This window comes from Chroicocephalus ridibundus, chromosome 2, assembly GCF_963924245.1.
Source record: "Chroicocephalus ridibundus chromosome 2, bChrRid1.1, whole genome shotgun sequence".
NCBI lineage: Eukaryota > Metazoa > Chordata > Aves > Charadriiformes > Laridae > Chroicocephalus > Chroicocephalus ridibundus.
The window spans coordinates 108,118,161-108,625,655 of NC_086285.1; the positions used below are offsets into that span (position 1 = coordinate 108,118,161).

Below are 507,495 nucleotides of genomic sequence, written 5' to 3' on the forward strand. Positions count from 1 at the left end.
GTAATTCTGTGGCTTCCAAATCAGGACTATGTGGGTACCAAAGGATGAAGAAACACACCCTTTCCTTTTTAATATCATGTCCGGACTCAGACAATGAGAAAATTATGATCTTTGCAGAACCTGATGTTGCAAATACGCATTGAAGAAAGATGGCAGAATTTGAAGAGATGAAAAGCCATCGTCCTACAGGTACGCGCAGAGCTGCAAGGAGAACACCGAGGTGACGGCTCCTGTCTGGGCAGAGAGCAGCAGTTGCTATTGAAATGCTTACTATTCCGGATGCTGCTAGACGGGCAACCCCTTTGGTTTCAGTAGACTAGCCCTCAGGGCCACCGCTGCATTACCAGGGACGGCATCCTGAGCCATAAGGCTGGTAATACACAGGTTTTTATATTGCACGGTTGGGTTTCTGCATCGCACGGAATACCAATGGAGACGGCTTGCGCTTCTAGGGCATGGGTAATTCACATCAAGCTGTTAGAAGCACGCCAGTAATTGCATGTATCCACCTGAAACTTCTCGGATTATTTTGAAGGATGAAACCACGTGTCTGTTTCCACTGATTTTTTTTTTTTTTTTAATTCTCTTAGGTGCGGTTATTGAAATACAAACCCATGCATAACTGCTCCTTTTCTACCTCAAAAACTCAAATGTTTTTGAAATTTTACAACAACTTCTCAGTTACTTATTCGGTTCACTGAGCACACACACCCCACACTCCCCTGCCGTGGAATCGTTCGGAGTAGCCTGAGGAAAAAAAACCCTACCGCGGGTATCTATTTCTGCCAGCAAAACCCGACTAAAGCCGACCGCGCTCCTTCACATCAGGATCCCACAGGATCCTTCCCGGCGGCACCCCTTTCCCAGCCGCTGCGCTCTCCCTCCGTCCCTCGCACCGCTGAGAGGACGCCCCGCGCCGGCGCCAGGCCTTGGGCCTGCCCCGCTGCCCGCGGTGGGGGACACCGCTTCGGGCCACAACTCCCCGGGAACAGGAAGGCAACAGCCCAAAACGCGACCACCGGCTGCCTTATCGCGGTCACCCTCCCGCCGGGGGTCGCACCCAGGCGGGGTCGGACCCTCCGCACGCGTCCAGCCCCGCGCAACCGCGAAGCCGCCCCGCCGGCTGCCGTAGCGGGGCTCGGCGCGCGGCTGCACGGGAGTTGTAGTTGCTTCTGCTCCCGCCGGCGATCGGCGGGGCGCGCGGCGGCTCCCAGCCTGCCCCGCGCGGCGGAGGGGAGCGGCGGCCCGACGGAGGAAGCGGCGGCGGACTACGTTTCCCGAGGTGCACCGCGCCTGCCGTTGGCCAGGCGGGGCGGGCTGGCGGCGGAACCGGCGGGGCGGTTGAATGCCGGCGGGGCGAGGGGCGCGATGGAGTTGTCATCCCTCGTCAGGAAGCTGGGTAACGGCTGCCTCCTCCCTCCCCGCGGTACCGGGCGCGGCTGCACAGGGGTGCCGCGGCTGTTCCGACCCCTCGGCGGGGGTGCGGCGAGGGGCCTGCGCCCCCCCCCCCCCCCCCCCCGGCCGGCACAGCGCTGTGGGGGGGTTCGGCCCGTCGGTTGCGTGTGGGGGCCCAGCTGCTGTCCGGGGGAGAGGGGGGCGGAGCGGGGCTGCCCCTGCCCGGCCTCCGCTTGCACACTCACCCCCCGCGCCCCTAGCCCGCACCCCCCGGCAGGTTTCTGCCTTCTGCTTTTCGACCCTTCTGCCCCCACCGCTGCAAGCGTGAAGGGGACGGTGGCACACGGAGATGCTTCGCGAATACCGGAGGCTTTCCCCTTCAGGAGCGGTGCCTTTCGAGTCAGTGGGCTCAAGTAGTGTTTTTTGGCCAGTTCGTGAGTCCGAGGCAGCTTTCGGAATCCGCAGTGTTTTCTGAGTTTGGTTGTATGCTTCAAAAAAAAGGCCATGTTCTTGTTTTACACTTGGCGGCAGATTATATCAGTGTATTTTTTAATATTTCACACTTTTACACCATGCATGCATACTTGATTAGCTTGCTGCTGGTCAGTGCAGTCCAATTTGTCATATTGGTAAGCATAATACTGACAGCATAAAAGCTAGCTTTTTTCACAGGTCTTTGGCAGCATTCAGGTTGTCCAAATAAGAATTTTGATGTCAGATGACTTTATGGGTCTTTTAATTCCTTTTTTTTTTTTTTTTTTTTTTTTGGGGCAGGTCATGAACTGACAGAGATAAGAGAAAGATCTCTGAAGAGTATTCTGTTTAAATTAGATCATAACTTGATTTCGTATGCTGATCTGGTCCATGAAAAAGCGCTTTTCCGTAATCTTTTGGAGTGGTTCAATTTTCCAGTTGTACCAATGAAAGAGGAAGTACTAAATTTTGTGAACAATTTGATAAAGGTATGACATACTAACATTTATTTACATATAAACTATGTGTCTTTAGAATGCTAAAGCTAAATAAAATTGGATATTATTTGGTTTTGTAGCTCCATGTAATGAGATTTTAGAGTGTTTTACAAAGATGTGAATAATAAAACCACTGTGTGCAGACAGAAATGAAAAAATTTGAGTGGCTTGCAATTGGTCATAGGGATAGCAGAAAAAAAAAATTGTTTTCTGGGTGTCTACTTTAGTTTCACTGCTTTTTCAGTTTATCAATTAGTGTTTAATTTCTTCTTTGGGACATGATTTGCAGCTAAGCGCTTGCACTGTTCCTGAAAAGTGAAGATTTGAACATTGGTGGAACTTATTTTAAAAAAGTTGAGAAAACATTGCAGAAATTTCAGAGATCTTGTAATACATTCTTATGTTTTAACAATTAAACAGCAGGTATGCAAAGGAAAAAAAAAATCCCATCCTTGAAACTGACGGATAGTCTATAAAAAGGTGAAATCTAACTAAAATTCTGATTATGTTTCTTTCCTTTCCTGCCCATCCTTCAAGGTCAAGAGACCTGGAGACTCCTCAGACTAACTTTGTCAGTTATTTGTCTTAATGTAGCATCCACCTGCTGCCCAGAAGCTGATTGGAATTGGCGCAGTGGAATTCTTCTCTCAGCTTCGTCCCAATGTGAATCCAAACTTGCAGGCTATAATTGATGGGATTGTGGATGGGCTGTTCTTCCTTCCTTCTGGACTTCCTTCTAGTTCTTTACCAGTACATTATCAGACTCAGTCTCAGCCTTCAGTAGATCAGACAGGTAAAGTACAACATATTTTGAAGTGTGATTTATTTAAAATGAAAATAAAGTAAATGAAAAACTTCTAGACTATAAACGTTGAGGTTTTTAGGCACAGTAGGCGAATTATTCCTGAGAGATCAGTGAAGTGTATGCTAAGCAGATTTTGCCAGAGAAAGTATGATTTTAGCTGAATCAGATAGTGCCGTCCCTGTAATGTAATTCTCTGCACAAGAACAGTCCTGTTGTTTGTAATCAGACCTTCTCTGTCCATTTCTTCAGTATGTAACACCTGTTTGCTATAATGTAAAAAGGGCATGAGGGCATAACATAGAACGTGAATTTCCAAAGTCTGCCTGCCTTAATGGCAGCAAGTGTAGCAACTTTGAGCAAATCTGTAGTTAAGCCAGGATGCTTTGCTGCTATTCTTTGCATAGTAGACTTTAACTTTGAGACCTATTAAAATCTTAAAAAAAAAAAAAGGGCAGTAAGTAAATCTAGTGGAATGATTTTTAAAACTACATTAGTGTTCTATGCACTGTCTGCTTACTTTTGGATAAGTATTTGTCATAGAAAAATATGTAAACTTTGTTTGAAATGTCATATTATTCATGAAGTGTTTCACACGTGAAGTGCTGTTACTTGGTTCTGTTATCCACCTTATTATCTATCTGTTACGCTGATTTACAGTGCAGTGACTCTTAGATGTAGTCAAAAAGTAAACCCATGTGGTTCTTGTACTGTGCCTTAAAAATTTTAGTACAAAGTATAGAGGAGAAAATTACATACCATGGAGGTCCTTACTTCATCCTCCTGGTTCTTGTGAGAAAGACACTGCTGGTGTAGTAACGGTCACACCACTGTCACTCATACCGTGCAATCTCAGAGATAAAAGTAATTTTCCTGTGGTTTCTGCACCCTGTCTAATGCTTGGAGTTTTAGTTTGCTAGAATTATGTGGTGGCTGTTGATTTATTTTTATTTTTTATTTTTTTTTTCCTCCCTGTGCCCACATAAGGGGTTAGCTAGATTTTTACCTAAGATTGCCACTGTATGGGGAATAATACAATATTTTACATCTTTTTGAAAGTACCCAATTGAAGTGTTGTATGTAATTTCTATTTATCCTGCAAATTGTATACACATGTGGATTAAATAATGCGTAGTAACAGGATTGTTGTATTTTTATTTCTATTTCAACATCAGTTACTGGGAAAAAATGTAAACTAATAATCTGGGCATTATCTAATCGATCCTTTGAACCAATTATTATGTTCTGGAGAGATTGCTTTTAATATTACATACCTTGTGTATATTTTGTTATACAGTTTGTGTATTAATTACATGTATTTAATAATATACATATTATATATGGGGGGGACAACTTTTCAGTTGACCTGCTGACCTGGAAAGACAGCAGTTTTGGTAGAAAAAGGTTTTAAATAGTTAATTTAAAAAGTTAATTTTATTACTGCATAGGTAGATTAGAGGAAAACATTTTTTTGGCTGCCAGTTCTCCATCAGGCAATACATTTTGTGTAATTGTTTTTGCTGTTGCTTGTATGGTATATAGGGTAATATAAGAAAACTGAAAAAAAAACTTTACCATTGCAGAATATGATTGTGAAAATAAACATTGACACTCCTTTTACTCCACTTTCTTGATTCCTTAATAGGTTAAAACTCAAGGGCAAAAGGGAAGCAGTTCAGGAAAAGCATGAAGATAAATGGAATATAGTTTTGTTTGGTTTTGGTTTTGTTTTTTTTTTTAGTGTACATTTTTTTAACTTACGTTTATTTGTTTTAGTTCCACCTCAAGAGGAAATATTCACTGGATATTTTTGTCAAGGTAGAAGTGATCTTCCACAGTTAGAAATGCCTCCCAAAAGAACAGTTGGTATGTGTAGTTATAAAATAAGAATATGTTAAGTACAGAAAATGCTTAGAGTTGTAGTTTAGATTGAATTCCATTAAAAATTTTTTTATTGGCTACTTTTTTTCCTGTTGTTATTCTGTGAAATCTAGTATCATATCACAGAAACTACAATTATAATGTTTATAAAAATGACATTTGTCTTAATAGATCTTTCCCTTTTCTAGTAAATAAGTAGTGTGACTCATTTGAATATGTAAAGTATGTTAAAATATGCTGTGATTGTAAAAAATATTTAAATTTCTAATACTTTGCAGAAGAACTGTGTTCTGTAGTCGTAAGTGGCTGTTTAAGTACCTTTTTATGTCAACAAAAAAAAGTCTTAAGTACCTTTCTGCTTTTCAGAAAACTAGATTAAGTGCTTTAGAAATCTTTATCTTGTATCTAAATGAAAACCAGTGTTAAGCTTTTTTTTTTTTGTCAGTAAGATAATATGAAATATTTAACTGACAAATACAGACCAATGTTATTTTGGCAAGTTTTTGCCTGTACCTATGTCGTAGTAACAGTTCACAGGAGGGTGTCATATTTAACATACACTACAGTGCTGAGAACTAGATTTTAAAATATGACTTTGGGGTTACTGTATGTAAATTACCTGATTACTTTTTTTAGCAGTGTATCATCTATCTTTAGAATTGCACAATAATTATTACAAACTTTAACTTAAAAATAGCTTTAAAGTTATGTTAGTTAAAAAGCTATTGTGTGTCATAATCTCTTAACAACTATAATTTCTACTGCTCTAAGAGTAAAAGCATGAGGTCAATTTTCCATTTTTAGAGATTGTGCAAATAAATATTCTTTAGTAGCAAAACAAAATTCGAATTTGATATAAAGCATGATGTGAGGGATTGAGTACTCATCCACTAATGCTGTGTTTTCTATTTGTTAACACTTCCTTTATTAAATGTGTTTCATTCTGATTTGAGGTGGCCTTTTTTTTTTTTTTGTATTGCTGAAAACTCTCATTAGAAGCACTTGAGTTTGTGCGAGTTTGTACAATACCTTTTTTAAAAGGTATTTCTATTTCAGATAGTATGTAGTTCATAAGTTTTTGACTTTTGCCTTGGAAATGTACAGTGAAATACTTCTATAAAATATCTTCTCTCTTTTTTGCAGTGAAGTGTTTGAAATTTTCCACGTTTCCTTGGCTAACTCTGACTTCAACAGATAGACATGTTCTTTCATCAAATGAAAGGTATAGTAATAGAAACCGTTTGCTTGTAGTTTTTATTTTTCTTGGGTAAGAGTGGTTCTGAGTTTCTGTCCCCCTGCATCATTAGACTGTTTCTGTAAATAACGTAATGAGTTAACTTTTGATAAATGATCGTAAAAGCTGCACTGAAGTTGGGCAAAGCAGATAAATCATGAGTTGTAATGTAACAGGTTTTCTGTTAATATTGCTCTCCATTCTTTAATTCAGAGAACATATTTTTCTTTGTTTTGTTCATGACACTTCAGTTTTCTAAATTTCTCAAGTGGATCAAAGATTCTATTCAGTTAATTTTAGAACAAGCTGAAATAAAATCATTATTTATTTTACCTTCACAGCCACTTGGCAGAGAAATCCATACTTTCAGTAGTACCTTAACTAGCTTTAAGCTAATAAGTTTAGGTACAATGCCTTATCCAGGCATTGAGTCATTCAGATCATCTTTCTGCAGTGATTTGTTTTTCTAAATGAGAGTTAAAAACAAAACAGTGTTTGAAGTGGCCCAAGGAGAAGTTCTGTAGTTGGTATTCCTTATGAGTTGACACAGAGCTGTGATAGATTTCTAGCACAGCCAGCAGTGCAGTTATCGTGGACTGGACTATTTAACAATTCTACTCTAACTGTAAGCTTTTTTGTAATTTTTTTTTTCCCCTTTTGAAAGGTGTCTGCAGCTGGAAAACATATTTAATATTTAATTTCCTTTATGCCTGAGTCTAGAAAAAGAACACAGATCCTTAAAACTGGACAAGTTTGATTTTTTTACGGTGGTTTCTGAAACAAATAAAAATAGAAAAAAATTAAGTAAAATACCCAAAAGGTTCTTATTATTTACTAATATACATGTTAGAGGATAGCTAATGAATTTCTTCCTTTATGTAACTCCCCACATATGTAATTCAAGTGCTTTTAAGTTATACATGAGCCTTGGTAATGAAAAAAACTTTCTTGCTGATAAGAGTTAGATTACTTGCTGTATACCACTGAGATAATCACTAGCTTCACAGGGAATTTCCAGTCTTTCTTATGTTAATTTCAAATTCAGAATCAATAAAGTTATTTCTCTTCCGGGAACTTAATTTTACATGGGGTTTGATAACAGCTGGAATCGAGTTTGTGCTTTATTGTGTACAGAATTAGCATAGCTAAAGAATAATTCGAACTTTAAAACGGTACGGCAATAGAATTGCAGCATTTCTTTTCTTTAGATTCTTCAGTGTTGTGATTATAACTTTCTTATAAAGACTTGTTAAAGCTAATGATTACTAGTTGGGTTGTTTTGGTTTTTTTGTTGTTGTAATACATATTTAAATATGAACTGCGTTTTTAGCTCTTTGAGAAGTAACAACCAAAGTTTAATTTGGAGTACGTGTGAGCTTCTACAGGATGTGATTATGCAAGATTTTCCTGCTGAGATCTTCCTTCAAAGGCCAAAGATTGTACAGGCAAGAATTCACATAAAGTTTAAGGGTTTTATTGTGTTATAGTATAAGTTGTGCCAAGTAAGAACTGATGTAAATGAAACAATTTGTTTCTAAATGAAATAGCTAAACGGAAGTTCCTCTATGTAAACTCTAGGTGCATAGAGAAGGGGACGTTAGCTATATATTGTATTTAGAAAGTTATTTAGTTGTAATAAGGTACATTGCTGATCAGTAATGAAGTGTGTATGAAGTAATACTTTGTTTCTTCTGGATAAGATAAAATTGTGTCACACCTTCTGATGGGCTCCAGTAATGAAAGTAGTGACTTTAGTGGAAATATAATGTGGAACTCAGCTTTTTCTTTAGGACTGATAATCTTGCATTCAGTAAGAAAACAGTAGCTAAGCCTATTTATTCTTTCCTGTGATTTCCAAACACTTAGAAACATTTCTGAACTATACTTAGTGAAAGACTCTTGCAGGCATCGTTGTTCATGAAGGTGCATTAATGTTCAGCTACCAGTGTTGATGGTTTTATATTTGCAGAGCCTTTTGTCTATGCTAAACCTGGCTTTTGGAGGAGATGGAAGACATCGGTTGGCATTGCAGGCTGTGTCGTGCCTGCAACAGTTGTGCATCTCCTTGAGAATCAGACTTAACTTTCACAGAGATCCAAGTTTTTCTTCCACAGAGCAAGGTAGGTATTTTTAAATATTTGAAATGCTCTTGTGTTTGCTTTATAGCAAATGTAACCTTCTGAAACTGTTTTGCTAAATTGTGGTGTTCAGTACTATTCATGTTAGTAAATATTTTTTGAGTATTTGCATTATTTTAAAATATTTATTAATTTTTACAGTTTCCTGTGGCTCTCCATTCATCAACTTTTCCTAGTATCCAACCGTTTGTATGTCAGCAGAAGAGGGATTTTTAACTAAAATTAAATGAAAACTGTAAAATAAAAGTGGGCAAAGTTTCAGAAAAGTTTTCAAGCTATTAGTGCCTAACAACTTAGTTATTAATTTCATGAGCTATGTTAATTTTCTTTTTTTTATTCTGCTATCTGAAAATAGTTTAATCATTTTTTTGGATTTTACAGTCACTAGGGCTATTTCACAACGTTTACATTTTGTAGATTAGTTATAATGATCTTCCTGTTTCCATTTTGTCGGCTGAATTTAATCAATTTTGTTTCTGTAAATTGGTAGTCTGGTTCTCTTCATAAGATGGCCACTGTATTTGGTGTCTTAATAAAGTCTATTGTCTGCTTCTTTCCTAATTCAGTTATAACATCAACAAATCCAATAGCCTTAGTCAAACACAATGTTTGAATTTTAAAACTTAATATTTATGATTCAACTGTAATTTTCAGTGGTTTTGGCTTGGAATTGAGTTTCCAAACTCTGCCACTTGCCAGTGATAGGTTGTCCTAGTTGTCCAATATTTACTTGGTGTTTTCCATATCCTACCTCAGTTACTTTTACTTCACTATGTAGTATATTTCAGAATAATTGATTTCACTAGTGGGAAATATATGGTTTGTGTTCCATAAAGGCACAGCTTCCCAGAATTCATCTATGTCTTACTGTCAAGAAGCAAGAGGTCCTCCTCGTTCTCAAAATGCATCACCTGGAAGTAGTAGCCCTCGTCCATCTGTGATTGGACGGACAGTTCAGCGTCCCAGAGGAGATGGTCAAGATTGGGATGCAGCATCTTCCAGGTGAACAAGTTATTAAGAAATAACTTACCCTTCAATTAAAAATTAATTTTTAAAATTAAATAATTAAATCAACTAATAAAATTAAAAATAATAATAAAAAAATATCATCAGCTCCCTGTCAGTGTGTAGGATGATGCGAGAGTTTTGTTAACCTGTGAAAATTCACAAAGATGTTGAAGAATTGAAGTTTTAAGTCTTTAAATGGTGTTCAGAATACATAAGATCAGTTTTACCTGCCACATTTTGTACCCAAACAATATTTTTAATGAAATCTCTTAGTACCAATTGTTATTGCTTGTGTATATATTTGTAAGATGCAGAAAAGCATTTATTTAGACTGTTGCTGTAAAATGAGAGATTTTTCTTTTTCTTCAGCAGATGACCGTATGTTCTTATAAGTTCAACGGTTACCCCATAGGTAACAGTATACGGTATTGTCAAAAATGCAATGCTGTATGAAGATTTCTTTTAAAGTCTTTAAACTTTGTTCTTAAATCTGACAACAAATTTCAGTTGTATATCACCCAAAAATTGAACTCCAATATGAAATTATTAATTGTCTGTATACCCTCAAAATTTTGAGTTTGTGTGTGTTTTTGTTACTCATCTTGACAGACCAGACTTAAAGCTATTGTTCAAGAACCACGTAGCATGTAGCAATTTAAGAGTTCTTGTGAATCCTTACTGTGTCCTTGTTGGTAGTTCTTCTGCACCTGTATGGTATATTGGCTTAGTGATTGACTAACTCCTAGGTATTCAAATAGACTGTGATATTACAGGTGAGAATAGCTCATGTAGTAAATTGTAAATGCATCTTGAGAGTCATTACATTAAGAGGTTCTTTTTATTCATCTTAAGTCTAATATATTCATTTTTTTATTTTGCAACTAATTGGCAATGTAAATGAACTCAAAGCTTTATGTGTTCTGGGACCTGACCATTTTCCCCACCTGAACAGTTAACAGTTTAATAGTAGCTGGTGTATACTGTGTAAGAGATAGGAATGACCCAGCTATCTGTGTAGTAAGAAAATCTGCATAAGAATAAGCACCAATTAAGGCCATGATGAGACATCTACAAACCAGGGAGTGGTGACTTTTATCTTCTTGCATCCTGTGTGCTGCTGTAGAGCGGCTCACTGCCTGTGAATCCCATTTCTTACAAAGATATAATTTAGCCCAGAGACAGCATAAAGAAAAACATGATGTTGAATAGGAAATATGATAGAGGGAAATGACTATAGCCTTGCTCTAACATTTCTGGTTTGATATGGAAGAGCTCCTTTTAGTGAATCTTGTAATTTTCAACATAATTGTAATATAAATTATTTGTTTATTGCCATTTTATATGTAACTCTTCTTTTTCCTTGTTCTTAAATCTTGAGACTCTTCAATCTGTCTGTTTGTCTGTTTCAAATTCTGCCTGGAAACTTAACTTTTCCTCCTCTGAATTGTTTTTATGATTGATACTTCTCCTTCCTTACGCTCCGGTAAGTGCAGTCAACCACTACATAGTGGTGGACTGTTCTATTTTGCTTATAGTCTTCTGTTGACCTCTCAAAGTCAGTTTGCTTTTAAATTCTTAATTGCTGTTCTTTAGACATCTTTTACATTTAGTTAAACAATATAATGTAGCACAGTCATGCCATGATTTAGTTTCTTCAGCTTGTTTAGTAATGAAAAAAAGCAACCAAACAAAAAAAAAACAACTATAAAAGTCATACAGGTTTTTAAAGCAATTCAAGATTACTAAATGTTACTTAGGGTAAGAGAAAATGTTAAAAAAACATTCATTCTGAGTTGTATTAATTATAATGCTGCCAATAGAATTAGTCTCTTTAAAAGCAGTTGGAAAATAATAAAATTATGAACTATATCTAGAGCTTATAATTTTAAAACATAAATATAATAACTATATGTATATTTTGTAATATATATTTGGCTGCACTTAAGGCTTTCTTGGGCAGGTGATATTTTCCATTTTACGGTGGACAAAGAAGTCTTACAGGCTTAAACGTAGGGCACACTTATTTAGTTTTCCTTCTAAGTATTCTTGTGGCTAGACACATAGAATGGTTTTAATGTAGTAGGTATAGGTCAGGCTGAAATTTGATTTATTAAGTGGCCTTGCTTCAAGCAACTGATAGACTTTGTTCATCAAAAATAACATTTCAAATCGACTGATTTTTCTCTTGTAATATCGTATTCATTGCATGTGTATTTCTTGCAGTGCACATTTCTAAGTGCATTTGAAGATGACTGCCAAAACAGTAGGCATTCACTCGTGATGCTATCGGCTCTGACATTTAAAAAAATGACCAAACAAAATCCCCCTCTTCCTGCAACACTGGTGGATAGCAGAGAAAGACTGGGATAGAAGGAAGGATACGCATCAAGGAAGGAGGACGTCAAAATACTTGATGCTATTTTTAACGTCCATACATATATGGGTTTTCTCTTTGCAAGAGTTAAGTATGTCCCCGTTTTTATTTATTTTGTTTTGTTTGTTTGTTGTTTTAAGTGGAAACAGTACTCAGGCAAATATAAGCTCCAGAATCCCTCTGCATTCCCCACTTGAGGTAGGACATATTGACCTACCAGATGTTGAAAATGAGGACACTTTGGAATTACAGATGAAGCAGCTTAGCCTTCCTCAGTTTTGTGTTTCCATCTTGGAAAATGCAGTGCCTCTTCTAAGAACAGGTGAGACAGTTTTGAATTAAGTACTTAATTTATGTATCCTTCCCATCTTTAGTACAAACTTTTTAAAAAGTTGGTGTTATGAGGTGAGTACCTCCAATAAATAAGGTATAGGTGATAACTGATATACTGTAACTAGTTATAACAGTTCTTTTCTAGGGACTTTTTTCAGGTCATGAAGTTCAAATCTCCTGATTGACTTCTGGAATTGCTGCAGAGGTTTCAAGTGCTTTTTACTGATGGTGGGAAGTAGTGGTAGGAAGAAGTGGGTGTGTGGTGGAAAAATGGTGTAGCCGAATAAAATGTTATTCAAGAAGATGAAAAAATAACCACACTTAAAACGTGTTCTGATCTTTTTGAGCATAGGGTTTTCCTACTGTTCAAGAAATAATAAAGAAAAACTCTGGGAAGAGGTTTGGTTTTATTCTTATGCATCCAGTAACAAATTATAATTATGTTTTAAGAAATATAAGTAATCATATTCTCATTGCAACTAATAATTTTTATTTTAACTTGCAAAAGTTCTAAATTGCAAAGCCTTTTTGAAGGACAGTCTCTTTGCTTGTAGGTTGTCTAAAATAGCTTTTAGTTGTAAAACAATGTCATTCAAAACAGGTATTGGTAAACGTGGTAAGGTTTTCAAATATAGGAGCTGGAAATGTGTACTTTCTATACTAGAATACTAAAAGTTGTTTTTTTAATAAACCTATCAACATTTCCTGAGCTGGGTAGAGGCTTTAGCTTATAAAAATTGTATGAAATATGTATGAAACTTCCACTTACTATTGTTTTCGTGGTTGTTTATAACTTTTTATGACTTTCTGTTCTGTCACAAATTACTAATTTAGTTGTGTATTTCATAGTAACATCAGCATTAATCTGTGTCCACAAGAAAAGTATTCAATCCTCATTTATTGGTAATAAACCAAACTAAAATGAATAAAAGTTTTGTTTTCACCTTTCAGAATAGTGATATTTAAATATTAATTCTTCACAAGCACATTCTGACATCTTCTCTTTCATTTATAAAGTAAAACTGCAGAAAATGTATTTTCTATCTTTTCCATTTCTGGCACATGTCACTTCAAATCTGCAGAATTAAAATATAGTGAATTTTTCCATCTTTCATGATTCTTTTTTTGCATCTTATCGTAGAATTAAAACAGTTTCATTTTCAGTTGAAGTTGATCTGTGTTTGTTTCTCTTGCCCTCAGTATTTTTACACTTTTTATACTGTACTAGATAATATTTCTTCTTTCTTCCACTCTGCTGTAATGAGACATAGATTGTAAACAAACAAATATTTTTATCCTGTTCCCGTTGATCTGAAATCGTGCCATCTGAAGGCACATTGTGATGGTGTGAGACAGTGACACACAGTAACACAATGTGTCTTGTGTGGTTATGTTTTCTGAAATACTGCTTCAGTAAAATCAACAGGCGTTTTTACTGACATTATTATCACCTTACAGGGTATAGTGTAGATTTTCTGCTTACTGTTTAAATTACTGCGTAAAGAAAAAAAAACCACACCAACAAAACAGCTTACTGTATAATTTGCTTACTTGTATTTTACAATGTAACATATATTTCAGTTAAGCTTAAATTCTGTTCTTTGTGGAGATGTTAATTGGAATTTTTCTTCCTTTGTGCTGGCCTGTCTTGTGAGTGAAGTCATTTCAGAAATCAATAATGGTGTGGGTTGCAGGTTCTTTGACTTTGGTTTTTTTTTGGTTTCTTCTTTTTTTTTTTTTTTTGTGATCAGTTTTAAGCTACCATAATAGTCTGAAGTTCAGTGTTAATACTGCACGTCTTAAAGACAATTATTTAAATCCAAACAGCAAAAGATTCGGTTTACAGTCATTGATTATGTCTGTCTTACTGTGCATTTAGTAATAATGAACTCTTAGCAAATACTAATTGCCACAGGTGTTGGGAAATGAGTATTTTCCTGATGCATTCCTGTAAGAATATGGTGGAATGAACTTGCATGTCTGTAGATCATGACAGCTACATCAAAGCATTGTTGTAGGTGTTGTGCTTAGTTATTAACTTAAAAATGTTTCTGAAACTATAATTCAAATTAAAACCACCATTTTTTGATACTTGCATTATTATGGAGAAATTTGTTAAGTCACCTTTCAAATGTTTTGAACACAGAAATATGATTAAGAATTTGCAAAATAATTGTGAAGAAAAAGTGCTTTTTGGAGTTTCAGGCACGTACTCTTCAAATGGGCAACATTTTGCCTAACATAAATGGAAAACAGCACCTCTGTGAGACAGGAAAAAGCAAAGATTTCACAAGGCCCTGTACCATTCTCTGCCATATGCTCACTCAGAGCAGATCGCTTGGTCTGCAAATTGCATGAGCTGTGGTCATTGTCACTACATATATAGTCACACACACACTCATATATATATATTTTTTTTTTCCTCAAGTATATCAACAGGGCTTCTACAGTGTATAGCAATGTACTGCTTACTGCAGGGGGGTTGGACTACGTGACCTTTAAAGGTCCCTTCCAACCCAACACATTCTATGATTCTATGAAAATCTACAAAAGTGACAAAAATAGAAAAAGTGACAAAGAAAATAATGTTCAATCATAACAAGCGGTAGAGCTTGCTTTTTTGCTTTTAAAAAACTGAACAGATTTTGAAGGATGAAAAAGGGACTTAAAAAATAAATTCAGAATTCGGTGGTGTTGTGTGAAATGTGTACATGGGGCAGCATTAGTTTAGTAGAAGTGCACAGGCAAATAAAAATACCACAATTTCAGATTTGGAATAATGCCTTGTTCAAAATAATGTTTTCTAAATATCATAATATAATATTTTTGTCTGTACTTAATTTATCCTCTCATTTGTATTCCTAGGAAGTAGGAGAGTGACGATGGAAGTTCTTGAATTGCTTGTGGAAGACATGTTCCTTATTGGTGATGCTATTTCTGAAAATGTTTGGGAAGATGATAGTCTTTTTGCATTGGAATTGGTAAGACTCTTTAGGCTTTGATCAGCCATATTTAAGAGTCTGCTTTTATAATCACTTTCTGCAGTGATTCATATACATATCTAATCTTCTGCTGAGCTACCCTTTTGAAAATGTAAAATAGTTTATTACTAGTTCTATCACTGGCACATTCTTTTTATTTTAAATGTAAGTTCTTTTACTAGCTGATACTTGAAGTTTCACCTCAAGAAAATAAGTCATGAATTTTGTCTTGTAGTGAAAGGCCATTAAGCAGCCGTTCAGAGAAATGTGTGTAGGGAAGGGGATCTGAGGGAAAAATACTGACTACAAATGTTGGAAGCCAATTTGATGTAAATGACAACTTTCACTTTCTTTACTCCTTATAAACTGTTTAAATTTAGGGAGATAATTGTTTAGATACAAGACTAGAATTGTAAGACACGTGGTATCCTTTCCCTATACAGAACCTATTGATCCCTGCACAGATTTCAGCTCTCCTTAACTCTGCTGCTTGGCTGGGAAAGAAAGGAAAAGGCTTTTGGGCCCAGGAGGGATTCAAAGCAGTAGGGTGCCATTGACCAAACAACTTAAATTGCTGAAATATGTAACTGAGCATGGTTGAGAGTTGTTATATACATGAAACTTCAAATTAGTGAATTACAAATGAAATAACGGTAGATGACTTGCTTTTTTGAAGACAAGTGAAAGCTGAAACATAAGCCAGCATGGCTTATGCAGGTAACAAATATACCAAAGTTGCAGACTGAAACTTGTCTAAAAACTTGAGTTAAATGTAGTCTTAAATGCACATTAACTCTTAGGCTAGAATTCTTGAAAATACTGAATATGAAACAATGGTATTGCAATAATTATTAATTAAAATATTACTGTAGGCTTCCCTATTCTCTATGTTACAAATGATAATATTTAGATTATTTATAGGCCCTAGCAGTGAATGAGAACTTTTTTATTTGAATTTACTGTACCGATCTGTCAAAATCATATTGATATTAATTATCAAAATAATTAATCAACATCAAGTCAGTACTGAAGATTCTTTGCAGAACATTTAATCTAAGAAGAGTGATATAATCTTTTGTCCAGTTATTGTATGACCTGAATCAGTATATTCCATTGCATATAAATCTGTCAAATTACAGTAGAAGCTTAGCATCATCACACATACATCATACTGATTGTTTTTAGTAGGATAGTGTTTGCTTCTAGGCTACTAACAAGGAAAACTGCAAATAAGCTGGGTAATTGTATGCAATTATATTGATTTTTTTTTTAAAAAGGGAAAAAAAGCTTTGTTGATATAATTTCATTCCATTGTTAGAACTTTGAGATTTATTAGTAAAATATTTTTCAGATATAAAATTCATCTCCCTTTGAAAGTTATCAGTCTGCATCAATTTGTGATGCAGAGCTGGACTGTGCAGTGCAATTCACTAAAGCAATTTTGATAAAGCAGTTGCAAGGCAGGAGATAAAAAATAACTTTTCATCTTTCTTAGTGTTTGAGTAAATAAAAGTAACTGAATGGACAATTTTAGGAAATAATCATTAAACTTACCTTTACATTATTTAGCATTGCATCAAATAAAATTTTCTTTTATAGAAAGTAGACTGTTTTTAGAGTTGTTAGGCTTCAGTGCTTAGAAAACATGCCTCCTCTTTGTGTTTTGTATTAGCTCGAAGGGAAGGAGGTCATGTGTCTCCTTTTTAGGAAACTTGAAAGCATTTCTTGCATAACTTTATAGCTTTACATTTCTTTGTTTATCCAATTTTAAAACTCTCCGCTGGAATATCTTTGTGAAAATATTTTGGAAATCCCGTTCAAAAATACTTAAGTTTGTAACTGTTAGGTATTTTGCTGGTGTGTTTATGCTCCCTTCCTCCCAAGTAAAGTTTTTACTGTTTTCCAGTTTTGTCATGTGTACTTCAACGCAGTTTGATTCTGCCATGCCAAAAAATTAGATACTGCAGATTGATGTAACACCTCAGCTTTTTTTGCATCAGATGACTTTGAGACAGTCATCCCTGTCTGAGGGAGGAATGAACTTTTTGAATCTACTTTTGATTTGAGACTCCATGGTCTTGAAGCAGAGGCTCTTTCTGCCTCCGCAAACTGCAGTAGGGCAGAGAGAAACTTACTGTTTTGAACTCCTGAAGAGAAAAATGAATCCTTTTCATCTCACTGTGTAATAATACACATGTGTGCTGATCCCTGCCCATGGCAGAGGGGTTGGAACAAGCTGATCTTTAAGGTCCTTTCCAACCCAAACCATTCTATGATTCTGTTCTATGAGTCTATAATTTAAGACTGATTTGATTTAGTCAATTGCTTCTTGTAGTTTTCTTCAACTCTATTGAGTCAGATAAAGAGTGCTTAATTGCTTAACAGTCATTATCAATTTCTGGAATTAATAAGCTAAATCTCACATGTACTATTGCTGCCTTAATCATTATTTGGCATTACAAAACTGACAACTGAAATTAATTCTACCGTTGTTCTAATGTCATTAAGTACAAACCTGGCTCTTTCAGGTGACCAAAATTCTAGAAACTAATTTTGTTTTCTCCAGTGCCAGTGAGCTGGCTTTATCCAAACAAAGTGATTCTTAAGCAGGATTTTACGTAATCTGAGAAATGTGCTGCTGTTTCCTTTGAGAATGAATAGGCATAAAAAACATTTGATGTTCTCAAAGTTTGGATTGTGGGTTTTTTTGTTTGTTTAGGGTTTTTTTTTTTTTGTGTTTAGTTTTAAGGTAAAGCTTTATTAGCAGGTTCAAACCAGCTCTTAATATTTCCATATTAAAAGTGAACTTCAAAATAGTTAAAATTCCAAAAGTTCAAAAGGAATTAAGGGGGGGGAACAAAAGGGGGGAGGGAGGAGAGTAACCAGTAATGGGTAATTACTGACTAAAGTATTCAGAACTGCAAATGAAAGTAGCGTGAGATCTAGAACTAATGCACATTTCTTTTCAGATGGCAAACAAAATGCTGTGTATTTTGTACCATTTCTGCATTTTAAAATGATTTTGTATAATTGGCATAATTAATGATGCTATGGGTGCTGTATAAACACTGTAAAGACACAGTAATGTTTCAATTATTTCTAATGCTTGTGTTTCTGATTTTGTTTTCAGAAAGACAAATTGCTTCTGGTCTTGGGTTTGCTTGGAGAAACTATTTTATATCACCAAACCAATACAAGTACAGAGCAGCCTGAGATCATGTTGGTGCATCACAGAATGGCATTTATTAGCGTTTCACTCTTCACTGTTAGATTGCTACAAATACTTCTCCCTGTAGAAAAGGTATGCCATCACTAATTTAAAGTGATTGTCTTTTGATTTTGCATTTTAAGAGGGCAAAAAGTGGTATTTCCTCAGTGATTTAATACTGGGAGAATAGCCACTGGACAGAGAAATTAATCTGATTTACATTGGCTGATATATGATCACAGAAGGCAACTTGGTCCGTTTTTTGGTTATTGGTGAATTCTGCAGAATCTTCTGCAGATTTCAAGTCTTCAAAAAACATTTTTAATACATTTTTAAATATTTTTTTGAAATTCAGTGTTCTTTTTCCTCCTATAGTGTTTTTTCTGGTATGATGCATGGTTTGCAAAGCTATGCTGCCCCCTGCTCGTTTATAGTATGCGTGCAAGTAAGACTAGAACTACATAGTGTTTAAATTGTAACTCTTAATCTGATGGAATATAGTAAGCAATTATGCTTCATACGTCGTAGTGATTTTAATTATTCTTTGCTTCCAATGCTCTTTAAAAGTTCTGTTGTAGCTCTTCAGCTTTTTGGTGTTTGGTTGTTTTTTTTCTTTTCCCCCACAGTTTATTTCAGATGGGCAGATCTGATGTTTGCAAATTTTTGTGGGATGGAAAGTGTTAGATGATGTTTCAACTTGTATCGGTTTACATTTTTTTAGGATTAGTTCTTATTACAGTGTAGCTTTTTTTAGACATTCTTCAATCTGATTAGCAGGTTGATTTTATGTTACAGGCTTTTTGTCACAAATATTAACTCCTTTAGTATTAATATAAGTAGTGTCTTGTACCTGCAAATAAGTGCAGACATACTAATCTAATAACTTTTTATAATTTTTGTCTTTATGATCTTATGTACATAATACAAAATTTGAATTCTGTGTATGACAGGAGTTGGAAAAAAGTTAATTTGAAGTCAAAATTTTAATTGAAGGAATACTGAACACTTGCAATAAAAAAAAAAAAAAAAAAAAAACCACACACAAAAAAAAACCAAACAAAAAAACCCCAAACCAACAACAACAGAAATCCCAGTTCTTAGTATGTGATATTACTATGTGGAATTGTAGACAGCTATTTAGTAAATACAGAAATAATCGTGGTCTATGTATTCTCTGCCATCTAGTGGTTAGACAGCCAATTGACCCTGACCAGTGGTGTGTGTGGTTAGTGCTGTGGCTGGATCATACACAGCTTTTGTGACTGGTGGCAGGTCTGATATCTAATGACCTCTCACTTTTTAATTAAAAAAAATTTTTTTCATACAGATCTCGCTTGATATGTATTTCTTTCTCTAACTTTTAATTAGCAGCAATAGTGATTGTACTTGTTGAATGACTACAAGTGCTGTTGTTGGTTTTACGGTATTTCCAGGCTGTTATTCTGACAATTGTTTTCTTTTTCAAAGGCGAGTAAAGTTGTACAAAAGAGTTTGCTGAGCGCTTTGTTTCTTCTCTCTCTGGACTTGTCCTTTTCCTTGGAACACCCAAGCATTCATGAATCCATTGCAGCTTATCTGGAGCAGATGAGTACTGAGAACTACAGTATTTATAAACAAGCTTCAGAAGCTGCATATTCAATCGAATGCACTTGTAGCTTTATGATTGAAGTTCATAAGAAGGTGTGGAATTTTATTATATAGAATACTCCCTGCATGCAAATTTCTTTCTTCCACTTCCCTTTCTCTGTGGTAAAAACTATAGTCTAGCATAGCCAAAGAAAATCCTTAGGTATGAGTATTCTGTACCATTCAAGGTTTAATTAATTTATATTTGTTTTCACTAATACTGCTCATAATATTTGTAAAAATATTATCCTAAGTAAAAACAAAGAAATAAACATGTGGAAATTGGAAGTGGTCACAAGACCTTTTATGGGCAAAGCAGTAAGAAAGAAGTGTATATGTCTGTGTGTATGTTGCCTAGTATTCAAATAGTTCAGAAAATTTTAATTCCCAACTACTTTTCAATTGTAGCTCTGATAAACAACTACTTCTAGACTGTGTGAGATTTGTCTATTTCACTTTGTTATGATGACGACTGATATCTTTGCCTTTTTAGAGATTCCAGCACAGTACAGAAATATTTTTCTCCATTATCCAAATGGACAAGTAATTGTGCAAAATACTGATTCCATCGATACTTAAAGAAATGAATAAAATATAGCAATATAAATGTAGTGCTATCTTAAATCTGAGTTAACCTATCTTTTATATAGGCAGGTTCTGAACTTGATAGGAACAATACTTTGCTCATAAAATACTGTTTACAATGAAGTTAACTGCATCAAATTTAAACGGCTCCTGTTTAATGTATTTGGAAACCAAAAATATGAAGACACATGTCCTTAAATTAAATAAAACCAAACGCACACAAACCTGGTCTTTAATATTAATAATGAATTGTTAAAAGTTTAATAGTTAAATATTTTGTTATGGTCTTCTCACATAAAATGCATATTGAGTTAAAAAATAATAATTTGATTAAAAGCATAAAGTATTTAAGGATGAGTCTATTCTTGGGCCTTTTAGAAAGTGTTTTGAATAGAGTTATAGTATTGTTGCTGTAAAATGTTACACATACATTATTCCCATTGAGTTTAATAGAAGTTTTTCTGGATTCAGCAGCTGAAGGGTTTTTCAGCTCCTAGGAGTAGGTTATAAAATTTATTTGTTGGCAGTCTATTGAATTTGTTGATCAGGTTAATTATAAACTCTGTGAAAGGCTGAACCAAACCCTAGTTAACAGATGTATTAAATGATGATAAATTCTGAAAGATTATGCAATAACATTGTATACTTTTAGTATACATTCTCGTTCTCTTCATTTTACTTCGCAGGGGGACAGGAACCTTTCTGAATTAGTAGAATTGGCAGATCAGGCCTTAAGTAGTCTACCCTACCATCAACACTTTCCCTTTCTTCAGGAATGCGTTCGCATATGCTCAAATATGTAAGTACATTACTATTTAAAACTTTTACTTGAGACAATACAATCCTTTTTCTGGATAACCTTTCTTAAGTAGAAGCTCAACTTGTTTGTTTCCTTTATTTGAATAATGGTTTTCATTTAGCCATTGAAAGGTCTCTTCTAAATAATTTGTGTCATTCTGTAGTAGATTTATTGAAAATTGAATTTCAGGTGCTAAAAAAACCTAATGTTTTATTCTTTTCCATGTATAAGTTTTTATGATTTTGTATATAAAGTTGTGACTTACAAAGAAGCAGTCTTAAAACACCTTAACCTGTCTTTTAAACTTTTTAAAATTCCTTTGTTCCAAGTGTATTTGTATAACTTACTTTTATTTTACTTTCAGAAATCCTAAAGGGCTTATTTTATTTTAGACGCTGTGTAACAGAATATGGCATCTCTTTTATTAAACAGCATGTTGTTATTGCTTTTTAGATTTTTCCATGTCTTTAATTAGAGAATTTAAGTTACCCTGTGGTGCCTGGAAAAGTTCTATATTGAACACTTAATTAGAAATACAAAATCTTAATTTTATACTGTTTCAGAATTTGACTTTAGGGATTTTTTTCAAAGGAAACTACATTTAAGAGCTCTCTAATATTGTTTTTAAATTATGAAATGTCAAAACACTTCAGTGTTCTAATGCTTTTAAAATTAATTATTGTTTGATTACTGTTCCAGGCAACAGGAAATTCACTTCAATTTTTTAAGTAACATAAATTTACTTAGTGATAGCAAGGTGGACTTTTACCTCTAGAAGGAAAATATTCTGAAAGCATAGAAATTTTTTTATAATCATACACCATGATCTGAAGAGCCTATTGAAGCTCAATAGAATTTTGTGTTTTCAGATGAACATAAATGTTTGTCAGGTTCCTAATTTTGTTGAGAGAATTTCAAAAAACTATGGTCTTTGATTACCTCCATGTATAAAAAAAAAAAAAAATAGATATACAAATATGAAGATTGATACTTTGGTTTTGGCAAATATATTGTGATCTCTGAACTTCTGTCTGTAAAGTCGTTTTTCAGGATGTATACCTTTTCAGGAAGTATTTTTCAGAGATTTACCTGAAATTTAACAGGAAAATATTTGCAGACATCTTTGGGTACTGTAAAATAAATAAGTTAAATGAATTATTTTTCAGTTTTAGTTGGAAGTCTGCCGATGCTGACTCATTGCTCCAGGCTGAGGGTCAGAAGGTGCTTCTCCGTCTATTGTCTCATCCTTTGCTGAATATAAAAACTGAAGCCTATCGCTGCTGTTTGGAAGTGGTTAAGGTTAGAATTAATGCTTAATGCTCTTGGTGATGTGCTAAGTAATGTGGATTATATGATTTCCTCATTAAAAGCAGTTTTTAATGCAAATACTGTTTACCGTGTTATATGCTGTGAAATCTGTAAGTCCTTTTGTGTACTTATTATTTTAAAACCTTAATTTGTTTTTGTTGTTGTTTTGGGGGGGTTGTTTTGGTTTTGATTTAGTTTTATATGGATATTTTGTCACTGCCTTATTTTTTTTATAAAGATAGTCCAAGGGATAAAGAGCATGAACTTCCTAAAAGTATGACTGTACTCTATATTAAGAATGGCAACGTCATATTCATCAGATCATTTTAGGTATTCAGTAATATTGGCTCACAAATAATGGGCATCAGCTAAACTTATTGTACTTACAGTACAATTTGGTAACGTACAAAGATTCCGGAGCTAGTCTTTCACAAAAAAAAGAACCAAACAACTACTGAATGACGCTTGTATCTTTTTGTGAGATTTTTACTTACCTGTTTTAGGTTTGCTTATTTTAATGTAATGCCAAACAACATATAAAGTTTGTCAAATTTATTTCACTATTATTTAAAATAAAACCAAAATTATTTTGTATTTCTTAGTGCTGTGTAGCAACAGAAATTTGCAATTAGTGATCTATGAAGTTCTTCGAGGGCTGTATTGTTTAGCTTGCAAAACTGTAGTTTTCCAAACTGCATGGAGAAAACCTTTCACTGGATGACAACTTCAGACTGTCTATAAAACAAGATGTAGTAGTGGAGGCTATGTTAAATTTTAAAACTAACCAACTTCATTTCTACTGAAGGACTGTTTAGGTATTCATAATATTGCAAAGCCTGTGTCTTCAATCTGCCACGGAGTACATTTTCTTCTTCATCCAAAAGTTTTATATGAAATCTGTGCATTTGGCCTTCAGGAAGATAAGAATGAGGTACTGTGTTTAGTAGCTATATTTGTAAGTTGATGTGCATGCAAAGTAGGTGTTGATATTCTCCATGGTGCTCTGAGGTTTACTTGAAGTTTTGACTAAATACAGTTTCTTCTATATAGAAAAGCTATGCAAACAGTGGAGTTTGTAGTAAATGGTAAGATTTTTTTTTTTTAATGATGAATTCCGAGACAAAATAATGTTCTATGCGTAGGATGCTATTAATTGTAACAAAGACCAATGAAAAATAAAATAAGCTATGTTTTCTAATCTTTTCCTGAAATACATTTACCCTTAGTAAAATGTGCATATGATGAAATAGCGTGTATGATGGAAAACATGAAGTGTCAAGCCTTTGTAAAGGTGGGATGACTTCTGAAATGTGTTCATTGGTTGAGGAGCAAAAAGACATTTTAAATCTGCAGTGTATTTGCTCTAAAAACATATTTTGTTACTACAAACACATCTTTGTTTAAATTTAATTACTTAACTATTATAAGTGTTTTGTAGTATTATAGAATAGGACCAAATTTCCATTGGGTTAATTTATATACATGAATGCTTAACATATATCTGCTATTTCCTAGCTTACGTATAAAGCTAAGTAGTGAGTTCTGAGAGGGGGAAAAAATTACTTGGTCAATTTGTAACTACTTTATAGCTGATCAGAGAGGAAAGAACATTGACTAAAAAATTTATTTTTTTTTTAGCTTGTCTCCTAAAAAGAGATTTCTTTTTTTTTTTTTTTTACATAGTACTGTGCACAATTTCATTTAGAAGTGCTTTTTTTAGATGTTAGCATTTTAAAAGGAGAAGTAAAATATCTTTGATAATGTGTTATGTATTTGTATTTCATATGTAATTTATGTTTTCCAAGGAAAGCATTTGTTTTGCTTGACTACTCTCTTGTATCTCTTATTAAAAAGACTGCTAGTTACTCTCATAGTGATTGGTCAAGCATAACAAATAGACTTCAATTGATATTGAATTTCAAAAGATCATTGAGACAGAGAATGCACATTTACAAAATTATCTCATTTTGTTGTCTTTACCTTATAATGCATTCTTATTATTCTTCTAACAAAGTATGTAATCACGATCATATCCAAGCATATTTTTTTATTTATTGGATGTATATCTGCTACTTCAGTTTTCATAAAGCATCAGTTTAATCTTTCAGGCGTGTGACAATTCCAAGGTTGGGCTTAAGATTTGCTGTGTGATTTTACAAATACAGTCCCTTAAAGATAGGCTACAGTGATATTATTAAAGGCTTTTATTGTTGCCTGGGGGGAGAGGATCTGGCATAAAATGTAGGGGTTTAGCTGCTAAAGGTAACACCATGTAAGGCAGAGTGAATTCTGAGAAACTGTTTGTTTTTTTTTCCCTGTTCCCACTGTAGTAATAAATTAGCAAGTAAATATAGTATACATTATATACGGTATACAGGATACATTAATATAGTGTAAGTGCTGTATCATATGCCTTTTTTCCTTTTTGATAAAGAGGTTCAGATGAATTCATGCACAATTTGAAATATTTGGTAACCTTCTTAGTTTGACTGTTTGCCTCATGAAAGTGAAATGGCTGTGGAACAGGCTTTAAGTCTCTTTTCTTCCTGTATCTTCAGAAGCATATCATAAAGACTGAGAATGAAGCACTCCAGAAATGGAGGGTCAGGAAAGAAAAGAAACAGCATTTGTTTTACCTGCAGGATAGAAGGACCAATAAGTTTAAGTTGAAGTAATGATTTATTTTTATTTCAGAACAGACAAGCTAGAGTTCTAAGGGAAAAATGATTGGGTGCTATTTAGGCAGAACTATTTTTGTTTTTTCTCTGAGAGGCTTTTCTAACAACCTAATGTTTAGTGTGACTGACAATTTAAAAGTAGCATTCAGCAGTGACAATATTTTGTCTGTAGATTCTTTCTCTCTGAGATGTTTTTGTATAACATTTCCAATTACAGCATTGACAAACTGACCTAGACACATCTGCGGTTGCATTAGTTTCTTTTTTGTTATTGAGCAGGTGAACTCCACAGCCAAGGCCATTCTGATGCATCTATTGCAAGGACGATTAGTGATGGCAGTATTGACTTGGAACAAGTTTATTGAGGCCCTCTATCCCGTCATTCCTGTTTTACAGGTACTTCTAAGTGCTTTAATCTGAATTTGATGTATGAAATCATGTAAACAGCAACACTATCATGTTAAACAACAAACAAAATATTCACCTAAGTAGCAGGTAATTAGCAGATTAACAGTAATAACACATTGATATTATTACTCTCTGGTATAGTTGATTGTATCACATAATGACTGTCGTTTTAGTCAGTCAAACTGAAACTTTCTCGTCTGGAGTACTGTGTCTAGTTCTGGGCTCCCTGGTTCAAGAAGGACAGGGAACTGCGGGAGAGGGTTCAGCAAAGGGCTACAAAGATGATTAGGGGACTGGAACACCTCTCTTATGAAGAAAGGCTGAGGGACTTGGGTTAATTAACAGATTAACAGTAATATACCCACAGACTTGTTTTGTCACCTGTCAAATGGAGAAATTTTTTATAGGGGTCTTAATACTAGTCAAAGTTACTACTTTGATTTTGTAGACAAATTTTAGCCTGGTATTACTACAATGTGAGACTTTGAAATGTTGTAGTGAAATCAGCAAGTATTGACTGGGACTTAAATGGTTTGAAGATATGAGTGGATAATCCAAGTATAGATTAAAACATTGCATGCTCTGTAAAATTAGTTAATAATTATTAGAATGTCCCTCATATCTTAAACTTGAAAATTGTAACTCCTCTGTGATGGTTTTATAGTTTCCTGATCAAGTGTGTAGTCAATAAATAGCAATAGGTATAAGCTGTATTTTCTGTATATTTTGACGGGTTTTTTTTGGTTGGTTTGTTTCCAATATTATAGAAGTATCAACAGTCAGTATTATCCTTAGACCTTAGTCCTCATATCTGTGGTAATGTGCAAATTTGCTTTTCATTGTCTTTACTCTTGGCTTGATCGAATGGGAACTTTTCCCTTTACGATTTTCAGCCTAATTGCTCCATCCAAATTCTTTATTGTTTTTTCTTTAGTGCTAGAAATTTCCCTTCTATGATCTACCTATAGTCTTCCAGATTAGACGTTTTACTGCACCTATCTGATGTCTGTTTTTCCTGATGTCTGTTTTTTTTCCTTGATTTCTGTCTTTTATTTAACTAGGCTAATACATCCAAGTATACTTTTTGTCTTTTTTTTTTTGCCTCCAAAAATATGACTCTTGATAATTATACCTGCTTATTTGCATCACTGCTGTATATTCATTCACTGCCTGCACCTCAGTATTACCATAAGTTGGAAAAAACACTGATGTAACTTAAACCCTTACATAAACTGCACAAAAAATAGGGCAAAAATGGGGAGAAACTGCAAATACAATGGGCCATGAAATAGAAGGTGCAGACAGAAAAATATGGAGAGGAAATACACTGAGAACTTGAAAGTGGAGGGAGAAAGGTTACTTCAGAGCTTTGTCAGCATTTCTGTGTTACTCACATATCTTCCATTGATATTCAAGATTAAATAGGTAGGGGTTTAATATAAGCAGTAGGCTAAACACGTGAGAAAGAACTTAACCTGCTCTCATTTTTGTGAGTACAATTTTCCTCTATTCTATAGCTTGTAGTGGCTACGCACAATAGATACGTGAGCAGAGCATACCGGGGGCCTATATTTACCTGATGCATATAAATTGGCTTGTGTTTTACTCTACTGTTTAAATATTTGCAGTATCGTTACTTGCTGTAACTGATTCTGCTTTGTCTTGGTTATGTGTGAAAATGTTTTGACTAAATATCTGAAAATAGATAGCATTTAATGTTTTGAAGTCATTTTTTTGTAGGGACTGAATTTTATTGATTGAAATGGAAGAATTGTTTTAACAGATCGAAGGGTAAAGCTTCAGGTCAAAGTACCTCTGGGCCATGTAAAAATATTTATTTTGATTTTTATACAGGAACATTTATTAATTTATAAAATTGTTTTTACTGAGGAATATTAATCTGCAGAAATTGAATGTTTTCTTTTTTTTTTTCCTTTGTTTTAGGGTTATGCTGACACAAAGGATGCGCTAGGTAACTGTATCCTCAATTTGAGTGAAACAACCTCTGACACAGGAGAGGGTATTCTCCCTAGAACTGCTAGAGTACGGGCTGCTCTACGTCTTCTCTTCTCAAAAAAGCAGTTGTAAGTAACATCCTGTAGGTTTTCAGCATGTTTTCTGATGTTGGTGACAAAAATGTCTACTCTCAAAAAATCCCAATTGTTATGCAATGAGTTAATTTGAAAGGTAGATTAAGCAATATTGAGTTGAATAAGTACTTCTCCCCCCCCATATTAATTTTATAAACGAATTAATTTTGAACTATGCAGCTAAAATATTCTACTATGAGAACTTTATATATTTATTTTAATTGTTTGCTCCTTTAGGGTTCGTTCTATAGCACTTAAACATTTAACATTCCACCTTTTGAATGAAGAAGGGGCAAACCTGAAACGTCCACATCTGCATGGTAGTGTGCTTTCCAGCATTTCAAACTTATTTATTCTAGAAAGAGCTATTGAGCTAAAATTGGATGATAAAAAGGAGTCGATATTTAAGGTGAGTAAGCCGTCTAAATGTTGTGTCACTGATCAGCTCTTCTACCTGCCCAGTCACTGAAATTATCCGTTTTTGAAGGTTACAATATTTCATACAAATTGGTTTGCTTCATAAAAAGCAGTCTGTTGATATATCCTTTCTATGTGAATTTAAAGAGTAGTTTTTATGCTGCCATATGCAACAATAAGAAAAGAATTGAGAATTTTTTTCTTTTTTTTTTTCCGCTCTCTGCAGGTAAGTTAACAGCAAGACTTAACTTGAGTACAAAGAGCAAAGGCCCACTCTGTTTACAACAGTTTCATTGTGCATGGGTATTTCATTCTGCATTTTTCTCATAGAGCTTTTTTTTCCCCTACAAAATCAATTTTTATTGAAATAGGCACAATTAATTTTTAGTATGAAATATTCTAAAACAGATTATAAATTTATGTCTGTGTTTTCTTAAAATTGCTGCTTTTGCAAAGTGAAAAACAAATCACAAGGATTTGACCTACGGGAAAACTTGTATCTCTTATTTTTCTTTTTTTACCATCTCTCCTCCATTCTCCTTCCTTCTTTACCTTCAATGCTTTCAGATTAACAACAGTATATCAAAAAATGCTGAGATGCTTGCCCTCTGAAAAAATTATTCTGACCATTTGTTGTACTCTTGGTTTATCCTCTTCCCCTACATACTTCAAAAAGTTAGGACCTGAAATTTGTGTGGATATGTAGGATTAATTAAATTTCTCTAACCCTATGGCCATTAAAAAGTCAGTCACCTTCTCAGACTTAGAAGCATATTGTAACATTTCTGTGTAGTGTTGAGCTTTCTATAGTCCTGCATAAATTAAGCATTATTTGTTAGAAATCCGTTTCTGTTGCGCACTAGAAAATATTGTCTTGTTATATTCTACTTTCTGTTAGGAAATTTGTCTGGTTACCTTGTTTCATAATAGAGTACTGAATGTAAGTCTAATATTGTTTTACTTTTAGGCAGAAACTGTTGAAAAGCTGTATGACATCTTGACTTCTGATGCTGTTGACCTAGTTTTACGAAAGTCTGCAGCTGAGCAGCTAGCTATCATTTTAGAAGGTAAAATTCTTCAGAAAATTTGTGTTCATGTGCTGCCAATTGCTTGAGCTTGCAGTTTTGCTAGGTTTTGTGTATGTTTCTACTAAGGGGTAATCTTTGTAATTTTTATCTATGTTGTTGGACCAGAATTTTAACACTATTGTGGATAATCAATAACCAATTTATTAAAAAAAAAAGTTATTTGTTGTTGCCCTCAAGAATAAGAAATAATGGTCTTGCTATTTAAAAAAAACAGCTCCCTTGGGTAATAGAGGAGTAAGCTGAAGTCTGTAATCTCTGTGAGAGCTTTTTTTTTTTTTCTGCCTTTCCTTTTGAGTATTTGTTAATTTGTTGATCTGTCTCAGAACTAATGGTGCTTCAAATTTTTTGCTATTGTTAACTCAGATATTCAGTGTTGAGTGAGGGAGGCAATGGTGAATATCAAATATATATATATATTTGGTGGTGTTGTATTTTAATTAGGAAAATTAATTCTTAGATTACTCAGGCTAGCTAAAGGGATTTTATACTTAGTGAAGTATTTCTTCTATCATTCTGAATTTCTTCCTCCATTTTGAGTTAGTCTAAGTAGTAACTGCAGTTAAAATGGTTTGAAATGTCATTTGTGTGAATGAAGGGTCGGTAAACTCAAGATGAGCTCCCATGATTATACCCTCTCTCAATATCAAGAGGCAAACTCCCTGTGGCACTTCATCTGATATGTTTGCAGGGAAAATGTTCCTCCTTTTACTCTTTATGATCAGTCACTTACATCACAACTTTGCATCACAGGTGCAATCAATCCTTGTTTGGCTGAAATTGAGTTGCCCTGGGGATCACTGTAATTGTGGAACATAAAGTTCTTGTGGGAAGATATTTAAGATATTTAAGAGTCTGCTGTTCAAGAGGCCAGTATAGTCAGATAACAAGACTTGTGGAGGCTTGCCTTGGTCGAGCTAGAGCTGTACTTGTTCTGTTGATTGGCAATTCTGGAAATTTTTTCTTAACAGCAAGAGTTTGTGATCTTGCAGAAAGAAGGTTCATATTAAATTGGTGCAGAACCAGTAATTCTTACTATCTTTTGGTTTTCCTACAGATATCAAAATGCATGGCACTGTGAAAAAGTTGGGTGTAATAGAAAAGATTTTGACTTACCTTAATGAATGTATACATGTGGATGGCAAGGTAAAACTATTGTTACAAGTTGTATTCGTTCATAGTGTAATAGTTTGTATTAAACATCTCATAATAGATTATTCTAATTGTTATCTGTATTTTATTTTTTTTCTCTCTTCCTGTAGCTTATGGAATCCATAGTGTTACCATGTCTAACACTGTTACGCAAACTTGTATATGCTGATCCAGTTGTTCGTCTGTCCCTAGCGCAGCAATCGTCTTCACTGCTTTTGCTATTTAGAGGTAAAGATTCTACTTTTATTTTAACACATGTCTGGAAAGAAAATGTGTGAAACATGGTTAGATGTTTCACACCAACAGCCTTCTTCAGAACCTTGGATTGCTTCAGAGTCTCTAATAATTAAAAGATATAGCATCGTGTGCTAGTGTTACCTGTGTTGGTATCTGTTGAAGATGTTGGCAAAATGACTGTGGAAATCAGTTGTTTTTAACCAGTGTCTTTCTATGTATTATTAAATGCCAGTGTGTTCCTAACACATTTTTAAATATCTTTATTTTATTTAGTTTCCCTCGTATTCCAAAATGATCGTGCTGTTGTAACTGAAACTACAGTATTGCTTTGTCTTCTGTTGTTTGATGAAGTAGCAAGAACAGAAATGTGGTATGGAAAAACAGTTATTTAATTCTCTAGTCGAAATGTTAAGGTTTTAATGAAAATAAGTTTTTATAAATACTCAAAGAAATTATCCTCCAAACTTTTATATATCCAAAATTGCATATTTGTAGGCCAAACAAATTATTTCAATATTTGGGTTGCATGCTGTATGGGTCTACATGGCATAATTTTGCAGTATAAATACTTTGTACATGAGTGTTAATTTTAAGTTTATTTTAATTTTCGAAAAACCCTGATTGGTCTGTAATCCATCTTTTCTATAAATGGAAACTGAACAAATAAAATACGTACCTGTAGGCATGGTTTTTTAAACTTAATTAGAATTTTCTTATTTACATTGGCTTTTTACCAGTTGTCCTTAGAACAACAGACCTCAGCTTATGAAATTTTACTATTTGAAATTTGCATATGCTTCAGAAAAAATATGTTTTTAGAATTCACACACATGAAATATAATGAAAAGAATTATAATGCATATTTTTTCTTTAATAGAAAAAAGGAAACAAGTATGTGCTTTGGTATGTTAATTTTTATTTTTACGTGCAGTACATCTGCAACAAGTATACTTTATGCTTGGGGTCTAAGAACTGTTAATATTGCATAATCATGAAGAATCGTTGCAGAATCATGTTTATTAATACAAATTATTCATCAATGGCTTACTAGAGAGCTAGCTGGAGGAGAAAATACAGCTAAACTGAATAATAAAGAAATAGTAAGTATAACATTAGTAGAAAATGGAAGCGTAAAATAGGGAATAACAACTATAACTTAATCTTTTGCAGGGCTGATGGCATAACTATTAATGATACTGGCCTACCTGCATTCAGTTTACCTGTTGCTGTTGTTAGAAGGTATGTGTGGGTGGTTTATTTTTGGTAGGTGTGGGAGGTGGATTTTGGGGGTTGCGATGGTGGATGTTTTGGTTTGGTGTGGGTTTTTTTTTTGGTTTATGGGTTTGTTTGTGTTCTTTTGTTTGTTTGTTTTTTTTAGAGTTAACTTTGTTTCTTTCCGTTTGCTGTCCTTCCTGAAGTATGAGGTAGGAGAAATAAAGGAAACATCTGGTGTTAAATCCAAAGTTGTCCTCATTTTTAAACATGATTTTTTTCTCCAAGTCTTTGTTCTCTGAAGAGGAGTTTCAAAAACTTTATTTGCAAATTTAAAAGCTTGGTCTGATAGAGCATTAATTTAAAAAAAAAAAAAAATTTTTTTCTTTTTTTAGGTATCATCTCCCAGTCAAGATCACGGCTCATCATGTAGTTAGCCCAAATACTGTTGTGGTGCCATTGTCTTCTGAGTACTTGACTATGAAACCTGTGTCAGATATGCTTAAGATGGCTTGGAATCTGTCGTGGTATCATGGGATTGAAAACCTATTGCAGCTGATAAATTATGAGAAGGAAGCAGAAACGTGAGCCATTTTATCTTGATTTTAAATCCCAATGTATTTCAAATAAATTAACATTCCATCAAGTTTAAATAGGTTTTCAACTTCAAACAGCAGTTCAAGTTTTTACTGATTTGAGAGTGCTGTCTTTTTAAATGTAAGGGATCACATCCCAAGAGGCTGTAGATACGTTGTCACAGCTAATGTTTTACCTAAATTGCATTTATAAATGAAGTCTAGAGCTTGATCCAACTTCTTTGACGGTCAGACTCATTTCAAACAACTTTAAATGTGCTCTGTGGCTGTTTTTCTTGTAGTCATTGTGGCTTTTTTTTAGGGGGCTGTCTTTTTCCCCCTTTATGGTTACATGACTTTTTCTCTTCTCTTTCTTTCCTTGGGGCTTTAAATTTCAAATAATCATTCTTTTTAATGGCAATACTAAGCATTATAGTAGATAATGAAGAAAATGCCCTTAACATCCTTTGGTTAGCTCTTTATTAAGCATCATTTCTCTCTTTGAGACTATTCTGTATACAGAACTCAATGTCTTAGAAGATTCTTGTTTTAATAGGACTGAAATGCTTCTATCTATATCTCCGTCCATCTTGACAATCTTTCAGTTTTTGCTTGTGTCCTTTAAGGGGTCATACAAGTTTTATTAGTAAACAGTGTGGTTCTAAGCCATTGCCTCATGCAAAACTAAAGCAATCCCTTAAAAAGAAAACAGGAAAATATTATAGTCCAAGTGGCCAACATTTAGAATAGGGTGGAGGAAAAGTTTATTACAAGCAATAGGACCTTTCAAATGACTTTTTGAGAGGTGCCATTTTTCCAAAGAACCCAAGCAGCTCAGGATTTAAATGGGGTGGGGTTGTTTGTTTTTGTTGTTGGGTTTTGGTTTTTTGGAGGAGGGGCGGGAGGGGGGAAGGAGTAGAAAAGGACTGGTTAACAAAAGTAAATTTTTAAGGCAATTTATGTTTTGTTGTCTTATTTGAACTGGGAAGCAAAGGAGTCAACACTCTGAAATAGTTTGTAAAGATACTGGCTATTAATCACTTTTCTCTTATACCTTTTCAGATTTTTAGACTCACTAAAACTATCCTCAGAAGACATCCTTATACTCAAAATAACTCACACAAACTATGGACTGCAGGATTGTCTTAATTCAATCATTCAGGCAGTATCTCACAGGGATGTTAGGGCTGCTCTCACTAGGCTTAGTTTTTATGTTCTGAATGACAGACTTGCATTAAAATGCAGCTCTGGGTCCTGTGGAACCACTTTGAAGCGCTTTGTTTGGCAAAAAGCAATAAACAGGTAAGCATACTGACTACAGAAATCCATTAAAGATTATGATGCTAAAATTGTAAATTTCCTAGTTTTCATATTTTCAAATTTATGGAATTGATTGTACATGCACCTTTGATTCTGATATATACAAGTTGCTCCCTCTGCTGGAGGGACAACACAGCAGGGCATAAGCAATCCAGGAAGTTCCTGGAGAGCCTCAGTGACAACATGACATAACAATTTTATATTGTAATAATACACAATAAAGGTATAATAGTATATAAGTGTAATAATTTAATATAGTCAATATTTTATGTAAAAGCATTTAAATATATATTATAGATCATATATTTAAATTACATAATTAATATAATTCCATATTTGCTATATGTAAATATATGTAATATACGTATTTACTCTATAATTCCACATTTGCAGATGACTGCAGTCCTATTAGGCCGAGACCTTAAACTGTCTTTTAATATGCTACAAGTATGAAAATAAATATTTTTGTTTGCATTGCAGGTTTCTGCAAGTGCTTCCAGCTTCTGTGGAGGATGAGAAGCTTTTAGTAGATGTTTTAAGATTTTTAAACAAATTGCTTAGAGAGCAGAGATCAAGTTTGGAGTCAGACCATCTAAAGTGGATCCTGAAATCGTTGCTTAAAAATGTAAGAATATACCTAAGAAGTTAGCTGTAGACTGTAAGAAATGATATAACTCTGAACTGGTTGACTGGTTTGTTTCCGAGTTCCTCAAGGAAAATGACTTCTCTAAACAAAAGCAAGAAATAGCAGATCTTGTGGTATTAATGTCTGCCACTTTGGGGTCAGTGCTATGGATTTAGTGTTTGGGGAAGGTAACTTTGAACAAGAGTAAACTTCCTTCTCTCCTTTACTTGTTATACAAATTGTTTCTCTAAACTCAAATACTATATTTGCCAAAAGCAAACCTCTGTCTGTGTGTGCCTTGCTCTGGTGTAGTTAACTATGGTAATATGGTTGTATAGAGCCGTATAACTATAGTTAGCTATGCATTGCTCTATGCAGAGCTCTATATCTACATATAACTATAAATACTTTAATGATATAGTTAACTACGTAACTATACATACATATGTGTGTGCATACGTATATGGCTGTATATATATGCTTAGATACGTAACTACATATGTATGGTCTATATAACTTAAAGGATGAGGTTCCATACAGGTGCGTTGGAACCTTCTATTTGGCAAAGAGATACAAATGAACATCATCTGTCTTGCATTAAGAAAAAGAATTAAAAGTTAGGACAGAAATTTTTGCTTTCCGTGTGTCTGTCACTTCAGTTTTGATTTTAAATGGTTATGAAATGTCCAGATAAAATATTTTTATAAGTATGAAGAAGGTATTATATGAGCATACAGTTCAGTTGCTGTAGTTAAAATGCATGTACAATATTGGAAGAATGTTATTTTTTTCTTTTCAGTTTTTCTAGACTCTTGTGCTTTCTATTTGAGAGATTTGTTCTATACAGTAAGATGTGTAAAATTGGAAAGTATAAAAACAAATAGGAAATTAACATCATAAAGCAGTAGAAAACAACTTTCATTTGTCAAAATATAATAATCCGATCTTGCTGTATAAAAACAATCAATGACAAAGAAAAAAGTGATGGCTGCAGTTTTAGAAGTTTGGGAAGTACTGTTCTTCACAAAGCGAGGACATACTGCCCGCATGCAAGATCATTTATGTTCTTACAAGGGATATCATATGTTAAGTTCATATGTAAAGTCTGCATTCACTTGTGTTTTTCCCATTTTAAAATATAAGTTAAACGTTTATGGAAAAAAAAAATGCTAGTAGATTTCATTTCAATTACTTATAGAATTCAGGTACTTTAATTTATATGGCTAACTGGGAATCCCATGAAATTATGTAAGTATGGCCCATTCATTATATTAATATAAAGTCTTTTTATCAAATGATTTTGAGTCTTTCAAGGAACTGAGACATACTAATATTTCTACTATGTGTTTTCTGGTTTTGTGATCTATTTTTTTTTATTGCAAATTATTGCTGTATATAACTTTGACTTTTCTTTCATGTTTCAATATACAATGTATTATGACTTAATGCCGGAGATTTTAAAAGCCTTAGCAGTAGATTTTTTTTTATGATGTTTAGTAGATTCAAGTAACTGGTAATTATAGGAATTTTTTGCTGGGCTTTTTACAGAAATACTTCTTAATAAAGTGATCATGGAATTTGTGATTTATAATGTATGTGATTTGCAAGCTCTCAACAGAAAAATGGCTTTAGTGTGAGAATTAAAATAGGATTTAAACAATGCATTATGTGAATGTATTTTTATTCTTTTCTTTCAGAAGCCAAAATCTCTTTTGGACCTCTTGGTGCGATCAGAATCCCAAATGCGGGACGAAATAGATGAAATACAGACTGCTGTCAGGCAGCGGCTGGATAAAGAACTCATTCGTCTTTTTAACACGTTGTTGTTTTGTTCTGTGTCGGTGGCTGACAGGTACAGTGTAAATGGACCTGCCTGCATAATTCTGACGGGGATCATAATACCTACTGCTGCTGTATCTCAGTCAGAATTTGAATAGAATTACATCATGACTCAATCGTTTTAAACTGTAAAAATGGAATATAGTCCTCTTGAAGTGAAGATCAACATTAGATACACCTATTCACAGTAAAATTAGGAAATTAACCGGGAAACTTGGAAGAGTATGTACTAGCGGTCACTTTTTCAGCAAATGGTAATTAAACTGATTGCAAGGAGAAGCTGGGCTATTTCTTTTTCACTGCTGGAAATTTGCACAAACAAATGATAACTTGGTTGATTTTGTGCCATTTCTTTATAGCAAAGTAAAACATTGAAATATTTGAAATATCAACAAATGTTTATTTTCATTGAACTCCTTTTTGGCCTAATACAATATATCGGTCCACATTAGTGATTATTTATGACAGCTACTTCGAGGATGAAGTCCCAACCTTTTTCTGATAATCAGGCAAACACAGAAATTAATTCCTATTAGTTTTTTTTCCTTTGAGTTTCTAATATAACATCTTCCTACACTAAATCTCTCCTTCCAAGTGTATTCTAAGAGATACTAAAATTGCAGCTTAAGATAACATTTGTTTATTTAAGTGCCACAACATAACTATTTGTAAAGATACTTTCAAAATATTAGCTTTTTCATTCTTCCCACACAGTTATTAGTTTTCTAAAAATTTTGACAGCTGGAAAGGGGAGGATTATAGAAATCCCTGCTAGTTATATCTCACACTCCTGTATTTTCTGTCTACCTTAATTCTGGGTTGATGATATTTTGCAGGAAATATTTTTAAACTTGTCTCTTGAACCAGACAAAGCATAATTGTAGCTACTAGCTTTTGCAAATCTTCTTATGTTATCCATCGTCTTCAATCTCTCTTTATTCAACATGCTTCTTAATAATTAGAGTTATCTTTAATTTGTCCTATTTTGGTTAAGCAGCCCTGTTATAATCAGATGCAATATTATGCTTTCAGAACCTGGGTGAGGCTAGAAATGACAAATTCTATATTATTCTGTGTAAGGCAACAGTAACTAACTGAGATGCTGAGACTCATAGACTGACAGTAAGAAAAATGAGGCACTGGCCTCTTGTAAAATGATTCATTGTAATAGCTTCATGTTGGCAGTTGACTTTTCTTTTTTATTTTTTTGTCGACTAAACCAGAGAGGGCTTGGAACTTGCTGGCACTTTCAGAACCGAGCTGGCTCTGAAGCTGCTGCAATGCTTAAGGCTAACAGATGCACCGCATTTTTATGGACTTCCTTCACTGGAGAGAACATTACGAGGAATGGTTCATGTTACTGCCCTTCCAGACTGGAGTACCTACTCCGCTGCAGTTGAACCCGTCACAATTTGTAAGAAATATTTAACAGGTCTTCTTGAGGCAAGTTGCTTATGTTATAACTTAGCTTTTGGTTTGAATGCTGTATAACTAATGACACTATAATTTTTAGGATGTACTTTTAGTGAATGTCATCACTAGGAATAGGTGTGGGAAAGATGCTTTTTTTCTGCTAAGTAAATAGCAAAAATATGGAGACTAGATTGAGCAATGTGTATCTGCACTTACAATGATAGGTCGTATTGCGTGTGCTTTCATCCCCTGTTTAAGAGGCAATATAAAGTGGCTGTAGTTTAAGCAAGATGAAAAATAGCTGTGTGGGGGTTTGGTGTGCTTTATTTTTCTTTTTTTTTTAAAAAAAAAAAATTATAAGGAAAAATCCAAGATCTTCTCCCACAGGCAAAATCCATTTGTGAAAGGGGGTCTGGGGGAACAGGAACTTATTAGACATGTTACTAATACCGAGAAAGCAGGAAAGATGTAATCCAAGATGCTGCAGTTGTTGGGAAGCCAAAATTTCATTCTTGTTTTGAGTGTTCTTATTTGTTTGCTAAGTCCATGGGTGTGATAGGCAATTAGTTTTTGCACCTAAAATTACATCTTTTGAAAATTCCGGTCATCTTAAAATTTGTTTCACAAGTATTCAGTAAGGTAGGTACCTTTAGAAATTTTCTTTCTAATTTAAAATACTAAAATCTATTTGTTACATTGGAAGAGGCTTGAAAAAGTCTTAAAGTAGTTTTAATTAATTTGTGATTCTTAATGATATGAATAGCAACCAGATAAGTGTTAGGAAAGTTTGTATGTAGATGATAACCATATCTGTGATGGAAAAAAAGATACAGTCTTTTAGGGGGAAGTCTTAACTTTACAAGATTTCTTAAGTAGAAATAAATATTTTAGAGCGATTTTATTAGATTCTGCAGTTTGAAATCTAGACTGAAACTAGATTTCTAGACTTGCTTCTAGAAATCTAGAAATGGCACCAATATTATAAATGTTGTCATGTGAAAGAAAAATTATTACTGGACATAAGCATAATAAATGTTACGGAATGAAATCAACTGGTGATACATAAGCTCTATGTGCAGAAGAATTATGCAGTTTTACTCGGCCTAAATATGAAAGTAAATGTAGGGGGCTTTTGGGGGGGAGGGGAAAAAGGAGGTTTGAAAGGAATTCCTGTAGAGTGGGACACTGCAAGAAGGAACTGCAGCAAAAATCACAAGGTTTAAATCACCATGCTTTGGGGAGAAAAATATGTCTAGAAGTGTAAGTTTAAGATTATAATTTAAAAAAAAATATTTTTGGTCGTGTTCTGTTGAAAGCAGCATGCTTTTTATTTTAACATGTATCAGTAGATATTTGATCAGAGAGTTTATTTTACTTTATGATCCAGTGACCTTTATTTCTGTTCATTAGAATTTGATATGGAAGGCTGATATAGTTATTCCAATTCAAATCACAATAAAAGATATAAATGACACTTTTTCTTGAACACAGAATTCTGGAAAGAAATTATATTTTTAATTCCAAACATAGCATAAAAAAATTGGTACAGCAAATGGACTGTTTCCATCAAAAAAAACAACTTTTAGTTTTCTATTCAATATTGTGCTTATTGTTAAGCTCCACTGCATTCTTCATTTGAAGTGAATAAAAAATGTTGAACTTCAGAGGTTTAGCCATACAGGAAACTATCACATGACTGAATGACTCATAAATAAATAAATTCTTAAAATTCAGCTAAAAATCTGCCATCTTTTCATGAATTTAAATTATGATTTAGTAGCATGTAGGACAGCTTGTACTCTATCTCTATACTGCTTACCATGAAGCTACCATGAACTTCTATCCCCATCCCTAGGTCATCTCATCATTTTATGTTGAATGGGGAGGAAACGCTATGTCCTTCATGGGAAAAGGTGTTACGAAAAGCACAGTTCTCTGCTTGCTTCACTTATCTCATGAAATGATGGCCCAAGCCAAGGATACAGTGAGTGCATTACAGTTGTCCTTATCTTGTAATTTTTGAGGGGTATGCACGGATATATTTTAACTGCTAAAGTTTTAATGATGGATTTTCACATGTGGTAGAGGAAGATGTCGTCTTACATTTGCAGCACATAGTAAAAATAAAAAAAAAATAATCAGGTAATCCCTTGTGGTATATAATGTCAGATAAATGAATAGGATCGAGTATAGTATACAAGAAAGCTGAAGATTCAGTTCTAACCTTACTGAAATCATTCTGCACCTAATTCTGTGGATTTAGAAAGACCTTTGATCAGAATAAGGTATAATTTTCTTTTATAAAATATGCAAAATCAGGATTTTATGTAGGATGAATAAATTTAAGGATCTATAACAGCGTTATTTCTTATTATTGTATAGATAACAGGCTTTTTAACATATATGCGTGTATATATGTGTATGTAACATATATGTGTGTATTCTTTCGTATGTGTGAGTATATATGTATACATGAAAAAATTGTCTTGCTTATAAAAGGAGATATCATTGCTTATTAGCAAAATTTACATCTGTGCTTTGTTCCCATGTGTGTGTTTTGAGAGCTAAATTTTTGAGAGTTTAAAAAAAATGGCCTTCATCCGGAAGCAGTTAAAGCAAGTTCAACAATTTAGTGTAATCATTTCGGGGAAAAAATATCCACTCTTGTTAATATCTGCAATAGCCACAAGTGAATACCTTTCAATATGATCAAGTACATATGTAACTAGAAATAGCAGTATACCTGCTTCTCCAAATTCTAGATGTCTGTTTCTTCAGTTCTGTACTCCTGCTTCAAGATAAAGTTTATTAAAATTGCAGGGGAACTGCAGCCTCCAAAGAATTAGATCATAAATGCATGGATGAAGGAGTGGACTTTTTTTTTTTTGTATCAGTCTCATAGAATAATATGTAGAGTAGCATAATGATCAGTGGCATTTTTTTTTGTGGCTATAAATCATAATCTGTGTGTGCAACAGTGTTACTGTCTAAAATGTACTAACAAATTATAATTTCAAAGAAATTTTAAATCTTGGCCATTGTTTGCTATCGTGTGATTTAGTGTTAAATCTTACAGAAAGAGAAATGCAAAATTAGTCTTCTCTGTGCAAGTAGTGTTATACAAGAGTTACACTGGATAACTATGATTTTTAAATTAATTAATGCTAACTTAAAGTGCACGGTCTAATGACTTGAAATTAAAACTAGTTAAAGCAAGTTATTTTCGCTCATTAGCAGTACTATGAACCAGTGTGGTTCTACATTATGAGAAGCAGCACCTTGTTAAGTCATACATAAGATCCTTTGGCTCAGGATCCTGATGGACAGAAGGTACTTACAGATGTTTGTAGGAGTACGTGAGAAATAGAGCATATACTTAGGGTGGACTAGAATTGCTGCAACGTTTTGTTTGTTTGCTATGGTATCATTTCATCGGTCTTGCTTTGCTGACCTATGTTTTGTATTTCATTTTGTACGTTAATGCCCTCCCTCCCCAAATTCAAAGATTGTAAAAATAATGTGCTTTTCATAATTAATATTGTGCATATTGAGAAGATCCATGGAAAATACACTGATCCAAATGAAACAACAGTTATCTATTGTGTGAAAATATACAGGACTGAGATGGTCACAAGACACATACTAAAATTTTAGGTATCATGATTCATTATGAACTTAATGCATTGTTCTTGCAGTGCCATGGTTAAACAGAGCACTTTGCAGGTATGTTTTGGGGGTTTTGGGGGTTTTTTTGTTTTTTTTTTTTTTTTGTTTTGTTTTATTTTTTTTTTAAACCTGAACTAAAGAAATTAATTTCCCAAGTCAAGTATGATTTCATGGAATTTGGTAGTCTGTGGTAGTCTCTGTGACTTTATTTAATGGCAGGTGCATGAAGAAAAAGAATGAATTATGATCAAAGAAATAATTGCATGTTCTTATTTGATAGTTTTCTGCACATTTATAATATAAGAGAGAAAGACAGATAATGTTAATAATAAGCAAAATTAAAAAATGCAAGGAGTAAATTTTGAATTAAACTAATTTTCCCAGTATTTCAAGTAAAATATTTAATTTCTCTTTAGCACTGCTGTCCTAATTCTATGAAGAAGATGAGACAAATCTACTTTTGTTCAGTAGGTGAAGTCAGCAGCTTAAATATGTGTTTACAGAGACAGAATCAAAATCTTTTTCTTGGAATATATCAGTATTGTGTGCATTTAAAGTGCTGTAGTATGTAATCGGTAGCTCAGACTGCTAGTGGAATGGCATGACATTGAAGGAGTTGTAAAATAATTTATTAATTTATTTTCTGTTTTCTAATCAGGACTGGATAACTCTTTGGTCTTTGCCTTATGATAACAGTGAAGAACAAGTTGCTTCTCAGCTAGGTCTGGCATGGCTGGTTCCTTTATGGGTAGATAGAGACCCTGAGGTTAGTTAATGCAACATTCAGTTGGTATCTTATTTTGACCCTGAGGTATTTGCAAAATTTTTGTTTCATTATTTTATTTGATATGAAACTATTGTTTTGCACTATTTAAAACGTTACTGATTATATCCTAAATAACAGTGAAGTTAGGGAGAATGTTCCCATATAAACATTTTCTGAGAAATCCTTACCTACATCTTCTGTCTTATGTACTTTCATTAGTCACTCATGATCGTGATCCATAGTCAGTTTTCATTGATGTTTCTGTTACTCAGCTGCAAAGCAGAAACATTTACATGAATTTAGAGCATATGTATTTGATGCCAATCTGTTAAATTATATGAGTTTGCAAAATGGAACTACTTTTAAATGGCAAAATGTGTAGAATATTGAAAGTTATCTTAGTATTTTTAAGTATTAAAAAAATATATTCTATTAATTCTGTCACTTTTATGTACAAATAGTTGTGAATATGAGTATGGGGCCAGAGAAATATAAGAAAAAAGGTTGTTACTTCTTAAATTAATTCCCTTAAGCTCCAGATTCAGTTGATAGAACTTAATAACTTAAAATATGTGTTGCTAATTGCTGTACCAATAATGCTTTGTGTTGTGCTTGTATGTGCTAGGTCAGATTTACAGCACTTGGAATAGGATCAGCCCTTACATCTCTTGAAATAGGATGTATTGCTTTAGCAGAAAGTTGCCAGAACATTTCAGGAGGGCTGTGGGGAACAGTGATAAACATCCTTCTGGACCAATCTGAATGTAGCATGGTACGCAGGGAGGTATGTTTCTTGTGTCCTTCTGCTCTTTTATATTGTCAATTTGAAGGAACAAATACAGATGACCAGTGTAAAAGCAGAAATCATCTAAGCAATACAAGTGAACTAATAAAAACTCCTAAGGCTTACTCAGGCAGACAAATACGTTGCTAATGAGTAACAACTTAGCCCAGACTTTAGTGGCTGTTTTGTTCACTTTGTGAACACTTTGGTGTTCATAAACCCATCACCTGATCTGTAGTAAATATCTCTTCATTGCAGACATGAAGTAATCTAATTTGCCTAGGCACTAAACTGAAAGTTTGTACTCTGGTAGAACAGCACATAGAACTATATAATACTGTATTTAAACTGTGTACATGTTTTTTGCACCTTTTGTAAGGTTTTCTTCTTTTCCAATGATAACAAGAACAACAGTGACAAATAGTGGGTTAGTTTTTTCTCAGCTCCGTTGCTCAACTAATTACATATTCCAATGTAATATTTTGCATTTATTTGTGCAAAATGCTTTTGAGAATGCGTGCTTCATAGTTTTATTTAACTTCCAAATAATTTTAGTAGTCTCCTAAGAGTCAAATTATTAACAAAAGATTGACAAAATATTAAAAAAGCAGTTTCAAGCCATACACATATACATGTGAAAAGTGTGTAATATAAATTAGAAAAACACATATGCCATGTATTTAGAAAGGAAAATATTTGGAACGCATGTCTCTGTGTGTCCCAATGTGTCCCCCACATTGCCCCAGTTATTTTGTAGTAAGTAAAAAAAGAAATAATGAGGACAATAGAGTGAAAGGTCATAAGCAGTTCCTATGTTTTCCTGCTCAGGGATTTTTTTCAAATACTTCTTGTTATGTAATGCTTATATTCAACAGGATTGACTGTACTGGAACAGTGATGAAAGTATTTTATATTAAAAATACTTGTTTCCTAGTGATTTCTATTCCATCTCTTCCTTGTCTTTTTTTTCTTACCAGCCTTCTCTTGTGCCGTGCCCTAATGACATCTGTCATAAGTGAAGTTTGAGGGAGTTTTAGGTTATGTCCTTCTAATTATTTTTTTTTTCAACATATATCTGAAGCAACGGAATAATATGTAGATTGTGCTGTTCAATCTGATGTGGTTTTTTTGAACTGTGATGGCTAGATGGCAATATTGATGCTTCCATTTCTTTCAGGCTGCTTTTATTCTACAAAATCTCCTTGTGATTCCAATTCCTTCAGAAGACGTGAAAGATTGTATTTGGCAAGTGAGTGACTATTACACTTCATGAGAAAGGTCATCACGTCTTAGAGAGACGTTATTTGATATAAAACATTATGTTAGTATACCTATAAAATATAAACTTAAAAAATTATCCGTCTAAAGTGACATTTTGGAAAGAGAAATATACGAATAGACAAACTTCTTTCAAAATTCCAGCAAGCTGAAGAAAATAACTAATGTTAATTTCTATATATGTGTTGCATTTCATGAATGTAATATCTTTAGGCTCCTAGGAAACTTGCTTACTTACATAGTATCATTAACGTTTTAAGATAGAAATTGGTCATTTATTTTACCTACACTTGGAATGTAACGTGATTTGAGGGGTATGAGGGAGAAGGAATTCTGAGAATGTTATGTTTATAAAAAGTTTTGAAAGAAATAATGTAAGTGATGAGACACAATCCTTTCCAAAGAAAGATGAAGTAGCTTGTTGTTTCAATCAATTTAAATGAGTCTCAAAAACATAACCCTCCTGGAGTTCCAACTACGCAACCTCTCTGGGCAACTTGTTCTAATGTTTGACTGCCCTCACAGGGAAAAAGTTGTTCGTTTTTTTTTCTTAAGTTTAAATAGAATTTCCTGTATTTCACATTTTTGCTCACCGCCTTTTGTCCTGTCACTGGATAGCAGTGCAAAGAGTCTCTCTCCCTTTGCTTTCTCTCATCAGGTATTTATGCAAACTGATAAGATCCCCTGGAGATTTTCCAGTTCCAAGTCATCATCAGTCATCTCATGTTACTTTCAGCAAGTCTGGTTCATTGAACATAAAGATCTTTGCATCTTAGTTCCCCATTTTTCAAATTTTTGTGGCCTTGATACCTCTTCTTTCTGTCTATCGTGCTCCTTCAACTATGTGAGATCGTACCTATATGAAAACAGTGTATGTTCTTTTTTGAAGAAAAGTGCAGTTGCAACCACATCCTGTTTTATCTATTCCTTTCTGCAAAAGATCAAGTTAGTGTTGAAAGATATTCCTCCTATTTTACTAGGATAAGTTATCTATGATTCAGCTGTACCCAAAATCAATTATGCTATTTCTTGTAGAGCTGTATTTTACAGTATGTCTTATCTTTCCTTTACATCTAATCATAAAGGAAGATGTTCAAGTAATCTTAACAATCTGGCCCTTGTTTCACTCTTATTGCTTATTTCTTATATTTCATCAGTCTGAATTTAAAGAATTACTATTTATAACAGCAGGGGATTTACAAGGGACAGCCATTGCAAGTTGTCAATACAGACTCTATTTAAAGTTGCTTTTTAGTCTTTTTCTAAACATTTCAACAACTATGGTGAGGTGACAAAAAATTGAATCCAGTTGCAGAATTCTGGATGAATTCCAGTGCAATTAATAGAAGCTTTGAGTCAATGTGATTCTTATTAAGAAGTGCAATTTAATGGAAATTGCTCATCACTTAATAAGTGTTCATGCTGAAAGATATTATCAAACAACAGCTTATAGTAACTGGTAAATTGAAACTGTGGAAAATACAAACAACAATTAAAACTGTAAGATACCACCAAGATCAAATTCTGTATTTCAGAGTTACTTTTTTTCCCTTGTCCTGAATAAGAAGTTTGTATGTTGACCTTAATGCAAGGAAGTTCAAAGGAGAGCTATTAAGTGGGTCTGGGTGAATAGTAGGAATAGTGTACTGTAGCCAAAGTAGCACATTATTGTTTTATCCCTTAGGCAAATAGGACTGGAAAAGGAAAGGCTGCTTAGAGTTCGTAGGCCAGTATTTTCATGAGAATGGCTGTAGTGTTGGTGTTATCTAGTTGATCTGTGTAAAGACTGCAACATACTGTGTTGTATGAAGATTGCTGAAGTCAGAACACTTCCTGAATGTAATTGATGAGTAACTCTTTCAGGGCCCCTCTTGTACAATAAAGTATCTGGCATAACTTTTTTAACTGGCCAAGACCGTTCTGAATAGTAAAATTTTGACTAAATTTAACAAAATTTTTGAAGTATGTATTTGTCGTAGTTGATACAGTCTATATTGCTGACAATGTATGAGTACAGTTTTATAATTCATCATAAACAGTTTACACTGTAATGCTACATTCTTCTTCAAACTGTTTGCCATATCTGATTCTCCATTAATTGGCTTAAAAGGCAAATAGTGAAAATAGTCTGTTTATATATTACAGAGACCAAAGAGAATGAGCAGTAGCCACCCAAAACTCTGGTTATAACTTACCCTGTAACACAGAATAGTTTTACTGCTTCTAATTGATCTGTTTTTTGTTTTGTTTTGTTTTCTTGGAACATAAGTTTGTATTCAGTATAAATGGAGGGGTTGGATGAGATCTAGAGCCTCTTGGGGACAAATAGTGTTTTTGAAATTACTTGCAATTGATCTACTGCTGCCTCTTTCCTGACTGCCAAAGAAAGTTTCCAATTAGCACTGGCAAATTTTCTTTCCGTAATTTTAACTAGTTTCTTTTTGAAGTACTGCAAGATGCCTGCTAAAACTGCCTTGCTGAATGTTAATTGATTTGAATTTTTCTCGGTCTGGGTTCTTTTGTCAATTAACACTTCTAATTTTTATGGTCACTCTAAATCAGGTTATGTTGTAGCTTAATAAAACTTCTTGTTTTCTCCTGTTACCATAGAAAACACTGGAGAAATACTGTAACAAAGGCATTCAAATCAAACTGTTTATTTGAAAAAAGACTATGAAGTCTTTCTTTTCAGGTGTAAATCCACTTCTTCAGAAAGTTTTCCCTGAAGTCACTATTTAAAAAGAAATGACTGAAAACCATTCTTCAAAGAGAATTTCTTTCTTTTTATGTCTTGTTTTCTAAATAAATCTTTTATCATAGTAGATTGACTTGGATAGATGTAGTATAATGGCAGTATACTTTAGAACAGGATGACCTTTTCAGGATATTTGCTCTTATCTTAGTATAAGTGTGCTCTTTTTCTAAAGAAAACTTTTGCATTAGTTGATATCTGTAAGTAGAATTAAATGAGAAATGAAAATTGTAAAGTTTTCTGATGCATACGCTGGATTAAAACCATCCAGTTACAGCTTTCTGTGACTTTCTACTTAGCTGTTAACAGATTTCTTAGGAGCTAAACAGCTACTACTGTTTGCTAAATCAGTGCTCTTTTTGTACAATATTATGATTTAGCTCAGCCTCAATAAAATCTACATTTGATTTTTAGAATCTGTTTGTTACAGTCTGTAAACCAGCTATGTGTATACACACATACACAGTATTAGGCTTCATTTGGGGGGTTTTGACAGTTTATTTTATGTAAAAGATTCCTTTAAAGAAGTAATCTTTATTAATTTCATGTCTTCAGGGTCCCTGTGTACATGATGAAGAATCTGGCCTCTCTCAGACAGGAAAACCTGCACTTAAGGCCCTTTTGTATCACTGCCAATTCTATGAACATGTGAATCAGATGGTAAAACACTGTTACCTAGGATGTTATATGTTTGATTTGAATTCTTCCAAGGAAGACAACCTCATAATAGAAAAAGGTGGTATAACTGGTAGGTGATGTTAATGTAATCTTGCAGTATTTTAAACCTGCTTTAATAACTTCTAGTTTTGAGTAACTTATATCAAGTAATTCTTTCTAAAAATGGAACGGAACTTGAACATATAAACCATGAACTTAAATATGCTTTTAAGTCAAAATATTGCTCTAAGGATCTAAGAACAGATAAGTCACTGGTTTAACATATCTCAGAAAAAGTTCTGAGCTGTTATTTACATCTTCGAAAAGTTACAAATGGAAAAGATGTAATTGGTTCTGAGATACATTGTCTTGCAAAATATTGGGGGTGAAATACTTTTTACAGTTAGAATCGTAGAATCATAGAATGGTTAGAGTTGTAAGGGACCTTAAAGATCATCTAGTTCCAACACTCCTCCCCTAGGCAGGGACACCTTCCACTAGACCAGGCTGCTCAAAGCCCCATCCAGCCTGGCCTTGAACACTTCCAGGGATGGGGCATCCACAACTTCTCTGGACAGCCCATTCCAGTGTCTCACCACCCTCAGAGTTGTGACTTTATGACAGACCAGTACAATGACAGTTTAGGAAAAAGAAATGTGTGGACTGTTTCTGGGACTCCTATTTCTTGATGTGTTCACCTACAAAGATGCATGAGTGGGAGTGGACTGTATAATATGCTGAAGTTAGCTGCATTCTAAGACGGATACAGTTTAATTCACGGATTTATCAAATTTAATACTCAGATTGGATTGATTTATTTTTTTTAACCTCTGTATATATACCCTTGGAGTATCTCAGATCTAACTCTTATGTTGACTAATTGTTTTTCGAACAGTATTTCTAAGTCTTAGTATGATGCATTGTGGGAACCCCTATTCTTGTTCAAATATGTAGTATGAACTTAAGTTTGGAAAGGTAGGAAGTTCTTCAGAGAGCTCAATTAATAAAAAATGCTCAAGGGAGGGAAAACTAATAAGTTAATACTTCTTGGTTTCTTTCTTTTTTTTTTTTTTGTACCTACATTTCTGTATTTCCATCTTGTAAAGCTACAGATTTAAACAGTTCTCATAGGTCTGCTTCTGTTAAACTTATGTTGAAGAATGCTGTTTCCCCTACTAAGTTATGACTTTGACAGAACCAAGGAGAAGAAATATTCTTGGTTAACTCACTGAATTATCAGATAAATACGTCAGCAGTATACAAAATTCCAGCCATAAAAATCCTCAGTTTCTTCTGTGGCTCCTTTATTTATCTAGAAGTTTATTTTTTTCAGTCCAACACATTTCGTTCCTCTCATGGTCCTCTTTTTTGTGCCTTTTGGTAGTTCTGTTAGCTGATGCAATATCATATCTAAGAGTAGCTCAAACTCCAGGACTGTAGAACTTTTTTCAGTGAACAGCTTATATATGTTTTATCAGTTTATTGAAAAATAAATAAAAAAAAAGGTGTTTTTCCAGCATTTTTGAAATATGGGGAAGAATCATTTTACAATACTTCAGGAACAAGAAACTAAATTTTTGTTTATTTAAAAATGGAGGACAGGACAATGTTTGCTCCATCTCTAAAACTATATTGCTTGAAAGGCTTGTATGTCCTTCATTCATAGGTTCAGAATTGTGTTGTTTATCTCTAATGACCTGTTTCTGCTTTTTGATAAGTCCTTTGTCATCTCTTAATAGAATATCTCGCTTGGGTTTATCTTCCCGAAAATATTTTTGTCACTTTTTTCCTCACATTTTTCAGGAATATAAAAAGAACTCATCTGCAAAGTTATGTTAAAAATAAAATTAGTTATCTCAGTTTAGTAATTAGCCAAGATATGTATAGGACTTCTACTTTTGTGGGTTTTGCACTCAGAATCTGTATAATCTTTGTTGTTTTCTTTTCCATATATATGAAATCCTCAAAACCAGGACTTGCACTATAAAACTTTTGGCACTTTTTACTGTGAAACAGATTTACAAAGTAATTCTGTCTTCATTATATTTATGAATATGGGTTCTCTTGAAACTACTCCTCTTAAGATGTGAACTTGAAGTTTTTTGAAGAGCACATCTGTTCATTATGTTTGTGCTGTGAGACCCCAGTATCTTCAATACTTTTGTCCTATTACATTTTAAATAAAAATAAATCTGAACTATTTCAAACGACTAAAAGCTATGCTACTGCAGTTTGAGCAAAATGTAGCTTTTTCCAGACTATTTTATGTTGCAGCTGAAAATTGTATTTTATTTATTTTCTGTTTATTCAAGGGATTTGCTGGATAAGACTAATAGGTACAATGTGTGAAAACTTGTATTCTGAGCTTTTCGGAAGGATAACTGTGGCTGGCTACTTTTCTGTTTCACTGAAACAATACTTTGAAAAACATGTTATGCTCTCTGCTGGTCTTCTGGTAATGAAAAAGAAAACTTTTTTTTGTTCAATTTTGATTTTTATTCTTTTTTTTTATACTTTTCCTACAGATTTTGATGATTCTCTTAATCTTTGGAAGGCTCCATCCAGTCAAAGCCGATCTTCACATTCTCAGTCAACATCTGAAACTATGGTAACTTGCAGAGTAACCTATTTATTTTAAATATGAAGTTGTTCATTAAATGCTTTGAAGAAAATTACCACTCTTACAAAGGTATAAAAAAAAAACAACAAACAAACAACAAGCCAAAACTGAAATTAAACTGAAAATTAAAAAGCTGAAACTAAATTGAAACTTAGTCTTAAGTAGCTTTAATATGCTAAATAAATCTTTTATGGCTATTTACCTAAGCAAAAATAAATAAGGTAGCTTATCTTGACTAGTTAAATGCATAAGGCAGTACTGAATTCTGTAGCTTCTCACAGAAAGGCATATTCCCTAAAGATTACTTTGTAATTGGCTTTATTGACAAAATGCAGTCATCTCCATCTCTAGTTGTCGCTTCTGCTGTTTTTATCCAAACTGTCCTTTCAGAGTGAACCTATATTTACACTACACAGCTACAGAACTGGATCAATCAAAACCACAGAAGTACATTAGGTTAAAATTAAATTCTGTGTCATAATAAACTCTGGATTCTGAAAATGCTTTTATAAAATATGAAAGGGGCACAAGAGTTTGCAAGACCCAAAATAGACACGAAAAATATGAGAAAGCAGGTGGCTGCTTGAAAAATTTGTTTCTGGCTAGAATGATTACTGCAATGAAAGGCTGTAAACATATGCTGTCTTTCAAGATGGCAAATGCAAAGGAAGAGAAATTGAAATACATTCTTCCAGTTCCAGAGCAGATTTGCAACATCACTTCAAGCTGTGGAGGAAGCTTTTATAACATTCATTAGTTACCTGATAAAAATCATATATTTTCAAAGACTGCAGCATAACTCCAAGAAAACTCTTGACGTGTTCCACTGAAATCCATTTTTATAATTTTATATTTTCTTCAAAAATTTTTGATTAATGAATAATTATCTAATGTAATATGAAAGCCATAGTACCATAGCTCAGAAGTTCCTTTTCTGTTAGACAGGTGTGCTGATATGACAAAGCCTGATAAAGCACAACTCTTTACAGTATCTTTACTGTCTTATTTTATTGACTAAAATTGTTACGCCCAGTTTTGATGTGGATCATGATAAAAATAAAAACGTAGAAAAGCCAGTACTGAAATCTCGTCTCAAAATAATTCGCAATTATAATTTTTCCTTACTGTTTTTACTCTCTGTTGTAAATGTATTGCTGTCTAGTACTGTTACTGTTATCTGGCATGTTTTTAATAATTGAGGAAAAAGTATACTCCAGTTTTAAGCTAAAATTTATCTTTTCAGAAATTTTATTAAAGAGTTTGATTTTCATTTATCTAAAATAAACCCCCCCAAGAACCCTTAGGGTTATTTTAAACACAAATATGCAAATTTGAATATTTGAAACTAAAATAATTTAAAGTGCATGTACCTCAGGAAATAAAGCTAACATGAATATTGCTTAATAAACCACGTACATAATAATCTCACATTAATGAAAAGCAGTTGTTTCCAAATAGCTTTTTACTGAATAAATTGAGTACCAATTTCTTATAGGAATAAAAGTTGAGCAAATTTCATCTCTTTTTGTTCATGTTACTTGAGGGAAACGTTAAATTTCAGCAATTTGTATCAGGGTTCAGTGTCTAATCTACTTAAAGCTGTGCTTGAGCTCTCATGAAGAGTTGAAGAGTTCATTACATGAAATGTCTTCAGCTTCAGTAGCTTGAAAATAATTTGTAAACTACTAGATCAAATTAATGTATTTTTATTTATACGTGTGAAGTAGCATCATAGTTTAACATAAAGGAATAGCTTTACAATTCTATTTAACAAATGGACAACTAATTATTTAAAGTGGAAAGCAGAGTCTAATACTAAGAAACACTCATTTATATCAGTCTTTCAGATGTTGTAGACTTCATATTTGCTAAGATATATTCTTTTACAGCAAATGCAAGACAGTTTTATTCAAGTGTGGTTATTGTTTATTTTTTTTTCCTTCTTCCCCTGATACATATGAAGATTTCACACAAAAAATTTGATTGTCATTTATAGAAGTTAATTTAATTTCCATTTGTCCTTCATGGATATTTTTAGCAGCTGTAAACTCTTGTTTTTATTAACGAAGTTTCTTATCTTTAAAAAAATACCAGTGATGATGTTACAGATGATCGGTTTCCAAGCTGGAAGGAAAGATACAAAGGTCTGATTTTCCAATGCCAGTATTAATTAGGAGAAGAAAGACAGAGGAGGGGAACTGAGGCTAAATACAAACTGTATTTCAGAAAGCAATTAGTGACTATTAAGTGCCTATCTAGTAAAGTTTGGAAATACTTTTTGAAACTCAAACTTGTTCTGAAATCAGGCATTTGCAACTTATTCCTATATAACTTCACATTTTATGTTCCTACAGTTTATCCCGAAGCTTTCCATTTTGGTGTGTGAGAAAAAGAAATACATTTATGAAGTCATTACCAAAAGTTTGTCTCTAGTCTGTGTTGATGGTACCAGGAAGATGTAGTTACTCCAAGCCCACTAGATGGCATGCTTGCCCCGTCACAGATGAAAGGGAGTCTGCAGGTCTTAGTGAATGGAAAAATTTTTTGTGTGTGTATGGTGCAGATTTGATGACAAAAGCCACAAAGAATTGTGAGTTACCAGCTATCAGACCAAGTAGAATTGTTTCTATGGGAAGCTCTTCTCTAATATTTTAATAATGCTGGAAAAAAACAAAAACGTTCTTCTGACTATGTCCGTATACATTCATTTCATGAATGTCAGTCTAGGAAGCTGAAACTGCTTTTTGCTTCAGTAAACCACATCTTGAAGATCTTTGCAGAAGCAAAAGCGATATATTTTTACTGGATTATGTGAATTTCTTTTCTGTGAAGAGAAACGGTCTGCTGGCTTTTTTTTTTTTTTTTGATACTTGAAAATAGTTTTGACAATAAGAAAAAGATATTATTAGTTTTCTCTGTTTTTAGACTTAATGTAATCAATACTTTAATTGAGCTATCTTCTATCAAAGGCTGGTTTCACACAGGGTTCATGTAACCTTAAGTGAAAATAGTATCTAAATTACCTTTTGGCTTCATCTTTTTTTCTGTATCCACATTTTTTCTCCTAATTTGCAGAAAGTAAAACTGCGAAAATTAAAAAGCAAGTACATTAATAACAGCAGTTATTCTTTTTTTACTTCAGGATGTAAAACAGTCTCTCAGAGGTCTTGCAGAGGCCACAAGTACAATTTTGCCCATTTTATAGAGTAAAGAATGGCGATGTGGGAATGAAATCAATGATTCAAGGTCATGTAAAAGACAGCAGCAGGGCTGGATTGTCTGTGCTCTGTTAACTCATATGTACTACTCGTATGTAGTTAGTGTCTTTAAGATCTCAGTGATTACAGATTTTTGTCAAGTTTATTTTCCTGTAAACTGGAATGTGGCTACTGCAAAAAGTCTGGTTCTGAGAAGATTAAAAATCTGTGTCTTGTATAGAATTCATAGTTTAAACATTAACTCAGGTTATCATTACAGAGAACAAATTCTTATTTTAACCAACATGTTTGTTTTGTGTTTAGTACGTATGATTGAGAACACCAATCAGTATGGAAATACCAACTTGTTTCACAGTGCATAAATACACTAGGGCTGTACTGTGCCCAGGACAGCTTAGCAAAATGAGCAGTTGTTTAAAAACTTGAGCTAAAAATGGTGCAGGCTAAAGATCTACAGACATTTCACAGATAGCTTTAAGTCATGGCCATTCTTTTCCATGAAATCTTCTTGCTATTTTATAAAAATCTGTGCTTTATTTTCTGGAGCCATGGTTACCAGAGTGCTATACAGTTAAGTGATTTAAACCTTTGAAAAGAGAACTGAATAGAATTAATCACTGCAAGCCTATTAAAGCAATGCCAGAGGGATTTTTATACTAGAGGTTAAGAAAAGACCTTTTATTCATATCTAGTAGATAAATAGCAAAACCCTCACATTTCTCCTGTACCTTCCACTCGGACAAATTTTGTATTCTTTTGTATTAGTTCGAATCTGCAGTCATCATCTCCCCACACACACAACCCTTTCTTTTCCTCAGTTAACCCCCCTTCCAAAGTCCATTGTTTCAGTGTTAAGCAGCAGAACGCTTAATTGCTCCCCGAAAGAATACGGTGGCAGAAGTAAATATCCTTTACTAGATGCTATGTCTCAGGCACCCAGTTCATCCTTATCAAAGGTGATTTATGAAAGCAGTAATACCTTTTCTTTCCTGGAAGGCAGAGCATTGTGGAAACAACTCCATTGCGTTACTGTATGTTTTCAGTTAAGATAGCAGAAAATTTCTGGTTTTAACCCATGTCACACTGTGAAGCAATTACCAATAAATGTTCCGTTAGTGCAGGAAGCTGATATTTTTCTAGCCAGATAAAGCTTTTATTGATTTTTTTTTTTTTAACATATCTAAGACCTTATTTTTATTTCTTTGCCCAAAGTGTTTAGACAGTTTTAGAAGATGGAGAAAGAATTGTTGTGCAATGTAGAAGATATTATTTACTAATATGCGAAAGCTTGTGTAAAATCATAATATCTTCAAGATGATTCTATGACTCTCAAGCATAGTAAGAATTACTTTTAGGGCTTTTCTTACTGCAGAAGAGCCATATGGACTGTTAGGAGTTAAATTTGGGGTTTGTACTTTTTAAGAAAGTAAGTGATTTTCTTTTTTTGGCATTTATTAGAATGCTTGGAATTGAAGTATAGTGCAAAATAAATGCAGAATTTACCATGTGTCGAGATAGATTGATTTCCTCTAATATAAATAATGGATCTTAATAATTATTTAAATCAGCAAGCATGAAACTTTAAATAATTTATTTCAGTTGGCAAATGTGGGTTTTATTTGTATAATCTAAACAGAATTTGAATTTCAGTTGGTCGGTACAATTTGGTACTGCATTTTGCTAACAAGAAAATTATTTAGCCAAGCATGTCTTAGTGCTTGTGACTCAAGCTATACGTGAATCCTGAGTTTCAGACATGCATCCCAAATCTTGTCTTCTGTGTTGCAGTAACTCTCTGCCTTGAGGAGAAAGATTCAAGACTGTAGGATGAACAGTAGTGGGAGACCAGATGAAAACAGGGGAGAGAGGGGAGTTAGAACATTGAGATGGCAACCTTTTGCTCATGCAGGGGCTCTGGTCTCAAATGAAGATGTACTGATAGAAACCTAAGTGATGAGCGATGAGATGTGGGGCTAAACCTTCTAGGGGATGAGAAAAGACAAATTAGAGAGTTTCTGTAGCTCAAGATGCTGCTGTGTAAATCAAAGCCAAACCTGGAAAGCAGTGACCTAACTACAAGAATAAAATAGCTAGGAACGGAGTAATCCGTGATTTCCTCCCTCCACCCTTTTTGATTTTCCCTTAGTCAATATTCCAGCTGATATTCTAATAAAACTTTAAAAAGCAAAGCTTCGAAATATTTCAGTCTTCCTTAGAAAGCTCACTGTGAGGAAAAGTCTGAAAACATCCTCCTTCAAGTTGTGACTGTTTCAGGATTTCATTGGGTTCCCTAACGTTCTGTATTTTTTACACTGCATTGTGACTCTCTCGAAGAAAATGTATCTGATGTGAACTTTCCAGATAGAAAACAAAAAACAGAAGTGGAAAAGTGACCTGACATCGCAGATGCTTATTCCATACTCTGAAACAGGTTCCAGGTCTTGTCGCATCACAAAAGCATGTTATGAAGATGGACACTCTGGGTCTTCTGATCTCAAGCTTGTGGTTTTAAACACAGTAGCAAGAGCATTAAGAACTTTTGAAAGCATGCAAAATTAATAATATGATACATAATGTAGAATTGGTAGAAGGAGCATGGTAGTATGACAGCAAAATTATCTACTGTCATGTCAATATCTCATATCTTCACCATGAAATGAATACACGTAAGGATCACAGGACTAAGATAAGTACACGGAGTTGGAAAGACTTTGGAACTTCAACTTTGGCTGATGACTAATATGCTTGTGATATTTTTATCTGAGCATGTCCTGGTACAAATGGACAAGTGCTGATGTTCTCAGTAGAGCAAATAGTCCATGAAAAATTTGAGTTTAAATGCTTCAGTAATGCCTTTCTATCTTAGTCCAAATGTAGATTGAGTCAATTATATGGATGAAAAAGAAGGATGAAGAGGAGGAATTTCTAGTAAGATGGGCATTGATCAGTTTTTAACTGAAATGTTTCAGACTGTTCATATTGCACGTCTTTCAATAGTTTCAATTATTGGATATTTATAATTTTTATATGTACATATAGTGAGCAAAATCTAATTAAATGTGTTTTGAACAGTAATTTTTACATTGTTTTTGGTCTTGTGGGTTTGTTGGTTTTGGTGAGTTGGTGTTTTTTTTTCCCTCTTCCCCACCCCATTCTTCAAGCAAAATATAAGTAGAAGCCTGCGCTATAAAAGCTGTAATCAACTAGATCCCTTTATGTGTTTCTAGATTCGGTCTGTATCACCATCACTGGGGAGTGCTACTGAACTTCAGGCAATAGTCCCAACAAATTCAACCAGTTTTATTCCTGAAACTGTAGTTGATCGGCTTATCGCACAAGGTAAGTCAGACTTTGAGCTTGTATGCATAATGACGAACACAATGTGTTAGCCTGCCCATATTCCAGTATTTATAAATGCATATGAAGCTTGTGTATTGCTGGAACAATCACCATTGAGGCTTCTAGTGGTTGTTTTGGAAGACAAACATGAAACACTTCCTTCAAAATTAAATAGGGTGAAATACGTTTGACAGAAGTAATTGAAAATAGTTGCTATGACTTGAAATGTAACTCAAGACCAAGGTTCTATTCCTGTCATCTAGTCACCCTTTCAAAACATTCAATTTTGGTAAAGCTGTCATACATGTACATGCACGTGCTCGCACACACAGAGATGTGTATATACTTCTCTTTATATGTAGAAAGATTAAAATATATATAATGTAAAAAAAATAATAAAATGATGTATGTAGAGAGAGATATCTACAAATATAAAATATTTTTCTGCTAAGGAGAGAAGTGAAGATTTATATCTTCCCAAATTTACCGTTTATCTTTAATGATTATTAGTGCCTTGTAGAAAGAACAATTTATTTCAGAACTATTTTAAATAACACTTTTCCTGTAACTGATTCCTTGGTTGTTTTTTCTTGTTCCAGAATATACTGTTTTAAATGTGGAGGCAACTTGGATATTTTATGAAAAAGGAAAACCAATTTGTGTTATGCAACTGCTCCAATTAATCTTTTGTGGCTTTTTTCTTTTCTTTTTTTTATTAAACACATTCTAGGTCAAAGTGATACAACCACAACAGAATCTCCAAGTCAACACGATTCTCCCGTGTCTGCTACTCTGTCTAAACAGCGTGCTGTAGTCACACCTGCCCTTTTGTCAGCTGTTTGCAGCCTTCTGCACAATCTGCTGGTTGTCACACCAAAAGATACTGGAATTGCTCTTCAACAAGCACATTTGCTAACAGCTCTCAGCAGGTATGAGATCAATAACTGCTGAACTACAAACAAGGTGTAGCAATAGAGGTGAAAAGTTTGAAATGAGATCTACCAGTGTTTCTTATCAAAACTGTTAAATATATTGATCACTTCTTGCTTCTGAAGTGTTCAAAAATGGCTTTTTTTTTTTTTTTTTAATAATACAACCAACAAAAAGAAAAGAATTTGGACACCCCCCCCCAAACGGTAGTCATATTGGTGATGCCATTTGTGGTGTCTGTCTTCTACAGGACCACTGTGCTCCTCTGGTAATGTTTTAGGGTTTTGTCTAGATGGCCATTTAGTCATCTTTTTTGGAGGGGTAATTTTTTTAATATTTTTTTTTCTTTAGTAGAAGAGTACATTATATAGTCAGGTATTCAGAGTTGCAGATCATTTCAGTTCATTTTATCATTTTTTTCTCTTATTTGAATGGTATGCAATATTTTGAGGATGAGCCAAGGGCTGTCACACGAAAAGAGAGTAAAAAATGCTTGTGAGATTTGGGAAAGTATTGCATGATAGACCCTAGTGTTTTGTTTCTTTTTTAAAGAAGGAGCCTCTTCAAAATAGTCTTCAGATTGTATTTCATGTTTCCACTTGCATCGTAACAAATTCTTTCATCTGTAGAAAGTGTTTGGAAGTCCTGAAGTGAAGCATGAAAATTAGTTCAGTTCTTTTTAAGGTTTTCAAGAGCTTCTGTAGTTGCTATTCATGCTGCAATTAATGAAAAAAAAAAAAAAAAAAAACAAAAAAAAACCCAAAAAAAACACCACCTTGTTTGAATACAGTTTATGCTATTACAGAGCTGTTTATTCTTCTACAGCAAAGAAAATAAGCAATCAAATCAAACAATTTTTACTAGTGCAGTAACAGCCATTGGAATTTATGTTAGTCTATTTTGAAACAACTTACTGCTACTATAGTTGCTATTGCACTAGACTTACTGCTAAACCCCACTATTTTAAGAAAGTGCTTCATAATTTATTTTTACTCTATTTAAAATGTTCTCTTCTATTGAATGTTAAGTTAGTAGAATGTTTAATTGTTCAAGCATATTTCTAACCAACTTACTTTATTTTATTTTAGTCTTGTAAGTGCTAATCTGGTTGAGAGATGTATCTTGGAACTGAAAGCTCCATTGGGTCATCCATGTCATATAGAACATGTAAAAGTTCAGGTTAGAGAAGCATTTGTTACTTTATAATTTTTTTAAATTATTAAATTAATTATGTTTGCATAATCTAGATCCATTAACATAGTCCAGACATACTGCTATACAGTACTTTCATGTGAATCTCTGTGCTTTTGACAAGGTTTAAGAGAAACTAAAATGTCTTATATCCAACACAGAACAATTAATTTCCATATTAGACCTATACCTAGAACCATCAACCTGAAAATGAGAACAGTTGTGGGTTAAAAACACAAATTGAGTTTAGCAGTTACAGAAATAATGTCATAGAATTTCTTTGTATTGTATTGAAGTACAAGCCAGATACAGTTACTGACACATTTCATATTTATTTTCCACAACAAACCTGGCTGCTTTGCTTTATCTCTAATCCTGCAGACATTTACATAGTTCTCAACCAATTTTGATTTATACAAAGCTTATAGGGTTACTGCCAATGGAAATACTTTTGTATCAAATTTAACTCTATAAATATAACATATAGACCATACTATAGTCATGGCACAGCACCATTTTAAAGCTTCTGCTGCTCTGCGTTCAGATTTACTTTGAAGAAAGATACCCAGGTTATTAAGAAAATGTTTCTGCAGAAACCTTGTAAGAATAAATGAATAAATAAGTCAGGAAGAATTTTTTTTCCTAAAGCTTCAAATTGAGCTTATGTTTTCAGGAAATACAGATATTCGTCAATATTAATGATCATTTTTATATTTTTCTTTGTGAGCTTACAGAGAATACGATGCTGTACATATAATGAGAGTCATGACTTTCTCACAGTGAACTTTATTCTTTGCGACTAGAAAATTGATTTCATACATGTGTTTCCAGACTAGGAATTCTGTTTCATCTTCTACAGTAAAAATTAGGAGAACAATTTTTAATTTATATCCTATTATTTCTTTTAAGTGGTGTATATTAATTAAAAATGTTATGAATCAGTTGAGGTAATGCGAGTATTTAAATTTTAAAAAATAAATGTGGAAGGTGCAAATATGTGGATTTATTTAATATCTTTTTAAAAATATTTAACAGGTGTTATTACTACTTCAATACTTGTCATCTGTGTCCAGGCTTCTGAAATCATGTTTGTTGGTGGACTCTCAGCTTGTAATCCAGGATGAACTGTTGAAATCTCTTTTGGGAAATACCTTCTCGATTCTTGCCATTCGCTCCAAAGATGGGTTAGGTAATGAAGTACTTTGTTTCTAGTATAGCCAGGCAGAGGCAGGTCTTCATTTACATAGCACCTTCATTTAAACTGACAGTTATTGTCAGGCTTAGCTATCCAGGTTTGTGCACATGTGTAAATGGTTTGAATGTTTTTCTGTATTATCTTTGCAGATACCGAGTTAACATCTGTACTTCATGAAACATGGGTAGACTTTTTCAACCTTCTAGCTACATTATTGTGGAAGAGTGGCCAAATATCTTTTCCAGCTGTGACAGCAGCCCTTGCAAATCATTGTACAGCAATCATTGGTAATAACTATTCCCGGATGGGTTTTAACCTAGCAACTAGTGAAATAAATAAATAAATAGAAAAGAGGAGCATTCCAGTATAGATGCTATTAAGTAATTGCCAATGGCATATCCAGAATGAAAATCAAATGTATCCAAAGCTTGACTGACTTTTTCCCTTAATTGGATTTTTACAACTCTTTCTTATATCATCAGACTAAGTTTTGAAGTGCCAGACAATTTTAGTTTTGTTTGCATATATGCGTTACTGATTCCAGTTGTAAACCTTAACCAATTATGGCACCTGCGAGTAGAGCCTGAAATGATCCATCAGCACTGCATTTTTTTCCTTATATGTGTGTTTCGGTTTTTTTTTTTTTTAAATGTCTTACATAAAAGGAAAGCAAAGTTTTGAGGGGAGATAAGAGCTATAGGAATTCAAGATTATTATACAGGGTTTTGTTTGTTTTTTGATTATTCCTTCCTTAGTTACTTGCCTAGTCAGGTCACCAAGATTCTCTGACAGGTTTCAATACTGAAGTATGAGCATAGTCCATTCAAGCTTGTGATTTCAGCCAGGTGCGTGTTAAGTGACCCGGTGAATCCGAATCCGATGGCACGTAAAGCAGCTGATGGGTACTGTTGGTATTATAATGTAAGGTGCTGAATCAAGGGAGGAGAGTTCAGAAAATTGTTGAACATATGAGTGATTTAGTAAATGGAAATTGCGGTTTTTGGTTTATAGTCAAATTAATGCAGAGCAATTAATTCATTCAAACCTGTAAAACTCAAATTTTTCTTTCTTAGATTTTTAAAGACTTATCAAATGCAAAGAATTTGTAGAATTCCTTGAGCAGTGCACACATATAACTGCTTCTTGGCTCACACTTGCTTTGATAGGTCTTTCTGAGTTCCAAAGCACTTAAACTTTATTCAGAATGAAATATAAATTTTTTTTTTTCTGTTTAACCTTTCAGATACCATTTGTGATTGTATTCATCTGTCAGACACATATCCTGCTTTATACATGGCTAGTTTGCAGTTCCTCTCTGTCCTTTTGAATGAGGAAGGAAGAAGACAGCTCCAAGATAAACAGAGTATATGTGAGAATCCACCTGTTAGCTTTCTTGTGGATTGTATTGAAGGATGTCAAGTGTCAGTAACTCAACTTACTGCATTAATTATTCAGGTATTTAAAATTTGACGATGTGATTAGAGGACATATTTTTGCATTTTTGTCTTTTGTTAAAAAGGAATGTAGTTACCTAATGAAAAATCAGTTGTTTCCAATTATGAACCAAGACATCTTTAATTTGAGACATCTGTTACACTAATTTTTGAAATTCATGTAATAAGCTGGAACAATTGCAAAGAAGCAACTTCTAAGAAGGCAACTATGGTGAAAGAGCATGGTATGAAATCTTATGTAGAGAAGATGATACATAGAATATGTTTGGCCAAATAGTGATACGCTTTTTTTACTTTCTCCTTTTCCAAACATGTAGTGAGGTTTTTAAGTTATCCCCGTTGTAAATGACAGCATTGTTGTTCTTAACAGCTGCCTTTGTAAAAAGTGTTAACCAAAATGAATTGTTAAGCCTTCTAGTTCATTCCCTGATAGTTTAAGATCAGTGTAGCTGCACTTAAGGAGCATACATTAATGTATTTTCCAAACTAGTTTTAAATTGGCCAGTTAGTGTATTTTCACTAATTCTTTTAGGAACTTGTTGCCCAACATAAAATATATTGGTGGCAAGATGTTTTCTTCTAAATACATATTCTGAATGTTCTGTCTGTCTTAATGTAATCTCACTATTCTTATTTATACTTTTATATACTGTCCTGAATGATTCTTTTACCTCCTTTATATTTACATCCTTCACTTATTTACAAACTGTTAAAATATCTTCCATCACTTAGTAATAAGAAAATTTCTATGTGAAACTTGTGTCTAATTTATTTTCCCTCCCAAATTGGTTCTTTTATCTATATGTTCATTGTCCTTCTTTAAATTATGTGTAGTTTGTCACTGTAACAATAATAGTGATCCATGATTGGAAGTGTAGTCTTTGTCTGAAAGATGTGCATTTCATTTGCATTCAGTGTAGTTTATGATTTCTGATGCTCTGTAGTCGGTGTCTTGCAATTATTTTTTTATAAGAATCATATTTAGTACTAGTTTGCTATTTATTTATTTAATAAATATTATTTATTTAAGTATGTATTTATTTATTTATTTATTATAGCAGCCTTCCAGTACCTAAAGGGGGCCTACAGGAAAGACGGGGAGGGACTCTTTATCAGGGAGTGTAGTGACAGGATGAGGGATAATGGTTTTAAACTGAAAGAGGGGAGATTTAGATTAGATATTACAAAGACATTCTTTACTCTAAGGGTGGTGAGACACCGGAACAGGTTGCCCAGAGAAGTTGTGGATGCCCCATCCGGGAGATGTTCAAGGCCAGGTTGGATAGGCCTTTGAGGAACCTGGTCTAGTGGGAGGTGTCCCTGCCCACGGCAGGGGGGTTGGAACTTGATGGTCTTCATGGTCCCTTCCAACTCTAACCATTCTATGATTTTTTTCAACATATATTAGCGCATATTGGATGGTATGACCAAAATAATGCTGTCTTAGTATCACTTCATCTCCTATCTTCCTGTGGTTGCTAAATTCTTGTAGAATAACTTCACTCCTACCAAGACTTGTCCTGATCTAGCTAACATCTGTCTGTTAGCTAACATGACCTGCGTTCCTTTCCTGCTGTGTTATATCAATGTGTCTCTTATAGCGTTGGGGCATAGTAGTCTGTTCACTGAGAATCTGGCGTCTTTTAGGGAAGAGAAACTTCCTAAGAGGATCTTTCTTGGCGACACTGTCTAGACCACTAAAAAAAAAATAGAATTCCTTCACTCTTTGGCAACTGATTTCACATAATTTCAGTTCATAGAGATTTCCTGTGAGGACATGATTTTCAGAGTCTGACAGCAAAAAGAGGGCACTTTATTGAAATCCCATAATTTGCTCCATATCCTCTTAGGTTTTTGTATTTAACGCTTGTGTATGTGGCTAAAACTCAACTCCTTGGCTCTGGCACAAAAAATGCAATTGCATGAAAGTGTGTCAGACAAAGACACGTTGTGTTGTAAGTCACAGTCCTCTATTTTCATACGAATATACATAGCTGATTACCAGTCTTTGCCAGCAAAAAGTGATGATTCTTACAGTGATAGCAGAAGAAGTCTATACAATGAAGAATTAACTGTAGCCAGGTCAGTGAAAGTACATCAGACACTATGATGTTGTTTGAGTATTGTAAGAGATACCAGCTTTCAAGTTGCTTTTTAACTGTTCAGAGCTGTAGATGGACATTACTCCATGGATGGAGCTCGAAAGATAACCTAAGCTGTCTGGGGCGTTCTAATACATGAAAGGGATATAGCTGCTATGATCCCAAAAAAGGATAACAGAACTAGGAAAGAAACAGCTTCAGTTTTTTAAAGTAAATTACACGTATTTATTTACACCGCCTACCCCCTCCCCCCCCCCCCCCCCCCCCAAAAAAAAAAAAATTAAATATGATCTTTCTTTAAGAGAAGCACTCAAGCAAATAATTGACTAACATAGAAAAGGCTGTAAGAGAGAATTTTCAGACAATCCGTCATCTCCATTAATCATCCTATTTACATAAAATCTACAGAATAAGTGATATGCAATGGCAAAAGCTAACTTGGGACCCGGTCTGCAGGTGTGAATATTGGCAGACCAGGTCCTAAATTAGTATGCATTATTGCATCCAACCGATCTGGTAAACATACAAGGTGATTTTGAAATGTTTTGGTGCTTTTTTGTATATAAACTTTAACCCTTGTAGATATGTTTTCAAGATCACAAGTAAAAGTAATAAGGAAACCATAATCCATACATAAAGTCTCAAATTTATGCCCTACCTTTTTTTTTTCTAGATATAAAATTAAAATTTACAATGTTTTAGAAAAGCTGTGATCTTGCCTTCAACTAACTTACAGGAGGTCCAGGCTAACATAGCTAGATCTGTTGTAGATTTATGGGACATCTTAAATTTATTATACATCATAATTTCAAAAAGAATTAAAAGTGCCCATTCTCATTTTAATACTTTAATACTAGTAGTTTAAAGCTATAGAATCTGCTGGCAGAAGGCATTATAAATTTACAGTATTTTTTTCCATTCAACTAGTAGTTAATTATCAATTAATTATTAATTATTTAAATGTTCCCTGTGATTGACATAAATTTCTTTTTTATTATAAACTTCAATTCTTATTGCAGAGTAAGGGGAATGTATAAAGGGCCATGCTTCAAGAAAGAATGGAATTTTGCTAGTTTTTAAGATAAAATTTAGAAAACATGAAACTAAAACTTTTTCAAAAGATACAAATATAGGACAACTCACCTTAATTATTTAATTAGCCCTAATCAGTCACATAATACTTAATTAAAGGAAAATACCCAAGACATTGTCAGGGAAATATGTTTTTTCACTACTAAAATATTCCGAAGTACGAAGAAAAAATAAAAATAGCTAGGAGCTTCAAACGGGGCAAAAGCCTTTGAGTGGATAAATGACAAAATCTGCGTTTTAGGTTATGCAGGATCGAAGGAACTCAACATTTTGGTTTTTTCCTGGCTTGTTTAAATTACCGTCAAGTTTAAACTTTAAGCTTTTTATATTTTTAACTACTCAAACATCTAGATTATTTAATTTGAAAAGAAATCGCCACCTATATCAGTACAGAAAAATAGTTAATTTATTTAGAACGTTCTTGTGTTGCTGATAGCTTTGAGATTTCACTTGGGATCTAATAAAACCAGTTATAGTCTAATATTTTTTTTGTTAGCCATAAATGCAGAACCCAGTCCATGCTTTAGTGCTTTAACTTGGTGTTGATTGTCCCTATCAATGAGGTTTGGATTTTGTTTTGTGTCTTTTTTTCAAGTTGTTAACTTATTAGTCTTCATCCCTTGACCTTTTCAGTCCTGGTTACACCAAACACTTCAATAAATGATAACCCTAGAGCATACATTGATATTTTATTGCATATTAAAATTTGAAAAATTTGTTAGGCAATTACTAGCTGGAGGACTAAAGCCAATGAAAGGTGATATATATGATGTACGTAGAGGTCCTATGGCTAGATACACGTTAGATTTCTGTCTGAAGTATTCATTTTTTCTTAAAATGCTGTATTCTTGGCTAACCTTAAAGTATGTTTGTCTTTCTACTATGATCCAGCAACAGTTCTCATTTTACTATATTCTTCTGGTTACAGTGCATACCACTTTGTGTTTTATTGGATGTCAGTATTGGAATGATATTTTAGGGAAAATTGCTAGATGGACAAAATTCTCTAGTGGATAATATATAAAGCACAGACAGTTCCTCGTCTTTCAACTATCTTGTTATATGACTTCAAATAAATATTCTTTTGAAAGCACAGAGATTATGTTATTAGAAATACGGTGATGCTCACAAAGGCCTCACAAAAATAAGACAAACTACCGTTTTTCTCTAGTTGGAAGAATATAAAAAAACCCAAACACAATCTCTGTGTCAATTATATTTTTATTCTAAAGAATTTCACTGATACCTCTTCTTCATCATTGTGTTGAAGGAAAGTGAGATTGTGCTAAAGTCATGTCAGTGAATAGTCTGCAATAGCAAGCCTGAATATTAGGAAAGGTCTGGAATGCCAGGGCTGGGAATATAGGTTTTAGGGAGGTAGAATGTTAAGAAAAGAGTAAGAAGAGTGGGCTTAGGAACTTTTTAAATTTTAATTAGAAAAAAATAATGAAACACATCAATGCAGACAGACTACGAACAGGAATACAGAGAGGGAGAATTCTGGATAGGAATACAGTGAAGACTCATCCAAATGAAAATATAGACTATGACAACATATTTATAGATATTAATACTATTTTTAATATAGTCACTCTTTTGTTTTGGTAATGAAATTGCATTATTTGTAGGTCTGTGAAAGAAAATCTTCAAAGGATGTCCTGAAAGAAGTTGCTACAAATGCATTGCTATCGCTGTTAGCTGTCAGTAAAAATGCCCAGAAATGTGCTTTGGAAGGTGAGCATTTCAAAATGTACGTTAAATGATTTATGAATCAAATTCTTGCAGATGTTTTATGTATTTTTTAAATCATAAAGTTTTTTTGTCAAAACAGAAGACCTAGTTTTCAGTGGCATTTTTTTACAGATTTTTACAGAGAAAGCTTATTAATAATTAAAGGTTTTATCCACAGATAAAATATAATGTTGTAGCCAGTCTAAAAATTCATGGTTAAATCACAGGTCTGTGTTAGAGTGAGAAGAGACCTGTGAGCATTTACTGCTACTGGCATATTCATCCATTCAAAACTGGAGATTTTGCACTGGCAGTATCTTCCAATTCATGTTTCACACTTTCAGGTCTATAGGTGAACATATGCCCTGTGTTCTCAGTTCTGGCTCTACCTGGACAAGAAGAGACTTTTTTCTCAGCTTTGGTCTTCCCTGCCTTTTTGTTTCTTTCTTCCCATTTTGCAGTTTAAGTAAGACCTTCTCCCCTTGCAATGCAACATCTTTCATGCCTAAGGTTTTTACTTTACAGTAGTAAAACAAAAGTAGAAGTGGGCTTTTTGTGCCTACTAGAACACAGGGAAGACTGGTTAATTTGCATTTCTTAGGTATCATGCGTTTAATACCTGCTGATCTGCCCAAGTGCACTTTCTCTTGGGTGCTTTCTTGTAACTTGCATCTCTCTGTTGGTTTGTTCGGTCCTTTAAACCTACACTGCACTAAAACAGATAGCCTAGACATATCTGCTCTGTGTCTGATCCCAACAATGGCAGAAAACTCTGAACTTCAAATCCTGTGCTATGTAATTACTTTCTGCTCTTTCCCAGTGTATTGGTGGTCTACTCAGCCCTTGCTTCAATCAGGGTTCTTCTGTTGATTACCCACTAGGTAATCTAAGACCTGACTTCCTGTGAAGGCACTACCAGTGCATGAAGTGCATAGCATTCTGTGCTGGAGTAGCCTTCAAGTCATCCCTGCTGTGATGCAACACAGATCTTGGAGAAGAGGAAGAGGAGTTCTGGGGTTCAAATCAATGTCCTGAAGATATCTGTAGCTCTAACATCACCGGTTCAGCTCCTAAGGACTACTTTTTATGATATAAATGCAAAGTCCTGCACCTGGAAAGGAAGAACCCCTTATAGCAGTACAGGCTGACTGGGGACATGAAAAGGACCTTGAGGTCTTGGCAGGCAGCAAGCTGAATGTGAGAAGACTAACAGCACCCTGTATTAAAAGGAACACAGCCAGAAGATCGAGGGGAAAGGATTATCTTTCCTCTACTTAGCACTTGTTAGAGCAAATCTGGAATAATACACTCAGTTTTGGCCCAGTAAGAAAGACATCAACAAACTGGAGCAAGTTCAGCAGAGGGCCATCAAGGTGGTTGTGTCCACCTGTCCTTAGAGGAGAGGCTGAGGGAACTGCCTGTGTTCAACCTGGTGAAAAGAAGGTTTCAGAAGGACCTAATAGCGGCCTTCTACCTATGAGATTTTGGAGAAGACAGAGCCAGACTTTTTACAGCAGTACATGGAGTAGGAAGACGAGAGAGAACGGGCATAAATTGAGAGTCAGACTAGCCGTAAAGAAACATTTCCCCCTTAAAGGCAGTCAAGCAGCAGCTAGACATACTGATACTGTGCAGTCTCTGTCTTTGGACATTTTCAAGACCCAACTGGATAAGGTTTCAGGTAAACCTTGCCTGATCTTATAGCTGATTCTGGTTTGAGCAGGAGGTTGGGCTATATGACCTCTGTAGGCCATCTCTTCCAACTTGAATTATTCTATGGGAGTTATGAGTTGCTGTCCTCTTCTTCCCAAATAATCTTCCCCTCTTCATCTTATCAGTCCTTCCTTTGGGCATTCCACTCACTGGACTCTATTGCAAGAGGACTGAAATGTATTCTTGCTTCTCAAGATCATTCAACTAGACACACTCCATCTTGGAAACTGTTAATTACTTCCCGATACCAAGAAGATGACAATATATTACGAACTCGCAGAAATTGGACAACTGAATCCTTAAATCTTAGCTTGGGAGGGTAACAGTAATCAAGGTCATTGCAAGAAAGATATTGTTTCATAAAATATTTTTGATTGTGAATGAACTTCTAAATGTTAATATTTTTTGTCTTCCAGTTGATCTGATAGACAACTGTGTAGAAAACATGAAACATACTCATGCACAGCTGAATTTGGATGCCCTGAAGCCTGTGAAAGCACAGAAAAAGAAGGTAACTATAGAAACAAAAGACTGATACGATAAGTCACTTCCCAGCTCTTTTTTGTTTATTTTGTCTTTTTTTCTGGAGACTGATACTGTTGGTATCTGTCACGGGTGAGACAGGGTAAATGACAACCTGTGGTAGATCTGGATACTGGGGCTTCTTTATGATTTATTGATTTTAGAGCTTTTGCCAACTTGATTATCTTGCACTCACTCACCCACTCAGAGTTATGTTTACTAGGTCTCAACTTCCTTTTCCAGGATGGAAATGGTGGCTAGTTCAGGAAAGTCAGGCAGAAAATCCCATGAGTTTCATGCTTTGCAGCTGCTCAATTACCAGTCTTGGGTGTTACTGTCCAAAGCCCTTGGGTGTGTGCTGGTATTTGTCTCCATGAATCTCTCTGGTCTCGAGGTTGCTCTCCCACTTGCAGGATGGTTCGTTCAGCCAGGATCCTCACATTCTTCTTTTTAGGCCCGTTTCTTTCTTTCAGAGACCTTTTTTTTTTTTTTTTTTTTTTTTCATGAATCCTTTTCACCACCAGCTTTTCTTTCCAGAGTTCTATGCTCCTGTGTATCTAGTCTAAATAATCTATGTGCAAAGTACAACACATGATCACCCTCTGAGTTAGTGGTTCTGTCTCATGTCTTTTCATTAATTGGAGGATTCAGGACTTCCCACTATTAGTCCAGGTTATCAGAATTAGAAACTAACCTGTTCAGGATGAAGCCAGCAACTAGCAGGCTTCTGATTGAGAGTTCAAAAGTTCAGTTTCAGGCATTCACACACATACATGTTCATGCATTTATCACCTGTCAGTTCTCACAATTTATGCTATTTATTTAGCCTACAACAATATCTAAGAGTTTCATAGTTTGACTTTCAGCCTTGACTTTGTGGTCCTATCCAATCCAGCTAACTTTTCTCGTCTTGTTTCCACAATAATAATTTTTCTGTTTCTCAAGTTTTCTTTCTTTCCGTGCTAGCTGTTTGGGTTTTTTCTGTTCTCATACCAGTCGATCTCCCTCCTACCCCAAAACTAGTTCCAGTCTGCTTGCGCATGTAAGCCATAGGTTTTTTTTATTCTCTACCTTTTCATATTACCTGGCTTTCGATTCTGATTCTTTTTCTATCCTGCATACTTGGTCTGGACATCTCAGTCTCTTGTCATCAGACGCAATTGTCCCTGGCTTTAACTTCTTGTCAGAGTTTTGTGTTTGTGTATTTTGTTGGGTTTTTTTACCTCATACTTGTGCTTCTTCCACCACCTGTAATCTCAGTTTCTTCTCTTCATTCACAATTTTTTTGTTTAGCCTTTTTCTTTTTAACCTCCCTTCTGCTTGTTCCAGACTCTCACATCACCCAGCTCTTCCTTACCACATCTAGACATAGATTATTTCTTACCATCATACAACAGTTTCATAAGGTTTTTGTTGCAATCTGCTTGTTTTCTATCACTTTCATCTAAGAGAATTATTAAAATACAGACAGTAACCTCTGCTGTCAAGTTTGATATCTTGTCCACTCCCACATAAAGCAGAAATTGAAGAAAACGTCTTCCAGCAGGATATTTCTGCATTGTTTGGGCTCAATAGTACTTTTCTCTGAGGAATTAACACAAATAGACATTAACCTTGACTTGTGGAGAGTGCGGAACCGTGTTTTATAACAGTGAGCTCTTAAAAGAATTTGAGTTTGACCCTGATATTTGAAGGCTACAATTTTTTTTTTTCTTGAAATCCCCTAAACACATTTAGTATCCATTCTTCAAGGGGTGGAGGCTGAAAGGTGTCCTGCCGTGGATATGTCCGATAAGGTTGAAGCCAGCTGGTTCTTTATATTTCTTGGGTCGAGACATTTGCTGGGGACATTTGCTCCTCTGCTAAATGTAGAAGGAATTTAAAACTTGGAAGAAATTGAAGGAAAGGAGCCTCTGAGATAGGTCAGAAAGACTGTTCATTTTTGATTAAGAATTCTTTGAAAGAGATTTGCAGAAGACTTTGTGGCAGATTTCACTGCTGAGCTGGGACTGTAGGTTGCTACATCATAGGTAAGCGTGCTGTTCATCGTATGTGGTGTATAACGACAAGCAATCTAGTTTCACGTGAGGGAAGCTGAGACATTGCTTTCATAATCAGATTTAGCGGATCATTCACAAAACTGCCTCTCAGCCCACTTTGAGTCACAGCTGTCAAAGTGAAGTTATCAATCGGAGCTATTTTCTTTTTCTCTTTCTTTTAACTGTTGTGAAAAAAGTCTTTGATCTAGCTTCATTCTCAGGACAACTGAAGTATCTTACCTGATATTCCTTTTCTTTCACAATAATTACTGTGATGCTAACCAAGGGCATGAAAAATATTTACAAATAGCCAAGCTTTCAAAAAAACCCTCAAAATAAGATCTTAGTAAAAATGAGATATCCTAAAATAAATAAATAAAACCAGTGCCATTAACACAATCTATAACTTTTTCAACCTCCTAGAAGTTTACACATTAAGTGTAACTTGTAGCTTGTGGCATTTTATAGAATTATATAGATAGATAGATATATAGTGCTATTTATATTTATTAAATAAATTAATACATACTTAAGGTCTTGAAGGAACATCTTACAGTTAGCATTTTATTTAACTAAAAATGAGATAAACTGGTCATAAAATGCATTTGTAATGATGACTTTTTCATCTACTGCACCTGACTTTCATTAACTTTGTTAAGACAGACTTCTACTTCATCTCCAAATATCGTCAACTGTACGTGATATGATTTATAAGGAAGCATTGTTGCTTCGCCTTGTCTGAGATTAAGCATGAATCCTATTTTACAGTTTTGTTCCTTTATGCTCGACAAAACAGAAATAGTCTCCTGTGGTGAACAAGCTTATTGGAATTTGATCATCTTTCAGAAGTGGTTTAGCATGTCAACCTTATAGAAGCTAGGTCAGCTGCCATTGGCCTTTTAGTGTCACAGCACTATCATGAAGATAGATTTGTTTGTTTGTTTACTTGTATACGTGAATCTCAGTATAGTACCTCACTGTCCAAAGGTCTGTATTTATCTTTGTAATATTCTTATCAGGTTGGAAACTATTTCTGTTATTAAGGATAGGGAACTAAGACACGGGGAATATAAGGATCGATTGGTCTGACCAAATATAGACATCTGTAAGACAGAGCTACTTTATCCTTGTTTTTATCCAAGGAAGAAAAATAGGTACTTCTAGGGAGTGATTCATTTGACTTGTTTTAGATGTCTGCTTTAGGATGGAACAAATACCCAGAAAACGTTCCCACCCGTTCTTCATTAGTTGTAAGAGAAATGGAGCTTTATGTTACAAGTCTCTGCATTTGGCCAGATCAGTGCCCCTGGAAATAGTATCTGTGCGTTATAAAGAGAGATGAGGATGACTCCAAGTAACTTGTTATAAATGTCTTTAGTATACGTGTTTAAAGCTAGCTGAGATGAATCCTACCTGAGATCAGAAAGAAACTCTGCTGAAGAGATGTAACCCAAATGTTGATGCCTTAGATTTGCACCTCTCCTTTGAAATCTCTTGCCTCTTTGTATAAAATTCATTCTGGTCTTATGTTGATGGTCTTCCAATATTTTTCTCTGGATAGGAGGATAACCTTATCAAGCAGTTAAAGTGTTCTATGCAGCTCCTCAGAAACTGCCTCTTTCAAAATGAAGAATGCAAAGTAAGTATTCTTATACTGGAATAATGTGAGCACATTCAGTTAGTGAATGAAGAGGTATATTTTTTTTTCTACTTTGAAAGTATTTTCAAGCTGGCTAAATTTAAGCTTGATATTAATGGCAAGAAATACTTCAAATTTCATTATTATTCCCACCTCCTAAGAATATTTAATACATGCATTAGGAACTCAATGTTCATATTGAAACATCATCTCCCAAAGGTTTTAGATGGCTATCATCCTTTATACCCACTTCTGCTGTGCTTAAATCAGTAATTCCAATTTTCAAAGCGTATAATGTAAAAAATGGATGTGGAGAAAAGTGTAAGGCAGCAAGAAAAGCGCATAAGAGATAGACTTTGCATCTTGGAAAATAGTTTCCTCTCCTTATTCCTGTCTCCTTTTTTCCTTTCCCCTTCTGAAAGACAAAAAAAAACCCCAACCAACAAAAAAAACCCAAACAAAATAAATCTTAAATAATAATTTGCCATTTATGTTTCGTTGTCTGAGTCAAATTACACTAATCCTGCAAGGCACAATTTTATTTTCACCTTGATTTTTTTTTCTCATCATTTTCTTGCTCAGAATCTTGTTTTGAATTTCTTCTTTTCACATTCTTTGTTTTTTCCTCTGTACTTTTTAATTTCTTTTCTCCTTCAGTCCTTTTTCCATGAAAAATAATACATTACTTTTCTTTTTTTCCGCTCACTGGTCTTCCTCTTTCTTATTGCTGATACCTTTCACACATTTATTTCCATTTTCTCTGTCACAGTTTAATTTGACTTGGCATTGTGATACAACTTATGCTACTTCTAGTAGATGCATTGGTGGAACCACAAGATTTCCAGACCTTCCTATTTGAGGGCATATGTTAGTATCCTTTTTGTATACAGAACACCATGTAAAATATGGGCCTGAATAAGCCATCTGGTTATCCCTAAGGTCCCCATAACTTGGTTGTGCCATAATCTCAGATAAGACTTTTGTGAAATATTTTTCTTGTTTTGATCGGGGGTCTGCAGAGACAATTGCTTGGAGGAGAGAAGGAGGTTGCTGTTGATACCTGAAGTTTCCCGTCATTTGCTCTGTGGAACTGCACTCTTCTATTTCCATGCTTTTTGAATTCCAAGAACTAGTTTAGTTGGAGTAGTATAAAACTTTAGAATAGGGAGTTCTCTGAACAATCACAGTTGGAATGAATATATCTTTATTTTTGTTTCCATGTGTCTCAGTAATTAAAACATGAGCTGGATTTGACTGGGCTAAGAGTTAAATTCTTTAGTGTTGAAATGAGGGTGTCAGTTTTTTCTCTACAATCTTTTAAAACAAACTAATGGGACACAATATGATAAAAATATGCTTTTCTCTATTTATACTCCATTTTCAAAGTATTTAGTAATATAGTAGTTTAAATTCTTCCCCTTGTTCCTGTAGATGGCAGCACTCCAGGCTCATCTTGTTCCTGTTCTGCATTCACTATGGCCATGGTTTTTAACAGACGACTCCTCAATGCAAATAGCTCTACATTTGCTTTGTGTCTACACTGCAGACTATCCTGCAGGTATGAGAATCACTCTATGATGTAATTCATCAAAATATTTAAACAGAATAATTAAGGCAGAAAAGTATAATAAAGGGAAAAGAGTGCTTATTACTGCCGTAAGAGGAAAGTATAAAAGCACTGGTCCATCAAAGTCTATCAAGAGTTTTGATTTTAATACATTCAGGACTTTTTTGTTCAGATCCTGTTTCAGTCTGTTGGATTTAGCAAGAGTACAATTGTATTAAAGGATTAAATAGCATTTAATTCAAACCATTCTGTTTGAAGGTTACACCGAAAGTCCTGCCGACACTGCATAGCATACTGTAGAAACACCACTCTAGGAATTCTCTCATAGAGAACAGTATATCAGGACATTATACAGTTTGTGTTTTAGCTCTTATTGGGAACATTCTGGTTTCGAAATATTCAATAATTAATTTAATTCTGTATTAAATTTCTTCCGTTTATTTCTGCATTGGGCTCAGTAGGTTGTATTTGACTAAAGTGTATTTTTTATAAGGATTCTCTTCTTCGTTTGAGGAAACACTTTATTTCCATTGATGAGTAATTATGCCCGGTACTAGAAGCCTGTTCCTTTTTCTAGTATGAATTTGTCTCATTCCACATCTTGGTCATTGACTCAGATAATGATTTGCTAGTGGCTTGAAGAGACAGATAATTATCTGTTGATTGCTTCCTGTCAAGATACCATAAAAAAGTTATCATTGTTAAAATATATTAACTAAACAGTCTCTGAGCTTCTGAGGTTTTTTTACCCTCTTTTTAAGTTAATGTCTCCAGACTTTAAATGAGCTTGCAATGCTTTTTTTCATAAAGACATTTTTTTTCATCTGGACTAATGAAAGGTCAAATATGTATTAGTCAGCCACAGGACATAAAATTAAAATGTCCTCTGCTGTACTGGAAGTCAAGATGAAGTTCTGATGGTCTTCCTTGTTTTTTAACTCTGAGTGACTCTAGGCTGCATTTTTATTTTCTTTGCTAATCAGGGTTTTAGATGAACAGTGTTTTTTCTTTCTGTCCAGAATGGTTGGCTTATGAGGTGACCCAAACTTATCTACTCTGAATCGGTTAACCACTTCCCCTTAGCATAGCGAGACAAAGAAATGCATGTAGATGTTTTTAACTGTTAAAAACTATCTCATTTGCATTTACTTTTGCCATGTAAGAACCATTGTTGCAGATGGCCAATGCCACTAAATAAGAAGGTATATGTAAGGTATATGTACGTATTTGTGCACAAACATCATGTTGGTAACTTAGTTGTTCCCTGCTACTGTATTAATTTGAGCTTTTAGTTCTGTAGCATAGGATTTTGCATGCTACTGTGATACAAGATAATGACAGATACAGACAGCGCTTTTATTTCTCAGAAAAATATTTTAAGAAACATATTAAACCTTTTAGATGTAGAGAGACGTCTTTTCCTGAAGCAGTTTCAGAGCGTCGCTTCAGATTCTGATGCCAAATAATTGTATAATGCCTTAGATACAACGTTCTGGTTTTTAAGGAGACTTTCTGAGACAGAGCAATGACTTTTCTTAACAGCAGAATTGCCTCTTAGATTCTAGAACAACGGAACAGTAGATGCCTATTCCAGTAAACTGCCACATTCAGCACGTTTCTATTCAAAGCATGTCCCGTTGACTTCACTGATGTTCAAAGAAGAAAAACCCAATCCTTTCAAAAGTCCCATCTCAGTCTTTTAGCTGTTAGACTGCTCTTTCTATAGATTTTTTTTTTTAATGTACATGTGCATTTCTCATGTAGTAAACATTTCATTTCTTTAAGGTTGTGCTTCGCTTTGTTGGGCCACTGGTGGACAATCCTCACTTCCATCTGCACGAAGTGCAGCTGGCAATTCATTAATGCATAACATCTTGAAATTGGCTTCCCAAGTGTCAAATGATAACAGCCCAATTCAGCAGGTGGTCTTTTGTCTTCTTTCTAACCTTGCTCTGTCTCATGACTGTAAAGGCGTTATTCAGAAGGTAAGTAAATAATATCTTTGATTCTAGCAAAGTGATGGATGTATTTTTCCTTTTTAATAAACCCTCATATTTCAATATGGAGTACCCTGTGGTCGTATAGAGATGCTTCTGCAGGGATCAAAACCATTGTGTCTAAGTTAGTTGTGTTACTGTTCCCTAAGTGCAGCGTGTAATTTGGTCATATTCATAGTCTGGACAGAAACAGCATACAGAACTACACAGTTTTTGCTAGAGCTTTTTATAACCTCTCAGTTTCAGTGGGGTGTAATTTTTTTTAATACCCATATATATTGATAGAAATCACTAGTGAAAGTGAGCATATAATAGAAAAAAACTGCAAGTGAATAAACAAATTTAACATTGTATAAATCATTAGGTATACTGTGTGAAACATAGTCTTCATAAAAATTACAGTTTTAGAGAAGTCCCACATGTCAGTAGTTGGCTGTTAGGTGGAAACCTATTCTTACTATATTAATGTAAGTACTGTCCTTTCCTTTTTAAATTGTATATTGAATGATCCTTACTCTATTTTATCAAACGTTCTTTGAAAAAATCTGTGTCTTTCAAATTTAACTTCGATCATTTAAATAAATTCACAACCTCAAGACAAGTCAAACCACATAGAACATCAACTAACACAAAAGAAATTATAAAAAGTGTGTTTGTTTTTGGCATCTTTTATAGTAGTTTAATAATTACAACAATTTCTTTCAATTTACACTAACAATGTTCTGTGTTTGGACCTAATTACCTGTTAGAAAAGGCAGGGGGAAATATGATCTTTTTGTGTTGCTAATTATGTAAAATGTGGTCGTACAGTTACAAAATTGCTGATACTCGAATTTTTTGATAGAAAGGAAGAGTTTGAGATCTATTCTATGGTAGCTGTTCCGTTCTGTGAATTGCTTTGGCTTTTGCTGTCTTCAGAGTTCCACTCTAGTGTTTTAGTCTTTATTCTCTCCTGAGCTCTGCTTTCATAAGTGTAAGCAGTGCTGAATTACTGACTCCATGTGTTAGAATTAAATTACCAATATTATAGTCACGTGAAGAAAACCACAATGAATTTTTATCCTGGATTATTTGGTTTTGACCAGATGCCTGTATGTTTCGTCAAGGGTCAGTAAGGTTGGGAGTATTTAGTCAAAGACTTTTTTCATTATAGGAATCTTATGTTAGAACGTCTCCCTCTTGCCACAGGGGAATAGATTTTTTTACCTGCTCAGAGTCTCCTTAAAACGGAGGCAAACCCTGAGGTTGGGAAGCGGTAGCGTATGCCATGTCAACACACAGATCTTTTTCTTCAAAGCTTACAAAAACGGGGAACGTTACTATGGCTGTCAGTGAAGGAGGGGGGTACTATAGATCCTTATGGGTCCCTTCCAGCTGGTGATATTCTATGATTCCTTTAACATTTGCTAATAACGCAAGCAATAATAAATAGGGAATCAAGAATCCATTACCTTAAGTAGTCCATTGATTCGGTTAAATTGCTTCTAGCTTATTTTTGGGCAGAAATGCTAAGTGCAAAGCAAAAAGCATATGTAGCGGTGGGAAGTAGCCTTTAAAGAAACTTATTATGTTGGGTCAATTTTTTAACCAAGATGTGGATCCTTTTTCATATGTAATTCTTTCAAAAAATCCTAGTTTTTTGGTCAAGTATGCAGATTGGAAGGTCAAACAGCAGTGAACAAACCATGGAATACTATACATTCTAACATCCTTTTTCTTCCTTCTGACAGAGTAACTTCCTGCAGAACTTTTTGTCTCTTTCATTACCAAAAGGAAGTAATAAAAATCCTAGTAATGTGTCTGCTCCTTGGCTAAAGCTGCTACTGAACATATCTTTTGGAGAAGATGGACAGCAGATGATCATGAAGATAAATGGGTTTTTAGACCAGATTGTGGAAATGTGTAACTACAAACACAAAAGCAGCCAATATCTAGCACTTCTCATTCTACATAACATATGTTTTAGTACAACCAATAAACCAAAGATACTAGCTAATGGTAAGTATCTAAAGGGTATACAAGCTATTGTACCCTGAGAATACTGTGTGTTCCAGAATACCATATTTTCATTGCAATGTGGGTTACTGACCAAGAACTCAATATTGTTATTTAGAAAAGCATTTGCATAAAAATTATTTTCATAGAAATAATTATAGAACATATATTTTGGCAGAAAAGCAATTAAAATAAAAATATATAGCAAAAGGAAAAGTAAACAAACAGTTTAAAAAAAAATAAATCAAGATTTATCATGAGACTGATAATTTGAATGTAGTGACACATGAATGAAAGGATTTTTGCAGTTTTCTTAAACAGCTAGTTTTTCGGGGAGAGGAGGTGGGAGGATTCCTTGTGTCAGTCAGTTTGAAATAACTTACTTTAGAATTTCTACCACTGAAGTTCCTAGCTTTCAGTTGGAGAAAACCTTATTAGCTCCTGCAAGTCATGGATGTTGAGACAAAGTATTTTGTGTTCTGTTATGTGCAGAAAACATTTATAATAATGATAAAGTTTGATCATGGCATGTATATGAACTATTTTCTTGCTTGTTTGTAAAAGGCATGTTTCTCTCCACCATTTAGTTGCACAGAGAATGTTCCTGTCTTTGTTATAAGTTCTCAGCAGGTTTTCTGTAGTGTCCATGATTTTCTTTCCCCCCCCACCCCAAGGTGCTGATTTGCTGCCTTAATTAAGCATACATTATTCAGTTACATAACCTGTGAATTTTTATTATGAAGTGAACAAGCAAACTTTGAAGAGTCTCATTTCAGAGCAAGGCTAGGAAATTAAGGCACCTACAGCGGGGTGTCAAATATTTCTCATTGGTTACAAATCATCTACATAATAAGTACTAAGGAAAACAGAAGCTTCTTAATTTCTGTCCTGATGTGTCTCTAATTGTGGCTACTGGGAGTTATCAAACAGTTTCATGGTTTACTCAGTCCCATGCTTTATACTGATGGCTTAATTTTTTAGCATTGCTTGGTTTTGTTTTGCTATATTCTTTTTAAGACTTCTTTCAATGTAGTGTGACAATTTCATGATCATATTTAAATGTAATTAATCTGATAATAAAGTTTCTGTAATTCCTCTGCCATGCCGATAATTTTCATAGAAATAAGTGTACTGCAAGGATCAAAATACTGAGACTTGTTGTATGCTTTTGATGATATTTTCTAGATGAGGTTTTTTCATTTTTCTCGTTAGATAAAGCGATTGCAGTACTGTCTGGCTGTTTGGAAAGTGATAGTTGTGCTGTTCAGAGAATAGGAGCAGCTGCGCTTTGGGCTTTGCTTCACAACTATCAGAAGGTTAGTATTTGAGAAGTACTTGAACAAATTGTAATGTTAATTTTATTATGCTGTAAACAATGCAGTAACCTTCAAATAAATAAAAATAAAGTTTACAGCAGTAGTTCCATTTTATTATTTTAATCACATAGCTGCTCGGGCTAGGAGTTTAAACAACATGGTAAGGAAGCACCTTGCCCTCTGTGATTTGTGACTGCTTATATAAATGCAATCTGTATGATGATACAGTCATATGCTAACTCTAAAATTCCTGCATCTCCTGTTCTGCTGAATTATTGTCATTATCTAAACTTTGCTGTTAAACACGCAGGGAAGAAAGTCAAGTCATTGTACTTTGTGTGTTTGTGCGTGCTACAGGCAAAAGTGACTTTGAAGAATCCATCAATAAGGAGAAGAATAGATGAGGCTTATTCTTTGGTGAAGAAAAGTAAGTCTTAGCTCCAACTAATGCCAAGTCTGTATTTTTCCATCAGTTAAATCATTAATACATTTAAATTTATATCATCACAGTAAGTTTTCGTTGTGCTATAAGTTTTTGAAAGGATACTTTTGTCTCTAAAATCATGACAGGTAACATGTTTTCTGGTTAGGAATCTTATAAATACAGAAAAATGCCTCTTGGTTAACAATTTATAAATAAGACCTCAGGTAACTGCTAAGGTTAGTTTGTAAGAATAGGTCTGATGGTGCTTGCAGCAAAAGGCTTTCTTTCACAGTACACTTCTGTCTTAATCCTTAAATTTACTGATAAGAAAAACTGTTCATTTAGCATTGACTTTGCTTAACAGCGCTCAACCTCACTGCGTTAAGCCACACAGAGAAGGGATCAGAACAGATCATGCTGTACCATGAGTTAGCTGGCTTTCTAAAAGCTTGGGTTTTTTGCTCAAGTAACTGAACATAACTAGTGTTGAGTAGCTTTTATACAATAGGTTGCTATCTTCAGCTCAAGAACGTTAGTTTTGAAAGATGTTCAAACACTGGTCTGTATAGCTGGAGTTTCAGTAGCTAATAATGGGTTTATTGGTTGTTGGTCATATCTAGACTCCCGTCTTGCAAAAACGTACCAATGTTTCATTTTAAGCCAGTGAGTTTTCCTACTGATTTTGATTGCTAAAATAGATGTACTCAAATAGGTTTATCAATTGGGGGGCTTATAATACCGAGTTCCAATAGTATTTTGCCCAACAGAATTGCCACAAAAGTTCTGCCTGCATTGAACATTGTTTGTCAGTATCCTAATAAGGAGAGATATTTTTGCTAGAACATCTCATGATAATTCTTCCTCTACTGTCACCCAAATCCATTGATTTTATCAACATACCGTTACTATTCCTTACTAAGTCAACCATTAAAAATAACATAATGCAACATTTCGTATTCTGATAGTGTGTTAATAAATAGTTTGTATTGTTCTTTATAGCATAGCGGCTGCTTTTAAGAGACTTTTCCAAATATTATGTTGAATCAACAAGGTAGAAATACGCATCTTTTACAGACTAGCATGTTGTAGCTTTGATCCCTATTTATTTATGTACTACTTTAGAACATAAAGTCCTGGACTGGAAGATTGCTTTTTAATTCAATAAACATTTAAATATCCAAATATTGAGTATGAAAGATTTTATGCAACTGTAATTGTTACAATTCACAATCATGTGAAGTTGTCATCTATATTTTCCTGCAGTAAGGCTCTCAAGTAGCCTACCCTATTAAAGCTTTTATCACTTTACCATTTTAGCCCAATTATCACTGTAGATTGTTCTTCTGAGTTCAAGTAGGGGAATTTTTCAACACGTATATTGTTACTTTTCATTTCCACTTTCTCCTACCCAAGGAGAAGTTTTGGCAGAAGCAAGGCATGACCTCATTTGTAACATAGCATAATCAAAAGGCACTTTACACTTTATTTGTTACAACTAAGTGGGGGCTTGCAAAGCTGTTAAAAAACCTAGCCTTTAAAAAAAAACAAAACACAACCAAAACCAAAAGAACCCGACTTTGAAACATAAAGTATTATTACTTGATTTGCTACCTGTAACGTAGAGGTTAAGATCATGAAAGAGCATGAATTCTAGTAAGGCATTTGATGTGATCTTTGAAAAAATCATTTGGTGTTCATAACCACCGGAAGTTCAAATCTTGTTTTTTCTTCTTTTAGGTATTCCAAAGCCAGAAGAAAACGAGCTACATGCCTACTATTTAAAATGCTTAGAGAATATAGTGCAGCTTCTTGATTCTTAATGATCATCAGGTGACTTCTCATGTTGAAATTGGACAGCCTAATCAATGGAAGCCTGAAATTTAAAGAAAACATTTCTTATGTTGTGGCAGCAGCATACGTACTATGGAAGAAATTTATGAAGCCTTTGAGGAAGGAGTTCATTGCTTTGAACCAAATAAATTGCACTAAATGTGGTTCAAATTATTTGAACTATAATCCCAATGGGAAATTATAATGGTGCTACTATGTAAAGTATGTACACAGAAGAAGGGATGTACAGAGGAAAAGGATATGAAAAATCAGTAATTTTCTTAAATTATGCATTGAAATTGTTACTGTAAAGTATTAGAATTGCTCTTTTGGATTGCTCTTAATAAAGGTTTTTTAAATTGAGATCACTATTTGTTGTCGGTGAATTATAATTTTACTGTTGCGGGTGTGCACAGTGCGTGCTTAGGTTCAAGAACTCAAAATGCTGGCAGTCATGGTGTGTTTATACCTATTAGGTATAGAACAGCAAACTGTTTTATTTTCGAAGAGGTTTGCAGTTCAAACTGCTGCTGGTTTTTTTTTTTTTTAAGATGCTAACAATTGAAAAGGAGTTCTCAATTACTGATATTACAGTTCACAGTTATGTTAACGTTGCAGTTTATGCAGGTTGTGAGGTATGTGCATCAGTTTTAGTTACAGCATGTAGAAAATATATGGGCCAGAATCTGTTGGTTTCCAATTTATAAACATGTCAAATTTTTTGCTCGAAGTGAAAGCTAGTCTGTTATCCAGGCCTGTGTTTTCTTTGAACTGCTCCCATGTAACTGTTGTCTTAAGTTTTTCATTATTCTGTGCTAAATGAGTTTGAGAGAACAATATTTGAGCATTGATGACTAAACACATGACAGTCTTATTGAAGGTGCTTCTGACATATCCGGCAGGGTGTTTAAATTTCCCTCAACACATACAGTTTTGTGTTATGGCAGGGACAGATAAGTAAGCAAATAGACTCGTTATGGTTGGAAGAGACCTTTAAGATCATCAAGTCCAATTGTTAACCTAGCACTGTATGTTACTTCTAAACCATGTCCCTGAGCAGCACATCTACATGTCTTTTAAATACCTCCAGGGATGGTGACTCAACCACTTCCCTGGGCAGCCTCTTCCAATGCTTGACAACCCTTTCAGTGAAGAAGTTTTTCCTAACATCCAATCAAAGAAAGCAAAACTTGGCTAACAGCTCTAAAAGAGTTGTATCAAGGCCATATTTACCTGTAATTAGCCTTTTCTTCCTAACCAGGTGATGAAAGCATTTTCCAATGACAGAGGGGATTTGTTTGTTTGTTTGTTTGTTTAGTGATGCTTATAAATAATGTGTGACTTGATATTACTCAGCTGACATAAGTGTGATGATGAATTAAATCATTACTAACACTGTAATTATCAGCTAACCTCCATCAAACAAAAAGCAAGGATGGACCACCGGAGCCTGATTCTTTTCCACTTGATAATGTTGCATAATTATTGTAACTTGCTAAATTGTTGGTAAATGCTCTCATGCTTGTCCCATAGTGTTGCTGAAGAGCAAGCTGCGGGGCAGGAGAACACTCGACAGTGGGCAGCTCTGCAGGTCAGTGACTGCTGCCGGGGCTTGGGTGGGGGGGTCTCTTCCCCTCAGACTAGCAAGTGCCGATTCCCTTCAGACACTTATCTTTCAACATACCCAGCCCCAATGATTTCTGTCGTAAATCGGGTTGTAAGTCAAAATGCAGGTGGTTTGCCAGTTTGCTTTCTTTTTCAGAGACACAAAAAATGAGAGCGCTCAATGCCAACTGAATTCCGATGGAAGTAACACTCCGCAGGGATGGCGAGAGCTCTTTCAAGATGTAGAAATACACATGGGTCTAGTGAGGCAAAATAAGGCTGCATAGTTGAATGACTTCATTAAATGCAAGTACGATATAATAAGAACATAGAACTGGATGCTTATTTTCCATTAAACATTTTACTGAGCTGTACAAATTCTTGAAGAAATTATTCATATTAAAAAATCCAGGTAAATTGCTAATACATTTGTTGTTACAGTAAGCCTTAATGCAAGTGCTGTGTTTATCCCAAAATGAGCATAGATCTAACCTTTATTTTCTCACTGTTTTGCAACATTTTACAATTATGGAAAGCAACTGTAGCGATGGCATGAGTAATTACTTCTGTTTGGTGTTGCTCCTCAGGAAAATCAAAACAAGCTTTAGCCTCTAAGGGCACGTACGTCAAATCTATATTTTGACTTTGCGTACAAAATCTTCAGAGAACAGATAAAACTTTTCTCCTCCAAGGTTAATGAAAGAGGAAAACATTTATTTAATTATTTATTTGTTTAAAGGACAGCAATCTCTTCATCACCTTTTCCCTCAAAAATCAGGGGCATACAGTGGCTGCATCCTGTCTCCCTGCATGTTAATAACGAGGTGGGTTATAAAACGTAAATGACCCTATAATTTCTGTTTGCTGGCACTTAGACTAGCACAATTAGTCTCACAATAACCTTTAGTTTTAATAGCTTTCATGATGTAAAATTAAAATATTGAGACCTCATTCACAGTTAAACTTAATGTCAGAATTTTGGTGATACATCTGTTTTCAAGGATGTGGTATTTATCATGTTCGGGTTTTCAAAGAAAATCAAATCCAAAAATACCTTCAAATTTTAAGAGCTGTAAAATCATTTCTTATCCTACAGAGGAAAGTTCAATTAAAGTGGAGATGGATTACCTGAATAGAGTACCGAATTTAAAAGGTGGTATCCAGCATGTATCTAGTTTCTCTAATGAAAAGCACGGCCATGCAAGCTAGGATGCTCTTGAAACACAATTACCATTTGCACTACCTGCAGATATATTATGCTCTTACTTGGTTGCTTTATCTTTTATGATAAGTTTGTAATCAAGAAAAGTTACTTTAAATTCAAAAGAGGTATGTACATAAAATCCAGTACAAATGAGGCTTTCAGATTTTTCAAGACTGATGTGTCATCTATTGCATGTTCAAAACTTACAAAGAAATAATTTCTGCTTGAGTGGTAAAAAATTGTAGATTAAACTTAAACCATTTAGTTTTGATTGTGTGTGTGTGTGTGTTCATGCAAATAGAGACGTGAAGTCATGACTTGCTGATGAATTTTTCAAACCTTTGAGTAATAGATTTTCAAGCCTACTTGAACATTCTCAGGAAAAGATTTAATTTATGAGAAAGGAGCTTTTTTTTTTTTTTTTTGCATTTCCAGCAATTTAGAACTATGGATCCTCCTCACTCAGTCATAGCAACTACACAGCCCTTGGTAGAATTTTTCATTGGTTTCTCTCCATATCAACCTTGCAAATTCCAGGCTTCTGGCTTCAGTGGAATGATGGAGCAAGACTGGCCAGACTGGGGAGGGGAAATTTCCATAATGAGACTTTGGCACAGCTTTATATAAGGATTTCCCTTCATAGTAACGTAAAAACTACTGTGACAGCTTCCTAAATCTGATTGTCCTTCACAGAAGTGTTTTACTGTCTTCTAGTGGAAAAAAAATTGGTTAGTGGACACCTGAAGATTGCTGTCCTCTGGGGAGTTTAGGGGCACTCTACAGTTCAATTGAGGTTTCCTCTGGTTGTAAAAAAAAAAATGTGATCCCTTAAAACGTTTCCCCCAGATGGCCTCCTAGAGTCATCATTTACAGCGACACCGCTGTGAGAGCAGCCATACTACCGTTACTTCAGAAGAAATAGAGTTGCAGTAAGTATAATTTCACAGCACCTCAATCCCTTTTAGCTCATCTTGTGGCTCCTGGGCCATGCTGTAGAAGATGCGTGTTCTTCGCTTATTGCCTCCTCATTTTTCAGTCATTACCTGACCTCATTCAGCCATTCTGTGTGGCCCCTGGGCATTCCCGAGGGCTGGCTAGTCGCCCTGTTGAGTAACTCAGAAGGGTTTGGCCCCATGGATGAGGGTCGGTCTGTGCCCTCTGGCCTCGGTGCCAGCTACGCTGGGGCACGTCTGATTTTTATAACTGGTGTTTTAGGTGTTGAAGATTAACAGCAGGGGTTTTACAAGTCAGTTTAGCATTCAGCTGCATGTTTCTGCCACCGGCACTGTCTCAGCCACCACAAAGTTTTCAAGAAAAAAAAAAAAAAAAAGTAGTACGGTGTGAAAGCTGGTCCCATTTTCATGGGAAGAGGAGATTCTCGCAGCATGTGCTTTCCCGCATCCAAAATGGGAGTGTCAGTCTGTGCTGGATTTACAGCAAACAAGCGTGCTCGGGCTCACAAACACACTCATTCTTCACGAACACGCGGACCAATTCTGAATGATCAATCTGGGCGTTATGTCGTCATTCCAGCTTCTTGATCGCCTGCCAGCAGGACTATGAAGTTTTGCATATTTAGCTCTTGGTCTTTAGCATTTAGTATATGTGTGCAGGTCTTTGCTGAGAAGAAATGTAATTCTAATAGAAATCAATACTGCATATGATTATATAACTTCATTCAAAATTGAAATGTTGAGAGTTAGAAGGAGTTAGAAGTGTTTTTGATAAATACATGATGAAGCTGTTTGGAAACAAGCTCATTTTCTGTTCCAGAAGATTATTACATTTCCTTTCCACTTCAGCTGAAAAGAATCTACTTTGTAAAGAAATCTCAGGAGACTCATACATAGTTTTTTGATTAATATTAATTATTAATATTTTTATGACATTTATTTTTAGATATTTTTAACATGTTTATACGTTTTCAGAGAATTCTAATATATTTTGAGTAACTTCAGTGCTAGGGTTTTCTGCTTCTGTTATGCCTCTTTTCCTTTGGTTTGGATTACTGACACACCATTATCTACATTTTAGATCCAACAACGCATTATTTTGGACATAAAAATGTAAATTCTTCTCAAAAGCAATTTTATCAAATACATGAATCTTGAATTTGATTTGGCATTTCTCATTCTTCTCAATATGAACAATTATGCCATTATTATCAAACTAGTTTGAAACATAATGTTGATTTTTAAAATTAAAACATAGAACTAAGCGCATTTCAATATTTCTTGTTGTTTTATTGAAAAGTACAGGCATTATTACGACTTTCTATTGCTCTTTATTATTTCTAAGCAGCATCCTTTGTGTCTTTACTTTCCTCAACTTAAGACCAACATTCATGTGATTTTCTTGAAATCTCTGAGGTTTACAGTAATTCCTGCTGTCAAATGCAACTGGCGATTTTCAAGAAGCTCGCGGGTATCTGCTGGTTTGTGGTTTTACAAAGGACGGGTGATGCACACAAACCCCTTTTGGTATTTTCAAACTGTCAGAGATATGCCTCTGCAAAAAAACTGAAAACTTTCCTAATCTTCTTCCCATCCTTCTCAAACCCACTGCAAGAAAGTATTAAATAGTTCTGACAAATACTTGCCACAAATGAAGATGTCTTATTAATGTTAAATTATGCATATTAACAATGGTGCAATGTTCGAAGTACTTTACCCAAATGTATCACTGCATACAGTGCTTTAGCCTGTAAGCAACATTTCTTTGTTTATGGCGGAATACTTGTTTAATAAGCATTTTGTAATGGACAAAACATTTCCAAATATAGAATCTGATGTAGCTGATTAGACAGAGTCTTTTATCATCTCATGTGTGGTATTTTATTTACTTGGAAATTGTGAGACTCTAAGGTGTATGGTGAGAAAAAAAAAACAACCCCAAACTAAAAACCCACGACCGTTTCAGAATGGAAATAAGTAATATCCTCAAAACTCAACAGGTATTTCATAGTCAAGTTACACTTGGAGAGAACCAGACCAAAGCCTGCCCAGCTGAGAGCCGTGTTCACAAGCCACGAGAACATAGAGTTGAGCCTGACTTTGAAATGACAGGAGAGACTGCCTTCACCCGCATCTCTCAAAAGGACACACTGGCCCAAGTCTACCCACTTTATTTAGAGCAGGGAAGTTCTGTTTGAATGCAGTTTCTGACTTTATTGTTAAGAAGGAAAAACTTCCAATTTGTTAGTTGCTTCTCTTTGAAAATGAGGGAAAAGCTGGTTTAGACGTGCCTTAAATGTTCTTGGCCCACTGCTGACAAGGATAGGTAGAAGCTGATTGTTTTTCCTTTTGATTTGTGAGCGATATTAGCGCAACAGAGGCTCAGCTGGACAGAATTTTTGGAAAAGAAGAAAGAGGGTCAAGAAAATCTGCTGTACTTCGTTTCACAGTTAAAGCTGGCCAAGTCATCTTGTTTGTTTGTAAAAGAATCACTTTATAAGGGGATTTCTGACTGTTAGTATCAAAGCTGATACTCTGTCTTGGGAAGCCTTGAGGTTAGCAACCCCAAATCGTACATGTGCTGCTTTCTGTAAGATAATTTTTAGCTAGCTTACTGTTTAAAAATAAAATTGTAGCATTTTCTTTGACCTAACACTTGCCAAGAACAGCACAAAAAAAAAAGGACATTCTAAATAATTCTAAAATTGAAAAGACTCATAGAAAACTTCAGGGGAAAAAAAGCCTTGTCCATGAGAAACAAATTTCTTAATCAGCCAGGCAGGACTGATTAAGTTGGGGCAGGTTCTTACGGCCAATAACGGGTAGATCTGAACGAGCGATATTTCTCCATAGGTACTTTCTGTAAGAGCTTTTGCTTCTTGCTGGTAGGTAAAATTTATGTTTTGTTTTCTTTCCTTTTCCATAGGAAAAGCGCTTCTAAAACCAACATGAAGCGTCAGGTAGCATGACACAAGAAACACCGCTATTGAGTCGAAGGTTTGAAGAATTTGAAGTACGGGCTGGCAATTCCCAGTGCTCCATGTAGCTAATACAAGATTTTGTTCACTAGAATAAGTAATATACACAACTTGTAATTTTTCACTGGTCTTGCCTGTCTTTCTTTAAAAAGGAAGTATTAGAAATGCTTCATAATTGAGAATATTTCCAGAAAACTGATCTGGAGTTGAAATACATATGAGATCAGCAGCAGCAAGGAATGCCTTTTAAAACTAAATATTTTTCCATCCTCACTCCTTCAGTAACCCTACGTAGCAGTGCGGAGCTTCACGGAGACAGAGCGTAACGGGAGAGAGAGGGGCTGTCCACACTGCCTGGGGCCCAGTACCTTACACATACTGGGAGTTAAAAGATCACTTGTGTCCTTGTTTTAGATCCAGGAGTAATAAATGCGTGTTATTAAAAAATGGCTAGGCAATTTAGATGAGGTCTGCTAACTGAGTTTAACAAGAAGATAATGTCTTCTCAGTGTAATTTCCCGTGTTGGATCTGCATCGCAGGCTGCTACTGACTTCAGAGACCAGTTAGTATGGCTTAGTGCCAAGCATTAAACCAAATGATAAACCAAGACGTGAAAAATATTGAGGGAAAAAAACCCAAAACCCCAAAACAAAAAACTCTTCTAAAGCTCTTTTGAGAGAATACAGTTGTCAACGTCTAGGTGAGCTGAGAAAGATGCACTCTCAACTGAGGTGGCAGCAACCAACGTGCTAGCATCAGAATAGCAGTCCTCATCACAGGAATCCAAATTTAGGGTGTTGTAGAAAAGCTCAAACCGCTTCCACTTCAAAAGTGGATTTCACCAAATCAGAAAATGGGAAAATTGTCTTTCCTCTTGGTTGCCATTCCAGGACTCTCTGTAATTGAGGGTTTGCAGAGGGTTCTTTTCCCATCGCTGTAGCAGCTGGAATGTGACTCAGCCCTCCTCCTCAGCTGGAGATTTTCTTGCCCATCAGGAGATTTTTCCAGAAAGGTGTCTTCCAGGGCTGAATAACAGCACCTGAATAAAAACTTTGAGTTGCTTCCAATTAAAGCTACTTCATCTGAATTTCAGAGCCTTACTGAATGTGGAATTTGGTGAATCTTGAGGCTACGCACATGCTTTGGTGCCTTTGTGATTAGATTCTCTGCAGTTTGAAAGTTGTTCATAAATGGCAAATGACTCTGAAGTTTCAAGGTTAACCCCAGCTTCTCCTGCAGGTAGAAGCAGTGCCACTGGGATTCACAATTTTTCTGAAACTTTTAGTGTGATTTTTACTCTGTTTGTGTAAATTAAGACATCAGCTGCTCATTAATCCACAGCGCAGGAAACTGTTCCTGAGACCCTTTGGTGTGCTTGCTTCGTGCCTGCAAGGTGTATGGTTTCCAGCATTAAGAATAAGCCTAAAAAAGGAATATTAAATTCACCTGCATGCTGGTTTCTGACCTAATAAAAATGCTACACCTGAGTGAAAAATACTGCGTTGTCTGAAATTACTGTGCAATAACTAAAGGTTTGCAAAGCATCTCTACAAAAACCGTGTATTGATACATGAGAAGGAGTGGAGCCATTCAGCAGGAGGTCGCCAGAAGCTGGAGCAGCCAGCGGGGAGGGCTCCGAGGTTTCGGGGTGTTATGAAGCCTGCGGCTGCCTCTGCGTCTCGGGGCTCTCCCTCCCGCCCCGTCTGCACCCTGTGCTGGGTCTGGGCAAAATCAGCAGCCAAACAGCAGCCAAAATAACAGGAATTACTTGAAAGTAAGCAGTGATTTTCAGTGTAAAACTAATGATAGATTCTGAAAAACTTTCCTTTCTTTTCTTTTCCTTTTTTTTTTAATTTAACATTTATAGGAGAAAAACTATTTCTGCTCACTTCGTTTTTTTGTTTATTGTCAGTAATTTGCCGTTGCATTGCTTCCATTTATTGCATTTATCACACATCAACAGGGCAAAAAAAATCCCCGATTTGAATAAAGCAACTATTTTTGTGCCATTTTAAATGGCAAAATGACTAAGGCCAGAGTCACAAAAATGCCTTTGAATATTATTTTTGAAGCTGACTTTCTTAGTGACAGGAAGCTTGTATCTTGTAAGAATAAAAATGAGAGCAAATTGTAAGTGTTTGTATTCTTCCGTTGGTACTATTCAGAGTCTGTATGTGGTTAAACATGCAGTTGAACATTGTGGGGTGTATCCAGTATGCTTTTAAAAGCATTTAATGACCGAACAAGGACCATGGAAAAAAAAAATTGTTATGAATGTAACTACAACTGATTTTAAGAAGCCAAGGACCATAAAAATCAGTAGAAAAATCCAACTAGGTGATGTTGGACTAGGTTGCAGCAGGCACAATGTTATTGTATGGGCAAATTCACTAGGGAATATAGCAGGAATTGAGGTCAAAATGTAATCACCCAGAATGTAGCTCTTCAGGGTGGATTATTTTATTCTGCCTCTGAACTGAAACATCTCTTAATGGTAATAAATCTCCTTATTGTGTGCTGGGAGTGTATTTGCAATAAGGTACCAGAATAAAGATCCTTAACAGCCTACACACTTTTTCATATGACTGTTTAAAATATTCTGTGTTTTCTCCCCACCATACTGGCATAATTTTATTTTCAGTTAGAGGTAAAACGGCCAACTGGAAACAGTGGTAGGTGACAAGTACTAAACCAAGGGTTTGAAGTCTAATTGAAACTGTACATTTAAAAAAAAGAAAAAAAAAAAGAGAGAGAGAAAGAAATAGCATAACAGGTAAGATAGCCTGATAGTAAATAAGTTCAAAAAACCACAGCTATAAACACTTGTGAAAACAGCAGCTATCTGTGCCATCACAGTTTGTTTGAATTTCATTTCTTTGATCTTTATTTTCTCTTTTTTTGTTTTCCTTTGTGCTTAGCAATGACCTATTTAAGATGTTTTCCATTGCTGCAGTTCTGGAAACCTTTGTTGAACCCTACGTATGAATTGCAATCGAAGCACTTAACAATCCGTCAACAGATTTTGTGCCAACAACTTTAATGTTGGTTCTTTTTATAATAACATTGTTATAGTACTATAAGGTTGACTTTTTTTTTTATGCCAGTGTAACCATATTACTAGCGACTCTCTTACAAACATATTACATAAATTTGACTTCCACATGTATATTCACCTTCTTGTATTTGAATGAAACCATAAGTAATAAATAAACAAGATTTTTGAGCTGGTACAAATGCACCTGCCCAAGGGTGGTGGCGTTATTCTAACCATGGCAGTGTAAAGGTACAAGTTTTATGCACAGCAAGGCCCTTGATATTTTCCATGGAAATTAAAGTGAATATACGATGATCTACTTTGGCAGTTCTATATTTCTTCTCCTTAAAATGTCCCCATTCTGCCAGTCTCCTACACTCTGATAGTAGTTCTTTTGGGGGTTAGTTAGTTTTTTTTCTGTCATTTCTTTTGATTTCGCAGGGACTAGTACAGTCTATTTTAGAATTACAGATAACCAGATGCTGACCAGCAGAGAACGAAATGGTGCACAAGCCCATCCCCAGCTTCTGTCTCAGGCAAACCGCGACCAGCTCACCCATCTATGAAGCCAGGCTGGCTGCCTCACAGGGCAATGAGTAGGGTTTTGTGCTTCTGTCCTCTCTTTCAATCAGTGCGTGTCACTGCTACGTTCAAAAGCAGTTAATTTCTTTGTACAGAAAGTCCCACTACAGAAGAAGTAAAATCTGTGTTTTGGTGGAGTCACTGGAAATGGCTTAATTGGTGGCTAACAATGCTAATGATAAGGTTTGGTTTGTTTCCCTTCATTTCATTTCCCGGGGTTTTCCTTGGATACGTTAGTACACCAAACATGACAGCCTTTTTCAAGTGCAGCAGAAGGTCATATAAGTGCCAGAAATTTCTGTTAACAGAAGTAATTAACACTGTCAAAATCTTTTCAGAAAAGCAGACTGAGAACTGCTTAAAATGCTTTTGATGCTACCCGTCCTATACAAAGAATGGCTAATATCAGAATGGCAGGAAATCTGTATCTTTGTTCTCAGAAGAATTTATTCACCATTTGATGAATTAAGTCAGCTGGCAAATTCTGTATATTGTTATATATATATGGTTTTTGAAGCAATAGAATTTCTACTTAAATGAAAGGAGGGTACATATGTATTCATCTCAGGCTTAGTAGAAAATACAGTTGATTCAGTTGTGAAAAAAAAAAAGCCCATTGAGACCGAAACATAATATCCAGGAAATATCATTTGCCATCATCCACAACAGAAACAACAAAAAACAGCCACAAAGCTCTCAATCCCAGGAATCCAGGGACAAAACACAGCTTTCATTTTATGCTTCGAAAAATAATCAAACAAAAAATACTAATGCTGTATATCCAGGTTTCCCATCGCAAAATAAATGTAGTTTGTAATGGATGCAAACGCTACTGCAAGGAAGGAGATAAATACAGTTTTGACCTTGGAGATCTTGATCCGGGCTATTAGCTCGAATAACTTGAAACCTGAAGTTGTATGTGTGACAGTCCGGTGTGTGCGTGAGGGGCCCTCTCCTTTCCCTCTTTAAGAATGAACTGCCTGCAAAACCAAGGTCCCTGGTTCTTTCCGATCAACCTAGATTCAGTCAACCAGCTGTTTAAAATTACCCTAGCAAGGTTTGCCTCGGATTATCTGTTTAAATTCCTGCCCCTCTAGTGCATCAGATTATTCTGGTAAGCCTTTGAGCACTCACATATCATATGCTCAGATCACTTTCATATTAACAAAAGAGAAATAAAAATTCAATTAAAAATAGCAAGGCTTAACTGTAAGAAAAAAAATATCTGCAAATTTTAACTTTGAATTGTTGAAAATAGGTTATAATTCAAACTGGCAGGGGCTTCACACATGATTTCAACTAAGGGGAATTGAACCCAACTGTAAAAATAAAAGCATAGTGTTTTGATAGCAGAATCAATATGTTAGGATAGTTGTGTTAGGATAGCTGATAAGCCTTTTTTGAGCAGGTATGCTACTTTATAGGCATTTTATGATTCCTGTAGATCACACACATAAATAAAAAAAAAAAATCTGTCAGAGACCATGTTTCTTGTTAAGTGCACATTAGTGAAACAAAAGACCTATGCAGTCACAGTAACTAAATTAAAAAAATAAATCCTCATAAAATAACTTGTGATGATACTGTAATGGGTGCTCTGAAGCTCTATAGATGTAATTAAACTTTCAGGTTCTTAGAAATCCATGAACATGGCTGCAGGCTAAATTTTGGAAAATAAAGAAAAATCTCTGATATTCCTTCTCAAACTGAAGAAACTGACTGAGAATATGACTCACCGCTGCTTTATGTCAGTATAAATATCTTTGATTTTCTTGGAACTACATTAGCATAAAACAGATGTAATATGTTGTAGTGAATCAGGCAGGAGTTTATGGTACGATTATGCTATTTCTACTAAAACAAATGATTGCAGCAGATATTCCTTGGTTCCATTAATTTACAGTTGGCTGTGATACCTTTCTTGAAAAAGCTCTACTGCTTTGTTGGACTTTGCCTTAGCAAATGAACTTCTGTAAATCAATGTTGTGCTCAAGAAACATAATTTCTTGATTTTGGTAGGAAAGGAATTTTTACCTGAGAAATTGCTATTTATCAGTATATGGGTGTGTAGAGTTAAAAAAAACCCAACAAAAACAAACCCAAAAAACCAAAACTCCCAAACCAACAGATTACCTTAACTCATTACAATAGAAGATAATTTTAAATTTTGCTTAGGTTTTGTTGATTCGTCCATTTCATTACATATGTAAAGGTTTGGTAGCAGGTAGTTGTTTTTACATAATTTCTTTGTCCTTCTTAATCCCCCTCTCCAAGGGAATTTTTCCCTCTAGAGTGGGGAGAGCTTAATCCATTATTTGTTCAAAAGTTTACTAGCAAACATTTTTTTTGTTTTCTATTTCGAAAATCTTTAAGCAGTACTTGTAAGTGAAGAGGTTGCTTGTTTATTCTGGAATATTCTCCTTTTGAGGGGCAGTTTGAATGGTTGGGTTGGTATCGCTTAGAACATTTAAAACAAGTCAAAGATCAAAAAGAGGAAAAGAAAAGAAGTGACCATGTTTTTGTCCCAAGGTAGTTATTCGGAAATCTGAATACAACCCTTTCTGTGTAAAGGACCACTAAGCCAGCAGGACCTTTGAGTAGGAACTATCACTGCTTTCCATCACGCCACCATGCCAAGGTATGACCTGGGTGTCGTTGGCTGCATTTCTTCAGAACACAAGTAATGAAACGGATCAAAGTAACTCTTTAAAAAGACAGATCTCAAATATGATAGGTGTGACAGACTAAATAAGAGAGTTTGAAAATAAGTTTTCCCCTGAATCCTACATCCTCATGCGAGCAGGTCTCTCCCCGAGTTCTGCTGCGAAGCCTCTCCGCTCTGTCTGGGTGAGCAGCCCCCTGCAGCCCCTGCCGTGCCTGTAAAGGCAACCTGACGCTGAGCTTGGGGGTCTTGCCTGCTTTGGGATCCCATCTCATCTGCTCCAAACTACTCCAGCCAGCGCCTGCGTGGTGAGCACACGGCTTCCTGCCCCATCTCCATCTCAGCATCTGACTGTGCCCAGCTCGTCTCAGCAGTGGGGCAGGGGAGAGGCTGGTCTCTGCTTGGGCAACCAGCCCAACACCACCAGCAGCTTCCATCTCTGTTGCCCAATAGCACCTCCCCTTCCCTTTTTTTTAAAAAACAAAACAAAACAGAAAAAGCACTATGCAGAGCTCATCAAACCAGAAATAACCAGCAAAGCAGTTCTCTGATTTTCTGCTTTTGTATATCATCACTACTACCTCAAGAATATTTGGGTTTGGCATGTTTGGGGTGGTTTCCTTTGGTTTTTGGTTTTCTCTGGGTTTTTTTTGTGTGTGTAGGATCGAGATTTTAGATAGCGTTGGCTGCTTGAATGGATCTTGTAGGAAAGAGATGCGCATTATCAGAAAATGATTAACTGTCACTTTGCTGTTTACCAAGCTTTTTCCCAATAAATGGGCACAAAAAGAGCTAAAGGAAAAGAAGATGCATGAGATAACTTTCTTCGCTAGAAAGGTAGGCTGTGTCAGGTCCTGGATGCATCAACAAAAAAGTTAAAGAAGCCATACACAAAAGATGCATTGTTTGCTCTCTTTAGCTTTCTCCCTGTATTTTGAAGGCCATTTTAGAAGTCGTGAGCTTCTTTGCCATATAAAAGTTACAGATCTTTCTTGGAGACAAGTCTGAGCTGACAACATCTTATAATTAGGGATAACCTCAACCTTAAGTGAACCGTCTCTGCAGGAAGTTTTCACATCCATGCTGTATTTGAGGGTATTGTTTAGGAAACAGCTCTGTAAGTCTCTGACAGCAAAAGAAAAAGTCCAGCAACATTCGTTTCCTTAAACTGACTTTTAACAGTTTTTTTAGCAACATGATGGACATAAAAAGTTGAGTTGAACCAGGAAAAGGATAATTCAGGAAAAATGATAGGTGTATGAGAATGGCTGTGCTCTGAAACGGAAAGGTCCATTTCCCGTCTCAATAATGGATTTGTGTGAGAACCTTGAAACCTTTCTCCTTTCATTTTTCTTTCATTAAAATGAAACTTTCAGGTTTCTGCAAATAATATCACCTTTTGGAAGCTAATAAAATCAGAGACTTCAACAGGGAGACAAGAACTAAACTGAAAGAAATAGGCATAGTCAACTGCAGAGTATTAGTACATTAAATTCTTTGAGATTCAAATGTAATTTGCTACTTTCCTTTGTGAATTAGTTTCTTTCATGTCTTTCAAATGCCGTCTTCCATGTTATTACTGGATGAAAGTGCATAGTGTAATTATCAACAAAATGTGAACAGAAATCCAGTACTGTCTTCTTATCATAAAAGTAGAAGAATTTGTAACATATTTTTAAGGACACTTTTGGTACCTTATTGACCTAATCAGTGTCAGACTTTTGCAGTCAAGATCACAGAACAGAAAAGGTTTAGATGAGAGAAAAAGGCAAGGCAATAGCTTTTATCATTAAGCAATCATGTAAATAAAAACATTATCAGAATAATGTAACTGAATATTTTCTTTGGATTATTTTTTGCAGTTTTATCTCTCTTTTTTAAGTAGATCGACTTGTTTGGTTTTTTTTTTTTATTTTCTTCATAGTTATCTCTAGTGCACATTTTTCTCATATTTTCCACTTTTGGTTTATTCAAATGGACAGAGGAGTACTTTGAATGGCTGCTTTAAGGATTTCGCCCTCACACGCAGACACGCAGACTTCACGAATGTTCAACAAGTCATCGCAGGCGGACTCTCCCGCTATGAACATGTCAAAGGAATGTTACTTTTCCAGTGAACTTAAAAAATGCCACAAACCTTATCTCCTACCAACACACCTTTTGCTTGAGAGATGGCAGCAGTAGCGCTTTCTGGTGCTCAAAGTTTGTTCAGCAGTGGTGCTCCTTCCACTTCCTTAATCAGATCTTTATACCATTAGCACTTCTCACCATTAGCACACTCTGTCACTAAACATAGCTTTTCTATATTCGGATCGTATCCATTACTCATGAATAATCTCCCTGAGAAAAAGCTGTGAAAATACCCTTCCTGCATCTCAACGCTTAGTGCTATCTAGCCTTCGTATTACAGCTGTGGTTTTTATCACCAACAGTCTTTAGCTTCATGACCCATTTAGGTGTCCAGTGTTATGTAGGATGAATATCCAGTTAGTGGTCCCTTTCCAAAAATGTGAATAATTTTACAGTTCCAGAAATGTAGAAACAGAATCCTTTATCTCGAGATTCCTGAATACATATCCTCTTGAAAAGACTGGGGGGTTTTTGGGTCGAAGCACTGTGATGTATACAATGTAGCCCCTTAGAGGCCAATATGTTTATCAATTAAAAATTATCAAGAACTTGAGTATGTAGATCATATTTTCTTTACTTTTCAACATTTGGGAAAGCCTTTTACATTAACTTTTTTCCCCTCTCTGAATCATCTTTACCAATATACCCCCAAAATGTGATTGTATTTAATTCACAACTTTTTTCTTTGAAGGAATATCGAGCTTTAACTTAACTTCTTCTCTGAGGTTAATGAATACATACTGAAGAATCCTACCCATTACGTTACTAAATCAGGCATGCCTATAGATTAATCCAATTTGGAGTGCTTTATTAGTTCAATTAGATTAGATGCAGAATAGGAAAAAGCAAACTGAATTATTGTGCCTTTATCCATCTGTATCACTCAGCCATCCTGCTTAAAGAAACACAGAAAGGTGAATGGAAAAAAAGGTATTTTCCTTGATGGCGGTGCATTGGCAATGGGGAGACCCTCATCCATAGAGAAACAGGGAGTTACATCACATGTTACTGAACTGTTCTGGGTTGGTTAACCTGTCTTCTACAGGGTTAGAGCTAATCTTCAGGGAAGCTCACACCAAATGCAAAACAGTGAAAACCTCCCTCCTTCCAGCCCAGTTGCTTCATTATCTTCACTGAAGATTCAATGCAACTGAAGAACCTTTTTGCCCTGATCATTTTCCAGTTGATCATGTTTGTAGGTAAAGAAGTGGTACCCGGAGTGGTCTCCTTTTTAGCTATCTCCTGCTTCGCTGCACTGCCACAGTCAAGGCCGCTTTTTTTCTGGTAGTAGCAGCAGCATGCACATACATTTGCCTCTCTTTTTCCACTATTGCTACAGGCCTATCTGTTAAATCTTAAATACTAATGAATCATTAAAAAGGGTATTAACATACTGTGCTGGCCTTATATGTATGTCTTATTCTTCACAGTTTTGTAGCAATTTCCATTAAAAAACCTCATTACAGAGATTATTGTGACATTCTTTGAAACAGCAGCATTCATTACATGTTATCTGTATACTGAAGTTTGGGAAATTAATGCACCAGGAAATGAAATGACTCACCCAGGGTCGCTGAAGATGTATGTTCAAATCATGATTAAATCCAAGCTGTAGATCTCCATTGTGTTTACTGCACAATCTTTTTTGCTCTCTCTCTTCCTTTCTAGTTTTTTTTCTTTTAAACCTCGTCCTACAGTTGTATGTTCAGCTGGAAAATTCCACCGTGCTGCTCTTCTTGCCAAACTGTAATTGGCATTTAGCCAACAATTAGTTCAATACAGCTTGTTTGTCTTTGTGAGCCGTCCGTTCCTTTGCTTTGGGGTTCAGAGGATGTAGAGAAAGTGCAATTACTGGCAAAAAAGAGCCAGGCTGTGGGGAACGGTGGGCAGGGAACCAGAGAGGCAGAGCCCAAGGAACTGCTTAAGTGGTGGAGTGACCATGAGATGTGCTGTGAGTCTCTTATACACAGATGACCAGAGCTATGTGGATTTTACAGTCTTTCAGTGCTGGGGAGGTAAGGAGAAACAGAGGTTAGAGGTCAGGGAGGTGCGAGGAGAGGCTGGAAGGGAGGTGGCTGCACGATGGACGTTCTCTTATATTACCTGCTCTGATATGTCCACTGCCCAGGAGGGCAGGGAGGAGATGGTATTTCTCTTTTTGTAGGTTAAATTTTCTGTAAAAATATGATATTTTAAGTGTGTGCCTGCTCCCAAATTATACCAGTAGAGTCTACTTTCACAGTGCCTACTGCTTTCTGATTTGTGACCTGCAGGTATGTTGGCCAGGTGTCTAGGGGACACTTGTACTGCTGTCTGGAGGGGACTTGTATTGCAGCCTTTAGAGGGACATCCAGTAATGCTCTGGTTACAGGTTCCTTTTTCAGCAGGTGTGACAAGGGAGCTTGTTCTTGGGACTAGCTGACCAAGAATCCCTGACATTTGTATTAAATGTGTCTGTTGTACAGCAAATAAATGTATTTAGATGACGTATTATATCATCCATACTTCGTCGTTATGTGGGGTTGGACATTAATCTCTTGACTTCTGTTTTTCTTTCAGTGCCAGATGGAGAGAAACAAGCATGAAATTCAGTGCAATAAAACTGTAATTTATACTTATAAACAGATGAGTAAAGAATAATTTTCATTTAAGGGAATTTGTCTTCATTTTGGAGATTTCCTGAGTACTTTATCTTAGCTTTAATTAAAGAAAACAGATGTGCAAAAAAATTCATTTGTAATAATAATAGTAAAAAAATTAACATATGTTTGTTTCTTTCATTCCACTTTAGATTTTGCGGAACACCACTCATCTGTAAACTACTATATACATATGTAGTAAGACATAAAAAATAGTATATCAGGCTAGAGAGATACTTCATCTTTTTGCCTTATTTGCAACTGCAATGTGAGAACAGCTAGCCACTGAGGTTCAAGATTTAAATGTGGGAACGATATAGACCCTGTGTAGCTGGTTTAAAGGCATGCAGCACAGCATGCGGGAACGGGACCTTTTCAACTCGCAAGATCCTTTTTTTTTTTCAATACAAAATTTGCCATTCAGTTTCTGAAGCTTCCCATTTCCTGCTTTTCTTATCAGCCATACTTCTGTTTCCTGAGACAAGCTTAATGCAAGTTAATCTTTTGATCTGTTCAAAGAGATAACTTTGTAATGCAAATAAACCAAGACCCAATCTTCAACTCAATTCTCTTCCATTTAGATTTTTACACTTGGCATCAGATGGACTACTGACTGTCTAGGCGTACTTTGCGAATCCAGACAAAGCAGAGAAGAAATAAGTCCAACTGCAACAATGGAGAATGACAGATCTAACTAGTAAGTGGCAAAACGGAGTCACTGAAACATTAAAAATGCTGTATTATCCTAAAACATGCCTAGTTTAATACAGATAAATACATACAGATTTCGGTTTAGGCACAAGCTGTTGCACTGTGGGAGGAGTCTTAAACAGATCTAATGCTAAATTCTGCTCAAGCTTGTGCAGGCTATTACTCGCCTCAAATATTAATCTCTGTTGTCAGCTGTAGTTCAAATTACATTTGTTTACTCATTTGAGAATTTTCGCCAGTCGATTCAAGCTTAGTTTTAACTTCAAGTCAATCATGTTGTTCCAATTTTAAGCAGCTCCATAAAACTATGGCTTGCTGAGGTGCGAAAATGCTTGCAGTTGTCCTGGGAAAAATCTATAAAAAATGTAAGAGGATGGCTTGTTTTGACAAATTTCAACATGAGTCACGAATATTCAGGATTCTTACACCTTTGAACAAGAATTTTCGAGCTGCATAGTTTTGATCCCAAAATACTAGCTCATGACATGTTATCACAAATAAATTCTTAAACCTTAAGAGATTGCTTTCTACAACGCGTCACAGAATTATGACCTCTAATATATAGGAACTATTTTCTCTTCTCTTTACATTTTTCACTCCCTGAATAACAGGTAAATGTTGAACTGTAGTGTCAGAAAAATGGAAAAATTCTGTTGATTTTGGATACATGGCATGGAAGAATTCTGTTTGCTTCTGCTGCTGAAACCTAAAGATCCCCGCTTCATCACTTACCCTAGCATTTGTGCATATGGCTAGAGATTCCTTAGCAATGCAAACTACTCCGAGGTGGATTTTGATAGGAATTTAGTCTCTCTCTCATGCATCTGCACTGAGACCTTAAACTTGGTGTTTCTTAGAATGTGAAAGTAAAAAGTGCATGATGTTTTTCGTCTTTCAAAAGTAAAAACATCCTGTGAGAAGGGCACATGATGCGCAGGGACTGGATAAAACCCTGTCACGCTGTGGCCACTGATTCCAGTGTTCTTTGAGATGGACCACGCAGCTCTCTTTATTGCAGTTCTCCAGCTTTGTAGAAGTAAGGTTGCTTTCTTATTCCTCGCTAACATCTTTCCTTTTTTTATTGCATCATGACTGGTACAATCAATTCACAAGTGTGTTACTCTGTGTTTCAGACAAATTTTAACTGTTCAATGATACCCCCAAGTTAGGAGTAATAATAATGTCTAAGGTTTGGTTGTTTTGGGGTTTTTTTTAGTGTTTTTTCTTCAGTGTTTTGCTTGTAGTGCTGCCAGAGTTGCTTCTGAGTTTTTCTAGAACTTCAATTTTCAACTATGTCAATTCTGAAACTGAACTTCTGTGTGTGTTTTAGCCAACGTGGAAGGAAAGTTTGTGGATTCAACTGTAAAACTTACTGAGAAGGTGAAACTGGAATGCATATATCCAAAAGATGCTGTCATAATCCAGACATCCTGGATGAAATTTAATGTAACTCATAAAGAAAATATAGCTGTCTTGCATCCAATCTATGGTGTACACATTGAAGACAAATACAATGGAAGAATTTATTTTGAAAATGCTTCCAGGGAAGACAAGTCCTTATCATTCATCAAGAGCACTTTGGAGGATATTGGTCTTTACTTTTGCTCCATTGTAACTTACCCAGATGGAATTTGGGAAAAAGTAATAGAAATTATTCAGCCAGGTAAGTAAATCTCTTATTGTTTGGGTTTTTTTTTTAATTTCTGATATGTGCAAAACAGAAATCCATGTCAATTGAGGGAGTATCTGGCATTGTAATTTTTCTTTTCAATTATATAGCATGAAGAAATGGAGTAATATGGGGAAAAGAAATAGCACAGCAGAAAAAAGTTATTTTAAAAGAAGTGGGAAGTAAGGAGGGGAACTGGAGGAGATGGACAGATGTCACAGCAGCAAAGTATTACATGGCAGACTTCAGGTACTAATGGTCATTGCAATAGCGATATTTCCATTGGGACAAGGTTCTCATAGCATTTCAACAAGCTGTAGGATATCTTCAGGGGATGAAACTGCAGCTACCCATGAAATTACATGGATGAACCTTGTGACTGCCTATGGAGGATACTATATTTTTATCGTTATGTTCAATGGTGAAAGTATTCCTGGTCTGAAACTAGGATTGATTGTTAGGGTTTTTTGATTTATTTTTTTTTTTCCAGAGAAGATCTTATGTGCTTGCTTTTTCAGTAACACAATAATCATTTAGGAATGGTGTGGCAACAAACAGGAGGGAAGTAGGGAAGTTAAAATGAAGAAAATAGACCTTTTCTTTAAAAGGAGACTTTTTTTAAAGATGGAAAAGGGAAGAAGGAAAGAAAAAGATCCGGTTATGCCCAAGTATGTTCTGTGTAGCTGCCCATCTGCTTTCCAAAGGCTCTGTAATTACCTGACGACTCATTCAATTTACTTTCTTTTCCAGCTGTACAAGAGGAGAAAAACCTTTTCTAGTATTTTTCCATGCATGGTCAACTGACAACTCTGGTGCAAATTACCAAGCTTCTAGGGTAGAATTCCTTAGAAGATCACTATGTACTTATGATAGAATAGCCCTCAAAAGATAACTAGTTTTGGTTATTGGTTTGTTGATTTGATACTGTGCATGCAAAACCAATCTGTTCCTCTTTCCCATCCTCCAGAGTGAAAATAGACTTCATTCAATATTTTATTGCATTTCACAGATAGGAAAGAATGGGTTAAAAGGAAAATTTAGTTCCTAGCATTTGAAAGACCTGAAGATAAAAATAACTGTTCTTTTCCTAGACTGATCCTTCAGAGTCTTAATTTCAAGCTTATTTTATCCACACTTCTGTAATTTCAGTGTTACAAGGAAACAGTGGACCTGACTCTTGTAGGAGATACCTAAACTACACAAATCCAAGGTGCATTGTTCCTGCCTTCACCACTGAAAGTTTTTGAAACTTGATTTTAGCCAGCATCTTTGTTGATGGCATTGATGAAATAGAAATCCCAATTTGTCTTCCTATCTCTGCTAGCTTTTTATTAGCAAACATTGCTGCTCATCAATGCAGAATTTAAGGCTCGTATAAGTTATTGCCCTGACTTTGAAAAAAGTTATTCTGTCTCCCTCAGATTGTTTGGTTAGATAAGATAGTTTGGATCTGAAATTGTTCTTCCCATTGTGGCACATTGGCATAGATGTACATTTCACAGTCATTCACATGTAGAAGGAATGTCCTATTAGTGAAAGAGTTGAGTGGGGTCCCTCAGGGCAGGCTTGCAGTCCAGGTCAGAGTTCCTCAACTGTGATACTTTTAGTGGCATCTCTGAATGCTTGCTTCACTCCAGTGTCTTTTTTATTATGTAAAGAATAACATTACTGAAGTAGTAACTCTCTAGTTTCTTTTTCTCTGGTAGTCCTTTTAGTGAACAATATTAATGCAGCTGTAGGCATTAGAAACATACTTTTTAGTTGCATTCAAATAAGCTGAGACCTCGAAATCCAGGTTGCTGTTTACAAAAAGGAACAGGCAAAGTAGAACTCCTATGCAGGTTGGTCCTACCTGAGTTCTGGCAGTGCTGAGCCAGTGGGTTCATTTTCTGTAAAATCCTAAAAGTTAGATGCAGTAGAGACCTGCAAGCTCATTTAGTCCTTTTCCTGGCCAAGGCAGTACTGATCTCAGCTAGTTGCTCCTGAACATACTGGCTAGGGTTAATCATAGAATCATATAATCACAGAATCATTTAGGTTGGAAAAGACCCTTGGGATCATCGAGTCCAACCATCAACTCCACTCTACAAAGTTCTTCCTTACACCAAATCCCTTAACACCACATCTAAATGAGTCTTAAACACATTCAGGGATGGTGACTCCACCACCTCCCTGGGCAGCCTTTTCCAGTGTCTCTGAAATGATGCAAGAAACAAGGCAGTCACTTTCCTGTGGGACGTTACCCTTCAGTCCAATACCTTTATTAGGTGATCCACTTACAGATTTCAGCACACTGTAAACCACATAAAAAGTTGATCAGTTACCAGAGGCATGTTGTTTTAAATGTTACTGTGGGATTCAGTATGCTCAGTATGGAAGGTTTTTCTCTTGGTTTGAACATGTTAAAACACAAACTTAACACACAAGCCACCCCCCACCCCCCCATTTTTCAAGTATATCAATTTAATCCTACTTCAGAGGCAGATAACAACATTTAATAGAAATTAATCCTTTTCCATTTAAAGAATCAAGGTTTCTGACAACAGGAACAATCAATCTTGTTCAGCTCCTGGTAGATGTGTATAAACAAGATCTTTATATACACTGATCTAAAAAGAATGTAGTGTATCACTAGTGAAGATAAAATATTACTACTTCAATCTGCACTGAAAATTAAAAGCTATTAAACCCTGAGTTTTAATTTCTTTTTTTAATGAGAAGGTATTTATTTATGTAGTATTTATAGTAGAGCTGTTATCAGTCAGGCTTTATCTTACTTTACTAGCAGCTTCATCAGTACTAAATATTTTAAAGTCCCTGGATGACATCATACTTTGATTAAACCAACAGTAAACTTAAAATTCCCTGCCATGCAGCCAGTATTTTAGCTTGCTGCTGACACTAGGTACGTAATTTTTCTTCTTTGTCATCCATCCTGTAAAATTAGGACGCTGATGTTCATCTTTAAAGTGTTTTTATTCTGCACCAGGGAAAAAGCTTTGAGAAAGCTGAGTATTAGTCTCATAATTTCACTGGAAATGGGTCTTGTTCTATAGGATTAATACACACAAATAGTTGAGGTCCTGGAAAATGAAGTGGTTTTTAAGGAATCCAATATTCTCTGCTATAAAGAAACCTGGCACACCTACTAGAAAGATCATTTTATAGGTAATTAAAACTTTTTTCAATTACATTGTTTTCTTTGGTTAGGATTTAAGAATTATTAATTCCCAATAGACTTCATTCCCAATAACTAGCTTTCAGAATTTCCATTGAATGGAAATAGCATAAATAAATGGAAATAATGCCATATGGCGTTATACTCATGATGGAGATTCTTAACCAGATTAAAGTATAAGGTAAAATGTTCTTCACATGGCAATCATATCTGCTGGCAGTTACATACATTTGGATAAAGTATCTTGGATTAACTTTTGCTGGCTTGCAAAACAATGTGTGTTTCTGCACTTAAAACTGTTCAAAGTTGCCCTAGTGCTTCATCCCTGGTAATCAACAGAGGTCATGAGTCTGATTCTGCTTTCCCATGTGCTTTGTATAATTTTTTAAAACTACAAATACAAAATGAGCAAAATTGGTATGATTCTGATTTGACAACATTTTTCATTTCCATAGTTTGAAGTCTCAAGTGCTGATGCTTAATGAGTAAACACTTCAAGTAATGTCTAACGCTTACAGTAGTGTCACTAGATGCAGCAACTTAAGTGTTAACAAGACCCCTGACACTCCAAGATCAAGCAGTTTAAAAAGTTTGGGGATCACAACTTGCTTTTTTAAACAAAAACACAGAAAGAGAAGAAAGACCTCAGGTATTTGAAAGACATTAGGCATGTTTCTTTTTATTAGTATTTTGACAACATCCCTATTTATTTCCCTTTAGAGTAAAGACATCTTTATAAATAATAAGTCCACTGTGGTTACCCTCTTTCATAAGTGATTAAAGGTACTATTGAGTGAATAAAAGATTTGCAGTGTAGGAGGTAGCAAAATAATATTGCAGAAACTCTATTTAGGACTCTGCTCCTGCTTTAGTCTCTGGTCACTGAAGAGTAGTTTACCCCACCATGGTCTGGGTTGAGTGAATGTGATTCTTTTTCAATCAGGGACAAAAGTTTAAAAACCAAACCAAAACAAAAAAAAACCCAAAAGATTCATCTTGGGTAAGCAATGACTGAGCTGTCATAAGGATCTGAGATTCCAGGAGACAGAGGAGGTTATAGCTCTCATTACAAAGGTCTTTTCTTGGTCCACTGTCCTCATTGCATCACTGGTAGACGGAAGACCCTAGAAGTGGTGGTAATTCAACACTCATATCAAATTTTTGATGCAATTGTTGTAGTAAATGATTTTTTTCTTTTACTAGATGTGGTCTAGTGTGTTATCCTGTCATGCATATCTGCCTTTAAGTTGTTAGTTTTGTCTGTTCTTTTTGAACCATTCTTGACTCCATGGAGCATTACAAAGTGGATATATCAACAGAAAAGGTTAAGACGAGATCAACTGACTTTTTTTTGGTTCAAAATATGATTTCCATTAATACCTGTACATCAAGATCTTAAGACTTCTACAAATTTGAAGTGTATTTCTCTCTTGTTCCCAACCTAGCAAAATAAATTATTGGTAATTTACATTTAAAACGTCTTCCAGGTCAAATACTTTGGTGAACTTAATGGGTTTAGTTTAGACTTCCTATGTAGACACTCTATAAAACTTTTTTCCTGTTGCATTCTCATACCTGTTGTATTCATACATGTATTCATACTTGACATACTATTACCATTTGGTTATAGCTTTGAGTTGTCATTGCACATAACGATAATCTTGACCTTTTCTCTCTTGCCCTTATGAAAGTATGAGGCATTTCTCTGTCAGCTGCAGTTCAGTGCAATACTTTTCACATTACCAGGCCACTGTATTGATGCTTCCTATGCAACTACAAACTATCCTGTGATTCATTCTGCCTTGAGAAGTACTGATAAGTAGATCTGGCTTCATGTGTTTCACACATCCTCCCAAACCACTTGTCCTTCTTAATAGTTCTCTAGGTTGCATTGCATCAAAATGCAGCAATCCCTGAATTAAGGGTTTTTAAGTTTCCATTGAAGTGTATGATCAGAATATTGACTATTTTAAAATGAACAGAATCAGAGATGATTGAGTGTAGACATAAACTGTCTCAGAGGCAAAGTAAATCAACTTGTGAAGAGCTTTGTGATGCAGAACTCAATCAGTTAAAGTTGGATCAGCAATCTTAAAATACATGATTAAATTTACAATGCAAATTTAACTTAAAATATAGAATACAATAAATATCATTAGAGAGATCACAAACTGATATTTTTCTACTCCTATACACTACGACGTTGTTATGCATCTAGATAGAAAGTCAAAAGTCTTCAGCAGTGAAGAACTGTGTGATATATAAGCTGTTTAAATGAAACTGGCTTTCATGGCAGAGCAGTGTTGTATGTTTATTTACATAAAGAGTGAATGTAGTTAAAATTACCTGGAATGTTTTTGTTCTGTGTTTATTTATTTGCATTTCAAGACTTGAATTCTGACATGAATTGCTGCATATTATGAAACTTATGTTTATATTCTCAGGAATTTATTTCTGTTAGGTGTTAAAATAGCACTAGTTTGACTTAAAAATTCCCATGCAATGCTCTGAATAGAATGGGAAAAAATCTTTTTGATGTTCGTAGTGACTTTTGCATCCATAATGTGAATTACAAAGAGTTGCATAATCGGTTGGTTTGGTGGGGGTTTTTTGTGTGTTTGTTTTTGGGTTTTTTTTTAGCTGTTGTATGATTGGAAATTGTTATTTTTTAATTGTTTTTTTTTTTTAATTCATGGGTAAGTGTGTGTTTCTGTCAATCAGTGACAATGGACCATTTGCTCAGGGAGTATGTTTTGCTAGCAACTCTGAATAAGAATGGAAGTTCATTAATAGAGTGTTTAAATGCCAGATGTACCATGAAGTACTCCCATATTTTAAATAGAGTGATCAACCTCTTCTGTGATAGCAGAGACAGAGCTTTTCTATTCTTAGCTAGTGTGATGATATCCATGCCACTCAGCACTTACTTCTATATTAATGTTCTTCTGCCTGCCAAAAGCAGCACGTTGCGTAGATTTTTTTCAAGTCCCTCTCCACCTGAAATAGCTTGCTTTCTATTTATCTCTGTCTCAATTTAGAATATGATTCATAGGTCTACAGTGAAAAACTATCAGCCCTTTAAAGCACATGGAAGCAAGAACTAATCCTGAAGGATCTTCATTCTTCGGCTCTCAGACTCTGAGCTCCCCAGAGCAAGAACTATCCCTGTATCTTACACAGTGTCAACCACACTGTCAGCACCTAATTAGAAAGCAAGAGGATGGAGGAAAGTGAAGCTGCTTTTTTCACACCTCTGCTGTGGTTATTGACCCATTAAATGCTGCTTTTCTTACTTTTTACCTTCTGTAATGAACTAAGGATTGGATGCCCCTTCAGTAGCAAAGGTCAGAGGAAAAAGCCCAAAGCAGGTCTGTTGGGAGCAGAGAAGATATCTCCTCTTCCTTTCTGAAGGAAAAACTTAGATCAAAAGGAATTACAGAATTGTGGAAAACTCAGGCTGGAAGAAACATTCCAAATTCACCTCATCCATCTCTCTGTTCTGAGGCAGGATAAGCATATCTGTATCATCTCTGACCAATTCCCATGTTGGAATTGCACACATAATATTCTGGTGTAGTCATTCTAGTGCTTAACCAGCCTTACAAGGAGATATTTTTTCCATTATAGCTAACTCAAATATCTCTTGTTTAATACTGTGTTTATTCACTGTAGTCCTTCCTTTGAAAAAAGAAGGCTCTCACGTTGCCAGCCTTCAGTCCTCCCTCTGTACTAAAGAAACACCATTCGTTTAACTTTTCTTCTTAGTTCATGATTCTAAATTTCATCATTCTTGTTCTCATCAGAATTTTCTCCAGTTTGCCTATAACCTTATTAAAATAAGATACATAGCATGAAACACCATGTTCCATCTAAGGTCTTACTATTGCTAAATGAAGCAGAATAATGCGTCCTTTGTCTTGTATATGACTCTCTGTTGACATACCTGAGAAAATTTGTCTTTTGGAAACAGACAAGGCAGTAACATTTTTGATTCTATTTGGCTAGCAATCACAACATCCAGATCCTTCTATTCAGCACTGGGGATTTTTTTTGACTCCCCCCTGCCCCTTTTTGTCTTTTTACTCCTTACCATTTTGAATGTTCAATTAGTTACTAAGAATAATGTTGCTGTTATATACTCTTGGTTACTTTGTTTGCATCAGAATATGCTATGTTAAGGAAAATATTTTAACATTCAGTACCCATGAGGACTGCTGTGTTTTTACCAGAGTAAGATAAAATTAGAAGGGTTGTTTTATATGTTCCCTACGAGCATTGTTTCGATGAACATGCATTGCATATCATCTGGATACTATAGTTATTAACTGACTTGCTGGTGTGTGATAATTTGAGGATGACTCTCACTTCTCATGTGTTCATCTGCTGACCCAACTTGCTGCCTGAGGAGGTTTGCTGCTTGCTAGGGTAGACTCCAGGATGCTGCAGAGAGCTGCCAAAGCTTGCCCACTCCTCAAACTTCTGACCCCTGCTGCTTTTCCACACATAAACCAAAGATCAGTCTAGGAGAGACCTTGAGCACATCAGGCATGACTACATGGTGCTGGAGGTGGTGGTTAAGGATATGGGCAGCTTACGTGGTGGTGTTGTAGTAAAATTGATATTAACTAGAGGAATGAAATGTAACATGTAAACAACGCAACCAAGGGAACCTGCCGCTGCTGGCAAAAGTCGTCTATACAGCCTCAAACCTATTTGATCATTTGTAGAGAAATAGTAACTAGACATGGTTTATCTAAGATTAAATTAAGGAACTAACTCCTAGACAATGTAGGTTTGTTAATAAGCAGGATACTCCTGTCAAGAGACCGATGAACTCTAGGCCCAGTCAGCAAACCAAGAAAAACACCTGTAACTGCCAAGATTAGAGGAGAAGTAGGTAAAAGGTTATTTCGGCAGGGGGAGATTACAAACACCGATTCATTGACTGCCTACCCAAATGATACCACCTACACAAAAGAGAACAATGGAAGAAGAAAACAGAGACTGTGCACTGATTTACATAGGAAGCAAAGATATCTCTACCAATCATTAAAGAGAATAACAATGAATATGTATTAAATGTTAGAATATTTAATAATCAATGTATCAAAAAGGACATTTTTGAAACAAAGATGTGCTCCTATTTTGGGATGAGCACCCCTTTCTGCACATTAATGAAATAAACTTGGAAATACCTCTGCTCCATGTCTTATTGGCTTGCACGCTGGGTAAAGAACCCAGATTTAGGATGACAGTGTCTCCTTGATCCTGCTGAAGAAGTGAAAAGCCCTGGGAAGACAAGGCAGATTCTGTGGGAAAAGACCACTTGTACAGCTGGTGTCAACAACAAGGTGTTACCTTTTGTCACCATGAACCCTTCTTGATGATCAAGGACTGCTAGGAAGAGACAGGATCCACCTGAACATGTGGGGAAAGAGCATCCTTACCAACAGGCCGATGAGGGGAGCTTTAACAGGAAAGTGGGATGACAACATGTGAACAAGTAAGTGGACTGGGTTGATGTGCAAATGGTGTGGGATTATATGGACAGGAAACACCTTGAGAGTAACAAATCAGGGCACAAGGGTGGCCTTCCCAAGTGTGTCCACACAAATAAGGAAATGCTGAGGGGACATACTGTGGGGAAGCTCTCATACTTTTTCTGGGTAATCAGCACAACTGGATGACCATATGTACACCAGCAAACACAGCATGGGCAAAACCCAAGGAATCAGGGCTACAATCACATTGGGATCACATAGACATGGTGGAATGGTTCACATGACCGGAGTGTTGCAATGGCCCTATACAGGCTCTTTAGGAAGAACAGGTGGGGATGGCAGGGAAGGAAAGTTGCCCTTTATGTGAAAAAGCAGTGAAAACATGGGAAGTTCTTCCTAGGGATGTATGATGAGCCAGCTGAAAGCTCAAGGGTCAGGATTAGAAGGCAGACCAACATAGGTGGTGATGCAATGAGTGTCTGCTACTGACTGCTTGATCAAGGTAATCAGACCTGATGTAGATGAAACCTCCATCAGACAACTGGAAGAAGCTTCACATTCTGTGATCCTCTTGGGAGAGTTCAACCACCTGGTATTTGTGGAGGAGCAACACAGCAGGGCATAATCAGTCCATGAGGTTCCTGAACTGCATTGATAAAAACTTCCTTACTCAGGTGACTAAGTAGCTGAAGAGAGGAGACACTCTGCTCCACCTCAGGCTCACAGAGAAGGAAGAACTTGTTGGGGCTGCGAAGATCAGAGCAACCTTGGCTGCATAGTGGAGTTAATGATCCCAAGAGAAGGGGATAAAAGCAAAAAAGCAGGATCACAACCCTGGGCTTCAGAAGAGCAGAACGTGGTTTGTTCAGAGATCTGCTTGGAAGAATCTCAAGGGTGATGTCAGAAAGATTTTCAAGGAAAACCTTCTCCAATGGTCCATTGAAACAAGCAGGAAATCGAGTAAAAATGCCAGAAGGCCTACGTGGATGAACAAGAAGCTTCTGACTGAACTCAGAAAGAAAGCATAGACGAGATGGAAGCAGGGGCAGCTGACCTGGAAGGAACCTTGAAACACTGTCCAAGCATGAATGGGCTAAGAAAGCCAAAACTGACTTGGAATTGAATCTAGCGTGTTAAAAGAATTTTTTTTTTTTTTTTTGCAAGCATTTCCCTACATCTATAAGCCAAAATTACTTGATCTTCTCAGCTACTTTTCCCTAATTCTATGCCACTGCAGCAACCACTGTGAAATTCAACTTACCTAAAATATGGAATTACCTCTAGTATCAACCATAACTGTTGTGGCACCCAGTAGATAAATCCAGACCGAAGATTTTTACGACTTTGTTTTTTTGTTTCTCAAAGTGTAAATGTGATGGATGAAATCTTGATTTAATGGAATTTGGAAATCATTACAGGATTCAATTGCAGGGGAAAACAGGAAGTGCACAGTGACAGTTTTAAAATATTCAAAATTAAGGAGATAGTACAGACTAGCACAGATTGCATAATATTTTATTTGGGGAAATACATGTTAGGTTATGGAATGAACAGAGATAGGTGAAAAGCAGAGGGTAAAAGGAATTACAGATTCAGATAGTTCAACTCTAAAGGAAATCACTAAGAAGTGATTAATATTTTAAGTTCTGAAATTTTTCTGTCTGCAGAACCTCCTTCTGCTGCTTATATTTCTAATGATGAACCTTTCTTTCAACTGGCCTGTCAGACAGGAATGTAATTTATACCTTAATAAGGACAAAAAGAAATGGAAAGGAAACATTCGGTAAAAAATACTGATGTTATATGGATTCATTTTATTTTCTTACTTGGTATAAAGCTGCATGACAAACTTAGTATGAAATAAACTGTTTATTTCCTTCTTCTTCAATATATTTTCAGTTGATAAAACAATCCATTAAAAGTAATAACTAGGATCTGAGATGCAGGGTATCAATACCTCATAGTGTGTCCTTATGGTGCACTCCTGGGTGCTATAATGCTTCTGGGGCTGGGCAGCACGGGTGTGTACCTTGTCCATTCCCTTGCCACCCTTGGTTTTTCCTCCTGAGAAACCTTGGTTGAAATAGTCGTCCTTAGGAGCCAGTTTCATTTTTCACACCCTTTCCCTTCCCTCTCCCCTGCCTTCTCTTCTCTGTGGCTTAAAACATTATATCCTCTGCTCTGCCTGATGTCTGACCCTCAGGAGCCTCATGGAAGATACGAGCAGGTAGGCACAAATGCACCCCATGCACGCGTGCCGTGACATGCGGTTTCTCAGCACAGCAGCTCTCTTCGTCCACTGTCAGATCATTAACAGTAAGTGAAGGCTGAGCACGGTGTCCTGTGTCACTCCACCTCTCTGCTCATTGAACTCCTATTGCTGGTAAAGTCCCTTCATCCCGAAGTAATGATATTCCTAGAGAGGATGAAAATTTGAAATTTTGAACTCTTATATCGTCCAGACTCTTCTGCAGATGAATCCTGGCATAGTGTTTTTATGCTTTCATCCGATGACTTCTTCCCCAACAACCAAATTCTCCTTGCTGGAAGCTTATGAACGTTTATACCTGAAGAGAGCATGATTTGCTTACTCTTACTAACACTGTACTCTTCCTCTCTCCCTCTCTTTGGATTCTCCTTTTCTTTGCTCTCTAGATAATTAAAGTTCAGTTTGAAAGAGTGAAATAACAGCAAAGAGGAGTAGAATATGGGTAAATAAATAGAAGGTGGCAAGTGAATTAAAATTGCATGCAGTGTTTATACCTTTGCAGAATTAATAATTGGTACAGAAAGATTCACTGGCTTGTCACAATATAGCTTAATATATATTACAGGGATGTTTTAAAGGTAAAGGAGTATAAATATGTTCATTTTAACTTTTACAATCCGAATAGTTGCAATTAGAAAAATACACCTTTTTCAAACAGCATTCTACCTTTGGTTTCTGAGTTCTGAGTAGGACAGTTGTCAGTAGCTCATTAGAAATTAAGAACTTTATTGTTACAACTTTTTTAATAGCTACACATCCACATTTTCCTGTCTCATCCAAAAAAGGGCAAAACCACTTTTTTAGAAACTTAACAAAATTGCATGGTATGTGTAAATACAGTTGAAAGACATTAGTTTGGGAGCTAAATATAATTCCATATTTAGCCTATCCAGGGAGGGCGAAGGGGTCAGTCTTGAAGTATTTCGTCATCTGAAAGTTGGTTTTCTTGTTGAAAAGAAAAGCCCTGGAGAAAGCTCATCTTCGTAAAAATTTAAGCCGCCTTTTCATCTTCAATTTGTTTTCCCACTTCTTATTACAAGCAGAAGAAGAAGATGGTGTTTTTATGAGGAGCTTTAGCAAACGAAGTGGGACGTGTGAACTTGTCTCTACTGTAGAGCTAAGTTAGCTTTGCAGTTTTGAAAGATATGCTAAGGTCATTAGTTATTTCTGATGGAGAGCATTACTTCCTAAGGGTAGCTACTTTAAAGGTAACTCTGTTACCATCAGTCTGAGCAGTACCAGCTTGTTCTGACCTGGTGGTACCTGGGAGCACATGGAAAATGTCTGTGTGTTGGGCTGGCTAAGTAATTAAAATATCACAAATACTGACTTGAAAAAATAATAAACCATCTGAAAACAAGTCCAGCTATATAAGTAACTTTCCTTTGAAGAAACAAAACCAGCTAATCCTATCAAGACTGAAAGAATGACAGGAGCTAAAAAGTATAAAAGCTCTACCCAAAAGAATGGGGATGAAACTTTTACATGACACTGATTTTGACTTTTACTTGCTTGTAGCAAAGGGTCTGAGATAGAGGGGGGAAGATTACACCATTATTTTATTTTCCTTCCAAAAGGAATTTCTTAATTTGAGAATTTCATTTTAGTTGTTTGATCCTTTAAATCCTGGGAAGTTGGTTTACACTCTTTTATACTTCTCTATTTCTGAGATTTGCTTTCCAAGAAAAATATTGAAAGATTATGTTTTTAAAAATAGGAAAGCTTACATTTTTTTTCCCTTTATATGTCTTATGGCCCTAAAGCCGATAGAAAAAAGTGTAATTGCAAAATATGATGAGGTGACGTTATGCCAAAAGAGATGAACACTCTTCAGTGCTTCAGAGCACCTCTTTACTAAGCAGAGGCAAGTGCACCTACCTACCATTGAGTGCTGTCACCTCCTCCTACTTTCTGTCCAGGAGGCAAGATGACGTGGCCAGAGGGGCAGAGCAGGCAGTAGTGGCAGTGGCCAGAATGAGCAGAGGCAGGGGAAGTCTATTTTTATCAGATGCAATGGTACATTTTTTTTTTTTAACATTTCTGAAATGTTCACACATGGTGTGTCACCTTGGGATGTGCGTGTGTGTGGGTGAATGTATGTGGGTGTGCCGTGTGCCTTTTTCCCGTAGAAGTATTTCTCAAAGCGGGAGGTTCTCGTCCCACGCGTACCAGGCTGAAAGCAAAGAAATTGTGTTCAGAAAGGTGCTAAATAAAGAAAGTGGTTGAACAGGGGAGAGGGAGGATGAAAGAACTATGCTGATGCTGGTGTCAAAATAAAATGGGACAATTGCTTGAAACAAAAGCCTGGAACACTTTAGTGTACTTGGAAGATTTAATTAGAACTACGTAGGCCTGATTCTCCACTGTATGTGCCTTACATAATCACTTAAGTTTTGCAAGGTATCATACTGTAAGAAGGGGAGTGATTTACATCTTTCATCAAGAGTGAAAATACCTGGATGTTGCTGCATGCTGTCAAGTAAAATATACATGCAATGCAAAAGAATAAAATGTGTCATGATGTCTGTGTTTGAAAATGGTTATGATAAAATATGCAGCAGCTGAGAATCTCAAACTCTTTTAATTTCTCTGTTTATATGTAGTTCTCACTATAGACATATTGGTTTTATACCAGAAAATTATACAAATATATCGAGATTTGTACCTAGAAATTCTTCACTGAAGTTGCAAGGCAACTTTAGCTTTCTAACATATCTGTTACAGTATACTATAGCATGTTATAGTATTATATATTATTGGAATTGTGATATATTATCAAACACAACATACAAAGTTAACTAATAAGTTTTAAGACAGGGGGGGTTTTCATTATTTTGATGGAAAATATTTTATCTTCTTTTCCCCAGTTTACCATGTGTATAACATATATTTTTCTAGCAAATGTGTAGCAGGACAGCACGGAAGAAAGCAGTTTTTTATACAGTCCTGGTTTCAGCCCTTTGGGTCAGGTTGGAATCCTCTGGAAGGTAGGAAGTATCATCGTCATACACATAATTTCCCTAATAAGCATGTTTAGATGGGAGAAAGACCTGGAGTTCAGGGTAACATTGGCATAAAATGAATAGGGCAGAAGGATGGACCCAGGACCAGATGGGGAGACTTCAATGCTCCTGAGAAGACAGCTTGCTCATAGCTGAGGAAAACAGCAAAGACTGCACGGTGAAGAAGACAAGATTTCTCAGGGAAGGATATATGATTTATTGTAAAGCAGGCAGTTGCTGGAAGTTAGTGGTCTGGGAAGTGGGGCAGGAGGTAAAGATCTGACCTGTAAGAATGTGGTGGGCAAGAGAGAGAATTGGTTTCAGTTACCTTTTCATTTGCCCCTCTTACCTAGCAGATCTGAATCTGAGTCTGCAGATCTGAATCTTAGTCTGCAGATCTGAATCTGCTAGACAAAAAAATAATTACCTTTTGTAGTGCAGTGACTTTTGAGCGACTGTACTTCAAGGGACATACTTTGCAAGTGTAGAGTCCCATCATAGTAGTCTGATTTGAATAATATTTAGACTTCCATGAGTAAATTCTTGCTGGAACTAGCATGATATCTTAAATGATTATCCAGCCTTGGCAGACGTCTTCAGTAATAGAAATTCAGCTGTCTTTGGCAAGCTGTCCAAGGACTTAATTAGCTTCACTGTGTTGTACCTTCTGTTTGGGTTAGTGAATTTCTCTCTCTTCTGCCCTTGTCTGTCATTAACTTTCTGTCTTCTTGATTGCAGTCTACATGGATCTTCAAGTTCTTCATTAATTTTTTTAGGTAAACTCATTAGACACAGTTCCTTTTGTCTTTCAGCATTTCAATGTTTTAATTATACTTCTGGTCTCCAAAGGCAGCGAGAATGTAATTTTTCTGTGCTGTGTTCCATTGATAAAAAATTGCAGGCTAGACTTTTTCATTCACTGTTTCATAGAAAAACTGTGCAAGTCTCAGAAGTCACAGACTTCCACAATGGTTTCCATCCTGTCAACACAAATGGAATCACTTATTCCTAGATTTAGGGTAGTATGCTTACCCACTTGAAATCCTACTATTTGCACCTAGCTTAGGAGGTGAGCTAGGCCAATTTGTATTGATTTCTCCAGTACCTATGACTTTGACAACACTGGCACTACCAGCATCCAAAGCATTACAGTTTACCAGCAATTTTTGTCATAGATTTTTGATAAAAATTTTATATTAAGGAGGATCTAAATCCAGCTTTTTCCTACAGTGTATTCAGTTCTACCCAGAGCACTACTGTAACCATCTCATCTCATGAATCAGGCTACGACTTAATTTTAAAACTTTTCTTTTATAAACAGGTTTTGTTGCATTTAATGACTGTCATTTTTACAACACAATTTGTCTCTGTTTCCTGTTGTGGCCATAGATAGCAGCAAACACATAAAAAATATATAGTAGTGAAATTTTTTGACTTAAAGACATCTAATAAAAAAGAAACTCATTGAAGAGCTTGAAAGATGAGTCCTTTTACAGTACAGGAAAATCAGTCTGATCATTAATCTTTTTCAACATTAAAGTCTTCTAAAAGGTGACAGTGTTAACCCTAACTTATGAGATATAGGCATTATAAAGCTGACTTTAGAAACCAAGTGGTTATTGAATGCTCTGAATATCAGGAACATTGACAGTCTTTCTACTGAAGATTTTTTTTTTTTTTTGTAATTTGTAAACAGGGAATTCTATTACTAAAAACAATAATTCAGAGCACAGGGATTTCAGTCAAAAATATTTAAGATGTATTATATCTATGGTTTATATGTGGTGAAAGTCTTGAATTTGTCTGAAATTCTGCTTTGATACCACAGCCTGACTATCACACAGGTTTTTCCCAAGTAAAGTGTATGAAGGGCTAAGAATTTTTTTATTTAAGTGGTGAAGCTTGTGAGTGGGAGAACTGTAGTTCATAGGCTAGAATGTCTTCTAACATAATGCACTAATGCGTGTCCTGATGGTCACATCAAACCATTTTCTTATTATAATTAGTGTGAAAGCAGAACAAGACTATCACGAATTTAATTAGACTGGCCTTGTAATTTATGCTGTTGAATATTTGCTGAAACTGTTAATAAAACATTCATGTACTCAAAATGTATAGAAATAGCCTTCTTGCAATGTCTTCACAGCCTCACAGTTCCATAAAGACTGTTTTGTCTAAATGTGCACAAAAATGTAGTCATAGATAGATATAAATTATATCTTTCAGTAGTTCAAATGATTTGAGTAGCTTTCCACTGTAAGTGTATTTCATTAATGTTTGCCATACAGGAATTGTTGATACTGAAGTTCCCTTGAATTAATTCTAAGCAATTTTTGTTGTTTCTTGTGTTTTTCCACAGATGCTTTTGAAATATCTGAGAAACAAAATACTCACGTGTTTACCAAGCCAGGAGGAGATGTTGCTCTTACCTGTCCTTATAAAATTGGAGATTCAGTGCAGCAAGTGTTGTGGGAAAGGATTAAAGCAGATCAGGTAGACACCATGGTTCTGTGCCACTCATCAGGAAAGCAAAGTTTTGGTTCAGATTTCAAAGAGCGTACACAGGTGGATTGCTCTGATCAGGCAAACTCCATGATCGTCATTCAAAACATTACCAACTCTGACTTTGTGACGTACCGCTGCATAGCTACTGGAAGAAACAAAACCTATGTGATGAGTTTTACTGTGTCTGGTAAGTAAAGGAGGAAGTGGTAAATGTCTTTACAATAGGACCATCAGAGGTATTAACACTTTTACCCATGTAAAATAACACTTCAATAACAAGTGAGGATTTATTTAAATACTACATTTCAATTAGCAGCACGTAAAAGGTAGCAAATTTAACAATTAATCTTGTTTCCACAGAAAGAAGCTGGTTTTAAGGTTGTCTGATCTCATCATAGGACTGTAGACCTGTTTGTGAGAAACTGGTTTGATGTTAGGAAGAAGCTTTTGAAGCGCAGAGACTACCTGAGTTTGCAGGGAGAGCTGGGCTTAAACCCAAAGAAGCCACAAGGAGATTTCTCCATTAGCAGAGTGCACCACAGGGTGCCAGGGGAGAGACCTATCCTCCAAGAAAGGCAAAGAGCACACTCTCATTTGAAAATGTAAAAATTAGTAAAACGGCCTCTATCTTATTCTTGTAAGGAGTTTCTTTAGGGGGAGCTGAGAAGCTCTCTAGGTTTTGCTGTGACTGTTGTCACAGTTTGATTATAATAGGAACCTAGGTCTCCATGTGTAGACACTTAAAACGAGATTTCTCTAACTGTGAGCTGAATCCAACCTTTACTTCTATTTTATGTTATGACTGAAAAAAACCCTCAGTTTTGGTTCTTCTCTATAGCATGCATTGTGAAGATATGGTTCTTGTACCACCCCAGTCCTTCTCCTGTTGCACCATTCATTTGGTCCAGCGCTCTGGTATCTTTTGAGGGTCCTGCTTTTGTTCCTGGTAACAAAGATGTGTTAGTAGGCCTCTCTTTGGCAGTACTAAGGGCTGTGCCATGGGGTATGAAGCTTCAGAATATGCGCGATCTGTGATATTGTTATTGAGAAGTAGAGAATGTGCTCGGGAAAAAAATGCTGACCTGCTTTACTCTTAATACTTGATCATAAAAGTCCATGAAATTGAGCAGAATGAGATGAAAAGAAAAGGGGTATCAGGAGAAAAATTCCTCTCACCTCTGATAATTTCAAGCATTCACATTTCAAAATGTTGACTATATTCATATAATCAAACATATCCAAATTGCAGAGCAATAGAACTATTTTTTTTATTTACTCCAAGTGCAGTGCTTTTCATATCAAAATGAAAGCACATAATGAGGTGCAAAAAAAAATACAATGGCTTTAAGAATTGTCAGTTCTACCTACATGAACTATTTCTTCTCCAGAAAAAATTTAGTTTCCACGCTTCTTTTGCTCTTGAAACAAATCCTATTTATCATTTTTAGTGCTAACTATGCCAGCATAGTTATGCCTGTTTATTGGCAAAAAAAAAAAAGGTCTGAAACCGTTGAAGAAGCTGAAGTACAATATGATTCAGAACACACCCCATTTTCACGCTTTTAAGCCCTCACTTGCAAAGCGCATTTTGTTGAATTTTCATTAATTCCAAAGGAAGTGAAATGTGAAGGATTTCCAATTATTTCTCTTTAATGTTTGGAACCATTTCATAACACACAATTAATATTTCCAGTGAGATTTGGAGAAACACTAAGGGGAAAGGAGTGACAGGCTGGGCGTCAACTCCCACCGCTCCCTGTGGAGTAGCCAATGAAGTCTCTCACCAACTCACGAGTGACTTACTCTGCCTGATGCAACAGCTGTGGCTTGAATAAACCAAGCGGTGACAGAAACTTGCTACGCTATTTTTTGTGTGTGTTCTATCAGTTCAGACATATCATTTTCTTTGGCTCAGCACTACAGCTAAGCCACACTCTAGCTTGGATCTTCTACCAAACTCTTCCAATGTTGTTAGTCTGCTGGTGTGATTCTGCATGGGTACTGCAAATCTTCTCACCTTGCCCAGTTCCAGAGATGTTTTGAAATACTGAGTCTAGGAGCTGGGAGAATAGCTGCATTCTAAACAGTAGTAGGGAAAACTCTGTTTATGTTAAAAGAGAGTAAGAGGAACGATAAGAAAATGTTTTTTTTTCTTTAATTTTTTGTTTTGAGAAGCTGTCATTGAGAAGAGGCCAAGAAGTTTTAAAGAGGAGGTATCCTAGGTGAAAGGAGGTGTAAATAAGAACACAGGATTATTTGCAGCACTGATAATAGTTCCAAATCTGCTGATTCAAAGAGGTGCTACTGTAGAAAGAAACAACTTGCTTCTTGTCTAAAGGTGAATGTATGTTTGCGAAGAGAAACAGCATAGAATTCCTACGAAGAAAAAGGAAGAGAGAGGGAAACAGGTATTCGAGTGTGATATTCTTGCATTTGCATCAGTAGAAGTTGGTATGCTGCATTTAATGCTTGTGAACATCAGTGCAAATAAAACCATGAGATCCATTCCATATCATAAAGTTTGTCTATTCTGTCCCACTATATATTGTGATTATTGTTTTTCAGTAAGCTGAAATGGGTCTTCTGCAAATCTTTTTTGACCTCAAAACCCATAACACATAAAGCAATGTGTGTTTGTAAAGTAGCGTAGCTTTTGTTGGACAACACTTACAGAAACAGAAGGCTGACTATTACATAATTATATAATGTGTTCAAAACACTTTGGATGAATTTCTGATGTGTTCTCCACTATATTTCTCCTTCTAAAAATTCTATTAATATGGAGTTTGGTCGTGGCACCAGATTCCACATCTGAGCCCATTACTGACTTTTACTTACCATGCATTTTCCTTTGATCATATTTCATTTTTTAGCTTGTTTTTCAAGGAAGGAAGCAGACTTGATATTCATGCATTATTTTGGTAGATGATTCTGAAAGAAGGGGAAATGTCATGAAAGAACTGAAAAATTAGAAGAGTTGAAAAACAAAAGCTTATTCGAACTTTAAGGCCTAGCCATTTTTAGAGAGATTTACTAAGTTTTTTTCTTGCTTTAGCAGAAAGTGGGATAGCAAGCTCTCTTAGACAAAGGCAAATAGAAACATTTTGTGTTGATGTGTGTTCCCACTATATCTGAAAAACTGGTTGGTGATTGCAATTTGATGTACGTTTGGGAGATCAGAATTACATTATGGTTTGTACAAGCCCTTTCACCAGCCTTGTTGCCCTCCTCTGGATGCACTAAAACACCTTCATATCAGTCTTAAATTGTGGGGCCCAGAGCTGCACACAGGACTCATTGTGAGGCTGCACCAACACGGCTTTTGACCAGCTGGTTATGTTGTATTTAATGCACCCCAGGATGCGGTTTGCCCTCCTGGCTGCCAGGGCACACTGCAGACTCGTGTTGAGCCTGCTGCCAGCCAGCACCCCCAGATCCCTTTCTGCAGGGCTGCGCTCTCCAGCCATTCCTCCCCCAACTTGTATTTGTGCCCAGCATTACTCCATACCAGTTGCATAATCCATCATTCGTTCCCTTCATCCACTAGGCACGTGACCTTATCATAAAAGGATATCAAATTAGTTGGTCAGGGCTTTCCCTTTATGAATCCATGCTGACTGTGCCTTTAAATCGCCCTTTAAATGTCTTTCAATAGCACTCAGTATGATCTTCACAGCACCCAGAGGATACGCAAGGGACTACTTCTCTGGTCATTGAGGGTTATCATAAAGTCCTTCTGAGCTGGAAGGAGACAGCAGTACTTCTGTGCCATAGAAAACAGACAGAAGATAAGGCTGCGGTCAGGGGTGAGGAGAGTCAGGGTAGGAGTGAAATTAGCTTCCCTTCTTCCTTCAGGAATTCATCCAGTATGAACACAAGATATCAGTCCATCCATGTCTGTGGGTTGCTACTCGACAACTCGCCTTTCTCTGAGCATGAATGCATTCATGCTGAATTTGTGCCTTTCTGTTTTGGGCAAAAATATTTCAGTCATGACTAGTTAGCATACCATACGTGCCAGTCCAGCAAGGCATGTGACAAGTTACATGAAGATCTTTACAGTGCAGTTCAAATCTCTTGTTAAAAGAAATAACTGCCTGGCGCATCAGTGCTTCCTCCTCAAAACCAAAGTCAGAGCACCGAAGGTTGAAAACCTTCCCACAAAAAAAAATTTCACAATCTTGCAGAGAAAATGCCAAGGCTACGAAGAGGGGGTAGAGAGGGACACGTTGTTTAATACTTAACAGAAATTGTACTGATGCTGAAAATACACTTAATGGCCTCCCGTCAGCATATCACCTTTGATGAGAACACAAGAACTAAAGAGACACATGACAAGCCTCTGACATGTTTCTGCAAAATCTTGAATGTTATGTTGAAGTCAGTAATTACAAAAGGTTTTATACAGTTAAAGAAAACAAATACCTCAGGAAGGCTTTGCTCACTTCAAATGAGCAAAGGCAAAAAGGGCTTTGAGTTGTTGTCGGTTCTAAAAAAAAAATCTAGTGATTTTTCTCATGCAAATTTAACTGACAGCTGATAATCTCAGCTCTCAAACTCATTAACTCAGAGATTATTATCTTGACCTGATAAAATTGAAGGTGAAACTTCAGGAAAAGAAAAATGAAGTCTGGAGTGCTTAGACTGAAGGGTGGGGATGCTGCTGAAGTCTCAAACTCTCTCCAGATTCAGATATCCTTAATGATAATTAAATACAAGATTCCAAAAATTTTTCTTTGTTGCTTACGGCTTCTCTTTATTTCTGTAGTTGCTCAGTGGCACAGATAATGATTTTCTGTGATGGGTAGCTAAACACTTGAAAAAAAAGACATTATAATTTCTCCTGGGTTTGGACATAGCTATATGCACCATCCTGTCATTTTAGCTACACAGCAGTTGAAGACATGCTAGAAGTAGAGTGATTTCATATGTGGTTATTATACAAAAGACATAATTTTTTGTCATCAGGCAGCCCTCTCTATTGTGTCACATACCTTCAGCAGAACAGACTTCTGAGAGAATTTTCTTTATTTTTCCTTTCCAGTAAAATAACATTGTAATTCAAGGATAAGACTTTTCTGTAATCAGTATTTTTTGTTATCCTTTCCAATGAGCACATTAATACTAAAGAGATGTACCTAAGCAAGTCTCCACTGGTATTCAGGGTAGCCAGATAAGAAGCTGTGAACATTTTTGATCCAGGAGAGAGAAGCCACCTGGTGATGGCTCGGCAGCTGGTTCGCTGGTATTGCTGTCGTTAGTGATTGTTTTCCTTTGTCTATGAACTGAGCATGTGACTTTCTTGTCTATCCAGAATGAAAGCTCTTTGGGGCAGCAGTGGTTTCTTCGGATGCTGTCTTCCTCTGTACAGTGAGCAGAGCATTAAAGAGGGACTCACTTAAAAACAGTTTTTTAGTCCCTGTTCACAAATAAATTTCTAGTGTTTATCTGAAACACAAGAAACAAGCTTGTCGCCATAAGATATGACCACAATCCCTAGTAGTAAGTAATACAAGAGGCATTACTCCTTTTCCATCCCAGGGCACCCTCGCTTTTTTGGAGTTCTTGTTTTACTCCTACATGTTGAGAAACTGAAGAACATGCAGGAAATATTTCTTCTTTGGTAGGTAATTGGGCAGAGTCACACCTAGTGCTTGCCTCCTCAAGACGTCGATGACACATAGGGTCATTTGAGACTGATAGAAGTTAGTAGATCATCTGACTAAGATGTTTCCTGTAGTAGCTGATACTGCTAGCCACAAAGGTACTATGTACAGAAATGTTCATTGCATACTATTTCTCTTTGCTTGCTTTTTGCGCTATTAGTCTCAAGTCTGCAGAGCACTCGTGCAGAGATGCAATAGAGAAACAGGAAGCAGGGCGCCGTGGTGGGCTGCAAAAAGCTGCCTTGAAGTTCTGTGGTGTAACGCACTTTTTTTTTTTTTTTTTTAGTGCTACCACTAACCAATTTTGGAATTGTGACAAGAGAAAAATTTATAAATGTTTAAATGCATGATAACTGCACTGAGGACTTATATTGTGGGCTTCCTACATGATTTTATTACCTGTGTTCTTTCATCCAGCTTTTTTCACCTCAAAAATGAGAATAATATCACATTACATCTCTGTAAACTTGAGCACCATAAGAATATAGTGACTTACACCTTGGAGCCATTGTCTTGCCTGTCTCTACCCTTTCATTATTATGTATTGCTCCTTAGCTTCATTTGAAGATGTGACTCCATACTGAAGAAGTCAATGCAGTTTTAGCAAAGTTACTATAAATGTAACTTTTCCTGCCTTGGCTGTAAATCTCAAAGAAAGCATTTTTGCTTAGGCTAGAACAAATAGGGTGGGTTTCCTGACATCCACCATCAAAGCATGTACAGTACTAGGGTATTAAAAAAATAGTGATCACAATGGAAGAAATTGTTGTGGAAAAATTTTTGTTAAAATGTGAACAGATTTCTTTTTTAATTAGAGCAGAAAATAACTGATACAATTGTGTGCAGTACTGAATAGAAAACCTCTTGGGGACTGACTTGATCTTCCTGGTGCTCTGAAAAATATCTTGTTGCCCATGGAAATATTGACTGATCTTTAGGTATCTCTTATTGGACAACCTTTAGAATCCCAAGAACATTCACTTAATTATTCTGAGTACCTTTATTATCCATATTTCGAGTCACTTATGTATGGACTGCTTTCTCACTAGGGGAGGGAAGGAGATAGGAAAGGATTATACGAGGCATCACCATTTTTTTCATACCACTGTGGTGTGTTCACTCACCTTTGGTCATCCCAGTCACAACTTTCATAAGAGCTAGTTCAACATAACAAAGGCATTTTAGAAATGCGAAAATAGTCGTGAGGTCTGAATATTGAGCATGAGCTGTCATGGAGTAACGACTCTACATAATCATTGATTTTCAACTTAATTTGTCATAAAAAGTTCATGCCAGTTTATACAAAATACTAATCATATTTATTACAATTGTATTTTAGCAACCTGGGATCATAAATTGTTTATTATCTACATAGCCGGAGGAATTTCTGCTGCTGTCTTACTGTTAGTTTTCCTATTGATCTTCTACATCACCACTGCTTATTGCAAAAAGTGAGTAACAAACCAGTTTGCTTAATATACTGAAGCAGGTAAGTATGAAGGTGTTAACAGCTCATCCTATCATCCTCTTCAGAGACAATTAAAAAAAAGGTAGATGTGAAAATTGAAGTTTCTTGCCAAAATTTTAAAATTGAAAGAGCTAATCAGTTCTACAGCCTATGAAAAAAGTAACTTTTTTTTTCTTTCCTTTTTTCACATTAGAAAAACAAATGGCTTACTCAAGTTCCTTAGTCAGCTAAATGTTTACAGTGGTATTAGCTGAAACTTCATGCCAAAGGTGATTTGTCAGGAATAACATAAACCTAGGCATAGGCTGTTTTGTGCATGGACAAGGACAGGTGACAACTTGAGGCATTCCACATCTTCTAGCATTGTTTGTCTTCTGATTTCCTGTTCCAAATTTGCTCACAGCTGCATCCAAACTAATAATTTAAACCATTATCTAAGTTTGCTGCATTCCTTGCCAAATATATGGTAGAGGTCTGATCCAGAATCTCTGCTTCCAATGAAAAGAAATAGTGAGCAGAAAAAAATATTTCTTCCCCTACCACAAAATATAAGGCTGCTGGAACTTGTTGGCACTATATTATTGTATTTACCCCTGAATCAAGGGGCCTTTTCATCAGTGTCAAGGCTTTTATATCTCATGCATGTTACAGTTTGCAAGTCAGAGGAAAGACTACTCGGATTTTATTGTATTTATTGGTTTCAGTGGGAAAGCAAGCAATACCAGCATATCTTTTGTATGCTGGAATTAGATATTTTGGACTATACTATCATGTATGATGCAGTTCCCTGCACTGTGTTTCTGACTGAGCGACTGTGTTTCTGACTGAACATGTGTCAGCAGAAAGAAGAGGAAAAGGACCACAGAGGCCTTATCAAAAGCTTTATACTCTACTCAGATCCAGGTAAGATCAGCTGGAGAGCTGGAGTTTACTCGTATTTTGTATTGTACATTTCTTAACATCTTTCTCTTCTGCTTCTGCTCTTTATATCCCTTGAATCTTGTAGTCTAATCTTAAACTACACAGAAAGGAAAAATTAAATGTTTTAAAGTACAATTGTTGCTATTCACTATTTTTTTGATGAATATTCTTTCATGTCTTAGAGCTACATGTAGAAACCCAACTGTGTTCCACATTATTAACAAATAAGCTCTTCCGGTTTGCTAACTTTCATATTATTTGTGTATTGTTAATACCTTTTCTCTTCAAGTCACTACTTGCAAAACTGAGGCAAAAAATTGTATCCTGTGATACACTTTATCTATTTCTTCTAGTTCAGCTTCATTATAATTCACTAGGACAGCTGTTTCAGTGCTTCTCCTTCCTTTTTGTATTGTAACAATCAACATCTTGGAGCTCAGAGCCCTTTTTTCACCCCTTAATCCTCCTGTTCAAGGACTGAAGTTTAGAAATGGAAAGATAGGAGCCAACTTCACCGCTTCTGCCTTGTCTCTTCATACCTTGAGAGAGGGTATGAAATTATGTTGTGCTTAGGGAAATGACCTCATTCTCACAGTGGATGTGGGACTCCAGCTTTCCACCTATCTCCTCTCAGATGGCACTTGTGTATGATCCAATGGTGAGCTCCACTGTAGATATGTCCTTATAAAGTCTTTTGACCTTCTGCTATTTCCATCTCTCTCATTCTGATTCTTGAGTCACTCTTTGTACCAGAACGAAGCTCTTCCTAGGGAGACCACATGCTAGGGACTAGCCATTTGCTTGAGAAACTGTCTTTCCTCCCATGCCTGTTAACTAAGACACATTGCATTAAGTTGTCTTAAAAACATGGATAATTCTTAGCATGGCCAATACCTTTAGAGTAATTCATGTTTCCAGATTCACATAGGAGACTATTTTGGCATCTGAAGTGTGTACATGAGGGGAAATGAGCACTCCAGTAGTGCTTTACTAGGCATCTGATGTGGGACAGCTGTGAAACATATTCAAAGTGCAACTTCTTTTTTCATATGACATGAACCTGAAATGTATTCACAGAAAACAAGAATACAAAAAGTATTTTGATTCATGGTTGAATATTTCCCAATACTTAAACAGCATATGAGGAAAATTTGCCATTTTTATCATTTTTATCCTTTCTCAAAGCTGCGGCTGTTTTCAGAAAGTCCTTTAATTTTTTCATTTCTTTTTTTTTTTTTTACTGTTCTAGTCTGCTAACAGTTATGGAATATCCAATTTTCATGGCACACGGCACACAGGAAGAAGAGGAGAAGAATCATCACTCAGGCAGACAGAGGAGATTTACGTCAACTGCAAAAATGTGTCACACAAATCTAAGACAAGACCATTAGATTCCTTCTTAAGAATGAAGTAACCAAAGCACAGGACTTATATTTGCAGCTTTGACGTTATTTTCTTTGTGCTGGCGAAACGCGGAAGGTCAAATTGGCTGTGCCGAGCACTGCCTGGGCTGCTTGGGCTGGACAGCCAGCCTGGGCCACCTTACAGCAGGTGTGTCTGTGTTGTATTGCAGCCGGCAGCATTAACGTATCCTTTGATTAATATATAGAATTAAGGATTATTTGTAATACTTCAATTAAAACATTTTTACCCAGTAGGTGTGCTCTCAAGTGAGAATTTTAGAACAGCCCTGGTATGCAGAATGGAGATGCATATGTGTACATAAAGTTAATTTGGTCCGAGAAATCTATGTGTCTGAGAAGCCTATGTGACGGGGTGAGAAAGAAAATGTGCTTGATGTTATCTATGTCCATGATTTTCGCATCTCAAATTGAGAGCTCTATAGAATAACAAACATCCATGATTTTCCACACAGGAGGTGTTATTTTGCTGCTGGGCAAACAGTACTACTCAGCTGACAAAAGCAAATATATCAGGGATCCTTGAACCTAGATTTACAAGTATGAACAGAAGCTTGCTATCTGACAGCTGTGTGTTTTACACTTACCGCAGTTATTTCAGCGCTTTCTACTTGGGAACAGAATAGAGGTGTAGCCCCCTGCTCTCCTTCCTCCCTCCTTCCTTCCCCCCCAACCCCTCCCTCATGCCCAGGAGAAAACAAAACATGGAGACTCTGTCACCGTCAGGTTATATTTAATAATAATTTATTATAAGGTTTAGTTGCACAAAAAATAAATGAGAACATGGAAGATACGTGAATAAATGATGCAAAGCAGAAAAAAGCGTGATTGAGAACACTTACAAAACAATACACATACATATGTAGTTGTATGTGTGCATATGTATATATTCTGCTGAAACCTACAGAAGAAACCACACAGAAATTGAACAAACAGACAAAAAAAAATCCTTAAACAAACAGAACTAGAAGGCAGACCTGAGAATTAGGATCTACGCATCTTTTGGCCTTTTACAAATCTGCCACATTACTGAGGACGAAATCCCAGTAGATGAAGGTGTTACCATGACAGCTGATAATCATATATATGTCCGCATACTACAAACTGTGTGCCTGGCCCACCTGTGCTTGATTCCCCTTTTCTCTTGAAGCATTAGTAAAAGTGTTGCTGAATATGTTTTGGGTTTTTTTTTTTGAAAGGGGTTGGTGGGGAGGCATCATGAGTCTGCCTACAGATCAGTTACTGGTTCCTCTTGCCTGGCTAGGAGGGAGCATCAACAGCCTGACAGTGAAAAGCACATTTTGCGTAGCCTTCTCCAATAGAAAGCTTTCTTCACGTGCACAGAAAAACAGGAGTCTGGGTTCTTCTGAGGATAATGTGGACACAAGGCTTCTCTGAGCTATTTGAGCAATAATAGCATCGTGTGGCTACCCTACTCTTCAGCTAAAAATCTAAAATCCTAAACCAAAGCGTCCTTCAACTCAGCACTGAAGTCTCAAATAGTTTACAATGTCATATACCATCAGAAAACATCTCATTTTAGTTTTGTGTACTCCTGAACAAGGACACATATACATTGCAAGGGATTTTTTTTTCCTGCCACTAACTGAATGTTTCCAGATATATAAATGCTTGCATGTGAAGTTGATGAGGATACACAAAACTGTACTATTAATAAATTGGTTTATTTCCTGAGTTATCAAATGTTATAGCAGATAATTCTAAGTTGTGCACAGCATTACAAATAAAACCCTGTAGCATCGGGTTGTTTCTTTGATGATCACATTTATATTAAAATGCCAAAATGATAACATAATGAATTTGATTACACTGAATTTCTCAGTTGGAATCCTGGTACAGAAATATCCATAAGCCAAGAAGTTGGTATTGTTTCACTGGTTGTAGAGACAGTCAAAATACATCCCTACTTTACTGAGGGTAAAAATGGGGAGAGGTTAAGTACCTGGAATACCAGATTGCTCCGATTATTTCTGGTAATGCCCTTATTTCTTGCCTCCCTTGGTACTTTTAGCTTGTCTTTTCAAAATAACTGCTTATTTCTGAGATTTGAGGAAGAAAAAAAAAATCTGTAGTGCACATCTTTGCAGGTATTTAATCGGTTTTAATTTAAATTCCAGACATATTAATTCTACCAGCATAGTCCACAGGGAAAATCACATCACACATAGCATAATAAGAACAATATATTATTTTTTTTCTAAAAAGCAAACCCAAAACAACAGCTTCATTTTTGTACCATGGTAATATCAGTGAACAGCAGCTGAACATGAGACTGATACAAATGAAAACCAAAAGAAAACAACCCACTTATCAATATTCTCATTGGCTTAAAAACTACTAAGCTACACACAAGAGAAACTTCCAAAAGCGTTATTTGAAATCTAATGTTAAAACTCTTTAAATATTTTATGAATCTGGCAAGATGAAACCCAGAAAGAGACTGTTTACTGTGAAAGAGTTTGGATTACGTAAATAGACTTTCTTGTGTAAGTAGTACAAACTATTGTTTATTGCTGTTTATTTTCAATATTTTCCATAGATTTGACATTTTCTCCCGGAAACTTTTAGTTTCTTATGAGTAAACTTCATGAACTGTAATTTGGAAATTTTACGTTGAACAATTGCTGTGCTATTTCATGCTGTATGGCTTGCCCGAATAGTTAAGAGGGAGAAAAGAATAAATCAAGGAAGTAAGATGACACAGCGACAGACAGCAACCGGCTCAGCACACTACCTAAACTGTAAGAGAACTCTGTCTTATTTTGTTGTTTCAGGGCCTTAGAAACTTTGCTGAAAGGAAATAAACATAACAAACCATGCTATCATTAAAAAACTGAGTCTTGAATCACTGAGTAACTACCTTCTGTGCAACTGGAAAATTAATCTATGAGATTTTAAGAAAAGTAAAACCAGATTTCTTTTCCATAATAATAAAATTAATCTTTTGTGCTGGGTGAAAAAGGTAGATGTTTAAGTCCCATGTTCAAAGGAAAATTCCATGAGTAATAGTACTACTAAGTCTTTACAGAGTGTAAACTCACATGTCTTAAAAAAGAAATCAGAGAAAAAAATGTTTTGTAGTCAGTTTTTTCTGGGAGTTCTGAATGTAGGAGAGGCAGTTGCTAGCGTTCGGATCAACAGGGCGAATACGAAACTCACGGTTTATGAAAGAAGGTGAACGTTAGAACGATAACCTACATTACCTCCTGTTATTTTCTTATTCATCTCAAATGTGTTCCTTTACCTGAAAGAGCTTCTCTGATGCTATAGTAAGTTTGTGATACTGCTCATTCTGCTTGTCTTCTGCTCTCCCTTGGCTGTGCATCTTGGGTTAAAACAGTGCTTTTGTGAAGAAACAGCCTTCTTTAAGGGCTGGACCCACCAAGGAACACAAGAAGCTGGACTCCTCCAAACCTTCATGTTAGGCAGGGTAGTCCAGCACTTAACCTTCTTTCTGACCTCCGCCTGCCCTAAATTCCCAGGTACCTTTTCTGTTAGGCACCTAAATCTTTTCAAGGACACTCAGAATTAGCTTGTTCTAATTAGCTTGTGCTGTGCAACTTAACCACCTACTTGCCATCCAGGTCTTATCCCACGACTACAGGACTAGGAGAGGAATAAGGCAACAGAGCAGGCAGAACAGCTAAAGTATAGGTACTACCAGCATTTCTTATTTTGATGACAAGTGGATGCTACCTTACTCCTGAGAGATCCAAATAAGAAACCTTTCCTCAGAAAAAGGAAAGATTTCAGAGGACTGATCTCACTATCAGATTAATTTCTAGTGTGGGGTTTTTTGGTTTTGTTTTTTTTTTTTTTGAGGGGTGGTGGTGATTTATTTGTAATCATGAAGACATCTGGGAAGCAGGGCTCTGATTTTTTAAAATTTATTTTTAAATCTTATCTGCATCATGCTCCTCTAAACCTTCCCTCATTGAGCTATGTGAAAGTTCAACTCAATGGTATTTATTTACAGTAGCTGAAACGCTGCCTCAGTGAGTATTCCCCAGCGCAAGTGAAAAACTTATTTCCTTTAAAGCCTAAATGCTCAATAGGAGTTAATCCCTTAAATGGCTTTGTAAGTCTGACACTAAGGGCTAGTTCCAAAACCAGCCCTGTCTGTCTACAAGGTAAGTGCGAAAATGCTCTTGTAGGCTGTGGACCCCAGGAGTAGAAAATATATGCCAAGTTCTCAGACCGTATTATTTAAGGTGCAAGTAAGACAATTCAAAAGATGCTTGCAACACTCACACGTTCCCGGGGAACTGTTTTGGGCTAGAGCACAAGATGTGCCTCCATGGCCATGCCTCGCTGGGATGTGGTGTCAGGGTATGTGTGGGCTCAAGGGTGGCCATGGTCCCTTTGACATCCAGTGCAAGGGATCTCACCCTGGGGCTGAAGACACACAGTGGTCTTCAAAACACTAAGCTGGACTAGACCTTTCACTGTTACATGAAATGCTGGCTATTTCTGCTACCAGAGTCAGTTCATCCAGCATCCCACCTGCCAAATCAGCCAGGAAATGGAAGATCCCTGGCCCACTTCGCCCCCTTTTTGCATCAGACACGCACCCGCTCTCCCCTGCCCTTTCCAGCCTTCCCCATGAAGCTGGGCTCCTGTACAGAAACAACTCATGTTTAAAGGAACCAAGAAGGGCCCACAGGCACTCCTCCAGCAAGAGCGTCCTTGTTTCTGCTTTTGCCCATAACTTTTTTTCAGTTAATTTCTAAGAGTAAAATGCATTAAGAGTGATGAGAAGAGGACAAGCATCTGGATAACTGTGGGACAAACATGTGATGAGTTTGCCAACACTTCCTTTAAAATAAGAGAGCCTCAGGATCATGGAGATAGCCTCACCAGTGGGAGCTCAGAGACTTACTGGAGCAGGCTGCCACCATGCCACAGGACTGCACCACTGATCTGACTCGTTTGTTGACCCGAATTAGGCTTGAGTTATAAAGCTGTAGATCTACCTTATTATCTGTGTTAAAGTCTTGCAGTTATATATCCCTACGTATAACTTAGGACATAATGTTCAAGTTAGAAAAGGAAATGCAAGGCCAGTTTCAAAAGGATAATATCTTTATTAATTCCACACTATCCACATTGTTAGCTGGTATAATTAGGTAAAATAACTAATATGAATCACTAGCAGTGGCTGATGTATTTCTTCTAACCTCATGCTTACTTAGAAAGAGAATTTTTTAGTTATAGAAAAAGTGTCTCAGTGATTCTAAAGGATATTTAACACCTTTCTTAGAAGCTTATTTAATTATTGTTACACTAAATAATTCATTTGTAGTATTAACCAGTAAGTCTTATAACATGATTTAAGTGATCAATAGCTTATCATACTAAGATATAGTCAAACAAATACACAGCATCTTTCCTTTTTTTTTTCCCCAATACCATTCTCCATTTGTGCTGATGTCTATATGTATATTTGAAGAGAAAAATGTATGTTAGGAATATTTATATGTATTAAAACTACTCTCTGTTAATACCTTTTTTTTTTCCCTGCAATAAAACTATCTGAAGCAGACATTTATTATTTTCTTTTAAATTTCCATAATTTACCCAACAATGGTAGGATGGGAGGAACTTTCCCATAGAATTCTGTCAGATCATTTTGTAATTAGAAGCATAAAGGCTGAGCACCTACGGATGTATTTTTATGCTTCATAAATGCAGATTTTGTTTTCATTACCCCAAATTTGATCACCTCTGAAATAGTCTAAATCATATTTTTAGCAATATCTGGCTGCAGTGAGTTCCACAAAGTTGTGTGATAACAATTGTGATGCGTTGTCCAAAATACTATTTTTTAAGCATCTATATTGCAAAATGTATGTTAGCTGGGCTGGTACTTGGTTCTCCCAGCCACTCCTGAGTCCATTGTTAGACAGCAACTTAGAGCAACTTGTTCCGAGCTCCTGACAAAGTCAGAAGAAGTTGAATGCTCCAGGAAGCTTTTGCACTCGGCATGACCCATTGCTATGTGCTTAAATGTCTGCTAAATTCTCCTAACCTTTTTAAAGACTACAGAATCTATTTTTTTATTTTTGTTGGTTTCTCTACCCTATTTTTCATTTCCTGTTTATTAGGTTTCCAAAACTTCTCTCTCTTTCTATAATGATGTTTTTCAAGGAAGGAAAAAAGAAATAAAAGATGAGCATGTGTCATACTTTGGTAAGAAGTCATAATACTTTTTTTCTGCATTGTCTATTTTTCCTTGCAACCATCTTGAATCAGTACAACTTACAAAAACCAGACCTGGAAAATAAATATCTCCTGTCACAGCCTGTCATCTATGGAAACTCAGGAAATGCAATAATGAACATTGATAAGGATAGCTTTATTTTACATCATTTATTCTGTTTTAGCTATAGGAGCAGTGATGAGAGTAAGTGTTTAACTGCAACCTATTTTTTTTTGTGACGGGTATGGAATTGCCAAGACAGCTGATTAATTTTGTGCTATTTTCTATGCCCACTGCAGTCTTGCTATCATACAATTTAAAAAAAGATTGAAAACAATGTGTAGCCTATATTAAAAATGAGAGTTAACTTAATTCATGTCAAATATTGTTACAGGAAAAAGTCTACTGTAGAATTGGCTTGAAAATCCCAGGACTGTAAGGGAACATGGTAAATCTATTCAACCACATGAGGATTTCTGTACTGAAGGAAAAAAAAAAATGAAATCTGTTCTTGGGACTTTCAGTGTGAGATTTAAAAAGATTAACTCCTTCAACTTGGAGAGCGTATTAGGTTCTAAGCTCGCATTTAGTTAAAGAGGAAATCTTTTCTCCATTACAACTTGAAATACTCATAACAATATCGATATTTTAAAATGCCTTAATTATAATCAATCATACTTAATCCTCAGCTACTTTCATATCTGTTTTAACCATATCCATAAAAATGTATCACGCTGCATAAGCGTGCAAAGATGAGAAAAGCATCTTTGCAAACTGAAACTTCATCTTCTTCACTAGAACCAGTTCACCTATGGATTCTAATATTTAGGTTTCTAAGCATAATGCCATTTAAATAATGGCTGAACACACAGCACCTTCACCTGTCACCTTTTCCTGTCTTGTAAGGGCACAGAGAGAACAAACTTCTTGTTACAACAGGTCAGTCAATATTCTTTGACATTTCTTTCATTCCACTGTATGCCTAGACTTGTTTCCAATATAGCACACCTTTTTATCTAAAATAAAAAATTAAGAGCATTTATTTATAACATCAAGAACAAACACAGCACCCTTTACAGAGTACAAGATTTTATATCTACAGATTTAATATATCCAACCTTATACCCTTTGATTTTCAAGTTCTGCCACTACAATGATGTTTCACAGTCATTATCTTCTACTTACAAAACATAGGCAGGCACCCCAACCATTTGTCTGTGATGGAAAATGTAAGATTCTAATATGTAGAGGATGCATAACAAGTTGGTTTGGAAAGAGTCACAAGTATTTGGATAATGTACATAAAACCAAACCTTTTCAGTGCTGTTGGATCTGTTCTTGTAATCAAACAGCAGCTTTTCACACTTTCTCCACGGTCCACTCTATTCTGTATGTGGATAAAAGCCACATTTTTTCCTTTGCAGCAGGTATAAAAAGGAGATAAGATACACATATTAAACACTGAAAAAGAGATTAATTGGAACACCTTCCTCCTTCCTTTTTTTGGGAAGAAACTGTTGTAAATAATGCTGTATTTCATGCTAAAAAGCACAGCCATTCAAGAGGTTTATATTTTCTCACGGAATACCACCCTGCAGTTTCTAGGTCACCAGAAGAAAACTAGTAAATGTGGTTGGTGAGCTAAGTCTAAGCAGAGGTTTATATGCTACAGGCTGGTGGTCTTTGTTCAGTTCCTAGAGATCAAGTATCTCAAAAATCACTGGTCCTTATAGTATTGCCTATTAGACTGGAGAGCTGAACAAGCATGAAGTTCATTCCTTTTCTGGTAAGTGCAATACAGAGATCTGATAATTGCTCTTTTTTCCTCTTTCCCATAAGCAGGTAAGGCTCTTCACAGATGGCCTGCACTTAGCAGCTCTGAAATAAATGGGTGCCTGAAGGTTGTATGTTGTACTTCAATTACTGCTATAGAGAGCACTTTAAAAGACTTTTGACCTCAGATATTCAATTTCAACCCCTCCTCCAGCGAAGTCTTATTGGCTTAGAACAAGGCTTAATTAGAAATGTGTTTGCTGCTTCCCAACAGGATTTCTATTCACATGTTGCGAAATGAAGTATTTTCCCAAAATGTCATGATAGATTTTTGTCAAAACATTGTTGCTGTCTATCAAACTTCTTTGGTTTGTCAATACATTTCCAAGCTTTACTTTCTATCTTTTGGGAAAAACAAAACAAAACAAAACAAAACAAAAACATGACAAAAAAACCCCAAGAATGGAATTTTGCATGGACTTGATATCTGTGAGGAACTGGAATTAGAGCCTACCATGGAAAGTTAAGCCTAAAAATTTACTCAGTAAGACAGCAAACTCCATGTTACAAGGTATTCTTCTTCCTTTTTACTTTACATAGGGAGGCAAAATTGGTTCAAAGAAGAATACTCACAGTTGATTTAAACTATCAATAACAAAATGTAGCTGTTTAAAAAATGGGGCCACTCAAGTACCTTACCACCATTTGGTGATTTACTCTTTTTCTGCACCAAGTAATTTCAAAATCAAAAGTACCAGCATGCAATCAATCTGTAATATTCACAGTTAAGATATATTAGTAACTATATTTAGTAGTGCTGTATGTTATTTGTTCATAGGGGTGAATATATTGTTATCAAGGGTAATTTAAAAAAAAAATTAAATCATGGTTACAGTTATATATTCATAACACAGCCTCAGAACCAAAATGAAAGCGATAGCCTTATATTATTTTTTATATTATTTTCATGTACTAATGCTAAATTCCATTTGTACCAGTAGCATCTGGTTACCACTGAAGACATTTTGTTGCCCTCCATTTCTTCACAGCTCATTAGCTGAAAACAGAGAGCTCCTCTTGGGTCAGGAGTAGACGTATTATCTGTGTGCCTTGCACATGAAGAAAGCCGAGACTTGAACAGGGACCCATGGGGTCCCTGGGCCTATTCAAAGGCCCTTGTAGTCTCTAGGCAGGCAGCTCTACCACGTGTGCCAGAAGAGACTTTATCTTCTGGTGGAAGCACTAGGAGCTGTACAAAGTAGTCTCAGTGGGGAATCACTTAGATTATCAGCAGGCATACGCCAGGAATTAAAGCAATTCCATGAAAACGTAATTTTCTGGCAAACTCTTGGCGCAGTGCCTGCCTGGTTCTCACAGAGCTTTTCTGAGGAACATTTCTGGAAGCTATGCGGATAGACAAATGTTACAGTGATATCTGCTGGTTTGGAGTGGCACCAATGGCAGCATCCACTGGCTGCTGAATACCTTTGTGCTTCAGGTGGCAGTTTTCTTAGACTGTGTTACAGTATGCTGTGAAGTTGCATCCTTATTTTCAACTTCCAGTGTGGTTGTGGTTATTCTCTCCAAGAAATAGGTTCCCAGTAGGTCAGGTTTGGTTTTTGCTGGTTGCATTCTCCAGTTTTGTCCTGGAGTTCAGTTTTCTGCCTATTGCTACAAGATGGGACTTCACAGATGTTTATAAATGTATGAGTTGAGAGTTGCATTATGTAACAAAAGCAAAATATTTAGTAAAACTCCTATACACGGCCATTCCTCTCCTCTTGACTTTTTTTTTGGTGTTTTGTTTGGAAATAGCATCTACATTTTCATTAACTAGACAATATTCATGCATTGCATAGGAAGACAAAACCACCTGTGACACACAGCAATCATTCCCCAGGAAATGGAAAGAGCACACTATATAGATCTTATGCTTTTCATCTAAGCACTAGCTTTAGGATTTAAATAGGTTCTTAAAGTATATGGGCACTGGAACTACAAAGCAGTTCTGCTACTCTCCTGTTTTGCCTTTTCCCCACTGCTGGACTATGTAGAATATATAAGTATTAAATGAGTAGTATTTAAGTCACAGAGGAAAACAGTTACATGGATGCAGCATAGAAATCTGCAGAACAAATTGGAAACATAATCTAAGGAATTTTAAAGAAAATATATAATTTTAGGGCAAGTGAAAGAATCATAGCTGCATAGGAATAAAAATAAGTGGCCAGTTCCTCAAAAAGCATGTATTTGGCAAAGCTGCATTGAATAGCGGAATTACACCAGCAGAGTATCTATCCTTTTGTATCACATTTTTCGTGTAACATTCGCAAGCTGGAAATTTCCCCAAAGCAAAATGTCAACCAAACTTTTTCTTAAATGAAAGGGTGAATGAAGCTTCCTTGATGGGTACAGCTCAGAGAGCACCATAGGTACAGCTCCCTGACAGTGTGGGAGAGCAGTTTTTCATTTTAGCTCATCAAAATACTCTCTGTAGGGAGCCGTTCTATTCCTGAGTATGGCAGCACTGTGAGAAGGAAAAGAGGTAGTGAATGAGACAGGGGAAAAGAGGAAAAATAAATAAAGTTGATTGTGGTGGGGTAGACGTGTTTCATTCAAGTGGATCACAAAGCTTTTTTATTCAGCAGCTGTTCACTGAGGTGTAGAAAGCTGTAAGTCTGCAAGGTCTCTTAGCCTGGAAAATGGTTGGAGAAAAGCGGGACATACTGTATCAGTGAATGTTTAATCAAAAGCAGAAGTTTCTTCCATACCTTTTAATACATATATATATATATGTGCATATATAAAACAACCCAACAGCACTTTTTCAGTTAAATTATGGTACATAAAACTGATTGTTTCACTGGAAAAGAGTCATTGTGTCTCCTCCTTGGTACGCTTCCTCAACCTGTCCTGAGAAACAACTAATGAGACGAATCCCTCTGGTAATCATGGCAATTGTTTCACACTGGGAACAGAACACAAGGCTGCTCAGATCATAACAAGAGGGCAGATTTTTCTCCCTACAACTTCAAACATTTCAGGGCATTGGGAGGAGTACATAAATATTTGATACCACTTACAAAAATCTAAATGTTCAGGATAGATAAAACTTGTTCCCCACCTCCAGGTATGCCTTCCAGCTTATTCCCTTGTTACAGATTACAAACACACCTACTACAGTTCATTTTTTAAAGATGTCTTCCAAAGACAGAAAATTTCCATTGAGAGGTACTCATCCTCCATTTCAAAGTAAACTGATGCTTGACACATGATCATACAAGATACAATGTGCATCTAAAACAGAAATCTGAGAAGGAAAGAGAGAAAATCAAAGTAACGCTGACCAGAAAGACAAGACCAGAGCTCAGCTCTACCGTCTCTGGCCGTGGCACAGGCGGTTGCCAGCTGGGGATGCGGCCCATTTTTATTTGTCTGAGGAGCATTTTTCCCGCTTTTTAAAGTTAGGTTTGCAGGCATTGTTACCTAAGTAATTTGCAAATAAGAAGACTTCACAGCAGTTCTGAGGACGAGACTGTGCTGCTGATATGGGTGTTCACAGCTCTCACGGGCATCATGAGAATTACGCATGTATTAGTAAGGGATGAATTTGTGCCCCAGGAATTAAAGATTAGAGCCGTACCAGGCAATAACCTTACCTTAACGCATCAGACTCTATTCCCCAAAAAACGTATTAGCCTGCTACTCCAGTATCTGTTGGCATCTGGTTCAAAAAACACCCGACCACCCTCCAGGGTAATGAGCGAACTCGCTTGGATCTGAAGGTGACCCCCGCCAGTGCTGTCGCTCTGTCTCGAGTCGGCGGCATTTCAGCGACGCCAGCGGGAATCAGCGGGCTGTGGCAAGGACCTAACAACGTCACGGGTGAAGACGGGCCGGGCCTGCTGGTGGAGGCGGGCAGAAAGGCCCCGATGTCAAATGCGCCATTGCGATGGAGCCCCAGAACGGGCCTTCTCCGGTCATGAAGAAACCTTCACACCAACACAGTTTCGTTTGTTTCCACCACTTCCTCACAACACGAACGCGTCCCCCTCCCCTCCCTCCCGCCCCCCACAAGCCCCCTCCTTTCTGAACGTATCGACAAAAGGAACGGCAAAATAAATAAATAAAGACTTAGCCTCTGCTTCGGGGAAGCCGCCTCTCCAGGTTGCCGCCTCGGCGGTCACCCGGCTGGAGCTGGTAGGTATCAGTTTTCACGGCAAATGGTGGGTGCGGAGGGGGCCGGTTGCCTCCCCGGCCCTGGCAGCAGGCTCCAGGCTCGACTGTCTCTCTTCTTTCGGCCGGCCGCCCCCGGCTGTCATTGCACCAGGCCCGAGCCGTAGCTGAAGGCGTAGCTGCTGGCCAGCGAGAGGGACTGCTGGTGCTCCTCGCCCTGCTCCGAGGGGTAGCTGGGAAACGTCTGCGCCCGGGACACCTTCGCCGAGCCGAGGCTGTGACCTACGGAGACGGGGACACGGGCACAAAAGATGTAACTGGGCTTTCGTTTAATTTTAAAACACTTGAGGCCTTTCGCCATGGATGTAGACTCCGATGGGCTGACTTTGTACTGCCCTGCGGTGGCAGGGTGCCCGCAGAGATGTGCCACATCAGGACTTGCTGGAGCTGCAGAAGAGGGTTTTGCCCATGCGCAAGGCAGGAGCGAGTGACGGATGCCCATCAGAGGTAGAAGATCCCAGACCCAACTCAGGCATTATTTAGGGTCAGAATTTTCTTTTTTTTTAATTTTATTTTTCATTGCAATATATCATATACATAGATTTCCTAACCTATAAATCTCAGTTATATTCGTTGGAGCTGATGAAGAGTTAATGCACTTTTATTTATCTGAAGCACTGCTTAAGTGGCTTCAAAGGGGTATGTCACACAAACGCCGCCTCGTGTACTTACTGTTTTCCAAACAGGATGCTAGTTTGTCAGGTAAACAAAGCATCATTGTCATTTCAAAATGAACTTTAGGTGGGATATGGCCACATGGCAGAACACTGATTGGGAAGAGGATGCGTGAGATCTTTCCTTAGAAGGGCTTGTGAATCTCATATAACCATGGCCTGTTCACTCACAGGCAGCGAGATGGTAAACCACGTGTGAAAAGCCATTGAAAAGCCAGTAAAAATCCAATGACTAACTTAGAAGATGACTCCTATGGCCTGATTCTGTATCCTGATCATTTGCCTATCTCAAAATTACCCCTTCAAATCGATATTTAATTACTAACAAAAAACGAAGTTATAAAGTGTATATCTTCATGCAATGTGTATTCTCCATTTTTTGGAAATGTATATTGAAGCTTGGATTTAAAATGGTTTTGGATAATGCTTTTAAAAATGTCTTTAATACATCTATTATATGTAGAAATGCAAAATCTTATTTTTCCTACAACCACAAGAGCTATTAAAGAACAGTCATAACAGAGTATAGACTCAAGTGCTGAAGAACTCAGCTGACATTGAAACATTTCAAAACAGCTAGCAGCTTCCAAGAGCACCCCAGTAGTGCTGGATCCAAGAATGATGTTGACCAGATTTGGCAAAACTTTGTCCTAACTAGTATTTGGAAAAGTTTGGCTATAAAATGTTACTGACTGCTTAATGAAAAAAATAGTGATCCCCCTGAAGATGAGTCCCAGAGCAATACTGGGACCAAGAGAGAAAAAAAATCCAACTAAATGAAAAATAGAATAAAAGGTACATCTCAGTGACACTGGAGACAATAAAACCAGAGACTGAATTCCCAGTGGCATGTTAATGGTCATAAAAATCCCTTTCATAGCACGACCAAGCAGGATGAATTTTGTTTGTGTATTTTTACTATTAATTCACTGGTTTAAATTGACATTGGCTATAAAAATCTGACTGAGATGCCAGGTTTAGATATTTTCTGCTTCAAGACACTTTTGCATCAACTGAATTAAAATGAATGGTGGCCGTAACATCTGAGATGCAAAGCAAAACCACATTGTTTGAAAATAGTCCTAAATGTTTTGTTGCTTTGACCAACTCTTAACCATGATATTAAGTGAAGTCTTCATACATTTTTATTTTTATTTGGGTTGGGATTTGCATTACAATTATTGTTAGTTGTTTTTTGTTTTTTTTTGTTTTAAATTTAATGCAAACCTAAACATAGAAAATTGCATGACTGGAGGTTTTAATTTTGTGTTCTGAATCTGGCATTTTTCCTTCTAAGGATGTAAGGTCTTGTTTTCTTTTTACCCAGAAGCTGGAATCATATATATTTCAAGGGCCATAGGGAACTGCTAATCCAGCCATGTGACTGGCTATGTAAATTTTTTCTTTTTTGTACCAATAAAGATAAACAAAATATGTCAAGGCACCATTTTCCTCCATTCTCTTTATGTATTTTATCCAAAAAATGTAAACAACACAAAAAGCCCTGTGACAGTGAGCAGGAGTAAAGACACTTGACCATCAAGGGAGTACCCTAAACTCAGGCCTATATATATCATGTGCTGTAACTCATATAATTCATTATGAATTCACTTCTGTAGAATACTGCAGCTTTAATACAGTGATGAAGAGTGCTCTTACTAATTCGTAGCCAAGGTATCAAGGCAGTCTCTTAGGATATAGAAGACAAATTTGAACCTATTAACATTAAAAAGGAAATTAAATTCAGGTCTTCCATTTCCCGGATGTGTGCCTCAGCTGCGAGCACATATCTTACTGTTCTTTAAAAGAAAATTTGTAACTGCTAAATCTCATAATAAAGCTGATTTTAGCCATTCTGTAACGAAGGGGGTTAATGAGGATGAATGACTTTTTCCCTGACTGCTAGGATATGTAGTCAGAGAGTGAGAGAGCGACAGAGAGGGAGAGAGAGAGAGTCTCAGATCCAAAAGATTAGAAGACACACTCAACAGAACCAAAAGCTCTAAACTCTAAGCCTAGTTGAGGCTCAAGCTGAACAGAATGACAACAATCTAGGGAAATAATAACAAAAAGAATAGAGTTCAAATGAAATGAGAAAGCTATGGGCAATAGAGAATTTGTGAGTTTAGGAAAGAATGGCTCTATGCAATATATTTACTTTCAACTTATTTTTAAAAAAACAATAAACTATATTAACATATTTAAATAAAATGAATCAAAAAGTAATTGTGGCAAAATAATGAAATAGTCCAGTGGTTCCAAGTTGGCCTGACTTCTAAGTAGTAAATTTCCAAAATTTATGTTTCTGTTCTTTTTTTTTTTTTTTAATTTAGTCTATCTCATACTGGAAATTCTAAATGATAATTGATTCTCTCATTTGTTTTCCTATTAAATATTATTTTAATACTCATAGAGCTGATCAGCCTTACGGAGTCTTAAGTACTGCAGCGTCTCCACAGTTACACTTTATGTCAATAGTAAGGATTCTGAAACTAAAGATACAGGAAAAGTTTTTGCAGTAAAGAATTTAAGTTCCACAGCTTTCTAAGCTTCATGCTTCAATAGTATTTTCTGTGCCATATTTGAGGTTTAAAAGTTTAAGAGGGAAGAATAATGCTGTTTGTGGATTTTGCAGCTCTCTGGTACCACAGCTGTTTTCAAGAATACAAAACTCTCTCTACATTTCTTCTGAAGTCAGCATAAAAGGAATTTGATTAACACATACTTCGTGACCTTTTTTCCTGTGGCTTACATATGAAATGTTTTGGTTTTTTTTCTGTTCTAGGACAGGACCTTGGAAAGGTATTATTCAGCCTACTTCATCCTTTATTTAAATTTACTCTCAGGATCATAGAATGCAATGAAGCTGTAGTCCAAAACAATTAGGTATGAATGATTCATCAAGATAATTTAATGTAACCTGGCAAATTACACCAAAATTAGATTTTTCCTCATCTTAATTATGTTGGAAGCAGAGGCAGTATACACAAAGATCTTATTTCATGACATGGTGCTTATTTATAACAAATCTTTAGAGGAAAAAACCAATGGTATCCTAGTAACAGCAGTGACTGATGTACATATAAGTAGATCGATCACAACTTCTAAGAGAAAACTTGCAGTACTCAGCTAAATGAAAAGAAAAAAAAGAAGAAAACAAAAAGAAGAAAAAAAAAGAAAAAGAGAACCAGGGATAAGCTTTGAAAGCTCCCTTACTGCTGCTTCTTGGGAGATGTCTCTCTGTGTTGGATTCAGAATTCAAATTCTTAACCAGAAGGCAGGCGCGAACCCTTTTTCTATTCTAAATGAAAAGAAAAGAAGGTCATGCTTTTCTTTTCCAACACCAGAATTCAAGGGACTCTCTCATCGGATATTCTTGGGTTAGAGTGCTCATCTGTGATGTACAAGTCCTGTGTTAAAATTCCCCTCTGCCCATGGGTAAGGTTCAACATTACACTTTCTGTAATGGAAAAATCAGCTGAAAATGTTCCCTTTCTCCCCTCTGCCCATACTGCTGTTCACCGTCCCTCAGTTGTGCCATTGCGACAGAAAGGCTGCTTTGTAGACTGAAGCACTTTGGTCATCTGGTTTGCAAGAGCCCTACAAATCGTTGTACTGGCACAGTGGAGGAGGAGGAACACGCAGCCAAGGGTAAGAGATGGCAGGAGTTTTCTCAGACTGGAGTTGGTGCCAGATAGTTTGTTTGGGGGATGATGACCTGTGAGCAACATGCAACCAAATGCAGGTGAATGCGGTTGCTACCACACTACTCACTTCTCTGATGCAGCGCCACTTTTGAAACCCTGTGACTAAGCTTTTCAAATACAAGATCTAATATAAGTGTACATTTTTGCAGTACAATGATTAAAAATTAATAGAACCAGAATATTTCAGCTTCTGTTACAGGCTTTTAAAGTACCTCATATTAGATAGTCATTAGGTAAAATAAAGAAGCAGACTTTTGCAGCTGCAGAGGAAGCTTTCATCTGGGATTTCTTAACCTCTGAACAGATGACTTTACAAACAAAATGATGTTCTTCTAATGCAGTTTTACTTTTCTAGGTAATAAACTTTATTTTTGAAAATAAAATTTGGCATTTCCATTTGCAAGATTATGAGCACAAAATTGAAATCATTAAATTAAAGCCAATTGGATATCTTTATTAGTATTACATTTTGTAAATTTTTACTTGCGAGTCCTCTCAGACTTCATGAGGACAAGAGCTCTGTGACTGCTATAGATGTTTCTATAAATGTTATAGAAAACCATGGCTGTTCAAAAGAAACGTCTATGAGTCAATCAGTGCAAGCTAAGACCAAATAAATGGACACACTTGTTGCATTGCAAAGCAATCATTTCTTTTTAGAAATATTCGTAGGGAAATTCTGTTGTTCACAATAAACAGAACAGTGTGGAAACCAGTGAAACAGAGATGATGAGGTTTTATCCACAAAGGATGGTGCAAGGAGGTGGAAAAAAACCCAATTAGCTAACAGATGTTTCAGGAATGATATGTTAGTAAGGAGTTAGTTGTATGTTGTTTCCTGACACAATTCTCACCAGACAATAAATGCAGCCCTTCATCCAGAAAAGTTCACAAAACTAATACCAGCCTTTAATCTAGATTTATGTCCTCTAAGGACTTTACCAACAGCAGTGAAAGCTCCTATTTGTACCAGAGGAAGCCTGCAGATTGTACTGAAGATATAGTTTTGGTGGTGAAGCCTGTCCTGAGATGCTTCAACCTCGAATGTTCTTTGCAACTTTTTTGTTAAGACACAGGACAAAATGGGAAAGGCACTGTAGCCATGCACTGAAAGCCCACTAGGGAAAATGAAATGCTTACTGCAAGAAACTAAATTATTATGACTGCTTGTTTCAGATGGAAGCTTTTATCCTCTAAGAGCTTTTGTTGCAAAGAAAGAGACTCCACATTTTATTCTGGATAAAGAAAATGTTCCTCAAAAAAACCCTACTACAATTTCAAATCAGTTAAGTGGCTATTATTGCATCAAAAAGGATACTTTCATTTAAGGCAGAAAATAAATGATTGCTGTTATCCTATTTATAAATTGATACTGGTTAAAATTCTGCCAACTCTCTGTATTGAATATACAGTGTCTTCTATTGAGCTGTTGATGACAAAGCAGCTTTTCCTTTTCTGCTGTTAGATGATTGGAATAACTAAAGCAAAGTTTCATAGCAGGACAAACTGCTACAAAGCAAAACATTTATTTTGCAGTAGCGACGCAGTTGGATTGGAAGGGCATTAATTGGTACAGCAATTATTATGCTGTCACTCACAAAAAGATGCAATGGAAGGGAAGCAGATGGAAATGGAAAAATAGCATAAACTACTTTACAGCATATTGATTTCCACATACTTATTGAAAGTGAAACCGTGGGTCTGTTTCAATTCCATATAAAGAAATACAAATTTTCCCTTGAATTTAACTACAGTTGGAATTAAAACTCCAGGGAGCACAGCTGGGCTCCAACTTATATATTTTCTAAAACAATTATGGATTTTATTTCATCAAATATTTATTGTTCTGAAGGGAAAATGAATATCAGGAAACAAATTTACATTATTTTTGAGACAGATTTTTAAGAAAATGATTTAGTTTATCTATTAGAAATATTTTTGAACAAAAATAATTTAATTTGATCATAAAATACACAGGAACTAGATTAAGAGAGTGAATGTTATCCCCCCAACATATTAAAATATTTTCTTTTTATTCATAATCAAATAGCATTTTAATTTTCTTTAGAATTTGAAATTAAATTAATACTATTTTTTTCCCAGCATCAAGATTAGTCAGTATCTGAGTAGAATATACTTTTTATAGTACCCTATCACTTTCCAGAGTTGTAAGACTATTATTTAACTTAAAAGTTTTTGGCATTGTCATCAAGTCCTCCTCTAGAAAAAAAAGAAATTTTACATGTGCACGCAGAGACGTTTGCAGGACTGGCAGTTTAAAATCAGCAAATTTACAATACGTCAAATTTTTGAATGTTAAGGAAAAAGTTTTCAACATTCCAATTTTGGCACAAGAATGCTGGGGTTTTATGAAGAGTACATTTACATGTCAATATTTTGAAATAAAGAAAATAACATGTCCTTAGGGCTTTGCAACAGCAATAATTGTTACCTAAAATAGCAAGTATTTAAAAGCAGTATCTTGAATCACATAACTAAAACTAATGTATTGACTAAAGGTCAGGCTGATTTAATTGCAGTCGTGTGTTTCCACATAGTGTTTTTAAATTCTTGCTCTCCTATTTCATTTAAACTGTATGTTACCTACTTAAGCTATCACAAGCTGATGCAGCTCCTGTGGTAGAAATATCAGAACATCAACCCCATCTTTCTCAAAGATGAATAGGTTTTACCTTGTCCCATACTTTTAATTCATTATGCTTTGTCCATTGGGGATTTGTTCTAGTTCTTTTTATTCTTAGGACCCGCTTTCTATGCTGCTGTGTGTTTGTTTATAAAGGGAGGAGACATAAATAAACACCTGCTACCTAGCATCTCCACCTAGGAGATGGAAAAGAAAGTTACTTCTACACATCTCACATTACCCAATAATCTTTCCCCTTTCTGCTCCCATTCCTGCAGACAAAATATGACACATATTTGGGAAAGTAATCTATTTTACATATTACATCTCTTCAACTTGTGCTTTTTTAGTTGTAATAAGTAATTGTATGCCTGCGTGCCTGAACTGCAGGGAGATTAACTAAAAGAAAGCATCTGACCTGAGTGGCATTTTTCTCAGTCCTGCACTCTGCGCCAACACGCAGATAAAGACCGTAAGCTTGTACTTAGATTTCTTAGGTTGTCTTCCATACGCAGACTCCAGTGGTCCTTACAGAGATTAATTGATTTCATCTTTACAGCTTTTTACGCTTGTGCTAATGTCGCAATGTGAAACCACGTGCGACTTCTCTCTCCCTCTGTTCTCAGTCCAGCTCCTTAACTATGCCAACACAGTCGAAGGAGGCATAATCATCTTCTCACTTAACACAAAATTAGGCTAAGGTCCAACTTTTCTTCAAAACAAACATAATTTTCCAGATGAAAACTCTCAGAAAGAAGGGTTTCCGAGCTTGGTTCCACAGATTCTGCAGAAGTGAAATTTTCTGCAGTGATACTTTAAGTTTATTGATTTTAAAGTATTTATCAGGGAACCCTGATCTACACTAACTCTGCATTGAGCAAGTAGTTGGAATGAAACAATTCCAGAGCCATTTTCCAACCCAAACTCTGCTGTGATATGATGCAATACTTTACCTTCAGCTGTTTTCCTTTGTAAGAGAAAACAAGCTACCTTGTTTAAATCAGTTAAAGAAAACATTCAGCTGTTCTTTCTGACTGGCACGCTCTATTAGGAGAGTTGTAGTTTTCTCTGAATCATTAAACAGGTGATACAATTTGTGTGTGTTAGAGAAGTGACTATGGTCAAGGACTTTGTTTTATAATGAAATATACAGGCGTCACAACCTTGAAGAAAAGCCTTCGAGAGAAAATATGTGCAGTTTAATACTGAAATGTGTCGAAATGATCAACAAGTTACTTAAGACTCTAGATACAAAGCTACCTGAAAAGGCTGAGTACTTTAAACAGGGTGGGGAGCATCCCCAGCCTAATTTACCCTTTCAACTACAAACTCAGTCAACCAGAAACTAACATAAAACATTTCCACAGAAGTTGTGTAGGTGAGGTTTATTCTGAGAATAACAACTCTGTTTCTGAACTTTATGCCTGTCCAAAATAAAGTTAAATTACTTCATTGAGCCCAGAAGTAAACAGAGACTAAGCATTTTCATACTAAATGCAGGTAGTTTCCTTTTCCTATTCAAGCTCTAAACTTAATGGCCTTTCTAAAAAGAAACTTCACGAACCTGAGACATTCCATGTTAGTAATACCAAGGAAAGAAAAAGAAAATGGTAGAGGGGAAATTCCTGCAAGTGACAATTTCTTTCACTTCAAGGAACATTTGAATTGGATGAGAATGCTGACAAATGATACAATGATGGCAAAATGCAAGAAATAAGAAAACAATGCTCTACTCCTAATTGCATAGGGAACAGCTAATGTGGGGGGAAGATAAAACAGCTAAGGAAAGCTCCAGCAAGAATATTATTTATTATTTGACAGTACTTTGCCTTACGGTGACATAACAAACCAACAAAAGGACACACAAAAGGAATAACTAAAAATTGGGAAGAATATAAAGGCAGTCAAAAAAAGAAACAACTGTGAAAGATAGATAAAATTGCGTGGCATCAGTTACGTTGTCTGAAGTAATGATTTTCTGCTGTATTTAAGCAGGTAAAGCTACCCACTTTGCTGTCATCTTTTGCTTTTGATTCCTATGTAGAGCAGCAAGTCATTTTGAGAGTCAACTGATTGTTGATGCCTGTGCATAAAAAGATTTCTAGTATAATTTTATTCTACATCCTTGAAAATCACATCTACCAGAGTAATTTAAAATAGGTGGCTATGTACGTAGTGTTATAATCTTGGTTTACTGATTTGTTAGCTCACTGTTCACTTTTCCCTTCCTCATAATGTTTTTGTTGCATTTTTATCACAGCCAAACTAAATGCCCAGTCAAGACATGAATCTTATCAGATAGCTTGTTAAAAAAAATCAACCCCGAAACGTGTTACTGATTTAGCACGAACCGTCTTACTAAAAAATGCAATGCAAAAATGCAAATTTATACATTGCATAACACTTTGATGATAAGGAATATCTCACTGTTAAATATTTATTGCACTTCAAATCATGTTGACGTTTCCCCTTGGATACACTATTCCACAAAACACTATACAGGCCTAACGGAATTCTACTGATACTACAGAGGTGAAGTGAAAGAGTGAATTTCTAATTTCATAGTAGAGTATCTAAAGCCCAATGAAGGAAAAAATTACTTACATTGACAAAAAGTGTATAAAGTGGAGATAGTATACTGACTTTGAAAATGAGGTGCTACTGTAGGCTGATTGATCAGTGCTGTTCAGTCTTGTTGCTATTATAATTCTGCTGATGTTTAGTGTAGTCAGTATTTCCTGGCCTGGTAGTATTTTCATTATAAACACTCCATTCAAAAAGATTTATAACTAGCCTATAAAAAAATTGCCGTAAAATGAAACTCAGCACATGAGGTCTGACGCCAGACAGCAAATTTGGTCTGACAGGATTGAGGGAATATGTTTTTCACCACGCTTTTATGTGCATAAAATACAGCTTTGATTGGAAAAAATATAAAAAGAAAAAAATGTTCAGGTGGTATAGTTTACAATGCTTGACATAGGAAAAGATGGGGATAAAGGATTTACACTGCCCCAAATGGATACCTAATCTACAAATATTCATTTTAAAAGACAATTTTATCATGTGAGTATAATATGATAACTAAACACATGTAAAATATGAAGTCTAGGACATTCAGGGTGAATGTGATGATCCAGCTGAGTCTTTCCTTTGGCACTTTTTTGCACACCTCAAGAGCCAGGGAAATAAAGAGATAAAGGGTAACAAAGCTAACCCTTACCAAAACCAACCAACCAAAAAAGCAAACTCAAATCCAAAACGTTTTATGCCAGATTGGCTTTCACTGTGGAGTCAGACGAGCCCCACTTCTGGGCTGTTCAAAGTAAAGGTAGGAAAGTTGAAAATGGTTATGAGCTGTAATTGGACCACTCATTTTAGCATCAGCTGTGTCTTAGATTACCTCAGCAAACTGTTGCACTGCAGACTCAGTCCCATTTGAGCTCTGCTACTGCTCCTCACTGTACAAAACCAGCAAAAGTCATCATCTGTTTTGATCATACACTTCTACCTCTCTTACAGAACTCAGGGTCATCCCATTGCTGCACTTCCCAATAGGTATTAAAGGACAAAATATTGTTCAAATTGTAGGCAATGTGCTCCAAAGACAGAAAAAATTCTTGGACTCTGGTAAAACATCTTTCATTCATGGAACATAGTATTTATGATGCAAAATGGGGAATTAGTCTTGCTTATGTGTATTTTTCTGGGACAAGGAGGAGGAGGGTGGTTTGTGGGAGGTAAAAACGTACTCCCCAGTTTAATAAAATGAGTTACTTCAATCGACTAAAGATTTTCTGTGATTTTTTTTTCCTGTCACCAATGAACAAACTTCAGAAAAGATAATAGGTCTCACGTTAATATACGCAGGGACGAAACACAGTTTTTAGAACCTTTAAAAATCTGTTCTATTTTTTACCCATGCATTGAAAGCATTTATTAAACCATTTGTTATTCAGATTTAAGCTTTCTATGAAATAGCTTTCTATGAAATAGTCCTTGGAAATATTCTTTAGAGGGCCCTAATGTTATTTCAAGCTGCAACGAGATAGTAATAGTAGATGCCATATAAAAGTGAAAATATTGCATTAGCTGATAATTAGCTCTCTGGCAATGATTAAGAGGCTTCCTCAAACACTTGAAGACAGGAAGACACACCCCTCCAGCAGTTCTAAAGAAGAAAGGACAATGTTTCTTTTTTAAAAAAAACAACTTGAAATTATAGGCTTCTCTTAAACTTAATAAGACTTGAGACTTCAGGCATTTTATCTAAAATGCAAGGCTGCTTGATTTTCTTTAAAACAGACTGCACCTTTTATTATGCCTGCTTATAACAGCTTAAAAGGATTATCTGAAATTATTGAAAAACTGTAACTACAAACTTAGGAATGCTTTGACACACTAAAATAACAAAGACAATCTCCTGAATGACATGCAGTCATTAAACGTGTTTGTAAATTGAAGATGTTTCTTAGACTAAATGCATCACTGGTGCTAACCCAGTGAAAGCATGTTGATAGCTAACTGTAAAGTCAGAAAAATACCACTGATGGTGGAATTATAGAAAAAAAGTGTGTTAAAAAACCCTCCCTCTTCCTGCTATCTTCTTTGCAGCAAAAACCCCTCTTATGCACTCCCGGAAGAAGAAAACCAGCAGAGTGTTTTGAAAAGGCGCAGTAAGCCAAATAAGGTTGTACAAACAAGAGAGAATCTTTCGGTTTAAATGATACTATCATTACATGTTTAACGTCTGTTTGCAAGATGAAGTTGAAAAACTCTACCAGAAAAAGTAATTAATGTTTTTCTAGTGAGGAATTTTGCAGGCTACGAATATGCTATTGTAATTTAGGATTCTGAGTTTATTTTATATTTTAGAGAGGAAACTTGAGCTAAGATTGAAAAAAATGACTAGAGGAAACTAGTGCTTTTTATATTTCTAAATTTTTTATTTAAGTTTTGGATGTTTCTCAATCATTATTCCATCTGCCTCAAGCAGACTTCTCGAAGAGTTTCTAATGAATAACAACTTAATGCTTCCTTTCTTTTTACATGATTTAGTTCAGATTTCTTACATTTAGCAGTTTATTCAGGATAACCCAGGCATGATTCACCAAAACAGAAATAAAAACCCATGCCTATTTAAAATAACTCAGGGCTCAAACACAAAAACAATTTGCATAGTATAAAAATTCATCGTTAATAGGAGAACTTGAGATCCATGTGGTAAAACCAATGTAACTTGAGCAAGGTTGGAATAAGTATCTTAGTGGATCCCATCCTGAGCTAGCTCAAGGGTCTAATTGCTAATTGCAGACATGGTAACAGGGACCATTTCCAGTCAGTGGTATTTAACTGAAGATCTTCCCATCCCCGTGCTCTATTCAGTGTCCAGACTGAGAACTGATTTTTTCCGTTACTAAAGACTGTATTGTATTTTTTAAAGTTAGTTTAGTTATGATCATTAAACACTCCACTTGCCTTGAGCTAGCCAAGTATTCTCTTGAGATAAATCGACATCTATTGATATGTATTGGAAATAAAATTCCACAATTTTCATATGGGAAACATAAACACTGTACACAAAAAATACAGAAATGAATTTTATGATAGATAATTAAGGTGTATTTTGAATTTTAGAAATTCTCTAACTACTAGGAAACTGTATAATCCTAATTTTGGGGACAGATACATAAGATCTCCTGCACATTTCCATGCCTTCTTCTGAGGCATTTGGTAGAAGCCATTGCAAGTGGCAGAACGGCTGATTGCATGGATGCAGGTCTAACCCAGCAGGAAAGTTCCTAGGTTGCTTCCCAAATCTTGGCTTCTGTGCAGCCACTGAAGGTGCTGGGAACAAAGGAGAGGTTTCTGTCTGTATTGAGCTTAATAATACTTTGAATTCTTTTGTTCCTTGCAGAGTTTACATATATAAAATATGTGGAAATACGGCAGTTCACAGAGGCTAAACAAATTATTTTCCTCTATAATTTATTCTCGAAAATAAAGAAGTACATTGATTTTAGATTATATAAGTTTAATTGGAATAAAGTAGATGCCTAAAACATCAATGAAGCACTCAGGAAAGTTAATCCATTTTTCATGACTCTATAAATAATTTCTTCTAGCTGTAAAAGCCTTCAATTACCCACTAGGAAATAAAAAACAATGGCTGTAATTCACTGAGGGATGCAAGTGATGTTCTTTTGCTTTTTTTGCCTGAAAGGGAATTCACTGTGATTCAGTGGGAACAAGCTGTGTCATTTGCATCAGACTTGTGTAAAGCTAGAGGAAATGAGCAGAGGTAAATCTTGAAAAGGTGTGTCGAAATGCTTGATCCGCTTGTGCCTGCAGATGGGAGGAGTTCCTTTTTCTTTACTCTCTTGCATGACAGAAGAAAGAGATTAAGCCAAAGCACTTATTTCCTTCCCCCATCCATATAAGCAAATAAATAAATAAATAGAATATCAAAACCAACGATAATAATAAGACACACTGAAATTGCCACCCACATATCTTCTGTCTGGAAATTTGTTATTAAACCTGTAAATATCCTGTCTTGTGTTTTTCCTTTTCTGTTCCTCAGCTCACTGAGGCGGGTTTTTTTTGTTTTTTTTTTTTTGCTGGTTTTCTTTTTGTGGCCACTCAAATCACAGAAGCTGTAAGAGCAGCGCAGCAGCAGTCCCTTCAACAGCTTTCCTTAATCCCAGCTGCTGGGAAGAGAGTCCTGACAAACCCCAGTGCATTCCGGCAAATCAACTGACCAATCTGCTGAAAGCAGGAAGGGGTAGAGAAATATCATCTCTTAAGGCACATTCATTCCATCCTCTCTCACTGCTTATTAGTTAAGTGTTGCTAAAGCAAGCTAGGAAATGAAAAAAGAGTGCCCATAGCACAAGGCAATAACCAGCAATGATATTCAGAACATGACATGTACAAAGTAATTATACTTCATACAGACGTTTGGAGAAAAGAGTGTCTTTAAATTAAAGCAAGGCATTTTCCTGATGGCGATTTTGCTATTGGCTTTGACTGGAAAGAGCTGTAATGCAGAAGTTAAATTCATTATGAGTGTCCGCAGTCGTAGTATACAGCTAACAGATGATGAGGTGAACAAAGATGAAGATCACAGGATGCCTGAATGTTCAAGATATCGGTGTTGGGTAGCAGTTTAGCTAAGAGCAAGACGGATGGCATGGAGCCATCAGCAGCAGAAGGGAAAGAAAAGTAACATAAAGGACCCACTTCATATTTTCTGAATGAGATCTGGGGAATTTCTTACGTATGGTTGGACCACCCAGTGCTCCAGTCATTTTCAGCTATTGGCAGCCACGCAGAGGCAGGTGAAATTCAGAGCAGCCTTTTGTGTATTGCTGCTCAGAATATACTAGGACACAAAAGAGACTAAAATCAGTTTTGCCTTCCGCCACCATGGCTTGCTGCTTTTTGTGCTACTTCTACTTTCAGTGCCTATTATACCAGAGCAGCGTATAATGTAGAAGCATACAATATGAGGCGGTATTCTTGAGTTATGGTACTACTTCTTCATGAACACTGAAAAAATTACTAACTCGCACGTAAATTTTTGGTTTATTAGTACAGCTCTAAAAGGAGGGAAATAAATAACAGAATACAAGTAGCTTTCCAGCAGGAAAAAAGTGGGAATTTAGAAAGCTGGAAATCAGCCGAGATTTAAAAGGAAGTTAAAGTATAACTTTAGTAGAAATTACTCTGAAGGTACCATATCTGATGAAACATGATGACATACTTTTATGTTAAGGCAAAATGGCAGCTTGCAAAACTGTGCCGTATAAGGTACTGGCTCCAGGTTGCAAAAGTAAAGCCAAACTGAAATTAAACATATATATCCTCTACTTTAAGGGCATACTGAGGACAATTTTAAGTCAAAAAAATAACCAAAAATACCTAACAAAGCAATTTCATAAAATAAAGAAGAAAGCAAATGGCTTTTGCCAGTTATTTTCAATTTATCTCTTTATAGCCTCCTCCTCCCTGGAGAAATAATAATTAAAAAACAGTAATTGTGAGGACTTTAACTTATTGCTTGTTAAACACAATAAAGCAGTACTGAGGAGTTCTTAGCCAAGTCCTCAATCTGAGGTGTAAGATAGCTCTCACGGAACAGGTATGCTATTAACAACAAAATATAAATAATTTATATCAAAAGAAGAACAAGAACTAAAATCTTTTATGTTATAGCTCACACCAGTGATAACTGCACCACCCTGATTACTCAGGACATTGATTCTGCATCACAAAATCACCATATTTACATCCCATAGCTAGAACTTGTAGTTAAAATAATTTTCTTTATATAGTCTTGCAGCTGCAGCCATGAGCATTACTAAGGCACAGAGGAAGGAGTATTATATCTTTCTTGGAGACCTTTGTCTCTCACTAGATGAGATCTGAGCGTTCTTTTAAGATTTTATATTTTTCTTCATAAGTGTGAGAATGGGATCCAGGTAACAGCTAGTTGCTTCCACTTTTTTTTCTTTATGATGGATATTTAACGAAATACAGGACTGGGTATAGAAGCCTCTAAAATAGCTCAGAAACTGATGCACTAGCTCAAAATGTCAGCCAGTGAATACTCAGCTTAACAATCCCTGGCTTCATAAATCTGCTTTGAAAGTCAAAACAAAACCAAGCAAACATTTCAGCCTTTTTAAAGGGCTTCATGAGAACAATCACATGCTAAAAAGGAACTTTTCTGGGATGCAGAATCTGTCTGTCCACTTGCATTAGAGGATAATCAGGAACTGAATTCAAGACAACTGGGGAGCTATCTGAATTTTAGAAGACATTCATACCTGCTGCTGAAGGCTTTGAGACCATATGCTTTGCTCTTATAAATGTGTTTTTTAGAAGATACCCAGGGATTCCAGTAGAGGCAATGAGCAAGGGGAGATCCAATCTTTAAGTGTTTGGTAGAATGGCTAAGTAGCAACAATTCAGGCAACTGGACTGCCATGATGCATTACAAAACCACCCTATTACTACCAAACTGTTACTTTAAGAGCAAAAATAAGGAAGCAGTAGCAGCAAGGAGAGCACTGAAAAATGTAGTGTTACTGTTTCTACCAGCTAGCTATTATTCTTCATTTTAAAAATTAATTGCCTTGAAAAAGCAGCAGAGATGTGTCACAATATCTTGAATTTCCTTTCCCCCCAAAGCAAAGGAATCTAATTTGAAAAGAAAAGAATAAAATAAAAGAAAGAGCTGTACAGCACATGCTTTTTTCTTTTTGTGTACGAGTCATGCAAAAGAAAAAGATGTGATGTAGGTGCTTGGACGACAGTACCTTTGCAAGAACTGGGGTGGAGGAAAAGGAAATATTACCTTAGTATTTTAACTTTGAATTAAAAAAAGGAGGCAAATAAACTTCACTAAGTTTAAGAACAGAGGTACTACCTGACAGAAAGCATTTTCTCCCTCAAAATAGGATGTGATTTTTGGTTCATTGAGTATGACCCTTTGATCGGAGCCTTTACATCTGCTGTAGCCACTTGTGTGATTTTGCAAAAACTCCATCCTTTTAATTTCTTTTAATGCCCTATTTTTTCCTAACAAAATATAGATATATATTTAATTTACCAAATAGAAGTTATGAAACCAGTGAAAATAATTTCAAATTATGAGCAATACCAAACCAATACGAAGATCTGTTCCTTGCTCAAACCACCCATGATGTAGTAGGAATAGGGCTGGGAGGTTTCCAGGTTTCTAATCTTTCCGCCTAGAACATCTTACAGAGGATAAAACGCTCCTTTTGCTATGCTGTAGTAACAGTGATCACTCTGCTACCTGCTTTACTCCTTGACGCCCAAAGGTAAGGCACAGGGATGGAGCAGACTCCTTTTTAGTGAGATGGAGGACGGCTCTTCAAACAGAGGCTTTTCTTATTTTCCTCCCGTTCGCATCATCTGCTGCAGCTAGCTCCTGCCTCACCACAAACGACTAGAAAGCAGAGCTATTGCAGTAGGACTTGTCTCTAAATTAAATGATAGTAAATGTGCATATGCAAAAGATAGGGGGACTTGGTGATGATTTTTTCAAATATTGCTGGCTGAGGTAAAGTACCTATTTCCAGTTTGTTTCCTGTGGCTGTCTCAAGTCTACTTTTTAACTTATTCCTCTCACATTATACAACATGTAATATTACATATTGTTAGGAGGTTGTTTTTATTAAAAAAAAAAACAACAAACAAACACAAAAAACACCCAAAAAAACACTCCCACAAATGATTTCTAGATACTACCCTTTTTTACAAATAGTTTAAATTTGCATTACTTTCATTTTAGATGACAAAATATTTATTTATTCAGCAGTTTCATGAAATGGAATAACTGTACCTCTTTTGACAAGTATACATATTTCTTTGCTTGTCTTTGAGAAATCTTTTAAATTCTTAGTCTTTATCAGAATTCAAACATACACTTTTGCTCTGATAAATGAGAGTTAACTGGCATTATGCCACTTGTCTTTTGTTCAACTTGATTGAATAAGAATTGATAAACTGATCAATGATAAATGACAGAGAGACATACTCAACTTTTTTAAATGGAGAAATAATAATTTTGATATTAAAATTTTATCAATTTATATTAAAGAAAATATTATTTTAATTTTCCCCCCAAAATACTCCCAAATCATTCAAATATTGTTGAGCAACAGATGATGGAAAACTACTTCTGATGAGATTCAGACATTCCCTATTTCCATATTTCCATAAATTGTTTTTTAGCTTAATCGCAATACCATGCACAAAATTTTCCCATTAAGCATGGAAAGGTGGGGACAGACTCTTTATCACGCAGTATAGTGACAGGACAAGGGGCAATGGTTTTAAATGGAAAGATGGTAGATTTAGATGAGATACTAGGAAGAAATTCTTTCCTGTGAGGGTGGTGAGACAATGGAACATGTTCCCCAGAGAAATTGTGGATGCCCCAACCCTGGGAGTCTTAAAGGCCGGGTTGGATGGGGCTTTGAGCAGCCTGGTCTAGTGGGAGGTCCTTGCCTCTGGCAGGATGGTTGGACCTAGATGATCTTTAAGGTCCCTTCCAACTCTAATCATTTTTTGATTTTATGATTACTGAGTGCACAGTTCAATATCAAGAAGCTTAAAAATATTTTAACAGATTATTAATATTTTTAATTTTTATTCTTTCACTGTTTTTTTTTTTAATAAGATTTATTTCTAAGTTGGCTTTATTTCATATATGCAGACCATGTCTCAGGTAAAAAAACTCTTTCACTATTATGCGTTCCTCAAAGGCTCATACATTTAAGGGGGACTTGATAAAAAAGGATGCTTTATAGAGCATATACTAAATATTATTGAGGGAAATGAAGAGAAATATATGGAACTATAGTAAGCTGTGACACACCGTTAACCATTTTATCACCTGTAATGTGTGTTGCTGGACTCCTTTGGCTGTTTATCTGTCTTAGAACCTCTAAATAAATCCATTTTTTAAATTGGTGTTTTATCATCTGGAATACCATTGCTGCTTAAAAGATTTTAATATCTTAGCTCCATTCATCACAGTTGCTGTCGTGTCACAGCACTTAGCAGAACGTCCCACTGTCACATAAGAAGTTAGCACACCTGCTGAAAACTGTGAATATTAATTAACTGTATTACAATGCAAATTTTCTTCATGCACCAGAAAAGCGTATCATTTGGATATGAAGCATCTGGATGAGAACGACCTGCTCCCACCTGAAAAGTGGAAACTTATTTTCCCCAAAATATTTAATTTCCTGATAAAACAATAGCATATTGTATTTCACGTTCTGTTGTACTTTTTGGCTGACTGAGTTTTGCTGAGAAATAACTAGCCAAAATCCCTGTTCTGGTTGAAATGTTCCCGATGAGCAGGATTATTTTTCTTCTACCAGCAACACACCACTGAAGCGGAGCACAGCTTTTTGCGCGCCCAGGTGTCACTCCCATCTCCATCGCTGCTCCAGACACCAGCTGCAGTCCTGCAATTCCACCTCCTTCAGGAGGATTGCTCCCCAAATCCATAGAAGTGACTCCTTGGTTTTGAAAGCAAAGGTTGATTTAGTTCCTACCCAGCTCCGTCACACCCCTCAAAGGCTGACAACCTCATTTTGCAGCTCATCTTGCTGTGGTCACACCTGATTCCCCCATGCGTGCTGGGGCATCGCGTGTAGCGTGACAGCCAAGTGCAGGACCAAGAGTATAAAAAACCCCTTCAGCCTAATTCAGTAACTGGGGTTCTGGCTGCAGCTTCACAAGGCAGCCAGTTTTCCTTACACTGTCCACTGCTTGGATAATTGGTGTGACATTTCATGTCTCCCTTTCCTGGGAGAAGACACTCGGGCAGAAAGATCTTTCTTCCAGCATGTGCCTCCGGCCTTGAGTTAAAGGGCAATTATACTTCGCGGTTCGGGGGCTGGCACCTTTCCCAGGGTGGCCAAGAGCGACCTTTCCCTGCTCTATCACTCTGCTGAAAATGAGGCATGACGGAAAAAGACAGTGAATGAGCTTCCTACAGATTTATGCTGCCAGGTAGTTATATGCCAATAAAACACGCCATGTAATTAGGTATGATGCCTGTGCCATTCCTCCTGCCCCACAAATTCTGATGCCTAAGCAGAATTGCTTGCCAAGTACGCGGCACATACAGGTTTACCTATTTAAGATAAACCAGAGGCGTCCATGTATTAACATTGACCTTCTAGGTTGGAAATTGTTCTATTTGCCTTTTCTACCCATGTCACTTTTGCTCTTTGTTACTCTTTCAGGAATGGGACAGCTTATGCCACTGTGGTTCAGTTCCATATATTGGTTTTTATGTTAAATTTCTGAGAGTTGTAATCTGCATTTCACTTTAGAATAAATCTCTGTCTTCAAACATTACTGCAAGGGACTACAGTTAAAATATTGACCACAGCGTTAGCAAAGACATTGTAATCTTATAGCTTTCAGTCACGAGAAGATTTGTTGGATATGAAACTGTAATAATACTCTTTTTGCAGCACTCACTGTCTACAACAGGCAAAAGACTACAACTCTGACAGAACAACAGATTCAACCCTGGTAAGAAACTTTTCTTTTTTAATCAGTGTTAACATTATATAGACTGCATCAATTAAGGAGTACAATCTAAATACACAAGTTTAGGAACATTGTTCCAACTGAGCGTTTTTATGGTCAAGATATCATAAGAGCAACGTGTTGCAGTTAAATAAATAAGCAACATTAAAGATTATCAGCTTTGTGGCTGAGCCGCTGCAGTATTGTCTTTGAACAAATCACACACAACTTCCCGCAAATAAACAAACAAGCCGCTAAAGGAATGGTTTTGCCCTGTATGCTGTTACAAAATGTACAATCTAAGACAAGTTACATTCACCAGAGGGCAACCCAGCACTTTCCAGCATGAAAAAGGTTCTGTTCTATAAATATTCATATATAGGTAAGCCATTTACACTCAGATTCTCCAAAGCTCATAAACAGAAGAGCAACAAACATGGCAGCTAAGTTATTTCCAAGTGAAACAAATTGAGCTTCTCAGAAGAAAAGGAGAGACCAATAGGAAATGTCTTTAAGGTTTAAAACATCACGGCAGCATTTAAAGCCTTTATTTCCTTTATTGTTGCAGATATCTGTTAGAACAGATGGTTTCAAAAAGATGTGTTTCCATTTAGGCTTCCGCTGTACTGTATTTATGAGAGTGTATAGTCACAAGACATATGCCACCTGGCTTTGAGCTGTGATTCATTCAGCTGCAGAACTGTATTAGGTGAAAATCTTTTGCAACACTGAAGAAGTTCCTGGAATTTTGTAGGAATAAAACTCCTGCAGTTTGAAGCACTCTGCCCTGTTTCAGTAAGAATAACTATAGCTGATATTCTGTCCAGAAGAAAGAGTAAGGAAGAAGAAGGAGTAAATGGTTCTTGCCGATCCAGGAGGTAGCCTGTTATTCGATTGTCATTGACAAAGATCAAGGAACAAATCTCACAGTCCATACGAGTATTGAGAAGAAATGAGTTCATGAAATCTAGTTCTGAAGTCTCATTTCAAACCGCAGATCTAATGTATGATCCATAAAAGTTACTTATTCCTTTCTGCAAGAATGTATGTGGCTGGGTACATGCACAGTCATTTATGTATACAGAAGAGCCATAAATGCATTTTAAAGACATGCTGCGCTTTTTCTTTTCAGCCATAGTTTTTGAACGATGCTTTGTGGAACCTATTAGGTCTGTTAGAGTCCTTCTGGAAAAGAGTGGAAGGTGACAGAGAATTAATCAAAGACTTCTCCTGACATTAATCTTCTCAGGGGCTGAACACACATTTTTTAAGGGATGAAGCACAGGCAAAATTTGTTCTGGATGGATATAACCATACCGCTAACAGAAAGAAGCAAGGAGAGAAGAAAGTGACCTGTCATTTGAGTGTCAACACAAGCTGCCAACGAGGCTCTTCTCTCTCCTGCTCAATGGTCCTCGCTGTGAATCCTGTGATCGCAGCCAAACTATGGTTTTGGAACTATGTAATGTAGGAAAGAAAAAATTTAAAATTTCCACACACGGATGAACCCACTTGAGAACAATCTAAATTTGATGACACATTTAGGCTAACACTGGAGTTCACCTCTGTCTATCGCATCTATCTACTGATGTGGGCTCCAGAGTCAAAGCAAGCAAACTATTAGGGAAAACAAAGCAAGCTGGAAAGCTTAAATGCAATAAAAAAATATCCTTTACTTATCAAAGAATGCAGAGACATTGCAATCTTTCCATGTGAAAGAGCTAGAAATTTAAAGAGCTTTTTCTTTTATCCCTGGTTGATTTATTCTGATTTCCTCAGTCTTACAAAAGATTTCTGCCTAATATGACTCTGAAGCTCAATGAATCACAGCTAGAAAAGAGGAAGATGTACATGTGTTTCTGATCATTCTTAAATGTACTTGACCAAATTCTGAAATGAAGAATGTTTTCACTTTGGTAATACTTGAAAATGTACTTCTTTAAAAGCTTAGTTTGCAAGAAAAGTGTCAACACTATTTTGAGACTCAGCAAAGACTTTTATAGGCACTCTAAAGAAAAAAAAAAAAAGGAAAAAAAAAAAGCAGCTTGTTTCTCTTTTGGTACCAGATAAGCAAACAGACAACCCACATGATGGAGTTTCATAGATAAGGTACTGACAAGGTGATTTGCTTTGACTGATCAGCCATATAGGCAGGTCTTGGCTGCCTTGTCACAGTTATTCAATACAGGGGGTGCAGGCCAGACTCTGAACTTATCTCACATGCAGTAAACAGAACAATAATTGCAATTATATTACATATACATCTGTAGACGTATAAGTATTCTAGTGTAACATGCTACTTATATTGTAATCAGAGCATAAGATAAGATTTAGGGTCAGAACTTTGCATTTCTTTCCAGATATACCATACAAGTCGTATGTATGCAAGGAATTAAATAATACGCACAGATAGTATCAAACAGCTGTGTGCTCATATAAGAATTCTTTAATTTTACCCAGTTTTCTCCCTATAAGCTGAGAAAAGCTCTAAGAAATGTTAATAAAGAATACAGAATAAATCTGCTATTAAAGGGCATCTCTCTTTAAATGCAGGAAGACTTTTGAAAATAATCTTTTAGTCCCTGAACTGAAATTTCAAACTATTTTCAAACTTTTCATTTATTTGCTCAGACTTCCAGCACATACAACAACTATTGCAGATACATATCAGACTAATGACTTTTGTGGGATTCTTCACTTTAAAAATTGAGGAGAAAAACTACTGATATTTCATGGAACCCACTGAATGGAAGGGAGCGCCTTTTATTCACTCAGATACCACATGCTCAGATTACTGATGTAGGTGCAGAAGCTTCCTTTTATAACAGCAGCGTCATCTGGAATCAACACAACCCTCCCATGAGGAACGGGCTAGGGAGAATGGCACATCTGGGATAATTCTGGGAATTTGGTGGGGGAAAAAAAGTTATACATGTTTGTGCTAAATCTACGCTGCTGCTGTACATTGCCACACCTGGTGGCTGCCCAGGGATCCAATTTAAGGGAGATTCCCTCAATACAGAAATATAACAAAACAGGGAATCTCTTAGCCTTTCCCTGTGATCTCTGCTAGTTCAGGGAAAAGACAGCATACTGTTTTCAGTGTGCTACAATCCAAGCTGCCATTTTCCTAACAAGGTAAAGAGTGAAGACACTCAAAGACTTGTGACCATGCAAGAAGAATGTTTGCCATTACTCATTTAGGAATTTCCAAGGTGCTGGTTGCTGCCTCGACATAGCATGGCACTACAAAATACAAAGATCTTGGGCGCCGTTGCCTTCTGTGTTCCCCACATCCCAAATCACCACATTTGGTGGCGTTAAATTTACCAAACCTAACTCACACAAACAGAAATTGCAATGGAGTTTGCTTTCTTGTTGTAGGACTATTTTTAAAAACAGCAGATTCTGTGCCCCAACTCCTGCTTATGTCAAGGGCACTTTCAGCTCCTCCAGTTGTGTATTGTACTGAACATCGGATCTTAATTCCCTGGCTCTGAAGCCACACCATATTTAGTCAGGCTCATTAAAAAATAAATGGCCCTAGAAAATGTTCTTTTTGGTCACATGGCATAGTACTCTAATTTGAAATGCGTTCATGTTTCTAGGTTACATTCTCTTAGCCAGACATACGCAGATTCATCCATCATTTATACTTCTAGAAAGAAGTTAAAAGTCTGCAAATGTATTTAATAAGGAGGACACCTAAAGCCCCCATTTTCTAGTACTAATAATGGGTGATAATTTGGTCATATGATATCATATATTGCATAAAAGTACAGACTGAAAGCATCATAATATCCATGTTTTACTCTATCATTAAAAACGCAAGAAGAACAACGAGAATGAGTTGTGTAACAGAAAGTAACGAATGGCAGAATAGATGTTTTCCCCCCTACATACTTTTCCTGAGAATAACACTGAACCAGGAGCACTGTATGGCCACACATACAAACAAAATGGTAAAACTTAGCAGTGCCGGAATGAAACAAAACACCTGTTTAACAACTCATGCGACAACCTCACAGAAATTAAAAGAAGGAATATCATACTAAGAAATTAAAATTATCATTCTTATCCACTGTTTTTCTTAATTTAAATCAAAACATGCACTGGCATTTGGATTTAGATTCACAACCTGTAGAAGAAGGAATATTTTAAACTTCTAAAAGTTTCACCAGAAAATTAATGTCTCCATCTTGCTGTTATGCTAAAATTATGGAAAAGGAACCCAGCACTGTAGGTTTAATATTGCTAAGGAAATAGTTCTCCCACTTTCAGGACTACATGCAGAACTATGATAAGCCTGCTTTAAGAAATGCCTACTTTCATGTAAAATTGCATAGTAAATCATTTCTCAAAGAAAAAGGAATTTGTGCTGCACTTGAGATCATCATAGTGTCTAAGAGAAGAAGAAAAGTGTAAAGATACACATTGGAAAGTTCTTCCAAATAGTAAAAATACATACAGACATGAAATACAGCCCATCTCAATTGATACTCTTGTTTTAATTAGCTGAACACTCTGAATGGTATTTTGTTAGCACAGTAAAGCTCACAACTCTGCTCCTCTGTCACAACGTTTTAGTGAGTACAACTCAACTTCTCAACTTCTCTTATCAAATACATTACCCTTGTGCTAAAGCATTCCTTTGAAGTTGTCACTTTTGATTGGGAAGGGGTTCGGCACTTGGGCAGACAGGAAAATCATTTGTATGCAGTCATCAGCACACATTTTTTTTGAGCATCACAGAAAGACCAATCCAATCAAGTTTATGAATGAGTCTGATTAATAACGATTAATACTGAATCAAAGTAGAAGTTGCAGAACTTGCTGCACTACAGTATTTCTACTGCTCTGTAATAGATTTAATTTGTGGTTTGTAAATAGATGTTTGTGTACAGTTACACACAAAAAAAAATCTGAAAAAACCCCTAGTTTAGTCTATATCATTTTCCTTTTAAAGACCTAACACGTAGAGGTATGAAGATCTGTCTGGAGGAGTGTTTATGTCACTTACCCTTTTCTTTAACTGTGATATGTATGCACTTAAGCAATCTTGTAACTGCTGTCCCCTCTGATCACAAAAAGGCATTTGGTCTATGAGCTAATTAGTTTTGCCAAGTTTGCAAATTACCAGAGGGATCACATTTGTAGTCTTTACAAACTGACTGTTTCATACATTGTTTTGATGGCTTAGATGTTAGACATTATTTAGACATTAGAACCCTCCCTTACTCATTAGCAGTTAATGGACTGGGAGCAAAGGAAACAGCAAACATTTATTTCATAAAGTCATCTTTAATGAGAAGCTCTAGTAGTGGACTGAGATCAGCTAAGTTAAGTGAGAAGGAAAATAAACTGAGAAAAATGTAAGTCTTAAATTTGAGAATAATCTACCCCATAGCTAGCAAAAGTAATATGATAAATTACAGATTAAGAAGTTATACTGATCCTGCATTTCCAAATGCTCCTCTCATTTAATTTCTGTCCTCCACTGGAGTCCACTCGTATACAACAACTTCTAGTAGAGGTCACTCCCTTATTCCCACCAAAAAATACGGAATTTCCACTCAAAGTAAAGTAAGCGTGTCTCAGTTCTGACCTAATACTGGCCTTTTTCCATTTACAGAAATACTGAAGTCTCCTTAGGATGAGAAACACATTTTCTAGTACACATGTACTTTTTTGGCATTCAGTGGCAATAATGACAATAAATATAGCTCCTAGAGCCCCCTAATTGTAGTCCATAGCTACATGCTGTGCATGCAACAGTGAAACCTAGCTTATCTCTTGACCTATGTGAAGATGTTCAGCTAATTTGCTCCTTTTTATAGAAATAACTCATGTCTCTTGGTCTCATGGTGAGTGCAGGATGTGCCTGTCCTTTGGGTAAAATCTAGGTGCCTCTGTTCCAAGCAGTTGTTTCAGCCATTTCAGCAATATAAGACTGTGTCATAAACCCCACTGTTCTTATCATATCTACTCTATAGTTTTGTCTGGAACCACATAGATGTTGATGATAAGTTATGATTTTATGACATTTATGGGTATATTATATCACCTCACTGTAAGATTATTATATTTAGAATGACAGAAAAGCAAATAAAGTAAAATAACCGCTTCTTGTATGGATATTCAATATGCACAACAAAAAAGTATACTAATATAAAGAAGAGCTAAAATTTGCACACAAATGAGTATCACTATTCCCACATTCATTCACCTTTTCACCTGAGTCTTTAATCACAGTATTTTCTATTTCTCTTATAAAGAGCTGAATGTGCTGTGACAGGTGGTTTTTTTTTTTTTTTGGCTATTGTCTTTGCACACAGTGATGGCCTTTGCTAACACAGTGCACAGGATTAGAATTCAATCATCTATTATATTTATACTACCAGGAAATTACAGAATAGATCAGTGGATAACATGTCTCAAATCAGTGAGGACACATGTCGCAAGTCAGTATGATTTTTTCTCCTTTTTGCTAGTAAATTTCAATTGGAAATTAAAATAATTAAAATATTTATGACAAAGCTGATTAATGATCCAGATGTTCACTGCAACCTATGTGTGTGAGCTAATCCTTTAAGAATGATTACTGATAAGGTAATTTGTTCACAGACACAGTTAGTTCCTCTTTTATGACAATAGTGCTTAATCTCCTTGGCGTGTTAAATGCAATCCTGAAAATAACAAAGCGGTTATCACCAGAAAATATACTAACAAAAGATTAAATATATCCATCTGTACAGAGGTTCAAAATTGGTTTTGATTGCTGTTGCTAGAAGAAATGCAAGACAAAGAATGTGAATGTAGTCAAAGTGTGAAAATACCAAGTAAAAGCCCACTGCTAAGCGATCTGTCATTTCAACAAGTAAGAAAATTAAGTGATATGAACATAAGTTTGTATTAAGTAGCCAAATACAGAGGCAGAGCTAAGTTAGTTTCTGCATGCACTGTGATAAAATGAAATTATGAGCAGATCTATATTACACAAAAGACAAGCAGTTTTCAAAGTTAAAAGGCAGCCTTGAGAAAACTTTCTTATTATTTATTATTTTTTTTGGTAAAAGAAATAAATGTAAATTTTAGTCAACCACTTGAATGCTACTAATAGAATACACTATTTGCCTAGTTTTTTCTCTAAAATAAAATATTTTAGAAATTATTTTTAATTTCTAGCTGTTGATAGTGTGCTAAATTATTGAATTATACTTATTGTGCTTCTCAAAATATTTGAAAATGTTATATTAGTTGTGGCCACTCTCTCATAACATAAAAGTCAAAAAAGTAAGGTCTCCCAAACAATTTGGAAAATTTGTGTTTAAGCTTTTAATTTACTGGAAGAAATCCAGTAATTGTTTTTAATATGAAAAATCTTTTGTCAAAATTGAGATATTTAATAGTGTCTTAAAAAAAGATAATTCTTCTTTAGGCACCATCTGTATTATATACACACATAAAAACCTACTTAATATTTATATAATGGATATAAAATGAACATCTCTGATGTTCTTACTTTTCCTAGAAACTACACATATAATTCAGAACATGCTTTTTATTTTCATCATGACTTTGGTTTGTGGAATTGTTAATTTAAGTTTCACATATTTCAGTACACAGATACTATGTTTTTGGAAGCATTACATACACAGATAAATTTGACAGATAAAATGCCTAACCATTGTTCTCGCCAGAAGGCAGAACATACGTTTCTGTTCCTTCCGTCCTGGAAAAGGCTATATATTATTGTCACTACAGTGCTTTTATTAACATTCCAGGGCAGAGAACAAAATGTTTCATATTTTTCAGTCACTATAAAATATAACCTCACCGTCTTTGTCTGTGATATTAAACACACTCCTTCCTCTAGTGTAGAAATGTTAGACTATATAGCCCTAGTACAGTTTGATTAAAACACAAAGGTACTCATCGTTAGCAGCTATAAGATAAGCTGTAGATACAGTGTACCATTTTACCGTTTCTAAGCGATTAGTAATCAAAAGGTAAAAGAGTTTAATGCATTTCCTCTTTCTCCTAAAATGCTCAAGCTCAAATCCAAACTGAAACTCTCCAGCCATGAAAATACAGCAATTATTAAAGATAAGCTTAAACTTGGCACACAGCTTCTTTGGTGGGAGGGACCCAATATAATATTGGCTATTCACTTTTTGAAAAGTTCTCTTTCCAAGAAAAAATTCTCAGAAAACACCCTCCCACTCCCACCTCTCCTTCCTTCCCATCCTGAGTTATCTATCTTACTTATTTTCTGTCTACTTTTGGCTTCTTTAAGTGACTCAGATTTTCAAGTAAAATCTGAAACTGAAATTTCACATTAGCGAAACAAGTGTTAGTGGTAAAAACGTAACAGTAAACCAATTAAAACTAAACATTTCAATTAAAACTAAACATTTATTGAGGAATCAAGACAAGAAGTCAAAGCACAATTATTTGTTTCATTTCAGAATCAGACAATAGTAATGTTTAATGACTAACATCCTTTATCCCAATCAAGTACATAAAACTACAATGGTGGTTATGTATAATATTTCTCCAAATCACCCTGTTTCTCAGTGGGAAAAAAACCTAATTTCAGAGATAAGCAAGCTATTCCCAATAATTTCCACATGATGTATCTACCACTCTCTTCCAGAAGGAAGAAACTGTTGTATTATCTGTGTCAGTTCAATGATCCCACTTCACAGCATAAGCTATGAGAACCGGCAAAAGGATTAAGGAAAGAAAAAGGTTATAATTTTAAAATGTTCGGTTTTTCATGGACATGGTCTATATAAAAAAACATAGACATTGGTATCTGGAACTACTCACATTGTCTTATGAAGCCTTCACCTTGACACAAGGTCTTGAGAAGGACTGAGAGATTTTTTGCAATATTTAAAGTACTTCCCGTACCAACACTAGCTGGTGAGAATTCAAGGCACTTATCTGCTTTCCCAGGAGTCACACCATCAGCTTGCATGAACAGTTATAGTCATATCAATATCAGTGCAAAATTCTGTTTAGGGACTTAAACCTACCAGAGGCCTGAGGTAACATATACCCCCTACAAGATTGTGGAAGTAGTAACCTACATCTGAAAGGCAGACTGACTGATTTAGAGCAATCAAAATGCTAGACTGGTTCAGAGCCAGGACCCAATTACATTTTGTCCAAAATGTGCGTGTCATCTCTTGCATCCCTGCTGGACATCTAGTCTTTGAACACTGACCTGAGTCGTGCAACTGCGGCAGTGAGGAGAAAAATTCAAAGTGGAGATCGGGGTCACGGTTCCTAATACCCAATGAGGCACAGACACATCATTCGATGGCACAGACTGAATCTAGATCAGGCCTCAGAACACGAGCTTGTTTATGCTGAGCAGGTGAGTACAGCAGACTGTTTATGCTAGCCATATGCCTTTAAATTGGCATTATGCCAGAAACGGAAGAACAGACAATACCTGATCCGATATCAAGTTCAAGTGATGTCTAATTTGGCACAAAGTTTGCCTTCACAAAGCTACCTATCAAAACATTTTGAACAAATTTGAACTGTTTGAAAGAGTTTGTGTCAGTTCAGCATTCTGAATCACATCCTTATTTTCTTATCAAGCAGTAGGCACTTTCAAACTAGATTTATTGCCGTGTTGAATCACAGTCCTATTCCATGCATTAAGAGGATCATAAGCAAACAAGGCAATATTTTAATCAAGACATTGCTACTGCTTATAATAATTTATATGTCTAAGTTGCACTCAAAATCCATGCAGGATTCTTCTCCTATTAAAAATGAGCAAGCAAATAAACCAACCACAAACATCTTTCATTAAATTATCACTTGAAGATATGAAGTCTTTCAATTTAAGAATGCTCATTAATATTATTGAGCGTGGACTGGTAGGTAAGCTTTCTTCTTGCTCCTTCACTTTATTCTTTAGTGAATATTCTTCAGTGGTCGTAGTGAATATGAAAGACCTGAATTGCTTATCACCTTATAGAAAACTCTTGTCAAAGGCATCTCCATTTCGGTCTAATGGTGCTATACTGCTATAACAATAATTCTTTCATTGTGACCTATCAGATCAGAAAATGTCTCTTTTTCTCTTCGTGCCTGAAGAGCCAGTCCTTAGGAAAGAGGCTTCCAGCTATCATGTTGCAATAAATGTGTCTATTACACTTTCCACAGACACTAGATTTAGTGCACAGCAAATACTTAGCAGTGATACCATTTTGCACGTAGCCATAATGACAAGATAAAAAATGTAAGTCATAGTTTGGCATACAAAACAAAACATAAATTCATCTGCTAAGCAAAGGAAACTTATTTTTAGCACATTAAAATGGTAACTATTAACCATTGGATTTACAATAGCAGATAGCACAAGTGCAGAACACTAACATATAAAGAACACTGTGGTGAGAGAAACATTTATGATATATTATGTATATAATATGTTGGAACAGGTCCAGAGGAGGACCATGAAGATGGCCAGAGGGCTGGAGCAACTCTCCTATGAAGACAGGCTGAGAGAGTTGGGCTTGTTCATTCTGGAGAAGAGAAGGCTCCAGGGAGACCTTTTAGCAGCCTTCCAGTATCTGAAGGGGGCCTACAGGAAAGACGAGGAGGGACTCTTTATCAGGGAGTGTAGCAATAGGATGAGGGGTAATGGTTTTAAATTGAAAGAGGGTAGATTTAGATTAAATTCTTTCCTGTGAGGGTGGTGAGGCACTGGAACAAGTTGCCCAGAGAAGCTGTGGATGCCCCATCCCTGGAAGTGTTCAAGGCCAGGCTGGATGGGGCTTGGAGCATCCAGGCTGGATGGAGCTTTGAGACCCAAGACTAGCTTGGGTCTAGTGGGAGGTGTCCCTGTCCATGGCAGGGGGGATGGAACCAGACGATCTTTAAGGCCCCTTCCAACCCAAACCATTCCATGATTCTATGGTTCTATGAGTCTCTGATTCTATGTAGGGTAAGAATAGAAATATGAATCTCTTTAAAAACACACTCTGAGGTCTCTTCAGCAGAGCTATGCTAATCTATAACAGATTGGGATCTGGCACTCATTTTGTTCTGTCACATAATCAGGAATACTGGACGTAATTGTCACCAACTATTTGCATATCATAGACATTTGAAATAGGGAATAAATCCACTTATGATCTATGAGAAATGAAAAATGTTACACAGAAAAGAATTGAGAAAAGATTTTAACAGGAACATAATGTACATTGGCAGCTCATAAAAGACACAGTCTGACACAGAAGGTTTAAGGACATTAACAACATGCTGTACCTGGCCGTATATTTTATGTCTGCGAAGTCTGATAAACGTGTAAAAATATGATGGATAACATGGCTTTCTGTTTAACTCCAATTTTCACGAAATGATATTTTTGATCTAACACACACTTCTGTGAGAAAAAAGCACCTGGATGTGAGTTGGATTCAATTTTGCAGCTATTTAGAAATTAATATATAATTTACAAGATATATAATGTACACATTCAGGATCTGGCACATCTTGATATATTTTAGCTATACAGTTTAGAAGAGATTTCACATAGAAATAACATCTGTATTACAACAATGCATCCAAAAGTAATCTATAATATGAAACTCTTCATGCTGAAAGAATCATGTTATAACTTGGTTTGCTATAACATGTAATAACATTAACATCTTATCTATAATAATATATTTCATTTTGATCTCCATAATACTTTTTTGTTTGCTTATTCACTGTGTAGGTTTAAAAATTCTGTTAACATATTTGTGAATGAGATTGATATACTCATATACATGAGTTTTGTATTCAGTTTCTGTTAGTAAAACTCCAGGCAAAAAACCCCCACCTGTAATTATCTGGAAAAGCGTCATTCTGATAAGTACATTTTATGTAAACAAAATACATATAAATGTTTCCATTTCAAATAAAATGCTATGAACTAATCCTTAATAATTTTCTCCTAGGAAAAACTCTCTTGACGGATTAATGGCTTCAGCAGCCACTTCAGGAAACAACAAATTTCAAACAGTATATACATGGACGAAAAATAACGCTTGGCTGTTAGATGAGAGATGCCACAATAATTGTAAGATTTCAAGGATTCTTCCCCAGACAGGTGAAACCTGCACATGCTGTGCAAACGTTCAGACAGTGAGTCATACTTCCTCTAAGAGTAAGATAATTTACTCCTCTGAGGTCAGCAAAAGCTGGGTTCAAACCTAATTCTGTCTATCACTTCTGGATAAAAAAAACTTCCAAGCAGTCACTCACAGAGTTTGGCTTTAGAACTCCTACTGAGCCATTTTCAGGGAGATAAGGGCATCATAACTCCCCTACTGTTGAGGCTGAATATTGCTTTACTTACAGTGAAATGGTATGGACCCATTCTCTAGGTATTAACCTACACTGCAACAGTATATGCTTTGGGACAATTTCACGCTATGTGACGGTACTTAGAAGGCTTTATTAAACCATTTCCAGAGTTGCAATGATATTGCAGTTTGTTTTTTTTTTGTCGACTAATCACATCAATGTAAAAAAAAAATAAGAAAAAGAAATCTCTTTCATATAGATGACTTTTAAGTCCAAAGCAAATGCGCAGATATTTTATCATATAAAATACATCTACATTACCATGTAAAAATCTGACAGAGATCCAATGACCATCAGAATGAAGATTAACTTCAGTCAAAAAGGCTCTACATAATTACATGGGCCACTGAAGAAATTCTCAAAAGTTGGGGTCCTGTTTATGCTACAGTGCTCCGTGGACATGAGTTACAGGGAAAAGTTTTCATCTTGTCTAGGTCAACAGAATTCGTTTTTTTTTTCATGAGCAAGGATGACTTGCAACCGCTGAGGACTAATGCCTTAATAACAAATTAACTTTTCTTTCTTGTCTAGTTATGAAGGTTTTCTTTTACATCTTGCATAGTTTTGAACATTTAAATAAGCAAAACGAGTAAGTATCTTATATTCATAGCAATGGTACTGTTCAAATTTTCTGTACATTTTCCCTTTTTATAGTAGTTATGCACTAGCATAATGTCATTCATGTCCCTGGCAACATTCCTGATTTACTGCAGCATAAGCAAAAAAACCAGTCACACCTTGAACATAACAGCTTAAATTGCCCCCCTCTTCAGTAATTTATTACACAATAAACACCATTACAAAATTTATGGCTCGTTCCTCCAGTTTGATACAAGGTTTGAAGGTAATAAGAGTACATGAAGAGGCATCTCGAGCGCTTTATATTTTTTCAGTCCTAAGACACCTTGGTGCTGGTCCAATCCATGAGCACAAGATGGAGTAGTTCTTTGCTTTGAAACGCTGGACAGCAAATCAGGAATTAGTACAAAATGAAGACATTCAAGACAAATCCCTTTTCCACATTCTTATACTAGATGAACAGAAGATCTTTGGTCTAGAAGAAACAAGAATTTTGCAGCCACAAGCACTGAGAACAGACCTTCTCATAGGTATCCCAGAGTGTCAAAAGGCATTACCAGTGCATACAACCCAGTATATATTAGGACCAAAAAATCACACACTGGTACAGATAATGTTCAGTATTTGCTGCCCCTGGCCCTGTTCCACCCCCCTGCCTTCGCCCCCCATTTATTTGTTAAAAATGCTTTGTCTTAGTTAATATGTGGTGACAGTCAGGAGGAAAACAAAATCTTCACAAACAGACTGACACTTAAACCAAAATGCACATACTTGATCAGAGGAAAGTGTTTCAATAAGAGGCATGAAAGGGATGAAAAACTGCTGATCTATTTCTCAGAATTAAATACCTGCTCTGATGAATGGGGAATAATGAGACAGTTGACAAGACTGAATTAAATACATTTCCATTTCCTAACCCAGAACAGGTTATCTTTTCCATCATCAGATGCTTGTGACATCAAATGTTTGGTGATGATAGAACTGTCATCTCACAAACAGAAGCCCTGCAAACCTGCTGAGACATCCTGGAACAGTATAACAGCAATAATGGATAAAAACAAGTGGCCAAAGCCTGGTAACAATCAATCATTTAAACTGATGCTGCACTTATAACAATTACAACGAGAATAGGCTTTTTCAAATTAAAATTTGAGCTTCAACACAGGCTCTGAACTGTACTTTCAGCAACAACATTGCTTGTGCTTATTCCCAAAACCTGGGATGTCCACACATGGAGAGAGGAGATAGAAAGTACATTTGGGTACCTGTGTTCCTGGTTTGGTGCCATCAGTCCATGACCACGAAACTAGGAAATCTGACAACTTCCCGTTAGACACCCTAACACAGCATGCAGAAACCTTATTAAAAAGCAAGACTCGTTCCTATTTTAGCAAAAAAGTAGGCAAGTGTAGGCACACAGAAGTGCTACTCTGGCATGTGTGTAATAGGTATTAAGGAAGAAAACATTCTGTCATTGTTATCTATTTATACAGATGTATGGAAAAGTAGCAAAATGAGGTATAAATGAAAACGTGCTTCATGCAATTTTCATTAACTTCCATGAAAAAGCACCATACTTCATTATGACAATTTTACAGAAGTACAATATAGAAAAGAATAAAACTGAAGTATTTAAATTCTTAATTAGTGAAAAGCAAGAACGATAAGCAATGCTGTACGCCAGCAGATGAGTATTTTTCCTGGAAGCTGAAACCAAACAACTAATCAAAATCCTCTTTTAATTATATTTCAGAAAGATAAAAACAGTGGTATAGATATAACTAACTACCTATGTGTTTTCTGTAGGTTGAAAACACACCTGTGCATAATTAGCTAATTCTCAGCTAAGTATTCAATTAATTAAGTAGATGCTTTGAGTGCATGATAATAGTGACTATAAGTAAGTTGCACCTAGTTCAGTGCATACCAAGCAGCTTTGGGAACAGTCTGCGGTGGCTATATAGGGCTCAACAGAGTTTGGAGAGAAAAAAAAGGGGGCTCATTCCCAACATTGGAACAGGCTGCTCAGTGAAGTGGTGGAATCGTCATCCCTGGAGGTATTTAAAAAACAGGCAGATATAGCACTCAGCAACATGGTTTAGTGGTGGTTTTTCTCAGTGTTAGGTTGATGGTTGGACTAGATGATCTGAAAGGTCCCTTCCAACTTAGGCAATTCTATGATTAAACTAGAGCAGGGTAGGTTTAGATTAGACATTAGGAAGAAGTTCTTTACAATGCGGGTGGTGAGACACTGGCACAGGTTGCCCAGAGAGGTGGTGGAGGCCCCGTCCCTGGAGACATTCAAGGCCAGGCTTGATGAGGCTCTGAGCAACCTGATCTAGTTGAAGATGTCCCTGCTTACTGCAGGAGTGTTGGACTAGATGGCCTTTAAAGGTCCCTTCCAACCCAACAAATTCTATGATTCTGTGCTTCTGTGATTCTATGACTACCAGCAGCGGCAGCCCCCACCAAGGATTATTCCCAGGGACAGAGGAGGGTTGCACAGGACCCTGCTTTCTACCCTGAGTGAGAATGAAAGCCCAAGGTGGACAAGAGGCAGAGAGAAGATGCATCCTTAGTTCCTCAGTCCACAGACTCGGGGCAGAACAGCCCTGCCTGCACAGGGGGACAAGCTGTGCCTTCCTCGGCAGGCTGCTGGATTTTCTCCACTACCTTGGGCTGGGCCTGAGGGGTGGCATTACTGCACAAAGGGGAAGACAGGACACTGCTGAGAACACAACCACCCATGCCACTTTGTGTCACACGCAGTACCAGGTCAGAGAAAATAACTACTTCACAGTCCCAGTGCATGTAAACTTGGCCTAACAGCAATAACATAAATATCTGAGTCATTAAAAAGAATAGTAAGGATCTTTTCATTTCAGCCTCACTCTCCAGTTAAGGTGTTTGCTGCTGAACAGTGAAAAGCCTCCTTTCACTTAAGCCCTCACATCTACTGCCTGTAGTCAAGATAGGTATAGCTTTATGGTACACTGCTCTGCTACTCTGCACTGAATCCTCGTGTGGACGTTTTTTGTCAGAGGTAGGGAAGGGCAGAGCCTTTGATTTTTATAATGTAAATTCCAGAGCCTGAAGTTATACACTACTGTGCCGCTAACCCCACCCTTCCTCCCATTTCTACCAAGTCCTTTCTCTCTTATCTCTTTCCCAGTCTGGTATTGCATTTTCCTTTCTTCCATATAGATTTATAACAAAATATCTCATTTTTTCTTAAACCCAGGGTAATGAGCCTTTGATTAAAATCCTTTCCCAAAAAGCAACTTCAAAGAATTTTGAAGGATAAATAAATATCCAGCAGCTAAACAGCAAACTTTTAGTATTCAAAGGAGGAGCTGGCAGACTTCAGTTTTGGAAAAGAGGAAAAAATTTCACTTTGGTAAAATCTTGCGAACTCTGCACTGGGAGGAAATTCCCATTGTTATTCACAGTTCTTACTTCTGTGAAATTTATCTTAGTTTCTTACAGTGTATCATTTTGATCAAATAAAAAGTTGGCAGGATATAAGAATTCACCAAGATGAAAAGGCTTTTTTGAACAAATAGAGAATGAAAGATGTTCTAAGATTTTTTGAACATTTTTTTTCTCTCTACTGAATAATACTATGATTTTTTAATCAGTTCTGCACAGCTGAAATTCACTATGGAGTTAAAAAGAATATATTCTTATTGCTCAATTAAGTTGAACATACTGAGTAGGGTGTCCATTGTGATTAACTTGGCCTTACCATGAAAATAAATAGGTCTCTACTAAGATCCCATTTTATATCACAAACATTAGAATGTGAAGGGGGGGTTGGATCTTTTTTCCACTGAAGTAGAATACAATCAATTGCACTTGGAATCCTTGGGCTTGGCTACTTTCCTCATTACTTCTGGCAAAGGTGGTATTGGTAACATCCCCCCCACTCTTCCCATTACACAGCCTATTTTCAAAACCTATATTGTTTCTAGATTATAAAAAAAAAAACAACTGTGAACATGTTCTACAGAAGTGTCAATTTCAATAATTTTTATTTTATTTAAAAATAACTATTGAAAGAAAAAGAAGTATAAACAATTCTTGCAAATAGATACTAAAGAAAGTGCATGTTTTGGCAGGTACTTGTTTCACAAATGTGCAGGCTTCCCCATGCCCTAAATTGTTTTAAAGGGGATTTAATGCATCCATGATTTTGAGTAATAATTTGACTAGGAAATCTGGTTTATCAGCACAGAAATATTTCAATTTGTTTGAAATTACAAAAACGAACCGACAATCTTCTTGATTCTAACCGTGATAACATACTTACCACGAAACAAGATAGCCATAGCTACAGCAGTCCAGATGTATTGGTGAAACGATTCAACAGAAAAAAGCAGTTTTCAGAAAATTGACCCTTGACAAGTATTTCAATTTTCTCTTTGATACAACATAGCAAACCTTTCTTGTTCAGACAATCCAATACTGGATGACAGTTAGCATCCATGGAGCTACACTCCCACTACACATATTCTTTCACTGAAGCTGTCATGATACAATGCAGGTCCTTGAATTTTACGGGACAGCAGAGAGATCAAATGACTGTGGCATACTTGTAGTTAGTCTCAAGCTAACTCAGAGCAAAGATTCCTGGTTTCAGGTAAACTAAGCTAGGGGCAAAGCTGGATTTGCTTCTCAAACTAACAGTGAGGAAGAAGCTAGTGTCATCACATATTCATGAAGTCATTAAGCTAAGACATGAAAAGAGATTTATAACTAAGAATTTGTGTAGTTTGCACTGAAGAACTTACATTTGTTGTTTTTTGGAGGGGAGAGAAGGCAATCAGCCAATATTTAACCACTCTTCTTACACCAGGCTTTCAGTTGTAACTTGAGACTACAGTGGGTCTATGCTTTCTGGTCTAGCACAGAATAAGCTCATTGACAAGTGATCTCACTGGAGGACCATCTTCCGAGAGAAAGGGCATCACAATATAGGGCTTAAATGAAATCAGAACCTCTGAATTTGACAACAGAATATGCTTTATTAATCTTTTTTGGCTTTTCCCCCCTATTTTTCATGGCTCATAACTGTAAAAACCTCTTACCTCAGCAACCATTTATCAGAATGAAAGGGAATATGTCAAGATACTCTTTAGGGCTTGTCAGTAATGCTCTCAATTAGCTATAACGATCACTGTTGAACAAAATGACGTTCTTTACTAGTTTCTAAGACACTTCCCATGTCCAATATGCCATTTTAAAATCAGTCTAGTTATGCACTATTTTGTACAGAATTTCAAAGCTCAAAAGAAAAGGATCAAATCTACTGCACAAGACTTGAGAAACCACATAATGCAGTCATTTTAAAAAATGTAGCTCTTTACGTAGTTTCTACTCAGTAAGTATCTTGTTTCAGGTGTCCTTTATTCATACTTCAAATTTTATAGGCTTCATTTACTAATGTGAAAATCCTGATGAGATTCAGCAAAGGAAATGGGAAGGTGGCAGGCTATAAAGCATTTCAGCTTTAGCTGCTGGTAGACACTTAGTGAAACATTACTGAGTGATCAGCTTTATATAACAGATATATTCTAACATTTCATGTCATTCACATTATTCTGGCATCAAGATTAGATGAGGAAATGGATTCTGTACTCTATGGCTGGGCATATGAACAAACAATGGAAATGCCAAAATGACGAACGTCCTCCAATTCATTTTAGATACTTTAATTTGCACAAAACTGCAGAAGCCCACATAGGAAATTCCTGCAGGATTAGCCTAAGGAGGGTTGAAAAGGATGATTCAAACCCTTCTAAATATTTAGCAACTCGAATATTCTGTGATTAATTTTAATGACATATCAGAGCATTCACTTTGAAAAGGCTGGAAACTTATATAGCTGGGAAAAATCATTTGTGTATGACTTTGTCTCCCTTTTACATACAAAACCTTTTAGCTGAATGGGTTAACACTACATGTTATTCTACTTAAAATATATTTAAATACAAGAGAAGGGTGAGCTCTCACTTAACAAGGCCAAAAGACGAGGGGCAAGGCCAAAAAGGTGCCAGAGTTTCCCTCTGTTTTGATTTGCAAAAGCAGATTTATTTTTCTTGCATCTTTAGTGTGAAATACAAAAGGTAATTGTATCAATGGCAAAATTCCTACAGACTTCATCAAAGCCAGTTTTTCCTTTTGTGTGTTTTTGATTTTGATGTGTACTAACAAGCTTAACTGATGCTTCCAGTTAGTCTCTTCTCATTTAAGACAATAGTTTTATTTCTTGAAGTTCCTCACTAAATTTAAAAATGTGAGACTCTAGCTCTTTGCAGGCATCTTTTGGTGTAATTTAATTACTTTGCTATTGGTTTACAACGAACTGTGGCAAGCATTTGTGAAAGACCAAATAAGCATTCGTGACAAGCAAATTGTGATTAGCAACTTACTGTGGAAAAAACATTACCGTTCTCTTTAAGAGGAAACCATGTAAGATGTTACTGGTGTCATTCTTATACAAATATACATTCCTTCACATGAGTGCTCTCATAGAAATGAACAGGATTGCTTAGGTGCATAGGTGTTCATCACTTTGAGTATGAATGGCAAAACCAAAGTGCAAGTAAGGAATACAAGCCAGACTCAAATGCAACAGGGGTGATTGAAAGTGATTCTTAATTTTGAATTTCTTGGAGAAAGGCCAGGCTGTAATTAGATTTTCTGAACATAATTTCCTCAGGGATTTCAATAACTGCAATACCAAAAGCTAATGCAGGTTTCCATACCAAAATTTTGCTTGGCCTTATTTGTTCAATAATACCCAAACTGACTGTGTTTAAAATTTGTACTATCAAAATTCTCTACAACAAGAGCTACAACACTAAGTTTCCGCTAGCTGAAAATTCAATCTGCAATCCTTTTTTCATCCTAAACAAATTTAAACCCTGAAATGCAAAATTTAAAAATATATCATGCATTAACAGTATCTATTATCTTTTGATGCATAAAAAAATATGTGCTTTGTTTCTCAATTTTTAATATCTTGTAAAACCGTGCTAAAGCATATGCCAGGTAATAACAATAAACAATGAGTTAGGAGGATACATCCAGGGATTTTTCTTCATGCTTACACGGCTTTTGTACTTGTTTTGTTCTCCTTAACTATAACTTCAGTTCACAAGGTTGCTCTTGACTTGTAATTTTTGTATTTTTGTAAATCCTTATATATAGGACAGCATAACATACCAATGAAAGTTAATCTTCTGTCGGGCTCTAATTCTTCATAAAGTTGTCTATTATTCATGAAAATGTACAATTAATTTAAGTCTCATGTATGCACAAAAAATCACGTGTAAGTAATATTTTTTTCTTTTTTCTCCATTACTTAAACTATTTTATGATAAAAATCTGTAAGGACACTATTTCACTTCTGAATTGCAATTAAAGGCAAGACCTGGATTCTTAATATGCACACTTTAGAAAGAGGCATTGTGATTTGTGAAGCCGTGGGCATTAATTGGGATTTTAAGTGAAATCATTCCAACACAGAAGATTAGACCGGAATTTAACCTGATGGCTGTAAAAAGTTTGTGCTGTTTTCTGGTGTGGCAGCAATTCCCCTTTTCTTTTTATTGTGCACGTGATGGGGCTTGCCACACGCCAAATGTCACATCGGATGGAGAGGAGAGGCAACATACAGCGCTGAAAGGGCACCCCTGTGTCAGCTAATGAGGCTCCGTGCCGCAACCTCTACAGCGGATGCAGGTCATGGATGGAAACTCTGTCAGACCTGCAGCATTAGACTGTAAAATCTGAAGTGAACACTGGTAGTGATGTGCTGCCACTACCAGTTGATGACCCGAACACCAAGTTGTTCCTATTGACAGGATTAATTAGACAACTAAATTACTACTTTTATCTTAGCAGTGCAATCAAGAACTGAAAAAGTGCAGGGAAGACACAAATGGAAGTAAGGCGTATAAAGAGAGAAAACAGCGACCTCATTTTAGGATATTTTGTGCAACCTGTGTTCCTTTAGCAGTATTATTCTGTGTTTCAATCTTTTCAGGTCTTTACATGTAAGTGTTTTCATGGGCAGATGGAGGATGATAAACCCAGTGCCATTTATTGAATTGTCTTTTCTCACCTGAAATGTAGTCTGTTTTTTTTTAAAAAAAAAAGAACCACAAAACCCCCCACCTTCTTACTCTATAGCATATTCATTATCAGATCAACTCACACTACTAATTAAGTTAAATTCGACTGCTAAATAACTCCCAAAGAGCCAATTTATCTAAGGTAGTATGAGCACATATTCATTTCTCCTTATACATCACCAGCTGTTATTAATTAAATTCTAGTCACTTCAGACTGCAAGTTTGAAATAATTGCCACTATGAAAACACTTTTACACTGTACTTAACCTTGAGTTCTGCTGTTACTTTTCTGATTTTGATAGTAATCTGAATACAGGCAGACACCACTCTAGTTATTTCATTTTAGAGTTTGTTATATTTTCGTTAGAGTTTGTCATACATATTTTTTTTTATTCAGAGGAATGTGTGGAATTTTCAGATTCATTTCTTGAATGTAAAAAGCTTTGCCATAAATACACATGAAGTGTAGAACTGAGTTTGATGGATTATTCTCTAAAGAAAACGACTCCTCTCTGAGGGTGTAATAGGCCTTTTCAAGTTCGGAGGAGATCACAGCGGCAGCAAGTGATTTTTCCCTCTGCAACAGCTCCTCTCAGCTGGCTGCTGTACTAAGGTGAGGGTTGAAGTGGTGCTCGCAATCTGCTTCCTCGCTACCCACCTTCCACCCTCATCTATGAAGCATCTGTGGGCTGATGCTTTGACAACTGGTAGGTCTCTGCTGTGCAAAGACTATCAGTATGAACAGGTATTAGGAGGAAAAGGTGTATTTTGGGCTCTCTTCAGCTTCTGTGCAAGTACATTGCATTTAATTAGTCATTGCAGCAGCAGGTTCAAAGAGATCTTCATTACAGATAATGAATAATACTCTTGCATGTAATGGTTTTGCAACCAGAGGGAGACAAAATTGTCCTCTGGATGCGTTTCTTACCCCACCCTTAAAACTGAACTAGTCTCTCCTGGAATCAGCTACACTTTCTCAAGTTTCAGTCATCATAGTACATGTAAGAGAAATTACGAACTTATGGTCTGAAATATTTATTAGCCCCATGTTTCAGTGGAAGTGTGGATAAAATCTGCATACTTCCAAACAGTAAAATTCTTGTATTTTTAATAATGCACTTCCAATATATTTCCCCCTGCAAAATCAATTAGTATAGATATTAAACTTTTAATTGATATATCAAGTTTTGCTTTCCTTTAGTGCAAAGGCCATCTGTAAAAAACAAAAGATTGCAGGGAAAGAATAATGTTCTATACATTTATCTCACTTCATGTATACCATAATACATTTACTATCTTTTTGCCAAAGGAAAGACCCATCAAGGAACATAAGAAAAGGTACTCTAACATCTCTACAAATAAACATTTTTTTGCATACTTATTGTGTTTATGAAAAAACATCAGTGATATGATGAATATTTTTAAGGTGATCTACATGCACAACTTTTTTAACAAACAACTTCTGTAAGGTTATTTTCTTTTTTCCCATTACTGTTATTTAAGACTATAACCATGATTAGAAATTCACCTTTTCTTTGTTGGATGGGGGATGATGGGAAACAAATGCTGTACCCTTTAATGAGTCACCCAGTAAATTCACAGCTCAGCTTCTGATTTTAATTTATGTGATAATTTACAGATTAAAACACTTCATGTCTTTCATCTATATACTGCGTTTCCCTTATTTTCATGAAAACACGTAATATATTTTCTTGCATTGAGTACTCTTGTTTGTGATCAGTTTCTAACCTCCTATCTAAATGTAAATTGCTTACGCAAACAGATTATTAAGAGACAAGTGAAACGAAATCCTTAATCCCTTTCCAAGTAATACAATGGAATACATTTATGATATGTTGTTATTTTTTAAAAGTGAAAACAATACTATTAACTAAGGTCTAAATTTTAAGTGTAACAATAATTTCAGTTTCCTAAAAGATACAAATCAATTTCAGCTTAAGAGCAGTGCATCATCATCATCATCAAGTTATGTTAATTACAGTGTTTAAAGTCATAAGCAAATAGCTTAGAATCTAAACATATGAAAGAGAACTGGAGACAAAACATAACGATATGTATATACAGAAGGACTGTATAAAGGTCCAATCAACCGTTTATCTGTATGATTCGCCAAGCAAATTCACCAAGGATAGTTCTTATTTCTAGAATTATTTTGTTTTAATCTTGCAACTCATACAGCCACTTTATGTAGATTTAATTGGGCACCCTGAGGTTGCCCAAATACGTACACAGTCTTATTGGAAGAAAATACTAAAACAACCTCACATCCATTAGCTACTGAGAAGCTATGTTGAGCCAAATTGTCTATCCAGCTTTATGTGGTGATTTTGGGAATAATTTTCACCATTAGTTTACAAAATGACTGAAAGAAACCTGTTTTATGTAAATTTGGGAATCCTGCTGAGGTTCCTGACAATTGATAGAATGAAATGGAGAGAAAACAACCAGTGCAAATAAAAAGCAATTTGCATGAATTCTGGTCAAATGGAAAGAAGCTAATGGACATGGCATTTACTTATACGGAACTTGCCTTGTAAACTGTAGATTTCTCCAACGCTGTTCTGCCGGGTGATATGATGCCAATATGCACTACGAGGAAGTGAGATCGACTTGGATAATGTCATTGGTTCAGACAGACTGGTCTGGAGCTAAAAAACAAAGCAAACATAAATGGAAGATCACACATAACCATACGTGATAGGTAATCTGAAAACTGTAAATTGAACCAATGTTGTTATGAAGGTAGTGTTTTCTGAATTACCACAGGTTTTATACCGTCATTGAAATTGTGTTATAAGCATCAGCACTGTGAATACTCTGTAAAAATCTGCAAAAGTATATTTGGGTATAAAGGTTCATTAGCACAAGTTAATATTAGGACATAAGAATATGTCCCTATTTATCTACAGCTATTTTTATTGCTGCCAGGATTTTGTTATTTTTCTATTTTAACTTTAAGCTAATGAACAATTAACGTATGCCTGAAATCTTAAGACCCTCTACAATCACAGTTCTTTTTGGTCATTTAACCTGCATATTGGATTGAATATTCGGAAAGATGCTAAGAGAGAATCTGAGACAATCAGTAGAGAATTAGCAATGAAGAGTCATTAATCCCCTAATCTTCCATTCAAGTGGAAGCATCTCATCACCAGTAGCAGGTTACAGCCTCAAGAGAAAATTTTCCAAGTCCGGTGGACTTCATGTAACCGAAACTGTCAATTATATGACAAGTGTTCATATGTACAAAAGCTATGGCACAGAAACCTGACAGGAGGAATGTAAACTTTATTAAAGAGAGCTCTGTCTCCAATGCATGATGTGAATGAAAGACAAGACTAGGCTACAGAAAAAAAAGAATGATGGAGGACTGTACATCCTGACAGTCTCTCTGGATATAGCTGTATAACCTGTGCTTTGTCTGTCTAGAAGAAAAGAGAACGTATCTGCAAAATTTTTGTACTTCTGGCTTTACAGAATATAAAATGTGATGAATAATTTGTGGGATCTAACAAATCACAGTGATGCTGTGGGGCATGTCATTTCTTCAGGGGACTTCTGGAAGGATTAACACTAAGGGATCAACTATGTCTGCAGATTTAGAGTAGAAAAGCCCTTAATTTCAGGAGCAGCACCAGGGTGATATTCTGAAAGGGTGTGCCTAGAAACCCACATTTTCAGAGAGTCCAGCTACAGAGCAGAAGACATTCAAGGTTTGGATAATTTACCGCAGGCTAATGATTAACTCCTAGGCATTCCTCATTCAGAATCTTAATGCCAAATGGAAAAAAAAAACATTTTTATCTATAGAAACTTATCTTATTCTATAATAAAAAATCCCTCTTTTAGAGGGATTTAGCATCCACCCAGAGATCCACAATTATTTCATTTTTGAGTATTAACACACACTGATGTATGGCAGATATTTTGCTTCAGATCAAGCTATTGTAATTACTTCTGTTGTTGTTTTCTTGAGAATTGTCATCAAAATTACTCCCTGTCTACAGCTAATGTCTTTTCTGCTCATTTATAGCCAAATAGTACATTTCATTTGTCAGTGGTGCAGATCATCACTGGAAGCTATTCGATACAAAGTAGAGAGCTTGCAGAAACATTTCCTCCATTAAAAAAAGTTCAAAAGCCTTATCACAAGAATTTTATTTTTAGGAAGACTGGAGAATTTAAAGTTTATTGATACAGAGAATTGCCTTAATTGTGGAGATCAGGGTAATACCAAACCTTCCAAGTTATTTTACCATGTTAGTATAGCAAGGGTAACAATGGTAAACTTCTTGAGTAAGAAAAATAAAGAAAATAATGTAAATTCAATACACAGATGAATTCTTCATAATTTATTCACCCAAAAAGTAAATTCTAGTCTTGAGGTAACAGGCAATACTTTTTGCTAGCGTGTATTCTTCAGAATAATAATTCCAGTAAAGAGAATAAATCAAAAAGAATTCTAGTAAAGAGAACAACTTTGACTATGGTTCATTATCTCAAAGCTAAATCCACAGTTGAAGTTATATCATTATTCCTGATCTGAGATGAGTAGTTCCTGCCTGATCTGACCAACATGGATGCATAAGAACTTTATATGCACACATTAAAGCTTTAAAAGAATCAAAAAAATCCGTTCTCATTATAAATTAAGGTAAGAACTGCTCTAGTGCAGAAGATCACATTGTGAGCATTCACAGTACTTTGTTTCCTCAGATTCTCTAATTAAAGAACAACTTCTGATATCACCTTTTGGGCAAGAAGTAGCCATATACTAACTACAATAGGACCAGATGAACTACATTTCTTTGGGGACTCCATAGAGAGAAAATGCAATTTTGATTTTATTAAAAGATCATCCTTGGAAAAAAAAATAACCTAAGAATACATTGTCAATTTTGTTTTTAATTTGAGAATTTAAAATATAAACATAAACATACGTATTTAAAAACCTGATGATCTTGTGTATCATATAAAGGATGATAATTTAATAGCACATTAATTTGTCCAAGAAGTTATTATTACTAACTGTTAGATCACTAGTAGCTACAATTTTGCTTTTAATCTTTTTTACCAATATAAAAACCACATTATTGGTCAAATATAATTGACAATGATAGAAGTACACTCCTACATACTGCTGTTTGTAAAAATATTTCCATGTTCGAAGAAAAATTGGATAATCTACTGACAGAAACCTACTTTCTCTAGAGACCATCTTATCTGCTAGACTGTGGGTGTTTCGGGTAAAAAACTTGAAACCAAGGTGAAGAAAGCAGGCATATAAACATCCATATAATCAATTATTCATATACTATTAAATAGCTTTTTGATATATAAATTATTACTGGTTAAACTAGAATTCAACATAGAGATAATACTGTTTCATAATCCCTTTTCCTCAACTATAAATGAACTTCTGGTAATCAACGATGTTAAAAAAGAAAAACAAAACAAACAAAGAATTTGTAAACCAGGGAAGATGAACCAGAACTGTTTACCTGTTAAATAATTAGTCACACAGGTTTGAGACTTCTTCTTTTCCATACCAGTGGAAGACATCACTCAGGGTAAGTTCAGAGACTTTATTCTAGATACTCTTATTTTGCCTTCTTACTACGCCTCAGAAGAAAAACCTGACTTGTCCTCTACCCTTTTCTGAATCAGCTAATTCAAACAGAGAACATTTTGGTACGGAAAATCAAGTAAATAACCTTTTAATTTTCTTATTTTCTTGAAACATGTAGACCATCAGTTTCCTGCACAGATTTATTTCTATCCTTAATTTAACATAATTAAAAAATATCTTTAAAAATTATTTCACCTTGCTCCTTATTTACCACTTGCAAAATTAAATCAACACCTTTGAGTATGGATCCCTTCTTATATAAGAGGCGAATGTTCAGCTGTTGCTTCCAACACTGGTACATTTTCCTCAGGAGCTGTCAAAACAGGCTTAGATGCGTTAGCATCAACCGTAGAGAAAGGGCCCATAATGGCAGAGGTAACACAGATACATAGAAGAAATAAACACTTTGATCTGGGAATGAATTTGAGGTAATTCTGCCCCTCTACTCTGCTCTAGTGAGACCCCATCCGGAGTACTGCATCCAGGTCTGGAGCCCTCAGCACAGGAAGGACATGGACCTGTTGGAGCGAGTCCAGAGGAGGGCCACAAAAATGATCAGAGGGTTGGAGCACCTCTCCTCTGAGGACAGGCTGAGAGTTGGGGTTGTTCAGCCTGGAGAGGAGAAGACTCCAGGGAGACCTTATTGTGGCTTTTCAAAACTTAAAGGGGGCTTATAAAAAAGATGGGGACAGACTTTTTAGTAGGGCCTGTTGCTATAGGACAAGGCATAATGGTTTTAAACTAAAAGAGGGTACATTCAGACTACATATAAGGAAGAAATTTTTTTATGATGACAGTGGTGAAATACTGGAACAAGTTGTGCAGAGAGGTGACAGATGCCCCATCCCTAGAAACATTTAAGGTCAGGTTGGACAGGGCTCTGAGCAACCTGATCTAGTTGAACAACTCCCTGCCCATGGCAGGGCGTTAGACTAGATGACCCCCTTCCAAGGGGAACTAAAGGTCCCTTCCAACTCAAACCATTCTATGACTTCACTGAAGGTTTTGTGCAATCTTGCATCTATGAACTGACCTTAATCTTTGGTATCTAGGTATAGAAATACAGAGGAAAGTAAAAACACTATATCAAATTAAACACATACAATATATTAAAGTAGTATGAAATAAAATATCCATTTAGAATAACTTTGCTACAAATATTTCTCAAATCTGATGAGACTTCAGGAAATGAAAAACAGAATCTAGTCTTTTCTGCCCAATTTTAGAGGGAGAAAATGATGATGTAATTAGAACTTGTGTGAAAAAAAACCCCTATAAATGCATGAATCAAAAGATCAACTCAGGGATTTTTTTTGCGGGAATACAGACAAAATCCATCACTGAAGGGTTTTTGTTATCTGACATGAAATACCTAGTAGTTAGGGTTCCTCCAGAATCTTTCTTTAATAAGATAACTTTCACATGGTGAACATTACATTTCTTCCCTGTATCCAAATTCAATGTCCAAATACAAAATATCCAAAATATTAAGTCATATGAAGCCTTTGCATTGCCAGCAACAACTTTGTAATTCTTAAAGGACTATCTGATTAAAATAGAAATAAAAAAAAATAATGTGTCACTGTAAAAAGTTCCCCTTATTTTTCATTATTGTTCTTTCGTGAGACAAGGCTTAAGGGCTAAATTTTCTTTTAATTCCCATAGGCTATCTCCATTGACTTAAATAGATTTGTTACTCTGATATCAATAATGAATACAATTCCAAGACTGGAGCCTGTTAAATGTATTAGGGTTCTGAGCTTTGACCTGTTTAGCATATTATTCTCTCATTTTCTTTTTGCATTAAAAAAGTCAAAACACTGAAGGTGACAGAAAATACATTTGGTTTGGGGAGAAGAACTGAACAATGTACAGTTCATTCCATTTTTAGCATGCAATAAAGACAGTTTGTTTTTTACAGATATGCTCCGGAAATAGGTTAGTTTATTACAGATAAAAAACCCCGGCTCATTTCACATTCTCATTAGAGTCTTTAAACAAACAGCAAGAGAACTGGGTCACAGAAGACTAAAGAGAATTGTAGTCTAAAGAAGGTTGCTTTGTATGTTACGCCTTAAAGAGGAAGAGGGGTCAAGAAATATATTTCACTTATCTGACAGTGGAATAGCACAGACTCATTTCACTGGTATCCACAGGGAACTAGAGTTTAAGAGTCGCATAATCTAGAAGGTAGCATCAGCTGGGGTACCAGCTCAGTTATCAGGTGAGTTAGAGAACAAGCAGGAGGGAAGAAGTATTTTTTCCTATTTAAATGAGTTTTCACTAACACCCAAGGAAAAGGTGTCATGTTTACCTTTTTTGTAAAAGCAGATACTGTTGTCACATGTTCAACTTGTGTACTATGGCACATAGACCTGTTCTATAAAAACTGTTCCCACCCAGTAGTGGGAAGCGTATTATTTCTTCTTAAGCACCATATTTTGCCCATGTTACTGTTGAATTTTATTTTGCTGTTCCAAACCCAGCATTTTTTCTAACCTGTCATTTTGAATTCTGTCTCTTCATTGACCCACTTCCATATTGTCTTATACTTGTAAGACCCAGCTCGGTGGAAAAAGACCTGGGAGTCCTGGTGGACAACAGGATGACCACAAGACAGCAAGGTGCCCTGGGCTGCAACAAGAAGAGTGTGGCCAGCAGGTCGAGGGAGGTCATCCTCCCCCTCTACTCTACCCTGGTGAGGCCGCACCTGGAGTACCGTGTCCAGTTCTGGGCTCCCCGGTTCAAGAAGGACAGAGAACTGATGGAGAGGGTGCAGCAAAGGGCTATGAAGATGATTAGGGGATTGGAACACCTCTCTTATGAAGAAAGGCTGAGGGATTTGGGTCTCTTCAGTCTGGAAAAAAGACAGCTGAGGGGGGATCTTATCAACACTTATAAATGCTTAAAGGGTGGGTGTCAGGAGGATGGGGCCAGGCTCTTTTCAGTGGTGCCCGGGGACAGGACAAGAGGTAATGGGCACAGACCTGAGCATAGGAAGTTCCACCTAAACATGAGGAGGAACTTCTTTCCTTTGAGGGTGGCAGAGCACTGGAACAGGCTGCCCAGAGAGGTGGTGGAGTCTCCAACTCTGGAGACATTCAAAACCCGCCTGGACGCGTTCCTGTGCAACCTGTTCTAGGTGACCCTGCTCTGGCAGGGGGGTTGGACTAGATGATCTCCAGAGGTCCCTTCCAACCCCTACCATTCTGTGATTCTGTGATCCAGAAGTATAATAATTAGATTGTGCCTTAATCCAGAACTTCTATGAACGTAATAAAACTGGATGCAGGATATATTCCTATGGAAGTCCAATGAGAGTGTTCTTCCCTTTGGTGATGTGTTACTAATAATTACTCTCTTAGCTTGCTTATAAATTGTTATGTGTTATTTGGACTCTGTTCATTACTTGAAGGTGCCTACTATTAATATAAACACTTACAGGTATCAGCATACTACTTTGCTATGCAGTCCTTTCTGTTTATTTTTATATTTTTATCCAGCTTGCTATTCCTGGCAGAATACACAATACTGGCAAACCCCCCACCAATATATGACCTCATAAGTCTTCTAAAAAGACTTATAGAAAAGCTAGCTGTGAAAGTCATATCAGTGATTTCAGCCTTTATAATATATTTCTAGCATTTAGTATTTCAGTAGCTATTCTAACCTTCTTATGACCTTTTAGAGAGTTTCTTAATCAATTATGGAGGAAAAAAAATCTCAAAATAATAACACCGCTTTGCAGTGCCAAGGTGGATGATGATTTGTCTTTGGCAGTGGATTAACATTATGTATGAATAATAAAGCAATGGTCAAAGAAAAGCATTCTGAAGGGAGATTCAATGGAACTGATATTTTTTTTCTAATCTCCTCGGCCACATTATAAAGAGAGAATTGGGACATTTTGCAACTTTTCTGGCAGAAGTGTGTTGGCTTTTTCTTTTTTTTTTTTCTTTCCTCTAAAAGAAGCTCATAATAGATCACTGTTGTCTGACAGAATGTATTAATATTGGAGAAAAGTAGATGGATTTTACAGTGCATTGGGATTATTTTTGTTGAATTTCAGTAAGGCGTGCGTCTTCACCCATATTCTGTCAAAAAGTTGTGGTTTTGTTTCATTCATGAAAGAAGTTTCCTTTCTATGGAAAGTACACTAATTACCGTGAGGGGAGAATGTCAGGTTCTTATATCTTTACAAGGTTTGAGCCATTGTATTATACATAGGCGATATACGAAGTACTTTATCAATTTTTCATTGCATAAAATCATTGACTAGTAACATGGGAGATGATGCTGACGTGAACAGAGCTGAGACTATTTCAAGTCTGACTATACAGTAGGTCTTAGTGGAAGCAAACACAACTAAATGGTAGGAGTCTTTAACATATAGGACAGATCGCTAGCAGGGTGAGCTAATTTCTTCAATAAATACATATATATATATATATGTATATATGATAGAAATCCAGTACTGCAGACATTATTTGCAGAGACTGATTGTCCTTTCTGTTACTGTGGAATGGGAGCTTTAATTAAACAGAGGTACTGAACGACACGAAGGAAAAGATTTTGCAGATAGACATTTGCTGACCTGAAAATATACAGAATTTGAGGATAAGACTGTGTGGAACTATAAAATAATTTCTCTAAACAGCATCAGCCAGGGCAAAGTCTTCAGATTTTAAAAGCAAAAATCTCTGATTTTTGAAGGTGCTCAATATCCTGATACATTTGTTTAAAGACATGGCTATTTGCGGATGGGTAATGGGGAGGAACAGAGCAAAAAAGCCACCTAAAAACAAAAAGTGAAATCCAAAATAACACCACATCCCTACACATTTTATTCAAGAAAAAATGGAAATGAATCACAGTCCTAGAACAGTTCATCATGTTGACTCATGAATGCTTAAAGTGAAGGCGGGCGGCATAGAACGCACTGATATAGATCAGCTTAACTCCAGGGTATTAGCTTAACCTTCAAAGTTATGTTCTAGGGGTCATTCATCTCAAGCAGTTCATTACTGAAATATTCATTTACAGCTTTGTCTCATTTCAAAAACAAGCAGTGAATTATGTGCATCATTATGAGTGTTTGTTAGGAGGTGATTTAAAATACAAGTCAATGATGGGAGGGCTAGGAGGAGATTTGGTCTTCACTGAATTAAGGAGTAAATAGTAGCCAGTAGAGCACAGGAGATGTTATTTAGTTTGCCAAAAAAGCATTGTGACAGCGAGAGGTGCCTGAGGACAGGAGGAAAGCCAACAACACTGCCATCTTCAAGAAGGGCAACAAGGAGGACCCAGAGAACTACAGGTTGGTCAGCCTCACCTTGGTCCCTGGGAAGATGATGGAACAGCTAATCCTGGAAATCATTTCCAGGCACATGAATGATAGGAAGTTCATCAGGATTAGTCATCATGGATTCACAAAAAGGAATACATGCTTGATCAATCTGATACTCTTCTATGACAAAATGACTGACTTGGCAGATGAGGGGAAAGCAGTGGATATTGTCTGCTTTGACTTCAGGAAGGCTTTTGACACTGTTTCCCATAAGATCCTCATGGAGAAGCTGATGAAGTACAGGCTGGATGAGCAGCCTATTTCAATGAGGTGGAATGAAAACTGGCTGAATGGATGGGCTGAGAGGGTCAGTACTGGGTCAAGTCCTGTTCAACATCTTCATTAATGCTTAGAATGATGGAGCAGAGCGCACCCTCAACAGATATGTTACAAAACTGGGAGGAGTGTCTGATATACCAGAGGGTTGTGCTGCCAACCACAGAGACCTCAACAGGCTGGAGAAATGGGCTGACAAGAACTTCATGCAGTTCAACAAGAGGAAGTACAAAGCCATGCACCTGGGGAGGAGCAACCCCAGGCACCAGTACATGCTGGTGGCCACCAAGCTGGAAAGCAGCTTTTCAGAAAAGGACCTGGGGATCCTGATGAACACCAAGTTGAATATGAGCCAGCCAGATGCCCTTGTGGCAAAGAAGGCCACCAGTATCCTGGGCTGCATTAGAAGGACTGTTGCCAGCAGGTCAAGAGAGGTGATCCTTCCCCTCTACTCAGCACTGGTGAGGCCACACCTGGAGTGCTGGTTACAGTTCTGGGCTCTCCAGTGCAAGACAGACAGGGACATGCTGGAAAGAGTCCAGCAAAGCCCCACTAAGATGACAAAGGGACTGTAGCATCTTTCCTATGAGGAAAGGCTGAAAGAGCTGGGACTGTTTAGGAAGAGGAATCTCCAGGAGGATCCTATGAATGTTTGTAAATACCTGAAGGGAGGGTGCCAAGAAGACAGAGCCAGGCTCTTTCCAGTGGTGCCCAGGGACAGGACCAGAGGCAATGGGCATAAACACAGGAGGTTCCCTCGGAACATGAGGAAACATGTTTTCACTGTGAGGGTGACTGAGCACTGGCACAGGCTGCCCACGGAGGTTGCAAAGTCTCCCGCCTTGGAGATATTTAAAAGCCATCTGGACGTGGTCCTGGACAACCATCTCTGGGTGGCTCTGCTTGAGCCAGGGGGGTTGGACAAGATGACTTACAGAGGTTCCTTCCATCCTTAACCAGTCGGTGATTCTGTGATTAGCATCTCCAAAATTACAAAGAAGGTTTTAATGGAAAGGGAGAATGTCAGATCTAACTTCTGAACAATGTAGGGATAAGTAAGTTGGGGTGGGAAAGAACGAACTGAAATGCATCAGTTGGACAGGTCAAAGAAAAAGACTGTCCACAAAGGCTGGTATGCTTCACCAGGAGTGTTTTCTGGGGAATTCAACCTGCAATTTATGGTATTCCAGAAGGTTCTCTTTCATGAGGTCAGTCAAGCCAAAGTTAAAAATAGTGAGGTTTGCCATCAGTGCTGACTTAAAAAGTCTGGTCCTCCTTCCTTTGTTTGCTTTTTACTCTCCTTGCTTTCTGTGTGTATCCCTCTCTCTGACATGCCTGACCTCAACCTGATATGCTTTGGAGAAGATTGCGACGTATGCGAGTTTTTTCATGGTATTTCTTACTGAAAGATATGACATATCTTAAAGAGGTATTTGGGACACTTGAAGTCCTCAGCATTTTACTTGAGACTACTGGAAGGACAGCCTCTCTGAACTCATAGAAGTTGCTTTGGCCAGTTGTAGAGCTGGTAAGGTGAAAGTTATGGCATGAAAAAATGTCCCTTAGCGGAGAACACGCTTTAAAAACTCTCTCTAGCATGTGGCAAGAAATATGAAATAAGGATGAACTCAGAGTGTCCCCAGTTGGGAAAACCTCACTTGAGGAAGTTTGGGGCTGAAAAATTGGAATTCTAAGGCTTACTTATGTATTTTGGCAAAAAAATGCTAGAATCTGTATTAAGATTGTCCATCGCTGCACATTCTTTCATTCTTTCTAATAAAGCAAATGCCTTGGACCTCACAAGCTTTCTTATGAATTTTTCCTTCTGTGGTCTAAAACAAATCAGTAGTTTCCAATTACACATATTTGTGGAAATCACATTTTTAGCTACTTCTTTACAGTATATAGAAATTGCTGGTACCAATGAACTTTAATAAAATGACAGGGACACAATTTTCTGAATACTTGCTGAAACAATAATCATCAATAACCTTTCATGAATATTCCTTATTAAGCTTATCAGTGCGTGACTCTAGTATTCAGTAACACACATAGTCTTGCTGACCTCTGCTTTCTGACATTTTCAGAAGTTAGTTTTATATGTCATACAAAGACAGTTCAGTTAAAAAGAAAAAAATAGAAAACCCAGAATACATAAAAATTGCTATCATGTAGTAAAGCCCTCTTGGATGACTCTTCAATGCCTTCCAAAAGAACACATTTCCTTCCTTTCAATTAGTTACTTTTAAACATGACAAATGCATCTTGAATCATACATACTGGGGCTAGTTAAACATGTGCAATGCACGTGAAGGCTCATGAATGTAAATTATTAAGTTTTGGCTTTAAAATATACTATATTTTAAAGGAGGGGCTAAAAAATATCCCTGTGCATATATACAAATAAATATATTAATTTAATTGAAATTAATTTATTCATATTTCAGTTAATATTTACTTTAGTAGCTCCACTGCCTTTAGTGGGCTTTTACAGACTTAAAAACAACTAAGAAGCTGGTATATAAAAATAAAGGATTATTCTCTTCCACTGCGTGTGCCCATACACATGAGGATCACAACATGAACATGTACCTAGACAGATATACAGAGAATTCTTGACATTGCTCAGTTTAAAAAGTGCCATAAGCAATCATTCAAAAGCAATGCACACATTTCTAAATAAATATACATAATGTATCTTTGCAAATATTTTTTTGGATCCAGAAACAACTTAAAATGAGAGACGAGACTCTCCAAATAACAGTCCAAATTTCTGCTTATAAAATAAGCTAGTGGAATTTTTGCTCCCTTACTGATGTTACTTCACTAATGTAGCAAAAATAGCTGCAAATCAGGAACTCAATTTGGAAAGCGGGAAACAGAGAAGTGTTTGCAAATTGCTGTATCTTTCAACATACTTGCATCAGCCTAATAAATCCTACAACTGGCAATTTTTCTCCATTTAATTTCATTTTCAGACAATAGCTCGGGTGTTTTTTTTCCCCTGGCAAAAATTCCTTGCTGTAGTAGAGCTTGTAGTTGCCTGACCACGTGCCCTATAAGCCTTTTGAGATCCATGGTTGCCGTTTAACAGAACAATCCTTTGCCTCAGTGCTGGTAAGTTCCAGCTTCGTGAAACAAAGGAAATAGAATTATACCTGTTGCCATGGAAATCTGCAACTCCATCACTTTTTTTCTTCATGTAATACAAAATATATATAAATGTGATCACTGAACAGTATGTGGGAAACATTACAGAAATGCCATCATTTTACAAATGATTTCACAAAATCTCTCAGCCAGTAGTAGTTGCAACTTTTACCACTGTGTCCTACAAGAAAACAATTAAGAATAATGAAGAGACCACAAGTTGTTTCATTTTTTAAACAAGAACCTATGCTGATTTGTCAATGGCTGTTGAATCACAGGCACCGTAGAGATATGCATTCAACACCCAGCCATATGAATCCATATGAAACTTGCCTGGCAGCTACTTTTATGGAAATGGATTATGACAGACTGAATATGTGATGAGACTAGCAGCTTTTACCCTGAGACAGTCGTAAGTAACAGAGCGATGTATGCTTCCACCATACCATGGAAAATCTTCATTAAGCCCTTGCTGCTGAAACTGAAACATTTTTGTAAAACCTGTTCCTGCTGTTTAGATGGGTCAATGCTCCAAGTTTTTAACATCTTCATCATCAACATGGGCTTGGTACAGAACACACCCTTAGCAAATCTTGGGGTGACTTCAAACGGGGGGTGAGCTGCCAAACACCCAGATGGGAGGGCTTCCACTCATAGAGACCTCAGCAAAGGAGAGGAAAGGGCTGACAGGAATCTCATGAAGATCAGCAATGACAGATGTTAATGCTGCAAGTGGGTCAGGGCAACTCAGTGCACGAGTACAGCCTGGGGACTGACCTGCTAGGTAAAAGCTCTGCCAAAAGGACATAGCGGTCCTGGTGATAACATGAATGATCAGCGTACATGTGCAGTGATGGAGGTTAACCACGTACCGGACCACATTAGCAAAAGCATGGCCAGCAGTTTGGGGGAAATCGCATTTCCCCACTATTTGGCATTTGTGAAACCACATCTGGAAGTTCAGTTGTATTTGCAGAGTCTTCAGGTTTGGACCCTGCCACAAAAGAAATGTCAAACTGGAGAGAGCCTAGCAGTGAACCTCTAAGGAGCAGAATATGATCAGTGACGCTGGATCATCAGTCTACTGTTTATTCAGCATGACAAAAAGAAGGCTAAGAGAAATCTAACTCCAGACTCTCTCTCTCTTCTTAAAAGTATGTTGTAAAGAAGACTCTTACCAGAGATGCACAGTGAAATGAAAAGAGGCAACAGTCACAGGCTGTGGCAAAGGAAATTTGAGACAGACTTAAGAAAAATTCTTCACAATGAGAGCAGCCAAGTGCTGGAATGGGAACCCATAATCTACGTCCTTGGGGGTATTCAAAACTTAACTGGATAAGACCCTGGGTAACTTAATCTAGTTCTGATGCTGCTAGTTTTCTAGTTTTCCTGGCTTTGAACAGAAGATTAGGTGAGCTGACCACCAGCAATCCCTTCCAATAGCAATTTTTCTGATCCTATAGTCAACGGGTTTGAAAAGCTGAGAGCTAATGAGATGTGCAGTACCAGTGCGTTAAAGTGACATTATTTTGCTTACTGTAGTAGCTGCTTATCTTTATATAATAAAGCTACTGTAGTACATGAAATAATGTCAAATCAACAGTACAGGGTTGTACTGTCTGTACTACTGTCTTACATTTTCCTGAACCAGATTCCTGCACAACTGATAAATAAAAACTGTTAGCATGGCTGGCATCATATGGGATATCAGTAATGTAAGAACAATGACCCAAGGCTGAGGGAAAAAGGAACATAAACAACCCCTTCTGGACAGGCTTTGATTAATACTTTTCAAAAGACAGCTTGTACTAGGAAAAGTGCCTATATTTGAGATATGGCTTTTTTAGATACTAAGTATCTGTTGTCTTCAGTCTAAACATAATAAGAGAGATTATTAGAAATAATTTTCATGTTAAAAAATCTGTCCTCTTTAAGAAAAAGAACTGAAGCAGAGCAAAAAAGCAAAATGAAGACAAAGGGTGAACTTCACCTAATTTTTGTCCTACCAACAGGTACCTGATGAGCCAAAGCACAAAAAGCACAGAAGGGATTTACAGAGTAACTTTAGGACTATTATGGGAATTTTTGATCTCCTCTCAGATTATTACTTTTTATAATTCTCCTATTCTCTGAAAAGCACTGTGCCCCTCTGTAAATCATTGATAAATAAGTTTCTTATTAATCAGAGACAAAGCTTAACTATTCCCTCGGGTGATATAAAGAACTCCTGTTGCTGAAACAGAGGAAGGTCTTGCTTGACAGGGGACACAGAATGATACTATAGTTCAAAAGACTGATGAAAACCATGTGAAAAATAACTTCTTCGGAAGTTAATTCTTCTGTGAATAAGTAATTGAGTATGATTCAGGGTTTGTTTTCTTGTTTTGTTGCTGTGCTATTCCCATCTTACAGCTGATTACTCTATGACCTTGGGCAATTCACACGCAGCTGAATTTGGCCTTAATCTTTCTGTGCCTCATTTTGCTTGTTAGTATAATTATTATAATAATACCTGTCCCCTGAGAGCATCAGGTGGCTTCATCAGCTATTATATTTGCTAATAATAATAGGAGCTCTATAGGCTACTTTAGTTTACAATAAACAGTTTTCTCAAAATAGCAGATATGAGATTAATAATAACTTAAGCCCGCTGGGGAACTAGTTTGAGAATTATTTTTCTAGTAATACTTAAGTCAACATAACCTGCTCCTCTGTTAAGACAGTTTGATGACATAAACCTACCAGTACAGTTATACAAGCTAGTTGTTTTAAATATACACAATGACAAAGAAAACTTGCCTTCCATACTAAAATGCTTCTCAGAGTTTAGTTAAGGGGAGGGCTAGGAATAGCCAAATAGGGTTCAGCTAGGCATGCAACAACTATCGTATAATTACAGCAACGATTCCTAATTTATCACTCGCACCACCCACGGCTTTTAGCAAATAAGACTGCTAATCAAATCATCAATTTTGTTCGGGGAAAGTTCTTTGGCTTTTCACTTTCTGCATTTTCCGGAAGCAAATATGATTTTCAACTTGACATTGCCTCTTCAACTACTTTAATAGCTTTGTAAACATGTAGTATTTTGCAAAATATAAGAAAAAAATTACAAATGCGCTTATGTCACCAACCTTCAAATCCACTGATATCCAAATGCAACATCGTGAAGTTGAAATAAATGATACCTGACTTCTAAGAAATACCTACCTAGCTCTTTAAAAAGCTCCTAGAAATGTCAATAGGTGGCTACATGGATTTCTAAAGTGCCTACGTGCTAAATTCTCAGGAGGGTTTACATCTTCAGATACCTGACTATGCAAACATCTTTGCCCTGTTGCATTTAAACAAACTAACCAGACCCCAGCTGCTATAATCGAAGTGTTCACAATACAGCATACTTTCATGCAAACGTATAAATGAGGAGAAGAGAACAGGGAAAACAATCCTCATAGCATTTATGTATGCAGCTTCAGGATGGATTCATAGGATGGAGCAGGCTCCTGGCAGACAAGAAATTGTATTATCTCAGTTTTGAGATACCTCTGTGAAGCTTTTATTGCAAGTTTTGGTTCAGCTCCTACTTTATATTAGAAGGAAAGTAGATTTCAATCTGAGTCTTAGGTAGCACGATAGATAGAAAGCTAGAAGGATACTGTAACATTATACAAAATATTCCAGAAATTTTTAAGAAGGAAAGAATGAGAGTAATTTCTAGGTTAGGATGTGCATCCATGTGGTGAGGTACTTGGGTTTTAGTCTCTAGGAGAGATTTAGAGCATCTTTTTGCATTTAAGATAATTCAGCCCAATGGCTAAGGGTAAGAGAGATTTCAAAACTGTGTCAGGCAAGGGAAGAACTGAATTTTTCAAACCATGCTCTGAATGAGAACCCTCATGATTACTACTGCTTCAAAAACATTCAAAACTCCAGTGCAAGCTTCAGTTTTCAAATGGCAGACCGGCATTTAAATTACATCAACAATCACCAAAATAGCTGATACACTCTTATGGAAGGACTTGCCAGCTCTGCTCTCGCACCTACCCACGCCGCTTACCTACACACTCCACAAACCTTTCTAATGTCTGCAGTATTTCTGACATGACGAATAGCTCTGTTCCATTCCCCCCCACCTGCCTGTCACTGGCTCTGTCACTGCATACGAGCAGTTGCACTAACCCTTCCTTACCATAAGGCAAAGACGTTCCCTGCACTGCAGTTTCATTCAAACACGCAGCAAACATCCAGTAACATCAACCACCTGCAGCGTCCCCTGGAGAATGGGGGCTTTACACCTCATCCTCTCACTGCCCGCAGGGTGCCGTAGAGGAGACAGCAGACTCCTGCGGCTGACAAGAGGAGTAGGGGGGAAAAAAAGGTGTTGACTTGGTAAGAAAGGAACAGACAGGGGTCTCTAGCGGCTGTGGAAGTCCAGATTTCATGGTGGGATGAAGTATTTTCTTTTAGGAAGTGAATGGCACCTGCTGCATAGTTTTTGAATGCTGCTGCAGTATTTGAATGTCTATTATTGGATATGAGTAATAGTCCCTGAAAAAATGCCAATGAAATAAGTCTACATTCAAGAAAAAATGAGATTAAGAAACAAAACAGCTCCAGTTTAAGGAATCATTAACTGCTGCTGAAACCCAGTCTGAATTTTCACTTTCTTCTGAAGTGGTGAGTGTCAGGAATAGACTTGTGACACAACTCCAGGATTTAATTCATCCAAGTATATATTGTTTTCTGAGCCCAAGGACTAACAGAAAGCCTGGCAAAATTCTTAAAAAAAAAAAAATCAGAGTCAGGAAAAATGTCATTATGTGCTTAATGAACCAAGAACCCTGTGGGAAATTACTAATACTTATGGCAAATGGGTTTACAAACCTCAAATCTAAAAGTACACACATTCTGACTTGGGGGCAGAGGGGAACAAGTCAGCATTTTTGGTTTTGTTGTTAACCTTGGAAATATTTACAGCTGCTCATGGCTTGCCAGTGGATAGACAGATCCTGCAGGGGAACACTCCCAATTTTCTATTGCAGTTTCCACTGAAAAGAAGGGTGAGCTTTACTTCACTAGAAGTCCTTTACTTCACTAGAAGTCCTCTCCTGTCAGCAGCATTGCACGGCTATTTCCGCTTTAACCTGTAACTTTCAAAGACCCTAGAACCAGTAATCGAAATTAGTTTCGCAACCCTTGTGCAAACCAAGTAAACAATTCACCAGCTACGTATTGCAATAAAGCAGCCAGCTTTTTACAGGGTTATAAAGTTTCTAAACAAACATTATACAGCAACAGCATACAGTAGATGAGATATGCAGAACAATATTGAGCTAAGTATTTGCATGACTAACTGACCTGAGGCTATACTTTAGCTTACATAAAGCGTGTAAGTTCATGAATAATCATATGTATTCAGAACCTCAGTACTTGAGCTTATACATAATTTGGAAACAGAAGAAAACATACATAGAGACCGATGTGTCACGACATGGGATCATCTATGGATGAACTCTGGAATTTTCTTCTCCATTTTCTCCTCCAGGTATTGACTTGACACAAATGCACTTAGGCAGAATTAAAACATAAAAAAGCTTTTTCATATTAAGTAAATTGGAGTGCTGAAATGGAGCCCAAAAGGCATATATTTTAACTAAATATTTCATATAATTATTGAGTCGGCAGCAGCCACTAGTGTGTCTCTGCATTTCCCATATTTCACAATGTGAAAATAATAGGTGATAGGTAAAGCATTTCACAAAGACATAAATAACAACCATAAACCAGACAAAACCCTGAAGATGCATTGGCAAAGGTAGGATACTTCAAATTGAAACCATAGTTTTAAAATGAAAATTTAGAATGTTTGATGTGTTTGTTGATGATGTTCGATCCTGTATTGTTGCGATGAGTATGTGTTCAGGTTGTGATCCAGTTAAAAACACATGAAGAAATAGACAGTACAGACTTGTTTACAAAGCAAAGCTAAATTACAAGTTCACTATGAAGCTAATGCTGTTATTTTCGCTAGCCTCCGAGTTTGGTTTTTTTTTTTTTCTTTTCTGATTCTGAGACAATGTACATTGATATTCTTCATTCTCCTTACATTCTTATTAATACCATGCCTGACAATCCTCTAATTTATATTTATCCTCAGACCAGTTCTGTGAAATACTGTTACTCTCCTCATTCCGTTCTAGATAAGAAAGAGAAAGATTAAATGACTTGCAGGCTTATTTCTTAGCCACTTTCCTCTCCAAGCTCTCCTTAAACCCAGTTCCATTGCCTGATATTTGTCTTCTTTGGCACACTCATTATTTCCCTCCTAATAAGATTTTTTTTAAAAAAATACATAAACTCATTGATATTATCTTTTTTAAATGACAGAAATCTATCATGATGACTCATTCACTTATATTAAGCTGAATATTAGAGACAAGACTTGTAAATAATGAGAATGGAAGAGAAATATACAGATGCAGTTTTTCATAAAGGCGTTTATCTTCTGGTAAATGTTACAAGAATCACAATCTAAAGTGACATTATTTTTACAGCTCTGCTGTCTAAAGAAAAACAAGTGTCATAGAAAATTTCCTATCATAATAAGTTATGAAACTTGAGCCATTATCATTTCTTCATGCATTTACACTTCAGTCTTACTGATGCTTGATTAACTTCAGCTGGTTAACACCAACTTTAGTGCTGTCTTATTTAGAATTATTGTTTTACACATTGTAAATTTTTATTCTTTTGTGATTGCATAATAGGTTTTTACTGGTAGCTCTTGAAAGAAGTAATTTATAAGGTTAAAAAGGTATGACTTTTTCCTTATTGTGCCTCCCTCATATGTGTAACTGTAACATGAGAAATCTACAGCTCTTAACCCCCATTTTATACATTCGAAGAACAGTGGGTGTAGAGGTTACATCAGGAGTGTTTTTAGTGGAGGACGAGTGGCAGAAGATCAAAGCTGGCATTAGGGATGAAAATCAGGTCTTCAATTCCAATGCCATGTGCCGGTAAGCACGTTGTCATCGGGTCTCTCCTCAGGACGGCTGAGAAGATCTGATGGCTTACTGCTGCCTCTGTAAACTAATTCAGCTCAGTAACCCTGCAGAATCCTACTCCTTTTAGATAGACTTTTTCTGTTTTTTCCCAAATTAGCAAACTGAATTGACTCCCCGAGTCAGATAAGCGCCTGAGCTAACAGAAGGGAAGTGGAAGGAGCTTGCAGCCTGGCCTGGGGACCGGGGAGGGATGGAAGAGCTGGCTGTGAGACACTCAGACATGCAACTTCCACGCTCAACATCAGATTACGGTTAGTGGGGATACATGCTATTCCTGAGGTTAACACATTGTTTTTTTTTTTCTCTGTGTGTGTAATTCCAGGACTGCCAATCCAAACAGATTTCTATATGTTACACTTGAAAAAAAAAAAGGGAGAGGAGAGGGAAGGGGCATGAGAAGAGCTATGTGTAAGAATGCAGATTATTCAGATGATAAAACAAGAGTTGCTGGCACTCTCATATAGATAAAGCAACAGCACAAAATAAAATCTTGTAAACAGAAAGCCAGTCATTGTTCTGTTTAATTGATTTGTTATGTTGAAATTGTAAAACCACTGAAAAAACACTCAAATATTGCCCCCTCCCCCCAAAACACCTGCAAAACAAAATTATCATCTGTGTTACACTGATCCAATTAAAAAGACTGAAAAAAGTGAACATACAGATAACAATTTCACTGAAAATAATTTCAATTTAAATACTAGCATTGGCCTAAATTTGCTATTGTCCCAAACAAAGTGAGCATAAAACACTATCACTCTGTCAATTTAATGTTTCAAACTCAATCAAGAAGACCACCTGAGCTATGTTAGATCGTTGTCCACTTTGTTATAGTATTTGAATAAAATCCAGTCTGCTTTGATCCCAGTAAAACCGATACCCAACTTGAAACCACACCTGTGCCAGTGACTATTGACCCCATATTTTAGGTCCTTCTTCTGGTGTTATAATTTGAGAGGGAGATGGGTAGAAGACGAAAGCGTGCACAAGACTGGACTGCCCGCTTAAATGGACGGGGCTTGTCCTGCTTGTGGTGGCAATGAGGCAGGCTTGGTACTGTACCAGCTTCCACAGAACGATTTTGCTTCCAGTCCATGCCCTTTTGAAGCTAATGGGAAGAATTAGTTTCCTTCTCATGCCTCTCTCCGTTTAACATAGTTATGCAGCAGGTTACTTGGCTCGAGCAATGGATTTCTTAGCATAAAAATGAATTTATTGCTTAGTATTCTGAAGCAGCATTTTTGTGTGCAGAGACCTCCATAAACGGAGTAAATGTGGCCTGCGGCTGCCTGCAATACCTTTATCTGACAAGCCTCTGGCAGCAGTAACTAATTTTACCTTTTTCCTTCTGCCAGAATTTGTTTCTGGTTTTTTGTGTGTTTTGTGTCCTTTTGCTTTTTTTATTAGTAAGGCAACAAACTTTGTATATTCATTATGAGTACTAACTGTAACATATATACATATTTCATCAAGGTTACTTTGGATAAAAATGCACTTTGATTTCTTATATAAACTGTATTTACTTTTTATAATATTGGATTACAATCTATTATAATCTGGAAAAATTTAAGTGAAACTTCAGTGTGTTAATTACTTAAAATATGTTAAAATTTAGGACAGAACACACAAATATTAAAGAGTCCTTTCTAATATATAACTTCTAATTATTGGAAGGAAGATTTTTATAAGAATGGATTATCATTAAGCTTCATTTACTTTTAAAAATTTCTTTCATTTTCACCTTTATCAAGAACAAGATTTAATTCTATAATATTAAACATCAGCTGTTCATTGCAGAAAGGGTCAGAAAAGAGCAAAAACCCTCAAGTATAGAGCTATAGATACAAAGGATCAAAGGTCAAGCTTTGGGAAGACCTAAAAAACATTTATGGCCTCTAGATCCCTGGTTCAAAAATATATTCCTGCTTGTATTTCAATTTCAGATCTTAAGGAAAAAATATACATAGGCATTCAGCGAAACTGCTGGATTTAGATATTAGAGAAGCAATTATACTTGATAAAAGGAAAACAACACACACTTAGTCTATTTAATGTCTTCAGATTTTGTTTCTGTTACGAATACAACTCAAATGCTGCAGATGACGCAGATGACCTCTTAACAGTTCAGCGCCTCATCAGTCAGGAGCAGCTGAGCTTCCAAAACTAAAACTACATTGGTTTACTAGTTGAAGTATAAAATCAACAGATTTTTCAGCCTCTTTTATGCAGCCCACAGCTTCTACTGGCCTCTACCAATCTCCCTCTGCTCATCACAGCGCAGCCTCATCCAGGAGCCAAGTATATTACACACTGCGTAGCTGATGAGTCATTTCTATTTTGATATTATGTTTGATATTAGATTTGATATTACATACCATCTGGCCACAGCATACAAAAATGAGGTTTCAAGGAAGTCATCTGATGGCAGCACAGAAACAGCCTTGCTAAGCAGCAAAGCTGCTAAAAGATAGGTGGAGGACTTGAAAGTAGTGGTTTAACGAAAGGAAAATCCTGTATGATCCTGGTCTAAGCACTTTTTACAGCAGTATGAAAATGCTCTCATTTCTCTTACTGGTGTAGACACTTTAAGAGCAAACATATTTATAATGATGCTTTTTCCTGGTTTTGGACTATTATTAAATGACTTTCTGCCGAGGAGAATGCAGTTGTTTTTTGCCAGCACTTCTACCACTTCAGATGTTTTTCCATTTACTCTGTCATCTGTCTTGTCTTGGACTTCCCAGCAATTGCTCCTGTGTCTCTAACTCTATTTTAATCTCGACTGTGAACTCTCTTCTTCTTGTTTTTTTCTGACCAAAGTTCATGCAACTCAACTATTGTGGAAATGCTGCTATTTTGTCTAGTTTTGTTGAAAAACTTATCTATCTTTCTTCATAAACCACCAAAAAGAAAAATTTTTATGGCTTCCCATCTCTCTGTTCTTACTTACTTAATTACATGCAGAGTCTGAGGGGAGCATTCAACATAACAGAGTTTTGACATGGAAATCTAAGTCTTTTTCAAGTTTCTTTTTCAATAAACAGAGGAAGATAGACTTATCGGGGGACTAATTAAGAGAAGGAGTTGAACACTGGGGTCTTGAGTTGCCCTTTGCAAGAGCCTTTCTCTCAGGAGTGTGAGCAAGATATTTTGACAGTGATGGATTGCTGGGGGAGAGGATCACAGACGTGTCCACAGTCATGTTTGCACGACTGTGGGCATGTAGATGGTGGGTGAGGGAAGGAAGGGAGAGTCACTGGAAATGGTGCAATTACCCTGAAATCTCTTTCTAGGGACAAAGATATGTGGAGAACTGTGGTCATCTGAGAGGAAAAGTGTGCAAAACAGGTTCTCTGTCCTCCCCATATCTTTCCTCTCGTCAATCTAAAAGTAGCTTCAAAGCACAGTTGAAAGTTAGCTTTCCAGAATGATCATTTAATGCCATCTCTACTTCTAAACATACAGGGAACACTTTTTTTTCCGTTTTCTCTTAAAAAGCTCCAAACTTTTCGGTAATTCTTAAAGATAACTTGTGCAAACTGGAAATTCTGAACCTAAAGTTAAAAAATAGCTCATTTTGAACCAACATTGCATTGCTACTTATTACAGTGTAGGGAAAGTAATTTCTTTCTGGAATTAAGAAAAACGGAACACACTGCTGTCACCTAGGAGTGTTTATACTGGACTTTTTTTCACCTGTGAGGCCATGAGGAGCGATTAATACTTAGTTATCAATAGTCAATTCACAGCTGGCTTTGGCTAACGGACTAATCTTTAAGTAGCAGAGCCACAATTTTCAAGAAGGTAACCATGGATCCAGCATTTAACGGTACCAACCATTCCAAAAGGACACCAACAATAGAGTATTGTACAGCACATGCTGAAAATCCCTGACCATGAAAATATATAAATCCAAAAGTCTGTTTTGTCTTAGCCACAGAACTAATACCATCATTACGGTTGAATCCATGGGCTGTTATTACTCCTTACTTCCTTTGTTCATTACTAATTTTTATAAATGTAAAGATTTTTGTGAAAGGAACTTACCCGTGCCTTCTGCTCCATCTCCATCATTAATCTTTCATGTTGCTCTGCTATCGCCAGTGTTGCAGAATGGACTTTCTGATATATCATTTCTCCTTCTCGTGTCTGAAAGGTGAACAGCCCTTCTCCTGTGTCACACATCCTGCAGTGAGATTTAAACAGAACGGAAGGAAAAAAAATGAGTACTGTGTAATTTGTATCTTACTGTTATAAAAAGTGCACACCTTGCAGAAAATGCCAACTTTTGTAGTTAAACTCTGGAATTCCGAACATTGGCAGTTATTTTTACCATTGGAGAGAGACATATTCAAAGATATGTGCAGAACTTCGTGAACATAACCTTTAAATTAAGTTTTAATCATCATCTGGATAGTGAAAAAGAAGTTTTATCATAGAATAAAAACTTGAGGTAATACAGTCAGCTATTTTCGGCATTGTTTCAAATGTCTGCACTGGTAAGTGGGAGATTAATTTAATTCTCTCAACCAAATGATGCCAGAAGTACATAGCACATCATGACTTTGAAAAGTTGACATTTTAAGAGAACATTGACCAATTAAAAAGGATACTATTGTTAATCACTACAAAGAAGCTCTATTGAAAGACAGCATTAAGAGGGTTAATTTATAACTGTCCCTGTTAGTACATTCATGTGAGGCAGTGTCTAAAGCTATCTTGATAATTATAAAAGCCATTCACTCTATTTGACAATAGGAACACTATTTCTATAGTATAAGAAGATTAAATTGTGAAAAAAACCACCAGAAATAAAATTAACTTTCTTCTTTTGAGAGAGCAACTGCTCTTATCCTTATCTGTAATATCGCTGTAGCATTATTCTGAGGAAGAAGAGTGGTCCACGGTAAATGCAACAACAAAGAGGGCAGGGAAATGTAGAAAATGGGAGTAGACAACAACGTTAGATCATTGAGTGACCATTACTTTAAGTATATATATTGTGTTAAACAGTGGTGCATTTCGACATATTTATATTAGTAGTTCCATTATGTTATCAGTGTCTGATTTCTGTGTTTTTATAGACTTCTTGCAATTTTAGAAATGGAATTAAAAAATCATTTTTATTTGGTCTGATACTTCCTGTAAAGATTTTTAGTTATCTATGATAGAATATTGTTGACTTGAGTCACTGATGCATAACAGCCTTCAACAACAGAAAGATTTCGATTTGCCTTAAAATACCAGAATCCTTTAATGTTTTGGTTGTTTATATTATAATTATGACATCTATTTTTTTTAATATCCCAGCACCTTCAGCATGGCCCCCGAAAGCCTGAGGCATAAAGAATTGCAAAGCGTTTTAGAAAAAGGTGTCCTGAATAGTCTAACATTCTAACAGGTTTTTAAATATCAGTATCTTTAGATTTTGCATCCCAGATTCTGTAAGATTATTCATATATCAAATTTTATAAACTGTTTTCCCATCAAATGAACTTATAGATCTATATTGTTTGAATAATATAATCATTTAAATATGTCTCCTTCTGTGTTACATGCATGCACACACACACTATTATATTACAGCTTTTTGAAAATGGAATAATTTTTTTCATGAGACATCTTTTTGTCAAATTAGAAGAGAGCTTCCTACACAGTTTTATTTCAAAACTCATCTGAACAGGACTATTGTGCCATACAAGAGACTGCTGAGAATTCAGCAGTTGCTTTTGATTTCAAGGCTGACCAGTGAAAATAAAACCTTAACACTTAAAAAAGCTTTGCCTATTCACTGGAGGACACGTGCTTTCATAAGCGTTAACTTCTGCATGGCTGTGTTTGGGAAGAACTGAAAGGAGGCAGAAACAGATAAAACAGGGGTGCTTTCTGGAAAACACGTGGTGAATATACTTAGTTATGATCAACTGAGGTGTTGAAAAGAAAGTCACAGTCTTAAGAATAGATGATTCACGGTATTGTCTGCATGGATATTACCCATAATTCTGGAATAAAAATGTCTTCCCCATCTCAAGATGTAAAGAATATACAATCCACTTTGTAGACAGGTATTATTTGGTCAGTATTAATGTGGTGTGCCAATTAATAGATTAAAAAGCCTTTGAATTAAATTCCAACAGAGATCAAGATCCCTGCTGTAAACATTTAAGATATTTTATATCCTTTGCCATAGTTCTCCAAAGAGCTTCTGGTAGAAATAAAACATCCCCAGAGTTTTGCAACATTATGGCAACAGCCTTTCAGATCCCTCAGGGCATCATATAGCTGGTACTCTGCTTTTGTGTAAAGAGATCTTAATAAAATTCAAACACCGTGAAATGGAAAGTCTGGAAAAAATGACGAGGTTTCAGAAACTGAAGCAAAATATGATCTTTTTGTTAGTTTCAGAGGATGAAAAATCCTCCAGGGATAAAAACAAGGAAGCAGGCAACGGGGCGTGATTAAGGTTCAGGAGTTAAGCTGCTTGTTTTGACCAAGCAAAACCTAGGCACCATTGCTGCTGATCAGGTCAGGGTCTGTACTGCCCCTGAGAGCCCTGGGTGGAGGCAATCGTGCGGGATGTGGCACCCCTGCGGCACCTCAACCATTGCACAGGACGGCACCGTGGGGCCCTGCTTCCCAACTGCAATGGGTGACTGTGGCAGACATGTTATGCCGACACTGGAGAGTCATTGATGGCAGCCTCCCAGCATCCGGATTGTGGGCTTCCCTGCCTAATGATGGATCATATGTGGACAGCCGCTCAAAACTGTAGGTGGAGGAGAATTACGGGCATCATTTTTAAAAGTGCTGAATACCCCTAACTGGCTTTGAAGTTTAACAGGATTTGAAGGCCACAAGAATAAAGCAATCAGTACCTGGCACATCTGAGTTCTGTAAAAGCATAAATTGTTACAATAAAACTTTCTTTCTTCCATCTAAACTTATTAGTTCATCTGGAGATGAACCCCTTTGCCATAGTGAAGTTTTCCTGTTCAGATCCTCAAGATGTTATTGCTTTACTCAGGTGAAAATCTTGAGTTTAGACCTTTTCCCTTGCCTTGCCTTGCCTTCCCCTTCCCCTTCCCCTTCCCCTTCCCCTTCTCCGGTTTCAATTCTATTCTAGTTATGCCACCAAGAGCAGTAGCATGTTTTAGGGCTAGTTAGAAGCACTCCTAGGTACGATGAACATGGGGACAGGGAAAGGGGTACATGTGCTCTCCTAAGCTTAAGAGTTTTGCCGAACAAACAGAGGATCTTTACTTATCTGGCCAACAGGAATGGACAAGCCCATGAGCTGAAACACACTTCTCATTCTATTTACAGTCCAAACACAGTCAGCAGAAAAAATAAACCGTTTTCTTTACAACCTCTACTAGATGCCAGATAACTATTCATTTAAAGCTACTGTCTCAGGTTTAGCATTGTTAATGTGTTGCTTTATTACAACTGAAAGTGAAATAACTGTGGGTAAATTCAAAGTTCTCTGTGTTCAAAGCACACATGGTTGTTGCATTCTTTTTTGGTTACTATGAATTATATTTTAAAATCAATCAAATAATTGCTGGTTGAAACTTTTCCCAAAACCTTTAAAAAAATCTATGTTTTTCCCAACCTTTTAAAATGAAAATGACCTTTTCCAAAATTTAGATCAAAACTTGTCATAACTATGACTTTTTCATTTTCTGCAAAATGTTTTTCTGCATTTTTGATACTTAATAAAGAAAAATGTGACAATAATTTTACGTCAACTTAGTAAAAACTCCATAACTTTTACATTTCCTAGAATCCTAGAAAAGGCAGAACAAAGGTGTGGGCTGCTTCTTTTCCCAATACTGCCACAGTCATGCACTGCAGCCCAACCAACTCAGTATGACCTTCACTGTAAAAAAAAATTTCACTGATTTTGTATATTTCAATTTTTTGACGAGAGGCTTAACAGTCTGTGGATGCTTGAAAAATGCTGACGTTAGCTTCTCTATTTCTGTGTTTTCCAACTTTAAAACAGGGATGTCATTAACCTGTGCTTTAGGATATTTAAGGATTCAATGCATTAAAATGTATGAAGTGCTTTAACTGAAATAGGAAAGTGCATTTTTTCTGTATTATTATAGAATGATATAACTGTGCAGATAATGAAACCAGTAGATAAGGAATGTTGCAAATAATTTTTTTTTTTTTTTTTTTTTTACTTCTTAAAATACTGCCAGAGCTTTTCACAACCATCATTGTTACAAGAGCCGGGGGAAAGAATAAGGAGAAGGTGAGAGCTAAGCTTGTGGCCTGGGACAAACTGGGTTCAGAGACCAACAGTGAAAGTTCTTGCTTTTACTCAAAGGCTTCTGTTCAAGTCAAAGAGATTATCCCACCAGTATTGCCAGGTTTTTGTGCAACATTTCCCAAATTCACACAATGGTTTCCCACTGCCTCTGCTCACTACAGTAACTTCAGTCTTTTTAGAGCAGAATCAACACTATATATTAACCTTGCAGAATTCCCTTCAAAAAGGAAACTTTATTGACTTGACTTGACCACCATTTACAAATGGTACTTTTTCACAAATAGAGGTTCATGGTCTCATGTCATGTTTGAAATTCTAAACTGTTTAATAAACTGTGCAATATTCAGCAACTGCATGAGAGGACAAGAATTTGACATCTCAGCTTCACTTCACTCCTTCAGTTAAGGGTAAAATACATTTGCACAAAAATGAAGGTTATCTGAAAACTCAGAAGCTTAGAAACATTATTTGCTATTAAGTCCTTGTTTTAAAATAAAGCATAAATTATAACTGTAACAAAAATTTTTAGTTCTTCATATAGTTAAACCTATTTTTCAGAGGATTTGAATGATTTCTTTTTACCCACAAATAACTTGGCATTAAAGAAATAATGGCTGATTTGTAAATTAATTACTCAAAAGTATATAAAACTACATACAAATAACTAAAAAAGGTAAACTTCCTCAAATAGGCAGTGAAAAATATCATAAACCCCTTTTGCTATTAATAACTAATTATTATGAATAACTATAGCTATTAATAACTAATATATAAGAAATAACTACTACCCCATGTTGGCATTTATTGTTCTTAAAAAAGAAGGACTTTAAATTTTTAAATAAGAACAGATCATTAATAGATATTGTCCAGTAGCAGAGTCCTAAAAGTTACCAGTACCAAACTGGTAACTATGCTGTTGCATAGTCCACACCTGATGTGTGAAAAATGATTTCCTTTAAACAGTGAAGCTCTTTACTCAGGCACTTCAAGGCCCAGAAATAAAGTTATCTAGTGCTTATTTCCTGTATGCTAAAGAAGGTAGTCAGATGCCACATATGGGACCAGACCTGTTACTGTCACAAGATGAGCAGTAAATAAAAGATGCCCTTTCTTTAAAGCCTTGAAGCTGTGGCTGTCAGTCAGGAAACAGCTAGTTGGTATGCAATATTTAACTCTGAACTGAGACACTTATTTCTTGTGTTGCTACAGCTTTGATTTTCTCAAAAGTGGTGGAAACTAGCAATTTTGTCTCCAGTTTAATTAGATTATCAGTGGAGACACGCAAACGCTATCTCTCTTGTGGATATCTAACTTTTGTTCTTTCCTTGTTTGTTGTTATCTCAACTTGAGCTAAGCCATTTTGACAGAAATCCTGTTTGTTCTTTGTGTGCAAGGACGTTACACACAGCATACACTAAAGACAGGCTAGCTAACCAGTAGACCTCACTATAAAATGAATGCAAAGCTCCCCTGAGGGTCCAAATTCTTCGCTCATTCCAGCCTTCAACACAGGCTGGCTTGCTTCCTCCCAAAGTTGTTCTTTTCTGAGAAAATTAAAAAAAAGCAAGGAAGGCAAATAAGCTCTTTGTGGTTGGGGCATATTTAGATAAAAAACAACATTTATACCCAGGAATACTTATCAAAACAACTGTAAAATAAACTATGTACATTTTTATAAAATTGTAAGTCAACTTCTATGTTGAAAGGGTAGAAAAACAGAGGAGGAAGTAAGAAAATGTTGGTAAGAATCCTAACTTACAATAAAGCAGGGAAAAAAGGGATACATTTGGTGAGGGACTCAATAAGAAGAAAGGCAACTACATAGATAGGATATGTATGGGATCTAGAAAACATCTACGGGTGAAACAGAGATAAGACAATTAATGATAAATGTGCACAAAGTCTAATTAATTCAGGTATAGAGGTACGACAGCAGATGTGGTTAGAAATACCTAAAGTTGGGACAAGGTCGGTAAAAGCAGGGGAAATGTCCTATGAAAAATCTGTGAAAGGGACATGAAGATTGCTAGCATGAAGCACAGCAACAATATAAAGGGCAACATCCAGAACAACAAGACATAGACTCTCTAAATCTTCTGCGTGTTGCCTTTTACTCATACCCTATGTGATCAACGAGTTAAGATTGCCATGCTTTGCCGTCAGCATTTCAGAGTTTTATCCAAAGTGTCAAATGGGTATCCTGGCAATTTTATGATCTGAGAAGCAAATAATTAAAATAATCTGATATATGAGGCACCCGCTTGCCCCCCTTAATGATGGTTATTTACTGGCAAGAATATACAACACGAAAAAGTAAAAGTAATTATGCATGATATCTACTAATTGCTGGCTATAGACATTCCTCCGTCATATTTATTGTCATATTGTTGCTCATCAGCTGAGGTGGGTAACTTTCCACCATTCTTTCACGTGCTCATGAGATACAGATAGCAGTGTTTAATCTTAAATTAGCTTGCTCTCATGTGGAATCTCCTTGAATTTGGCCTGAGTTAATACAGGGAACATGGAATATTACCACACGTCTGATATGGCTCAGTAACTTGATCATGGGGCTTAGCCCTGAAGATTTGTTCAAGGTCAGATCTTGTATTTCTTGAGTCACCCTCAGCATTTTCAACTAAAAGAACTAAAGAATCCCTCATGCCATCAAAGCAGCTTTCCTAATAAGATCATTTACGGCAACATTTCGCAATTCTGAGAAGTAAAATGCTCGGAGATGGAGTGGAAATGAGTGATGATTTGCTCCCAGGTAAGTGGGATTTCATCAGAGGAATTCAGCAGACCTGCTCCAATATTTCCTAGAGGACCTTAATACTATCCAAGTGATAGTTGTACATCTTTTTAAGATATTATACGCAAATGTGGTAACAAAACTCTTATGTGCTAGTCAGATGAATGCTAGTCTTTCTGAACAGAGATGCATTACTCTACAAATTTTCCCTTTAAAAGGGAGATTTTTTGTGAGAATAGTATTTTTTTCATGATAAGATTATTTCTTTTTCTGCCTAAACCAAACAACCACTTAAGTGGTATAATATAATATAAACAAAAATTTTCTCATGAAAACATGTTTTTTATTTGTTTTGTCAGATGGGAGAGATCTCTGTGCAGTACTAGTGGTAATTATGCCTCTTGGGATATTTTTTCTTCTCATTGCCTGTGTTGCCTACACACAAGGCTGTCTCTGCGCTGCCCTGTGTGATAGCACATTTAGACTAGTGGGACATATAGCACACTACTAAAACTTCAGGTACACTAACCCATTCCTGCATGTCAGATGCTTTCCACTTTGTGCTTAAGGAAGTGCAGAAAGCAGGCTGTGTCTTCCTCTGGACTTTATCAATGATTGTCCACTAGCACTGTAATTCATTTCCCCTGGGTTTATCCCTGTCCATCACAAGACACAGTGGAAAAAATTGTATTTTAGTTTTTTTCCCGAGGTTCAGTTTTGATAAGAAGGAGGATTCTGTCTGGGACTTGCTTCAGACCACTTCTATTTGGCAGCTACCAAGCTTTCCCATCTATTCTCATTAAAAAGTTCTTATTTATATTAATTACTTTGATATATTCGAATAAATGTAACTAGCACCGAAGAGTTAAAGATAGTACCCCATTCTAAATGCTAGTTACAGTATAAAAAGCAGAAAATCTGGCTTTATTGAAGTAATGCATAAAAGGTAGAACATGACGATTGACTTGTAATTATGAAATACACATAACAGCAAATATGCTGTGCATAGGCTCTGTTTTCTATTTCCTAGACCCTAGAAACAAAACTATAGTCAATAAGAGAAGCGATATTCTGGAGTCTAAGAAGCTGAATCCCAAATACCTTACTATGACTGTAACTGCATTTTTTGTCTCTTCTTGCTTATAAACTAGTTTCATAAAACATGACCTAGACATTTTGATGGGGAAGACTGAATTGTGCTGATTGTGCTTTATCACCTCTAAGTAAGAAAGATTCTAGGTTGCACATGAAAATTACCCTCTTGTGTCAGTATTTAGTTCATATTATTTAAGAAATCAGTCTAGGTAATTAATGCATATGTATATGCAAAACAACCCACTTTATGGAGACTTTTGACCGCTTAACATTTTCTCTAAAAAAGAAATAAATCACTTATATTACACAAAAAAGGAATTTATCACAAACAAAGAGAAGATAATAAAACCAATTGTTGACATTTTCTTAAATACACAAGACGTTTGCATTTTTGACAGTTTAAGTAATAGAGCAAACATGAAAATGTTGTTAGATAATTACTTCTGTTAGTTTTTAAAGCTCAGGTCTTGTTGATAATGGGGAGGCACTATTTTACAGTCTTGGACAAGTATCTATTCTTACCAGTTCCATGAAAGATAAACCAAGAACTCATGTATTACTACTATCATTTTAGCACAGAAGCAGCAGTTACGGTTGGCTGTACAACGAACAGACCAATGGAAAACATTGGCCTGAGAAAAAACAAAGAGACGGCAAAGACTACAAACAGCTAAATTTTTTTGATTAAACCTTTTCACTCATCATGGTTTGGCTATTATTTTTCATCTCATTTTTGAATGAGAGGGATATAAGTTCCAAGTCCTGGAAGCTGGGATCATATTCAAATACAGATATTTGCTACAGGAATTCTGCCACCCTGTTAAGAGCTATTATTCCCCAATGAAGACAAACACATCCCATAACAATATTATGCAGTTCTTCTCACTGTCTTTAGCAGCAGAACACAGGTGAAGCAAAATTAATCTACATGAATACCGTTGACTTTGACAAATACAAAAGTCTTAGACATAAAACCCAAATAAGGCCATTACTGGTTAAAATCAATGACAGTGCAATAATACAGGAGACCTGTGGCAGTGCATCACTACTTCCTGCAACAGAAGCAATAAAACCTAGTGTCCCAGTATATTTATTTTCTTCTTTTTTTTAACTTTTGGAGCCCTAAAGTCACTGTTATGTTTGGGACTACTCCTTGCCCAGGGTGTTGCAGATGGAAATCCTCTTAGATGATACTCACTAGAGTCTGAATTCATTCTGAACACAATGTGACACAATTCTGAACCTACCCATGTTCTCTCAGGAAGTAACGAGTTTTGTAAGAAGAAGGCATCTGCCAGTTAACAGATGTTAGCACAGTAACAGCCAAGGAACTCATATGCATAGGTATAATTGTTGATTTTACTTCATCTTTGAGGAACTTGGGGTGCTCAAAAGCTATGACACGGGACACTATTGTAGAGGTGCCAACAATATTTGGAGTAATTGATCATACTTAATCTAAAAGTTAAGCTAAAAAGAATTAATAAAAATGAGTTTTGCATCTGCACATGCCAACAAATACGATAATAAGAATTTAACATAGGACCACATTTGAAAAGATCTGCAAGAGGATTTGTCCTATAATGCCTCAATAACCTCTCATCCATGTATTGAATGCTGTTGGAAACGCGCTGCCCCTACCAGCACTCAGACAGATACTGTGTTTGTGCCGTTGATCTCCTGCCTAGGAAACAGATATTTCCCGCATTTTGATCAAAGTATAAGAACATAGCCACCTAAGGAGAGGAGGTAAAATTTCTGGAGGGCTGAACAGGAGTGAATTAACACAATTAACATTTTTTGATGGACAAATAATATCAAGACAATAGAGGTAAAAATTATTAAGGAACTAACAGAGAGCCAGGTTTAGAACCATAGAACCAAGAAAAAAAAGCTAATTAGTCACACTTAATTATAATGTGTATTTAAAACATCTGTTTTACCAGTTTATGGAAAATTAATGCTGCGTTCTCTCTTTTTAAAAGCAGGACACACAAAGTGCAAAGAAATGATGAAGAGAACCCACTGCGCACTCTATGTTGAGGAGTTTGAATTTTTGACTACTTCAAAATGGAGCATTTCAAGTGTTCCCCACCTCCCCTCCCCTTTTAAATGCACCATCAATAATACTTTTGGCCACTTAAAGCATTTGCCGCTCTCTGAAACTTTCAGTACGCTATGACTTTATCGTGATGGGCATTTAAGCACTGCTGTCTTCTTTCAATGTCACTCTCCATCTTCAAGGTATGAGAGCTACTGCTTTGACCACTGTGGCCACACAGGAATTTTCAGAAAGTCATATGCAAATATTATGGGCACGTAGGGTTAGTTCAGAGACACTCACCATGCTATGTACATACACTAATGAGTAATTAACATATGCTAATGATATCCAAGGACTCATCAACACTAATCTCAAAACTGGCAGATTGTCAACTCCAGTTTGGGAGCAGCCTGCCACAGCAGCAACCCCTGGGACAGAGAAAAGCACCAGAGATGAGACAAGGCAGGGAACTGTTTAAAAGAAAACCTGTATTTCTCAGGTGCTGACAGTAACAACAGTAGAACTCAGCTGAAGGCCACGTTTCTGCTCTGAACTTTAACTAGAGATGCATACAGACACAAGCGGTCAAATAATGCCTTCGGTGGTAAACTGGATGGGCAATAATAACATCAAAAAATAATTACAGAAAACGTACAGCCTCCACCACAAGTATAAAACGTTCATTGAACTTCCACCAATTTTCTACACCTGGTATTTACTTTAGAGAGGAAACATGCCTTCCCTCCCACTTGCTTCAACTTTTCCTCTTTGATATAAGCCAGACAGAAGTGAAGTAGACAGATTTTCCCTGTTCTCTCAATAGCGAACAGCAGCAATTCTCTTATGGATCAAACAGCTCTCACTGCATTCACCTGGCATCTCTGACTCCAACTCTGTGTGTTAGTGCTTCCAGCAGTGGGAAAACTCTCTATAAGGACTTCTCATTAGCCTGATAGCTCAAATCAATTGTAGTCTGTGTGCAGCTATGTAGCAACTTGATAAGGGCCTGAGAACACGCAAAATACTTTTTTGTAAAATTCTACTACATAAAAGACAACACTCCTTTCAATTACACAAGGAAATAGGCAGAAAAAGGTACAAGTGGATAAAAGAAGTGTAAATCCGAAGAAACAAACAGAGAGTCCTGCAAAAGAAAATCATCTCAAAGATTCAAATATATCAAATCATGCAGAAAAAGGACAGAAAAAGCATACAAAAGTATGAAAATTAAGCAGAAAGCAGTATTTATTTTATAGTTACATACTTGGGCTCCCTGCATATTTTCTTAGAATATCTCATACCTCATATAATCTTCTTTCTAAAACTTCAAGGGATGCAACAGCTAACCATTTTCTGATGTTCTGATAAATGTGTATTTCCACCTCTGATTAACAGCAATCAGTTATGCTGATTAGGTTCTCTTAGTTGAATATCTGCTATGACTGCTGTGTGAAACTACTGATGCCGTACTGGATAAAGACATGTTTCATCCTATCTTTAGTGAGGATATTGCTTAAAACAAAAAGGTTTAAGTAAGAATGTCAAGAACTGTCACCATTGTAGGTATGTGTCACCATCTATTCTGGGCAAATATTCCCTCAGACCAGTTTTCTGCATAGCACAAGATGCTACTAATTGGCAAGAAACACACCTTGGCAAGTCCACCAGAAAAGTGGAAAAACAAAGACTGCAAAACAAATTTGGGATAGTAAAATCTAAAAGTATGATATGCATCTTCTTTAATGCATAAAATTTTTAAGCACAGCGTGCCAGCTCTCTTCCCAGGGAACTCGAGCCATTGTTAGAAAGCAAAATGAAAAAAGCCATCGTCCTTTGCTGTGAAAAAACACCGACAAGCTACATTTACACTGGAGCTTACTCCTCTAGTCCAATATTTCAGAGTTAAGGCTTCTACACTGCCTTAGTAATATTTTTATAAGAAATTTATAACAGCCATGGAACTGCTCTGAACACTGGTATGTGTCAGTCCCTTCTCTCCATGATTTTGTATGCCAGGTTTAAAAAAATCCATGAACTATAGATGCAATACCTCCTGGCTTCATCAAACATTTATATGTACCTATCCAAAAGGGAAGCACTATAGGTGTCAGAAGAGAAGGGGTGAAAATGCCTTATGTGCAGAATGATATATAATGGATATTCATGGTTCTCGTGCAGCAAAAGGTGACCACGCCTTCCCCGGACATTTACACATAATAGCTTGGGCATGTCTGTGGCCATTTCATGTATGACATTAAAATCATTTTGAGTATGCTAGGCAACATTTAAAAAAGTTTTTTTTTAATTATTTCCCCATTTTTTCACTCTGGAATACTCATGCTGTAGGTATCCTTCATAACATAGACAGAATATTAGTCTCAAGATAAATGCTAATATACATTTCTATTTCTGTGTATTACTATTTCTGCTCTAATTTCTCTGATGGTCCTTTTTACCAGCTATTTGACACTACTTCCACATGCACTGAACACTTTTTTCTTGGCTGCTCTCCATTTCATCTGCGCTTCTAAGGCCGAGAGCTAATTATACTCATCTTTCTTTTTTTTTTTTCTCTCTGAGAAATTGGTCCAATGGAGCTTAAAGAAGCCTTCCATAAAAAGGCAAAGTACCTGGGAAATAAAATATTTGAGATAGTGTTGTTAACATCTGTTAATGACAGGCACTTATCCTGGCCAGCCTCTTCTTGCTACTTTTTGCTGGGATCTTCCACACTTTCTGATTAGATGTTGCTCCTAAAATGCTACACGTACTCCAAAAGCTGCTACAGTGTTCCACCAGAAAACCACCTACCTTTCGCTTTTACTCAGAAGCCCCCCCTATCTATTTTTGTCATATCAGCCTATGTATTTCATCACCACATTCCTATCTCCTCCTATTCCATGTGCTTAGCCCATTCTGTCCCCCCCCCCAATAAACCTTCCCTCCAATTTTCACCAATCCTTTCAGTTTGAGTTTCACCACTCCCTTGAGTGTACCCGGCTGGTCCACTTGCCGTCCGATGTGTGTGCAAAACAGCTTCAGCACACTCACACCCTGGTCCTGCCCAGACCAGTGTTGATTTGCATCGCTGCTGTCACTCTTTATTCTCTGGTGGCAGTGACAGTACTCTTATCTAAGTAAGTCACCAGAAAGATAGATGAACCAACCCGTTCTTTCATTAAATAAAGGTTTGGCACCCTCAGTCATCATCTGAAAGAACTTCAGGGTTTTCCACTGAATCATCACCTAGACTATAAAGTTTTCTGCCCTTCAATCCCATTCCTGACAGTAAATGATACTTATGGTCAGACAGTTTCAATTTTTATGAGTTTTTAAATACTGCATACTAATAAAAGCAGTTTTGCAATAAGTGATAATTTTTATTTACTTTTGTAGTCAGCTTCATGAAATTTCAGCCGTAATAGCACACTTTTGAGGAAAATAAAATCTCTCCTGCCATTTAGCACAAAATGTTGTTTTCAAAAAGTGTATCAGGGATCATTTAAAGTAACATTTTAAAGGAGAGATATTTTCCAAGTTGGATAGAGAATTAAAAAAAATAATAATTAAAATGTGAAAATCTGTTCTGTTGCACTGGTTCAAGAAAGCCATGTGAGTGCGATGTTATATTTGACTTTTTGGCCACTGACAGGATAATCAAGTAGATGAAACATCTCGGTGAATTATAGCACTGTACTGAGTTTTATTCCATAAAGTCAGAAAGATCAAACGATGTTTGGAGCTGCTGAGACTGAGGGATTCCATTAGATGCTGCCTCTCCCTCCTCTCTTTCTAATAAGATGGAAGCTTTTTAGAAAATATGTGACAAATGACTACTCACAGCAGAAATAAATCACACACCACAGAGTACAGCATTATTAATAGTCCAATAATAGTAATAACTTACCGTGATAGCAAAGAAGTACTATTAGGAGGGACACAGTAGCTAATAGCATTTCCTCTAACAGGGGCTAAGGGACAAACCTTCCTTCAGTACCTTATAAATAAGCGGAAGATTAAAGAAGCCTGCTGGACCAGTCAAGAATGCCTCAAAAATAGCCCGACTTTTCCAGAATGCTACTGAGCAAGCACCTTCTGTAAAGTGCTCTCCATCTCCCTTATGTGACAATATTTTGATAGTTTTTAGTTAATTTAAATTAGAGTGAGAGGACATTTAGTTGCAATAAAAGACTTGAGGGGGGCATAATATATGATAACGCTAAGAGGGCTGTGACATGGTTTTCAATTATCAGACTTGTTTTCCCCTTAGCAAAATGCTTTGTGAAAACAAAACCTGAAATTTATCACGTGGATTTGTATTCAGTCAGCATATCCCATCACTATATAAAAAATTAAAGCAATTACTCATGAATGGTCAATTTGATAGTTCTTTCAGGTCTTCCTATTTAGTTACATACCCATTTTGGGAAGAACACATTTTGTATTATTTTATATGTGTCTTTAAACATATTTGTGTGTGTGTATATCTGCCTTAGTAGCAAATATTCTCAAAAAGTAACTTGGATTTCATTAAGGGTGGAGCTGTTGAGAAGTGGTGAAGAATCCGTATAAGAGTTTTTTAGCATGTTTTAAAGGTTTGAACCAAAATATCCTAGGTATTCTCTGGTTTTTATGGCCATAAGATTAAAAAAAAAAAGAAAAAAGATCATTTTCACACAAAAAGCAAATAAAGGCAAACTACTCACTAATTTACTTTCAAAATGATTTTCTTGTGTTTGTTTACCTATAGCTTTTTACTGAAGATTTTTTTCTAATTAATAACATAATTAATGAAATCAATAATTAATTAAAGTCAATGGATGAAAATATTCTTTACCCTTATGATTATTTGTTGAGTTTTGCATCCAAGATTTGTAAAAAACTACAGCAATATGAAAAATAATTATTAAAACATTAGTAACCTCCACAGTTACTCAGATATTCCAACACAGTCCTGGGTGCACTGAAATCACATACGTAAGTATGTTTGGAAACATGTATATATAATATACAGATATATATAAAGCCCTGTTGGTAATGGCATTCAACTTACTAATGAAAAGCCAGAATACAGCTACTGAAAAAAAACAACCACCATGGAAATTTCCACACTAGAGTTTCTGCTCTCACACTATGACTATATCCAGAATACAGAATTACTTCTGGAACTGCTATACATCTCTGACTGACAGTAAAGGCCAAAACGACTCTATTGACCTCTTTTGGAAGCAAAGAAGTTACTGGGTACTCTCATCCTCCAGAAAAGCTACGTTTTAGTACAGTTAAACAAAAAGATGACAATAAATATTTTAGAAATGAGTTTGTGCCTTTGTGAGAGCAATGAATTAACACTATCTGAAAGAACAGGGGGAATTAGGCAGATATGAGGCAAACCTTCCAAGACCAGCCTGCTAAAGCAGCTTTCTAAGCTCACGAGTAGCAACTGGCAGTCATGCTATACTCAACTTGATTCCACTATAATCAAGTCCCAAGACAGAGAAAAATAAAACTTCCATTGCAGTTTTTCACATGTGACGTACAAGAGACAACTGTTCAGACACTAAAATGACCTTTAGAATAAACACGTGTGCCAACTGAAGCGGAGGAATCACAGTTCCTGACAACAACTGAAGCCCACAAATATTTAAAACCGTGCTTCTGCAACGCTCCGTGTGTGTATGTGCAAACCAGGTTTGCACAGGTTCCTACATATTCATGAACAAGGCTCTTTTGTTGTGCAAATTCCAGCCTTTGCATTTTGATTACTTCCTTCTACGTTTGTACAGTACACAGCCGCAGCATAGAGGATACTTCAAACCTCCTCCTCAATCGATGAAACTACATTCATACGCTTTGGAGAAAAGGAGGATTTATTTGTGCTTAGGATTCTTCCTGGTTCTCTGTGCAAAACGTGGCCTTCTGTATTGCCGTTTGTGAAGTGTTTAACACTCTCATACTGTCTGTATAGACAATTAGGTGCCCAGTTTCAGCATTTTTAATTAGCTTATGCAAATAGGCTTGCTGAGGGAGAGATGCAACAGTATTTAAGTGCTAAAATAGACACTCTGGCTCTTATGGTAAAATGTATCCATATCAAAAATGAAGGGCATTACAAAATTTATTAGCATTTTGTACATATGAGTTTCTGAGTTTTGCCGTTGATTTTTATTTTAAACGGGGCTTTTTTATTGTTTTACTTTCCAAATCTGAGATATTCCAGTCCTCCTGTATTTTGAGGTAGAAGGTTAAATGTTATTATGACTCTTGGGGAGAGAAGGACCTGGTGCTGGGGCATCCCAAGACATTCACAAGTGCCATATAAGATTAATTTTTGCTATTGCCCACTGTGGAATTCAAAAGTTAAAACGTAGAGTTGAAACAATAAGTGCGTCCTAATGGGATTAAGAATGTATGAGTTATTTTGTCTGCTTCTTCTCCACTCATAGATTACACAGCAATAACCTCATTAGTCATATTCAGCATCAGGAATATCAATCTAACAATGCACGCTTACAGCTTACAGCAGAGAAATGTATGACAAAGGGACAATTAGAATATGGTAAGTAAACATAAAATCTTCTGGGCTCAAGCACGGATGTAAAGCCATCTGAAAGCAAAGTGGCAGCTGGTCTCAAAATATTTTAAAACAAGCACTATTTTGATTATGACATACAACCGAGTTACGAAGGGAGAAGGCAAACTGTGCACTTCAACCGAAGGGCACAGTTCATGTTGTCTCAGGATCATCAGAAGGGACATAATATACTGTCTGCTAATACATTAGGCAAACACAATACCGTTCCTAGCGATTTCATTAAAAAGCGTTGTAACATTTGCATTATACCAATGATATTGGATATCTAGTGATCACCTGAAAACTCGCGCTGCACGCTCTGGGTTGTAAAATATGCAAATACAAGCCGCTTCTACAAATACCACAGAGATTATGGCTTTCCTTCTGAGCTGTACGTTTTTTTGTGTTAACTGGACAAGCTTTAGGTAACTATTTTCCTAATTGCATACGTTTCATTTAGTGCAAATTCATAAGGAAATTTATTTTTTAGACAATGGTGAATTAATGAATTAGTGATATGCTCATTCCTATCAATTTAGTATTTATATATTTGTTCATTACTATTCTACACAACTTCATCTGCAGAGCTTGCTTCTCTGTCCTAGCAGTCACTGGCTTCCCAATCCATTTGTGAAAAAATTACAGCTTAATAAAGGCGACTTTATTCTGCCGACTGTCTTTTTTGAGAAGTCATTGTTTTTCTCATCAAAATTAGGGTTTTTGCAGCAAAGTGGAATGGCTCAGGCATTCTTTGTCAGTTGGGGAAAGTGTTTTGTAGGTGTGTATATGATGGCTGAATTGTCAAAACAGAGACTAAAAAAAGCAGCAGATTTTAGAAAATGGAGTAGAAATTTAGGATAAAGAAGCTTGTATGTAATCCCTTTTCTCTGTTTGCCATATTAGGTTATACTGTGGAGAATTTCATTGTATGTGAGTTTTGGTGGAATACGTTCTGGCTTACCAACACTGGAGCAGTCTGAGAGGAGCCTTGGCAGAGAGAAAATGCAATGAGCACTTTATAAATCACTTACAATGAGCTATATTAGTTTCCGCTAGTAAAAGAGTTCTTAGATTAGGTACCATGATCTAAACCAGAGTAAGAGTCCTGTAGATGAGTTAAACACACAGCTCCTTTTTAACTAGGGTTTAAGCGAATCCGATGACTAACACAGAACTTATTCCAGGTCAAGAATTTGGCAGGAGGCAAATTCAGAGTTGGAATAAAGTTGGAACGGAAAAAAACTAGGAATGGAACTACAATTACAACACAGTATAACCTTGGCATTGCTAAATACCAGGAACTAATTAAACCTTTTCAGTGGTAAAAATGTCACTTCTCCTAAAATTAGAAAGAAATCATTACTTCAAAGTCATTATGAAGAAACAAGGAGCTGGATATATGCAAGTGATTCCTGTTTCTTTTTTTAGAGTTATTTTCGGATTTTAGCAATAGATACTGCTTGGGAAAAGAATACAAGAAAGAAAAGAAGAGGCAGTGAGAAAACAGATAAAACAAAACCACAGAAAATTCATGTCCGGTAATTAGACTTTTTGAAAATATTAGGAAGGTGTAAAAGAAGAAAAAGATCCTAACAAACTTAACTATTAAGTGTTGTATAGCTCTGAGGTAATCTTTATGTGGAATGATGAATCTATTTACTGCAGCTGCACATGAGTGCATTGTGCTGCTCAACCCAAAATGACTTACAAATTCTGTGACAGGCTTATGATTTATAACATGGCTTCACTAAGGGAAAATTGTGCCTGACAAATATGGTGGCCTTCTATGATGGGCTTATAGTGTTGGTGGAAAAAGGAAAAGGAACTGATGTCATCTACCTTGACTTGTGTAAAGCATTTGACACAATGCTTTTTGGGGGCGTTAGAACTAGATGATCTTTAAGGTCCCTTCTAACCTGAACCATTCTATGATTCTGTGATTCGTGACACTGTCCCACACAACATCCTTAACTCTAAATTGGTGAAATATGGATTTGACAGAGGGACCACTCGGTAGATAAGGAATTGGCTGGATAGTAGCACACAGAGCTCTGGTCAGCATCAAATGGTGAGTAGTGATGAGTGGCCTCCAACATAAGAAGGACATGGACCTGCTGGAGTGAGTCCAGAGAAGAGCCATGAAGATGATCAGAGGGCTGGAGCACCTCTCCTATGACGACAGACCGACAGAGTTGGGTTTGTTCAGCCTGGAGAAAAGAAGGCTCTGGGGAGACCTCATAGCGGCCTTCCAGTACTTAAAGGGGGCCTACGGGAAAGCTGGAGAGGGACTTTTACAAGGACATGCCGTGATAGGACAAGATGTAATGGCTTTAAACTGAAAGAGGGTAGATTTAGATTAGATATTGGGAAGAAATTCTCAATAGAGAATTTCTCTATTGAGAACAAAGAAAGATCAGAGAACAAAAATCTCTGAGGATGATGAGACCGTGGTACAGGTTGCTCAGAGAAGTTGTGTATGCCCCATCCTTGGAAGTGTTCAAGGCCAGGCTGGATGAGGCTTGGAGCAACCTGGTCTAGTGGAAGGTGTCCCTGCCCATGGTAGGGGGGTTGGACCTAGATGATCTTTAAGGTCCCTTCCACACCAAACCATTCTATGATTCTGTGAAACTTTATCTGCAATTTAGATAATCCACCAGAGATCAGGAACTGAATGCTTCTCTTCAGGGAGGTATAGAACGGAGTTGATATGTACATCGGTGTATGAAGTCCCAGAACAACTGTCTCATGAGGCACATACATAGGGGGCCTCTCCCCACATAATGGAAAAAGAGGATATTTCCTCTAACTTAATGGTTAATTGACTAATACATTTCACATTAAACACCAAAAATTGCCACAGAGGACTGACAGAAAAATGAAAGATTTCAGTCAGTTGTAGTGCCTGAAGCAAACACTGAACTTTCTGCTTCAGATAACCCTAGCATCTGTGTATCTACCACTGAGAAAATTAGTATCTCAGTCTTGGGTTGCATAAAGGGAAGAAAAAAATCCAAGAAATTCTCATGTCACCACTGTGCAATGCCTGAGCTTAATATTTTCTCAACCAAAGAAACAGATTCCAGATCTTAGAAGTGACAGAAAATACCACATTTCATTAGATTTTCTCTGATGAAGAAGAAAACAAAATCAAAGGCAAATAAAGAAGGAATAGTTTAGTGTGGTTCAAAGGGTCTTTCTGAATGCACAGCACAAATAAATTTGGAAATACTTTAAATTTCAATGTCTTGTCTACAAAATAGTAGAAAATATATTTCAGAAAAAGGAGTGTGTCATGGATTTGTGGCTCCTTCTGTTCTCAAAACTCCAATAACATACCTACCGTCTCCACCTCTCTACTCAGCTGGAAACTTAACAGTATTTGACAAAGTGTGGCTGGGGCTTCCACAGCCCCCTTATTGTATTTTCTCACCTTGCTTAACTTGACTTTAGCCTGACTTTGGCTTTTTTTTTTGGATACTTCTGGCCAGCACTTAATTGATGTGACCAGACAGCTTCCATACATAGAAAATATTGTTTAATGTAAATGGCAGAATTGCAGAAAAAAAAAAAGAAAGAAAATTTCAAAAGGAACAGAGTCATATGTGTTTACTCTTCTCAGTGCTTCCCCCCAAGAGATGACAAACAATTCCAAATTCTTAGGAGTCTCCTCATGCTCCTAAAAAGGTGCCTTAGCCAGCTTCTTTTGCTAAAAGGAAAGCTTGGACAACTGCCTTTTGCAGTTTCCAGAGAGTGAAGTTAAAACATTGTTTATGGCCTTTGTTATGGATTGTTTGGTTTATAACATCAGCAAGATGAATCCTGTAACTTTGGCAGGAGTCTGAAAACAGTGTCTTCACACCTGATCTGGGCCATGAGATATTTCATCTGTACCTGTTTTATTACTTTTCTGGCATGTTTATTAGATTGCATGCAGTTGTGTAAAATGGACTTCTGCAAGGCATTTGACACTGTCCCACACAGCATCCTTGTCTCTAAATTGTAGAAATATGGATTTGACAGAGGGACCACTCGGTAGATAAGGAATTAGCTGCGTAGTCACACTCAGAGAGTTGTGGTCAACGTCTTGTTGTCCAAATGGCGAGCAGTGATGAGTGGCATTTCTCAGGGGTCGGTACTGGAACTACTGTTGTTCAACATCTTTGTCGGCCACACGGACAGTGGGATTGAGTGCATCCTCAGCAGGTTTGCCGATGACACCAAGCTGTGTGGTGAGGTCAACATGCTGGAGGGAAGGGATGCCATCCAGAGGGACCTGGACAGGCTTCAGAGGTGGGCCCATACCAACCTCATGAAGTTCAACCAGGCCAAGTGCAAGATCCTGCACATGGGTCAGGGCAATCCCAAGCACAAAGTCAGGCTGGGCAGAGAATGGCTTGAGAGCAGCCTTGAGGAGAAGGACTTGGGGGTGATGGTGAATGAGAAGCTCAACATGAGCCAGCAATGTGTGCTTGCAGCCCAGAAAACCAACTGTATCGTGGTCTGCATCAAAAGAAGCACAGCCAGCAGGTCAAGGGAGGTGATTCAGCCCCTCTGCTCCTCTGTCGTGAGACCCCACCTGGAGGAATGCATCCAGCTCTGTGACCTCCAACATAAGAAGGACACGGGCCTGTTGGAGCGAGTCTAGAGGAGCGCCATGAAGATGATCAGAGGGCTGGAGCACCTCTCCTGTGAAGACAGGCTGACAGAGTTGGGTTTGTTCAGCCTGGAGAAAAGAATGCTCTGGGGAGACCTCATAGCAGCCTTCCAGTACTTAAAGGGGGCCTACAGGAAAGACGAGGAGGGACTTTTTATGAGGGAGTGTAGTGATAGGACAAGGGGCAATGGTTTTAAACTGAAAGAGGTTAGATTTAATTAGATATTGGGAAGAAATTCTTTACTCTGAGGATGATGAGACAGTGGTACAGGTTTGCTCAGAGAAGTTGTGGAAGCCTCATCCCTGGAAGTGTTCAAGGCCAGGCTGGATGGGGCTTGGAGCAATCTGGTCTAGTGGAAGGTGTCCCTGCCCACAGCACGGGGGTTGGACCTAGATGATCTTTAAGGTCCCTTCCAACTCAAACCATTCTATGATTCTATGTTCTACCTTTATCTGGACAGTTACGTGGGCAGTTCTACAAGGAGCACGCTTCCCATTTCAGGGACTTAAATCAGAGACAGTCAAGGACTAATGTTCACATTAGTAGAGAGATTAGTCGAGAGATGGGGGCTGACCTCTTCTCCCTGGTGACAAGTGATAGGATGAGAGGGAACGGGTTCAAGTTACGTCAGGGGAGGTTTAGATTGGATATTAGGAAACATTTTTTCACTGAAAGGGTTATTAAACATTGGAATAGGCTGCCCAGGGAGGTGGTGGATTCACCATCCCTGGAGGTGTTTAAAAAAAGGGTAGATGGGGCACTTAGGGACATGGTTTAGAAGTGGCTTTTGTCAGGGTAGGTTAATGGTTGGACTCGATGATCTTAAAGGTCCCTTCCAACCTCAGCAATTGTATGATTCTATGATTCATGGAGCAGCAGTTCCAAAAGTTTGAAGAGAAATAAATGCATTCATGCAGACCAACTGCATTCTTAGGCATAGTGTCTCCAACATATTCAATACTCAATGCAAATGGCGTGTTGGAACACATTACGCAGGTCGATAAATTAAGGAAATCCTGTTGACTCATTGATGATTCAACATTAAAACTCCCCAAGCCAATCTGAAGTTGATCGGGTGGAACGCCTGGCTCCTGGAAAAGTAAATGCTAGGCTCCTACTTTCGGTGCTCTGAATTACTGTGGGATCCTTTTACTGCGTTAGATGCACAGTATTAATCAGTACAAAGCTATTGTACTGACTAATGGAATTGTGAATTATTGTTTTCTGATCGGTGCATAGATTGCATGGGATTAGCCCTAATCAGGTGCTTTAACTAATGAGAATCCCTCCATCCAGCATCAAATCAAACCACACAAAACCATGCTTCTGCTGAAATCTCAGCAGAGTTTCGATAGGGAAGAACAGAGATTAAGTAAATCACTGTGCAAGAAATATTTATTTTCATTGGTTCACTAAATATTATAAAATAAGGACAGGTCTAACTTCATAGGTAGTGCAAAGACACATATTTACGAATTACAATTCAGTGCAAAACTAAACAGAATAAACTGGCAGTTTAAAAGAATCTGTGTTTGTTCCTCCCATATTTTAGACATCCTCCCAATCGTGCAGTTATTACATTTCATTAGATAAGTGAACAGTAGTTTTGTACATCTGAGTCCATATTACATTTAAATGCAAAGCAATATATTTATTAAAAGATAAATTTAGCTGTCTGAAAGCTTAATTTTATCCATTTATTTTATCATAGTATCTCTGTGAATATGTCCATTTATTTTAATGGGAGGGATTTATTTTCTGGACCATAGAAATACCGAAACTAAGCATGGCTAATAGAAAAAACTGAGCTTTTAATGTTCATGCAAACCACATACACATATAATTGCATAGCTGCTAAAACTCAGTAAAAAATAAGAACCTATTTAAAAATATTTCCTTTAAAGCAATTGTCTACGTTTAATATTTAGGCCTTAGGGAAAAATTAAAGCAACAACACTTTTACTGTGTAACATTCTCATAAAACATGGATGAGCGCTTCAGTTCTGATAATACAGCTTGCATCAGGAATTTACTGTATTAAGGTACTAGCAAATCAAGTGACAACGAAAATCTTGTTCAGAAAGATGAGAAAGATGCTGATTAAAAAATAAAAATAAAAACCCAAACAAATCAGCAACAGATTTGAAAATGAGCATTAGTGTTGCCCTATACAGTCTTCAGATGTTATTGAAGATACTGACTTTTCCCTAGTCCTACTTTTTACCTCTACATTTTTCTGCCAGTCTAAATCTAGTCTTTACGCATTTCCAAATCAGACGGATAAAGCACTCCCAAGTGAGCAAAAGGGAGGAATCAGATCAAAGACAATAAAGCATGACAAATAAAGGCAGAGCTAGCTCATAATAATAAAATACAGGAAAACAATCCATTTTTTATCAGGTTGAATGGTCCATGGATTGTAGGGGAAGATGATATTCAGATACTAGTATGGAATTAAAATACGGTAGGAGGCCTGAAAAAGCAGAGAGATAAACCTCACATTTTACTTGAATATACACAATCACTATACATAGTTTGTTAGTATTGATGTGCCGTAGATAAAAATAGAGTACAGAAAGTAAGTATCTTGTAAAAAAAAGAAAAGAATTTCACTATGATATAGAATGACTTTTTTCATAACTAAAACGCTGTAGTGAATTACATACTTACACTTTGAGACATGTATAAGAAATCAACTTCAAGTGATTAATCCAAATTAGTTTCAGCGGCTTAATTTTAGCTAACAACGATTCCCATTTCCAAAGATAGTTTCCTTCAGAATCAATTAAAAGAAGCGTGCCCACTCACAGACAGATACACTACCCTGAATAAGCAACCTTTAGTAAGTCTTCAATTGTTGCCTTTTTATGCAAAAATTACTGCTTCCACTTTAATAAAATGCATAGTTGCAAATACAAATTTAGCCAAAGAGTCAGATGACTGGCTATTCACAAAGAATGGGATAAAGCTAAATCCTAGAGGTTTTGTTTCTTTGTTTATTTGCTTACTTGTTTGTTTTTTCCCAGAATAATATGGTGTGTTTCAGGCACTGTTTTTGGCATTTACTTGCTTTCTGGTGTTGCGTAGGTATGCTGCTTGAACTAGTTTTACACGAGGCAGTTTGATGCTTAGGGGAAGGAATGATTTAGGAAATCATTCTTGCTAACATTGTGTATTTGAATGAGCCCCACATCTTAATCTTTGAAAATAAATTGAAACATGGATCAGCCATTGCTAATTTTTAGTTAAACAATATTAAAAAAAAAAAAGTAACGATGTCTTCATGATTTTGAATAGTCAAGTCATCACAGAAAAGTAGCAAAGCACTAAAATGCTCTGCTGACATCAGTCTGAATATACAAAGTTACGAGTTCAGTGGTAACTCCCATCTACAAGAAATTGCAAAGGAGTTTGGTCATTACCTCCTTAGGCTGCAGGGTTCATTTGATCCATGTTTTTGTTTGTGATCACCAACTGTACTTTTGTGAGTATTTGTTAATAATATTGATTAAGTAAATACATATCAAAATGCATATAAAGATTTTTAACAAGGCAGTGTGGCTAACCCAAGAGAGTAGGAACACCTGTAATTTCACAGATCGCTTCGGAAAATTCAGGCTCAGTGTAAGGCAGAATAACAAACTCAGAAAAGTCTAGAACCATTAAATACAAGATGAAACATCACCAAATACAGAGATAAACACAGAATTATTTCTGCGCAGAAACGCAGAAAAGGCAGTGGACCTAACAGCAAGATAGGAAATGCATTAAAAAGATATGAAAGGGAGGCAAAACAGAGCTCCACGGACATTTAAAACTGATCTGAGGATGGAAATTGCAATGAGGATTAAAACGGCAGGCAGAAAAAAGAACTAGCCTTTTATAGGTTCACAATATTCTCTGTACTCCTGCTTGTAATTATACTGTAGGGTGCCAATCAGTCATCAAGAACATCCGAAAAGAGTAATATCTACCGTAACGGAAGTTATTCCATTGATATTGTGTGATGAGCCTTTTCCATGATCCAGAATTAATTTCTTCTACATCAAAAGTACTCAAATTATACCATACTAGTGTTTAAGGACAGTGAGATTCATAAACCTTAAGAACAGCAATTCAACCACAGTTAAACAAAAGTCAGAGAAATCTTAAGCTCATTTTAAATATAAAATATATTAATGTTTATTTCAAACACTGGGTTGAATATATTGAAAAGTAATATTCAACAAATGGAAGTCTATGGAGAGGCCATGTATTCTGCCTTTTGTTATAGTAAGAGGCTAATCTAACTTATTAGACTACTCAAAAATCATTTCTTATTTCTTCTTCTTGCTGTTTCTCCTTAGCTCTTACCTTCCAGACTCAAATGTGAACCATGTTGAATCACGTCCGTATCTCCTCAAAGAGCTCAGAGGCCACATGACCAGCTTGACCTTGGCATTGTGGATGTCCCAGAGATAGATGTTTTCATGTGTGATCTGCATTGTACATTCCCCATAGATATCTAAATTTGGTGTAGGCATAAGATATACATTGAATCGTTCTGGAAAAAAACACACAAACCACAGAATAAGGCATCACCAGTTAAAGCAAGAGTTTCTACTGGAAAGAAAAAAACAACAAGTATTTATTTACTGATGGTTTGGAAATCCAGGCCAAATTTCTTAGCCTTGAACAGAGGTGAGGATCCACTGATGTCAAAGAAGCCTTGCTAGTGTACAGGAGAGGAGTAAGAGGAGAATCTTCATTTCATTTTCATTATAAATAATGCAGCAGACTGAAACATCTTTCACAGATGGTCTGCATAGTCCTCTGACACATCCCCACCACCTTAAATGAAGCCCTTTATCCTCACATTAAGGTCCATGACTCTTTGCAAATCAAAATTTACAAATATTTGAACTCAGATAGAGGCTCCTCTCTCAAAGAATAGAACTATTGATATCTTGGCAAAACACGTATTTGCAACCACTGCCCCTTAGAAAAACTGTCCTTGAAATTGCAAACCCAGGTTTACTTATTGAAGCTTGTTAACAGTGACATTCTTTGCGTTCACTTTCTATTTATTTGCCAAACTCCTTATCATTTATTATATTATTAAATTTATATTATATTATTTATATTATATTATTTATATTTAAATATTTATATTATATTATTAAATGATATTATTAAAAAATAAAATTTTTAATCATCTGTTGCTTTCTTGAAAAATCTGATTTAACACAATATATTATTATGGTCATGACATCAGTTGCTATCAGCTGCACTTCCACTGCAGATTGCACTCATGGAGTAACAGGTCAAGGGCATTAACAGTTCTCTGAAGTGCCTGAATTGCATGTGATTTAATAAGCAATGAAAAACTATCTTAAAAAAAAAAAAAAAAGGAAAAAAGGACAACCCAAGATGATATAATACACCATTAACTCATATGGAAGGAAGAAAATCACAGCAATAGCAAGAGAATTTTAAATAAAAATGCAATTTTCTTTGAAGAATAACTCATGTTTCTATGAGTTACTTCTACAAAGAATGAAAAACTCGGTTAAATTTCAGGTTGTACAGTTGGAAGTGCTAGCCTATATTTTAATTGTAAAGGCACTGAAATCTTGGGGCTTAATAGCATAATATAGAAGAGTGCAGCTGATTCACAACTTCCTCTCATATTTTCCTTACATTTTTGAAATAGGATAGAAATGCAAAATGTCAATGCTACTGCACTGAAGGGTGTTGATAAAAAAGATAAGAACAGTTTAAAGTATAAGCATGAGCAATGCTCATTCAATAAACAGTACTGGGAAAATGTATTTTAAGGGACGTCTGATAAGAAAATTGTCTACAATTACTTAATAAATAAATGACACTTTGGTGTGGAACATGTTTAATCCACCATTTGCACTGAATTTTCTCATGATATCCTCATAAAAAATAGGAAGGAATTTAAAATAATCAGAAGAGGAATAAAGTGAGAGAAATTTATCATAAAAGTTGAAATTAGATGCAGCTTCCCATTGCGTTTGACATTGCAATTAAGTGAGTTAATATAAAATATGTTAGAAATGTATGTGTGTGTGAATAAAGTAGCAAAAGTTTGGCTGAGGAATTAATGGAAGCATGGAACTGCTGGGTGAGCAGTAGGGATTTTTGTTCTGCATAGCTATAAGTAAACTTGTCATCCCCAGTGTTATTCTGTTTCAGTCAATTTCATTTTGTCCTATTAATGGCTCCCCAATTGATTCATTCAGTCTCATAGCAATCCAACCTCTTCTCCCAGGCTCTAGTTCTCATTAATCACACTAATGGGTGTTAGCCCTAAAAGTTTCATTTTATGACTAAGGTCCCAAGTGTGAAACTCCCAATGTTTTATAAAAGCCTTCTGACACACAGCGCAAATAGATTAGCAGGTGCTGCTGAGATCACTGCGAAGAATTTCCCCTAACCCTCAGAGGAATGCAGTGGGCACAGATCTAACCTAACCCCTACGGAAGTAAATGGGAAGAGTTACATGGGAGTATGGGCCAATGACTGCATTGGGAAGGGAATGGCGGAGAACAAGGTAATTTATAATTTGCAATGGAATTGTATATTTTTTTATATATATATGTATATATGCCCTTTTTCAGTATTCATATGTCTTTGTGATGGTCATGCAAAAATGCCTAGGAGCTTCGCAGGTGTGCTTTTATCATATATTAGACTCCAGTTTCACATTGCCATACTGTTACTTCCCTCCTCTATTTGAAAGAAAGATAAAGATGACTGACCAGCCGGTTCTCTCCACCTCCCCTTTACATTACATGGAACCACACAATGTGTTTATGGCGGAATGGGGCTACTATATGAGAATGGAAATCTTTCCTTTTCCCTGTCTTCACTGACATCGCCTCCGACAGCAGAGAAAATTGAAAGATGCAATTATTTTCTGAAGTAAACATTAAACTGTTGTGTTGAAGGCACAGAATATTTCAAATTGTTCTAGAAGTTACCAGGATACTCATGAAATGCTCAACTTCTCTGAAGTGTTTGAGGATCTTATTGCATGAAGGGTATTCAGGACACATGGTATCCTCAAACTGTCAAGAGACATTTGCTGACTTTGCCTGGGAGGTCAGCATCTAAGGTGAGGTGTCATGGATTAAAGAAAGTATGTCTGATTAAACTGAACATCCTCTGCAGGGCAAAATGTTGAACCCTTGGAACTTACTCAAACTGGCAAGAGAAACATATGTGTGCAAACATATGTGCTGGAGAAGATTGAGGATGCACAGATTTGCATTTGAAACAAAAACTAATACTTCTGAGTAGTGGAAGACTGAGGATATTGAAAGGTGTGGACACTACTAAATGATTTTAAGAATTAAAATGCAGCGTCCAATTTTTCCATTTCTGAAAATATTTGAACATGTATCTAGGTAATGGTAATACAATCATTCAGTTTTTAGAGGCAAGTTTTGCCCTTGGACTCATCCAGGCAAGAACAAATATTCAGAGGCTAGATTGGGATGTGGGATGTGGGAATCCCAGCTGAATTCTGTCACCAGATCTTCTGAATCACATTGAATAGGATATTTAGCTTCCCTGTGGGTCAGTGACTCTCTGCATATGAGTGGGATGAGATAGTAACAGTCCATGGGGTAGTTAAGATTAAGTAAATAGAAGTAAACGCTACCCTGTTGGACAAGACACGGCTGCGAGTGAGCAGGTGCCATTCCTCAGCATTCAGCATCATTATTCTCCTCCCTCCTCTAAAATTGGTGAGAGCAAAGTTCGGGGAGTGGGGGAGCCAGAATGAGAAAAAAATGCTGATATATTGCCTCACTTATTCCATTCTTTTCTGTGTAACTGCTCTTTCCCATCTCCTTGAATAAGCAGAGCAATGCTTCATCATACACTTTGTGCATACAAAGGTGTTTAGTATTTGGGTTTTGGCAAGAATATGACCTTTAATAACGTCTTCCAGAGCACAGGAGCATAAGAGTCTTTGTTAAAATGAGCATATTGACTGAGATGGAGACTTGGCAGCGACTCTGAAATGCTCTCAGTCTTCCAGCTCAAAGTCCAGCTGTACAGGGGACGCAAAATGACTGTGAGACCAGCAATTCTAGTTCTGCCATTTTAGCACTGGATTCTTTTGCCTAAATCACCACAGTTGGAAAACTGACCTGATAATATTGCAGACTTGCAATCCAGATTTGTTTCATTTCAGCTTTAATGTGAGGGATAAAGTACTTACGGAAGGAGGCAGTCAGGTTGGTGGGATCTATACAAGAAGAGGCTTCAAAAGCAAACATTCAGTTTCTATCTGGGAGAAACTCCTTTGCCACCTATGAGACTTCTGCTGCTGACCTTCTGTAGCTAATTTTCAGATGGAAAGAGAGCTCTACGTCTTGAAGACACAGCAGCTTGTGTTTGTTCATGTGTCAGGTCTATTAGAATGTTTCTTCTCCTGCCTTATGCAGTGAGGAACCAGGAGTTCAGAATTAATTTTATCGCTTTACTTATAATTATTCTGCTTTGCTTCCATTAAAATGTATGGAAATGCTTATTAAAATCTCAGTGAAAATATAAAGGCTACCATAAATTAATTAATTTAAATTGTTTCCCTGATAAGTAGCAAGGTAGAGAAAAATCTGAAAACTGACTGTATTACCATCCATTAAAAATGTAAACACCCTTCTTTTCTGAATAAAGCTGTGTCTGGTTTATTAAAAAACAAACAAACAAACAAAAAAACCCAACCAAACACCAAAAAGTATAAAAATGGATTAAGGATAACAGAAAATAAATAAAAACACGTAAAATGCTTTTATGTAATAAATCACAAACCGGGATTCTACAGACCCTAGAAAATGCCCTAAAACAAGTCAGCTCTGTGAACATAATTACAAAGTCTCTATGCTTTGGCTGTAGTTTGTAATCTTAATATGCAACATAAAGAAATAACTCATAATCCTCTTCTGAGGATTCAAGGGCATTGCTCATTATGAAATGCTACATTTTTACTCACAGAAATTAATGATTTTCTTGCAATTAAAACCCAGGAAGCAAGACTGCAGTATTATGGAATCTTTTTAAATAAAAAGGAAGGTAAAACAAATGTTATAAAAAAGGGCAAAAACTTTACAAAGGAAGCAATTTTATGAGATATTAATTTAAATATTTGGCAGTGAGGAAGAGTAAAAAATCTATTATCTTTCAAACTTTTCCAGACTTCTAAAATCAAAATTAGCTTTATAATGTATTAAAAACAAAAGCCAAAGCACCAGCACACATAATAGAAAAGTATCATATTGACACCACAGGCATGACATCTAACAATGAATGAGCTACAGCAGCAAAAGGTGGAACAGGCCTTTTCTTCAGCTTAAAAATTTGCATTTTTACATTTGCCTATTTTCTTCATTGTTTACAACAGTTTTACAAGAAAAAAATAATGGAATATGATTTAGTACAAGTATTCTGTTATTTTAGTGTTATAATTTAGTATTCAAAATAGATAGGAATAGAGTCTTCAGCACCTGCACTTAAAGAGTGAATTTACTAGCACTGTCTACATATAATGCTTTTTTAACCAATATTGTCTTGAATATTCTGGTTTCTTTTTCACATAAACATAGTCTGTCACTGTATACTGTCCATTGGGATGACTTCTTTGTAATTATTTCCTTTTTATAAAGAATGAAAACACAGTGACACACTGGAAACAGCGATATTTTGAAAAAAAATCATGAGCACGGACAAATTCTACATATGATGACAGCTAGGCAAGTAAAGATACACTAAAAAAGAGATTTATTTTTGTTGTTATGCTTTAGGGTGGACTACAAATGCTTCCAAATGCATCAACAGATGGAAAGGAAGTTTCCAATTCTTCCAGATTAAGACAGCACTCTACATTCATGATTTCTTTCCCTAGCAGCAGCTTGAGAAACCTAAGTAATACGAAATGTGGGTGTATGTATCACATGATATTGCTTAGAAGACTGCATGTCAACAGTGTTGTCAGATCCAGCTGAGTCCAGATTTTCTTTCTTGGAGTTAAAACTGTGTGTTATTATCATATCATTGTATATACAGTTCCACTGGCATTATACTAAATTAGTTATCTGAATAGGATCATGTAGCATTTACTGCTTTTGACTTAATACTGTATTTTCATTCTTCATCAAATAATCTAAATGGACATTCATAAACAGTAAGAGACTGTGTTTGGTGTGAAAAAAACAGAAACAGGGTTGCTGCTATAAGCGTGAGGAACACAAACAAATCACTTAGATTTGCAGGAGAGAGAAGGTAAAATGGTTGGAGAGTAACAGAAGCTTCATTTCAAACCTCGCTTTTATTGGAATCTGTGTATCATTGCAAACTAAGCAGCCATTAGTTGTGAGCCTTAAGTATAAAACCAAAACCACCCAAGGGTCATTTTCCACAGTGGAGTTTACACAGTAAGACTTGCGGTAATACTTTGTGAAAGCAATAATAGAGATGAAATCCAGTGAGAAGCTTTCTGTTACTGATGTGCTTTGCACAAGAATTGCTTAAGTGTCTTCTCTATTCTTCTTACAAGACTCAATAGCCAGAGGTCTCTGCTGTAAGCAGAGCAGATCTATAGTTTGGCTGTTTTAGCTGTCACCACTGCAGAATTGCTTGGTGCCGAAGGGTCAAGCAACAGTGGAACCAATAAAATAGATCTCACTGGCACTTACTGAACAACTCAGAACTATAAAAGAACGTCTCTTTCAGCTAGTTGCACTACCGTGAATTTTTATCCTGCTATGACAGAAGTGCCTCATAGATGCATGGCCTTTTAGCCATGACATTTGCACACCAAAGAGCAACTTTGCCAGCCTTTGGAACAAACTGTTTTGCAAACCATATTGTTGCATTTGTGTCACAGAGAATCAGGTGTCTTCCCTGCTGACATCGAAAGCTCATCCCAGGAGAACCACAAGAGTGAGAGCGGGAGGATAAACAGGCTCAGATGTGACAAAAAGACGTGTAAGGCACACACACATATTCCTTGCCAAGTATTTTCTGAAATGTGAGTCCTTGGGTAAAAAAACCACAAGTAGAGCATAGCAATGAGCTTTTGTGGTCCCAGGGCATATACAATAAAAACTAAGAAAATTATTACAAATGTTGCATAGTGAAGGTACTGGTGATGGTGGTCATATACAGGGACTAAACCAGAAACCTACATAACAGAAAACTTACCGTTTTTTCACAAGATAGACAATTTACTTGACCCTTTCAGTGAGTAATCTTACAAGTACATGAAATACATCATGCAAATGTCATTTAAAGAATGGCAAGCAGGTGGAAAGATTAAGAACATATCGTATTAAAAATATTATTGCTAGGAAAATGTGAAGCAGCACATGAAAAAACCCACACCCTTATTAGGCTAGTTCTTTTATGGTCAAGGAAGTATATAAAATTTTAAACATTTCAGAAAATCTTTAGGGCAAAATAACCGTTTGAAAAAAGACAGTGGAAAGAGATGGGATTAATGTTTAATACACCTGTTCTTTTGGGATTAATAATGTCGTATCATAGAGATATCAACAGTATAACACCCTACTGAATTGCTTTTAGCTCTTAAAATGTAAAAAACCAAAAATAATCTAAAACTGCAAAACCACTGGCATTGTAGTCTTTATGACAATGCAATCTGCGGTCTTGCTCAGATACTAAGAGACACCTTTTTTTCAGTGACCTGAAAGAAAGGCCTCCTGTGATTCAGGCAACAGAACCTGCATGAAACCTGATGCTGAGGCTTTACGATTCTATTCTCACAACTCTGTTTCAAGTAAATATTAGTACATCTACTAAGTCAAGAGGAATTCTATGAAGTTGACATACTTGCAATATGTTTTGAAATAATGACATTCAAAGGTACTACACCAGTGTACAGTTTTTATTTAACACACACACAAAAAAAAATGACACAGCTGCCATTTTCACAATGAGCAAGAATTTAGACATTTAATACATATAGTCACTTTTCATGGATTTCAAATTGGAAAATTAATTTTGACCTTTCAGTTTCAGGTCAACAAAAGCTCTTTTAAAAGGTTTTTTACATATCTTTTGAACTATAATTATTGTTAGTGTGCCTTTAAAATCTACAATATGGGGAAAACATGCAAGAAAATAAATTTAAAATTTGAATTTTTTATCAGAGCTCACAAAATGATTCCACCCTCCAATTAGGCACTGTCTCCATAAAACTGGCATGGGGGAAATGGTACTGCCAAGTTTGCTAAATAAGATAACTAGTATAAACTGAAGTCAGCGTTACAATGAACTGATTTTACTGAAGGAATCTGCTGGAGAAATTTCAGTGCAACTGCAGGTTCTTACAGCACAGCAAAATGAACAAAATGCTAGATTTCACACCAATAGTAACAATCTCTGTACTCTCCCCTCCTTCCAAGTTCATTAACAGACCCTCCAAACCGGAATTTGCTTTGCTTCTGAACAAGACAACTAAGGAGAGAACTCTGAATTTCAAACACGCTCATTAAAATGCAGAGTTGTGCATCAAGGGGACGAGGGAAGGAGGCTGATAGGTATCAAAATTACTTGTCTGAGATACTGTAACTAATGATTTAGCAGACCATGATCGTCAAATATTGGATTATACCTACCCAGCCACTTGGTTTAAAAGAATACGGCTAATGATACCTTCCACACATTCTTATTCACGTGATTTGTACAAAAAATACATGCTTTGCCTCTGTGTTTCCTTTCGTTTATTTACTTAGAACAACAAAGATGGCAATTATATTCATATATACTGGTTAGTAGCACTGCAATTAATTTCTGGACTAAAGCGATTGAATCAAGACTAGTTCACACAACAGAACTAGGAGGTCATGTGTGTATAACTGGATCTCTTTCAACAACAAACTGAAATGCAATATTTGCCATCTATGTCTGAAAGCTGCTGGACAGTACATGAATTCACTGCAGAAAGGGAGCAGAGGAATTCAAGCTATTTTTCTGCTCACATCACAGGCTTTTGACAAGATTTATTTCCCTTTGCATTTGTGAAGAAACTCCACTTGCTCACATAGTTCTTTCTTCAATAGCATGCATATGAGTTTTACACCTATAGCTTATGAGCACACAGCAGACAGGAAGCTTTGAGTGGTGTCTGATCATTATCACTGTCCTACAACGTTGATAGCTCTCCTTCTGTTAAGTAGTTTGAGACTACAAATTAAATCCTGTGTCTCATAGCGGGCAAATAACTTCACAAACATTTGAACTTCTTTTGAATTGCGTTTGAACATGTCTCGCTTTTGAACAAAATATCTTGAAGATTTCTGTGTACTTCATGTTACTACGTTCAGAGATGTCTGGACTCTCCGATGAAATTAATACAACATAATCAATATAGTGCTATTCATTCTATAATTTAATTACGTAATTTTGTTTATAATGATAGTTGGCTTGATATTTTATGACCATTGAGGCAGTTTGTTTTATTACTTTGTTAAAAGCTATTGGATTTTATAAAAGCATCGAGACAGTAATAATCATTGAGTGCTGTAATTTAGGGAGGAATAAATGAGCACATTTTGAGTTGCCCCCATGTTCATTAATAGGAATTAAATGACACGATAATCACAGATTTTCTTTTGTTATTGCATGTTCCATCCACTAGCATCCTTCCTGTGCATGCATCTTATCTAAATTTCTGTTCCAAATAGCCTTTATATGAAGACTTACAAGCTCAGGCTTAGTGCTTACTAGCGTCTGTCATTGCCCTTTTCACCTGTATTTCACAGCTTAGATGACCTTGACTTCATTATTCAAGACAGGTATAAGTTTAAGGCAAATATGTGTTTGGCAGTCCAAAGTGGTGTTGATACGTTCATCACTGTCTCTTAAAGGCCGTGGAACAACAGCTGCTGTTTTATTCCTCTGCACAGAGGCCATTGTTTCCAGAACCAGAAAGGTCATAGTCGTAATTTCCCATGACAGGAAAATGCAAACACATTGGACACACGAAGTCACTCTTTGTATGCTATTTGCTATGGAATTTAATCATCTTTATTTGTAGAAAAAACAGGAATGAGCCTCAAAACCACACCCAAATGTTTAGTTAGTAATGACGTGCTCCTAGCTAATAGTAAAAATCCTCACAACAAACACAATCAAAGACAACACCGGACATCACCCAAGAAATGATCTAGAAGCAGTTACAAAGTTACTCACCATTTTGTTCTCTCTGGACTCCAGCTGCAAGCAAATCCGGTTCCCCAAGACTTATATCATTGAGCCTGGTTCCTAGACACTCCATGCAAAGATGTTTGCACCATTCCTCTGCCTCAAGCTCTGGAAAAATAGAAAAAAAATGTGAGTGTTAATGTTTTACTCAAAATCAGGTGAAGTTAAATCAATACCTTCTTACTGACCAGCTTTATGACAATATGTTTGTGCTGAAACATGAGTTATTACCTGAGTTAAAGTTCCACATCTGTTTCTTTGCCTTGATTTATAAACTTGTAAAGGGGTTTAGACTATCAGGACTGCATCTCCCATTTTGAAATTTGGGGGTAGGAGGTGCAGTTAACAAAAAAGAGAAAAGACTAGTGAGTTTTCAAGGCATTATCTTTCTAGTAGGCCTTCTTGAAAGATAAAATTCAATACAGAAGAACGTTAGATACAATATCTGAAATATTCTTTACTGCTCTTTAGGTGAATCTGAACTATTAAAAAACTTTCTGATCTAAAGGTTCTAGAGTATTTTTTCTAGAAGCAAAGGAAAAAAAACCACTAATAAAAAGGTTGTCAAATACAAAACTTCCTTCTCTGCTGTACTGAATGGCTATGCCTGTCAAGTTAGCCTGAATAATTAATTTCTTCAGTTCTGTTCCCCTTCTTTTGGTCTTATATAAGTTTGGGCATTAGTTGGAACATTTGTATGGAAATTCAAAGCCTCCTAGTCCTTTTTGAATCCTCCATTGCCTCCCGTTCACACACACCTGAGAGCTCCCTATCTGCTAGTCCACAAGATATAAACTCCCCAAGGCACAAACCCCCAAGACACCACAACAGCCCTTCCTCCACTCCCAGCCTCATCATATCCACTTCCCAAATTTAACATCACAAAATCTCTGGCATTGGTCAAACAAGTAACGTCTCAAGTTGGCTTTCACACGGTGTGAAACCACAACTAATAAAAATCATATAACTAGGCCAGCTGTCTTTCATTACAGAGTGGGCTTCACCTTAGGGAGACTTTCTGGAGAGCAGGCTTGGCACCAGGCGCATGCTGAGCATCCATTGTCACAGTCAGTCTATATCTGATCATCTTTAGGAGTGGGTGACTCCAGTCATCTAGAAATGTCTCTATTAAACTGCCACAATTTTTCATTCCTATTTTTGGGGACATCTGGATTGTCACTGTTGTGACAATCTCTCCAATGCGTTGCTGAAATTCAGAGAGATAGAAAAGTACTGTGTGCAAGCCCTGAAGCATCTAGTGATGATGACTCATTGTAATTAGTGAAAATTTATATCCGAGGAAAATCTTTCTGTGCCTAATTGTTACAGTCCTAAAATCCTTGCCTGGTTAGGCATAGATCTCAAGTGACAGAAACATTTGCTGGACAAAAAAGGGAGACAGGCATGAAATTTTAGGTCTCCAAGAACCTTTGGATACCCTCCTTTGTTCAGGGCCCTGAATAATCCAGGAATAGATTGCTCCTGTTATATTAGCTATCAGCTGACTGAGTTCCCAGGCAGACAGCTCAAATGACAGAGCCTGGTTTGGGATTTTTGAGAGCCAAACGTGGCTGCTGTCACAGGGACACAAACTATTTCGGGGGCTTGTCCAGAGCACTGTAAGCAAAGGGGTTTCCCTTATCCCTTCCTGATTTTTTGCAGTCTTTGTCTCAGAGCACAGATCCTCAAAGTTGGTCGTCTCATAACATCCTCAGCTTCTGGTGGTGAGAGACAGAACTTTCTGTCGGCAACATCCAGATGACATTTAACTTTGCATGTGAGAAGAAAATATTGAGGTAACAGCATACTGTTCCCTAACACTTCTACAGATACAGCCTCCTTGATGGAAGTAAGGAGAGAACAGTATCTTTGGACAGCAATAAAAACTTAGGGCTTTTAAAAGGAATAGGATTAATTTGTTTAAAAGACTACCTTGAAAATTCATCTTCTGCTTACGCATGAAGAAATTTCCCTCCTGTTTTCCCTTACTCTCCTTCAGCCTTTGCTGTTTCCTTGGATATTCGTTGAACCAGTGCCATGCCTATAAATCATACCTTCCCACGTAGAGGGCTTCATGTCAGGGAGATGACAGAAGTGGACCACAGGACATGCTGCCATATTCTGGCAGCGTGCAGAGGGGATGTGGGGGGCAGCACACCAGCATATGGGTAAGCCAAGCCCCCCCAGGGAGAGTTCCCACTGAGTCTCCCAACATCTGCTTCCAGCTCCAGTTAAACGCAGGGGAATCAGTGCAGAAAGGCTGATAGCACAAAGGTGAAGTGCAAATATAGTCTAGTGTTCCCATGTTTCCTTCCCATCCCCCTTGCCATTTCTTTTCTGCCTAAACCATATTGCAGAACAATACATATGCTGACAGAATGCATAGCTCTATATAAAGCCTGTAATTTTTCCTGGAGCGTGGTCAGGATATAACATTTTACATATTTTACAAAATCTGCATTTTATTACTTTCTTTCACTGTGCCCGCACCCAGGCTGAAAGGGTACATTCTGGAAATGCAGAATGAGATGATGGTAAACAAACACTAAACTAACCTTTCTAATTTTACAAATTTCTAAGGAGAAAGGAAAACATATTGGCATTGCCATAAATCCAGCTTAATTTAACATCAATATATATTCAAAACAGGACTCATAAAAAAGCAACAAGTTCTATTTATATGCATTCTCTCATCACATTTCCAGCAGATTTTTGGGAAACAAACAAACAAACAAACAAAAGCATTGTCTTAGGAAGCTGTTTCTTGTAAGCGTCTTTGTTTTTGTCTCCTCAGTCCACTTGCCTCTCTCCATTACAGGAACATCTAGATCTTGAAAGTTTGGATCCAGAAACTGCCTTTCAGAGTGTTTGACTCTGGCAGTGTAATTTAAGCTGCTGCTTCTTCACTGCCAGACACTGGTGATTAGACCCAGATTAGACCCTTCTCCAACTGCCACACAGAAGGAACTTATCGTACCGTGAGCATTATAAGCTCATGGCTGTATTTTGCAAAGTGTAGGCTGTAACATGCATTGTATTACCATATAACTCAAGCTTTGTATCTTACAAAAACGATGGACTTAATACCGCAGAAAATATAGTTTCAATACAGAGCTGAAATATCTTCCCACAGAACTGTGAGGATTTGTGTCTGCTGTCAGAAACATCAACATTATCTACAAATGTGTTTGTAAGGTCAAGGGTATGGGGGGTACTGTGCGAGTTAGTTTTACCTAATGCATCCTAATAGGTATTTCTTACTTGCAAGGGATTGTCTGCAACCTTTTCCTTGACAGACATGTGAAATCTTCTTTAGAAGCAGGTGAATTACCTTTCAAAGCTAAAGCCATATTTCTCCTTTCATTATGTGCAGTTCACCATTCTTTTGTAAAAGGTCTATAGAATGCTTTGTGTTTCTGGATAAAAAATTAAGTATTACTTATGATTTTTAAAATTTATTTATTATTTTTATTTATATATGTTTATACACATTTATTTTCTATATTTATATATATTATTAATTTTTAGTACATATATGCATCAGTCACAGTAGCAATCTTTAAAAATGACAGCTACCACGTCACAAAACACAGATACCGCTGTTATTTCTTTATTTTGATTATATGAGTATGTTGGAACAGATGAAATATTACAGCGGAACCAAAGCCATGAAAAACTGTCAGCAAAATTCTTCTCTTTAATGCATGTAGATTAGATTTATTGGTGGTAAATGCTGAGGTTTTAGTCGTAACTGGTACTTGTCATTGAAAAATTTAGTTTCCTTTTAAGATAACTGAATTCTTGGACTGAATGATAAACTGTAAAGCATGCTTTCACAGCTATAAATAAAACCCAAATACTCGCGTTTTCATCTTTACTGTTATTTGATTATAAAATGCTGCTATACAAATGTCATGAGGTGAGATAAAATACAAAGAGATGGGAGATCTTAATTAGGCACTGTTTACTGCATAAAAAATATTTTGGGGAACAAATCTGTAAAATTGTTATCTGAAAACACACACCTTATTATTACCAATATTTCCCTGCAGTTTACCTGAGCTTCTAGGTCATGCCTGAGGTTGTATGTCATTCCTAATTCAGTTCCCAGGTGATTAGACTGGTGCTGTACCTGTTCCAACCACTGATGTTGTGTATTGTAAATAGATAAGACCACAGGATGATAAATCGGTTTGGGGACATAATAATGATGATGAAGTAATATTGGTAAATGGTGTTAGAATTATAAATCTGTAACAGTGAAAGAGCTCTTCTGCTACTTCCAGTTTAAAACAGTTCATGCTACACAACATATTCTACAGGGAGGAAGTGGGGGGACAGAGATAGAGATAGAGATGCGAGGACATATTTCACTTCACTGTCCTCAGAGATCCTCTAGATCTCTAAGGCTAGCGGTGGGATTGTTTTCAGACCCCTAACTTGGGAAGCATTTTGTGTGTGGACTAAAGCCAATCCCTTCTGAAGCCTGACAACTTCACATTCTTTCACGTTTACCTCCGGTGTTCACACGGCACAATCCTACGGGCACCTTTCCTCACCCACCGACACAAGCTGCCAGCACAGTCGACTGCCACCAGCCTGAGATAAAGCCCCAAAGAGGTGACCACTCCTACTCAGTTCAGCCTTTGCCTCCTTGAGTAAGGCCCTCTCCTGCAAGGCAGCGCTCTCCATTCCAGGAGATCCCTTCCATCACCAGCAGCAGCAAATTATTGCATTTGTAAAAAAATGGATCAATTTATACGCAACTCTTAAAGTTGCATATAACAAATTGCATAATAACAGAGATGAGGAAGTTTGTCTTTTCCTCTTCTCATGCAGCCCACACAAAGTGATGTGACCAAGGATTTAAGTTGGAAATAACATGTATGCAATATTAGAGGGGCATAACAAACACTGTCCTTGTGCAAATCCAGAAACCGCATTTACTTTTTGAGCTTTCCCTAATGTCAAACCATATAAACCTAAAATGTTACCTTCTTCATTTCTGAAACATTTTTATGTATTTTCTGCACAAACTGTTTGACTCTTCTTCCCTCTAAACTACTTCTGTAAGAGGCCCAAGCCCAAATGAATATTCTTACTCTTCCTGTTTGGATCAGTGGGATTTAGATCTGATATTCTCTACCAAGAAAAAGATAGAGAGACGGTGCAGAAAAGCCACATGTGCCTGTTTATCTCTTCTAAAAATCACCTAGCCTTAATTAGAAGTTAATAGGAAAAAAAAAAATCATAGCATCCCTATGGGACTCATGTGCTATTGCACTTCGCTACATACAATATATGCAGCAAATTAATTTCATTTTTTTTTCACTGGCAAATAACACTATTGCCTGCAAGCACATAATTTCTTCTCAAAATCAATAACACCTTAAAAAAATCTCTATTCTTTATCAGGATATATATAATCCTTTGATGATTCAAACATAATTTTATTTTATAAATATTTAAAAGATGTTATCCAACAGTGTCTCCACTACATAGGGCACTTTTACTAGAGCACATTGCACACACTCAAGCACACATACAAATGCAAAGCAATGGGGCTATTTCTTGTCATTGCTTGGAGGATAGTGCTTATTCTGTGTAATAACATGTGTTACTGATTGACACTGGATATGCATGAATTAAGCAAATTTTTTGTTAGACGATAGATGGGAAGCAATGAAGGGGACATAAGTTCTATTTAGTGTAAAAGAACAGAAAGTCTGTATGTAGACTAAAACTTGCCTTCAATTAGATAGCAACAAAGGCAGTGGGCTGCAACTCTGAAAGAAATTTGCTTATTAAAATGATTTTTTATTGATCAATTATATTTGAAGATATTTTATGAGATATGGGACTCATATATAGAATTTTTGCTTGTGTTTCAAGTAATATTACCTCTAAGGAAACTTTTTAAAATTCTCCTTGAACTCTGATTTTTGAATCTTTCACCTGGAGTAGAGTGTCCTGTTATCACATAAGTGTAAATCTCTGACCCGAAAGAGCAAAGGAAAAGTCACGAAGGAAAACCTCATATACTGTTAAATTTTATGAATTTACTGAAAATGCTCTATATTCAGGCTGTGACAAAATATTTTAAAGGAAATCTGACAATACTCTTTGGAAAAAAAAAAGTCAGTGACTCAAGTTCCTAAAAAATTTCGTGTTATTGTCACTTTTTTCTTTTAATACCATGAGACCCTTAAATTTTAACTATCTCCAGCTATTAAAATGCATGCATATTTTTGAATATACCATCAGTTTAATGACACACCCACCTTTCTCTGCACAAACAGAGAATTATAATTTTTTTTTCCTTAAGAAAACATCGAATAATGCAGCAGTCAAGCTAAATAAATAATTACAGAATAGGAACACATCCTGTAACTTTACCTGCTGGTATATGTTGCTAATGCACTTTTTTAACTGAGGGAAGATATAGTCTAAGTACTATACCAAAAGAAACTTTTATTTTCACATCATTTGCTATTTTAAACTTGCTTTGGCATAAGGGTAGTGCAGTTAATTACAATAATTACCAAAAGGCATTTATTAGCTATGATAAAATTAAAACTGATGCTCCTGCCAAAAATCATCCACACTTACCTGGGGATTCTGCAAGACACATCACAAACAGCGTTCTGATAATTTTAATTTGGGCATGTACCTGTGTTTGCAATGTATCCCTGTAGTTATCGAGGTATATGAAAACTGACATTTTCCTGACAATACCCTCTTCATTTCTGCAAGTCTGATCAAAAGTGTCAGCTTGAATAACCAGCACTCAGCTACCAGACCATGTACTATCCTGTCTATAACATAAACACGTACAATGTTATGTGAATCCTTTTGAAGGCAATAACAGTATTCAAAAAGATTTATCATATTGATGTCACTGTCCATTAAACTATTTCCCTAAGGTAAACTTTAGTTGCACATAATATCTACTCTTACCTACGTCGCTCCTCCTGTCCACTGTAAAACTCCAGTTAAAGAGCACCCTTCACTCAAATTCTAAAATAAGTGCCCCAAGACACTGACCAGCAGTCCACAAACAAAGTTAAAGCAGTAGGTAAACAAAGTTTTCCATCTGAAATGCTGCTGAGAATGTAATTTTCATACAGAAACAAAACTTACTTGACTTGTTTAAAAAATGGAGAATGTATGGGAAAATGAAGAAAAATAGAAATAGTTAATCTACAAGAAAGTTATTTTCTTTGCTCAATGCTAGTGCTGAAGTAACTACAGGACATACATATTTTTCCTCTTTTTTTTTTTTTTTTTTTTAGCTGATTTCTGCTATTAAAAAAAGCAAATATCACTTTACTCAGTGATTAGTCCTACAGAAATGAATGATGCCATTTTGGGATGAAAATGCTATTTAGTGGATAAATAAGTCCATGAAGGTAGATTTATAGGTATCCTTCACGCTGGGGACTAGTGACTCTCATAATACCACAAATGTTTATGAAGCATTAGTATGTCCAACAGATCAACAGTGCGCTGACAGAGCATCATTACTCAAAAATATCCCTAGCAAACTTTCACTCTCAGTTCCAACCTTCTTTCAAGTGTCACGTAATAATTATGAAAACCTGCCTGAACATAGAAGAAACAGTTACAGTTTGTCTGAAACTAATGGGACAGTTACAAGAATCTGGCTTGGGAATTAGTTCCCCAGGATTGTCAGTCCATACTTGTTTCAACAATTATTAACGTGAAATGACAATGGCATGAAAGTAAAGATTACTATCTGCTACTGATTACTATCCGCTACTGATATTTCAGGTAGGCAGTGACGAAGTAGGTACCAGAAGTCTGAGGGCAATGAAGAATGACTTTAGGGCCCTGGGACGGCTGGTTAAGGGATCGGGAGCACAAATAGTGTTCTCCTCTATCCCATCATTTGCAGGGGTAGACGAGGGGATAAATAGGAGGAGCCAGCAAATTAACTCCTGGCTCCGCGACTGGTGCGTCCGGCAGGACTTTGGCTTTTTTGAACATGGGCTGATCTACAGGAAACCAGGCATGCTGGCATCAGGCGGGGGAAGCCTAACCCGAAGGGGAAGAAAGAGACTGGGACAAGAATTAGCAGGGCTTATCCATAAGGCTTTAAACTAGGTTTGATGGGGGATGGGGACGAAACCAGGATCACAAAAGTGGTGCCTGGGAGCAACATAGCAGTGCTCATGGGTATAAGTGATAGCAAGGTCTTGCAGCCTGCCTCAGCGAGGGTGGGGGATAGTGAATTGTGTGGCAGCATAGACGCAAGGAGTAGTGATAATTTGGTAACTACAGTAGTGTCCGAGAATGACCAGGTGCAAATCAGGGCCTGTCCCCCCAAGAAAGTGGCAGGACAATTAACCCAACTGAAGTGCATCTACACTAATGCACGCAGCATGGGGAATAAGCAGGACGAGCTGGAGGCCATCGTGCAGCAGGGAAACTATGATGTAGTCGCCATCACAGAAACGTGGTGGGATGACTCACATAGCTATAGTGCTGCCATGGATGCCTATAGGCTCTTCAGGAAGGATAGGCAAGCAAGGAGAGGCGGGGGTGTGGCCCTGTATGTTAAGGAGTGTTACGAATGCTTTGAACTTAATGATGGTGATAATGGGGTTGAGTGTTTATGGGTAAGAATCAGGGGCAGGGCTAACAAGGCGGATATCGTAGTAGGAGTCTGTTATAGACCGCCCAATCAGGATGAGGAGGCAGATGAAATATTCTATAAACGGCTGGGAGAAGTCTCAAGATCGCGAGCTCTTGTCCTCGTGGGGGACTTCAATTTGCCGGACATCTGCTGGGAATACAATACAGCAGGGAGGGAACAGTCTAGAAGGTTCCTGGAATGTGCTGGGGATAACTTCCTGACACAGCTAGTGAGAGAGCCAACTAGGGAAGGTGCCCTGCTGGATCTGTTGTTTGTGAACAGGGAAGGTCTTGTGGGGGATGTGAAGGTTGGAGGCTGTCTTGGGAACAGTGACCATGAAATGATAGAGTTTTCAATTCTGCGAGAAGCAAGGAGAGGGGTCAGCAGAACTGCTACCTTGGACTTCCGGAGGGCGGACTTTGGGCTTTTCAGGAGCCTGGTTGACAAAGTCCCCTGGGAGGCAGTCCTCCAGGGCAAAGGAGCCCAGGAAGCCTGGGTGATTTTCAAGAAGGAAGTCTTAAAGGCGCAGGAGCAGGCTGTCCCCATGTGCCAGAAGACAAGCCGTCGGGGAAAAAGGCCGGCCTGGCTAAACAGGGAGCTAGTGTTACAACTTCGGGAAAAAAAGAGGATCTATGGCCTCTGGAAGGAAGGGCAGGCCACTCAAGACGACTACAAAGAGGTAGAGAAGCTATGTAGGGAAAAAATCAGGAGGGCTAAAGCCCAGCTGGAGCTAAACCTGGCTTCTGTTGTCAAGGACAACAAAAAAAGCTTCTATAAATATATTAGCAATAGGAAGAGGACTAAGGATTATCTCTGTCCTCTAGTAGATGGGGCCGGCAACATAGTGACCAAGGATGAGGAAAAGGCTGAGGTACTTAATGAAGTCTTTGCCTCAGTCTTCAGCAGTAGGACCAGTTGTTCCCTGAGCACCCAGACCCCTGAACTAGAAGACAGGGATGGGGAGCAGAATGAAGCCCCCGTAATCCAAAGGGAAATGGTGAGGGACCTGCTTCAGCACCTGGAGGTGAACAAATCTATGGGGCCGGATGGGATCCACCCAAGGGTATTGAAAGAGCTGGCGGAGGTGCTCGCCGGGCCACTTGGTATCATTTATGAGCAGTCCTGGACAACCGGAGAGGTCCCAGCTGACTGGAGGTTAGCAAATGTGACACCCATCCACAAGGGCCGGAAGGAGGATCCGGGGAACTACAGGCCAGTCAGTCTGACCTCGGTGCCTGGGAAGGTCATGGAACAGATCCTCCTCAGTGCCATTACACGGCACATGCAGGAGAACAGGGTGATCAGGCCCAGTCAGCATGGGTTTGTGAAGGGAAGGTCATGCCTATCAAACCTAATATCCTTCTATGATAAGGTGACCCACTTAGTGGATGAGGGAAAAGCTGTGGATGTTATCTACTTGGATTTTTGCAAAGCTTTTGACACTGTTTCCCACAGCATTCTCCTGGAGAAACTGGCTGCTCATGGCCTGGACAGGTGTACTCTTCGCTGGGTAAAAAACTGGCTGGATGGCCGTGCCCAGAGAGTGGTGGTAAATGGAGTTAAATCCAGTTGGTGTCCGGTCACAAGTGGTGTCCCCCAGGGCTCGGTGCTGGGGCCGGTTCTCTTTAATATCTTTAGCAATGATCTGGATGAAGGGATTGAATGCACCCTCAGTAAGTTCGCAGATGACACTAAGCTGGGCGGGCGTGTTGACCTGCTTGAGGGGAGGTTGGCTCTGCAGAGGGATCTGGACAGGCTGGACCGATGGGCTGAGACCAATGGTATGAGGTTCAACAAGGCCAAGTGCCGGGTCCTGCACTTGGGTCACAACAACCCCATGCAGTGCTACAGGATTGGGGCAGAATGGCTTGAAAGCAGCTCGACAGAAAAGGACTTGGGAGTGTTGGTTGACAGCCGGCTGAATATGAGCCAGCAGTGTGCCCAGGTGGCCAAGAAGGCCAACAGCATCCTAGCCTGTATCAGGAATAGTGTGGTGAGCCGGACTAGGGAAGTGATCATCCCCCTGTACTCGGCACTGGTGAGGCCCCACCTCGAGTACTGCGTTCAGTTTTGGGCCCCTCGCTACAGGAGGGACATTGAGGTGTTGGAGCGTGTCCAGAGAAGGGCTACAAAGCTGGTGAGGAGCCTGGAGGACAAACCTTATGAAGAACGACTGAGGGAGCTGGGGTTGTTTAGCCTGGAAAAGAGGAGGCTGAGGGAAGACCTTATCACCCTCTACAACTACCTGAAAGGAGGTTGTAGAGAGATGGGGGCTGACCTCTTCTCCCTGGTGACAAGTGATAGGACGAGGGGAAACGGGTTCAAGTTACGTCAAGGGAGGTTTAGATTAGATATTAGGAGACATTTTTACACTGAAAGGGTTATTAAACATTGGAATAGGCTGCCCAGGGAGGTGGTGGATTCACCATCTCTGGAGGTGTTTAAAAAAAGGGTAGATGGGGCACTGAGGGACATGGTTTAGAAGTGGCTCTTGTCAGGGTAGGCTAAAGGTTGGACTCGATGATCTTAAAGGTCCCTTCCAACCTCAACAATTCTATGATTCTATGATTCTCTAAAGTAACCTCAGGCAGCTTGTCTGTAGTGGGAATGATATAAACACTATCAGTCAAGTGTCCAAAAAGGTATGTCACCAGTAACATAACACACAGAGGATGCTATCACATCAACTTATGCAGCTACCCCATGACTGGCAGTCAGCAATAGCATTTGTCTGGCTTAAAACTTTATAATATTTCAGATTTAGTCAACTCCAGCAATACTTTTATTCTTTTTTAAAAGTTATAGGTCCTTTTCTTGAATGCATGGAAATGGAAAATTAAGTAACTTCTGTGTCAGTCTAAAGTATGCCTCTCTCCCATTGTCAAATGTTTAATTTATGGTCTAGTGAGAGGATCCATACCCAAATAAAGTAGTACAAATCCTAAGGTTAATTTCACTTCTTTTTGTTAGATGTTAATATTCAGTCATTGAAATATTGATAGATCTTGCCACTTGAGGACCAGGAATACTGTTAAATAAGGTAAAGAATTCTAAAAGCATTATTTTCATATACAAAATCAAGGTGATAAGGGCTAGTTTCAATACATGGGAGAAAAAATATGAACCATTGCCACTATATACTTCATTGCTCTTATGCCTTTGACAACATGATTTTCACTCCAGCCATCTGAATATCTTCTGTATTAAATCAGTGGGAGCAGCACGACCAGCAGACGAGGAAGTCATTGGAATCTCCCCTTCTTCCTTTCTTTGGCTAAGCATGTCTGACTGAAGCAAGACTTCCAGCTCTGAATACCTAGATTTATTAAACATTGTCCCCTTTTGGCTTTGGCACTGTTTGTTAGTGTTGCCTCCTCCTGATGTTGCAAAGGCTCTAGGAAACCTTTCCTGCAAAATGCTATACGCCACTTTTCAAAATAACAAACCTCCTGAAAGAATACTTTTTTTTCCTTTCTGTGCTTCCATTGCCCAAGAAACACAGCATTTTCCCCCAATCCTAAACCTAGTGCTGTAAAGTTGTGAGTCGTTGCTACTATTAGAATTAACAATCAGGATTTTTTGTCATTGGAATTGTAAAGAAACCGGTTCAAAGCAATTGCAGACAACTTCTGGCTGAATTCATCTGTAAGATCGCAACACCGTGGTATGTGTTCTATTTGATTTTCAGTTGCATAAAATTTTGCTCTCAGACAGAACTAAGTATTAGCTAGAGATGACACTGTGTGTCTTTTGCTTTATTCTTGGTGGATTTAAATGTGGTAGTGCTGCAAAAAGAAAAAAAAAACAACCCTTAAAAGTTGCATAGTCTAGAGTTAGTACCTAAGGAGATATAATGAGAAATGTCTTTCTCAAATTTCATATATACAGAATTGAAACCCAAAGGGATTCTTTTTTATTATAAATTCTTCTCATTTCTTACTCTCATTTTACACTTTCTTGTATCTTTTATTCTCAGCATTAAATGGGTCCCTACATTTGATGCACCTAAATTTTATTTCAATTAAAAAAAATGTTTTATTCTTTCACAGACATTCTTTCAATGTCTATGAAAACAGATGGTTATCAGGCAAAATCTCCTGTTAAGTATTAGTCTCCTAAAATAAAATTGTATCTAAGTTATGCCATTTTAGATTCCTGGATTTTGATATACACCACTGATATCTCTACCAACATGATCTTAAGTAAGAGACACATATGGCTGCCTGAGAAGAGGCAGTCTGCTTAAAGCTGAAACTCAGAATCCCAACTTTCATTAAGTAAATAGGATTTTTTCTTTTTTTTTTTTTTTTTAATTTATTTATCTCAGTGGAACATTTGTAAGATTCAGCTCAGCAAAACTACGTCCTCTGCTGAACCAGGAAAACAGCAAATAGATCCAACTTCAATTATGTGTCATTTTCCTCCAAGAAAATCAGAATAAGTCTTGATGAATGCAATCTTACAGAACATACCACGATTAAATCATTTGAAACTTCAAGAACTCTTTGCTGAATGATGGCTTAAGGCCATGTTAACTGGAGACTCACTGATGAAAGATTGTTTTATTTCAAATCTTTCACCCTTATTTAAGGGTAAACAACTCATCATAAAAGTATAAAGAATGTTTAAATTTAATATTTTGAACCATAGAATGTGGGAACTGCACAGAAAGGTTAGGACCGTGGTCTGTAAATCAGGGATGCTGATTACAGTGAAAAAAAGTATGTGAAGTTGTAATTTATGCATGCTGGTGATCAGTTGCCCACTTACAGCTTCCTTGCGAACTGATTTATAAACAGTACTAGAGGGCAGGGGTTTAGACATCCTTTCCTTTATTGAAGGGTTGGATTCATACACTAGCAAAAACCAGTCTCCTCCTGTGCTCCTTACGTGGATTCTAGGCAAAAGTCCTCTTTGGGATCTCTCATGACCTAACCTAAATTCAAACCCAGGTTCTCCCTGTCTGATAGCTTTTAATGGAAAAAAAAAACCAAGCTGGAAAACCAATTATAAACAGAAATGAGTTATTAACAGTAATGATGTCATTTAAAAGGAGTCATCTTGTACCATCAGTGCACATTCAACAAATGGGCAAAAAAATACAATATATATGCTATCATATGTTTTTCTTTATTTTCTGCATTAATTCTTTTAAATGAAGAAATGGCAAACTTCAATGTTACTTTTCCTTCTGCCTGGAAACTGAGGCCCACTCGTAGCTCTGTTGCCTTAAAAAATGCAAAAAAGCCCCCCAAAACCCTCTTGATTTTGTGAAGTGGGTGGGTAACCAGGGGTTTATTGTCTTACTCATAAACAAATGAATTTGACATCAGGGTTTTTTTTTCTGGATGACAGTGTTACACTGAGACAATAATAGCAGCCAGATCACAAAAAGCAACTAAATGCATAATCCTCTCCTTTTTACTGTGTCAACTAAGGGCAGGCAGACATTTATTATTCTTTATATTTTCATAATAAACCCTAGCATATGCCTTTGTATAGAATCTTTATAACTTCTAAAACTAATGAATAAGGTTCCATGACTGAAACAAGTACTGTAATATAGCAGATTGAAGCATGAATGAAAGAAATTTGTTAATAAAACGACAGCGAAATTCTGGAAAAGTAGTGCATTACTGAGCTAGAAAGAGAAAATCTTTTCCTTTTATATCAGAAAAGTTGGCATCTCCTTTTACTCCCGTGATTTAATCCCTCTTGAAGCCCAAGGTCTGTATTGACAAATACATTATAATGCTTATAAGTACAAATAAAATTTGAATGAAAATTTTTAGATATACGCTACTTAGAGTTACAAATTTGTAGTTTTTCTTCAAGACATCCATTAAAGACTATTTGTTCAGAATTCATAATAATCTTCATCAGCATATATATGAATTTTTTACATGCTGGCATCTATTCGATTCACAAAGACGACTAAAACTATAGTTGTGGCAGCCTTACAAAATTAACATGATTCAAAACTTCGTAATTCATGGGCTACCACCAGTTTCTTAATTTAGCATGCATACAGATGCAAACTGCCTATAAAGTAGTTTGACATAATCACATGCAGAAACATACAATTCTTCCAGCTCCTTTGTACTCACATTTTGTAGTACTACCTGATCGTAGTTTTTAAGAATAAACCCTTAGAAATTAAGATGTTAAGCCTTTTCACTTAGATTGTGGTCTTACGCTATTAATTTTTGTTATACTTATGTCTACATTTTAACCAAAATGGTAATTTTTGATAGGATACGAATCCCAGGAAATCTCCAAATATCAAGAAATGCATAGCAGGGCATTGCATTTGAAGGACTAATTAATGACACAGGATTCTTAGAATTTCTTTTCAGTTGGTTCTTAACCACAATAAACTTCCGTCTATTTCTATAGATAAATAATAAACAGTTCTTAGCAAAAAGTGTAACTGTCAATGTGAAATGTCATATGCAAAGAAAACCAATTATACTCAGCCCATGCTGTAACTGTCATTAGACAAACACAACGTGGAGAAGTCACATATCTGAGAAACACCAGTTTGTACTTTATCGCTGATGAGTAACAGCAGCAAGGATGGCATTTATTAAGGGGGGGGTGCTACTGTACCTAGTGACATGCTGGGAGCACCGCTTCCTGAATCACACAGATGTCATGGATGTTGTACTACGCTTGGAAAAGAGTCACTAAGCAAAAAAATTTTGAAATTACATTGGCTTTTTGAGTTTCCTGCATTATTTCATTTCCCTTCGCTAAAAAGAATAGAGGAGATCAATGTCAGACACCTTATTTAACTCACTTCTCATTTTTTCAGCAAGGTGACTGTATACTATAGCAAAGTTTAGGCTAACCTCCTTGCACACTCAAGCAAAGCTACCACAGTATGATCATAGATGTTTAGAATATAAAGCAGAAGCTGCACAGTAAGATATTTTGTCATTCCTACTGGATTAATGTTTATAGGAACATACCTACCCAAACCTGTCTTTCCTACATAGGTTAGCTTAATTATCTAGAGGCTTGTCCATTAGCACATTCAAATGTTCTTTCATTTTACATTTATGAGCCATATTAATTTTATATGCCCACAGCAAATTCTCTAATTTGATTATTTCAATTGCTAGACCCAGTCAAAATTATCTGTAACACAATCTGGGCAGAAAAAAACAGCTGTAATATCAAATTCATGTTTTATTTATGGAATATAAACTTCAGTTACAGGATTGATTTATTTTTTCCCCTTGAAATTGAAATGAAATGCTATGCTACTGAGAGATTTGGCCAATGAAGAACTTCAAAGAAATAGACAAATTCATACTGTCACTGAGCCAGTACCACTTTTTGAAATGGAGTTGAGTGTTTGAGTTTCCTACAGCAGTCCAAACAGCTGTCTTTGGGGGACACTTTACGAAGTATTTCCCATTTGTCGAAACAGAGATAATATGTATTAGTGAGGCACTGTTCTTATTTAGAAGATGATTAAACGATCACCTTGCTGACAGACTTGGTTCTTTTTTCCACTTCACTAATTCTAAGTCTACTTAATTTGACCAACAGGCCTACTGTTTTCTCCTAAACTGGGGATTATTTTTAACTATGTCTAGTTTAGAAACAAATGATGCTTCATAATAGATTATTTTTTTATGTTTTCAATACTAGAAAAATAATAATATTGTGCCTGTATTTTATCTTTAGAACTACACACATTTTTAAGGAAAGGCTTCATTTAGAAAACAAACATGCCGGCTAATCACTGCTACTCAATAAGGTCTAATAAGAGTTACTAGTAATTTTACACTGCTGCAGTTTAAAAAAAAATCAGTGTAAAATTAAGTCCAAATACAGACACAAACATGCAAAAACTAAGAAATGTCCCACATTTTCAAAATGTAAAGCTTTCCAGAAAGTAAGTGGATCTAGATTTCCATCATTTAAAATCAGATATAAAAATATAAAATAATATAATTAATAATATAAAATATATAACAATATAAAATAATATAAGAATATAAAATTTCCATATTTTTATATAAAATTTTCAGAACAGTCAGTATTTCACTGGAGGGAGAACATGAACATATTTTCCATCATTAACACCTTACTTGTCTTATTTGCACATTAATACACTATTTTCTAAGTAAGTTTCAAAACAAATTAAAATTAAAACAAAATTTAAGTATATGACTTTAAAAACTAAAATGCAAATTCAGAAGACCTGTGCAGTCAACAGCTCCCTTCTATTGTTTTTTCCATTGAATAACTTCAGTTTTAACCCCAGATTAACTTGCAAGGCAGATTTAGTAGCAGTTGGAATTGCCTAAAGCAAAACTTTGAAAGCAGCCATGCCTTAGGAGACAAATCGGAAACAAGAAAGCTTTTCTAGAGGTAATATGGAAAAGACTGAATTGCAATTAATGTCATAGTGATTTGAAGAAGAGCAGCATACTTTAGGCCACTTTTAAAACCACACTACTTTAAAACTACATTAAGAGGAGCACTGATTATGACTGATAAAGCCTTTTTTAAAATAACTTCTTTGGACGTCTGAAGCACAATTTTTTTCTTGGCCTTACAGTAAATTTTCTTATTTGAAATAAAAAAAAAAAAAAAAAGGAAAGGATTTAGTGCAAGATCTTCAGAGAATTTAAGGCTGACTATCCCAAACTGACAGAGGAACTACTCACACAGTAAAATTCATTCAGGAAGACATTCTTATTTATTATCCGGGGAAAAGACTGAGTCCTCTCTTTGAGAGAATTAATGCTGACTTGCTTGGAACTTCATCCCAGGGTCACCAATTACTGTAAACAGGGGAATCTCAGACACCTGGGAATACACTGTTTAGAAAGTGAAATCTCTGTAATTGGCGTATTTTTAATTCATTTGCATACATACCTGTAATCTGGGAATATAAAAGAAACTGTTACATGTTTGTAACTGGAACCTTATTTTTGGAGATTAATGAACTATTCTAGTTAAATCTCCAAAAGCAGGGGCCACTCTCAGTAATGCGAGACTAGTCTCAGGAAATATAGTCTTGATAAGACTACTGCTAAAACCAATGCTATAACCACTGGGAAGGAGCTGATATTTTAAGACAACCACGGTACTGTATAAAATTCAGAAAAGGACTGGATATTTCTCCAGATAGTAAGAACACAAGAGATTGTTCTGTGTGCTACTCTCAGAGGTTATGAAGCCATAATTATTTACTGGAAAGCTTCTTGTACTTTTTTGAAGGGAGCACATTTTCTGTTTTTGCTTGGAGGACATAAATTATAAGATGTGGTAGTCTTTTCAAATACACAGGAAAAGCGAGCATTTGAATTAATGAAATGTAGAGCTACTTCTAACCAAAATTTATTTGCTTATGTTCTTAAAAGTTAAATGATAGCTTAATATCTTTTCCCATGAAATAATGCCAAAGAGATTAAAAAACCTAAATGGGCTGTGAGAACATATTAAGTAACTTTGCTCTGCAGGTATGGAAGCTGCAACAGCTCTAGAAAATCTCACAAGAACACGTAGTCACAATTCACATAAAACTTTATCTTTCTCTATCACTAGATACCTGTAGTCTCATACATGGTTCAGTCTTAAGACCTGCTTTAGTTCTCATGGCTAGCCAACAGCAAAATGCAAATTTATAAGCTTTACCAATCGCTCTGACTGTAGATGCCACTTTGATTGTTAAGTAGCCCACTGGGGTTTTAATGCTGATAACAACATTCATATTGGCAGTGGACTTCAAGAAATCTCTCAAAATTACATGAAGATAGGTGGACAATGAACACGAAATATTTATCCTTGTGTTGTTTTTTTTTGTTTTTTCTAATGTGCACAACTTTACCCCAAATTTTCATGCCTAGACATGTACATGAAGTAGAATATCCCATGCTGAATACATGGCTAAGTACACTTCAGTAGCACACAAAACTTTCTCTGCTCATTTACACATGCTATTCTTCTCAGCTTGCCTTCAGTCAGTGACAAAAATGTTTCAAAAGGCTTGAAAGAGTTAACCTGCTAACAGTCCCGTATACCTTACACACTGTAAGTAGCCAAATGTAATGCAAGCTGAATAGTGACAGAGAATGAAAAATAGATTGGGTGTTTCAGGTTTGGAGCAGTAAATTATCATGTTATTCATTGAATTCTCCCTAGGCTCAGCCAGCCATACATCATCTGTCAATACTCCAAATTCAATCTATAAATTTATGTCATGATTTTTGTGCTGTCACTAAGTGTATGCTGTTCTCAGGAGAGGTCAGGAACTGCAGAAGTCACGTAATTTTACAGTGTTGATACATATTCACAAATCCCAGGAGAGCTGACCTACATACCATGTAGATGAGCAGAAGCCTTTTTATCTCAGGTGATACCTGTCTTCCAGCATTAGCAAACTTGTGGAGGGCAGGCAGGGTATGACACCAATCCCAAAGGGAAAGGAAGTAGAAATATGCCCAAACACAATAGCTATGAGTTAAGCAATGGTATCTTCTATTATTGTTACAGAAAGTTTTTAAGTGGGGAAAAAACAATGGAAAAAAGGAAACATCTAGAAGTCCACCAGCTATGTACTTCTCCGTGCTGTCTTATTAGTACCAAGTCAGTAACATCCCAAAACTTCGCAAAGGGCAGACTGAAAGGATTAGGTGTTTGAGTGATAGTTAATCAAAGTAAATAGATGTGCTTAAAACCCAAGGGCCTTAATACTACTAGCTCCAATAATACAAAACTAAAAAATGAAAGAAGAGACACAAAGTAAGTGATAAACAGTTACACAGGGTTATCTTAAAGTTGCTTATTTGCTAACATTTCCATGATGCATCAGTATTTCTTTTTATATGTATTGGGTTTACATGGCAAGGTTTTGGTAGTGAGGGGTGTTGCAAGGGTGGTTTCTGTGAGAAGACATCAGAAAGTGGTCCAATGCTGAACAGAGACAGTTTCAGCTGGCTCCAAGACAGACCTTCCGCTGGCCAAAGCTAAGCTTATCAGTGACATTTGCAGCACTTCTCTGAAAACGTGTTTAAAATACAGTAAAAATGCTCAGCAGCAGTGTCTGATAGGGAGGAGTGCGGAAAAAATGTGTCAGAAACAACCCTAGAGACACCAAGGCCAGAGAAGAAGGAGGCCGAGGAGGTGCTTCAAGTGCTGGAGCAGAGAATCCCCTTGCAGCCCCTGGAAAAGACCGTGGCGGCACAGGTTGTCCCCCTGCAGTCTGTGGATGGCCATGGTGGATCAGATATGCATCCTGCAGACCATGGAGAACCCCACACCGCAGCAAGTGGACATGCCCTGAAGGAAGCTGCAGCCAGGAAGAGCCCACACTGGAGCAGGTTCCCGGCAGGAGCTGCAGCCCTGGAGAGGAGCCCACACTGGAGCAGGTTTTCTGGCAGGACCCGTGACCCCGTGTGGGATGTACGCTGGAGCAGTCTCTTCCTGAAGGACTGCACCCTGTGGGAAGGATGGGAAGGATCCACATTGGAGAAATTTGTGAAGGACTGTCTCCCGTGGGAAGGACCCCCCACTGGAGCAGGGGAAGAACATAAGTAGGAGGGAACGGCAAAGAAAAAAATGTTATGAACTGACTGCAACCTCCGTTCCCCATCCTCCTGCGCCACTCAGGGGAAGAAGGTAGAAGAACTGTGAGTGAAGCTGAGCCTGGGAAGAAGTGGGGGGAAGGTGTTTTTAGTTTTGTTTTTTATTTCTCACTATCCTACTCTGTTATTAATTGGCAATAAATTAAACTAATCGTCCCCACGTCTGCTTTTCTTGTTTCAGTAAGTGATGAGTGATCTCGCGGTGCTTATCTTGACCCACAAGCTTTTAATTGCATTTTCTCCCCCTGTCCTGCTGAGAAGGGGGAGTGAGAGAGCAGCCTGGTGGGAATCTGGTGGCCAGCCAACGTCAACCCACTACAACATAACTACATGTTCTGTGGGTCCTAGATAAGAATGTTGAAAATAGAGGTAGCGCAGATTTATTTTACCTAACAACACTTTCCGAAAATTGCCATTGAACATGCCCTGCCTCCTCGCAGGTCTAGCATCATGTTTACTGGTAAGAGCAGGTGATCAGGTTTCTATTTTGACCCTATTGCAAACCAAATGTGAAGTACGGGAAATCTGCAGAGACACGATGCCTTCCTAACTTAAAGCTACACGTTTTACAGACTAGAGCTGGCCTGCAGCAGGTTGACTTGCAGCCAAGACTAGTTGTATCTAGACATGAAGACATAACCAAAAAAACATTCTTTATTAACTCTCCCCTTCATCAGGCAATGAAAAATACAATCCTTTGTAGATTAAACATCTTAACATGGTGCTAACATTTCTGTAAGGTTTCAAGGGAAAAATCTCAAGGCAGTGATGATTTGCTCCAAAGGGTTTTATCCTTAGACTTTGGGATTTAGGTTGGGACTTTCCTGACTAAATGCAGAGTCATTGAGACCTAAATGCACCGTCAGAAATCTACCCACCTCTCCGCCTGTCTGCCTGGCAGGCTGCTGAAGAATCCACAACTTCAGCATCAAGGGCAGTTGTATCAGGTTAATGGGGGTCAGAAGCCTAGAAGCCTGGGGAAGAATAGCTATGCTACAATAATCAGGCTCTGGAGTCCTCCCTGACTTTCCAAGGAAAACATTTTGTTTCAATTTCCTTCTTACAAGAACATTTTTTAAAATCTTTTGTTAAACTGTGATCTTTAGAACACAGAAAGTAGTAAACTTGAAAACATACAAATGTACACTATTATGTTTTATAGTGCTAGGTGTGAGAAAGTATAAGCCTAGGAAAGAAATTGAATACATTTCTCCTGTGTTTTCAGAAAACTTAAAACACTAAGTCTCATTCACTTCTCTTCCAAAGTACTTACCACAGGGAAGGCCCCTGTAACAAATTATTCAATTAAAGACTACCACATGCATAATGCAGTGTGGGACAGATTAACCAAGATGGAAAAGACAGGCTTTTGTTCTGGTTTCAACTGTATGCTACTATGCCATTCTCTCTTCAGCCTTAGTATTCCTGATACATTTTTGTTTCTTCGAATTAGGTTCAAAAAAGCCTGAACAGACAAGATATAATCTACCAGGAATGACATATATATATATATACACAATAATATACATATACACCTATAAATAGGTATAGCTTACACTTCCTTGGGACAGGGAGGCTTCCCAAGATTACTTCCAGCCTTATTTTCTATCATAAATACACAGACAATGACTATTTTCTTCACTTTTTTTTTTCTTCCTGCTAAGACTTAATCTGTATTCTACACTTTCAGATAATAAAATTTGGTTGGTTACAATTGGCTAAACGCCAATCAGACCGTTATTTCAAATGCAGTAGTTATTAAGAATTCAGCTCTATGATCATCAGAATAAAATCAAGCATGAGGAAGAAACAACTGTAAGTCTAATGACAACGCTACAAAGTCTGTAAATAAAAAATCCCCAAACCTTTTATATTGTGGAAAGCCAGCAAGAAGTTACTTTGCTTAGTGTTCAGTTACAAATACTTATCACAATCTGTTCTGCAAACACCAGAGTGCTTATTAACATGGATGTTTCAAAGGTACTTTTAAAATTAAAACATTAAATTTGCTTGCAACCTTCACCCTTTCTGAGCTCAACATGTTGTTTCATAACATGATTCTTGCACGTAAGAACACATTATAAAACAATCCTGGAGAGGTTTTTCTTTCTACATTATATAAAATATGCAGCAATTTGAATGAGCAGGTTTGGGTTTTTTTCCAAGAGGAAGAAAACATGGATTTAATCTTGCTTCAGCACATAGTTCATCTATTCTCACGTTGTGTGGAAAGCCAATTGTGCAATTTCTCTGATGAATGACAAGTTACAGCCACAGAATAAAAGGATCTAGCTCGATCAGAAATAAGTGGACGAAGAGGAATAAAGAGGAACTTTTCTCTATTTTGCATATTTTTTAACATTTTACATTTCTTACTGGTGATGGCAATTGCAAATCCATCCTACAACCTCATACATGAGTATTTTAGTGAAAGCAGATTCAAGAAAGATACATATATCCGTAGCAGATGTTTAATATGGGGAGAAGTCCTCTGCCTGAGATTCTTTTCCAGACTTTGTCACATTCATCTGCCATTCAGTTAATGAAGTTGCGTTTTCATTCCCTCTTCTGCAAACTGTTAATAAGAACTCAAAATGTGAGGCAATTTTATGCATAAAATGCATCAAGATTCTCAGATGGTTTTCAGTAATACTTTTATTATTGTGTGTGAATGCCTTTTGGCAGTGTAAAACAGGCCAATATTTTTAAAAGCAAGGGGTAGGGACACTGTGGGATACATAGCATGAAATTACTAAATAACAGGTAGTGCCTGATTGCCTTACCTTCTAATAAAATGTATTTATAAGATAAGAAGTAGATTTGGACTTTCACACTTATAACATGATTAAAAATTATTCTAACTGTCATTGAAATTCATTTTTGCCATGACTTATATAAAGGATAAAAGAGTATCTCTGTATCTTTGTTTCATAGGACTAACAGTTATTTTCGGCTCAGTATATTTATCAAATCCACTACAAATCTCAAAATGGGATCATGAAGAAATCTTGTTATATGTAGATGCACAGAGTATTAATAATTTCAGGTTCCAGTTTAAGGTAAATAGCCAGAAGCTATGTTAGACCATGTTGTTAGACTGCATTTTTATGGTCTTGTGCCATCACACCAATACAGAATTTATTCTGTTATAGAACATGGAGGCTGCAGATTTGGCAAGGTTCATCAGATGTTTAGCTGCTTATGAGAAAAAAATGCTAAAACAACAAGTAAGCAATTATGAAACTTTCATAGAAAGTTCAACAAACAACTCCATACTTCTGTATGCCCTCACAAACCTACCTCCACTCTGTCCCTACTGGGAAAGGTAACTGTATGTTGAACTTCAAGGGCAGAGCTTCTGAGATTCAGGTATTTATCCTAGTCTCTCTAACCCCAAAATTCAGCTGACCTTGCGTATTTCTAATTTATAAATCTTAAAGTCAGAATAAAGATACATATTTTTAGGCAAACTTGAAAAAAATTAGGAAATAAAAGTAATTATTAGCGAAAAGGGAACTATTTGTCCAGAACGAAAGAATATATATCCTAAATATTAATCTTAGAGTATAAAATTTATAACCATGACTCAGACTGAACTTTGCCCTGAATGTGGATAGTTAGTGTTTCAAATTTTATGATCAAAAAGGGAGTATGTAAGAATCCAGAGCAACATATTTAACTTCATGCAATGCCTGTCTTTTGACTCTTTTTTTCGGATGTCAAAATATTGTGGCACGTGTGGAAGTGAGAACATGCATCTGACCTCCAATGAACCATATGCTTTACAGAGAAGTAAGGCCCCTTCAGTATATATATAAAAAAAAACAACAAACAGAAAGTAGAAAAGGCAGGGTCACAAATTTTCATCTAAGAATCCCTGCCACTTTAACAGAGAAATATACCATCCGTCAGAACATTTTCACCTATACAGGATTATTTTTCTGCATGCAAAATGTGAACTTTGTATTCCTCTTTCCAGTACCAAAACTATATTTGTGGGAGCTGTTCTTCACTTCCAGCACCTCCATGATCCTGGAGTTGCAAACTTGCAAAACTAACAGTGAAAACGGGGACTTTAATCTGGTTGTTTTTAAAGCTTATGTAGCCATTTGTACTGTTAGTAATAACAGCAAGTATGATCACTGATGCTTCATCTCAAAGCCTCAATGTTTCTCTGTAATTTGAATCCAAAACCTCCAGGCTTCTTAGCTGTCAAAGGATATAGCGGTATGATTTACATCTAATATTCCACTGACATCTGTCAAACTCTTCAAGCACAGAATATTTTTGCTTGTGAAAACTATCAAGGAGAAAAAGCCCAGCTCATAATCAGTAGTAATTTGGCAATGGCCCCAAAGCTTTTTCAGCACAGAAATGAACTGAATCTGTGCCTTTTTAAATGATAGCAGTGATGTAATTTTTGTTTTAAAGAAAAGAAAGCAACACCAACAAATGGTGAAAACAGGTTTAAAAGAAAAAATATGTACAGAACTAAAAAAAAAACCACGTTGCTGAACACATTGTCACTTGACACCAACAGTTTTCATTTTTAACAAATTAAAACTTTTTTTGCAGTTATAACAAGACTTACTTATCGCAGTTTAACTGCACTCAGAAAAACTTGAAAGCATAAGAATACAGAAGAAAAAGACTGTTTATGCTATAGATATATAAAAGAGTTTTATCAAGGTAGCCAGCACAGCAGATGGCTAGACACTTAAGAAATTAACACAGTGGATTGAGCTAAAACAACCGGAAGAATATTAATATCAGTTAAGCTATATCAAGCTAGTGTAACGATGGATAAACCCCTAAACCAGAAGTTTCAAATAGGGTAGCTAATTGACTTTTTGCAGTACCCCAAATTTATTTTCCCCAGGACTTGAACAGTGGAAGTTTTAAGGAAATGCTAACGTATAACCCCTTAAAATTAAGGAAGATGTTTCTTGATTGCAATGACTCTAGAACAGCAGTTCATGCCTGCCCTGAAAGAAAAAATCCCCTTCATTTCATCTAATTCTATGCAGAACGGGGCACTGTTCTGAAGAAAAGTCAGACAAATATCAGTATATTGGGGGATGCCAGCATTTGTTTTACAGTTGCATTTTTAAGATTTCTCTGTGATTTTGCCCCTTTTCTTTTCCTCGTGTTACATCTCGTTCTATACTCAAATTACTGAAATCACATTTGGGCCCTAATTTATTTTGTCTCTCTTGTCTCTGAATCCATGTTATTTGCAACTCCCCATTTTCATTTTATCAATAAGTTTACAAGTTTATCAATTTTCTGACATTCTGTTCTTTAGAAATCAAAATAAATTTTACACAAACCTGTGCTGGTGGGTCCACTGACACTAAAAGAGCCAGGGACTTGTGTCGCTTAATATTTTGCTGGCATCAACAATAAATGAAATGAATAAATGAAATCAATAAATGAAAAATCATGCTCCCATATGGTTTGTCACTGACCTAGCACAACCCAAAAACTTCATTCCTTGACAACTAGCTATTATTCAGGCACAATCCTCATCATACTAGCAACTTCCATAATAGCACCATAAAATTCTGGCTTTAATCAGTATTCATGTTGCAAATTTCATTTTCTTGCTGCTCCTGCATAGCCACCACTGCTCACTGCATCATAACTACAACTTTAGAGAGAGCTTACGGGGCATTTCAGAATGCCTGTCTCAGTGCAGACACTTGGATTACTGCCATATTACAGACATCAGGCTTGCAGGAGGAAGAGTTTCTCAACAGATACATGTGTCTAAGCATAGCTACATCTACACAAAAACTAACAGCACAGTTACCTGAAAAAAAACCCACAAAACACCACCAACAAAACAAACAGACAAACAGAACCCATCCCCAACAACTTGTTTTAAAAGGTGTTTGGGAAAGACAGCACCTCAAACACAGTAGCTAGCATCCAGAGTTAAAAGAATTTCTCCATTTGCTTGATAATACACTGTGGAGTGCAGAAAAAAACACACGTGGGAACGGGGAGGGATTTCTGTGAGGCTGTGGGGAACCTCACAGAACCTCTAAATTTTCAGTCTACGTTGTTCCTGCTATTTAATTGGCCATAGCAACATAGACTGATACTGGACATATATTGTACATCGGTTCTTATGATAAGGTCACTTCATATCTTTGAAAGTTTCCTCTTTTTCTCCTTGATGTATTTAAAAGCCAACAGTAAGGTCTTTTTAACCTTTATTATGATAGAGTAAATACGCTCAGTTCCCCAAAACTGCTTCATTTTTCTTCACAGTATTCTGTCCTTCCACTTAACCTGCTTATACATTTGGCAACATTTAATTTTATCTCAGTTCTCAGTGTGTTAGCAACCTGAGAATTTTGCATTTCCCTCTTTCTAAAACAACTCAGAATTTAATGTTTCTTGATGAAAAAAATTGTTGAAATTCACTTAATGGCAATAACTTTCATATAATTTTCAGGGAGGCCGAAACAGACCTGCTAAGGTGACAGCAATTTCCCATGGTCTGAAGAATAATTCCCACTCTTTAGAGTCTGTCTTAAGTTCACTGAGTTATAGACTACTTTTCATGTTATTTAATCAGCCATGACTTCTCATTAGTTTACTTCCACTGAAACAATTCTGATAGTAACCGAGACAATTTAAAAATGTTGCTTGCTAATCACCGAAGTCAAAGGCCTCTGCCCACTAGAACAGATGTCGGAAAGAGATATAGTGACAGTAGCTTCTTTCTCTCCCTGAAGAGGGATAATTCTTCTTCAAAGACTTGTTATCCCATGCTTTTAATCAGGGAACTGTAATAGTTGAGACTGGTTTGCTCTTCAAAATATTTCAAAAGAATTGAACAGATTTCTACAGCTGTTGTAGATGTTGGGAGCGCTGGTGGCAGTGATGGGAACAGCTAGATTACAACAAAAGCACATGGAGGATTTTTGTTCGGTTTTCCACAGAATGTTTTCATTAGCAATTGAAGATTACCAAAATTTATACGCTCCTCAGATGACTAGTTTGCTAAAATCCTAATGGAAATACAGGGGCTACAGCCACCTAGAGCTCAGACTTGCCAGTAGCTGCCTTGAAGACAGTAAGCAAACTGAGGGCCTGGAAGCCGCAGGAGCTTAGGAAAAAACCACAGGCTCCCAGCCAGCACACCCAGTGGGCTGGTAACACAGCTCTCAGGCTTCCTGGGGAGGACTGAAGTGTTCCATATCTTTAGAGACCTATTTTAAACCAGAATAGCATTTTACTGTGCTTAATTCCATAATTAAGAAAGCTAAGTACCAGAAAAATGTGCTACTTTTCGTCGCACCAACTTTTAGACTGCACAGAGTAAAAGAAACCAGCTCATACTATCAAAACTAAAACAGTACGGTTATTTTAAAACATTCCTGGTACAATTCTGACAAAATCCCTACCTCACATTGTTCAGTCCTCATATAAAAACAAGTCAGCTCTGAGCATGACTTCCTCCTCCTTTCCAAGAAATGATTTACTCTATGCTCAGCAGACCTTTTGCAATGGGTTCAGTGCTACTGTCCTTCCACCTGCCCCTGGATGTCATGACGATAGGAAACAAAGTTATCTGCTTCTGTATATTTAGACACTCCATGGTGAAAACTTTGGGCTCTTAAATAATTCAAGTAGGTCAAGCAGCAGTCAAGATTTTTGACTGAGTCAAAATCACTGGAGTGGTTCTTTCCCACTGAAGCCACTGGAAAGAAGAGGTGTTAGTAAACGCACTATTGTGTTAACCAAAGAAGTGGCCTGATTTGCCAAAATAAACCCCATTGTGTGTACATCATTATACACCAGGAGGCTGCTAAAAGTCTAAGCATTGTCCCATAGAAACCACTAAACATTTTTTTCGAGATCTGAGAAGAAGAAGAAAACATCTTAAATAACAAGCAGCTCTAAATATTCCTTAAACTTTGGTAAGTTTTTTAAAGGTAAGCAAAGTACTTGTCACGTTTCAGCAGCAGTACAAATGGTGATAGTTCCTTGTGGGAAGACAACTCTTGTGGAAACAAGCTGCGGAACAAATTTTTTTTAAGTCTTTAATGTGAACTACTTATCTAATAATCTGTTAAACTGATCCTAGAAAACTATGATTTTCTATGTGTGTGTTTTTAAATTCAAATTAATAAACAAACAAAACTCTGTCAATCTGTCTTTTGTAAGGGGATGTACATATCAATGTTTGCAATACTTGATCCAAAATCCACATAATTCATGACCTTATACACTTTTAACCTACCTCCTCCATGGGTTTCTTGAATTCTGTCTCATTGTATTTAACTTAGATTGTACGCCATGCAATGTTTATATCACAATATTAAGACATAATTTTAAAATTATAATATGTCACTAAAAAAATAGAAGCTTTATCATTAAAAAAAATCTCATTCTTTTTAAAAACATTTTTTTCAGGTAAAATATACCCTAGGACACAGACACATACAATTGCATTTTCAAATAAGAAAACAGCGCACTTTAACAGTGCAGTGTTCAGTGTCTCACAAGTAACTACCTGTCATTATGTACCATGATCCCCAAGTCTGTTCTCAACTCATTCATTACACCATGTGGCTGTTCAAGCTGCAGACTGGTTGACATCCAGCTTTACAATGTCCTGAGGTTTTAGCTGGTATTTACCTCTTATTTGCAATGGCATGATAATTATTAGTTTAGTAAGTGCCTGTAGCAAAAATTGGTAAAAAAAAAGAATGCTTCACATCTTGACTTATTAATATCCCATAGGTATTTTTCACTCAGTTTTACAAGTTTAGCTGAAAATCTCCAGTCTTTAGACTGTCTGCATGCAGTCAAACATAAGTATGACTTGTAAGTATGACTTCCATAAGTAACGGAAGAAAGAGCTCTGTATCACCCCTAACAAACACCTCCCAAACTATATTAGAAAAAAACCCTACCGAAACCCCAAAAACCTAAATGACAACAAATTCCTGAGGATTTCTATTTGGTGTTTTAAGTTAATTAATCTGAGCAAGATTTTGGTGTGTGACTAGATTTCTTCAAACTAGACGTGCAGTACCAATTGCTTACCTGACTCACACGCAAATGTCTTTGACGTCTCATCATGAAAGATAATTGCCACTGCATGCTTCTTTGTCTCTCGAGGCAATCTAGTTATGTTTTTGATATTGTGCAGCTCAGTTACCTTAAAATGAAGAAAAGTATTTTAGGCCAGTGTATAAATAGTACAAAGAAAAATGTTAACCATAACTACCCAATTTTTATTATAATCTGTTTTTCCTCCCCTAAGGGTATTTACATTGATAAGTTTTCTAATTGACAAAAACACATAAATAGGTAGAATCTACAGATGCAAAACTTTCTATAAAATGCAATGTATGAAAAAGTGAATGCTCTACTTTTCTAATAAAAATTCTACTTGGAAACATAGTTATTACGATGGCATTAAGACAGCCTTGTGATTATTCTGCAAAATATTTTTCAATTTCTATATTCATACAACTTTGATCAGTTTCAGAATCTGCATCAAATACATAACCTAATGTAGGAACATCACTGTCTTATTAGTTAAGGGAAATAACTCAATTATCATGTCAATTAGTATCACTCATTTGTAAGGATAGATCCTCATCTGTCTCTAAAGTGTAATTGTCATCCTCATAAGAATGCACGATTTTATTTTATTTTCCAAATATTAGAAAAACTTATAAGCAAAAAAATACTCTTGTAGCAAATTTACAGCATAAACAATTCAATATATTTCCATTTTCTTTCGATGTGAGTAGATAACCACAATTAACACAAATGGAAGAAAAACATATTATTACAACCAGAGCTGGTAGCACAGACTACATTAAACTGCTTAACACTTTGCGTTATGAAATCTTTTTCTCAGTTTCTTGGAACTCTGAGCAAACTTTTTCTGTATATAGTTAGCTTTTTCAGGCAGGACATCTGCCTCAGGCTGAATTAATTTCTTTAAAATGTCATCCATATGAGTTTGGCCATCTACAACTAGGGAAAAAATGGCCTGAATGTGAGTGGGTTTTTTTGTTTGTTTTGTTTTGTAATTCTTACACTCCCTGAGTACAGCTCTAGCATTCCTTTTCATATGCTGGAAAGAATGTTTTTTGAGACATAGATTTTATATGGTGCAGTAAAAAAGTAGAACGTATTGGGGCAAAGACATTGCAAAAAAGATTGAGAGCAGACGAGCAGTGAAAGCCATCAAGAAGCCAGGGAAAGCAACCGAGAAAAACCATACAGTGGAACGTGTAGGTGCTGATGACAAACCTGAGACCAGAACTGGAAACTGCTATGGGGTCTATCTTGACAACCTTCAGCAAAACTCACTCCAGTTTGTCAATATTTTTGCTGTAACAGGCGGGCCAAAGCTGGATGCCGTACTCTAGATATGGTCTAATGAGTGCTGAGGAGAGGGGGATAATCACTCCCAGTACTGACTGCCCATGGTCCTGTTCATACAGCCTGTAGAGCTGTTGGTCATCTTTGCCGGCTGAGGGACAAAGCTCCAGGCCCCTTCCTACAGGGCTGCTCCCAGCCTGTCCATCCCAAGCCTGTGCCCTCACAGGGGCTCCTTTGTCCCAGGGTCAGCGCCTCGCACTTGCCCTTATTCAGCTTCACAAGGTGCCTGTCAGCCCATTCCTCCAGTCCGTTCAGGTCTCTGGAAGGTAGCCTGACTACCAAAAGCATATTGACTGATCCTTCCCAATTTGCTGTCTGCACAGCTGGTGAGTGCAGGCTCCATTACCACCTCCAGGTCCCTGATAACAATACTAACCAAGAGAGGTCCCAGTACAGACCCTGGCAGATCTACACTTGCTACTGACCTCCGGGTAGAGTATGACCCATTAGTCATGCCTTTCCGGGTCTGACTAGCTGACCAGGTTTTCAGTGTCTAGACACCCACCCACCTAGATGATAACATCCCAACTTGGATATAAGAATGTTATGGGAGACAATGTCAAAAGCCTTGCTAAAGCTGAGTGCCCAATAATGTCCACTTCTCTCTCCTCATCCCAAATCATAGACAGCTGTCAGATTGGGCAAGCATGATTTACCCATGGTAGATCCATGCTACCTCTTCCCAATTACCATCGTCTCCTTCATATGCCTGCAAATACGTTTTAAGAGGACTCACTCCATGGTTCTTCCCATGGGCTGATGTGAGCCTGACAGATCTGTAGATCCCCAGGTTGATCTTTTGGCCTTTTTTTTGGACACAGGTGCAACATTTGCCTTGCCATTGGGTTCCTAATCCCTTACAATTCTATTTTTAGTCATGCTTTTTCAGGGTTTTGCAAGAATGCATTTATTTCTCTATTTTTTGCTTGAGAGGAAAGAGAAGGGCAGATACCACTGTCCCATTAAAGGAATGACTAAAGTCTCTGTTAATTTTTCTTGATCTATGTGTGGTATAATGATCTACTATGTGAGAGTGTACCTATGGTACCTATCTTTCCCAAAGCACTAATTAGGAAATGCCATAAAAGGGAAAAGAAAGCATTAGTAGGCAGAGGAGAGAGCAGACTCTAGAATCCAAAGTCTGAGGGAATAATAACAATTGCAGAAGTCATTACTGAGTTCTGAAGACTCAGAAGGACCCAAAGTAGGACACAGGTAAGAAATGGATCTACTAGTCTTGCTAAATAAGAAAAGGATAAAAGAGGGAAAGATTTGAAAAGATCTGGGACGCAAAAAGTCCAGGTTATTCTTAAAGACAATTTTTTTTTTTTTAAATAATTTAAAGATGCACATCTGGGAAAAAAAAACCCAGTGACTCTAACACAAGCAAACATTTTTACATGTGTGTGCATGTATGATCACACACCCTGCAGAAAAAATCCCTTAAATCTTGTTATATTAAAAAGGGGAAAATTCTCTTTCTGAAATAGCAAGAAAGGAAACAGAAGTGTTTTGAATAGTGACAACAGGGCATATTAAGCCTTCTTCCAGTCTCTCTCAAACTGTAGAGATCAATTCTTTCTTTAACATTTGAGTGTTATAGATTACCAAAAGATCCTGAAATGCTGATAAGTTTGATAATAGATCCAAAAACCTTACGTTTCTGGCATCCAAACTACATAACTTTCACAGTAATTTTTGTTCGAAACATAAATACAGACAACTAGGGACGCATACCTATCCATCTATGAGGATGATTTTATGAGTTCTCTTGTTGATCAGTACATTAAGTCTCTTTTATTTAATATACTGACAGAACATTTTTTTTTAAATGCAAGATCATTCACACACTTAGGAATATTGTCAGCACAAAATGAACAAACTGTAGAATTTTATTTTATTTGCTGATGGGAATTTAATGTCTGAAAGAGACAATGAAAACACCACCAAATTCTGACGTGCTTCATTTCAGTACCCATATGAGAGATATGGTTGAACAAAATGCAAGGCAAGTGAAGAAAAACAGTCTCTGTGCAGGGGAAAAAGGCCTTTGTTTTAAACAGATTTCAACTTTCCTTTGTATCTGGAATCATACTGCCTCCCTAGACAGCACAGAACTTCTTATAACTCCAGTGTGACAGGCAAAGAGTTACACGAATTGCCTCTCCCAAAGTTCTTGAGTTTTACTTTATTTTTTTAAAGCAAGGTTTTTTGAGCCATTCATAGTTTCTCACAGAAGTCATATTCCTCGTGCACATCCTTCCTCAAGAACGGACATATTTCAAACTATCATGAGATATTGTAAGACACTTCTTTTCTCATCAAATGTCTTATTGGTTTAATATGGGTAGCCAAAATATTTCTGCATGTTTAAAAAAAAAAAGATAATTATAAGAAAAATAACCATATTTTTCACTTTGAAATGCTTTGTTTTACAAGAACTGAAGGTTTTCCTGCAAATAATACTGTTTTAGTCATTCTATTCTGAGGATAAAGGGAATTTATACAGGTGTTAGTTAGGAAAAATAACTAATTTTACTGGGCAAACTAACAGAAAAACGAAAAGAGAAAAGTAGTAAGTGAGCTTTAGCACTCAATCTCATCATTGTATCTGAGAAAGCAGCAAATTTCAGAGCATCACAGAATAGCTGAGGTTGGAAAGGATCTCTGGAGGTCATGTGGTCTAACCTCCCCTGCTCAAGCAGGGTCACCTAGAACCAGTTGCCCAGGACCATGTCCAGACGACTTTTGAACATCTCCAAGGCTGGTGACTCCACAGCCTCTCTGGGCAACCTGTGCCAGTGCTCAGCCACCTTCATAGTGAAAAAGCATTTCCTGATATTCAGAGGGAACCTCCTCTGCTTCAGTGTTTGCCCATTGCCTCTGGTCCTGTCACTGGCACCACTGGAAAAGCCTGACTGTCTTCTTTAAACCTTTCACTGATGAGTATATAATGAAAGAGCCTACTCATCTCCAGGCTAAACAGTCCCAGCTCCCTCAGGCTTTCCCCGCAGGAGAGATCCTCTAGTCGTCTCATCATCTTCTTGATCCTTCACTGAACTCTGTTCACTATGTCTATGTCTCTCCTGTACTGGGAGCCCAGAACTGGACACAGTATTCCAGGTGTGGCTGCACTGGTGCTGAGGGGAAGGATCACCTCCCTCGACCTGCTGGCAATGCTCCTCCTAATGCAGCCCAGGATACCGTTAGCTTTCCTTGTGGCAAGAGCACGTTGCTGGGTCACGTACACCAAACCACACACAAGTTGAAGAAGGAGTTCTAGTTTTATCTGTCGGGCAGGTCAACAGGTTGACAGAAAGGAACCCTACCAGTTAACAACTCAGAAACCCGAGTTGATGCTTACAATGAGAGAGGCCTTATTATCAAATAAGTCCCTCAATATTTCTATCGGGTATGTAATTTTTAATATCAAATAGAGATAGGAATTTTTGCTTCCATGTTCATTTATTGAAATTGTACTGTATGTTTCCCTCCACAACCAGAGCAGAAAGATAGAGGCAAGAGTAATAATGCTGTGAAAAGCTATCCTCCCACTGCTACAGAGAACTGAAGTTAATCAAATTCCAAATTCTGGGTTTAATGCCAATGAAGCATGAGTCATTTCTCTACTTGCTGAACATTTGCAATTAAAAAATAAACACCTGAGAGTTTATATTATTTTGTATGAAGGAAAAATGAACCTTACCTTGGCAACCAGACTGCTTTGTCTCAGTTATTTTTAAAAGTGGGGTTTAAATACTTATATATTATTTTTTAAAAATAAAAAAATAATTAAACAAACCTTTTTAAAGGGGAAAAAAGTATCAAAGCTACTGAAAAGACAAAAAAAAATCCTAAAAAATTCATAACTTTTTGGAAACAATTTAAACCATCTCTTTGCAAACTTTAAGAGGGTTTTAAAAGACTAATCAAATGGAAAATTTATTAAAAAGAAAAGCCCCTTTTTTATGAGTAACGCATTAGGCAAATCTACTTTTTAAAGTAAGGAATGTTATACCAAAATTTGCTTCTTGCAGTATCATAATAGACTTGTTGACAAAATATAGTCCAGTTCATTGAAAACACTGCTGTTCTTCACAAGAACAAAATAGTATTCTGGAAATACCTAGACCGTTGGTGACATTGTAACAGTAAGAAGAAAAGAATAAAGGGAAAATTTAATGTGCTGTTACACATGTATAAGTCTTATTTACACTTTACACAAAAAAAGATGGAAATATTCCCATTGTGGGATTACACATTGCCTAAAACTTTGGTAATATTAAAAACAATGCAAATCAACAAAAACTTTGAAAATCAGTTTTCCCATTGCCCCCCACTTGTACCCCTCTAGAATCAAATGAACTTCAACAACAAATAAAATCCCTAATATTACTTGTTCAGTGAGTAATCTTGCAAATAGATTTCTAGCCTACCCTTATCCTTTATGATTTCTTCCAGTAGGCTAAACAGATCCTTTTGTATTAAGCTATGATCACGCAGTTTACAACTTTTCACTAACGTTCATATGGTAACAGAATTTTTCTCTACTAGATATTGGCGCTATCATTTAGTGCAGTACTCCATATGGTGCTCAGTGTGGTACATGTTAGGGACTCTTAGCACCTGGCCCATTTCTCAGTTCTCCTACTCCTCATCAATAATTCCTGCCTCACATGTCCATCACTCAGCAGCCCACACATACATTTCCTTGCTTTTTTTTCTGCTTGGTTTCTTGATCTGTTCCTGTATCAGTCTCTCAAACATTTTTCTTGTATCTACAATAACAATGAATACTGATTGAAGAAAAGACATGGAATAGTTCCTTAACGTATATGTAACAAACTTTTTGTTGCCAAACTTTTTTTATTCCTTTTTTTTTTTTCATATATAAAAGTTTTTTCTTTCTTGAGGGGGTGGAGCAGGGGGTTGACATAGCTATATCAGAGACATCCAACTCCTTTGCTTCTGGTTAATACTTGATGAAAGGACATAACCCTGAAGGGCTACAAGGTAGGAGAATTTCTAGGATTGATAAAGGCAACATCTCACTCCTGCAAAATTACACCTGGCTTGCACCAGGGTCTCAAGGCTACACATCAGTGTTGGGTTCTGTAACTTGCTGCTTCTCACAGTCAGGAATTTGGATCCCCTCAAAGAATCCACATCAGCACAGCTTGATCTGCACACATTTTTTTTTTATTAGTATCAAATTGTTCACCAAAATGCAAAACTTCTTCACAGAGGAACATCAAGCACTGAACAAGAATGCCAAAGAGCCTATAGTTAGTTTTCTGCTGCCGTTGCTCATATATCTGGAGCACTTAAGAACCACCCAAATATTGCTTGCACTTCCCCTCCTCCTCATTATTTTTCTTTATCTTGGTCTGCAGATAAGCCTAAAACTTAAACTTGTTTTGTGTTGGTATAACATCTCATCTAAAAAGGGCACCACTTTCAGAGCCTCTACTTGCTTCCTTTAAGTAAATGTTATATAGGAATAATAAAATCAATAATCATCAACACCTTGTAAATGCTATCTAGCTACATCTGGGTGTATCAATCATAATCATAAAAAAAAAAGAAAAAAGAAAAAAGGGCAAAAAAAAGTGCTGTCTGCTGCTCTGTATTATGACTGTATAAAGAAAGTTTCTTTTTTCTTTTTTTTTTAAATAAAATAAATAAATTAATAAAATACTGAACAAGGCACCAACCTTAAGAGGAAGAGGAAAAGTGGGAAAGGACTCCTCTGAAGGAACTAACCATTCCCGAATCGCATGTTATATGGTCAAAAAAGATAAAAGGATCAGAGGAATAAGGGAGCTTAAGCCATCACTTAGGAAAAAAAAATTAAAAAAATCATAGTTTCCTGGAAGATTTTCCCTATCGTATGTCTTAGGATAACCATTTGTACCATGAGAAGTTCACAGGAACTTGAAATCACCTTTCTACCTGAAGATCCTAAATTTGATGCTAATACCAAATCATTTCCATTCCTTACCCTCTGTCAGAATGCCCCAGCATTGCCTGATGCCAGGTGACTGAGTTACAAGAAAAACTAAAGTCTTGGTCTATATTAGTTTTCATGCATTTCTGTGCCAACAGACTTGGAAAAGAACTGAAAAACATCTGACAGTTTTCTGCAGTCTAACCCCACTTCTCCCTAGCTAAAACAACTGCAGTCTGATTTCAGTAAAGTCATGCTGTGGATTCCTAGCAAATAATTCAAGTGCAGGAAAATTATTAGTATAAGATAGTCGGCAGTGGCAGGCAGGAATCACCTAAATCCAAGCAAGATACACAGGTATAGGTTGATGATCGAGGAAATTATTCAGGATTGCTATATGGAAACTTCAAACTGTAGATCCATTCACTGAAGTAGACAGTGACCTTTGACCAGCCAGAATAGATCAGATAAGGGTTTGCTAGTAACAAACTTCTGGTGTCTCTAAAAGCGCGTTAGCCCTTACCTGTCTTGACATGACATTTCAGAAGTCTCCCACTCTCCCTGCCTGTGCGCTGGCTATAACAACTCATCCAGGTCAAGAGCTTATTTTTACATGGGAAAAACACTCACATTTTTTTCTGTTGGGAGTCTGTGACCGAAGTTACAGAAACCTATAGTCTTCTTTTTGAAAGTGCATTTGTTACCCAAGTAAATTACAGGAAATAATTACAAGAGCACATTTCCATTATGTTAGCAAAATATTTGATATGACAAAACAGCTACTGTCAATGCAACTTAAATAGGATACCTACCCTTAAAATGTTTTGGGGTTTTGGTTTTTATTTTTTCTCTTTTTTTGGCATCTTAATTATATTCTTTGATGTGAAGGGCTATTAAATTACAAAATACATGTAATTTAAATAAAGGCTCAGATCAAGTGGCATTTGTTGCTTCTTAGTAGTCAACATAACTTGACATTTTTTCTGATTACTTTCTTTGGAACTACATTTATTTCTGTCAAAGAGGAAGGGTTTTAAGGACAATTCAATACACTTTCTCTTGAATCCATCATAATTCATCACTGACCTACACTGGATATTTATTTTGCTTATTGTTGTAAGAAACTGTTCTAATCAGGGAGCTGAAAGACTAGGATCTGCACTATCCACTTTTGTGTTACATGAGCATGGAAAGAATATATATATATATAACATATCTATGGCTCTGGTGCTCAAATTGTACATTCAAATGCATTGAATAATTCTTCCACAATTATAAAAATATTACTTCCAAATCGTATATTACATCTGCATCACTACAAAAAATATAATTGCACAGTAAATACAAAAAGAGGTCCAGAAAAGATAAAAAACACAAAAATCACACATAAAATCTCAAATGCGTGCTTCCTGTATGAAACTGGGAGGGGAATGATTCTGCGATTCCATCTACTGAATGCTATTTCCACTGTGCAGAGTCCTGGAAATTGCTTGGGCAGAGGAAAAGGTCTGAATTTACATAAATGGATTTTTGCTCTGTGTTGCGCAATCCCTTGTTGTCATTTAATTTCTATCTAGCAAAAGCGGAAGCAGAAGAGAGAGCTACAAAATGTAATTGTTCATCCTCTTATTTCTTAATAATGGCCCACATACTACCATCTGTTGTGCAAAAACACGCAAGCAGTAATGTAACGGAGCAAAAGCCAACACAGTGGCAAGGAGCAGAGACTCCACTGAGTGATGCCCAGACTGTAGAGAACTACCTCAAACCAGAAACAGCATGACAGCCATAAGGAGCGATATAAGAAGCAAGAGCTATGTGAACTATCATAGCACGAAAAGGGCAAAGGAGGCACCAATATGCTAATGTCACTGTGAATGCTGCTGCCAGTCTGCAAAAGGAGAAAAGGAGATGCTGGCCCATTGCAGATGAAAGGACTACAGAGAGGAGTATCTCAAAGAAACAAGCCATCTCCCTTTAAGCTCAGTTTTCTGCCCTCTTGTCTCCAGTTAGTGGCTCTTTTACATGGTTAAATCCAATTGCCACATAGTAGAAGTTTTGTTACCGCTTCAGATGGAGCTGGATGTGATTTTGGCTCTTAAGAAAGGGCGATGCACTGCCTGAAAAGTGTAAAGACCTTTGGGACTGGGGAAACGGCTGCATTAACAGAAACACAGTGAGTATATCAAGGGAAGTGACTTTTTGTCTTTACTCAGCACTCATTAGATCACATCTACAATGCTGTGTCTAGTTTCGGGACCCCAATGCAGTTGATAAACCAGAGTGAGTTCAGCAGAGGGCCCCCATGACAGCCAGAGCTGGACCTGTGAGAGGTTGAGGGACCGTGGCTGCTCCAGTCTGCAGCAGGGATGGCTTCGAGGGCACCTCACAGCAGCCCCCCCAGTGTCTGCAGGGATGTTATCACGGAGAGAGAGGCAGGCTCTTCACAGCTGTGACTGACGGGAGGAAGAGGGACAACAGGCAGAAACTGAGACAAGAGATGTTCAGGCTGCATATGAGAAGCAATGCTTTCACCATGAAGACAGCCCGGCAGTGGGACAGGCCCCCCAGAGAGGCTCTGCGGTCTCTAACCCTGGAGGTTTTCAAAACCCAACTGGACAAAGCCCTGAGCAACCATGTCTGACCTCAGAGCTGGCTTTACTGTGAGCAGGAGTTGGACAAGAGATCCCCTGAGGCCCATTCACATCTGAATTAACCTGCAAGTCTAAGAAAGAGATGTGAACAGAGGCTATTTGGACCTTTATGCGTTTGGACAAAACCACATGGGACTAGGCATTGAGAGTATTTAAGATGAAACATATTTTCCCGACTTCAGCACATTCTGCACAAGCACAGCACATGACAATCAACAATAGGACCAGGGGATGCAAGAGACTGAAAATCAAGACTTGATGTAAGAAAGTACTAAGAGGCAGAAAAAAATGAAAAACCTATTTCATGAAAGAATAGCAAAACATAAAACACGAGATTACAAGAACATAAGAAGGGAGAAGAGAAACCCCAAGATCAGAAAAGCAAAAGAAAACAGAAGTTTTCCACATCTCTGCACACAGATTTATCCTTGGAAGAAGATGAGTTGTTATGGTAACAACACTCTCCAGGAATTTTGCCAAGGAGCGGCATATCACCCTCCACATTATACCTCTGGGGCAGGTCTCCAGCTGTTATTTCAGAGGAATAAGGGTTTAAGAAATTGCTACCAAGTAAACGTTCATTCCTGTAAGCGCTAAATGGAAACCACAACTATAACAGCAGTAAGAATCTTATCTGTTACCTAATAAGTAGATAATAAACAAAAAAAAAAAGGACAGAACAAATGTATATATTAAAAATAAATCAGGCTAAGTATAAACCAGTAATGTCAGGGCAAGAAAGTGAAGTTTGATGGGAAGAAATATGCGTAGGTCTGATAGCAGAGGGATACTGAATAATTTCTTCTTGCCCTCCAGATAAAATTGAGATTTAAAAAAATGAAAAAGTTTAAATTTTTCAGCATTTATAGAGAATGTAGATGACATTATATGAATTTAGACTGAATAGAAAATAACTATCTTTTCACTTATCAAAATTCAAATAAAGGTAAAAGAAAGACAAAAACTGAATCTTTACCTCAACTGCCTTTTTTCTCTGTCTTCGCTATTGCTAAGTATTGCCAAGTATTGCTATTGTTGATTTTCATATGGATTACCACCTGGCTACCCAGATTCATGCTGTATTTTAAGTGGCCACTTCACACATAAGCAGTTGCAAATTCTTTGCTTTGCCTCAATGAAATCTAAAAAAAATAAGGATGGAAACCAAACTTACTTGATTAGCTTTTGTTATGCCACTTCAAATGCTATATTGTTTCACAGTGTTTGTAAATCAAACCAACCAGGGCAGAATAAGCATATTAAGTCATACCAGCTCCCTTTAATAGGCAAAGAAGTGGAGGCTTTGCCAAGCCAAGTTACTTTACTTTCCCTCAAACTGCACTGCTGTAATACCGCCAGAATTGAACCGCTGCCTAATCCATAAAATCAGCCAGCCTGTTGGGATTATTCTGGTTTTGGCTGGTAGCCTGGTGTTTTAAAGCAATAGTTAAAATCTCATCATTTCATGTGTATGCAGACCTCTTCGCTTAACAAACATTTTAATTAGGATTTTAAAATACATACTGAAAAAGAAATGCTTTCATACCTCAAAAGGTATTTTTCTAGACAGTCATTTGTAATATAAAAATTATAGTTCTCCCCAATCCCATTTTCTTACTATCTTTAAGAACCTTTGAAATATGTTTTCCAATCTGACCTTTCATTTTGATGTGCAAACTGAATACTTGGTCTGGGGAAAAGAGAGCGGGGGAAAAAAAAAAAAAGAGACTGGGGGGAAAAAACAGCCTTCTGTAAAAGTAAGCGTTGACAAAATTTAAAATAACTAATGCCTTACTACTAAAAGAACACTGTAATTTGAAACCCAGATTCACGTTTGAAAAATAACACCACGCTAGAGAGACAGCAGAGAGGCAAGATGATTCACAACTGAAATAAAACAGGTTTCCCAATTATCTTTCCAAATTTCATCTTCAATAAAAAGAAAGGCACTTTCAATATCAACCTTCCTGCTAGAGTTACCAGGTATGCAAACAGTAGCACTGTGCTTATGCCTGAGAAACAAAATGGGGCATGTCTTTACTGTAGTTTAATTATCCAAGTAGAGTAATGAGACAATACTTCACAATGAACGTGTAAATGAATTAGATCATTATATGAGTTTTCGTAGCCTTATGAGGCTACTAAAATATACTGGACAGTTAGAAACTGTTTTCATTTTTAAGAGTTCTTACTTTTAACATTATCAAAGTACATGAGTATATCCAGACCTTTTCTAGTTTTGGCCCAAAGGTATTGCTTAATTAAAAGGAATATGTTCTTCATCTTCGAGTAAAAAGAAAAGGAGAAATGTACCCCTCCAAAACTTTCTTTAAGTTTTCCTCTTGTTTACTTAAATTGGCTGACCTGTAGTAATTCCCAAACTTATCTTGTTAGATGAGTTCAATTAAAAATACATGTTTATTAACATAGACTACATTTGAAAACAAATTACAAGCAAAGGCATGCTTACAAAATATAACTTTGCTGAATCAGTAAGTGACGGGTATATAATTCTTCTTGCTAAACTGCTAGGTATAACCCTAACTGCGAAATCTCTCACCACGTTGCCAAACTGGGTCAGGAGTGCTAGGGGATACAAGTATCCATAGGCTTTCAATGCACATAAATTATTTTGGCTGTATCTATGCTGTACATTATGCCAGTGGCTGAGCCCTAGGTTTAACTCCCCCTCCTACCCCTTTCAAACTCCGAAAGCCTTCAACTCAGGCTGTAGCTCCCTTTAGCCAGATCTTGAAACCAGGGGGAAGCCTTGGATGAAAATTAGGTGAGAAAGGCTGGCTTACTCCCATCGTACCACTCACAGGGGGGAAAAAAAAACACAGTTGAGAGACTGCTCATGATGCAGGTTTCAAGGACCTCTCAGATGCTGTGTATCCATTGACCTATCAAGAGCTCTATTCAGAAAAAGAATTGACATTGGCCAGGAAAGCAGAAGGCACATCATCATCTTTGCCCTCCCCATTCCTGGCTCTTCTCACTTGCTCCAAAGGTGAGGATGTCACACACAAGCACAGGACTCAGCTGAGGGCTCTGCTGTGGACGACAGCAAGTGGTAGAAGCTCATGGATGCACAAACAAGCACAACCACAGAATTATCCACTAGCCTAAATTTTGTTTTGTTTTTAAAAAGGATCAAAACAATAAATACAAACACGTGACAAAAAAATAGTATTATTTAGAAAACTTTACCCCCATTGATTTTTAAAGGGTGTAAATATGCCTCAGTGACTTTCATAATAACACCTATCCCAATCCAACAATACCAAAACTGGCATTTTGATACTGTTCTTAAATATAAACATATATATTAAAGGCATTTCAGATATTCTGAAGGCAGTATTAATAGCACCATATTACCTATGAGGTTCTTGATACCCATCAGAAAAATGTACCAACTGGCTGAAAAAACAGATATAGAAAGAAAATTTGTGAGTTTAAATTAACCTACATGCAGCACATGCCTGTACTTGTGTGTGTACACATACCCTCAAAGTGGTCCAAAATTCTTTAGGAGAAAAATGAGAAAGAGAGAAAAATGCAATAAAGGGAACCTGAGGGAAAAAAAAAAAAAAAAAAAAAGGGGGGGGGGGCAAAAAAAAAGTAATAGAGTGCAGTAATTTGAAAAAGAAGAAAAGGAAAGATTCTGAACAGAAATGTAACCTTTCTTTTAGGATTTTTTAAATTTTTTACAGAATTTTTGAAATGTTTTCACTTTATTTGCTTCTAAAATTAACTGAAATTTGTTAGCTGATAATTTGAAAATTCTTTCAGCTTAATTGTCATTGGGGATAAATTAATTTTGAATATCTATTATGACAATTACATACAGCTACATTTTCAACTCTAATGCATTTTTAATAACCTTCATCAGCCAGTGATTTGAATTTCAAATTTCCTTCTATGAAGATGTAAAAATTAGATAGCTTTGTGCCAATTTTCATAATAAATTGCTCTTTATTTACTTTGCAAAGCCTCCCTTACTATAAGCAAATCAAAACCTTAAATGAAACTTAGTACTCATAAGACTTACTATATTTTATCTCATCTCCTTTTATTAAGGGAAAGTAAATTACAGTGACAAATGTGTCTGCCCTCCCTGGTACACCATGACATGATGTTTGTACCTGTCTGCTTCCTTTTATAGCTATTACACAAGGAACCACACCTCTTCCCATTTTCACATCAAAATGGTAAACATTTCCCCAACAACACAGACACAATTCAGAGTAGCTTTGAGGGAAAATGTTGCCATTAAGAAAAAAAAAAAAAATCCTCACATAACGTTTCTTTACTAGTGTTATAAACAGCAGGCTAGATAATTAGGCCTTTAACTTTTTCATGATGAACTTTTATTATTTATGTAGTATACCTATTTTCTACACTTGAGTAGTGAAAATAGACACACACAATATTGGAAAAAAAAAAAGGCAAAAATATGTCCCTTAAACTCTTGATCTGAATTTGAAATATCCAGGATTCAGCTTTTCAACAACACTTGCATTGGAATCATAGAATCATAAAATTGCCTAGGGTGGAATGGACCTTTCAGATCATCGAGTCCAACCATCACCCTAACTCTCACAAAAACCCATCACTAAACCATATCTCTAAGCACTACGTCTACCCGTCTTTTAAACACCTCCAGGGATGGTGACTCAACCACTCCCCTGGGCAGCCAGTTCCAATGGTTAATAACCCTTTCCGCATAAAAATGTTTCCTAATATCTGGTCTAAACCTTCCTTGGTGCAACTTGAGGCCATTTCCTCTTGTCCTATCACCTGTCATTTGGGAGAAGAGACTGACCCCACCTCTCTACAGCCTCAGGTAGTTGTAGGGAGCGATAAGGTCTCCCCTCAGCCTTCTTTTCTCCAGGCTAAACAACCCCAGCTCCGCCAACTGCTCCTCATACAACTTGTTCTCCAAACCCTTCACCAGCTTCGTTGCCCTTCTCTGGACCCACTTCAGCACCTCAATGTCTTTTTTTTGTGGTGAGGGGCCCAAAACTGGACACAGCACTGGAGGTGGGGCCTCACCAGTGCCGAGTACAGGCAGATGATCACTTCCCTAGTCCTACTCACCATACTGTTCCTGATACAGGCCAGGATGCTGTTGGCCTCCTTGGCTACCTGGGCACACTGCTGGCTCATATCCAGCTGGCTGTCAACCAACACCCCCAGGTCCTTTTCTGCCAGGCAGCTCTCCAGCCACTCTTCCCTAAGCCTGTAGCACTGCATGGGGTTGTTGTGACCCAAGTGCAGGACCTGGCACTTGGCCTTGTTGAATCTCATACCATTGGCCTCGGCCCATCGATCCAGCCTGTCCAGATCCCTCTGCAAAGCCTTTTTACCCTCAAGCAGGTCGACACTCCCACCCAACTTGGTGCCATCTGCAAACTTACTGAGGGTGCACTCAAGCCCCTCATCCAGATCATTGATAAAGACATTAAGGAGAACTGTCCCCAATACCGAGCCCTGGGGAACACCACTTGTGACCAGCCGCCAACTGGATTTAACTTCATTCACTGCCGCTCTCTGGGCACGGCCATCCAGCTAGTTTTTAACCCAGTGAAGAGTACTCCCGTCCAAACCATGGGTAGCCAGCTTCTCCAGGAGAATGCTGTGAGAAACTGTATCAAAGGCCTTACTAAAGTCCAGGTAAACAAAAACATCAGAATGGGAAGCTTAGTTAGTGCAAATCTCCACAGCAGAACCCATCTGTTTTACACCCTATCTTAATTGTTTCTTCTTGATCTCCCCTCAAGGACCAGTGAAGACCTCCTTCAGAGACCTTATTTCCAGTCTCTCCTCTCAGAAGTACCTATCCCCCAGCTTCAACTGAGTACCTGGTACTGAAACCCTCACTCCCAAGCATAGGGTCTTATTTCAGAACTTGACATTCCTGGGAAATGTCTGAGAAGTGCACACCTCCCAGCTGCTGAAACAAATGAGGTAGGTAGTATTACTGAAGTGCAATTTGCTTTGGTGCAAAAATCTGAACAATCCCTCTTGCTTTCTCTTCACGTGCATCCTTCCTGCTGCACTGATATTCTTTGTCCAAGATACATTTGGGCTGAAGGGATAAACTATGTCCATACTCTTTGCTTCCTTGTCCACCTCCCTCTCACTGTCATATTTTTATTTCTGTACTCATCTCCTTATTTTTGTGCAAAGTCAATTAAGATGGATTTCAGTTTACCCTTAATAATATGCACTTTCTTCACCATCTTCCCATGCCATTCTTCCTTTTAGCATTTCTCATATCAACTTCTTGAACAGCCAGCTTTCTGTCTGCCAGAAGCTCCTGGTGTTTTGCCCAGATACCTAATTGATAAGGTGCTTTCACAGAGTGCCAGAGTATTTATTCCTTTATTTTTCCCCCATGCTCTAACATTTGGTCTATTTCTTCAACAATTTTCCTTTCCATGTTACCTAGGTGCCAGAGGATATACAAACAGAGAATGGCTCCATGATCTCATCTCAAACACCTGACCCCAGAAATGTCTTCAGAAATGACAAGTAGCTGTTAGAGTGAATGTCAGGCTTTAGCCCTGAAAGAACTGGAGGGAACATATTTCATTACTCAAGAGAGAAAATTATCTGAGTTTCCATCATATGCAAAGCTTTACAGATGACATGAGACATTTTAGCTGTCAAAGTCAGAAGTGTTTCTAACAAACATGCACAAAATATAGGTTTGGAAATGCTTTAAACTTTGCAAAAACATGGATAGATTTTCATGGCAAAACCAGAATATACATAACTGACACACAGACCATCGTCACCTTCTCTACTGTAAAGGAATAACACTAAAGTAGTTCAAAAAAAAGCTCTCGAGGCTGTCTTAAGAAACACTAGGAAGATTAAGTATATTTTTTCCATCACTAGAAATAACTGAAATATGCTCAGGAGAGGGCAGGACCAGTTTGACACAATACATGCAGCACAGGGATATATCAAGAGCTTGTAACGACTTTAATGACACATACTTCATAGTTCACACAAAAGTCTAGATTAGAAGAGACCCTAAAGATCATCTGGTCCAACCTTGAAATCAGGGCCTTAGATTAGGTTGCGCAGGGCCCGGCCAAGCTAGGTCATCAAGATTATCAGTGTGGAAATACTGACCTCTCTGCTCTGATGTTTAGTTGTTCCCATGGCTAATTTTTTTTTTCTTCTTATATCCAGCTAATTTCCCCTAAAGCAACCTGTGCCCGTTGCCTCTTGTCCTTTCCCTACACATGCTTGAGAACAGAGCACCTCCTTTACTCACCTCAGCCACCTCATCAAAACTGGAATGCTGTCATTAGATCCCCCTGGGCCTTCGCTCTTCACTAATTCAAACCCAGTTCCTTCAACCTTTCCTCATACATCAGGTTCTGCAGCCTGCAGTTTCCTCACTAGCCTTCTGCTGGACCCTCTCTGTTTTTGTCAGTTTCTCTCTTCACTAGAGCAGTGAGGGTGTCCTGGTTCGAGACAATATTCCAGGTACGGCTTAACAAACACTCAGTAGGGAGGAGCCTTCCTAGTTGAGAGTCCTCAATCTGCTGCCCATACTCCTGCTGAGGCAGACCAGGACGTGGTTTGGCTTCGCTGCTGCCAGGGCACGCAGCTGGCTCAGGCTCAGCTCACTGCCCAGCAGGACCCTCGGGGCCTTTGCAGCAGAGCTGATCTCCAGCTACTCAGACCCCAGACTCTTTCCCTGCTTTGGTTATTAGGTCTCAGGTGCAGGACTTCACGTTTAGCTTTGTAGAGGTCGTGGAACTTCCACCCCTGAAGATATTCAAAACTCAACTGGACACAGCCATGAGCAATATGATCGGACTGATGTTGCTTTGAGGAGGAGATTGAACCAGCTGGATTCGAGAGTTCCCTTTCAACCTGAATTGTTCTATAGGTCAATGTCATTTTGGAAGCTTTACGTTATAATTTTTTTTTTCCTTTTTTTTTTTCCTTCCTGCTGAAACATTTAAACATTCCTCCCCTATCCAATAGTATTTTTTTACAGTAAAAAGTTCAGTCTTCAAGCTTGTTTTAACACTTAATATAACAGGAATACAGCCTCCTATTTAATCAGCTGATTTTTAAGAGTAGAGTGTCCCTTTTGCTGCAAAACTGTGCATGCATTCAAGTACTACTATAAATTTACTGTAGTAAGCATACATGGATCTTCATATAAGAACCACTACTAACATGTCTTGGAGTTGCTTTGCGTTACCAGTAGAGACTAAGAGATGATCTTTACTTTTCCTACCATTTATTACCTCCTTGATACTTAGATTCAGCCACTGATGTCACTACTGAGGAATTCAAAGCCACCCATTGACATCACTTCTATATTTACCCTGTGAATTGACATTCCTAATTAATACCCTGTGCCTTCAAAGTTTAGAAGTACGAGTAGAGTCCTGCGCAGGAAGAGAATCATAGGCTCAGTTAAGCATGCTTGTAGGAGCTCAAAGTCCTGTCAGCATGCTCAGCTTGTAGATGTCTTCACTATATCATTAAGGGAAGAAGATGTCATTGCCTTAATACAATCTTTGCTGAAAGACATTTTGTTTTATTTGTTTGCATGCTGCCCTTAGATGTGCTCAGACTCTATTAACAGCTTTATTACCAGCACAGGTCCAATTATTTCTGCAATTTGCTTTTTGGTGCATAGAATGCTTGCTTTGAACAATTACTTTGTTCAGATATGTCTATATTTTAAGAGGGATCTGATAATTACTGCAAATCTTATTGTTTGGTGTACAAAACTGAGTAATTTTAATAACAGTTATTCATTTAAATAGGGATCATTTTAATCTCATCAGCTGAGTACTAGCTGCCCATGAAAGCAAAGTCCTTTGCAACCTTCCCATACTGATCAGATGATTTTGATAGAAGACAAGGTATTAATTGAAAGTACTATAAACAAATATTTGAAGAGAAATACATGTCAAAATTAGGAAATAAGGATACAGTTTTCAGGAAAATTTAGTTATCTCTGCTTTGGAAGAGTCAGCAAACTAAGGTTGTAAAAATAACACAAAGTACATTTGGGAACCTCTTTCAGCCTCAAGGAGTAAAGACTTACAAAAAATAACTCTTAAATTCTCAGTTTTTTTGTACATAAAAATTTGAAAATATTATTCAAGAACTAACATATTCACACACACACACAAAGTCACAGGGCTCCTAAGAAAATACTACATTGAGAGCACTATTTTGAAATTTTGTGAAAGAAGTTCTGGGCAACAAAACATGACCACAGTTTTAAAGTCAAGGATAAGGGGAGAAGAGGAAAAGAACAAAATGGTCTATATTTGGGATTGTTCTCAAAGTAAAAACCCATTATCTGTGAATGTGACCAGATCTTCATAAGGAGTATGTTTAGCTTTCCTCTAATATGAATTTTTGTGTGAATTTAACCAGATGAGAAAATAGACTTGAGCAAATTTAGATCAACTAACAAACAGTGGAAACAGAATGGTCAACATAGCAAAACCAGAAAGGACTGAATCTGAGATTTTGAAAAACAGAAAGCATAAAATTTATTAAAAAAAAAAAAAAGCAAGGAAGGTTGAATTCAAATAATATTCAAATTTGGATGCAAATCAAGTGCAAATCTTATCACGAAAAGCGCAAGAACTCAAGCCTAACAATTACATTTTGATAGATGTTTATCCAACTTCCTTTTGAGAATGCCTTTGCACCTGAGAAGCAAAGCAATATCACGAGTAGTAATAGCAGCATCCCAGATTACAGATGTCCATAAGGAGACTTGCATAACTTCTGATATGTAGTGAACATGAGCAACACAAGAGGCTGAAATACTCCACAATAAAGTAGGCGTCTTGGAGTAAATTAGAATAAAGAGCAGGCTAGTTCACATTTCTTTAGCAATAAGAATCTTTATTTAGGCAACCTGGCAGTGGAACACTAAGGAAAAAAAAAAACAACCGAAAGGTAACTGAGTAAGTGGAAACAATCAGAGAGAAGTTCTTACAACGGTCACGATAATCCTACCATATGTATATATTTTTATTTTTAATTTTAGAGTTGTAATTACATTTGAGAATCGTATGGGCTAGCACATAGATGACTGTGGCAAAACCTAGTGTTTTGCAAAGTTATCAGGAATGCATTTATCCTGAAATATTTTGAAGTGAATAACCACCTCATGGTTTAAGGCCGTCTCAATTGGAGACTAGCAACTATGCTAGTTGCTAGTAGAAGAGTAAATATCTCATTGTTCCTGCATACTGAGTTTTTAAACACAAAAAGAATCTGTCCCCTCCTTCTTCTTACAAAACAGGACTACAAAGGCAGCACAGAAAGTCTGTGTGTGAGCTTGTTGTGTGCATGTGCACAGAAGATCTTATTGCCAAGAACTGCTCAAGAAACCATGGTAGCTGATATAAGGACTTGCCATAAAATCACTGGGATTTCATTACATAAATCGCCATTTTCTGAAACTAGTATTTAGCATTCCACAAGCTTCTTCAGGATAATCAAGCAGTGAAAGAAAACGTGTAATGTAGCTTCCCCTGTGTGGCCCTGACCACAAATTTAACTTAATAGATTAGAGTTAGAAGGCTACTGCTATTCTTTTTCTTCGTTATTATTTATATTTGTGGACACATATTGTATAAGATGTGCTTAAGACCATCTGTTCCATACATATTTTTGACTATCAGAAGTCATTGCTAAAACGTTGTGCAATTTATTTTATTTTGCATTTGCAGTTTTAAGTAAAGCACATCATAATCGAATGTGATAACAGAAAAAACCAATTAAATACCAAAAAAATCTAAGAAATCTTATCCTACTTTAATCTTGTTAACTTAAGACTCAGTACCTTAGAGATAGCTGTTGTTGACACAATCTTAACAGAACAATCTCTCATACTGGGGGGATTAAATCAGTAAGTCGTGAACTCTACTCCAGATATTACCTGTTTATTTATTTGAAGGGTAAGCATGCCAGCATTGACAGATTCAAGCTTCTCTTGCTCCAAGGCAGCTATATCTTGTCAGGGACAGACCCAACTCACACCTTCACTTTGTGCGAAGGTTATTTTTTTATTTATTTTTTTATTTTTTTTATTATTGTGTGGAGCGTGCATTAACAGGACTAGAGATTTTACAAAGAATTGAAAAAAACAAATCCGTTGGTTCCCATTTTGGAGTTTAGGGCCTACCATTATTAATTCATCTATGTCATCCTTAAATTCCCTTTGGGCTCTTGGGTGAATATGTTCTCCATACTTTGCTAGAGACCGTTCTGTGTAGCTGGGGTTGAAGTATCTATGATCAAGTCTATGATACAGAGACATCTCTTGCATACCCACACCAGAGCGTGCCAGTTTCCTCTACAGTAAACCCCAATGCAAATGGGCTCATTTATGCTCTCTTTCTTTCTCAATTTCTTTATACTCTGATTGCCATTTGGGTACACAGGGTCTTTGACAAGCCTTTTGTCCCTGATGGGTCAGAAGCTGTATTTAAAACCAGTTTTGAGTCTTCTCGTTAGTTGCTGTTCAAGCTCTACTTTGCTTTTTCTAATTCTGTTTTAACAATTAATTAGTCAGCTGTGTAATGCTTTCTAGTTTATTTGGATACACTTCAGGTTTTGAAGTTTGACCTCTCATTTCTAGTAACCTTCATGTTGCTACTTAGCCATATTGACTTCCTGCAATGCTCCTGGCAAGCCGCTCCTAATGGGTAACAGGCACTGGTACTATCTGATCAGTGTGTCTCCAAAACGTGAAAGAATTTAACCTTTTACAAACCTTTATCTTCTTTTACACATTTGAGAAGGCTTTTTATGTATTCCTTCTTTTAAGTTGGTAAAGCTGCAGTGTCTGTAGTGTAGCAACAGCTCCCAGAAGCCAAGACTATTGCCACTTTATGCCCTCTTTGGAGTAATGGGAGTAAACACGTCTGTTCAACACAACCTCTACAAAGAATGTTCAAGGGAAAACACTACAGCTAAGCTATAACTTACCTGAGCAAGAGTGTAATGATCTAAATTTACAGTAATGAGGATTTTTAATTTGATACCAGAAACTGGAATAAACAGATGAGGTCATGTTTCAACTAATGAATGTAGTATTCACTGCTACTGTCAGGTGGCACTTATCTATAAGGACTAATGCCATTACTGTTATTTATATTAAGAAAATCACTTGGAAAAAAAACCAACAAAGCAATGCGCAACAGCATTAGAGAATTTACAGAATAATAAATAAACCCATGTATTGTCTAGATACCAGGGCATGGAGGGGGAAGTCCATTTTTGAAAGAGGCCAGCTTATCTCTACATTAATAAATATTTATTTAGGATACGTAAACCAGAAAATCTCTATTTTTAACTAGCTTTGAGCTACCAAATGCTATGCTGTTTCTCTCTCTCTTTTTTTTTTTTTTTTTTTTTTTTTTTTTTTTTTTTGAGCAGAGCCCCTTCTATAATTCAGATTGTCCAGTACCCAGGTTTATCATGTAAGTACAGGAGATCCATAGCTGTCTAGGTAAAGTGCATTTCAAGCTCAAACATCCATGGAAAAATGGAGATGTTTAAGATCTTGATGGGTTAGTTACAATGGCAGTACTGTTTGTGATCCTGGATACTGATTTGAATGTAGACAAATCAAAGGTATTAATTTTTGTTGTTTCCGCTTGAGAGGCAAAATTTTCTCCTGTAACTCTTCGCATGAGAAGGCTAGAAAACCTGCACAGTACAATCTAGAAAGACTATGTGCTTGTCCTAGACCTTCTTCCGTGGTAACCTAGACTGACCTGAATGTCTGAGGGACACAAGTTCCTAGAGAATCCCAGCACATTCTGAGTCCCCGACTGCACCACTCCCTTTCTTCTACTAGTTATAAAGACATTGTATGGGAGCAAGGATCTCAGGGTTGATGTACATAATCTTATATGAATATTAGCGTGCGATCAGAGCCTTTCACTCTTTGAAGTATGTTGTTCTTTCATAAGAAGTCAGGCTTGCAACATGTATTTTAATCTTAGAAAACACCAGGTCTTTCATTTCTTCAATATTTAATAATTTTTTTCATTGATTCTCAGAGTTACCCTTCAACTCTGCACACCAGATTCCCTCCTTATATTTTGTGAATGAATAACGAAACAGAATTTCAGAACAGGGCTAACAGTTTGCACTGGATTGCAATAAACATGCATTTTGAACTACTTCAAAATGTAACAAAGCAATAAGCACCTCTGGAAAAGAAAGAAAGAGAATCAGAGTATTTTGACCCAATACAGCAATCAAATAACTGCATTTGCTCCCATAATGGCCTGCACTGCAGTCACACTTGATGAATATTCACAAATCATGCACATCTACTTCACCACTATTTCATTTATCAGAATGGTGGCAATTGAAGAGAATAATCATTACGAAAAAATAAGTTATCCTTAAAAAAAATAAATCATGCCTGACAATAAGATTCAGGGTTTCTATTTTCTGATAATATAACTTCAGAAATGATTTCATGACTCTATTTGAAAAATTGGTATCATCCAAGTGAATGGATACAATTCTTTTTTCTCTACAGCCACATACTCATACACTTTTAAATAGGGTATTTCCTCCTACCAAGGAGTGGAATAAGAGGGAAAAAAAGGGATGAAAAGAACACCACCCCTTACCTTTGTTTAAGTTATATGCAAAGGGACATGCTTCCTACAACAACATGCAGCTATATCTCTATGTTGTTTTTTCAGCTTCTTAAATTATTCTTACTTGTCACATGATTTTTCTACAAAGACGACAGTTGACAAGCAACATATAAAGTGTTTCTGAATCCTTTTACACAAAAAAAGTATGCTATAGGCAATAACATGCTCCAAAAACATTTTAAACTGCCCCCACAAAAGCTCCCCCCAAAGCCACGCACTTTCATCCTTCTGCGCTGTTGCTAATCCATACAAACTTCACAGACAAGGGATCTCCTCGGGATTTCAGCCATCACTACGCCTATTGGCCCAAACCATCCAATTAATCTTTTTAAAGACACATCATTATGTTGCATCTTGAAAGTAAATGTTTTTTGTTTTTTTGAAATTGTCTAGTACGTGTCAGTCCTTTTTATTCAAAACCAATATAAAATCAGAAGTTGGATTTTTGGCAGTATGAAATTACTAGGGCTAGTTTTCTTAGAAAATATTCACAGGATAACTGTATGCTATTTATTATATATACATTGTTCATTTAAAGATACCAAGAGGTTACTGGAACTTAAAGGCTAATTTGTAGTTTTATGATAAAAAGCGTTAGACCTGCCTTCAAGGGATCTAGACTAACATCCGCAATCTTTCATTGCTTGCTATGTGACCTTGACTAAGTCATCTTTGTGTTTCAACTTGCCAGTTTTAACATAATATTTAACGTTGATATGACATAACACTAAAGGTGACTGGATAGAAGACAATCGCACAAGCACAGAGCCTTGCCCTATTTTAAGATTAGCTAACTTGAAGTCTACTGACTGGGGGAGCTGATAACAGTAACTTACAAGACAGAAAGAAAAAACCATGCTTGAATATCTTGTTTTCCATCACAGAAGTGAGTGACAGAGAAAGCAGAGAGAATCTCATCAGTGAATTCTGAATTTTTACCCTTAAAAATCCTTGCTGTTGACAGAGCTTGTAAATCATGACGAGTTCTAGGAAAAATACTACATATTCAACCACTGTTGCCATTGCAACCGAGGCATTTAGCATTTTCATAATTTGTTCCATACTTAGTTAATAACTAAGGTTAAACATTTGACTAAGCAGCCAATTTTACACATTCCAAAATACTAATGTTTAAAGAAAAAAAAATCATCAACCTGTCACTTCACACACATTGCACTTTTTGCGCTCATCTGGAAAAAACAGGGTGATGTCTCACCCACATCACTGAGATTTACAGAAGTTTCAGTGTCGGGATTACGTTTTCAGCGCAATTCTCCCTGTATGGTTTGCAAAGTGGACATATCAAGAACATGCTTTTCCCAAGGAAGAGTGGTAAACAGGCAATGCTTCAGTTCACGAGAAAGGCATGACTTACCTTGTGAAAGTTTCTGAAATACGCTGCCTTCTCATCTGGAAATTTTTCTAGCCTCCTGGGTCCTTTACTGGAAGCCTTCTTGAAAACCAACCAACAACGCCTGAAAATCTGCAAACAAAATCAATGGATTATATCAGTTTTCCTTTAGAGGTGGACAGTATCACAAATGCATTCAGTTACATAATTGACTTAGGAAGATATTTTAAAATGACAATATTTTATTTGAAAGTCTGGCAAATTCTGAGAACATCAATTATTTCTATGTAAGTAACCTGAATTCCTCAGTTTATATACATATTGATTGTCAGTCTTTTGTACGCTATTTTGCTTCAATTTCTTTCATGCATGCCAAATTTGACAATTCCTGAGATGCAAGTAAATCCATGAACTTTGAAAATGAAATGAAAACAATTATAAAGCTGTTACTGGAGAAAGCACTTTCCGAAATGACTTCATGCATTTCTAGCTTTCACTTTTATACTCTATTTCTGCAAGAGTATCGATACCATTGCAGCTTTTAACACACCACAGGAATCAGCAGCTAGAATAAGATTGTATACAAAGCAAAGAAAATACAAAGTTGAAATAAGCATCAATGTGACCATTACTGGAAAACATCTAATCCTCTCACTTAATTGAATGACAAACATTCTAAGAAAAAAACAGATTATTAAAGTTTGGGAACATGTAGTGAAAAATAAAATCCTTCAGAAAGCACAAACCAATATTACCCTCTAATTTTAATGGGAAACACACTAGATTTTGCTTAAAATGCATTTTTAAGCAACGAGGGTACTTTATCAGACTATTTACCAAGCGTTCTGGTGGTATTGCCATAACCAAAGTTTAAAATCAGGATTGAATTATCAAATAAGAATACATTTGCAGTTCAAAAGGAAGCTGATTAAGGATAAGCCTCTAGACAATATTGTGCACGTAAGGGACTAGATATTAATCTAGTGTTATAAGCTATGAAAATAGTTTACTTCGTTCTCCTCTTCAGTACTTGCACAGCTCTATAAACAATACCTTATGCAATTTTATGCTATTATTTCAAGGATACATTAAAAAACAAAACCAACTCAATGCTAGTTAATGGTTCCACAGCCCAAATGTGGAGAACAGTCTTAGTTCTTCAGAAAGTCTACAAAATTTAATGACACAATACAAGAAGTACAGTATTATTTAATTTGGATCAGTTCAAACACATCTCCCATTACAAAAATAAATAAATAAATAAAATCAAGGAAATATAAGCAGGGAGAGCTGAAATGAGGATTTTTCCCCTCAGTGTGTTGCTGTCCAAACTGAGCATGAGCAGCAAATATAGTGTCATTAAAATAATTAAGCTTAATTAGCCACATTCTGATATAATACTGACACTATTCTGTTCTCATTATCTCAGAGGAATGTCATCAGTCAAAATAAGTTTTTTTTCTTCTAAAAACCTACCATCGGACTACAGTATCAATATGTTTAATTATGAAGACTTTTGGAAGAAAACATAACATTTAATGAAATCCTCTGCAAGTATACTTCTTACAAAGCATACAAGTTTTAGGGTTTTTTTTCTACTAAGGTTGTAAAGTGGCAACTGTACAACTGTACTTCCTACCTCAGAAATTACTTCATCTAACCTGGGGGGAAGCAAAGACAATATCATATTTCCTGAAAAAAATGACATTACACTGTGGGACATCATAAACCATCTTTATTAGATAGTACTTTCTTCAAGTAATATCTTGGCAGTGTTGCAACTTATTTTACCAAAGCTACAGCACTGCTCCCACAGTTCTCTCTTGATTAATTCAGATTAACTCTTCACAGTGTTACGGTGTGAAAATCTCCACTTTTGCAGGTAACGCACAGGTAGAGGATATTCACTCTATTTTGACCTTACTAGAAGTAATAGCACAAACCGTCCAAAATGGACATATTTATTCATTTAACGAAAGTGTGGCTTTTAATAATACTTCTGGCTCTTCTGGGACCTGTTTTTTTTTTTAGTCTATGTGTATTTTCAGCTCATCTCTCTTCCTCTGAGGAAAGCCTTTTCCTGAGAAGTTCTTTATCAAGGTAAAAACCATTGCCTCTATTTCAAATCATGTATTGATTTCCTTATTTCCATTATGTACCTTAAATGGTTTACAGTCCTCACAGACTTCTCTTTAGAAAAACAGATGAAACTACAGCCCCCATCACCAGAGGTGGTGGGTTTTAGCACAGCCACAGAATCCTCATTCTACCGATGACCTAATATTGGGCAACTGATGATAAGGTAACAGAAGCTTTGTATCAACTGACAGAGTAATTTTTACAGGTTCTGTTTGTTTGTTTGTTTGTTTGTTTAATATGGCACAGTTGTATTTTGTTATAATGAGAATTATCAGAATCATAGAATCATAGAATGTGTTGGGTTGGAAGGGACCTTTAAAGGTCATCTAGTCCAACCCCCCTGCAGTAAGCAGGGCCATCTTTAACTAAATCAGGTTGCTCAGAGCCTCATCAAGCCTGGCCTTGAACGTCTCCAGGGATGGGGCCTCCACCACCTCTCTGGGCAACCTGTTCCAGTGTCTCACCACCCTCATGGTAAAGAACTTCTCCCTAATGCCTAATCTAAACCTACCCTGCTCTAGTTTAAAACCATTGCCCCTTGTCCTATCACTACATGCCCTCGCAAACAGCCCCTCACCAGCTTTCCTGTAGGCCCCCTTCAGGTACTGGAAGGCCATTATAAGGTCTTCCTGCAGCCTTCTCTTCTCCAGGCTGAACAACCCCAACTCTCTCAGCCTTTCTTCATAGCAGAGGTGCTCCAACCCTCGGATCATCTTCGTGGCCTTCCTCTGGACCTGCTCCAACAGGTCCATGTCCTTCTTGTGCTGAGGGCTCCAGACCTGGACACAGTACTCCAGGTGGAGTCTCACCAGAGCAGAATCACCTCTCTGGATCTGCTGGCCACAGTTCTTTTGATGCAGCCCAGGATGTGCTTGGCCTTCTGGGCTGCAAGCACACATTGTTGGCTCATGTCCAGCTTTTCATCCACGAGTACCCCCAAGTCCTTTTCCGCAGGTCTGCTCTCTATGACATCAGCCCCCAGCCTGTATTGATAACAATAGCTCCAGTACATCAGTAGTATCCCTAATAAATGGAAAACTAGACAAGTAAAGTTAAGGAGTCAGATTTCTCCCTGTAAGGATGAGAATATTTTCCAGACAAAAGGTCATCTAATGCATACTACGAAGGAATTCCTTCAGTGATAAATGAGCAGGCTCTCCTGAATGGCAACTTCAGTCTTTTCTCACTGGATATCAATCTGGGACAGTGTAGAAGCTAAACTGACAAAATTCAAGAGGGAGGCTTTCACCCCTATAACGGTGGGCAATTCAAAGTATCCATCGAAGAGGGCTAGATGCTAGCTATCTTTAAGGATGCTCCTCATTAGACCTTTGCCCAAATTTCAGCATTGGGATGAATTCAAAGTCTTCAGCATTTAGACTGCTGGAATGAAAAGCTCTTGCTTTCAAAGGAGAGCACTGAACAGCACGAGGTGGGGACTGTAACGTTTACCTTTAGACTGTTACTGGTTCAGTGTATTGTTTTTCCATCTGTTTTTTCCAGACCTTTAGAGAGAGGAGAGATTTGAAGAACAGAATGGATTGAAGAGAACTCCTGATTTGGTATGTACATACACAAGGGTACATCCTTGCATTTGGAATTTTTTTTTTTTGACCTACAATCACTTTTAAAGATGGTGTAAATATATACAGTTCCACTGCACTTCAGCAGCATTTTATCTTATTACATCAACAGACAGTTTGTATCTCAGTGTTTGAAAAAGCATTAGCATATGAATTTACCTATAAATATGAATAAATAGGTGCAGATGTGAGCACACAGCAAACAAACATTTGCCTTTCATAAGGCACCTCATTGTTATACAGAAGCCTACTCAATTATTCACGAACTGTGAGATACTCTTTTATCCCTGGCCTAGTTTAGGATGCCATTGGCTGTAATCAAAACTTCTGAAAGACTTCTAAAGTCTTCAGATAATTGGGGAAGCCATTGTGAAAGAAATCAGTCCTTGAACAACAGAGAGAATGAGAACTACTCGTAGAGTTGCCTCCATAACATATAGTATTTCCTGTGAGATTTAGGTGTCTGTTTTTCACATATGCATACTTGAAGAAATGCCAAATATTTGATCATTTAATCAGTTTTACAGCATTCTTGGATAAGCGCTCACTGCTCAATAAAAATGATATAAAAATTTTGTATCAAGGGCAAACAAGACGAAGTCTAACACTATACTGTAGCTTTTTTTCTGGAGAAATTCAGAAAGATAGCATTAAGTTCGTGCTATGTTTCGGTTTCCTTTTATTAATATATCAATTAGAAGGACCAAAACTTGTTCATTACAAACCCGAGAAGGCTTCTATTGAAAGTACCTGCTGAGTCCGTGGCATAGCAGAACATCTTTAAGCAGCACTCTTCCTCTCTCAGTTTTACAAGATGGGCAAAGCAGAAAAAAAAATTTCCTCTAGATCCCACTACCTGTGCAACTATATATCAATATGCGATGGCAGCAACTCAGCGCACTTGTGGTCTGGTAAGACTGATTCGCTGTACCATGCAACAGCATATGGGAATGATTTTCATTACAATGTACAAGCTTGCAATGGACAGAAGCTTCTGTTCCTAAAGATGGACTCTGAGTAGTCTTATCTTGTTAGTGAGAGAAAAGGATTCCAGATCTGCAACAATATAACCTTATCACCCCCAAATGATTTCTGAACTCTTTCCAGTCAGATATTTGACTCCCAGTGCTGCTCCATTTCTATTAATCTTTAGAGAGCACTTTTTTATATTTTACTTGAAACACTGCAGTAGACCAATTCATGATGAAAATCTCTGCATAATTGTCTTTTCTTACTTTTTCTTCTGCTTAATTCACCTCTCAGCTCACCTTTCCAGCATGCTTATGTTTTTTCATATTCTTGACTAATACATGCAAAAGTTTGACCTCTGAATGGATCATTATTTTTCATGTTCATATCATACAATTCTGTTTTATTGTTGCCATGGTTATTCAAAATAAGCCCATTAAAACACATTACAGGAAATACATTGACTAAATTAGTTTTCCAGAAAGAAGAAAATCTTTTCCTAAAACAATTAAAATAATTGGTTTACATTGGGAATCGTACATAGGATTTTCCATTTTCCAGAGATTTCTAAAGCCTTTTCCTAGTCATTTACAATAAATGCTGTTGAGATTAACATTTCTATTCATCCACAGCTGTAGCTAATAAAGTTCTGCCAGTCATCACTAATATTTAGAGAAGGGATATTTATTGACACATCTCTACACATTACTCCAGAATTTCCACCTCAAAAAAAAAAACCCAGAAACAAAAATCTTCTCATCTATCTTTTTCAATTTTTCTAATGCCAAAAAAAGAAAGTTACAACATTGTAAGCTCTTTTTTCTTTTCAAACCACTTAAGATGCTCTGAAATCTCCCTACTCCTGTCTAAAAGATAGTACAAATGCCGATCACTACCTTTAGCATACTGGAAAACTAAAAAACTAAAACTCTAATTTTCTGTCACTAACTGTAGAAACATTTGTCTCTTGAGAGAAGCAGCAGTGAGTCGGCTCCTAGTTACCAACAGACACCAACGCTGACCATAACGGGCACCGAAGCATCACTCACGGGGCTTTCTGCTAGCACAGCGCAAACAAATGGTTCTCCCAGGAAGACATCTACGTAATAATGTTCAGTCCTGCATTTATATCTCGTTATCTGCAGCAAAGGGTAGTTGTTTCCGCCTCCCTGACTTTCCATGTGCAGTGCTCTATCTGTTAAATAATACGACATCTTCAGTGTACCCATTAAAAACACTAAAACATGAAAATGTTCAAAATTTACTTCACTAGTTATCCGCATTAAGAAATGGATATTGTCTTTTTGGAGGGTATGTGAGATAAAAGAAGTATGTTGTGAGCTAAAAAAGCCCCTTGACTCACAAATTAAAAACCGGAGCATTCATAATAAGAAAAATAAATATAGTTGTCACAGTAAACTCATATTTAACCATTGTTTTGACACCCACCACTTTTTCATTTTTGCATATTTTGGCAAAGGGAGAAGAGATGAGGGGTGACACCTTATTGCTTCAGTAGAACTACACTTGTCATGCATTCAAGTAAAATTTGAGAGAAATTGAAAAGCAGTTATTATCTGTAAAAAGGTCCAAGAGGAAAATGGGAAGACAAAACCATTCTTGCCTCAGCTAATGAACAAGTTAAAGGATTTAAGCTATTGCTGAGTAAAGCCAATAGGGAAAAGAAAAAAAAACCAAACAACCAACAACAAACCTCTTAGTTGCAAACCACTTACTTGAGTTACCAACACTTGATATTAAAAAGATAAATCCAGTAGTGTTGTAACAAGGCATGCCATCTCTCCCGCACTCAGGTTTCTGGGCATCTTAGAAGTTAAGGTGCCCGAGAAACTTTTCCTGTCTTCCTGTCCTAGAAAATTTTTCCTGTCTTGAACAGCACCGATTTCACTGTCTGCTTTTTTGAAATACAGTTACCACTGCACTAAGTAGGTGCATTCTTGGGTGGCGAATTTGTATCCGTATGACAAAACAAGAGAGGCGGAACAGTACTGCACCACCACTGAGCTCCCAAATTAGCGCGGAGGGTGCAGAGTAGCAGGGAATGGAGGCCAACTCCTGCTCCTTTACCACACCACTGGGAACCCATACACCTCCCAGCAGCAGAGCAGAGATCCTCCACAGCCTCTGACAGCCCACTCCCCCGCAAACAGGAGGAGAAGCAAAAATAACCCCTAGCCCTGCTCAGAAGCATGAGGTTATGTTCTTCTGTCAGCAGCTCTGAGATGTGGGGCCAAGACTTTACCTCAAGGTACAAAAAGCCTTGGGAGGTTTTCCCTTTTTTTATTCATTCTAACTCTCCACCCGCTCTTGCTTATTTCAACGTATTTTCTTCAAACATTACCAAAATATCTACCACTAAGCAATCACAGTAAAAGCAAAGCTGTTGAAACTATAAAGCCAGCACTAAAAAAACCCACAAATATATCCCAAAAAGATCACTAGTAATGCCTTTCATAAAAAATGCTGTCTGAAGGTGTGTTATGAAGGCTATCCAACAGGGAAACATTCCTCATATATGGTAACCTTGCACGCACCCTTGAGCTTCATTTTATCATCCTAATTAGGAAGCAAGGTTAAACCTCTAGTTTATAAACCTTGTAGTATGACCTTCTGCAACATTATAGAAGACAATTAGGCCTTAGATCATTTTAGTGTCACAGTTCAAATCCTAAAATTTCTCATAGCTTTTTAAAAATTATTATTATTTTCCAGATTGCAAATCTACTGGCTTTTAAAGTTAGGAACAGAAGAAATACAGAAACATCTGCTACAAACTCTTTCATCCCAGATTACATCAATCCTTGTGGCCTTGATTGCAGTCAGTGAGAATTAAAATGGTTAGAGAGAGATGATTAGGGACAATTCACCCAGTAATAGTATATATATATATACACACACGTCATCTTCTTGCTGCCATAACATACCATTATAGATTCATATAGATGTTCATAATATACTATAATTTATGGTGTTATAGTCACAGGCTATACATGTAATCCATAAAAAGATTTATTTTATTATTAGAGAGTTCTGTGAAAATCAAAGCACACCATAGTAATTTTCCAGCTATTCCTATACTAACTAAACTACTTTGTGTATAAACACTTTATCTATGGTATCTGAAGCCTTTTTTTTCTGTGTTGAAAGAAGAGGGAAGGATACATATCTGGAAAGATTTGCATGTTGTATTCATGTGAAAAGTGTTACACAGTTTTATGAATCCTTAGGCACCCAGAGTTTAAAAATGCACCATTTTTACTTTGCTTTGAACTGTCAGCAGGGCAATTCAAGGTCAGAATGACACACTAGACAAATAATGCTCTCAGCCTTCACGGCAGTACCTAGACCAGAAGTTATCACCAGAAGTTACCACTTACATTTGAATTGATGTTATGATTATTTTAAAAAATCAGTTCCAGTAGCCATTTTTTGGCTTTCTGCATTTCTGACTCAGTTTTTGGCAAGATTAACTTCAGTGATTCCTTTGGAGGAAAACTGTTTGCTTCATGTCTGGCCTCAGAGTAAATGACAAATAAACCTCAAAGCGAACCACAACAAAGAATTGATTACAACAGTTTTAGGAGGCATCCAGCAGGACAATCCCAGAACTTGCAACGTTTTAAAAGAAATCATTATGCCCAAGAAATCTCAAGTGTTTCACTGAGCTTAACCTGAACGTGCAGCAGCTACTTACGAACAACTATGTAGCCAGAATTTGTACCAAAGTCTGTATCTTCTCCCACAGGTACTTTTCTAAATGTAATCAGAAAAAGATCACAGGGAAAGTTATGGTTTTGTTATATTTTGATATTGAACTTGAGTAACTTCTCAAACTGAACCAGAGTAACTAGCTTACTTCATTCATCTGAAGAATTTTAGTGGAAATACCATTTTTTCCCCTACATTTTATAACATTTTACTTTAATTAGTTACAAATAAACATAGTCTACTTGAATATGACAGACCACAAATAACAGTTTGATATTCTGCAATGGAAAGTAATATTTATAAAAGAAAAGTTATAACTCCTCCCCTTAGTTTTTAATCATGTAGCTATATATTGAAGTAATGGAAATATCACTGCAGTAAAACTTCTTAATTTTCGACTCTTCCATATACGAGCTTATTAATCTGAAATGCATTAACTTTTACACGTATTTAATAGACACTCATCACTTTGTTCTCCAAAAAGTTAAAGGCATTTAGCACACCTACAAAGGAACTTAATGCTGAGAAACAGACAAGTTTGAGATATAGATTTCTTATTTAGGTTATAATACAAAATGAAGACCTTTACACACAATCTGAAATAACACACTTACATTGAAAGACGCTATCTATCTGCTCAGATCCTTAATGTTTTATGTTAGGAAGGCAGGGATTTGTGAAAATAAACGTTGCAAAATCGAAACAATGCAACAGAATACCTTAAAATGAAGCAGAACAGTAATCGCAAACATCTGTTCTATACCACTGAGGGACAAAAACTCATATCATTTTTACAGCTCCAACTTAGTGGGTTACAAGCTCAAATTCAGCTTCAGAATCCAAAATCATTCTTTAGGTTCACATCAGCTAGTATTCTACCACATCTATCCTTACTTTTTTCTATATTATCACATAGAAATTTGTCTTAGCAGAGGTATGGCAGTCCTCAAGATGCTGTTGTTTTGACTGATAAAATAAGTGGAAATGGTGTGCTTTGCATGAGATTTAATATAGCTGAGCACAGCACCAAGTTTAAAGCACTTTCCAGAAAGAATGAAAATGTGAGCTGAATATAAGTGCAACTGTATATTTCTGTAGGTGAATAATTTCTGACAGCAATTGATCCTCAAAGTAGAATAGGGAAGTTAGAGTCTTTTATTCCTGGACGCATATTGTCTTTTCAGCATATATCTAGAAAATCTTGCAAATCCAGCCACACTGATACGTATGGGTGAAAGCTTACTGTGATCTATAGTTGCTGCTATTAGATGCCCGGTCACAGTCCCGGGCACACACGCATGCATGAAGTGTATGCAACATGTTTAAATACAGTGAGACTAAACAATACAGAAATGCCAATGTAGAAGAAAAGCCCTTCAAACATCCTCTGATATATTGCACTACAGAACAGAGTACAGGTTTTAAAAATCGCACTTACACCTGACGTATCGCTCAATAAACCTCTGAAGTAAAAGGTTGTATGAATCAATCATTTTGGTTTCCTACAAATGAAATGTATCTTTTTTTATGAAGTTACATTCTTTTAAGTATTATGACTTCTGCTAGATTTTATGGAAAAATTCATTTTATATAGAAAAGAAGGCATTCTGCAAAATGAAGCCTGCAGTAGGATTCGAGCAGGATCCTAAAAATAGTAATATTCAAGAGGATGTCTAATATCAGTGCTGTTTTCTTGACATTTGATCACCACATTATTGTAACCTACGGGTTAAATCATCTCCTGCTAAAGAATCATAGTTTTAACCCCCAAAGACCTTCATTATGTCTTTTAACCTAATTGAAGAGGAGGAAGATGAACTAACGGCTCATGGTAACTGGAAATAGTTAAAAGCTCAGACTTAGTAAGAACCCTCTGCAGCAGGAAACAAAGGGATATTAAAATTGAGTGCTGCTATGAAATTTTCTGCAATTTTCATAGACAGAACTTACCTGTATTTTTTAAAGTAAAAACAAAACTAAAACTAAACCAAACCAAAACAAAAAGTAACCCTCATTTGCTCTGGGTCTTAAGAGTTTAAGAGGAAGGTGTACGCAGATAGAAAGATACATATCTCAAACACTTCATTTTATTAGTGATTTGCTTTCTGCCACTCTTCTGCTACTACCGAAAATCTCTGCTTCAAGATGTACCAATCTGCTATTACTACGCATCAATATTGCACTGAATAATCCAAGTAATCCAAAGAAAGAAAAGGATGAGAAAACGAACACTTTTACACAAAACTAAGAGGATTTGGAAGAAAAAGCTATAGCCCTTAGCTCTTGTAACTACTAACAGCAGTTCTGTTCAGCTTTTGTTGCAACAACAAATTTTTAACAGATAAAGACAGCTTTTACTTAAAGAAAATTACCAGAAAAGAGCTTCCCTAAGAACTCAAATGCAGCTGATGTGTTACATTCCCAGCCACGGATGTTCTGTGGGGAAATATGCTGCTACGAGGGATTAGAAATTATATTGTTACAACCCTAGGGAAATAATGCAAAGGAAAAGCAGATGGTCTCCAAACCCAGACTTCATAAGTCCAAAAGACCACTCTGAATTCCCTGCTCTGTACCTGTGACAGAACTCAAAAAAGTCTGCCGTGGACGCGTTGTAAAGATTCACTCAAAGTTTATCCAGGTAAATCCATGGAAGCCACACCAGTGCTTCAGTATGCTTTGGCTCAGACACAAACCGGTAACATTCAAGGAACAACAGATCAAACAAAAATTTCTTGCTTAAGGGAAAGATGGTCATCCTACGAGCTAATAATATAATCTCAGGGGGAAAAAAAAAACAACAACAAAACAACTCCCCCCACAACACCACTTCCACCAGCTTTCCAGAGTTCGTAGGAGATAAGACTGTTCGTTTACAATCATTTCCCATGGGGAGAAGAAAATTATTAGTCTGCCCAGCTGTTGCTATTTATTTTGATATTTTCATCAGCCGCATATACATAGAAAACATCCTGATTTTCTCTGCTCTAGGGACCACCTGAGGGCAGTACCGGGTAGAAGAGAAAAAAACATATTGTAGCATTTCTAGTCAAATTAAACAGACAACCTGAGACGCCCTACACAGAGTACAAACATCTAGCATATTGGTTCAATATTAGCTAATGCAAGCCCCTTCTCTCACGTGCAGTACAAAAAGTGCAGACAGGTCAACCGCAGAAAATTGTGTTGCTCCCTTCCCGCAAGTGCTGAGATGGTCTGAGCTACGAGATTTGAAGTTGTAATACATAGTCTAACATAAGAAAGACAGAGAGAGAGAGCAGAAAAAATGTTGTGTGATCACTAGTATTAATTCTACCAGAAGCAAGATTTGGCTTTGTGGTATTAACTGGTTAATCCTCATATTTCAGTTGTGAAATCTGAGTGAGAGTTTAAGTGTAAGACTTAAAAAGTAGGAGAGTTGTTACAGATATAGCTTTATTATATAGTGATAGGAATGAGTAAACTTGTGAAACCACGGGAAGTCAGCTTTTTTGTTAAGCAAACTTTCTATGCAAAAAGTCAGAGAAAAACTATAGTTACAATATAAAATATGCAGATTTTATGGAAAATACCCTGTAGGCTTAATAGAATGATTACTCTAACTTTATTAATAGCTACTCTGAATAAGAACATACTATGAATCACGAACTAAAAAAAATTTGCCAAATTCTGTATGATGAATACAGAGATAGTCAGAGAATGGACGAACAACTTCATTGTATTTTTTTGTATTAGAACAGTGACATTAGCAAAATATTATGAGCAATTCCCTCCTTTTTCACAGTAAGAACTTATGTATATGGTACCAGTTGACTGGCTCACCACAGCTACTGTCTTACATATTAAGAGCCCACAGAAAGTGTGTCTTCTTGACCTTTTTGTCTTGAAACGAAGTCATTAGGAAAATTCCCAAATGATTTTCAATACCTTAGAATTAAACTTTCTCATTTGGGATTGGGGCAGGGAGGAGAGACAAGGAAGGAAAAACGTTTTCAGTGTAGAATTACATAAATGAACACTCGTAATCCCAGGCATCCTCACTGAATGATCCAGAGTTTGAGAGGTAGTGTTTATATTTACACCATCTATACATATCAGACAATACAGCAGTAGGTAAACTTTAGTTTCTGCATTCTAATCACTATATTTCCTGGTCATTCACCAGTAGGTGTATTGATGTATTTACATCATAAACAGGACTCTAAATTCCCAGTTACATTTCCAGTATCTCAGAAACCAACCCAAGCAGCTCTTTTTTTATGGCCATTAAAATCTTGCCAGAACACAGGCAGATCTAAGTCCAGCACTGCAAAGCAACAATTGCTACACATACTCCCTTTTTGTTTTAAAGCCGGCACTTAAAATGATGCAGCTTGCATATCAACCAGAATAGAATTAGGTAAGAGCTGGGCATAGATGAATGAGAGGGAATGTGCAAGTCACTGAGCCCTGGCTCCTTCAGTTGTAGAAAGTCATGCAATAGGTGCCTGCTACTTTTTGATTGCCTTCACTACTTGTCACGCTATTTATATCCAAGGAGATATTTGAAGCCTGACAGCTTTTCTTGTTGTCCTCATGGTACTGCCTCACTAGGGTAGAAATACTTTCCTCCATCGGGAGTAGCAGGAAAAAAAGAAATGGACATTTCACAATCATAAGACTTTTTTCATAGGTGTTCAGTGGCTAATACACAACCATCATGCTTTGGAGAGCTAGCTTTTATTGTCATTTAACTTATAAGCCTTGCCCCAGCAGAAACTTTAATTCTTGCAGTTAACATCTGCATGAACAATTTTTGCCTTTGACTCCAATCCACTTGTTTTATTACATTCTTGTATTGGCTTTTGTATTTTTGGCATACATTACAATGAATCTATCAGCAGGAAGAGCTGTTCAAGTGCAGACGTGGTAGTTCAATGCAGCATTCACCAGTGAACTCACAGGACCAGGTCACAGCAAGAGAGCCACCGTGACACTCAGTAGCTGAGGATGCTGTACCATCTTACCTTTTGTTCTGTTTCTCTTTAGGAGGATCCAACTCTATTCTCTTCAGACAGTACATAGTGTGTAATTTCTCCCTCAGCTCCTCTGCCTTTCAAATTAACAAATCCCTGCTTCCTATTGTTTTCCCTCAGGTCTTCTTAAGCCTGCCCTGCTGGACTTTAAATATCTTTCAATAATCACCTTAAATTAGTTCAGTCTTGGTTTATGATGGATTTATGTTCTAAGACTTTATAAATTAATAAATATTACATAAACGGAGCTGACTCATAATGGAACATCACCTATAGGGAAATTTTTTTACTTTCACAGAATTCTATTTTTCTCTACTGTTACCTCCGTTATTGCTGCTATTTCTATTGTTGCATATGACAGAAATTCCTTTCTACTATGAACAGTCTCCATGCTTTTGTTATTAGCATCATAGCAATTGAAGAATATTATTAGCAGTAGTAATTGTCTCACAGGAGATATACTGTGCAATGCCATAGAGGAGACTGTTTATTTCCATCCAACACACATAGCTGAAGTCTCCTATTCTTAAACATTAGCAAACTCCATTCTACAACAATACTTGTTTTGCTATGAAGTGTTAAAAAATATTTTGCAGATCTTTTTGATGGTCCTATCCTTGTTTCCAAAGTCTGCAGAAACATCATTACAAAGCAGTTTTTAATGGGACAGGCGTTGAAGACAGGAGGTTTATGGGGGGTTTTCATTTTTTTCTAAACTTGGTATTTTAAGAAAGTAATATCATAGTTGTTCACTACATGGTTTCCATGCTTTATTTATACTAAACTTTTCTAATGATCTTTTGCAGATGCAGATATAGTTGTCTGTATTTCAAAAGGGAGTGAGAGCAATGCTCCCACTGAGCACAGACAGAACCAGGAAGAGAAGAGAGCAGTGGTCCGTTTCACAAAACTGAGTCAAGCTTGGCTTCAAAATTCTCTGATTAAGATGGGTGGTCAAGATTACTCTGAACAGGTATACATGAGGATTTTCCCAGTTTCTTTTCAGATTTTTCTTTCTTGCTTATTGCTAACAAAAACTCACAATCAAAACATAGCAAAAAAAATTAGGAAAATAATACTTTTACAAGATATACCTACACAGATCAATACAAGAGCTGATTTTGTAGATAAACTCTAGAAACATACTAGTATTAACTTTTTCTTATCCTGTGTCTTCCTTGCAAGAACCATTATAACTGTCCCAACAGAATTTGCACAAACTAGTCCACATATATTTAGCTTGTCTTTCAGTGCTCTTCAGCATTCAGAAATTGTGAGAAGGCCACAATTTTTCTTTAATCTTAATTTTCAGTTCTAGAAGTCTTCGAACTCCAATTAAAATTGAAGCGATATAAATCCCCTGCTCCCATAAGAATTTTGCCTATGACTAACAGGTTTTCCATTCCTTTGGATAATAATTTTTTTGTCCAGCGCAAACCTTGGATTAGACCATGTTTTGGGTTTAGTCTTGGAATCTTAGTACTTATGTAAAATGGGATTATTTTAAAAGAGAAGTTAAAAGTTCCTCCCCCTTTCCCCCCATGTTTACAAATAGAAAAAAAAAACAATTTAATTTATTAAAGAAAATAATAAGCCTTTGATGGGTTTTTACAGGAAAAGCAGGCAAACCTAAAAAAATTAAATATTAACAATCAGTAAGACAATACAACACATAGTTAATTCCTTTAAGGTCATACATGTTATGTCATTGTACCTGTCACCGTCCCTTATAACAACACTACACCACTTCTCCAGAGATGCAATTCATTTATGTAAGAGGGTGTTTGTTCTAAAAATACATCCATGATTAAATGTCTGAGTGCGCGTGTGTATACCTTTACTCAGAAGCTTTATCATGAGGAATGTACACCCCCAAAATGAAGGCACAGAAGACTTTAACTAAGTTATAGGCACCCCAATTGGAAAATTCATTAGCACAGAGAATTTAAACAAAGTTTATGAAAAGTTTATGTTATGAAAAAATAAGCGCTTGCAAGCTTTGCATTTCTTCATTTTTAAGGCAGCACCCTTTCCGATGTTGCTAATGGTGATTAAAATTTATTAGTACTGTCACAGAGATGGTGTTTGTCTTGTAAGAGAGTGCTTACACTAGGAAATCTATTTTAGTGTACCTTTCATTACTGCTGCAGTGGATTCCTCCAAACTGTGAAGAGCAAAAGTTTGATACGACGGCTGAGATTATTTTAAAATCATATCCTAGTAGGCAACAGTCCCACTCAGGAGTGTTGGACTAGCTGACCTCCATGATCCTAGGAATATGTGAATTAATGACTAAATGCAACTTTAAATGCCCACATTTTCTTGTAGAGCCAAGTTTAGTTTTATTTTTCTCTGCAAAGAATTTCTGAGGAAAAACAACCTGGAGAGCTCTTTCTCTAAAGACATAGCCTTTTTATTCTTTCAGTTTTGCCCTTTATTCTGTTTAAAATTGGACTTCAATGAGGTGGAGCAAAATTGGTCCACAGAGCCTACAGGAGGTTTTGCCACTTGTAGACCCTGGAAGCAGGGCTTCCAAGCAAAGGCAAATGGTTGAAAGGTATCAAAGCAGTCTTCCATCAAGGTCTACTTCTGAAACTGTAGAAAGCATTAATACAATGTGTTTTTCCCAAGCCAACCCTAGTCTTCTCTTTCCTTTTCCCCTCCTCCATTCTTTTATTGCTACCTGCTTCTCAGCAACAAAATTTTTGTCACTTTTTGGGAGAAGTAACTTAGGATGGCAGCTCTTTCTGCTTTTAAGATTGCAAAAAGGTCTGAAATGCAACTTTCTCCCTTCCATATAAAGGACTTCCTAAGAAGCTTAGGTGTTGTTAATTTTAGTGAATACAAAAAAAAAAAAAGTCAATGAACTACAGTAAGGGTCTTTTAATAATGGTTGTGGCCCACTATATAGCCTTAAAATATTTTTACAGTGTCTGTGGATTAAGGGTTAGTAATTTCTAAAGAAAAATTTAGTGTGGCTTTGTCTACAGTAAGGATATGTAATTCAATTTTTTTTAATCCATCACGCTTTATGCCTCCAAGTCGCATAAGTCTCTGACCTCATCTTTTCAGCCTAAACAGCACTGTTCAAAACATGCATGCAGATGTCAGGCTCTGAACAAACGATGAATAGGAATTAGATTGCAAGCACTGGAATGGTAGTTTCCATTCTTTTGAAAGTATGAAGGGAAAGAAATAACTCCATATCTGGGTTCACAATTTTATCCGCTTTTACAAAACAGTGTCCTTTTACTTCCCACTATACAATGTACTCTTTGTTCTCAATTTTTTAAAGTTTTGGTCATAACATCAAGATACTTGTATCAAGACAGCTCTGGAATAGTTAAAAATTTATATCTTTTACTCTCAGCCTAGGATAACTTGTATCCTGCACATATTAAATATGACCATGTTGTTAAATGTTCGAGAAGAAATAGTATAGGGCCAAAACACAGGGGTTTAATTATTTTTTTTTCTGTAATTACACTTTTCTCCCCTTTTCTATATAATATTTTAAGAGGAACACTGAACAAATCACAGCGTGTTTACATCCCTGCTACTATTGTAGCAGCGGTTTTGATGACAACATCCATCGTGAAGGTTACACCACAACCTACACTAGAGAGGCCACAGGCTCAGATCAACTGCATTCTGTTGATTTCAGAAAGGCATTTAACACCTTGCAAACTAGAAGCCGAAATGTCATTGATCTTAAAACATTCCTCCATTGCATTTCTAACATTTTCATAACCAATCCAGGAGCTCTAAGAGTCACAACACTGAGCCTGGTGTGACTCCAAGGATGTATGTTATTGCTTGAACAGAAAAGGATTTGCTTCTAAGCATTCCAGAAAACTAATTTCCTGCATGTCACCTGCAATTAATGATAGCTGAATAAATAAAGTAAAAAACTTTTGTGTGAAGAAGACACTCAGGATGAATAACTAGATTTTGATTCTTTTATTTTTCATCTAAACTACAAGCACGGCTAAAGGCAAGCAGAGCAAGTTGCTTCAAGCTATTGACAGGTTGTCAGATGCACCAGAAGCGTAAGAAAGTTTAAAAAAAAACATTTCACATTCTCAATTCCCGATAGTAGATTCCTTTAAGAAAATATGACAGTGGTAAATATATAAATAAAGACAGATTGGCTATCCTTCTTTTCATGTTACCTGACTTCTGTTCTCTTGCTCACATATAAGTACTCCCCACACCCCAGGGAAGCAACTTTTCACAACTAAATACAAACTAGAGAAACTAACTTAATTTCTGCGAATTAGAAGGAAATGAGCACTAATTTTTTGTCTTGTCTCACTGAAGAATCATTTCTCAGATAGAATGAAATAATTAACATTTACTCTCCAGAGAAGACTCCCAGATGGTCCGAGTCTGAGTGCAGGGGAATTTTGGCAGTGGAAATGGCAGCTTATACCTCGTTGATCTGAAAGCTGGCACTTCAGTTGTCCTGTTTATGAGCAAGAATTTCACCTCTGGACCTGACACATGGCATCTATTGAAGCAGCAATGACTAAAACATGGAAGAGAAAGAGGTCCAAGGAAGTACCCTTGCGACCTTGTGCAATAGTCAGCTACCCATTCTACTTGGAGGCAGTCACATCAGGCCTCATGGCTGAAGGCCAGGATGGTTCTCCACAAAAAAATGAGCTACCCCAGGAACGACCAATAGATCATCATTATCATTCAGGAAAACTCAGAGGAGAGTTATGACTCTGACACACATTTTGCATAAGAAGTAGCTCTTGCGGCTCTAGTGGACAACCCCTAAGAATCATTCATCTCATACATGAATGATCCTGGTCAGACCCACAGGACAGATATTTCCTGCATTGCAGCAAAACAAGCAGAGTGTAACAGCCTCATAAATGACCATTTCTCTTCCTTCCTGTACTGTTTTACAATGCTGCCTTCCCTCCAACAATTTCTTTAGTTAATCCTTCCAAACCAAGCAAAATAACTGTCTGACAGAACCCCTTCCCCTATATGCACACATACAGATACCCAACCACAAACTTCAAAGCACATGATTGCTGGCAGTTCCTTCTTCCGCGCCTTCACTAATTTCTTTAATTTAATGAGGAGAACTTGTGCTTACAGCTTACTGGAGAACAATGGTCCTGTTTCACAGGAACTGAAAAGGCAGGACAACAGGTTATTTATGTAAGCTCTGCTGTAATTTGACATCCCTGTTGAGCGCCCTAATTCCTGGGTTGAAATAGATTTGTTTTGGATCATTTTGAATCAGGCACAGAACCTGAACCTCTCAAAATTCAGACAAGTGCTTAACTGATCAGTTATAGCCAAAAAAAAAAAAACAACAAAAAAACAACAAAACCCAACAACAACATCACCCAACCAAAAAACTGAATGTCCTGAAGTATTAAAACACTTCCAATTAACTCATCATTAAAAGCAAGGTTTGGTGTATTTTTATTTTTTGCTTGTGTAGGTACAGTAGCCTACAGCTTTCTCCCTCATTTATCTCTCTGCATTGGATCTGGCAATGAAGCATAAACGCTGAACTGGTGGCATCACAGCCATTTCCATAGCAACGCACCAATTTCCCAAGTATCACCATGGCTCTACTGTCACTGAAAGCTGTAAGAAAAGCAAGGCTGAGGGAATGTTTGTCAAGCATTCAAACACAGCGCTACTTTCAAGTACCTTCTTATAGCAGACCAAACCCTACACCTTCAGCTAGAATACTGGGACAAATACTTTTATAAACCAAACAAACAAGCGCTTGGGTTGGTTTGTTTGTTTTTAATCAATTTTAATGTATAAATTCTTTAGTTATTTCCAGTAAATCTCAAACAGTGAATGGAAGACTACTTCAAAATAGATACTTTATTTTATTGTTCATTCCTATTCCTTTTTTCATTTGTATCACAACATAGATTATCTAAATAAGGGATGACATTTGCACGTGCTTTACTGCAGTACTGCTCAAATACCCCTTAGAGGATAGAAGAATACAAAGTACACTAGGTTTTAAACATGAAGTTGATTTAAAATTTCTTTGCCTACTACTGACATTCATTATTTACTAAACAACACTAATAGCAAATTGATAGTCATAACAGCGTAGGTTTCATTATTAGTTAACAAACAAAAAAGCTCTGGAAGAAAGCTACCACATTAATAACAAGATCATAACTGCTGAAGATACCAGTAAATTAAAATAAACAAAAAAAACACCTAATGCCAACTTTTTTAGCAAGTGATCTGAACTCTAATGAAATTTAAAAATTGTATGTTTTTCCAAGAGTGCCCCATAATTTTTCTCAGAAGAAATCCTAAAGCTAATAAGAAAATCATTTGACTACAAATTGTTATGCCAAGCCAATTAATCACTGTGCTCCTATTAGAGCATTTCAAATATATTATACATTGACAAGTTGCCTACACAATAGCAGTCTTGTGACAGAAAGTAAGAAGCAAAAGGAGGAAAAATTAAGAACACTTTGAACACATGCTCTGTTTTCCAGAGTCTCCTCTGCCTTTTACAGAACTGCTCTCAATCAAAGGTCCGTACTTTCCTCCATCCCAACTCACACCGTTATAATTCCAGCCCACTCACATGCCTATCCAAGAGCCATGTTTTTTTTTCCTCAAATCCTGTAACCCTTTCAGGACTTCATAACAAAGAAGTCAAGCCTTGATAGACTTACAAGAACCAAATGCTTCCAGTGGTACCCAATCAGCTCATCTTAAACAGCCAGCCACCGAATACAGAGAGGATTTAACACGCTTCTGTAACTAAAGGAAAGCCCTGCATTAAAAGATGGGTCTATAAGCAAGCTAAGATGTTTCTGTTGGTCAGGAGAAAGGTAAAGAACAACATGGATCATCTTCCAGGATTATGTATCACACAAAACCCTGTTTTGATGCTTTGATTCACAGCGCCTGGTACCTTAAAAGAGAAATGGTTAGCTGTATGGAGAAACAGATAACTGGTATGATGGTTGAAAATGCTTTGTGATGCAGGAAGCTTATGATTTGTTTATCTGATAGTGAGGGAACCTCAAAAAAACCTGTAAGTGAAGTTAAACTTTACTCTTAAGGTAGCAGGAACATGTCTAGAAGAGATCTGAGCTGTGGTATGAATCTGCTCTGTCTATTGCACCCTTCCTATTTCCTTATCTGCTGAGCCCTACCTCCTCCTACCCTATCCTCTCACCCTCCTATTTGCTCCAACGTCAGCTCAGCACTATCAACTATTTCAACCCCATTATTTTTGTTCTCATTGCGCTCGGTCCCATACTTCAGGCATCCATTTGAGGTCCAAACTGTCCCAGCTCACCTCACCTTATTCCAGTGCATTTCCCACCTGCCCTGTCTAGGAAAGCAATAAGCACTTCAGCCACTTTCCTGCCTGAAATTCCTACAGTTCAGAACCTCCCTCCCATGCTATCCTATTAGACTCCCCAAATCACCCTTTATTCACATACAGTGCGGTGAAACATCTAAAAAGTGCAAGCATTTACCTAAGAGATAACAGCAATAATGTAACACTGTCAAAAGACAAATGTTTCCAACTATTTGGCTATAAACCCATAACCTCTAAACTTTTCCTACTCTGTCTCACTTTTACAACACAGTACTGCTTAGCTTTTTACTTGCTTGCTTGTAGAAAAGTACCTTTCACAGGAGGGGAACTAGTAAGTATTGTTGATGTGGCGTAACTTAGAAGAATTAGAGGAGCATAGTAGTTCATCTCCCTCTCAATTTGGTCTCAGTACAGAGGATTGATTCAGATAACCTCACTCCTGCAAGTTTTCTCTTTTGTTGCCTATCAACGATAGGAAAGATAGACTCAGCATTTGGAAAGCGTACCTACCTTCCTTAACATACTTTGAGAAAAACATTGCCAAAACTACTCAGCCAAATAGCCTTCTTAGAAAAGTGTTTACCTAGCAGCTGAGCAAAAAAAGGATGAAATTTTCTGGTGGTACTAACACAGTCTCCACAGCTGCTGTCACTTCCCCCATTATCACAATGCATGCATGCAAACCAGTGGATACACAAGGCTGAAGACCTTCCTGCCATGCTCCATATCTACGGTTTTGCAATTGTCCACTTTTCTCACGAGACTTTAAACCAGCTCTTTGCAAAGCAGGTGTGTCACATAACTTCCCTTGGCCTTTTTTTTGCCTTTACTGTAATGAGTGGAATTGCACTTGCCCCACCTTCATTTTTTCTTCTCTATCTGTTCAATACATAGGACAAGGCATGATTACCTTTACTGTTTCATAGAACCGTTGTTGCCATAGCACTAGATTTAATTTTCTGCTTTAGATATGCAACACTGAGAATTATAAATATAAAAAACCAGCAGTAAAATCTTCACACATCTAGCTTTGTTTCTGCCTCAAAATTGTATGAAGAGTCAAATAGTGTAATCAAGAAGAGTTATTTCAGGTACTACAGATGTAATTGTAAATCTTTATTCGTCATCTTCTTTTTTATTTTAGTCTAAGACACACACCCCTGATCCAATAGCTGCGGTGACCCAACAGCCTGAGAAGGAAGTCAGTATTCTGTTGTGAGAGCAAGATAATAACTTCATGCAAAATGATTCTCACTGTTCATTTTTCCAAAGAGCAAAATCATTAAAAGTACAGCATAATGCTCTGTAATTATAATCTAAGTCATTTCCCCTGTTAAAAATACATTCTAATTGCTTTAAGTGAAAACACATCATTATAACTTCCCTTGAAAGGGGAACTAATAAATAGATCAGTAAAATCCTACAGTCAGTACATTAAATCATGTTTATTCATTCAGCTGAGACTGGAACATGTAAAGTACATCTTCTTAGGGAAAGACACAATTAGGGAGAATGGCTGGCTCATGGGATTAGCCAAGGGATTTTGAGTTTTCCACATCTAGCTTAGTGGTGTGAATCCTGCCCAGCTTGGTGTTGACTGAAGCTTATTACCATCTGCTGCCTGCTCTGTGTCCTACATAAAATGAATTGGTTGTCTTTGCCCAATTCCAAGCTCACAGGTGTCCAGTATTACAGCAACTGACAGTAATTAGCACACCTTTAAGCAATGTCAGCAAAGATGCAGAAGATTTTCAAAGTATAACAAAGATGCTTACGTAATTTGGTATCAGCAGTGTACCAAAGCCACCCTTTGGGAAGAGACAGGATGGTGCAACGGGTATTATTCTCCATTTTTTACTGTGCTTCTGCTAAATCACTAAATACAGATGATTACATTCGTGCATAAAAATTTACATGTCTAATGTCACTAGACTTAAAAATCTCAAGGAATTAAAGTGGCAACACCTCTTTAACTCTGAAAGCTTAGGTTTTTCTCATCTTAAAGGAGGATTTTAATAGTTAAAATATAGTTACTATAATTAGTGTGACTGTACTCAGAGCCTCAGAGAACCTTTTTGGTGTGTACAATGAATTATTACAGTTTCTATGACCCATAGAACAGCTGTGCAGGAAAACACCCACTGCAAGCAGGAAGAGAGTAACAAAGAGAGTTACAGATTAAATTATCTGGATCCTTCATTATTAACCTTCAGGTGAGCAGGCCTGCTTCCTTTCGTCATCTCGGATACATCTTTGTTTTGTGAAATAAGCAAAAGAACCCATACAAACAGCAAACTAACGGAGTGACAGAATAATCACTTTGTTAAAGCACTGTGTTGATACTGTATCTGAATTACAGTAACATTAAGTATGAAATTAAAAGGATAATGAGTATTTGCCATGTACTTCACTCTCTAGCAATGAGTCCCTAGTTAAGCCTGTTATTAGTAACCACAGTCAACATGCCAGGAGCTGGAAAAGCTTTTTAGGAAATCTGGCCAGGTGAAAACCACCGTATTTCAGTGTTTGTTTTAATTTCAGAATAGATGAAAAGCCTTTTAAAGTTACATTAAAAAAGTTTTGAAGTAAATAACAGGAAATCTCTCACTTTCCAAACCTACAGATTTAGAATTAATTCCCACTGGCGATGCCCTGCCTCTGCCTCCTTTAAGTTGCATTTCAGGCTGCTACCTTTTTCTCCACCAGCCAGAATCTTCCATTGCCCGTTATACGACCGTCACAATAACACGTACCCATAGGTCAAACTAAACTTTGTATCATGAGGGATGAATTTTTTTAAGGAAGCCCAGGAAGGGAAAAATATAAATTAAGTACTTACTTTCATGTCTAACAAATGCAAAATAAAACATTTGGTTTCAATCTTTAAATTCAAATTGGAAATTAGAAACATGAATTTAAATTTTAAATTTACAGCTATTCTTTAATTTCTTATAAAAAATAATTCCTATAGGAATTGTATTTCTTTAAAAGGAGTATTTGGAGAAATTTCCTAAGTGTCCTCTAATTGTTGTATCTGGCAGCTCCATAAACATTGCTCATTGTAGTCACTTAATTCCAGTGGTGTTCCATAAAGCAAATACGCAAACAAAACCAGCCAGATTTGAAACTTCAACTTTTTTTTCAAATACTAAATTTCAAGCTCTTCTTGAGTTTTCATATGGTTTTTTTGAACATTCAAACTGTTCAGTAATTTTCCTTTGGTCTTTTGCATAAGGATGTCCCTTTTTGGGATGACCTGCATTTAAATCACTGGAAAAATTTCCATTTATTCCACGATCAAGACCTTGCTGTTTGTTTGCAGGCAGAGATATACTGAAACCCTCTAAGAAAGGTTGAGCCTCTAAAAGTTTTAGTATACAGAACTTGTGAGGTTCCTTTCTTTGAGAGGAAAGATGGTCATTTGGCTGAAGCATTAATGCGGACCATCTTGTTCTTTAGATCCATGTCCCTCTTTGGATGATAAATGACAACAATTAGGACTCCTCTTTCTCATGACACAAAACACAAATGTCTTTACTGAAACCTGAAAAAATGCAGATTCTGTTTGACAGGACAAAAAGCCATTGTGCCAGGTTCTGTGAGAGTCTGGTCCACAAACTGGCACTGGGTTCCATATGTATTTTGTACATATAATTCAAAAATAATAACATGCATAATATGCAATGATGTACATACGTAGACAGCAAAATGCAGCAAAACAGCTGTCATGTCCTGTATCTGAAATTAGTTATTCTGTCCTATGAAGTTTAGTTCCAGATGAAACAAAAATATTGAGTATCTATTCACAATAGGCAAGCCTTATGGAGGAGTACATAGAATTTATGATTCACTGAGCATCTTTATTAAAGCAACAAAAAAAAAATATCAAAGATAAAGGGAAGAAAAACAAAGGAAAAATGACTGTGTAAATTGTAGTGGCTTTTAGTTAGGTATCTAATTAGTCAAAATGAAAAGTAGAGATGGCAACCTGCTTACTTTAGCAATTTGATTTACTCTGATGTGGAACAGCTTCTGCATATTTTACACGTCACCTTTAGAGCAGAAAGGTTATCTCACCAACAGCACTTTGTATTCACAGACACCCTTTCTCCTGCTATAACTGAATAGAGGGCTTCCTCCGTGTATTTTTCTGCTTCCCTTTGACACATGATCAAGGTTAGTAATATATTAAAGATCAAGTTAATAATGTTGAACAGTTTCAATAGCTGAAAAGGTATCTGTATTTCCTACTTCACTTCAGACAATGGAACTTCAGTAGCCATAGAAAAGGTTCATCAGTCCATCTAGCAGCCTCATCTTTCTCAGAAACGTACATTTGCATACAGAATCTCTTGATAGTCACAAGCCGGCTCCATTTACCTTCAGTGAGATTGACTGCAAGAAGCAGCGATAGCTGTATAAATATTTGCCGGTTCAAACTTCCGCCTAAAACGCAAGAAAATAGCATGACTGAAATAATTCATGCTTCAACTTGCTGTAATTGCAGGGCACAATCCAGCTCTGTGCAGAAAGCCAACACTCGGTTCACTCTGTTAAATAAGACTCCTTGGTCTCACTTTGACAAGCTGTTTGGGATATAAGCCCTTGCACAGACTTTCATTACAGTTCTTCATTGGATAGAATTCCACTTTTGGTCTGAAGAACCATATATATTTGCACAAAATTACTTATGCTTAACAGGCTTTGTAGTCTTTGTAGCCAAGTATTTACACCTCTCTCTCAAAAAAAAAAAAAAAAAAAGTAAAAAAGTAAAAAGTACCAGAACAAAATGTATAAAAGATACTCACTCATACTGCTAATATAAATTGTGCACACCTCAAAGAGAAAAGCTCTATTTGCTGAATATTATATTATACATTGAATTCCATCAGGGAAGTTTTAATTACACATATTCTTAAAGTTTAATCGTACTGTTAAGATGAAACTGCAGTGTTATAACTAAGATAAAGCACTTTCATGATTAAGAAAAACCAAATTACTTAGTAGTTGGCAAATATTCAAATACTGCTATTAACATGGTATTTTTAAATGAATACTGAAAAGAAAAAAAATAAGTCTGATATGACAGCATTACATATGAATTTCACTAACATCATCGAATAGACTTCATTCTTAAAATGCAGATGATGATACTTTGTAAGAAACTAAAAACCAAATATTTTCAACACAGAATTTTAAGTTGCATCCAATTCTAACATTTTTTTCACCTGAATTTTGGCCTGTATTTTGGAATAATACAGAATTCTAGAAAAATAACATTTTTCTATTTACAACAGCTGCACCAGGGATGCAGGTTTTAGTCAATGCCCATTACGATAAAAAGAAAAAGAGAAAGAGAGAAATGATGAAGAACTTTCATACTCAAAGCTAATTTGTTTTTTATAAATAAACTTAGCGATATACATTAATATTTTGAGATCTCTGAATATCAACCAGGCATATCCACCCTAAGTTGTAAGGAAAATGTATGTGAGTCAACGTAAGTAGGTTGGAATAGGTGTCTCAGCTTTCTCTTACAGCAATTGAGTTTGGCTTGTGCAAAATGAGTTTCAAATAGAAAAATTACATTCTACATTGTAAGAGGCCACTGGCTTGCCGTTTGCTTTGTGATTAAATGGCACAGGCACCACTATAATGAGGCAGTCTATCAAAGTCTTCTACCTGGTTGTTTACACTCCATGAGACTGTATGAATGAAGGTTTTTAAAGTTTTCATTAAGTCCTTGGCTGCTGTGCATGCACAAACACAAAGCCAATTATTTTAAAGATACACAGGTTTTTACTCTTTTTATCTTTCTTGAGAGCATTATTGCTGCTGCTTATGCTTCACTGAACAACACAAATAGGGACAAAATTCCTGTCTTTCGAGCGGTCTGTTACAATTATCCTATTTATCCATAAAATGTGTTCTAATACATAGGCACCAACACCTTAATTTGAATTTTCAATTGCAATAGTAAATTCGCAGAGGCAGAGGAGGCTTAATGAAATTACATATATATTTTAAATAAAAATAACTAGCTGTCTGAATATGCACATTTCTGTATACTATTCCCCTTCTCTAAATCATATCAGTTTGGGGGGGAAAATATTCTCTTTTTTATTTGAAGAAAAGAGTACACAACAGACCGATATATAAACATCTATTCAGCTACCCCGCTATCCCCCTGGTGTCTTATTCTATTATTGTTTCCTCTATCTGTAGAATGTTTTTCTCTCTTCTTTTTTCTATTCCAGACCCTGATCATGCAAACACTTCCACAAAGACAAATTCATTTTTTGAGGAGTTGATTTAAGAAACTATTGCAACATTTGCTGAACTAATTTCTGAGCTGACGAGGAAGAAACATTCTGAATTCCAAGAGTGGCAAGCCAAGCGACTCATATCTCCGTATTTTCTTCAGGTGAGGTTATCCATCCTGAATCTCAAGTCCTCTACAATGTACAATTTATGCCTATATTCAATGGCGACACCTATGATTTGTTTTTTATTATTTTATTTTTAGATTCTTTCCACATTTAAGTGTTCAGTATAAAATCACACTTTTTTCTCAAAAAAAACCCTAAAAAAAAAACCCTTGCAATCTAAGGGTGTCATTTTTTTAAACATAATCACAAATGCTTTTGCAGACATAAACCAAAATAAAATAGGTTCTACATCATGCATTTCAGGGGATTTATCTTAAAGAGCTCCTTCCATAAATATATTTACCTATTTACCAAAGCTATACTTTGTTATGGACCAAGCAGGCACTTCATTAGTAAATTTGGATGCTCCAAAAGCTGGGAGGCTAAATTCAAATCCAAAACTCTGAGTTTTGGAAGAACAGCTTAATGAAAGTAAGTTAATATATCATCAGAAATTACATACATATAGCAACACTGGAATTTGTAAAATAATTTTTAGCAATATTGTTATTGTTCAACAGAAATAACCTCCCTTCCAATCACTAACATCTGTTGCATTTAAAAATTAATTCATTATAAACTTATTTAGAGAACATAAGAACATCTATCTAAGCCATCGATTTATTGTTTCTATCTTTACCTAAGACACTGGATTTGCATTAATTTCTCATGCAACAGATGAAGATCTTTCCGTTAGGAAGGCAGAAAATTTATCCTGAACCCATATTTAATTCATTCATCTTAGAGGATGAAAGTAGCAACCAATTTTCCTGAAAAAGAATAGAAAGATTTGTCTGAAATGTAGAGTCTTCTGTAATTATTTTTTTTTTTCAGTTGAAATCAAGATAAGAAGTTTGAACTTTGATATAAGTATATAGCTCATGTCATTAATGTCCCTCTGTCAGAAAACATGTCACCAACCAATGCAGCTGTATTTCAACAGAAACAACACGCATGATTTGCATGTTGAGCTTATACTGGTACTACACAGTGTAACGCAGGGAGAAAATAACGTACACGAGCTAAAGTACAAAGGCAATATATCCAAGTATAACTGTCTATATTAATCTAAATTCTGAATACATCATTTGCATTTCCAAAAGACATTTGGTGCTGTCTATTAAGGAAACAAGGCAACCCTGATGTAAAAAGGAATATCGTGGAATGGATAAATAATTGAGTAAAAGATGGGAAACAGGGGCAGGACCACACATTCAGTTGTCACGATGGAGAAGGGTCAGCAGCAAAGCTCTGCAAGAGGCTTCACTGGGTCCACATTCCATATTCCCTGGGGGCCTCATAAGAGGGCAACCAGTAAGGCAACTGGAGATGACACACTGGTGCTGGAGGGGTGAGAGCAAGCTGTGAGAAAGCACAGCACACCAGGCACTTCTGAGCAACCAGGCACTGAAACAGCAATAATGCTGGCAATGCTGCAATGGCAATAGCATGCCAAAATTGAGCATGCAATCATATCAGTTAACACAAGTTGGGAAACCAGGCCCATCTATTTTAGGAAATTAGGGGCTTTAAGCCTCAGCATCAGTATACAGAGTTCCCTAAAAACATTAGCTCAGTCAGAAAGGCAAATCAAGTGCTAGGAATGATAAGGAAAGCAACAGAGAAAAAAGGAGAGCATTTTTATGCCACTAAACCATGGTTCACCCACATCTGAGCTCATCCCATCTTTCATTCCTCTCCAAGAGGGAGAATAGGAAGGGTCAGAGGGGGAAACAGGAGCTCTCCCAAAAGTATTAAGCAACTCCTGTCAGAGGATTAATGTGGCCTCTTCAGCCTGAAGAAGGGATGGCATGGCTAGGAGGGTAGGTGGCTAAAGTACAGTTCTCCGAGATCAAAAGCGACATGGTGTGAGAGAGCTGGGGGTAAATTATTCACCAACTCTTCCAGTGGAGCAACTGAGGGTAGGAGATGAAAACAGCAAGATTCAGATTCAAACCAGTCACAGGAGGTGGTTTTTCTGGCAGTGATTAGGATGCCATAGAAGTATTTTGGCAAAGAGTATTGTGGATGCAAAAAGTCAGCAGTGGATTCAAGGGAAGGCCGGACAGGCGCTGGAGGAGGGATCTGTTAAGAGTTCCCAAGTAGAGAAACCATGGAAGACTCAGGAAAGCTCATGAGTGAGAAACTGCTGGAGGCTGGGACACCAGTTGTGAAAAATATTGTATACACTTGTTTTGCTTTTACTGTTCACTGCATGTCAGCTTACGGGCACTGATGGAGAAAAACGATTGCGCTAGATGTGCTTGTCATTCTTACGACCCATAATGTATCTTATGTTTATGAATTGGGTCAATACCCAAGCAGTCACCTCTCTGCTCTTGGTGAGAGTCTTGAAGGGACATTAAAATGAAATGAGAACTTCAGGCTTTGTGTTTACTCAAGATTTGGAGCATAACTCCTGACAAAAACGGTGGCTGAGTTTTCTGTCAATGACCATTCAACAGTAACAACATCCTATTTTCTGCAGTCATTTTTCTTTTCTTCAAATGCCTTCTTGTGCTAATTCTTACCTTTTGCAAAATTTGACAAGACTGCAGCTAATGACATCGAAGAGACAGAATGCAAACATGTAGAATATATATCTCAACACTGACTAACCTGCCTTTTTTAAGCTGCTGAAGAGCACCATCGAGCATCCTGTGCCTTCTCAACTGAAAGTCAGTGACAACCCTATAGCACTTTCCCGTAGGTAAATAACTTTGTTTATAAATTCTTCAGACATCAAAAATTAAAATGTCATTTCTGACATGGCTTCATCTTTACAAATCTTCTCATACATCTTTCAAAAACGAGCTGGAAGGCATAGCACATAAAAGGTAACATCATACCATACCAAACAAACAAAAAACACCTCCAAAATAACAACAATATTAAAAAAAGAGACGAAACACAGTCTTTTTTTTTTAAAAAAATATCATTAAAAGCAGATCCAAACAAGTACTTAGTTACTGAAGGAAAAACTTGGATGTAATGCATGCATAAATCCACACCTGTGACCTAAAAAAAATCCTGTTAGCCTGCCAGTCCTGAAAGGCACAAACTGATCTTAAAATACTAAAATACAGTGACTAAAAGACCATTTCTAACCAATTTAGAGAAACATCAGGGAATTTTTTTCAATACTTGCTCCTACTGAGTTATTGGACACAGTAAAGACGAACACTCAAGGCCCATTCCAGTTTCTACAATGCAACAACTCTATGGACAGAACTACACCTTTTTCTTTCTTATAATTAAATTAGAGTAAAATATAGGAACTATCCTTTCCTCTCCTTATATTGATTGTGTAGATGATGGTACACCTATGATACACAAGATCCATGTCTGGATCTTCAGACAAATGCTTTTTTCAGGATATTATAACAGGAAAGCTAGCAATTGACATTTTTTAAAGAGATTTTAAGTGCCTTCTCCAACGAGAGGTTATTAAGCTACGTTTCTGAATAACCATTCAATAGAGAGAGAAGGAATGTCCTGATGCTACAATTTTCCACACTAAGCCCTTATGACCACTCCTCAGTGTATTTCAGACCCAATCTCAGCCATCCAGGCCCCTCAAGGGAAAGCCAATAAACCTAACTCTAAAATTTGGCATTTCACTTCAGAAGCCAGAGCTGAAATGCTACCTTTAATTTTTTTAGAATATTTCCTGACCTAGCCTTTAAAAACATGCTATAGTAATAGGGTTTACATTAATTTACAAATGAAAAGGTATACAAATAAGTAGGGCTGGACTGCTATTATCTGATGCACGCCACATTTGAAAATCTCCTCTTAAATCAAAAGAAGAATAATAGTGGTAAGTGCTTATTGGGAACATAAAAGAAACATCAGAAGAAAAACGACAAAGTAAAAATGGATTTCTGTAGCCATTACTACAGATTTTTCTTTCTTTGTTACACAACAGTGTCATTAAAACCGTGATTCTGAATGTAAGTTTCTATGTGTTCTTGCATGTCAGCTTGTTTGTGAAGGATATTGTAGATTTCTTTTACTTAAGGTTTGAGGTTTGTTTGCTCTGGTTTTATTAACAGATGGCAAACAAGTGATATGGGACAATTATTTCGTGCAAGGATTTCTATAAAATAATGTTCCAAGAAAATTGGCACAATATTACTCCAATTGTGAAACTGAAAAAGTCAATTAGCTTAGGGTTTCACAAGCTTAATGCTGGCAAAACTTCATAACACTAAAACAGCAGCATCAGCAAAACTGTAATTTGTGAATTGATTGAGAAAGCTTTCATTGATAATAGCTAAAGTTAAGTACAAGCATGAGTGACCAGTCATGAATCTCCATTAACAACACCAACCTGAAAAATATCGGTAATAACACATAGAATAAAACAGATGTGAGCTAACGGCTCATTATGAAAACAGTACTTCGTTACTGTTACAGTATTTAATGTAGAAAACTGGTATTCATTCATTAGATATACATGCAAAATACTTTAACCTCAAACAGAATCCTATAGATGGTTTAAATGTGTTTCCAGTGGTGTGACTGACAGCCTTTCTGACAATTTTAACAGGATCAAAACCTATTATGGCACTATGTTCCTTCTCCAGCACAGATAAGGAATCAGGAAGTGCTCTATGAACTTGCTTCAAAATATATAAATAAAAATCTATTTCATGATATGCTTAAGATTTTTTAATATCTTGTAATTTAATAAAATTACACAATTTATACCAGTGCAAGACTTGCAGTGTTCTGACTTATGACCATGTAGCCTAAACCTTGTTTTAACCTGTAAAAATATCCTTAATAGCTTTTTCTTTTCTCATTTTTCTTTCACAATAAGAATATTATTATTATCTTTAAATAACTATTAATTAAATGTTTTTTATGCACTGGGTGTGAACTTCCAGTGTAAAAATCAATTGGAATCCTTTGCAACAGGAATTAAAATCCACCTGCCAAGCACTTGCTTTTTATGTTCCTAGCTGTCAATGCTGAAAACAAATGTACTTAGGGAGAACTAAGTTCTTGTTCTTGCTCTTCAAGACAAATGCTAACCACGCTATAGTATATGTCTTGTTTATGTTAATTGTACAATGCTTATAAATGAATAGCTCTTCAGCCAGACCTCCTCTGTGAAAGAAGCATCATTTCTCTCTGTTTCCAGATGTTCCTTATTATTTTTCTTTCAAAGAGTGAAATCAACATACTTGTAAAATATTAACATAATTAAAATCCCACAACATGCAGATCACATCAGTTATCAGAAACAATCTGAGGGCTTGTGCCCAGGATTTGTTTGGACAAGAATTAGGAGAACCTGGTCCTGTATGTAAACATCTTCTGCTACAATGTAGCCAATGTACAGTTGCTCATCAATTTCTTATAGGTAAGAAAAATCATATTCCCTCTTCTGACGGTATGTATCACAGATTTTAGGATTTTAACTGAAAGAGTTACAACGGAAAAAGTGGCATTTTATAAGGAAAGTAGATGTGTCGCAAAGAATTTAATTTGGACTGGGTTAGGTACACCCCCAGCACATCTTTGGGATATTTTCACTTGAAAGAATTCTCGTCAGAGTCCTCCAAGATGGCATTGTAATGCACACCAAAGCCTAAGTGGGGACCAAGAAAGGTCCTTCTATTCCAAATGAAATGCTGAGGCAGATGCACCCTTAGAGATCTGTCTGTGATAAAAACACATCAGAAAACAGTAAAATGAAAATAAGAAAATAAAAAACTTTTTTCAAAAAAAAGGGATCACCTTACTGATTTTCCTAGATATCTGCCTAATTTCAGTTTCAGAATGCATAAATACAAATATTTTATATTACAACTGGTGTAGATTTTTTAAACAATGTTAGTGCTGAACACTTAAAAGTTGTGGCTAGAAATGTGACTTCCTTAAATGAAAGTTCTGGGGAAAATTATGAAAAAAAATTTGTACAGCTTCTCCTTAAAATACAAATTGCCAACAATTTAGTCTTAGAAAATATCTACACTGGAAAGAAAACTCCACCATAAATCCCACTTTCAAGCTTTTATAATGTGTTTTTAGTCATCTGGAAAGCAAAACCGTGTTGATTCATACAAATTCAAAATTTCAAACTGTTGAGAAAGTTCTCTTTTATATGCAATGTATATGTTATGAAGGAATGCTCATGCAAGGAAGATGACACTTTACTATTTGTTTCTTCTGGGTTGAGAACGTTACCGCTGAGATCATAAACAAAACAGTGACCATCTAAAGCAAAAAACCCCACTCGATTACAAAGAAAATTCTTAAAGACTTTCAACTAATAACAAAGTGACTAGAAACAACAAAACTCTTTCTTGGAAAAAAAAAAGATGAAAAATTCCACTATTGTTCCAAAATATAAGAGGTGCTATATATAATTTCTCTCAAATAAAGAAGGCAAAATGTTACCTTTTGGATGAGTTCAGTGAAAGTAACCAGAATGATCAATAAATATGTATTTCTATAACTTAGTTCACTGCAATCAAGACTGGTTTTAGCAAACAAGACTAAATACACTGTACAGGTAACCTGTTACTGCTTACAGTAAGAGGTTTTGTCTTTGTTGGCCAAATTTTGTGAGTTTTGGCCGTTTATGAGTACAGAAAGAAAATACAGCAACAATTGGGAAGACTACTTGGCTTGGCTTGGATGATTCATCTTACTAATTTTCACAGGATATAAAGGAGGAAGACTAAAAGCCAAAAATGTGTCAGAGCTTCCTTTGGCATTCAGTGAAACAGTTCAGAAACTAAGTTTGTATTTGCATGCTTATTTAGTACTGGATTAGTTTATCACAGTTTATATAAATTTACTTTTCAAAGATCCCTTGCTCTATGTGTATCCACATCTGAAGAAAGGAATTCATGCCTGTGGAGTTATACCTTACTCCATAGTAGTCTCATATCTTCCTCAAAACTCTCGTTTGATGTAGTTTTAGGCTAATGCTATTGAAGTAACTGACTGGATAATCTGTAAAAAAACAGAATAAAACCAGAAACTTGGCTTCTCCCTTAGCTCTTGATGTGTATGGGTCAGGATATTTACCGTATACTCAATTTGCATTTCCTTTGAGCAGGAATTTGTATTTCTTTTAAGCGCACATTAATGGTAATAGAAATAAAATTAGAAACACAGCTGTGGGATCTAGGTCTCCTGTACAAAGCAAAAACAGATGGAAAAGGGCAGTGAATCTGTTTGGATTTTAAGGAACTTTAACTCCTTCTGTGAGCAAAGACTACCACAAATTATCTAAAAAGGAGATATTAGAGCACTGATTATGAGATTTCAATGTTGCAATGGAAAGGGAAAAAGATTCATATTTACCTATCACATGCAACAATCTCTCAATCTCTTTTCTTTGTAAAAATAATACCAACCTTTTTATTCTCTTTTTTTTTTTTTTTTTTTTAAGGAAACATACATGTTCAACATGACAGCTTTGAAGTGATGGGTATTACAAGAAGTTACATAGTATAAACAGCAGCCAGGTGTTCAAAAGTAATGAAAATTAAATGGGCAATTACAAAGGACAACACTGGTATGTTGGGCTACTTGGATATTGTATTAAAAAAGATAATTAGTTGAATACACTCTGGTACAGAAATATAAGAATAACAGAGGAGGTGACACCATGGTGCTTTAAAGAAGAAACAAGAATTAAGCTTAATAAATTAAAACATTCACTCAGTAACATTCACTTCAAAGCGATGAACTACATATAAGTATTTAAGTTAGTACACTGAAAATAAAAGGAGCAGTTAAAAGGTTAAAGTCCTTTTAAGCAGGATTTAAATTATTTAAAACATTAAGGTAGAACATCAATTAAATGAATAAAAAAAGATTATTACAACCCAATAGCACTTATACGAGAGTTGAGTAACTCAAGTGAAAAAACTCCAGCCTCTGGAGTGGCCCCATTACTAGTCTAATAAGTAGGAAATGTGACAAAAATTTTTTTTCGAAGAGATTGGGAATGAACTGTGGAAATACAGAGCAGCAAGCCTGGCTTCCACACCGGTCAAACTAGTTGAAAGCAAAACAAAGAATATTCGCTCTATAGGAAAGGGATAAGTAAGTATTGCAAAATGGTGAAATGTTAATGTAGCTTTTGGAACTAGGATTATTGCTTCTCAGAACAGACCTGGCACAGCTAGAAACGTACTGAGAAGGGAAATAATAGTTACTAAAAGTACATAGCGGCTTCTGTAATGGGATAGACTAAAGTGATGGAAATGCCTCGGTCTGGAAAAGGCATGCCTGAGGAGAGAGATTGTGTAAGCACATAAAGTCATGACTGACAAGGTGAAGATGGATAGGGAATAATTTCTCACTGTTTCGTAATGCAAAAAATTAGGGGCATCAGATGAAACTGTTTTTTCAGTAAATAAAACAATAAAGGGAGTACTCTTCATATCCCTAAAAATAATCCTGTGGAACTTACTGCTCTAGCTGTATTGGATGCCAAGGTAGGCAAATTCAGACACTGACCAGGGAGTAGCACTCAGGACACTACTGACAAATTTCTTAGGTCAGGAAACATTGAATGCAAGAACCTGGGGAAAGAAGTATCACTCTGAATTTGCCCCGATGTTTTACTGCTACTAACATAGGTGTCTTCTACTAATTTCACTGGACACTGAGTTGGACAGACATTATGGCTATTACATAAATGATATTTCAGAAAAAAAGTATCCATTTACTTTACCATTTCTGGTCCTTAGTTCACTAATTCTAACACATTAATACATTGTATTCTATTAATTTTTAATGTCTTCCTTCACTGTCTATGGATTGTGAGTCTAACTATGCCCTCATATGAAATTTTGAGCAGAAAATCTGAGCAAAAAGAAACTATAGAAGTTTCTTCTATTAATCTCATGTGCTCTAATGTCTACAATGAAATGACACAAACATTTTCACACGAGCCACTGTTGGCTCATATAAATAAAAGAAGTCATAGTTGGTCTTCGTTAGAGCCTTGCTAGAAACCAGGGATAATAATAAGGGCTCACGAATCCAGGAATATGGCCAGAAAGGATGAATTCTGAATGAGAACTCAGTCTCACAACACGGATGAGAAAATTCAGTTTCATTTCAAATGCCGAGTGTAATTCCCTTTCAGAAACCTTCACAAGGTGAAAGACACCAAAACAGAGCAGCATTTCTACAAAGCATGACCTAGCATTTCATTTGAAGCTCGCTCTTTCTTCATGGAATATATGAAGAAAGAACTCATGATTTGATTGCTTTAACTGGTCAATAATGCTCCTTTTATGTACCCTGAGTATAAATATCTGTGGATTAAAATTGTACCTCTGAGGAAAATGTATTGAGTCCTTAAAGCATCTACACTGTCAAGCAGTAAATCGTCCACAAGCAAACTATCTTAAAAAAAAAAAAGTATGTATTATTTTACAGAGAATCCTGTCAGATTTGATAATACTGTAACTATTGACAGACTATAATACCTAATAAAAGGTCTTACTCTACTCTCACAGCAGGTGCCGAAACTATGCAATATTTAATCTCACAACAGTTGGATGGTCCAACCTTTTTATAGAAATTAATTTTACTTTCAAGCAGTTATGTTCACTTGCTCTTGCTTCACAGTTCTTATATGACCATTGGCCACCCTGGAATGGGTGCAGAGCACAAAAGCTTTAACAGAACAAGCTGAGTTTTTAAAATTTTAAATATTCAAAAGAAAAACCCTAACAAACACTGAGAAAAAATAACTTTGGGATTCAAGCCTCCCGTCTGCAAGAATTGTGATGAAATTGTGTATTCTCTGTCATTAGTGGCAAATGGAGATAGAAGTTGAGGATTTTGTACATTCTTCTATTTTTAAATTTACATTAACCAAACACAAGAGAAAACAGATCCAGCTCCCTGCAGAGAGCACAAATATTTCTGTTTCTAATATTATTCTAAGGCTGTTTTTTCACATTAAGATGCCCTTGGCGACAAAACTAGCTTTAGGTGTTCCTGTCCCCAACCACTTGCTTGTGCCCCCAATCTCAGTGCTCTGCTGGTGCCAGAATAAAAGAATACTTGTTTGTGGAACCCACTTTAACGTCTTATAACAAATTATTTTGGCTGAGAAGGGGATGGGGAGGGCTCATGTACTTATTTAAGTATTTATGTATTTCTAAAGCAGGATCGTTTCCCTCCTCCATATATCTCAGGTGGCACAACTGAGTGACTGCTCTGCTGGTTCCTGGAAAGGAAAGCATAGGGAAGGGAGGAAATAGGGAGAGTTTCTCACCAAAGTCAGGAAGCTGTTGACCAACTTCTATCATCAGTCCACAGCCACAGAATTCTACACAGCCATTTAATTATGAACCTTATCAGTTCCCTCACAGTCACCTCCCCTCCTTTTGCATTGTAGGGTAGGCTATTTTATAGTGGCAGAGAATATGGAGGTCTCTCATTAGCAATTTAATTATCTATTTTGCTGTATTAGAATTCAAAAAGATGTATGGTGATGACTACCCAAAATAAAGAGAACTTATTACGGCAGGGATGTTAGAACTAGATGATCTTTAAGGTCCCTTCTAACCCGAACCATTCAATGTTTCTATTATTGCTATAAGGAACTATAACTTTTTTCCTGAAGAAATGCGTGAAAACAGTTCATGGTGTACTTGCATAACACTAAGCCAGAAAATATAAAGCTCAAAAGCAAGACACTACAAAGAAAAGGTTCTCATAGAAATCTGTAGAAATCACAGAATTTACACAATTCAGATGTACAAACAGGAACTTTGTAAAGTTCATAGATAGCAGCTCAAATCTCTGCTCTTCCACTGTGATCACTCTGGCCTCTGATTTTGTGACCACAGTTTATAATTGAGGAAAACAGGGATAGTGTCATGAAAATTTGATTTTAATGACCATAGCAGTTGAAATTGGCTAGCCAGAAATGGAATTTTTCTGAGATATTCCAGATTGTATGTAATATTTATCTATTCTTTTACAGTATTTTTTCCGTGTACTTTCTGCATGTGAAACCCTTACAGGGACACTGTGTAGGATGAGGAAAAGAAAAAAATAATTGCAACACTTTTCATTTCTCCTCCCCCAAGGCCTTTAAAGTGAACTATTAAGAACTCAATGGCTATAATATCCCAGGAAGAACTCCTCAAGAACCGTACCCTGCTAACATAAAGAAGTCATGGTGCCACAGGGTTGGTAAGAAGTGGTTTCTCGTATTTTACATTCTATTTGCAGAAAATAGGGGGAAAAACTAGCCCCCCCCCCATCCCCCTCCCGTAAAACCACAAATCACAGTTTTCCTCTTGAGAGTTCTGCAGTGAGAACAAGGAAGTCTCATCTCACAACCAGGTCAGCAAACTTATGGTTAATGCTGCATTTTTAAGATAACCAGATGTGGGAAAATTGTTCTTGAACTAAGTCAATTAATGCAGCCCAAAGACAGATCTCTAATTCTTTTTGACATCCAGAGTGTTTTGTATGAATTAAGACTTTGGGTAAATACCTAGCTAGTCACTGATCTAAGCATCAGAAACAAATAAAATGAAATGTTAGATCCTTTGTTTTCTCTTCAAGTTGCTTTCAACTACAATCTCAAATAACATAAGCCTTCTTTTGTCATGCATTGACCACAAAAGATACTTGTTAAAAAAACTGATTTGGACACTTCAAAACCAGTGCAAAATGGAAAGCAGAATATTCAAAGTCAGTCTGGCCATGCTCACCAAATGGCAATTTGACAAATCTCCCCATGTGGTTCGCTGAAACAATTCTACAGAAGAGTATCCCATGACAGCAAAGCACAGAGAAATGCAATTGGACTATTTTGTCTTGCTATTTTTGAACGGGGATGGGTACTATCAACTGAAGTTATGTTTATGATCAACTGAAAGCCAGTCAGCTATTTCGGAAAATTCTTCTAAAGCTGTTTCCAACCACTTAGGCTACAAGCAAAAAGCACCTATTCACAAACCAGCTTTCCCACAAGACAGTAACAAGGTGGGACGACAAGGTACACAGTAAAAACCACTCCCTGACAGTTTTCTGTTCCAGCGAAGTTTCCTGCTATGACTCAGAGCAGCACAGGAGAGGCAACTACTCACATCCCACTCCTGTGAGGAGCTAACAGCTGATATAAACCCCAGATGCACTTGCATATCTGTAAGAGTCCCAGCTACGCTGTTTTTTCCACTATACTCTGACAGTCCCACCTTTCCATGAAGACACCAGAACAGAGCAAGAAGGCCATTCAGAAGACAGCGTTCATTTCTACATCTGAGCAGAACTGACCTGTTAGTGAGGAATACCTTGCTGTAGGATGTGGATTCTTAGTTCAAACCAGGTCAGCTGTCATCTTAAATCAGGTGACAGTAGAACTATTCCTAGAGCTAAAGTATGTATGGGAAAAAAACACAGAACGCCAACGTAAGAAGGGCAGCAAATGACAGAGTGCTTCAGCACAGGCCTGCACTCACCTGTGAATTCTGGAAATGTGAAAATCAGAGCAGGAGATGCTATGCATAATGAAAGGTGGAAACATTATAGTATTGCCTCGCAACTTGAAATGTATGTGTTTGAAGCTGGGTGTTCAAAATCCTAAACTCCAAGGAACCTGCAGTTTACCGTACGGCACTGAGGTTTTCTATCAGCTAACCAGCTGCTTCTTTTTAAACTCTGGATATGCGACTATGTCTACTTATATCAGATATTTTCCCTGCGTAAAAAAAAATCAGGGAGATATTTAGAATTATACTGTGACTCACTGCTGCTCTAGACATAGGGACCCGTGAAGAAAGCGGTTCAGTGGGCACTGATGAGAAGGCTAGTGGTTTTTTATGAAGTGAGGGATACTTCAATGGGTTAGATACTTCAATGTTAGACCTGGTGAGCCATAATCCACTTTTATTAATTTCAGAGGGGAATTCCCCTACTCATATCCAGGTCAATATATCATTATTTTTACACCATCCCTCAATAAGTGACAAATGTGCAGTAACTACCATAGATTTTTTTATTTCCTAAGCATCGTATGATTGAGAATTTGATTTAAGTGGAAATTTCTTGTGAGATATGAAGGTCTCTCTTTAACCTGTTACTAAATTTTGGTAACATTTTGGCAATGTTAAAACAACCCTGATGATATTAAGGACCCTTTCCAAATTGGGCTGTTATTTGTGTCATTCAGCAAATTTATTTTTCAGCTTATCTGCTCTGGTGAGGCAGTACTGTACGCTAATAGAATTTGATTCCTTTTTCATTTAGGTCTACCCAGAGGTAAGTAATTTGTGGTTCTTGTGTTCAAAGAAAAGGGAAAGAAATACTCTGGGTTTTACCACATGATGTTCTCTTTTCTTTTACAGTCAAATTCAGAATAAAGAAAACAAAGCTTGTTACAGGCAAGACTGCTCTGCAGCTGGTGGTAAAATTGATAGAACCATTTTAAGTGTAGGTCAGGCATACATCTCAAAAGATGAGATGAAATAATGTAAGTTAGTAACCACAACAGCCGTTCCATCTATAGAACCATTTTTTCATCCAATCCACTAAACCACTGCACATTTTAAAACCAAATTAAACACTGTACAACACGTCTGTTGGGAATATGTTGGGAAGACAAACCCACATATTTTAATGTACCAGACCAATGAGTTTCCTTTGCTTTTTATTTTTATGGCCTTTATTTTGCCTCTGAATGTTACAAGATAACAAAGACTGATTAGCTGGGCATCCATTAACTCCTTTAGAAGTGATGGGATTTATAATAGCAGCAAAGCTGCCAGTTCTCTCTTCTGTCTCTTGGGTAAATAGAGAATAACTGTCTTCCAGATGTGCTGGCAGTATGTACTATATCCAGTCTGTCTGTCTCAAATTCTTTTCCTCAGTTCAGTAATTTTTATGCTAAATAGGAAGAGTTATATTGTTTAGAAATGATCAATATACAGACCGAATTTGGACAGTTTGCTAAAAAGTAATTTATGTACACAGTTTCCCATGATACAGAAAAGTTGGGATGTTGTTGTCTTTGTACTATGCATCAAATCTATGCAAGTAAAACACTCTTGAAGCCAGAACGGTAGGCCAGACCAAAAGTGTTCTGGGACATTTCCAAGTTGTCTAGAACAACTCAATATTAATCTAATAACCCAGAGCCACCCTATTTCAGCCCACTGGTTGCAATGTCTTCTGAGGTACCAATTACATTACGTAGAAAGAGGATGATAGGATCCACTTACTGATAAATCTCCTGCTCTCTTTATTTTTAAATGCTTTTCCAGCCCTTGTATATTGCCATACAAGGTATGAAAATTTTGCTGAGCAAACACATTCCTGGACTTAGGGGCAAACAATTAAAGGATCCATTAAACAAAGTCTCACCACTCTCTTCAGAAAAAGCTATCTATTTGAAGACCTCTGCTGTCTCCCTGCACATGGGCAATTTCACAATGCCACAAACTATTCTAATTCTAGGTAGCTATTTAGCTGTCAAATGTATCTACTTAAATAAGGTTAAATTAAATCTAGTAAAGGTGGACAGATCCTCAATACATACTTTCCAAATGACCTAAAGGTTTTCTGTGCTGTCCTACTCCAAACTGTTGTCCTCAGCTCTTTGTTACAGTAATTTCAAATATTTACCAAATTTTTAATTTTTATACTATAAAATACATGAAAAAACTATTTCTTGATAAAATTTGTGGTCTACCCTCAAATCTAGTTTAATAATACTACATTAAAAGCCTTTGTTAAGGGCCAGCAAATTATATTTGCTTTTTGGAACTCTTTCAAAGCAAGTTTACACACTCATTCTTTTCTATACATGTCCCTATTATGGTTCTTTGAATTTGTTTTAACTACCTCTTCACTTTACCAAAATCATATCAAATTCTAACACTATATTTCAAGGTACTTGCAGTAGCTCACACTATATTGCAAGTCGAATGTGTGTGCTTCCTATTTCTTCATTTAGGTCACGGATGAAACCATTTGGGAGTCTGGATCCAAAACAATCCCAAGGAGATTTTTTTTGATACCTCCTTGCTTTTTAACAGTGACCTAGTGTTCCCTGAACACTGTTTTAATAGTGTATCGATAGTTCCCTGATTATGTAACTGATTTTGCATCCATTTGTACAAGTTTTCTTTGCTTATGAGATGGTAGCAAAGCCATTATGGAAGACTAGACAAGATATCAGCTGCTCCTTGTATAACAGCAGTGCCTACCAACATAAGAACTGTATCGCTCTATCTCTATAACAGTAATTTTGATAAAGGACTAGAGATAATGTGATAACTAATAGATATTAGTAACAAGTACTTATGAAAACATTGATTGTCTATCTGTTTATCAGAAATTTCTTAATGGACCTATTATATTTGCAGACTGAATGACCCTAGATTAAACCTGCAACAATAAGGAAGTATTCATAATGGAATTATGCTAATAAATGTCATGTTATCAGGAAGCCACATCTCATAGGCTTCTGAAGGAAAAAACACAAACTATATCAGAGGATAAAAAAGTAGTAACACGAGATTGGAGAAACCTCAGAAGCATAAAGATAACGTCTAATGGTACCAATGCAAATTATAAAAGATTAGCTTCTGAGAAGTGCAAGAAAAGGTTATTTAAGGTATAACTCAAGCATGTATAGAACTGTGCAGCAACCTAACTGCAGCTGCCCACGATTGACAGCCTAGGTAGAAATATCTTTGATTGCATATAACTGCAAAAAAACCCAAACAGCTTGTTGGAAAGGCACCTTACTTCAGAATCTGTTATAAAGCACTGATCACACTAATATCCTGTACTGATACATAGGTATAGGTACGTTTTACCTACTGTCGTTATATATACCTGTATAGATCTGCTTGTTGGGGTCTGGTACCCCAGCCTTGGTTATAACTTGGATGCAGTACACTTGCATACTCCAAATATATTTTACAAAAATACACTCTGAAACAAATAAGAAAATAATTCATAAATATTTATAATGGTGAAGGGAGAAAACACTACTTCTCAAAATATGCTAATGATTTGCAGTATCACGCAACTACAGCAGCAAACGTTGCTAAATTTCCCTCAAAAATTATAACTTATTTATATAATACAATGAATTAACTGAGGATGTCTTCCATGCCAGCAGTTCTCTTGTTGCATTTTTGGCAATTCCAATTTTGTTTTGAAACACATTTTATTTTACTCATACTTTATTAATCCTGACAGAGTAGCTAGTGAGAACAGTACACCAAATTAACCTAAAGCCTGATAGCAAGACTACCTTTGCTTTGAAAAGATAAAAGCAGACCCAATAAAACAATGTTTGTCTGATAACCTCAGCCCTTCATAATCAAAGTATAGTGTATTACAATGAAGCAGAAGAAAATACGTTCGGATGACAATTCACTATTACACATATTTTTCAACTATTATTCAGAGAAATTTCTGGGCTGTGAGGTAACATTCAAATGTGATTCAAATTTCAAAGATGATTATAACAAGGGTTGTTACAAAAACAGAATTGTGCTCATGCAAGAGCGCTGTGGCTCTTGAACACTCCAAATAAAACAGAGTTATCATATTTAATATACAATATTTGAAAGAGTATCCACACAGCAATGAAAGGATACTCAGCTTTAATTACGCCAAAGGACCCTCACCTTTATAGACTGCATGGTGAAAGGAATAAGTTTTGTGATTCTTTTTTTTCCCAAATGCCACTTAAGATTGCTCAGAGTATACTGGAATATCTAAGTTTATGGAGATTAGAATTCATGTATATTGTTGCAACTATTTAAACCTCAAAAAATAATCACATGCAGAAAATCTTGCTAATCTAAAAATATTGAAATCACATTATACCCTTTTTTTGCCATGATTTTCCTGAAGCCTGTCACATATTTCTAAACAGTTCTAGAACTTCTTTCTTATCTCATAAAATGCCATATCCACAGGGCTGTCATTTACTAAGATAACATCTGACAGATTGATGTATGCCAAATAACAGACTATTGCAATATTAGGTCTTCCATACATTTTTAGGATGCTGCTTCTTTGAATACCTGTTTTCGTAGCAACAGTCATCTCAGTGAAAAAGGCTAGAGAGAATGTTTGTGTTACTAGAAATCTTCTGACCTCAAAAAGAAAAGAATAGGGAAATGGAGAAAGAAGATCACCAAATAAATGCCACGCTATCTTTTCAGATACAAAATCTCAAAGAAACATCTCCTTGAAAATACAAAAGACAACTTATTCCTCCTCAAACCCACACTCACATTCTAAAATCTGGTAGAAAACTGAATTTCACATGTAATTCTACCAGAAGGAAGTGGCAATTTACTATTGTCATCAACAAAACTATTTTTAAAATAGCAGAAAACCATGTTACGGATCCAAAATTTTTAATCAAAGTGGGTGGACAAAGCGGGCTTCTGTATTACACCACACAGTAGAACACAATTTTCTTTTTCCAGTTTGCTTTAAACTTCTACATTTCTTTCAGCATCCAAAAGAAAAAATAAATTAGGAAATTACATAAATTAAAACTGCATGTGCAATCTTACACTTTTATCCTTGTGCATTCATAGTAAAGTTTTACATTGCTTTGTGACCTGCTCAGAATGCTTACCCTCTGTTTTTTGTCTCACTACCGTTCTTCTTGTCTATCTAACACACTCCTAAAACCTTTGAAGCACAAACCAAGGCTCCCTATCCAACAGTGCTAAACTCTCATTTGGGAAAGCATCCCAGTCTCTTCCCTTTTTTCCCCGAACTCCTTTCTGTTTGCTATCGTTCTCTTTCCCAGGACCCTTCTGCTCACATTCTTCTTCATCCTCCTGTTTGATCACTCCATCCAACTCTTTGTTCCAAGGTCTTTCTCAAATTCCAGGTTGCCTACGACCTCTCTGCACTTCCATCACCAATGCTATCTCCTTCCAGTAGGAAATCTATACTTAAGATCATGAAGTTAAAACAGCTTCTCAAATTATTATCTTCAGACACACCTCCTTAAACTCAGTAATCTACGACAGTTTCTTTGTTCTAATGTAGCTAAACAAGATTTTTCTTCAACGCTGCTTTTCAAATGACTGAGCTGAAACTGTTGTAAACAGAATTCAATATACGGGCTAAATTCTAGACTGAACAATTTACCACGCATATAAAAAATATGATAAGCTATTAACATTTAAAAATCAATTCTTATAATGAGAAATGTCAGGAAATCTAGTAAGTGCTAATAAGCTAGGCTAAAATTTACACAAAAGTGTGTCTAGATAAGACAGTGTACTGATACTTCTTTACAGGTGCTAATTGCCCTAATTTATTGAGTCCCACACTTTCATTTATTTACTTTCCAGTGTCCTCTCTCTAGCTAATTGAACCTAATTGAAGTGGTATATATTTCCTTTTCAAAGCATTGCACCCATCATCAACTGAATGGAAAGCTTTGCTTGAGAATAAACTGAGTAAGCACTCCGGGACTCGCCCCGTTTTTTAACAGCAGTCTTCCAGTTCATAATTCCATAATCATTGCTTGTTTGTATACTTTTATTTGTAGGGTTTTAAAGGTTTATTTCTCCTTAAAGAAAATTCTTACTGCAGGCCCAGCTCACTTAAAAATAGAGGAATTAATATTTATAGCTGCCCTTTAACAACACAGATTTAATTCTGATCACATGCAATCTCTTCTGAATTTCTTGATAAGTCTTTGTTTAAACTAAACAATTTATGTTTATATCCCAAGGCAAAAGCAAGCAATCAAAAAATTATAATAAACTGAAATAAGTATAAAAACATAAACTACATAGTGGGCTAAATTACTTTCCTTCAGCAGCGGAGAAAACAGCTCTGTGGTATCTTTTTAACAGATGGACCCTAAAATGCCGAACTGTTTTGCTTTGTTTGGCCAATGTTTCTCATGGCCCCATGCTCAAGACCGGCTCAACTGTTTGTGGAAAACATATATATACACGCAGCAAATGGTAGGTTGTCAGGCGTCAGTCTATACTCTCTTGACAAAATGGAGCAAATCTAGCTTAATTCTGGCAAGCAAAAGCTTGGAAAAAATAATGAACCGTGAAAGTTTATGAATTCATACATTACCTACTACAGATCACAATATTTCTTACTTTTCTACACGAAATGATATCTTGACATCCTGCCTCCTTGCACGGAACACATATAACACATCCTTCCTTTTCCACCAGCACAAAAGCCTAATTTTGTTCTGAATCCATATCCATTTAACCATAATGCTGATGAAATAATGGATTAACCAAAGCTCCTGATCTCTTAAACTGTAAACACAAGGAATGAGAGATTAATTATCTGCCACAATTTTTTAAATCACTTTGAGTATAAAGTTAAATTATTTTAACAAGGAGTTTTATTCTTTTTCAATTGAGTTCATTTCCTTGTCTTTTTGTTGTTTTTTGGGTTTTTTTTCCCATGATTTACTTTCACAGGAGTTAACAGGAAAAATCCACCTACATAAGGCTTTCCTTGAAATTGTCTAACTCCTTTTCAAAAGTATATTAAACAAAGAAACAATGACCAGCATGTGCAATTAATAAAGACATCTCTCTACACAATATACTTGTATTTCCTCCTTATAATACTAATCCAAATTAACACTTGATTTTGATACAAAATTCCATTACCTTGGTTTTCTTGTGAAAAGAAATGAATCTGTTTTCTTTAAGGAAATATCCACAGAAAGGGATTTCAGAAGGTGCTAAGCACTCAAGCCAATGTTAAAAAACAAAGTTATTCAAATACAGAACCAATACTGGAGCTCTAAAAAGTTTTATAAATAAAAAAATAAAATAATAATAATAAAAAAAACAACCAAACAAAAAAAAACCACACACACCCCCACCCAAACAAACAATCAAATAAAAAACCCAAACAAACAAAAACCCCAAAACTTTCAAAAGTACATATAGAGACATCATATATAAGCCCTCATTTTCTGGATATCTGGTTTAAAATATTCTAAACTTGCCCCCTTTAAACTGCTGGATTACTCTCTTAGGGAAAATACAGTTCAGTTTGTTGCTAAAGAACAGTCTCTAAAAACTGAGCTGTTCCTAAAGAACAGGGTTTCTAAGGCAGAAGAGATCTTCAGCATTTTGTAGCTACTCAAAGCTTTAAAAACAAGGCTTGGGACATTAAATCACTATTCAGAAGGAAAAGTGAGCATTATCCAGCAGACATATTCACAACAGCTCCTTTTTTTACTGCAGAGAAATGTAGTTTCACTTTGAACAACATGTATTCCTTTCAAGACAATGCTTTCTTGCAAAATACACAATAGAAAAACCAATGGCAAAACAGTAAAAAGGATGTTACGTTTTGTTTTAAAGCTGGGCCATTTTTTCCATACCAGAGAAGGGTTGTATTCAAGGCACTTTGCCTTTTGTTCAACTTGGAGACTCTAACATAACAGAAACGTTGATTTCTGTGGTCTAAATCTGTATAAGTTATTTTGACTCATATTCTTTTTACTGCTTCTAGTGTCTGTGTGGCACATCCAATATCCATTCAATCAACAGAAGAGCAATTTAATACCTTTGTTATCAGAAATTCTGTATGTAGTAAAAAACATCCTCTGTAGTGGCTGTATATTTATAAACATGGTATTTGTCCACTAAGGCATCATAAGGACTTAGCTTACTCATGTTAGGTGAATCAAATTATTATATTTTCAACTTTGATATATCAAATAGCTTGGGCATAATACATATTGCCTTAATACCTTCTGAGATCTAGCATATGCAAAAGTAATAGAGTGACAGAATAATGCATCCCCATTATTTCTCCACAATTAACTGCTTTTATTGGAATTTCATGTATTTTTCACAGTCCAGTCTCATTTCCTATGTCAGAATTTTCCTGTTGAACTTTCAGATGTTCAAGGATCGTGTTTTGCAACAATCCAAGAATATTTTAGATGGTTTTACAAAGACCATGAAAAAGATAGTTAAAAAGGAGAAAAAAAAAATATCCAATGTTACACTTCAAAAAATTAAGTATTTCCATGCCTTTTTTTCCTTCATTTTCATATTCCTCTTATGATGAATTTCAGGGAACAACAATGCCCAGAAAGACTTTGTAGTTCAATTCCGGTTAAAATCAGTCTAGAACAGAGATCAGTGGCAGAGATTTTGGACAGACAGATTCATTGACCCTTTCTGTGACAGACAAAAGTGTGTGGACAAATATGTTATCTCCAATATAATAATATGGGAAAACTTCTCAGGGAAGTCAATGCAAATATCTCCTTGTGAGTCTACTGAAGGTGATTATTACATTTTTGGAATGTGAAATACTCTTAGTTGGACAAAGGATGTCACCATGATTCCAAAGGTTCATTGCAGAAAACAATCAGTATTTTGCACAACTTTTTGAACTGTGAATTTTAAGAAAAAAAAGATATTCAGAACTCATTCTACTTGCCTTCATACATTCACAGCACCTCAATTTGTGATGGCCTAGAAATTATAAAATTTAATCCTGAGATGTTATTCAAAGCATTTTATAATGAAAGAATATTTAACAGCCTTTATATCAGCATAGAGGTTAATATTGTCACCACCTTTTTATAAATGAAAAGCCATCTATCCTAGTCTAATTCAATATACACAATTGAAATCAATGAGAGTTCTATATAAAGAGCAAGGGTAGAGAATGATGCAAAATGTCAAGAGCTTCTATTTATAGGTACTAAAATTGTAACAAAAAAAAAAAGAAAAAAAAGAAAAAAGAAAAAGTCAGGTTTGAAAGGAACTGATTGTTTTGAAGTAAAAAATATTATCTTACTGTATAAATATAATCATGCAAAAGCAGAACCTCTGTTCAATGTCTTAGGCACTGTCCTTGAGACTCACTTTTTTGAATGTTTAGAATTTGAAAAGCATCTCATTTCATTTGAACTTCCATAGGGCATAAACTGTAGGAATACCATAAATTGATACTATATTTTCCTTTTAGGGAGGAGCAGAGATTTGTTTTAAACTGAAGCTGAATAACACATATTCTTTTTTGTGCTTCTGTAGCAATAGCTGAGGTAAAACATTCTTCTAATACATTTCTTAATGATTACTTAAGTAGCTCTTAATTAGTAGGTATGTTACTTCTGGGTAGCAAAATATCCCGTCCATCCACATGAGACTACTTTTATCTTTTCACTTGACTTTGGGATACTGACTTTGCTAAAATTACACCTTTCTAATTGAACTGTAGCCTAGTTTGCTCCAACGCTACTTCACTCCTATTGGTTACATGAATTGATCAGTGCTATAATATAATGACTTTAAAAGTAGAAAAGACTAGGCTTTTACTGAAAGTTGATTTTTGTATGACTAATAAATTAGAAAATTTACAGCATAAATAATTATTGAGAAATTAAAGTTTAAAACTATCACAAGGCACTAGACTTGTAGAAACGTGATAGTTTTACCTTTTCTGTTGAAGTCAGAAAAGACGAATAGCAGATAACAGCTTATTTTAATATGTTTATAACAGACGAAACTGTATCCCCAAAGGCCACTACACTATTTTATGCTACCTTTTCATTGCCGTGAAAAAACTGCTATATTTTTCTTAGATAGAGAAAAATATGTGTTTCCATATTTACTATTGAGATACTACTATTTCTTATTTACTGCTAGGGATACACTGCAAATTATTCATAACTTCCCAATTCTTTACAAGTATTCAGGGTCAGATTCTATAAAACAAAAATAGATGAACTTCACTCAAAATATTAAGCCATTTTGACAACATTAATTATTTGTCTTTGATACACTTTGGCCAGCTGAGTCCTAGGTACCACAGATTGACTCTTTCTTTGCTAGGACCTGTGAAAAATTAATACAAATACAGATATATGACCTAAACCAAACACATTGTGCTGCACAAATCCCTTTTTCTCTTATCAGAAAATACCCCACTCTTGCTCCATGACTTTGGCCCTATTATCTTCTTATAGAAGAAAGCAGAGGATACTGTAATGGTAATTTGATTTTAATGAGAAACACCACATGAGTCTTCCTTCCTGGCTTGTAAGAGAAGATTACTGTTCTGAAGAAAACATCTATTGATATATTCAGGAACTAAATTTTCTTTCCTTCTTTAAGGTCTTCAAAACATCCAGCAGATATGAAAAAAACTGCATTTGGGACAAGCCGCCTCTGCCTATCTACTGACTACAGTTAAGCTTTCCTTTTCTGACAAAGTTTCAAAACCAAGCTAAAAGCCAATTTCAGGCCTGTTTACAAAAGCCAATGAACTTAGGTGGGCATGAAGTGCATTCAAGGCAGACTACAGAAGTGAATGAGTTTTAGTGGTCCTTTGCTGTCATTGGTTGGTTGGAATCTATTCATTTTAATTGTCCTATACTGCTCTGTGACACACTCATATTCCAGCTGGTGACAGTGGCAGAACAATTTACTGAATGTATCTGAAGGCTTTCTGAAAAAAATGATCAAAACATCCTGCTGGGTATCATCACCTAGGCAAAAAAACCTTCCTCTTCAGAGTCCTAAAGCAACCATTCTTACCCTCATTCTATTCCACATTCAGGGGCAGGTGTGAAGTGAGCTGTAACATCTGGAAAATTGCACCTGCCTGATGCGTCAGTAACACACACCAATATAAAGTATAACTTTCAAAAACTATAACTCGTTGCCCTTTCTCTCTCCAACCCCAGCTACAGTCCTCCCTCGCCATAGCCAACCCCTTCACCCCAAGCCCCTGGTTGTGTACCAAGGATGCAAGGCCCAGCTGTGATATGGCACAGTTGCCTAACTTTGGCTCCAATTACAGACAGAAGTAGGATTACTGATCACTAGCAACTCATGGACTTAACTAAGTAAATGCCAACACGGAAAGGTATAAAATCCTAAAGAAAAAAAGGAAGAGAAAGGCTGGTTGGTCTGTGTGGGAACTGTTGGGTCACCACTGTCATCCACATCAGTGCTGCTGGTGGTGGTAGATAGACATATAGCAGCTATGAAGAACCCATCAAGGGTGCTGCAGGTACCAACTGTTCCTCTCCTAACTGCTACCTGCCTAGCCAGCAAAGACTCTTGGCTGCCACATAGGAGTGGTGAGCATGTTTATGCTTAGCCTAAGAGCTCATTAGGTCCTACCTATCTGTTGTATATCAAGGAAGAAATTATTGCTTTACACTTTCAAGTTATGTACCTCCTGTTTGCAGAACCTCTTTGCACCTTGCTAAAGAAGCCCAAACAAATTGATCCATAACAACCTCCACAACTGTTAAAAATTTCATCTGGATGAATAACACTTGGCTGATATCAACTTAGGATAAGGTTCATATGCTTCAATTTGGCAAAGGAAATAATGTTGAGGAGTTTTATCATCTCCTTTGTTTAAAATTTTGTGTCTGTAAACTGGTTGACACAGATTACAATGTAGGACCGCTCCTGAATTTAGGATGCTGAACTATGATGGTTTATATTTTATGTAAAGAATGTGTTCTACTATCTATAGCTGGCTCAAACAGTGCATTTCATCCTAGCAGGTTATAGACTGACCACATATAATATATGCTTTCCTGCCTCCTGGCTTCATCAGTGCGACACACCTGGGCATGAACCCACCAACCCTCAGGAATATAGAACACTTACACAAGACAGCAAGGAGCACACTCAGAAATACAAGAAACTGAAAACAGACCAGATCCCTACATTGCTTACAGAACACAAAACCTTTATTCTCAAATACAAGGTCACAAATTCTTAGGCCTAGGACACCGAGGGAATATATAAAGCAGGGGAACAAAAGACCAAGGTCAAAATTTCTATTTCTCAGATGGAATGGATCCTCTATGTAGGTATATAAATTGCTTAAAGAGGAGGTTCATCAGAACAAGTCTGACACAAGTCTGGAATGAACTTTGGGATGCGAGAAAGAATGGACGTGTCACCAATTTCTATTCCAAACTTTGTCTGCATTTTTTCATTCATGCTTCTACCGGAACCTAAAACAACAGAAAAATATTAAAATATATTGAAAAGTCTAACACATTTTTCTTGGGTGGTTGTCCGATCATTTCATAAATTACAGGAGGACGCGCAAGCCCCGAAGAAATGGTCATAAGAATCTACACAGCGTGCTTTGGTGCTCATGGTGAAAAGTTCTCCTAGTTCTTTCAGGTTTATGAGTTCACTTTATGAGTCACTGTTTATGAGCCAGACGGTGGAGCCCCTAGCTGCACTATTCTTGTTCATGGTTACCAACATAAGGAAAGTTCCAGTACAACCAAAAACTGTCATGTTTTAAAGACTGACCCGAAGAAATGGGAGTTTAAAAGTAAAGACATTTCTTTTAGATTAAGGCAATCTGCTTCTCCTAAGAAATACTGAAATACCCTTTCTTGTCTATATACAAGTTTGAGCTTGTCCATTTTAGTTACACTTTTTGTTAATACTATGGAGAGTAAACCATCGACCTAAACAAGGTAAACTGTCAGTAAGCCACAAAATTTATTTTTTAAAATCCAATGTTATTGATAAAAATGAACTTATCAATCTCTTGACAGGTTGTTTTTTGGGTTTTTTGGGGTTTTTTATGACATTGAGCCTCTGACACACTCTTTCTAACTTGTTATCTTTAGTTCTTCCATATGCAAACCTGTACCACATGCTACAACACACTCATAATGAAGAAAACCTGTTGTGGTCAATTAGAGAGAAAACAAAACCATAAAACATGCAACAAAAATCAGCATGACATGAACATGATATATCATATTTTTGTATTTGTTGCATTTCCTGGGAGCTCACACAGGTTTGGTTTTTATTTAATTATCACAAGAGGTAATAAAGTTAGAGGCATGCCAACGGGGAACAGGTCATTACTGAGAGTTGTTAACATCTTAATACAATCCATTGCTCCTTTAATCACTCAGCAAGTAAATTAATTAGCTGTTAAAGGTCAGGAAATTTTCCCCCAAACCTAACCAAAGTATATAATTTCTTTCTTATATTCCACATTTTATAGACATTATAAATATACTAATTTCAAATCATTTCAATATATATATAAAATCTTCATCTCAATTACTGTGTGAACACTTGATTGGAATGTAATCTGAAAGGATGAAATATCAGGTGCATGATAAACATATTTTTTTCCTTAAAGATACAAAATCTGTCACCTTGTCAGTATTTATGAATCCTCTCAAGTAAAGGTACTCTTTATAACATGACATTTTCATTACAAATATCCAAGTGCTTCCAAGCCATAATGGAAGTCTTACTTGTTGTGTTGTATTAAAAACAACCTATTCCAGTGGCTACCAGCATCCTGGAGTTAACATGTAAGACAGCACTCAAGATGATTTTCTTTGAAAGAACATGATTATGTGTATAAACTGCCTTAAAATTAATAGGTATAAGCTGCCTCACATTTACAGCAGAGTAAGACCATACAGGTACTGATTCAGATATAGAATCATAGAATCTTCATGGTTGGAAGGGACCTTTGAGATCATCGAGTCCAACCATACACACACCAAAAAAAAAAAAACCAACCAAAAAAAAACCCCCACAAACAAACAACCTACAATCTCTGCCACTAGAGCATGCCCTGAAGTGCCAAATCTAGACGTTTCTTAAACAACTCTAGGGATGGTGACGCAACCACCTCCCTGGGCAGGCTGTTCCAGTGCCTGACCACTCTCTCAGTAAAGTAATTCTTCCTAATATCTAATCTAAACCTCCTCTGCCGCAACTTCAGACCATTTCCTCTGGTCTTGTCGTTATTCACCTGGGAGAAGAGGCCAACCCCCACCTCTCTCCAACCTCCTTTCAGGTAGTTGTAGAGGGCAATGAGGTCTCCCCTCAGCCTCCTCTTCTCCAAGCTAAACATGCCCAGCTCCCTCAGCCTCTCCTCATATGACCTGGTCTCCAGACCCCTCACCAGCCTGGTAGCTCTCCTCTGGACACGCTCCAACACCTCCATGTCCCTCTTGTACAGCGGGGCCCAGAACTGAACACAGTACTCGAGGTGAGGCCTCACCAGTGCCGAGTACAGAGGCACAATCCCTTCCCTGCTCCTGCTGGCCACGCTATTCCTGATACAAGCCAGAATGCTCTTGGCCTTCTTGGCCACCTGGGCACACTGCTGGCTCATGTTAAGCTGGCCGTCCACCAGCACCCCCAGGTCCTTTTCTGCTGGGCAGCTTTCCAGCCACTCTTCCCCAAGCCTGTAGCACTGCTTGGGGTTGTTGTGACCGAAATGCAGGACCCGGCACTTGGCCTTATTAAACCTCATACAGTTGGCTGTGGCCCATTGATCCAGCCTGTCCAGGTCCCTCTGTAGAGCCTTCCTACCCTCAAGCAGATCAACACTCCCACCTAGTTTGGTGTCATCTGCAAACTTACTGAGGGTGCACTCAATCCCCTCATCCAGATCATTGATAAAGATATTAAACAAAACTGGCCGCCAAACTGAGCCCTGAGGGACACCACTGGTGACTGGCCGCCGAGAGGATTTCACCCCATTAATCACAACTCTCTGGGCATGGCCATCCAGCCAGTTTTTAACCCAGCGAAGAGTACACTTGTCTATGCTGTGATTCGCCAGCTTCTCCAGGAGAATGCTGTGGGGGACGGTGTAGCTTGTAGATATAGCAGTACCCAAAGTTACATAAGTGTCAAGGATTCGTTGCACAAGATAAATTTCTGCATTAAATTTCTCATTCTCCCATTGTCACTTTTTCCCACCTTACTGTCATGTTTAACACCTACTTCTCCTTCCTTCTCCTAAACTCCTACACACTCATACACAAATATGCTTTCATTGCTATCAACTATTTAGTCCATATGTTCAAGATATTTTCAAGAACAGATAGTAGTTTTGAACAAAATTGGTTACTTACAAAACCACACTTTCTTTACTGTGCTACTCAAACAACTACATTTTTCAATTTTTCTAATACTGAACTTTATATTATGTATTATTACATTATAAGAATGCATAAAGTGCAATACAGTACCATTCGATATATATGCATATGTAACTGGCCACAAATCTAATAACTGAAATAAAGCTAAGTTTCATTGTGAAGTTAGACTTTAGGTTCTCTTTCAGAACCTATATATGTATGTTATTATTCATATTTAACTACATATACAACTTAGCAGTTGGGTTTAAGTCCACTAGATGTTCACTTCTCAACAAAGAAGTCAACATTTTTACTCTTTTTTTACATTACGATTTAGTCAGTCCGGTGAAACCACTGATACAAGTAAAGTAAGTTTTCATTGAGCTGCATCTCATCTAGAGGACAAATGTATTAGGAAATACTAAGTTTCTCCTATTTACACACAGATAAATGTGGACTATAATTTGAACAAACAACTTCTTACAGAAAAGTACAGATAATTTTATGAAGTCTCAGGTAGACTATTCTAACCTTCCCATTAAATCAGTTTAAAACATAAATTCTGAGTTGAAGCTGAGATTTGTTTAAAAACATGTCTACTGTTAGCTTTTTATAGAATTAGTTTTAGAGAACAGATGGACATTTGAATATCTGCTTAAAAATGAGTATTTACGTAAAACTTCAGGTAGAAAAAAAGGCTGTATTTAGAGAAAATATCCAACAGGAAGGTAAAAAAAAAATTCAAAAAGGTAACTGGAATTTTTCAGGCTAAATTTTAAGGATTAGCAAAGTATTTATAACTGAAGATACCACCAAGCAAATACTTCAGTGAAGCTCATCTTGGCAAACATGCTGGAAGATGCACATAGACTTGTAGTATGCTTTGTCAGTGCCGCGGGCTTTAGTTTACTTTACTCCCCATCCAGTTTCCTAGTCGGTGAAAATGCACAGTGTAAGTCCCCAGTCATTAACTGTTCTCAGACATTAATATTTATTGGCAGTTCTCTTTTTTACTGTGGTTAATTTTGGAACTTAGGTGCTAGATCTCATTTTTTCGTTTTTTGTATTCTTGAACTTCTGGGGAGGTGATTTATAAAAAAATCAATTTGTAATGACTTACAAAAATCATTACATAAAAACAGAATGGGCTTTTTCAAATCTGAATTATTCTTATGTAGAAAATTATTATGGATTAAATACTGCTCCAGCAGTGTGTTGTCAAGAAGCAAAATTATAAGGACAATGCAGAATGGAATCAAATAAAACACAGAGCTAAAATCTTTACAATAAAATGAATTTCTCCCCCCTTTGTTGCACAATGCAATTATCTCATATTCGCTATGTGCTTTCTTGTTTCCTTTCCTTCATCTTTGTATTTTTATCTGCCTTTATAAGCTAAAGAATGAACAGTTCTGGTACAATGAAAACTGAAGCATTTTCAGAGATTAAGCACGAACTAGAAAAAAAGAACGTATAAAGCCAGTTACTTTCAGCCTTTCTCAATGCAGACTTAAAGCAAGAAAGACTCCACTGACTAACACACTGCATTGCTGAAGGTCAGCAAGATCTAATGCCTGACTGTACTGAGAAACAAATAAAACAATTCATTGTATGCTGCCGTGAACACACGATAGCAAATACATCAAACGGAAATAATGGAAAGCAGTGCAGAATAAGCAAATATATCTTCAGAAATAAAGTAGGATTACAACTTTTTCATATACCTCTAACCATCATCACTTCTATGTAATATACATCTCTCTCCATACCTAAGACATCATCCAAATGTATTACTACCTACCTACTCCTACTACTTCTCTTGATGTCTGATAGGCTTCTAAAATTGCAGCATGATATTCCATATATTACTTATGCTAACAAGATGCACGTTGTTTGGCTGGGATGAAGTTAGTTTTCTTCACAGCTGTATTTTGGATTTGTGGCCAAACTTGTTGATAACATAACAATGTTGGCTATTGCTGATCAGTGCTTGCACAGCATCAACTTTCTCTTTTTCCTACTTTGCCCCTGCCCCCAGCATGGGACGGCAAGAATTCAGGAGGGAAAACAGCCAGGACAGCTGACCCAAATTAGCCAAAGGGGTATTCCACACCATGTAACATAATGTTCATCAAGAAGAACTGGCGTAGAGGAGGACGAAGGGTGGTGAGGTGTTGCCTCCAAATGCAGCTGATGCTTGGTAAATGGCTGGGCATCAGTCTGCTTGTGGGAGGTGATAAGTGATTTCTTTTGCATTGCTTCTTTGCTTTTTTCCTCTTTCCTTCATCTATTAAATTGCCTTTATCCCAACCCATGAATTTTTTCATTTTTGTTTTTCTTATTTCCCCCATCCTCATGGGTGGGGGGACTGAGTGAGCGGCTGGGTGGGTACATGGCTGCTATGTAAAAGCAGCTTTAACTTTAAATAGTATTTATATCATTATTATAAAATGTCATAACTCTTAAAAGACAACCTTATGCTACTCCAGAGAGTACATGGGGACATGCACTATTATATTACATTGCTCTTATTCTATTCTATTTGTGGAGCAGAGATGAAAAACCAAACACAGTTGGGCAATACGAATTTCCATGTAAACAAAAGGATTGTGCTTTTCACATCAGAGAAAGAATATTAGTGACTTCACTGCAGAATCATTTCTTAAGAACTCAGTCAAACAAAAGAATATCAGCCCTCCTTCCCCTCAATGAAATAACGCGTTCTGTGGACAAGGTAATATCCATATCTTTAAAAGATCAATGAATGATGTTAGTTGTTCAATAAGTGTCCCACAATTGAAGTTTTCAGTAACCAGATGAGTATCAGCTGGGTTTTTTTTGTGTTTGTTGTGTCATTTTTTCTACCCTACTATTTCATTTGACATTGCAGTTATTCTTATACATAAATTCAGAGAACATAGACAAAATTTGAATATCATAAGACACACGGGTTTCATCCCCATATGACACAGGAACGCCTGTGTTATCTGGAAACAGGCAAGGCATGGGAGGTCTGCAAGACTGAACCTAGTGCACCAGGTTACATTTTACTCCAAAGAACAAAATGCTCCTGAAGAAAAATCCAATAAAAGAAAATGACATAGAATGAAACACACTAATAAGAATAACAATAGAAACTGGCTAAGAAAAATCCAAAAGAAAGTGGAAAATGCATTAGAATTTAGTTTTTCCAAAAAGAGCTTGAACTACTTGTGTTTAAATTTAGTTCAGCTTCACCAAAAGTATTATAGACTGCTGCTTTTATTCTATGAAAGTTTCACCAAGAAGATCTGCCAAACTATACTTAACTATAAACTAAACTATAATTTCTGAGGAAAAGCAACTGTTCCAGGAGTCCACCACTCTCCAAATGAAACTCCAGCTATGAAAGGATACACAGAGAGAATACCTTTAAAACTGTAGTTGTTGAAAAAAATAGTTTCCTTGTGATTACCCATATTCTTTCCCAGAGAACAGTAATAATTGTCACTCATTAAGTTTCTTTAAAGCTGTAATTTAGATTATGCCTTTTACCCTTATTTATATAAAGAAACATAATGATATGAACTCCTTAAATGCTTCGACTATCAGTTTCATTAACCATTTTTTAGACATTTGACCCCACAACAAAGTAACAGTCCTAACTGAAAGACCTATTTCTCTACAAAATTATGGGAAGGTTACAATTGGTAAAAACATGTATTCTGTATGGGAGGACCCTAATATACAAGAAGATACCTGATTATGTTTACATAAAAAAGACACAGAAGAGCTGAATTCTTCTTTAAACTCACTCGCTCTATGTGTTAGGTAACTTTCAGGGGAGATTGACTTGCACTTAGATCTGAACTGTGCTAATTCATTTCCTGAAGTACTGCTTTGGGGCAGGATATATATAGTGCACTGGCTACATTACAGAAAGAAATGGGCAACTCCTGCTTCAATCTAATAAAAGTGACCTGAGCATATCTAATAAATCAAGCTTTTCCAGGGATAAAAATGGAAGCGATTTTAATTTGTTAAACCTTAGGACAAAAGTCCTACTGCACAGCAGATAGCGAGAGAATTCACACAACCACAGAGGGGCGGTGATAAGTGTAGGGACACCAGTAACCCAAGAAATTAAAATGGAGCACGCTGAACTGGCCACTCCAAAGGCCATCAAAGGATAACAATGAGATGGTTGCCCCTAGTACGGACACCCACTGAGGTGGATAAACAAGGAAACTCTCTCCCTGGTAAGCCATGCACATTAAATGGGGTGATCAGGGTATAGGTCTTATGAGGGAAGAGAATTAGGGAAAAAGGCAGAAAGAATATTTGGTATTGTGTAAAACTTACTATAAGATATTCAAGAAAAGGACCGATGACATAGAAAAGCAGGGATCAAGATGGATCTGTGAGGGATAAACATGGGAAAATAGAGAGAAAAGGGGACGAAAGAGGCATGTAAACATGTTGTTGGTCAGCAGGCTTGCCTGGCTGACCCCTGCACTGCACCGTGGCCCATCTTATCTCCTTAATAAAGTCTGTCTTCTGCGTGGGTCCGCTCTCAGCTCTAAGTGTGCATCGCATGGGAGCCAGGGAACTGTGAGATGGACTAACCTGCAAGGGCAGTATGAGGTTTGAGTGCCAGCAACTGGCGTGGGACCACAAATGTCAGGTGCTTACAGGTCCAAGTGCTACAAATGGGGGAGACAGTGGTGTCTAGGGGTCAGCTACTGCCTAGGCTGAGAGTCTAAGACCAGGTACAGGAGAGACTTGTTCTCCTGCTGGAACAGGAGAAATGAAGCCCTCCAGCCCTCTACAACTGGCTTCCCTGACAATATAAATGCACAAATAGGATTGGGACAGAAGATCATCTATGCAGAAAAATCACAAGGAAATGTTAAGTGCAACTAAAATAGGGCATTTGAATCATTTGTTGAGAAACATACCAGTATGTGCGTTCATGATGATGCAGTTATTCAGATGTTATACTGTGGTGCTGTTAACTTAGGTTAGATAGAAAAATTACAAGCAATGGCAGGTATCTCAGTGTCTTGCTAAAAATTGAATTTGGATAAACATGTATCTAATTGAATTTCTAGGTAATCAAATTCCTCCCTATATGAAAAATACCCTGCTATATTCAATTACGGAAGTTAGTCTTCTTTGCTAACATCTAGTGTCTTCCGTAATCATGAATCATCCTACAAAAAAACACTCACTGATGGTTCTGGTCTGGAACTTCCTCTTTTATCAATTATTTTGATATAAAATGTGTATTCTACAAGTGTTCTGACTTTCAAGGGAAAATTTCAGTTTTGCTAAGAATTTGTAATTTTCTTTTAGAAAACTGTTCCCAGTTACATAGAAACATCCAACTACATAGAAACATCCATCCTGCAAGTCAAACAGTACTGAAGCCAAAGCTATCAGGTTTTCCAGCCTTTTCAGTCCAGAACTAGGCTTGTGAGGAGCTATAGAACCCACAGTTTTCAAATTCAACCGAGTGAGCAATACTTTCAGACATCTCAAAACCTATTCAGGAGCAACCTAGAAATCCTGGGAAGCCTAGATGTCAGGTCTACAATCTGTCCAAGATTCTCCATAGACACAGTGTCTAGAAGGCAGGATTTAAGAATGTTTAGGAGCTTCCAAGAGAAAGAGGGAGGGTCTCAAAACCTAGTTAAAAGGTTGAAATGAAACAATTTTGCTCTAAAAAAATTTATTTAATTTCTGTTCTCCAGAATATTTAGCTGCTCACTCCACTAAAGAGATTTTTCCCCATTAGTTTTTGTTTCAGACTACTGAACAGCATTTTTCATTTCAAATCTGGGGAAAATACATCTGTTTCTGGAAGAGATGATCATTTCTGATATATTTCTAAATGTAAAATCAGATTGCAGATCTCCTAGATTTTTCCCAGCTCTTTAAAAATGACAGTTTAAAATATATATTAAGTATGTATATTCATACATACACACACACGTATGTATATACACATACATGCTATATGTAAACATTTTTGTCCAATGTCTAGTGCCCGGTCCACTCGAATGATGTCATTACTCTGCTTTGGCACCCTTCATCTGATGGAAATGTGTGTTCTTGTAATGAAAAGCTTAATTTCTGGGCATTTATGTCTGTTTATGGTAACAGTTGCAAATGCACAGATTGAAGATAGATTTATTTTTTTTCCCAATGGCTAAAGCAGAGCAGTACTGTGTACCTCCATCTGTCACTGACATGAGACGTGACCTTTCTAGATATAGTTTCTTCATCTGTAAAACAAAAATTATATTAACGTACTGTACACCAGAACATTAACTTAATTAATGTTTTGGGGAAAGAAAGCTTAGAAATAGTCAGATGAAAAGCACTTACAAGATAAAGAAATATTACTGCTACAAATCAAAATACCTTTGGGCTGAATATATTAAAACAGCTGTTTCTAACATCAGGATTCTTGTAGAAAAGAGATACCAAATTCATATAGATCATTCCAGTCCCTTGTTAAAACATCTGAAGAAGTTTACTTGCAGTTTTGGCACTCAGACTTTCACAATTATATCCTGAATAAACCTGAAGATTTGTAGTAGCTGTATAGTTAGATAAATTTATAAATAAGGAGAAGCAGAGAGACCAAAACCTCATTCAGAACATTTATGACTTACATATATATTACATTTATGACTTTCTAATAATTTCCATAGGAACATGTTGCAGTATCAAAAACACAGACATCATGGAATTACTAAATCTTGGGTCTGAATAAAAGCAGCAGATAGGAAGTGGAAATGCTAATAAAAAGTAACAGAAACATGAATCAAACCTCCTAAAATAATGATACCTCATTTAAAACATCTGTAACCATTTTTGGAAAAGCTCTTAAAGATTACTTCCACTTGGAGGAATGCCACCCCTTTCTTACCAATTCATGGTTTTCACATCGTTTAACCTACATTACATACATATTAAAAGATGATCCCTAAGTCTCTGTCAGATATTATTTCAGTTATTAGAGCCTATTAGTATTGGCATTTCTTTTCCATGTGAATAAAAATCCTTCACGTTTATTTTAATATTTAAGCTATGCTAAAAACCTAAAACTTATGATAAAATATTTTGATAAAAATGACGAAAACTACCTTGGGGTTTGACGTAATTTTTCCAACTTTTTGTTTTAATAGATTTTCAGTCTCTTAAACACAAAAGTAATATAAGTAAATGACAAGAAGAAAGTTCAGAAACAAATTCAGTATGCATTTCCTATTCAAAGAGTAAATGTAGTAATGGCAGTACTAAACAATCTCAAAAATTGAAACTCTAATAGTTGCCATGTTGTGCTCCACTGGAGAACGCAACAGAGTATGACATGGTTTGGTTCAGCCTTCATGAGATATTTCTTTTCTCAGTTATACGAAATCAAGCTGAGATGTTACTGGAAAGCTCTTTGTGAGAAATTAAGCTGAATTCATTTAATCCAATGAATTGTAATAATTGAATAGTGACAGATTAACATAATTTTTAATGCAATTATTATTTACATTCCAAAGAAGAGTGTCTTGAACCTACATATTTTGATTCTTAAACTTTTGCTTCTCTCACTATAACCATCATCTTCCCTTTTACACTTTCTCCTTTTATTTCCACTTCTTAAATCTTACCATAGGTTTGGGGTTTTTTTTGAATTTTAAAGGGTAAGCCTTTCACTGTATGTTTGCAGATACAAAGAGCAAGTGTCTTGGTATTATGCTTCATAAAATATAAAAAATAATATTTAATTACCTTTCTATAGCCCTGCCTTGGAAAGTAGTTCAGATTTTTAATATACAAATAGCCACAAAGTTTTTCAGAACAACTATGACAAATATACACGCACGTATATTTGCACATACTGTTGGATGACTAGATGTCTAACGACAGTAAAAGAAAAATTAACAATCCTAAGTGAAGAAGGAACATTAGCTCTTTAACAGAGCTCTGTGCTACCACAAACTATTGATACTGAATTACTGTGTTTATTTCAGGATCTAGAGAACAGAACTATCATCGGAAACCTGTCCGATGGATTCAGTCATTTGGACCGTGTCATGATGAATGAGCAGGTGACGCTGATCTCTAGAGATCAAATTTAAGACTTGATTTCTGGAGATATCTAATCCAATGTATAACTTGAAAGTATTTTGATAACTGTGTACAGTGTCCCCTAAGAGTTCTGTCCATTTTATACAGCATTGTTTGCAAGTCTGAAATCTTCCTATGCAAAATGTTTCTACATAATTTGGACTTAACACTGGTATATGTAACTTTCAATATGTTAACATCGTTCACTGTATCAAAGGAGTTTCAACTCTACTGACTTATAACTCTTACTTTTCTTCTTAGAGATAAACAGAGAGATCACCAAAGACAAGCGTACCACAAAATTTAAAATCAGTATTTTCACAAAAAAAATATAGGTAGGATTTGTCTTTCCTTTTACAACTCAATTTCTCAGTTATTTCTCAATATTGCAATAATACTGTTTGTAACTGAGTCATGTACTTTCCCCAGTGCAATACTTTCAAATTCTTTTCCTCTGCATTTAATTTGAATGACATCCACTATGTTAATTACTATCTGAATCCAAAGGAGGAAGGAGGGTGAGGAAGAGGGAGGGAAATATAAAAATATGAGTCAGCTGCTTTTTGAAGAGTTTTAATAATCAGTTTATAATTGACAATTCAAAAGGTAGAAAAGCTAATAAATAAAGAATTTCTTGCACTACCACACGATATATTAATTAATCTGGGTATGCAATAACTAAACCAAATTTCTGGAGATACCCTAAGGCAGGCAAAACGTAATACCCAATATCCTTTGATCCATTTTGTGAAAGTTTAAGTATACTTTTTGAGCAGAATCTAAACCTGTGCTCTGATCCACGAGTAAAATCCAGAAGCCAAAATGCAGGACTCGTTGAATTCCTTAACTAACCTTCTCCAGTAAAGATCAAATGTTAATGCTGTCCTTTGGCACAATGGGTGGATAGCCCATATTGGCCATTACTAGTATCTACCTAAGCTGAATCCCTGATTGAGTGCACCTGATTTTAAAACCTGGAGGAAATGTAAAAAAATCCCTAATGAAATGAGTTGAACTGAAAAAAATCCATGAAAAACTAAGCTTCTGTTCACAGTTTTATGAGCATGTATGTGCTTTGCTGTACTTGTAGTTATATTTAGACTGATTGCTTCAGCACAATGTCATTTCAGACATTCCCTGCTCCCTTCCTTACTCCTCCCTTCCCCTCATCTCTTCTGCCAGGAAAGCATTAATTAAAAATTCTGAAGTAAAAAGCAACCAGGCAATCAACACTGAGATAACTTCATTTTCTCAGACAGTGCCACCTTGTTGAATTTGATAGCTACACACAACTTTGAATGAGCAAAATTAAGAACCAGGTCTCAATTCATCATACTGTTTCGCCACATTTCTTTCCTGTAAGTCATTTCTTAAACCATTGCTTCTTCAGGAACCAGAACCAATTGCTCTTTTCTGCCCAACCAGTGAAGTCCTTGCAATTCAACAACGGGGTGAACTGAAACTCACTCTCCCAACTGCCTTTGGCTTTGACTGGATTTAGAAGTACTCAGGATAGCAAGAAAAGTGTTCCTTCTCTCACAGAACCAACTTCTCTCACAGAACCAACTTCTCTCAAAAAGGAATTATTTTGCTTGTTAGATACATTCTTATCACAGTTGTTCATTCAAACATAGAAATGATAACCACATATTTTCAAAAAGTATCTACACAGGGTAATGAGTGTAAAGGACGAACTTCATACAGATTTATTGTAAAACTATGAACAACTGTTTGGCACAGGCATTTCTTCAGCTTTATTTGACCAATGCTGAGAATTTACATTTTATCAGAGTTATGCATCTATTGACTGATCTCAGTATAAGACTTATCATCACTCCTTTACTAAAATATACATCCTTGTTTAGAAAAAAACCCAAAGAACCTATTGGTCTTACATTCAGAAGCACCAAATTGCTACCATTATTTACTTGCAACTATGTACAAAACAACCAAGAGGGTGAAGTATGAATCACTATAATCATATAAAGAGGATAACGCTTGAAACAGTAATGAGACATATGATAAGGAACAATAGGAATTGTGATTTTACTTGGGAAAAAATCTAATAAAATAGTCTCTCAGAATTAAATTATAGTCTATTACATAGCACAGAGCTTTTCAAAATTGCAAAACTGCTGTCTTTATTTTATTATTCACCCCGAACTAGCAGCTCTCATAAACTTTCCAAATTCAATTGCTTCTACCCCAGCCCAATTTTCCCATCCAATTTGTATTAATCCAATCACAGCACTGAATGGTTCCCTTGTGAGAATGCAGGCCCTTAAGAGAAAAGGCTAGATGTAGTTAAGGTACTTAAAAAAGACATCATACTTTTCCTAAAGAAATTAATAAACTAGAAACCTTGACCTTATATGGTCCAATTTTAGTGAATATTTCTATATTTGAGTGTTTAGAGTTGGTAGGCTTACTATTAATAGACTGTAACAGTAAACAGAAACTCAAATCAGTATTCTTTTTCAAAACTCCTTTAGATTTCTAGCAGCCTATGAGCCTAGACAGATTATAAATAGCAATGGAAAACCAGCTAGGCCACCGAGGGAAGCATATACATGAATGTACGTGAGGATGGGAACTGCCTTAGCCAAAGAAAATTCCTGGAGAGACTATTCAGATACACAGCAAGGGAGGCTGCTGTTGTCTGAGGCACGCTGCACCTCATCACCCCACAACAAAGAATTTCATCTTCAGGACTCTAAGTCTGACGTATTTTGCCAAGAATGATTCAACCACCATTGTTGTCGCTTTTTTTCCCCTTCGTTCACTAACACAGTGCACTTTTAGAGTATGTGGGAAATGGCACAAGAATCTGCATGAAGCACAACTGTCCCTTTTTGAAGCAGGCAGTAGTTAAACTCGGAAAAAAGTGTCATGAGCTAACCACACCAAAGGTTCCCTTTCAGACCCGAGGGTTTAGGGCACCTGTGAACGCAAAGCAGTTGCATGTTCTGCTGGACTCGGAGAGAGAGCTCGAGCTCTCCAGGCTGCCCATGGGTCAGATCAGACAGTAGTTTATGTAAAGAATGATGAATGAACCTCCAGGAATGGCCAGTAACACGTTCAGCTTAATATTTTTACTATTTCATACTACGCTGCTGTCTCGAGAGCCACAAAGAACATGAGAGTAGTAACTAAAATATGAAAAAGCAAAAAACATCACAGGCATCAGAAACTTGACAGTATTTTGATTGTACTTTGGCTGGTAGTTTGGCTCTAATCCGGTACAGGCTAAGAAGCTTCCATAGCTCAATTCCAAGAGAAAAACTAGAAGAAGAGATACTAAATCTTCATAGATTAAAGTTTCCTCTTCTCATCCTGATTTTGCATTCTGAATTGGAATGTCCTTTCACTCAGCCATTGACAATGACCTTCATTAAGAATTCAATTTAATTGAATTCAATTTAACTGTTTAAGAAAAATAAGTCGTATTATTTGCTGCCTTGTTTGTACGATACAAACGACTACAATCCTTCCCGGACCCAGTTAATACTTCTAATGAGAGAAGAGTTGGGGAGTTGGACTAGATGATCTCTAGAGGTCCCTTCCAACTCTGAAGATTCCGTGATTCCGTGAAGAGAGAGAGGTTAGTACTGGACCTACTGCTTTAAACCTTCTCACACGCCTGTATTGTCATCCTCAGGGGAGTTCCAGTAGAGAATATGTTGTATTAGCAACATGTAAGTGGTGTGGCAGCACCACTGGGACGAGTCAGTCCCTAAATTCTTTATACAATTACCACACAAAAAAAAAGGGGCGAGGAAAAACCTAAAACCTGAAGTGAAGTTTAGCTTTATTTTTAAAAAGTACTTCTACTTCATTCAATAAATTTCCTGGTGTCTTGGAAAACATGTAAGAACAGATCAACTGGGCCAAGATAAAAGAACCCATGAAGTGATAATATGGAAAATATAGTCAGTATACGTGTGCCAAAAAAGCATATGCGATAGTTTGAAAAAAAAGTTCCAATGTTTTCTGTCTCCTAAGTGAGTAATTAATACTTCAGTATGTCATTTCTGCTGCTGTCTGCTACTGAAGTAAATATATTTTGGTGACTAATAAGCAAACAGTGATATGTTTAGAGTCAGGCATCACTACCTGAGTGGTGAAATGACAAAATTCTTTTCTTATTATTGTTCTGACAAATTTTATTTTTAGTGTGAAATTCTGCAGACAGAAGTGCAGATTCAATACTGATTTAAGTACAAATTTTCACAGGAAATATATCTCTTAACCCACGAAAAACTCCTGTAGTCTTTTTATGACAAAATTCCTTTTAGTCCCCTAAAAGCTTCCGTATAACAGTGCCTATGGAGTAAATGTTAAGTTGAACACTGACATTGGTGGGAAAAAAAGCTTCAAAAAGAGAATGCAAAAAGAAAAAGGATAGTTATTCTAAACTGATTCAAAGGGTATTGTTCTTGGAAAATTTTCTCCCTTGTGCAACCATTAGAATTCCTGACGGTGTAGGGAATGAACAGTCTTTAATTATTACAATCACAAAAAACAAGCAGAAGAGAAGTAAGGAAACACTCCAGTATCACGTTCCTATCGGAGTTAGAGCAGCATAAAATTGTAAGAAGGAGAAGGTTTGAACAATCCTTTTTTCTTTTATGTTTACTTTCTGTCTCACAGTCTTACTAACAAGGATTTCATGACCACCCATTATTATCTTCTGCATCTGACTTCCTAAGTAATACATGCAGAGGAGCTCTTCGGAACTGTGACCCACATCTCTGTGGGATCTGGGATGCGTCATACTTTAGAGGCACCTGTCTCTTCTTTTTAATTGCACATTTCCAAATTTGCTCGAGTTCCTAACTTAGGGAATTTACCTACTGCAACTAAATGCAGGGGCCTCTGCAGAGAAAAACAGAGGACTGAATATTCGGATCTGTTCAGCCTACTTCTGGACAACCATACATCATTCTATGTCTCCAGGGACAATAAACAGAAATAACAATCTCACATTTTGCAAGAAAGACTGTTACGGCACCAAATAGCCAACGGAAAAGCAACTGCCTTAAAAACAAATTCTTCAGTATGTTAGTATGATCCCAAATCTTTTCAGTGATTGTTCTACGAACGATATACCATCTAGGATAAAACACTGATTAATGATCAAAATCTCCTTTTCCTTCCCTTGGAACGTTTCAATAGCGAGGACCCCCAGGCACTTCTAACTTAAATGGGAGCTGAAAACATGCATGATGTTAATTACTAGAACTTGATTCTTTCATTGCTAACAGACTTAGGCTTGTATGTGGATGCCTAAAAGACAGCAGCTTGTTATCCCAAGCCATCATTTAATTGTGGTACAGGCCCACTGGTATTAAATGCAATTCTTACTTTAAGCCATTTTGAATATATTCCTTTAAAAAAGAAAAAAAAAACACGCAAACAAAAAAACCCAACCCAAAACAAAAAAGCTAAACAAAAAACCCAAAATCCCTCTCCAAAATGGAGAGGGAAGGAAGGGAAAGAATAAATTTTTAACTTTATATTGAATTATACACACAGAATGAATAAGTATGGACCAGTCAGCATTTGGGTAACAAGACTCTGACTTGCACAAAAGTCACATACCAAAATAGATAAGTTAGTATCAGTTGAATTTTAAAAGCTACACACCTTTTTGAGGCCTTCCAAATCAGAATTAACACAGTTCATAATTCATATCTCAAAACAGAAAATGCTTATCTCTGGATTAGGCCAAAAATACTAGTACATATTATTCCTTTTTACAATTCGTTTTTCAACTGTCATTCTCCAAATAATTGGTTAAATTCATTAACTACATTATTAAACAATTCTAACAGATTTTTTAAAAAAATATGAGAAAGGAAGTGTTGAAATCAAATGAAAGATAAAAGTATTCTGTTGCTCATGAAGTTTAGGTATCTGCACAAATGTCTGGGTGCCTGCCCATGCAAGTGACTGTATACTACTCGTGTGTGAATGAGTATGTTTGGTGTGGGAAGAGCTCTTCAAAATCAGCTTCTAAGGAGCTAGCTGGGAAGAAATAAATGATCAAGCAAATGAGAAACAGGCAATACTGTCAGTCAGCCCTCTAGGTTCAGAGAACTTACAAGCACATGATGATTCTTAATGGCTTGGTTTCCTTGGCAAAAAAATGAAATAATTGTTCAAATCCCCAAGAGATCCATGATTCTCAATGCTTAAAAGCTTTTTAATCTGGATTTGTTGAATTATACGCAGATTTGAGGACTTCATAATCTTCAAGCAGGACGATTAATCAGTTAATACCTAGCATGAATATATCGAAACATAGGCATGACAGTCCATGGAGTGCTTTAATAAAAAACAAGACTGAACAAAACTGTGAGGAGGAAAGGCTTTCCATCATTTAAGATAATTTACAGAATAAACACTTTAGAAAATATCTTTGGCATAAGTAATGGCTAATAAAATAGGCACTAATTTAATCAAAATATTTTTGAAAAGTAGGTACTCTCAAAGCTCAGTTAAATGTCCCTCACAATTACACATCCAAAGGCTCAAACAAAATGCCAGTAGCAAAAAAATGCTATTTATGAAAATACAGCATCCAAACCCAAACTACTGTATCACGTCTCTGCAAATTGCTTACATATGCTTACCATGCTCACCACGATGACGATAACAGCCTCAACAAATAGCACCAGCAGCACACACCCGGATTTAGGGCCAGGCTGTGCCATAATGCAGCATGTCACCTAAGTGGTTTCACAGCTACTTAGGAAGTAAGCAGCTGTAGCATCTATTCCACGTAGATATCGGAATAAGGCTTCTATAAAGCAAACTAATAAGTTATTTTATGATTTAAAGCAAGATATATTTCCCCTCTCACATCTGCCTGATGTATTAGGTTAAAAGAGGAAGGAAGGCTTATACAATTACTGAAAGTGTTTGAAAAATAGATCATATTTTTCAAGATGTAAAGTTATGATACAGGAAAAAGCCCATTAAGGCAGATATATATTTTTTTGTTTAAATAACTGATTTCTGGGGACTTCAGATCAATCTGTTTGTGTTTGAAACTGAGTGTGCAACCTTCACCCAAGGGGTAAGTAATCTCTTTAACCCCACCTAAGCAACAACAATTCCACCTTACTTCCAAATTAGAATTGTTTTTTCCTGTCAACCTGCCGTTTTCCTAATGAAGACAGCTTGCTTTTTCTCTGCCCAGTTTTACAGTCCTGAGTTAAGTGAAGATCAGAAATGAATGATATTTGTACTTATCAGTGCAAAGGAAGGATAAGGAATGCTGTGATTCATCTCTGACACAGCGATGCTAAAAGCAGCAATGCTAGTATCTCTCTCAAGAACATGATGACAGCTAAAGGTCACGTAAAGACTAGTCCACCATATAGGAAAAATCATTTAAGTCCTCTGCTAACTGAAAGAAGACATTACGCTTATAACTATGAATCACAATGAAGGGCAAGCTGTGCTTCAGAAAAAAATCAGTTTCTCTTATTCTCACCCCTCTGATTCACAACAAGCCCACCAGTTTTGTGCTCCTCACAGGGACTCACACACACATCATTTTGCCCATTGTTATTATGCCACATTTTTTCCCTACCTACTTGTTAAAGAGAGATACTTTTGAAGGAAAAGAAACAGCAGAGGGAAAAGGAATGGGAAACATAACAGTATGTGATCTTGAAAGACTTCTGTGTAAGCACTTTTCATCCATCATTAAGAATGGGAAATAATTATTAGCACTGAGCTGGCATAGCATTTATAATTTCTTCTGCAAAGGAAATTTTGGGTTGAAACGAAGATAAATCTTAAATTCTGATAGTAGTATATTAATAAACATTATTGACTACACCAGGGAATTTAACTGGACTTGGGGTTTTTATGGCTCCATCCCTTTTCTGTTTTAACAGTTCATTTTGCCATTTGCAAAGACATGCTATTCCACTTATTATTTGATATTTTTTTTATTTAAAATTAATGTTGTGAGGCCCTCAAGAAATATCACAAAAAGTTTCAAAGCCAGCAGAATCTGATATAATTTTTATATGCAGTGAACCATGCAGCAGTGTATTTCAGCTTTCATGATGATAACTTCATATTTCATACACATTCTTCCTTACTTAATGAATTTCAGGTAGTTATCTAAAAAGCAGTCTGAGTAAAAAGAGTATTTGTTGAATAACATGGTTCCCTGGCACATACAAGTGGACTTACATAATCAAATCCTGCAGAATTATTCAAATGTTTGTCTGTATTGTTTATACTCTCCAATTCCAATGTATTTTCCTCTCAAGATCAATCCATTCATGTTTTCACTTTTATAGACATCGACCTGATAAACAGGAAAATTTAGCATACACTTTAAAAAAAAATAAAAATCTAATTTTCATTCAAATTCAGAACGGGAATCTTCCTGCACTAGGACTGTGTTTAATTGCCATTTGTATTCAAAACAAGAGTCTTGGTTTTCTGACAATGGTGTTTTATGTGGAAACTTTAATATGAGGTTGAGTACTGCTATATCATCACAGAAATCAGTTGGTATCACTGATGAATAAGTGTTAGGAGGCTTGCAGAACAAAAAACTTGACTGAAGCGCCTTCCAACTAATACAAAGACCACAAATAAGGTAATTATATTTGCTGTGTTATTGAAAATGATGGAGTTGTCTGAAATGTGTGCCTAGACATTAAACAGATGCTTTTATTCCTAGCTTTAATTTTTACTTTCTCTAGTATGTTGCAGTTAATTGTAAAGAGAAAAATCAACATTAGATATTTCTGTAAAAATAATTTACGTTTTGTCTCATTATGTCCTAAAAATCTTATTTTTGTATTGTTTTTTCTCTTTTCCCAAACCAGAGAGTTGCCATGTTTATGCTACCTCGAAAGACATATGGGACAATTAAAAAAAAAAAAAAAAAAAAAAAAAAAAAGAGAGACTCTGGTTAAATATCCCACAATGTGTTGCTACACTAACAGATAAATACAAAAGTGATGTTACAACCTGGTTGTAAAGAATTCAGCAGAAACTGAAGCACAGACTATACATTCCCAGGTACAATGTCAGAACAATGCTTTTATGCTTTTCTGATTTTACAAATAACTTTTCATAATAAAGTTAACACCAGTGTTTTCTGCCCTTAGGTAAATCACACTTTCCCTTTTTATAATCAGTGTCTTGCAGTTTATTTACTCAAGCTCATAAACACTAAGGAGAAAAACCCTTCACATAAGCATAACATTTCAATTGTGAACTTTGTGGCCTATTATGAACTTGCATCGGAAACTTTTCATCAATATTATTATAAATCTTTTGTTGCTATCAGATATCATCTTTTTATATTCTCTTTGCCTTCCCCAAACATATGATATCTGCTACTATTCCTCAGTTACACTACAACTACGATGCAAATTATATAGAAAAAGATTGTTTTATTGAATAACGTATCTACTGTCTAGAAGAAGAATAAATTGCAAATGGTAAGCAATTACTAAACTCCAGGAGTTTAAAACTGGAGTTCTGCTTTGGGCTTCTATCTAAAATAATCAATAATATATTAAACTATACATTCATTAGTCATAATGCTGCAAACCAACGCTTTCACCATATACACATAGCTGGATCTGTACATACTACAGAAAACTCTAATTTATGACCTAGGTTTTGTAAAGAACCTAGATTATATTTTCTAAAGCGAAGAACACATTTATACTGTGAAAATGTATAAATACTGAGTATTTAGTGCACCTGAAACTGTAGTCTTAATCATGACTAGTATAAACCATTAAACAGGGCTAAAGTACTTCATCTAACTATGACATAACTGGCATAATCCCCTAAACAGATTTTCTCCCCAAGAGGATAAATTTTAATTGCATTTTTTGTCAGTACGAAGAGTTATGGAAAAAGATTTGTAGTTACAATAGCGCTATAGACTGGTAGGAGAAGATATACATTCCCAAATGTGACTGGTAGACCAGATGCTTTGGAAGTCATGAATGAAAGGATTTCATTTCACAATTTAAAAACAACCAACATATTATATTACTAATTAGCATATACATCTGTTCATTAGAAGGAATTGAGATTGCCCTATTAGTATGTTTATTGACTGAATTTTATGTGCTTAAGGTTAGGCATGCAAATTTATACCTCTACTTAAAGATCTAGTGAGGGTTTAAATAAGCCAAGCACCCAAAACTCCCAATTTTTGACAGGAGGGTTCATACTGTTACTACTGCTACTGACTAGTCATAGTCTTGTTAAAGAGAAGAGGCATGTTCTGTCTTGTTTAGCTCACATTTTTTACTGATTTTTTCATATTTTACTGATGAAAAATAAAATACGAAGATGAACTCTGGTGATTTTAGTCATTGTGAGCAAGGCATAAAATGCACAACACGCACTTTAGAGCAATTCCTGGAGTAATTAATGAGGAAAATGGAGATGAAATAATACATATTTCTGGTGAAGAAAGTGGGAAATTGGTTAAAGAATCATTGAGAAGTCAGGATAAAAGGAAGAAAAAACTGAGGAAGTAACTCAGACTTGCCATGGAAATTCTACACCACTCTCATAAAAAGGTTACCTTTAAAATAACATATTGTTGCATTAGTATTAAGGCAACCAATTGCATATTAAACAGTATTACACTAAATTGAATTTCTAGTGTAAAGTGCTAGTTTTATTCCTGTTCTTCTGTCAGCATCCTTACTCTTCTCAGGGCAACCTACCCATGCTAAAAAAAGAGTCAGTCTCATGTGAATGCATCACAGAACTCATTTTTATAAGAAAAAAATCACATGTTCAGCTACTAACACAGCTGCTATCAATGTTAGGCCTACCCTCCCACCTTCAAAGCACACCTTGATGACATTAATCCAGAATTATTTCATCTGCAGCTAGGGATAAGCTTAACATAATGGAGCCTTTCTAAAGTCAGGTTGATTAAAGCAGCCCCATGAATGCAAACCAAGCTAAAAATAGGTGCTAAATTATTTTAATCTTGTTATTGAATGGAAACAAAATGTCACAAAATGAAACCAATTTATATTACACAAATTGGTTTCTCTTCTCTAAAAGATCAAAAGGAATGGCAGGGCTCTTTTTTTTTTTTTATGGGTGTGGGGAGAGGAAAAGTGTTGTAACACTTGAAGACTTGTTTCATACAGCTGTGCATTTTAAAGAAATACAGGTGTTAAAAGATTCTGTGCAAACACAGCCTATAGATTTTAAGATTTGGGTTAGATTCTCTTGAAAAAACTGAAAAACATCAGGTTTAACCCAAAAAAAACATTAAGTCTTAAAAGCATTGCATGCCTAGGCCCACCCACCCTTGTTGAAAGCAGTGTAGAGGTTGATGGTTATTCGAAATAGATGACATATTGTGAACACTTAGAAACGATGCCTGGCAGTTAAACCCGTCTTTACATTCAGCATCCAGCGTCACCGTCAGCACAGACCTCCCTGCCCAGTTCACAGCATGGTGCCGTGAGGATAACGGGCATCACTCCTGTGCAGTCGCACAGGTACGCAGGGATACAAAGAGACGCACACAACAGCTTTACGACAGTGATGGCATATTAACACACACAGACAAAACGCTTCCCGAGAACTGGTCTTTTCTCCCCTGGACTGCTGAAAGACCACACAAAAGGATAGTAGCATATATCTTATCTGACTGCATTTCTCCTTGGAGGACCCACTTAGTGCTCAGACAAAGCTTTCAACATACAGACACACATACAGGCTATTTACTGCATAACTTTTTTTTTTAATTATTATTTACTGCATAACATGAGCCACACCAGTTGCACATAACACACATAACCACTATGTAAACCATTTTCTAGCAAACAGTTTGTGCAAGTAGTCTTTGCATGCCTGTACTGTAAGACCTTTAAATGCCTACCAGGACTTGAAAAGAAGGGATGGCCAACCACCCACAAACCAGGGAGACTTTCAGTTATCCCATGCAAAATTACTTTCATGGCAGCCCTGCGGCCACAAAATCCATTGTACAGGAAGAACAACTTCTATCCCTTCCTGTACGGTTTCTGCAGGACCACTAATACTGGTCTGGAAAAATTCTACATGGTGAGCCAACTTCATATTAGATCAGACATAAAATGAAAGATATATTTCTCCTTTCAGTGCTTTGCTACCCATGTTCTTAGATACGTATACAGTGAAGTCAGCCCAGCCCCCCTTTCACTTCAGTGTGCGTTAGACCAATGTGTTGATATGAAAAGGACAGTGAAATAGTATATGAAACTAGAACTCAACATCAAATTGTCCTGCATAATTCATGAGCTTCAAGGAAAATACCCACAAAAACTTGCATATAGTCGACACAGATTTCACGAGGACTTTAAGTCTTCTAAGAATTAAAAGCATTGATAATGTAAGAGCGTGGCATGCCACTATTGCAAAGAGATTGTTCAAAGGCCTTTCAGACATAAAATGGTGAAGCTGCCTGCAAAGAGATTGTTCAAAGGCCTTTTAGATATAAAATGGTGAAGCTGTGTTACCTAAAACCCAGGACATGCTTGAGGACTCAATAATCCTCAAGTAAAAGCAAGAAAACATTGAATTCAAGAGTACAAGTGCATCGCACAAATTAATGTACTTTAGTCAGTCTTAAACCCACATAATTTGGTTTCTCACAGTGTTATTTAGTAATTTCTTAGTTTCTGTGAGAAGATAACGATACATACTCCCATCTCTGATAGGAAGATTAAAGATCAAATGGCACAAGGAAAGAAAATCCTACACGACTAAAGCACTTCAGGCATCCAATCCTCACTAAATGAACATGACCGTCATACTGCAATGAACAGTCATTGTGGTCATTCTGAAATACTGCATCAGTCTAGATGATACTTATGTAAGATAAAAATGGTTTAAATCCCTCAGACTGAAATCAGGATCTTCCTTTTTTTATTGGGATCTGACTCTATGCCACCAATATGTTCTGTCATTCCAGAGCTGTTTTCTCTGCAGAAATCTTGAGAAAAACTGTAGAAATAGGCATGGAGGAAGCTTCTGTCACAGCACATACTATAGTAATTTCAAATCAGTATGACACCTTGTTATTGCAGTGACTGGCAATTCAGAAATACTTCAGATACGTGAAGTCCTCACAATGTGGCCTACACGCGACCTCCTAAGCAGAGTTGCAGAGACACATCTTAAGAGAATTTTTCACATTAATTAAATTGCATTCGACAATTTGTCTAAAGTAATTTTGGTGAAACGAAATCTATTCCTTTACTCTTCCTGCTCCTCTGTCATCTCCCTCCAGACCTAGAAGCACAGCTATTATAGTAAGTAACTTGACAGTTTAGGCAAAAGTATTTTATCTGAAACATCAGGCATGACTCTTTCTAGTGAGAGTCCACTATTGACAGAGGTACTTTTTCTTTTGTTTACCTTCGCAACAAGAAATTTTATTATTTTTGTTTAACTCAATTTCAACATTGAGTTGTCCTCAATGTCAAACATTGTCCTTTAATTACTACAATTATTTAAACTTTAGTTAGAAAATAAATAAATCAAAATAAATCAAATTGAAACAATTTAATAAATCATCATTTCATTCAGGTATGAAAAGCCACAGACTTCATCGTAAAAGCATAGAAGTGTTTTTACATTCACAATGGTAATTGCACGTTCAGTTAGGCAACAACCTTTCCAACAACTGTTAACAGTAAAGAGAAATATTCAGCTAATTCACCTTAAATTAAAATATCATGAAATCTGTCTAGCAAATTAATTTAAGAGGAAGCACTACAAAGATAAACAGACTTACACAGTGTTCGAACTTAAATGCAAAATACTGCACTTATAAACCTTCTCAAAACTCATACAGTCTGGGCTTTTAGTGTTGTCTTCAATCAACCTCCTGCTTGCTTTCTCATCAGTGTAGCATCATTGCATAAACACACAGTCAAAAATATTAAGAAATACACAGGGAATTTTGCTGAGCAGCCACATTAGCTTCAAGAGAGGACACAAAGTGAGGTATTCAATGAACAGTCACTGATTCTAAATTCCATAGAATCAGAATTTTACTCTTACCATGTGTTTCTGCACTTATAAATAAAGACCTTGGCACTCTTTTGCTCTGCATGGGTCATCTTCTCACTCTGCACTTAGCTTAGCATCAGCCCCCCTCGCTGGAAGCTCCTTATTAAGTTTTAATCTAATACTAATGATTATTCCTAAAAGGGCAGGCAGAATAGTCGAAGTGAAATAAGAACACAGAGGTTGAAAAAGACGACTCTCATCAGTGTTGGAGACAAGAGTCACATAGCACCAAATCAACCCACATGACTTCCTCAGTGCCATCCAGGCCCTTACAGGTTTGAACGGAGAAGATAATTACCAGAAAACTGGCCAAAGAGAGGAAACACATTTGAACTGTAACACTGCTGAAAGCTTCCCAAGGACTGATAAGCTCTGGAGACAAAGTGTCCTGTTGAGACTTCAAGAGCTGATACACTTACAATGACCGCCTATTGGAAGGACAAGATCATAGACACACACAAACATCAAGATCAGGTTGTGCAACTCGTATCCCATCCAAGAAAGCAGTGGCTGGTACACACAAAGACTACAGCATCATTTGCAGACCTGATGAGAGAAAGTGCCTCCTGAAGTTCTTCCTCAGCACCTCCCTAGAAGCCCCTGTCATGCCAGCGCTGAACTCTGCTGCTGAGTTGAGAGCCACATTGGCTTCCCACCACCCCTCCTGCAAAGTAACTATAAGCAAACACATGAGTAAACTGTGTGAGCAAATAAGTAAATGTGTTGTGTGAATTGTTAGCTGCTATTAATAATAATGGTTTGATTTACTTACTAATAATAGCTTAACGAATAAAAGCTGTCCTAAGCAATATTGGTCATGATTTGTGTATTCCCTCAACTTGTTCTTCTACTAGGGAAACGGGAGTTTACAACACTGACAACGAGCTAGTAGGATGGCTGTTTGTGGAGATGAAACCAGAAGAAGCATGATCTTACTCGGCTACGGTTTTCCAGGTCTCCAGTAGAGAAGGTATTAGCCAAGAGCAAAGCTTGAACAGTGTGCTGGCATTCATTGTGCTCCAAGGAAAATGGTCTTGCTGCCAAATGTAATTTTCCCAGCTGCCAGTAAGGCTTGGTAAATCCAGAGTCCTGTGACCTTGGACAGAAGGGTAGATTTCCACCGCAGAAAAGGGTGAAGAACAGAGGTAAAATAAAAGGATATTATGTTGACAGAAGCTGCTTTTGTGGGGCAAACAAAAGCAGAAAAGTAGGTTTTCAGAGTTTTGATTACTTGAATTGAATAAGCTGCTGATTCAACAGCACTGGCAGCAGATGCGTAAGACAGAAAAAGGTTCAGAGAGTTTGAGAGAATAAAATACAAAATGTAGTTGCTTATTTTCTATTGTTCATAACAGATGGCTGTTGAATTGCCTTAGTGTAGGTAGGAAAGGGCCAACCAAAACCTGAAACTAAAACATGAACATATCTCCCCTACTCTTTCCCTTTTATATATCCTGGCCACGGATGATTAGCATCACTGAACTGGATGTACCCAGGATGCTTTCTCTTCTTTGAAAACAAGAACTGACATCGCACATTTAGCTGTGTTTTCAAATGTGACCAGTCAAGTGCCTGAAATTTCACAGTTCGTTTTTTTCCAGTCACAGCAATATTACGTTATTAACCACTGCAGCTGCAAGAAAGTAAATTTAAAAGGCAGATCTATCCAAAGACTTAAAATTTAAACCATTGTATTGCAACATAAGTGCTCATCTATTATCACATTTGTACATGACATCATATTAATGTGCAATTAAACAACCTCACAATAAGAAATCAGATAGGACCTTTTGTCCTGCAGTAATACCCCTCCCACACAAGACCACTGAGTACTGCGAGCTGAAACTCCTATTGCAACAAGCATAGCAATGCTGGAAACTGAGAGCTGCAGTTTTAGCTACGGAAGTTAGATTCATTTATTTCTCATTTGGAAAATGTTTGCCATATACTAAATTGACTGTTTCTAAAGTCTCCTTCATTTTCTCATCCTGAAACTGTTTACTTCTGTTTCACCGCGTCTCTTTTCTGCTTGTCCAGCACTGCCTCAAATTTCTCTCCAGAGCAGCGACAATGTATTGTGAAAGGGAGTGAATCAAGCTAATAGTCGTGCTCACTGCATTTATGATGCATCAAAGAGTTGTAAGAGGAAAGTACAAATTGTTTCATCTTAGCCCTCTCTTTTCTTTTATCCCCCCCCCCTTTTTTTTTTTTTAAATTTTTGCTTCCTGGGTTGCATGTCTGCATCCATAGAAAATTTGAGGGAATTCTCTTGGGGTAGTGGGAGTCCTATTTGCTTAACTCACATCAGATGTCTTCCCTAAAACTTTATATGATAGAGATGAATGTAAGTTATCACTGATTCTGTTCACCTATAACAAATCAGCAACAAATAATGGAGAATACACCGGACAAGCATTCAAAGGAAAATTTTTGAAAATAACTGAGGAACTAACTGGAATACAGGCACGAAAATATTTTTCTTTCCCTAAATCTTATTTTTTTATTATTGTTATATTCAGATCATACTGTTTAACTTACTCCTTTTAAAGCAGGAAATTCTTCTTTTAGGTCCAAGATATTTTTCTGTAAGCATGTTCAAAATAAGTGAGTACAAGCTGACCCAGAACATGACTTCATCAATCACACGTAAGTGCAACACTTAAGTGCAATTAGTACCTTAATATCTACATTGGATACATTATCCATGCCCTTTCTTCCTAATTTATATGTAAAAAGAATATTTATTTTTTTTAATAAATCTATGAAGAGCCTTCTTCATCTGCTAACATCTTAACTACCTACCCACCCAACTGCCCTCAATCAAATGCAGTCACCATGACCAGAACATGTTAGTGGCTTGGTAGAGCCATCTACTGATTAAAGAGAAGAAAGGAAGAATAGTAAATTATTTCTTTCATCATTGATTTCAGATTAGGCAAAAAGCAAATATAAAAGGAGTGTATCATTACTGAAAAAGGTAATTTTCAGTTTGAAATTTCTTAACTCCTGGTAAACTGAACGAAAGTTCTGGACAGCTGAAGCATAACAATGGACTGAATTTTAGACTAATACCTTAGTTCTTTTAAATCTTCAGAGTCACTTATTTAGACAAAGTAGGTCTTGCAGCTAAAAGAACTTTTTACATGCTCTTAAGATTCACAGAGTTTACAACATAACAAGGCTTCAGGTAAAACAGGAGATGGTCTGGTCTAGTGCATTGAGTACTTTCTGATCGGTGCTTCAAACTTTAATAGGAGTCTCTTCTCTTGTAAAATTGCTGTTTTGATTTTGACACAGTAGAGCTCTTTTACAAAGCCAAAATAATAAACTGCAATTAATAATGTGTATTATTCCAAAAATTTAAATGCATGTTAATATACAAATTGCACATTTCAGAAGTTTGATTTGCTAGAAACATAAAATATTTTTTTTTGGGGGGGGTGGAATATTACTGTAAGCTAATATATGCTATGGGAAGATATAAACAAATAATACTTTGTGTTTCTAAAATGTTTTTTTTCTCTACATTTTAATTCTGTATCACTAAAAATATAAGGGGCAAAAGTTCTCAAAAAAAAAAATTTAAATAGGAGATAAAACATAAACTTACATGACCACTAAAAGTAAAGCACTATACAGTAGAGTCATCGCACGTGTGATTTACTTCATTATGCTCATGCAAAAAGATGTGATTTTAAAATTAGTGGTAGAATATTAAACATAGAACTATGAACGTAAAATTGTGAACACACACACCCAGATTAAATGGTTAGGAAATACAAAGAGTTAATATTTCTACAACAGCATTACCTAGGTCAAGAACATAGCAGTTTGTTTGTCTGATTAAAAAAATTATTGTTTTGTATTTTTTGTTTTACATTTCAGTGAAGTGAAAGGAAAAGGCAGAAGAAAGAATTCATGATTTCACTGTCACTAGGACTGAACACCCGTTCCTATATTATGAAAACAGCTAGATACATTTTGGTAACTGCTTCTTGGCAACTGGAAGGAAAGTAACATTTTTTTTCCTTTTTTTTTTTTTTTTTTTTTTTTTTTTTTTTTTAACCTCAGCATGAAGGATGCAGATTGAGAGGTAAAGAGACCATCGGTTTGTGACACTGCAAATTATTTCTCATTTTCTATAACTCTTCTTGGAAATACCTTGCTGTTTAAATTTTAATAAAATCAAAAGGATTTCAGTACATTTTGCCGCATCTGTGGGTAACAGAACAATAGTAGATAATAGATTCTGAATCACATTGCTTACACAAAAAAACCTGCTACCCATTCTGTGGATAACCATGCAAGTTTGCCAAATATAGTTTGACAGGAAGGTGGTCATTCCTGTGAGCTGGGCTTGCATATCTCTGAGATTTTTAAAAGCAGAGAGAGATACAGCCATTCTTGATTTGGGCTTGGAATGCACCTCTCATGCATGTAGGTAAGTTTTGTCTAACAATGACCTCGCTGATGAAAGTCTTGTTTTGCTCTTTCTCAGCCTTTCAAGGCTAGAACTACTCAACATTATGGACTACTACAGGGGATGCAAAGCTCTGAAGAAACTCAAAACTGTCCCCATGTCTGTATTTAAAAAAAAAAAAAAAAAAAAGTCCTGTTATATATCTACTAAAACAACATGTAATAAAACTTATAATATCTTAACACTGTCATAGACCCTTATGGTTTGAACCAAAATTGGACTAGGGGTAGAGAAAGTTTCCAATCAAAGCAGACTATCAATTGAAACAGAAATATTTTTTAGTTAATATTTGAAATAATTTCCATTTAAACTGCAGAGAAACTTCATAAGTTTCTTAATAATACTGTTTCTTAAATAATACTAGTTACTATTAGTACACTTGATGAACATGCCCTTTTTCTCAGCATTAATAAATATTGGATTAAAGCACTGTTCTAAGGTACTTCAACTACCTGCTCCTATACACATTCAGTTATGTACGCTAATTACCATTACTTGGTATTTTCATTACTATTATATAAGCTCAAATACAAATACTGATTTTAACTTATAGTTCAGAAATAAAACAGAAGGTTAGTAGACTAAAAAGCTACCGTATTACACTGTAATAATACTGCATTAAAAATCAATGTGAGGATCACTCAGTTCAAGAACTAAACTTTTAAAAATTTAAATGCGGTGGTCCTCCATTCATTTGGCAGACAGCAAAGCTATTGGGATATTCAGAAACCTGAATGAAATTAAAGCTAAATTTTAATATTAGGAAGATACTACTACTACATCTACTGATGCAGATAATCTTCAGCTACTGGGCACAATTGGTGTTTCTTCCTTCACATACTCATTTCAATCCCAGACCTCCTGATGCAATGCAAATCTAACAGTTGCATTTGTCCCCCTCCAGGAGACAAAAAATTTGATATTTAAGTGTCACGTAAATCAGTGAGGTGAACATCCAGCTGTCACTTCACCTATAGGCTTATTTCAATATTAGCTGTGTAACGTAATGGTTTTTTCCTGCTCTTCTGCTCAAAGAAAGGCACTTCGTTAGCCTAAAAGGGGATGCCACGTGTTGGAATACTTCATTGTCATTTGGTGCTACAGAAAAGCCTGCTGTTTGTCCTCACACTCTTCACGCAAGTGTAACTGTTTCTCTCTAGTTAACAAATTTTAGCTTGCATTAAACCTTATCAGTAAACATGGCAGTACTGCAAAATCAGCAATTAAGGCCTCAATAGCTTCCACCAATTAGAGCTGTTGTGTGCCAAGAGCTACAGCAGAGACAGATTGTGCGCCGGGTTTACTAGCTCATTCTTTTTGCAGTGGAACAGCTAAGTGCCTCTTTTCTGGCCACATTAAAGTAGATATAGTTGTTTTACAGTGACATACGCCTCTGCCTTAAAAAACAAAACCAACCCCCCAGCAGGCTGTGAATTTTTCATTTGGGAGCTTTCACATCTATACCAAAGTGACTACTATCTCTCTAAGTGAAGTGCAACCTACACATTGCTATACCTGTTGCTACACAAACAGCACTTCTTTTATTGGTTTCAGCTTCAAACCAGCTTCAAACTGGTTTTCCACCTCTGTGCCATCATCCTCTATCAGTGCCTTCCCTGATCCCAAGAAAACTGTATAATACAAATGCTCTGATGGGGACTTTATTGACATTGGCGACTGTTTCTTCATCAGTTCGGGGAAGAAGGGAGCTGTTACAATCAAGCCTTAGAAACCCATTTGCATAGACATGATAGGCAGAAAGGGGTGATAAATTTAGATGGAAAAAAAAAACCTTTCAGTGAGAAAAATAACATGAGACTTTGAAGGATAGCTTTAACATTTCCAATGTTAAGAGCGTAAGCTCTTTCAGGCAGGGACCATGATGTTGTTAGCCACTTCTATGCTCCCCAGCACAGTTCGACAATGATTAATTTGCACTGCAGTACTAGAAATCATGAACAATTATAAGCTGTGGTCTTCCAAAGTGCTGCATATCTTCAGCACCTTTTTAATTTAAATGCAGATAAAGAGGCAGGCCTACAAGAAACCATATTATGAAAGTCAAATTTCCTTCAGCAAGAGAATACACATTTAAATCTAAATGTTAGAAAATGTCATTCACTGCATCTGTCAGGATAAGCAGAATGCAATATTAACAGCAATTCACATAACAGAGTGCATTTAATATGATCATTAATATTTCAGACTGATTTTGAAACAGAAGAAAAAAAGGAGAAACCAAGATGCATATGTAACAAAATTTATACTTCATGAACCTTAATTGCTGTAACTAGGGCACAGGGATTAAAGGCCTATGCCTAAGGCATCTGGTCCTGGGGACAAAACATTCTACAAGCATTTCAATTTTTGTTTTCAGAAATTAAGGTTTTTAACCCTCCTGGTTCTGAACAAAAGCTGAAACATGAAATCTGAACAAAACCTTCTATGGGACCAGGCAAATACATGCTCCCTGTGCTGAGCTCCAAGTAGACAGATAACATGGGATGCATTCCTAAAATTACTTATCTACCCAGAAAAAGAATTTTGAAAATGAGGAACTGCTCTATTCAGCTTAGTTTTTAATAGCATTTTCTGGGATTGCTTGAACTTCACTTTGTGAAAGTGCTGCAACAAAGTATTGAATAAAATTCAATCAAAATTTTCGCTCCTATGGTGAGCCCTGTGGCTGGCGTGTAACACCTGCATACACTTTCAGAGATGCTTTCAGTGATGGCTTTTGTCAGAGTTACGTTGATGGTTGAACTAGATGTTCTGAAAAGTCCCTTAAAACCTAGGCAATTCTATGATTTGCATGATCAACGGCAGATTTGGGCCTCTTTAGCAGAGGTCTTTCCTCTGTATTCGTACACAAATTCACTGCAAGCCTAACTTAATGAACAAACACTAACGATGATTAAAAAAATAATATCTTGGTAATTATGTATCGCTGGTTGAGCTTCTGTTTTCACTATTTCAGTCACGACCATCCTAAGAGCTATGCAGGCAGATAAGCTTTGCTTTATAGGTCTCTACAGTTGACTTCAAAGGGTAGCAAGTAGCATTCCCCACTTCAAATCCCCTGGTTTAACTCAGTTCGTCTATTGTACATTCAACTCAGCCATGAACATCAGCAAGAGCACAGCTGTGGCTCCACTGTGGGTTAGCTCAAGTCAATGAAAATCAGTATCATTTACAACTTTTTACGTTTTCCTAGACCGAAAAGCCTGACATGACCAAAGGAGGCTGTATTTCTTCACACGCCTTTCTACTGGCAAGTAGATATTTGGCCCATTAGCTCAACCCCTTTTAATTAGTACAAGTAAATCAATTAGGTATATTAGGAAGTGTATCTCTCTGTTTAAATGAGAACAGGTATTTATTATTTCTAGTAATTCCCAGATTACAGAAGGGAAAAGCGTTAACTTTGCTATCAGAAGATTAATTATTTACCTACAGGCTGGTCCAGGAAATGTTTCAGGTAAGGCACAGCGGGGGGTGGGGGGGGAAGGGGAAGAAAAAGGATTCTAAAGAATTGAACAAGAAGCATCACTTCATGACAGTATAAACTCATTTTTGTTCAGACTGCAAGATTGCAGCAGAGGAGAGATTCACCTAGAATATTTCTTTCTAGGAGAAATGACTATAAACCACAGAATAGCATTATACGGAAACAACGGAGAAAAAAAATAAAAAGATCACTAGCAAAAATTATTTTCTGACATCAAGAGTTCTGGAAAATACACCTCCAAAAACACCTTGAAATGTATTTAACCTCTGGGTTCTCTTAGGACAAACTGCATTATGGTATGATCGTGTCAAAATAACGTGTCGAAATAATGTCAAAAATATTTTAAAGTCTATAAAACATACACATTTACTTTTCTATTTTCTCCTTCAGTTCAAGAAGTCTCAAAGCAATACGTCTAAACACTGTAGGTATATTATTGTATAAAAGCTGTTAGAGTAACATTTAGCCTCAAATAAGTACAGCATGAGGCCCACCAGTATAAGTTTTCCTCTTATGCACCATAAATCCCATCTAACTCTATTCCACGGCTTCTTCACAGATTTCTCCCTATGTCTCATTGCGTGGCTTCAGTTTTCGAAGCACCTCAGACACCTAATGCTGATGGTTCAATCAACGCTCTCCACTAAGCTCCACGCTAAGCTGTTATCATCAGCTAAAGCTCCCTCTCATGATTTGTAAGTATTATCTTCATCCCAAATGACTGGAAAGCATTTGAAAACAACCATCACTAATGATCCTGTACAAGCATTCAGACCTAATTCAAAATAACCTGAATCTTCTGAAATGTCAGTGACCCAGCAATATCCTGATTGGCCTCTGGGTCTCGGGCAAGTCCTGTACCATGCAATGGCTCATATTCTAGCAATAGAGACCTTGCATTAACATGTCTACTCTACCTTTAAAAAAATGAGGTCTTCTGCTTTACTAAGCCCTCTGCAATCACAAAAATAATTCCATTCCTGTTTTTCTGCAATGACATCGGAACAGAGCAGTCTGCTTCCTTTTGTTCCTTATTTCTTCTGCTATATTTTTAATATTTATATATTTAATACATATCATGCCATTATCAGGAATAACCGTTGTGAGAGTCTGTTCCAGTAGGTGAAGTTAGATCTTAGAATTTGTTACTCTGCTTTTTGTAAACCTCATTTTCACTAATTCACACCAGCTAACATTTACATGCAAATATAGATTTACTGCTGAGAAACTTTTTGCCTGTTGCACAGCTTTTCCTGCAAAAATGTTTGATCTTACGACTTGCCAGAAGCAATTAAAAATGTACCTACACAGAATAGTGAGATCTAATGAAAAGAATGACAACGTACACCAGAAACAGCTGATCTAGTTCATCTACATGTTTGCATTTATAGCAAAAAGTAGGATATTTGCCTATTTTAAACGTTTCCATTTCTCTTATTCTTCTTTTGGATGGGTCTGCATTATAATTTTCATTATTTAAAAAAAACCAAAAACTAAAACTTGGGATTATTCATTGATTGGGAAAATGTAACATGATGAAGGAACTCGTTTTCATTAAACACATTACTACCTAAGTGCGTTGGCACTGCATAAATCTAAGAGTATATTCAATCAATATGCATCATATTAGAAAAGGCTACCTGGTATCCTTCCAAATTTTTGCTTTGAGCTATGACCTACTGAAGAGAATACAAATCTTTCAGCAATTTCAAAACGCTGCAGAAAAAGATACCTTTTTTTTTTTTTTTTTTTTTTTTTTTACTAAAGCCAAACCAGTACTCTTCTGGAAGTGCTCATGCTAGCATTACTATTCTGGACAAACCATAATTTAACTGCTTTTTTTTTAACCTCATACTTTACTTTTCAACAAACGCTTCTTTTAGTAGTTACTTTTTTATTGCATATATTCTGTAGGTAGATTTCCTCAAGAGGCAATGCATTTTGCCATCTCTAGTCTCTGCAAGTGAACTCAACTGATTCATCCTACAACCTGCACAAAGTCCCACAGAACTTCCTCTACGGGACCAGGCAAATACATGCTCCCTGTGCTGAGCTCCAAGATATTAATGGATAAAATGCACAATTTAAGGCTAGCTATTTGTAGTGCTTAGCACAAAGCTTCACATAAACCTAGAGGGTAAGAGCTTTCCAAATTGTTTTGTGGAAGAATATGCCTTTTATAAAATTTGTAGATGAGAAAACTCTGATATCTTCTCAAAATCTGACCAGTGATACACTGCACTAGGAAAGGAAAAAGATTTTGTAGTAACAGGTCAAAACCTTCCCCCCCTTTAAAATAAGATTGTTTTACTGTATGACATGCATTTGACACAGCTAATTTCTGCATATCTGGGGCCACAAATTTACATCCACAATTGCAGACCAGTAACCCTAGCAGTTATGAAATTGTCTCAGGGACCATATTCAGCTTTCAGAATTGTTCTGCCACTTAAGATGTGAATAATTGTACCATTAACATTTTCAATATCCACTTTTAAAAGTGAAACCACTCGAGACTTTAGATTTTGTGCTACAGCGCTGTCTCAAATAAGGAAAAAGATGCATAAAGCCTATCAAAGTTATCAGCTTCAGTCTTCTTGCCTTCCTATAAGTGACACCTGTTTCTAAGACAAAAATTGATGAGCAATCATTTCTATCAGTGAGATATGGGGGGGGAGGGAAGCAAAAGATTTACTTCCTTTACATACAAAAAATTAAAATAACTCAGACACGTGAACAAATCCTGACTGCGAAAACAGAGACTTATAGAAGAATTCAATTAAATGTATTTTCAAACCAAAAGTAATAATCTTCATACAACAATAAAACAGAGTGACCCTGCCTGAGCAGGAAGGTTGGACCAGATGACCACCAGAGGTCCCTTCCAATTTCAAGCATTCCATGGTTCTGTGACACTAAGTATTAAAAATAAATTCTGAATTATTCCAATGTTTTCTATACAGTGGTAACACCTAATAACAGTTTTGACCATGATCAGTACTAGCCAACCTACATATCTAAAATTTTTCAAGCATTTGTAGTTGCAGCTGACAAAATAAAGAAGAGGTGGACGAAAAGAGATTATACTCTTTTTATAGACAGAAAACTTAAGCTTAGAAAGACTGTTTCCCATTTATGCTAACAGTATTCTTCACTATGCTGGCAGTATAAGGGGCCTTAATGCAGCTTTAAATTTAATTTATGTAGTGTACAGTGGGCTTAGTATAATTGAGAATAAGGCTGGAATTAATCAAAGTGCTCAAGATCACAAATTACATCTCTGAAAAAAACTAAAATTTAGCTCTTCTCATTTAGCTCTTCTCTGCCTATGGCAGGGGTTTGGAACTAGGTGATCTTTAAGGTCCCTTCCAAGCCTAACAATTCTATGATTCTATGATATACAGGCCAACATTTAAGCCCAAAGATTTCTGTCTTCTAGAAAGAGGTTATTTCATTAAAAGTGCAAAAAGCTTCAAAAATGTTATTGTAGTTTAAGATATAATGACTAAATAAATAAATAAATCAGTAAAATATCTTTTATTTTACTACGTTTCTTGTTACGACTATGGAAAATTAAACTTCTAGCTTTGTTGTTAGGATGCTGTTGTTCTTTCATACATATATACACATATATGTTTTCCTCCTGAAAGGCATAACGCAGCATATATTTCTCATCGCTCCTAAAAAAAATCTTTCTTTGGGTGTTTGTATCTCTACACGTATCAGTCTTTGTAGGATTATCAGTAACAGTATATATGGATGGAGTTCAAAAAACTGTAACTTTGAGAACAATGATACCAAGCATTAAATACCTCTTTGATACTCAGAAGTTATTAAATTTATTCCCAGATATGATACTTAAGCCATCCCAGGTGAAGAGTCTCAATCTCTCTCAGACAATGGGTAGGTACCGTGCAACTTAAAAGCAAGAACCGCTAATATATGAGTAGACAATATAACTAAGGTAGTATTTGGCCTTGCACAATCAATAGAGAAAATGACTTTCATGAAGAATGCTATCATATGAGAAGCTGAGAACCTGCTACAGGAGTCAGAGAGATCTGAACGTGTTTAGCAACTGAAGAGCTATAGCTTGCTTTCGTTGTGCCAAAAAATCCTTGCTCTTTTTTCTGTTCTCGTATGGAAACTCTTCATCCTGCTGAGAACCATTTCATAGAACTGGTTTAAAAGTACAGTTTCAAGAAGAAAAATAATTACCATTCAGGGGAAGTATTACTACTCCAACTGCATCAACAAAAATTACTTTCATCAGCAAAACAATTTCATTTTTAAGTACCTTATTATTATCAGAGCAATCTAGCGATTAATAATTTAGTATATCAACTTCAGTTAAAATAGAAGTTTTCTCCATTCTTCGTTAAGCCTCATATATTTTATTTTTTCACATTCTTTCATCACTTCTGAACTAGATAACGCATTTGCTGCATCAAGTAAACGCTTTATTAAAGACTGCATTCTCTACAAGTAGTCAGATAAATAAAAACAAAAACTAAAAGTAATTATAATAAATATAAATTATATTTACCATAATAATGCCTAAAGGACAACCACAAACGTGGTCTCCTCTTTCTAGGTGCTGTACAAAACAATACTTATGACTACCCCTTCAGAAAACCCTTTTTTTAATATTATTTTGTATGATTTCACATATTCTTTTCTCTTTGCAGGAAAAACAAATGTTTGTGTGAGAAAAGAGAATAAACCAATTCACTCTGAGGGCAGGGGACACCAGAGCAACAGTGTCTAAAATAATATCCCAAGGACAAAGAGGAGAAAGTACCAGAAGCATCATGGGCTTGCTGCTCAAAAACGGCCCTAATTTGGTTCTACAGCAGTGAAAAACTTTTGATATTTAACTTTGCTATTAATTCTTTTTGCAGGTAGGGTAAACATGCTGAAGAGCCTTTCTTCCAGTAGGCAGATAGCATGTAACTCTTTTCCCCAGGTCTAGTCAATGCCACGTGTTCCTAATTCCTTACTGACACATTAATGAATACAACCTTTCCAAGGTTCAGTCCAGATAAGCTGGAGGTGATGAGGGCCAGCCTGGGAGCTGAACAACAGAGGGAAATAAGATCAATCTTTTAAAAGATTTACACACTTTCATTAATTAGTCTTTCTAATTACGTGCATCTGAAGTGAACAGTAATTCCTCTGAAGCTCCAGTTGCATGGTCTTGTAACCTCTCAGTATGATGGCAATGATACATTTCACACATTACAATTGTTAAAAAGCTGCAAAATTATTTTGTGGTGCAGTTCACAGGAAGGAAGTATCCATCAGTACCTTAAAGACTGCATTTTTTCCCCTTAATTTCTAAGCAGAATTCAATATTAACATTCATTTTCAAAACTCTCCACGGTTTTAGTCCCAGCTTTCTGAACAAGACTCTACCTGTCGCAGTCAACGAGTACACCTGGAGTCAATAGATCTAATTCTCAAACCAGCTAAAATTCTCACGATTTGTAAATCTCTTGACTTGTGCCAGGTTCTCAGTTCTAGTGGTTTGCTAGCTGCACTAAACAATCATGCAAATTTTATTCTCAGACATGATGCATGGGTACGTATTATGAATAGTAAAAAAAAATAAATATTAATATAAAGCATTTATGTGACACAAAAGTGTTAAGACACAGTTACAGCAAACATTACTCTCCCTCAACTCTTCTTTATAAGTTTGCAATTTTGGCCTACTGTATATAAACTTTCTCCACAAGATTAAAAGATTTCTCTTTTTATCTTTGTTGACCTTACTAAAGAAATTTCACAGTATTTAGAGTTGAACTATGCATTTTATCTGGAAAAAAGTTTTCAACAAAATGATGATTAATTACAATAATAGACCAGTATCTTTTTTTGATTCTTAGAGCTGCATTGCAAGCTGAAGAGATTAAAAACTTAAAATGCAGCACAGCATTTACAATTATTATTTTAAATATAACAGATTTTAATAGCTACAGTATACAGCAAAGTACCCACATTTTGGTTAAATAATACATTATTAATGTAAAGAACAGTGAGAGATATAAATCAGCATCCATACATATTAAAGTATTTTTCATCTTCAACAAAGAGAATATTTTATATTGCTTGCTATGACTGCATATGAGCATATTAACTATATCATGACATTTGTGAAAAGCTGCCCAACTAGAAGATCTTTTACACAAGCTAAAATAAAAGACAGACTTCACAGGGTAATGTAGACCCAAACCCCTTTGTAAAAAAAGTATTTAAAAAAAAAAAAGAAAGAGCATTTCATAGTGCGCTTTTTTAGAAATTTCTCATTAGTACCTATCTAAAATGTGTTCTCTATACATAGTCATATATATAAATGTATAACTAACAACTGATTCACATATGCTGTTGCCTGAATATGTTGTTGCCAGGCAACCGCTATAAAGCATTTTGCACTGCTTGCAAAAATCTGAATGAACGAATCGAGGCGAGATCATTTCTAAAAAACTAGGAAGAAAACTCACTACTGGAATGACATGAATAATTCCTTGTGTATTTCAAGGATGCATAGAGAATGTTCCTCCCGTAATTACTGATTTGAGAAAGGACAACTCCTTTGAGTAGGATCTGAAGGGCACTTTACAAGGAGGAAATTCATGTTCTGTGCATGCTGTTAATGATACCGCCTGGACTCTGAACCAACGCCACCGAAGTTAATGGGCTCCTTTAAACTGACTTTAGGGTCTTTTCATCAGGTCTTTAATGTCCATCGTAGGACAAAAATGACAGACTCCTAAATGAAAAACCGAAAGGCCATCACCTCACAGGAGATACAAATAAACTCTTAATAAAATTTTACCATCTCACAACATTCAAGTGAAAGAGATCAAGTCTACAAACACTTCTTTGTGTAATCGTCATATAGGTAAGGTATAACCTCACTGAGACTAATGGTATTACATACAAGAGTAAAAATAGAAGCATCTGTAATCCATTGATAACATGCTATCTGCAAAGGAGAAACTATTTGTCCCTTTAAATTAGCGTCATCCATTACAAAATTAATAGACTATCAGACCTCTTGAGAATTAAGAGGTGGAAAAGCACACGATGAAAAGCAACTGGGAAACACAGCAACTCCAAAGTGCTTACCACAAGCCTGACTCACAAATTTCTTTAAAAGCAAACATTAGCATAAAAAATTAATGGTCTTCTTGTCCTTGTTTACAATGGCTGCAAGATATTTCTTTCCATTTCCTGCACGATGCACTTAATCAATAAGAAATGGTCAAAAGCTCAAAATGATTGTTATTTCTGCAATGACCAAATTGGAAATCCATATATTTTCCATTTAATTCTGCAAATCCATTCATGTAACTGTAGCAAGAAAAAGTACTGAAAGCAGTAATTATTGGTATTTTAAATGATACTTTCAGTATTAAGTAGCAAATGTGACTAGCTTCTTTAATGGATTACAGTGAAATACTTTTAATTCCACACCTCAGGTTGGCTTGTACTAGCGTGAAAAAGGAACTCCTTTACATGGAAGGAATCTGGCATCTAAATCCTGTCATTCTGGAGCTTTATTAAAATTAAAATAAATTAATTTTAAGTAGGAATTCAGTTTTTAAAGTTTCATTTGAATCATTTTCATGATCTGAGATGAAATTCATAGTTGAGGTCATCTTTCAGGATGCAGTTATAAACAGTAATGTCAGTGCTTTCAAACAGGCTAAGCAGACTTGCCATAAATAATAACATAAAATAATCTATGGAAAGGATATCCATTCCAGGCTGCACTATTTGCGTGGGCTTTTTCATTTGTTTGTTTTTCAGAATACGCTATGGCGACCCAAAGAAATAGAAGAACCTCTACTCTGCCCTCTGTGTTCATCATGACCCACGTGCAAAGCCGCTGCCATCAATCAATGTAATCTCAAACTCGGGACATTTTGCAGATCTCCTCGCTTTCTTCACTCTGAATATATACACACAATATCAATTAAGTGTTAGGATTTTGAGAGACACGTACTGCACTATTTCAAGAGGAACCAAGCTGCAATCAGAGGGTCGTATTCACGGCATTGTTAGCGCTGATTGACTGAAGAGTGTTAACAGCAGAAGGAGAAACACTATGTTCATTTCCAGAAAAGGTACCTGTAATGATCTAAAAGTACGGTTAAAAATAGGGGTTTTTTTATATCGTAAAACTTTTCATTTGGTGACTAACAGCAACCTGTTATTTATTACTCAATCAAGACTGACTGGCAGGTACAATTTTCTCTTTGGATAGCAGTATTAGAGTATAAGTTGAACCACTCAGGAAATAATTCTCCTCAGTATGTGGAAACACATAAAAATCAGTATTTATTCACCAACTGAGTGAAAATTTCCGTTAGATAAGATTCTTTTGTTCTGTGGCTACGGCGCGCCAAAAAAAAAAAAAAAAGACAAAACCAAAACCAACCAAACAAAAAGATTATGACTTCGAAGGTTGATATGGGTCAAAACAAGACTATCGAAGTGACACAATGCTCATTTTTAATTAGACTTCCTAATGTGACATCAAATTGTTTTTCTTCTAAGAAACAGCACTTCAACAAGGCATGAAATCCTCGCAGCTTAGTTTATTAGGAGGCAACAAAGGGATTCCAATCTGCTACAAGAAAGTTTCAGCCTATGAGCACAGCCAGCGCAGTATAAAATTGTGTCATATGAATTTTAATGCGACACAAGTATGAAAGATTCCAAAAGAACAAAGGCAGCACAGTCCTGTTCCACGCTACACAAATGACCTATTCTGATCTGAACAGCACACCACATTACAATCAAATTTATTTCAAAGGAGGGTCGCACAGGTCAAATGTAATGGCTGCAAGAATGAGGTATTTCCTTTATGTAGTATTAGAGAAAAGCAAAATATCAAACAGCGCAGGAATGCCAGAGCACTGAAAAGAAAGGCATATTTAGGCTGCAGGGAAACAGATTTTTAAAAGATGCTTTAATTACAGTTACCCTCACTGACTACAATTTCTAAGTTTCAAAGATACTTGCGATACCTCGATGAAGACGTCATGTATACATGCGAGATTGTCTACTACGTGGGCTTTAATATATATTTAAAATTTCAAGGCACCATAGAAATGTTTTATATACAGCTCATGCTTAACAAAAGTAAAGAGATAGGCTAAGTGACCTAACTGGCTGGATGTCTTGTCATGGCCTGACACCTCCATGGCATAAAGCACGATATTCCCAATGGAAGCAGATGTCAGATTCCAACAACAACAGAGAGGCAGGTAAAGCTCCTCATTTTGGCAAGCTCAGTATCCAACCCTGCATCGAAAGAAGCTACTTTAACAACACAAAGACATCAGAACAATGGGGTCTACTTGAAAATACTGGACTGTAAGAAAATATACAGTAATCCATTAAGGTGTAAATCCAACGGCAGAGAAGCGCTTGAGGATTATGGTGAAAAGAAGGCAAAAAGTCTTGATCATCAGGTATCACTAAATAAAAAGGACAAATTCTTACAGTACTTGTTGCCATGTATTTCCATCAAGACTTAGGCACCGTCTTTGACTTCGGCATCATCTTTGACTTCAGATAACCTTTCTGAACAGAATCATTTACTGATGGCAAAATAGCTCCGAGTCCTGACTGCGTGGTTCAGAACGGACGTCTGTCCATCCTCCATGACCGGAGACAGCACTCACGCATACTGTGAATCCAATTTGCAGATATGTGGGGAGTAGGCAGCCAGGGTAACAAGTATTTGAAGCAAGTAATAAGTCAGATGTAAACACATGATACCTTGTAAAAAAAATAAAATCATTCATAAAGAGTTTCTATTCTACAAAATACAAAAAAAAAAAAAAATCAATAAAAGGAGGCAATCAGAAGACGACTTACGACTTGTATTTTTGAAAACAAAATTCTTGGAAGACTAAGTTCTACCAGAAAATCCACCTAAAGTCAAAGGTTGTTGTTGGGTTTTTTTAATAAAACAAAATACGACATCTGATTTTGCTCTATGGTATTATGTCACTCAGTTTTACCTGAAACTTCACGGGTTGCATTCTATTCAAGTATCTTCCATTTGATCCCCAGCCAGGGCTCCCTCAGTCACAAAACAAGACAGAATAAAAGCTGCACTGGAAGAATTTCCGTAATGAGTTGGCTACCAGCCTAAAGGTTAGAATTAGTTTTATTGCCCAAGTCTAGCACTGAAATTGGTATTAGTCACCTCAGCTCTCCAAGTTGTCATCCATCTACTTTTCAGGAGACATCGAAATATTCAAAGAATGTAGACTATTATGACCAAAAAAAAAAATTAAAAAAGTAAATCAATAACTTCCAATGTATATGAATGAAGCATAACCATCAAGACATATAATTCTACCTACACATTGCAAAATGATCTTAGCCTTAGTTTCCAGAACCCATAGCTCTCTTCCCTCCTTTCAATATTTTTTGGAGGCTAAAAATATTCATTTGTTAGCAGACATTTATATCCCTGAAAACTGATGTATTCACCTACATTATGACAGCTCTAGTGTAACTCATTAAGGCTTGGACTTGGAGATAGACATAAGGGAAAAAAATACAAATCTTTAATGTTTCACTTGGTGAATAAAAATTGCATTAATTTAGAAATTCAGTCACAGGAATCCAATTAGCTATGGATATATACACACATATTCATACCTTTCAACCATCACACTCATTTGAATTTTGATGCTATTTTCTATAAAATATAATCCATTTTACATTGTACTTAATAGATTTATTCAGATGTGCATCCCCATATGTCATATTTAAGCTAATACTACCACCTGCCTGAGGCTGTATAGTCTGAGTTGTCACCCCCACACACCTCTTCAGTAGGAGAAAATGCTCCATAGATGCTGTATGAACTGTTTCACTTCTGCTTAGTGTAGAAGTATGACAATCATTCTGACCATGAATAATACCCACTCAAAAAAAAAAAAGTAGTTATATGCCCCCTCCCAAAAAATCATATGTCTTCAAAACAAATATTCAAGTTACTTAAGGTCTTCTGCAATGAAATTTCACTGTCTTCCTAATTTCATTTTCACAAGTCAGCAAGTATCTTCCAAGATTACTGTAACACGAACTCTACATTTGTTGCATATATGCGATACATATAGGTATATAAAAGTATTCGCATATACAGAGATATACGTGTACACAATCTCACAAAAAGGACTCCAAGATACATTCAAATGCAGATTTGCAAATCAGACAGATTAACTCTGCTTCCAACTACCAACATCAAGGTGATGTGATACCATCATCTCACTGCTTTGTGCTGGGCCCATCTAATAACACTGCTGAGCTGGGGAAAAACTGATGCCCAAAGGTTAAGCAGAGGACTGCCAGAAACAAACTAAGGCTTAGAAATTGCTTCTTCAGATAGACTAATGCTTGACTGATGCATGGAGTGACTCCTGGGTTGCAGTAATAACAGCATCCATTCTCTTTGGATTTACACTATCTCTCAAACATTTGGAGTTGGCGCTATTTAAGGATTCGGACTAAACTCTTCTGTGCTCCTTTGTAATTAACAGCCCAGCCCTGCCAAGGCTCCAAAGGTCAATTTATGATTAGTCTCCCACCATCCCGCACACTGTGTCTGGGAGGAAAGCACAGCATCTGGGGGGAAGGGAGAAAGGGGGAGGAGGACGAGATAAATATTAGCACTGTGATAAGGTCGCAGAGCACGACTTGGAGGAGGGCAGATTTCACATGGCCCCTGCTCCGCGAGGTTTCGGGAGAAGCAGGGAGAGGCAGCCCACTCTCCTGGAGGGGAGAGCAGGTAGGGACCCTGCACTTTTCTGCACACCCAGAGAAAACAAACAAGGGTGAACCCAAAGAAGAACCCCAGCCCTTCTCCCAGCCCCAGCCAGGGTTAGTCTCAAGCCCACAGGGACCCTGGTCTTTTGGGATTACTGTCAACATCAGTAGCTGTGCAAGCCAGTAGAGGCCTCGGGGCTTCCAGCTCCCCCGAGCCTTCTCCTTCTCACACACACAAAGGGTAGGAGAAAGTCCAAACTGACGAGTCCCGGGACCGCCTGAAGTCTAGGAAAGCCTGGCCCCTGCACGCACTCTGCTCCAACTTCAGTGCCTTTTCAAGGCTTGCCGTACCCCACAAGGGAAAGTGCCCACGGCCAGTGTGATAACACCGTGTTATCTTCAGCCGCGCCGAGCATCCCGGCGGGTACCGAGGCCAGCCGCCCCCAGCTAAGAGGCCGCCCCTAGTTTTGATCACAGCCAGACCCTGCATCTACCGTTTGCTCCATGCGGCTGTCACCCCCTTCCCTCCCCACCGGCCCGCCCCGCCCGCTGCAGGTTCCCCTTCCCCAGCCCCCCACGCCCTCCGGCACCAGCCCCCTCCCTGGTTTTCCCAGTTACGAGCGGGCTGCTCTGGTGCCAGTCTCCAATATTTTCAGACCTTGCCCTGAAGACCTCCCTTTCCCAAAACGGGAGGGAGGGAGGGAGGGAGATCCGCGCACAAAGTTTCCACAGACCCTGCCTGCGCCTTCCTCCCCCCCCGCCCAAGCCCCCGACGCAGGCAGCAAGGCGAGGGCCGCCCGAGAGGGGTGTCTGCCCCGGCCTGGGCTGTGGGACTCGGGGAGGACGGAGGGACGGGGCGAAGCGGACAGTGACCGCCGGGAAGGCGGCGGCAGAGAAAGGCAGGGAGAAGCGGCGCCTTCCCGGAGCGGGAGAGGGGAGAATCCAGTTCCCTCCGCGGAGCGACGGCAGCGCATCCACACCGACCCCTACGGGGAAGGGAGCAAAGTCCGAGGAGCGGCGGCGGCGGCGGCAGCAGCAGGTCGCCGCGCCCCGCTCCGGCGGCCCCGGCCCGGGGCACCGCCGCCCCCCCAGGCCGGCCAGGCGGCCGCCAGCGCCTCGCCCCCACCCCGGGCAGGGCCGGCGAAGGGAGAGCTCACTCACCCCCAGCTTCCTGCTGCGGATTTTCACGTAGCCCTGCTTGACTATATCGTTAAAGTTGGAGGCCATGGCCAGCGCTGCCTGCTTCCTCGCCTCCGCGCCCGGAGTCGTCCTCCTCCTGCTCTGCCGCTGCCTCCTCCGCCGCCGCCTCCTCCCCCGGGCCCTCCCGGGTGCCGCCGGCCGCCGGCTCCCGAGGCGCCTCTGGCATCCAGGCAGCGGCAGTCGCCGCGCTCCGCTCCGCCCGCTCCGCGCTCCTCCCGCGGACGCCGCGCTCCGCGCCGCCCCGGCTGGCGGCCGCTCCTCTCTTCCGCCGGCCCCTTCGCTTCCCCCGCGCCGCCCCCGCCCTGGCCGCCGGCCCCTCTCCCCTCCACACCGCTCCGCCCGGCGGCGGCTCCGCGGCTGCCCGCGCCTACGGGCGGGGAGGCGGGCGGGGCGGCGGGCGGAGCGGAGCGGGGGCACCGCCCCCGGCGCCGCGGCCGCGGAACGAGCCTCCGGCGCCGGCCCTGCCCGCCGCCGGGGGTCGGGGCAGCCCGGGCTGGTGTCCCCGAGGGGGGGCGGTGCGGGTCTCTGGAGCACGGCGGGAGGGTGAGTCCCCCGGCGCCCCCGGGCATGTCGCAGAGCTGAGGCCAGATGCTCTCCTCGGCCTTGGCGATTTTCCCCACTTTTTTCCAGGTCGCCGTGGCCGCGGCATCCCCCGCTCGGGTGGCAGGTCCCTTCGGCAACACGGCCCAGGAGGGCATCCTGCTGCCTGTGCGCTCGGGAAAGCCGCGTAGACGCCCACCGCCAAACGTTGACATGTCGTGTCAATGCAACTAACTCAATGATAACAAACACCTACACTGCAAAAGTAAAAGAGAAAAACAAAATCAAAAGGCACAAGTCCATCTGAACTTGAAAAACGAGGTGTCACGCGTAGGCGCTCTGTGCCCTCCGCAGTGATGACCATGTCTTTAATTACCCGTTGAGATGGATCTAGCAAAAAGAATGACTTCTGAGAGAAACAGATGTTTAGAAGAGATCAGGAAGAAAAAGCAATTGGAATTGCTTGTGTTGTCTTTACTTACATGCAAAACAGGGATGGACAAGAATGAACCTAAACTGCTTGAGAAAGAAAAACTACAAATGCAGGAGATTGACAAGATTGCATTACTACTGCTCTATAAAATTGTACTTCATAAATGCTTTCAGTGAAAAAAGCTCGATTTTTATGATAAGCTTAATAAAAACTTCATAAGCTCTTTTCCTAGATATCTGCTTTCTACTGCACCATTGACCTGAAGTTTTATGAGTCGGGAATTTGCAGCATACAGTGTGCTACAAACTAGGGCAATGAAACCTATTTCTGTAGTCGAAAGTTTGTCAGATTTATTTCAGATTTTCAAAATCAATAGACAATATTCTTACCCAATGGATTATGAAGTTTGTTATAACTTAGTTGTTTTTGCGTATCCAACCTTCTGCAAATTAGACTTTCTCCATAAAACTCTTCTGAGCTTACATCTAGAGATTAATCTTGCAGCAAATAGAAAAGATACAAGATAAAATTGGTTACAGTGCTTGGGTGATGGAATTATAAGGAAAACCTTTGTAGCTTCACTCTATGTAACTCTATAGGGGAAATGGGAGATAAAAGTGAAATCTTGATATTTCTTATTTCTAAAACATTTTTAACTGTGCTGAAAGTATTTTTGCTAGCCTACCACAAACCAGGTATAGAATCCCATTAAAACAAACAAACAAAAAAAACAAAGAAAAAAACAGACCACAAACAAACAAACAAAAACTCCAGAATCTTAATATTAAGATCTAAAGACTTTTGCATCTTCGTTGACTGCTATTGGCTTCACATCCAAGTCTAACTAGTGTGAAAATTATGATACTAGGTCAAGAAAATTCTCTTTCCCTCCAATAACCCTTATTATTTTATTTGTTCTGATATTTTTGACAGAGACAATTAGTAAATTGTGAAGCAGATGAAAGTTTACCTCTCCTTTTATTTTCTAGCAACTTGATTCCCCATTATATGAATTTTGGAACATCCGCTACGGGTAAGATTCTGCATTATTTTTGTCAAGGCAAGAACTTCTATATAATTATGCAATCATTTATAGAAGAAGTGATCATAAAAAGGAACAGAGAAAAATACTTAGCCTATATATAATTGTGGTTTCCTACATATTTCTAGTGAAATGTTAAAGAATACTATAAGTTTCTTCTACTTTGGGCAGAATATGACCTCTTCCTTAATTTCTGTTTTAATGATGTGTCAAATCACAATATCCTCTGATTTTAGTGAGACAACTGGGATATGCCTACAAGAGAATTCTTTCAAGACACCTTACAACATATTAAACGTAAGCTTTGTTCAAAATGAGACTAGTGATTATTTAAAGTACAGAACACTCTTGAAGGATCAAAAAGGAGAGGAACATTTCCTTTCAGTTGCCAACCAGAAAAGTACGTAATCCTATTCAATTAACTGACAAAAAGGCATGTCCCTTACAGATTAACCCTAAAAGATTTGTAAGTTTGTAGACCTGGTTTCACATCCAGTCCCTGCTCCCTTTTCACCACCTCTCGGCTACACAAAGATTGACTTCTAGGATCTGAGAAAAATTGTATGTGTCCTCAAACTGAGATAGAACTAATGGTATAATTTAAAAAAAAAAAAGTTGCTGCTGTATATCATATAAAAGGAACGGCAGTTTCAGAACATACAGCATTACTGGGCATTTTTTAGTTTTTCAATCTCTGCAGTAAGAGGTAACAATACAGTAGAACTTGTGTCACCTCCCTAACATGCCTGTCTTATTGTCGGAACTCTATTGTTTGGAAAATTTCCTGCCAATGAAAGTGAAGAAGGTGTTATATTTACAAATCTAATCAGCCTTTTATTCTTCGGTACATTATTTTATCATAAAACATGCATGGAAAATGGTTTTGATGGTATAGATAATAATTTCTCTCAGGAATTTTAAACAGATTTTCTCCAATTATTTATTATTGTTCTCGTATTTTTCTTTAAAATCCATGTATGAATTGCATTATTAATATTTATTTTATCACAATAAAAATGCAATAAGAGATAAGCAAAATAAGTGCAAAATTCAAAGCATTTTTGTTCTACATTCTACATAATGTAAACTAACCAGCCTGAGCTTATAAGATCATCGGCCTGGTATTTATTTTCAGCTGCTTTGGATAACACCAGACAGAATGATCAAATATTCATTTGCATATGGGTCCCATGGGCAGCTCGTGGCACAAACGCATAGCAAGGCCACTCAGAATCACAGGAGTACAGCTGAACTATCTTGTTACTTCCCTGCCAAAATGGTATTGTGTTCATAACAAATACGTACATCGTATTTGCTGTAAAAGCCACAACTTAACAAAGAAGATTCCCCAGAGCAGTCACCCCAAATGCTTTACTCTCGTGTTTTTTTCAGAAATCTCAGGAAGGCAAATGTTCTCAGATGTCCTCAACAGGTACAAACTCAATGGAGTCAAAAGGAGGAGTCAGGGAAGATATAGTATGATTCCTGCTGAAGAATACATTGCTATGAACAAATGCCTTATATATTGTGTAAAAGATTCTTTCTGATGTGCCTGTTGGTGTGAAATCATCATTTGGAAAGGGAAATGATTCAGCAGGTAATCAAGTCACAAATTATTTCAAGCTTCTTTCAAGAAGTTAATCTACCCAACATAAATTCAATCAAATCTAATACTGTTCTGGAAAGACAATATGTATTACCATTTACCTCACTCAGAAAGTAATTCATTTAAATGAAATTATCTTCACCTGTGCTTCACAAAATGAACACATTTTGGCACTATGTATTTTAAATCTGACTTTATATATCCCCCGTTCATGAATGATTCTCCAGTGACAGTTATCAGTGTTTGAAGTTTCTGGCCAGGATGGGCTTTCACCGCACTTACCAAGTCTCTGTAAGTCTTACAGAGAGCTCCATTTCTCAGTTTTTAGCAAAGCAAGCTGTTTCTCCCTCTTCTTCCCTGACAAAATACCAGCTGAGTCTAAAGGAGAACCTCTGCTTAAAAGTTTATCAGGGAACTGGCAGTTAGCATTTAATCAAGACATCTGATAAAAAGACATGTTCTCACCTAAAGCTGTTTCCAATCTAAAACAAACAGTAATTTTTATTATGATAATAGAAATTTGCATAGGCAATGCCAAGAAAGAAACATTAGCTAATGTATTATTAATGCATTGGAAGCCTACCTTCAGCTAGGCTTCAGACAATTATTTTGCTCCAACCCATAAATCACATACTAACCAGAGTCCTTTGTGAACTAGCATGAAATATAAATCACTGAGATAGACGATATTAAAACACTATTGTTTTCCATGGGCATTGTAAAAGGCAGATCCATTAGTTCCTGCATAAAACCGTGTGCATATTTATTACTGGTTTACTATCCAGACCCATAGTGCATATTCTTTCATCCCCCAAATATAGGGTAGAGAGGTAGGCTAATATCTTACCCTGTTGTTTCTGACCTGTGTCAGAAAGGTAAATAAACAAAAAGTGACATCTCCTGCTTTATGGGAGCTATATATCATAGCTGATTTAGTTTAGTCTGTTTCTGCAGATCAGAAAATTGTCACCCCTGCTTTTCTACCAGAGAGACAGTGAGAGTCAAAACCCTGCTCTTCTGAGACTCTGCCTTTTGATGCAAAACATAACTCATGCTTTTTGTTATTTGCCCCAAAACAAGAAATGCCATGGGCATGGCTGGGGCCCCAATGTCTGTGTTGACAAACTAACTTTGTCCTGACAGATGTGCTCTCTCAGAGGTAGCTACACCAGCCTGAGGCATGACTTTCCCCAGATGTCTGCCCCAGTCGGGTTTTGGGGAGCAATGCCCTGTAGCAGGGATATTAGAATTATGTGTATACTGCCTTTGTCATAAAGGGCTTAGGCTGATATATTTGACTATGAAGTGCAATATCCAAGAGCAAGACGCTTTGCTTCTGCTTAGGGGGGAAATGATGTTTTGAATTAAGGCAGCTAAATCTCAGAGAACCCATTAAGCCTAATCCCTCTGCAAAAAATATAGCTATAAACCCAATAATTTTCTGACTGGCTTCTGCCAATTTCTAAATATGAAACATGGTGAATATCACATAAGTGTTCTATTTAAAATAATATGGTTGGCTTTTCACATATAATACTCCAACAATCTTCATAAACAGAAGCAGGAAAACTTTTAGGGATGAAATCACATTTTGTGTAGAAAATATTATTTTCCATTATAATTATATTTAGAAACTCAAAGGTTGAAACTTAGCAAAGTAGATTTAAAATCAGAGACAAACTTGAACTCTCATTCTTCAGAGTTTTCTAAGTCCTGTATTAAATAATTCACCTACTTCCTACATTTCTTCACACTTGCTGTGACTTTCTAGTCTAAAAATTGTCAGAATTATCCTGTTAATGAAAAGTACTACAGTGGAACAAAAGGTACCAAATTCACTCTAACCATATTCTGTTCCTACAATTCCACCCACTCCCACAGGGAAATTAGGATATTTGATTGACCTGTTTGCCCACCAATTCTGTCCTCACAGGTAACCTTTAAATCTGGTCTTATGATAGAGTCTCAAAAAAGAGAAATTTCCTTCCAAACTAAAGGGTTTGAACATAGAATTTACATACGAAAGAGGACTATTCATTTTATGTTTCTTATAATATAAAGAATAAGGTCTTATGAATATGTCTCCAGAAATATTCACAAGGAGCAAAACAACCTAAAGCCAAGAATGTGATAATGAAGATGCAGAATAGAAATGTTAACTGGAGAACCTTAGGAAGGTGGAGGAAGGGGACTGTAACACAATCAAGTGTCTTGGTGCCGAATTTCCCAAGCAAAGTCTTCCAGCGCACAAGTGAAAGCCAGGACAGTCCAGCTTAGCATATTTTTGTGATAGAGTTGTCTCATCCTTTCCCCTTCTTACCCATTTCCCCATGGGGAGGAGGTAGTAAGAACCTGAGAAAACAGTAGGAAGAGAGATCTGTCTTGAATTTTAAGGAGATTACAGCTTAGCCTAATAGAAAGAGGAGTGGAATCTAGTTGAGATGCTGAGGAACAAAATATGACTGTTGTTAAATATAGTCTTCATCACACATTTTCTTGTCTTATTTTTTTTTCTGTATTTTTGTAGTATTGTTGCAGCTCTACACTTTAAGGAAATGGCAATGCCAGCCTTAAATTTTGTCTGTTGGGAAAGCTGACTCTGAGTGGTTGTATGTAAACTAATATATTTCATTATTACAGCTGTGGTGAGCCTATCCTTAAGGCACAGGAACTGCAATATTTCAATATGCAGCTTTCACCCATATTGCTCCAAAATACCCAACCAGAAACACGTACCTCCACTTGTATTGCTTAGCCTAGCTGGGAGTTGCCAGTGTGGAGCTCTGAGGGAAAGAAACGACAAGAGTTATGTAGGAAAGCTTTGGATATGCAGGAAGGTACTGGGAAACACATCAAGTAGGGACCATCCTTGAGAACATGCTCAGGATCCTCATGAAGCTCGACACAGCTAGCGAATAACCCAGTCTAATGGGAATGAAAAAAAATGAAATGTGGGTAGTAGCTTAGAAATTCTGTGAAAACCGATGTCACGTAAAGGACAAAGACTGCAACTAGTCCTATCAGTAAAGGAAGGCAAGTAAATTTCATCTGTCACATATTCGGCGTTGCTGTTATCTTGTCAGTCCTCATGATCACGCTCTGAACTACGTACAACGTGAGCTCCTTATGTCCAGGTGTTGCAAGGGGTGAGTTGTGGTTACTGGCGCTAGGACATCTAATAGGGGAGAAAAATCACAAGCTCCCAGCAGTCTAGAGTTCATTGGTTTTGCTCGCAAAACGGCTGGTTTGAATTCCAGCTGCACGGGCAGTGCACCAGCCCCGCACATGGCGAGCAGCCCCTGCAGCCTGAGAAAGGCAACTGGATGCATAACCTCTCCGTGTGCTCACAACCAAAATTTTCGCCTTCACTATTTCTAATAGTGGCCCTTGTGGATATCAGACATTTCAGGATATAGTATTACTAACGGCAGTGCAGAAGGTAACTGTCACAAACCCACTGCCTCAGCATCACACCTCACGTTATTTACTTTACCACAAAACGTACTGAAGCTTGAACTGGATGAAGGACCTCCTCCAGAAAGAGTGTACAAACCCACTGTTTCATAAATCTTTGTTCCTCTGAGAACGTCCTGGGAATACGGTACCCCAAACTGGTGCATATTGCGCTGCTGTGTGGGTGCACCTGGGCTGATGCTAGCAAATAGATGGCAAATTTGCAGAGATGTTCTACGGTTGCTGTCAGTACCTGTAACTTTCACAAGGCTAGACTGGGACTCACAGAGTCACAAACAAAAGTTTGATGGAGAGGTGTAATTTTCATGACCTTCTGGGTAGGGCCCAAGAGCTGGGAATTATACTGTATTTTTATAAGCCCTAACGTGACTGTGCCTTCTAATCCAGTGAGAAACCCAGCACCAATCTGTTAAAGTCTGCAGGAATCATGTTTGCGGTCTGCATTTTCCCTGGGCTGAAACTGACTTCTACTCTGTGTGACCTGAACAATTCCAGCCTGGGTCCTTCACGTGGGCAGGTGGGGAGCATCAGGAGGAAAAACCTATTTCAGGCCTCACAGACATGTGCTTTCCACTGGAAATGGAGCGTCGTGTCATGTCGCTGTTTTTAGTGTGTTACCAAGTCATCATTCCTCACCCTTCATTGCTTGCAATATCAGGTAGAGTAGGCGGTAGGCACCCCTTCAGGGAATGTACAGTGTAAAACATAAATATTCCCCCACTTATCTCCAAATGCATATGTGTATGATTTTGCAATTTACTTAATCTTACCTGAATACCATTGCAGAATGGTTCAATATTAAAATCGCTGAATTTCAGTAAATCTTTAGAAGTAATAAAGGTATTATGTACGTAGCTAATTGCCAATCCTTAATCTTTTAAGACTAATATTTAATACTATTTTTTGTAGTTAATGCATTTTTTTTCCGCGTACAGAGCAGTTGAAGCTGCAGCTTGAGAAAACATAAATGGATAAAAAATGTTTTGAAAAAATGGAATATATGAACACTTTCCCAGGTCAAATAGTTCAAAAAATGCTTTTCAGATGAGATAATCTTCCTCTGAAACATTGCTCTCATCTTATTTGAAAACATTTGTGACATTTTAGGCTGAATGAAAAAATCTTCTCTAATATTCATTCATTTGCCCCTAAATGTACATGTAAGCATGTGTTCACGTGCAAATAAATTTAGGGTCCAAAGTGTAACTTCTAATAGAACTCTTATCTGTTTTCGTGCCCTAACAGTGCAATAAAGCTCTTGTGTATGTCTATAAAATAGAGTTAAATATTTTATGAATATTTAAAAATCATGCAGGAATCCATCAGCGTCTGACTTACTTGACTGCATTTTTTCTCTTTTTTTTTTTAATAGCTTCAATTTACTTATAGAGATTTGGGCACCTAATTCATTCTTTTGTTCCAAAGACAGTAATTTGAAAGGAGTACTTTCCACGAACCTAACAGTTTGGAGCACTAAATGTATTTTCAGACAACTGTAATGATTTGATAGAAATTTCTGAGTTGATCATTTGTGACTGTCAGATATGCTATTACTTGCATATCATCTTTTATTAGAATGTGATGTTAGGATTTGCTCTTGCTGCCTGTATTTTTTTATTTCTCCTCTGAATCTGCAAAGCAGATTTTTTTTTAATTTCTCTTTTCTGGAATACATATTTAGGTGGGAAACATTTATTAATAAAAAATTGATAATCTTTTATACTCCCCAGCTTGTTAATTTTAGAAAAAACGCATAAATTTGCTACAAATAAAATATTTCTTTCATCGTCTATGAAGGCCATGCCTGTTAACAATGACAACCACATAGTGATGAAGGTTAGGCATCTGACAAGATGAAAAAAAAAAAAAGAGGAACTTAAAACAAGGCTTTTGAATTACATCCCTCATGATCTTTCCACGGAACTCAATAAATTGATATTAATAGCAGGTATGAGACTGTAGAGGATGTTTTCAGAGCCTAGTGGGCAGTAGAGCAACACTAAGTGTGGGTGACATAATAGCCTTAACAGTTAGATTACATTACATTGAAGACATCCCAAATAACTCTTCATAGTTTTACTGATTCCGTTTCTGACTTGTCACATTAAGATTATTAAGGAAAGCCACAGGTTTACCTAAGCAGAAGTCAAGAGGCAAATTTAACATCCTTTCTCATTAGAATCAAATATTTGTTTACCTTCCATACTTTAACAGAGACCAGGAAAACTAGGGTCATTGGACCCCCAGAAATATCATTTTGGTCAAAGCTTTGAAGAAAAACTTTCACATTCCTTCAATATATCCTTTATAACTTATTTCCTTTAATATTAATTTTCTAAGCATGTTATTGAGTCCATTAGGCTATCAGTTTTACTTGCTACACACAAAAAAAAAGTGTTTTAAGTGTAGATCAGCTTTGATTGTTATATATAGCTTTACTAATATTATAGCTAAGTCTTGCATTTCATTTCTCAGTAAAAACATGTCTAACAAACAATGAAAACATTCTAAAGTTACCAAAATCTTATGGTGGTTGGGTGTTGGTTTTGTTTTTCTTTTTAATTTGACCAACAAAGTCACTACTACTGGCTACTAGGGAGTCTAGTCCTCACAGCAAGTAACAGAATAATTTCTATAAATTAATATGCCTGCAGCAATATCCCTTCTAATAAGCAAAAGTCATAGACATTTGAAACTAGCTTTTTCCTCCTCTGTAAAATGAAAGCTTCTAACTTTGTTCCACAGTGGATAATTGCTAAATGTAGGTTTGACACACTTTTTTCATCCTAACACCATACTCATACTGTCACACCATCCCAAGCAATGAAGAGAAATGGAAGAAAAGTCTCCTTTTCACTCATACCGTACTTGAAGGAAACTCAGGGAGGTGGTTTCATTTTCTGCCTGCTAGAAGAAGTGCATATTTTAAAAAATGAAGAAGGGTGGAAAAAATGTATCTATCTTGGATGAGACCAATAGAAGCAGCCAGAGATGAAGAAGACACAACACCCTTAGGAAGCTTCATGACTGCACAGGGAGCTGGTCACTGCAGGAGTGAGAGCTATGGAGTCGGTTCTTCAGCAGTCCCCTACTGCTGTGAAAACAAAACCAATGAAATTAGGTTTTGGTAAAGAAAGCACAGAAAATCACATGACACAGGGATAGTGGCTGAAAACCATAAAAATATAAAACCTACTTATGTATCTTCCAAAAATGTATGGTTCCACATGAAGTTAAAAAAAAGTCACCATTTCAAAATCTTGCTGGAGAGACGTTTGTTCCTCTTTGAGGAGTGAGTGGCATATGTATTAATTGCTAGTATTTTCCATTCTAGGCCCTTGTAAATCAGGCAATGTCTAACATTCATCAGCTACTGTGGCATTGGATCAAATCTCTTAAAACAGGCAACAGAGGATATCCTCTGAGTACTACTAAAGATCATTTAAGATCATTGGCATGTGACACTAGGTACTCAGAAAACCTAAGTGGTGAGCCTCAGAGCAACAAAAAAAATTAAAGATTTGTTTACCTGTATTCACAGGCTGGTATCAGGGGAAGGAGTCTATTTACACTTTTCCATTTTCTGTACAAAGTGCAAACAATTTAGGATTTGCAAAGGGCTGAATCAGCATGTCCAACATATGAAGCAATATTTTATTAGTTTTTCTCTGGCCATGTATGAAGTTCAGATAATTTATGTATTGTGTAAGCTGGTTTTCTTCTTTTTATTATGGTTGCTTTTTTGGTTTCTTCAACATTTTCCTTCTATTTACCAGTTATAGAATGCTTTTACTACCACTGCTGATGCATTTTAAACAACCTATGCCCTTAAGTATGGATTTATATATGTGTACATATTTATATATATATTAATATCTTCCAGTCATGTCTTACTAGAGCTCAACTGTACAGCAGCAGGTGAAAATATCTCTCTTGGTTCCACATTGGTTTCAAAACCCTGTAATGAACTACCATACCTCCTGTAAAAGCTGTGCAACTGGAGGCCTATTCTGCTCTCACCAGTGTCTGTGCATGCATTTGGGTTTTGAGTGGGTCTAACACGTAACTTACAAAATGGTAATTCCATTTACAGGTCGAAAAATGTGCAGTCCCTCATCTATATCCTATGAGTAGGAAGCTACTATTCAGGTGAAGATTTTCACCTGATAAAATTTCCCTTTAGGTTATGGGACATTTTTGCCTTGTACATTTGCGTAAGAAATAACATATTTTACAAAGACGCTTTCAGAAAAAGAGACCAAACAGGACTTCTTTTAATCTATTGGTGATGAAGGCACTTTTTTTTCCTCAGGTTTTCAATGTTTCTTTATTTTTGAGTTTATTTTTAACGGTGAATGGCACATTCTTTCTTGCGCCAAGACCACAGTTCAGAAAATCCTTTCCTGAATATTATAATGGTAGCTTATTACAGCTTATATATTCAAAATGTCCAATGCCTTCCCTTTTGAAGAAGTTTTTCAAAACTTCCACATTTCTGCTATTTGCCACAGACTGTGGAGCCTGAAGGGAAGAAATCTATGAAGATGACAAGACTGAGTTTTCTCTTTTCATGGAAACACATTCACATTTGACTGAAGGTACAAAAAAAAAGGAAAAGTCTCGTCTCTTAACTTCTGTTCCTCTGGAAAAAATCTTGGCTGTGTGCCAGAATCACCCTGGCACATTCCCAGACCAGGTTTATACCACTGCTAAGCAATGTTTTAAGCAGACACATCAAGCTGCCTGGAAGTACCGCATTACTGCAAGAGCAGGAGAAGAAGAAGAATTGAAAGGTGGATTTGGGAACGTCAGAATTTAGATTGATTGCACAGTCCTCAAGCCACCTCTTTTCGTAAGTGCTTGCTAGTACAGCCCTTAGTTACTTGGCATAATACAATTTTTGATAGGAAATCGCCAATTGCCCTTGGACTACATGCAATGACAGATCTAGGACTACACAGGGAGTCACACCTTGCATTAACTTTCAAACACTTCACCATGTAACCTGAATAACCCAGGGCTGATAGAGAGCAAATGAATATAAACATTGGTTTATGTTCATGCTTTGAGTCAGCCTTTGAAAAGGAACTCAGAACGAGTGCATTAGATATGGATAGAAAGTAATTTAAAAAATATTTTTTTTTACAGATTGTATTTTTCCCACCTTTTTTTTTGGTTTGTTTTATTGCTCTCTAAGACTTTCTCACTCATATTTTCCATGAAAAGGCATTCGAAAAACTTCTGTTCCCATTCTTTTTTTTCCCCTCTGCAATGACAGAACAAAAGCCCGCTATTACTCATCCAAAAATCTATAAGCAAAGAAAATTAACAGGCTGTTAAAGCACGCACACAGAATAGAGAAATTTCTTCTGAGTCCTAGGAAATCCCAAAGGATGGGATTTGGGGAAAAGGTCGAGTCTGTAAGAGCTCCTGTTCACTCTATTCTGCACCCATTCTAGATTCCATTTGCCTTAACCTCTGCCTACTTTCAAGGAGATCAAAGCATGAACATTCGTTACCCTACTGCATAATTCAACTGAACATTACTTTGATATCTTTTTAGCATATACTGAACTTACTAATATGAAAGTAGTGTCCTCAAATCCTAATTTAAATATGTCATTGGTCAGTTTAACCATAGGAGAAAGCTGCCTGAAGTAACATGAATGAAAAAATAGATTTCTTCATATGCCTTTTTTTGTCTTTCTTACATGTTACATGTTTTAACTTTAATACCATACAAGCCTTGCACATAGTGAAGGCCACAGTACAGGTTAATGTAAGCTACACAGTAGCACACTAAATCAGAAAAATAGGCATGGACTTCCACGTTCACGGCTTGAAACTTTTCATTTCTCAATTTGAACAGTCAGTATCACTTAAAAAATTTATAACAAGCTTTACTCATTTTTTATAATACAAATTTGGCAGATATCTATGTTCTCTGTTCATGATGTGTATCTGTTCTTAAGGTTTGTATTCAGATACAATATTAAATTCAGTCTTACTTGTTAGTAGATATAGTTAAGCAAAAAAATATATTATTAGAAGTTTTGATAAAAATAAGTACATTTTCTGATGATTTATTTTAATGATAGAAATCACACCTCAGTGGAAAAGAGTCTCTTAAAAATAATTGCTACTCTTTTCACAACACAAAAGGTTATAACATAACCATCCCTACCCAAAATCACAAAATTTTGAAAAGAAGTAATCTTTTAAAATTTTGCTTTTTTCTTTTCTCTCTCGATCAGCTCCACCAATAACAAAATGAAAAAAACAAAATGCTTGTTTCAATTCCATTTTTCAGGTTTCACCTAGGTGGACTATGATGGGCTCTTCATACTAAGCAACACTGCGATAAAAGCCTGATATTTAAGTTCAGTGCACCCTAATCAACAAAAACAACAATTGAATTCATAGAATAGAATCATAGAATCATAGAATTGCTAGGTTGGAAGGGACCTTTAAGATCATCAAGTCCAACCTTTAACCTACCCTGACAAAAGCCACTTCTAAACCATGTCCCTCAGTGCCCCATCTACCCTTTTTTTAAACACCTCCAGGGATGGTGAATCCACCACCTCCCTGGGCAGCCTATTCCAATGTTTAATAACCCTTTCAGTGAAAAAATGTTTCCTAATATCCAATCTAAACCTCCCCTGACATAACTTGAACCCGTTTCCTCTCGTCCTATCACTTGTCACCAGGGAGAAGAGGTCAGCCCCCATCTCTCTACAACCTCCTTTCAGGTAGTTGTAGAGGGTGATAAGGTCTCCCCTCAGCCTCCTCTTCTCCAAGCTAAACAACCCCAGCTCCCTCAGTCGTTCTTCATAAGGTTTGTCCTCCAGACCCCTCACCAGCTTTGTAGCCCTTCTCTGGACACGCTCCAACACCTCAATGTCCCTCTTGTAGCGAGGGGCCCAAAACTGAACGCAGTACTCGAGGTGGGGCCTCACCAGTGCCGAGTACAGGGGGATGATCACTTCCCTAGTCCGGCTCACCACACTATTCCTGATACAGGCTAGGATGCTGTTGGCCTTCTTGGCCACCTGGGCACACTGCTGGCTCATATTCAGCCGGCTGTCAACCAACACCCCCAGGTCCTTTTCTGCTGGGCTGCTTTCGAGCCACTCTGCCCCAATCCTGTAGCGCTGCATGGGGTTGTTGTGACCCAAGTGCAGGACCCGGCACTTGGCCTTGTTGAACCTCATACCATTGGTCTCAGCCCATCAGTCCAGTCTGTCCAGATCCCTCTGCAGAGCCAACCTACCCTCAAGCAGATCAACACGCCCGCCCAGCTTAGTGTCATCTGCGAACTTACTGAGGGTGCATTTGATCCCTTCATCCAGACCATTGATAAAGATACTAAAGAGAACCGTCCCCAGCACCGAGCCCTGGGGGACACCACTTGTGACTGGACACCAACTGGATTTAACTCCATTTACCACCACTCTCTGGGCACGGCCATCCAGCCAGTTTTTTACCCAGCGAAGAGCACACCTGTCCAGGCCATGAGCAGCCAGTTTCTCCAGGAGAATGCTGTGGGAAACAGTGTCAAAAGCTTTGCAAAAATCCAAGTAGATAACATCCGCAGCTTTTCCCTCATCCACTAAGTGGGTCACCTTATCATAGAAGGATATTAGGTTTGATAGGCATGACCTGCCCTTCACAAACCCATGCTGACTGGGCCTGATCACCCTGTTCTCCTGCATGTGCCGTGTAATGGCACTGAGGAGGATCTGGTCCATGACCTTCCCAGGCACCGAGGTCAGACTGACTGGCCTGTAGTTCCCCGGATCCTCCTTCTGGCCCTTCTTGTGGATGGGTGTCACATTTGCTAACCTCCAGTCAGCTGGGACCTCCCCGGTTGTCCAGGACTGCTCATAAATGATGCAAAGTGGCCTGGCGAGCACTTCTGCCAGCTCTTTCAATACCCTTGGGTGGATCCCATCCGGCCCTATAGATTTGTGCACCTCCAGGTGCTGAAGCAGGTCCCTCACCGTTTCCCTTTGGATTACAGGGGCTTCATTCTGCTCCCCATCCCTGTCTTCTAGCTCAGGGGTCTGGGTATTCAATTCAGGCTCTACAGACCCAAAAGCACAATTCTTGCAATATGTTGGATAAAATCAAAACTGGTATTTTATTTTTTTGGTGGTTGGAGTAAGAAAAAAGAGAACAATATGCACAATAGCAGTATATAAGTTTATTCATTCAGTTAATTCAACAACTTGGAGAAGGATTCATTATGACTTTTGTCTGGCACAGCTTAAATTCATAACAGACTGCCAAGTGCTGCAAGACTAAGTATTTATAATACAAAAATAAGACCGGTTATTTCCTTAATCAGAAGAGCTGTACTGTCACTTTTTTATTTAAGTGCTTGTACATAGAAGATACAACTGTACTGTCTCTACAAGAGTGCAGACACCCTTTTACATACCAAAGTAACATGCATAAATGATGAATAATATTAATCCATTCATTTGGAGGCAGGAGGGATCTTTCAGTGTCCTAAATCTAAAAGAGTGGAAGTAGACCTGTAAAGCTCCCTGTTAGTGCCCGTAGTTAACCCTAAGTTGTGGTGGAGCACGCTGATTAACTACAACCACAGGAAAGCTAAGAGCAAGTAGCTGGAGGAAGACAACATATGCCAGCTGTGGTAGAGGAGTATCTTCCAGCATTAGAAAGCATTTGGTATATAATGTTAGGAGAACTTGAATGACCACCGTCTTAAGGTGCCCTCAGAGAGCCCCACATTCCCAATTTGTCAAGGAAATGGCAGCTAAGTATCAGTGAGTGGGAAGCCTTTGTACAATAGACCAGACACACTGAAGTGCTGTAGTGAAGGAGATGGGCTCTCTGGCAGGTGTGGCAGCATTCAGTCTCACCAGGCATTCACCCAGGTAAGTGCCAAGGTAGTCAGAGACTCTCAACAGACCAACATGGAACAACGACTAAACCGGAATTTTAGTAATATTGTTATTTTGTCACAGACTTCAGCAAAAGCACGCAGTGGGTATGCCATTTTCTATTGAGTTAGACGGACATTTGGAGTGAGGTATTTCTTTGCACTGTGATTTGTTTTTGTTTCAAACACAGACTGTGATGCCAGAGGTGTCTGTGACAAGAGGAATGGGCCTTTGCCCATAAGTTGATGATGAGGACAAAACAACAAAAAGAAATTGCTTGGAGGAGGAGGAGGTTTTCTGGGAGTACTGACTACAGCTGCTTTCTGAAGGCCAAGTGAATTTCTGAGAGAAGTTGATAAGCCTTGAAAAACAATTCTCTCTTTCTCATTGGACCATCTCCTATAATGTCGTTCATGTAACTTGTCTACAGAGAACTGTCCGGGAAAAAGGGATTTAGTGTGTGCCGATGGGAAAAGAGCAGTTGCAGGTTTTGAGAGAGCAAACGTGGCTGGCAGGCCAAGCAGCACAGAGAGAGATGACGATTGCTTAAAAAGAATACAAGCTGCTCCTTTTTTTGCCGGGGGAAGGGGGATAGGGGTGGGTGGGGAAAGGCTGAGAACACTTTTTCCTTATTAAGCCATTTAGGTTTTTTAGTTCTCTTTTCACCAATAGGACGTTGGTACAGGCTGATGCACCACAGCTATAATTTTCTCTTTCTGTATTGTCTATTCTAGGCACATCCTACAGGGAAGCTAAGTCTTGTAGACAGCAAGTGTCTCCACAAGACACTTTCTAGAAGAAACTTGAAGAAAGTTATAGATGAGTAAACTAGAGAGTTATAAAAACAAGTAATTTTTCAGTTCGGAGGCCAAAAAAGAAAGGAGAGAGGGGGATATGTGTTTTGAGGTAAACAAATTAAGACATTGCAATCAAAGGAATGGAATTGCCCAGTTGGATGTCTAGACTGACAAAACTTTGTGTTCTGGCTTGACTAGCTTATCCCTCATACATTGTAGGACCAAGAACAAGACAGTTCTAGATGTCATCTTTTCAAATTTGAGGTAGGATGGGCTTTTCATTTTCCATATAGGTAACCTGTTCATTGACTGCATATTATAGAGAAGTCTATTCCTTCTAAAGAGTTTAGACCATTTTATCCAAATAACTTTGTATGAGGTAAATATGAAAACAAGGACCCACCAAGCCCTGTTGCTTCCTCATAACTCTTTAAAATATCTGTCAGAGAATTTTCGCACAGACTTTCCAGTGATATCAATACAAAATAGAACTGTTTCATTTGAAAACAGTTGTAAGCAACTGAAACCTTGTTGTATATTCTCTTATAAATTCAGGATTTAGAACACTGATGAAGTACACAGTTAAATGTCTGTTCTTTTCAGGTGGGAAGACCTACATATCTACATGTACTTATCCCACAAAGCAAGTAGGCTAGTATGGGAAAAAAAGCAGGTTAGGCATCCTGCTATTTGTTAAGAGAAAGAGCACTTCTGGGAATGGATTCTTATTCTAAAATAGTTGCTTTTTTGTCTTGGAAAGGTAAACTTTTACGCCCACCCAGTGTCTCTAAGTCTCTCCCATATATGCATCTGGTTTTGAAAGGCCAGGGTTACTTGCCGGTTTCTATACTAATCAAAAGATAAATTGAGGGCAGCCAGAACTACACATTTGGTAATTAATTAATGCCTCCTAGTTAAGAATGCCTGAAATTTCCCAACTTCTGTTCTCAGTCAGGGAAGAGCAACTGCTGTTATTGGCTGCTGAGGGTACTATCGGGCTGTGGCAGGTGAATCCACATGGACAACCTAAAACATTGACATTCACACGGAGTGGCAGTAGCTTGGCCAAGTCTTTTTTTCCTTTGCATTTCCTTAAAAATGTTTACCTCTGAGGAGAAAGCAACAATAAGTTTAGTTCCAGATTTTGAAAGATCTCTGCAAGCGGACAGGTTTCCTATTTCTATGTTGACAACACATCTGACTGATGAAATGGCTAGCAAATTACATGTATACACTGATGCATATAGACCATACATATAGAAGTGAAAGAAAGGTAGACATACTACACACTGACCCCTCACAGCAGCCCAAAATAAAATGTATATGGAATTCTGCCTTAACATTAAGAAGCAATACAGAAAAAAAGAAAAAGTTATAAGGGAAATATCTTAAATTTACCACATTTTGCAGGTACTGATCCTGCTTTCTTTTGCTTTGTTCTGTTTTTAGTGCAAAGATGAAACTGTATTTTCCTTTCTGAGAAGAAAGATTTATGCAGCATTTTCTTACAGAATTCAGAAACATACTATCCTGATGCTAAAAAGTCACAATGGCACAGTCTGAAATCATCCCATTCATATCCCTTCCTGCCCTATTTATTAAAACTCAATGCATGTTCAACTTTTATCAGCTCACAAAGGTGATGTAAAATGAGAACAGTATACTGAGCTACCACTGTAACACTGAAGGTATTCAAAAGAGAAAAAGCAAGAGTGTGTTAGCTTTTGTACAGGCAAACTCCTAACAGTATCTGCCAGCTCCAGAACTGAGAGCAAAGGAACACCACGCACTTCAAGGGTATTTCCAACAGCACCATTCATGCCACCAGACTCCATTAAGTACATTTGTAAATCGTTAATTGGCCGAAGGGAAGTCTATAAGGTTATCTACAATTGCCTCGTTGAAATATTAATTGATTACTATTTGCATTTTAACATCATACTTACCTGCAAGATCCATTTGAAGATTATTAAGTATCCTCTTTACTCAAATCCTCATCCTTCTAGTAGAAGTTAAAGTCCACCATTCCTAGTTAAGAGAGGCATTACGCATGGTGTGAACAAACAAGACCCAGTCACATTATACAAATGCAATTATTCTTCTTGATAATATGAGATCTTTCTTGCAAATGAGATTTTCAACACTGTGTAGTACCAGTCTACACTGACTTTATTTTGAACATCAGTCATAACCTACTATCATATCAACAGCTCTGAATAATTAAGTACTCTTACAGTCCCCTAGGAACATTTTACTTTCGGCTTTCTAACCTCCTGCAGCGTTCAGACCGGGCAGTCTCTTTGGTCTGTGCCCACCTCTGCACTCCTGGTGCCTAGGGAGCCATCTCACCCGCCTTGTTTCCCATTGCTAACACATCTTAAAGATCTCACACAGGGCCGCTTTTTTCCCCACGTAGGAAGCTCAGTCAAACCTACAGCAGAGTCAGAAAACTAATATAGCTGATTTCTCTGCTAGTCTCAGAATAAGCAGAACTCGGATCAGGTTGTTCTTCACAGATAGCTTTATAAACACATTAGGACCATAAGATATATTTCTCTAAATAACACATAGCCCTCACACTTAAGCTATTGCTAGTCTTCTACTGCTGTGCCTTTCATTACAACATTGGAACACCTAAAAAATGATTAAAAAAACAACCAGGGGAAGTTACTATACTCTGATCCCTGATCACTACTAAAGGAAAGGCTGGCTCTTGCAATTGCATGCATGTCCTTCAGTCAAATATTCTCTCAAAAGACAGATAACCTCAATGGAGAGGCCGAGAAGAGTTACTTATGGTCATACAAACTTAAGTCAAGCCCTTGAAATTCCATCATCCTCTGATACAGGAATCTGCTAAAAGCAGAGTTGGGAAGTCAGCTGGTTTGGCCCCCTAAGTATTCTGTGAGGTGTATTCTGCTTTTAAAAATGACCTTTTCATTGCAAAGCACTTAAAGGTATGGGTGTCTTTTAAGCATAGCAATGTTATCGGAGTACATCCTCATAGATACAAGTCTCCAAACAGTAGCAGGCTACAGAAACTCTTATGTTTTGCATGTAAATACAGTAGCACTGATTAGTACTGTTTACAAGGTCAGGAAATTGTTATTAATTCCTTTCTGAGGAGCACATGTAACTCCATTATCTAGCTGCAGCACTAAGACACAACAAGATACGCTTTATGAAACTGCTAACATACGCCTTCAGAGCATTGGTAGGTTCAAAGCTTGGTCCCAAGAAGTCTGTTAAGCCCTGAGTAAATCTTCCCTTGAAGTCCCATACTGCTATAAGTAGATCTTTTTTTGGTGTCATTTAAATTTTGGAAAGAATATTTCCTTTTTTAAAACATATATATTTAAAAGGAATAGATATAATTTGGAGAAAGCAAATGACCAGTGAAGACATAAATGCCAAATATTTTTACTATAAATCTTCATTGATTCTTAATATATTTTATTACTTTTGCTCCAAACTATTAGTCCTGTACTTTTCCACCCGCTGAGATGCTCTGTGGGTTTTTTAAATTTAGCAGCTAGGCTATTTTTTCTCTGAAATTTTGTTAAAATAAAAACAGTTTCTGGAATTCGCAGTAAATGCTTTGTCATTGACCTTGAGAGTACTTTGGCAAGCAAGGGATTTCTATGCTTTGCCAAGAAGTAATGGTGATAGCAGAAATTTTGACACAGTTGAAACTACAGTAGTTAGTCTACTGTGTTGTTGGTAGCTTCACCTCCCAGTATCCCCAGTGGCAATATTGTATTTCAGTTGTCAATTGGCAAGCATGTAATACTGGAAGAATAGGGATTTTAAAGAAACAACGTGACAAGCAGCAGTATCGCTTTGGCAAATCCTAATATTTAGAAATCCTGATTTTTCTGCTGTTTCTTACAGCTTTGTGGAAGAATAGTCCAGGATGCTTGAAAATACATTTTTCTCTAAATTAAGAGAATTTAATATAATCAAGTTTCTTTCCGTACAATGAAATCTTCTAGACTTTTATCTCAGGTATGCTTTAAAATAAATACTGAATTATAAATTAATTATTTTGTTTTTCACCAACAGCAATTTTTTTCTCCTTATGGGTATATATTAATCTGAAAGATGAAAAATACAGACTTTTAGAGCGTTAAACCGGAAGAAAGCTGCTTTTTTTTCTCTGAAGTAATTTAAACGGGGTTAGTCGTCTTTTTCAGCACGAAACACTTTGCTACAAAGAAAATAAAAAGTCTTGAGGCCAAACATTGTGGGTGACAAGTATTATTTATATTTAAGTAAATTGAACTTGTCCATCACCTCCGTCCCCCTGCCCCTCCCTACAATAATTAAGGCAGTATGCTTGAAACCCTTAATCACGTATTATGTTTGCAAACAGCGTAAGGAAATTTTTTGATGCTGTTAGCCCTTTTGGACATGCAGACCCGGTCTGCTGAGCGCTGATAACCCACCTGCGAGCAGTGCATCAGCACAGCCCGCTGTCAGTGGAGCTGAGGTAACCTGGTGCTTTCAAAGGCCGGGTGCTATAAGGAGCACTTCAGCAGATAAGAGCTGTGGCCATGGCTGCAGGGCGAGTGAATTCATCCAGTGTGGAAGACCTGGCTCCCTCCCTGCTTGTAGGCTCTGCTTTTTTCCCTGTGGGAAACAGAGGAAGAGGAGATGGCAGATAGTGAGCTTTTTCCCTGACACAGGGAGCGTTTCTACAGCTCAGATGCAGCCATTACATTTTACATGTTGACACCGTATCTTCTGTTTAAAGAAAGTTTTCAACCAGTCATCGGGGGCCAGTCGTGCCCACATATAGAACACAGGGTTATTCTCACCTGCACTAAATAAAATGGAAAATTTTTCTCTGTGAGAACAAATATTTTTACAACTATGCATCTGAAAATAGGTTAAAGAATAAGAAATTATTTATTTTCCATTTTTTCTTCAACTTTTCATAATTTTTTTTCCCTAAAAAACGGTAAGTGATGAAGAATCCAGTTGGTATGATATAAAATTTCTATAATGCAGTCATTAACTGCTACATTTTGAGAACATGATGCTGTTTATTCAGCCTTTTCTGATTTCAGGCTATTGAAATAGAAATAAAATAAAATGTACCACATATTAACATGAGAAGCCTTCTATATATATAGCCAGCTATAGCTGACAACTATATCAAGAAAGTGGGAAGGCGAGGGGAGGCGAGGGAAGGGAAGGGAAGGGAAGGGAAGGCTGAATGTGCACACCATTTAGTAAAAATACAAAAAAGTCTACCTACTCATGATGGCTTTATAGTAAGTCAGCATTTAGGGGTTAGCTTTTTCATATGTGAAATGGAAATAATCTTATTTGCAAACTTAGCAAAGCTTAATTGTATTTTAAATGTGTATAGCATTATACAGATCAAGGCACTGGGGAGTACCATGTATGTATATACATATAGCCCATTGCTCTAATGTAAGTGCTAGATTATACACCTATTAGATTTAGTCATGTCTGCTTAATGGGAAAAGGACAGAAAGGATTGAGATAAATCGTGCACACAGTAGGTCCTAGGAGACCAGACATAATTCCATCATGCAACAAACATAATGGATTATCCTGTTCCCACCCCAGAACAATACAGAGATGTTATTATCGTCCTGATGATAAGAAAATGCTTGACATCACAGAAACAAGCATTTCTTTTGTCTGATTCTATATGTAGAAACCGATTTGGGCAATGGTTTTCTCAGATTTTCCAGTCCTACAGATGAATGATCAGAATTTAGAGGAAAGACCACCACAGAACAAGTACAAGCAGAAAGTTAATTTGGATGAGAAAAGACTTTTAAAATATAATCTAAGCTTAATTTTTAAATTAAGATCGGTCTGAATGTCAGCTAGGACAGCTGCAAATAGTCAAAACCGAAGCACGCATAAAGCTGTAACTCCACATGCCTTGAAAACCTTCTGTCTATCCATGATACGGTAAAAACAGCAAAACTGAACTAGGTTTCATATACATTCATGTCACATCTGATCTTGTAGAGAGCATCTTTGTTATCTAGCAAAGGCTGAGTTCAAAATACATGTAAGGAATTCTAACGAAGTCTCTCACCTTTGCCCATAATGTATTTTCCTTCAAATGAATGAAATATCTTTGAGACCTATGCTGTTCATCAAATCTGGTTTAAATTGATCAGTTGTTTGGTGGATCAGAAACACAGAGAAATATGTGGACACACCTGTTACATAGGACTAAATTCCTTAGGAAACCAGGATAGCCAGTTGTATGAGGAAGGTCCATAACTTCTCTAAGCAACACATTCTCATACTTCATTATTCCTGTCCCTCACATCCAGCTGGAACCTTCCTTGCTAGAATTTAAACTTCTTACTTCTTGTCCTATCACTACTGAGAGCAGACTGCCTCCTCCTTTTATATGCATGAGAAGATTGTTGCATCTCCACTAGATTATTTTTCAGACTAAACATCTCTAGTTCATTCAAAAACCTGCTTTACAGTTCATGCTCAGAGGTTTATAACACATAAGCATGACTTCCTCTGGTGTTTTTCTCTCAGGTATCATTTCTCTTGAACTGGAGTCCTCACACTGGGAAGAGGGTAAATCTCCACTGCCTTCTTCAGAAAGAGTATTTTCCGTTCTCCATGGCCGTACTATTCTTTATGCTTCCAAGGAAGATAGATACTTGCCCCTTTTTATATCAACATGTCATTACTGATTCATAGAGGTTTGTGATCTCTGTGGCCAGATTTTTAATCAGTTTCCCCCATGTTATCTTTATGCAGCTGCTTAGTTCTCATCATAAAGCACTGTGCTTGCCCCTACTCAGGACTATTTTATTTTCAGACAATGTAGATAAAATTTCTATCTGTCGAGGCCACTAGGAATTTCTCTTTATTTTTCTTGTAGTCCCTCTCATCTTTGTCATTGGTAACAACTTTGAATTTAATAAATACAATTCAGTTAATTAATGAAAATAATGAATTCTAATGGCTAAAGCCCCAAATGATTCTGTTACTCGCTGTACGCTCAGTCTAAATGCATCAATATTTCTCTCGTTGCTGTTTTTAGAAGAGTTCTATTTCAGTTTTTTGTTGTTTTTTTTTTTTTTCTATTTTAAGCAAGCACATATTATAATTTAACAGATGGAACAAAATTTTTCCCTAAAGCTTTTTTAGTTTCAAGTAGAAAATTTATTCAGAAATATTAATAAAATTTTCTGTCTTGCCTTTTTCCCTCTCCTATGACTCTTCTTTGTTCTGAGCACAGCATTAATAATACAATTCTGGACATTTTTAGGACTGCTTTTTCTATTACTTGTGTGTTCATGCAGTTGTGTTACAGAAGAACAATGATTTTGCATAATCTGTAGTTTGTAGTCTGCTCTTGAATTGCGCAATGTCATATCTACTTTGATTCCAACTACCTTTCTGTCACATTGAAGCAGGTGAAAATGCCAAATGGGAGTCATGAGAGATCTTTCATGGTACTACTGAAATTTTCTGCAGTTGTAAATTTTTATAAGTTCTGTCTCAATAACTGCTAAAGCTTCATAAAGAGAAAGAATCAGGAAATGTATTCTTACATCATAGAGATATGATGTCTCTTACTAAAACATAACATGGTTTTGATAGGATATTAACTTGTCGCTGACCTTGGAACTTACAGGCTAGTTGACAAAATGAACAAGCACAAAAGAAAGGACCACATTTCCCAAAAGATACATTACATACTCTACCATTTTCAGTACCCCTGGAGTATTAAAATATGAATGAATATGGCTTCTCCAGGACCGCTTATCTACTGCAATGTGCTAAAACTGACATTGGCACTAAAGTTTCAGCTCATTCAAACCGATGCAGTCCTATTAAAAAAAAAAAATTTAAAAATTGCCTGATAAATTGTAGTAGCCTATATATTTGTAATCTTATTAAGAAACAAACATTTAGATAGCTATTATCTTAAAAGGTTTATTTTACTTTATAATATGGATAAACATAATTACTCTGTGAATTCAGCAGTAGGCAATCAAATGCTATCTTCAGATTAATGGATAATTATACACTTAAGGTGGTTAAATACTTCAAAACTCTAATGCCCAGGTAATTGCACCCTTTAATATTATGACAACACTGTAATTATCTTTGGTGATAGATGTGGAGCCGCAAATTAACTATTGAGAGAAGCGTCTGACATGGCTAAAGGAATATTAACACCTTCTGATGCAATACAGGTGTTTCATGCCATGAGACAGCAACAGCTGCTTATCTTTACAAACATCTGCTCAATTTGACACTGCTGTTGTATCCATCCTCTCTATCAACCACATATGTGTAAGTGAATAGATACATATATATACACATACTCGTACACACAAGAATACACACATACATACACAAGAGTTGGTCTATTTCTTGTCAAATGATGTGAAAAATCATCCCCTAAAGACAGTTTGCAATATGTCGCTTTTAGTGCCAGATGAGCAGGTACCAAATATTGCTGTTTAAGATTAAAAAGTGATACTTGTTCGGTTTTTGTCTGCGCTGAGCAGTTTTTTTGACAGTTTTCTAACAGATTAAGATACTATCTTAGACATGTGTGATATTCTTCCCAGTTTAACTTGAATATATAATCCTCTTATTTTGGCTTAGGCTTTCATTTGTCTTTGAAAAGCTTCTGTTTGCTTGGTTGGTTGGGGTTTTTTGTCTCGCAGGCACATTTCTCTATACTTGCGGCTTTTATGTTATTGTCAGTCCCCTTTCATTTTATTTCAGATAGTTAACTCTTTTTTTTTTCTTTCCAAGACACTGCAAATAAGAACAAATTGCAACCCCTTTTCATTAGATATGTTGTGGGACACATGATGGATAGCTTACATCTAGTTCTTTGTCTGTTTTCATTCTATTGGTCTGCTTCACAGATAAATAACAATTATAGTGATTTCAGAATAAGAATCTGAGAATCAATATCTGGCCAAACATCAATACATAGGTCTACTAGGTTTCTGCATAAGTCAGACATACACATTTTTTTCAAATCCTCTGGCAGTTCAAGTGAGATTTTTTTCCCCAGTCAAGAAAAAAAGTTGTGTGGATCCAAGCCACAAATGGAAGGTCTGTGCTAGATCCTTTTAACTAAGATTTTTCTTTATAGGCATAGCACTTCTCAAAACTTTTGCTAAAATATTTTTTCCTATTCATTTCTCCAATTATTCAGTAGAAATATGGTGATAAATTGAGTTTAAAGAGAATCTGATGAGTTTTGCTTTCCATGAAAATCAAATTTTTCCATTGATTTAGTTTTATTTTCTCCATCTGAGCTGAGAAATGGAAGTTTTAGACATCTCTTGTCTTAAATTCTCTGTCTGCCTTTATTTTTCATTCAGGCAGATAGTTTTCACAGTGTTTTCTTCCCTTGACAATTTTTTCCTGCATTCTTTACTCAGCTCACTTTAAGTAAGAAATTCTTCAATGGCCAAAGCTTTCCACTAGTTGAAAATTTCCCTTCCTGCCTCTTCCTGATCTATGACAGTGAAACTGCTGATAGTTCTTCCATCTGATGTGTACACATAACTGAATTTCAGGATCTGTTTGCAGTTTTTCTGGGTGAGCAAAATATTTGATGTCCAGCTATGTGGCTTTGCAGTCTGTCTACAACCACTCCTCAGGCATTTGAGAAGACTTCAAATCTCATTTTAATTTATTCCTCTGTTGTCTTCATAATTTCCCTGTGATGGCTTCGAATACTCTTTTAGGTTTCTTTCTTCTGGGCAGGTTTTATCAATCTTTGGACAGTTTTAGTTCTGTGACATCTTATTTCTTTTGTAAATCAAGTAGAAGCTTCACAGTACCTTTCATATGAACATTCTTCCTCTAACTAGCCAAAAACCTGCTCAAACTTACAGACCACTCTTCTGCAAACGAGGAAGAGATAGGTGCCAGAGGCTTTGTACTACTTTTTAATTTTAAATTATCTGCACAAATCACTCACCAGAGCAGGTCACAAAAGAACATGTACCCAATGTCTCTTCAGGAATGTAAGCAGATGTAGACAAAGGACAATGCAGCATGCTTTCTTTCACTGTAACATGAGAATTTATTGGTATTTCAGCATAAGACTTATTGACACTAAGATTTCATCTATTGCTTTGCTTTACCTTCATATATTTAGGGAGTAGGTTTGTGTGGTGAAACTACTCACCCACCAGAGAATGAATTGCCCTGGAGACTCCTGAATTTTATGTACTATCTCATTTAGAGGAATCTTAATAATATGAAATTTTAAGAGCTAGATAATATAATTTTAGAAAGACATTTACGTTGTAATTTGAATATCATCATTAATAGTTTGGCTTTAAAGCACAGGTTTATTTTTAAGTGCTAGTATTATTTTAGACTTTGTATAACGGTTATTGATTTGTTTTCTTTGACTTCTACAGTAATATTAACTGCACTATTAACTCATTTAAAGTATTTAATAAAAATCATACCTAACAATTTAATATATTTATTAATTGCACTGATGTATGTACACTAACAAATATGACATATAGGCTTAGCTTCAAAGACACAATTGTTAATGTATTCCAGCTTCAGTAGCAGCCCTCAGAAAAGTTTAAATCACACTTAGTCGTGAGACATATATATCTCTCTATATCTCTATCTCTCTATATATATTTATATATATATCTCACACAGTGGTAACCTATATGGATAGGTCTTCAGATAAAATTTACTACTCCACACAAAAGCTTTTGAATATTTAATAAGCTTTTTAGGGAGATGAGCGTTACATCGTTTCTGTTTTATTTTTATTCAGTGAAAAACTTAATTACTTTAATGAAAAAAATTATGACAAATGCAAATAATCTGTAGGATCACCATCCCTGAATGTGTTTTAGAGTCGTTTAGATGTGGTGTTAAGGGATATGGTGTAGGGGAGAACTTTGTAGAGTGGCGTTGATGGTTGGACTTGGTGATCCCAAGGGTCTTTTCCAACCTAAATGATTCTATGACTCTATTGATAATGATGTTTATGAGCTTCTCCAAATTCTATAGATAGCAAAAGTATGAACTAATGCATTAATTTATTATTGGTTCACAGAAATAAAGAACATATGGTATGCTTTGCCTTTATCTATTTATGGCCTTACGGTTATCATTAATTTGGAAGCTATTTGTTCTGAAGTGGTCTTTCTGAAGGGATTAATTGGTAACTTTTAATAGCTGCCTACTTATCGTGACACTGGTTTTGCATTTACAGTGTCTTTATTCCTCTCTACTGCTGCCACTGTTGTGAAGTTATTACTGAAATGATTATTTATTAATGAATTAAGAACATGAGGAACCTACTGTTCTTGTGTCGTGATTTTAGGGACTGCCAAATTCCACTTGAACAAGATGATGTTCCCCAGATCATTGTCTACTATGACTGGCTTGGTAGATGAGGGTAGAGCAGTGGATATTGTCTACATTTACTTCAGGATGGCTTTTGACACTGTCCTCATAGAAAAGCTGATGAAGTACAGGCTGGATGAGCAGCCCTTTTCAATGAGGTGGAATGAAAACTGGATGAATGGATGGGCTGAGAGAGTGGCATGAAGTCTATTTGGAGGCTAGTGGTGTAACCCAGGGATTAATACTGGGTCCAGTCCTATTCAACATCTTCATTAATGATGTGGTTGATGGGGCACTGTGCACCCTCAGCAAATTTGCTGATGCCACAAAAGTAGGAGGAGTGGCTGATATGCTAGAGGGCTGTACTGCCACCCACAGGGACCTCAACAAGCTGGAGAAATGGGCTCACAGGAACCTCATGCAGTTCAACAAGAGGAATTGCAAAGTCCTGCACCTGAGGAGGAAAAACCCCAGGCACCAGTACATGCACAGGACAGACTGGCTGGAAAGCAGCTTTTCAGAAAAGGACCCCAGGTTTCCTGATGGACACCATGTTGAACATGACCCAGCAATGCATGCCTGTGGCGAAAAAAGGCTAATAGTGTTCTGGGCTGCATTAAGAGGAGCGTTGCCAGCAGGTCGAGGGAAGTCATCCTTCCCCTCCACTTAGGACTCGTGAAACCACACCTGGAGTACTGTTTTTAAGGGACATAAATAGCTAAAGGTAGGACGCAAAAAAGTCAGAGACAGGTTCTTTTCAGTGGTGCCCAGTGACAAGACCAGAGGCAATGGGCAAATACTGAAGCACAGGAGGTTCCATGTGAACGTCAGGAAACACATTTTTACTGTGAAGGTGACCATACACTGGCACAGGCTGCCCAGGGAAGTTTAGAAGTCTCCATCCTTGGAGATACTCAAAAGCTGTCTGGATACCGTCTTGGGCAAGCAGGCTCTAGGTAACCCTGCTTGAACAGGGGGTCTGGACTAGATGACCTCCAGAGGTCCCTTCCAACATCAACCACTCCGTGATTATTGTTCTACTATACCTACCCTTTTTGTACTATGCTCTAGTGGCAGAAATTGTAGGTTGTTTGGTTGGACTCGATGATCTTAAAGGTCCTTTCCAACCATGAAGATTATATGATTCTATGATTCTAGCACTAGTCTTGCTCCTGTTTTAAAATCTGAGTCAAAATTAGCTTTCATCTAAGTATCACAGCTGTAGGTAAAGAATATAAAAATAAGTCCTTTATATTCCTTCCATTTTTCTACCAAGATGATAATGAGAAATGCTGTGAAAAAAATGCTTCGAAGTTCATAGTTTGGTGATCCATGTGGTTGAACTTTCCCTCAGACTGGGAAACTTTTAAATTGAACTATGAGAACGTACAGGACAACTGGGTGATCAGGCCCAGTCAGCATGAGTTTATGAAAGGCAGGGCTTCCTTGACTAACCTGATCTCCTTCTATGACAAGGTGACCCTGTTGGTGGATGAAGGAAAGGCTGTGGATGTTGTCTACCTAGACTTTAGTAAAGCCTTTGATGCTGTTTCTCACAGCATTCCCCTGGAGAAACCGGCTGTTCATGGATTGGACAGGAGTACTCTTCACTGGCTAAAAAACTGGCTGGATGCGCAGGCCCAAAGAGTGGTGGTGAATGGAGTTAAATCTGGTTGGCCATCAGTCATAATTGGTGTTCCCTAGGGCTCAGTACTGGGGCCAGTTCTCTTTAATATCTTTATCAACTATCTGGACAAGGGGATCGAATGCACCCTGAGTAAGTTTGCAAATGACACCAAGTTGTGTGCGAGTTTTGATCTGCTTGATGGTAGGATGGCACTACAGAAGGACCTGGACAGGTTGGATGGATGGGCCAAGGCCAATGGCAAGAGGTTCAACAAGGCCAGTGTTGCGTCCTGCAGCTGGGTCACAACAACCCCATGCAACCCTACAGGCTTGGGGAAGAGAGGTTGGAAACTACCTGGGGAAAAGGACCTGGGGATGTTAGTTGTCTGCCTGAATATGAACCAGCAGTGTGCCTAGGTAGCCAAGAAGGCCAACAGCATCCTGGCTTGCATGAGAAATAGTGTGGCCGGCAGGACTAGGTAAGTGATTGTCTCGTTATACTCAGCACTGGTGAAGCCGTACCTAGTTTTGGACCCCTCACTACAAGAAAGACATTGAGGTTCTGGAGTCCAGAGAAGGGCAATGAAGCTGGTGAAGGGTCTCGAGCACAAGTCTTATGAGGAGCGTCTGAGGGAACCGGTGTTGTTTAGCCTGGAGAAAAGGAGGCTGAGGGGAGACCTTATCGCTCTCTACAACTACTGAAGGGAGGTTGTAGAGAGGTGGGGGTTGGTCTTATCTCCCAAGTTACAAGCAATAGGACAAGATGAAACTGCCTCAAGTTGCACCAGGGTAGGTTTACAATGGATATTAGAAAAAATTTCTACACTAAGGGGGTTGTCAAACACTGGAACACACTTCCCAGGGAAGTGGTTGAGTCACCATGCCTGGAGGTATTTAAAAGATGTGTACATGTGGTGCTTAGGGACATGGTTTAGTGGTGGACTTGGCAGTACTGGGGTAATGGTTGGACTTGGTGATCTTAAAGGTCTTTTCCAACCTAAATGATTCTATGATTCTAAATTGTAATTTTTTGTTAGACCAAATCACTATTTCTAATGTAGTTCCAGTTTGAGAAGCAGGAAGAGGGAGAAACAGAACTAATTACCAGGCTGCAAGTTTCTAAAAAAAAATTTCATCCTTTAAATTAATTTTGAAATATGTTCGAGTTCACTGAATAGTGAAAGCCAATGAAAAAGGAAATATTTTGTCCCGTAGAAATGGGTTGTTACAACTGGCCTTTTCATCTCATAGTTATAACACAGATATTTGATCTAAAAAGGGAAAGCTGGACCACCTCTTATGAAATTGGATTTCTATTCTGAAATAAATTCAAACTCTTCAGTGCTTATTTTTGTCCTGAATCAGTATTGAAATTTGTCATTGCCCACAGAATTCCGAAAATATAATTGTCAAATATCAAAATGTCCATTTTCACATAAACATACAAAGCCAAATACATTTTTTATTTTTTTTTTTACAAAGAAAGTTTTGTTCATCTTTACTTAACCTGTTGAACTTTTTCTACCAGTAGTAAGATAAATTCAGAGATGTCAATTTGCATGTTTCTTGTCCTCAGGAGATGAGGCTGCCTGATGGAAATGCCACGATTTAGCATTTAGATCAACCAAAGGGGAGACTGATGAATCACAGAAAATAAATTTCTAATGTAAATATTGGTTCATAGAAAAGACTGGAAACATGAGACAGAAGCTGAGTTCCTGTGGCATTGAGGGATTCACTGACAGATTTCCATTTGATCTACTCTAACTGATTAAAATTTACAATTAAAATGTCTTAAGAATAGTTGACTGATCAAAAATTATAGAAAGTGAGAGACAAGAGGGGCAGAAAAAGTATCAAAAGAAGGTAATAAAGCACTCAGGAGTTGCTTTCTAAGACAACTGGCATTTTTGGAGCAAGTCAAAAGATAGGATAAAAAAAATCATTTTTATCTTTTGATTTTCAATTGAGTTTACTTTTTCACTCAGTTCCAATGACTCTTCAACATGAACTTTCATACTGCTTCAAGTTAATTAACTGCATCTTAATGCAAGAGAAGTCAACATTTCAGTGCAATATTATAGACTGATTATCCTGCTAAAGAAAACTGACATTCTCTGTGTAATTGGAAGCAGCTCAGCTCTCACACATAAAGCAACTTACAGTTTTCTTAGTATTGCTTAAAGTAATCAACAGTTCAATTAGGAATACGGAAAAAAACCCACTAGCAGCCATTCAAAAAACGTAAACTAACACATCGTTTGCAATAGTATAGGAAGTACAGGCTGACACAGAATGCATCCAGATTCAATTTTTGTAGTGCATGTTGCGTATGTACCACATGGTTTGCCCTATTATCCATAACAATCATTTTGAGGGATATGCGTAGTCCATGCCTAAAACACGATCCTGTTAATGTTTTCTTCTCATCCCCCAAGTTTCCCATGCCTTGTTCTTGTTCAGATACAGGAAGTGCTGCTGTTTGCTCATTTGACCAGCCTTAGAACTCAAATGCCCTTTGGGGCTGGGAAACAAAGTCCAGATGAGACCCCAAATAGTAAAATTTGTATATACGGTCATTTGAACTCCAAAGTGCTTTTGTTCTACCGCTTGTTGATGCCCTTTTTAACATTTATGTCCTAAATTTCAAATAGATAGCCAGAACCTTAGCCTTATATGTAATGAATAATTCCATTGAAATCTACTTTCATATGATTACTTGCATTGTATACAATCAAGCTGGAGAATAAATCTTTGCAGAAGCAAGCCTGAGGAAGGAGTAATGAAGTAAACGTATCTTGAATTTCGTAGCTACAATAGCCCAGAGATTACTAGAGACAGGAACACATCCCTGTCCTTCTAAGGTATTTGCAGGTTTAAATCCCACTTCTTTATTGAAATAATCTCAGAGCAATATTTCTTTGGATTTCTTTTTCACATGGACTCTTTATAGAAAGTAAACTTTCTTTATAAAAGGAACTTGTTTTTTTTTTAAGTATTAGCTTTCTATTTCTCATACAGGCAAGTTGACAAGAATACAATAAGGGACAGCAAGAATACTAATGAATTATAGAAAAAACACTGATTGTATTCAGAGAGAAAAGGACAATGTGAAATTTTTATAATATGAATTTTGCTATTTGGTGACTGGGGTAAATGTTTTCTATGTTCTTACTAAAACCATTGCCCTATTAACCTAGGACTTAAATTACAACTCATCATGCTTGATTGAGGTTAATTATCACTGGTGTTATAAATCTAACATAATATATCTTGAATTGTAATTTTGTTTTAGTTACAGAAGACCAGTTTAATTAAGTTATAAATTATGCTTAACTCAGTGATATTTTCACAATACAGTCTTGCAGTTCATAGAATGACATGCAGGGATCAGAATAACATGTCCTGAATCAGTATTGAAATTTGTCATTGCCCACAGAATTCCAAAAATATAATTGTCAAATATCAAAATGTCCATTTTCACATAAACATACAAAGCCAAATACATATTTTTATTTTATAAAGAAAATTTTGTTCATCTTTACTTAACCTGTTGAACTTTTTCTACCAATAGCAAGATAAATTCAGAGATGTCAATTTGCATGTTTCTTGTCCTCAGGAGACGAGGCTGCCTGATGGGAAATGCCATGATTTAGCATTTAGATCAACCAAAGGGGGGACTGATGAATCACAGAAAATACTTTGCAAATACTAATCTATCTGTAATTGAATTTTCTTCTTGTGTTTGCTTATGATCATAACATCCCATGTAACATAGTTTCTATAGATTTTCTATTGAGATAAATACTACCTACAGGAAACAGATAAAATATTTTACCTCCTTAAATCTATCTTTGAAAAAAAATAAAATTATTTCTTGAAAATTTAAACCTTGATGTAAATATGTAAGTGATCTAGATTCTTTTGACATCACTGCTTCAAATGTGGAGAACTTCAAACATTGTAGAGAAAATAGCTTGTAAAGTCTGAAATAGCTTATGATTACATCTTGTTCAAGGAGAAATAAATACTGTAGGCCACTGCTCCTTGTAGCATAATGAAACAATGTGCTATGTGACTTCAAGTGTGTTCCAAAAATATGTTGTCTCCTATGAGCCCCTGAGTAAAAATCCTCTAGCTACATCCACCCTATGAAGAAAAAAACAGGAAGGCTTAAGCAAGCTAATGGTCATGAACTACACACACTGCTGATTTTAACCTGACTTTGTGCAAACCATCTGTACAAATTTCTGGAGTCTGTGATGATGATGATGCCCATGTGGGCCTTAAGTGCAGCATGTAGACAGCCTTGACTCAAGCTTAGCTTTCAGCTTAAATGTACAGTTATTGAGTTCAAGGAAAGACTTCCCTCTTCAGAAATTGAAGCATCTGAAGATAGGCAGCATGTCTAAGAATTCCACTGAGCTTGTTTATTCTATGCCTATATTGCTAATCGGTACCCACTTCATAATCAACCTGATGATTCCTAGCAAGTCTGTGAGGAGAAGCTGACTGGGCATGGTCATAACTTTATCGTTGAAGTTGTCTTACATCTTGAAAAAATCTTTGGGGATAACTTTTCCAATTTTGGGAACATAACTAATTAATCACAGAGGTCAAGTTTTTAATCTTTACTTAGGGTTTATAAACAAAGTGATTGAATTCTAATATTGTCATTCTGAGATGTAAAATATTAAATTAATTTTATTCATCTTTTACCATTTAATTATTAATTATTTTCAGTTTTCAGTTCCTGAGTTCTTTTCTCTAGTCTTGGAAATATGAATTTAATATTTTAAAGTACCCTTGTCATAATGCATTTTTTTCATATGAAAAATAATTATATCATGCTCAAGCAATGATTTTGTTGCACTATAAAGCAACATAAATATTTTCAAAAATTATCTCACTTCCATTTTTGAGGAAAAATGGAAAAGGCTTGTTATAAACAAAATTTTAAAAGTGCAATTAATCTCGTTTTTAATAGAGGCTTAATATTTTATTTTTTTTTCTAGCTAGATGATGAAAATATTCTGGTCTAATTATAATGAATATGTGCTGTAGGCTGGAAAAGAACATCTCAGTATTATACTCTTTACTTTGACATGTGATACTAGATCCAAAGATAAATAATCTGGGAACAAAAACATTAAAGTTTTTGTGTGTTTGTTTTGGTTTGGTTTTACTTTTAAATATTCAGTGAGTCTGCAGATTTTTCCTTGAGAATGAACTCTTAAGGAATTTCAAAGCTATACATAAACATTCTGCTATTGCCACTGAAAACTAAGAGGACATTGTGCTCCCACTTTAAAACATTCAGTGAGTGATTCACAGGACAGAAAGTAGTTGAGAGAATTTCAGGAAGCTAAATGCTTTAATTTATTGAAGTTTTCTAATGTATAACTGCTCTTCTACTAATGTGCTCTTCTTGAATTAGTTGTTCCTCTCAAGCTTCTTGTTTGCTACGTTACTGAGCAGTCCTGTCATATAGAGAACTTTGAAGATGTTAAAAGTAATGGAAGACATAAATATTATTTCAGTTGAAAGTCATGTCTTCTTATAGAAAAAAAACATATTTCCTAATGACGAAATAGGGATCAAACCTTATGTTGACCAAAAGCTGGTTGGCTTTTGTAGAATCCCAGCAACCAAACCTTGTAATGAGCTCAGTTGGCCTCTGGATGGCATCATGCTGTCACACAAAAAAGGACAAAAATCTTTTCCCAATCAGTTAAAAAATGGTTTAAAGAAAAAGTGCTGACAATGAATTCTAAGTTGGATTGTCATGTTATATTTTAGGTGATACACGGGAATATTAAAGTAATATTCTGTATTTGTTAAATTATTTCATGATTAGAAATGTTAAGTATTTGTTATTTTCATAGGCCAGAAAGAGTCACCAGTCACTACCGCTCATGTGCTCAGATTCAATCTGCTTTAAACATTACTCTTCTTCTATGTACTGTGGGCCAGCATTATACTTTCAAGCTATTCATACATAACGTTGCAGTGTATTTAGACCCAAGCAAACTAATGTAAAACTGCTCATACTCAGCTCTATAGAGACAGCTCATTGACAAAATGACTGGAAATATTTTCCTTTAAGAAAGGAAACTTCTTCATGAGAAGTTATCAGAAATATTAGACCCTTAAATATTTGTAATTTTGCTTTTTTATATTTAATAATTAAAGTATATATTTCATCCTAGTTCTGATTTTAGTTGAATTAGTCATATAGTACTCCAAATAAATCCAGTTTGTGCCTCTTCATGGAAATATGCATTTGCAAATGCAACATCAGGTGATTTAGTCAAATTTTTGAATCATATTAAGATTACAGTATGTTGCTATTAGTAATTAAATGCAGTTGTTTTGAAAGGAAGGAGACCTTCCTCTCACATCTGGAAATAAATACATGCTTTATTGCTTTTGCAGTGTACAACTATTTTAGCTTCTAAAGATATATAAGCTTGAGGTAGAGAAAAGCTGTAAGCTATTATGAAAATGAGTCAGACGCTTTAATTTTATGCAAAAGCATATAACTTGGATGTCAGGAACTGGCAGGATTTTAGTAGCTCTACAATTTGTAGGCTCTGATATAAATCTGGATAACTACTGCTCTGCCACTTAGCTCTGCCTTGTGAATCTTCTTGTTAATCTTTCAAAACTGAGTCTCATTTGTGATCTATAAATTTGGAGAGAGGTGGCGTAACTACAGAGAAGACACCACCTCTTGAGTTTCAATGGGCTATACTAGCAAGCAATACTAGAAATGTGCAACTTTTATTCTAAGTGCCATATAGGTAGTTAATGGTTTGGTAATATTGCTGTATGAGGCAGAGCACTAGTGAAAGATACAGGCAAATACATATAATCTCTGCTCCTGATGTAGGACTTCTGAAAACCGGCGTAAGGAAAAATTAGAAAGATGGACAATATTGACACAGTGAGATTCCTTTACAGAACTATAGAAATACAGAGGAAACTTCATTTATTGTTCTTGTCAGGCAAGTAGTTAGTGGACTCAGGTATCTGCCTGTATTTAAATCACTCTTACTATTTGCCCTGCTCACCTCCTTCCTTGCTCTCTGTATAACCTGCTCTCCTCTCTGTATCTGCTGCCAATGCAAGGGATCAGCAGTATTGCAAAGTGTAAGAAACATTTCTTTTCTACCAAAATTATAATTCTTCAAATAATCAGTCAGAAATCCTTCCACAAGAACTGCACCACTCTTACTCTTGTGTGCTTTGGTTATACAAAGGCTTTTACATGTATCTCCAAGAGCAAGGTGAGTTGTTTTTCATCAGGATACCTATTTCAGTCAGTTACATATGTCATTGGCAGCCAGCAATCACAACATCATATTGCTAATTCTCCTCCCTGGGCTACCATTTCTAGTGGATCAATTTATGCGCCAAACAACAATTTTATAGTTTTTTGTTGATGGTACGTCAGCTCCATAAATTGTACTTAAGGATATGTATAACTCTTGTACTCCTTGGTGGTGGTGTATGTTTTCTTACAAATTAAGGCAAAGGTTCCTTCTTCTAGTGAATGTTATGAAAATAGAATATTAGTTTACAATACTATAGTATAATCAGTCTCTTCATGCAGAGCACACCTTAATGTATTGAACAGTTACATAATGAAAAATAAATTTTTTTTCAGTGTGTCTTATTTTGCAGATTAAATGTTAAAGTAATCAGAACAATTACAATGATGCTGCATTTTTACATATGATATCTATAATTTGTGCTTGTTTTATAACGATTTTACTGATGGTCCTCTATTCATATTTTTTGTGTTGCTCTTTAGAAAAGTCTGCCACACTTTCATTTGTAATAATCATTCTTTTGGCATAATTTACAAATGAGTTGGAATCATAACATGTGGTAATCTGGAAACAAACTGGACTTTCTGGTTGTACTTCTGGTCAGCAAAGTTACTTACTGCACTTTTTGCTATAGTCCTTCTGCAGTCAACCCTGTGGCATTGACCGCAGTCAATTAATCAGTTCCACGATGTGACTTGGGCAGGGTAAAATTCAAAGTGCAGCTTTACATTCACACTGTTCAGTGCTGGTGACCTCTAGAATTGATTTATTATGCCCATAATGATTGCCCGAACAAGTTGCCCCAGGTCTCTTTGGAGCAAAATGCAGTTACCCTGTGTTCTAATTATCCTCCTTATTTTGCATATCATGTACATGTTGATATTTTTAAATAAATGTCTAAGGTGGCCATCACTGCGTTCAAGAAACCGCTGGCAGAATTTTGCCTCTATTCCTTTGTAAGAGAGTTTCTTTTCTTCAGTGCCTGTGCAAAGTCACACACTGGCCCTACCAGCATGTGGTATCTAAGTTGCTGTCATCTCTTCAAAGCATTCTTCTTGTATCTCAGAAGCTAACCTTTGTACCGGTACCTTCTAATAGCAATGACAACATATATTCAAAATTTCAGTGGGTATTGACATTCATTTAAATGGGCTTTGAGTAATCTTATAGTAAAAAATAGAATCAGTAGAAGGTCTCTTAATATGGTAAAGGTGATTTCGATCATATTTATACTACAATACTTAAATTTCTATAAAAATAATCCCAGAAGGTGAAAAAAAATGTAATTTATCAAAACATCAATAAAAATTTCTACCACATTCAGGCTGCAAGGTTGTGAGGTTAATTACAAAGCATGGGAAACTCTAATAAATTAAAAGAAACAAAGATTTCTTACTTGCTTGAACAGGTCAAGGTTTCCCATTCAAAAGACACAGGCTTTGATGTTGTGCAAAAGCCTTTGCTGATGGAGACAATTTTTCACTTAAATTAATTGCAGTGAGATCATTGTTTGATGTGTGGCACATGCCGATAACCTTTGTCTGTGTTATCACTGATAAGGCATTCAGCATTCACTTATCCTAAATACTCATCAGATGTGCTATTGAGGCCATTATCCTGAAACATATTTAGCAGCATTTGAGATCTTTTTTTCTCTCCCAAATACAGCCTGTCTCACCACTTTTTTGCAGCTGCAGAAGAATTGCCTGAATGAGTTTCTCATCACAATAACTATGAGGATCAAAAACGACCAGATGGTTCTTTCAGGCTCCTTAGGCAAATAAGATATGCTATACTAGGGATATCCAGTCTATAAAGTCCGTTTTACTGATAAACATGAGACAGCTCAGCTCTCCTTCTGAGCTGGCTCGGAGCCACTTACTTTGGTTAACGTAATGTTTGGAAACTCCAGTGCCGTTCAGCCATAGCTACATGGCTTTCAGCCAGCTTGTTGCCTAGGCCCTACGTGTGAACTTGGCACTAAAGAATTTGCATAAGTATGTCCATTCTTGAAATAAATGCTTCCAAAACACCATCCAAATCCTTTGAAACTAAGGAGCTTCACTGAGTGGGCTTCCTGGAACTAGATAGGAAGCTGACTGACAACCTTAGGAAAATATAATGACAGATTGTATTATCATAGAATGGTTTGAGTTAGAAGGGACCTTAAAGATCACCTAGTTCCATCCCCCTGCCAAGGGCAGGGACACCTCCCACTACACCAGGTTGCTAAAACCCCATCCAGCCTGGCCATGAACACTTCCAGGGATGGGGCATCCACAACTTCCCTGGGCAACCTGTTCCAGTGTCTCACCACCCTCACAGTAAAGAATTTCTTCCTAATATCTAATCTAAATCTACCCTTTTTCAGTTTAAAACCGTTACCCCTCATCCTATCACTCCACTCCCTGACAAAGAGTCCCTCCCCTTCTTTTCAGGAGGCCCCCTTTAGGTACTGGAAGGCTGCTACAAAGTCTCCTCAGAGCCTTCTCTTCTCCAGGCTGAACAAACCCAACTCTGTTGGTCTGTCGTCATAGGAGAGGTGCTCCAGCCCTCTGATCATCTTCATGGCTCTTCCCTGGACTCGCTACAACAGGTCCATGTCCTTCTTGTGCTGAGGACTCCAGAGATGGACGCAATACTCCAGGTGGGGTCTCACCAGAGCGGAGTAGAGGGGCAGAATCACCTCCCTCGACCAGCTGCCCTTACTTCTTTTGATGGAGCTCAGCATGCAGTTGGCTTTCTGGGCTGCAAGCGTGCATTGCTGGCTCATGTTGAGTTTCTTGTCCACCAGCACCCCCAAGTCCTTCTCCTTGGAGAGGCTCCAAATTCTGCTGGATGAGGTCCTGAACAACCTCATTTAATCTTCTAGTTACATCCAACATCCACGCTGGTCCTGCTCTGGGCCAGAGGACCTCCAGAGGTCTCTCTCAACCTAAATTATTCTACAATTCCATGATTAAATGATTGTAACTTAGCAAGCTCAATCATTCCATCTTTCTGTGTGATTCTGTGAAGCTTTCCCTAAGCATCTTTGGAGCAACCACATATAAAAGAAGCTCTGATAAAAATATTTCATCTCTGAGATATGATATAGAAATTAGACTTCTATTAGCTATAGAAATCTGTCAACTATCTCCTTCATTGAGGTGTCTTCTACTTGTTTTACCAGATCAGGAGAGGGGGTGAAATTACAGGAAAGCTTCTTACTGAAAGTAAGATGTAAATATGTCATGTAATCTTAGGCATCTCTGAATGTAATTTAAACTTTTTATAGTAATATGAAAGCTTCATTAAATGGATTTTTGTACAGTCATTCTTCCAATCTTGCTGACCTTGTTCCCCTTACTAATGTTCTATAACTGATCTTAAAAATCCCAATTTCTTCAAATGTGGTTTAAGTCACTCTTTTGAATTTCAGAACCGCAAAGCATAATCTAAGATTAAATTTGTCTTTCCACTATCTACCAATAACAGGTAGTAAAGATCACAAGCAGAACGAGGAGGTATGCTTACCAAATGGTACTCTTAAAAGTACCATTAAGAAAATGGTTTGAAACGAGTCAGCTGTGAGCTTCACCTGGTAGCTCTTATCCCTCCTGAAAGAATATAATTTGTAACATTCAAGACTGGGTAGTCTCTGTATTGTGGTGTTTTTACCTTCAGTCCTTCATACATGTGGCTGTTTTCCACACCTTTTTAGGTAAAACCTTTTTCTGAGGCAAGCTCACTGGACTATGTACTATGAAATTAGTGACAACTCGTGATATTTCTTCATTCATGCTGTGGGCAACGGAATAGAAGATCCAGGGATCCACTGAGGTGGAGATAGCAGCAGTCTATGTCTTATGGTAGGCCCAGACTGCTGTTCTGTTGGTGTTTATTGACAACGCTTCAAGGATATATATGGTTATCTGAAATGCAGTGCAACGTATTTCTCTCGAGCTGATCTAGATCCATGCAGTCACTGTGTCTCCTGTTTTCCACATATGGACAGAGTTCAAATCTGGACTCAGACCAATAACCTCCTTTGCCATAGGTGGCTTCTAAAACTTCAGCTGACCTGGGTAATATGTATGGAATACCACCAGGTAGGCAGGAGGAAGTGTGGTTTTGTAGGAAACTCGAGCATTGCCAAAACCAAGAGAAACTAACCAGCAGCAAAACAGGCAATCTATCAAAATATGTTGAAGATAGAAATTTGTAGAATAAAGAGTCAAAGTTTATGACTCAGAGTGGCAGTTATCTGTTAAATTCTGCCAGCAAAGCCTTGCTTTTGTCCTTAGGAAAGAAATATATTCCTACGTTAGGTGATAGTATGAAATGCTTTCCCGAGGAGGAGACAGAACAATACCACTTCAGAGCCTTGGGCCCAGTCCCTCTCTCTTTTAAAGTCAGGGAGTGCATCTTTTCCAGAGCTTTGCAATTATATTTACACTATAAACACAGACCAAAGTCTGTAACCGACGTAAGATTATGAGATATTTAAAGTAGGAGCTTAGAACATCTTAGATTCCTTAAGTAGCTTTCTTATTTCAAACCAATGCAAACTAGTTTTGCAGCAGGATAGCCTGTCCTAAAGGACTCGCACATCTTCAAAACCTTGAAGCTGTTTAAAAATGCTGAAGTGTTTTAAAATGCATGAAGTCTTTTAAGCCTCTATAGAAATCTAAGTTTCTTAACTCACCTAAATTTCTTAACCTGACTGCTGGACTCCCTGGTGAAAGCAAAAAGGCTGTGTCCAGTGTATCTATTTCTTTTATTTTTTGAACAAGGAAATAAGGGAAAGCTGAATGCTTAATGCATTCTTATTTCCAAATGGAAGAAAGAAGTTATATTTTGAGAACTCTTGCTATCCCACTTAGTTTGTGAAGAAAACATTCTCTATGGCCCAAATTACCATCCAATAACACAGAACCAGCAACTTACATTTCAAAATGTCAGCGGGCACCAAGAGAATGTGTCTTGTAGGTCAGAACAGCTGGGACCTGACTTATCTACATGAGTGATCTATCTTAAGTGAGTTTACAGTGTGGATGCACCCAAATTCATGCTAAAAGTCCACTGAGCTCAGCCTGACATGGCAGGCACTGGCACCCCTGGCAGTGTGAGTGTATAAATAGAAGAACACAGTTAAAATGCAGTAACAAAAAAGAATAGTAACTATTTCATGACAGTAGCCAGCCAATAATAATTTTTATAATCATGCTCAGTGTAGTTCACATATAAACAACACATGCCATGAAAATATATGCTTTTGTCCTAAAGTTGACAATCTGGAATCAGCAGGCAAAATTAGACACTGATGTAAACTGAGATAAAGACATTTGTCTGGAATGCTTTGCCAGGCAACTTTTTATTTATACTAAATAATATTCTTGGAGACCTGAGAAGCCTGTCTTCTCTTAAAAGTGGCCACTGTATAAAACTGACACCATCAGTTAATCTATTCCCCTTAACTCTTGGCATTTTTAACTCTGTTTTAATTACTAGAAAATCTCTCTCTTTTTTCCAGGTGAAATATTCTGCAGGTACCTGTGAGTTCACCAATATTACAGATATATACGTAATCATGCTTAGAGTCAAAAAACTCTCTGCTGCATTGTCATGGCCCAGAACCTAGGCTACTCAGTCAAGCAGAGCTTGAGCCTGGCTAAACAGTCAGACAATTTGTGTGTGGAATTTTTGGTTAGAGAAAAAATAAAATGAATTCATGCCTGCCTATCCCCATTTTCATACTATTCCCACCTAAAGGATTGATTAAGGTCTTAATTTAATGTTGCAACTTTCTTTTCTCTTGTCTTTCCAATGATTTGGCTAAACAAGATAAGTAAGTGGAGAAGTTCATAAAAAATAATCTATCAAAACTAATATTTAACAAGGGTACATTTAACTAGGTTTCTTATGGAAATGAGGCACACGCGATCACATGTGTCTATCTCCCCTAATAGTAATACTGAATTTATTAGCAAAAGTCAAACAGACTTGACAGAAAGTAATCTGAAGAATGCTGCAAAAGGTAGCAGAGAGACACCAACTGTCTTTCAAATCCTTCCAACCCAAAACATGACAAAAGAAACAAATTTATTTTTTTTCCTTACCCGAAATACCTAAAATTAGAACAAACTTTAGGAATCAGAGCAAGTATGCGGTTTGGGGCATATTTGTGTGTTTGAGAGAGACACACATAAGAAAGAACTGAAAATGAGTGAGAGTACTAAATCAAGATCATCATTAATTTAGGAGTAATGGCTCACAGGTACTATGAATAGTTTATACAATGCTGTAAACATTTAAAATTCTTCCATTTATTCATATCTGAATGAAGACATATTTTAACTTAATCTACATCAATGATTAGGAAGCTGTGATAACATCTTAGAAAACTGAAGGACAAAAATTACTGCCTCACATGGCAGTTCCTCTTTGCCTCTGTTCTAACATAGCAAATCAGTCAAAGCATCTTCAGTGAACACCTAGAGTGAAGATTAACAGCACAGGAAGGTAGGGATGACCCAATATTTAAAAATCCCTTACCTGACCTGCAGTTTCCACTGTTTTCATATTTCTCTAAAACATTACAACTGCAATGTATGCTACAAATCTTTCCCAATTGATTAGCCAAAAAAAAAAAAAAGATAAAAATCCTAGTGCTCCCGTACCTGCCCCTACATTGTTATTGCTCTTCCATAGGTCTCCATAAAAGTCCAGGGGGACCTTTCCTGGGAAGGTAAATTAGTTGAAGCAAAAAAAACACCAAACCGTTTCTGGGCTGTATGTTGGAGTTTAGGAGTGGTGTTGGTGATGTGTGCCTCTTTACCTGTTTAAAAATAGAGCTTGAAGTATGTTTAGCCTTTAATAGAAAATACTGATAGTGAGCTGATGGAGTTTGACCTGAAGAGATCTTGGTAGACAAGTTCGTCTTCCTTTTTACTCAAGACGGACAATAACTGTTTCAAAGGAATTCTGTGAGCTACCCATCATCTCCTTGCACAAATAGGTATGAAGTCCATCATACACGTACTGTATAATCATAGAAAAGTATTAGCTCATCACTTGACCTCCCATCAATATTTTTGTTATTCTTCATCTGTACTTTCCAGATGTTAAGAAAGATTAGCATTACATGGAAAGGAGATGTATAATTTAGACTGGGCTTTGGAATGTCTAATTCACAGATAATGTTTGGTTCACAGTTAAGTGAATTGGTAAATTACAAACAGAAAAGTTAGTATAAAATTCAGGTTGCTTGTATATTAATCATTGAAGCTTTTGAGGATGTTTCAGATATTTTTCAGGATGTTCCAGGAGTTTCAATATGCACTTATATAAATCAACTATGAGCATTTAAATTTCTTACCACTTTAAGTTCTTCTTGGTGCTATAGGTTGTTAACTCATACCCCGGTTACCAAGAAAAGCTATACTAACACTCTTGTGATGTAAAATAGCTCATACCATATTAAGCAAACACAAATGTGCCAGTTCTGTTGTAAAAAGTATCTTTTTTTAATCTCAGTGTTGTACGAATTCTAGTACATTTCATCACTCTGAAGGCAACTTTCATTTTGTTATCTACTTTGAACTGTGCGTATGAACAAAGAACACTTTGTAAAGCTGAATATTATTAGAGTTTACTCCAGTTAGCTACGACCAACTGGAAAAATATTGCTGCTCTATTTAGTCATTGCTGGGAATTGATTGTCCGTAAGGATCATGAATGACAAACTCTGGTCCTTACTCCTTTAAACATTGGCTTTTGAATTTGTGACGAACAATTTGTCAGAACACCTTTCTCAGAAAATGTCAATTTGTCAAAATCAAATTCTGTGAAAGGAGAACATTGCTGTCAATAAATTCATCCAGCTAACTCATAAAAAAAAAGAAAGCTGAGAAGTTTAATAATGATATCTTCAGATCAATCCAATACTAATTTTGAGTTGAAAAAACTGAGTTATCACCTGAAACTTACTTAAAATAGTCTTTTAAGTATTCATATATAAAAAATAAGATCTCTCTATATTATTTCCATTTTTTCAACAAACGCCTCACATAATTTATTGATGTGTGGATAGTTTGCAAATTTTAAGAGAATAAAATTCATCTGCTTAATCTTTTCTTTGAAATTGTTAACTATAATGCCTTAGATTGAAGTAAATGTCTTAAATATTTGGCAATATTAACAACTTCCCAGCTTCTTTAATCTACATACATAATAGTTTTATACTAAGAATGCATTAATCCACTACTTAAAAATGTCACCGGGATGAATTTTTCCTATTAAAATGCTTCAGGCATGCCTGAAAAGAAATAATTGGCAACATTAACTACTTTCATCAAGGACAAAAATAATCTTTAATTCAAGGAAATGAAGTCATGATCAATCTATTCAAAAATTTGAAAGGATCACAGACATTAAAAATAAGGAAATTGGCTTTGCTATTCTTGTTTAATTTGCTGGTTGAAGTATAAAGCTGTGAAATAAAACATTTCTCTTATTTTTGACTGGCATCTTTTTTCTGCATTGTAATGCAATCAATGAGCAAATGTGAATCAACTTTTTGCTTCAGGTTCTACTCAAATAGAATACAAATTCTTATTTAGGCCTTTGTTCTTGCAGAGTGCTCAGTTTACTCTTAAATACCAGTAGTCAGTGGTAACATTTATGTACTGTATATAAAGAATACAAACGTTAAATCTATAGCTCAGCTGGAATGACAGTGAGTAACACGCAAGTTCTTTTCTTGCTGGCTATAACAATGATCGATGATTTACTGGCATAGCATAGATATGCTCATGTTGACTTCTGGTTTTAGGACCGAGACTGAGAGATACCTCTGGAATTTTACAAACTGTTCAGTTGTTGTACATATAATCAATGATTCCCCCAGTCCTCACTGAACATAAAATTCTGTTAGCTCTTTGATGCAGTAACATGAACTCTTATTTCCTTTATTTTTTTCAAACCACTTTCTGTCAAAATATATAATTTATAATGTCAGTAAAGTGTTTCTTATTTCTTGATGTTATTTCTTGGGACAGTGGCCTCTCGCTTCTGTCTCAGTGTCTCCCTTTATTGTTAGGTGTTACGAGTAACACCAGTGTACCTCAGTACATCACTGTATTTTGACATGAGCTGCATAGCTGCCATAAAATACAGACATTTTTTTTTTATGCTTTGATTTGTTTTGATTTTTTAAGTGATGATGCAGTATTTTTTTCCTCAGTGATTTCCACTTTCATCATTACTGCAACTGATGAGCTGACTTCAGAACTAATGAAATAGCTCATATAGCCAGTGAGCTATTAACTCCATGATTGCCTAATCTGAATGGAGAGCAAGAATGTTCTGATACTGTACAGCACAAAATGCTTTCTAATGAGGTACTAATCTCTTCCTAAAAATGGTCTGTTCTACATGCTCACTGGTCCTTATGTCTTATTTGAAAATATATAAATAGCAAAAGCTTTAGCTTCATTGGATCCATAATTGCTTAAAAGTGATTCACTTTGTAGCATTACTGTGAATTCAAGAGGACAGTAATAAAAAAAGTTATAAACATGGCATAATTTGGCCCTAAACCATTCATGCCAAATGCTTCTTTGCAGTCTTCTAATTAAACTTAAATATTCCCTTCCAAAAATGGCAAGTTAACAGATGAAAACAAGCTGGCACAGTCTGGAAAAATGGACTTCTGAACTATAGGGACCTGTCCATCCCTGATCATTGTATCGCACTAGTGCCAGTCTCATAGCAGCCTGACAAGCGAAGGCATGAGTGAGAGAGGACACCACACATGATGGCACACGGACTGAGCAGCAGGGAGGTTTCTGTGCAGCACATTTTCTCTGTTCCGTTGTAGGCTGACATACTGCATTGACAGAGACCATACTTTGATTAGCCCTTTTCAATTTTTGCTCTTAAGAAGTGGTTTATAAATGCTTTTCTTTTTTAACTTCATTTTGGTAAGTCAATTGTAACAACAGCATCAAAACAAAAGAAATAAGCAAAACATGTGGGATTGAATTTATGGGTCTTAAATTCGGGAGTAAGGCAGACTTTATTTGCCTGTGAGATTCAAGTAAATCTCATCTAGAAGTACTGAGGATACAATTACCATTGCAATATTTAGCCCACCATCCAGTCAGCTTGAACATGAAGTTCCAGAATTGGGAACAAGGCTTGGTGTGGACCTTCTAAGGCAAAATGAGATTCCTGATCAACCTCACGAGGACTGGCAAAACAAATGTAGGAGAGATTAATACAAGCAATATCTTTGGGCAGAAGGACTATGAGTTTAAGTGGGCATGAAGTTAGACAGCATAGGTCCAGGAGGGCACAAGTGAACAGTTAAGAGTGCAGGTTGGGTGAAGGACAATGGGGGTGGCTAGATAAAGACAAGAGGGGGATCCCAGACTAATTATAGGGTTTGTTGTGGTGAAGAGGCAGGCAAAGACAACACTGAAGGAAATGAGGGTAAGGACAGAAGGAAAGAGGGGAATAGATCCGTTGGAGAAAATTTACCCAAAGCGTACAGCTTTGTAGCAGTTGAGGGTATAACCTTGTAGTAGACGGAAACATACTCTTGCTAGAGAAACTCAGAGGCAGGAAAAGGTTAGAGCTGGTCCCAGACTCCCTCCAGGAAGCAGGAGACCACTGTAGCCCAAAAATAACAGGTAATAGCAGATAAAGAGCTTGAATAGACTACATGGGCAGTCCTTAGCAACCACACTGTTAGAAAGTCTGCTCTTTGAAAAAGTCTTAAAATGCCAGCCAGGTGAGAATAAGCACATTTTCAGATCATAACATAAATAAAGATATGGGTCACTAAAAAATGAAATAAAACAGTATTTCTGTTTGCTTGAACATTTTCTATTGTATTCTGAGCAGTAGGAGGTTTAAGCAAGACTGATACTAAGCATGTGATAAATATTTTTATAGAATAAAAAAAATAAACCTATGTTTAAATATTAATTATCACAAGGGGCCAAAAGAGTCAAAACTCATGTAGGATAAGATTTTCTTTTTACGCTCATCCATTGATACCATTCTTTCTTCGGCCAAACTGGTGTCCTGGTTTGGGGTGAAGCAGAGCCAACTTTCTGTTCAGTGAAAGCAGCTCTTGCTTACACTTGTTGCCATGGCAACCAGGGTCAGCTGGGTTGGGTGTTTATCCTGTGGAAGGGTTACACCTGTGGACAGGTCAGGTGACACAAACTGACCAATAGGGTATTCCGTCCCATCTGCCATGCTCAGTATAAAAGCTGAGGCCCTCTTTCTGAGGGCTCTTTGCCAAGGGCTTGTCTTCTTTGGATTTTCTCTGGTGGGCTCTTTTTCAATGGATTGCTTCTTCAATGGCTCTCTTTCTTTAATGACTGATGCCCAAGGAGGGCCTGGTCAGTGTGTTCCAGTTCCTGTTTGTTGCTGAGTCCAGTCTGGAACTTTCACAGTGCCTGCCAGTGATATCTCCTTGGGAGCTTGATATGGTTTTGTGTATATTTGTATATGTTGAATCTATTTCATTTTTTTATTATTAATATTTCATTAGTTTAGTTTTTTCTTAAACTCACAAATCTTTTTATGTCTTTCCCTCTCCTTAGAGTGAGAAGTGGGGGAGAGCATCTGTTGTCTTGTCACTTGCCAACCTGGCCCAAAACACAACAATTGGAAAAAAGTGTGTAGGCAGTGATGGTGGAAAGCATCCAAAGCAACAAAAGACTATCATGTTTGGTCTTCAGAATGTCTTGCCACAGACATGGTTAAATGGTAATAAAGAAAGGATCATAGAGATAAATTATATGCTCTAGCAAATTAAGGACTGACACACTTACTAGTGATGTGATTTGTAGTTTTCAGCACAAAAAAATACATTATTGTGCCTAATTGTTTCAGATGAAAAATTTAGCAATTACATATATGCATCACAGATCAGTTTAAAATATAATTAATTTCTGTGTGACACTTTAAATGTAATGTGTTTACTATGTTTAAGAAAGATGGTTTATGTTAAATGCTTATCTAAGTCAGTTTAATTTTCCCTTTTTTTGCATGTCATTGTGGAAAGGTTGAAGCATCTCAGTATCTGTACATAAGAAATTCAGTATTTAGACTCATTTGTTAAGCTGAAATAACATCTAGTTCTCTATCCAGAATCCTGAAAGTGTTCCATTTACGAGTATAGACTCAGCAAGATGACATAACCTCCAGACTTTTTTTTCCTGATGCATGAGTTTTCTGTTTGCTGCCAAATAAACTGAATGAGCAAAGTGGCTCATTAGAAGTTTTATCACTGCCTAGCACTGAAATAGAGTGAATTTCATTTGGTGCAAATGCAGTTGGTTTTATTGCACTTTGCAGCATTGAGGAAGTGGAGAAAGGAATAAAAGGCTCCTATTAAGAGCAAACAGACAACCTGCGGTTCTATTAACAGATTAATCTCCTTGCAAATTAGCAAAATCTCTTCTGAAACTCTACAACATAGTGCTTTATAGATACTGCTGTCTGACTCAGTACTGTAAGTATAGGAAACACTGAAGTGGTGTGTTCCCATACAGTGGTAAGTATTTGTGCGTCTTCGTGTAACATTTATTTTCTGTCTTTGAGTTAGTGGATCAATAGAAGTTCAGTTTTAAAATGTGAAAGATTTAATGGGTTATCAAAATCTCACACTTAAGACTTGATTCAAAAACCATTAAAATCAATACAAGGGCTGATTGTCATTGTCATTGATAGACTTCACATCATGCCCTCCGTCCCATCTTTGCACTTACAGTCAGCTTCAATATGTTCCTCAAGGAAGAGTGTATCTTTCTTATTTTTTCAGACACTTAATGAAAATGAAGCGGTATATTTTTCCGGAAGCTTCTTTACAAAGAAACTTTCAGGTATTAAGTCCTGTAGATGTATACTCTTTGATAATATTACATTCATGAATTATAACATTTGAGGTTCACATAAGTAATTGGGTCCTCATTAGAGGCTGAGATAGACTTGCATATGTCTTTGGTACTACTTACTAGTAAAGAGTATTGAAATAATATTGTATCACTATTATATTTGATGGACAATCATCTGTTAATATGATTACTCTTAGAAATATGGTGATATTTCATATGTATTCATGTTGCCAGTGTAAAAACTCTGTAGACAGTTAATCATTTCCATAAGCAGAGGACAGGTGGTATGAGGCTAGAGTGACGGACTTGCTACAAAGTTTGACCTTGGCTGTCTGAGAATTTTATGGGAGAATAGGTGGCTTAAAGCTCCTTGCTATTTCAGTCTGTGACTATTCCTCTTGACCAAGAAAAGGGTGGTTTTATGGGGTTGTTTTTAAGAATTAACCTGCGTTATCTTTGTGAGAAACTGTAGCACAAAAAGCTTTTGACAATGTATGATTAATATCATGGGCTGAAGAAACAAATCAAAATGGGATTTTGCCACTGCTTGTTGTGCCACATTTGAAATGAACAATGCCAAGTGTAATAAACTATTATTTTCTTGCTGGATGAAGGTTGCAGAAGGCCACTGTGTCATCACTATTAAATTTATAAACCAAGGTTCTGCAGGTGGACGTTAAGTCTGTTGTAATGTCAGCATGAAACATCTATGATCTAATTGGCTTGCCTGCAGACACTCCATGTAGCCTCAACTTGGAAAGAAAGGTCAGAATTCAAAGAACAGATGGCAACTGGCTAAAATAATTAAGTGCTGAAAATCCAATCCTTCTTTACACACATCGCACAGAATGTTTAATCGGAAGTTTGATCAGCAACATCAGGAACTCAGCACTTTTTTCCCCTTTTCTGACTCTAGGATTTAATTTTCTACTAGAAATAAGACATTTATAGCATCAAATAAAGCATTGAATATGTTAAAAAAAAAATCTCCTAAATAGGACAAGAACCTTGATATGAGAAAAGGAACAATTTTAATTTAGAATGTTGTTTTCATTATGCAAAATATCCCTGCAGGGAGTAGCAGAGATGGAAAGCAAATTATTCTCTTATCGTTTGTCCTCAGCACCTTGTTCTTAAGTTCAAATACAATAGATTATGGTTCTAGTTATAGCCATATGGTCAGCAAAATAAACTGTCAAATTACTGAGAGAGGAGCAAAGTCAGGTTAATGTAAATCAAAACATCTGTCACCACAATATATCTTAAAATACTGGGAAAAAGAATCATCTTAACCCATTGCTATGGGCAAAATAGACTCAACCTGGGTAAATTTACTTAGTTTAATTCAATTTACTGACAATTAACTCAACCTTTTTATTACTGATTCAGATATTGAGAATAAACGTAGTCAATTAAACAAACACTTAGGAAATGTCTCTGTTTCCCCAGGTTCATCTCCCATTATTTTTGGTGCTTTTTATACTTGGTTCCTCCTATGACCTTCAGTGGGGGCCTCAGTCTCTTGAGCATGTTTCTGCCCCAGAGTGGGTCATCCACGTCCATGGTTCTCCAGTAGACCCTGCTCTGGCATGGAGCACATCCTTCACAGAGTGCATCTCCAGCCATGTCCCGAGAAATTGCCCCTTCATGTCCCCTCTGTTTCTCCTCATCTGTCTCCTCACATGTCCTTTCCCCATGGTGGCCATGTCTCTTTCTTAAATGCACACTGGGGAACTGCAGTGCTGTTCCCATCGGTGTTGGAACCATCCATGACCAGCACAGGGCAGCTCATGGCCTTGCCCTGCACAGAGCATCTGGTAGCCAGGTGTGCCCAGTGCAGCTGTTTGATTACCTCTACTAGTGTTTAGAGAAAAATGAACAGACAACAAAAACAAGCTGCAAATGCAGTACTCATTACTTTCTCTGTTTCTGTTTCCCACAGGTAGGCTAAAGTTTTTGTAGTTTTAAATTTATGGGACAAAGGATTGCCATCACATAATGTAGAATCACTAGATAATAGATACAGAAACTGGTGCAGGTACCATAATAATATGTCCTTCACTATGACTTTGAGATAGCCCAGTTCCTACTGGTTTCAAATAGAATTTCTTATTAAAAAAATGTTGGAAGGGCAGTTTACTGCACAATTTTGAGCAGAAGCAAAAAAATTAATCCTTATAGTTTAGGTGCTCCCATCATGCACCCCCTGATCTACCACTGTCCTTGTGATTAATGAAGTGGAAGTCACAGAGAACAGTGCAAGACAAAAATTAAAATTGCTACTAAAATTTGCAGACCTGCAGGTTTGACTCCATAACACCAAAGGAACAAAGCTGTTCATACTGCACAAATTTGCACTAAAAGTTTCGAGGCAGATTTTGACCAGAGATCCATGTATGGCTTTTCTACGACAACAAATATGGGTTTGCCACACACATTTCAGGGTAATGTATAGTCATAATGAAACAAACCTGGCTGACTCATGGAGAACTTGGAAACAGGAATACTTCAAAGTGAGGTCAGTTTCAGGAAGATGCAACAAAAGAGATCAGATATTCTGGTGACTAATAATTTTGTGTAAACCTGTGTTAGAATTGAACAAATATATTAGATGTTTTCATGATTGAGGTTTAGGCCTGAGAGACATATAAACCTTTGTGCTGTAATGATTTCTGTATTTGCTATATTTCTTTCAGATTTCATACTGGATTCCAAAACATCTTAATTTTTTTTAAACGTTAAACTTCAACAAAAAGATGATCAAATAATTAGAATTTAAAAAAGATTTGTGGATTTCTTATATAGCTATTACTCCCTACTGAGAAAGGGGTCATGCATGGAGCAAATTCTCATCCCCCTTCCTTTCTTGCTTCTACTCCTGAAAAGAAAGAGAAGAAGAAGAGGACAGGGGAGGGGGAAGTGTGCATGCAGGAATTCAAAGGTTTATGTTAGTTTATACTGCATGCATAGATTCATAGTTTTTTGTTCACAGTCAGTTGATAGTGATTTCTGATTATCTTATGTCTAATAGGTGCATACCTTGCCTTCTTTACACTAGTAAATATCATTGTTTGATCCAATGAATTACTATGCACCAAATACAGATTCATTATAGTTCTTTCTGTCGATAACTTTCTGCTTGTACATAGCTCGAGAACATCCCAGATGGTTCTTTTAGTTTACTGTGGCTTCGTTTACTTTAGTCTCACTTACTTATAAAGATATAAACAGTCTTACCAAAACATTGTTGAAACCTTAGAGAACTCTACAAAACTGACATGTGTCAAAAATACAGAGAGAAAAGATGTCAGCTCATTTCATACAAAGAAACCTATCGGTAACCTCTGATAGCGCCTAAACTGTAAACTACAGACTTTGACAGACAATTCTTATGGTTCATTCACAGTTTTTGCTCTTCTTGACATAATCTTACTCAATTCTTTTGGGTGAGAAATGAGAAGTGTTTACTCTTAGAATCTGACTGAAGCTTAGTAGTTTAAAAATAACTAAATGTTCTTTCGTTTTTTATTAAATTAGAAAAAAAACCCCAAAACTTAACAGTAATATTTTGTCTTTTCAGTCAATCAGTCAGTCTGCCTCTGGCACACTCTGCATGAACATACTTCACACATTTTTATTATTTGATTGTTTCTGTGCTTTCCAAAGCTGTGTTTCCTTCACAGTGATTATAATCTATCAAAATCTTAAAAATCTACCTTGGCAGCCAGAATATAAGAATCATTCTTTGAATAAGGTAAACATGAAAATAAGTTCTCAAATAAGGTCTACTCTTCTGTCGCTTAACAGAAGCCAATGATACTAGGTAAAAACAGAGTGCAATTAGAAATTAGAAAGATTCTCTTCAAGATTATCTTTGGTTCATCACATCATTGTCACAACATTGATCCTTTTTCGGTTATATTTATTATTATCTTAGTCCTTTTAGTAGAATCTTATCATGGAGTACTTGTAGGACACACCTACAGTTCTGCAAAACAAAATTATCCACAGGGAGAGAAAATGTAAAAATATGTGAATACACAACCGAGGAAAAACTTAGCAGCTGCCATCACCTAATTCATGTGGTCCAGATTCTGCTGTCAACAATCCAAGTGGCATGGTGAATCCAAAACTGTAAAACGAATTGGAAAGAAGCAATCATTCCGTTCATCAATAAAAATCTGATTACGACCCCTTCCTCAAAGCCATCTGCCCCATAAGGTGGTCAGCAACAGGTGGAAAATTTCTTCTGTGGGATACAAATCTTCATTGTAAGTTAATTTCATTTCTTTCTATGACAGGTTATTTTCAAACTGTATAAATCAGCATAGCTCCACTGAAATGTACGAAATAGTGCTGATTTGCATTGTTTGCCTCACCCCTTCTTGTTGCATGTATAAGATATTCATTTTGTTCACAAGAGGCATGTATGTCGGAACCCAAGCACAAGGGAGTAAACAGAAAGACTGTCAATGACATCTACAGGCTTTGAAATAAATCCAAGTTTAAAGGAGACAAAAAATTCATAAACATTCTTTCCCATAGGAACACATGTACTCGTGATTGGTTTTGCTTGTCCCTGTATTAATAAAGTACTTCTGAAGAAGTTTCAACCAAATTGTTGAAATCCTGACAAAAAGTGGTTACCAAATTGTCTTGCACTGTCTAGGCAGACAGAAATAACAGAGAAGAAACATAGTTAAATGACATTAGAGAGAAGAGGAAGAGATGAGGCTGGATGAAGAAAAATATCAGTCATGACTAACAGAAGTACAATGTGACAAAACAGAGGAAAAAGTGGCAGGAAAAGTCACTATGTTTGTGAATATTGCAATTTTATACTATAGGATGGGAACACTCTTTGGGTAGATGAGGCCACCACAGAAAGAATGAATCAGAATTGTGATGGAATGTTCTGATTGCAAGATGAGTGTGAAGAGAGCAGTTCCTCCATGCAAAGCATAAGTTTTCTAATATTTACTTTCATCTGGAAATGTCTGGGGATGATGTTACACCATGAGAGATGCTGATCTGGGATCCTGATAACAGTAGCAGGATGGAGCATCAGACAATGCAAACATTAGTTCTGGTGCAACCTTACGCGATATATTTCACTTAGATTTCTGTGAAATCCTTCCAGTTAATTTTTTTCTTTTTTTTTTTCTTTCTTCTTGATGGCTATTAATATTTCCATAAAACACTTACTTTAGGGATGGAAAATGTTCAATCTGAATTTTGATAAGCCTTGTATAGGAGCAGATTCCTATTTACTATGCATACTGAATGATACAGGATTAGACTTGACAGTAGAATGCAATGACATATCTTCTAGGGGTTTCATGACAGACCTTTTGAAGGAAGGTACTTATTTTTTTCATAATGTATAAATGCTTCAGGTTTCTGTATAGATATCACATACTATTTCTACAAAATATTATTCTTGAACCTTGTCATGAACTACAGGCACTCTCACCTTTTAATGATTTATGAACTGATGGGATTGTTGCCTTAAACGTTCTGTTGTCCGCACCTATAAACACATAAAATATGGCTTTGTCTTGGACTTTTTAGTGACTTGTGGATGCTGTTGTAAAATACCCCTTATAGCACAATATATCACAAGAAGGTTACACTGTAACTCGGCTCCTGTGATTTTCTCTCCACTTCTGAAGGGCTCCAAACTGCCTGCAGATCACAGGGAAAGAAATCCTGCAACAGAGAAGCTCATTTTGGTCTCGGATGCGTTGCAACCAAATCCTGAGCAGAAGCTTCCTGCACACAGTTCCTGTTACTCTTCCTTAGAGGCATTGAGACTGATTTTCCAAACTGCTGGCTGCCTGATGCCTCTTACATAAACCACAGTTTGATTCAGGAAAGGTAAGGCCAAAACTCTGTATTAGCAAAGGAAATTCAGCACATAGTGACCAACCCTGTCCCTGCACCACTGCAGGTAGGCTGACCAGCATGTGGACTGAGAGCAGGGAAGTAAGAGCAGACGCAATTCAGAGAGCACTTATGTACTACAAAGAAATCCAGATATTAAATAGTGGAAAGTGTATCAAATACTTTTCAAAAGTTATTTTGCAATATGAAGACCTGCCAAAAATTCTTATGAAAGAGTATTTTTTTTTCCTTTTTAACCTTGTGTGAGTTTCTTTTTCTACGAAAATGCTATGTTACATAAATGTTAAGAAGATGGATGGCAGAGATCCAGAAAAACAGATCTTTGCATAGAGCAATTGTTTTTCTACTGCTAAGGTAGAAAATCAATAGTGCATCAAATCTGCTTTGTTCTTGAATCACTAAGGGCTTTGGTTCCAGATGGGTACATCAAAAAATTACTTACCTCAGCTTGCATGTATATATCAGAAAGGAAAAAAAAACAACCAGATAAACAAGTCAGAGCTTTAAAGTATGTTCATTTTAAAATATTTTATTAATCTTATACATGATACAGATCAAATCTAACCTGTCGCAGGAAACCCTACCTTATTTTCCAACAAGAATCTCTGCCCATTTAGTAGTGGCATGTAATTTGGTATTTATGTTTTGCACTACTATTTTTTCTATCACTGTTATACACTTTAAAACTTAATATGATTATAGCAGGGACACAGAGAAAGCTATCCTTAACTTTTGCCAGTGTGTTTCTATAAATATTGTCTTTGATAAATATGTCAGTTGACAGAGGGACAGAGAACATAATGAAAAGACTAGACTGCTGGAAAACTGAAACTTGATTTTCAGTTCACGAGTCTGTATCAAAATTGTTAAAAATATCTAGCAATTTGTATTGCCTCAGTTACTTCATGACTGATTTGAAACACCTTTCTGGCTTTGAATTGTCAGAAGTTATGTGTCTGATTTTTAATGAACAAGCTGGTATACTGTCATAAACTGGGAACTTTACTGAGTTGACTAACATTTCCATTTATTGTTGGAAGCTTTGACCCTGATGCAAAAGTTTCAGTATTGGAAAAATGGCCTAAACTTTCAAGTTTTTTTGAATATTTTATTCTTAAAAATGCTTTCAATCCTAAAGGATTTATCCATAAAATTTATTTCTGGTAGAAAACACCATTTTCTATGAAAGTCAGCAATCTAGTAAACAAGAGTCAAAGAGCAACTAGCAAAATATGTTAGGAAGGGAAATTATTGTTACAGTCCTTACAGTGAGTAGACTTATGCAGGATTTTTATTCTTAATTTTATCTACAATCTCACACAATTTTCATTTATGTCAATGGAAATAATTTGTCTTTAATTCAAAATGGTTTATAATTTGAGCAGTAAGTATTTGGACTTCCACCTAACGAGTTGGCAAGTAGATGTATATTTGCTGAAAAAGAAAGAATCTAGAACATGTTACGAACTCAGAGGTACTTCAATTAGTACTCCGAGGTGAAGCCAGTGTCCTAGCAACAGTTTTGCAAAGAGAAAATGAAAATGCCTTTCTTCTAATGCAAGTGATGAATTCACAGCACACAGAGTCCAACCACTCTGTAGTGTATACGTAATGTAATATTGTAACAGAGCAAACATAATTCCCTGTCTATCTGAAGAAGATAAATCTATAAAATATGGTGCTTCCTGTTACAGCAGCAATAAATATAGAAATGCATGCCATGACTTAGCAAATCAAATCCTCTGCATTGGCTGGTAAATACATAGGAGAGTTCCCTTGGACCTTACGAAACCTTATTCCGTGTTCCTTGAGCCAAAGCCCTCCCTAATGTCTTCAAACGTATGTATGATTTGTAGTAAAAGGCCAAAAATCACAACTGTAATAGGTATCAAAGGGATACCAAGGGAATCATCACTGCCCAAGGTTCCTTGCCACAGATGATCCAATTAGCAGATCAAATGTGAAAGGGAAGGAAACATTATATGGAAGGCTCTCCTTACTCGTACCCAAATTCGAAGTCAAGCAAGGCAAACCAGAATGGTAAATGATGTTGCCTTTATTTTACAATGAGCCACTGTATTTCTCATAGCCATTTGGCGAAAAAAAGCATACAGAAAGTATGAGAAGTACTGGCTACTTTTGGAACAAAAGGTTTGAGTCTCTTCAGTCCTCCCAGTTGAGAGCCTGCAGGCTGGGTCATTCTCGTATTGGTTGTCAGTGATTCATTTTGCTTACTTCATACTCTGCAATGCCTTTAAACAGCCAGTGAATGGCTGATAGTTGTGAATGAATGTTACTTTGATGAGAGAGTCAGATGGCGCATGCCAGATATTTTGATGCAAAAGAATGTCACATATGACTACAACAATTTCAAGCTACAGTCGGAAACCAAACTTGACACAGCATAAGAAAGCTTTTGGGTTGGGCAAGAAGGACACGGAGGTCAGGCTTCCCCACAGTTTCACCATTTACCTGCAGTTTGAGAGCTAGGCTGGCTGCTTCTGACCTGGAGGGGGTGGAATTCCGTGTCCTGGTGTTGAGACTTAAAAAGCATGTTATTTGTGGCAGTCTTTTTGCATTTCTCCACATCCTTTAGGAGGACACTATCATCTCCCTTTCCAAATACTTCACTGAGGTAAGGATTAGGCAAATTCTGGTCATAGTTTGTTATATATCTGTGTCATTGCTGGTTTTTATCTTGTCAGATTCTGTATACTTTTAAAGCATTTAATTTATTTTTTTTCATGAAAATTCGTATGTTCTAGGAATCTTGATGTGCTGAATTGTTTGGCTGTATGTGTGTGTTTGTCAGACGTGTTTTTCCAACTAACAATTATTGCTATTGTAACATAGCTGCCGTTCTCACCAGTGCTTCTGGTAGAGCTTCTCAGCACTCATATACAGGCTATAGAATTTGGTGAAGGAACATGTCTCCTGGTTGAGGAGAGAGCAGCTTTTTTTGCATCACATTGGCAGTAACAAGGACAACAAGATGGGAACTGCTTCTTTTCTTTTCCCACTGAGATATAAATTTCATTCTCTTACAGAGATTCTGTCTGTACCATTATTCCGAGCTAACGCAGTCAGACATATGCTGTTAGGTCACACAGCTCTATTCATACACTAGTTGCAATAATAGAAAATACAGATAGAATTTAATTACCACTGACATAATCTGCCCAATGAATGATCCTCCGACTTGTACTATATATTACATCTTTCACATTTCGTGTGATTTAGTATACAGCAAAGGCAATTACAGTTAGGTTTCCATTCAGACTTCACACAACAACTTCCAAGGGGAAAAAAAGGTTATTGTCCAATTGAGAAGTGAGGACAAACTAAAATTCTGCCATTTTATTTTCTCTTTTGGTCATCACTTCATGCAAAACTCTGTTACACTGTTTTCAAAATGTGCGTATACAGAAATCAGCATTCTTATACATAATACTTTACCGTGTCTTAAAGCTTAGTGTTTGCAAATGCAACAGTTAGGAGTAATTGGAAAAGCCAGTCTTAGTGAGAAAAAACCAACCACACATGCAGAAAGGCAGACAAAGGCAATGGGGGGGATGGGTGAACATAGGGGCTTACATGAAGGAAGGAAAGGACCAAGGAGAGGGCTGTGAGGGTCGTCTTCAGAAATCAGAGCAGCTGGAGGGAGGAATGTTTATTAAGGGAAGGAAAGACCCTCCCCTCAAACATACATATCTTCCCACAGTTTTTGAATCCCGCTTAATTCTTCCTGAAACTCTAAATACTCAGTGAGGTACCCTAGACTTCTCAGACACACCTCAGGCACTCCTATTCTCTTTCGCTCCATCTGCCTGACCTCTCTATTGCTGGCAAATCCAGCCTACTTTAATATTAATTTTAATAACATAGAAAGAATTGGATGAAGGAAAAGAAATTAGAAACGGAGGTATTTGGGCAATGCTCCAGAGAATAAAGCTATGGGGAATGCAGTGTTAGGTCTGCTTTTAGCATTTGGATAAATGTCCTTCTTAACAAAGATCATGGGTTATCATAAACTTCTCACCTTTTCTCATTTTCCAGCAAGAAATGCATGAAACACAATGGAAGTGACAAGTCTAGGGACACTCAGAGCAAGACAACTTGATTAATAGTCACACAATACAGTAATTGAAAGCACCGGGAAAAGGGTATCAGAGAAGGATAGAGACAAAACAGAATGCTCAACTTCCAGACAAAAAAAGAGAAGTGAAATTAGGTATGTATGAGTACTTATTGAGCTCGCACAGCATTACAGATAAGAAAAGGAAGGTAATTTCTTTTTTTTTTTTTTTTCTTTTTAACCAATAAAAGCTCAGAAGTGGCTGTAGGTCATCAGGTCATCTACATAGATGTAGAACAGGGTTGGACATGTGCATGTTACAAAGGCATAAGATGGGGGCTGTGAGTAACCCAGAATGGAGTCACATGAGTCAGTGATGTATCTGGCACATAAGAATTGACGTGTCTGTGAAAACACTGTCAGCAATTATGTCTGAATCATGAGCACAGCCAATATAACTATAAGACAAATAATTTACCCTTAGAAAATGAAACACTAAGAAAATATTTTTGTCTGATACTGAGAAGCAGAAAAATGTTTTTGCTATAGAGATGGAAACTCTGTAACTTTGTGGATAGTGAAAAAAGTGCCCTCTAATTAAAGATAAATTTTAAATTAATTTTTTTAATTGAAAGACAGAGACTTAACCCATATATCACGCATCCAAGTTAAGGAGGGCAGCTGATTTATCCATAAAAAGGTATGAAAATTGCAAATCAATAATTCAGCACAAATAATCAGAATCCATCTGTTTATACCATCATAAAGGGATATGACCCAAGGAACGTACAAGGCTTTGTTATTCGTGTAAGTTAAGTAGAGAGTGAAAATTCATACTTGAAAGGTCTGCAGGTATCTTGTTTCAAACAGTGTGAGTAATTACCTTAGAAAAGGAGTAAATGATTCATATTTCAAACATTTTTTTAAGCATCTTTTGTCATTCCTTACAAAGAATCTGTTGATAGACGCACATGACTTGGAGCTGGTCCTGGTTTCAGCTAGGAAAGAGTTAATTTTCTTTCTAGTGATTGCTGGGAAAGGAATGTCAATAATACCTATTGTTTTTGGTTGTTGCTAAGTGATATTTACACTATTCCAGGACTTTTTTCAGCTTCCCATAGAATAGACAGAATGATGTAATGATGAAATTTTCCATACCATAGATATCATGCTCAGTATATAAATGGGGGTTAGCTGAGGGGGCAGAAATCCATAATCATTGCTTGGGACAATGCCAGTTCACTGGGCAGTGAGAGTGACCTGTGTCATTATTATTATTGGTGGTTTTGTTTTTTTTTTTTTTTTTTTTTTCCTGTTGTTGTTTCTATTAAACTGTCTTTATCTCAACCCATAAGTCTGTTTTTTTTTTCCTCCTTTTCCCCTCCTTTTTTCCCTCTTCTTCCCCACCCTTCTTGGGTGGAGGCGGAAAGGGAAGTGAGCAGGCGGCTGCATGGTTCTAGTTTTCAGCTGGGGTTAAACAATGACAGAGTTTCATTGCAAATATTTAATGTTGATATCTTTTGCAGATACAGATTTTCTAAGGAAGCAGCTCAAGATATTTTTTAGTATGCGTATGTGTGTGTTTCTATAACTGGAGTGATGATATAAACTCTTAGAGAAATAAAGTTTCAGAAATCAGGCTTGAGGAACGGGTATTTTCAAACCAATAAATAACACTACTGAAGACCTCAGAAATAATTTTTCAGTGGGCCAGGATGAACTGCTGTGTGTTCTGGCTGCTGTTTTAACTATGAAAAGGTCTCAATTCTGCTAGTGAAGGAGAAAGGGCAGGTAAGGTACAGATATTTCTGGACTGGGCTCTCTTTCTAATGAGAATCTAAAACTTTCATGACTCCTTGACTAATAAGCACCCCCAGTTGTATATTAATGACCTTTATTTCTCAGAAGAAAATCGAATCCTTCATGGAAGACTGGCCATTTTGAAAATGCACACAATAGATTTTTCTAACTATACTCCAGTTGACTTGCATTGCAATGGGTAACATAAATGACATTGAAATGTAAAATGTGCTGCTTAGCAAAGAAAAACAAGCAGATCACATCTTCATACTGCACACAGAATAGCCCCATTTCAAATTCATTCAGTTAATTTGGAAAACTTAGGGATTTGAATGTTTGTACAAATGGTGGCAACATTTCCTTAAAAAAAAAAATTGTATTTGTTACTCAAAATAATTGAGCAGTTTACTATTTCACTTATTTTGCATCACAGAAACCAATTCAGAAGAATGTTTTCACGGTAATTGTGAGTTGTGATAAGGAAAATAATTGCCAGAGAAAGGAGTTAGGTTAGAATTAAACCTTGAAAATAAGCAATTTGATCTGCTGAGTAACTTCATGTGGTCAGAGAATTGACTGCAATTTTTGCAGTGAAGGAAATGCTCCGATCTTGCTGATACTGTTATTGCACACTGGGGGTTCCGAATCATAACCTCAGACTCCAAAGTGATGAATGCCACCTCTGCTGCTCCATAATGCCGCATGTCATGCTGCTCGTACATCCATAAAGAGGTGGTGGTAGTACAGACTTCAAAAAGTACTTCTCTTCTCACGGCTGGAATTAAAATGATAAAATAGCCTCTTGGGAGCAAGGAGGAATTGGGGAAATACAGACATTCTGAGTACTTTCAGGACTAAATGCTCATGAGCCAGGAAAAAGAAACAGAATGACATGGGTAATATCTGTGCAGAAAGAGTTTCAGAAAGCATTATACTTATTAATTATTGTGCATTCCAAGGAATTGTCTTTTTTATATGCACAAATCATAAATGTATTTGTATTGATGGCATGTTTTGGGTTTTGTGTGTTCCCAAACTCATTCATTATCTCATTTACTTAAAGGTGACTTCAGTGCAACAGCAATTGAGTGTGAATGTAATCTGTTAACAACATTCATTTACATCCTTTCCTTGTAAGAGGATTAAGCCATAATTTGACATCATGAGCAAGGTATTCTCACAGTCTGCTTTGTGAAGCATCTGCTTTTAAACTGGATCAGTTTATGTTCTTGTAGTCTGGGCGGGATTACTGGATTTAGGTTCTTTCCTAAAGCTAGCACTCTCAATTCGGTAATAACATAGATTTGAAAGAGAGGATCTTTTAATTTTGAAAACAACTGTATCATATTCTCTAATCTATGCAACATCTCTTATAAGTGATTTCTTTTCCCATTCCTATCATAACTGCCCAAACAGCTAAACATTTTTTTCAAGTGTCCAGGAATATTCCTTTATCATTGCTTTATTTCCAACTCTGTACACCTGCAGTTTTAGTTTCACTTCTTTGGTCTTCAGGTCAGTATGCTTTTGAATAAATCATTTTCTGATGATTTCTTCTCTATCTCTGAGCCTTTCTGTTGAAATGAAATAGCAGGCACAAACTAACCAAAAAAACCCCAACAACCCAAACCAAACATTTTTCCTATGCCTTTTTGTGAAATCCTGACATTTTTTTCTCTTCTATTAATAACTATCTTGATTATTTGGTACATATTTGATTAGCATCCTCACTCTTCTGTCTCTAGCATGCTCCCTATTCTTCTTTCTGTTACCTAAAATGAAGGTTTCATCTAGGACCTTTGTGGCTCATTCTTAGAGTACTTTTCTGCAATTATATCTCCCACATTCTTGCATCTCCAGTTTCTCAGAAGCCTCAAACGAGTCTCTAAACTTTTTTATTTTTCCTCTTGATCCCTTCCAATACTTTCCAATTAATTAACAATATAATTTTCCTTCCTATATAAGATTTACATCATTAGTCTTATCTAATTTCTCTATGATCTTTGCTATTCACTCACATTTGGTCTTGCATTGTCTCTAGAATACCTGTTTTGATGTTTTTTTTTTTCTTGTTTTATTTTCAAGGCTCCCTCAAGACTTCTTGGAAAGGAAAGCAAAATTTAATGGTAAGGATGAAACAATTTTGCCTTGAAGTAGCAAAATTAAGATTTTCATTGACACCTCCTTTAAGCAATAAAGAGGATCAGGGTTAACAAAGGTCCCCAAGCTGAGTAACAAGTGACCCCAAACACCTATCTCTATCTCAACACCATCACACACCTATCTGTGACCTTTTGCCAGTTGTTAATACATACCCTGTGGGCTTCTAAAGACAATATATTTCTCTTGTCTGGGAGAATGAAGGAAGAGTATAGCTGACTTACACCACCCATTTCATTGCTGGAATGATGTATTACTTGAATTTCCTCTCTGTTTCTCAGCCTGAGCACGCTTATGAGCTCTGCCTGAGGCAGGGGACCTGACCAGCCTCAGTTACCTGAGCTGCCTGGGGAGGGTAGCAGCAGGGGGGTCAGTTCTACCATCAGTACTGGGTTGGTGCAAGCTGGGTTCAGATTCACAACTTCGGTTCCTTATTGATTTGATACCTTTAAATTTTTCCGTCATTTACTTCCTAGGTATCCCAATTGCCTTTGCTAAACCAGTTTTCTCCCACCAATTCCAATGAAGCCACCATTTCACATAATCCTGTCATTGTCATACCAAAATTAATGTCTGCAAATTCAAACACCTTAAAGTTTTCCCAGACTCTCTCTTATTATTATTCCACAATCATGTCCTGCTTTTTATGTTGCATTTTTACGTCTTTCTCCATCCTTTGCCTACTCTTTTAAATCTTCTCCTTGCCAAGAAACCCTCAGTAGCAATTGTCTTTCCTGAAGCTTCCATAGTGTCAGAATTTTCTGTAATTGTAATACAATATTCCTGTGTGCAATAAAGTTGGACATAGAGCTTGCTCTGTGTTTCTGTAGTACAGTTTACATTTATGGCTGTTTCAATGATTTTTAAGAAAGAAAACTTCCTTAAAATGTAATTTTCTTTTAAGGCAGAAGTCTTAATGTAACCTTCTTACGTTATTTTTATTTTTACTGAGAACACAGTCATATGAGATACCATTCACAGAGAAAATAAGCATAAAATCATAGAATAGTTTGGGTTGGAAGGGACCTTTCAAGGTCATCTAGTCCAATCACCCCTGCCACAGGGACATCTTCAACTAGATCAGGTTGCTCAGAGCCCCATGCAACTTAACCTTGAATTGTTCCAGGGATGAGGCATCTACCACCTGTCTGGGAAACCTGTTCCAGTGTCTCACCACCCTCATTATAAAAAAATTCTTCCTTATATCTACTGTAAATCTTCCCTCTTTTAGTTTAAAGCCATTACCCCTTGTCCTATAGCATCAGGCCCTGCTAAAATGTTTGTCTCCATCTTTCCTGTAGGCCCCCTTTAAGTACTGAAAGGCCACAATACGATCTCCCCGGAGCCTTCTCTTCTCCAGGCTGAACAAACCCAACTCTCTCAGCCTGTCCTCATAGGAGAGGTGTTACATCCCTCTGATCATTTTTGTGGCCCTCCTTTGGACTCACTCCAGCAGGTCCATGTCTTTCCTGGGCTGAGGACCTCAGAGCTGGACGCAGTCCTCCAGGTGTTGTCTCACCAGAGTGGAGTAGAGGGGCAGAATCACCTCCCTTGACCGACTGGCCACGCTTCTTTTCATACAGCTCAGGATACGGTTGGCCTTCTAGGCAGCAAGCGCACTTTGTTAGCTCAATTTCAGCTTTTCTTCTACCAGTACCCCCAGGTCCTCCTTTGCAGGACTACTCTCAATCCCTCCATGCCCCAGCTTTTATTGATACTGCGGGTTGCCCTGGCCCCTGTGCAGGACCCTGCACCTGTCTTTGTTGAACCACATGAACCACCCAGGCCCACTTTTCAAGCCTGTCCATGTCGCTCTGGATGGGACCCCGTTCCTCAGGTGTGTCAATAGCACCACACAGCTTAGTGTCATCCACAACTTGCTCAGGGTGCACTCAATACCACTTTCTATGTCATTCATGAAGATATTGAACAGTACTGGTCCACATATGGCACCCTGAGGGACACCATTTGTCACCAATCTCCATCTGGACATTGAGGCATTGACCACTACCTTCTTGATATGACCATCCTGCCAATTCCCCATCCACGGAACAGTCTGCTCATCAAATCCATACCTCTCCAATTGAGAGAGAAGGGTATTGTGGGGGACCATGTCAAAGTCATTACAGAAGTCCATATAGACGACATCTGAAACTCTTCCCTTGTCCACTGATGTAGTCACTCCATCACAGAAGGCCATGAGGTTGGTCAGGCATTAATAAATAAGTAATATTTTTTATTAACAGTAATAAAATATTATTTAAATAGAAAAGTGAAATGAAGTTCATCCAGAGAATATTCAAGTTTGTACTTATAGATATTGGCTATCCATAGAATAACAGTTTTCAGTGCTTCATAGAAACTTTAAGAAAATTTGGTGAATTAGAGCACTTACAAAGTTTTATAATGAATCCTACTCCAGTGGAGCTGCCTCGCTCCATGTAAGCACAGATCTCTGTCCGTGTGGAACTAATCTTAAGAGAAGGACCTAAATAGCTGAAACAGAAATGAAGAAACAGAGGTGAGGGAGAGCTGAAAGAATATAAAAAAATTATGAAAGAACAATATTAGAAAGGATAGGATTCAGTACAAAGCTCATTATCTCCTCTTCTTAATTTCATTTTTTTTTCTCCTACCCAGACTTCTTAGTTTTACATTCTTATAAGTCCTGGACTGCCATCTTTCGCTTTTAGAAGATGACACCATCTTCTGACTCCAACATTGTCATTTTTGTCCTACTCTTACTAAAAGTTCGATAATTCACTCCCTGACAACTGAGTTACATCCAACCCCAGAAAGAAATGGAGAAAGGAGTATATGGGGAGGCAATAGCTACATTGTGTGATTATATGTATATCTGGAGTACTGGCAACAAAGCGTATTGAAAATAATACAACTAGAAAATTCTGTCAATGCAATATAATTTTAGTAAGACCAAAATCTATTAATTAACCAGTCAAACCCGGCCTTCCTATTTATTTTCTCCTCTCTTCACTTCATTTTTTCTAAGTTCAGTCCCTTCTCTTTTTTATTTGGGATGATGTTTAACCCAGTAACCTACTGCACACAAACAGCACTTTCCTTTTTTTTTCCCTTATGCAGTTGATTTTATAATTGAGAGCAGTATAATTGAGCATGTCTCTGTGTGCTTTTACTATACTTCTCTGTATCAATGTTAGAACCAAAATGAAAATCCAGTTTATATACCATTAATCTTTCTAATGAGATGTTCATTAATATTCCGAAGTCATTATCCAACACTTTAACCATTTTGACATCAATTAGATTTATAACCACATAAAGCCTGTGGCATCCTGTACCTTTCATAGTCAATCTTCATCTCAGATTGCACAGCAAATGGGAAACAAGAAGACACTACAAAGTCTGTAATACCACTGATATAAGAAGTACCATACTGAATTCTAAAGCACTGAAATAATGTTTTAATTAAGATAAAACATTAATAACTTCCTCTTCTTGGATTAGATAGTGTTAATACATAAATTTCATTGCTGTCCTTGACAAATGAAATATGATAATGGATTTCCTCGTAGGCCAATTAACATTTAACAACAATTAAATGAAAAAGATATGTAATGATCCTGATGAAATAAAAAATATTTGTCACAGGCAATTCATGGGAGGAAATTATATATGCCAGTCTGAACGTGTTGAGCAAAATTCCCAGCTCCTCTCCCTCTCAACCAAACATATTTTAACGCCAGTCAAATTCTTATTTTGCCAGTGATTGGCATAGTTTCACAAATTCCATATCATCCAAAAAGATTGCAGACTCAGCAGAGGGGTGCTGATTTTTTGTCAAAGTCCAGCTGTTTTCTTAGTGATGCCAAAACACAAGTACGAAAAACACCCACTTAAAACTGGAACGGTACGGGTGTACCATTATTGTGCTTATTATACATAGAAACTTTTTTCTTGTTACTCTACATGTAAAATACAAATGTTTAATAAAAATTAAGGTTGTTTGTAAGACAAATGAGATGCTGTGTTTGCTAATTACTCTGGGTAGGTCATGCATGTGTCTATTTGACAAGAGTAAAAGTCAGGTCACTCTGAAGAGCTCTTGAAATTCCACCCCTCTTTTATTTGCATTGGATGTCTACTAGACATTTTATAGGATTGAATCTATAAACTTTCGCTTCCTTCTTGTTCACATCACAGCTCATAATGACATTTACAGTAGCTAAAAGGTCACTTGATTTCTCTCTAAGTTTTGGAGAGAAAAAGGTAGAATTATTAGGGAACGTATTTCCACAGGTGAGAAAGTAAGAACTGTCTGGAGTATAAATAACAAATAAACTCTGCCAGTGACCTTTTGGTGATATCTTCTATGCATTTTTCTAAAACTATTTTAATTACATTCTTTAAAAGCCTGTAGTCTTAGATCCAAGATGAAATACTGATGAAAATCATGACTATTTTATGCGTGCATAAACTAAGACACTATTAAATTAACTAATTGGCCACTGGGCACCAAAATCTGACTTTTAGTCTTTTATGCCAAAAGTTTTCGTTGCCTTCAATGTTCTTTCCATTTATGCTGCCCTTTCTTTATTCTTAATTCAATAAGTATTTGTATGAGTATCTCCCAAGAATTTTATTAGGAATTACAAGAATGATTTGCATGCAACAGGATGAATACATAACCTTAAAAGCCATTATCCCCCCAAACAAACAAGCTGAAAGAGTCTGTTAATAGCAAATGTAATAATGACAGGTTGTGGCTCTGAATGGTACAAGTAAAATGCTATGAATACTAAGGAGCATATTTTAAAGTACCACTCTGTCTTGCTCATAGCCATATATTTAACTAATCATTCTAAGCTGTATATTCAACAGAAAATAGTTCATTTCTACTAAGGTAAATATTTAATTCAGGCTAGCTTTCAAGTATGATTCATGTCAAATTGCTACTGGCCTAATGAAAACATAAAACAATAAATTGCTGATTGTCGTGTCGTACCCTATAGGATCTTTCTGTAACGTATAATGAGTGATACAAATGCACTGTGATATGGTTATAAGGCATCATTAGAACATCAGGCCTTTCTATGTCCAAATTATTTACATTTTATTACTATTCAAATCAAGGAAAAAAGTTCTTATTAAAAAACCCCAAACACAATAAGTATCATATTGTAAAGATTAAATTATATTGATGTTCAATTAGGAACTAAAATGCATGTGTTAATAGAGGCATTTTCCATTAAGTTCAGTCAGTAAAAAATTTTTTAACATGTCCAGCAATATCTTTCAATTCTTTTGTTTAAGACAGAAGCATCAGAAGTCTCAAAGTAAATCCAAATTCCAATATTTTCTTGCTGCTAGAGAAGTACTGATTTTCTATTGCAGATAAACAGAGATGACATTCGAAGGACAGAGTATGTTCAAATGGCAACAAATCAAGCGCGAGGAATGCTACTTTGCTAAAGGATAGTGCTTTTAGTGAGGAAAAAACCTGAAAGTTCAGATCTTTTGTGAGCAGCTAACAGCACAGCCAGACATTCAGCGATGGTAAAGATCATTCTGTTGTGGTCACTGCAGTGATATAAACTGTGGTGACATTAAAAGACTGAGGCATAAAATGTGCATTAGATTACTTTAGACTACTAAGTCCATCAGGCTGAAGTAATTTCCACATTTTCTTTCTCCAGCATTTATGGCACCTTGCCAATCTGCAATCTCCTAGGGATATCAGACGTTGATCAAAATATTTATCGTATCATTTGTTTTTCCATGTATTTATGTAAATATGTATGTATGTGTATTCTTCCCGTGTGAAACAAGGATACAAGGTCTGAAATCCCCTGGGGATATCAGACACCGATCAAAACACTTATTATATCATTTGTTTTTCCACATATGTATGTATGTATGTATGTATATTCTTTCTGTTTGAAACAAGGATGTGTGAAAGCATAAAGGTCAAACTTGCTTTGGGAATTCATGATTTCATACAATCTGGGCCATAAAATGGGCATTATCGCAACTGTTTCATTAAGTGCTATACTGGTACTATTCAGCCTGGAGTGGAAAAAGCAGAAAAAAAGCCTGAATCTTTTGACTTTAGAAGGAAGTGAGAGTTCTTCTGCTTCTCAGAAGGGCTGGGTGAGATGCACAGCTATTAAAGGAACAGGGAAATAATCCCCTGACATCCAAACCCCATTTCTGTTCTATGTGAACAAATGAGTGTGGGCGGAGACTGCTAGTCCATCTTCTGTGGGATCTGGAGTGAAGCGTAAATAATCTGATGAATGAACAATTCAAACATATACTGTATTTATTTTTCAACTTAGTATACAGAATGTCGCCATTTTGTAACTACGCTCACTTTGCTGCTCATTGAATGCTCTTACACTGTCCGTAACAGCAGTGGTTGAAATACTTGCCTCTTGCTTGGTTATTTCGCAAACAATAAATGAATTAAAGTTACATCTGTGAAGAAAGAAATATTTATGTCAGGAAACATTCAAAGAAACATAACAGCATCCAGAATTGCAAAGGAGATGTATGAATTTTTACAATAGGATTAGATTTATAGCAAGATGCCCTTAATTTTAAAACTGTGGCTTCATACATTGTGCTAATTTTAATACTGTTCTTCAGTCATAGTTTATCTATCCCAGTGTTACCAACAGTCCAAATAGAGCTTCAAGCTTTTTATTATAATGTCACATAGCCAGAGTGAGCAGCATTTATATCACCAAGACTGTTAACAATGGGACTAATAAAGTGTTGAGAAAGAGTACTAATTTTGCTATCACTGATACAACGTCAGTGACTAATACTTTGAGACAAATTCAATTATCAGTTCTAAACTGAACTCCACTGAAAACACATATTGAAAATTAGAGTTGAAATCCTGAAAAAAACATCTGAGTCCTTCTTTATAACTAAAAAGGAAACTGACTACTCTTCAACAGAGATATTTGTATTATTTTTCTGTTAATTTACTATGAAAAGAGAAGCAGCTGAGGTTAAATATATTTATAGCGTGCACTAGAAGAACCGGATTTTTTTTCCCTCTTCTGAAGAAGCCAGTTAATATTGTTTAACATTAATAGAGTTAGATTTGAAATTTGTGTTGCCATTTGTGGCCGTTGTAGGTCAGATCTAAAATGGGTTTAATAGAATTTTAATTCCAGTAGGGAAAGGAATCATAGCAATGTTGATCAATCTTACTTTTGCCTGCACAAAAACATTTATGAGGAAAGAAGGAAGCTGACATCTTTCTAACTTTTAGAGTTTAAAAACACGTAAAATAAGTTACTTACTTTTTAAATAATTTTTGACGGTTTACTGAATTTTGAGTTTTAGATTTGATACTGTTATGGTTAAAACCAGTAACATTCATATATCTGGAGTAGCTAGGTATTTAGCTAGGTATTTAGAATGTTTGGGAATGCTTAGAAAATGTAATTGGATTCTGGGAAAACTTTGACAGAATATGAGACTACTTCTTGAACTATGGAATTGGATATAGTTTTTTTAGTAAGCTTTCTTGAGTTTGTTACAACTTGAACACTACTGTAAAACATTACTAGCTCCACTGAGCCGCTTGGTGTGAGTATGAGCAATACTTCTATAATGTTAATCAAACAAGCAAAAAATGGAAATGACCTAACTACCTTGGATACTTAGGCATAAATTAAAACTGGGACTGTTGGAAATCTGAGGTTTGGATATCCTTCTACTGTTTCTATGAAACGCTTATTACCATTTTTAATTCTCCCACTACTCTATCGATTCTTGCTCAGTTATTGACCTCCCTTCTAGCCCAATCTAATATATGCTCATGTAAGCATGGCTTTTAGCATTAGGAGCTGTACATTGTTGTCAGTGTCACGCCTCTAGTGATCACTGTGGCCAGAAAATAAATATTTGTAAGCCTGCATAGTTTATTATGAAGTTGTGATAAATTTTTATTCCTAGCTTTTATCCTTGAAAAAAAATAGGTGATTTTCTATAGATTTCTCATCTGTGTTTTTCTGGTAAAAGAATTTTAGATTTTTTATTTTTTTTTTTTATTGGAGGGGGTCATTTGGAACAGTGACGGAAATTATCTTCTGCCTCACTAGTTCCTCTTCTTTGGCTCAGTGTGGTTTCTGCATATCTGGAAATCTATTTTGAAATTCATTGTGAAATGTGAAATTTTCTGTGATAAGGGAAGATAAGTATCTCCCAGCAGTGATCAGTTCCAAGGAAGCAAGTGGGATTAGCATCAGCGGGGATTGCATATGAGTCACACTTACGGAGGTGTTTGGAATGGTGGATGGTGGGTGTTTCCTAAGTTGATGGTGGCTTGTTGGCTTGATCCTGAGGGAAGGCTTACTACCTAGTATTGTGTTCAAGCACAGTCTTCTATCAACAACTTGAAAAATAATAACTAAATATAGACTTCTCTATTATATATTGAGCTCTGCAAATTTAGCTTTATCACAGTCTGGTGCAGTGCGCAAACATTTCTATTATATTGATAGGTAAACATGACATTGCTAATTTCCTGTGAGCTGCTGGTTGGAAAACAGCAATGTCTTGTTTTCAGTGGTCAATCTTTTTGAAGTTTTCACAAAAGCAAGGAGACCTACAGGTCTTTTAACGTGGAGAAGATGATTGTGTCTGGAACATCCAATTTAAGGCCTGTCTTCATTTAATATGGAGCAAAGTGCTGAACATTGAACGCAGATTTCAGCCAATTCCTCTCTGTTACAAGGGGAAAAAAAGAAACAGAGGGGAAAGGGATGATGGATTAATTTTATTAGCCTCATTCAGATTTGAGAAAACAATCCAAAGAAACTACCATCAAACTCAGTATCTTTTGAAGACCTAGTCAACAAACCAGCATACTTCAATGTAAACATATTTTGTTTACATTTTAAAAGCTCCAATTAAATTATTTCCAGTGCTTTAGCTATGTGATTTTGTGTGGTATTTCATGATAAATTTTATGCAGAAGTAGTCTTATCTTTTTCACTGCTGAATATATATTCAAAAGCATTTATCTGGGGGAGGGGGGAGAAATCAAAAACAGTTTTGGAAAACAATTGCTTTCTAATTACGCAAAAATAAAAATTAGCTTAAAAAAAGAAATCCTTAAAATGTGTGCGTATACAGACACATACACATACATATATATAGGCTACGAATGAAAATTAACTTCAGACCTATGTAAATTTATTTATTGTTTACCATAAGATTACCATACTATGATAGAACCTCTATATGCTCCTTAGTTTATCATAATGATAATATCCTGCTGCATGTCCAAAGTTAGACTAATAGAAGCAGTACCAAGGAAATCAGCAGGAAACCTAGCAGCTGCAAGAACGAAGATACTGAAATCAGTAATGCTGAGGCTCTAGGGGAACAGTGGGATGCCCAACCCCAGACTGGTATCCCCTAGGCTGGCTAAGTTTGCTTTTTCCAGACTAAGCTTGGGATACAAGTACAAACTGAACTTGAAATGTACAATCCTAGGTAGCAAGAGGGAAGAAAGACACTAAGCTTAGCTGATGAGAGAGAACATAGACAGATATTGCAATGAGCAATCTGCTCACTTCTGTATAAAGATGAAAATAAGTGGGCTAACGGGAATGTAAGAAAGCTTTCTGGGGAAAAGTAAAGCAGAGAGCTTATTGTTTTATGGTTTTATGTTCAGTGCTATTTACTGTGAAAACAATACATTACTTGTCTATTCAGAACCTGTCTTCTACTCATTTTAATCACTTTGTTGTTCTTAAGGTTCTAGGCCGGGGAGGCGGGGAGGGGGAGGGAGTTAATATGCACCAGAAAAGTTAACATGTTTGTGAAAAGAGATCCCAATGTATCTCCTCATTTAATTAGTGGTAAACATTTGCAGTTCCAGACTTAAGGGAAATGAAGGCAGTCAGATTCACAAAATACAAGCTTAAGATACATTTGAAAGAGCCTGGCACTTGAAAAGACAAAAATATATAGCTAGCCATCTGCAACGTATGTCTTGCCTGTTGCTATTAACTTTTGAACAGAGTCAGAACAACTTTTTTCTGGTAAGCATAGAGTTTAAAAAGAAGTTTTGAATATTGGTGTAGGGACAACTGCTGTCACTATCACTACTATTGTCACAACATATGTATTTCATGCTGTCCTTAGACAGTAGAACAGGAACTTAAATTGCGCTCTTCAGTATTTTCACAGGTCAGACAAGACAGTCTTAAGTCTATCAGGAGACAATTTGATGAAGTAAAAGGCAGCAGCACCAACCTGTTTTGCTGAAAGTTGTCTTCAGATACACCAAATTTGGAAGACATTCCAAATGAAGCAGTGTAACCTTGTAATAAACTAAATTTCCTGTCTATTCATCCAAAAGCTTATTGGAATTCAGGCTGACATCCAATTTGAAGATACCCACAAAACAGGTATGTAGTCTTGATTAATCTTTAAGATTTGACTTTACACCACAGCATAATTCTTCTGGTTATTATTTCCAAACATTTTTAATCAGCACTTTATAAACAGAAATACAAATTTATTTGTATAGATTTATCTATCAGTTCTTTCTGGATCAATCATTTATCATACCAGAACAGTGAAAATGTTATCTCCAAAAGGAAAGGAGCTGTAAAAAAGGGAATAATTCAGAGAGGAAAAAAAAAACAACCCTAATTTCTTCAAGGGATTTTATAAACCATACAAGACACTGGATAGGAAGGGTAAACTTTAACTTTGTCCTAGAAGTGAAAGCTCAGCAGTCCTTTCAAGAAAGTACATAAGAGGGAGGTAGATCAAGGGAATTTGTCTATTTGCATTTAGATCATCAGCTTTTCAGAATCAGTTGTTTTTTGTTAAAGTTAGTTGCAGTAGCTGACTAAGAAATAATGAATCCTTTCTAGCTCTGCCGACAATTTAAGGCCCTTGGGACCTTATGTCAGTGCAATAAACATTGTAAATGCCTATAAATCTCTTACTTGATTTCTGTTTCAATGTTTTCCTTCTTTCAGCTCAAAGTTAAAATCTCCAAACTGTGAGTAGCAACTAGTTTTTGAGTGCAAACAAGCATAACAGTGAAAGAATAAAAAAAAAGGGGGGAGAGAGGAGAGAGAAGGCGAGGCAATATATTAGTAACAAGTGTATATACTGAGTAGACTATATAGACTGTATATATATAGGGGAAAGAGAGGAGAGGAGAGGAGAGGAGAGGAGAGGAGAGGAGAGGAGAGGAGAGGAGAGGAGAGGAGAGGAGAGGAGAGGAGAGGAGAGGAGAGGAGAGGAGAGGAGAGGAGAGGAGAGGAGAGGAGAGGAGAGGAGAGGAGAGGAGAGGAGAGGAGAGGAGAGGAGAGGAGAGGAGAGGAGAGGAGAGGAGAGGAGAGGAGAGGAGAGGAGAGGAGAGGAGAATACAACTGCAGCCAAATTTATATACCTAACACTAATTCATGGGGATAAGGGGCATCAGCTGCCATTCTTTAAAATGAAAAATATTAAGGAAAGTAGAAAAAAGCCTGCTAAATCACACCATAAGCATAGTGCCTGGACCTACACTGAATGAACTCAAAACATACCATTGGCTGTAGGCAATACTGGGGCCCATGGCAAATCAAGCCAGGCTGTTCCTGTATAGAGATCACTATACCTGGAAATGTTGCCTTTGTCCTTGCCTTTCAGAAATTTTTCTTCAGGCAATATGTAAGAAAATACTCTCTATATTCCAACAACATGAAGAAAGCCTCCAGGCCAAAATGTCATCTTCCTTTTAAACTTTCTGTGAGTACTTTAAAAAATTAACGGGTTTTGTTTGATTTGTAGCCAAGTCATCTGACACAGTGCAGTAGCACTGAGACTGCAACTACAGGATGTTCAATCAGTGTTGGGCACAGGGTCAGGAGTTCAAAAAGGTACTGGTATGGGGGGATGTGAGGGCAGATGAATGGAATATATTTGTGTGTATATATATATTTATATACTTTTATATATAAATACATATATGTACACACATATAGACTGCTTTAAAAATAAACAGCCCAGCAACACCTACTGAGTTTACATACTTATTGGAAGGAAAAAAGAATGTGATTCTACAATATGGATAATTATGAAAAATACATGCAGTTTTTTCTATATGAAGTGGGCTGACCCAGGGGTCAAGTGCAAGGAACTGCCTCTTGGTAATTACCAGGATCTGAACGGAATTTCTTTAGTGCACAGGTCATGGTACACCAGATTTGGAGACAACTTCTTTAGAGACTGGAAGTACTGAACTGATTTTATAATCTGTGATGGGCAATACCTCTGTACTTATTTTATGTTTCCATGTTCCCTTAGAAGGGAGAAACTCAGTCTGGTGGAACTCCCTAAAAACATGGAGCTTTGTCCTCTGCTGGAAGAGAATGAATAAGCTCAGAGTTAAAGTCATTGAGTCTGCAGATTTTGAGACAGAAAGATTCTTTTAAGTCTTCTTTTTCTATGTGAGTTCTAGTACAGACTGTACTTAGTGCTTAATTATGCCATTTGATCTTCTTGGGGATCTCACTATGAGGAAGAAGTCAAGACAGATTCATCCCAAAATTCCAGTTGACCTTAGTTTAGTCAACCCATTCCTTAAGGATTTTTATGGATTTGTGATCGCCAAAAAAACTTTTTAAGTTTTCTTTATTCCCCTACCCCATCTTTCTAACCATGTTCTTGTGTCAAGAACCAGCAGCATCTTTGCCCCTATCCCTGTTCTCACTGTGCTTAGTATAATAGCATGTATAGAATATTAAATAGAGAAAGCCTCAGAAATATTCAGGAAGAACAATTACTTTGTGTACGTGAAAGTAGGTAAGCAAAAATACTTGCAGTAAGGCCATGACGTGCCCATTCATGTTTACATCAGAAATAACCTGTCTGTGGTGAAATGATTCACTCCAGTTTGGATGAGAGGATCTGATATTCCAGGATGACAAGTGGCTTGCAGAACAGCTAACAAAAATATTAAAACATTGCATTCTCGAGGCAATATTTTACTTACATTGATCATTGCTTAAGAAATCTAGTACATAACTTTGCATAGGAATATGATATCTTTTAATCCTAAAATTTAAAAATCTGAAAAATCAAATGTGGGTCATTAGGTGGGAAGAGACGACATGAAAAATATGGTAATACAATATTAATTTTTTTTCCAGTCATGAGTATTTTATTCTTCTCTCAAACAGAAGGAGAGGAGATCTTAACACCTATTCACTGAAGAAAAAAATCCTCGCTATTGTTTCCTAGGTTAGAAAATGATTACAAATCAGTATTAGAAGGATAAAAGGGAACATAGGTCTTTCAAGACAGTCTGTTCTCTGACCCATGGGACAAAATGTCAACATAATGAAATGAAATTATTTTCCTTTGCAAAATTATTGGCACTGGCAATGAAAAAATTAACACTTTAAAGTGGACATTGAAGGTTTAATTATTACATCATTTTTCTTATGAAATAATAGCTAGTGGTCTTGCTCTAGGCATTAGTGCAGAGCTGAAAGCAAGCAGGAAAGAATGTTAGAGCTTGCAATTTTCTAATATTTTATGCTATTTATTTATTTTTTTTAAGTCTGTGGCTTCCTGCAACACAGAAAAAGAAATGTGGTAGTTATCAGTAGCTTGAGGGCTATCAGAGCGCACACCACCTATTGCAGGGCAGTCAAAGTGACTGCCAGAGGGTAAAAGGAAAGGAAGGAGACAGTAAGAAGATGGAGAATTAAAAACTTAGGAGGGAAGAAAAAATGGTAGAGGGGTTAATGTAAGTTCAGCACCATGACAGAAATTAAGTCAAGAGGCTAAATAGTGAGTTCACTACCAAAACCTGAAAGTCTAGTAGCAAGCTAGGCAATAAAATGAAACTTAGTGATTAGAAACCAAGAGATTTTGTGCTACTCAAAACATTTAGGAAGGGATCCATCTTTGGAGCTGGATAGCCAGCTGAACCAATGTTATTTTAGAGGATCAGCCAGCTGTAGTGTGCAGAGCCAAAAAGCAAGAAAAGAAGAAACATGTGACGCATCAGCAATTCTTAGAACTCGCAGAACAGGTAGTTGCCTAAGACAGCAAAATATTAAGGGCAGCAAATTGTTTAATGACCATTTATTGTGCTACTGAAGGTTCACCTGTATGAACGTTTTCCAGATTGCCTGTGGCAGCAAAAACCGTAAAGCAGGTGCTGCTAGTTTCAGCCAGATATCATCACCAAAAACAGAGATTAGTTTTTCTTAAATGAGGGAAAAAATGCTGAAATGGCTCATCAAAACTAGAAATGAGAATCATGGGAATTATTCCCAAAAGTCCATTTTGCATTTTACAACTCTAATTTCCACTGTGTCTGCATGTGTGTGTATTTGTGCATGCCTCTGTTTTTGGTTTGTGTGTTGGTTATTTTTTTTCAAAAGCCATTCTGATGCCAGATCCTATTGCTGCTGGAAAAGCATACGCTTGTCTGAGTCCTCTGTTCTCTCATAAGTGTAGTCATCCTCAATACTTAGCGATCTTTCAGTCACCTTGGAGTCATATCAATCCGGGCTGAATTAAATCATCTAGGTTTTTGCCCTTTATGTTTGAAAATGAGTTTCTGGTTTTCCATTTTCACTTTTGCTGCTCTCCTGTTTTATTTTCTTCTGAGTTCAATACAAGGGCTTTTGCATTATTTCAGATCACAGACAGAATTTTTGACTTTCTGAATTGGACTAGTTTGTTGACGTTCATTACAATGATTTTAAGTTGCAATCTCATAAATTAAAGAAAAAACTCAATACTAAATTTTTTGTCTCAGACTCATACTTTGTCTTTAACAGAAGTAAACTAACCAGGAATACACAAAGGCATCAGTTATGATGACATCCGTTTGTCAAACGACAACTACATATATCATGTTCATCACAAGGTTTCTCCTCACTAAATGTTTGGGTTTGTTATGTGTAATTACAACTTCAGGCCACATTTGCTTTCCTGTTCAATTCTATGGTTTGCACAATTAAGTAAACATGAAAGAGAATCACTTAAAAAGAAATCACAAAATATTATTTTGGGAAAGAAATTGGAAGAAACAGCAGCTCCATCTTTCATCAGAATTGTCAGTTTTATGCACAAAGAGAAAGAAAATGCTTCAGTGCTGCAATAATGACCTTAAAAATTATTTCTTTGAACTTTGAGTACTGCCTTCCTCAAACACTTTTGGTTCCATGCTGAAGAGAAAAAGAAAAGAAGATAAATAATGTCTGAATACTTAACTAATGTATGTTAAACATTGATAAAGTAAATAAATACACAAAATTCTACTTCTTTTTTGTTGCTCTGCACATTTTAGTTCTCTTCAGAAAAAGGGTAGCTCTTTCTTTCTTTACAGAAGTTATTCAATAAAAATGTAATTTGAAACGGTAAAGATTTATGTAAAATTTAAACAAAGCAGTCAATTAAGGGCAGGAAGAGAAGAATAGGGACTGGATAATTGATGAGAAGAATTGTTAAGATCTATACTTTATATACAGAGCAATAATGCATAAAACCAATAACAGAGCAAACTAAGAATATTAAGTGCAGACAGCAGAAAATCAGATATGTCAGATATGTCTGAAAGCTTTACTCATTTTTATGAGAGATTAATTAATTTTAATGTCTAATACATTTTTTTTCCGCTCCCTCTTTGAGACCTTGACCACTAGCAAACACTTGCCAGTGATCAATTAGAGTTCATATCTACTTCATTTCAATTTGTACTATTCAAGGAAGAGATTTAAACAGAAATTATATCAAAATCCTATAACAGGTGCTGTTTAACAAGACTTAGGAGCCCGTAACATCCTGGAGAATGGTCTAATCGGTGCTGGGTTCTGAAAAAGTAATTCTGATCACATGCAGCCTGGCCAGGCTCCCCACAAAACAAGTTGGAGTGATTCCGCTGAGTCAAGGATCTAGAGCATTGCTGGAGATTGTAAGCTGAATTTGCAGGAGTTCCCTGCTTTGGCTGCTTTTATGGAAGCAAATGAGAATGTCTCTGTTAACAACTGCGTAGCTCGGTTAATGGTCTCTGGGTTGGGAAACATAACCCAATGGAACATGGATCACATCAAAACCAGGAAAAATCCTGTCAAAGACATGTTGCCAACTGCAATATGTGATGGCTAACAAGCAAAGATACAGGCCAAAACAAGATAATTTATCTGAAACCACGAAGTAATCCTTACAAATATGTAAAGCTTTAAAAATCAGACATAAAGTACATCCTGCCTGAAATTCATGGACCTTGAAATGACATCAAGAAAAAAGAGAAAGTTAAAGCCAAAATGAAAATCCAAACTCATCTAATTAAAAACACAAATAAAGAACACAAAAATCAAAACCTACAGTGAGATCTGCATACAAATTTGAACCCCAAATTTTCAGTTATTTTATTCATTTGGATAACAGGCGACTAAACAGAGGGCAGCATTCTGAGCAGTTGAAGGTTGGGGAAATGTCTATGGCATACTTCTAATAAAATCTGTTTGCCTGAGAAGTTATCAAAAAGTGACTTCAAGCAGAACGTCAGTTCTAGTAGAAAGAGGTCTAGCTAAACAGAGACAACAATAGCTTTAAGCCACCACTGCTGTTCTTTGATTATCAAGAGATGTCATACAAAATTTGAAGCAATTTTGAGTAGACTCTCAGTTCTGCAGGTCAAAAGCCATATCTCTAGTTACCTAACAAACCAGAACAGTATTTCTCACAAAGACTGAAAGAAGAACCTTATCAGTACTCTGTGCATCTTGTAATTTCAATTAATTTAATATTGCTTTATCAGCAATTGATCTCATGGGCAATATTTAAATTCCTATGTGATAATGCATTAATATTTTTGCTGCTGCACATCTGCTATTTCCCTTTCTCCCTTAATAAACTGCAGCTTGCTCACTACCCTCAAGCTCTTTTATGCCCCGTTTCCCTTGGAAACATTGGGTGAATCTTCACCTTTAGATTATACAAAATCAAGGTATGAAATCCATGCATAGTCTAAATTGATAAAAATCTAAATGCAAGTTTTTGGAGACAGGCACTTTTTTTCAGATAACGTTAATATAATTCTGATTTGTTTCTCTAAAAAGTCCACAAAGATGAATTATCAAAACTATATAATCTTCATAACTGCTACACATTTCAGATTGTTTCTGATTTACTCCAGATTAGTATTTTGGAATTTGAAAACTCAAAGGAACATGAATTTTTGGGTAGTCTCATGAAACTCCAAATATTTGCCATTAAGCAAGAGAGCTGATAAAGAAACCTTTTTTGTACAAAGAACAATTCCACAATGTTTTTATACTGTTAATGTGTCTGTAAAACCTTCAACAAAGAAAAAAACACTCCAGAGACATAGCAACATTTTGGATTATTTCCCTGATGAAAGCATTATTGTCCCCAAAATTCACTTTTGCTGCTATCCTAGCAATCTGTCTCTTTACATCCTAATTTTATTTAGCAAACAAAATAGTTCACTATAATTATAACATCATCAACAACAGCAAGTTTTTTTCATTAAATCTCAAAGCAGATCGTCGTTAAATGCTAGCCTGTTACGCCTTTCACAGATATTTGTAAAAACCTGTGTTTTTGCTGTCTCATGTAATTGCAGCATATTTTCCTTTCCTTACATGTGGGTAAGGATTTTGTTTGGTTCAGGTTTTTTGGTTTATTAAGGTTAGATCCAGTTGAATGTGTAGCCCCTGAGGTCTGTATTTGGTTTGGAATAATAACATACTTGCACACAAACACAACTTTTAGCTGACTGCCATACAAACCATAAATATCTACTATGCACCCAGTCTCAATCAGCAATTCTGTGACCGATCAATGGGCAGCTTCTTTGAGTTTGAAAATCAACCCAAATTTTAAATTGAAGATTTTGTACACTTGTGTTCGAAGACCACAACAGAAAATACATGTAGTATTACAGGAGTCCAGGAAGAAAAAGCTAACAGAATCTGTGGGCAAAAACTTGGCTGTGAAGCGCTGACTAGCATAAGAAGCAATAGTGCTTTTCTGGTGCTCACTTTTATTCTTGCCTTGTTCAGCTTCAGAAGACAGCACATCTTTCTGGATTCCTTACAGTTGTCACAGGAAAAACAACTATGCAACTCCCAGCTCTTCCAGTGAATTATTTATTAGATTTCCCAGTTAAATTTAATTGTCTTTCATTCTTCACCAAAGTGCTATGACTACAAATTCAGTAAAGCATTTTCCCATTTGTAACGGTAAACAGAGACACTACTTTTCTTCTTAGTAATAAGACTCTAATTTAGTCAAAGTTTTTAAAGAAAAGCTTAATCGAGAGCCTGGCGAGGATAAAGAGGAATCAGATACACAAGAGCACCTAAATGGATTTTGGTTACTTTAAAACTGTGGTTTTAAAAACCACGTCTCAGTAGCTACCAAACTTTGGAGACGTGCGAATATCTTTGTGGCCATACGTTTTATCTTGCAGTTCTCAGACACTTCATATTTTATCTTTTTACCTGTTGTGAAGAAAGAAATTCTGCTTCAGGCTGAACTATCTCTCATGTTGGCCTGACCCATTTTTAGAAATCTTCACAGATTAAGAGAGCACATGCTTCTCAGAGCATGCCTGTATACACCTAGATGAGCAAACTCCTCACAAAGTATGGGCTAAGATGCTTTGGAAGTAAGAGATCTGTATTAGGTCCTCATCAAGGCCTCTTGAATGAATACTCTTATATGTAAAATTATGGAGGGAAAAGTAAGAGACAGCAACATCACTAACTCTGAAAAGAGTGACTTTAATTTTTGAAAGGTGCTGTCAGTAGAGTTTGGAAAGAAGTGCCTCCCTGTGTACAAGATGTTGGTAGATCAGTATTTCTTTCAGGTGAACAGTAGGTACCAGTCTGCTGGTTCTTTGGTATTCCTTTTTAAAGCACCTATTACATGTATACGTGTAGGTATAAGTGTATATGTATATGTATATTCATATAATATAAATAGGTGAGGTGCCAAATTAGGGTTCTAGATTTAAAAACCAGGAAATTATATAAGTCCAACACATTTGGACAAATTAGGTGCTACGCCCTTAGGCCATTCTCAGTTGATTTCCAGAGATTGCTAAGTGGTTCTACTCCTACATTTGTAAATTCGAGGTTAAGGATATGTTTCTTTATGAGGTGTATTCTTTTCATAATTACACTGATGTATTTTCAGAGTCTTAAATAATTTCAGAACAAAATCTTGCCATGTTTCTATATGTGCTTATATTTGAGTTCCAGGGATCTACTCAGTTCAAAAAATAAACACATGCATGAGCCATTAGTTTTCTATTTACGTCTCTATTGCTTCATAGTAATGTATATTAATGCTATAAAATTGTCTTTCCATAAGAATATAGACAATAACTTTCATATTGCTCCTGATAGCTTGTGGAGAAAATATGAAATTAATATTGAATGTATGTTCATTTTATATAGCAATTGTCTTGCAAAAATTTAGCACTATTGGCAATAGTCAGAAGAAAATGAATTCCTGAGGGAAAGAAAAAAACAAAGATAACTGTAGTGGAAGACTAGGTTTAATGAGTACTTTATTTCAGCTGCTGCAAATTTGCAGGCAATTACAAATATTTACAACTCCTAATTTTGGGAGTGGTATATTAAGCTAAAACCACTGAGAACAATTCTGAGTCCCAGTTTTATCTGCCTTGCATAGCTTCAAAACAGCTGCTAGAAAGTTGCCCTAAAGACTCATTCTAGGTTTTCTCGGAAGTATATACAGTTATTCTGTACAGACCTTTAATTCATGAGACAGTGGCAGTTCTAATTCTTTTCAGATTGTAGGAATTTCAACAGAAAATTTTACAGTAGATGAGCATGTGTGTGTGCATTTACATGTACGTAGCACAGAGGAGGCTTAAAGAGAAAATATTGCAAAATACAAGAGTACAGGCCATTGATTATAAAGACAATACTAACAAGATTAGAATATTTAAACATAATACATTGGAAAACAGAAAATTAAACCAATACTACTTTTCTGTTTTCTCTTATGCATCTCTCTCTGGCTTAGTCTGAGTTTTCATTATGTCCACCCCTGACACCTCGGCTATAGCCTGAAAATTCCTGAGTAAGGGCTGCTGTGCAGGCACAGAAATGCAAGAAATTTGTAATGCATTTACTAAACCTGATTTTCAAGACTGAAAACACCAGTTCATGTTCATCATAAGAAGGAGGGCTAAAGCATACTGTTATACAATAGTCCACTTACCTCATGGACAAAATCACAGGACAGCTTGGATACGGGGATCTTCTAATTTTCTCCTCCATGCTGTTTTTCGTGCTCATCCTGAATTACTTCATGCCCCCCTCTCTAACTTTGGGTATAGCCAGAGCACCCCTCTCCCCCCCTCCAATAAGTACAACCGTGTAAGATGATGATGGACTTTATGATAGCGTGTGCATTCTGTGCTTAGCAGGAGGGAAATAAGACTCAAAGAATTAAAGTGTGGGCAAGGATGAATTTTACTATCCCCAAGGTAAGTGCTACTCCAGTATGAGAAAAGGAGAGGAAACACTAAACATAGCAAAGGACGTATGGCACAAGATGTAACACCCATACAACTTTCGTCAGCCTAATGGCCAAATCATATCTTAGTGTAAACTGTCTGTAATCTTCCACTGGCATGGGTATCTCACCTCCCCAAGGGGTGTTCCAGCCACCAGACTGCAGCTGCTCTGAAGACAAGGCAAAGGAGAGGTTTTGTCTCCCTAGGAAGGAAAATTGTGCTTGTTATTTTATGTGACATATTTTCTCTCAATTATATCACACAAAGTGCTCCTGAAGTTGAGGATGAATCATCTAAAACCAAATGTACATTTTTATTCTTAAATCTCTCCCAGAACAAATAGGCCAAAGGGTTGAAAATGTTCCTACACGATTAAGAGCTGGAGTTATCTACAGTTGAGCTTCTAAGTCACTTAAGTGTATTGGACAATTTTCTTTAGACCCTCCGTAAATCGCTGTCATTCTTTCAGAGTCAACAGAGTGGTGATAGTAGAGACAGATAGATAGGTGATAGATAGATAGATAGATAGATAGATAGATAGATACTGGAAAACCTGGCCTTATGTTTCCAATGCTTCCCTGAAAATATTTTCTCTTTCCATATTTGTCAGCCTGACCTCGAGACCAGGAAAAATAATGGAGAGGATCATCTTGAGTGAGTTCTCACGGCAAGTGCAGGGCAGCCAAGGGATCAGGGCCAGCCAGCACGGGTTTGGGAAAGGGAGGTCCTGCTTAACCAACCTGATCTCTTTCTATGACCATGTGACCCGCCTTCTGGATGCAGGGAAGGCTGTGGACATTGTCTATCTGGACTTTGGTAAGGCCTTTGACACGGTCCCCCACAGCATTCTCCTGGAGAAGCTGGCGAATCATGGCATAGATAAGTGTACTCTTCGCTGGGTTAAAAACTGGCTGGATGGCCGTGCCCAGAGAGTTGTGATTAATGGGGTGAAATCCTCTCGGCGGCCGGTCACCAGTGGTGTCCCTCAGGGCTCAGTTTTGGGGCCAGTTTTGTTTAATATCTTTATCAATGATCTGGATGAGGGGATTGAGTGCACCCTCAGTAAGTTTGCAGATGACACCAAACTAGGTGGGAGTGTTGATCTGCTTGAGGGTTGGAAGGCTCTACAGAGGGACCTGGACAGGCTGGATCGATGGACCAAGGCCAATTGCATGAGGTTTAATAAGGCCAAGTGCCAGGACCTGCATTTCGGTCACAACAATCCCATGCAGTGCTACAGGCTTGGGGAAGAGTGGCTGGAAAGCTGCCCAGCAGAAAAGGACCTGGGGGTGCTGGTGGACGGCCAGCTTAACATGAGCCAGCAGTGTGCCCAGGTGGCCAAGAAGGCCAAGAGCATTCTGGCTTGTATCAGGAATAGTGTGGCCAGCAGGAGTAGGGAAGGGATTGTGCCTCTGTACTTGGCACTGGTGAGGCCTCACCTCGAGTACTGTGTTCAGTTCTGGGCCCCGCTGTACAAGAGGGACATTGAAGTGCTGGAGCGTGTCCAGAGGAGAGCTACCAGGCTGGTGAGGGGTCTGGAGACCAGGTCATATGAGGAGAGGTTCAACAAGGCCAAGTGACGGGTCTTGCACTTGGGTCACAACAACCCCATGCAGCGCTACAGGATTGGGGTAGAGTGGCTCGAAAGCAGCCCGGCAGAAAAGGACCTGGGGGTGTTGGTTGACAGTCGGCTGAATATGAGCCAGCAGTGTGCCCAGGTGGCCAAGAAGGCCAACAGCACCCTAGCCTGTATCAGGAATAGTGTGGTGAGCCGGACTAGGGAAGTGATCATCCCCCTGTACTCGGCACTGGTGAGGCCCCACCTCGAGTACTGCGTTCAGTTTTGTGCCCCTCGCTACAAGAGGGACATTGAGGTGTTGGAGCGTGTCCAGAGAAGGGCTACAAAGCTGGTGAGGGGTCTGGAGGACAAACCTTATGAAGAACGACTGAGGGAGCTGGGGTTGTTTAGCCTGGAGAAGAGGAGGCTGAGGGGAGAACTCATTGCCCTCTACAACTACCTGAAAGGAGGTTGGAGAGAGGTGGGGGTTGGCCTCTTCTCCCAGGTGAATAATGACAGGACCAGAGGAAATGTTCTGAAGTTGCAGCAGGGGAGGTTTAGATTAGATATTAGGAAGAATTACTTTACTGAGAGAGTGGTCAGGCACTTGAACAGCCTGCCCAGGGAGGTGGTTGAGTCACCATCCCTAGAGGTGTTTAAGAAACGTCTAGATGTGGCACTTCAGGGCATGCTCTAGTGGCAGAGATTATAGTTTTTTTGTTTGTAGGGTTTTTTTTTGGTGTGTGTATGGTTGGACTCGATGATCTCAAAGGTCCCTTCCAGCCATGAAAATTCTATGATTCTATGATTCTATGATTTTAAATGTTAAGTATTTCCATAGGATATGGTTATCAACTAACTCAATTTAGGAGAAAATATTTGCTCTATAGAACAGACTTAGATGAATTACAGATTTATGCAACATGCTTTACCTTACAAACATTTATATGATGGTGCTTTCACCCAGATTATTGTACAGTCTTTTTCTATTATTATTTTTATCACCTGTGTGATCTTTATGATAAAAAGCTACAAGACCCCATGGTCCATGAAACCAAAGCCAATAAAAAACATGGAAATTTCAAAATTTCAATTCACTCCAGCTCAATTTTCACAAGTCTTTATTTCTTCCCTTAGAGAATGAGAGCTACGGAATTTAGATAACTGCAATAAAATAACTGAGAAAGAGCAATACATTGATTAATGTAAATCCCTGTACTTTGCTTGGTTAATAATGGCTGCTTGCAATTCAGAGTATGGGAATTTGTATACTGTGCTAAATTAGTAAGATAGACCTGTGCTATCATTATGCAAATATAAGTGCAAGAAAATGAGTGACTAAGAAATAAGTAGACATACTGAGCTGTAAGAGTGAATCAGGTAAAAATGTCACAGCATTCCTGAATTCTGACTGGATAAAATGTTTCCAATTTTGAAGCAATAGTGCTGGGATAGTTAAAATATGCAGAAATATAAAATAGGGAAAGGAGGAACAGAGTCTGGGAGAGCTTTCAGTGACTTTCCTAGAAGATAATTTTCTGCCAATGTTCCTGTTGCAAAATGAAGATAACATCTGTTCACTTTATAAAGATGTCTGGGCTTTTAAACCAGTAATGAGCTCTGAGACCCTTAAATGAAAGAGATAAGCTGGAAGTCTTAGGTGCTATAAAAATGATGATTAGTATTAGGAATATGCAAAAAAATACAATTATTTTATTCATGCTTCTATTTAAGTTTTTATCTGATGAAAATCATGTCTTCATGACATTTGGAAATTATATTGAACTTTGACTATTGTTTGAATTTAGGTATATTTATTCTGGATAGAAATATTATGAAATGGGTCAAGGTATATCATAGAAATTACGCTTTTCTTATTCTTTACTCATATCCCATTTAGACCTCATTAAATGGCATGTTAAAGTAAAATTCACTATGCATTCTAGATATTCTAATTGTGAAGGGGACCCTGCTCATCTCAGACCAAATTGTGCGGTAACTATTGCTAAGATGATGTCAAACCTGTTATACATGATATAATGATGGGATCTAGGAAATGGGTAATTGTGCAGATTTCTGTATGAGATTTTCCTGACATTTACATGAAATTGTTATAGGATAAGTCTGCTGCTACATCAACAATATTGATCATTAATTAAACTGTGATGCAGCATGAAGTTTTCTGGCATCTAGACTGCAGAACTTCAAGGAAGCTCTGTCTCTGGGAGATTTTCCCCTGACCTATTTGCTTGTTTCAGCAGCAGAATGAATAACAAAGCTCATAACATCTCCTTGGAAACATTAGCAAACAATAAAAGAAGATGTTGTAGAAAATTGTGAAGAAACACTATGTTTTATGCTGTTTACATCATTGTTTACATCCTATATTTTAAGTCAGACTTGCTTTGCATTTCTTTTTTCACTTTTCAAAATTGCAATCATGATTTCACTGCCAGGAGCTACAAAATAATCACAATTAATTTTTCTTTGCTAGAATTGTTGTCCTATGCCGCACTCTACAGGGACATTCTCACTATGCTTTCACAGTCCCAGTTTACAAGCTCTTTGTTGTAAAAGGATTTCCACTTCTGAAGACAGAGCGTTGTCTGAGTGCAAGCAGAGGGGAAGGAAAAGGATGGAAACCAGGAGAATCAAAAGTATGTCTGCAAGGCACAGCACCCATGAAATGCCATCCATTGGATCCTGTTGCTGCATTTGTCAATGTCAAATCCACAGCAGGTCAAAACTGTCAAGTAAGCATTTTGCTGTCAACACCCCATTTTGCTTTCCTGTTGCCTGATACTTTCCAAAAGAAAATGGCAGACCCAAACAGGGCATTACCATAAGCAGCACTCACAACTATGAAATGTTGGTGTCGGGTGGTACCAGGAATACTTTGAAAAGCAGCAACAGAACCTGGAAAAACACTTACCAGTGACTCATCCTCCAAAGACCCTAGTATAAAATTCACATGGTGATGTGAAGGCTTTAAACAGTCTTCTTTTTTCAGATGAAGAATTAACAGTTAGAAATGATAAGGGAATTTAGACTCCAAGGTTGATTTTTTTCTCACTGTCTGAATGAAAAGACATAGCCATGATGAGAGAAATAATCACTAATTTCAGAAAGGGAAAGCGTAAGAACATCAGGTGAAAGTGAGAATGGGAGCAGATTGTAAGGAAGAAGTTAGAGGAGACAGATGTTGCGTATGAGGAGTTTAATTCCTTGTCACATGTCTGTCTGGTCTACTCTGCTGTCCAGAGTAAACTATATGAAACAGGGACTGTATGAAATAAGGTACTTTATATGTTAATTTCCTATTCTGGAGCTTTGTGGTAGCCAACAATGCACTTATAACATTAAGTGACTTTAAAAAAAAAATAATCTTACACTGAAACATCTCTCCACAACATTTATTTTTCTTAGTTATATTCGGAGGATGTTTATATAAAAAGATTACCTGCAAACATTGAAAGTTATTGATATTTTAATCTGCATTCCATACAGTCAGAAACAATGTCAGCTGCAGAAATCTTTAAAGGTGCAATGGTGACGTGATTAAGCCAGCTGAATATTTAAATATTAATTATTAAACAATATAATGATATGATGCTTCAGGTCTACCAGTTTTTTAAAGTTGCTTTTTTTTTTTAAAGAGATATCTACCACAATCTCACTATGAGTATTTTTATAAATACAAATTTATAAGTATATAATAAATAAATGAATAAATAAATGATTCTAAATTGTCAAAAACAGAGTCCAGGTCTAAAATATTTCTCTTTTAATTTTTTACTTGTTTCTTGCTTGTTTTTGTAAAGTTCAATTTTCACCCACATCCCTCCTACCAAATTTCTGATTTGGAAAGCAAGGAGGAAGACTGTAAGAAGATGCTGTATTTCAGGTAAAAACACAATACATTTTTCACATATATTTATCACTTCACCTCTTCGAAACAGCTTTCAATGCATGTTGAATAATGTTAGGGCGGTGAACCATAAATGACTTTCCTGCAACAGAAACAGTTTTTCCTAACAGTACATTAGATTCATTCTGACACAAAAGAAGAAAAAGTAATTTTATTGTCTTTTATTGTCAGATATTTCATGATGGTGCAGAAATATTTGGGAGAGAGTGGTCACAGGCATAATTCCTTTTTTGGGAGCAGGATGAAGTAATAACCATAGTAATTTAAGAAATAATGCTATGCAGTACTCTGACCTACATCTCAGTTAGTGGCGACACATAGCATTATTTAGACAAGGAGGCTGAAGATTAGGGATCTGTACATGGTCCCTAGGTTGAGCTACAGAAAAAGGAAAAGTAAATAGCAGAGAAATAGCTAGTAGAAGCAAAAGCAAGGGAATTTTTTTAGGACAATGGTTTGGGATAATGGCTCAGGAAATGTGAGAGTAGCCTTCTTCGACACAGCATTGCTGTAAACAGCTTTGAAGCCCAGAAACATTAGGTTTCTGACAGTGAGATAACTAGAGAGTTTCTGTGCCGTATTTTTTAGAGCTGCAAGTCAGAGAACAGAAGCCTTCCAATAAGCACTGATTGAGTGAAAGGGATGTCTTGTATTAGCGCTTTTGTGAAATGAAAGTTTGCCCCACAGGGCAAAATGTAATCAGCATCTTTCACAACCAGGACCACTCTTTCTCTGCCTAGCACTATCCATCATGTTTGCTATTGATCATTTTTTCAGGGAAGGAATAGCAATAGCAATCTAACGTCCTACCTTACATCATCTGGGAGATAAACTGATGGGTTGATGGATTTAAAGCCTAATTTAGGCCTAGATTCTAGCAGAGGCTCTCTGTTTTGACAGTGCATTCCCTTTGTTCCTGCAAAATATGGAAGTAAATTTTTACTACTCTGAGTAGGTAGCATGTTTGACATAGAAGAGAATTCAGACTACCTAACCTTAAATACTCAACAGCACAGTAGCATCACTCTAGAGGATGATTCAAAGGACTTAAGTTAGAAAATTCTTATTTTAGATTTCACATACTCCTAACTCATGATATTAATTCCAAGAAAAGGCAGAAAGTTTATGCAATAGGTAAGCAGATATTATGTGGTCAAGATATCTGGATCCGAAAGAATACATTTCCATTGATGTAGCATCCACGGAAAAAGAAAGAGTTCAGGTTAAGTGATATTTAATAAATATTGCTTCAGTAATTCCGCAGACTCAGAAAATTCCCAAAGGCTTAAACCATACTTAAAGTTTGTAGAATGGTTGAAAATGTTCATGAATTGCTCATGGCTTGGCTTTGGGCTATTTAGTTTCTAATCAGGGAAAGTAATGAGAAGAGAACTATTTTATCATACTTTATAATGCCTATACAAAAGATAAACATCTAGAATGTGAAGAAGAAGTAAATGTATATAAATTCAAATGCATCTTTTCCTCAGTAATATCTATGCATCACTTTTGTTGTGTCCCCCTTAATGGGAGTCCATGTTGTTAGACAACAACTTTCTCAAAGACCTGAGTCTTTGACCAATTTCTCATTTTGCCAGCAGGTAGAGAAAGAGCTTTTCTTTCGTTTCCCACTAGTTCCAGTGTCAAAAGAGACACTGAGGTAAATGAATGTGGGTAGCCACCTTTGTCTTTATGTTGCAAGCAGAATGATATAATTGATGTGAAAGAGATAGAAGGTTAAGAGACGATTCTTCCCCTAGTTGGACATTGAGAAAGAAGTTACCTTTCTTGACAACTGTTTACATAGATAGAGGCATAAGAAGGGGGTAAAGCCTATAAGGTTTGGCTATCGTATTTCCTCATTCATAATGTGCTTGTTTTTTGCTCTGATGTTTTTGGTTTTTTTTCTCTATCCCATACTGGTATAAGGGATGCGATTATCTGCAGAAATAATATTCAGGAAATAGCTTTCAATTGCAAATGTATTGGATAAAAATCAATTTCTTGAAGAATTAAAAATCCATCTAAAATTAAATTCCTCTAAACCAAACTGCAACTGGAAGGAGGTACCAGTTGCAGTTTAGAAATGTATGTATACCAGTTTATAAGCACATCTACAAACGATTGGAGCAGCTCTTAATTGCATGTTTCTTAATTACAACCATCAAAGATTAATTGCACATCTCAGTATATATTCCTCAAATTCACATTTTTAAAGAGAGTGAGAAAAACAGCACCTCATTTTCAGACTGGTCATGTTCATAAACGTTCCTCTGGATTTCTAGTGTGAATGACAGCATTCACCAGCTTCAGGAATTACTTTCAAACGTACATTCTTTTCAAATGCTGCTGGAAGTATCAATAATGCTAATATTCTTTACAGCTTTACTTAATTAATTGCTGGTGGCAGTACTTATAGCTTTCAACCTTTATTTTTTTTCTAGATTTGGAGATATGTTTTGTTGAACTAGATGTCAAAGAGCTGAGGCCAGCCAAGGAAGCCTCTTATATCTTCAAACTAAATAAGGAGGATGGTGTATTTCTTTATCTGAATAAATAACTCTATTAAAAAAAAGAAATAGTGATAGGCAAAAAAACAGGTCCTGGAATTTATTTTCATGGTCTAGGATGTACAGAAATGGAGAAAAAAGCAATTTGATTACTGAGCTATTCAATATAGTAAGAAAATGTCTTGCTGCATATTGGATCTTTTTCCCATTTACACTACTGGAATGAAATTCACATAGAGAAGCATGTGCTCAGAAAGACCTGTTCACAGGGAGCCTGGAAAATGGAGAAATATTATGATAATACACAAGAAATCTTGTAGTCTAGAGGTGTCTATTGGGTATAACAGAAACATTTCTAAAAGACCAATTCTTACAGTGTTTAGTCATTCTTCAGCTACTAGTCATAGCATCATGTGCCTAGGAAAGCTCAAGAGAATTTTTAGGAACCCAAGTAATAACTATGCTCTGTACTACCAATAGATAATGCAAGTTTGCTTGGTATCTGTGTTGGCATCTTAAGGTCTCGAGGGGAAAAACATTTGTATGCAGTATTTTCAGGAGGCAATACACAATAGTGCAATCATTACTCCTTTGTTCTTTGATGAAAAGGAACAAAAAGATAAGATTTTCTAAAAATGGTACTTCTCAATCAAGGAGATACTTATTGCATGCTAGGAAAAAAACAAACTCCACACTTTACTGCATTGTTAAAGCCATTGAAATAGAAGTAGCAGGAAATAAAGTGTTTCTATTTGTTTATGCCAATAAAAAAGGTGAAAATCCTAGGAGAATTATCTGCAGAATCTCATTCATTTTTAAGAGACTGTATGAAAGCAATATGTCACCATTTCTGTACTGAGAAATCTATTTCATGCTGCACAATTTCAATTGTCATAAATGGGAATCCATATGTGAATTCTTACCCTTTTGACACTGAACAAGGTGTAATTTTTATATCTCCTAGCCTCCTGTTTTTGAGTGAGTTGTAGAACTGTAGAATTCAGGTTCTTCAGCCTACTTGGCCTAACCAAAATTAATTTTATATTTCTTTATAATCATGACAGAAACAAGAAAGACCATGACTTAACTAAACAAATGACCTGTAATAGACCTGGCATAACACATTTGAGAAAGGTCAGGTTTATAAATGAAATTGATTTGATCATTTTAATAGTTTTGAGGGACTGAAACAGTCTTCACAATTACAATTGTATACAATTTTAAAAAATCTTTTTAAGAAACAATGAACTGATACTTACCAGGAGAAGTTAAATCAAATAGTGAGCTGACAAATGCTACAAATATTGGCCTTATGCAGTCTACAAGGTGTTTCCTGAATATACAAACTTCACCGGAATATCTGCTAAAAGAAACTATCATTATTCTGTTTCTTTCAGCAATGATCATTTTAAGAGTGAAACCTTGCCATCAATTTAATCATATTTAATTCATGTAACAGAGACAGTGGAATAGAGCAAGGCCTCGTGCTTCCTGCCTTGAAAATGTTATCCCTTTTCACTGGGATATTCGGAAAGAGGTCATTCACAGGGCAGAGAAGGAAGCATTAAGTTCTGACTTAAAAAACAGGTTTCAAGCACCTCATGTTCATGCCAAGAGTAAGTGAGAAATATCAATATGTCTCCTATGGTCTTGGGAGTTAAAAGAGAATTATATTACAAAAGCCTAATGTAAATCAGGCTTCATGCAGATTACTGTAATGGAGAAATATATGGCTGAAGACATGTTCCACAAATGAATGTAGCATGTGAAACACAAATCAATTTTCCATCTCCTCTTAAATCCTAGAAGCTCGAGAGTATTTCAGAAATCAATCTAGGATCAGCTCCTTCTCTCTGGAGAAACTGATTTCCTATCAGGGGAAGACTGAACTCTAATAGAAGGTGAAAAGGATGTAATACTGTCGTTCTCCCTGATTTACGGTTTTACCATCAAATAAAACAGATAACAGTGTAGGATTACTGGCACTTCCATAATGCTGTTTTTGGCATGCTCCCAGTGGAGGCTTGGCCAGGGGGATGCCCAGGGTGCCCCCAGGCATTGTCTGGCCCCGACCGGGGGAGACCAAATGCAGCTCTGAAGGGAAGAGAGTGTAGGCACCTGGCTGCAAGTGATGCCATCCTATTTGGCTTCAAAACCCTGTGCAAGTGGCCCCTGGCCTGTTATATTTAGAGAGGTGTTACTTTTTGGCTACTTATCAGCCACCTAGAGAGTATAAATGAAAAATGCTGTGCGGCATACCATATCCGCATCCTCACTGTGTGACTGAAATAAATACCTTACAGGCTGCTCAAACCTTCAGAAAACCATGTTCAGGCAAGTTATAGCATGTGTCAGGTTAGAACTTCAAGGTCCTGTATCTGGGAAAGTAGGTTTGCAGGCTCTCTCTTCCTGTAGACGATAACCTTGGTCTCATAATACTGTTAAGCTGTCCTCTAGACATACTTCTGTTCTCAACTAGTTTGCCCGATTTTCTGGAGGATATGCTATGAGAGATTCCTGAAAGATAAGGTTATGATGTGATTATTAGATGTGATTTGCTTAAAATGCAGTTGGAACCACTAATGTTAATATTTGGTGTCTGGTCAGTCTGTGAAGTCAAGTCACTCATTTCTTTTTAGCAATGTGTCCTCAATCCTTTTTAAGAATTATTCCACCTCAGGCTTTCTGCTGCTAAACAACTGCAAAGGGTACATATGTTTCTGATTCTGCTTTTAGTGGTACTTAGGATTTTTTTCTCCATCTTTTCTGTTAAAGAAAGACTCTTGCCCAATTTAGCCAGGACATGTCTACCCATTACATTAAATGAGAGGAAACAGAAGAAGTGATCTCATTTCCCTTTACATGCACTTGATGTTAAGACAGAAAACCTAGAATTGCAAGCAGGCATAAAATTTTAATGAGTGACTCTAAAACCTGATAAAAATTTTAAGTTTGAAATTCAATTTTCGAAAAAAGGATAAATGAAAATAAAAACTCCTCAGAAATGGCTGTACAAGCCACAAACATTTCTAGTTATCACCAAATAGGTGATAATCGCCAAATAATAATCACCAAACAAAAAGGTAAATATTTCACATCAGAACTGTCAAAATATTTTTAAATGCATATAATTTTAACTTTTAAAGCATAAGTACTTTGCACAGTTTTTCATTTTTATAAGCATGAGTAATCATCTTGATTTCAAAAGAAAACAGTTCTAAGTAATAAACCCATCTCCACCAAGTAATCAATCAATCAATAAATTATTATTTATGCAAAATATCCTGATTTGGACCATTCCTATCATGCTTAAAAAGGTTTTTGCAAAAGGAGGACCCTGACACGGACTTTGCTGATTATGTTCCCTATCCATCGATAAGTTATATATTCTGCACTTTAAGTCCCAGTGGCCCAGTGAGATCCTGGAGGTGAACAGTACTTTATCTGTGGTTTTTGGTTTTCCTCTGACTTTTTGAGATTTCTAAGAGGCTGCATGAGAGAAATTATGCTGAGGCTAAGCAGTTCATATCATCTGCATTATAGCATCTGCATCTAAAGAACCCATAATAGTTTTAGAAATAGAAATAAAAGTATTATTTTCATCATGAAGAGAGAGTAGAAAGATTTTTTTAGATTTTTTTAATGCTAAGAGAAATGAAGCCATATGTTCAGATTTTTTTATATAACTTTATCGGTAATTCAATGAATTCAAGTAAAATAATGAAGTAATTCATAGCTGCAGAGAAAGGTGAAAAGGAGCCAGTATATGACAAATCAGAGTATTTGATAGTTTATATAGACTATTTCCTGAAAGGACCACAGTTCCAACTGATAGGGTTTTTTTTCCAGGTTATATAATGAAGAATAACAGCAGAAAAGAAAATTTTCCCCTTAGTTTTTGTTATTGCCAACTTGATACCTTTAAGTGCATTAGCTGCCAAAAATAAAAACTTGACTGAATCTCCAACTGGACCTTGATGATATCAGACTTGCATAGGAGGTCATAATTCTACAATGTTTCATGTACAAATTAACAGAAACAACTAATCCGGCTCGGATGGGGAAGAGAATTAGAAAAGCAGAAGTGAGGAAAAACTTGTGAGTTGTGGTAAAGACAGTTTAATAGGTAGAGCAAAAGCTGTGCACACAAGCAAAGCAAAGCAAAACAAGACATTCATTCACTGCTTGCCCTTGGCAGGCGAGTGTTCATCCATCTCCAGAAATCAGGGCTCCACCACACTTAACAGTTACTTGGGAAGACAAATGCCATCACTCCAAATGTCCCCCCCACCCCCCTTCCTTCTTCCCCCAGGTTTATACGCTGAGCATGACGTTATATGTTATGGAATATCCCTTTGATCAGTTGGGGTCAGCTGTCCCGGCTGTATACCCCTCCCAGCTTCTTGTGCTCTCTTGCTTGCCTGCTTGCTGGCAGGGCGGTGTGAGGAGCAGAAAAGTCCTTGACTGCTTAGCAACAACAGAAAACATTAGTGCGCTGTCATCATGGTTTCTCAGGCCAAATCCAAAACACAGCACTGCACCAGCTACTAGCAAGAAAGTTAACTCCATCCCAGCTGAAACCATGACAATTCTCTACAGTGATTTTGAATCAAGAAAAATGAATCTAGAACAAAAATACTTCTTTTCTCTTTCCTTGAACTTTGAGGAAATCCACATGATAATTTAAGATTCAGATTGTGGCTGCCTCTTGAAGTGCCTCTCTGGATTGCTGTTTAAAAAGAAAAGTTTTGCTTAACCACCAGTATATTTTTTAAAGTAGGCAATGTTTTCCTTACACTGCAGTTCTTTGTGTTTTCTTGGTCATGTTCCAAACCCTGATAGCCCATAACTTTTTTTCATGTGCCAGCTGGATTCAAGTTATTAAGTTTTACAAGATATAAACTTGGCAACTCTTTATTCCCTGTGAATGAAAACATAAAAAAGTAAGTTTCTTCAGTGATCATTTGCGCTTTCTGTACACGTATTAATAAAGGCAAAATCTAACTAATTATTATTTCCACAAGGAACAACTTTATGAACTTAAAGTCAATTCAAAATTTTAACTACGTAGTGCCAAGCAAAAAATCCCTTATGTGTCTACTTTGCTAGTATTGATTTGGGCTTGAGATATATTCTCACCCACCCTATTACATCTCTGCGATACATGATTTATGGTAATGTCTACTTTCTTCTGCTTTCTGCATCCATGACTCCCATGCTATTCCCCAAATTCTTGCTGGTTTCCAAGGTTAAAACTGGCTTTTAATGCTGAGTTGACACTACTATTTATACCTTTTGGGAGGAGAATTTACTCCTGCATGAGCAAGACGTAAAGTATGCCGGCTTTAAAAAAAGTTGCTGAGTACACAGAAAGGAGAGCTTACAGACGGAAATCAAAGCAGGACCGATAATGCATGGGAATCCTGTTGCAGGAAACACTTACCTATGTGGCCCAGGTGTGTGGAGACTGTACTCCACCTTTACTTCTGTGACACTAACCTGTGAGTTTAAGTATCTGTAATCATGAGGCTTCCTTAAAAGGGAGCCTAAATAGCTAACAAAAGCACGCTACTCAGAATCCATCAAAGATACATAGGATTTTAAAATTCATATTTCTCATAGAAACAAGAACAAAAAAAATATTTCATAGCACATTATGATCTTTCTATCAGTCTGTGTCCTCTTATTATTCTGCAGATGTTAAACTCCTCTCTTACTGTCTCACGTTTCATAGGTCCTGTCTGTACAAATATATAAAACAGGGTCAGGTTTGAGATGGTACCATAATTGTGATCTGCAATTGTATCATGGTTATATAGCCTGTTATGACTGCACTCTCGGTCCTTCACACAGCTTTGGCCAATGTCAGGTGGTATTCTGCCATGTGCTACCCAAACAGGGTTTGGCACAAATATCACATGACAAGGACCATGCCACACAAGCAGCTGTGATGTTGACCACTTCTTTTAGGGGACAAGAAAGTACAGGCATGTGAGTGTGAGCTAGGGCATATCATTTTGACCTCAGAGACAGTGAACAGGTCTTGAGATCCTTTATTTACCACTATAATCTTAGCCCCAGGGACCAATGAATGATCTCTGTCTTTACAGAAAAGAGATCTGTTGGCTCCTCAAACGCTAATAAAGCCTTTATTTCAAGTTTCTAATTGATTAGTGAAAATATAACCATCTATGATTTCATGAATGTTTTGCAGACAGCATAAGAAGTTCCAGCCTCAATGCCATGCCCTTTTAATACATATACATAGACACAGACAATGCAAAATAATATTTTTAATACAACTGTTGGTAGCAACGCATTACAAATCCATAAACTGAAAATAAAATGCGATCATCATTACAACAATGCTATCACTTAATTTGGGAAAAAAAATGAGGTTTTCTCAGGATTTTTATAAAGCTGTGGTGCTTGGAAAAGATACATGGATCAGGATGCACTTTTCTAACATGTAAAGTGAACGTACTATTGTAAAAGGAGGAGGAGTACTGGATGAAAAGGATAATGTTTGAAGGAATACAAGTGTGAAAATTAATTTAGATTTTGAATTGAGCAGTGGCACTGGTGTCAAAAAGGAAGGATATGTATTTGTATTAATGATGCTTTAAAATGTTATGCAATAATCTAATTTATTCCATTGTAATAAATTCCTGTTTGCCAATTAAGAAGGGAACACTGTGTCAAAAAGCAGACTAATTCCTCATTTAAAGTGAAGATGATATGAACAGTTACCAGATTTGGCCAGAAAAAGGGCATTCAATTTCAGTAAAAATTGTAAGCTTAGAAAACAAGTTACTTTCTGGGGAGTGGGGGGGAACAGGTGTCCTGAGAAAAGCCCATACTGAGCATAGAGCTCATGGACTGGTGTTTATGGCTGTCATCTACTTTGTGGATGGCTGAGGTCCAGCCCCTCTTATGTAGGTAACATGCAGAATGTTTCAATGAATAAGCATATGTTGAACAACTCCCAGAGAGCACCAACTGTTTTAGCTATTGTTCCCACACAAAGATCAACTCCTGCTGTTGTCTAGAAGGAAAATGCCAATTTGCCATTGAGCAAGACAGAGTTGATGGTACTTTAGACCTGTGGAATGAAGGCACAGAAGATAAAATCATTAATACAACTTTTTCGTATAGTCAGCCCTATACTATTATCGGAGGGACAGAATTCAGGCCTAGTTTCTGATCACTTAAAACATATTTGAATAATATGTATTTGAATGCTATGGCAAGGTTTGTCAATGGATTGACCGAGTTTTGTGGAGTTGGTTAAGTTGGAATCTGTGTGTTATTTCAAACCATAGAAACACCATAATATATAGGTCGTCAACTTCTCTTTAACAGTTGAGAAAGGCCTCTGCGGTCTCATGAAATCCATTCTCCCATTGTGGAAGGCAGCAAGCCGCTTCTTCCATGAAATGGAAGGATTTCACCAGAGTTCACCCCGCAGCCAGGACACAGGGGTGGTACAACACACGGTTGCCAGCACTGCTCGACTCAGTGTCAACAACTGCAGGCTGATCTGGTGGTGGCAGCACCAATTTTTGCTGGGTCTGAATCATTAATCCTCATCTGAGATTCAGGGGCATTTCAAACACCTCAGAAAACTTTTTCATGCAGTCTAAAATGTCAAGTAAACAATTTACTTCCTGTATTCCAAAGGGTGCAGAATTTCAGACACTGTAGTCACAGGCCCTTTTTAGTTAACAGGTCTATAGTACCATGCTTTCCCCTCACCTGGATATAATTTACTATTACCGTTATTTCTACAAGTTTAGATACAATATTTCTTAAATACCCTGGAGAACAGGCATCTTGAAACAACATGATCGATGCTTGCATTACATTATTGCAGCGGGAACACGCTGTTATGGCATGCAGCCTGGTTGATGGATAACTACAGTCATTCAATCACTTTCTATCATTCCTAATGCATCAGGGTAAGCTCACACATTAGGCTCCAGAAGGTCCTGCAGCCCACATTTCCATCCCTGTTCTAACACCATGTAATATATAATACTTATATTTAAACCTAAATAATTTTTAAATGTAATGAAACCATTGCATCACTCACCTTGTGACATATCATTACCCCACAAGAAAGGGTAGGGACTTTGTTATAGCTGTGAAGATAAATCTTTTAGTCAATTTACGGTCATATGGCATAATGCTGCCACTGTTGTGTGGCCTATATAGTTGCTTTCTCCCACATCCAGTGTGTTTCTGTGTCCTCCTAGGCTTTTTTTGGTAGAATGAAAGAAGACAAGCTATTCTAGTCAAAGGTTCTTCATCTGTATACCCATCTTAGTAGCCCCTGACTGTAACTGTTCCAATTTGAATCCTATTTTCCTGAGCACTGTCAACCAGAGTTATATGTAGCTTTCCAGATATGGTGTCCTCCAGCGTCTCTCATTGCTACCTCCTCTACTAACAGCAAAGTGCTTCTGAAACCTGCTGGTGGCTTCCTTGCCCTTCTCATTTTAGACTGCATATGTCACAAGATTTAGGAGAAACATGATTAGTTTCTAATTACACAAATTTGGGGTTTGTACTGCTGCAGTTCTTTCCGCTTGTAGTACTTAAAGTCATTGGGTTGTTCAGTTCTATTTCATGTCTATATGATATGCCAGTTCTGCTTTGTTCAGACAATACTGTATTTGTTTTGTCAGCACTTTTATAAGCATACCCTAGTTTTTTTGCCAAAACCATTAACAAGCCTATAAAACAAGACAGATCACAAGACCAGTACTAGAGGAAATCTATTAATAAGTGCTTTTCAAACTCATTTGGCATTAGCATAAAGCAGTAAAAATTAGTAAATAAAAAAATTTTTCACAAACATACATTTCACTGAATACATTTATAAATTTAGTAGTTATGCACCTGATAAACTTTAAAACATCTGATTACTACAATTATTTTAAATTCATCTTTCATCCACTTTTACTGATTCAGATATCAGCAAGACCTTTTTTCAGTAAAAATTCTTGTCAGTAAGGATGGTTTTGATGGGCTTTAGAGGGTGAGCTTGTAAAAAAAAAAAAAATCAATACAATCATACTTCTTTTTCTTTACTCTAATCAGATCTAAGAAAATACATCCATCCTATTCCTATATCGCCACTTCTGAAAGTGGAAAATGTACTCCAAAAGCCACAATTAAAAAAACCCAACCAAACAAAAAATAAAATAAAAAAAAATTAAAACAAATCCTGAAAAAACCTGGACCATCTGCTCATGGTAGCTATTATTTGCAAATGTTGAACAGTAAAAACATGAGACACTATATTTTTAATAGAACTTAAATTGTACCCCTTGGAAAGGATTAGCTTTATTGTTAAATTTGTGGTAAACACCCTAACTATGTACAGTATGGAATTGTGGAAACGTGTCCATATGACCTATTTTCTTCCTAAAGTTCATGCATTCTGCCACGCAATGTTTGAAAACAGTTGCAAGAAGATTTAACCTAATAAGTCCCAATATACTGTGTAATGGAAGGATGAAAAGGCTATTATGCTTCTGCTTTGATCATTTTATGGACAATTTTCTTAGCATATTTGCTTATGCTACTGTACATGTATTTATAATTATAGCTCATATTTAAATATTGTATTTTAGTTATTCCGAACTCTGATCATAAAGAATAGTATATTTTGGGCAAAATTTGTGTTCTTTCTTTTGCATGCTTCTGCTTTTACCTGCATCAACCATTTTTAGTTTCCTCCCTCTTTCTCTTATCTCTTCATCATTTGGTCACGTTCTCTATTTTTTTCTCCACTTTGGTCACCTTTCTTCAAATTCATGTGATTTGAGGAAGAGAAGTAGGACACCTGAATATTTTCCTTGAATAATAAGCACCAAAGAAGACACATTAACATACACTTTGAGTAGTTCTCTTAATTTCCATATGTTTTTATGTCTTAAAAAAATGCTGCTACACCTCTTTCTAACCAAATCTATAGTAGTTTAATTCTACTTTGCTAACTGATGTCAAACCTGAAGATAAATAAAGAAAAAATTTGTATTTTGTGTTATGTGCTTCTACCCCACGCACACATACGCTGTTGTTCTAAAGGTTTTATTCCACATTTCTCATTGGTGGAAGCTTTGGATGAGTAAGAACAGAGGCTGATAGGAGTTTTGTGAATATAACAGGTATAGATCTTTCTTTAAATTTAGATTCAGATGCATTCACTTAACCTTATGTTGTTTATCAAGCCTCTTGATATCAGTGCCTTAAATTATGCTAAATACATTCAATCTCTAGGATTGCATGGTACACACTGGTTGCTGGAAATGGAAATGAGCCGATCTGTTGTACATTTCAAATATATTTGTATTTCTAGCAAGCGCTTAATTCTTTCTTTCTCACTAAAAAAATATTATTCTGGCCTGAAGTATTACAGTGCTATGATTCATGAGTTAACAGATTATTCTCTCTTTAGAACTTGTTTTCTTTCTTAGTGTCATGCCTTTGGCCAGGTAGCTTTGATGTGTGTCGTAAGAAGATTGCATTCCCATATCACTTTCTTATGATCTTCTGTATTTGCATGCAACAGCACTTGCTTTTTAAATTCAACAACTGTATTATAAAAATATTTTTCAGTGGGAAGGTTAATTTAGTAATAGTCCTAAATGTAAATGTTTAGGACAGAGAATATGGGATTTCTAGTTTAAGAAAGCAATACAAACAGTGAACTAAATACTATGATATTCCCATTCAGCAAAAAATATCTGTCATATAATTTTCTCCTGATACCTTTTCTGGATTGAATAAGAAGCGCATTAACTAACAATCAGTGGAATATTTTCATATTAAAACTCAGATTTTCTGGTTTGTTTTTGCTAAATGCACAAAAGCTTTCACAATATATGTTCATGCTGTACATATTTTATACAGCCTCCAAATCAATACACTGCATTAGTTTGATATGCTTAAAATAATCACTTAGATGGTTACTGCATCAAGGCTTAATTAGAAACTAGCCTTAAGAAGAATCTTTCATTTTAAAATATTATAGGGCTAGTTTACTTTCAGCCAAATCAATGAAATATACCCTCTCAACAGTGCTTCAGCAAATTGTGCTGTAAAGATAAAAATATTTAGCAAGAAATGACTGTCTTTTCAGCCGTAGCATCTACTTTTTACTGTCTGAAAATTGTTTAGGAGTGAAAAAATTAGCCTTTCCTTTCCTTGTCTCTCCCACGGGGCACTGTCTAAAGAAAATGGTTAAACCTTCAGCAGCCAAATATATCTTTTTGTGTGGGTGAAATGTTTTACTATAGGAAGTCAAGCCTGAAGAAATGGCAATTAAAGAAGGCTTTGAGTTATACTGTGCATTAGTTCTAAAGAACAATGAAGCAATTTTTTTCTCTTTAGGAACAGCTTCAAGACAGTGATGCCTGTAACAGTAAAAGTTTTTGGGTTTTTTTTTTCATATCGTAGTGACAGTAGTCTTTAGTCAGCCCTCTTCATATGACCCTTACACCTTCCCCAATGTTCACGTTTAGAAACCAGCGTATGTAGAGATACAGAAAAATGTAACTGGCTTAGACAGGAGGTTTTTTTTTTTCTCTACTATCCTGAATTTTTCTCTTTCAGAGTCTGAATACTCCATTTAGAAATGTGAAACACATTTCTTGCCATTTGGTTACAACATGCAAAGTCTTGCTAGCTGTAATTATAAAGTTATTTTTTACTTTTGAATAATGAAGTGCCTAGTGCTATAAAGAAAAATAAAGTTGTCTAGTATCACAGGTGGAACTGAGATACCCAGCCACATGAATTTATTATTTGTTTCCTGAAATGCATTTTTTTCTAAATTTTGTTTTCCTAAAAAGAAAAAACTGAAACATTTAGAATAGAAAACATGAATGCGGTTGGCTTTAAACACAAAAGAAGCTCTTTCTGTACGACTCAGATTAGTTTGCAAATAAATGCCTAATAATACAATACTGACTCAGAAAAACTTCAAGTTTCTGGAAAAAAACACGTGGAAAACTGAAACTGACTTCGTTATCCCCTACGTGGAGAGAAAGGCAAACTACAATTCTAAGTTTTGAAGGATTAAACTTAATTTTACTGAGATGATTGGAAGGACTGAAGCATAAAGTTCATGCTTCCATGTATGCAAACAAGGTGAACAAATTAAGGAATGGAAAGAAAATTAATAACTAAAATATATCTTCATTATGACTTTTGTGTCGGTGTTGTATCTGACTATCTTTGTATTTTTTTTTCCCCTGAAAAGTCTAGGGTGATCTTTGGTTAAAAAGGACTATGAAAGTGGACTCTCCTTAATAACATGTTTTCAGTTCTATGGACATCATTTTCAGAGTAAGATGAACTACACAGCAGTCACATTTATAGATTATGGTTATATTTTTTAAATCACATATATTTTTAAACAAATTTAAAATATGCAAGACTTTCCAATAGCCATCCAACTCGTAAGGTTTCCTTTTTCCCTGTTTGCATTAAAAAACTCTCATCCAACATATAGTTAAAAAAATATTTTCTATTTTCTCTCTGATGTAGGTTGGAATGCAGATTGATGTAAACTCTGAGAGTTTTAGTGGCTTGAATTAATAAAAACAGAACATTTAATCCATTATCATTGAGGATCATGGTGATTTTCAGCTTTTAGCTCCCAGCTACCTCAAACCTGCCAAGTTATATATCTAGTCCTCATTCTCATTGAAGAGTCCTGTTTCTGTTCCAAAAGCACTCCTGCATTTTCTCATACATTTAACAATGCTTTTTTGCTTTTAACCCAAAATATGCAAAAAAGTGTGCCTATGGCACACACAAATGAAGAAAAGCGGTTTACAAAGAAGAAAAATAACAAACAATAAAGCATTCTTATTAACCTTGTTATCCTTCCAGCTTAACTCATCCTTCATTTTTTAAAAAGGAATGTAGAGATGTATTTTTAATCGTGGTGAACAAAATATCAAATTTTGACCCCAAAATATTGAAAATTTTGACCCAAAATTTCATGTTTTCCCTTAATACATCCATAGCACTATGCATCTCTCATATTCAGTATTTTGTAAATTAGTGCTGCTGGTTACATATTACATGATACGAGGTTTGAATAATGAGGTAAAAAAAAGTCAGTATTGTGAACCAAAATGCAGCAAAACTAAAAGGTTAACACCATGGCTTTTGATGGAAGAATGTGCAAGTGATATCTAATATTTCTATAAAAGAAGTTCCAGACACTATTTGCTGATGACAGCAAATTGCATCTTAGGCTTCTTTGGGCTGGACAAAATGCATCTTCTTGTAGAACTGGTAAAACTACTGTGAGTGTCTTTTTACCTTGGGAATATTTTGACAAAAGTCCTCTAAAATTAGATTACGAAAAAATAAAAATTACTTTGAGTTAAAAGATAGAGATGAAAAAATTAAAAAGAAAACAGAACTGTGTAACATTATTGCCTCCATGGTTACATAGAGCATTTCTAAAATTTTATAAGTTGATTCTTGAGGTGCCTTGTACAGATAGAAAAGGGTTCCAAACCTTGATTCATCAGAAATAAACAAAGACAGTTAAAACATATACCAGTACGTGTTACATAGCTGAGCATAAAGGAGATAGTATGAGTTAATGTACACTAAAATACAATTTTGTTACAAACAGTAATATTTTTTAACATAACTGTGCAGGAAAACAATTTGTTTCAGAATTTTAAAAATTGTTAAAATCAATATATTAAAATTTGATTGCAGAGACTGAAAAGTTGGGGGTTTTATGAGGAAGGCAAAAGGATAAGTAGAATAAATTTGTAGTGAGAAGCAAAAAGCTCGAGTTCTTTACATGGTAACAAGCTGAGAAAAAGATAAAACACAGAAAGTGATCAAGAGGAGCAAGAAGAACAGAGTTCACAATTACAATTCTTATTAAAATAAAATAAAGTCACTTAGCACTGGAAAAGAGACTACATATCGAAAAAACCCACACAACCTTCAGCTTTTTGTGGTTGTTTTTTTTTAGCTGTATTTGGTAACCACATGCTATATAACAAACTTTGAGTTGCTTATATGGTAATTTTGGATAGATGACTTTAACTATCCAGAAGCCTATGCTGTTCCATGCACCATTTAAAAAGGATTGCAATAATTGATTTTTCAGTTTGTCAGAAAAGCTGGAGAAAAAGTACTTCAAAGCTAAAAAAAGAAAAAAGTAACTTTTCCTTACCGGAAAGAAAAATTGAAAAAAATCAAATAAAATCATATTGTTATTGAACGTATTTTCTGTTCATTGTAAAGCTCAGCAGTTTGAGACACTTAAACGAAAGAACAACAAATGAAAGGTAAGGTTCATAAATCACATGTAGTTACTTTTATTTCAAATCCCTGCAATTAAAGTTATCAACCAGGATGCAAGACAAACAGAAAAGCAAAACACAAGAAGATAACTGGTTCTAGCTCTCTCTTAACTGGATTTTTCTGCCTTCTAGTGGAGTGCATTTATCTCACAGCTACTCAGCAATACTTACTAAGATAATGGCATTATAAAAAGAGTTTTCCTCAACTGTTCTTTCTGAATCTATTCCACTTTGAATAAAATACATTTTTCTTAAGCACTAGAAATATCTCTCATTAGAGAATATATGCAGTTATTTAAGTGCAGAGAAAAACAAGATTTTACCTAACATGCCTGTGCCAGGGTTGAATGAAACTGCTAGAAAAAGTAACCCAACACATAATATAACCTTTACTTCAACCTAAACATACTAATAAGTTATACAAAGTGCCTATATTATTAACAGAACAGAAACCCACAGTATGTTTTTTTGGAAACAATTGTAATTTACTAGCAATTAACAAGGTGAGCTTTCTCTGTGGTTGATCAAGCATCATTCTTGTACCCTTGACTTTTCATCACTAATTAGTGTAATAAATGACAGTATTGGAAACAGCTCTTATCAACCCTAGATAAATATATAAATTTTGACCACTTTGGAGCAGTCCACTATACTGCAGCACAACCAGGGTTGTGTTGGATAATTCCTATAGCCCCAAAACAATTGATACAATGGCTTACAAGAGATCACAGTAATAGAATAATGGTAGCATAAATCTGGGGTAAGTTGAGTCTAACTTATGTTTTATCCACTGTTCAAATTACTCCAGAAAGAAATGTATTACTACTGGAATAAAGAAACTTGTATTTGGTTTATGTGGCAAGGTTTTTGTAATGTGGAGGGGGCTGCAGGTGGAGGTGGCCTTTGTGAGAAGACACCAGAAGCTGCCCTCATGTCAGACAGAGACAGTTCCAAATGGCTCCTAAATGGATTCTCCACTGGCCAAAACTGAGCCCATCAGCGAAACTGGTGGCTCCTCTGTGATATCATATTTAAGAAAGGGTAAAAATGCTGCACAGCAGCTGTGAGAAAGAGGAGTGAGCGAAGCAGCCTTGCAGACACCAAGGGCAGAGAAGAAAGAGGCAAAGAGGTGCCCCAGGTGCTGGAGCAGAAGTTCCCTTGTAGGCCCTGGAGAGGACTGTGGTGAGGCAGGTTGTCCCCCTGCAGCCCATGGAAGACCTCATACTGGAGCAGGTAGACATGCTTGATGGAAGCTGCAGCCTGTGGAGACCCCACACAGGAGCAGGCCCCTGGCAGGAGCTGCAGCCCTTAGGGAATCCACGCTGGATCAGCCTGTTCCTCAAGGACCATGCCCCATGAGAAGCACCTACATTGAAGCAATTCATGAAGGACTGTACCCCATGGGAGGGACTCCTCACTGCAGCAAGGGAACAGTGTGAGGAGGAAGGAGCAGCAGGGAGGAGTTGTTATGGACTGACTGCAAGCCCCATTCCCCATCCCCCTGTGCTGCTTTAAGGGAGGAGGTAGAGGAGTCAGGAGTGAAGGAGTGAAGTTGAACCTGGGAAGAAGGGAGGAGCAGGGGAGGGGAAGGTGGTTTTAGTTTTGCTTTATATTTCTCGCTAACCTACTCTGTTACTAATTGGCAATAAATTAAACTTCCCCAAGTCGAATCTGTTTTGCCCATGACAGTAATTGGTAAGCAATCACCCTGTCCTTATCTTGATCCTTGAGCTCTTTCATCTTATTTTCTTCCCCTCTCCTGTAGAGGAGGGAGAGTGAGGGTGGCTTGGTAGGTACCTGGCAGCCAGCCATAGTTAACCCACCACAACACTGCAAAAAGAGAATCTGGTCAATGATTATTTATACCTAATTACACGTAAGCCTTCATAAGTAATTTAAGTTGGAAAACAAATAATTTTTTTTCCACTAAATGTAGTAAAAGCATTTATACTTTCTATTCCGCTCAATATGATTTTTAACAATCTATTTAACTATACATAATAAGAGCAAAATAAGGTGCAGAATTAGCGTACAGCAAGAAAATAACAAAATATGTGATTAATCATACAAATTTACAGTGATGTGAAAAAACTTTTGGGATTATTTTTTTAATGTTTTTAAAGGTGGATGTTTCAAAATACATGTCTAAGACACATCAAAAGACTATAGATACTGCATTTCTTTGTTTTTTCTTTTAAGGGCAGACAACTAGAAGTTTGAGATTCTTCTTTATTCTGATTTGTTTTCTTAGAGAATTATCATGGCACTAATTACTTTTTTTTTTTTTTTTGAGAGAGAGAGAGACTTCAGTGATTTCATTGGGCTCTAATCAAAGCCAACAGGACAGTAGGGAACAACTACAGTGGCCTTCAGAAGTATGCTGCTATTTCAAAACTCTCAAAGCTGTGCCTCATATTCTGTTTGTGGGTACCAATAAAATTGTGCAATGTGTAATGGGAAGCTATGTAGAACACTGGCTGTTGAATCCATTTGTTTTTTTATTGATTATCTGACTGGAAGAAAAGCATTCATTTATTAACAGAAATAGAGTCTATTGTATGTCTACCATAGCATTTTGTTGAGTTAATAAGATTAGTAAATCTACTTTTATCTTCTGATGTGTTCACTGATTGATGGTATGCTAAGAGCTCTTCATTTTAGACTGTCTTACAAAGAAAAAACACAAAGCTTAAATGATAAGTAGCATGGTTTTGTTTGTCCTTTTCTTATCTGCATTTTCTTCTATTCAAATGTTATTAACTTTAAGAATTATTTTATCCAATCTTAGCATAAGCAGTCATTCATGGCCCTTTTCTAATTACAATCAATTAGTTCCTGAAATGGCACTGCCTGGAAAATATTCTGTTCATGATTAAAGCAGGCACCTGAATCACATTTGCAGTCTAACATAGTTATATTTGTTGAACATACTCAGAATATCTCTTGAAATTAGATCTTGAATTAGATCACTTTGGTTTAGATTGGACAAAAATATGACTATACCATTTTGATTTCAATTGAATAAAATTCATGAAGTCATGTGAAAAAAGGTCTGTAATGGTAAAAGGCATCCAAGAATCTTCATAGTTCCTGAGAAATAATTGCTTACTGGCATATTTTTAATTAGTATTGGAGGATTTTTTCCCCTCAAACTGAGGAAAATAGACTCAGGTTACTCTGAGATAAGCCTTCAATTGTGGTAAAATTTAAGCATGGAAGTCATGGAGACAGTAGGATTTGGGGAATAAAAGGGTAGAGATTTCAGTAGGAAAAAGTCACAAGTTTTAATTAACTGTGATAGCTCCCACCCTACTGGAGGCAAAGCTCAGAACTGGTCATATGGTCTTCATAGTTATTCTATTGTTTGTAAGTGAACAGTGGAATAAGTAAATGTTGGTTTTGGTACGTATCTTGAAAAGTGTTTACAAAAGTACTGTAGAGGGACACTGAGACATCTCTCGGAAAAGTAGTGCTTTAGTCAGGAAGGAGGAAGTCAACTTTGCAGTCAACTTGTATTCGCAGAGGGGAAAGTCCTGTTTAATTTGATATACTTTTATGATAAGGTCACCCACCTAGTGGATGAAGGCAAGGCAATGGTGTTAGTTTCTCTGGATTTTAGTAAGGCTTATGATACCGTCCTTCACAGCATGCTTCTGCACAAGTTGTCCAGCTGCGGGATGAGTGGGTTCTTGGTGCACTGTGTGAAGAACTGGCTGAAAGGCAAAGCCCAGAGGGTTCTAATGATTGTGGTTACATTTGGCTGGTGACTGGTCACCAGCGGTGTTCCTCAGGGTTCAATTCTAGGGCTAGTTCTGTTCAAAATACTTATCAACAATCTGGATGCAGGAGTTAAATGCACCATTAGCAAGTTTGCTGATGATACCAAACTGGGAGGTTCTGTTGACTCTCTTGAGGGACAACATGCCTTGCAGAGGGATCTAGATAGATTGGAGCATTGGGCAATGATTAATGGGACGAAATTTAACAAGTCCAAATGCCAGATTCTGCACCTAGGATGGAGTAATGCTGGGCGCAAGTATAAATTGGGAGAGGAATGGCTGGAGACCGGCCCTGCAGAAAGGGATCTGGGGGTGCTGGTTGGCAGCAGGATGAATATGAGACAGCAGTGTGCCCTGGCAGCCAAGAGGGTAAACTGCATCCTGGGATGCATCAAACACAGTATAACCAGTTATCCAAGAGGTGATTATCTTGCTGTATTCAGTCTTGGTGTGGCCTTACCTTGAATACTGTGTGCAGTTCTGGGTCGCACAATTTAAGAAGGATGTGAAGGCCCTTGAATGCATCCAGAGTAGGGCAACAAAGCTGTTGAAAGGGATGGAAGGAATGTCCTATGAGGAGCTGCTGAGGACTTTGTCTAGTTTGGAGGAAAGAATGCTGAGGGGTGACCTTATTGCTCTCTATGGCTTCCTTAGGAGGCAAAATGGAGAGGGAGGTGCTGATCTTTTCTCCCTGGGATGCCGTGATAGGGCACATGGGAATGGTTCAAAGCTGTACCAGAGGAGATTTAGACTGGACATTAGGAAGCATTTCTTTACTGAGAGGGTGGTCAAACACTGGAACAAGCTTCCTAGAGAGGTGGTCTTTATGTCACAAATATCTCAGTATTTAAGAGACATTTGGAAAATGCCCTTAATAACATGCTTTAAACTTTTGGTAAGCCCTGAATTGCTCAGACAGTTTGACTAGATGACCATTGTAGGTCCCTTGCAACTGGATCTTATCCTATCCTATTCTATTCTATTCTATTCTATTCTATTCTATTCTATTCTATTCTATTCTATTCTATTCTATTCTATTCTATTCTATTCTATTCTATTCTATTCTATTCTATTCTATTCTATTCTAAACACAGTGTTAACCACTGTTTCTCTATCAACTACTACATAACCACCAGACCACATAAATCATTCTTTCCCATCTTTCCGCATTTGTACCAATATTAAATAATACACACATTTATGGTATTAAATAAGGTTTAATGGAACTTGCCAATTGTGAAAATTACTTGTAGGTTTTACTATTACTGTGTTTATAATTGGTTTGTAAAACAAATCCATATAAAAGATTCATGCTATTTATCATCTTTAAAAGGAAAACAAAAAAGACTAGATTTTGTGAAGTTTATCTAGAGGCAATCCACTTCTTTAGGCATGACTCATCTCAAAAGATGAAGAAGAACAGCTCAATGGTTTACAACCAGATTTAGTGTTAGGAGTTTTCCTTACTTTCCCATATTTATCCTTAGTGACCTTGAGCAAGTCACTTCTGCATTAAACTGTGTGTCTTCACCGCACGTGCGTAAAATGTGAAGAGGAATGGATGTGAATACTGGTATATAGCAAATATCATAGATGTATATTTAAGATCAGAAGACATTCTAGTATTATGATGAAAAGGTCATAAATTAACATTTTCTGACATTCTCAACTGCAGCCAGGGCAATCGTGTATCATCTTATTTTGGGTTACTTTCAAGTGACTAATTTATGGGTTTATTTCTTCACAGGGATCTCTGAAGTTCTCTGTGTTTGTAGTTGCTGAAATAAATATTTTATGTAGTTAATGGAAGTAGCCGAGTCTTCTCTTACTCAGGGAATAGGGAGCAATTATGAAAAATGAAAGCATCTTGTGTGATCTATCACAGTCAAGCAAGAAAACTTAAATAACACTACTAAGAAGGCACTTGAAAGTAAGATATGATCAATAAGTGATTACAAAGAAGTGTGTGGGATAAATATGAATATTAACTACCACACA

The 507,495-nt window shown here is 36.7% G+C and overlaps 3 protein-coding genes across 5 annotated transcripts; 2 read left to right on the plus strand and 1 right to left on the minus strand.

Moving 5' to 3' along the window:
- The first annotated feature begins 1,368 nt into the window (after positions 1–1,368).
- RTTN (rotatin) lies at positions 1,369–81,854 on the plus strand. Its single transcript, XM_063326439.1, has 49 exons — positions 1,369–1,399; positions 2,170–2,357; positions 2,961–3,159; positions 4,945–5,034; positions 6,193–6,271; positions 7,614–7,728; positions 8,253–8,403; positions 9,258–9,423; positions 11,944–12,125; positions 15,002–15,117; positions 18,248–18,418; positions 19,793–20,005; positions 21,223–21,335; positions 22,502–22,634; positions 23,449–23,574; positions 25,601–25,717; positions 27,674–27,813; positions 28,057–28,228; positions 29,204–29,303; positions 30,379–30,467; positions 30,584–30,701; positions 30,984–31,080; positions 31,881–31,949; positions 32,318–32,506; positions 33,560–33,799; positions 34,298–34,442; positions 36,140–36,294; positions 37,505–37,724; positions 39,550–39,678; positions 42,019–42,126; positions 42,752–42,910; positions 44,088–44,159; positions 47,496–47,688; positions 50,123–50,205; positions 56,663–56,774; positions 57,505–57,703; positions 58,793–58,883; positions 59,931–60,084; positions 60,240–60,377; positions 61,334–61,545; positions 66,367–66,472; positions 68,599–68,693; positions 72,305–72,382; positions 73,814–73,940; positions 75,735–75,934; positions 77,677–77,944; positions 79,154–79,257; positions 79,615–79,684; positions 81,419–81,854. The coding sequence occupies exons 1-49, from the start codon at positions 1,369–1,371 to the stop codon at positions 81,499–81,501; spliced, it is 6,705 nt and encodes a 2,234-aa protein (XP_063182509.1). The 3' UTR covers positions 81,502–81,854.
- Positions 81,855–99,879: 18,025 nt separating this feature from the next.
- CD226 (CD226 molecule) lies at positions 99,880–128,233 on the plus strand. Of its 3 annotated transcripts, none has more exons than XM_063326442.1 (6): positions 99,880–99,996; positions 101,341–101,673; positions 117,989–118,321; positions 125,140–125,251; positions 126,108–126,171; positions 127,439–128,233. In XM_063326442.1, exons 1-6 carry the CDS (start codon positions 99,981–99,983, stop codon positions 127,601–127,603), a joined length of 1,023 nt encoding a protein of 340 aa, XP_063182512.1. In that variant the 5' UTR covers positions 99,880–99,980; the 3' UTR covers positions 127,604–128,233. The 3 variants fall into 3 exon arrangements, with proteins under 3 accessions (XP_063182512.1, XP_063182510.1, XP_063182511.1); XM_063326440.1 differs by lacking the exon at positions 99,880–99,996 and adding an exon at positions 100,950–101,046; XM_063326441.1 differs by lacking the exon at positions 99,880–99,996 and adding an exon at positions 100,950–101,046 and having other exon boundaries at positions 126,111–126,171.
- Positions 128,234–139,707: 11,474 nt separating this feature from the next.
- DOK6 (docking protein 6) lies at positions 139,708–395,107 on the minus strand. Its single transcript, XM_063326443.1, has 8 exons — positions 394,792–395,107; positions 296,544–296,651; positions 271,512–271,626; positions 242,172–242,291; positions 232,296–232,485; positions 206,592–206,730; positions 183,606–183,723; positions 139,708–140,061 (listed from the first exon to the last, which is right to left on the minus strand). The coding sequence occupies exons 1-8, from the start codon at positions 394,855–394,857 to the stop codon at positions 139,922–139,924; spliced, it is 996 nt and encodes a 331-aa protein (XP_063182513.1). The 5' UTR covers positions 394,858–395,107; the 3' UTR covers positions 139,708–139,921.
- Between the last annotated feature and the right edge of the window lie 112,388 nt (positions 395,108–507,495).

Coding starts and splice junctions, on each gene's coding strand:
- RTTN (XM_063326439.1), top strand. CDS start 1,369: ATGGAGTTGTCATCCCTCGTCAGGAAGCTGG. Junction 23,575..25,600: donor TTCAGGAAGATAAGAATGAG/GTACTGTGTTTA, acceptor GTTATTGAGCAG/GTGAACTCCACAGCCAAGGC. Junction 44,160..47,495: donor TGAAAGATTGTATTTGGCAA/GTGAGTGACTAT, acceptor TCATGTCTTCAG/GGTCCCTGTGTACATGATGA.
- CD226 (XM_063326440.1), top strand. CDS start 101,001: ATGGACCACGCAGCTCTCTTTATTGCAGTTCTCCAGCTTTGTAGAA. Junction 101,047..101,340: donor AGTTCTCCAGCTTTGTAGAA/GTAAGGTTGCTT, acceptor TGTGTGTTTTAG/CCAACGTGGAAGGAAAGTTT. Junction 101,674..117,988: donor AATAGAAATTATTCAGCCAG/GTAAGTAAATCT, acceptor GTTTTTCCACAG/ATGCTTTTGAAATATCTGAG.
- DOK6 (XM_063326443.1), bottom strand. CDS start 394,857: ATGGCCTCCAACTTTAACGATATAGTCAAGCAGGGCTACGTGAAAATC. Junction 271,627..296,543: donor ATTTCAGAAACTTTCACAAG/GTAAGTCATGCC, acceptor CTTCATTTTAAG/GTAACTGAGCTGCACAATAT. Junction 183,724..206,591: donor AGATGGAGCAGAAGGCACGG/GTAAGTTCCTTT, acceptor TTTGTTTTTTAG/CTCCAGACCAGTCTGTCTGA.